We start from the raw sequence: 576,716 nt of genomic DNA on the forward strand, positions 1-576,716 counted from the left end.
GGCAGACGCTTTACTGTCTGAGCCACCAGGGAAGTCGACTGTAGGAAAGTAGAAAGCAAAAATCTAAATAGACATCCCTTCAAATATTTGTTAAACATTTATTTTATTGAAAGTAGAAAGATACTCATGTTTTCATAAAAGAAAGCTACATCGTTTATTATGGTCATAAGAAAAGATTTACCACATGCAAAGAACATAGCTTAATATTTTTTTAAAAAGTCTGTTGTATTCCTGTCACAACTAGATAGCCTTATTCACACCCATTAAAGATTGAGTGACCCATAAAGCCCTACTTGATCTGACTTCTCCCTAACTTTCTACTATCATCTCCTATAATTTATTTCCTTGCTCATTATTTATTCCAGTCACAGAGAAGTATTTTTTCCTGTTCTTCAAAGACCAAGCTTGTTTCTACTTTGGAAGTTGCTGTTATTCCCTCTGCTTAGAATAGTCTGTTTCCTCCATACCCTATTTTTGCATGGTTGGATTTTTTTTTTTTTATTCTTTAGGTCTTTTGTACCTCAGTGTGGCCTTCTCTTACTTTCAGTCTGTGTTAGCAGCCTCTCTAGCCAAGTCTTCTCTATCATATCATCCTTTTAAAAAATGGCATTTATTATTATATGTTATGTTTTTAAAAATATTATTTACTATGATATATTATCTTTGTTTATTTGTTTATTATCTGCTTCTGCTAAAATTTAAATCCCCAAGAGCAGGGACGTTGTTTGTCTTGTTTCCCAGAACAGTACCTGGCACATAATTGGTGCTCAATAATATTCTTGAATAAACAATTAAAGTGGAAAAGTCTTCTCCAAAATATATTTTAAAGTTATTTTTCTGGTTTTCATGTTGACAGAACTCTTCTCATTTTTCTATATTTTGGTTCTTTATTCAGTTTTCTTATGCTGTTTTCTGAACAAGACAGCTTCCTGTGAGGCATATTAAAGGTTTCAAATTTGGTTAAAAAATAAATTAGTTGTTCCTGGCAAATAGCACTATTCAGTGCATGGTTTAATTTCAGTTTTTATGTAGGTTCTGTCAGTTTCAAGTGCCTGTTAGCCATCTGGATCAAGGGTTGGTAGTGTAATCTTCAGTAGCACTGTACAATCTAATAAATAGATACAATTTGCAAAACTATTTGGTGGAGGTAGATTGGTGCTGGAAAGAAGTATTTAATTTTTTTTTATCTCAAATGCTGTACAGGTTGGTAGGTTAGACACCAGTGCATATTTGCCTGGTTATAAGAAATTGTTCTGAATGGTCCCTTATTATCAGTTTCTTCCAGTGATTTGTATAGTGCTTCTTGTAGACTGGCACTCAGGCAACTGTTTGGTCAGTTCATTTCAGTTGCTCAGTCGTGTCCAACTCTTTGTGATCCCATGAACTGCAGCACACCAGGCTTCCCTGTCCATCACCAACTCTGAGAGTTTACCCAAACTCATATCCATTGAGTTGGTGATTACATCTAACCATCTCATCCTCTGTTGTCCCCTTCTCCTCCTGCCTTCAATTTTTCCCAACATCAGGGTCTTTTCAAATGAGTCAGCTCTTCGCATGAGGTGGCCAAAGTACTGGAGTTTCAGCTTCAACATCAGTCCTTCCAATGAACACCCAGGCCTGATCTCCTCTAGGATGGACTGGTTGGATCTCCTTGAAGTCCAAGGGACTCTCAAGAGTCTTCTCCAACACCACACTTCAAAAGCATTAATTTCTTTGGCACTCAGCTTTCTTCACAGTCCAACTCTCACATCCATACATGACCACTGGAAAAACCATAGCCTTGACTAGACAGAGTTCCAAAGAATACCAAGAAGAGATAAGAAAGCCTTCCTCAGTGATCAATGCAAAGAAATAGAGGAAAACAACAGAATGGGAAAGACTAGAAACCTCTTCAAGAAAATTAGAGATACCAAGGGAACATTTCATGCAAAGATGGGCTCGATAAAGGACAGAAATGGTATGGACCTAACAGAAGCAGAAGATATTAAGAAGAGGTGGCAAGAATACACAGAAGAACTGTACAAAAAAGATCTTCACGACCCAGATAATCACGATGGTATGATCACTGACCTAGAGCCAGACATTCTGGAATGTGAAGTCAAGTGGGCCTTAGAAAGCATCACTACAAACAAAGCTAATGGAGGTGATGGAATTCCAGTTGAGCTATTTCAAATCCTGAAAGATGATGCTGTGAAAGTGCTGCACTCAGTATGCCTGCAAATGTGGAAAACTCAGCAGTGGCCACAGGACTGGAAAAGGTCAGTTTTCATTCCAGTCCCAAAGAAAGGCAATGCCAAAGAATGCTCAAACTACCGCACAATTGCACTCACCTCACATGCTTTAGGTATAAGGTTAGGTTATTTGAGATTTTGCCTTGACTAGACGGACCTTTGTTGACAAAGTAATGTCTCTGCTTTTTAACATGCTGTGTAGGTTCGTCATAACTTTCCTTCCAAGGAGTAACTGTCTTTTAATTTCATGGCTGCAATCACCATCTGCAGTGATTTTGGAGCCCCCAAAAATAAAGTCAGCCACTATTTGGTCAGTCAGTCCTTTAATCAAGCCCCAGGATATGGGTAGTTTTGAGTACAGGTCAGTATGAATGTGATACCAAGAATTTGAGGAATTCTTGGCTGATGTTCCTTATCGATGAATTAGGTCACTTGCTCAGAATAAAGGGAGATAACAAGGTGGGAGGTTTCAAGAAAGCAGTGAGGAATGGGAAAGAATTAACCAGGAAAGTTAAGGTTTATTAGGTAGAGTTAAGGGCAAAATTGATATTGGTGTTGCTGAAATGTACTTACCTATCTGTTCATTTGTGTGAACAATTGGAATGGCAAATTGTTGAGTAATGTAATAGTTCTTATTTTTATGAGTTCTACAGTATATATTTGACAGTTGAAATAAAATTATCAGATGGAATTTTCAGCATATGTTAATGTACTATATGAGATAACTAAAGCATAAAAGTGGGCTTCCCTGGTGGCTTAGATAGTAAAGAATCTGCCTGCAATGCAGGAGACCTGGGTTTGATCCCTAGGTTGGGAAGATCCTCTGGAGAAGGGAATGGCTACTCACTCCAGTGTTCTTGCCTGGAGAATCCCATAGAGGTGCCTGGTGGGCTACAGCCCATGGGGTCACAAAGAGTTGGACACAACTGAGTGATTTTCACTTTCTTTTCAAAGCGTAAAGGGGGATATTATAGAGATCTATATGGTGGTAATGTTTCTCCTTTCCACTTGAATTGTCAAATTAGAGATTCTCAGAAGACTGAAAAGGTAAGCCAGTTTATTTTAATCTCTCAACAAACCACCAAAAAAACAAAACAGAAAAACCCATAGAATTAAAAGACAACCCTCAGAATAGGAGAAAATAATTCCAAACAAAACAACTGACAAGGATTAATCTCTGGAATATATAAGCAGCTCATACAGCTCAGTATCAGGAAAACAAACAGCCCAATCAAAAAATGAGCAGAAGACTTAAACAGACATTTCTCCAAAGAAGACATACAGATAACCAGTAAATACATGAAAAGATGCTTAATATCACTAATTATTAGAGAAATGCAAATGAAAACTACAGTGAGGCATCATCTCATACCATTCAGAATGGCCATCATCAAAAAATCTACAAATGGTAAATGCTGGAGAGGGTGTGAAGAAAAGGGAACCCTCTTACAGTGTTGGTAGGTATGTAAACTGATATACGCACTATGGAGAACAGTATGAAGATTCCTTAAAAAACTAGGACTAAAACTACCGTATGACCCAGCAATCCCACTGCTGGGAATATACCCTAAGGAAACCATAATTGAAAAAGATACATGTACCCCAGTGTTCATTGCAGCACTATTTACAACAGCTGAGCCTGGAGAATCCCAGGGATGGTGGAGCCTGGTGGGCTGCCATCTATGGGGTCACACAGAGTTGGACACGACTGAAGTGACTTAGCAGCAGCAGCAGGACATGGAAGCAACCTAGATATCCATTGACAGATGAATAGGTAAAGAAGTTGTGGTACCTATATACAGTGGACTATTCGGCCATAAAAAGGAATGCATATGAGTCAGTCTAATGAGGTGGATGAACCTAGAGCTTATCATATGAATGAAGTAAGTCAGAAAGAGAAAAAACAAGTATATTAATGCATGTAGATGGAGTCTAGAAAGATGATACTGATGGTACTGATTTAGGCCTCTCCCTTTTTTTATTGATGAGTCTGGCTATGTTGTTCAGTTGGTAAGTCATGTCTTATTCTTTGCAACCCAATGGACTACAGCACGCAAGGCTTCTGTGTCCTCTGCTGCTGCTAAGTCACTTCAGTCATGTCCAACTCTGTGTGACCCGATAGACAGCAGCCCACCAGGCTCCCCTGTCCCTGGGATTCTCAAGGCAAGAATACTGGAGTGGGTTGCCATTTCCCTCTCCAATGCACGAAGGTGAAAAGTGAAAGTGAAGTAGCTCAGTCCTGTCTGACTCTGAGCGACCCCATGGACGGCAGCCTATCGGGCTCCTCCGTCCACGGGATTTTCCAGGCAAGAGTGTCCTCTACCATCTCCCGAAGTTTGCTCAGGTTCATATCCATTGAGATGGTGATGCCATCTCATCCTCTGCCCTCTTCTTTTGCCTCCAATCTTTCCCATCAGGTGGCCAAAGTATTGGAGCTTCAGCTTTAGCATCAGTGCTTCCAATAATCAACCCTGACTTTTTATTGGAAGGACTGATGAGGTAAAGGTTGATCAATTTTATCTTTCCAGAGAACCAGTTTTCAGTTTCATTGATATTTTCTGTTGTTTCCTTAATCTCTGTTTCATTTGTTTATGCTCTGATCTTTATGATTTCTTTCTTTTTACTAACTTTGGGTTTTGTTCTTCTTTCTCTAGTTGCATTAGGTGTTTAGTTCAGTTCAGTTCAGTTCAGTCGCTCAGTCGTGTCCGACTCTTTGCGACCCCATGAATCACAGCACGCCAGGCCTCCCTGTCCATCGTCATCTCCCGGAGTTGACTCAAACTCACATCCATCGAGTCAGTGATGTCATCCAGCCATCTCATCCTCTGTCGTCCCCTTTTCCTCCTGCCCCCAATCCCTCCTAGCATCAGAGTCTTTTCCAATGAGTCAACTCTTCGCATGAGGTGGCCAAAGTACTGGAGTTTCAGCTTTAGCATCATTCCTTCCAAGGAACACCCAGGGCTGATCTCCTTTAGAATGGACTGGTTGGATCTCCTTGAAGTCCAAGGGACTCTCAAGAGTCTTCTCCAACACCACACTTCAAAAGCATCAATTCTTTGGCACTCAGCTTTCTTCACAGTCCAACTCTCACATCCATACATGACCACTGGAAAAACCATAGCCTTGACTAGATGGAGTTCCAAAGAATACCAAGAAGAGATAAGAAAGCCTTCCTCAGTGATCAATGCAAAGAAATAGAGGAAAACAACAGAATGGGAAAGACTAGAAACCTCTTCAAGAAAATTAGAGATACCAAGGGAACATTTCATGCAAAGATGGGCTCGATAAAGGACAGAAATGGTATGGACCTAACAGAAGCAGAAGATATTAAGAAGAGGTGGCAAGAATACACAGAAGAACTGTACAAAAAAGATCTTCACGACCCAGATAATCACGATGGTATGATCACTGACCTAGAGCCAGACATCCTGGAATGTGAAGTCAAGTGGGCCTTAGAAAGCATCACTACAAACAAAGCTAATGGAGGTGATGGAATTCCAGTGGAGCTATTTCAAATCCTGAAAGATGATGCTGTGAAAGTGTTACAGTCAATATGCCTGCAATTGTGGGAAACTCAGCAGTGGCTACAGGACTGGAAAAGTTCAGTTTTCATTCCAGTCCCAAAGAAAGACAATGCCAAAGAATGCTCAAACTACCGCACAATTGCACTCACCTCACACGCTTTAGGTGTAAGGTTAGGTTATTTGAGATTTTTCTTTTTTCCTGAGATAAGATTGTATTGCTATAAACTTCCTTCTTAGAACTGGTTTTACTGCATCCCATAGATTTTGGATTATTTTGCTTTCATTTTGTCTTTAGGTATTTTTTGATTTCCTCTTTGATTTCTTCTGTGATCCATTGGTTATTTTTTTTAATTTATTTTAATTGGAGGCTAATTACTTTACAATATTGTGATGGTTTTTGCCATACATTCACATGAATCAGCCATGGGTGTACATGTGTTCCCCATCCTGACCCTCCCTCCTTGTCCCATCCCTCAAGGTCATCCCTGTGCACCAGCCCTGAGCACCCTGTTTCATGCATCGAACCTGGACTGGTGATCTGTTTCACATATGATATTATACATGTTTCAGTGCTATTCTTTCAAATCATCCCACGCTCGCCTTCTCCCACAGAGTTCAAAAGTCTGTTCTTTACATCTGTGTCTGTTTTGCTGTCTTGCATATAGGGTCATCGTTATCATCTTTCTAAATTTCATATATATGCATTAATATACTGTATTGGTGTTTTTCTTTCTGACTTAACTTTGCTCTGTATAATACGATCCAGTTTCATCCACCTCATTAGAACTGATTCAAATGCATTCTCTGTAATAGCTGAGTAATATTCCATGTGTTTACGTACCACTGCTTTCTTATCCATTTGTCTGCCGATGGACAGAAAATAATAGCAAATGAAGCAAATGACAAAGAACTAATCTCAAAAATATACAAGCAACTCCTGCAGCTCAATTCCAGAAAAATAAGCGACCTAATCCATTGGTTATTTAGTAGCATATTGTTTAGCCTCCATGTGTTTCTGTTTTTATAGTTTTCTTTTCATAGCATTGTGATCTGAAAAGATGTCTGATATGATTTCAGCTTTCTTAAATCTACCAATGCTCACCTTGTGGCCCAGCATGTCGATCCTGGACACTATTCTGTGTGCACTTGAGAAGAATGTGTTTTCTGCTGCTTTTGGTTGGAATGTTCTTTAAATATGAGTCTGGTCTAGTGTGTCTAATGCTTTTTAAATAACAATTTGGTTGAAGTCCTTTTGGTCTAATGTGTCATTTAAGACCTGTGTTTCCTTATAGATTTTCTATCTGGATGATCTGTCCATTGATAGAAGTGGAGTGGTAAAGTTCCCCACAATTTTTGTGTTACCATTGATTTCTCCTTTTATGGCTGTTTGCATTTGTCTAATACATTGAGATGCTCTTGTGTTTGGTATGTATATATTTACAATTATATTTTCTTCTTGGATTGATCCTTTGATCATTGTATAGTATTCTTCTTTGTCTCTTATAACAGTCTTTCTTTGAAAGTCTGTTTTGCCAGATATGAATGTTACTACTTCAGCTTTCTTTTGATTTCATTTGCATGGGCTACCTTCTACAGCCTCTCATTTTCAGTCTGTATGTGTCCCTGGGTCTGAGGTGGGTATCTTGTAGACAGCATATATATATATACGTGTGTGTATATGCATTATATATATATGTGTGTGTGTGTGTATACGTGTGTATATGTGTATATATATATGTGTGTGTGTGTATATATATATGTGTATGTATATATATATATTTATGTATATATATAAAATATGCGTGGTGCTGCAGCGGTGAGTGGCCCAGAGGATATACCCCATGTCCAAGGTAAGAGAAATCCCAGTAAGACAGTAGGTGATGAGAGAGGGCATCAGAGGGCAGAGAGACTAAAACCACAATCACAGAAAACTAGCCAATATGATCACATGGAGCACAGCCTTCTCTAACTCAGTGAAACTAAGCCATGCCATGTAGGGCCACCCAAGACAGACGGGTCATGATGGAGAGTTCTGACAAAATGTGGCCCACTGGAGAAGGGAATGGCAAACCAATTCACTATTCTTGCCTTGACCACCCCATGAGCAGTATGAAAAGGCAAAAAGATAGGACACTGAAAGATGAACTACCCAGGTCAGTAGGTGCCCAATATGCTACTGGAGATCAGTGGAGAAATAACTCCAGAAGGAATGAAGGGATGGCGCCAAAGCAAAAACAGTACCCAGTTGTGTATGTGACTGGTGATAGAAGCAAGGTCTGATGCTGTAAAGAGCAATACTGCATAGGAACCTGGAATGTTAGGTCCATGAATCAAGGCAAATTGGAAGTGGTCAAACAGGAGACAGCAAGAGTGAACATCGACATTCTAGGAATCAGTGAACTAAAATGGGCTTGAATGGGTGAATTTAATTCAGATGACCATTATATCTACTACTGTGGGCAGGAATCCCTTAGAAGAAATGGAGTGGCCATCATGGTCAACAAAAGGTCCAAAATGCAGTACTTGGATGCAATCTCAAAAACGACAGAATGATCTCTGTTTGTTTCCAAGGCAAATCATTTAATATCATGGTAATCCAAGTCTGTGCCCTGACCAGTAACACTGAAGAAACTCAACTTGAACAGTTCTGTGAAGACCTACAAGACCTTTCAGAACTAACAGCCAAAAAATGATGTTTTTTTCATTCTAGGGGACTGAAATGCAAAAGTAGGAAGTCAAGAAACACCTGGAATAACACAGAAAATTTGGCCTTGGAGTACAGAATGAACCAGGGCAAAGGCTAATAGAGTTTTGGCAAGAAAATGCACTGGTCATAGCAAACACCCTGTTACAACAAAAGAGAAGACTCTACACATGGACATCACCAGATGGCCAACACTGAAATCAGATTGATTATATACTTTGCAGCCAAAGATGGAAAAGCTCTATACAGTCAGCAAAAATAAGACCTGGGGCTGACTGTGACTCAGATCATGAATTCCTTATTGCCAAATTCAAACTTAAATTGAAGAAAATGGGGGAAATCACTAGACCATTCAGGTATGACCTAAATCAAATCCCTTATGATTATACAGTGGAAGTGAGAAATAGATTTAAGGGCCTAGATCTGATACATAGAGTGCCTGGTGAACTATGGATGAAGATTCGTGACCTTGTATAGGAGGGTCATTGTATAGGAGACAGAGATCAATACCATCCCCAAGAAAAAGAAATGAAAAAAGCAAAATGGCTGTGTGAGGAGGCCTTGAAATAGCCATGAAAAGAGGAGAAGTGAAAAGCAAAGGAGAAAAGGAAAGATATACCCATTTGAATGCAGAGTTCCAAAGAATAGCAAGGAGAGATAATAAAGCCTTCTTCAGTGATCAGTGCAAAGAAATAGAGGAAAACAATAAAATGGGAAAGATTAGAGATCTCTTCAAGAAAATAGAGATACCAAGGGAACATTTCATGGGAAGATGGGCTCAATAAAGGATAGAAATGGTATGTACCTAACAGAAGCAGAAGATATTAAGAAGAAGTGGCAAGAATACACAGAAGTAACTGTACAAAAAATATCTTTATGACCCAGATAATCACGATGGTGTGACCACTCACCTAAAGACGACATCCTGGAATGTGAAGTCAAGTGGGCCTTAGGAAAAATCACTATGAACTATGAACAAAGCTAGTGGAGATGATGGAATCCAGTTGAGCTATTTCAAATCCTAAAAGAAGATGCTGTGAAAGTGGTGTACTCAATATGCCAGCAAATTTGGAAAACTCAGCAGTGGCCACAGGACTGGAAAAGGTCAGTTTGCTTTCCAGTCCCAAAGAAAGGCAATGCGAAAGAATGCTCAAACTACTGCACAACGCACTCATCTCACACACTAGTAAAGTAATGCTCAAAATTCTCCAAGCCAGGCTTCAGCAATATGTGAACTGTGAACTTCCAGATGTTCAAGCTGGTTTTAGAAAAGGCAGAGGAACCAGAGATCAAATTTCCCAACATCCGCTGGATCATCGAAAAAGCAAATGAGTTCCCGAATAAAATCTATTTCTGCTTTATTGACTATGCCAAAGCCTTTGGCTGTGTGGATCACACTAAACTGTGGAAAATTCTGAAAGAGATGGGAATACCAGACCACCTGACTTGCCTCCTGAGACATCTGTATGCAGGTCAGGAAGCAACAGTTAGAACTGGACATGGAACAACAGACTGATTCCAAATAGGAAAAGGGGTACATCATGGCTGTATATTGTCATCTTGCTTATTTAACTTATATGCAGAGTACATCATGAGAAACGTTGGGCTGGAAGAAGCACAAGCTGGAATCAAGATTGCCGGGAGAAATATCAATAACCTCAGATATGCAGATGACACCACCCTTATGGTAGAAAGTGAAGAGGAACTGAAGAGCCTCTTGATGAAAGTGAAAGAGGAGAGTGAAAAAGTTGGCTTAAAGCTCAATATTCAGAAAACTAAGATCATGGCATCTGGTCTCATCACTTCATGGCAAATAGGTGGGGAAACATTGGAAACAGTGTCAGACACTATTTTTTTGGGCTCCAAAATCACTGCAGATGGTGACTGCAGCCATGAAATAAAAAGACACTTACTCCTTGGAAGGAAAGTTATGACCAACCTACACAGCATGTTAAAAAGCAGAAGCATTACTTTGCCAACAAAGGTCTGTCTAGTCAAGGCCATTGTTTGTCCAGTAGTCATGTATGGATGTGAGAGTTGGACTATAAAGAAAGCTGAGTGCTAAAGAATTGATGCTTTTGAACTGTGGTGTTGGAGAAGACTCTTGAGAGTCCCTTGGACTGCAAGGAGATCCAACCAGTTCATCCTAAAGGAGATCAGTCCTGGGTATTCATTGGAAGGGCTCAGGTTGAAGCTGAAACTCCAATACTTTGTCTACCTCATGGGAAGAGCTAACTCATTTGAAAAGACCCTGATGCTGGGAAGGATTGAGGGCCGAAGGAGAAAGGGACGACAGAGGATGAGATGGTTGGATGGCATCACCGACTCAACGGACATGAGTTTGGGTAAACTCTGTAAGTTGGTGATGGACAGGAAGTTCTGGCATGCTGCAGTCCGTGGGGTCGCAGAGTTGGCCAGACTGAGAGACTGAACTGAACTGGTGTGTGTGTGTGTGTGTGTGTGTGTGTAGTTTTTGTATCCATCCAGCTAGTCTATATTTTTTCATTGGTGCATTTAAGCTATTTGCATTTTAGGTAATTACCGATATATATATATATTCCTATTGCTATTTTTTTTTTAACTCTTTTGGGTTTGTTTTTGTAGGTCTTTTGTCTTCTCTTCCTCCTTTGTTCTCTTGTGGTTTGCCAGTCATCTTTAGTGTTGTATTTGGATTGCTTTTGTGTGTGTGTGTGTGTGTGCGTGTGCGTGCGTTATCTATTGTAGTTTTTTGGGTTTGCTATTCCCTTAAATTTTGGTACAACAACATGTTATATATGTACAAGGTTTTTTGTGGTGTTTTTTTTTTTTTTTTTTTTTAAGTTGCTGATCTCTTTCCCACCTAAGGAGTTCCTTTAGCATTTGTTGTGAAGCTGGTCTGGTGGTATTGAATTCTCTTAGCTCTCTGAATGAGAGTCTTGCTAAGTAGAGTATTCTTGGTTATAGGTTCTTCTTCCCTTTCATCACTTTAGGTATATCGTGGCACTCCCTTCCGGCTTGGAGAGTTTCTGCTGGGAAATCAGATGATAACCTTATGGGAGTACCCTTATAGGTTGTTTGTCAGTTTTCCTTGTCCTTTTAATATTTTTTTCTTTGTCTTTAATTTTTGTAATTTTGATTGCTATGTATCTTGGTATGTTCCTCATTGGGTTTATCCTGCCTGGGACTCTGTGCTTCCTGGACTTGATTGACTGTTTCATTTCCCATGTTAGGGAAGTTTTCAGCTATTTCCTCTCTTTAAAGACCTTCTTGGGTCCTTATTGTCTCTCTTCTTCTCCTATAATATGAATGTTTGTGCATTTAATGTTGTTTCAGTGGTCTCTTAGACTGTCTTCATTTCATTTAATTCTTTTTTCTTTGTTCTGCAGCAGTGATTTCCACCATTCTGTATTCCAGGTCACTTATCCATTCTTCTGCCTCAGTTATTCTGGTATTGGTTTCTTCTAGTGTATTTTTCATTTCAGTTATTGTATTACTCGTCTATGTTCTTTGATTCCTCTATGTCTTTGTTAAACATTTCTTGCGTCTTCTCAATCTTTGCCTCCATTATTTTTCTGAGATCCTGATCATCTTCACTATCATCATTCTGAGTTCTTTTTCTGGAAGGTTGTCTATATCCACATGATTTACTTGTTATAGGGGGATTTTATTTTGGGCCTTCATCCAGGACATAATTCTCTACGTTTTCATTTTGTTTAACTTTCTGTAATTGTGGTTTTCATTCTGGATGTTGTGGAATTGTAGTTATTGCTTCTGCTGTCTGCATTCTGGTGAATGAGGCTATCTAAGAAGCTTGTAGAAGCCTGATGGAAGGGAGTGGTGGTGGGTAGAGTGAGCCTTGATCCGCTGAGCAGGGACATCCTCGTAAAACTTCAGTATTCTTTTCTGATAATGGGTGGGGCTGTGATCCTTCCCTGTTAGTTTTTGGCCTGAGTTGACCCAGCCCTGGAGCCTACAGGTTCTATGGTGGAGCTAATGGTAGTCTCCAGGAGGGCTCAAACCAATGGGTACTTCCTAGAACTGCTGCTTCTAGTGCCCTTATCCCTGCAGTGAGGCATAGAAGCCCCACGCCTCTGCAGGAGACCCTCCAACACCAGCAGTAGTTTTGTTTCAGTCTCCTGTGGGGTCACTGCTCCTTTCCCCTGGGTCCTTGTGGGTAGAAGATTTTGTGTGTGCTCTTCAAGAGTGGAATATGTTTCCCCCAGTCCTGTGAAAGTCCTACAGTCAAATGTGACTGGCCTTCAAAGTCAGATTCCTTTAGGATTGCTGGTCCTCTTGCCGGACCCCAAGGCTGGGAAGCCTGATGTGGGGCTAAGGACTTTCACAACAGTGGGAGAACTTCTGTGGTATAATTGTTCTCAAGTTTGTGGTTTGCCAACCTGGCAGGTATTGGGGGCAGGAGGAGAAGGGGATGACAGAGGATGAGATGGCTGGATGGCATCACTGCCTTGATGGACGTGAGTCTGAGATATGATTTTATCATGATTGCAGCCCTCCTACTGTCTCACTGAAACTTCTCCTTTGACTTTGGATATGGAATATCTTTTTTGGTGGGTTACAGCATCTTCCTATTATTGGCTGTTCAGCAGTTAGTTGTGATTTTGGTGCTCTCACAGGAGGAGGTGAGTGCATGTCCTTCTACTCCACCTTCTTGAATTAACTTTCTGTATCTATATTTTACCTTCAGTTCAGTTCAGTCCAGTCGCTCAGTCGTGTCTGACTCTTTGCGACCCCATGAACGCAGCACACCAGGCCTCCCTGTCCATCACCAACTCCCGGAGTTCATTCAGACTCACGTCCATCAAGGCAGTGATGCCATCCAGCCATCTCATCCTCTGTCATCCCCTTCTCCTCCTGCCCCCAATCCCTCCCAGCATCGGAGTCTTTTCCAATGAGTCAACTCTTCGCATGAGGTGGCCAAAGTACTGGAGTTTCAGCTTTAGCATCAGTCCTTCCAAAGAAATCCCAGGGCTGATCTCCTTCAGAATGGACTGGTTGGATCTCCTTGCAGTCCAAGGGACCCTCAAGAGTCTTCTCCAACACCACAGTTCAAAAGCATAAATTCTTTGGTGCTCAGCCTTCTTCACAGTCCAACTCTCACATCCATACATGACCACAGGAAAAGCCATAGCCTTGACTAGATGGACCTTTGTTGGCAAAGTAATGTCTCTGCTTTTGAATATGCTATCTAGGTTGGTCATAACTTTCCTTACAAGGAGTAAGTGTCTTTTAATTTCATGGCTGCAGTCACCATCTGCAGTGATTTTGGAGCCCAAAAAAATGAAGTCTGACACTGTTTCCACTGTTTCCCCATCTGTTTCCCATGAAGTGATGGGACCAGATGCCATGATCTTCATTTTCTGAATGTTTAGTCTTAAGCCAACTTTTTCACTCTCCTCTTTCACCTTCATCAAGAGGCTGTTTAGTTCCTCTTCACTTTCTTCCATAAGGGTGGTGTCATCTGCATATCTGAGGTTATTGATGTTTCTCCCGGCAATCTTGATTCCAGCTTGTGCTTCTTCCAGCCCAGCGTTTCTCATGATGTACTCTGCTTACCATTTAAATGTTTACATTTTAGCATAAACTGTGGTCTATTCACAGAGGACTTGAGAACAGTACTGAACTTTTCTACCAGTCTCTTATCTTGTTGTAGAAGACAGTGTCAAATGAACAGGAAGATACTGTAGATCAGAAATTTGTGTTTTGTATTTCTAGTTAATGATCATTAACTAGAAAATCTGGAGAAATTATTGCAATCTTGACAAAGCCATATTTTTCTCAATGTAATGTTTTCTTTAAAAAGTCAATTTTTGATTATTGTGGTAAAGATAGGAATAGTATAAGAAAATTTGCTGGTAATTTTACATCTCTTTTTATTATGAACCAATAATATGGTTCAGGTACTGCATATTAATAAAATTTTTCCAGAACATATTGAAAATCTAATTTGGGTTTCGCCTCCTTGCTTTATCATACTTTCTGGTAGTGGTACAGATGAAGAGGAATTAGAAAAAGTCTGAAGTATAAAAGCTTCAATCTAATTAGCTTTTAATGGGCTTCCCTCATTGCTCAGTTGGTAAAGAATCTGCCTGCAATGCAGGAGAGCCAGGTTCGATTCCTGGCTCTGGAAGATCCTCTAGAGATGGAAATGGCAACCCACCCAGTATTCTCTCCTGGAGAATCCCATGGAGAGAGGAGCCTGGCGGGCTACAGTCTGTGGGATTGCAAGAGTCAGATACAACTTAGTGACTAAAGTGAAGTATCCAACATGGTGTCCAACTTTTTGTGACACCATGGAGTGTAGCCCACTAGGCTCCTCCATCCATGGGATTTTCCAGGCAAGTGTTCTGAAGTGGGTTGCCATTTTCTTCTCCAGAGGATCTTCCCAACCCAGGGACTGAACCCGGGTGTCCCACATTACAGGCAGACGCTTTATCATCTGAGCCACCAGGGAAGGTGGTTTAGTTTAGTGACTAAACCACCATCAATTAACTTTTAACTCTAAGATTTAAGTACGTAACACATCTCATGTACAATATTTGAAAAATATGTTGATTAGTAATAGACATTTACAGTTGTGAAATATGTGCCATCTCCTAATGAATGGGGATCAACAGCTGTTAGGGGTCTCATATTTTTACCGTAGTTGCAAGCCAACAAGTTATCAAACTGCAGTTTCATGCTAGTAGAAAACATGAGACTCCTGGATCAGAGACTTTTAAAAGAGAGAATATTACTTACAGCAATAGTTGCTAGAGCATCAACATTTTTGTGTAGAGTGGGCATTTATTTCCTGAGTCCCATTCGTGCAAAGTGATGTTAAGAGGGGAATGTGACCGCTTGGATTCTCACCGGGCTTTGTAAAGGATAGTAACTCTGAGCTTAGAAACTCAAACCTTTTACAACAGAGTAAACATATTGCCCAGAGGAGATAGTATCTTGTTCCAAGAGGAGTCAGTGCCTGTGCCTCATTGCTGGTAATTCAAGAGACCTATGGAAAATTGTCTTCCACCAGTGTGTTTGTGCTGAACATTTTGCCTAATACTTTTATTAATCATGCAACTTGTTAATATAAACAGTATCATAAGAGGAAATATTTAAAACACCTGGGAGAGCCATGTTTAAATATTCTACTTCAAAGCACCTAATGTACAATTTAAGAAGCTTCAGAAATTTTACATTATTAAAAATATTTTACTTAGGATGACTTGCTGTTTTGCTGCATGTTTTTGAAATTAATGAAACTTTGAAAATACTTTGATTTTAAATGTTTTAACTAATTCATATCTCTCCTCTTTTTATCCATATAGTGAGATCTTAATCTGTATCATGCCATGAAAAAGTTTACATCTGAAAAATTTGGGTATTTTTAAAATAAAAAAACATTTATTATTTACACCAAACTGAAGTGAACCATTCTGTGAAAGCCACCATCTCCAATTTCCTGAAAGTAAACAAACAAAAAAAAAAATTAAAATCATATTTAATCAGAGTAAAAGATAATGGATAGCTATATAAATTATAATTAATATTTATATCTTTAATGTAAATCACATTTATGTTAATTAATATAGATATATTAATACAAACTATATAATGTATTCTTTAGCACTTAGTTTAAATATTTGCAAACAGTGAAACAAAATAAAGTTTAAAATGAATCATGTAACTGTATATTGATCTTACTTTTAAAATTTTGATACAGGGTTCATAAAAATCAGTAAAGAGAAGTAATATATGAAGCATAAAATGATAACGAAGGAAAGACAAATCATTAACTGAAATTTGGAAGCAACTGAAGGCTCCTAAAATGTTGCAGACTGTGGGTTTTCATTTGTGATTTCATCTATTTGATTTTACAATACTGTCTGTTCTAAAGGGTGTTCCATGTAGCATATGTTTGTTAATTTTGATGTTTATATGAGTATTTAATAGTCACTCTTGGGGTGATGATTCATAGAAAAGATCATGCATCTATAAGGCTTTATAAAATTGTATGAGGCTACACAGAGATACTAACAAGAATCTCATCCATTTCCTATTTCTTATTCTTACTTTCTTTCACATCTCCCCACTAAACCTATAAAGTACCAAAAAAAAAAAAAAAAAGGATTTTATGATAGGATTCTGAAATTGGAGGATGTTTGAATGTAAGACTAAATGTGAGTAATTTTATTTGAAAAAACAATATGGTGGAGACGTTTTTGAAAGTTTGGGAATAACCTCAGTTCGGTCGCTCATTCGTGTCCAACTCTTTGTGACCCCACAGACTGCAGCATGCCAGGCCTCTCTGTCCATCACCAACTCCCAGAGTTTACCCAAACTCATGTCCGTTGAGTCAGTGATGCCATCCAACCATCTCATCCTCTGTCGTCCCCTTCTCCTTCAGCCCTCAATCCTTCCCAGCATCAGGGTCTTTTCAAATGAGTTAGCTCTTCCCATGAGGTAGCCAAAGTATTGGAGTTTCAGCTTCAACCTGAGCCCTTCCAATGAATACCCAGGACTGATCTCCTTTAGGATGAACTGGTTGGATCTCCTTGCAGTCCAAGGGACTCTCAAGAGTCTTCTCCAACATCACAGTTCAAAAGCATCAATTCTTCAGCGCTCAGCTTTCTTTATAGTCCAACTCTCACATCCATACATGACTATTGAAAAAATCATAGCCTTGACTAGACAGACCTTTGTTGACAAAGTAATGTCTCTGCTTTTTAACATGCTGTGTAGGTTGGTCATAACATTCCTTCCAAGGAGTAAGTGTCTTTTTATTTCATGGCTGCAGTCACCATCTGCAGTGATTTTGGAGCCCCAAAAAAATAAAGTCAGCCGCTGTTTCCACTATTTCCCCACCTATTTGCCATGAAGTGATGAGACCAGATGCCATGATCTTAGTTTTCTGAATATTGAGCTTTAAGCCAACTTTTTCACTCTCCTCTTTCACTTTCATCAAGAGGCTCTTTAGTTCCTCTTCACTTTTGCCATAAGGGTGGTGTCATCTGCATATCTGAGGTTATTGATATTTCTCTTGGCAATCTTGATTCCAGCTTGTGCTTCATCCAGCCCAACGTTTCTCATGATGTACTCTGCATATAAGTTAAATAAGTAGGATGACAATATTCAGCCTTGACATACTCCTTTTCCTATTTGGAACCAGTCTGTTGTTCCATGTCCAGTTCTAACTGTTGCTTCCTGACCTGCATACAGATGTCTCAGGAGGCAGGTCAGGTGGTCTGGTATTCCCATCTCTTTCAGAATTTTCCACAGTTTAGTGTGATCCACACAGTCAAAGGCTTTGGCACAGTCAATAAAGCAGAAATAGATGTTTTTTGGGCACACTCTTGCTTTTTCGATGATCCAGTGGATGTTGGCAATTTGATCTCTGGTTCCTCTGCCTTTTCTAAAACCAGCTTGAACATCTGGAAGTTCTTGGTTCACATATTGCTGAAGCCTGGCTTGGAGAATTTTGAGCATCACTTTGCTAGTGTGTAAGATGAATGCGATTGTGTGGTAGTTTTGAGCATTCTTTGGCATTGCCTTTCTTTGCGATTGGAATTCAAACGGACCTTTTCCAGTCCCGTGGCCACTGCTGAGTTTTCCAAATTTGCTAGCATATTGAGTGGAGCACTTTCACATCATCATCTTTCAGGATTTGAAATAGCTCAACTGGAATTCCATCACCTCCACTAGCTTTGTCCGTAGTGATGCTTCCTAAGGACCACCTGACTTCACATTCCAGGATGTTTGGCTTTAGGTGAGTGATTGTGAATATCTATCTGGGTCGTGAAGATCTTTTTTGTACAGGGAATAAGCTAATCAGAGTAGAAATGATAAAGGGGTCATTATTGGAGACATTTGTCTTATTAAAAATTATTTAAAATTTGATTCCTTAAGCTATATCTTAAAAGTTCTTTTTACTAAGAGAAACCTTTCGGAAGGTCATTGCCTCATAGTATTTTAAGTAGTCGTACCTCAAAGAAAACAGGTGTAGTGCTGGAAATAAGGGAAACTTGTATCTGTGCATGTGTCTGTGGATCCTGATTTACACATGAACACACACAGATACAACCACACACACACACATACATATACATGTACCAACCTGGAAGAACAAGTAATAAGAAGAATGAGTAATTTAATATTGCCTAGGGCTTGTGTGTGTGCTGGCAAGTTTTGGGGTTTTAGGTAGCTTTAAATTAAAAAAATAACTATAAACACATTTTTTTAAAAAACATTAAACTCCATTTCCTGTTTTATAAGTTATCATTCAAAGTCTATCTTCTATACCATTAGAATGGTCAAGAAACCTGGATTTAGCTCTTAGTGTTGTTCACTAACTGGCTGAGATCCTAGGTAAATTATTTTATTTTCCTAATATATGGTTATAATTGTTGCTGGAAGGCAAGATTTTGCATACTCAAGAAGAATTATCTGGTTCAGCCATATTCTTGATTTTCTATGGTGCCTTTTATCTAAGCCTTAAAGCCTGTCTTATGTTAGTTAGATTACATCTGACTCTTTTGCAACCCCGTAGACTATAGCCTGCCAGTCCATAGGATTTGTCTGTGGGATTTCCAAGGCAGGAATACTGGCATTGGTTGCCATTTCTTTCTCCAGGGTATCTTCATGATCCAGGGATTGAACCCATGCTTCCTGTATTGCAGGCAGATTCTTTACCAACTGAGCCACCAGGAAAGCCTTTAAAAAGTAAAAATCATAGAATTAATTTCTCAGTGATCTCCCAGAATTTAATTTTTTTTTCCTTTGAATGAGTTCCTTTAAAATCCATCCTATTTTTAAAATACTGACTTCTGGACGTTTCCACGGTTTCCATGACTGTGTGTTATCATGTTAAATAACCTTGTCTTGTACTCTGTTTACATTAGAAGACTATTTCAATGAGTAATACAGTAATGTATTTTGTATCCTCATTATATAATCATTATTAAAGATAAAGTATATCCATTAAATAAAATTTGGAACACAGAAATGTACCAAAAATTACCCACATTTTTACCAGTCATATGAAACTATGGTTTAATATGTATTTGCTTCCCATCACTTTTTCCACATGTTTTATTTATATTTTTTAAACACAACTGAAAGCATATTGTTTGTGCAGTTCTATGTATGTTTGGTTTGCGGGCTTTGTGGCCTCACTTTGAACGCTTCTCAGTGCTCCCAGAAAGTCTGTATTTTCAGTGGCTAAATTTTATTCCATTAATAACTATAGTTAACCATTCCTTTTGTTTAAATTTGTATTGTTCCCAATTTCTTCTTTTTTATAAATAACCCTATGACTGACATTCTTAGGCATGAAATTTTTTCTCTTTAGGATTATTCGCTTGGTATAGAGCTGTAGAAAGGCTTCCCTAGTGGCTCAGCGGTCAAGAATCTACATGTAGTACAGGAGATGCGAGTTCAATTCCTGAGTTGGAAAGATTCCCCTAGAGAAGGAAATGTCAACCTAGTCCAGTATTCTTGCCTGGAAATCCCTTGGATAGAGAAGCCTGTTGGGCTACAGTTTATGAGGGTTGCAAAAGAGTCAGACATGACTTAGCGACTAAGCAACAACAACAATAGAGCTATAGAAATAGAATTTTTGTACTGAAGTTTATCAAATTTAGGCTTCTGGATAAGCACTTTAGAACTGGTAGTTTTGCTTTGTTTCTTTCCTAGTTTGAAGGGAAGTGATTTTGTTTGGTAACAGGAAGTCGTGGTTTCAGTGGACACTGATCTTCATTTATTTTGTGCTGAAATCGTGTTTAGCCTCGACTGAATGCTACATGTTAATTCTTGTAATAATTTATTTCAGCAACAGGGTTTTCCCCAGTTTCTCATTTGATTTCTTCATATTCTGAGCCACACCCTGTTGCTGTTACCTAATGTTGAGTTATACCCAATCACTTTCTTTAAAATGTACACAGACTTTTGTAAGCAAATTCTGTAGGCAACTTAAGGTTTGCTTTGCTACAAACTACATTTTGACATGTTGCTGATTTAACTAATACAAATAAATATCTTTTTTAAAAATATGCTAAGTGATCATCTCATTATTTTATGTTCAGTTTCCCATGTGTTACTAATGGTCTCTCATGAAATTTCTGATTTGGCTCAACAGTAATTAAATCCCAGAAGCATACTATTTTAGAGACAGAAGATACTTTGAAGTTTTCTAATCTGAAATTCTTTGATTTTACAGTTGAGAAAACTGAGATTCACATGGGATAGGTGTTTTGGCCAGAGTCATTCATTTAGTGGCAGAGTTGGGATTAGAATTAAGTCCTTATTTCTCTGTGAAATGCTGTACCCACTTCTTATGTACTAACAACATGTATTCCACAGGCTGCTTTATGACTGATTTTTATGGTTGCCTATTCCTGTCATTTAAGGGATGCCATAGTTCACCTTTGCACAACAGGAGACACTTTCCTGATAAAGTTGTCAAGCTATTCAAGTTTCACTGTTGAATATTAACTTTATTTTTTGCATATTTGGTATCATATAGCAATTTATTCTTAATCAGTATTCCAGAATTTTGGTGCTTGATGTCCTTTCTAGAAAATGAAATCTCGCTGACTACAGTCTAGCACTTGCCAAATGCTGGCTTGAGGCTTCTGGTACTTAGACAGGTTTGTAGATAAGCAAACTAACTTTCTAACCACCTCTGTGTTAAGTAAACCATCAGAAAGAAATGTACTTAGGACATGTCATCTCACATTTCCATAGAATTGCCTTCACTGAATAGTAATTCATTATAATTCCTTCAGCATTTATAGAAGATATAATAAAACATCATGTGAATAGGATTTTTGTCTTTTTCAAAACCCTACTTGAAAACATGCTTAGTTTGTTTTTCAGTTTTCTAACACAATTCTTGAGTATGAAATCCAGGGCTATAAAAATGTTTTATCCAGTTTGTGTAATTTAGAAAATTAAGTTGATAAAAACAATAATAATGAGCAGTGTTTAGGAGTTAATAAAATCCTTTCACATTACCCAATTTAACATAATCCTGTGATGTTATTAAGTACAACTATTTCCATTTTACAAATTTGGAAATAGGTGATAAAGAAATGTGTGACCAGACAAGATTGGCTAAGGTGGCAGAAGGGAAAGACTCTGAGCTCACTTCCTCTTATGGGCACACCAAGATTACAACTATTTACAGAAAAGCTATTGATGAAAAAGACTAGAACCTACTAGATCTTCTACAACTACAGATATAAAGAAAGCACCACCATGGAATGGACAGGAGAAATGGAGTCACAGTATACAGTGAGATTCTCTATTCCTGAGTGGATAACCCATGAACAGGAGAAAATTATAAATGCAGACATTTTTCTCAAAGGAGCAAGAGGTCTGATCCCCATATTGGACTCCTCTGCCCAAGAATTTTGTACCAAGAAGACAAGTCTCACAATGTTTGGCTTTGAAGGCCAGCAGGGCTTACTTTCAGGAGACCAAAACGCAGATAGACACTACTTTTAAAAGGTGCACATAAAATCTCACATGCTTTAGTACTCAAGGCAGAAGCAGTAATTTAAAAGGAACCTGGATCAGACCAACCTGGTGATCTTAAGAGAGTCTTCCACAGAGACCAGAAACAACTGGAGCTTATCCTGGGGACACAGAAACTGGTGGCAGCCATTTTGGGGATCTTATTCTACCACATGTGATTTCCCTGGTGGCTCAGCAGTGAAGATCTGCCTGCAAAGAGGAGATGAGGGTTTGATCCCTAGGTCTGGAAGGTCCCCTGGAAATGGCAACTCACTCCATTCTTGCCTGGGAAGTCCCATGGACAGAGGAGCCTGGAGCGCTACAGTCCATGGGGCACAAGAGTCAGACACAACTTAGCAACTAAACAACAGCAGCATTCTACCACATGGACACTGGTGCTGGCAAGCGCCATTTTGGAATCTTCCGTCTAGCTTATTAGTGCCAGGATCCAACCTGACCTCCGCCCAACAGCCTGAAGGACCAGTGATAATAGTGATGCTTCAGGCCAAGCAACTAAACTATAGGGACACAGTGCCACCCACCAGCAGACAGACCAACTTACGACCCCGGGGGCCCACAACTGCTCCTGGACATGGCTCTGTCCACCAGAAGGCCCAGGACTCAGCCCCATACAGCACTGTGTAGGCACTAGATCCAGGGCCCTGTAGCCAGAGATCTTGGGAACCAGCCTTATTTGCTAAGTCGCTTCAGTTGTATCCGACTCTGTGCGACTCCAGAGACAACAGCCTACCAGGCTCCCCCGTCCCTGGGATTCTCCAGGCAAGAACACTGGATCCCAAGAGATCTTGGGAACCAGCCTTATCTACCAGCATGCAAACACTAGCCCCAGAACAGTGACAGCCATGCAGCCTGTGGAACCAGTCTTCCCTCCAGCAGGGCAGCACCAGCCCCAGGCTCCACCCACTGCCAGGCCAACACAAGTTTTCAGACACCCTGGACACTGCAGCCAGCTGTTAGGAATAGGCCCCAGCCACCAGCAGCCTGACATCAACTCAGACTGCTGGGCTCTGCAGCCACTCTAGGATTTGGCTCAGCAAACTAGTGGGTGGGCCCACTAGCCAGGACATGGCTTCATCCACTACTGGGTGGGCACCGGACTCAGGATTTTCTGGACCCAGACTCCATCCTCCAGTGAGCTAGTACTAGTCCTGGGGCTTCCTAGGGTTTCATAACTAGCTGCTTTGTGATAGAACTGTGCCAACCAGTTGTTGGCAGGCTCCACACAAAGTAGGGTTTAGCAATCAACTGGACCAGGGATCAACCAACTGTACCAGACCACGCACATTAGTCAGCCCACTACGATGGGATGGAGCATACGAGAGAGAGAGGGGGCGGGGGGGAGGGAGGAGGGGGGGAGGGAGGGAGTGTGTATAGTATATATATCTCTGGTGAAAAGAGGAAAGTGCATTCTGGGATACATAGGACATCTACAAAAGGCCACTTCTTCAAGGAAAGGAAATGTAACCTATCAGAAACAGAAATAAAACAACAAATTAGGCAAAATGAGGCAACAGAGGAACATGTTTGAAAGGAAAAATAAGATAAAACCCCAAGAGGAACTAAGTGGAGATAGGCAATCTTTCAAAGAAAGATTTCAGTGTAATGATAAAAAAATTATCATATTTGTTATGATCAAATAACTTGAGAGAAAAATGGACACACAGAGTCAGAAGTCAGAGTTGGAAAATATGAAGAACAACCAAAAATGACAAATACAATAAATGATATGAAAAATGCACTAGAAGGAATCAACAGTAGACTAAATTATACAGAGCTACAAATCAGCAAGCTGAAAGACAGAATAGTGGAAACCAATGACACTGGACAGAAAAAGAGAAGAATGAAAAGAAATGAGGACAGTTTAAGAGACCTCTGAGCAACATCAAGCATACTAGTATTTGAATTATCAGAGTCCCAGAAGCAGAGAACTTATTCGAAGTCTGGAAAACCCATAGCTTTGACTATATGGACCTTTGTCAGCAAAGTGATATCTCTGCCTTTTAATATGCTGTCTAGGTTTGTCATAGCTTTCCCTCCACGGAGCAACTGTCTTAATTTCATAGCAGCAATCATCTGAAGTGATTTTGGAGCCCAAGAAAATAGTCAATCACTGCATCCATATTCTCCCCTTGTGTTTGCCATGGAGTGATAGGACCAGATGCCACAATCTTAGTTTTTTGAATGTTGAATTTCAAGCCAGCTTTTTCACTCTCCTTTTTGACTGTCATCAAGAGGCCCTTCAGTTCCTCTTTACTTTCTGCCATTAGAGTGGTGTCATCTGCATATCTGAGGTTGTTGATATTTCCCCCAACAATCTTGGTTCCAACTTGTGATTCATCCAACCTGGCATTTCTCATGATGTACTCTGCATTCAGTTTATTAATAAATAAACAGGGTGATGATATATAGTCTTGTCCTACTCCTTTCTTAATTTGGAACCTGTCATTTGTTTCACATATGGTTCTGACTTGCTTCTTGACCTGCATATACATTTCTCAGGAGACAGGTAAGGTGGTCTGGTCCTCTCATCTCTTTAAGGATATTTTGGCATTGCCCTTTTTTGGGATTGAAATGAAAACTGATCTTTTCCAGTCCTGTGGCCACTGTTGAGTTTTCCAAATTTGCTGACATACTGAATGTAGCACTTCAACAGCATCATCTTCTAGGATTTTAAATAGCTCAGCTGGAATTCTGTCACCTCCATTAGCTTTGTAGTAATGCTTCCTAAAGGTCCACTTGACTTCCCATTCCAGAATATTTGCCTCTAGTTGACTGACCACACCACTGTGATTATTAAGGCTTTTTTTATATAGTTCTGTATATTCTTGCCAATTTTTCTTAATCTCTTCTGCTTCTGTTAGGTCCTTACCATTTCTTTGCTTTTTCATGTCCATCCTTGCATGAAATGTTTCCTTGATATCTCCAGGTTTCTTGAGGAGATCTCTGCTCTTTTCCATTCTATTGTTTTCCTCTGCTTCTTTTTTTAAATTTTTTAAAAATTCTATTTTATATTATTTTTTATTCTTTGCATTGTTCTTTTAAGAAGGGCTTTTTATCTCTTGACCTCATGGACTATAGCTTTCCAGGCTCCTCTGAGAATTCTCCAGGCAAGTATACTGGAGTGGGTAGCATTCCCTTCTCCAGGGGATCTTCCAAACCCAGGGATCAAACCCAGGTCCCCTGCATTGCAGTCAGATTCTTTACCATTGAGCCACCAGGGAAGCCCTTTTTAATATCTCCTTGCTATTCTCTGGAACTCTGCATTTAGTTGGGTATATCTTTCCCTCTCTCCCTTGCCTTTCATTTCTCTCAGCTATTTATAAAGCCTCCTCAACCACTTTGCCTTCTTGCATTTCTTTTTCTTTGGGATGGTTTTGGTCACTGTCTCCTGTACAGTGTGTTATGAACTTATGTCCATAGTCTTCAGGCACTCTGTCTGCTAGGTCTAATCCCTTGAATACACCTCCACTGTATAATCATAAGGAATTTCATTTAGGTCATACCTGAATGGCTTAGCGTTTTTCCTTTCTTCAAATTAAGCCTGAATTTTGCATTTAGGAGCTCATGATCTGAGCCACAGACAGCTCCACATCTTGTTTTCGCTGACTGTATAGAACTTTTCTTTCTTTTGTTGCAAAGAATATTGTTGTTGCTCAGTCCCTAACTTGTGTCTGACTCTTTGTGACCCCATTCACTGCAGCACACCAGGTTTCCCTGTTCTTCACTATCTCCCAGAGTTGGCTCAAACTCATATATATTGAGGTGGTGATGCCATCCAACCATCTCATCCTCTGTTATCCCCTTTTCCTCCTGCCCTCAGTATTTCCCAGCATTTAGGGTCTTTTCCAATGAGTTGGCTCTTTGAAATCAAGTGGCCAAAGGATTAGCACTTCAACTTCAGTCCTTCCAGAGAACATACTCAACTTGATTTCAGTGTTGACCATCTGATGATGTTCATGTGTAGAATTCTCTCTTTTGTTGAAAGAGTGTTTGCCATGACCAGTGTGTTCTTTTGACAAAACTGTTAGCCTTTGCCCTGCTTCATTTTGTACTCCAAAGTCAAACTTGCCTGTTATTCTGAATACCTCTTGATTTCCTACTTTTGCATTCCAATCCTCTTTGATGAAAAGGACATCTTTTTTTGGTGTTAATTCTAGAAGGTTTTATAGCTCTTCACAGAACCAGTCAGCTTCATGATCTTCAGTATCAGTGGCTGGGGTACAGATTTGGATTACTATGGTGTTGAATGGTTTGCCTTGGAAACAAACTGAGATCTTTCTACCATTGTTGAGGTTGCATTTGAGACTGTTTTGTTGACTATGAGGGCTATTCCGTTTCTTTTAAGGGATTCTTGCCCACAGTAGCAGATACAATGGTCATCTAAAATTTGCCCATTCCCATCCATTTTAGTTCACTGATTCCTAAGATATAGATGTTCAGTCTTGCCATCTCTTGCTTGACTACATCCAATTTACTTTGATTCATGAACTTAACATTCCAGGTTCCTATGCAATATTGTTCTTTACAGCATCGGACTTGACTTCTACCCCACACACATCTGCAGTTGAGTGTTGTTTCTTCTTTTGCCTTGTCATTTCCTTCTTTCTGGAGCTATTAGTAATTTCTCTCTGCTCTTCCCTAGTGGCATATTGGACACCTTCAAACCTGGGAGGGGCTCATCTTCTGGTGTTATATCTTTTGCCTTTTCATACTGCTGATGGGTTTCTCCAGGCAAGAATATTGGAGTGGGTTGTCACTTTTTCTTCCAGTGGACTATGTTTTATCAGAACTCTTCACAGTGACCTGTCCATCTTGGGTGCCCCTACATGGCATGGTTCATAGATTAATTGAGTTACACCAGCCCCATTTTCCATGACCAGGCTGTAATCCTTGAACAAAACAGAATTAAATACCTGCTTTTAATAAGATAGTGAACAAAAAATGGACACGAATACTGAATTTAAGAAACAGTCTATAGAAGAGACAGTTAAACCAAAAGGGATAATAAAAAGTGATCTTTATGGTATATAGAAGAAGCAAAGGATTCTGTAGAACTACATAGAAGGAACAACTATCTAGTCTGTCAGTGGCTTGCAGGAGCAGGATGTATCGGTCTGAAGCTTGGGATGAAGCTTGTGCTGAGGATACCAATTAACATCTTTCTGCTGCTCATTCCTGAGAACTGATCAAAATGTCAAGAGATAATACATAGAATTTAAAGATGAAAAGGCTAGAGGCAAGTAAAAAGATTCACACAAGGAGATAAGATGAAATAAGGTAGAAAAACTAGTGGAGTGTGGTATGATGGAAGTTAAATATTTCAAGGTCAAGAGCAGAGTCAAGAGTGTTAACTAGTATAGAGATCTGTGATGAGTTAAATACTAAGTTTTTCTATTGGGTTTAGCAGTTTAAAGGTCATTGGTGATTAAGTAGAAGCAGTTTCAGTGAAGCGGTGTTTAGTTAAAACAACGTTAATCTTTAGGAGCTAAGATTTTTAAATTTTATTTTAATTGAAGGATAATTGCTTTACAAAATTTTGTTGTTTTCTGACAAGTATCTGCATGAATTAGCCATAGGTATACATATGTCCCCTCCCTCTTGAACCTCCCTCCCATTTCCCTCCCCATCCCACCCCTCTAGATTGTTACAGAGCCCCTATTTGAGTTCCCTGAGTCATTGGCTATCTATTTTACATATGGTATTGTAAGTTTCCATGTTACTCTCTCCATATGTCTTACTGTCTCCTTCCTCCCCTCCACTCTGTGTTCATAAGTCTGTTCTCTATGTCTGTTTCTCCATTGATGCCCTGCAAATAAGTTCATCAATACCATCTTTCTAGATGGCATATATATGTGTGTTACTATAAGATATTGGTATTTCTCTTTCTGACTTACTTCACTCTGTATAGTAGGCTCTAGGTTCATCCATATCATTAGAACTGATACAAATGTAGTCCTTTTTATAGCTGAGTAATATTCCATTTTATATATGTACCACAGCTTCTCTATCCATTCATCTTTTGATGGACATCTAGGTTGCTTCCATGTTCTAGCTATTGTAAACAGTGCTGCAGGGAGCATTTGGGTACATGTGTCTGTTTCAGTTTTGGTTTCCTCAGGGTATATGTATATACCTAGTAGTGGGATTGTTGGGTCATATGGTGGTTTTATTCCTAGTTTTTCAAGGAATCACCATACTGTCTTCCGCAGTGGCTGTATCAATTTACATTCCTGCCAATAGTGCAAGAGGGTTCCCTTTTCTCCACACCCTCTCCAGGATTCATTGTTTGTATAAGTTTTGGTGAATGCCATTCTGACTGGTGTGAGGTGGTACCTCGTTGCAGGTTTTTTAATTTGTCATTTTTTTTTGTCTTAAAAAATTTTATTTATTTTTAATTGAAGGATAAATGGTTTACAGTATTGCATTGATTTCAAGCAAACATCAACATGAAACAGCCATTGGTCTACCCATGTTCCCTCCTACTTGAAAGCTTTAGGAGCTAAGATTTTTAATATAAGAAAAAAAGAGCTACAAGGAAAAAAACAGAAATAAATGAATAAAACCATCTTCACCTTATTTTAAAATTGGAAATATTAATTAAAACTCATGTTTATGTCCTTTTAAAATACGTATTTATGGTCACTGAAAATTCTAAAAAGCTGTAAATCTAGAGAAATTGTAGAAATGGAGAAATGGTAGATTTCAAGTTTAAGGCAGGAAATATATGAGTCAGGTACATGTTGCACCATAAAAGTAAGACAGCTGCCAAAGCCTAATTGGGTATATCAAAAGGAGAAAGGAGATGACATGAGGGAAACAATTGGAGAAGTCACACTGATAATGACTACAGGAGATTGGAATATATCAAGCATCTAAAATTCATAGGTTCTTAAAGGTTTTTCACACACACATACACACACACAGTCTCTTTCTCTCATTGGATGTGTGCAGGTTGCTAGGGCATCAATTCATGACTCTACACAAGGGGATGGCAGGCTATAGCTATGTCCCCAGTGCACCTCTTTTTGTTTTAAGGCCTGTGAGGCAAGAATAGTTTTTACATTTTAAATAACTGGTAAAAAAATCAAAAGAATATTTCATAATATGAATATTACTTGAAATTCAGATTTTCAGTGTTCATAAAGTTTTATTGGCACGTAGACATCTTTATTCATTTAAGTATTGTCTGTGGTGGCTTAGTTTATGTAATTACAGAGTTGAATTGTTGTGACAGAGACCACATGGTCTGCAAAACCTAAAATATTTACTGTCTGGCCTGCTACATGGAAAAAGCTTGTTGATCTCTGCTCTGAACATTAGTAAATAAAAGGAAAGAATCAAGCATTTATGCTGGCTTTTGTAAACTTCCTTTCATGGAAACGAAACAGTTGATGAAGGACTTTTTTTTTTTTAACAGAAAAATTGCAAGTAATAAATACAGATGAAATGACAGACTTAGAAAATCCCTATTTTTGAAACATCCCATGAAAAAACTTTTAGGCGGTGTTCACCAGTGTATTTTAAAACCAAGTAAAAGTTTGATGGGGGATTTGTAAGTGGAGGAATTAGATACCATTTGAATCTACTGGTCAATCATAGTATCACTAAATGTTGAGGCAATCAAATACTCATGTACCTCATGATGTAAAAAGTTGGTTAGAAAGCTGCACTTCAATCAAGAAGATGAATCAAAAATACAGGAAATAATAGGGGAAAGAAGAACAATTTAAATGGATAATCTATCAACAAAACCCAAAATATGAGGCATTATGTAGAATAAATAACCTGGTTTTGCTAAGGAGTGAACTATGTAAATGGATTAGATATAATTGTAAAAGGCAAAACTTTAATAACAGAATATTTATAACATTAGGAGGAGGGATAGACATCTTAAATAAGACATTAAAAAATCTACCATAAAGTAAATGTTGGTATATTCTTATCTTTAATGTGTTTGATTTTCTTTTTAACAACCATAAAGACAGGGACAAGGCAAGAAACAAAAAGGGAGAAGTTACTTAACAAAGGATTAGTTGCAGAATATATAAAGAACTCCTCCAAATCAGTGAGAATAGGGCAAAAAACCCAATAAAAATGAGTGAAAGATAGGAATAGGCGTTTCTAGAAAGAAGGAACATAAATGACCAGAAACATATGAATGCATGTTTAACCTTATTATTAATTATATAAATGCAAATTAGAATTTCAACAAGAAACTATATCACAGATACTAGGAATGGCAAAAATTTTGAAATATGAATATTCAGTCTTAAGTGTTAGGTTGTAGAGCAGTGTATTCTTTTATACTTCACTAATGGAAATAAAAATTGGTAAAACTATTTTGGGAAAAATTTGGAATTATTTATTTTTTGAAAGTACTTAAAATTTATTTATCTATTTATTTTTAATTGGAGTCTACTTAAAATATTGTAGTGGGTTTTGCTATACATTGACATGAATCAGCCATGGGTGTACATGTGTTCCCCATCCTGAACCCCCCTCCCACCTCCCTCCTCATCCCATCCCTCAGGGTCATCCTGGTGCACCAGCCCTGAGCACCTTGTCTCAGGCATCGAACCTGGACTGGCTATCTGTCTCACATATGATAATATACATGTTTCAATGCTATTCTCTCAAATCATCCCACCCTTGCCCTCTCCCACAGAGTCCAAAAGACTGTTCTATACATCAGTGTCTCTTTTGCTGTCTCGCATATAGGGTCATTGTTACCATCTTTCTAAATTCCATATATATGCTTTAGTATACCGTGTTGGTGTTTTTCATTCTGACTTACTTCGTTCTGTATAATAGGCTCCAGTTTCATCCACCTCATTAGAACTGATTCAAATGTATTCTTTTTAATGGCTAAGTAATATTTCATTGTGTATATGTACCACAGCTTTCTTACCCATTTGTCTGCTGATGGACATCTAGGTTGCTTCCATGCCCTAGCTATTATAAACAGTGCTGCGATGAACACCGGGGTACACGTGTCTCTTTCAATTCTGGTTTCCTTGGTGTGTATGCCCAGTAGTGGGATTGCTAGGTCATATGGCAGTTCTATTTCCAGTTTTTTAAGGCATCTGCACACTGTTCTCCATAGTGGCTGTACTAGTTTGCATTCCCACCAACAGTGTAAGAGGGTTCCCTTTTCTCCACACCCTCTCCAGCATTTATTGCTTGTAGACTTTTGGATCGCAGCCATTCTGACCGGTGTGAGATGGTACCTCATCGTAGTTTTGATTTGCATTTCTCTGATAATGAGTGATGTTAAGCATCTTTTCATGTGTTTGTTAGCCATCTGTATGTCTTCTTTAAAGAAATTTCTGTTTAGTTCTTTGGCCCATTTTTTGATTGGGTCATTTATTTTTCTGGAATTGAGCTGCAGGAGTTGCTTGTATATATTTGAGATTAGTTGTTTGTCAGTTGCTTCATTTGCTATTATTTTCTCCCATTCTGAAGGCTATCTTTTCACCTTGCCTATAGTTTCCTTCGTTGTGCAAAAGCGTTTAAGTTTAATTAGGTCTCATTTGTTTAATTTTGCTTTTATTTCCATACTGGGGGAGGTGGGTCATAGAGGATCCTTCTGTGATTTATGTCAGTGTTTTGCCTATGTTTTCCTCTAGAAGTTTTATAGTTTCTGGTCTTACATTTAGATCTTCAATCCATTTTCAGTTTATTTTTGTGTATGGTGTTAGAAAGTGTTCTAGTTTCATTCTTTTACAAGTGGATGACCAGTTTTCCCAGCACCACTTGTTAAATAGATTGTCTTTTCTCCACTGTATATTCTTGCCTCCTTTGTCAAAGATAAGGTGTCCATAGGTGTGTGGGTTTATCTCTGGGCTTTCTATTTTGTTCCATTGATCTGTATTTCTGTCTTTGTGCCAGTACCATACCGTCTTGATGACTGTGGCTTTGTAGTAGAGCCTGAAGTCAGGCAGGTTGATTCCTCCAGTTCCATTCTTCTTTCCCAAGATTGCTTTGGCTATTTGAGTTTTTTTGTATTTCTATACAAATTGTGAAATTATTTGTTCTAGCTCTGTGAAAAATACCATTGGTAGTTTGATAGGGATTGCATTGAATCTATAGATTGCTTTGGGTAGTATACTCATTTTCACTATATTGATTCTTCCAATCCATGAACATGGTGTATTTTTCCATCTATTAATATCCTCTCTGATTTCTTTCATCAGTGTTTTATAGTTTTCTATATATAGGTCTTTTGTTCCTTTTAGTTCAGTTCAGTCGCTCAGTCGTGTCCAACTTTTTGCAACCCCATGAATCGCAGCACACCAGGCCTCCCTGTCCATCACCAACTCCCAGAGTTCACTCAGACTCACGTCCATCGAGTCAGTGATGCCATCCAGCCATCTCATCCTCTGTCGTCCCCTTCTCCTCCTGCCCCCAATCCATCCCAGCATCAAGTATTTTATTCTTTTTGTTGCAGTGGTGAATGGGATTGTTTCCTTAATTTCTCTTTCTGTTTTCTCATTGTTAGTGTATAGGAATGCAAGGGATTTTTGTGTATTAATTTTATATACTGCAACTTTACTATATTCATTGATTAGCTCTAGTAATTTTCTGGTGGTCTTTAAGGTTTTCTATGTAGAGGATCATGTCATCTGCAAACAGTGAGAGTTTTACTTCTTCTTTTCCAATCTGGATTCCTTTTATTTCTTTTTCTTCTCTGATTGCTGTGGCCAAAACTTGCAAAACTGTGTTGAATAGTAGTGGTGAGAGTGGGCACCCTTGTCTTGTTCCTGACTTTAGGGGAAATGCTTTCAGTTTTTCACCATTGAGAATAATGTTTGCTGTGGGTTCAACCAGTCCATCCTAAAGGAGATCAGTCCTGGGTGTTCATTGGAAGGACTGATGTTGAAGCTGAAACTCCAGTACTTTGGCCATCTGATGTGAAGAGCTGACTCATTGGAAAAGACCCTCATGCTAGGAAAGATTGAGGACAGGAGGAGAAGGGGATGACAGAGGATGAGATGGTTGGATGCTTTCACCAACTCGATGGACATGGATTTGGGTGGACTCTGGGAGTTGGTGATGGACAGGGAGGCCTGGTGTGCTGCGGTTCATGGGGTCACAAAGAGTCGGACACGACTGAACGACTGAACTGAACTGTCATATATAGCTTTTATTATGTTATGTTCCTTCTATTCCTGATTTCTGGATGGTTTTCATCATAAATGGATGTTAAATTTTGTCAAAGGCTTTCTCTGCATCTGTTGAGATAATCATATGGTTTTTATCTTTCAATTTGTTAATGTGGTGTATTACATTGATTGATTTGCAGATATTAAAGAATCCTTGCATCCCTGGGATAAAGCCCACTTGGTCATGATGTGTATGATATTTTTAATATGTTGTTGGATTTTGTTTGCTAGGATTTTGTTAAGGATTTTTGCATCTATGTTCATCAGTGATATTGGCCTGTAGTTTTCTTTTTTTGTGGCATCTTTGTCTGGTTTTGGTATTAGGGTGATGGTGGCCTCATAGAATGAGTTTGGAAGTTTACCTTCCTCTGCAGTTTTCTGGAAGAGTTTGAGTAGGATAGGTGTTAGCTCTTCTCTGAATTTTTGGTAGAATTCAGCTGTGATGCCATCTGGTCCTGGGCTTTTGTTTGCTGGAAGACTTCTGATTACAATTTTGATTTCTGTGCTTGTGATGGGTCTGTTAAGATTTTCTATTTCTTCCTGGTTCAGTTTTGGAAAGTTATACTTTTCTAAGAATTTGTCCATTTCTTCCAAGTTTTCCATTTTATTGGCATATAGTTGCTGATAGTAGTCTCTTATGATCCTTTGTATTTCTGTTGTCTGTTGTGATTTCTCCATTTTCATTTCTAATTTTGTTGATTTGATTCTTCTCCCTTTGTTTCTTGATGAGTCTGGCTAATGGTTTGTCAATTTTATTTATCTTCTCAAAGAATCAGCTTTTAACTTTGTTGGTTTTTGCTATGGTCTCTTTTGTTTCTTTTGCATTTATTTCTGCCCTAATTTTTAAGATTTCTTTCCTTCTACTGACCCTGGGGTTCTTCATTTCTTCCTTTTCTACTTGCTTTAGGTGTAGAATTAGGTTATTTATTTGACTTTTTTCTTGTTTCTTGAGATAAGCCTGTATTGCTATGAACCTTCCCTTTAGCACTGCTTTTACAGTTTCCCATAGGTTTTGGGTTGTTGTGTTTTCATTTTCATTCATTTCTATGCATATTTTGATTTCTTTTTTGATTTCTGCTGTGATTTGTTGGTTAGTCAGAAGCATGTTGTTAGCCTCCATGTATTGGAATTTTTAATAGTTTTTTTTCCTGTACTTGACATCTAATCTTACTGCCTTGTGATCAGAAAAGATGCTTGGAATGATTTCAGTTTTTTTTTTGAATTTACCAGGGGTAGATTTATGGCCCAGGATGTGATCTATCCTGGAGAAGATTCTGTGTGCACTTGAGAAAAAGGTGGAATTCACTGTTTTGGGGTGAAATGTCCTATACATATGAAGTAGGTCTAACTGGTCCATTGTATCATTTAAAGTTTGTGTTTCCTTGCTAATTTTGTTTAGTTGATCTATCCATAGGTGTGAGTAGGGTATTAAAGTCTCCCCCTGCTTCTGGTGCTAAGTCACTTCAGTTGTGTCCAACTCTGTGCGACCCCATAGACGGGAGCCCACCAGGCTCTCTCGCCTCTGGGATTCTCCAGGCAAGAACACTGGAGTAGGTTGCCCTTTCCTTCTCCAATGCATGAAAGTGAAAAGTGAAAGTGAAGTCGCTCAGTCGTGTTTGACCCTCAGCGACCCCATGGACTGTAGCCTTCCCGGTTCCTCCATCCATGGGATTTTCCAGGCAAGAGTACTGGAGTGGGGTGCCATTGCCTTCTCCAAGTCTCCCGCTATTATTGTGTTATTTTTAATTTCCCCTTTCATACTTGTTAGCATTTGTCTTACATATTGCAGTGCTCCTATGTTGGGTGCATATATATTTATAATTGTTGTATCTTCTTCTTGGAGTGATCCTTTGATCATTATGTAGTGTCCTTCTTTGTCTCTTTTCACAGCCTTTATTTCAAAGTCTATTTTATCTGATATGAGTATTGCCACTCCTGCTTTCTTTTGGTCTCCATTTGCGTGAAATATCTTTTCCAGTCCTTCACTTTCAGTCGGTATGTGTCCCTTGTTTTGAAGTGAGTCTCTTGTAGACAGCATATATAGGGGTCTTGTTTTGGATCCATTTAGCCAGTCTTTGTCTTTTGGTTGAGGCATTCAACCCATTTACATTTAAGGTAATTATTGGTAAGTATGGTCCTGTTGCCATTTACTTTGTTGTTTTGGGTTCAAGTTTATACACCTTTTCTGTGTTTCCTGTCTAGAGAAGATCCTTTAGTGTTTGTTGGAGAGCTGGTTTGGTGGTGCTGAATTCTCTCAGCTTTTGCTTGTCTGTAAAACTTTTGATTTCTCCTATATATTTGAATGAGATCCTTGCTGGGTACAGTAATCTGGGTTGTAGGTTTTTCTCTTTCATCACTTTAAGTATGTCCTGCCATTCCCTTTTGGCCTGAAGAGGTTCTGTTGAAAGATCAGCTGTTACCCTTATGGGAATCCCCTTGTGTGTTACTTGTTTTTACATTGTTGCTTTTAATATTTGTTCTTTGTGTTTGATCTTTGTTAATTTGATTAATATGTGTCTTGGGGTGTTTCCCCTTGGGTTTATCCTGTTTGGGACTCTCTTGGTTTCTTTGACCTGGGTGACTATTTCCTTCCCCCTTTTAGGGAAGTTTTCAACTATTATCTCCTCAAGTATTTTCTCATGGTCTTTCTTTTTGTCTTCTTCTTTTGGGATTCCTATAATTCGAATGTTAGGGTGTTTAACATTGTCCCAGAGGTCTCTGAGGTTGTCCTCATTTCTTTTAATTCTTTTCTCCTCTCTGCTTCATTCATTGCCACCATTCTAGCTTCTACTTCACTTATCCTATCTTCTGCCTCAATTATTCTACTGTTGGTTCTCTCCAGAGTGTTTTTAATCTCATTTGTTGCATTATTCATTATTGATTGACTCCTTTTTATTTCTTCTAGGTCCTTGTTAAACATTTCTTGCATCTTCTCAATCCTTGTCTCCAGGCTTTTTATCTGTAACTCCATTTTGTTTTCAAGATTTTGGATCACTTTTTACTATCATTATTCTGAATTCTTTTTCAGGTAGACTCCCTATCTCCTCCTCTTTGGTTTGGTTTGGTGGGCATTTATCATGTTCCTTTACCTGTTGAATATTTCTCTGCCTTTTCATCTTGTTTAGATTGCTGTGTTTGGAGTGGCCTTTCTGTATTCTGGCACTTTGTGGTTCCTCTTTATTGTGGAGGTTCCTCCCTGTGGGTGGGGTTGGACAGTGGCTTGTCAAGGTTTCCTGGTTAGGGAAGCTTGCGTTGGTGTTCTGGTAGGTGGAGCTGGATTTCTTCTCTCTGGAGTGCAATAAAGTGTCCAGTAATGAGTTTTGGGATATCTGTGAGATTGTTGTAACTTTGGGAAGCCTATATATTAAAGCTCAGGGCTATGTTCCTGAGTTGCTGGAGAATTTACGTGGTATGTTTTGCTCTGGAGCTTGTTGGCCATTGGGTGGAGCTTTGTTTCAGTGTAGGTATGGAGGCTTTGGGATGAACTCTTATCGATTAACGTTCCCTGGAGTCAGGAGTTCTCTGGTGTTCTCAGGTTTTGAACTTAAGCCTCCTGCCTCTGGTTTTCAGCCTTATTCTTACAGTAGCCTCAAGACTTCTCCATCCATACAGCAAGCACTGATGATAAAACATCTAGGTTAATGGAGAAAAGATTCTCCACAATGAGAGACACGGAGAAAGGTTCACTGAGTTACATGGAGAAGAGAAGAGGGAGGAGGGAGATAGAAGTGAGTGGGAGGAGAAGAGGCGGGGTCAGAAGGAGAGAGACAGATATAGCCAGTAATCAGTTCCCTTAATGTTCTCCACCCAAAGAGATTCACAGAGTTGGCTAGAGAAGAGAAGTGGGGGAGGAGATAGAGGTGACCTAGGGGAGAAAAATGAGAGGCAAAAGAGGGAGAGGGCAATCAAGCCAGTAATCACACTCCTAAGTAAAAATGGGTACTGAAGATTGGTTTCTTAAAGGTACAAAATTGATAACAAGTACCAAAAAGCAAAGATTAAAAATCTAGAGTAGAGTTTAGACTCTCAAAAATACAGTATTAAAAACAAAACAAAACAAAACCACAATGATTATAAAAAATATATATGAAGTTTGCTTTAAAAATATGGTCTTTTTTTTTTACAAGGTAATTGTAGGTTATAAAAATGAAAATTAAAGGAGTAATGAGCTATTTCAAATCCTGAAAGATGATGCTGTGAAAGTGCTGCACTCAATATGCCAGCAAATTTGGAAAACTCAGCAGTGGCCACAGGACTGGAAAGTCAGTTTTCATTCCAATCCCAAAGAAAGGCAATGCCAAAGAATGCTCAAACTACCACACAATTGCACTCATTTCAGACGCTAGTAATGCTCAAAATTCTCCAAGCCAGGCTTTAGCAGTACATGTACCGTGAACTTCCAGATGTTCAAGCTGGTTTTAGAAAAGGCAGAGGAACCACAGATCAGATTGCCAACATCCACTGGATCATGGAAAAAGCAAGAGAGTTCAGGAAAAAACATCTATTTCTGCTTTATTGACTATGCCAAAGCCTTTGACTGTGTGGATCACAATAAACTGTGGAAAATTCTGAAAGAGATGGGAATACCAGACCACCTCATCTGCCTCTTGAGAAATCTGTATGCAGGTCAGGAAGCAACAGTTAGAACTGGACATGGAACAACAGACTGTTTCCAAATAGGAAAAGGGGTATATCACGGCTGTATACTGTCACCCTGCTTATTTAACTTATATGCAGAGTACATCATGAGAAATGCTGGGCTGGAAGAAACACAAGCTGGAATCAAGATTGCTGGGAGAAATATCAATAACCTCAGATATGCAGATGACACCACCCTTATGGCAGAAAGCAAAGAAGAACTAAAGAGCCTCTTAATGAAAGTGAAAGAGGAGAGTGAAAAAGTTGGCTTAAAGCTCAATATTCAGAAAACTAAGATCATGGCATCTGGTCTCATCACTTCATGGCAAATAGGTGGGGAAACATTGGAAACAGTGTCAGACACTATTTTTTTGGGCTCCATAATCACTGCAGATGGTGATTGCAGCCATGAAATTAAAAGACACTTACTCCTTGTAAGGAAAGTTATGACCAACCTAGATAGCATATTGAAAAGCAGAGATATTACTTTGCCAACAAAGGTCCATCTAGTCAAGGCTATGGTTTTTCCTGTGGTCATGTATGTATGTGAGAGTTGGACTGTGAAGAAAGCTGAGCACAGAAGAATTGATGCTTTTGAACTGTGGTGTTGGAGAAGACTCTTGAGAGTCCCTTGGACTACAAGGAGATCCATCCACCCAGTCCATCCTAAAGGAGATCAGTCCTGGGTGTTCATAAGGACTGATGCTGAAGCTGAAACTCCAGTACTTTGGCCACCTCATGCGAAGAGTTGACTCATTGGAAAAGACTCTGATGCTGGGAGGGATTGGGGGCAGGAGGAGAAGGGGACGACAGAGGATGAGATGGCTGGATGGCATCACTGACTCGATGGACATGAGTCTGAGTGAACTCCAGGAGTTGGTGATGGACAGGGAGGCCTAGTGTGCTGTGATTCATGGGGTCGCAAAAAGTCGGACATGACTGAGCGACTGAACTGAACTGAGAGGACTTAAAAATAAAGAAAAAAAGATTTTTTAATGATAATAGTAAAAACATATCTAGGAGTTTCTTTGGACCTTTGGCGGGCAGTGTGGTGTCAGTTCCGTTTCAGATAGTTCCTTGTTCCAGCTTACACTTCTCAAGGTCTATAGACCCATTCCAATGTAGTCGGTGCTAACCACAGGGTTTTAATCTGTTGTACCTGTCACTTCCAAAGTGGTTCCCTTTGTTTATTTTGACTTCTGTTTGCAAGTCTCTTCGGTGTCTAATTTCTGCTCTGACATAAGGGGCCGAAGGTGGTCACTTATTTAGGCTCATTTGTTCAGTTGTGCTATGGGGAGGGAGGAACACTGCAAACAAATATCACTGGTGTGTGTGGGGAGTGCTCGAAGTGTCTCAGCCACACTGGGTTTGCCCCTGCTCGCAGAGTATGTGCTTTCCCAATATACACTGCTCAGGCTCCAGGTTGCTCTTCAGGGGAGCTATCTAGAGTGGGCCCTGGGTTGCACGCACTTCCCAGGTCTAAGTTGGCCAGGTTCGGGTTCTCAGGTACTTGACAAAGGCGCAGACTCGGTTGGGCCTGCATTTTGTGCCCTTCCTTCCCAGGTCTGAGTAACTAAGGCGACCAGGTGCTTGGCCAGCGCACTCTCCTTAGGTGTGGTTCGTCTTATCACCTCCCCGGTCCCAGCTGCTGGGTTTCCTGCAGCGGGAATGCCGTCTCAGGTGTGCTGTGTGTCTGTTCTGGGGAACTGATCTCTTGGCTGACCCTCCTGGCGTTTGTCATCCATCCAGGATCCCAGGAAGACTTGGTTGGCAACTGGGAGCCTGCTCACAATTTGGTGAAGGATGCCATCTCTGGGGCTGAGTTTGCCCCTTTACAGCTCTGGCTGCAGCCCCCCCTCCTCCCTGGTTCCAGTGGGGGATGATGGGCCTGTCCGCTGCCGGCTCTCCTCTGGTATTCACTCAGTCCTTTGTTCTGTGAGTAGCCCAGCAGTGCCTTGCTGCTGCTGCTAAGTCACTTCAGTCGTGTCCAACTCTGTGGGACCCCATAGACGGCAGCCCACCAGGGTCCCCCGTTCCTGGGATTCTCCAGGCAAGAATACTGGAGTGGGTTGCCATTTCCTTCTCCAGTGCATGAAAGTGAAAAGTGAAAATGAAGTTGCTCAGTCATGTCCGACTCTTAGTGACCCCAGGGACTGTAGCCCACCAGGCTCCTCCATCCATGGGATTTTCCAGGTGAGAGTACTGGAGTGGGATGCCATTGCCTTCTCCAAGCAGTGCCTTAGGTTAGGGCCTTTCACCGGAAAGTTCTCTCTCTTTCTCTCTCTCTCTCTCTCTCTCTCTCTCTGGGTATCCCACAGTTTGGGTTGCTATCTCAGGTTAGCTCCCTCAGATTGCCCTCAGGGCATTCAGTCCTGATCCTTACCCTAAGCAATGCAGCCCGTACCTCCCTGTTCAGCCCTTCCTTGCTGGTGGATGCAAGAGTCTGGGCTGCTTCTCTGCTGGGAGTTACCATTAGGCACATAATCTGTGGGATTTATTTATTTATTTATGTATGTATTTTTCCTCCCAGTTGTGTTGCCTTCTGAGATTCCAAAACTCCCCACAGACATGCTGGTGAGAGGGTTTCCTGGTGTTTGGAAACTTCTCCTCTTTTATGACTCCCTCCCTGGGATGGATCTCTGTCCCTAACTCTTTTGTCTCTCTTTTTATCTTCTGTATTTTGTCCTACCTCCTTTCCAAGCCAACAGGCTGCCTTTCTGGGTGCCTGGTGTCCTCTGCCAGCGTTCAGAAGTTGTTGTGGAATTTGCTCAGCGTTCAAATGTTCTTTTGATGAATTTGTGGGGGAGAAAGTCGTTTCCCCATCCTATTCCTCTGCCATCTTAGGACTGCTCCTGGAATTATTTCTTAAAATTTTAGATGTGCATTGCCTGTGACCAGAAATTCTATTCTTTGGTATATACCCTAGAGGTATGTAGAAAAATGTTCATAGCAGCACTATTTGTAATAGAAAAAGCTTGAAACTAACTAGATGTCCATCAGTAGTAGAATAGATGAATAAATTATGATATTCACTCAGTGAAATACAATAGGCAGTGGAAATGAATAAAGTTACACATCAGCATGGATATTTTTCCAAAACATAGGATTTGAGTGAAAAAAGCATGTAACATGAGGAATGAACTATGTATTTGTTTATATGAAGTTTAAGAACAGGTAAGACTATGTTTTTTAGGGATGTAGCCACATACAGGAAAATCATAAAGACAAGCAAGAGGATGATTAACATAAAATTTAGGACTGTGAGACTAGGTAAAGGGATAGGAATGTATTTGGGGAGGAGCATCCAGGAAGCTTAAAAAGTTTGGGTAATATTAATGATTAACTCTGGATAGTGAAATTTTAGGTGATTTTCATTTTCTTAACTTGCTGACTTCTCATATTTCTGTATTGTGGTTTTTGCAGAGGCAGTGTTCTGTAGGGGTTTCTCTAGAGCAGTGGTTCTCAACTGGAGGTGATTTTGCCATTCTCCTCCATCAAGGAGGCACTTGGTTATATCTGGAAATGTTATTTGAATGTCATGACTGAGGTGGGGGAGCTAGCAGCATCTACTAAGTAAGGCTAGGGATGTTGCTAATGTTTAATCCTATAGTGCACTGGATAGCACCCTTAAAGCAATGAATTATTGGGCCCAACATATCAATAGCTCTAAGTTTGAGAAACCCTGGTCTAGAGCCAGACTTAAGAATTGAATTTCAAGCTGTACACCTCACAAGTTGTGTGACTGTGAAAGTTACTTAATCTCTCTGTTTTCTTGTCTGTAAAATAGGGCTAGTAATAGAATCTACCTTATAGGGTTGAGAGAATTAACTGCATTAGAACATTTAAAGTACTGAGACCAGTGCCAATCATGTACTAGACACTTGATAAACATTAGCATTAATTATTTGATTTAAAAATTTTATTTCTTATTGAATATATTCAATATTTTCTTATTGAATATATTCAATATTTTCTTATTGAATATATTCAATATTTTCTTATTGAATATATATAAGAATATATATAAGAATATATATTTCTTATTGAATATATTAAATATATTATTATTGAATATATATATTGAATATATTCAAATATAAAGTTGATAGTTGATAAATTATACAAAGAGAAACACACAAAATTATACAGAGACACACATCCTCCTTTAAAATGCAGCATATGAAAATTTTGAATGAAGGCCTTTGCAAGCAATAATGACAGGATACTAGCATCTGTGTTTTATCTGTACTTAATAATAATTCATAAATAAGAAACCACAGGGCTGACCATAAAATGTGTATGAGTTACCTGAACATAAACTATACTAATATCTGATGAATTCAAAGATGTGTGGCCTAACGATTTGGTTATGATAATCATCCTATACTTTAGTAAACAATCTGATGTTTCTATTATTCTATATAGCAGCCTTTCCAGAAAGATTCTTGGAAAGTCAGTTTCTTGGTTGGATCTCAGGATCTTATCTCATACAGACTTGTATATCAAGTGAATGTGTTTTAAAATTTTGATAGGTTGTAGCTTTTTGCTTTAAGAGTTAGTGTTCTAAAAAATATATTACTTAAAAATATATAAAATTTATGATTAAATTTCTTGAACTTTAGCAAACTAAGTTCAGATTATGATGCATGCACATTCAACAGTAATATGGACATTTCCCTCCAAGCAATTCTTATATTTTCAATATAGATATGTTCATAAAGTAGATTGAAATAATGATGTTACTAATGACTTATCATTAGTATAGTTCCATAAAATTAACAAAATCCTAACACATACATTGTCACAACAGAGCTTCACAAAAATCTTTTGGGGTATTTGGAATTATCTGTATTTTACAGATGAAGTAGTTGAGACTTAACAGAGATTTATTTTTCCAAAGTTATAATTGTAATAATTGTGAACGATCATTCAAACTCAAATCTTATAATGAATCAGTTACTATGATAATCCACTTTTGTGCTTTTAATAAAACTATGAAGCTTTCTCTGACGTATACATAACCTTTTTGGAATTGATATAGCAGGGCACTGATTTTTCCTCTCAAAATGACCTTAGTTGTGATATCGGCAACAGAAGATGGAGAGGGACCCCACATGCATTGCCTCTAAAAATTACCCATAAATGTGATAAAAATGAATTTGATAGTTTCATAATTATTATAAACCCTTTATTTTTAAAAGTTTAACTTTGGATAATTAAAAATACACACCAAACTAGAGAGAATGGTATATATAAACTACTATATTAAGCATCCGGAGAAGGCAATGGTACCCAACTCCAGTACTCTTGCTGGAAAATCCCATGGACAGAGGAGCCTGGTAGGCTGCAGTCCATGGGGTCACGTAGAGTCGGACACGACTGAACGACTTCCCTTTCACTTTTCACTTTCACGCATTGGAGAAGGAAATGGCAACCCACTCCAGTGTTCTTGCCTGGAGAATCCCAGGGACGGGGGAGCCTGGTGGGCTTCCATCTACGGGATTGCACAGAGTTGGACACGACTGAAGCGACTTAGCAGCAGTAGCAGCAGCAGCATATTAAGCATCACCCACCTTCATCAATCATCAGCTCATGACTTTAAGTCATGTATATCCCTATTATTTTCTCCACACTGGATTCAGTCAGTTCAGTTCAGTTCAGTTGCTCAGTTGTGTCCGACTCATTGCGACCCCATGAACTGCAGTACGCTAGGCCTCCCTGTCCACCACCAACTCCTGGGGTCCACCCAAACCCATGTCCATTGAGTCGGTGATGCCATCCAACCATCTCATCCTCTGTCGTCCCCTTCTCCTCCTGCCCTCTATCTTCCCCAGCATCAGGGTCTTTTCCAATGAGTCAGCTCTTCGCACCAGGTGGCCAAAGTATTGGAGTTTCAGCTTCAACATCAGTCCTTCCAATGAACACCCACACTGATCTCCTTTAGGATGAACTGGTTGGATCTCCTTGCAGTCCAAGGAACTCTCAAGAGGCTTCTCCAACACCACAGTTCAAATGCATCAATTCTTCAGCGCTCAGCTTTCTTTATAGTCCAACTCTCACATCCATACATGACCACTGGAAAACCATAGCCTTGACTAGACGGACCTTTGTTGACAAAGTAATGTCTCTGCTTTTTAATATGCTGTCTAGATTGGTCATAACTTCCCTTCCAAGGAGTAAGCGTCTTTTAATTTCATGGCTGCAATCACCATCTGCAGTGATTATGGAGCCCCCCAAAATAAAGTCAGCCACTGTTTCCACTGTTTCCCCATCTATTTGCCATGAAGTGATGGGACCAGATGCCATGATCTTAGTTTTCTGAATGTTGAACTTTAAGCCAACTTTTTCACTCTCCTCTTTCATTTTCATCAAGAGGCTCTTTAGTTCTTCTTTGCTTTCTGCCATAAGGGTGGTGTCATCTGCATATCTGAGGTTATTGATATTTCTCCCGGCAGTCTTGATTCCAGCTTGTGCTTTCTCCAGCCCAGAGTTTCTCATGATGTACTTTGCATATAAGTTACCACACTGGATTATTTTGAGGCAAATTTCAGACATATCATTTCTTTTGTACATAGTTCATTATGCAAATTTTGTTTTTCAAAAATTTTAATTTTGAAATACTGAAAATTTGAATCATTTTATACAAAGATGTTTCCAACTAATGTATTTCATGTATCTATTCATGGATTAAAATCATCACATATAGTATACTTTTCTTTTGGAATTTAGATATCTAAGAAACAGTAAGAGAAAGTTTTTTTTGCCTGTTCTATGCAATCTTCTCTTATTTCTCTTTTTAAAATAAAAGATCACAACATTATTTTAAAATCTAATAAAGACTTCAATAAAAATTAGAGAACCTTTTAATATCCTCATTAAAAAGAGAAATACTTAAAATAATAATAACTTAAAACAGTTAAATAGCCATGACATAAAACTAGAGAAAGCAGTAAACAAACTTCAGAAGAGTATGAATTTCCTTCATTATTATGGCTGAATAATATTCCATTGTGTGTGTGTATATCATATTTTTTATCCAATCATCATTAATGGATGCTTAGATTGGTTTCATATGTTGGCTACTGTAAATAATGTTGCAGCAAACATGGAAGGTACAAATATCTTTTAGAGTTAGTGCTTTTGTTTTCTTCTGATAAATACCCAGAAATGGATTTGCTGGATCATCTGGTAATTCTAGTTTTAATTTTTTGAGGAAACTCCATACTGTTTTCCATAGTGGTTGTACCAATTTATATTCACACCAACAAGACATGAGGGTTTCTTTTTCTCCACATTTATGACCAACACTTGTTATTTCCTGTCTTTTTGATGATAGATATTCTGATAGGTGTGAGGTGATAACTCATTGTTTTAATTTGCATTTCCCAAATTCAGACTGAAATTGAAGAAAGTAGGGAAAACCACTAGACAATTCAGGTATGACCTAAATCAAATCCCCTATGATTATACAGTGGAAGTGAGAAATAGATTTAAGGGCCTAGATCCGATAGAGTGCCTGATGAACTATGGAATGAGGGTCGTGACATTGTACAGGAGACAGGGATCAAGACCATCCCCATGGAAAAGAAATGCAAAAAAGCAAAATGGCTGGGGAGGCCTTACAAATAGCTGTGAAAAGAAGAGAAGTGAAAAGCGGAGAAGAGGAAAGATAGAAGCATCTGAATGCAGAGTTCCAAAGAATAGCAAGAAGAGATAAGAAAGTCTTCCTCAGCGATCAATGAAAAGAAATAGAGGAAAACAACAGAATGGGAAAGACTAGAGATCTCTTCAAGAAAATCAGAGATACCAAGGGAACATTTCATGCAAAGATGGGCTCGATAAAGGACAGAAATGGTATAGACCTAACAGAAGCAGAAGATATTAAAAAGAGGTGGCAAGAATACACAGAAAAACTGTACAAAAAAGATCTTCACGACCCAGATAATCACGATGGTGTGATCACTGACCTAGAGCCAGACATCCTGGAATGTGAAGTCAAATGGGCCTTAGAAAGCATCACTACGAACAAAGCAAGTGGAGGTGATGGAATTCCAATTGAGCTATTTCAGATCTTGAAAGATGATGCTGTGTAAGTGCTGCACTCAATATGCCAGCAAATTTGGAAAACTCAGCCATGGCCATAGGACTGGAAAAGGTCCGTTTTCATTCTGATCCCAAAGAAAGACAATGCCAAAGAATGTTCAAAGTACCACACAATTGCACTCATCTTACATGCTAGTAAAGTAATGCTCAAAATTCTCCAAGCCAGGCTTCAGCAATATGTGAACTGTGAACTTCCTGATGTTCAAGCTGGTTTTAGAAAAGGCAGAGGAACCAGAGATCAAATACCAGACCACCTGACCTGCCTCTTGAGAAACCTGTATGCAGGTCAGGAAGCAACAGTTAGAACTGGACATGGAACAACAGACTGGTTCCAAATAGGAAAAAGAGTACGTCAAGGCTGTATATTGTCACCCAGTTTATTTAACTTATATTCAGAGTTCAGTTCAGTTCAGTCGCTCAGTAGTGTCCTACTCTGCGACCCCATGAATCGCAGCACGCCAGGCTGCATATCTACATCATGAGAAACGCTGGACTGGATGAAACACAAGCTGGAATCAAGATTGCCGGGAGAAATATCAATAACCTCAGGTATGCAGATGACACCACCTTTATGGCAGAAAGTGAAGAGGAACTCAAAAGCCTCTTGATGAAAGTGAAAGTAGAGAGTGAAAAAGTTGGTTTAAAGCTCAATATTCAGAAAACGAAGATCATGGCATCCGGTCCCATCACTTCATGGGAAATAGATGGGGAAACAGTGGAAACAGTGTCAGACTTTATTTTTTGGGCTCCATAATCACTGCAGATGGTGACTGCAGCCATGAAATTAAAAGACGCTTACTCCTTGGAAGGAAAGTTATAACCAACCTAGATAGCGTATTGAAAAGCAGCGACATTACTTTGCCAACAAAGGTTCGTCTAGTCAAGGCTGTGGTTTTTCCTGTGGTCATGTATGGATGTGAGAGTTGAACTGTGAAGAGGGCTGAGTGCCAAAGAATTGATGCTTTTGAACTGTGGCGTTGGAGAAGACTCTTGAGAGTCCCTTGGACTGCATGGAGATCTAACCAGTCCATTCTGAAGGAGATCAGCCCTGGGATTTCTTTGGAAGGAATGATGCTAAAGCTGAAACTCCAGTACTTTGGCCACCTCATGTGAAGAGTTGACTCATTGGAAAAGACTCTGATGCTGGGAGGGATTGGGGGCAGGAGGAGAAGGGGACGACAGAGGATGAAGTGGTCTGGTATTCCTATCTTTTTCAGAATTTTCCAGTTTATTGTGATCCACACAGTCAAAGGCTTTGGCATAGTCAATAAAGCAGAAATAGATGTTTTTCCCGAACTTTCTTGCTTTTTCCATGATCCAGCGGGTGTTTGCAATTTGATCTCTGGTTCCTCTGCCTTTTCTAAAACCAGCTTGAACATCTGGAAGTTCACGGTTCACGTATGGCTGAAGCCTGGCTTGAAGAATTTTAAGCATTACCTTACTAGCGTGTGAGATGAGTGCAATTGTGCGGTAGTTTGCGCATTCTTTGGCATTGCCTTTCTTTGGGATTGGAATGCAAACTGACATTTTCCAGTCCTGTGGCCACTGCTGAGTTTTCCAAATTTGCTGGCATATTGAGTGCAGCACTTTCACAGCATCATCTTTCAGGATTTGAAATAGCTCAACTGGAATTCCATCACCTCCACTAGCTTTGTTCCTAGTGATGCTTTCTAAGGCCCACTTGACTTCACATTCCAGGATGTCTGGCTCTAGGTCAGTGATCATACCATTGTGATTATCTGGGTCGTGAAGATCTTTTTTGTACAGTTTTTCTGTGTATTCTTGCCACCTCTTCTTAATATCTTCTGCTTCTGTTAAGTCCATACCATTTCTGTCCTTTATCGAGCCCATCTTTGCATGAAATGTTCCCTTGGTATCTCTGATTTTCTTGAAGAGGTTTCTAGTCTTTCCCATTCTGTTGTTTTCCTCTATTTCTTTTCATTGATCGCTGAGGAAGACTTTCTTATCTCTTCTTGCTATTCTTTGGAACTCTGCATTCAGATGCTTATATCTTTCCTTTTCTCCTTTGCTTTTTGCTTCTCTTCTTTTCACACCTATTTGTAAGGCCTCCCCAGACAGCCATTTTGCTTTTTTGCATTTCTTTTCCATGGGGATGGTCTTGATCCCTGTCTCCTGTACAATGTCACGACCCTCATTCCATAGTTCATCAGGCACTCTATCTGTCACATCTAGGCCCTTAAATCTATTTCTCACTTCCACTGTATAATCATAGGGGATTTGATTTAGGTCATACCTGAATTGTCTAGTGGTTTTCCCTACTTTCTTCAATTTCAGTCTGAATTTGATAATAAGGAGTTCATGATCTGAGCCACAGTCAGCTCCTGGTCTTGTTTTTGTTGACTGTATAGAGCTTCTCCATCTTTGGCTGCAAAGAATATAATCAATCTGATTTCGGTGTTGACCATCTGGTGATGTCCATGTGTAGAATCTTCTCTTGTGTTGTTGGAAGAGGGTGTTTGTTATGACCAGTGCATTTTCTTGGCAAAACTCTATTAGTCTTTGCCCTGCTTCATTTCGTATTCCAAGGCCATATTTGCCTGTTACTCCAGGTGTTTCTTGACTTCCTACTTTTGCATTCCAGTCCCCTATAATGAAAAGGACATCTTTTTTGGGTGTTAGTTCTAAAAGGTCTTGTAGGTCTTCATAGAACTGTTCAACTTCAGCTTCTTCATTGTTACTGGTTTGGGCATAGACTTGAATTACTGTGATGTTGAATGGCTTGCCTTGGAAATGAACAGAGATCATTCTGTCGTTTTTGAGATTGCTTCCAAGTACTGAATTTCGGACTCTTTTGTTGACCATGATGGCTAATCCATTTCTTCTGAGGGATTCCTGCCTGCCGTAGTAGATATAATGGTCATCTGAGTTAAATTCACCCATTCCAGTCCATTTTAGTTTGCTGATTCCTAGAATGTCGACATTCACTCTTGCCATCTCTTGTTTGACCACTTCCAATTTGCCTTGATTCATGGACCTGACATTCCAGGTTCCTATGCAATATTGCTCTTTACAGCATCGGACCTTGCTTCTATCACCAGTCACATCCACAGCTGAGTATTGTTTTTGCTTTGGCTCCATCCCTTCATTCTTTCTGGAGTTATTTCTCCACTGATCTCCAGTAGCATATTGGGCACCTACTGACCTGGGGAGTTCCTCTTTCAGTATCCTATCATTTTGCCTTTTCATACTGTTCATGGGGTTCTCAAGGCAAGAATACTGAAGTGGTTTGCCATTCCATTCTCCAGTGGACCACATTCTGTCAGACCTCTCCAGCATGACCCGCCCGTCTTGGGTGGCCCCACGGGCATGGCTTAGTTTCATTCAATTAGGCAAAGTTTGACTAGTTTTCTGTGATTATGGCTTCAGTGTGTCTGCCCTCTGATGCCCTCTTGCAACACCTACCGTCTTACTTGGGTTTCTCTTACCTTGGGTTGGGGATATCTCTTCATGGCTGCTCCAGTAAAGTGAAGCTGCTGCTCCTTACCTTGGATGAGGGTTATCTCCTCACTGCCGCCCCTTCTGACCTTCAATGTGGGATAGCTCCTCTAGGCCCTCTTGCGCCTGCACAGCCACTGCTCCTTGGACATGGAGTTGGTCCTCCCGGCTGCCGCCCCTGGCCTCGGGTTTGGGGTAGCTCCTCCGGGCCGCCGCCCCTGGCCTCTGGCGTGGGGGCCTGGGGTAGGTCCTCCCGGCCGCTGCCCCTGACCTTGGACGTGGGGTAGTTCCTCCCAGTCGCCGCTCCTGAGCTCGGACTTGGGTAGCTCTCTCGGCCGTTCCTGTGCCGTCGCAGCCTGGCATTCTCAGCCGCTGCCCCTGACCTCGGACGTGGGATAACTCGTCCATGCTCAGTTAATGTTTAATTCAGTTTTCTGCTGATGGGTGGGGCTGTGTTCCTTCCCAGTAGTTTGGCCTTAGGCCAAAGTATGGTAGGGGTAATGGCAGTAACAGGCAACCTCCTTCAAAAGGACTCCAAAGACCATTATAGTCAGTGGGCTAATGGCAACCTCCTCCAAGAGGGCTTATGCCAACATGCTGTGCCTCCCAGGACTGCTGCTGCCACTGCTGACCCACACTTTTGCAGGAGACCCTCAAATACTCACCGGAAGGTCTGGCCCAGTCTGTTATGGAGGTCACTGCTTCTTTCCCCTGAGTCCTGGTGCACAGCGGGTTTTGTTTGTGCCCTCCAAGAGTATCTTGTGGGTATGGGGTTTGATTTTAATATGATAGTGACTATCCTACTGTCTAGATGTGGCTTCTCCTCTGTCTTTGGATGTGGGGTATCTTTTTTTATTTGGTGGGTTCCAACATCTTCCTGTTGATGGTTTAGCAGCTAGTGTGATTTTGATGTTCTTGCAGGAGAAGATTAGAATATGTCCTTCTACTCTACCATTTTAAGCTAGCATTCAGGTACGACATAAATAAAATCCCTTATGATTATACACTGAAAGTGAAAGTGAAGTCACTCAGTCATGTCCAACTCTTTGCGACCCGGTGGACTGTAGCATACCAGGCTCCTCCACCCATCAGATTCTCTAATCAAGAGTGGGTTGCAATTTCCTTCTCCGGGGGATCTTCCTGACCCAGGGATCAAACCCAGGTCTCCCACATTGCAGGCAGACACTTTAACCTCTGAGCCACCAGGGAAGCTCCTGATTATACAGTGGAAGTCACAAATATACTCAAGAGAGTAGATCTGATACGAGTGCCTGAAGAACTATGGAGGGAGGTTCATAATACTGTACAGGAAGTGGTGACTAAAACTGTCTGAAAGAAAAAGAAATTCAAGAAGGCAAAATGGTTGTCTGGGGAGGCTTACAAATAGCAATGAAGAAGAGCAGAAGGCAAAGGAGAAAGGGAAAGGTATACCCAAGTGAATGCAGAGTTTAAAGAACAGCAAGGAGAGAAAGCCTTCTTAAGTGCACAGTGCAAAGAATTAAAGGAAAGCAATAAAATGGGGAAAGACTAGAGATCTCTTCAAGAAAATTGGAGATACCAAGGGAACATTTCATGAAAACATGGAAAGGACAGAAATGGCAAGGACCTAAGAGAAGCCAAAGACATTAAGAAGAAGTGGCAGGAACATACAGAAGAACTATACAAAAAAGGTCTTAATGACCAGGATAACCATGATGATGTGGTCACTCACCTAGAGTCAGGCATCCTGGAGTGTGAAGTCAAGAGGGCCTTAGGAAGCATTGTACAAACAAAGCTAGTGAAGGTGATGGAATTCCAGCTGAGCAATTTAAAACCCTAAAAGATAATGCTGTTAAAGTGCTGCAGTCTAAATGCCAGAAAATTTGGAAAACTCAGCAGTAGCCACCAGACTCAAAAAGGTTAGTTTCATTCCAATCCCAAAGAAGAGCAATGCCAAAGAATGTTTAACCCACCAGATAATTGCACTCATTTCACCTGCTAGCATGATCATGCTTAAAATCCTTCAAGCTAGGCTTCAATAGTACATGAACCAAGAAATTCCAGATGTACAAGCTGGAAAAGGCAAGGAAACCAGAGATCAAATTGTCAACATCCGTTGGGTCACAGAAAAAGCAAGAAAATTCCAGAGAAAAGCATCTAACTTCTGCATTGATGACACTAAAGCCTTTGACTGTGTGGATCACAACAAACTGTGGAACATTCTTAAAGAGTTGGGAATACCCATCCACCTTACCTGCCTCCTGAAAAACCTATATAGGTCAAGAAGCACAAGTTAGAACCAGATGTGGAACAGTGGACTGGTTCAAAATTAGGAAAGGACTATGTCAAGCCTGTATATTGTCACCTTGCTTATTTAACTCATATGCAGAGTACATCATGAGATATGCCAGACTGGATGAACCACAAGCGGAATCAAGATTGTTAGGAGAAATGTGAACAACTTCAGATATGCAGATGATAACACTCTAATGTCAGAAAGCAAAGAGGAGCTAAAGAGCCTCTTGATGAAGGTGAAAGAGGAAAGTGAAAAAGCTGGCTTAAAAGTCAACATTCAAAAAACAGATCATGGCATCCTGTCACATCCCTTCATGGCAAACAGATGAAAAACAGTGGAAACAGTGTCAGACTTTATTTTCTTGGGCTCCAAAATCACTGCAGATGGTGACTGGGGCCATGAAATTAAAAGATGCTTGCTCCTTGGAAGAAAAGCTATGACAAACCTAGACAGTGTATTAAAAAGCAGAGACTTTGCCAACAACTTTGCCAACAAAGGTCTGTACGGTCAAAGCTATGGGTTTTCCACTAGTCATATATGGGTATAAGAGTTGGATCATAAAGATGTCTGAGTGCCAAAGAATTGTTGCTTTCAAACTGTAGTGTTGTAGAAGACTCTTGAGAGTGTCTTGGACTGCAAGGAAATCCAACCAGTCCATCCTAAAGGAGATCAGTCCTGAATATTCGTTGGAAGGACTGATGCTGAAGCTGAAACTCCAATACTTTGGCCCCCTGAAGCAATGAACTGACTCATTGGAAAAGACCTGCTGCCGTGAATGATTGAAGGCAGGAGGAGAAGGGGAAGACAGAGAATGAGATGGTTGGATGGCATCACTGACTCAATGGATCTGAGTTTTTGCAAACTCTGGGAAATAGTGAAGGACAGGGGGAGCCTGGCATGCTTCAGTGCATGGGGTCTCAAAGAGTTGGACATAGCAACTGAAGGACAAAAATAATCCACTTGTATTTAAAGTGATTATTGATAGGAAGGGAGTTCCTATTACCATTTTGTTAATTGCTTTTGTCTTTTTTTTAAATATAGTTCTCTTGTTTTGTCCTCTGCTCACCTTTCTTTATTGTTTGATGATTTTTTTTTTTTTTGTAGCATGCTTTGGTCTGTTCTCTTTATCCTTGGGAAACTGTTATACTTTTTAAAAATCTGCTACTGGGCTCACATCAAACGTTTTATAACCCTTTACTCCTTCCCTCATAAACACAATTTACGAATTCATGCTAGATTTTACTTCTCTCTGTATTGTGTTTCCATGAACACATTTCAGTGGTTTAGTTATTTTTGCTATTTTTGACTCTATAGACTAGTGTTACAAGTGATTTATGTGCCATAATTACAGTATTGTGTTTTTCTTTATATTTCCTTTAGCAATGAGTTATATTTTCATGTTATTGTCTAGCATTTTGTTTGTTTCAATTTAAACTCCTTTTAGCACTTCTGGCAAGGCAGATCAAGTACTGATGATCTCCCTCAGCATTTCTGTGTCTGGGAAAGTCTTTCTTTCTCCTCCTTTCTTAAAGAGAAGAAATTTTGCCAGGTGTAAAGTATTTTTGTTTGAAAGTTTTTCCTTTAAAGTTTTGAATATATCATCCCACTTGCTTCTGACCTACAAAGTTTCTGCTAAGAAATCCACCAATAGTCTGTGTGCTTTTCCTTGCATATTTTAATGTGACAAGTCAGTTTTCTCTCACTGCTTTGAAAATTCTCTCTTTGCATTGGATTTTTGACAGTTGTAATCTGTCTCATAAAGATCCCTTTGGGTTCAACCTATTTGTGGACTTGGGGGCCTCACAAATCTGGATGTCCATTTCCCTCTCTAGATTTCTGATGTTTCAACCATTATTTCTTTAAATACGTTTTTGGCCTTTCTCTTTCTTTCTGTCTGTCCTCCTGAGACTCCCAAAATACTATTGGTTCCTTATTGGTATACCATAAATTCCATAGACTTTATTCATATTTTTTTAATTTTTTGTTGTTCCTCTCAATAAATAAATAGCTTCAAATTATAGGTCCCAGTTTTCTTTTTCTTTCTAAAATGGTTTCTATTTCTTTATTAACATCTCATTTTGTTTATATATTATTTTTCTGATTGTCTTTAGTTGTCTATCTGATGTGTCCTCTGTTACCTCATTGAGCTGCTTTATGACAATTTAAAAAATATTCTTTGTCAAGCCATTCATCTATATACATTTCTTTAGGGTTGGTTCAGTTCAGTTCAGTTGCTCATTTGTGTCCGATTCTTTGTGACCCTATGGACTGCTGCACTCCAGGTTTCCCTGTCCTCCACCATCTCCAGGAGATTGCTCAAACTCCTGTCCATTGAGTTGGTGATGCCTTAATGTCCTCTGTCATCCCCTCCTCCTGCCTTCTGTCTTTCCAAGCATCAGGGTCTTTTCCAATGAGTCAGCTCTTCTCATCAGGTGGCCAAAGTATTGGAGCTTCAGTTTCAGCATCAGTCCTTCCAATGATATTCAGGGTTGATTTCTTTTAGGTTTGTATCTCCTTGCTGTCCAAGGGGACTCTCAAGAGTCTTCTCCAACACCACAGTTTGAAAGCATCAATTCTTCAGTGCTCAGCCTTCTTTATGGTCCAGTTCTCACATCCATACATGACTACTGGAAAAACCATAGCTTTGACTATCTAGACCTTTGATTATCTAGACCTTTGTTGGCAAAGTATTTGTCTCTGCTTTTTAATAAGCTGTCTAGGTTGGTCATAGCTTTTCTTCCAAGGAGCAAGCATCTTTTAATTTCCTGTCCCCCAGTCACCATCTGCAGTGATTTTGGAGCCCAAGATAATAAAATCTGTCACTGTTTCCCCCATCTGTTTGCCTTGAAATGATGGGACTGGATGCCATGATATTAGTTTTTCGAATGTTCAATATTAAGCCAGCTTTTTCACTCTCCTCTTTCACCTTCCTTGAGAGGATCTTTAGTTCCTCTTCACTTTCAGCCATAAGAGTGGTGTTATCTGCACATCTGAGGTTACTGATATTTCTCCTGGCAGTCTTGATTCCAGCTTGTGCCTCATCCAGCCCAGCATTTCACATGATGTACTCTGCATATAACTTAAACAGGCAGGGTGACAGTATATAGCCTTGATGTACTCCTTTCCCAGTTTTGAACCAGTCCGTTTTTCTATGTCCGATTCTGACTGTTGCTCTTTGACCAGCATGTAGGTTTCTCGGGAGGCAGGTAAGGTGGTCTGGTTTTCCCATCTCTTTAAAGATTTTCCACAATTTGTGGTGATCCACACAACAGCTTTAGTGTAGTCAATGAAGCAGAAGTAGGTGTTTTTCTGGAATTTTCTTGCCTTTTCTATGACCCAGCAAATGTTGGCAATTTGATCTCTGGTTCCCCTGCTTTTTCTAAATCCAGCTTGTACATCTGGAATTTCTTGGTTCGTGTAATGTTGAAGCCTAGCTTGGAGAATTTTTAAGCATGACCTTGCTAGCATGTGAAATGAGTGCAAGTGTGTGGTCAGTTGAACATTCTTTGGCATGGCTTTGGGATTGGAATGAAACTGACCTTTTTGAATCTGGTGGCTACTGCTGAGTTTTCCAAATTTTCTGGCATATAGACTGCAGCACTTTAACAACCTGATCTTTTACGAGTTTAAATAACTCATCTGAAATTCTATTACCTCCACTAGTTTTGTTTCTAATGATGCTTCCTAACTTAGCCCATTTAACTTCACACTCCCAAGATGTCTGGCTCTAGATGCGTGATCACACCATCATGGTTATTTGGATCATGAAAATCTTTTTTGTATAGTTCTTCTGTGTGTTCCTCCCACCTCCTCTTAATATCTTCTGTTTCTGTTAGGTCCGTACTGTTTCTTTCCTTTATTGTGCCTGCCTTTGCATGAAATGTTCCCGTGGTGTCTGTAATTTTTCTTGAAGAGAGCTCTAGTCTTTTCCATTCTATTGTTTTCCTTTATTTGTTTGCATCTATTCATGGATGGTTGCCCAATCAGTTTCTGTGGGGGAATGAGGGCTAGAGGAACCTCCTGTTCTGCCATCTTGCTAGTAGCCATCAATTTGTAAGTTCAGCTTTTTTTGCCGGCCTTTGAATACTATTACCTCTACACATTTTTTCGAATCAACGTGAAAGCAGAGAAAAAAAATCCCGAATATTTCTGAAGACAGAATCATGTATATCTCCAGCCATTAATGCCAAAAGAATCACTTCGAATTGTTTATTCAACTTCCCATCCTTTATATGAATCATTCCATTGAAATTTTGATTTCATGTTAAGAACAGCTGAAGAGTTGAAGTGACAGTGTTTTGGGTCAGAGTTGGAATCATTAGTACATCGGCTTTGTAACATGAAGAGTTGAAGTGACAGTGTTTTGGGTCAGAGTTGGAATCATTAGTACATCGGCTTTGTAACATGGAGTTGGTAGGCCTCGGTTTATGGGGGAAAAAAAGTAACTGCTGTATTCTTGGCACTATGCAATACTTAACACTTCTTTTTCTCTCTTCACCATCTCTCAGATGCTGAAGTTGCTGTCATGTATTCCTTCCTTGGTCTCTTTAGAAAAAAGAACTTCACAGAAAGCCTCTTAACTTGACATGCCTATCTTGCCTTCTGTATCTTCCTTTCTTCCAAATTTTTCACTTCACATTTTCTCTTAGTTCAGCAGAATCGGCCCATTCTCAGATGTAAAGGTATGAAAATGAGTAGCCCAAACTTAACGTTCATCTTTAGGGAACTGTGAAGGGGACATAGTGAGGACATGCAAATATTTTAGTCCCTTCACAGGAGGCCATCTATGTATTATCTGTGTTTTCTGTTTTCATAATTTTGTATGCATGGTCAAATTCTACTTATTTTTGAAGGATACCTGCTCAGCTGAACATCTTGGCTGAAGGTGAATTCTGTTAGTTCTTCATGAATTTTTGGGTGCTACTTTTAGGAAGTGTATTGCATGGCTGCCTTTCATTATAGTACATACTGTTTTTATCTTCTTGTTACTGAATTGGGTAAGAATGATGCCGTTTTTCTCAGTGACCTTAAAACTCTGACTTTTCCAAGTGTAATCTTCAGGCCAGTACCATGAACATCACTTGAAAGCTTGTTAGAAACTAAGAATCATGAGCTATACCCCAGATCTATTGAATGAGAATCAGCATTTTAACGGAATCCCCAGATTTATTTGTGTGCTTATTAAAATTAAGCCTTTGTTATAATCAGATGGCTTGGTATTTTACATTATACCAGCCAAGAGCAGTCTTACAAGACATTAACTAAAAATACTCAGGATTTTCTTGTTTTTATGCATTTTCTGAAAGCTCTTGCCAGCTACGACGCTGTTTTTCTGTTACACTTTGCACACTTTGTGTACCTTGGATATCATTATCTTCATTATGGGTCTTAGCCATCAAAGATCCAGCACAGATGTCTTTTTCAAGTTCATTCCTTCTGTCAAATACTTGTCTATTGTGTATAAGTTTTTTTAGTTGGAAAAAGAATGAAAAAGGAAATCATAGGGTTAAATGTTGTACATTTTAAATATTTTCAAATTTAAGAGTTTTTAAAAAATGTAATGAAAAAAATTTCATTGGAAACTTTCAAGTATATAATCATTTAAATAACATAATATTACAAAAAAAGAATAAAAAAATATTAAAAACTTTTTTTTTTAAATTTTATTTTATTTTTAAACTTTACATAATTGTATTAGTTTTGCCAAATATCAAAATGAATCCATCACAGGTATACATGTGCTCCCCATCCTGAACCCTCCTCCCTCCTCCCTCCCCATACCATCCCTCTGGGTCGTCCCAGTGCACTAGCCCCAAGCATCCAGTATCGTGCATTGAACCTGGACTGGCATCTCGTTTCATACATGATATTTTACATGTTTCAATGCCATTCTCCCAAATTTTCCCACCCTCTCCCTCTCCCACAGAGTCCATAAGACTGTTCCATACATCAGCGTCACTTTTGCTGCCTCGTACACAGGGTTATTGTTATCATCTTTCTAAATTCCATATATATGTGTTAGTATACTGTATTGGTGTTTTTCTTTCTGGCTTACTTCACTCTGTATAATAGGCTCCAGTTTCATCCACCTCATTAGAACTGATTCAAATGTATTCTTTTTAATGGCTGAGTAATACTCCATTGTGTATATGTACCACAGCTTTCTTATCCATTCATCTGCTGATGGACATCTAGGTTGTTTCCATGTCCTGGCTATTATAAACAGTGCTGCGATGAACATTGGGGTACACGTGTCTCTTTCCCTTCTGGTTTCCTCAGTGTGTATGCCCAGTAGTGGGATTGCTGGATCATAAGGCAGTTCTATTTCCAGTTTTTTAAGGAATCTCCACACTGTTCTCCATAGTGGCTGTACTAGTTTGCATTCCCACCAACAGTGTAAGAGGGTTCCGTTTCCTCCACACCCTCTCCAACATTTATTATTTGTAGACTTTTGGATCGCAGCCATTCTGACTGGTGTGAAATGGTACCTCATAGTGGTCTTGATTTGCATTTCTCTGATAATGAGTGATGTTGAGCATCTTTTCATGTGTTTGTTAGCCATCTGTATGTCTTCTTTGGAGAAATGTCTATTTAGTTCTGTGGCCCATTTTTTGATTGGGTCATTTATTTTTCTGAGTTGAGCTGTAGGAGTTGCTTGTATATTTTTGAGATTAGTTGTTTGTCCGTTGCTTCATTTGCTATTATTTTCCCCCATTCTGAAGGCTGTCTTTTCACCTTGCTGATAGTTTCCTTTGATGTGCAGAAGCTTTTAAGGTTAATTAGGTCCCATTTGTTTATTTTTGCTTTTATTTCCGATATTCTGGGAGGTGGGTCATAGAGGATCCTGCTGTGATGTATGTCAGAGAGTGTTTTGCCTATGTTCTCCTCTAGGAGTTTTATAGTTTCTGGTCTTATGTTTAGATCTTTAATCCATTTTGAGTTTATTTTTGTGTATGGTGTTAGAAAGTGTTCTAGTTTCATTCTTTTACAAGTGGTTGACCAGTTTTCCCAGCACCACTTGTTAAAGAGATTGTCTTTTCTCCACTGTATATTCTTGCCTCCTTTGTCAAAGATAAGGTGTCCATATGTGCGTGGATTTATCTCTGGGCTTTCTATTTTGTTCCATTGATCTATATTTCTGTCTTTGTGCCAGTACCATACTGTCTTGATGACTGTGGCTTTGTAGTAGAGCCTGAAGTCAGGCAGGTTGATTCCTCCAGTTCCATTCTTCTTTCTCAAGATCGCTTTGGCTATTCGAGGTTTTTTGTATTTCCATACAAATTGTGAAATTATTTGTTCTAGCTCTGTGAAGAATACTGTTGGTAGCTTGATAGGGATTGCATTGAATCTATAAATTGCTTTGGGTAGTATACTCATTTTCACTATATTGATTCTTCCAATCCTTGAACATGGTATATTTCTCCATCTATTAGTGTCCTCTTTGATTTCTTTCTCCAGTGTTTTATAGTTTTCTATATATAGGTCTTTAGTTTCTTTAGGTAGATATATTCCTAAGTATTTTATTCTTTCCGTTGCAATGGTGAATGGAATTGTTTCCTTAATTTCTCTGTTTTCTCATTATTAGTGTATAGGAATGCAAGGGATTTCTGTGTGTTGATTTTATATCCTGCAACTTTACTATAGTCATTGATTAGTTCTAGTAATTTTCTGGTGGAGTCTTGAGGGTTTTATATGTAGAGGATCATGTCATCTGCAAATAGTGAGAGTTTTACTTCTTCTTTTCCAATTTGGATTCCTTTTATTTCTTTTTCTGCTCTGATTGCTATGGCCAAAACTTCCAAAACTATGTTGAATAGTAATGGTGAAAGTGGGCACCCTTGTCTTGTTCCTGACTTTAGAGGAAATGCTTTCAATTTTTCACCATTGAGGATAATGTTTGCTGTGGGTTTATCATATATAGCTTTTATTATGTTGAGGTATGTTCCTTCTATTCCTGCTTTCTGGAGAGTTTTTATCATAAATGGGTGTTGAATTTTGTCAAAGGCTTTCTCTGCATCTATTGAGATAATCATATGGTTTTTATTTTTCAATTTGTTAATGTGGTGTATTACATTGATTGATTTGCGGATATTGAAGAATCCTTGCATCCCTGGGATAAAGCCCACTTGGTCATGGTGTATGATCTTTTTAATGTGTTGCTGGATTCTGGTTGCTAGAATTTTGTTAAGGATTTTTGCATCTATGTTCATCAGTGATATTGGCCTGTAGTTTTCTTTTTTTGTGGCATCTTTGTCAGGTTTTGGTATTAGGGTGATGGTGGCCTCATAGAATGAGTTTGGAAGTTTACCTTCGTCTTCGATTTTCTGGAAGAGTTTGAGCAGGATAGGTGTTAGCTCTTCTCTAAATTTTTGGTAGAATTCAGCTGTGAAGCCATCTGGACCTGGGCTTTTGTTTGCTAGAAGATTTTTGATTACAGTTTCAATTTCCGTGCTTGTGATGGGTCTGTTAAGATTTTCTATTTCTTCCTGGTCGAGTTTTGGAAAGTGTACTTCTCTACGAATTTGTCCATTTCTTCCACGTTGTCCATTTTATTGGCATATAATTGTTGATAGTAGTCTCTTATGATCCTTTGTATTTCTGTGTTGTCTGTTGTGATCTCTCCATTTTCATTTCTAATTTTATTGATTTGATTTTTCTCCCTTTGTTTCTTGATGAGTCTGGCTAATGGTTTCTCAAGTTTATTTATCCTTTCAAAGAACCAGCTTTTGGTTTTGTTGATTTTTGCTATGGTCTCTTTTGTTTCTTTTGCATTTATTTCTGCTCTAATTTTTAAGATTTCTTTCCTTCTACTAACCCTGGGGTTCTTCATTTCTTCGGTTTCTAGTTGCTTTAGGTGTAGAGTTAGGTTATTTATTTGACTTTTTTCTTGTTTCTTGAGGTGTGCCTGTATTGCTATGAACTTTCCCCTAAGGACTGCTTTTACCGTGTCCCACAGGTTTTGGGTTGTTGTGTTTTCATTTTCATTCGTTTCTATGCAAATTTTGATTTCTTTTTTGATTTCTCCTGTGATTTGTTGGTTATTCAGCAGCGTGTTGTTCAGCCTCCATATGTTGGAATTTTTAATAGTTTTTCTCCTGTAGTTGAGATCTAATCTTACTGCACTGTGGTCAGAAAAGATGCTTGGAATGATTTCAATTTTTTTGAATTTACCAAGGCTAGCTTTATGGCCCAGGATGTGATCTATCCTGGAGAAGGTTCCATGTGCGCTTGAGAAAAAGGTGAAATTCATTGTTTTGGGATGAAATGTCCTATAGATATCAATTAGGTCTAACTGGTCTATTGTATCATTTAAAGTTTGTGTTTCCTTGTTAATTTTCTGTTTAGTTGATCTATCCATAGGTGTGAGTGGGGTATTAAAGTCTCCCACTATTACTGTGTTATTGTTAATTTCTCCTTTCATACTTGTTAGCATTTGTCTTACATATTGTGGTGCTCCCGTGTTGGGTGCATATATATTTATAATTGTTATATCTTCTTCTTGCATTGATCCTTTGATCATTATGTAGTGACCTTCTTTGTCTCTCTTCACAGCCTTTGTTTTAAAGTCTATTTTATCTGATATGAGTATTGCTACTCCTGCTTTCTTTTGGTCCCTATTTGCATGGAAAATCTTTTTCCAGCCCTTCACTTTCAGTCTGTATGTGTCCCCTGTTTTGAGGTGGGTCTCTTGTAGACAACATATGTAGGGGTCTTGTTTTTGTATCCATTCAGCCAGTCTTTGTCTTTTGGTTGGGGCATTCAACCCATTTACGTTTAAGGTAATTACTGATAAGTATGATCCCGTTGCCATTTACTTTATTGTTTTGGGTTCGAACTTATACACCGTTTTTGTGTTTCCTCTCTAGAGATTATCCTTTAGTATTTGTTGGAGAGCTGGTTTGATGGTGCAGAATTCTCTCAGCTTTTGCTTGTCTGAAAAGCTTTTGATTTCTCCTTCATACTTGAATGAAATCCTTGCTGGGTACAATAATCTGGGCTGTAGGTTATTTTCTTTCATCATTTTAAGTATGTCTTGCCATTCCCTCCTGGCTTGAAGAGTTTCTATTGAAAGATCAGCTGTTATCCTTATGGGAATTCCCTTGTGTGTTATTTGTTGTTTTTCCCTTGCTGCTTTTAATATTTGTTCTTTGTGTTTGATCTTTGTTAATTTGATTAATATGTGTCTTGGGGTGTTTCGCCTTGGGTTTATCCTGTTTGGGACTCTCTGGGTTTCTTGGACTTGGGTGATTATTTCCTTCCCCATTTTAGGGAAGTTTTCAACTATTATCTCCTCAAGTATTTTCTCATGGTCTTTCTTTTTGTCTTCTTCTTCTGGGACCCCTATGATTCGAATGTTGTAGCGTTTAATATTGTCCTGGAGGTCTCTGAGATTGTCCTCATTTCTTTTAATTCGTTTTTCTTTTATCCTCTCTGATTCATTTATTTCTACCATTCTATCTTCTAATTCACTAATCCTATCTTCTGCCTCTGTTATTCTACTATTTGTTGCCTCCAGAGTGTTTTTAATTTCATTTATTGCATTATTCATTGTATATTGACTCTCTTTTATTTCTTCTAGGTCCTTGTTAAACCTTTCTTGCATCTTCTCAATCTTAGTCTCCAAGCTATTTATCTGTGATTCCATTTTGATTTCAAGATTTTGGATCAATTTCACTATCATTATTCGGAATTCTTTATCAGGTAGATTCCCTATCTCTTCCTCTTTTGTTTGGTTTGGTGGGCTTTTATCCTGTTCCTTTATCTGCTGGGTATTCCTCTGTCTCTTCATCTTGTTTAAATTGCTGAGTTTGGGGTGTCCTTTCTATATTCTGGCAGTTTGTGGAGTTCTCTTTATTGTGGCGTTTCCTCGCTGTGTGTGGGTTTGTACAGGTGGCTTGTCAAGGTTTCCTGGTTAGGGAAGCTTGTGTCGGTGTTCTGGTGGGTGTCCAGTAATGAGTTATGAGATGTCTATGGTTTTGGGGTGACTTTGGGCAGCTTGTATCTTGAAGCTCAGGGCTGTGCTCCTTTGTTGCTGGGGAATTTGCTTGGTATGTCTTGCCCTGGAACTTGTTGGCCCTTGTGTGGTGCTTGGTTTCAGTGTCGGTTTGGAGGCGTTTGATGAGCTCCTGTCAATTAATGTTCCTTGGAGTCCGGAGTTCCCTGGAGTCAGGGTTTGGACTTAAGCCTCCTGCTTCCAGTTATCGGTCTTATTTTTACAGTAGTTTCAAAACTTCTCCTTCTATACAGCACCATTGATAAAACATCTACGTTAAAGATGAAAAGTTTCTCTACTGTGAGGGTCACTCAGAGAGGTTCACAGCATTACATGGAGAAGAGAAGAGGGAGGAGGGAGTTAGAGGTGACCCAAATGAGATGAGGTGGAATCAATAGTGGAGAGAGTGGGGTAGCCAGTAGTCACTTCCTTATGTGCACTCCACAACTGGACCACTCAGAGATGTTCACGGAGTCACACAGAGAAGAGAAGAAGGAGGAAGGAGACAGAGGTGGCCAGAGGGATAAGAGGGGGGAATGAAAAGGAGGGAGACAGATCCAGCCAGTAATCAGTTCCCTAAGTGTTCTCCACCATCTGGAACACACATAAACTCACAGAGTTGGGTAGAGTAGAGAGGGGTTAGGGAGGAGACACAGGCGACCTGGTGGAGAAAAAGGAGAGTCCAAGGGGAGCGAGAGCAGTCAAGCCAGTAATCTCGCTCCGTAGTGAAAAATGGGTCCTGAACATTGGGTTCTTAAAGGTACAAAATTGGTAACAAATACATAAAAGCAAAAATTAAAAATCTAGAGTAGTGTTTAGAATTTCAAAAATACGATGTTAAAGAAAAGAAGAAGGAAAAGAAAGAGAAAAAACGAACAAAGAAAATCAAACAAGGTCGCGAAAATTATAAAGAAAATACAGGTACAAAATTGATAACTAATACCAAAAAGCAAAAATTAAAAAATCTAGAGTAGAGTTTGGAATTTCAAAAATACAATGTTAAAAAAAAGGAAGAAGAAACATAAAGAGAGAAAACAAACAAACAAAAGCAATGTCGCAAAAATTATAAAGAAAATACAGGTACAAATTTGATATCAAATACCAAAAAGCATAAATTAAAAATCTAGAGTAGAGTTTGGAATTTCAGATATAGAATGTTATATAAAAGAAGAAGAGAATGAAACAGAAAAAAAAAAGTCACAGAAATTATAAAAAAAACTGTAGGTACAAAATTGATAACATATACCAAAAAGCTAAAATTAAAAAACTAGAGTAGAGTTTGGAATTTCAAAAATACAATGTTAAAGAAAAGAAGAAGAAGAGAAAAAAAAAAAAAAGGTCAAAAAATTATAAAATATATATATATGATTTTGCTGAAGAAGAAAAAAATAAGGTCTTTTTTTTTTTTTTGCAAAGTAATAGGTTATAAAAGTGAAAATTAAAGGAACAATAGAGGACTTAAAAAATTTTTTTTAATTAATAAAAAAAGAAAGAAAGAATGATCGTAAAAATAGTAAAAATATATCTAGGACTTTCTCTGGTTTTGTTGTATGGTGGGTTCAGTTCATTTTTGGCTAGTTCCTTGGTCCGACTTATATTTCTCAAGATCTATAGGCCCCTTCCTATGTAGTCCATAGTAACCACGGGGTTTTAATCTATTGCCTGTAGCTTCCAAGGCGTTTCCCTCTGTTATAACTTCTTCTGTTTGCTGGTCTCTTCAGTGTCTGGCTTCCGCCCTGACACAAAGGGGACAGTGGGGGAAACTTTTTTTTTTTTTTTTAGGCTCACTTGTTCAGTCGCGCTGTGGGGAGGGAGGGAGGGATGCTGCAAACAAATAACACTGGTGTGCGCTCGCAGTACCTCAGCCACACTGGGTCTGCCCCCACTCACGGCGCGTGTAGCCTTCCTGCCCACACTGCTCGGGCTCTAGGTTGTTCCGCCGAGAACAATCCGAGACCGGCCCTGGGCTGCATGTACGTCCCAGGTCCAAGCCACTCAGGTTCAGGCACTCAGGTAGTCCTCAGAGGCGCAGACTCTGTTGGGCCTGCATTTTGTGCTCTTCCCAGGTCCGAGCAGCTCAGGTGATGAGGTGTTTGGCGAACGCCAATGCTGCGACTTATCGCCTCCCCGCCACTCAGTTATCTGGGTATAAAACCGGCGCACCTTCTCAGGCAGATGTTGACCGTCCAGACCCCCAAGCAGTTTTAGCTAGCAAAGAAGCCTGCTTACAGTTTTATAGATAATGTCTCTCTGGGGCTGCGATTGTCCCCTTCCAGCTCTGGCTGCCTGTTACCGGAGGGGGAAGGTCTGCAGCCGACTATCTCTGTTCAGTCCTTTGTTCTGTGCGCGGGCCTGGCGGTGTCTTAGGTTGGGGCTGTCTTTTCGCGTGGTAGATATCCCACAGTCTGGTTTGCTAGCCCAAATTATTTCGCTCAGATAGCGCTCAGGGTATTCAGGCCAGATTCTTACTCTCAGCGATGCAGCCCGCGCCGCGCCTCCCTGCCCAGCCCCCGCTTGCTAATGGCGGATGCAGGCGTCTGCGCTGCTTCTCTGCTGGGGGAGTTACCGTAGGGCTCGCAATCTGCGAGTTTTAATTGTTTATTTTTTCTCCCTGTTATGTTGCCCTCTGTGCTTCCAAAGCTCGGCACAGATTCGGCAGTGAGAAGGTTTCCTGGTGTTTGGAAACTTCTCTCTTTTTAAGACTCCCTTCCCGCGACGGAACTCCGTCCCTCCCTCTTTTGTCTCTTTTTTTTTTGTCTTTTATATTTTTTCCTACCTCCTTTCGAAGAGTTGGGTTGCTTTTCTGGGTGCCTGATGTCCTCTGCTGGCATTCAGAAGTTGTTTTGTGGAATTTACTCGACGTTTAAATGCTCTTTTGATGAATTTGTGGGGGAGAAAGTGTTCTCCCCGTCCTACTCCTCCGCCATCTTGGCTCCTCCCCTAAAAACTGTTTTTAACTTTCTCACCATTAAACATTTTACAGCACATTTTGAAGAGCAATTAAGTTCAACATTAACATATAAATGAAATATTTCACATTTACAGTTTGCAAAAACAGCAATCATGGAAACAAAATGTGATGCTCTAGATTATTCCTGGCTCTTACAAAATTAGAATGAATGGTAAAAGTTTCCTGTTAAATAAATTATGTTTTTCTAATTTTGATAGTAATTTCTAATTTTACATGTAGAAAAACAAACAAATTTAACAGAACATTAAAAAACAGGAAAAGAACATTAACATAATCCAAATATCCAGCATTCTTATCTGGATAGTTAGCTGCTATACTTATTATTCATCTTTTTAAAAAAGTTGAGTCTATATTGTCTTATGAAGTTTTAGGTAACTCTCCTATATACATAATAAGTCTTTGGGTTTAAAATTTTTATTATATATTACTATACATTAAAATGAACTTTTATAGATATAGATTCTATGGATTTTAGCAGATGTATAGATTCATGTTATTACCACCACAGAATACAGAATGGTTTCATCATGACCAAAAAATTCCCTCAAGACTTTATAGTCACATCCTTCCTTAGCAGTACTCCTGGCAACTGCTTCTCACTATGACTGTAGTTTTGACTTGAGGAATGTCATATGATTGAAATCATACATATAAAGTTCTATGGCTGGCTTCTGTTGCTCAGCATATTGCTGTTGATCTTCATTCAAGATATTACATATATCAATAGTTTGTTACATTATATTGCTGAGAAATATTCCATTTTATAGATGTACCAGTTTGTTTTTTCACCTGTTTTTCACCTGTTTAAGGATATTTGTTTTCCCAGGTTTTGGCAATTGTAAGTAAAATGACTATCGACAATTCATCTACAGGTTTTTGTGTGACATAAGTTTTCATTTCTCTAGGGTACATACTCAAGAATAGTATTGCTGGCTCATGCTAAATGTATTTATGTAGTTCTTTTTTGGGGAGTAGGGAGCCACATGGCTTGTGGAATCTTCGTTACCTGGAACAGGGTTTAAACTTGGGCCCCCTGCAGTGAAAGTGCAGAGTCTTAACCACTGGACTGCCACAGAATTCCTTAAATATATTTTTGCTTTATAAGAAACTGTTAAACTGTTTCCCAGGATGGCTGTACCATTTTTTGTATTTTCATCAGCAAGGAATGAGTTCTCGAGTTGCTCTGCATCTTAACCAGTGCTTACTATTGTCAGTATGTTTTTAATTACAGATATTCTAATAGGTGTATAGGGGTATATAATCATAGTTTTAATTTTGTACTTTATTCATGGCTAGTCATATTGAATATTTTTTCATGTGCTATTTGCCATCTGTATATCTCCTTATTAAAGTATCTGTTCAAGTCAAACCTTTTACCCATTTTAATTGAGTTGCTTTCTTGTTGAGTTTTGGGTTTTTAAAAATATATGTTTTGGATATACGTTCAGTGTCTGTCGTGTGATTTGAAAATATTTTCTCCAAGCAAGTAGCTTGTCTTCTCAGTGCTTTTAACAGTGTCCTTTGAAGAGCAAAAGTTGATGAAGTCCAGCTTATCAGTTGTTTAAAATTATGACTTGTGCTTTCAGCATCAGATCTGAGAATTCTTTGACTGTTTTCAGATCATGAAGATTTCCTCCTACATTTTCTTCTAGAATTTTTGTACTTTTACATTTTATATTTAGATATGATCCAATTTGAGTTAATTTTTGAATAAACTGTGAGGTTTAGTTTAGGGCTCATGGTTCTTACACATTGTTTCCAGTTGTTTAAATACCATTTATTGAAGAGTATCCCTTGTTCATTGAATTGTCTTTATACTTCTGTTGAAGATCAGTTGGGCATATTTGTATGAGTCTACTTCTGAGTTCTCTGTTTTGTTTCATTAATCTATGTCTATCCTTTTGATAACACCAAAAGGATTAGTTTAGCTTTAGAGCAGGAAGTGGCAAACAACAATCCATAGCCAAATCCAGCCCATACCTAGTTTTATAAATATAATTTTATTGAAACAGAGTCATTCATTTACATATTGTCAATGGTTGTTTTCTTTTTACAGTTATAGCCTTTTGTAGCTGTGATAGGGACTGTATGACCTGCAAAACCCAAAATATTTACTAACTGGCCCTTCATAGAAAATATTTGCTGTCTGCTGCTTTAAAAGACTTATGATCATGTATGGTTCTTCCAACATTATTTCCCCCTTTAAAAATTACTTTTCCTGTTCTGATTTCTTTGTCTTTCTCTATGAATTTTGTAATCACCTTGCTGGTGTCTACAAAAACCCTTTTTGGGATTTTAATTAGACTTGTGTTAAATCTTTAGATCAGTCAGAAGACCACTGACATCTTCACTATATTGATTTTTCCAATCCATAAACCAGGTGAGTGTATCCATTTGTTTTGATCTTTTATGATTACTTTAAATAGTATTTTATAGTTCTTGGCATACAGATTCTGTTCAAGTTTTGTTAGATGTATTCCAGAGTAACTTCTAGATTAATTTATTTTGGAGCTACTGTAAACTTTAAAAAATTTGACTTCCAATTGTACATTACTTTTATATAGGAATACAATAGACTTTTATGTGTTGGCTGTATATTCTGTGATCTTGTTAAACTCACTTGTTAGCTGTAGTTTTTGATAGATAATCTTGGGATTTTCTACATAGATAACCACGTTTTCTGCAAATAGGGGTGGTTTTATGTCTTTCACAAGCTGTATGTTTCTTTCTTATCTTATTACATTGGCTAAGACTTTTAGCACAGTGATGTATATGAGTGGTGAGAGTGGACATCTTTGCTATTTTCCAAGCTGTGTAGTTTTGTTTTTGTAGCTTTTCTATATAGATTGAGAAAATCTCTTGGTTTTTTTTTTTTCTTTTTTTCTGAATTTTAGAAAATTCTAAATGGATATTAAATCTCGTCAAATGCTCTTTTTGCACAGGTTGATCTGATCTATCAGATTTTGTTGTTTGACCTTTCAATATAGTAGATTTCACTGATTTTTCAAAATTGAATGAGCTTTTCATTTCCAAGGTACACCACGTGTTTGTGTTGTATTTTTTTAAAATATATTACTGAATTATATTTCTTAATCTTTTGTTGAGAATTTTTGTTTCTATATTTATGTGGGGTACTAATACAAAGTGGTTTTTTTGTTTGTTTTGGTACTCTGGGTAATAGCTTTAGAAACTAAGTTGGAACAAGTTTTTTTTTTTTTTCCTTCAGTTTTATTTATTTTACTTTACAATATTGTATTGGTTTTGCCATACATTGACATGAATCTGCTATGGGTGTACATGTGTTCCCCATCCTGAACCCCCCTTCCACCTCCCTCCCCATCCCATCCCTCTGAGTCATCCCAGTGCACCAGCCCCAAGCACCCTGTACCATACATTGAACCTGGACTGGTGATTCATTTCACATATGATAATTTACATGTTTCAATGCCATTCTCCCATATCATCCTGCTCTCTCCCACAGAGTCACAGATGTATAGAACAGTCTTTTGGGACAAGTTTTTTAATTTTTATTTTCTGATAGAGTTTGTGCACAATTGATCATTTTTTTCCCCTCTCAAAATTTGATAGAGTTCACCAATGAGACTGTCTGGACCTCAATGTATCTTTTTTGGAGTTTTCTTTTTCTTAACTATAAAGTCAGTTTTTAAAATAGCCTTAGGAGTATTAAGATTATCTTCTTCATCTTCAGCAAGTTTGGTAACTTGTGGTTTTTAAATAATTAGTCTGTTCGAACTATGTTATCAAATTTATATGTGTAGAGTGGTTCACAACATTATTATCTATTTAATGTCTGAGGTCTATTAAGATATCCTTTCTTTCCTGATAATGAGTACCTATGTCTTCTCTCTTCTGTTGTCAATCTCAACAGATTTTTTTTTAATTTATTTAATTAGAGGCAAATTACTTTACAATATTGTATTGGTTTTGCCATACATCAACATGAATCTGCCACGGGTGTACACATGTTCCCAATCCTGAACCCCCCTCCCACCACCCTCCCATACCATCCCTCTGGGTCATCCCAGTGCACCAGCCGCAAGCATCCTGTATCCTGCATCAAACCTGGACTGGTGATTCGTTTCTTATATGATATTTTACATGTTTCAATGCCATTCTCCCAAATCATCCCACCCTGTCCCTCTCCCACAGAGTCCAAAAGACTGTTCTATACATCTTTGTCTTTTTTGCTGTCTCGCATACAGGGTTATGGTTACCATCTTTCTAAATTCCATATATATGCGTTAGTATACTGTATTGGTGTTTTTCTTTCTGGCTTACTTCACTCTGTGCAATAGGCTCCAGTTTCATCCACCTCATTAGAAGTGATTCAAATGTATTCTTTTTAATGGCTGAGTAATACTCCATTGTGTATAAGTACCATAGCTTTCTTATCCATTCATCTGCTGATGGACATCTAGGTTGCTTCCATGTCCTGCCTATTATAAACAGTGTTGCGATGAACATTGGGGTACATGTGTCTCTTTCAATTCTGGTTTCCTTGGTGTGTATGCCCAGCAGTGGAATTGTTGGGTCATATGGCAGTTCTATTTCCAGTTTTTTAAGGCATCTCCACACTGTTCTCCATAGTGGCTGTACTAGTTTGCATTCCCACCAACAGTGTAAGAGGATTCCCTTTTCTCCACACCCTCTCCAGCATTTATTGCTTGTAGACTTTTGGATCGCAGCCATTCTGACTGGTGTGAAATGGTACCTCATTGTGGTTTTGACTTGCATTTCTCTGATAATGAGTGATGTTGAGCATCTTTTCATGTGTTTGTTAGCCATCTGTATGTCCTCTTTGGAGAAATGTCTATTCAGTTCTGTGGCCCATTTTTTGATTGGGTCATTTATTTTTCTGGAATTGAGCTGCAGGAGTTGCTTGTATATTTTTGAGATTAGTTGTTTGTCAGTTGCTTCATTTGCTATTATTTTCTCCCATTCTGAAGGCTGTCTTTTCACCTTGCTAATAGTTTCCTTTGATGTGCAGAAGCTTTTAAGTTTAAGTAGGTCCCATTTGTTTATTTTTGCTTTTATTTCCAATATTCTGGGAGGTGGGTCATAGAGGATCCTGCTGTGATGTATGTCGGAGAGTGTTTTGCCTATGTTCTCCTCTAGGAGTTTTATAGTTTCTGGTCTTACGTTTAGATCTTTAATCCATTTTGAGTTTATTTTTGTGTATGGTGTTAGAAAGTGTTCTAGTTTCATTGTTTTACAAGTGGTTGACCAGTTTTCCCAGCACCACTTGTTAAAGAGATTGTCTTTTCTCCACTGTATATTCTTGCTTCCTTTGTCAAAGATAAGGTGTCCATAGGTGCGTGGATTTATCTCTGGGCTTTCTGTTTTGTGTCATTGATCTGTATTTCTGTCTTTGTGCCAGTACCATACTGTCTTGATGACTGTGGCTTTGTAGTAGAGCCTGAAGTCAGGCAGGTTGATTCCTCCAGTTCCATTCTTCTTTCTCAAGATTGCTTTGGCTATTCGAGATTTTTTGTATTTCCATACAAATTGTGAAATTATTTGTTCTAGCTCTGTGAAAAATACCATTGGTAGCTTGATAGGGATTGCCTTGAATCTAAAGATTGCTTTGGGTAGTATACTCATTTTCACTATATTGATTCTTCCGATCCATGAACACGGTATATTTTTCCATCTATTAGTGTCCTCTTTGATTTCTTTCTCCAGTGTTTTATAGTTTTCTATATATAGGTCTTTAGTTTCTTTAGGTAGATATATTCCTAAGTATTTTATTCTTTCCGTTGCAATGGTGAATGGAATTGTTTGCTTAATTTCTCTATTTTCTCATTATTAGTGTATAGGAATGCAAGGGATTTCTGTGTGTTGATTTTATATCCTGCAACTTTACTATATTCATTGATTAGCTCTAGTAATTTTCTTGTGGGGTCTTTAGGGTTTTCTGTGTAGAGGATCATGTCTGCAAACAGTGAGAGTTTTACTTCTTCTTTTCCAATTTGGATTCCTTTTATTTCTTTTTCTGCTCTGATTGCTGGGGCCAAAACTTCCAGAACTATGTTGAATAGTAGTGGTGAAAGTGGGCACCCTTGTCTTGTTCCTGACTTTAGGGGAAATGCTTTCAATTTTTCACCATTGAGGATAATGTTTTCTGTGGGTTTGTCATATATAGCTTTTATTATGTTGAGGTATGTTCCTTCTATTCCTGCTTTCTGGAGAGTTTTTTGTCATAAATGGATGTTGAGTTTTGTCAAAGGCTTTCTCTGCATCTATTGAGATAATCATATGGCTTTTATTTTTCAATTTGTTAATGTGGTGTATTACATTGATTGATTTGCGGATATTGAAGAATCCTTGAATTCCTGGGATAAAGCCCACTTGGTCATGGTGTATGATTTTTTTAATGTGTTGTTGGATTCTGATTGCTAGAATTTTGTTAAGGATTTTTGCATCTATGTTCATCAGTGATATTGGCCTGTAGTTTTCTTTTATTGTGGCATCTTTGTCAGGTTTTGGTATTAGGGTGATGGTGGCCTCGTAGAATGAGTTTGGAAGTTTACCTTCCTCTGCAATTTTCTGAAAGAGTTTGAGTGGGATAGGTGTCAGCTCTTCTTTAAATTTTTGATAGAATTCAGCTGTGAAGCCGTCTGGACCTGGGCTTTTGTTTGCTGGAAGATTTCTCATTACAGTTTCAATTTCCGTGTTTGTGTTGGGTCTGTTAAGATTTTCTGTTTCTTCCTGGTCCAGTTTTGGAAAGTTGTACTTTTATAAGGATTTGTCCATTTCTTCCACGTTGTCCATTTTATGGGCATGTAACTGCTGATAGTAGTCTCTTATGATCCTTTGTATTTCTGTGTTGTCTGTTGTGATCTCTCCATTTTCATTTCTAATTTTATTGATTTGATTTTTCTCCCTTTGTTTCTTGATGAGTCTGGCTAATGGTTTGTCAATTTTATTTATCCTTTCAAAGAACCAGCTTTTGGCTTTGTTGATTTTTGCTGTGGTCTCCTTTGTTTCTTTTGCGTTTATTTCTGCCCTGATTTTTAAGATTTCTTTCCTTCTACTAACCCTGGGGTTCTTCATTTCTTCTGTTTCTAGTTGCTTTAGGTGTAGAGTTAGGTTATTTATTTGACTTTTTTCTTGTTTCTTGAGGTATACCTGTATTGCTATGAACTTTCCGCGTAGCACTGCTTTTACAGTGTCCTCCGGGTTTTGGGTTGTTGTTTTTTCATTTTCATTCGTTTCTATGCAAATTTTGATTTCTTTTTTGATTTCTTCTGTGATTTGTTGGTTATTCAGCTGTGTGTTGTTCAGCCTCCATATGTTGGCATTTTTAATAGTTTTTCTCCTGTAATTGAGATCTAATCTTACTGCATTGTGGTCAGAAAAGATGCTTGGAATGATTTCAGTTTTTTTGAATTTACCAAGGCTAGATTTATGGCCCAGGATGTGATCTATCCTGGAGAAGGTTCCGTGTGCACTTGAAAAAAAGGTGAAATTCATTGTTTTGGGGTGAAGTGTCCTGTAGATATCAATTAGGTCTAACTGGTCTATTGTATCATTTAAAGTTTGTGTTTCCTTGTTAATTTTCTGTCTCATTGATCTATCCATAGGTGTGAGTGGGATATTAAAGTCTCCCACTATTATTGTGTTATTGCTAATTTCCCCTTTCATACTTCTTAGCATTTGTCTTACATATTGTGGTGCTTCTATGTTGGGTGCATATATATTTATAATTGTTATATCTTCTTCTTGCATTGATCCTTTGATCATTATGTAGTGTCCTTCTTTGTCTCTTTTCAAAGCCTTTGTTTTAAAGTCTATTTTATCTGATATGAGTATTGCTACTCCTGCTTTCTTTTGGTCTCTATTTGCATGGAATATCTTTTTCTAGCCCTTCACTTTCAGTCTGTATGTGTCCCCTGTTTTAAGGTGGGTCTCTTGTAGACAATATAGATAAGGGTTTTGTTTTTGTATCCATTTAGCCAGTCTTTGTCTTTTGGTTGAGGCATTCAACCCATTTACATTTAAGTTAATTATTGATAAGTATGATTCCATTGCCATTTACTTTATTGTTTTGAGTTCAAGTTTATACACCCTTTTTGTGTTTCCTGTCTAGAGAATATCCTTTTGCATTTGTTGGAGAGCTGGTTTGGTGGTGCTGAATTCTCTCAGCTTTTGCTTGTCTGTAAAGCTTTTGATTTCTCCTTCATATTTGAATGAGATGCTTGCTGGGTACAGTAATCTGGGCTGTAGGTTATTTCCTTTCATCACTTTATGTCTTGCCATTCCCTCCTGGCTTGAAGAGTTCTATTGAAAGATCAGCTGTTATCCTTATGGGAATTCCTTTGTGTGTTATTTGTTGTTTTTCCCTTACTGCTTTTAGTATTTGTTCTTTGTGTTTGATCTTTGTTAATTTGATTAATATGTGTCTTGGGGTGTTTCACCTTGGGTTTATCCTTTTGGGGACTCTCTGGGTTTCTTGGACTTGGGTGATTATTTCCTTCCCCATTTTAGGGAAGTTTTCAACTATTATCTCCAAGTATTTTCTTATGGTCTTTCTTTTTGTCTTCTTCCTCTGGGACTCCTATGATTCGAATGTTGGAGTGTTTAATATTGTCCCAGAGGTCTCTGAGATTGTCCTCATTTCTTTTAATTCATTTTTCTTTTTTCCTCTCTGATTCATTTATTTCTACCATTCTATCTTCTACTTCACTAATCCTACTTCTGCCTCCGTTATTCTACTATTTGTTGCCTCCAGAGAATTTTTGATCTCATATATTGCATTATTCATTATATATTGACTCTTTTTAATTTCTTCTAGGCCCTTGTTAAACCTTTCTTGCATCTTCTCAATCCTTGTCTCCAGGCTATTTATCTGTGATTCCATTTTTATTTCAAGATTTTGGGTAATTTTCACTTTCATTATTCAGAATTCTTTATCAGGTAGATTCCCTATCTCTTCCTCTTTTGTTTGGTTTGGTGGGCATTCATCCTGTTCCTTTACCTGCTGGGTATTCCACTGTCTAATCATCTTGTTTATATTGTTGCATTTGGGGTGGCCTTTCTGTATTCTGGCAGTTTGTGGAGTTTTCTTTATTGTGGCGTTTCCTCGCTTTGGGTGGGGTTGTATTGGTGGCTTGTCAAGGTTTCTTGGTTAGGGAAGCTTGTGTCAGTGTTCTGGTGGGTGGAGCTGAATTTCTTCTCTCTGGAGTGCAGTGAAGCGTCCAGTAATGAGTTATGAGATGTCAGTGGTTTTGGAGTAACTTTGGGCAGCCTGTATAGTGAAGCTCAGGACTGTGTTTCTGTGTTGCTGGAGAATTTGTGTGGTATGTCTTGCTCTGGAACTTGTTGGCCCTTGGGTGGTGCTTGGTTTCAGTATAGGTATGGAGGCATTTGATGAGCTCCTGTCGATTAATGTTCCCTGGAGTCAGGAGTTCTCTGGTGTTCTCAGGATTTGGACTTAAGCGTCCTGCTCCTGATTTTCAGTCTTACTTTTACAGTAGTCTCAAGACTTCTCCTTCTATACAGCACGGTTGATGAAACATTTAGGTTAAAGATGAAAAGTTTCTCCACAGTGAGGGACACCCAGAGAGGTTCACAGAGTTACATGGAGAAGAGAAGAGAGAGGAGGGAGTTAGAGGTGACCTGAATGAGATGAGGTGGAATCAAAAGAGGAGAGAGCAAGCTAGCCAGTAATCACTTCCTTAAGTGCGTTCCACAGTTTGGACCGTTCAGAGATGTTCACGGCGTTATACAGAGAGAAGAGGGAGGAAGGAGATAGAGGTGGCCAGGAGGATAAAAGCGGGGAATGAAAAGGAGAGAGACAGATCCAGCCAGTAAACAGTTCCCTAAGTGTTCTCCACTGTCTGGAACACACAGAGATTCACAGAGTTGGGTAGAGAAGAGAAGGGGGAGGGAGGAGACAGAGGCGACCTGGTGGAAAAAAAGGAGAGTCCTAAGGAGGATAGAGCAGTCAAGCTAGTAATCTCACTCCCAAGTAAAAATGGGTACTGAACATTGGGTTCTTAAATGTACAAAATTGACAACAAATGCCAAAAAGCAAAGATTTAAAAACCTAGAGTTGAGGTTGGATTTTCAAAAATACAATATTAAAGAAAAGAAGAAGAAAAAAAAAGTCACTAAAATTATTAAAATATATATATATATGAAGTTTGCTTTAAAAAAATAGGGTCTTTTTTTTGAAAAGTAATAGTAGGTTATAAAAATGAAAATTAAAGGAGTAATAGAGGACTTAAAAATTAAAAAAAGTGAAGAAAAAACAAAAAAGAAAAAGAACGATCTTAAAAATAGTAAAAATATATCTAGGACTTTCTCTGGTGTTGCTGTGGGCAGTGTGGGGTTAGTTCTGTTTCGGATAGTTCCTTGGTCCGGCTTATATTTCTCAAGATCTATAGGCCCCTTCCTATGTAGTCTTTACTAACTATAGGGTTTTAATTTATTGCGCCTGTCACTTCCAAGGCGGTTCCCTTTATTTTAGCTTCTTCTGTTTGCTGATCTCTTCAGTGTCTTATTTGCCCTGACACAAGGCGGGTGGTGGTGGGCACTTTTTTTAGGCTCACTTGTTCAGTCGCGCTGTGGGGAGGGAGGGACGCTGCAAACAACACTGGCGTGTACTCGCAGTGTCTCAGCCACACTGGGCCTGCCCTTGCTCATGGTGCCTGTGCCCTCCTTGCCCGCACTGCTCAGGCTCTATGTTGCTGGCGCTGGGAACTATCTGAGGCCGGCCCTGGGCTGCATGCACCTTCCAGGTCTAAGCTGCTCAGGTTCAGGCACTCGGGTAGTCCTTAGGCGCAGACTCCATTGGGCCTGCATTTTGTGCCCTTCCCAGTTCCAAGCAGGTGTTTGGCGAGCGTGGTCGCTGCGACTTATCACCTCTCCTGTTCTTGCTGCTCGGTTTTCTGGGTGTACAACCGGGACACCTTCTCAGGCAGATGATGACTGTCCAAAACCCCAAGAAGTCTTAGTTAGCAAAGAAGCCTGCTTGCAGTTGGTAGATAATATCTCTCTGAAAAAAAAAAAAAAAAGATAATGTCTCTCTGGGGCTGCAATTACCCCCTTCCGGCTCTGGCTGCCTGTCACCGGAGGGGGATGGTCTGCAGCTGGCTAATTCTGTTCAGTCCTTTGTTCTGTGCGCGGTCCTGGCGGTGTCTTAGGGCTTTTTGTGTGGTAGCTATCCCACAGTCTGGTTTGCTAGCCCAAGTTAGTTCGCTCTGATTACCCTCATGGCATTCAGGCCCAATCCTTACTCTAGGCAATGCAGCCCACGCCTCCCTGCCCAGCCCCTGCTTTGCTAGTGGGGGATACAGGCGTTTGCGCTGCTTCTCTGCTGGGGGAGTTACCATTGGGCTGGTAATCTGTGGGTTTTAATTATTTATTTATTTTTCCTCCCTGTTATGTTGCTCTCTGTGCTTCCAAGGCTCACCACAGACTCGGCAGTGAGAGTGTTTCCTGGTGTTTGGAAAGTTCTCTCTTTTTAAGACTCCCTTTCTGGGACAGAGCTCTGTCCCTACCTCTTTTGTCTCTCTTTTTGTTTTTTTATATTTTTTCCTAACTCTTTTCGAAGACAGTGGGCCTGATGTCCTCTGCTGGCATTCAGAAGTTGTTTTGTGGAATTTACTCAGCGTTTAAATGTTCTTTTGATGAATTTGTGGGGGAGAAAGTGGTCTCCCCGTCTTATTCCTCTGCCATCTTAGGACCGCCTCTGACCAGAATTTTATAAATTTTATTGGTCTTTTCAAACAATAACTTTTGACCTCATTGATTTTCTTCATTTTTCTATTTTCAGTTTCAATGATATATGCTCTTATGTTTACTATTTCTTTTCTTCTGCTTGTTTTGAGTTTATTTTGATCTTTTCCCCTCTAGTTTCTTAAGGTGGTAGCTCAGACTGTTCATCAAGACATTCTTAAAATAAGCATTTAGTGGAATAAAATTTCCACTAAGCACTGTTTTAAGTTATATCCCACAAATTTTGATATGTTGTATTTTGATATTTTTCAGTTTATATTATGTTCTGATTTCCTTGAGACTGCCTCAGTTCATTGGAGACAGATTAAACTGAAGAGAAAATGAAAATATTCATTTTGTTCCTTAGCTCCCATTATCTTTTTTATATTACTTTCATCTGCATTCTTAAATATAGCTAGAGATGCAGTGAAAACCTGTAAACATCTTTAGGTTGTCAGATTGCTGATACTCTTTCATGTTTATGTTTTAAAAGAGCTTAATATTGTCTGTTTTTGGAAATATGCTTAAAATTAGCCAGTTTTAGCCCTATATTGAGTCTTAGAAAAAGACTTTTTAGTTTCTAGTTTTATGGCAGCAGACACTTAGTAGGGATAATATGAACTTAACTAGTTCTATCTAATATACAATTAGCTACCTTAATAGCCGAACACATTAGAGATGTTCAGTATATTCTACATTTATTTCAGTTTAAGATGCAGAAATGGACTTCATAGACATATGCCATATGTTCTTCTCTTATGCCAAGATAACAGGAATTAAAAGACTGAGATGAATAAACAAGGTCAACTTAGACTGAGCCAAATTAGACAACAGAATAATTGTCAGATTTTCTGTTGGCAGGGACAGTTTGTTTTGAGCCAATCTTCATGAATTATAGGCTGTAAATTTGTCTTTTTCTGGAAAGTCTACCACCAGGGATTCTGTTGACAATTATCTTTGTTTTGTAAACACTGAAGATTTTCATCAATTATATTGTTTATAGGCACACATAAGGATTCTGAATAGATGGCCTTTTTTTTTTTTTTTTGGTTCCAAGTTAAAGAAAACTGCTTATATATGAATAAACACCAAAACAAAATATAATAACTTTTAACAGGATAGTATTTCATTTTGAGTTTCTTAGATATGAATTCAGATATAACAAAGCAAGAAACTAACCAACATTATAATAAATTTATGACAGTAAATATCACAGTAGATAAATTTGCTATAAATACAAAGTTTATTTGCTCTACAATAAAGAATTTTAGACATCAGAGGGGATTATTTAGTACAAATGAAAAATTGAAGCAACTAGAGAAGTTGACTACTTGAAGTAAAATAACTAGGACAATAACAAATATAAAGTATCTTTAGTTTAGTCCTAGGATCATTTATTTTGCTTATCATTGCTTTTCTCACACTGTGTGGAGTTTTTTCCTTCTAAATTGTTTTTTCTTTGAGTTGTGTAACTTTAAAAATTGCTGATCAAAAATATGAAAAATGAGCTATTTGAATAATGGTTGTCTTGGCCACATCAAAAATATGAAAACCAACTTGTTGAATAAGGTGTGAAGTCTCAGTCAATTCACATAATGGTGGTATTTTTTAGAAACTCATTTATACCAAAGTGTTGTAACTAGTTTACCTTTGAAAGTGTTTGATTCTTTTGTATATCTAAAATGTCTACTTTATACACTTAATACCAGCTACGTATTCTTATATCCTATAGATTCGCTTGAATTATAAACATAATCCTTTTATTTATTCAGTATATATCTATTGAGCATCTGTTGCATGTCAGGCACTTTTTTTTGAGTTATAAAGAATCAGCTAAAAAGTATCTTTATTTCCTTGTAAAACTCTAATAAATAATGGGAAATTGAGAAATGTATTACACTGAATCCTAACTCTAGGCTGGATTGGAGTAAGTTTGGCTTCTGTAGATAATCTCCATCTCTTCTTCATTCTCTTGCTGCTACCAGGCCCTTTTCAAAGTCCTGGAGGATGAAGCAGTGCGTAATAAACGAAGAAAAGGCAAACATCTCTACCCTCAGTTTACATGCCAGGAAGTTTGTTTGTAAACTCAAATGCAGTACAGTCTATTAAAACCAGTTGTCAGTTGGTTTCTATGTTACATTTAGTTCAAATTAATTTGGTTTATTAATTTTGCCATAGGTTACCCCAAAATTAAAATTTTGTTCAGTGATTTGTAAGTATGTGAAGAATGAGAATAGTATATGGGAAAGATTTACAATTAAGAAAACACATATGGTTCATTCATGGATTGTCAAGAGTCAAAGTGTTAGTTGCTCAGTTGTGTTCGACTCTTTGCAACCCTGTGGACTGTGGCCTGCCAGGCCCCCTTGTCCTTGGGATTCTCCAAGATAAGAATACTGGAGTGGGTTGCCATTTCCTTCTCCAGGGGGTCTTTTTGACCCAGGGATTGAACCCAGGTCTCCTACATTGCAGGTGGATTCTTTACCACCTGAGCCACCAGGGAAGCCCATTCATGGATTGAACATTTGTTAAATGCTCACTCTGTGACTGGTAATGGGTGAGGTGCTGTGGAGACAACAGTAAGCAAAAACAGTTTTAACCACTGGTGAGTAGGTCCAGGCTGTGGGACATGCTTCCTTGCTGTTCTTTCTGCCTCTCTCTCTTTTAGAGATTGAGACATTACCAAGCTCCTATAGGATTTTCTTTTTCTTGTCTCTGGTTAAACTTGCTTTGTCTATTGAGAGAGAAGTGACAACAAAAATTTTAATTATCTTTGGGAAGCTAAGCTTCCCAAACTAATGTTCAAATTAAGTCCTCAGCCATAGTATTCAGATGGTGAAGTGTGAAAACAGACCTCACATCAAAACTTCCCCTGATTTCAAGGCAGCTTTCCCTATCAATTCAGCACAATCAAAACGATCTATTAAAAATATAGACCACATCCTAACACTTTGTATCAGTTTTTTCTTCTACCGTAACAAATTACCACAAATTTAGTGGCTTAAATAGGGTACATTCCTTTCTGGAGGTTCTGGAGGAGAATGTTTCTTTGCTTTTTGAATTCTTGCTTTCCTTGGCATTATAGTCTTCTTTGTACACTTTTCTTTTTTTTTTTTTTCTTCATACACTTTTCAAAGCTTGTAGTGGCAGGTTGAGTCTTCTTACTGTGAATCACTCTGATAGTGTCTCTTCTGCCTCCTCCTTCCACATTTAAGGACCCTCTTCCACATTTAAGGATTACATTAGGCCCATCTGGATAATCCAGGATAATCTCCCTATTTTAAATATAGTCAGATAATTAGCAACCTTAATTCCATCTACTACCTCAGTTCCCCTTTGCCATGTAATAAAACATATTCTCAAAATCTAAGGATCAGGATGTGAATGTCTTTCAGAGACCATTATTCTATCATTCACTCAGATGTCCTGTAGTGGCTTCTCACTGCAATCAGAACAAAGATCATACAGCATAGCATGGCCTACAGAGGCCCTAACTAATTTATCACGCCTTTACAGTTTGACTCTTTACATATTGACTGCCTTTACATATTGACTCTTTGTCACTCAAACCTCCCAAATTAGTTCCCACCCAAAGGCTTTGCATGTACAATTTCCTATCCCAGGAATGCTCTGTCAGTTCACCATATCTTTGTATAGATGACTCCTTGTCATCAAGATCTTAACTCAGATATTACCTTCTCAGTGCATACGATGTTTCTCTGATCACCAAGTCTTTGTATTTTTTCCTAATATTGAGTTGGAAAAAGTTTGTTTGGGTTTTTCCATAAGATGTTAGGAAGAACCCAAATGAACTTTTTGGTCAGCCCAATACTTATCATTAATTGAATGATTTTTACTTATGTATTTTTGCTTCTTATATATATCATTTTTCTTCCTTCTTCCATGCACCTGAGTGAGAACTCTTTAAAAAGAGAGCAGTGGTCCTACTGTGTGCCAACTATGCATCCTGAATTTTTTTCAGTGTTTTCATAGATATTTCTGTGGGCTCATTTTTTATGTGAACTTTAGTATCAATTTGTCTAACTTCATAAGAGTATGTTGAGATTTTTACTGGGATTACATTAAACTTGTAAGTTAATTTAGAAAGAACAGACATCTTTATAATATTGAGTCATCCCATTCAAGAAGAGGGGTTATTTTTTCATTTGTTCAAGGCTACTTGTATATCTTTCAGAGTGTTTTTGTTTCCCTCATATAGATTTTACATATTTGTTGACCAATTTATTACTAAATTTTTAATCTTTGTTGAATTCATAAATGGGATTTTAATCAGCCATTCTCTAGCTGGTTATTGTTTGTGTATATGAAAGCTATTGATTCCTGCATGTTAATTTTATATTCCTTACTGAATTTTGCTTTTGAGGCAAGGAATACGTCTTTATTTGGGAAGCCAGCAGCCCGAAAAGTTGGCAGACTAATGTCTTAAAATAACTATCTTCTCGTTACTGAATTTTAAAAATATTTTATTATTGATTCCTTAGGGCATTTCAGTTATATTTTCATTTTATTGCCAACAGAGAGAGTTTTATTTCCTTACTAATTCTTATGTATGTAGTTTGAAAACTGGCAAACATTTTCAGCAAAGGGCCAGACAGTATGTATTGGACTGGCCAAAGGGTTTGTTCAGGTTTTCCATAACATCCTATGGAAAAACCAAATGAACTTGTTGGCCACCTCAGTACTTTAGGTGTTGAGCTGTATAGTTTCAACTACAAAGTCATGGACAGTAAATAAATTAATAGGTGTGGCTGTGTCCTAGTAAAATTTTATTTACAAAAATAGGCAGCAGGTTTGGATTTGGCCTGTAGGCTATAGTTTGCCAAGTATTGCTCTAGCTGACTTACCTAATGATACTGGCTTAATATCTCTGGTACAGTTTTGAATCATACAGAGGTATTGGGCATTTTGGCCTTGTTTCTGATTTTAGTGGAAATGACCTTAGTTTTTACCACTTAAATAAGACACTGGCATTAGGACTAAGTATATATATATATTAGTATTATGTGTATAATGTATACTAATGTATATGTATTATCTTGTTAAGACTATATCCCTCAATTGCTATTTTCTTGAGTGTTTTTTAGAAATGGGGGGTGAAGTTTGTCAAAGAATTTTTTATAGCATCTAAAAAAGATAAATCTTATGATTTTTATTGACCTTAGATCTTAGATCTATTAATATGATGTATGATATTAATGGATTTGGTATCATTCAATCAATCTTGTATTCTCAGGATAGATTCAGGTGTTGAACTTTGTTTGCTAATATTTCGTTTAATAGGAATTTAATTTTTAATTTTGACATTGATATTTATGAATGATATTGCTTTATAGTTTTCTTTTTCTGTAGTTCAGAAAGTTTCCTTTATTTTTAACAAATTGGGAAAATTTGTAGAACACTGAGAATATCTTGGTAGAATTATCCTATCAAACAATCTGTGCTTGTTGCTCTGTGTGTGTACACGCATGTGCACACTCAGTCACAAAGTTGTGTCTGACTCTTTGCAATATCATGGTCTGCAGCCTGCCAGGCTCCTCTGTGGGATTTCCCAGGCAAGAATACTGGAGTGGGTTGCCATTGAACCCATGGAGTAGGATTGCTAGATCCTATAGTAGCTCTATTTTCAGCTTTTTAAGGCACCTCCATACTGTTTTCCATAGTGGCTATACCAGTTTGCATTCCGACCAACAGTGCAGGAGGGTTCTTTTTTCTCCACACCTTCTCCAGAATTTACTGTTTGTAGATTTTTTGTTGATGGCCATTCTGACTGTGAGGTGATAACCTCATTGTAGTTTTGATTTGCATTTCTGTAATAATGAGTGATGCTGAGCATGTTTTCATGTGCTTTTTAACCATCTGCATGTCTTCTTTGGAGACATGTGTATTTAGATTTTCCACCCATTTTTCTATTGGGTTGTTCTGTTCTTTTGATATTGAGCTGCATAAGCTGTTTGTATATCTTGGAGATTAATCCCTTATAAGTTTCTTGCTTTGCAGATATTTTCTCTCATCCTGAAGGTTTTCTTTTCATCTTACTTATAATTTCCTTTTCTGTGAAGAAGCTTACAATAGGCCTCATTTGTTTATTTTTGTTTTTATTTCCATTAATCTGGGAGGTGGATCAAAAAATATTTTGCTGCAATTTATGTCCAATTCTGCCTATGTTTTCCTCTAAGAATTTTGTAGTGTTTGGCATTCCATTTAGGTCTTTAATCCAGTTTGAGTTTATTTTTGTGTATGGTATTAGGGTATGTTCTAATTTCATTGATTTACATGTCACTATCCAACTCTTCCAGCACCACTTGCTAAAGAGACTGTCTTTCTTCATTATAGTCCTGCCTTCTTTGTTGTAGACTAATTGGCTATAGTTGTGTGGGTTTATCTCTGGGCTTTATACCCTGTTCCATTGATCTATATTTCTGTTTTTGTGGCAGTGGCATACTTTCTGGATGAATGTAGCTTTGTAGCATAGCCTGAGGGAGACTGATTTCTCCAGCTCCGTTTTTCTTTCTCGAGATTGCTTTGGTTATTTGCGGCCTTTTGTGTTTCCATACAAATTTTAATTTTTTTTTGTTCTAGTTCTGTGAAAAATGCCATTGGTAATTTCACAGGGATTGAATTGAATCTTTAGATTGCTTTGCATAGTATGTCATTTTTTCAATATTAATTCTTCCTGCCCAAGAGCATGTTCTCTCTCTCCATGTTTGTGTCATCCTTTATTTCTTTCATCATTATCTTATAGTTTTCTGAGTATAGATCTTTTGCCTCCTTAGGTAGGTTTATTCCTAGGTATTTTTTTCTTTTTGTTGCAATGGTAAATAGGATTATTGCCTTAATTTCTCTTTCTGATCTTTTGATGTTAGTGTATAATAATGCAAAATATTCCTGTATATTAATTTTGTATCTTTCAATTTTACCAGATTCATTGATGAGCTCTAGTAGTTTTCTGATCGCATCTTTAGGATTTTCTATGTATGTATAATGTCATCTGCAAACAGTGACAGTTTTACTTCTTCTTTTCCAATTTGCATTCCTTTCATTTCTTTTTCTTCTCTGACTGCCATGTTTAGGTCTTCCAAAACTGTGTTGAATAATAGTGATGAGAGTGGACATCCTTGTTTTGTTCCGTATCTGAGAGGAAATGCTTTCAGTTTTTAACTATGGAAAATGATGTTTGCATGGATTTGTGTATATTGTCTATTATGTTGAGGTAGGTTCCCTCTATGCCCACTTTTTGGAGAGTTTTTATCATATGTAAGTTACGTGATTTCTTTACCAGCTGGCCTTGAAGATTATTAAAAAATTAATCTTCAAAATATAAGATTTTTGTTGGGAAGTATCTTAGAGCTGATTGTTGTAAGATAATTTTTGTCAGGAATCTGGTAGAATCTTCTAATATGTAGATCCAAGTGTTTTTTTTTTTTAATTCTGAAATATTTTCCTGGCTTATAGTTTTATTTTATTTATTTTTTTTTTATTTTTTTTTATTCTTCCAATTTTATTTTATTTTTAAACTTTACATAATTGTATTAGTTTTGCCAAATATCAAAATGAATCCGCCACAGGTATACATGTGTTCCCCATCCCGAACCCTCCTCCCTCCTCCCTCCCCATACCATCCCTCTGGGCCGTCCCAGTGCACCAGCCCCAAGCATCTAGCATCATGCATCGAACCTGGACTGGCAACTCGTTTCCTACATGATATTTTACATGTTTCATTGCCATTCTCCCACATCTTCCCACCCTCTCCCTCTCCCTCTCCCACAGAGTCCATAAGACTGTTCTATACATCAGTGTCTCTTTTGCTGTCTCGTACACCGGGTTATTGTTACCATCTTTCTAAATTCCATATATATGCGTTAGTATACTGTATTTATGTTTTTCCTTCTGGCTTACTTCACTCTGTATAATAGGCTCCAGTTTCATCCACCTCATTAGAACCGATTCAAATGTATTCTTTTTAATGGCTGAGTAATACTCCATTGTGTATATGTACCAGTGCTTTCTTATCCATTCATCTGCTGATGGACATCTAGGTTGCTTCCACGTCTTGGCTATTATAAACAGTGCTGCGATGAACATTGGGGTACACGTGTCTCTTTCCCTTCTGGTTTCCTCAGTGTGTATGCCCAGCAGTGGGGTTGCTGGATCATAAGGCAGTTCTATTTCCAGTTTTTTAAGGAATCTCCACACTGTTCTCCATAGTGGCTGTACTAGTTTGCATTCCCACCAACAGTGTAAGAGGGTTCCCTTTTCTCCACACCCTCTCCAGCATTTATTATTTGTAGACTTTTGGATCGCAGCCATTCTGACTGGTGTGAAATGGTACCTCATAGTGGTTTTGATTTGCATTTCTCTGATAATGAGTGATGTTGAGCATCTTTTCATGTGTTTGTTAGCCATCTGTATGTCTTTTTTGGAGAAATGTCTATTTAGTTCTTTGGCCCATTTTTTGATTGGGTCGTTTATTTTTCTGGAGTTGAGCTGTAGGAGTTGCTTGTATATTTTTGAGATTAGTTGTTTGTCCGTTGCTTCATTTGCTATTATTTTCTCCCATTCTGAAGGCTGTCTTTTCACCTTGCTAATAGTTTCCTTTGATGTGCAGAAGCTTTTAAGGTTAATTAGGTCCCATTTGTTTATTTTTGCTTTTATTTCCAATATTCTGGGAGGTGGGTCATAGAGGATCCTGCTGTGATGTATGTCGGAGAGTGTTTTGCCTATGTTCTCCTCTAGGAGTTTTATAGTTTCTGGTCTTACGTTTAGATCTTTAATCCATTTTGAGTTTATTTTTGTGTATGGTGTTAGAAAGTGGTCCAGTTTCATTCTTTTACAAGTGGTTGACCAGATTTCCCAGCACCACTTGTTAAAGAGATTGTCTTTAATCCATTGTATATTCTTGCCTCCTTTGTCGAAGATAAGGTGTCCATATGTGTGTGGATTTATCTCTGGGCTTTCTATTTTATTCCATTGATCAATATTCAACATTCATTTATGATAAAAACTCTCCAGAAAGCAGGAATAGAAGGAACATACCTCAACATAATAAAAGCTATATATGACAAACCCACTGCAAACATTATCCTCAATGGTGAAAAATTGAAAGCATTTCCTCTAAAGTCAGGAACAAGACAAGGGTGCCCACTTTCACCATTATTATTCAACATAGTTTTGGAAGTTTTGGCCACAGCAATCAGAGCAGAAAAAGAAATAAAAGGAATCCAAATTGGAAAAGAAGAAGTAAAACTCTCACTGTTTGCAGATGACATGATCCTCTACATAGAAAACCCTAAAGAGTCCACCAGAAAATTACTAGAAATAATCAATGAGTATAGTAAAGTTGCAGGATATAAAATCAACACACAGAAATCCCTTGCATTCCTATACACTAATAATGAGAAAACAGAAAGAAAAATTAAGGAAACAATTCCATTCACCATTGCAACGGAAAGAATAAAATACTTAGGAATATATCTACCTAAAGAAACTAAAGACCTATATATAGAAAACTATAAAACACTGGAGAAAGAAATCAAAGAGGACACTAATAGATGGAGAAATATACCATGTTCATGGATTGGAAGAATCAATATAGTGAAAATGAGTATACTACCCAAAGCAATTTATAGATTCAACGCAATCCCTATCAAGCTACCAACAGTATTCTTCACAGAGCTAGAACAAATAATTTCACAATTTGTATGGAAATACAAAAAACCTCGAATAGACAAAGCGATCTTGAGAAAGAAGAATGGAACTGGAGGAATCAACCTGCCTGACTTCAGGCTCTACTACAAAGCCACAGTTATCAAGACAGTATGGTACTGGCACAGTGGCTTATAGTTTTAAATATTAATTCTGTTCCACTGTCTTAGTTTTCTTTTTCAAGGAATCAAAATATGTAAGTGCTGTTGCTATTTTGCTTTATCTCCCACTGCATTACTTTCTCCTTGACTTCTAAAAAATTTCTTTACTTCCTTTTTATTCTCTTGTTTTCTGCCATTTTTAGTGCATTTTATTTAATTTAAATTTATTCATTGGAGTGCCTTGAGTTTATTTTTCATTTCTCAAATAATATCTTTTCCTTCCTTTTCTTTCTTGAGTTCAACTGAACTTACACTGTACTGTCCTGCTGTCTCCTCTCTTTCTTCCTCTCCTTCTTAGTTTATGTCTTTTTAATCCAGTGGGTTTCCATGTACTTAGTTGCTTGATTGAGTGTATTTAATTCTGCTTGCAATGTTGCTGTATGATTTTCTTCTATTTCATGGTTGTTTTGAGGGAGAGAATTTTCCTCAATTAATGCGTATTGATTTTCATTTTCTGTTCCTTTAAAGTAACTCTGTGTGGAATTGTTTTATTTTCTTCCTGTTTTTGTTGTGTTGGGTATATTTTGTGAAATTCTGGTTCAGTAGTGCCCTCAGTATAGCCAAATCTAGGGAAGGTGTAAGGATAGATGTAGTAACTGGTAAAAATTTAATGGCAAATCCAGATTTAATTTGCTTAAAGGCAAAACCCTTACATTTATACGGTGAACTGATTTTTGACAAAATTGCAAAGGCAATTCAGAGGGTGAAAGGAGTCTTTTCCACAAATGGTGCTAGGGAAATTCGATTTCTGTGTAGGAAGCCATGAAGTTAGATTCTTACATCACATAATATGTGAAAATTAACTCAAAATGGACTTAACATGTAAGAACTAAAACTGTAGAACTTCTGGAACCAAACATAAGGGAAAATTTGGGGGTCCTTAGGTTATAAAAAGATTTCTCATCTATAACATGAAAGACACAATTGATAAAAGGAAAAAATAGCTAATTGGGCTTCACTAAAATTTGAAACTTTTGTACTTCAAAAGCCATTCTTAAGAAAATGAAAGGGCAAGCCACAGACTGGGAGAACATATTTGCAAATCACTTATCTGATAAAGGACTTACATTCAGACTATATAAAGAAACTTTATAATTCAGTAATAAGGAGACAACCCAGTGAAAAATGCATATATGTTTTTTATAGGTATTTCACCAGAGAAGCTGTACTAATGGCTAATAACTACATGAAAATGTTCAAAATCATTGGTCATTAGGGTAAGTTCAGTTCAGTTCAGCCACTCAGTCATGTCCGACTCTTTGTGACCCCATGAACTGCAGCACACCAGGCCTCCCTGTCCATCACCAACTCTCAGAGCTTACTCAAACTCATGTCCATTGAGTTGGTGATCTAATCCTCTGTCGTCCCCTTCCCCTCCTGACTTCAGTATTTCCCAGCATCAAGGTCTTATCCATTGAGTCAGTTCTTCGCATCAGTTGGCCAAAGTATTGGAGTTTCAGCTTCAGCATCAGTCCTTGCAATGAATATTCAGGACTGATCCTTTAGGTTGGACTGGTTGGATCTCCTTGGAGTCAAAGGGACTCTCAAGAGTTTTCTCCAACACCACAGTTCAAAAGCATCTATTGTTTGGTGCTCAGCTTTCTTTATAGTCCAGCTCTCACTATACATGACTACTGGAAAAATGAGAGAGCTGATCCTTAGGTAGGTTGATAAGGAGTCCAGGGCCCTCAAGGAGGAAGGGGTCCAGGGCCCTTGAGAAGGAGAAAGGGGTCCTGGGCTCTCCAGGAGGAGAAAAGGACAGTTTTTTCCCTACATTCCTTCCTCTTAGTCACATAAAAGGTTTTTTCTTTAAGCTCAGAGGTAATGGCTCAAGGGTATGTTTTTCCTTAAGCTCTGTATTATGTAACAACAGTCTATCTTGCTTGAAGATATGTTTCTCCTTAACAGGAACCTTCTGACTAATCCTGTTATCTTAAAACAAATGTTGTGGGAGTGGGTCTGGTAAGACCTTTCTATTAGTTCTAATCTTGTTAACCTAAGATGTATGTTGTGGGAGTGGGTCTGGTAAAAGTATATTAAGGCCTTGATAAGACTAGTGAGTGGGGGCATCCTCCATCCCCCTTCTCATGTCTATGTCAGAAGTTTTCTCTGTCCCTTTTTATACCCTAATAAAACTCTGCTACACAAAAAGCTCTTGAGTGATGAAGCCTGGTCCCTTGTCCCAAAGCTAAATCTTCTTCAGATATCACGAATCTGACATGGTTTACCTTAAGCTATTAGTAATGCAATTAAAATCATAACCAGATACAACTCTGCTGCTGCTGCTGCTAAGTCACTTCAGTCGTATCTGACTCTGTGTGACCCCATAGATGGCAGCCCACCAGGCTCCCCCGTCCCTGGGATTCTCCAGGCAAGAACACTGGAGTGGGTTGCCATTTCCTTCTCCAGTGCATGAAAGTGAAAAGTGAAAATGAAGTTGCTCAGTCGAATCCGACTGTTAGCAACCCCATGGACTGCAGCCTACCAGGCTCCTCTGTCCATGGGATTCTCCAGGCGAGAGTACTAGAGTGGGGTGCCATCACCTTCTCCAAGATACAACTCTATGCCCAATAAAATGGTTCTAATCAAGAAAGTTGACAGTACCAATCTTAAGTGAAAATCTGGAGAAACTGAAACGCTAATACATTTCTGTTTGGTATTTAAAATGTTATAGCCACTTTGGAAAAACAATCTGGCAGTTTCTTGAAGCTAAGATTAAATATAAACTTAATAACAGTGGAAGTGAAAGTAAAGTCGCTCAGTTGTGTCTGACTCTTTGCAACCCCGTAGACTGTAGCCTACCAGGCTCCTCTGTCCATGGGATTTTCCAAGCAATAGTACTGGAGTGGATTGCCATTTCCTTCTGTTAGGTAGGTAGAATAGGGAAAAGGAGTCCAAAATGGCGGTGGCTAGAAGACAAGGAAGGTCAAAGGAAGGTATGAGGACCAGAGTGAAGACTTCAGGCAGAACAAACAGCACTCCTGGCTAAGCCCAGTTTGCATAGGGCAGGCCCAGGTGGAGGAAAAACATATAAAAGGAGGAGCCAAAGTGCTTTCTCATGGACTGTCTCTCCCGCATGCGTGCGTTCTTTTCGTTCTCTCTCTCTCTCCTGCTATCTTCTAAATAAAATAGAGCTGTAACACTGATTTGCCTAAGAGCTGTAGCACGGTTTGTCCAAGATCCGAGAGCTGTGACACGCCGAGGGCTTTAATGTCTGTTGCTCCAAATCTTTGTTGTGACGAGACAAAGAACCGAGGAACATACACTTGCGTGACATCTATGGTGCCGTGACTTGGATATAACCTGGTTGAACCTCTGCGTGGAAGAGGCCAAGCACAACAGGAGCCCAACTCAGCGAAGCTCCCGTGCTAGAAGCGGAAGGCGAAGAAACCCAGCGCAGGGGAAGGCCCATCGTGCTGGAAACCGGGACAACTAAAAACGAACTCAGAAGAAAGCTCACGCAGCCCAGTCTCAGATTCCAGAAGACCTCCGGTTAAGGTAAGAGGTCCTCGCTCCTATGGCTGGAGGGACCTTTATAATCTCTCCTTTCTTGTTTCCTCGAACCTCCCGAGACAGGCGGGTGGCAGGGGGCACAATTGAGGGACTCTGGAGAGGCTACTCCTCAGCCTGTCCCAAAGGTGCTATCTGCTGAGCCCCAGTAGCTGTTACCCAAGCTGGTTGGGGTTCTTCTGTCCTTTCTCTTCTCTGTGCCAAAGATCAGACCAATGAAACTGTGAGCACCGGTCAGATATTTAGCAAATTTTCTGGCGGGCTATGAAGGGGATTCCTTGGCACATTTTCCCACTGCTTTTTCCTCCTGTCCTTCAGCTCTCTCCCGGGACTCGAGCCCAGCCAAAACTAATGAAACTCAGGCTCTGATGTCTCATTGCAAAAATTCATTGAGAGACAAAGGTAAGAGGTAGATTTGTTAGGATCCAGAGAGAAGCCACCCTTCAGGGTGTGAACCATTGCTGAGGGCAAGGGCTTTGGCCATGGTATTAGGCCTGGCTAGGTTTTGTGAGGGGATGGCATTCATATACTAATGAGTGAGAGGATCATCCCAGCCATTGGGGAACTACCCACTCCTCCCTCTTTTGACTTTGTGCCTTGGAGCTGTCCTGCCACCTCTGGGTGTGTCTGTTGGCTTATAGATTGGGGATTAAGGTTTACTTGAATTTGACTTGTCATCTTGGACCCAATTGATTTTAATTGGTTTACATTATACCCTTGTGCTATGTCATTCTTTCAAAGGTTGTGCTCTGCCCCCTTCCTCCTGTTTCATGCTCTTTTCCTGAGCCCTATCCAGACCCACAAGGCTGCCTCTACAATCTTCTGGAGAGACAACCAGAAAATAGTTGGCCCTGGGAGGGAAATACTCTATATTTCCAACCCCCTAATCCTACCCAATACTGGTCACACCGGAGATCTTGGGGATGCCCAAACTCCAGTCCGGGGGGTCCCAGGAGGTCATCACGCCTTCACCTACCTAGGGATCGGTCTTCAAAAGGTTGTCACGCCTCAACCTGTTCAGGGATCCTCTAGTCCCGGGGTCCCAGGAGGTCGTCACGCCTCGACTTGCCCAGGGACCCAATCCTCGGGAGACCGTCACGCCTCTACCTGCCTGGGGATTCGATCTCTAGGAGGCTGTCACGCCTCAGCCTGCCTGTGTATCTGCACCCTGACCCGGGGACGCCTGGCTCTCAGATTGCAACAATTCTGGGTAGGATAAGCTTCAGAAAGACTCACCCTTAAGGAAATCGAAAGAGATCTTTTTCTTTTCTCCCTGTCATGACTGTCTTTCAGATGGGAAATAACCAATCCACTTCCCAGCAGACGCCCTTGAAATGTATCCTTGATAACTGGAAGCTGTTCGGCCCTCTAGCTCTAAGGAGAAGTCGTTTGAAATTCTTTCGTGCCACTGCGTGGCCACAGTATCCACTGGGGGACAAGGAACACTGGCCTGAGGATGGAACTTTAAATTACAATACCATCCTGCAATTAGAATTATTCTGCAAAAGACAAGGGAAATGGACAGAGATCCCCTATGTCCAAATTTTCTTCCGACTAAGAGATATGAAGGAACTCTGTCTTACGTATGGGATTGTAGTACACCCTAAAAGTGAGCCCACTAGGCAAATGGTGTTAGGCACAGGCAACCAAGAAAAGGAACCCCCTCGTGAAGGCTCACCTCCCACAGCTCCCGAGTTGCCTGGTGCTCCTTCCTCGTACCCAAACGTGCCCACGTATCTGGGAGCACCTCCTCCACAAAGGCCAGCTCGAGTATGTCCCTTAGTTGAAACTGGAGGAGAATTCGGACCAACCCGGGTCCATAAGCCCTTCTCCCTCTTAGAACTAAGGCAGATCAAACAAGACCTGGGAAGCTATACAGATGACCCAGGCAAATATATAGATACATTCCAACATATTACCTTGGCCTTTGACTTGACATGGAAAGACATCATGGTCATATTTAGTCAAACTTTATCTGATCCTGAACATACCAGGGTCTTAAAGGAAGCCCGGAGGTATGCAACAGGGCTTCACATGTCAAGTGATAAATACCCAGTAGGGGAAACTGCAGTCCCCTCCTCCGATCCTAATTGGAATTATAATGACCCTGAGCACATCTGGGAAAGAGATCATTTTCTAATCTGTGTGAAGGCAGGACTGAAAGCAGCCCAAAAAAAGTAATTAGCTATGCCTGGGTCTCAGCAATAACTCAGGAGCCCAATGAGAACCCCATTGCCTTTCTGGAGAGGCTAAAAGAGGCACTCCAAAAGTTTACCAACCTGGACTTAGACTCTTACGAGGGACAGGTGATTTTAAAGGACAAATTCCTGTCCCAGTGTGCATCAGATATCAGAATTAAGTTACAGCAGCTACAACAGCAGGACCCTGCTGCCTCTTTAGATGAGATGGTCCAGACAGCCACCAATACCTTTTATAACAGAACAGGAGAAGGAGGCCAAGGCCCAGGAGAAGGAGAGAAAGAAAGAGACAAGGCATGCCCAGATGCTGGCCGCCCTCCAGAGAAGCCCTATGGCAAACCCCGAGTCCTTGAAAGACAAGGCACGAGAAAGATGCCTGATCTGTAGACAGGCAGGGCATTGGGCCAAAGAGTGTCCAAACCATGACAAGTCTCCTAGAACGGCTTGCCACAAATGCGGCTTGCCACAAATGCCATCAACTGGGACATTGGGCGGCACTCTGCCCTTGGGACCCAAAAGCCTCAAGGTCAAGTGCCAAGCCTACCCTCACGATGGTTCAAGAGGACTGAAGCAGCCCACTCCAGCCAGCCCGCCTGTCACAGATAACCATCACGGGGCTGGAGCCAAGGGTGCAACTGGATGTGGCAGGTAGGTCCGAGAATTTCTTGGTTGACACGGGGGCTACCTACTCTGTCTTGATCTCCTACTCCAGAGCCTTCTCTTCCCAAACCTGTACCATTTTGGGTGCTACAGGAAAAGCAACTACTAAAAGATTCACCCGAGCACTTCTTTGTTGCTGGGATGGACAAATATTTTCCCACCAGTTTCTGGTGGTCCCTGAGTGTCCTACCCCCTTATTGGGAAGAGGTATACTCACTAAACTGGGGACCACCCTTGTGATGGGAAGTTTTTCAGCCCCTAGAGCTCTACAGCTCCTGGTTACTACTGAAGAACCCATTACACCTTCAATAGAGAGAGACCAAAAACTATGGCAAGACAAAATTAACTCCCAGGTGTGGGACCAGAGGATTCCTGGACGAGCCCACCAAGCTGAACCGGTCATCATTGTCCTCCGAGATCCCACTCGGTTTCCTAACCAGAAATAATATCCTCTCAAAAGAGAGGCTCGGGAGGGACTACAGCCTTTAATAAATAAATTCCTTGCTTGTGGGCTATTGGTGCCCACCAGTTCGCCATGTAACACCTTAATCCTCTCAGTAAAGAAAAAAGATGGAACCTGGCGAATGGTTCAAGATCTCCAGATTATAAATGAAGCTGTAGTCCCCCTCCATCCCACAGTACCCAATCCCTATGTAATCTTGGGAGAAATCCCACCCAGTGCCAAGTGGTTTACAGTCTTGGATCTCAAAGATGCATTTTTTTGCATACCACTGGCTAAAGAATCCCAATACCTTTTTGCCTTTGAGTGGGAGGCCCCAGGAGAAAAACACCAACAGATGACTTGGACAGTATTACCTCAGGGGTTCAGAGATAGCCCCCACCTGTTTGGACAGGCCCTTAGCCAGGATCTCCTAGATCTGGACCTGGGACCTAATGGGAAAATATTACATATGTAGATGACCTACTAATCTGCTCTCCAGATGAGAAAAGTGCCCAAGAACATGCAATTCAGGTTCTAAACTTCTTGGCAGAAAGGGGATATAAAGTCTCCCGTGCTAAGGCACAGATGGTCGAGACAAAGGTCACTTACCTGGGAGTTCAGATTACACATGGGTCCAGGAGGCTGTCCTCTGATTGGGTACAAGGAATCCTCCAGTTGCCCTACCCCACGACTCGAAAACAATTGCGAGCTTTCCTGGGGCTAACTGGTTATTGTAGAATCTGGATACCCAACTATGATCTAATTGCCCAGCCCTTATATGAAAGCTTAAAGGGACGAGATGATTCAATCCCACTGATGTGGGGAACTCCTCAAAAGGAGGCAGAGGCTACACTAAAACAGGCCTTAACTCAGGCACCTGCCTTAAGGTTGCTAGACCCAGAAAAGCATTCCAACTTTATGTCCATGAAAGAGAGGGAATAGCCTTGGGAGTGTTAACTCAAAGGTTGGGATCTGAGCCCCAGCCTGTAGCTTACTTATCCAAGAGGCTCGATCCAGCTTCCCGAGGTTGGCCCCCCTGCCTTCGAAATCTTGCAGCTATTGCAATCATGAAGATGCTTTAAAACTCTCCTTTGGGGGCAAACTAACTATTTTTACCAACCACCAAGTAAAACAACTCCTAAATGGGAGAGGCCATTTATGGATGTCTGATCAAAGAATCCTCAGATATCAAGTAATGCTGATGGAAAATCCAGGCCTCACTATATCCCCTTGTGAGGTTCTTAACCCAGCCACCCTCCTACCTACCCCCGAGGGTGCTCTCCCGTTTCACTCTTATCTAGAAACCTTGGACCACTGGACAAAATCCCGAGAGAGATTGTCAGAAGATCCTCTGACCAAACCTGAGGAAATCTGGTACACTGATGGAAGCAGCTTTGTCTTGGATGGAAAAAGAAGAGCCGGGTATGCAGTAGTCTCCAATTTTGAGACCATAGAGGCTAAGCCTCTGCCACCAGGTACTTCAGCCCAATTAGCTGAGCTGATAGCCCTGACTCGAGCTTTAGAGCTGGGAAAAGGAAAAAGAATAGCCATTTACACTGACTCCAAGTATGCCTTTCTGGTGCTACATGCACATGCGGCTGTTTGGAAAGAAAGGGGCCACTTAACCACCTGAGGGTCCCCAGTCAAATATGGTGATCAGATTCTTCAACTCTTGGAGGCAGTCCATCTGCCTACTGAGGTTTCAGTCTCCCACTGTAAAGGACACCAAAAAGGGAACACGGAAGTGGCACAAGGGAACCAAGCAGCTAATCAGGTAGCTAGGAGAGCAGCATTACAGAACCATGACCTAAGAGGGATTGCCACCTTAGTTCCACAGACTAACTTGCCAGAAACTCCTTCATATACTGAAGGTGAGATTCTTAAAGCTAAGAGCGAGGGCTTTCAAGAAGATCATATGGGGTGGTTCCAAAAGGAGGGACTCCTTTTTCTGCCTGGAAACCTCCAATGGAAGTTGGTTAACTCCTTACATGCCACTACTCATTTAGAAGAAAAGGCCCTCCAAAGATTACTAGAAAGGTCCTTCAGAGGAACAGGCCTCCAAACAACTATAAGACAGGTGGTCTCCTCTTGTCCCACTTGCCAATTAAACAACCCTCAAGGAGCTCGAAGACCCCAGCTGGCCCAGCCCGTCCAACGACGTGGGGCTTACCCAGGAGAGGACTGGCAGATGGACTTCACCCAGATGTCAGTTTCTCAAGGGTATAAATACCTATTAGTTATGATAGATACATTCACAGGATGGATTGAAGGCTTTCCCACCCAGACCGAGAAGACTGAGGAGGTGGAAAAAAAACTGCTCCATGAAATCATTCCAAGATTTGGTCTGCCCAGGTCATTACAAAGTGACAATGGGACATCATTTACTTCTAAGGTCATCCAAGGAGTCTCGAAAGCATTGGGTATTACTTATTATCTCCATTGTGCCTGGAGGCCTCAATCTTCAGGAAAAGTAGAAAGAGCCAATCAATTCTTAAAATCAGCGATAAAAAAGATAACCCAGGAGACCTCCGTGGGATGGAAGGAGGCTTTACCAATAGCTCTCCTCCGCACCTGCATTGTCCCTAAGGAACAGGTTGGTCTTAGTCCTTATGAGATGCTATATGGGAGACCTTTTGTTTATGTCAATGACCTCTTCCTAGATCCAGAGGTTCAGACCCTGCAGTTTTATACCATGGTCCTGGACCCAAAAGATTCTAAAGAGTCACCACTATATGCTCCAGGAACTCAAGTCCTAATTAAAGTCTGGAAAGATGGGTCCCCAAAGGCTCAACTGCAGCCCACATGGAATGGCCCCTACCCTGTAATACTTTCTACCCCCACAGCAGTCAAGGTACCAGGACATGACTCCTGGATTCACTACTCACAAGTCAAGCTGTGGAAGAAAACAGAAGACACTCAATACACCTGTGAGCCCCTGGGAGATCTCAGATACCTACTCAGGGCTACCAATGAGTGTCATTCTAATGAACACCCCCAAAATCTGGTTTCTGGGGATAAGATTTCTTAGGATAACTTTAAAGAGCCAACACAGCTTGACAGAGACTGTACGCCAAAATAGACAGGAGATAGATCTTCTGATCCCTGAACAAGGAGGGACTTGAGCCATCCTGGCAATGTGAATTTAAAATTGACCAATGTCCCTACTAGTCCTCGTTATGCTATATTGATGATGCCTTTGATTATTCCATGTACTGTCAATTGTCTAACCTGTTTTGTCTCTGCCCAGGTCAACCAGCTACAACATGCAGTGCCAGTTCAACAAAGATATAAAACTACAGCTGACCACAGAAAATAACACACACCCTTGGACACCGCTATAAGGACTCTGAGGATTGAGACTAGCAAGAGGGGGAGGCCCAATACCCCTCGCCACCCCAGTTCAGCAGGACGTAGCCAGAAAGACCTTGACACCCCTATTCCCAAAGAACTGGGCCTCCCATCTCTTGAGGGGGGAATGTTAGGTAGGTAGAATAGGGAAAAGGAGTCCAAAATGGTGGTGGCTAGAAGACAAGGAAGGTCAAAGGAACGGCCGAGGACCAGAGTGAAGACTTCAGGCAGAACAAACAGCACTCCTGGCTAAGCCCGGTTTGCATAGGGCAGGCCCAGGTGGAGGAAAAACATAAAAGGAGGAGCCAAAGCGCTTTCTCACGGCTCTTTCTCCCACGTGTGTGCGCTCTTTTCTTTCTCTCTCCCTCTCTCCTGCTATCTTCTAAATAAAATAGAGCTGTAACACTGATTTGCCTAAGAGCTGTAGCACGGTTTGTCCAAGACCCGAGAGCTGTGACATGCCGAGGCCTTTAATGTCTTTTGCTCCAAATCTTTGTTGTGATGAGACAAAGAACCGAGGAACATACACTCGCGTGACACTTCTCCAGGGAATTTTCGCAACCCAGGGCTCAAACCCAGGTCTCCCACATTGTAGACAGATGCTTTACTGTCTGAGCCACCAGGGAAGTTGGAAAAACAATCTGGCAGTTTCTTGAAGCTAAGATTAAATATAAACTTAATAACATTATGATCCACCAATTCCACTCCACTAGATATAACCAAAGAAAATGAGAACAAATGTCCATGATGTATATGTGAATGTTTATTAGAAACATTATTCATGATAGTAGCGGCAAACTGAAAATACTTCAGATATTCATCAGTTGATGAGTAGACAAACAAAATGTTGTATATTTATAAAATGGAATACTGTTCAGCACCTTTAATGGAATAACTTACATGCTAAAACATGTATGAGCCTCAGAAACAACACTAAGTGAGAGAAGCCTGGCACAAGAGAGAACATGTTGTATGACTGCATTTATCAGGCAATCTGTCTATCAGATCTAGGATTAGATCTGATAGAGTGCCTGAAGAACTACAGACAGAGGTTCCTGACATTGTATAGGAGACAGGCTTCAAGACCATCCTCAAGAAAAAGAAATGCAGAAAAGCAAAATGGCTGTCCCAAGAGGCCTTACAAGTAGCTGTGAAAAGAGAAGCTAAAGGCAAAGAAGAAAAGGAAAGATATACCATTTGAATGCAGAGTTCCAAAGAATAGCAAGGAGAGATAAGAAAGCCTTCCTCAGTGATCAATGCAAAGAAATAGAGGAAAACAATAGAATGGGAAAGACCAGAGACCTCTTCAAGGTAATTAAAGATACCAAGGGAACATTTCATGAAAAGATGTGCACAGTAAAAGACAAAAATGGTATGGACCTAACAGAAGCAAAAGATATTAAGAAGAGGTGACAAGAATACACAAAAGTACTATACAAAAAAGATCTTCATGATCCAGATAATCACGATGGTGTGATCACTCACCTAGAGCCAGACATCCTGGAAAGTGAAGTCAAGTGGGCCTTAGGAAGCATCACTACGAACAAAGCTAGTGGAGGTGATGGAATTGCAGTTGAGCTATTTCAAATCCTAAAAGATGATGCTGTGAAAGTGCCACACTGAATATGCCAGCACATTTGGAAAACTTAGTAGTGGCCATAGGACTGGAAAAGGTCAGTTTTCATTCCAATCCCAAAGAAAGGCAATGCCAAAGGATGCCCAATTGCAGTCATCTCACACACTAGCAAAGTAATGCTCAAAATTCTCCAAGTCAGGCTTCAACAGTATGTGAACCGTGAACTTCCACATGTTCAAGCTGGATTTAGAAAAGGCAGAGGAACCAGAGATCAAATTGCCAACATCCATTGGATCATCAAAAAAGCAAAAGTGTTCTGGAAAAACGTCTATTTCTGCCTTACTGACTATGCCAAAGGCTTTGACTGTGTGGATCACAATAAACTGTGGAAAATTCTTCAAGAGATGGGAATACCAGACCACTTGACCTGCCTCTTGAGAAATCTGTTTGCAGGTCAGGAAGCAATAGTTAGAACTGGACATGGAATAACAGACTGGTTCCAAATACGGAAGGAGTACGTCAAGGCTGTATATTGTCACCCTGCTTATTTAACTTGTATGCAGAGTACATCATGAGAAACACTGGGCTGGAGGAAGCACAAGCTGGAATCAAGATTGCTGGGAGAAATATCAATAACCTCAGATACGCAGATGACACCACCTTTATGGCAGAAAGCAAAGAAGAACTAAAGAGCCTCTTGATAAAAGTGAAAGAGGAGAGTGAAAAAGTTGGCTTAAAACTCAACATTAAAAAGACTAAGATCTTGGCATCTGGTCCTATCAGTTCATGGCAAATAGATGGGGAAACAGTGGAAACAGTGACAGACTTCATTTTTTGGGGCTCCAAAATCACTACAGATGGTGACTCCAGCCATGAAATTAGAAGACAGTTGCTCCTTGGAAGGAAAGTTATGACAAACCTAGAAACAGCATATTAAAAAGCAGAGACATTACTTTGCCAACAGAGGTCCATCTAGTCAAAGCTATGGTTTTTCCAGTAGTCATGTATGAATGTGAAAGTTGGACTACAAAGAAAGCTAAGCACCAAAGAATTGATGCTTTTGAAGTGTGGTGTTGGAGAAGACTTTTGAGAGTCCCTTGGACTGCAAGGAGATCCAACCAGTCCATCCTAAAGGAAATCAGTCCTAAATATTCCTTGGAAGGACTGATGCTGAAGCTGAAGCTACAATACTTTGGCCACCTAATGTGAAGAACTGATTCATTGGAAAAGACCCTGATGCTGGGAAAGATTGAAGGTGGGGGAGAAGGGGATGACAGAGGATGAGATGGTTGGATGCCATCACCGACTCAATGGACATGAGTGTGAGTAAACTCCGGGAGTTGGTGGTGAACAGGGAAGTCTGGTGTGCTGCAGTTCATGAGGTCGCCAAGAGTCGGACATGATGAGCGACTGAACTGAACTGAGAGCCAGAAAGCAGACCAGTGATTGATTCAGGGTAGAGATGGGAGTGGAAATTGTTTGTAAATTGGCACAAGGAACCTATTTGTGGTGATGGAGATATTCTAAAACTATACTGTGGTAGTTGCACAACTTTATAAGCTTACCATGTATGGATGTGAGAGTTGGACTGTGAAGAAGGCTGAGTGCCGAAGAATTGATGCTTTTGAACTGTGGTGTTGGAGAAGACTCTTGAGAGTCCCTTGGACTGCAAGGAGATCCAACCAGTCCATTCTGAAGGAGATCAGCCCTGGGATTTCTTTGGAAGGAGTGATGCTAAAGCTGAAACTCCAGTACTTTGGCCACCTCATGCGAAGAGTTGACTCACTGGAAAAGACTCTGATGCTGGGAGGGATTGGGGGCAGGAGGAGAAGGGGACGACAGAGGATGAGATAGCTGGATGGCATCACTGACTCGATAGACATGAGTCTCAGTGAACTCTGGGAGTTGGTGATGGACAGGGAGGCCTGGTGTGCTGCAATTCATGGGGTCGCAAAGAGTTGGACACGACGGAGCGACTGATCTGATCTGATAAGCTTACCAAACATCACTTAATTGTATACTTAATATGGGTGAATTTTATGGTACATATAAATTATGCCTTGGTAAAATAGTTTTCTAAAAAGTAAGTAAAGACGTGGGACTTCCAGGTGGCTGAAGATAATAAAGGCTGTCTTCGTTTTTCCCGCCCAGTACTTCCTCTATATGATACAGAGCGTAGGAAAGGGAGGGAGGATTGAACCTCATGAGAGAAGTGGAACTACATTAAAAGTATATGTTGGACTAGCTTGAAGACAGAGAATGTCCAAATTTTAAAATAATTGTAAATGGGAAAAAATCCCAGGGCCTCATTTCTCCAACTCCTGGTGGCTTTGTAGATCAGTTATATAGTTGTAGTTTGAGGCATTTTTCTCAAGGGTATTAAAATTATATAGGTACTTTTGATAAATATGAAATATATATCATATTTCATGTATCACATAGCTTATATTCACGTATATAAAATATATATGTGAAATATGTGGCCTTGTCATAATTATTGTATATAATTGGAATCCTCAAGAGCAGGTGTACAAACTAAAGACAAAGAGCCAAATCCTGTCCACTACCTGTTTTTGTGGGCTTCTCTGGTGACTCAACTGGTAAAGAATCCACCTGTGATGCAGGAGACCTGAGTTTGAACCCTAGGTTGGGAAGACTCCCTTAAGAAGGGAATGGCTACCCACTCTAGTATTCTGGCATGGAGAATTCCATGGGCTTTACAGTCCATGGGGTTGCAAAGAGTTGAACATGACTGAGTGTCTTTCACTTGCCTATTTTTGTAAATAAAGTTTTATTGTAACACAGCCACTCTCATTCATTTGTATATTGTCTGTGGCTGCATTCATACTACAGCGCCAGAGTTCAGTAGTTGCGAGAGTCTACATAGCCCACAAAGCCTATACTGTCTGGCCTTTTACACCAAAAGGTTTTTAACCTTAATTCAAAGCATTATCATTATTATAATTAATATTATGATTATCATTATAAATAATACTATTACTTTGTCCAATGCTTTTTATTTCACTTGTATTCTTTCTTATTTTCTCAATAATCCAATGCAGCAAGCTGGATAGATATTAAATGATCATTTATCGTATTTCAAAAACAAATAGCAAGCTTGCATAAGTATGAATATATAGAATCCTAATGCAAAGTAAATATTCTAAGAATATTTTAATATTATAATGATACTAAAACTTAGCAAAAGAATACAAATAGAGTTTAATATAGTAATTTCATTTGTCCTGGAGTAACATTCATTCTAACAATGTACTTTTCATGTTCATTTCTGCCTTATCATACATGCTCTTCCATGAAAAAACTGCTGCAAAATCCTGGCCGTGAGAAAATGCATATTTTTTCCTTTGACACTTTGTAATTTCCTTGCTTAACTGTTAGTTTGCTTTTAAACAGAGAATATTTTGATTGTTTAATACTAAATACTTTTCCTATTTTATAGAGAAATTTTCTCAGTTCAGCATAGCTTACCTGTCAGCAGAGACATTCTGTGTTCTTTGTTGAATAATATGTCTGTGGATTGAACAATAAGGAGGGAGTTTATCTGTAAATGTGTCTTCTCCATGAGGTGCTAAAGATAGGCCAATAAAAGCTTCATTTAACATATCCCATTTGTCCAAAGGCCCCAGGAGTTTTGTTAAAAAAGAATTAAGATATGAGTCAAATACAAATGTAATTTCTGAATTTGTTCATAAGCACAGATATAGGAAATTTTTCACATATCCCAATGAAACACACAATGGGAATCTTGTAGTCATGGTTCCCAACATCTTGTGTTTTTCTGAGACTTAGCTCAGTCAGGGTAGTTTGATAACTGAATTTTTTTGAATTCAGATTTTAAAAATTCACTTATAACTTGTCATAGTGTTTCAGAATAACATTTTAGTAATCAAATATTTTTTGGTTATTTACCAGTTAACTAGAATATATTATTATATTGAAAACTTCTACAGAATTTTTTATTTTACTCTCTCAAATGTAGCACACAATTTGAAAACAGAAAGGAAAATCTATTTTCCAACATTTACACCTAATAAGAATTTTAAAATGTCTGTAGAGAGTTTGCTGTTCCCACGTCATAGAAATGAATAGAAAACACTTTAATATTGGCAAATTTGATACAACATTGCTTGAAAAAAATCATTTGAAATATAATGAAGTGTGAAAAATGTATATTGAAACACATAAACCTTGTTATAAATTAACAGCTCTTAGAACTATAATGTATCTGTATATATTCTTCTTTGTTGAAAAAACTTTTAATTGTAAAAATAGTAAACACAATTTTTACCATGTTGAGCATTTTTTAAGTGTACAGTTCAGTAGTATTAAGTATATTCACATTGTTGTGCAACAGATATCCAGATCTTGCAAAACTTTTACTGAACATCTACTAAATACTCCCTATTTTCCCCTTCCTCCAGCACCATTTTACCTTGTTCCCTATAAATCTAAGTGCTTAAAATGCATCATGTAAGTAGTATCATGCAGTATTTGTTATGTAACTGGCATATTTCAATTAGCATAATGTCCTCATGGATCATCCATACTGTAGCATGTGACAGGATTTTCTTCCTTTTTAAGGGTAGCATTCCACTGTATGTATATACCATATTTTGTTTATCCATGAATATGTGGGTTATATTTCCACTTCCTGGTTATTGTGAATAATGCTGCTATGAACATAGTGGGTCTGCAGATGTATTTTTGATACCCTGAATACAATTTCCTTGGATATGTACATATATAAGTGGGTTTTCTGGATCATGTGTAAGTTCTATATTTAATTTTTTTAGGAACTACCAAATAGTTTTCGTTGTGGTTGCACCATTTTACAATCCCACCAACAGTGCACAAGGGTCACAAGGGTTTCAGTTTCTCTACATCCTTACCAACACTTGTTATCTTCTGGTTATTTTTAAAATTTGATAATATATATATATTTTATTGAAGTATAGTTGACTTACAGTGTTTCCTTGCACATGTTTTCATCTGCTCAGCCAGTTTACTCTTTTGGTTGGTTCATTTAATACATTTACATTTAAGGTAATTATCATATAAGGTAATGATCTTTTGATTATTAATTTGATAATTATCAAAAGATCATATTACCATTTTCTTAATTGTTTTGGGTTTATTTTCTGTAGGTCTTTTGCTTGTCTTGTGTTTCCTGCCTAGAGAAGTTCCTTTAGTATTTGTTGGAAAGCTGATTTGGTGTTGCTGAATTCTATTAACTTTTGCCTGTCTGTAAACCTTTTGATTTCTCCATCAAATCTGAACGAGAGTCTTGCTGGATAGAGTATTCTTGGTTATATAGGTTCTTCCCTTTCATCACTTTAAGTATATCATGCTATTCCCTTCAGGCTTATAGCGTTTATGTTGAGAAATCAGTTGATAACCTGATAGGAGTTCCCTTGTATGTTATTTGTCATTTTTCCCTTGTTGCTTTTAGTATTTTTCAGCTCAGTTCAGTCGCTCAGTTGTGTTCAACTCTTTGTGACCCAATGAACTGCAGCACTCTAGGCTTCCCTGTCCATTCCAACTCCTGGAGCTTACTCAAAACTCATATCTGTCAAATCGGTGATGCCATCCAACCATCTCATCCTCCGTCATCCCCTTTTCCACCTGCCTTTAATCTTTCCCAGCATCAGGGTCTTTTCAAATGAGTCAGTTCTTTGCATCAGGTAGCCAAAGTATTGGCGTTTCAGCTTCAACAGTCCTTCCAATGAATATTCAGGACTGATTTTCTTTAAGATTGAATTGTTTGATCTCCTTGCAGTCCAAGGGATTCTCAAGAGTCTTCTCCAACACTGCAGTTGAAAAGCATCAATTCTTTGGTATTCAGCTTTCTTTATGGTCCTATTTTCACATCCATACATTCCTACTGGAAAAACCATAACTTTGACTAGATGTTGGCAAAGTAATATCCCTGCTTTTTAATATACTGTCTAGGTTTGTCAGGGGGCTTCCCTGGTGGCTCAGTGGGTAAAGTCAGCCTGCAGTGCAAGAGAACCGTGTTCCATCCCTGGCTTGGGAAGATCCCCTGGAGAAGGAAATGGCAACCTGCTCCAGTATTCTTGCCTGGAGAATTCCATGGACAGAGGAGCCTGGTGGGCTACAGTCCATGGGGTCACAAAGAGTCAGACGTGACTGAGTGACTAACACTAGGTTTGTTATAGCTTTTCTTCCAAGGAGCAAGCATCTTTTAATTTCATGGCTGCAGCAACCATCTGCAGTGATTTTGGAGCCCAAGAAAATAAAAGTTTCTGTTTCCATTGTTTTCCCATCTATTTGCCATGAAGTTGTGGAACCGGTAGCCATGATCTTATTCTTTTAAATGTTCAGTTTTAAGCCAGCTTTTTCACTCTCCTCTTTCACATTCATCAAGAGGATTTTTAGTTCCTCCTCGCTTTCTGCCATAAGGGTGGTGTCATCTGCATATCTGAGGTTATTGATATTTCTCTCGGCAATCATGATTCCAGCTTGTGAGTTGTCCAGGACAGTATCTCACATGATGTACTCTGCATATAAGTTAAATAAGCAGGGTGACAACATACAGCCTTGATGTATTCCTTCCCAACTTGGAACCTGTCTGTTGTTCCATGTCTGGTTCTATCTGTTGCTTCTTGACCTGCAGACAGATTTCTCAGGGAGCAGGTCAGGTGGTCTGGCATTCCCATCTCTTTAAGAATCTTCCACATTTTGTTGTGATCCACACAGTCAAAGGCTTTGGCATAGTCAATAAAGCAGAAGTAGATGTTTTTCTGGAATTTTCTTGCTTTTTCTATGATGCAACAGATTTTGGCAGTTTGATCTCTGGTTCCTCCACCTTCTCTAAATCCAGCTTGAACACATGGAGGTTCTCGGTTCATTTACTGTTGAAGCCTGGCTTGGAGAATTTTGAGCATTACTTTGCTAGCTTGTGAGATGACTGCAATTGTATGGTAGTTAGAACATTTTTTGGCATTGCCTTTCTTTGGGATTGGAATGACCTTTTCCAGTTCTGTGGCCACTGCTGAGTTTTCCAAGTGTGGTGACATATTGAGTGCAGCACTTTCACAGCATCATCTATGACGATTTGAATACCTGGAATCCCATCACCTCCACTAGCTTTATTTGTAGTGATCCTTCCTAGGCCCACTTGACTTTGCATTCCAGGATATCTGGCTCTAGGTGAGTGATCACAGCATCATGGTTATTTGGGTTATTATGATATTTTTTGTATACTTCTGTGTATTCTTGCCACCTCTTCTTAATATCTTTTGCTTCTGGTGTGTCCATACCGTTTCTGTCCTTTATTGTGCCCATCTTTCATGAAATGTTCCCTTGGTATCTCTAATTACCTTGAAGAGGTCTCTAGTCTTTCCCATTCTATTGTTTTCCTCTGTTTCTTTGCATGGATCACTTAGGAAGGCTTTCTTATCTTTCCTTCCTATTCTTTGGAACTCTGCATTCAGATGGATATAAATTTCCTTTTCTCCTTTGCCTTTCACATTTCTTCTTTTCTCAGCTATTTGTAAGGCCTCCTCAGACAACCATTTTGCATTTCTTTTTCTTTGGGATGGTTTTGTTAATGGCCTCCTATACAGTGTTACAAACCTCAGTCCCTAGTTCTTCAGGCACTCTGTCTATCAGATTGAATCCCTTAAATCTGTTTGTCACTTCCACTGTATAATGGGAAGTGATTTGATTTAGTATTTTATCCTCATCTTTAATTGTTGTCAGTTTGATTGCTATGTGTCTTGGTGCAGTCCTCTTTGGGGTTATCCTGCCTGGGACTCTCTGTGTCTCCTGGACTTGGTTGAATATTTCCTTTCCCATGTTAGGAAAGTTTTCACCTATTATCTCTTCAAATATTTTCTCAGGTCCTTTTCTCTTTCTTCTCCTTCTGGGACCACTATAATGCAAATGCTGGTGTGTTTAATATTGTCCCAGAGGTCTCTTATGCTGTCTTCAGTTTTTTTTCTATTTTCTGTTCTGCTACAGTGATTTCCGCCATTCTGTCCTCTAGGTTATTTATCCGTCCTTTTCCTCAGTTAACTGCTATTGATTCCTTCCAGTGTATTATTCGGACCTTTTGTTGACCATGATGGCTACTCCATTTCTTCTAAGGGATTCCTGCCCACAGTAGTAGATATAATGGTCATCTGAGTTAAATTCACCCATTCAAGTCCATTTTAGTTCTCTGATTCCTAGAATGTAGACGTTCACTCTTGCCATCTCCTGTTTGACCACTTCCAATTTGCCTTGATTCATGCATCTGACATTCCAGGTTCCTATGCAATATTGCTCTTTACAGCATTGGACCTTGCTTCTATCACCAGTCACATCCACAACTGGGTATTGTTTTTGCTTTGGCGCCATCCCTTCATTCTTTCTGGAGTTATTTCTCCACTGATCTCCAGTAGCATATTGGGCACCTACTGACCTGGGGAGTTCCTCTTTCAGTATCCTATCATTTTGCCTTTTCATACTGTTCATGGGGTTCTCAAGAATGATCTCTGTTCGTTTCCAAGGCAAACCATTCAATATCACAGTAATCCAAGTCTGTGCCCCAACCAGTAATGCTGAAGAAGCTGAAGTTGAACGGTTCTATGAAGACCTACAAGACCTTTTAGAACTAACACCAAAAACGATGTCCTTTTCATTATAGGGGACTGGAATGCAAAAGTAGGAAGTTAAGAAACACCTGGAGTAACAGGCAAATTTGGCCTTGGAATATGGAATGAAGCAGGGCAAAGACTAATAGAGTTTTGCCAAGAAAATTCACTGGTCATAGCAAACACTGTCTTCCAACAACACAAGAGAAGACTCTACACATGGACATCACCAGATGGTCAACACCGAAATCAGATTGATTATATTCTTTGCAGCCAAAGATGGAGAAGCACTATACAGTCAACGAAAACAAGACCAGAAGCTGACTGTGGCTCAGATCATGAACTCCTCCTGGCCAAATTCAGACTTAAATTGAAGAAAGTGGGGAAAACCACTAGACCATTCAGGTATGACCTAAATCATATCCCTTATGATTATACAGTGGAAGTAAGAAATAGATTTAATGGACTAGATCTGATAGAGTGCCTGATAACTATGGACTGAGGGTCGTGACATTGTCCAGGAGACAGGGATCAAGACCATCCCCATGGAAAAGAAATGCAAAGAAGCAAAATGGCTGCCTGGGGAGGCCTTACAAATAGCTGTGAAGAGAAGCGAAAAGCAAGAGAGAAAACGGAAGATATAAGCATTTGAGTGCAGAATTCCAAAGAATAGCAAGAAGAGATAAGAAAGCCTTCCTCAGTGATCAATGCAAAGAAATAGAGGAAAACAACAGAATGGGAAAGACTAGAGATCTCTTCAAGAAAATTAGAGATACCAAGGGAACATTTCATGCAAAGATGGGCTCGATAAAGGACAGAAATGGTATGGACCTAACAGAAGCAGAAGATATTAAGAAGAGGTGGCAGGAATACACAGAACTGTGCAAAAAACATCTTCATGACCAAGATAATCACGATGGTGTGATCACTGACCTAGAGCCAGACATCCGGGAATGTGAAGTCAAGTGGGTCTTAGAAAGCATCACTAGGAACAAAGCTAGTGGAGGTGATGGAATTTCAGTTGAGCTATTTCAAATTCAGGAAGATGATGCTGTGAAAGTGCTGCACTCAATATGCCAGCAAATTTGGAAAACTCAGCAGTGGCCACAGGACTGGCAAAGGTCAGTTTGCATTCCAATCCCAAAGAAAGGCAAAGCCACAGAATGCTCAAACTACCACACAATTTCAGTCATCTCACATGCTAATAAAGTAATGCTCAAAATTCTCCAAGCCAGGCTTTAGCAATACGTGAACCGTGAACTTCCAGATGTTCAAGCTGGATTTAGAAAAGGTAGAGGAACCAGAGATCAAATCACCAACATCTGCTGGATCATGGAAAAAGCAAGAGAGTTCCCGAAAAACATCTATTTCTGCTTTATTGACTATGCCAAAGCCTTTGACTGTGTGGATCACAATAAACTGTGGAAAATTCTGAAAGAGACTGGAATACTGGACCACCTGACCTGCCTCTTGAGAAACCTATATGCAGGTCAGGAAGCAACAGTTAGAACTGGACATGGAACAACAGACTGGTTCTAAATAGGAAAAGGAGTATGTTGAGGCTGTATATTGTCACTCTGCTTATTTAACCTATATGCAGAGTACATCATGAGAAATGCTGGGCTGGAAGAAGCACAACCTGGAATCAAGATTGCTGGGAAAAATATCAAGAACCTCAGATATGCAGATGACACCACCCTTATGGCAGAAAGTGAAGAGGAACTCAAAAGCCTCTTGATGAAAGTGAAAGAGGGGAGTGAAAAAGTTGGCTTAAAGCTCCACATTTAGAAAACAAAGATCATGGCATCTGATCCCATCACTTCATGGCAAATAGATGGGGAAACAGTGGAAACAGTGGCTGACTTTATTTTGGGGGGGCTCCATAATCACTGCAGATGGTGACTGCAGCCATGAAATTAAAAGACACTTACTCCTTGGGAGGAAAGTTATGACCAACCTAGATAGCATAGTGAAAAGCAGAGACATTACTTTGCCAACAAAGGTCCGTCTAGTCAAAGCTATGGTTTTTCCTGTGGTCATGTATGGATGTGAGAGTTGGACTGTGAAGAAGGCTGAGCACCGAAGAATTGATGATTTTGAACTGTGGTGCTGGAGAAGACTCTTGAGAGTCCCTTGGACTGCAAGGAGATCCAACCAGTCCATTCTAAAGGAGATCAGTCCTGGGTGTTCTTTGGAAAGAATGATGCTAAAGCTGAAACTCCAATACTTTGGCCACCTCATGCAAAAAGTTGACTCATTGGAAAAGACTCTGATGCTGGGAGGGATTGGGGGCAGGAGGAGAAGGGGACGACAGGATGAGATGGCTGGATGCCTTCACCGACTCGATGGATATGAGTCTGAGTGAACTCCGGGAGTTGGTGATGGACAGGGAGGCCTGGCGTGCTGTGATTCACGGGGTCGCAAAGAGTTGGACACGACTGAGTGACTGAACTGAACTGAATTGAATAGTTACATAATCACAACAAAAAAAGATGTTTATAAGTGTTCTTAATTAATAGAGAAAAAAATCATAATTGCAAGCCATAATAGAAACATTATTAACCTAACAATATAAAATAATTACATACAGTCTGGGAGATAAAGTAGAGTGATGTAATAAGTGGAAGTGCACACATGCATGTGTTTTCATGCACCTAGCCTGTCTATGTCTTTTGGTTTGTGCATTTAATTCACTTACTTTTAAAATAGTTACCGATAGGTATGATCTTATTCAGTTCAGTTCAGTCGCTCAGTGGTGTCTGACTCTGCGACCCCATGAACAGCAGCATGCCAGGCCTCCCTGTCCAACAACTCCCAGAGTCCACCCAAACCCATGTCCATTGAGTTGATAATGCCATTGAACCATCTCATCCTCTGTCGTCCCCTTCTCCTGTCCTGAATCTTTCCCAGTGTCGGGGTCATTTCAAATGAGTCAGCTCTTCACATCAAGTGGCCAAAGTATTTGGAGTTTCAGCTTCAACATCAGTCCTTCCAGTGAACACCCAGGACTGACCTCCTTTAGGATGAACTGGTTGGATCTCCTTGCAGTCCAAGGGACTCTCAAGAGTCCTCTCCAACACCACAGTTCAGAAGCATCAATTCTTCGGTGCTTAGCTTTCTTTATAGTCCAACTCACATCCATTCATGACCACTGGAAAAACCATAGCCTTGACTAGACGGATCTTTGTTCGCAAAGTAATGTCTCTGCTTTTTAATATGCCGTCTAGGTTTGTCATAACTTTCCTTCCAAGGAGTAAGCGTCTTGTAATTTCATGGCTGCAATCACCATCTGCAGTGATTTTGGAGCCCAGAAAAATAAAGTGTGACACTGTTTCCACTGTTTTCCCATCTGTTTCCCATGAAGTGATGGGACCAGATGCCATGATCTTTGTTTTCTGAATGTGGAGCTTAAGCCAACTTTTTCATTCTCGTTCACTTTCATCAAGAAGCTCTTTAGTTCCTCTTCACTTTCTGCCATAAAGGTGGTGTCATCTGCATATCTGAGGTTCTTGATATTTCTCTCAGCAATCTTGATTCCAGGTTGTGCTTCTTCCAGCCCAGCATTTCTGATGATGTACTCTGCATATAAGTTAAATAAGCAGGCTGACAATACACAGCCTTGACATACTCCTTTTTCTATTTGGAACCAGTCTGTTGTTCCATGTCCAGTTCTAACTGTTGCTTCCTGACCTGCATATAGGTTTCTCAAGAGGCAGGTTAGGTGGTCTGGTATTCCCATCTCTTTCAGAATTTTCCAGTTTATTGTGATCTACACAGTCAAAGGCTTTGGCATAGTCAATAAAGCAGAAATAGATATTTTTCTGGAACTCTCTTGCTTTTTTGACAATCCAGTGGATGTTGGCAATTTGATCTCTGGTTCCTCTGCCTTTTCTAAAACCAGCTTGAAAATCTGGAAGTTCATAGTTCACGTGATCCTGTTACCATTTTCTTAATTGTTTTGGGTTTATTTTTTGTAGGTCCTTTCCTTCTCTTGTGTTTCTTGTGTAGAGAAATTCCTTTAACATTTGTTGGAAAACTGGTTTGGTGGTGCTGAATTCTCTTATCTTTTGGTTGTCTGTAATGATTTGATTTCTCTGTCAAATCTGAACAAGAGTCTTGCTGGATAGAGTATGCTTGGTTGTAGGGTCTTCCCTTTTGTTATTTTAAATACAATGTGCCATTCTTTCTGGCTGGCAGAGTTTCTGTCAAGAAATCAGCTGATAACCTTATGGGAGTTTCCTTGTATTTTATTTGTTGTTTTCCCCTTGTTGCTTTTAATATTTTATCTTGGCCTTTAATTTTTGTCAGTTTGATTTCTATGTGTCCTGGTGTATTTCTCCATGGGTTTATCCTTCCTGAGACTCTGCTACCTGAACTTGGTTGAGTATTTCCTTTTCCGTGTTAGGAAAGTTTTCAGCTATTACATCTTCAAATATTTTCTTGGGTCCTTTCTCTCTCTCTCTCTCCCCTCCTGTGACCCCTATAATATGAATGTTGGTGTGTTGTCCTAGAGGACTCTTAGGCTGTCTTCATTTTTTTTCTTTTTTTCCTATATTTTGTTTTGCAGCAGTGATTTATAACATTCTGTCTTCCAGGTCACTTATCTGTTCTGCCTGTTTCTCTGCTTTATTCTTTCTAATGTATTTCATCTTTGTTCATTTGTTCTTTAGTTCTTCTAGGTCTTTGGGAAACATTTCTTGTAACTTCTCCATTGTTTTTCTGAGATCCTGGATTATCATCAGTATCATTATTCTGACTTCTTTTTCTGGAAGATTGCCTATCACTTTGTTTATTAATAGTTGTTTTTCTAGGGTTTTATCTTATCCTATCATCTGGGATATAATCCTCTGCACTTTCATTTTGATTAACTTTCCATGATATAACTTTTGTTCTGGTAGCTGAGGGATTGTAGTGCTTATTATTCCTTCTGTTTAACCTTTGGTGGATCAGGCAAAGAGGCTTCTTTAAACTTCCTGATGGAGGGACTGGCAGTGGGAAAAACTGTGTCTTACTCTGGTGGGCAGGGCCATGCTCAGTGAACCTGTAATCCAATTGTCTACTGATGGGGGAAGTTATGCTCCTTTCTTGTTAGTTGTTTGGTCTGCAACCCAGCTCTGGGGTCTACAGGCTCTATGATAGAGTTAATGGCAACCTCCAAGGGGGCTTACACCAAGGGCACCTCCCAGGATCGCTGCTGCCAGTGCCCCTATCCCCTCAGCAAGCTACTGCCAACCAACGCCTCCACAGGAGACCATCCAGCACTGGCAGGTGGTCTGGTTAAGTTTCCTGTGGGGGTCACTGCTCCTTTCCCCTGGGTCCTGGTGTGCACAAGATTTTGTTTGTGCCCTTTAAGAGTCGAGTCTCTGTTTGCCCTAGTCCTGTGAAAGTCCTACAATCAAATCCCATTAACCTTCAAAATCAGATTCCCTGGGGATTCCTAGTCCCTTTGCCAAATCCCCAGCCTGGGAAGCCTGACATGGGGCTCAGAACTTTCACAATAGTGGGATATCTCCTTTGTGTTATTGTTCTCCAGTTTGCGGGTTGTCCACCAGGCAGGTATGGGATTTTATTTTATTGTCATTGTGCCCTGTCTACCATCTTGTTGCAGCTTCTTTTTTGTCTTTGGATGTGGGGTATATTTTTTTGGAGTGTTTCATCATCTTCCTGTTGATGGCTGTACAGCAGCTGGTTGTGATTTCAGTGCTCTCACACAAGATGAACACACATCTTCTACTCCAACATCTTGAACCAGTTTCTCAATAGCTCAATATTTTAAATATGTTGTATTGAATATTTATCGAGATATGTTCATGAGATTGAGTAGGCTTGCAGAGTTTGTGAACTAAGCTTTAAAAGAATGTACTTTAGAGCTTCCCAGGAGGTTCAGTGGTAAATAATCTGCCTGCCAATGCAGGAGACACGAGTTTGATTCCTGGCCCAGGAAGATCCTACTAATGCCCATTTGCCACAAATACCGAGCCTCTCATTGTGGTTTTGATTTGTATTTCCCAGATGATATGCTGAACACCTTTTCATGTACATGTTCAGTTCAGTCGCTCAGTCGTGTCCTACTCTTTGTTACCCCATGAATCGCAGCACGCCAGGCCTCCCTGTCCATCACCAACTCCCAGAGTTTAACCAAACTCATGTCCATCGAGTCAGTGATGCCATCCAGCCATCTCATCCTCTGTTGTCCCCTTCTCCTCCTGCCCCCAATCCCTCCCAGCATCAGAATCTTTTTCAATGAGTCAACTCTTCCCATGAGGTGGCCAAAGTATTGGAGTTTCAGCTTCAGCATCAGTCTTGGAAACAAACAGAGATCATTCTGTCGTTTTTCAGATTGCATTCAAGTACCGCATTTTGGACTCTTTTGTTGACCATGATGGCTACTCCATTTCTTCTAAGGGATTCCGACCCACAGTAGTAGATATAGTGGTCATCTGAGTTAAATTCACCCATTGTAGTCCATTTTAGTTCACTGATTCCTAGAATATCGACGTTCACTCTTGCCATCTCTTGTTTGACCACTTGCAATTTGCCTTGATTCATGGACCTAACATTCCAGGTTCCTATGCAGTATTGCTCTTTACAGCATTGAACCTTGCTTCTATCACCAGTCACATCCACAACTGGGTATTGTTTTTGCTTTGGCGCCATCCCTTCATTCTTTCTGGAGTTATTTCTCCACTGATCTCCAGTAGCATATTGGGCACCTACTGACCTGGGGAGTTCCTCTTTCAGTATCCTATCATTTTGCCTTTTCATACTGTTCGTGGGGTTCTCAAGGCAAGAATACTGAAGTGGCTTGCCATTCCCTTCTCCAGTCGACCACATTCTGTCAGACCTCTCCACCATGACCTGTCCATCTTGGGTGGCCCCACACAGCATGGCTTAGTTTCATTGAGTTAGACAAGGCTGTGGTCCATGTGATCAGATTGGCTAGTTTTCTGTGATTATGGTTTCAGTGTGTCTGCCCTCTCATGCCCTTTTGCAACACCTACCCTCTTCTTGGATTTTTCTTACCTTGGACATGGGGTATCTCTTCACGGCTGCTCCAGCAAAGCGCAGCCGCTGCTCCTTACCTTGGACGAGGTCGCCCCTCCTGATCTTGAACGTGGAGTAGCTCCTCTCAGCCCTCCTGTGCCCACGCAGCCGCTGCTCCTTGGACGTAGGATAGCTCCTCTTGGCCGCTCCCGTGCCGTCGCAGCCTGGTGCTCTCGGTCACCGCCCCTGACCTTGGGCATGGGGTAGCTCCTCTTGGCTGCCGTCCATCGTAGCTGCCACGCTTCTGTGCATTCCGTCACATGTACCTGTTCAGTTCAGTACAGTTGCTCAGTCGTGTCCAACTCTACGACCCCATGAATTGCAGCACACCAGGCCTCCCTGTCCATCACCAACTCCTGGAGTTCACTCAAACTCATGTCCATCGAGTCCGTGATGCCATCCAGCCATCTCATCCTCTGTCGTCCCCTTCTCCTCCTGCCCCCAGACCCTCCCAGCATCAGAGTCTTTTCCAATGAGTCAACTCTTCACATGAGGTGGCCATAGTATTGGAGTTTCAGCTTCAGCATCACTCCTTCCAATGAACACCCAGGATTGATCTCTTTAGGATGGACTGGTTGGATCTCCTTGCAGTACAAAGAACTCTCAAGAGTCTTCTCCAACACCACAGTTCAAAAGCATCAATTCTTCAGGGCTCAGCTTTCTTCACAGTCCAACTCTCACATCCACACATGACCACAGGAAAAACCATAGCCTTGACTAGACGGACCTTTATTGGCAAAGTAATGTCTCTGCTTTTCAATATGCTATCTAGGTTGGTCATAACTTTCCTTCCAAGGAGTAAGCATTAGCCATCCATTACTCTTCTATGGGAAAATGTCTGTTTAGCTTCTCTGGCCATTTTTAAATCAAATCATGTGTCTTTTTGCTATTAAGTCATTGAAGTGCTCTTAAGTTACTGAGTTCTTTATATATTTTGGATACTAAGCTGTAATCAGATTTATGATTTGTAAACGTTTTCAAACTTTTTGTTGATGATTTCCTTCACTAATTTCTAATTTTTATATGTTTTCACCTTTAAATTCGCTAGTTTTCAAAAGGTATTGGGTTCTCTCTTAGGGCCATAGTAAGTCCCTTCATGTTCCTAATTAGATGACAAGGCATTTGGCTACCTTGAGAGATTGTTAGTTACTTTCATCATTTACCAGAACTTCATTGTATTTCTTTTCTTTGACATTCAGAACACTAGGCAGAAATCATACTGCATTAGCAGTCAATATGGGCCTTTGTGAATACATGAAAATTTTAATACATTTTGTAGCTGCTGGTCATTTGTTCTCATCCACTTATATTTGGTGGTTCATGGGAATATATTGTTACTAGATTTTGGTGTAGATAGATTTTGGGGTTTACTATCCTATTTGCTGTTTACGTTTTACAAGGAATTGCAAGGAGATTGTAATACCACACTGATGCCATCTTTTCAGAATCCTCTGGCAGCACTGATTTTTCATGAAAACTGAGAAAAACTCAAATATCTAGCAATAGAATACTAATTAAACAAATTATAGTATATCCATACAAATTAATAATATAGCTGTTTAATAAAAAGGGGTCAATCTAAATACACATGAAACTTTCCTAAATATTATTAAAAAATTTTTAAAGGAAATTTGTAAAATAAAGTAATACGTGACCATATTTTGTTAAAATATGTTAGGGGAAAAACTAGAAAAATATGTAAAATGTTAAGGTCTCTTTTATGGTAGGTGGGATTATACACAGCTTTTATTTTTCATAATTAAACATTTCATCAGTGTTTGAATTTTATGTAATGGACATGTATAATTAACATTTGTCATCAGAATGCTTAATACCTCACAATACTTAATACTTATCTAAAACAGGTAATTTAGGAAGTGGTCCAACTTACGTTCTTTTCCTGAAAGTTCATTAGCCTAGGAAATCTTAGAATAAATGGAACTAGATTTTATACTGAAAAATGATGTTTTCTGTTTGGGACTGCTACAACAATAATGTGGTCTAAAGTCACTGGATTAGGTTCATCTAGAAGAAATATTTTAAATGGCAATGTTACCATTTACTCATTCTGAAAACTGATTGATAGGATTTTAAAAGATATATGAAATACTTTGAATAAGATTTCAAAAAAAATTTTTAAAAACCTCTGTGACATCCTTTTGTTTTGAAGCACTGAAATAATACACAAAGCAAGAACCCAAAAAATCCATTAGAACAAGGTTTGCTAAACTATGACCGGGCCCAATCTAGTCTGCTGCATTTTTTTCTGCAACCTGTGAATCTAAGAATGATTTTTCCATTTTCAGTGGTTGGAAGAAAATCAATAGAAGAATACTTTGTTCAGTTCAGTTCAGTTCAGGCGCTCAGTCGTGTCCGACTCTTTTGACACCATGAACCACAGCATGCCAGGCCTCCCAGTCCATCACCAACTCCTGGAGTCTACCTAAACCCATGTCCATCGAGTCGGTGATGCCATCCAACCATCTCATCCTCTGTCATCCCCTTCTCCTCCTGCCCTCTATCTTCCCCAGCATCAGGGTCTTTTCAAATGAGTCAGCTCTTTGCATCAGGTGGCCAAAGTATTCGAGTTTCACCTTTAGCATCAGTCCCTCCAATGAACACCCAGGACTGACCTCCTTTAGGATGGACTGGTTGGATCTCCTTGCAGTCCAAGGGACTCTCAAGAGTCTTCTCCAACACCACACTTCAAAAGCATCAATTCTTCGGCACTCAGCTTTCTTCACAGTCCAACTCTCACATCTATACATGACCATTGGAAAAACCATAGCCTTAGCCTAGACGGACCTTTATTGGCAAAGTAATCTCTCTGCTTTTTAATATGCTATCTAGATTGGTCATAACTTTCCTTCCAAGGAGTAAGCGTCTTGTAATTTCATGGCTGCAGTCACCATCTGCATTAATATTGGAGCCCAGAAAAATAAAGTCTGACACTGTTTCCACTGTTTCCACATCTATTTCCCATGAAGAGATGGGACCAGATGCCATGATCTTCGTTTTCTGAATGTTGAGTTTTAAGCCAACTTTTTCATTCTCCTCTTTCACTTTCATCAAGAGGCTTTTTAGTTCCTCTTCACTTTCTGTCATAAGGGTGGTGTCATTTGCATATCTGAAGTTATTGATCTTTCTCCCGGCAGTCTTGATTCCAGCTTGTGCTTCTTCCAGCCCAGTGTTTCTCATGATGTACTCTGCATATAAATTAAAGAAGCAGGCTGACAATATACAGCCTGACGTACTCCTTTCACTATTTGGAACCAGTCTGTTGTTCCATGTCCAGTTCTAACTGTTGCTTCCTGACCTGCATACAGGTTTCTCAAGAGGCAGGTCAGGTGGTCTGGTATTCCCATCTCTTTCAGAATTTTCCACAGTTTACTGTGATCCACACAGTCAAAGGCTTTGGCATAGTCAATAAAGCAGAAATAGATGTTTTTCTGAAACTCTGTTGCTTTTTTGATAATCCAGTGGAAGTTGGCAATTTGATCTCTGGTTCCTCTACCTTTTCAAAAACCAGCTTGAACATCTGGAAGTTCACGGTTCATGTATTGCTGAAGTCTGGCTTGGAGAATTTTGAACATTAGTAGCATGTGAGATGAGTGCAATTGTGTAGTAGTTTGAGCATTCTTTGGCATTGCCTTTCTTTGGGATTGGAATGAAAACTTACATGTAGACATTACAGGAAATTTATATTCAAGTGTCCATAAATAAAGTTTAATGGAACACACCCTTGATCTTTCATTTACACATTCTGTATGGCTGCTTTTGCACAATGTCAGATTAGGAGTTGAACTGTTGTGACAGAAACTGTATGGTCCACAGATTCTAAAATATTTACCATCTGGACCTTTACAGATAATAATTTGCTAACCTTTGCCTTAGAATACTTCATTAACTTAGAAAAGTGCGGTCCATTAGAATTATAGGTTTTAAATCTCTCCAATTCTATTTTGGTTTAAATAAAGTAATGAACAAAACAATTTGTTTGATTCTCAGTTAGTAGTTTTTTGTTTCATTCATGACTTAACATAAATTCTTGAGAGCAAAACGTAAAATAAAATATTTGAAATAGCTTTCTTTATCCTGAACTAAAATCCTATCTTACATCTGTCATGCTAGAGTAAAAGGGATGACTAACATATCATTTTGTGTTGGGCCACATAATTAATGGACCAGTGCACACATTGATGAGTTTAGATGAAAAGTGACTGAAATTTGAACTGTTAGCTTTCCCTTTCTTGTTACTTCAAAACTAGTTTGGGCTTTAAACATCAGCTTAACAGGTGCTTATCTTTTCTTCTTGTCAGATAAATAGGCTTCCTAAGACATAGTTCTGTGGTTTGAAAAAGAAAAGCCCAAGATTCGTACAAATGAATCACAGATAAAGACTAGACTATCTCATGCCCCTAAAGATTGCATCCACCCATTGACACAGCCTTTGTATCCGTTCAGATACAGAAATTAGAACTGTCACCACTGAATACTAAGTTACTGGGTAATCACACAGAAAAGTTTTTACCTTAAATTTGAGCACTGACTAGAATTCAATTTGGTAATTCATGGTATGATCCCCAAGTCGGAAAGATTCCCTAGAGAAGGGAATGGCAACCCACTCCAATATCTTGCCTGGAAAATTCCATGAACAGAGAAGGCTGGTGGGCTACAGTCCTTGGGGTTGCAAAGAATTGAGTGACTAACAACACAACAAATTCATGGTACAAGTATTAAAACCTTTAATACTTAACCTAAAAGATATTTGAATTATTACCTTATGTAAGTTTAGACCACAAAAGTTATTTTGTTTGAAGTAAGATTTTGGTCAGCTTAGCAGGAGCAGATCATGAGGGATTTTCATTGACTTTATTGTGCTTTTATGTACAGTTTCTACTTTTTGATGAGTTCATATTTTATGAAGATTAATCATCTAAAATTCAGGAAAGAATATTTAGAATATTATTGAAACTGTAATACTTGTTTTCCTTATTTCAGTCCAAAACTATGTAGTTGTTAGAAAAATATGTGTATATGTATTTGTTTCTGCATTTAATATTTTAATGTAACATTAGTCATTTCTCATAAGCTATACCATGCTTTAAAAGAGATTTCCCCATAGTTCTTTACAAAGATAGTAAAGGTCTCCAGTGAAACTTATCATATTAATAGCAGTTTAAATTCTATATATATTAACAGTATATTTTAAAATACTGGTTAAAAACTGCCAACAATTAATAACTTCATCCTCAATCTGAAACAGTTGCTGCTATAATGAAGTTTGTTTTATCTAATTGTTACGTTTAAATATTCAATTTACAAATGTACATAGTGCCATAAATATTCTTTGCCTTGCTCTTTATTGTTTGGACTTTTTATTTAGTTTTTTCCCAGATGGATGATTTTATGAGCCAAAACATAGGAGAACTTTCTGAATTTACCTTTAGGCATTAAGACAAAAGAAGTAGGGGTATTATAACCTGACTTGTTTAAAACATCACCATGCTACTTTGAATGACAGTTTACAATTTACAAGTAGGGTGTGGCTAATAAAGTCACTGAAGCAGACATAAGCATAGGTTTTCCTTTATACACAGTTCTGGCCTGTCAATCATACCTCCTAAATGCTTTGTTGCACAGGCATGCCAATAACTAAAACCACATTTTATCATTTTGTACCCAAAGGCTTTAAAAGGCCGTGCAACCACATCAGTGTTTGAAAACCCAAGATTAAAGTGTAAATCCTCAAGGAGAGACTTCCGTTCATCTAGAAGAGTAAAATTTCCTTGCAATTAAAATAATGTATTATAAGAATTATAAATACTACATTTTAACAAAATTGTTAAAACTTGGTATTAAAGTGCTTGTTCTGACTTGCTTCCAAATTTTCTATAAAGCAACTTTTACACATCTAGAAAATATTAATATGAGTGACTTCATTATGTGTATTATTTTCAGTGGTATAATGAATATTTATGCATGTTAAGGCATGGTAAAAACAAAACAACAAAACGAGAAAAACCCAGATATGGCATCCTTAGTAATTTTTTTTTTAATGTATTATCTATGTATATTCTATCTTTTGTGTAGTAATCTGGTACATAGTTTGAACTCAAGGAAATAGATTTTGGTGGCAGAAGCAGGGTTTATGCCAATAAAAGTTCTCTATATGTCTCAGTACTTTTTAGTTTTAGGAAATTGGTTCTTATTATAGCAGATTGGAACTTCTAGATGTTCAAGCTGGTTTTAGAAAAGGCAGAGGAACCAGAGATCAAATTGCCAACATCAGCTGGATCATCGAAATCACTTCATGGGAAACAGTGGAAACAGTGTCAGACTTTATTTTGGGGGCTCCAAAATCACAGCAGATGGTGATTGCAGCCATGAAATTACAAGATGCTTACTCCTTGGAAGGAAAGTTATGACCAACCTAGATAGCATATTCAAAAGCAGAGACATTACTTTGCCAACAAAGGTCTGTCTAGTCAAGGCTATGGTTTTTCCAGTGGTCATGTATGGATGTGAGAGTTGGACTGTGAAGAAAGCTGAGCCCTGAAGAATTGATGCTTTTGAACTGTGGTGTTGGAGAAGACTCTTGAGAGGTCTTCGGACTGCAAGGAGATCCAACCAGTCCATCCTAAAGGAGATCAGTCTTGGGTGTTCATTGGAAGGATTGATGCTGAAGCTGAAACTCCAATACTTTGGCCACCTCATGGGAAGAGTTGGCTCATTGGAAAAGACCCTGATGCTGGGAGGGATTGGGGACAGGAGGAGAAGGGGATGACAGAGAATGAGATGGCTGGATGGCATCACTGATACGATGGATATGAGTCTGAGTGAACTCCAGGAGTTGGTGATGGACAGGGAGGCCTGGCGTGCTGCGATTCATGGGGTCGCAAAGAGTTGGACACGACTGAGAGGCTGAACTGAACTGAACTGATAGCAGACTGGAAAGCTGGACATGAGGTTTTTGGGAGCTTGTTAACCTCTTGTATTTCTTCTATGATTAGGGCATGGGATGAGAAAGTAACGATAGTTGTAAGGTGCAGCAAAAGAGTGGGTGGATCTAACTGAACATGCATAACAGTAAACTAAATGTGAGGTAGTTGACTGTAAGTATGACTCTGAAAGGCTCTAGGAAATTTTTAGCTAAAATGAATAGATGAATGTGTCCTGGAGGAAAATGTTTTTTCCAGCTTTGATGATGTCTCCTGATGACTGTTGCTTTTTGTTTGCCATTTTAGAAAGTTTTCACTGCCTTACTAGGTTTCTAAGTCTGAAGTTCTCCCTAATTAGTGATTGATGAGAGTTTATAAAGTTATCTAGTACTGCAGAGGAAAAGCAGGTATAGAAGTCAAAATTACTATGTAGTAATATTCATCAAGTAGATGTAGTAAATTATTATTTACTGGTTAGTGCTGCACCTGTGTTTGAATTTTCTTTTAGATACTGAGCCAGGTATTTTTGCAGATGACTTCTCCATTCCCTGGCCTGTAACTCTTACCTTTAGGGGGCTGTCTCTAAAAGATTCTTGATTAGGTTAGGCATTGCTATGTGTAGGCATCCAATTGTTTATTCCTATTGTCTCAGTTTACTAAAACAGTGGAAAATTTATTATTAGAACTCAGGCAAAGCTTTATACACTTTTTTTTTTAAGGTTAATTAAGCAGGGCAATGAGGTTATAAAAATGCAAGATGAAATAATGTATGAGTTCCAGAAGAGTTTAAATATTTTTGATGAGGGGGTTTGTCATCCTACTCTATGGTGGATCCTTTCCTGTAGTTGCATGGAATATTGCTTAGGAGAATCATCTCCAGGCTCTTAAAGATGCATTGTTTGGTGTTAGTCAGGTGGGGTTACTCTTACAAGCAATTCAGCTTTACCTGGACAGAAACTTATGTAAAGCTGAAAATTAAGACTCAAAATCAAAATCATCCATATATATGATTACTCCTGATACATTATAAAGCATCAACCTTTGGAGTCTGGCTGAAGCATTGCATGGGTTTAAAGGTCCACCACTAAGTTTCAGCTAAAGAGTATTTGGAAGACTTTTTCACTTACAGTTCTACCAGATAAGTCCAGATTCTTTACAACTCGCACCATCAGAGCTGTAAGGTGTTGGCACAGTAGGAATTCCCCCACCCCCAACCCCTTTAAAAAAACAAGACAGTGGCTAAAATTGAAGATTTTATGTACCATGGCTGGAAATTGGGAATACAGGAACAAGAACTTCCGGCTTGGATAATAATTACATTGTTTGCCATGCTAAATAACAAGTCTTTTACTTGCAGTTATAACTGCAAGTATGATATGTAACTCTTTTTGTCTCCTGGTCTGAGGAGGCCAAGAGGAGGCAGCACATTTGGTCAGAATTCTACGAGTGGATAGAGCAGATGGTGCACATAGCTAGGTGGTTTTTAGACTATGCTTAAGGCCCTGCCTAGAGGTGAAGCTTGTAGCATTGAGTCCTCAGTACAACACTGATATATAATTCTGCATTTATAGCGATTACATTTACAGTGATTTTATATACATCTATAAGCTAGTTAACTAAAAAGCCTCTTGATAAAACTGAAAGAAGAGAGTGAAAGAGTTGCCTTAAAGCTCAACATTCAGAAAACCAGGATCATGGCATCTGGTCCCATCACTTCATGGGAAATAGATGGGGAAACAGTGGAAACAGTGTCAGACTTTATTTTTTTGGGCTCCAAAATCACAGCAGATAGTGATTGCAGCCATGAAATTAAAAGACGCTTACTCCTTGGAAGGAAAGTTATGACCAACCTAGATGGCATATTCAAAAGCAGAGACATTACTTTGCCAACAAAGGTCCATCTAGTCAAGGCTATGGCTTTTCCTGTGGTCATGTATGGGTGTGAGAGTTGGACTGTGAAGAAAGCTGAGCACTGAAGAACTGATGCTTTTGAAGTGTGGTGTTGGAGAAGACTGTTAAAAGTCCCTTGGACTGCAAGGAGATCCAACCAGTCCATTCTAAAGGAGATCAGTCCTGGGTGTTCTTTCGAAGGAATGATGCTAAAGCTAAAACTCCAATACTTTGGCTACCTGATGCAATGAGTTGACTCATTGGAAAAGACTGATGCTGGAAGGGATTGGGGACAGGAGGAGAAGGGGATGACAGAGGATGAGATGGGTGGATGGCATCACTGACTTGATGGACATGAGTTTGGGTGATGGACAGGGAGGCCTGGCGTGCTGCAATTCATGGGGTCTCAAAGAGTCGGACACAACTGAGCGACAGAACTGAACTGACTGGTAAGCTAGTTCATACTTAATTATGCCTTTCAGTATAGAAGTGTCACAAGGACTTGAAAATAGTAAGACTACATTTACTTCTAATCTACATTAAAATTATAACTGTGTTATATTATGTGTGATAGGTACATATTATCTATGACTGATTACAGCAAAGGAAAACTGATGATATATATTTGTTTTAGAAGAGGAAAAGGTATAAAAATGTTAAGAACAGGTGATCTACCTATAAAGCATAAAAAATGGGGAAGTAGCACAAGAAACCAATTATCTACAAAATGGATAAATTCTTTCATTCTTTTAGTCCCTGATAGACAAAATGAGAATTAATTATATAAGTACTGAATAAATATTGTTGTGTTCAGTTTCTAAGTCGTGTCCAACTCTTTGCAACCTTATGGACTGTAAATCTTCTCACTACTTTATTGTTGCTGTTCAGTCCTTAACTTGTGTGCCACTCTTTGCGACCCCGTGGACTGCAGCATGCCAGGCTTCCCTGTTCTTCACTATCTTGTGGAGTTTGCTCAGACTCATGTCCATACAGTTGGTGGTGCCATCCAACCATCTCATCCTCTGTCACATCCTTTTCCTCCTGCCTGCAATCCTTGGCAGCATCAGGGTCTTTTCCAGTGAGTAGGCTTTGCATATCAGGTGGCCAAAGTATTGCAGCTTCAGCATCAGTTCTTCCAATGAATATTCAGGGTTGATTTCCTAGAGGATTGACTTGTTTGACTTCCTTGCTGCTGTCCACAGGACTCTCAAGAGTCTTCTCTAGCACCACAATTTGAAAGCATCCATACTTTGGCACTCAGCCTTCCTTATGTTCCAACTCTCACATCATACATGACTGTTGGAAAACTAATGTCTCTGCATTTTAATATGCTGTCTAGGTTTATCATAGCTTTCCTTCCAAGGAGCAAGCGTCTTTTTTTTTTTTTTAATATAAATTTATTTATTTTAATTGGAGGTTAATTACTTTACAGTATTGTATTGGTTTTGCCATACATCAACATGAATCCGCCACAGGTATACATGTGTTCCCCATCCTGAACCCCCCTCCTTCCTCCCTCCCCGTACCATCCCTCTGGGTCATCTCAGTGCACCAGCCCCAAGCATCCAGTATCATGCATCGAACCTGGACTGGTAATTCGTTTCATATATGATATTATACATGTTTCAATTCCAGTCTCCCAAATCATCCCAACCTCGCCTTCTCCCACAGAGTCCAAAAGACTGTTCTATATATCTGTGTATCTTTTGCTCTCTCGCATACAGGGTTATCATTACCATCTTTCTAAATTGCATATATATGCGTTAGTATACTGTATTGGCAGAGAAGGCGGTGGCACCCCACTCCAGTACTCTTGCCTGGAAAACCCCATGGACGGAGGAGCCTGGTGGGCTGCACTCCATGGGGTCGCGAAGAGTCAGACACAACTGAGTGACTTCACTTTCACTTTTCACTTTCATGCCTTGGAGAAGGAAATGGCAACCCACTCCAGTGTTCTTGCCTGGAGAATCCCAGGGACGGGGAAGCATTGTGGGCTGCCGTCTATGGGGTTGCACAGAGTTGGACACGACTGAAGTGACTTAGCAGCAGCAGCAGCATACTGTATTGGTGTTTTTCTTTCTGGCTTATTTCACTCTGTATAATAGGCTCCAGTTTCATCCACCTCATTGGAACTGATTCAAATGTATTCTTTTTAATGGCTGAGTAATACTCCATTGTGTATATGTACCAGTGCTTTCTTATCCATTCATCTGCTGATGGACATCTAGGTTGCTTCCATGTCCTGGCTATTATAAACAGTGCTGCGATGAACATTGGGGTACACATGTCTCTTTCAATTCTGTTTTCCTCAGTGTGTATGTCCAGCAGTGGGATTGCTGGGTCATAAGGCAGTTCTATTTCCAGTTTTTTAAGGAATCTCCACACGGTTCTCCATAGTGGCTGTACTAGTTTGCATTCCCACCAACAGTGTAAGAGGGTTCCCTTTTCTCCACACCCTCTCCAGCATTTGTTGCTTGTAGACTTTTGGATCGCAGCCATTCTGACTGGCATGAAATGGTACCTCATTGTGGTTTTGATTTGCATTTCTCTGTTAATGAGTGATGTTGAGCATCTTTTCATGTGTTTGTTAGCCATCTGTATGTCTTCTTTGGAGAAATGTCTATTTAGGTCTTTGGCCCATTTTTTGATTGGGTCGTTTATTTTTCTGGAGTTGAGCTGCAGGAGTTGCTTGTATATTTTTGAGATTAGTTGTTTGTCAGTTGCTTCATTTGCTATTATTTTCCCCCATTCTGAAGGCTGTCTTTTCACCTTGCTTTTAGTTTCCTTTGTTGTGCAGAAGCTTTTAAGTTTAATTAGGTCCCATTTGTTTATTTTTGCTTTTATTTCCAATATTCTGGGAGGTGGGTCATAGAGGATCCTGCTGTGATGTATGTCAGAGAGTGTTTTGCCTATGTTCTCCTCTAGGAGTTTTATAGTTTCTGGTCTTACATTTAGATCTTCAATCCATTTTCAGTTTATTTTTGTTATGGTATTAGAAAGTGTTCTAGTTTCATTGTTTTACAAGTGGTTGACCAGTTTTCCCAGCACTACTTGTTAAAGAGATTGTCTTTTCTCCATTGTATATTCTTGCCTCCTTTGTCAAAGATAAAGGTGTGTGGATTTATCTCTGGGCTTTCTGTTTTGTGTCATTGATCTGTATTTCTGTCTTTGTGCCAGTACCATACTGTCTTGATGACTGTGGCTTTGTAGTAGAGCCTGAAGTCAGGCAGGTTGATTCCTCCAGTTCCATTCTTCTTTCTCAAGATTGCTTTGGCTATTCGAGGTTTTTTGTATTTCCATACAAATTGTGAAATTATTTGTTCTAGTTCTGTGAAGAATACCGTTGGTAGCTTGATAGGGATTGCATTGAATCTATAGATTGCTTTGGGTAGTATACTCATTTTCACTATATTGATTCTTCCGATCCATGAACACGGTATATTTCTCCATCTATTAGTGTCCTCTTTGATTTCTTTCTCCAGTGTTTTATAGTTTTCTATATATAGGTCTTTAGTTTCTTTAGGTAGATATATTCCTAAGTATTTTATTCTCTTCATTGCAATGGTGAATGGAATTGTTTGCTTAATTTCTCTATTTTCTCATTATTAGTGTATAGGAATGCAAGGGATTTCTGTGTGTTGATTTTATATCCTGCAACTTTACTATATTCATTGATTAGCTCTGGTACTTTACTGGTGGAGTCCTTAGCATTTTCTATGTAGAGGCTCATATCATCTGCAAACAGTGAGAGTTTTACTTCTTCTTTTCCAATTTGGATTCCTTTTATTTCTTTTTCTTCTCTGATTGCTGTGGCCAAAACTTCCAAAACTATGTTGAATAGTAGTGGTGAGAGTGGGCATCCTTGTCTTGTTCCTGACTTTAGGGGAAATGCTTTCAATTTTTCACCATTGAGGATAATGTTTTCTGTGGGTTTGTCATATATAGCTTTTATTATGTTGAGGTATGTTCCTTCTATTCCTGCTTTCTGGAGAGTTTTTAATCATAAATGGATGTTGAATTTTGTCAAAGGCTTTCTCTACATCTATTGAGATAATCATATGGCTTTTATTTTTCAATTTGTTAATGTGGTGTATTACATTGATTGATTTGCGGATATTGAAGAATCCTTGCATCCCTGGGATAAAGCCCACTTAGTCATGGTGTATGATCTTTTTAATGTGTTGTTGGATTCTGATTGCTAGAATTTTGTTAAGGATTTTTGCGTCTATGTTCATCAGTGATACTGGCCTGTAGTTTTCTTTTTTTGTGGCATCTTTGTCAGGTTTTGGTATTAGGGTGATGGTGGCCTTGTAGAATGAGTTTGGAAGTTCACCTTTCTCTGCAATTTTCTGGAAGAGTTTGAGCAGGATAGGTGTTAGCTCTTCTCTAAATTTTTGGTAGAATTCAGCTGTGAAGCTGTCTGGACCTGGGTTTTTGTTTGCTAGAAGATTTCTCATTACAGTTTCAAATTCCATGCTTGTGATGGGTCTGTTAAGATTTTCTATTTCTTCCTGGTCCAGTTTTGGAAAGTTGTACTTTTATAAGGATTTGTCCATTTCTTCCACATTGTCCATTTTATGGGCATGTAACTGCTGATAGTAGTCTCTTATGATCCTTTGTATTTCTGTGTTGTCTGTTGTGATCTCTCCATTTTCATTTCTAATTTTATTGATTTGATTTTTCTCCCTTTGTTTCTTGATGAGTCTGGCTAATGGTTTCTCAAGTTTATTTATCCTTTCAAAGAACCAGCTTTGGCTTTGTTGATTTTTGCTATGGTCTCTTTTGTTTATTTTGCATTTATTTCTGCCCTGATTTTTAAGATTTCTTTCCTTCTACTAACCCTGGGGTTCTTCATTTCTTCCGTTTCTAGTTGCTTTAGGTGTAGAGTTAGGTTATTTATTTGACTTTTTTCTTGTTTCTTGAGGTATGCCTGTATTGCTATGAACTTTCCCCGTAGCACTGCTTTTACAGTGTCCCACAGGTTTTGGGTTGTTGTTTTTTCATTTTCATTCGTTTCTATGCATATTTTGATTTCTTCTGTGATTTGTTGGTTATTCAGCTGTGTGTTGTTCAGCCTCCATATGTTGGCATTTTTAATAGTTTTTCTCCTGTAATTGAGATCTAATCTTACTGCACTGTGGTCAGAAAAGATGCTTGGAATGATTTCAATTTTTTTGAATTACCAAGGCGAGATATATGGCCCAGGATGTGATCTATCCTGGAGAAGGTTCCGTGTGCACTTGAGAAAAAGGTGAAATTCATTGTTTTGGGGTGAAATGTCCTATAGATATCAATTAGGTCTAACTGGTCTATTGTATCGTTTAAAGTTTGTGTTTCCTTGTTCATTTTCTGTTTCGTTGATCTATCCATAGGTGTGAGTGGGATTTAAAGTCTCCCACTATTATTGTGTTATTGCTAATTTCCCCTTTCATACTTAGCATTTGTCTTACATATTGTGGTGCTCCTATGTTGGGTGCATATATATTTATAATTGTTATATCTTCTTCTTGCATTGATCCTTTGATCATTATATAGTGTCCTTCTTTGTCTCTTTTCACAGCCTTTGTCTCTTTTCACAGCCTTTGTTTTAAAGTCTGTTTTATCTGTTATGAGTATTGCTACTCCTGCTTTCTTTTGGTCTCTATTGGCATGGAATATCTTTTTCTAGCCCTTCACTTTCAGTCTGTATATGTCCCCTGTTTTGACGTGGGTCTCTTGTAGACAACATATATAGGGGTCTTGTTTTTGTATCCATTCAGCCAATCTTCGTCTTTTGGTTAGGGCATTCAACCCATTTACATTTAAGGTAACTATTGATAACTATGATCCCGTTGCCATTTACTTTATTGTTTTGGGTTCGAGTTTATACACCCTTTTTGTATTTCCTGTCTAGAGAAGATCCTTTAGCATTTGTTGGAGAGCTGGTTTGGTGGTGCTAAATTCTCTCAGCTTTTGCTTGTCTGTAAAGCTTTTGATTTCTCCTTCATATTTGAATGAGGTCCTTGCTGGGTAGAGTAATCTGGGCTGTAGGTTATTTTCTTTCATCACTTTAAGTACGTCTTGCTGTTCCTTCCTGGCTTGAAGAGTTTCTATTGAAAGATCAGCTGTTATCCTTATGGGAATCCCCTTGTGTGTTATTTGTTGTTTTTCCCTTGCTGCTTTTAATATTTGTTCTTTGTGTTTGATCTTTGTTAATTTGATTAATATGTGTCTTGGGGTGTTTCGCCTTGGGTTTATCCTGTTTGAGACTCTCTGGGTTTCTTGGACTTGGGTGATTATTTCCTTCCCAATTTTAGGGAAGTTTTCAACTATTATCTCCTCAAGTATTTTCTCATGGTCTTTCTTTCTGTCTTCTTCTTCTGGGACTCCTATGATTCGAATGTTGGGGCATTTAATATTGTACCAGAGGTCTCTGAGATTGTCCTCATTTCTTTTGTTTTTCTTTTTTCCTCTCTGATTCATTTATTTCTACCATTCTATCTTCTAATTCACTAATCCTATCTTCTGCCTCTGTTATTCTACTATTTGTTGCCTCCAGAGTGTTTTTGATCTCATTTATTGCATTTTTCATTATATATTGACTCTTTTTTATTTCTTCTAGGTCCTTGTTAAACCTTTCTTGCATTTTCTCAATCCTTTTCTCCAGGCTATTTATCTGTGATTCCATTTTGATTTCAAAATTCTGGATCATTTTCACTATCATCATTCTTTATCAGGTAGGTTCCCTATCTCTTCCTGTTTGGTTTGGTTTGGTGGGCATTTGTCCTGCTTCTTTACCTGCTGGGTATTCCTCTGTCTCTTCATCTTGTTTACATTGCTGAGTTTGGGGTATCCTTTCTGTATTCTGGCAGTTTGTGGAGTTCTCTTTATCGTGGAGTTTCCTGGCTGTGGGTGGGGTTGTACAGGTGGTTTTTCAAGGTTTCTTGGTTAGGGAAGCTTGTGTCAGTGTTCTGGTGGGTGGAGCTGAATTTCTTCTCTCTGGAGTACAATGAAGTGTTCAGTAATCAGTTATGAGAAGTCAATTGTTTTGGAGTAACTTTGGGCAGCCTGTATATTGGAGCTCAGGGTTGTGTTCCTGTGTTGCTGGAGAATTTTCATGGTATATCTTGCTCTGGATCTTGTTTACCCTTGGGTGGTGCTTGGTTTCAGTGTAGGTATGGAGGTGTTTGATGAGCTCCTGTCGATTAATGTTCCCTGGAGTCAGGAGTTCTCTGGTGTTTTCAGGATTTGGACTTAAGCCTCCTGTTTCTGGTTTTCAGTCTTATTTTTACAGTAGTCTCAAGACTTCTCCTTCTATACAGCATGGTTGATAAAACATCTAGGTTAAAGATGAAAAGTTTCTCCACAGTGAGGGACACCCAGAGAGGTTCACAGAGTTACATGGAGAAGAGAAGAGGGAGGAGGGAGTTAGAGGTGACCCGAATGAGATGAGGTGGAATCAAAAGAGGAGAGAGCAAGCTAGCCAGTAATCACTTCCTTATGTGCACTCCACCACTGGACCACTCAGAGATGTTCATGGTGTTGTACAGAGAAGAGAAGTGGGAGGAAGGAGACAGAGGTGGCTAGGAGGATAAAAGCGGGGAATCAAAAGGAGAGGGACAGATCCAGCCAGTAATCAGTTCCCTAAGTGTTTTCCACCGTCTAGAACACAGAGAAATTCACAGAGTTGGGTAGGGAGGAGACACAGGCGACTTGGTGGAGAAAAAGGAGAGTCCAAAGAGGGAGAGAGCAGTCAAGCCAGTAATCATGCTCCCAAGTAAAAATGGGTACTGAAGATTGGATTCTTAAAGGTACAAAATTGTTAACAAATACCAAAAAGCAAAGATTAAAAATCTAGAGTAGAGTTTGGAATTTCAAAAATACAATATTAAAGAAAAAAGAAAAAAAAAACTCACAAAAATTATTAAAAAATATATATATATATGAAGTTTGCTTTTAAAAAATAGGGTTTTTTTTTTTTTTTTTTTTGCAAAGTAATGGTAGGTTATAAAAGTGAACATTAAAGGAGTAATAGAGGACTTAAAAAAAAAAGAATGATCATAAAAATAGTAAAAATATATGTAGGACTTTCTCTGGTGTTGTGGGTATTGTGGGGTCAGTTCATTTTCAGATAGTTCCTTGGTCTGGCTTATATTTCTCAAGATCTATAGGCCGCTTCCTATGTAGTCGGTACTAACGACAGGGTTTAGTACCGACTAAATAGGTTTTAATAGATTAAAACCTTTTGCACCTGTCACTTCCAAGGCATTTCCCTCTGTTTTAGCTTCTTCTGTTTGCTGGTCTCTTCAGTGTCTGATTTCCGCCCTGACACAAAGGGGGCAGTGGTGGACCCTTTTTTTAGGCTCACTTGTTCAGTCGTGCTGTGGGGAGGGAGGGACGCTGCAAACAAATAACACTGGCGTGTGCTCGCAGTGCCTCAGCCACACTGGGCCTGCCCCCGCTCACTGCATGTGTACCCTCCCTGCCCTCACTGCTCAGGCTCTAGGTTGCTCCACCATGAATCATTCGAGGCCAGCCCTGGGCTGCATGCACCTCCCAGGTCTAAGCTGCCTATGTTTAGGCACTTTGGTAGTCCTCAGAGGCGCAGACTCTGTTGGGCCTGCGTTTTGTGCCGTTCCCAGGTCCGAGCAGCTCGGGTGATGAGGTGTTTGGCGAGCAAGGTTGCTGCGACTTATCGCCTCCCTATCCCTGCTGCTTGGTTTTCTGGGTGTACAACCAGCACACCTTCTCAGGCAGATGTTGACCGTCCAGAACGGTCAACAAGAAGCCTGCTTACAGTTTTGTAGATAATGTCTCTCCAAGGCTGCAATTGCCCGCTTCTGGCTCTGGCTGCCTGTCACCGGAGGGGGATGGTCTCCAGCCGGCTCTGTTCAGTCCTTTGTTCTGTGGTGGGGCCTGGCAGTGTCTTAGGTTAGGGCTGGCTTTTCGCGTGGTAGTTATCCCACAGTCTGGTTTGCTAGCCCAAGTTAGTTCCCTCAGATTGTGCTTGGGGCATTCAGGCCAGATCCTTACTCTAAGCAATGCAGCCCACGCCTCCCTGCCCAGCCCCCGCTTGCTAGTGGCGGGTGCAGGCGTCTGTGCTGCTTCTCCGCTGGGGGAAGATACCGTTTGGCTCATAATCTGTGGGTTTTAATTATTTATTTATTTTTCCTCCCTGTTATGTTGCCCTGTGTGCTTCCAAGGCTCTCCACAGACTTGGCAGTGAGAGTGTTTCCTGGTGTTTGGAAACTTCTCTTTTTTAAGACTCCCTTCCCAGGATGGAGCTCCGTCCCTACCTCTTTTGTCTCTTTTTTTGTCTTCTGTACTTTTTCCTACCTCCTTTCGAAGACAATGGGCTGCTTTTCTGGGTGCCTGATGTCCTCTGCCGGCATTCAGAAGTTGTTTTGTGGAATTTACTCAGAGTTTAAATGTTCTTTTGATGACTTTGTGGGAGAGAAAGTGGTCTCCCCGTCCTATTCCTCCGCCATCTTAGGACTGCCCCCCAGCAAGCATATTTTAATTTCATGGCTACACTCACCATCTGCAATGATTTTGGACCCCAAGAAAATAAAGTCAGTAACTATTTCCACTTTTTTCCCATCTGTTTACCATGAAGTGATAGGACTGGATATATGAACTTAGTTTCTTGACTGTTGAGTTTTAGGCCAGCTTTTTCATTCTCCTCTTTCACCTTCATCAAGAGGCTATTTAATTTGTCTTCACTTTCTGTCATTAGGGTGGTGTCATCTGCATATCTGAGGTGATTGATTTTTCTCCCGGCATTCTTGATTCCAGCTTAAGTTTCATCCAACTCTTCATTCACATGATGTACTCTGCATATAAATTAAATGAGAAGGGTGGCAATATACAGCCTTGACGTACTCCTTTCACAATTTTGAACCAGTCTGTTGTTCCTTGTCCAGTTCTAACTGTTGCTTCTTGACTGGCATACAGGTTTCTTAGGAGGCAGGTAAGGTGATGTGGTATTCTCATCTCTTGAAGAATTTTCCACAGTGTGTTGTGACTGATGTACACAAAGGCTTTAACATAGTCAGTGAAGCAGATGTTTTTCTGAAATTCTCTACCTTTTTCTATGATCCATCGGATATTAGCAGTTTGATTTCTGGTTTCTCTGCCTTTTCTAAACCCAGCTTGTACACCTGAAAGTTCTTGGTTCAGATAGCGTTGAAACCTAGGTTGAAGAATTTTGAGCATTACCTTGCTAGCATGACATGAGCGCTGTTGTGTGATATTTGAGCATTCTTTGGCAATGCTCTTCTTTAGGATTGAAATGAAAACTGACCTTTCAAGTCCTGTGGCCACTGCTGCATTTTCTAAATTTGCTGGCAAGTTGAGTATAGCATCATCTTTTAGGGTTTTAATTAACTCAGTTAGCTTGCTTTGTTCATAGTAATGCTTCTTAAGGCCCATCCTTCATACTCCAGGATGTCTGGCTCTAGGTGAGTGATCACACCATCGTGGTTACCCAGGTCATTAAGACCTTTTTTGTACAATTCTCCTGAGGATTCCTGACACCTGTTCTTAATATCTTTTGTTTTTGTTGGGCCCATACTGTTTCTGTCCTTTATTGTGCCCATCTTTCATGAAATGTTCCCTTGGTATCTAATTTTCTTGAAGAGATCTCTAGTCTTTCCCATTCTATTGTTTTCTTCTATTTCTATGCATTGTTCACTTAAGGCTTTCTTATCTCTCCTTACTATTCTTTGGAACTCTGCATTCAGATGGGTATATCTTTCCTTTTCTCCTTTGCATTTCACTTCTCTTCTCTCAGCTATTTGTAAGGCCTCCTCAGAAAACCATCTTAGCTTGTTGCATTTCTTTTTCTTGGGATGGTTTTGGTCGTTGCCTCCTGTACAGTGTTATGAACCTCTGTCCATAGTTCTTCAGGCACTCTATCAGATCTAATCCTTTGAATCTATTTGTCACTTCTTCTGTATAATCGTAAGGAATTTGATTCAGGTCATACCTGAATGGTCTAATGGTTATCCCTACTTTCTTCAAGTCTGAATTTTGTAGTAGGAGTCCATGATCTGAGCCACAGTAAACTCCTGGTCTTATTTTTGCTGACTGTATAGAGCCTGCATTTTTGGCTACAAAGAATACAATCAATCTGATTTCAGTACTGACCATCTATCTGGTCAGTACTGAATTGTACTGACCAGAGTACTGGTCAGTACTCTATTTGTAGAGTCATTTCTTTGTTGGAAGTACTAATTGTACTGACCAGAGTACTGGTCAGTACTCTATTTTGTAGAGTCATTTCTTTGTTGGAAGAGGGTGTTTGCTATGACCAGTACATTCTCTTGGCAGAATTCTGTTAGCCTCTACACTGCTTCATTTTGTTCCAAGACCAAACTTGCCTGTTACTCCAGGTATCTGTTGATTTCCTACTTTTGCATTCCAGTCCCCTAAGATGAAAAGGACAACTTTTTTTTTTTTTTTTGGTGTTCTAGAAGGTCTTTTAGATCTTCACAGTACCATTCAACTTCATTTTCTTTGGCATTAGTGGTAGTGGCATAGACTTGGATTACTGTGATATTGAATGGTTTGCCTTGGAAATGAACAGAGATCATTCTGTCATTTTTGAGATTGTACCCACTTACTGCATTTTGGACTCTTGTTGACTATGAGGGCTACTTTATTTCTTCTAAGGGATTCTTGCCCACTGTAGTATATATACTTTTGCAAAATGATCATTTGCAAAAGGCATAGAGTGAGAAATGAGCATTAACATAATATATAATATAACCACATTTATTAAGAATATATTCCAATATCAAAGAGAAAATTTGAACAGTGCAAAAACCACAATTATGTTTGCACCAACCTAATATGTAGCTATCAAGGCTTCCTAACACTGCTTGTTGAGGAGAATGTCTTTTCTCCATTGTATATTCTTGCCTCTTTTGTTGTAGATTAATTGACCATATGTGGGTTTATTTTGGGGTTCTCTATTCTATTCCACTGAGCCAGATGTCTCTGTTTGTCCCAGTGCCATGCTGTTTTGATTACTGTAGCTTTGTAGTATAGTCTAAAGTCTAGATGGACTATGCTTCTACCTTTTTTCCTCCTCAGGATGCTTTTTCAATTTGAGGTCTTTTGTGCTTTCCTATAAATTTCAGGATTCTTTATTAAATAATAAATATTATTTTTTACTTTGATTTATAGGGCAGTAGTTGAGATGCAGACACAGAGAACAGACTTGTGGACATTAGTGTCTTGATAGGGATTGGTTAAATCTATAGATTTCTTGGGTAGTATGGACTTTTTAACAATATTAATTCTTGAAATCCAAGAATGTGTATTTGGATATCATGTCCTGTGATATAAATGAAGTTCAACTGCTCTGTTGTGTCATTTAGGATCTCTGTTGCCTTATTGATTTTTCTGCCTGGATGATTGGTCCATTGATATCAGTGGAGTATTAAAGTTCCCCACTATTATTGTGTTACTGTCAACTTCTCCCTTTATGCCTGTTAGAAGAACCTCAAAATACTATGTTGGGTACATATATATTTACAATTGTTATATCTTCTTGGATTGATCCCTTGATCATTATGTAGTGTCCTTTTTGTGAAGTCATCTGGTCCTGGACTTTTGTTTGTTGGGATTTTTTGAAAATTTATTTTTAATTGGAGAATAATTGCTTCACAATTCTATGTTGGTTTCTGCTGCACATCAACATGAATTAGCCACAGGTATACATATGTCCAGAGAAGGCAGTGGCAACCCACTCCAGTACTCTTGCCTGGAAAATCCCATGGATGGAGGAGCCTGGTAGGCTGCAGTCCATGGGGTCGCTAAGGATCGGACACGACTTAGCGTCTTCACTTTCACTTTTCACTTTCATGCATTGGAGAAGGAAATGGCAACCCACTCCAGTGTTCCTGCCTGGAGAATCCCAGGGACGGGGGAGCCTGGTGGGCTGCCGTCTATGGGGTCACACAGAGTCGGACACTACTGAAGTGACTTAGCAGCAGTAGCAGCAGCATACATATGTCCATGGGTTCACAAAGAGTCAGACATGACTGAGCAACTTTCACATACAAGCTTCCTCCCCGCCACCCCCCCCCCCACCACTCCCACTCCTCTAGGTTGTTTCATAGCACTGAGTTGAGCTCCCTGCATCATACAGCAAATTCCTACTAGCTATCTATTTTACATATAGTAATATATATGTTTCAGTGCTATTCTCTGAGCTCATCTCATCCTCTCCTTCCTTCACTGTGTCCCCAAGTTTGTTCTTTGTGTCTGCATCTCTATTGCTGCCATACAAATAGGTTCATCAGTACCATTTTTCTAGATTCCATATATATTTGTTAATATACAATATCTGTTTTTCTCTTTCTGACTTTGTTGTTGTACAGTTGCCAAGTATTTTCCAACTCTTTGCAACCGCATGGACTGCAACATGACAGGCCTCCCTGTCTCCCGCCATCTCTTGGTGTTTGCCCAAGTTCATGTCCATTGAATCGGTGATACCATCTCATCCTCTGTTGCGCTCTTCTCCTTCTGCCTTCAGTCTTTCGCAGCATCAGGGTCTTTTCCAGTGAGTCAGCTCTTCACATCAGGTGGCCAGAGTGTTGGAGCTTTGGCTTAGGCATCAGTCCTTCCAGTGAATATTCAGGGTTGATTTCCTTTACGATTGACTGGTTTGATCTCATTACTGTCCAAGGGACTCTCAAGAGTCTTCAGCACAACCATTCAAGAGCACCAGTTCTTTGGTGCTCTGCCTACTTTATGGTCCAGCTCTCACATCTGTATATGATTATGTGAAAGACCATAGTTTTGACTATATGGACCTTTGTCAGCAAAGTGATGTCTTTGCTTTTTAATACACTAAGTTTGTCATAGCTTTCCTTCCAAGATGCAGTCATCTTCTAATTTCATGGCTGCAGTCACCATCTGCAGTGATTTTAGAGCCCAAGAAGAGGAAATCTGTCACTGCTTCCCCCTTTTCCCCTTTTATTTACCATGAAGTGATGGGGCTGGATGCCATGATCTTAAGCTTTCTGAATGTTGAATTTTAGGCCAGCTTTTTCATTCTCCTCTTTCACCTTCATCAAGAGGCTCTATTTAGTTTGTCTTCATTTTCTCCCATTAGAGTGGTATCATCTGCATATTTGAGGTTGTTGATATTTCTCCCTGAAATCTTGATTCCAGAGTGTAATTCATCCAGCCTGGCATTCCACATGATGTGCTCTGCATATAAGTTAAATAAACAGGATGACAATATACAGCCTTACATTACTCCTTTCTCAATTTTGAACCAGTCAGTTGTTCCATATAATTTTCTGTTGCTTCTTGACCCACATACAGGTTTCTCAGCAGACAGGTAAGATGATCTGGTATTCCCATCTCTTTGCTTTCCACAATTTGTTATGATTCACACAGTCTAAGGCTTTTGTGTAGTCAGTAGAACAGAAGTAAATGCGTTTTTTGGAATTCCTTTGCTTTCTCTATGATCAAGTGAATGTTGGCAGTTTGACCTCTGGTTCCTTTGCCTTTTCTAAATACAGCTTGTCTATCTGGATGTTCTCAATTCAAGTACTGTTGAAGCCTAGCTTGAAGGATTTTGAGCATAACCTTACTAGCATGGGAAGTGAGTGCAATTGTCCAGTAGTTTTACACTATCCTTCTTGGGAACTGGGATGAAGATTGACCTTTTCCAGTTCTGTGGCCATTGCTGCGTTTCTGTATTTGCTGATATACTGAGTGCAGCACTTTAATGGCATCATCTTTTGGGATTTGAAATAGCTCTATTGGAATTCCATCAGCTCCACTAGGAGGTACTTTTTTTGGCAGCAGTGCTTCCTATGGCCCACTTGATTTCACAGTCCAGGATATCTGGCTCTAGGTGAGTGACCACATTGTGATGGTTATCTGGGTCATGAAAATCTTTTTGTACAGTTCTTCTGTGTATTCTTGCCATCTCTTCTTGATCTCTTCTGCTTCTATTAGGTCTTTACCATTTCTGTCCTTTATTGTGCCCATCTTTGCATGAAATTTTCCTTTGATATCTCCAGTTTTCTTCAAGACATCTCTAGTCTTTCCCCTTCTGCTGTTTTCCTCTATTTCTTTGCATTGTTCATCGAAGAAGGCCTTGTTCCTTTTTCTAGTCTCTGGTACTCTGCATTCAGTTGGGTGTACCTTTCCTTTTCTCTGACTTATTTCACTCTATAATTGGATCTAGGTTCATCCACCTCACTAGAACTGACTCAAAATCATTCCCTTTTATGGCTGAGTAATATTCCATTGTATATATCTACCACAACTTCTCTATCCATTCATGTGTCATGGATAACGAGGTTGCTTCCCTGTCCTGGCTATTGTAGACAGTGGTGCAATGAACATTGGTTTACATGTGTCTTTTAGAATGGTCTTCTCAGGGTATATGCTTAGTAGGGGGATTGCTGGTTTATATGGTAGTTTTGGGATTCCCTGGTAGCTCAGCTGGTAAAGAATCTGCCTGAGTACAGGAGATCTTGCTTCTGTTCCTGGTTTGGGAAGATCTGCTGGAGAAGGGATAGGCTACCCACTCCAGTGTTCTTGGGCTTCCCTTGTGGCTCAGCTGGTAAAGAATCCGCCTGCAAAGCAGTTCAGTTCAGTTCAGTTCAGTCGCTTAGTCATGTCTGACTCTTTGCAACCCCATGGACCACAGCACGCCAGGCCTCCCTGTCCATCACCAACTTGCGGAATTTACTCAAACTCATATCCATTGAGTTGGTGATGCCATTCAACCATCTCATCCTCTGTCATCCCCTTCTCCTCCTGCCTTCAATCTTTCCCAGCATCAGGGTCTTTTCAAATGAGTCAGCTCTTTGCATCAGGTGGCCAAAGTATTGGAGTTTCAGCTTCAACATCAGTCCTTTCAATGAACACTCAGGACTGATCTCCTCTAGGATGGACTGGCTGCATCTCCTTGCAGTTCAAGGGACTCTCAAGAGTCTTCTCCAACACCACACTTCAAAAGCATCAATTCTTTGGTGCTCAGCTTTCTTTATAGTCCAACTCTCACATCCATACACGACTACTGGAAAAACCATAGCCTTGACGAGATGGACCTTTGTTGACAAAGTAATGTCTGCTTTTTAATATGCTGTGTAGGTTGGTCATAACTTTCCTTCCAAGAAGTAAGCGTCTTGTAATTTCATGGCTGCAATCACCATCTGCAGTGATTTTGGAGTCCCCCAAAATAAAGTCAGCCACTCTTTCCCCATCTGTTTGCCATGAAGTGATAGGACTGGATGCCATGATCTTCGTTTTCTGAATGTTGAGCTTTAAGCCAACTTTTTCACTCTCCTCTTTCACCTTTATCAAGAGGATCTTTAGTTCTTCTTCACTTTCTGCCATAAGGGCAGTGTCATCTGAGAGACCTGGGTTCAATCCCTGGGTTGGGAAGATTCCCTGGAGAAGGGAAAGGCTACCCATGGAGAATTCCATGGAGTATATATAGTTCATGGGGTTGCAAAGACTTGGACATGACTGAGTGACTTTCACTTTATTTCATGGTAGTTTTATTCATAATTTTTTTTTCTTTTTTAAGAAATCTCCATAGTAACTATATCAATTTACATTCCCACCAACAGTGCATATGTTGAAAAGCTGGTCTGGTGGTGTTCAGCTCTTAGTTTTTTCTTACCTGAGAAGCTTTTGATTTCTCCATCAAATCTGAATGAGAGCCTTGCCGAGTAGAGTATTTTTCGTTGTTGGTTCTTCCCTTTTATCACTTTAAATATGTTGTGCCACTTCCTTTTGGCCTGTAGAGTTTCTGCTGAAAAATCAGTGAATAACTCATGGGAGTTCCCTTGTATGTTATTTGTCAGTTTTCTCTTGTTGCTTTAATATTTTATTTTTGTCTTTTTGTTTGATTACTATGTGTCTTATCATGTTCCTCCTTGGGATTATCCTGCCTGGGACTGTCTGTGTTTCCTGGACTTGGGTGGCTCTTTCTTTTCCTATGTTAGGGAAGTTTTCAGCAATTATCTCTTCAAATATTTTCTCGGGCCTGCGCGCTCTCTCTTGTCCTTCTGGGACCCTATAATAAACATTTAATGTTGCCCCATAGGTCTCTTAGACTGTCTTAATTCAATTCTTTATTCTGTGGCAGTGATTTCCACTATTCTGTCTTCATGTCACTTATCTGTTCTCTGCCTAATTTATTCTATTGATTCCTTCCAGTGTATTTTTAATTTGTTATTTTATTGTTCATCTCTGCTTGTTTGGTTTTTAGTTCTTCTAGGTCTATGTTAAACATTTTAATGCATCTTCTCGATCCTTGTCCCCATTGTTTTTCCAGGATCCTGGATCATCTTCACAATCATTATTCTGAATTCTTTTTCCAGAAGGTTGCCTATTTTTACTTCACTTAGTTGTTTTTCCAGGGTTTTATTTTGTTCCTTCGTCTGGGACATACATGCTTGCCATTTAATTTTATCTAATTTTCTGTGGTTGTGGTTTCTGTTCTACAGGCTGCAGGACTGTAGCTTTTCTTGCTTCTCCTGTCTGCCCTGTGGTGAATCAGGCTATCTAAGAGGCTTGTGTAAGCTTCCTGATAGGAAGGACTGGTGGTGGGTGGAGGTGGGTCTTGTGCCTCTCTGATGGGCAGGGCTGTGCTCAGCAAAACTTTTACATTGCTTCTGTGCTGATGGGTGGGGGGTATGTTCTTACCCTGTTGGTTGTCTGGCCTGCGAACCTACAGGCTGTTTGGTGGGGCAAATGACAGCCTCCAGGAGGACTCAAGCATCCCAGCATTGCTAGTGCCTGTATCCTTGTCTCCATGGTGCCCCAGCTGCCCCCCACCTCCACAAGAGACCCTTCAATACTAGCACGTTGGTCTGGTCCAGTGTGTTAAGAGGTCAGTGCTTTTTTCCTCTGGGCCCTGGTGCACATGAGATTTTTTGTGTGCCCTCCAAGGGTAGAGTCTTTTTCCATCAGTCCTCCAGTCGAAGCCCCACTATCCTTCAAAGCTAGATTCTCTAGGGACTCTTCTACCTGCTCCCAGACCCCAAGGCTAGGAAGCCTGACATGGGGCTAAGAACTTTCACTCCTGTGGGATAACTTCTGTGGTATTCCTGTTTTCCAGTTTGTGGGTTGCTCACCAGGTGTGTATGGGATTTGAGTGTATTGCATTGTGCCCCTCCTACCGTCTCACTATGGCCTTCTCTTTGTCTTTGGACATAGGTGTAGGTTCCAGAATTTTTTTTTGTTGATAGTTGTTCAGCAGTTGATTGTGATTTTGGTGATTTTCTTTTAAAGACGAGGTTGAGCTCACATCCTTCTTCACTATCTTGTGGTAATCCAACTTATGCCATTTTAATTATGTCTTGGTGTGGGTATGTTTGAGTTTCTCCATGCTTTCTGTATCTGGATATGTTTTCCTTCTTTAGGTTTGGGAAGTTTTTAGACACAATTTCTTCAAATACACTTTCAATCCCCTTTTGTCTGTCTTCTCTTTCTGGAGCCCCTATTATGGGGAACTTGGCATGTTTTATATTATCTCATAGATGTTGTATGTTGTTTTCAATTTTTTCTTTTGTCTGTCTTCTAATTAGTAGATTTCCATTATTCTATCTTCCATATCAATTAATTATTCTGTTTCATTTAGTTGGCTGTTCGTTGCTTCTCTACAGACTTTTATCTTGGGCAACTGTCTGTTTTTGATTGGTTAGTCTTTGTAGTTTCTAGTTCCTTGTCATAGTGAACTGTGTTTCTATCAATAAGCTTCTTTAGTTCTTCGAGTATTTTTATTATCACATTTTTGAACTTAGGGTCTAGACTGGTGAGCTCTGTTTCATTCTTCTTCAAGGGGATTACTCTTGTTCTTTCAATTGGGAGTAGTTCCTTTGCCTTTTTATTTAACTTTCTCTGTTTCCATGAGCTTAGGGGAAACAGTTATCTCTTGTGATCTTGAAGAGCGTTTTTATGAGGGAGCATCTCTGTGTAGACTGTGTGTGTCCAGTGTTTTTGGTGAAAGGGCTGTTTTTGGTATGGATGCCAGCCACATCTTTCTTCAGGTATGCTGGCAGTTATCCCCTTCATAGGGGTTACAGTTATGCAGGGTGTGAAGTGAGGCTTCATCTCTGCTCTGTGGCTACTGCTGTTCTGACAGGGGTGGAGTCTGCTCTCCATTAGTTAATAGGAGTCCTGAGGGTTTGGTTTGATCAGGCTCTGTTGCCCTTAAATGTGTGCTGTGCTCCAAAGGAGGTTAATGCTGAAGCAAGGGAGGCCTGTGTGGTCACAGAGGACCTAAGTACCACCTGTGTTGGCATCTGGGGTTCCATTCAGATGTTACCCTAGGTCATGTCCCTTTCTCTGTTGTTTTGTCTCAGATGGTAAAGAATCTGCCTGCAGTGCAGGAGACCTGGGTTTGATCCCTGGGTCGGAAAGTTCCCCTGGAAAATGGAATAGCTTTTAACTCTAGTATTCTTGCCTGGGAAATCCCATGGACAGAGGAGCCTGGCGGGCTACAGCCATGGGGTTGTACAGAGTTGGACGTGACTGAGCAACTTTCATATAGCACAAGGCTATAGTTTGGAGTTGGGGCTAGGATTTGAAGCTCTGTGGCGGCAGGAATTAAGGTGGCTGTGCTATTCATTGCCTGAGATCTTGGCTGCCTCTGTGTCCTAGGGATTTTCGCAGCAGGAAAGGGGGTTTTCTTTTCTCTACAGGATTCCTGGACTGGGATGCCTAGATTATGACTTGATCTGCTCACTCCCTAGGGTGTGGGTCTGCCCATGCAGACCTCTTCCTTAGATCCCTCCCATGGGCACAGGTCCCAACCCAGTGGGATTTTATCCCCATCATACCTGGTTATGTGAAAATCTTTCATACAGCTTTGGTTATATAGGAGTTGTGCAAGTTTCTAGTTAGTATTCCATGAATATCATTCCACATGTAGATGTATTTTTGATGTTTTATGGTGGGGTGGAGGGGGTAAGTCAGTTCCACGTACTCTTCCACCATCGTGATTCCACTGTTCCATATAAAATTTTCAATAATCTTATCTGTATCTGGCATTAAACTTCCTAGGATTCTGACAGAAATTGACTTAAATCTATATAACAATTTGGAGAGAACTGGTGCCTTTTCTTTGGTGAATCTTCCGATTCATGAATGTGGTATGTTTCTAGATTGATTTAAATCTTTGGTTTTTTCATAAGTGTTTTATATTTTTCAGCAGAAAAGTCTTGCATTTTTTGGTCACATATACACCTAAATATTTGATTGTCTTGAGCAACTGTATGTGTATTGTATTTTAAATCTTGGTATCTATGTGTTTATTATTAGTTCTATGGAAATACAGCTGAGTTTCAAAATCTCTTATCCTGCAACCTTTCTGAAATCATTTATTAGCTCTAAATGGTTTTATTGTTTTTAGATTCCTGCAATTTTCTATATAGACCATCATGTCAACAGCAGATAGAGATAGTTTTAATTCTTCTTTTCAGTTTGTATGCTTTTTTTTTTTCCCCCCCCACTTTTTGCCTTATTGCACTGGCTAAAACTTCAAGAACTTTGCTGAATGACAGTGATGTGTGTGAATATCTTTGCTATGTTCCCAACTTAGGGGAAAAAAATTGTCTTTCATTATTAGTTACAATGTTTACTGTAGGCCTAACATAGATGCTCCATATCAAGTTGGAGAAGTCCCACTCTTTTTCTGTTTTTCTCAGTTTTTTCCATCATGATTGAATGTTGAATTTGCTCAGATGCTTTCTTTACATTGACTGATATGATCATGTGATTTGTCTTCTTTAGTCTGTTCATGGAGTAGGTTACATTCAAATACCAAACCAGTCATTTATGCCTGGTATATTCCGCTTCATAATATGAATTAATTTTATATGTTACTGAATTGCATTGTTTAACATTTTATTAAAATTTTTTCATTTATCTCCATGAATAATATTGAGTTGCTCTTTTCTTTTTTGTACTGTGTTTCCATGGCTTTGGTATCAGGGTCATTCTGGCTTTATAAACTGAGTTGGAAAGTGTTCCCTTCTCTACTTTTTTCTTAAAGAGATGGTGTTGAATTGGTGTTTATTCTTTTGATAGACTTCTCCAACAAAGTCATCTAGGCCTAAAGAAACTTCTGAAGTTTTCAAATTATAAATTCATAAGACCATTTAGATTGTCCATTTCATACTGGGAGTTTTGGTAGACGTGGAGAATTATTTATAGTATTCCTTTATTATCCTTTTGATGATTGCAGAGTAACAACAGTTCTTTTTTCTTCCCAATGGTAGTAGAACAGAAAGTCTTCTTCTCTCTCCCCTTATTTTTAGATCAGCCTTGGTAGAAGTTTATTTTATTTTATTGACCTCATCAAAGAACCAGCCCTATCTTTCTCTGTTATTTTCCCCTTTTCAGTTGTATTGACTTACGCTCTTCTTATTATATCCTTCCTTCAGCTTTATTTTGCTTCTCTTTTTCTAGTTTCTTGAGGTGAGAACTTAAGAGTACTGATTTGAGACTTTTAATGTAATAGAAGCACTTAATGCTAGAAATGTGCCTTTTGGCATTTCTTTAACATGTCTCACAAATTTCAATGTCATATTTCATTTTTACTCAGTTCAGTATATTTTAAAATTTCCTTTGAGACTTCCTTTTTTGATTTATGGATTGTTTAGAAGGGTACTTTTTAGTTTCCAACTGTTTGGAGGTTTCTTGTTATATTTAGATTATTTTCCTACACTATCAATATCTACTTTGACTTCATAAGATCCAGAGAACTCAGTTGTTTTAAATTTGTTGACATTTGTTTTTTGACTCAGTATATGGTCTCTCTTGGTATTTATTTCACAAGCAATGAAAAAGTATATATATATATTCTGATGTTGTTAGGTATTTGATGGTGCTATTGAATTCTTCTCTGTCTTTGCTGAATTTGTCTAGTTGTTCTACCAGTTGTTGAGAGAGGGGTGTTGATGTCTTTGAGAAACATGGGCTTGTCTAATTCTTCTTTCAATTCTGTCCTTATTTAGCTTCACTTATTTGGTAGCTCTCTTGTTCAGCACATACATCTTTAGGCTTTGTATGTCTTCTTGCTGTGTTTCTCTTTTATGATTATGTAATGTTCTGTGTCCATGGTAATTTTCTTTTCTTTGAAGTCTACTTTATCTGACATTAATAGAGCTAGTCCTGATTTCTTCTGATTGTTTTGACAGTATGCTTTTTTCTATCCTTTTACACACAGCCTACCTGTATCACTGTATCTCAAATGAGTTTCTGGTAAATAGCATATATACTGGGCCATTTTTTTCTTAACATTCTGCAAATCTCTTTTTTTTGAAAGTTGATTTTCAGTGTTGTATTCATTTCTGCTGTACAGCAAAGTATATCAATTTTACATATATCTACTCTTTCCTACTGGAGAAGGGAATGGCAGCCCACTCCAGTATTCTTGCCTGGAAAATTCCATGGACAGAGGAGCTGGCAGGCTAGTCTGTGGAGCCATAGACTCAGACACGACTGAGTGACTAACGTCATGCTACTCTTTTCTAGATTGTTTTCCCATACAGATCACTACAGAATATTGAGAAGAGTTCCCTATGCTAAACAGTAGGTCCTTATTAATTAACTATCTTGTATATAGTAGTGTATCAATTCCAGTCTCTTATTTATTGGTAGTGGTGGTGGTTTAGTGGTGGTGGTGGTGCTGGTGGTTTATTCGCTAAGTCATGTCTGACTCTTGCGACCCCATGGATTGTAGCCCACCATGCTCCTCTGTCCATGGGATTTTCCAGGCAAGAATACTGGAGTGGGTTGCCATTTCCTTCCCTAGGAGATCTTCCTGACTCAGGAATTGAACCTGGGTCTCCTGCATTGCAGGCAGATTCTTTACCAACTGAGCTATGAGGGAAGCCCCTCCTATTTATTAATCTCCCACAAATTTGTTTTAAAATTGATGTATTTAGACCACTGGCATTTAATTATTGCTATGGAAAGGCTTACATATGTAATTTCATTTTTTGTTTTTTTCTTTTAAAATGATACATAATTGATATATGACACTGTACTAGTTTAGGTGTACACATAATGACTTTTATTATGATACATCATAAATATATATGTGTAAATTATATAATAAGATTAGTTAACATCCATCACTATACACAGTTACAGTTCTTTTTCCTGTGATGAGAACTTTTGTATTTACTCTTGTAGCAACTTTTGAATATGCAATACAGTACTGTTAAGTGTAGTCACCATGATGTATATTACTTCACCAGGACATTATCTTAGAACCAGAACTTTGTACCTTTTCAGCAACTTCATTCATTTCATCCAGCCTCTGCCTCTAGTAACTACAGATCTGCTCTCTGTATCCATGGGTTTTTCTTAGACTCCACATATAGTAAGATCATACAGTCTTTGTATTTCTCTGACTTACTTCACTTAGCATAATGCTCTCAAAATCCTTCCATGTTATCACAAACGGCAAGATTTCCATTTTCATTTAATGGCTTAACAACATTACGTTGTGCGTGCATGTGCATACCTGTATACCTGCCATGTTTTGGCTATTGCAAATACTGCTTCTCAGTGCATGTGAACGTGCAGGTATCATTTTGAGTGTCTTTGTTTCCTTCAAATAAACGACCTAAAAGTAGAATTACTTGATCATATGGTAGTTTCAGTTTTAATTTTTTGAGGAATTTCATACTGTTTTCCATAGTGGCTGTACCGGTTTACACTCACACCAAAGGTTAAAGGTCCCTTTCCCCATATCCTCACAAACACACGTTATTTCTTTTTAAGAACAATCATTTCACAGGTGTGAAGTGCTATCTCATTGTTTTTTTGATTTGCATTTCCTTAATTATGAGCATCTTTTCATGTACCTTTTGTCAGTCTGTATGTTTTCTTTGGAAAACTGTCTATTCAGATCCTCTGCCCATTTTAACTGGATTGTTCAATTTTTTTTTTTTTTTCTGTTTAGTTGTGTGAGTTCTTTATGTAGATTCTGGATATTCACCCCTTATCAGAAATATGATTTGCAAATATTTTCTCTCACTCTGTAGGTTGCATTTTTATTTTGTTGATGGTCCCAGTTAGTTTGCGTTAGTCCCACTTACTAGTTTTTACTTTTGATGTAAAATCCAAAATATCATTGTCAAGACTGATGTCAAGGAGCTTTCCTATGTTTTTCTTCTAGGAGTTTCATGACTTCACATCTTATATTCAAGTCTTTGATCCATCTTGAATTAATTTTTTGTATGCTGTATATAAGAGAGTGGTTCAGTAATTTTTTGCACATGGCTGTATAGTTGTGCAGTCCTAATGCCATTTATTAGAGTCTGTTCTGTCCTCATTGAGTATTCTTGGCTCCTTTGTTGTAAATTAGTTGACTATATTTACATGGATTTATTTCTGGACCCTCCATTCTGTTTTATGGGTCTCTGTGTCTATTTTAATGCCTGTACCACACTGTGTTTTGATTACTACAGTAATGAGGAAGCTTGATGTTACAGCTTTGTTGTTCTTCCCCAAGACTGTTTTAGCTATTTTTGGTCTTTTGTATTTCCATACAAATTAAGATTGTTGGTTTGATTTCTGTGAAAAATGCCATTGGAATTTTGATGGGGATTGCATTGAATCTGTAGGTTGCTTTTGGTAGTATGCAAATTTGAACAATATTCTTCCAATCCATGAACACGATTTATCTTTCCACTTACTGTGTCTTCTTCAATTTCTTTTCAATTTTTAGTTTTCAGTGTTCAGGTCATTGACTTTATTGGCTAAATTTATTCCTATTCTTTCTTGTGCATTTGAAAATAGGATTGTTCTCTTAATTTTTCATTCTGTGATAATTCAATATTAGTGTATAGAAATGCAACAGATTTTTGAAAATTGATTTTGTATCCTGAGAGTGTACTAAATTTGTTTAATAGTTCTTTGTGGGGAGTCTTTAGGGTTTTCTGTATATATTATCTGAAAATAGTGACAGCTTTTCGTCTTCCTTTTTGACTTAAATGTATTTTATTTTTCTTCCTTAATTGCTCTTGTTAAAACAGCTAATACTCTATTGATTCAAAGTCTTGTTACTCATCTAAGAGGAAAAGTGTTAAACTTCCCGCTAAGTGTTGAGTATGATATAAGTTATGGGTTTGTCATATTTAGAATCAATAGCAGAAAAAAAAAAAATGAGGTGGAAGTGAATAAGTGAGCTGGAAACTCCAGAAAGTGGTCATAGAGGGAACCTACCTCAAAATAATAGAGTCCATATGTGACAAACCCACAGTAACATCATTCTCAATATTGAAAAACTAAAAGCATTTCCTCTAAGACCAGGAACAAGAGAAGGATGTCCATGCTTGCCCCTTTGATTCAACGTAGTTTTGAAAGTCCTAGTCATGGCAATCAGAGAAAAAAAAGAATCCAAATGGGAAGATAAGTAAAATTGTCACTGTTTGTAGCTGAAATGATACTGCATATAGAAAACCCTAAAGATGTTACCAGAAAACTACTAGAGTTTATCACTGAACTTGGTAAAGTTGCAGGTTACAAAATTAACACACAAAAATCTATTGCATTTCTATATACTAGCAATGAAAGATTCAGAAGAGAAATTAAGGAAATAATCCCATTTGCCAACACATCAAAAAAGAATAAAATCCCTAGGAATAAAACTACCTAGGGAGACAAAAAAATTGTACTGTGAAAAACTAGAAGACACTGAAGAAAGAAATCAAAGATGATACTAACAGATGGAGAGATAAACCATGTTCTGAGAAGAATCAATACTTCTAATACTACCCAAGGCAATCTAAAAATTCAGTGCAATTGCTATCAAATTACCAATGGCATTTTTCACAGAACTAGAACAAAAAATCTTGAAATTCATATGGATACAGAAAAGACCCAAATAGCCAAAAAAAATCCTGAGAAAGAAAAACAGAGCTAGAGGAATCAGGCTTCCTGGCACCAGACAAAGCTATGGTCATCAAAAGAGTATGGTACTGGCACAAAATTATATAATAGATCAATGGAACAGGAGAGAAAGCCCAGAAATAAACTATGAACCTGTGGTCAACTAGTGTACAACAGAGAAGACTATACAATGGAGGAAAGATAGTCTCTACAACAAACAGTGCTGGGAAAACTGGGCAGCTAAATGTAAAAGGGTGAAATGAGAATTTTGTGTATGCACCACACACAAAAAAACTCAAAATGGATCAAAGACCTAAATGTAGGGCCAGAAACTATACAACTCTTAAAGGAAAACAACAGAACACTGTTTGACATAAACTGCTGCAATATCTTTTTGAATCCACCTCCTAGACCAATGAAAATAAAACAAAGATAAATGGTTATTATTTTTGTAATTATCAAAAACTAAGATGTAATTAAACTTAAGAGCTTTGCACAGCAAAGGAATCCATCAATAAAATGCAAAGACAACTCAGAGCATGGGAGAAAACATTTGTAAATGAAGTGACCAAGAAGGATTAATCTCCAAAATATACAAATAGCTCACGCAGCTAGCTGTATGTCAAAAAAAAAGGGGGGGTGGGAATAAACAATCAAAAAATGGGCAAAAGATCTAAAAATAGACATTTTTCCAAAGAAATGGCCAAAAAGTAGATGAAAAGATGCTCAACGTCACTAATTATTAGAGAAGTGCAAATCTGAATTGCAATGAGGTATCATCACCTCATACTGGTTAGAATGGCCATCATGAAAAAGTCTAGAAACAAATGCTGAAGAGGGTGTGCAGAAAACTGAACCCACCTACACTGTTAGTGGGAATGTAAATTGGTACAAACACTATGGTGGTTCCCTAAAAAACTAAATAGAACTACTCTATGATCCAAGAATCCCATTCCTAGGCATACATATATCCAGAGAAAACTATAATTTGAAAAGATGCATGCACCCCAGTGTTCACTGAATCACTGTTTACAACAGCCAAGACATGGAAGTACTCTAAATGTCCATAGGTAGAGGAATGGCTAAGGAAAAATTAGTAAAAATATCAATGTAATACTGTGCTATGCTAAGTCACTTCAGTCGTGTCCGACTCTGTGTGACCCCATAGACGGTAGCCCACCAGGCTCCCTCGTCCCTGGGATTCTCCAGGCAAGAACACTGGAGTGGGTTGCCATTTCCTTCTCCAGTGCAGGAAAGTGAAAACTGAAAGTGAAGTCGCTCAGTCGTGTCCAACTCTTAGCGACCCCATGGACTGCAGCCTACCAGGTTCCTCCGTCCATGGGATTTTCCAGGCAAGAGTACTGGAGTGGGGTGCCATTGCCTTCTCCGCAATGTAATACTACTCAGCCATAAGAAAGAATGAAATAATGTTATTTGCAGGAACATAGGTGGACCTAGAAATTATTATACAAAGTGAAGTCAAGTCAGAGACAAATATCATATTATCACTCATATGTAGAATTTAATTTTAAAAAAAGATGTAAGTGAGCTGATTTTCAAAAAAAAAGAAAGAAAACCAGACTCATACAGATTTCAAAAACAAACTTATGGCTACCAAAGGAAAAAGTTGTGGGGAGGGATAAACTAGGATCTTGGGAAACATATAACCAGGATCTACTGTATAGCATGCGGAACTGTACTTAATATTCTATAGTAACCTATATGGGAAAAGAATCTGAAAAAATGGAATATATGTATAACTGAATCACTTTGCTGTATACCTGAAATTAACACAATATTGTAAGTACACTAATATCCAATAAAATTCAAGATTTAAAGATAAGACAATACTAAGTAGGGTGGAAGAGTTTGCTTCACACCAGAATTCCATCTGATAAGAAATAAAAATCTGGATAAAATTTTTTATCTTTTTCACTTGCCACAAATTGTATCATACACAATACATATGATTATATGTCTTTGTATATGTATGTATACATACACACACACACACACACACACACACACACACACGTAGGTATAGAGGAAGGTCAGAGGTAGGCTGAATTTTACTAAAATTACAACCCAGCATCAATTTAGCACAGTTACTGATTGGATTTAAGTTGTCATCCCTCATTCTTGCCCAGCACAGGAAAAGGAAAATCTTCTCTGGAGGAATATAACACCATTGATACATGTATAATTTTTTGAATTCAGTAATTAGAATTCAGTAAAAATAACTGGCAATGCTAAGAGATAATATCATACAAATGAAAAACAAGAGAATAGGTAGAGGATAAAAACCAGTTTACAGATCGTCCAGCTATAGACCACTAGTACACAAGGACCACTATAATTTGGTTATTAGTTTTGTTTTATTGTTGTTGGTTTGTAGTATCTCTTAAGTAACCTCAGGAGCCACTCTTATTTCTTTCTCAATGGTGCTTCTGTTCCACATATCTGCTCCAGTCTCCTTTTTAAAAAGAAATCAGTGCATATAAGACAAAGACAAAAAATTTATTTATGAAAGCATACAGAAAATGAAACTCAAAATATACTACTTATAATAGCATAAATATCCTCAATATTTAGAAATTAAGAATTTCTGCATTGAAAATTATGAAATATTCATAAAAAGTAAAGGAATAAATGGAAAGATATATGGAAGATTCAATGTTCTACAGATGTCATTTCCTTTTAAATCGATTTTACAGATTGAATGCAGACCCAATTAAAGCCCTAACAGTGCTTTCTGTGTTGATAGTTGTTTGTAAAATGGAAATGAAAGTGCAAAGGGCCAAGAATAGGCAATTCTGAACAAAACGAAACAAAAAGACTCACGTAACTAGAAACCCAGACCTTTTATAACTCTATAGTACTTGAAACAATGATGATAGATACAGTGGAATTACCTGATTTAAAACAAACATGACACTGCAGAGCAATAGAGAGAGGATAATCTAGGTGCTGGTTCTTGTGGATATCCATGTGGTTAAAACACACATTTTTAAAACCCTTCCCCCCAATGTATACAAAAATAAATTTTATATGGATTATAGATCGAAGTATAAAAGGTAAGACAAAGTTCTTAAAACATACTATATCTCTTCAATAACTTGGAGTATTACAAACTTTTTAAAACAGGGCACAAAATTTAATCAACATAATGAGAAAAAATGAGAAACTGCAGTACATTACTATTAAAAACTTCTCCTCATCAAAATATAATATTAGAAAAGCAAAAAAAGGGAACTTAAGTAGTAGAAAATATTTGCAGTTAAATATCAGGATTATATAAAGAACTGAAAAAACAAGAGAAAAAGAACTTTACAAAACATAATCAGACTGCCAAAAACATATAACTAGATGCTCAGTTTCAGAAGTCATCAAAGAAATACAAACTACATCTATAATAGCAGTACACACCCTTCAGATTGAGTTAAGATGATGGCAAGGGCTAACAACTGTTGGCAAAGATGAGACTAAATTGTAGTTCTCATGTACTGATGACAAAAATATAAATTGCTTCAACTACTCTGAAGAAATCTGTGGAGGTATCTATTGAAGTTGAATATATATAGAAATGGATGGGTATATTCATCCATTTCTGGTTGAAGACTATAAGAGCCCCAAACTGGAAACAACTGAAATACCCATCATTGACAAAATGAATAAATACATTGTGTTATATATTGCTATATACAATGGAATAATATACATAATATGGGTGCATTTCATAAAAGTAATGTTAAGTGAAATAAGTCAGACCCCAACCCTGCCCCAAAAGACCCTACTAGTCATCAACATACATTACTAAAGTACATACATTTATGAGTGAACCTATTAATATTTCTAGAGAAGGACAGACGACTTTCATACAAGATCAGTTAAAACTGACTTGTAGTATTAGAAGTCAGAAATGTTTATCCTTTGGAGGTTTGAGAAGGTGGGGCAAGGGAGATTTGTTAGGGTGTTGTGAAGTTCAGTTTCATTATCTGGCTGTAATATGGGTGTGTTTACTGAGTTGAACACTTACAGTATATATATTTCTCCAAGTGTATGTCATACTTTACCATTCACTAATGTACACAGTTGTTTTCCTATGACAGAAAAAAAAATTCAGCCCTTTAAAAGCAAGCCTTGTGATCTAACCATGTTCTTTGTTGAAATCCCATGCTTTGGGACAGGAATTCGTAATGAAAGCTAAATAATTGCAAAGGCTTCAGACAAAAAGGAAAAGTAGGTGATGGAAACATTATCATTGAATTTTTGGTCAACAAATAGATATATAAACTCTAAACAAACAAGATATGTCTGCCGGTAGGCACTCCTAATTTTAAAGGAAACAAGAGATTCCTCCCCAACCTGAATTGGCAGGGCACATTACCCTAGTTCACTTTCCTCTGAGTAAAAGACTTTCCTCAACATTTAAGCAGTTGAACTCAATTCTTTCTGATAGATAACAGGGTTAAAAAAAAAAAAAAAGACTATACTACACTCTACAGATCTTTAAGTACTATTTATTTAGGCCCTTTTAAAAGGTACTGTTTTTCTGACTTCTTGCAGTTCCTGACTGAGTCATCTCTGTGATATGTCATACGCTGTCACATCTAGTTACCTTACACTGAATAAAGAGAAGAAAGGTTATAAACAGCATGCATACCACCTGACATAAAACATTTGCCAGCTATTTCTTCTGCTTAAATGAATACATTCCAAATATCCAGACTATTCGCTTGAAAAACTATAAATTTTATAAAAAATGAAACAGCCATCTTTACTTACAGTACCTATATTTATGAGTACACCTAATTCTAGATAAGGAATGAGTTTTACTAGAAACAACATGCTTCTCTTTCACATTTTGTCTTCACTTTTGACCGTGCAATATGTATGTATATGCACAAACTTGTTTTACTTCCTTCTTAGAGGCAATCTTACCAGGAACACAGTAACTACCTAATTGTGGAATTTAGCCAGAAAATAAAAAAGAACCAATTGAATTTTAACTGGAAATTTGCTCCAGAAGTATTTGTTGTGCTCAGGTTAACAAACCATTTGTCATGAAAAAGTGTTAAGAAGATCTAAATACTTGTGTTTCTGATTATTAAGGCAATGTGAAATGAGAAGTCCATAAGAAAAAAGTTTTTTGACTTAAGAAATCACTCCTCACCCACACTTCATGGCCTCTGTTAATGTAAATTATTTAGCTATACTGTAAGAAATTTTACTGTAATAATGCTTAGTCTTATATTTTGTTATTATAAATACAACTTTAAATCAAAACACTTAACAAACAAGTCAATTTCCTTTAACTTTGGAGAAATTGCTGATGCTTACCACTGAACAGGTGAAGCAACTGTTTAGAGCTCAAAGTCTAAGGTAGAGAAATTCAGTTCCATAGTAGTACTATAATCTGCCAGCTCATTGCTCAAAGTTATTATAGAGATTGTATGACACACTGATCAAAGCTACTTTACTGCATAATGCTATGAAAATGGTACAAGTACTCACTTTTGGCATTGTTAGGATAATTCAGTAAACAAAGATGACAAAGTAAACCTCACTATCTTTTTTTTTAATGACAGCCCCCCACCCCACAAAAGACAAAACAACTCAAAAAATAAGTAACATTAGGCAATAAGAAATATATGGGAGATTACAGTGAACTAGCAATTCAGAAGCAGAATGACAGAGTGGTTCAGAGTATAAGATTCGGAGTCAAACAGGAATGGTTTTAAATTCTGCTTCTGTCACTTTGAGTCTCTGTCCTTACTTACAAATGGGAAAACTAATACTTAACTCTTAACGGTTGTTTGGTTGTTATGAATATGAAACATGATGGTAATTGCCAAGCATAGCACTATGTTGGGCAAGTAATGTGTGCTAGTCTATAGTAATTTTTGTTTTTGATGAAGATTAGTTCTTTTATTCTCCTGCTTTGATAATAGTTCATTTCTGGACTCAGCACAGTAGAGAAGAACACATGCTTTCAGAAAGGACTTATATGTAACAATCTTTGTGCATCATACTTTCTTCATCTGTAAAACATATAAGATTACTGTGAGATAATGCAGTGTTCAACATACTCACCAGCTAAAAGTATGCACTTGATAAACAGTGGCTAAAATTATAAGACCTGAATTCTGGCTCTAGCTGTTGCATGGATCACTATGTAATATGTATGCAAGGCACTCAGCCTCTCTGAATTTCATTCAAAATTTCATTCAAAATTGAATTCATTGAATTCAATTGAATTTCATTCAAATTTCATTCAACAAATTAACAAAACATTTGTCTTGTGTATCTTTTAGGGTTGCTAAGATAAAATGATGCAGATAAGTGTTTAGAAAATGGGAAGGCGCATGAAAATGGATGGTGTTGTTATGGTTCTGATGGCAGTTTAGAGGTTAAGTACCATAAAAATGGGATTTTAAAATCTTTTTCATATAATCAAGAAAGCTGTACTTGTTTCACAGACAGTACACAAGTGATGAATGTTACAAAAGGACTTTTTCTGTGTTGAGATTAGTTTATTGTAGTCTGGATCAGAAAAGTTACTTAAGGTGAACATTTTTTCTTGTTCATCTCTTAGGAGTGAGATATTAAGACTTGAATTTATATACACTGTAGTATAGAATATATGACAAATTGATTGCTGAACATTTTTGTTGTACAGATAGGCCTTCTTTAACCTCAGGAATTCACTAACAGGAACAATACATTATTATAAGATTAATTATAATTAATCTTGTAAAGTCCTTTAAAGAAATTCTATAAATGCTTAGCATTTTTAGCTACTAACATCTAACAAGGTTAAGCTCTTCTTCAAAATGAGCTACTGCTTGCTTGATGAGTTGGTTTTAAAATAACCTGACATGCCACAAATGGCAGCTGCTCTATCATGTGAGTGATTTAATGATTATAGCAACCATTAGAATGTCTGTGATTAAATAGTTGAATTATTAATTGCTTATTCCTCTAAGATTACTGTTGTCTCAGAAAACTAAAGCACTGAAGAGTTAAATAAATCATTTGATTCCACACATCACACTGGCACAGTGTTAAGGCTCAAGGGTCTTCAAGACTTTTGAGGTGCTGATGCTTTATAGTTGCACTGTCCAGTATGGGAACTACTACTGTGGGTGGCTACTGAACTCTTGAAACATAGCTAGTATGACCGAGGAACTAATTTTTAAATTTCATCTATTTAAAAATTTTAAATTTAAAAACTGATCGTCAGTAATTGTGAAAACTTTTTAAGAATGTATGGACCAACTTGGGTACCTGAAATTACTTCTTCAACTGAAAACTATGAACTCTAAATACAGATAAAGTATTTCTGATGAAAATTTAACGTGTAATTTGAGATGTACTTTTAACATGTAGAAAAGTTAAGGTTAATAAGTATGTGGCTGGGCTTCCCTAGTGGCTCAGAGGTTAAAGCATCTGTCTGCAAAGCAGGAGACTTGGGTTGGATCCCTGGGTTGGGAAGATCCCCTGGAGAAGGAAATGGCAACCCACTCCAGTACTCTTGCCTGGAGAATCCCATGGACTGAGGAGCCTGGTGGGCTACAGTCCACAGGGTCGCAAAGAGTTGCACACGACTGAGCGACTGCACTTCACTTCACTTCACTTCACTATTGAACAATAGTGCTATATAGGTTCAAAGACAAGCAATAAATTACCCAGCATATGGACCTTACTCTCTCTCATATCCATCTGGAGAAGGATTCATGAAAGTTAAAAATTCATTTCTGGGAGCTGTACAATTAGGAACAGTTACAGGTCTTATCTTTGATATGTGGACACTTGGCTGACAGGAACCATAACCTGGGATTACCTCAGTCATGTGCTATTAAATGACAAACAACCAGCTCTTCAAAAACCAAACCTAACAAAAGCCCCCAAACCAACCATTTTCCTGATTTCTGTGGTGTAAAATATTTCTACCATAGCCAGTTTTGAGTTACCAACATGATATCCTTGAACTTGGAACTGGGAGGAGATAGCCTTAATTGGCACTTGCAAGGCCATTGGAGTTAGTCATAGTGAGTGAGTGAAAGTCGCTCAGTCATGTCTGACTCTTGGCAACCCCATGGACTATACAGTCCATGTAATTCTCCAGGCCAGAATACTGGAGTGGGTAGCTTTTCCCTTTTCCCAATCTAGGGATCAAACCCAGGTCTCCTGCATTGCAGGTGGATTCTTTACCAGCTGAGTCACAAGGGAAGTGTTAGTCATAGTGCATCACTGGAATACTTTACAAGTTCCTGACACATATATTTCTTGAGAGGTGTGTATGTCTATGGTGGAGGCTGGAGTAGATCAGCTTTAAATGGAATGCTACCTCACAGCAAATTGTAGGATGATTAGACCTGGGTATGAGGGGCATTTTATTTTCTTTATGTCACTAGAAAAACCCTGATTCTTCTCTTACTCCCCTTGAGAACATAGATTTATGGTTATATGAAGCCATGTTGTAAGCTATAAAGATAATTTTTTTTAGATTCATTGTCTTATTTAATCCTTTTTTCTTTTTTTACTTTACAATATTAGCTAAAGATACCACCTCATTTTGATAAGGAAGATGTATGATTTTAACTCAAACTTATACACCAACAATATAAAAAATATTTTTTGTGTGCAAAGAGACATCTTGGGGACATAGTAAAAGTAAAAGGAAGAATTGATATAAATTCTGAATGGAGAACTTAATACATGTAAAATATCTGTAAGAAGTCCAAAGTCAGATCTAAAGTTAAATAATTTTGTGACTTTTGTTGGCAAATATATGTGAAATCATTCTATTTATTTAGAAATTATTCTTTCTATATTAGCTCCTTTGCTTGGACTCCTTTGCTCCTGATATTACATCTTATGCTCGAGTAAATTTCAAAATAAAGTAAGTCTTTTAAAGTCAGTATTTAAGAGGCTTTAATTCAAAAGCATTCTTGAATAAAGCAGTTTACCCTCTAAGAGAATATTCAAATTTATTTGTACCACTGGGTGTGCTGTGCTTAGTCACTCAGTCACGTCTGACTCTTTGCAACCCCATGGAGTGTAGCCTGCCAGGCTCCTCTATCCATGGGGATTCTCCAGGCAAGAATACTGGAGTGGATTGCCATGCCCTCCTCCAGGGGATCTTCCCAGTCCAGGAGTCGAACCCAAGTCTCATGCATTGCAGGAGGATTCTTAACCATCTATGCAAAAATGATTTTTTTCCCCATAGTTGTATATAGCATTTTAATTTGGGTTCTGTTTAATTATATGTACTCATATGCATAGAATTTTAGTGCTGAAAAGACTCTTCTAGTTATCTTATTTTATAGATGAGCAAACTGAGATCCCCAAAAGTGACTTGTCAGAAGGTTAGTCTTGACCAGTTTAGCCAAACTAGGGCTAGTCTTTCTTGATGACCACCTTAGTATTCTTAAAGTTTGTAGCATAAAAACTGCCTGAATCCATCTGTGTACAATTGGGGACTATTGATACGAGGTATTTTTGCTGTACTCCATACTAGCCAAGTTAGCACATATTCTTTTTACTCTTAACTTCATGGTTTAATTAGTTAGTTTTACTATAACATATCAATCCTTAGGCAAAATTCTTCATTATTTACTTGCAAAAATTTATTTGGGAACAATTCTATTCTGGATCAGCACGGTTAACTAGTCTAATTAATAAATAAGTCAGAGAAGGTTTGAGACGTTGAAAAAGAGAAAAAGTTGGGTTAAAGCCCAAATTGTTTAATGTTTGCATCTAAGATTATTGTTATCTTTTGCTAGGTTACTGTTCATTTATGAGTAGGAGAATTCTGAAAAGAAGACATCTTGTTTCACAGTATTGTGATTTAGTATATTAGAATTCAAAAATATGTTAAATATTTAAATCATAAAAAGGTATAACCTGAAAGTCCACATCTAACAAAAAAATCTTTATGTAAGGTAATTAAAAATTGGTATTAATATGTCACATTCTATGATTGACAACATTATGTCACCACAGAAAGTAAAGGTTGGATAATCATGCTTAGGAATTTTACTGAAAACTTTTATGTCTAAGTTACACATGTAATACAGTCCTGTATAGATCTCTGCAGCTAAGCAAAGAAGATAGTCTTTGATGTGCTTATAATTGTGATGGGTTTAGGGCTGCATTTTTAGGCAAAGATGCCTAGAGGTAGGAAGGTATAGGTCAAAACTGATATTGTGACACAATAAATAGACAATAGGTAAAGTGGAGCCAAAAGTGGATTGGCCTGAATGTATCACGTTAATCAAACAAGTAATATAGCCTCACAACTACAACGTAGGTAAACAGTTAACCACATTTAAAATTGTTTGTAGAAAGAAAAACTTTTGTAGCTTAATTTTAGAATAATTTTATATTAATAATGAGATTTTAAGTATAAAAGAATCTTTCATGTTTTATCATCTATAATTCTATACACTTTTACAATGGTACTATGATTTTATAGTAAAATCAGTAAGGCATTTAGGAATAAGAAAACATTAAAAACGAGGCTTTTTAATGTTTTTTAATGACATGAGAATGTAGACACAACATACCACTTGGTAACAAAAAGGAAGATAAATGAGTTTTGTTAAACATATGCATAAGAAAAAAAAATTAAGTTGACTAACATTATCAGTTGTCTCTGGGTGATAATGAGTAATTTTTATTAGCCATCCCATGTGGCATGCTGAACCTTAGTTCCCCAACCAGGGACCAAACCTGTGCCCTCTGCAGGAGAGCATTACCCACTGTTAATACTTAACCACTGTTAATTAACAGTGGTTAATACTGTTAACCACTGTTAATACACTGGACTGCCAGGGAAGTCCTTGATATTCTCTAAAGTTCAAAATTATGCACAAATAACCTTTCATATCAGAATTTAAAAATATATTTTAAAAGGAAATGGCAAAGCTTCAGCTTTGGAAATTATAAAGCTTCAGCCTTTTATAGTATGGTATCTGAAAGATCATATATGATGAGTGTATTTGGAAATATAATACATTTGGAAGAATTTCTTAATATATAGACAGCCATATTATGTGTATCTGGGAATAATTTTTGAAATAGGTTTTTCAGTTCAGTTCATTTAAATCACTTTATTTCTGTGCATATGAGGATCATATAAAAGAAGTTCTCCCATTTTGCTTTTCTTCTTCTAAATAGTATTCTTCAAAACTCACTGTAACAGATGAACAGGTAGCTTTCCCTCAAGTGGCAACTGCTTTTAGCTGTGTTTCTTTTTGCTGCGTAAATGGTCATCTCAAATAACATAGTTTCCAGATTTTCTTACAGTTGGGTGTACTTTTGTGACTAGGATTTCTCCAATGGGATATGTGTAGAAGTGGTGGTGTGCAACAACTCCTGGGGTTGTACCCTAAACAAGAAAAGAATCTGCCTATCTTCTGTTTTCTCCTTCTTGTAAGCAGGACTGAAAATCTTAAAGCACACAGGCAAAATATCCTAGATATAACAAAGCAACATAATAGATCTCTTCAAGAAAATTAGAGATACCAAGGGAACATTTCATGCAAAGATGAGCTTGAAAAGGACAGAAATGGTATGGACCTAACAGAAACAGAAGATATTAAGAAGAGGTGGCAGGAATACACAGAAGAACTGTACAAAAAAGATCTTCACGACCAAGATAATCACGATGGTGTGATCACTCACCTAGAGCCAGACATCCTGGAATGTGACGTCAAGTTGGCTTTAGGAAGCATCACTACAAACAAAGCTAGTGGAGGTGATGGAATTCCAGTTGAGCTATGTCAAATCCTGAATGATGATGCTGTGAAAGTGCTGCACTCAATATGCCAGCACATTTGGAAAACTCAGCAGTGGCCACAGGACTGGAAAAGGTCCATTTTCATTCCAATCCCAAAGAAAGGCAATGCCACAAAATGCTCAAACTACCACACAATTGCGCTCATCTCACATGCTACTAAAGTAACGCTCAAAATTCTCCAAGCCAGGCTTCAGCAATATGTGAACTGTGAACTTCCAGATGTTCAAGCTGGTTTTAGAAAAGGCAGAGGAACGAGAGATCAAATTGCCAACATCCACTGGATCATCGAAAAAGCAAGAGAGTTCCAGAAAAACATCTATTTCTGCTTTATTGACTATGCCAAAGCCTTTGACTGTGTGGATCACAATAAACTGTGGAAAATTCTGAAAGAGATGGGAATACCAGACCACCTGACCTGCCTCTTGAGAAACCTGTATGCAGGTCAGGAAGCAACAGTTAGAACTGGACATGAAACAACAGACTGGTTCCAAATAGGAAAAGTAGTACGTCAAGGCAGTATATTGTCACCCTGCTTATTTAACCTATATGCAGAGAACATCATGAGAAACGCTGGGCTGGAAGAAGCACAAGCTGGATCAAGATTGCCAGGAGAAATATCAATAACCTCAGATATGCAGATGATGACACCACGCTTATGGCAGAAAGTGAAGAGGAACTACAAAGCCTCTTGATGAAAGTGAAAGAGGAGAGTGAAAAAGTTGGCTTAAAGCTCAACATTCAGAAAACCAAGATCATGGCATCCAGTCCCATCACTTCACGGGAAATAGATGGAGAAACAGTGTCAGACTTTATCTTTTTGGGCTCCAAAATCACTGCAGATGGTGACTGCAGCCATGAAATTAAAAAAATGCTTACTCCTTGGAAGAAAAGTTATGAGCAACCTAGATAGCATATTCAAAAGCAGAGACATTTCTTTGCCAACAAAGGTCCGTCTAGTCAAGGCTATGGTTTTTCCAGTGGTCATGTATGGATGTGAGAGTTGGACTGTGAAGAAAGCTGAGCACCGAAGAATTGATGCTTTTGAACTGTGTGATGGAGAAGACTCTTGAGAGTCCCTTGGACCACAAGGAGATCCAACCAGTCCATTCTCAAGGAGATCAGCCCTGGGTGTTCTTTGGAAGGAATGATGCTAAAGCTGAAACTCCAGTACTCTGGCCGCCTCATGCGAAGAGTTGACTCATTGGAAAAGACTCTGATGCTGGGAGGGATTGGGGGCAGGTGGAAAAGGGGACGACAGAGGATGAGATGGCTGGATGGCATCACCAACTCGATGGACGTGAGTTTGAGTGAACTCTGGGAGTTGGTGATGGACAGGGAGGCCCGGCATGCTGCGATTCATGGGGTCGCAAAGAGTTGGACACGACTGAGCAACTGAACTGAACTGAAGGCACTAACAATGAAGCTCATGTTACCCTGACTGCTTTGATTCAATATTTTATTGGAGGTCCTAGCTACAGAAATTAGGCAAGAAAAATAAGTAAAAGGCATTCAATTCAGAAAAGAAGTAAAACAGTCTTATTTTTCAGATGACATATGTAGAAAACTAAAAAAGTGAAAGTGAAATGGCTCAGTGGTATCTGACTCTTAGCGACCCCATGGACTGTAGCCTACCACACTCCTCCGTCCATGGGATTTTCCAGGCAAGAGTACTGGAGTGGGTTGCCATTTCCTTCTCCAGAGGATCTTCCCAACCCAGGGATTGAACCCAGGTCTCCTGCATTGTAGGCAGATGCTTTACCATCTAAGCCACCAAGGAAGTCCAAAACTAAAGATATAGAAAAATAAAGATGCCACCAAAAAAATGTTGGAACCAATAAAAGAATGCAGTAAAGTTAGAGAATACAAAATCAGTACACAAAAACCAGCTGAGTTTCTATATACTAGTAATAGATAATGATACAGGAATTAAGAAAGCAATCTCATTTATAATTGCATAAAAGCAGAATAAATTTAACCATAGAAATTAAAGATCGATGCACTTAAAACAATGTCTTTGAAAGAAATTGAAAATGACAGAAATGGAAAATAGACCATATTCATGAAAGAAATTGAAAATGACAGAAATGGAAAATAGACCATATTCATGAATTACAAGAATTAAACTGTTAAAATGACGATACCACTCAATACTATCTATAGATTCAATGCAGCCCCAATAAAAAATTGCAGTAGCATTTTTTCACTGAAATAGGAAAAACAATCCTTAAATTTGTGTGGAACCACAAAAATCCTTGAACAGACAAATCCAGATAAAGAACAAAGCTGGAGAAAACACAGTTCCTGATTCTAAACTATACTATAAAGCTGTAATAATCAAAACAGTACAGTTCTGGGATAAAAACAGACACACAGAGCAATGGAACAGAACAGATAGTCAGAAATAAATGCACACATATGTATCAACTAATATTTGACAAGGGAATTAACACTCAGTGGGGACAGAGTAGTCTCTTCAATAAATGGTAGTGGGAAAACTGGATAAATACATGCAGAAAAGTGAAATTGCACCCATATCTTACACCATTCACAAGAACTGACTCAAAATGAATTAAAAACTAAAGAACTGAAACCATAAAGTTCTTAGAAGGAAACACAGGGAAAAGCTCCATGACTTTGGTCTTGGCAATTTTTTTTTAAGCATCAGCAAAAGCAAGTGACAATGATAAAAATAAGTGGGAGTATATCTAAATTTAAAAGCTTCTATGTGGCAAAAGAAACAGTTTTAAACAATGAAAATATTGGCAGAAGACCTGAACAGACGTTTTTCTGAAACAAACATCCAGATGGCCAACACGTTCATGAAAAGGTGCTCAATACCACTTTTAACCAGGGAATATGGAATATGGAAATCAAACCCACAGTGAGTTATCATTTCTTACCTTTTAGAATGGCTGTCATCAAAAAGAATAGAGATAATGTGTTGATGATGACATGAGAAAAAGGAACCTTTGTGCAGTGTTGGGTAGAATGTACACTGTTACAGCCAATACTGTTTTTTTGTTTTTTGAGAAAAACAGTATGGAACTTAACAAATTAACAATAGAACTAACATACAATCCAGAAATCTCACATCTGGATATACAAAGGCAATTACAGAAATATTGAAAAGATATCTGTACCCCCATGCTTATTGCAGTGTTATTCACATAAACCAAGACATGGAAACAACTTAATGTCCCTCAATTACATTTACCTGGTAAAGAGGTTGTGTGTTTGTTTAAATTACACACAATGGAATATTATTCAACCACGAGAAAAAGGAAATCCTGCCATTTGTGCCCACTTGGATGCATCATGAAAGCATTATAAGTGAGACAAAGCAAGTCCATATCACTTACATGTGGATCTTAAGCTCATCTTTTAGAAACAAAATTACTGATGGTTACTAGGGAGTGAGGGGTAGCGGAACTGGGGAGATATTGGACAAAGGGTGCACATTTCCAGTTATAAGATGAATAAGTTCTGGGGATCTAATGTACAACATTGTGATTATAGTTAATAGTGCTATACTGGTTTATTAAAAATCACTAAGAGTAGAGTTTAAATATTCCTCACAACAAAAACAAAATGGTAATTATGTGATGTGATAGAGGTGATAGCCAACACAATTATAGTAATTACATTGCCATATATAAGTATCAAAAATGCATCGTGCATCTTAATTTACACATTATATGTCGATTGTATCTCATTAAAATTGAAAATCATTAAATTAAAAAGAAACAGTATCACAGAAAATAAGGTCATAGGAATATATATTAATAAAAGATGTGCAGGACAATTATGAGAAATTGATGAACATCACTGAAGAGGGTTCAAGGCCTGATAAAAGGAGAGAGGTGCCACATTCATGACAGGAATATTCATTATAAGGATGACAATATTAGCTTAATGCAGTTTCACCTGAAATACCTGTGAAGTTTTCATGAAACTTGACAAGCTAATTCTCAGTGAAGTTCATATGGTAAGGAATACTGCATGAAGAGCTAAGGAAATTTTGAAGAAAAAGTAGAGGATGTCATATTAGGTAACAGTTTTGTGAAGAAAAACAGTCTGGACTGGTACAGGGATATACAAAATCTCTATGTTTCAGAGACTTTCCTCCTGGAAAACCATCTGATCACTGACTTGTTTTTTTTCATTTTCTCTTTTTCCTGTTTTAATTTTGTATTATAACTCTTCATGCATTCACATATTCATTCATTCAACAAATACATACTGAGTTACTTATTGTGTGAAGGTCTACACCCATCCCTTTCTTAACATGCCCCCAAATAATGGCTCCTTGCCTCCCTGGTGAGTCCCAGCTTTTCTGAGTTTACCCTCTGTTGCCACACTCCAGCCTATATCTGCAACAGCCAATCTAATCCCAGGTCTGACAGCTGAAGCCTGAGCTTCAGCACCAAGCCTTCACCCATGCAGATGGCCTAGCATCTGCCCCTAATGTCCCAGAAGTGCACAGACCCTTTTTGTCACTACAAGACCTGCAAGAAGTCACCAACCACTGTCCCGAGAATGCGCAGGCCACTGCTGCCCCTATGAGACCTGCAGTAAGATGACAGTTGCTGCCCCCATTGTCCTAGGCTCACTCCTCATGAACACACCAAAATCACAACCAAATGGTAAACAACCATTGACAAAAGAGATTGGGACCTACTAAAAAAGATATTTTACATCCAAAGACAAAGATGCCACAACTAGAAAGTAGGAGGAGCACTTGAGTCAAATCCCATATCCACCAGGTAGACGATCCATAAACTGGAAAATAATTATATTCCAGAGGTTCACCCACAGGAGTGAGAGTTGTGAACCCCATATCAGGCACCCCAGCCTCAGGATTTGGCATTGTGAGGATCCCCTAGAGCATGTGGCTTTGAAGACCAGTGGGGCTTGAGTGCAGGAACTCCACAGGACTGGGGGAAACAGAGTTCACTCTTGAAAGGCGCACACAAGGTTTCATGTGCACTGGGAACCAGCACAAACCAGTGACTCCATAGGAGCCAGGGTTAAACTGACCTGCAGGTTTTAGCGAGTATCCTGGGGAAGCGGGGATCAGCTGTGGCTCACTCTGGGGGCAAGAACACTGGTGGCAGAGGCCCCAGGGAATACTGATTGGCATAAGGTCACCATTTTGGCACCAAAACCTGGCTACAGCCAACAGCTGCAAGCTCCAGTGTTGGGATGCCTTGGGCCAAACAACCAACAGAGTGGGACAGAGCCCCACCCATCAGCAGATGGATTGCCTAAAGTTGTACTGAGCTCACAGCCAGCCACCTGAGCTCACAGCTCACACCACTTGACATGACCACCAGAGGGAGAAGATCCAGCTCCACCCACCAGTGGGCAGGCACTAGTCCTTCCGAATAGGAAGCCTGCACAAGCTCCTGGACCAACCTCAACCCCCTGGCAGCAGACATCAGAAGCAATAGGAATTATGACCCTGTGGAAAGGAAATCACAAACACAGAAAGTTAGACAAAATTAGATGGTAGAGATGTATGGTCCAACAAAGGACAAGATAAAAACCTAGAACAACTAATAGGCAATCTACCTGAAAAAGAACTGAGTAATGAAAGTAAACATGATGTCAGATTTGGAAAAAGAATGGAAGAACAAAACAAGAAGATACAAGATAGGTTTAATGAAGAGCTGGAAGACTTAGAAATGAACAATATATAGTACTGAAATGAAAAATTAAGAGGGACTCAACAGCAGAATAAATGAGGCAGAAGAATGAATAAGTGAGCTAGAAGATAGAGTGGTGGAAATCACTGCTGCAGAATAGAGTAAAGAAAAAGGAATGAAAAGAAATGAGGGGACAGTCTCAGAGACTTATAAGTGAAGAAGTGAAGTTGTTCAGTCATGTCTAACTCTTTGCGACCCCATGGACTGTAGCCTACTGGACTCCTCTGTCCATGGGATTTTCCAGGCAAGAATACTGGAGTGGGTTGCCATTTCCTTCTCCAGGGGAACTTCCCGACCCAGGGATTGAACCCGGGTCTCCCGCATTGTAGGCAGACGCTTTACCGTCTGAGCCACAGGATAATATTAAATGCACCAACATTTGCATTATAAGGGTTCCAGAATGAGAAGAGAGAGAGGACCTGAGGAAATATTTGACAGTTATAGCCAAAAACTTCCCTAACATGGGAAAGGAAACACTCACTCCAGTCCAGGAAGTGCAGAGAGTCTCAGGCTGGATAACGCAAGGAGGATATTAATTAAACAAAAGCCAAGACATATTAATTAAACAAGGAAAAGACAATCAGAATATATTAAATGCAATGAAATAAAAGCAACAAATAATGTACACGATAATATCCTTGAAGATATCAGATAATTTTTCAGCAGAAACTTCAGGCCAGAAGAAAGAGGCACAATAGAGTGATAAAAGGGGGAAATCTACCCCTTTTAAGAATACCCTACACCAAGCAAGGTTCTGGTTCAGATCTGATGGAGAAATGAAAGGCTTTATAGACAAGGAAAAGCTAAGAGAATTCAGCACCACCACCAAACCAGCTTTACAATAAATGCTAAAGGAATTTCTCTAGGTGGAAAAGAAAAGGTCATACTTAGAAACAAGAAAAAATTATGAATGGAAAAGCTCAGAGGTAAAAGCAAATATACAGTAAAAATAAGAAAGCATCCACAGACACATATGACAAAGCCTGCAATCATGAGGACAGTACAAATGCAGAACATTGGAAATGCATTTGAAATTGAAATGAAGCTTAAAGCAATCTTTATACATATATATAGACTGCTATATTAAAACCTCATGGGAACCACACTCCAAAATTCTACAACAGATACAGACACAATAAAGAAAAAGCAGTCCAAACACAACACTAAAGATAGTCATCAAATCCCAAGAGGAGAGAACAAATCCAAACAAAAAATGGCAATAAGAACATACATATGACAATTACCTTAAATGTAAATGGATTAAATGCTCCAACCAAAAGACACAGACTGGCTAAATGGATACAAAAAAAAAAAAACAACCTCATATACATGTGTCTACAAGAGACCTACTTCAGATCTAGGGACACATACAGGTAGAAAGTGGGGATTAAAAAAAATCATGATTTTTTTTTTTAATACTCATATCAGACAAAATAGGCTTTAAAATAAAGACTGTTATGAGGGATAAGGAAAAACTACATAATGATCAAGAGATCAATTCGAGAAGAAAATATAAAAATTGTAAATATATATGTACCCAACATCAGGCTTCCCTGATGACTCAGCCAGTTAAGAATCTGCCTGCAATTCAGGAGATACAGAAGACGTGGGTTCAGTCCCTGGATTGGGAAGATTTGCCAGAGGTGGAAATGGCAACCTACTCCAGTATTGTTGCCTGCGAAATCCCATGGACAGAGGAACCTGGTGGGTTACAGTCCATCGAGTCACAAAGAGTTGGACTGAGCTCCGTCATGTCTGACTCTTTGAGACCATATGGACCGACTGTATTCTTCCAGGCTCCTCTGTCCATGGGATTCTCCAGGCAACAATACCAAAAGGTGCCATTTCATCCTCCAGGGGATCTTCCTGATTCAGGGATTGAACCTGCACCTCCAGCATCGGCAGGTGCATTCTTTATCACTGAGCCACCAGGGAAGCTCCTGGAACACCTCAGCACATAAGGCAAATGCTAACAGCTATAAAAGGGGAAATGAACAGTAACACAATAGTGGGGGATGTTAACACCCACTTATATCAATGGAAAGCTCTTCTAGGCAGAAAATAAGTAAACACAGGCCTTAAATGACAGACCAGATGGACATAATTGATATACCTATGGGACACAGCAAAAGCACCTCTAAGAGGGAAGTTTAGAGCAATAAAATCCTACATCAAGGAAGAAGAAAAATCCGAAATAAAGGACCTAATCTTATACCTAAAACAAGTAGAGAAAGAACAAACAAAACCCAGAGTTACTAGAAGAAAAGAAACCATAAAGATCGAAACAGATGTAAATGCAATAGAGAACAGAACAATAGAAAAGATCAATGAAACTAAAAGCTGGTTCTCGGAAAGGATAAACAAAATTGACAAACCTCTAGCAAGACTCAAGAAAAAAAAAAGGAGATGTTTCAAATCAATAAAATTAGAAAGGAAAAAGAAGGTACAACTGACATTCCAGAAATGCAAAGGATCTTAAGAGACTAAGCAATTATATACCAACAAAATGGACAGCCTAGAAGAAATGGACACATGCTTAGAATGGCTAGCCTTCCAATACTGAACCAGGAAGAAATAGAAAATATGAACAGACCAATTACAAGTACTGAAATTGAAAATGTGATTTAAAAAAAACCTGCTAACAAAAAGTCCAGGACCAGATTAATTTAATCAAACATTCAGAGAAGAGTTAACACCTATCCTTTAGAAAATCATCCAAAAAATTGCAGATAGAACACTCCCAAACTCATTCTAGGCCACCATTACACTGATAACAAAACCAGACAGATACCACACAAAAAAGAAAATTTCAGACAAGTATCACTGATGAATGCAAAAGTCATCAACAAAATACTAGCAAACCAAATCCAATAAAAGGATCATACACCATGATCAAGTGGGGTTTATCCCAGGGATACAAGGATTCTTCAATATCTGCAAATCAATCAGTGATACACCACATTAAGAAATGAAGAATAAAAACCTTATGATCATCTCAATAGCTGAAGAAAAAAAGCTTTTGACAAAATCCAACACCCATCTATGATAAAAACTCTATGGAAAGTGGGCATAGAGGGAACCTGCCTCAACAATAAAGGCCATATATGACAAACTCACAGCTAAAATTCTCAACACTGAAAAGCATTTCATCTAAGATCAAGATCAAGAGAAAAATGTTCATTCTCATTACTTTTATTCAGCATACTTTTGTACATCCTAACCATGCAATCAGAAAAAAAAGAAAAGTAATTAAAATTGGTAAAGAAGACTTCCATTCTTTGCAGATGACATGATACCATACATTGAAAATCCTAAATGTGTTACCAGAGAACTACTAGAGGATATAAGTGGGTAAGTTTTAGGATACAAAGTTGATAAACAGAAATTTCGTGCCTTTGGGATTAACATTACACACTACTATATATAAAATATATAAATAACAAGGACCTACTGTATAGCTCAGGGAACTCAATATTTTATAATAATCTATATGGGAATATATCTGAAAGAGAATGGATATATGTATACGTATAACTGAATCACTTTTGCTGTACACATGAACTAACATAACATTGCTAATCAACTATACTCCAATATAAAATAAAAATTTAATTAAAAAAAACAAAATTTTGTTCAAAAACTAGACATTTAAATAATATTTAAACATTATACATATTCAATAATATATAACAATATACTTAAATATAATGTGGCAACTCTGGAAATAACTTTCTCTAAGGTTTGTTGTTGCTATTTGTTGTTTGTTTGGTAACTTTTTTAAACTGAATCTGCAGTCTATACCCTTTACTGTGAGCAGCCAGTAAAATTTCTTTTCAGTTACCTTAAGAGTCACTTACAGATGAACACAATTTCAACTTAAACATCCATATTGTACTATTTACCTAAGCTTAATTCTTTTTTTTTAAAGACACTGTATTTACAGAAAAAGTAATTCAAATTAACCAACCATGCCCTACAAATGTAAATAGAAGTGATACCAAATAAGCATTGATGAAAACAAAAAGCACTTTAAAAAAACAGCATTAAATCTTACCATCTCCGGAGGTTATTGATTCTGCATCAATATCGCTAGCTCTCCTTCTTGCCACTTCAGCTAGTGCTAGTTCTCCCTTATCTAGTGCAAGGTAATGGATGTCCTTTGGAAATACAGCAAAATAAAACATTAATCCAAAATGAATCTTAGTCAAGTTACAAATGAGATTTTGAAAAAAAGAACTTACTGTTCAGATTACAAAACAGACATGGCTGATGAACATTCTTTCTTATATTTTAATTTTCTCAGTTTTCTAGTACAAGCAAATTTTCTTGAATTGCAAATCCTGGCTATAACTAGTGGCAGTTATTTAAATAAATTATTTTGAGTCTTTAGGGAAAAAGACAAGCTGTTAAATGTTCAACATACTCAGTTTTATCAGGGAATAAAAATCTTAGTTGCGGTTTTCTATAATGAAATTTTACTATCTCAGATAGCTTCTTCAAAATTCAATTGTTCATTATGATAAGCAGTTTACAAGGAATATTACACAAATTGTCTCTGATATTTATGCACTTGTTACATATTACTTTGTTAATATTATTAATACTATTATCTTGAACTCATTCAGTCAACAGATAATCAGTGCCTATTAAGTGCCAGGCACTGTTGTGGAAAGAGAGGTCAATTACAATACCATTTCTCAACAAGCTTTGAGTCCAGTAGGGAGAAAGACCACTGTAAACAACAGCTAATAACTTAGTGTGATAGGTTTTATGGCAGGGTTAAGAATGGTATGGAACCAAAGAGCAGGAACTGATCCTTGATCTATGTTTTGAAGGATAAATAAGAGTTATACCTGAAGGGAAAATGGAGGTAAGCCAACAGAAAATGAATGGTATCTGACATGTGTATGTAGAGAAGATTGAAAAACCACAGTTCTGTCAGGCAATAACAGGTCTTTCAATACGGAAGGAATGTTTGATGTGTGAGAGAATGCAGTGGAAAATAATTCTAAACAAGTAGACAGAGCTACTAAAAAAGACTTAGAAATCTTTGGTACACAAAATGATTGTTGGAATGAGAATTTTATTGCAATAAAATGGTAAAAAGAACACGAACAAGTTTCAATGATGAAATATAAATGGCCTATAATCATGAGCTATCAGGGCTTTCCTGATAGCTCAGTTGGTAAAGAATCCACCTGCAATGCAGGAGACCCTGGGAATTCCCTTCAATTCCTGGGTAGGGAAGATTTGCTGAAGAAGGGATAGGCTGCCCACTCCAGTATTCTTGGGCTTCCCTTGTGGTTCAGCTGGTAAAGAATCCAACTGCAATGCAGGAGACCTGGGCTCAATCCCTGGGTTGGGAAGATCCCATAGAGAAGGGAAAGGCTACCCACTCCAGTATTCTGGCCTGGAGAATTCCATAGACTATAGTCCATGGGGTCGCAAAGAGTTGGACATAACTGAGCGACTTTCACTTTCATAATTATGAAAAGATATTTTACTTTCCCAATATTCAAAGTTGAAAAATGTAATTTCAAACTGCACAGTTTTTTTAAAGTTGTTACTTATTGGTTGCAAAGTTTGGCGGGGAGACACGCGTTTATATTTACTGGGAATATAGACTTTATATAGCAGGGGTTGGTAAGCTATGGCTTACTAGCCAAATATAGCCTGCCTTTTATACAGTCCTTGAGTTATCAATGCTATTTACCTAGCATAATGCCTTCCAGGTCCATTAATGTTGCTGCAGATGGCAAAAATCTCATTTAGGGCTGAGAAGTATTCTGTTTTGTATGTGTGTGTGTGGTGTAGTCTTCTTTATCCATTCATCAGTTGATGGATACTTAGGTTACTTTTGTATCTTGGCAATTGTAAATAGTGTTGCTATTAACACTGGGGTGAATGTATCTTTTCAAATCAGCGCTTTTGTTTCTCTCAGATATATACTCAGGCATGGAATTTCTGGGTCATAAAGCTATGACAAATTTAGACAGCATATTAAAAGGCAGAGACATCACTTTGCCAACAAGGTCCATCTAGTCAAAGCTATGACTTTGCCAATAGTCGTGTATGATGTGAGAGCTGGACTGTAAAGAAGGCTGAGCAATGAAGAAATGATGCTTTTGAACTGTGGTGTTGGAGAAGACTCTTGAGAGTCCCTTGGACAGCAAGATTAAACCAGTCAATCCTAAAGGAAATCAACCCTGAATATTCACTGGAAGGACTGATGCTGAAGCACAAGCTTCAATACTTTGGCCACCTGATGTGAAGAGCTGACTCACTGGAAAAGACCCTGACACTGGGAAACATTGAAGGCAGGAGGAGAGGGGATGACAGGATGAGATGGTTGGATGACATCACTGACTTGATGGACATGAGTTTGAGCAAACTCTGGGAAATGATGAAAGACAGGGAACCTTGGCATGCTGCAGTCCATGGGGTCGCAAAGAGTTGGACACAACTTAGTGACTGAATAGCAACAATGGTAGTTCTATTTTAGTTATTATGAGAAAACTCTATGTTGTTTTCCCCAATTTACATCCCCACCAACAGTATATGAAGATTCCCTTTTTTCTACATCCTTGCCAGCATTTGTCATTTGTGTTTTTTGATGATGGCCCTTCCGACAGCTGTGAGATGATATCTCATTGTAGTTCTGATTTGCATTTGCTTGATAATTGTACCTCTTTTCATGGGTGTCTGCATTTTCTTAAATTTTGGAAAACTGTTCAGTTTCTCTGCCCATTTTATAATCAGGTGGTTTCTTTTTTGATGGTCAGTTGTGTGGACTTTTTATATATTTTGGATATTAACCCCTTATTGGTCATATTATTTGCAAATAATTTTTCCCATTCAGTAGTTTTGTTTTGTTGTTATACTAAGTGAAATAAGTCAGACAGAGAAAGACAAATACTAGATGATATTATTATATGTGGAATATAAAAAATACAATTAGCAAATATAACAAAAAAGTAGACTCACAAATACAGAGAGCAAACTAGTTACCAACGGAGAGAAAAGAAGGTCATGATAGGCATAAGGGATTGAGACGTGTGAACTATTAGGTATAAATTAGGCTACAAGAATATATTATATAACACAGGGAATATAACAAATATTTTATAATAAATATAAATAGAGTTAACTTGTAAAAATTGTGAATCACTATATTATATATAGTATATATAGATTATATATATACTATATACTGTATATATGATATTGTACAGCAACTATACTTCAATTTTAAAAAAGAACAGTGTTTACATTTTTCAATGGCTGGAAGAACTGTGTTCAGCCACTCAAGTCTGTATGGCTCTGGAATTAGCTCATCTTGCAGACTTGAAAATGTTTCAATTTAAAACTACAAGCCAAATAGTACTTATTGTGAAACTTACATTGTGATAAAGCTTTTCAGTGAAAACTAACATTGTTTTGACTTGCAAGTAATACCAGGCTGTGTTACACACCTCCTGTAAAAATTAAAATTTAAAACTGTCAAAAAATAAAGTGACATACTTATAACAAAGTCCCAGCAATATATTTCAGTCCATGGCATTTTTCAACCTTGACACAAGTTCCAAGGAACTGTTCATAATTCAAACTCTAATGGTGCAATTAAGGGAAGTAATTAATTTACAATGTACTAACATATTAAAAGGCAGTCTCAGTTCAGTTCAGTTGCTCAGTCGTGTCCAGCTCTTTTGTGACCCCATGAATCGCAGCATGCCAGGCCTCCCTGTCCATCACCAATTCCCGGAGTTCACTCAAACTCATGTCCATCGAGTCAGTGATGCCATCCAGCCATCTCATCCTCTGTCGTCCCTTTCTCCTCCCCCTCCCAATCCCTCCCAGCATCAGGGTCTTTTCCAATGAGTCAACTCTTCACATGAGGTGGCCAAAGTATTGGAGTTTCAGCTTTAGCATCAGTCCTTCCAATGAACACCCAGGACTGATCTCCCTTAGAATGGACTGGTTGGATCTCCTTGCAGTCCAAGGGAGTCAAGAGTCTTCTCCAACACCACAGTTCAGAAGCATCAATTTTCCGGCACTCAGCTTTCTTCACAGTCCAACTCTCACATCCATACATGACTACTGGAAAAACCATAGCCTTGACTAGACGGACCTTTGTTGGCAAAGTAATGTCTCTACTTTTTAATATTCTATCTAGCCCAAGGTCAGGGGCAGCGGCCAAGAGGAGCTACCCCACACCCGAGGTCAGGGGCGGTGGCGGGAAGGAGCTACCCCATGCCCGAGGTCAGGGGTGATGGCCTGGAGGAGCTACCACACACCCGAGGTGAGGGGCAGTGGCCGAGAGGGCCAACCCCATGTCCAAGGAATGGCAGCTGCACGGGTGCAGGAGGGCCGAGAGGAGCTACTCCATGTTCAGGGTCAGGAGGGGCAGCCATGAGGAGATACCCCTCGTCCAAAGTAAGGAGCAGCAGTTGTGCTTTGCTGGAGCAGCTGTGAAGAGAGACCCCACGTCCAAGGTAAGAGAAACCCAAGTAAGATGGTAGGTGTTGCAAGAGGGCATCAGAGGGCACACACACTGAAACCATACTCACAGAAAACTAGCCAATCTGATCACACGGACCACAGCCGTGTCTAACTCAGTGAAACTAAGCCATGCCGTGTGGGGCCATCCAAGATGGATGGGTCATGGTGGAGAGATCTGACAGAATGTGGTCCACTGGAGAATGGAATGGCAAACCACTTCAGTATTCTTGCCTTGAGAACCCCATGAACAGTATGAAAAGGCAAAATGATAGGATACTAAAAGAGGAACTCCCCAGGTCAGTAGGTACCCAATATGCTGCTGGAGATCAGGACACAAATAACTCCAGAAAGAATGAAGGGATGGCGCCAAAGCAAAAACAATACCCAGCTGTGGATGTGACTGGTGATAGAAGCAAGGTCCGATGCTGTAAAGAGCAATACTGCATAGAAACCTGGAATGTCAGGCCCATGAATCAAGGCAAATTGGAAGTGGTCAAACAGGAGATGGCAAGAGCGAACGTCGATATTCTAGGAACTAGTGAACTAAAATGGACTGTATTTGGTGAATTTAACTCAGATGACCATTATATCTACTACTGTGTGCAGGAATCCCTTAGAAGAAATGGAGTAGCCATTGGTCAACAAAAGGGTCCAAAATGCAGTACTTGGATGCAATCTCAAAAACGACAGAATGATCTCTGTTTCCAAGGCAAACCATTCAATATCACGGTAATCCAAGCCTATGCCCCAACAAGTAACTCTGAAGAAGCAGAAGTTGAATGGTTCTATGAAGACCTACAAGACCTTTTAGAACTAACATCCAAAAAAGATGTCCTTTTCATTATAGGGGACTGGAATGCAAAAGTAGGAAGTCAAGAAACACCTGGAGTAACAGGAAAATTTGGCCTTGGAGTATGGAATGAAGCAGGGCAAAGGCTAATAGAGTTTTGCCAAGAGAACACACCAGTCACAGCAAACACCGTCTTCCAACAACACAAGAGAAGACTCTACACATGGACATCACCCGATGGTCAACACCGAAATCAGATTGATTATATTCTTTGCAGTTAAAGATGGAGAAGCTGTATATAATCAGCAAAAACAAGATAGGGAACTGACTGTGGTTCAGATCATGAACTCCTTATTGCCAAATTTAGACTTAAAAGGCAGTCTAGTCTTTAGCTAATAGAGTTTCTAAAAATGCCTTCTTATCAGTGAATATGTGCAATTAACCATACACTCATGTCATATATATAAATATTTGGCAGTAGTTGTCTATGAGGAAAGAAATTTGCAAAATGAAAATTCACCATAGATCAGTATCCACAGATGAATATTTACAATGGATTTTCTTGATAAGAAATAGCACCTTTCAACTCTTATTCCCCCAAAAGAACTCCCTTATTTATATCTGTAGAACTTCATTATGAAAACTGTACTCAAGTATTAGATTTTTAACTTTATAGAAAATATTTACGGAAATTTGCTATCATACTCAATTATTACATTTAAAATTTTGTTTTATCAATAAAGATCTATGGAAATTTGTTTTCTCAAGTACCTATATAATAACCTCGATTTTGCTTCATGACCCATAAGCCTATACTATTTGCTGTTTGGTTCTTTATAGAAAAAGTTTGATGATTCCATATTTAATTAATATATCAGAATTTATAATTAGCACATATATACTTTTGGAAACTCTTCCTAAGGAAATGATGTGATCAATCTTATGTCCAAGACTGGTGATGTAGAAAAGGAAGAGTCAAAAGAAAAGGGAGCAATCAAGCCAAAAATCAAATTATCCTCCAATTAAAAAAGAAATTAAAACAGATTGGTGATGACAGCAATACTTACTTAGTCTTACAAAGGAATTCTACGTTTATTTACCGAAAATATTACATCTACCTTTTATGCATATAATATATAACATTATACTGTTTTTGAGGGGCAAACTCCCCAGTCAGTAGGTGCCCAATATGCTACTGGAGAAGATCAGAGAAATAGCTCCAGAAGGTATGAAGAGGCTGATTTAGCCAAAGCAGAAACAACACCCAGCTGTGCGTGTGTCTGGTGGTGAAAGTAAAGTCCAATGCTGTAAAGAAAAGTATTGCATAGGAACCTGGAACGTTAGGTCCATGAATCAAGGTAAATTTAAAGTGGTCAACAGGAGATGGCAAGAGTGAACATCAACATCTTAGCAATAGTGAACTAAAATGGACTGGAGTGGGCAAATTTAATTCAGATGACATGGGCAAGAATCTCATAGAAGAAATGGAGTAGCTTTCATAGTCATCAAAAGAGTCCAAAATGTAGTACTTGGGTACAATCTTAAAAATGACAGAATGATCTCTGTTTGTTTCCAAGGCAAACCATTCAACATCACAGTAATCCAAGTCTATGCCCCAACCACTAATGCCAAAGAAGCTGAAGTTGAATGATTCTATGAAGACCAACAAGGCTTTCTAGAACTAACACCAAAAAAGATGTCCTTTCTTCATCATGAAAGTGAAAGTGAAGTCACTCAGTCGTGTCCGACTCTTTGCGACCCACCCCATGGACTGTAGCCTACCAGGCTCCTCTGTCCATGGGATTTTCCAGGCAATAGTACTGGAGTGGATTGCCATTTCCTTCTCCAGAGGATGTTCCCGACCCAGGAATCGAACCCGGGTCTCCCACATTGTAGACAGACGCTTTACCATCTGAGCCACTTTCTTCATCATAGGGGACTGGAATGCAGAAGTAGGAACTCAAGAGATACCTGGAGTAACAGGCAAGTTTGGCCTAGGAGTACAAAATGAAGCAGGGCAAAGGCTAACAGTTTTGCCAAGAGAAGGCACTGGTCATAGCAGACACCTTCTTCCAACACGAGAGACGACCATACACATGGATATCACCAGATGGTCAATACCAAAATCAGACTTATTATATTCTTTGCAGTCAAAGATGGAGACGCTCTATACGGTCAGCAAAAACAAGACTGGGAGCTGTCTGTGGCTCAGATCATGAACTCCTTATTGCCAAATCAGACTTAAATTGAAGGACATAGAGAAAACCACTAGGCCATTCAGTTATGACCTAAATCAAATCCCTTATGATTATACATTGGAAGCAACAAATAGATTCAAAGGATTAAATCTGATAGAGTGCTTAAAGAACTATGGATGGAGGTTCATGACATTGTATAGGAGGCAGTGATCAAAATCATCCCCAAGAAAAAGAAATGTAAAAATGCAAAATGGCTGTCTGAGGAGGCCTTACAAATAGCCAAGAAAAAAAGAAAAGCAAAAGGCAAAGGAGAAGAGAAAGATAAACCCATTTGAATACAGAGTTCCAAAGAATAGGAAGGAGAGAGAAGAAAACCTTCCTAAGTGATCAATGCAAAGAAAAGAGGAAAACAATAGAATGGGAAAGACTGGAGATCTTTTCAAGAAAATTATGATACCAAAGGAACATACCATGCAAAGATGGGCACAATAAAGGACAGAAATGGTACGGACCTAACAGAAGCAGAAGATACTAGGGAGAGATGGCAAGAATACACAGAAGAAGTGTACACAAAAGGTCCTAATGACTCAGATAACCACAGTGGTGTGATCACTCACCTAGAGCTAGACATCTTGGAGTGCGAAGCCAAGGGGGCCTTAGGAAGCATCACTACGAACAAAGCTAGTGGAGAGGATGGAATTCCAGTTGAGCAGTTTCAAATCCTAAAGGATGATGCTGTGAAAGTGCTGCACTCACTATGCCAGCAAATTTGGAAAGCTCAGCAGTGGCCATGGGACCAGAAAAGATCAGTTTTCATTCCAGTCCCCAAGAAGGGCAATGCTCAAGAATGTTCAAATTACCACACAATTGCACTCATTTCACATGCTAGCAAAGTAATGCTCAAAATTCTCCAAGTCAGGCTTCAGCAATACATGAACTGAGAACTTCCAGATGTTCAGGTTGGATTTAGAAAAGGCAGAGGAACCAGAGATCAAATTGCCAACGTCTGTTGGATCTTAGAAAAAGCAAGAGAATTTCAGAAAAACATCTACTTCTGCTTCATTGACTACACTAAAGCCTTTGACCATGTGGATCACAACAAACTGGAAAATTCTTCAAGAGTGGGAATATCAGACCACTTGACCTGCCTCTTGAGAAACCTGTATACAGGTCAAGAAGAAACAGTTAGAACCAGACATGGAACAATGGACTGGTTCCAAATTGGGAAAGGAGTACATCAAGGCTGTATATTGTCACCCTGCTGATTTAACTTCTACGCAGAGTACATCATGCAAAATGCCAGGCTAGATGAGGCACAAACTGGAATCAAGATTGCTGGGTGAAGTATCAATAACCTTAGATATGCAGATGACACCACCCTAATAGCAGAAAGCAATGAGGAACTAAAGAGTGCCTTGATGATGGTGAAAGAGGAGAGTAAAAAACCTGGCTTAAAAGTCAACATTCAAAAAAGTAAGATCATGGCATCTGGTTCCAATACCTCATGGCAAATAGATGGGTAAACAATGGAAACAGTGACAGACTTTATTTTCTTAGGCTCCAAAATCACTGTGGACAGTGAATACAGCCATGAAATTAAGACACATGCTCCTTGGAAGAACAGTTATGGGAAACCAAGACAGCATATTAAAAAGCAGAGACATCACTTTGCCGACAAATGTCCATATAGTCAAAGCTATGGTTTTTCCAGGAGACACGTTCAAATGTGAGTGTTGGACCATAAAGACAGCTGAGCACTGAAGAACTGACTTTTGAATTCTGTGGTGCTGAAGATGACTCGAGAGTCCCTTGGACAGCAAGGAGATCAAACCAGTCAACCCTAAATGAAGTCAACCTTGAATATTCATTAGAAGGACTGATGCTGAAGCTGAAGCACCAATACTTTGGCCCCCTGATGCGAGGAGCCGACTCATTGGAAAACACCCTGATGCTGGGAAAGATTGAGGGCAGGAGGGGAAGAGGGCAACAGAGGATGAGATAGTTGGATGGTATCATTGACTCGATCAACCTGAGTTTGTGTAAACTCCAGGAGATAGTGAAGGATAGAGCAGCCTGGCATGCTGCAGTCCATGGGGTCACAAACAGTTGGACATGAGTGAGTGAATAGCAAAAAAAAAAAAAATATTCCACATATAATTATGGAATATTTACTCTGTGCCAGATGTATACGTGAATTTACTACAAAAGTTAATGAAGCTTAAGCTTCTCATCTTATTTTTACATGTCCTTCCAGTACTAATTTTGTACCTGAAATATTAAATTCTTTTTGAAATTGAAGTATAGTTGATTTACAATATTATAATAGTTTCAGGTGTACAGCATAGTGATTCAGCATTTTTGTAGATTATATTCCATTTAAAGTTATAAACAAAATAATGGCTATATTTCCCTGTGATGTATAACATATCCTTGTTGTTACCTTTATTATAGATAGTAGTTTGTAGCTCTTAATCCTGTACTTCTATCTTGTCCCTCCCTGCCTTCTCTCTCCCCACTGGTAACCATTAGTCTCTTTTCTATGAGTCTTTTCTTGTTTTGTTATATATATTTATTTTTTAGATTCCACTTCTAAGTGATAACATATAGTATTTGTCTATGACTTACTTTATTAAATATAATATTCTCTAGGTCCATTGAATTATTTTTCTTAAGAAGTATAAGCTTCAAACCCTATAAAGCATGGATTTACCCCCTGATGCCCATTCATCACGTTTTCACACACTTCACCACGCTTAGTTGTTTAGAATCATGTGTCTGGGAGCCACATGGCACAAGAAGACATTGTAAGATACACAGTCCTTTTTTGTGTTGTTCGTCTCTTTTTGGATACTTATAAGGTTTAAATGGCATGTAATGAGTCTAAATAGACAATATAAATGAAAATATATTTGAAAAGTGTCATATTGATTAATCCCAACCTTTACTGCCACCCAATCAGGATTACCTAGTGAATGGCTTTATTTAAACTGTTACTAATTGGAAGTTCAAAAAAAAAAAAAATTCAGAAGAATGAATCACTTAGTTTCTGTCATTCTCAATGAAAATTTTTAGTTTATCATTTGCCAAACTGACTTATATTAGTAACATCATTTAGCACTATTAAGTGAAAATGGCTTCCACTGAACAAAAGATGACAAACACTGATAGTCTTTGGCCATGATCCAGGTTTAAAAATTTACACATATCCTGTCTGTATCATCTAAGATCTATTCAATAAAATAAAAGACTTTCTATTCCTGGGAGCTCTATTACCTTTCACAGATGATATTTAATGTACTACCAAAATGAATATGCAGATTTAAAAGAATAAGTATTTAAAGTTAGGGAGTTCCCTGACAATCCAGTGGTCAGGATTTGGTGCTTTCACTATTGACGGCCCAGGTTCAATACCTGTTAGGGGAACTAAGATCCTACAAGTTGTGCAGCATGACCAAAAAAAAGTTATTTAAAGCTTAAAAGTGAACAGTGTATCTATTGAGATAATCATATGGTTTTTATTTTTCAATTTGTTAATGTGGTGTATTACATTGATTGATTTGCGGATACTGAAGAATCCTTGCATCCCTGAGATAAAGCCCACTTGGTCATGGTGTATGATCTTTTTAATGTGTTGTTAGATTCTGATTGCTAGAATTTTGTTAAGGATTTTTGCATCTATGTTCATCAGTGATATTGGCCTGTAGTTTTCTTTTTTTGTGGGATCTTTGTCAGGTTTTGGTATTAGGGTGATGGTGGCCTGGTAGAATGAGTTTGGAAGTTTACCTTCCTCTGCAATTTTCTGGAAGAGTTTGAGCAGGACAGGTGTTAGCTCTTCTCTAAATTTTTGGTAGAATTCAGCTGTGAAGCCGTCTGGACCTGGGCTTTTGTTTGCTGGAAGATTTTTGATTACAGTTTCAATTTCTGTGCTTGTGATGGGTCTGTTAAGATTTTCTATTTCTTCCTGATTATCTCAATAGATGCAGAGAAAGCCTTTGACAAAATTCAATACCCATTTATGATAAAAACTCTCCAGAAAGCAGGAATAGAAGGAACATACCTCAACATAATAAAAGCTATATATGACAAACCCACAGCAAACATTATCCTCAATGGTGAAAAATTGAAAGCATTTCCTCTAAAGTCAGGAACAAGACAAGGGTGCCCACTTTCACCATTACTATTCAACATAGTTTTGGAAGTTTTGGCCCCAGCAATCAGAGCAGAAAAAGAAACAAAAGGAATCCAAATTGGAAAAGAAGAAGTAAAACTCTCACTATTTGCAATGACATGATCCTCTACATAGAAAACCCTAAAGACTCCACCAGAAAATTACTAGAACTAATCAATGACTATAGTAAAGTTGCAGGATATAAAATCAACACACAGAAATCCCTTGCATTCCTATACACTAATAATGAGAAAACAGAAAGAGAAATTAAGGAAACAATTCCATTTACCATTGCAACGGAAAGAATAAAATACTAAAGACCTATATATAGAAAACTATAAAACACTGGTGAAAGAAATCAAAGAGGACACTAATAGATGGAGAAATATACCATGTTCATGGATTGGAAGAATCAATATAATGAAAACGAGTATACTACCCAAAGCAATTTATAGATTCAATGCAATCCCTATCAAGCTACCAACAGTATTCTTCACAGAGCTAGAACAAATAATCTCACAATTTGTATAGAAATACAAAAAACCTTGAATAGCCAAAGCGATCCTGAGAAAGAAGAATGGAACTGGAGGAATCAACCCACCTGACTTCAGGCTCTACTACAAAGCCACAGTTATCAAGACAGTATGGTACTGGCACAAAGACAGAAATATTGATCAATGGAACAAAATAGAAAGCCCAGAGATAAATCCATGCACATATGGACACCTTATCTTTGACAAAGGAGGCAAGAATATACAATAGATTAAAGACAATCTCTTTAACAAGTGGTGCTGGGAAATCTGGTCAACCACTTGTAAAAGAATGAAACTAGAACACTTTCTAACACCATACACAAAAATAAACTCAAAATGGATTAAAGATCTAAATGTAAGACCAGAAACTATAAAACTCTTAGAGGAGAACATAGGCAAAACACTCTCTGACATACATCACAGCAGGATCCTCTATGACCCACCTCCCAGAATATTGGAAATAAAAGCAAAAATAAACAAATGGGACCTAATTAACCTTAAAAGCTTCTGCACATCAAAGGAAACTATTAGCAAGGTGAAAAGACAGCCTTCAGAATGGGAGAAAATAATAGCAAATGAAGCAACTGAAAAAGAACTAATCTCAAAAATATACAAGCAACTCCTACAGCTCAACTCCAGAAAAATAAATGACCCAATCAAAAAATGGGCCAAAGAACTAAATAGACATTTCTCCAAAGAAGACATACAGATGGCTAACAAACACATGAAAAGATGCTCAACATCACTCATTATCAGAGAAATGCAAATCAAAACCACTATGAGGTACCATTTCACACCAGTCAGAATGGCTGTGATCCAAAAGTCTACAAATAATAAATGCTGGAGAGGGTGTGGAGAAAAGGGAACCCTCTTACACTGTTGGTGGGAATGCAAACTAGTACAGCCACTATGGAGAACAGTGTGGAGATGCCTTAAAAAACTGGAAATAGAACTGCCTTATGATCCAGCAATCCCACTGCTGGGCATACACACTGAGGAAACCAGAAGGGAAAGAGACACGTGTACCCCAATGTTCATCGCAGCACTGTTTATAATAGCCAGGACATGGAAGCAACCTAGATGTCCATCAGCAGATGAATGGATAAGAAAGCAGTGGTACATATACACAATGGAGTATTACTCAGCCATTAAAAAGAATACATTTGAATCAGTTCTAATGAGGTGGATGAAACTGGAGCCTATTATACAGAGTGAAGTAAGCCAGAAGGAAAAACACCAATACAGTATACTAACGCATATATATGGAATTTAGAAAGATGGTAACCATAACCCTGTGTACGAGACAGCAAAAGAGACACTGATGTATAGAACAGTCTTATGGACTCTGTGGGAGAGGGTGGGAAGATTTGGGAGAATGGCATTGAAACATGTAAAATATCATGTATGAAACAAGATGCCAGTCCAGGTTCAATGCATGATACTGGATGCTTGGGGCTAGTGCACTGGGACCACCCAGAGGGATGGTATGGGGAGGGAGGAGGGAAGAGGGTTCAGGATGGGGAACACATGTATACCTGTGGTGGATTCATTTTGATATTTGGCAAAACTAATACAATTATGTAAAGTTTAAAAATAAAAAAAAATAAAAAAAAATAAAAGTGAACAGTGCAAAACAGAGAAGAAAACAATAGAATGAGAAAGACTAGAGACCTCTTCAAGAAATTAGAGATACCAAGGGAACATTTCATGCAAAGATGGGCACAATATAGGACAGAAACAATAAGGACATAATGGAAGCAGAAGAGATTAAGAAAAGGTGGCAAGAATACACAGAAAACTATACAAAAAAGGTCATAATGACCCGGGCAACCTCAATGGTGTGGTCATTCACCTACAGCCGGACATCAGAGTGTGAAGTGGGCCTTACGAAGGATTACCATGAACAAAGCTAGTGGAGGTGATGGAATTCCAGCTGAGCTATTTCTAATCCTAAAAGATGATGCTGTTAAAGTGCTGCACTCGAAATGCCAGCAAATTTTTAAAACTCAGCAGTGGCCACACGACTGGAAAAGGCCAGTTTTAATTCTAATCCCCAAAAAGGGCAATGCCCAAGAATGTTCAAATTACCCCACAATTAAACTCATTTCACATGCTAGCAAGGTAATGCTCAAAATCCTTAAAGCTAGGCTTCGACAGTACATGGACCAAGAACATCCAGATGTACAAGCTGGATTTAGAAAAGGCAGAGGAACCTGAGATCAAATTGCCAACATCCATTGGATTACAGAAAAAGTAAGGGAATTCAAGAAAAACATCTGCTTCTGCTTCATTGACTACTAAAGCCTCTGACTGTGTGGATAACAACAAACTGGAAAATTCTTCAAGAGTGGGAATACCAGATCACCTTACCTGCCTCCTGAGAAATCTGTATGCAGGTCAAGAAGCAACAGTTAGAACCAGACATGGAACAATGACTGGTTCCAAATTGGGAAAGGAGTATGTCAAGGCTGTATATTGTCACCCTGCTTATTTAACTTCTACTCAGAGTACATCATGCAAAATGCCAGGCTGAATGAGGCACAAACTGGAATCAAGATTGCCGGGAGAAATATCAATAACCTTAGATATGCAAATGACACCAACCTAATGGCAGAAAGTGAAGAGGAACTAAAGAGTGTCTTGATGAAGGTGAAAGAGGAGAGTGAAAACCTGGCTTAAAAGTCAACATTCAAATAAGTAAGATCATGACATCTGGTTCCATCACTTCATGGCAAATAGAGAGGTAAACAATGGAAACAGTGAGAGACTTCATTTTGTTGGGCTCCAAAATCACTGCAGATGGTGACTGCAGCCATGAAATTTAAGACGCTTTTTCCTTGACAGAAAAGCTACAATAAACCAAGACAGCATATTAAAAAGCAGAGACATCACTTAGCCAACAGAAAAGCTACAATAAACCAAGACAGCATACTAAAAAGCAGAGACATCACTTAGCCAACACACGTCCTTACAGTCAAAGCTATGGTTTTTCCTGTAGTCATGTACGGATGTGAGAGTTGGACCATAAAGAAGAATGTGCACCAAAGAACTGATGCTTTCGAATTCTGTGGTGCTGGAGATAACTCAAGAGTTCCTTGGACAGCAGGGAAATCAAACCAGTCAATTCTATATGAAATCAACCTTGACTCTTCATTGGAAGAACTGATGCCGAAGTTGCAGTTCCAATACTTTGGCCACTTGATGCAAATAGCCGACTCATTGGAAAAGGTCCTGACACTAGTAAACATGGAGGGCTTGAGAAGGGAATGATAAGAGGACAGGATAGTTGGATAGCATGATGGACTCAATGGACATGAGTTAGAGCAAACTCCAGGAAATAGTGAAGGATGAGGAATTCTGGCATGCCGCAGTCTATGGCATCGCAAAGTGTCGGACATGACAGTAACTGAACCACAACATATGGCAGTTCATTATTTTATTCACCACTTTTTATCCATGATAAAAATAAATTTAAAACAAAATTAATAGTTTTCCTATTTAAAAGCAAATTTCCTTTGCCATAGTTACGTCCTTTTCAATCCTAACTTTTTTTGTGTGTTTATGTTCTTCTGCACCTTGATGACATTTTTTCTAAACTATTATTTTACAGGTTTCTTCTAGAATGACTTTGATTTTGTTGAGGAATTCTGTTTTTAAAATTTTGATTTAATTTCTTTATCTTTATTTTCATTTCTCTATATTGTTTGGATTTGTCTTTGTCTTCTTGAGATGAAAGCATAGGTCATTTATTTTCAATCTTTTTTAAAAATAATGCATTTAAGGCTGTGAAGTTTCTGTGGCTGCAAGCCACAGATACTGATATATAATATTTTCATTGTCATTAAGTTGTAAGTTTATAATTTCCATTTGATATCACCTTTAGCCCGAGTAATAAGTATGCTATTAAATTAGCTCAGGTTTTCTATTTATGTTATTCAAGTTGTTAATAGCCTTACTGTTTTTTTCCTACACCTCATGTGCCTCATGCATTGCAGGCAGATTTTTTACCACTGAGCCACTGGGGAAGGTTCAAGTAGCTATAGCATTATTCATTTAACTACTGAGCTCCAAACTTTTTTAAAAGAAAAACCTTCAAGGAAAAATTGAAAAACCCACAAAGTGCAAGATGTTAGCACACCCTTCTCTTAAAAACATACTGTAACATCGTGTACTTTGTGGATTTTTCAACATTCATAAGACACATCTGTTATCTCACTGCATAAGCTACTTGAATGTCCTCATGACATGGCAGCTAGCTTCCCCCAGAGCAAGCGATCAGAGAGAAAGGGGCAAAAAGGAAGCCCCAATACATTCATTACCTAGTTTCAGAAGTCACACATCATACTTGAAGTGAGTTACCAGGTCTAGCTCATTCAAGGGATGAGAGGTTAAGGTACCACCTTTTGAAAAGAGGAGTATCAAAGAATTTCAGCACACATTTTAAAACTACCTCATGTTTTTTTTCCTTTTAATCCTTTGTCTTCAGATCTTTTGTCTGACACTTGGAAGCATTTATTTATATATTTTCCCATTTGAACCATGATATTTTGGGTTTGGAGTGTTTTTTTATATGCAACACATACTTGAATATTTAAAAATCCAATTTTATGGTCTCTGATTTTCAATAGGTGAATTTAATTCATTAACATTATAATTACTGATGCTTAGACATTCTCGACAGCTTATTTTTTACTTTTTATTTGCCATACCTTTAATTATTTCCTTCTGATTATTTCCTCTCTGCTCTGTAATAATTTATCAATTTTTATTTCTTTGGTGTTTTTTTTCTTATTTACTGATTCTAAAGTTACACCATTTGTGTTGGTTGGTTAGGGTTACTACCAGAAGAAAACAACATAGCCTGGGCACATTAAACAAGAGAAATATTATTTTCTCATAGCTGTGGAGGCTGGAAGTTTTAAGACGAAGGTGTTGACAGGTTTGGTTTCTCCTGATGCCTCTGTCATTGTCTTGCAGGTGACCATCTTCTTGCTGGATTTACCTCTGTGCACATACATCCCTGTTGGTCTTTCTTCCTCTTCTTATAAATACACCAGCCATTTTGGATTAGGGCTCCACCTCCATGGCCTCATTTAACCTTAATTATATCTTTAAAGGCTTCACTTCCAAATATATTACATTGGGAGTTACAGCTTTAGCATATCGGTTTGGAAGGAGAGGAGGATGTAACTCACTTCATAAAATCACCCATTCCTATTTTTCTGGTGAATATTCTTAAATTCTTTACATACTCGTATCAGCTTATTTTTCTAACAACACATGGGGTTTATCAGTATTTACTTATTTTGACCTCTCCATTCACCTGCTTTGCTACAACTTAATTATTCACCCTTCCTTTCCCAGGAACATTTTCTTGATTCCTAGTCCCCCTTCCTACAACATGGAGAACTTTGGCGCTTTTGTCAACTTTAGCAGTCATCTTATCTGGACGTTAGATTTCTGCTTTCTTTCTTCAATCTGATTTTGTGTGTTTTCCCATTTTCAGTGGATTCTTCACAACTTCTGGTCCCTTTATGTATTCTTGACTTTAATTCCAGTTATAAGTCTTAAACACACAGACACACACACTTACATTTCATCATTAATAAAGGTATGGCAGAGGAGGGAGAAGCTGATGAACACACTCAATCCACTATCTTAAAACAGAAGAGGTACATTTCATATAGAAGTTAATTCTACAGAGTAGAGACTTCTGACTGGGAAAATTTGAACTTGGAAATTCAAGACAGGTTTGAGTCAATAGAAGTCAAAAAAAATTATATTCATAATATTGTTTACAATTATTTTAATTAATTTACATTGATTCAGTTATAATGCTAAATTGTAATTCTTGCTTCAGAAGTGTACAGGTATAAGACTCTTCTAAATAAAAACAGTGCCAAAGAAGCTATTTTATGTCAATTTGATCACCAAGTAAGTGCCTTAGGAGTGGCAGATGTAAGGCATACTACAGAAATCATGCCAACGGAAGACAAACTACCCAGTATCATTATGCCAAGGGAAGGCACAGGTGGCTGGAGAGCAGCAGCTACAGGTCTTTTTATAATGTTATCAAATGGCACACACTTGACTCCAGCTGTTCCTGTGCCAATGGCCAAGGTAATTAGGGATGCCAACATGAGAGAGTTCAGAAGGCACATTCATCCTCATGCCATCCAACATTGGACCAGAGAAACAATCTTGGGTGGCACATTAACTGGCTTTTGTGCCACAGAAATAATTAGGTTGGAGAGGTCACTTCAACTTTGAAAAGCAGGATAAGGTCCCAAAGGCACAGAATTAAAAGTATTTCTATGACCAATAGAAAGATTTCAAAACCACACAACTTCTACCTAGAGAAAGCAGGGACAACGAAGAGTCTAGAGCTTCAACAACAGTGAAATTTTAAAATATTTTTAGAGTTACAGAAAAGTTTGCAGTACAAAGACCTTTTTTTCTTGAATCATTGGAGAGTAAGCTGCCAACATACTCTTGAATATGCTTGTGTTTATCTCCTACAAATTTGGATATTGTCAATCAAATCATTAGAATCATGAAATGAACACTGGTAACATGACTCTCATTTAATCACTGAAGTTTCACCATTTATTGCAGTAATGTTCTTCACATCATACAGATCCATTTCTTGATAGATTTAGCTGCTGTGTCTCTTTAGTATAAAATAGTTCTTCAGTCTTTCCACTGATATGAACTTAGATTTTTTGAAGAATATAGGCTAGATATTAGAATGTCCCTCAATTTGAGTTCAATTGGTGTTTCCACATGATTAGATCCAGATTATGCACATTTTTAAGGGCTGTTGTTTCCTTATTAAAATATATAAGGTAGCAAATTATTTTTACTTGTTCAGTTTTGATCATTTGATTAACATGGTGATCTACCAGCCTTGTCCACTGTAAAGTAACTCTTTTTCCTTTTGTAAACTGCCTTGTGGGGAAATATTTTAAGACTATGTAAATAATACCCTGCCACATTCATTAATGATTGTTGCCTTATTCAAGTACTGTTATGATATTTGCCAAACTGTGATTTTCCTCATTTTATCATTCCTTTTAGATGTATTAAACAACTTTATTTATTTACTTATGTAATTACTTATATCGATGTGAATGCAGGGTGCCTCATTTTATTATATAACATTTTATTATATAATGGATTATAGGCATACTCTGGAGATATTGTGGGTTCAGTTTCAGACCATTGCAATAAAGCAAGTCACAAGAATTTTTTTGGTTTCCTATCGCATGTAACAGAGAAGGCAATGGCACCCCACTCCAGTACTCTTGCCTGGAAAATCCCATGGATGGAGGAGCCTGGTAGGCTGTAGTCCATGGGGTCGCTAAGAGTTGGACACGACTGAGCGACTCCACTTTCACTTTTCACTTTCATGCATTGGAGAAGGAAATGGCAACCCACTCCAGTGTTCTTGCCTGGAGAATCCCAGGGACGGGGGAGCCTGGTGGGCTTCCGTCTATGGGGTTGCACAGAGTCGGACACGACTGAAGCGACTTAGCAGCAGCAGCAGCATTACATGTAAAATTTATGTTTACACTACACTGTAGACTATTAAGTATGCAATAGCATTATGTCTTAGAAAACAATGTACACACCTTAATTTTAAAAGGCCGCAGAGTGCCTGAAGAACTATGGACAGAGGTTCATAATACTGTACAGGAGGCAGCAAACACAACCATCCCAAAGAGAAGGCAAAGTTGTTGTCTGAGGAGGCTTTACAAATAGCTGAAGAAAGAAGAGAAGTGAAAAGCAAGAGAGAGAGGGAAAGCTACACCAAACTAAATGCAGAGTTCCAGAGAACAGAAAGTAGAGATAAGAAGACTTTCTTCAATGAACAATGCAAAGCAATAGAGGAAAACAACAGAAGGGGAAAGATGAGAGATCTCTTTAAGATAATTGGAAATATCAAAGGAACATCTCGTGCAAAGGTGGGCACAATAAAGGACAGAAACAGTAAAGACCTAATAGAAGCAGGAGAGATCAGAAAGATGCCACAAGAATACACAGAACTGTACAAAAAAGATTTTCATGACCCGGATAACCACAATGGTGTCATCATTCACTCAGGGCTAAACATTCTAGAGTGTGACGTCAGGTGGGCCTTAGCAACAGTATTGCCAATAAAACTAGCAGAGGTGATGGAATTCCAACAGAGCTATTTAAAAGCCTAAAAGTTGATGCTATTAAAGTGCTGCACTCAATATGTCAGCAAAATTGAAAAAGCAGTGGCCACAGGACTGGAAAAAGTCCCTCTTCATCCGAATTCCCAAGAAGGGTAGTACTAAAGAATGTTCAAACTACTGGATGATTGCACTCATCTCCCATGCTAGTAAAGTTATGCTCAAAATCTTTCAATCTAGGCTTCAGCATTACACGAACTGAGAAGTTCTAGATGTTCAAGCTGGGTTTAGAAAAGGCAGAGGAACCAGAGATCAAATCGCCAACATTCACTGGATAACAGAGAAAGCAAGGGAATTCCAGAAAAACATCTACTTCTGCTTCATTGACTATGCTAAAGCCTTTGACTGTGTGGATCATAACAAACTGGAAAACTCTTTACCTGTCTCCTGAGTATGCGGGTCAAGAAGCAACAGTTAGAACCTTATATGGAACAACTGACAGGTTCAAAATTGAGCAAGGAGTACAAGTCTGTTTACTGTCACCCTGTTTATTTAGTTTATACGCAGAATACATCATTCACAATGCCAGGCTGGATGAGTTACAAGGTGGAATCAAGATTGCTGGGAGAAATATAAACAACCTCAGATATGCAGATGATAGATACCACTTTAATGGCAGAAAGTGAAGAGAAACTAAAAGCCTCTTGATGAGGGTGAAAGAGGAAAGGGAAAAAGACAGCGTAAAACTTAATATGAAGAAAACTAAGATCACATGGTATTTGGTGCCATCACTTCATGGCAGATAGAAGGGGAAAATGTGGAAGCAGTGACAGATCCTCTTCTTGGGCTCTAAAATCACTGTGGATGGTGACCTGCAGCAATGAAATTGGATGAAGATTGCTTCTGGGCAGGAAAGCTATAACCAACCTAGACAGTGTATTAAAAAGCAAAGACACCACTTTGCTGACAAAGGCCCATATTGTCAAAGCTATGGTCTTTCCAGTAGTCACGTATGGATGTGAGATTTGGACCATAAAGAAGGCAGAGTGCTGAAAGAATTAATGTTTTCTAACTGGTGTTGGGGAAGACTCTTGAGAGTCTCTTGGACTGCAAGGAGATCAAACTAGTCAATCCTAAAGGAAATCAACCCTGAATACTCATTGGAAGGACTGATGCTGAAGCTGAAGCTCCAATATTTTGGCCACCTGATGCGAGGAGTTGACTCACTGGAAAAGACCTTGATGCTGGGAAAAATTGAAGGCAAAAGAACAAGGCAACAGAGGATGAGATGGTTGGATGGCATCACCAATTCTATGGACATGAACTTTGCAAACTCCAAGAAGTGGTAAGGGACAGGGAAGCCTGGCATGCTGAAGCCCGTGGGGTTGCAAAGAGTCAGACACGACGTGGCAACTAAATAACAAAACTGTTTAACAAGTGCTATCGTCTGAGTCTTCAGTGAATTGTGGTAGTAACATAAAAGACCACTGTTCACATATCACCCTAACCATGAAAATGTTTGAAACATAAAAAGCCATGTAATAAGCAAATACTATTGGAAAAATAGTGTGATGGACTTCCTTGAGGTAGGGATCCAACAGACTTTTGATTTGTAAAATATGCAGTATCTATAAAGGACAGTGAAGTGGAGGTGCAATGAAATAAGGTGTACCTGTATAATCATCCCATACCATTTTCATATATTCATTAAATATTAAAAATATTTCCTAGTTTCTCTTATGATTTCTTTTTTTTTGCAAGTTTTTTCTTCTCTTTTTTTTAATTTTTTTTTATTTTTAAACTTTACATAATTGTATTAGTTTTGCCAAATATCAAAATGAATCCATTCTTCTTTGAATGACACTTTCACTGTAGCACTGTTTCATATGCTGTTAGTTGGGAAATCTGTATATGTATGTATATTACTGACATAATTCATTTGGTGTCATATTTCAGTCTTCTAAAGTGTATTGTGGTTTATTTTATGGACCAGCAGACAGTCTATGTTTAGTTATTATCCCATAGACATTTGAAAAGAACGTGCATTCTAAAGTTGTTGGAGATAAGTTCAAAATCTGTCAGTTTAAGTTGGTTAGAAGGTTCAACATATCTTTTCTGATTTTTTTTTTTAGTACTCGTTCTTTGAATACTGCATTTGTCTGTTTCTCTTTGTTGTTGTCAGCTTTTGCTTCATATATTTGAAGTTGTTATTTTGTACATAAACATTTAGAAATATGTCTTTCTATTCAACTTTATCACAAGTGTCCTTTTTTATCTCTGGTAATACTTCGTCATGAAATCTAATTTGTCTGATACCTTACTGTTTGCAGGGTATTATCTTTATAATTTCAATCTATTTTGTCATAATAACTTAAGTGTTTCATCTTAGAGACAGAATATAATTAGGTCTTGCTTTTTATCCAGTTCCACAATCTTGGTCTTAAAAAAAATTCAGTCTCTACTTTTTAATTGGAGTGTGAATTTAATTGAATTTAATATAATTATAAATATTTGGGTTTAAGTATCATGGGTCTTATCACCATCTTGCTTGTTTGTTATTTGTTATCCTGTACTGCCCTCTGTGGGGTTCAGTACTTTTAAAGTGTTTTTACATTTCTGTATTGACTTTTTATTTTTCGTTTTTGGCTGTGCCGGGTCTTCGCTGCTGTGTGGGCTTTCCTCCAGTTGCAGCAGGCGGGGCTGCTGTCTAGTTGTAGTGCATGGCTTCTCACTGCAGTAGATTCTCTTCTAGAGCATGGGCTCTAGGCACAGGGGCTTCAGTAGTTGCAGAGCATAGGCTCGATAGTTGTGGAGACAGCTTAGATGCTCCGTGACATGTGGGATCTTCCTGGATCAGGGGTTGAACCCGCATCTCCTGCACTGGCAGGTGGACTCTTCACAATGAGCCACCAGGGAAGCCTTCTCTATTGACTTTTTAAAGTTGCATATCTACTTAAAATTTTAAGAAAATCATCTAGGCACTATAACATGCAGTCTTATCACAGTTTATTTAGAATAATATTATACCACTACAGGTAAAATGCACAAACGTTACAGCAGTGTCATTTTTATTTACCCCAACTCCTTGTGATGTAATTTCACACCTATATATGTTATAAACACAATAGTGTATTGTTGGTACCTTTGCTCTAAACAGTTATAGTTTAAAGACATTCTTCCACTGGAAAAATAGTTTTATTAGAAGTATTATTAATAATACTTTTATTGATTTGTTAAGAAAATACTTTCATTGTTAATATTTACCATCTCCAGAGCTCTTCATTCTTTTATGTAGACCCACATTTGTTAGCATATTTGTTCTACCTAAAGAATTTCCTTGTGGTGCAGGAATTTTTCTTGTGGTTCAGATCTGCTGGTGTTGAGTTGTCTCAGCTTTTATGTATCCAAAAGTCTCTTTATTTCATTCTCATTTTAGAATAAATTTCACTGGATATAAAATTGTGTTGAAAGTTTTGATTTTTTTCAGTACTTAATGCTCCATTATCTTCTGTCATCATTGATTCTGATGAGAAGTCAGCCATAATTCCTATTAGCTGTTAATACTTCTACATAAATTTTTTATGGGTATTTTAAAGATTTTTCTCTTCATCATTGGTTTCAGTATTTTGGATACTGTGCCAAGATATTGTGGGCCTGGGTAAAGCTGCCTTCTGTTTGGAGCTCACTGAGCTTCTTATGTCTGTAGACTAACTTCTTTCACCAATTACATATGTTTTATAGAGTACTTGATTTTGTCTTACCTGTTACTGAGGCTTTGTTCATTTTTGCAGTGTTTTCTTTCTTTCCTTCAAATTGGATGATCTCTACTGAACTATCCTATTCACTAATCCTTTATTATATGGGGCCAATACTTTTTAAAGTAGAATTTTTCATTTTAGATTTCATATTTTTCATTTCTAGAATTCCTCCCCTCCCACTTTCTTAGTTTGTGTCTCTGCTAAGAATCCCTATATATTCACTAATTATGGTCTTTTAAAATCCTTGAACATGTTTATAATAGCTGCTCCAAAGTGCTTGTCTGCCCATCTCAATCTCTTGGTATCCTAGGGTCTGTTACTATTAGCTTTTTTCTCTTCATAATACATCACATTTCCCTACTTCTTCACAAACGTAGTAATATGTTTATGCTGGACATTGTGGATGTCACACTGTAGGGAGTCTGGATTATAACTGTCTTTCTTTAAAGGCTATTGAATCTTTTGTACTAACAAGCATTAAATTAGTAGTGGATTACTTTGATCCTGCCAAGTTGGTTTTATGATTTTTAAAGGCAATTTTGTAAATTGTCATAGGATGTGGCCCTTATTCTTAAAGGATGACATTTCTGGGGTTTCATATAAATGCTCAGAGGTTGCTTCACTTTGGCTGAACCAGAATTAAAGCATTTCTCAGCATTGTGCAGCCTCTCCATTCAGCTCTCTGTCACAGCAGAGGCTCTTTGATAAGCTTTGTCTATTGGGTCCCCACTCGTCACACAGATTCTCCCTTTCTGGTATCTTGCACCACAAATTCTAGAGCCCTCATCATCCCTGAATTCTGAACTCTTATCTCTTGGTCTTCAGCTAAGTGCCATCACTGGTCTCTGCTCTGGAAATAGCATCCAGGGCTCATCTGTGTATTCTCCACTTATTGAGGGTCACGGTCCTGCTGTCCTTACGGTACACTGCCTAAATACAGTTCTCTTATGTATTTTGTCCAGTTTTACAGTAAGAGGGCAAGTCTGAGAACCAGTTTGTCCATTGCCTGGAAGGGGAAAATTCCTCTTTCCCTATTTTATATCAGTTGAACCACTATTAATTATATGATTATTTTTCTTTGTTTGAATTTAGTAAGAAACAAACAACATTGAACTATAGGGACCAGTGAGAAACTGACACTTTTCTATAGGACAAGAGATTGAGTATTCCAATAAATGGGGTTCTGTAAATCATTCAGGCTAGATCAGATTGTCATTCTACAAAAAGTAGTCTTACTGAAATCTTTGTATATTTTCATAAAGGATAAAAAGAAAAGACTAGCTTTCTTAGACTTAGTTATGGGTAGTTATCAAGTCATAAATTACTAAGCTTTGGGGAACTTTCTAATCTTTATATGAGCAGTTTGGTATAATTGGAAATGGCATGGATTTTATAATCAAACAAACATATCTGAGTTTGAATCATGATTTTCAGTTTTCCTTATCAATTTATCAACTATGAAATAGGTATAATAATTCTACTGGTTAGGATTATTATGCAAATTGAATAATAACATACATAGCCTCTGGTGTAATGCAGCCATTTTGCAGCTGATTAAGAAAAATTAATTCCTTTAATGTTTTAAGCTATAATGATTTTGTTACTGGTAATCATAAAGCACTGCTATAAATTTAAGCAGGCATAAAAACAAATATCTTCTACTGTTATAAAAAATAAAGACTTGCATTATTCATCCTACAAGATTAAAACAATTCTTTAAATGGAAGAGCTGAAATTTTATTTTATTTACTTTCTTTGAAATGAGTTAAAATTGGAAAAAAATTAGGTTTTACTCTTTGAATGCTTTTACTTGGAGTGATATACCCTAGTATACAACATTTTATGGTTTTATTTGATCCATTTTGGACACAAAATTGATGACATGTCATGCTTAAAAGTAGAGTTTGTGACATTTAAGGCTCTTAGTGATTAATAGTTCAAACATAATAGCACATTGCAGGGAGTTATACAGAATTAGAAAGCAGCTAGTGCCAAGTTTAACACTTATAACTCACCTTCAAAAAATATGCTGAAAACTTCTGATTCCAGTTATCCATTTAAGAATATATAAGAGGATACTCTTGATAACAACTAGAACAGCTCGATAAATAATTTTTTAAATTGTTTGTTTTTTTGAAGACACTGGAGACCTACCAAGGCAGTATTTGAATGACCAAGATCCTAGACAGAAGCAAAGCCCAGAGAGGTCAGTCTGACATTTGGTGCTGCTTTTGCTTTCAAAGCATTTGCAAATTTGTAATTGGTGGCTCAGAGGCTGAGAAACTTAGCAGAAACCAGTGTTTGAAAAGTTGACAAACCACACAGAGCTTTAGGCAAGAGCCAGGCTCCTCTGTCCTAAACTTTCTCCCGGAGTTTGCTCAGTTTCATGCCCATTGAGTCAGTGATGCTATCTAACCACCTCATCCTCTGCTGCCCTCTTCTCCTTTTATCTTCAATCTTTCCCTGCATCAGGGTCTTATCCAATGAGTTGGCTTTTGCATCACGTGGCCAAAGTATTGGAGCTTTACCTTTGGCATCAGTCCTTTCAATGAATATTCAGGGTTGATTTCCTTTAGGACTGACTGGTTTGATCTCTGTGTAGTCCAAGGGATTCTGAAGAGTCTTCTCCAACACCACAATTCAAAAGCATCAATTCTTCAGCGCTCAGCCTGTATGGTCCAACTCTCACATCTGTACATGACTACTAGAAAAACCACAGCTTTGACTATATGGACCTTTGTCAGCAAAGCGATATCTTCATTTTTTAATACGTTGTCTAGGTTTGTCATAGCTTTCCTATCAAGGAGCAAGCATCTTTAATTTCATGACTGCAGTAACTGTCCACAGTGATTTTGGAAAGGAGTATAACAAGAATATATATTGTCATTCTGTTTATTTAACATATCCAGAATACATTATGCAAAACGCTGGCCTGGATGACACACACATACAAGCTGGAATCAAGATTGCCAAGTGAAATAAAAATAACCTCAGATATGCAAATGATGACACCCTAATGGTAGAAAGTGAAGAGGAACTAAAGAGCCTCTTGATGAAGGTCAAAGAGGAGAGTGAAAAAGATGGCTTGAAACTCAACATTCAAAAAACTAAGATTATGGCATCTGGTCCCATCACTCCATGGCAAACAGAAGCAGAAAAAGTGGAAGCAGTGACAGATTTTATTTCCTTGGGCTCCAAAATCACTGTGGACACTGACTGGGCTAAGGTTACAAAGTTAGTAGCATCTGCTGAGGAGGCAGAGCTTTAGGCTGGGACTCCCGAAGGACTACAGTCTTGATATAAGTATAAAGTGGAAATACACTCTCAGACTGAAACTCAGCTTCAAATAAACTCAATTACAGAATAGATTAAAATGTAGTTTAACCTTTAACCTATTATAGTTGCCAGAAACAAAGTAAATCCTTTCTGGAGGAAAATAACATCATACATAGTCTCAAATTATCACTAAACTTTTAAAATCTTATGTCCAAAATTCAATTTAAAAAAAGGTAAGAGTAAATAACTGCCAAACAACAGCAACAACCAAAAGGCTTACCAAAAAGGCATTAGTTTGGAGAAAAAGAGGAAAAATACACTAATAGAGAAAAACGGAATAAATATAGTTAATACAAAGAAGGGCAAGAATGGTTAGATGAAAGAACATATAATAAGTCGGAGAAACAGAAAAGAAATAGTGTACTGTTATTTATGTCATATGTCAAACTAAATAATCCAGTTATAGACAGACTGCCTTTTCTTTTTCTTGGTTGTTTCCTTTGCTGGGCAGAAACTTTTTGGTTTGACATAGTCCTGCTTATATATTTTAGCTTTCACTGCCTTTGCTTTTGGTGTCTTACTCAAAAAAAATCACTGCCAAGACCATTGTCAAAGGGCTTTTTCTCAATGTTCTCTTCTAGGAGTTCTATGACTTCAGGTATTACATGTAACTCTGTAACCCATTTTGAGTTCTTTTTTGAGAGTGGACCCAGTTCCATTCTTTTGCATGAGGCTATCCAGTTTTCCCATCACCATTTACTGAAGAGACTATCCTCTCCCCATTGTGTGTTTCTGGTGCCCCTGTCAAAGGTTAGGAAACAGTATATGCATAGGTTTACTGCTAGGCTCTCTATTCTGTTCCATTGGTCTCTATGCCTGCTTTTATATGAGTATCATTAAAATATGGAATACAATGTCACCATTAAAGTAATGATATAGATCTATATTTATTTTACGAAAAACTGTCACTGTAACATTGCTGAATGAAAAACATTCTAGCTATAAATAAAAAGTTTAATATAGAGACTTACACAGAGAAATACTTTAAAGGATGTTCATTTCTGCAGAAGAAAATTCCAAGTGATTTTTTTAGTTTTTGTTCTTTATATTTTATGGTATTATTTTTTATTATTATTTAGTCCTATAATCAAAACATTTTATTTTCATCTAAGGGCTTCCTGAATCAACAATTTTGCTTACAAAGTATATTATCCTATATAGTCATGAAATTTGGGTCCTGTTTCAGGTTATTATTTCTTGCAACTGGCATGTAAAAGCCATCTCTTACTAGTAACAACACATGGTATCTCTTTAGTACTTCCCAGTTTACAGAGTACTTTCAATACAGTATCTGCACAGAGACTCAAAAACAATCTCAAAATGGATTAAAAACCTAAATATGACACCAGATACTATAAAACTCTTAGAGGAAAACATAGGCAAAATACTCTTGTGTAAATTGTGGCAATATTTTTTGGATCCATCTCATAAAGTGAAGAAAACAAAAGCAAAAATAAACAAGTGGACCTAATTAAACTTAAAAACCTTTGCACAGCAAAGAAACCATTCACAAAATAAAAAGGCAACCTAGTAAACAGAGAAAATATTTGCAAATGATATGACTGGTAAGGGGTTAATATTCATATATCCCCTTGATCTAGCCTTGTTGTGGTGATGGGGCTTGCGTAACTCAGTGAATCTATGAGCCATGCTGTGCAGGGCCATCCAAGACAAATAGGTCATAATGATGTTCTGATAAAATGTGTCCACTGCACCTTATCTTTGACAAAGGAGGCAAGAATATACAATGGAGAAAAGTCAATCTCTTTAACAAGTGGTGCTGGGAAAACTGGTCAACCACTTGTAAAAGAATGAAACTAGAACACTTTCTAACACCATACACAAAAATAAACTCAAAATAGATTAAAGATCTAAACGTAAGACCAGAAAATATAAAACTCCTAGAGGAGAATATAGGCAAAACACTCTGACATACATCACAGCAGGATCCTCTATGACACACCTCCCAGAATATTGGAAATAAAAGCAAAAATAAACAAATGGGACCTAATTAACCTTAAAAGCTTCTGCACAACAAAGGAAACTATAAACAAGGTGAAAAGACAGCCTTCACAATGGGAGAAAATAATAGCAAATGAAGCAACTGAAAAAGAACTAATCTCAAAAATATACAAGCAACTCCTACAGCTCAATTCCAGAAAAATAAATGACCCAATCAAAAAATGGGCCAAAGACCTAAACAGACATTTCTCCAAAGAAGACATACAGATGGCTAACAAACACACGAAAAGATGCTCAACATCACTCATTATCAGATAAATGCAAATCAAAACCACAATGACGTACCATTTCACGCCAGTCAGAATGGCTACTATCCAAAAGTCTACAAGCAATAAATGCTGGAGAGGGTGTGGAGAAAAAGGAACTCTCTTACACTGTTGGTGGGAATGCAAACTAGTACAGCCACTATGGAGAAGAGTGTGGAGATTCCTTTAAAAAGTGGAAATAGAACTGCCTTATGATACAGCAATCTCACTGCTAGGCATACACACCGAGGAAACCAGAATTGAAAGGGACACGTGTACCCCAGTGTTCATCGCAGCACTGTTTATAATAGCCAGGACATGGAAGCAACCTAGATGTCCATCAGCAGATGAATGGATAAGAAAGCTATGGTACTTATACACAATGGAGTATTACTCAGCCATTAAAAAGAATACATTTGAATCAGTTCTAATGAGGTGGATGAAACTGGAGCCTATTATACAGAGTGAAGTAAGCCAGAAAGAAAAACACCAGTACAGTATACTAACACATATATATGGAATTTAGAAAGATGGTAACCATAACCCTGTATACGAGACAGCAAAAGAGAAACTGATGTATAGAACAGTCTTTTGGACTCTGTGGGAGAGGGAGAGGGTGGGATGATTTGGGAGAATGGCATTGTAACATGTATAATATCATATATGAAACGAGTCGCCAGTCCAGGTTCGATGCATGATACTGGATGCTTGGGGCTGGTGCACTGGGATGACCCAGAGGGATGGTATGGGGAGGGAGGAGGGAGGAGGGTTCAGGATGGGGAAAACATGTACACCTGTGGCGGATTCATTTTGATATATGGCAAAACCAATACAATATGGTAAAGTTAAAAAAAAAAAATGTGTCCACTGGAGGAGGAAATGGCAATCCATTCCAGTATTCTTACCATGAGAACCCCATTAACAGTATGAAAGGCAAAAAGATATGACTCCTGAATATGAGTACCCCTAGTTGGAAAGTGTCCAGTATGGTACTGGAGAAGAGCAGAGGACAAATACTAATATAGCTCCAGAAAGAAGAAGGAGCTGGGCCAAACCAGAAATGATGCTCAGTTGTGAATATGTCTGGTGGTGAAAGTAAAGTCTGATGCTATACAAAACAATATTGCATAGGAACCTGGAATGTTAGGTCCATGAATCAAGGTAAATTGGACGTGGCCAAGCAGGAGATGGCAAGAGTGAATATTGACATTTTAGGAATCAGTTAATTAAAATGGACAGGAGTGGGCAAATTTAATTCATGTAAACATTATATCTACTACTGTGGGCAAGAATACATTGGAAGAAATGGAGTAGCCCTCATAGTTAACAAGAGTCTGAAATGCAGTACTTGGATGAAATCTCAAAAAGGAGAGAATGATCTCTGTTCATTGCCAAGGCAAACCTTATTCAATATCACAGTAATCCAAGTCTCTGCCCCAGCCACTGATGCCAAAGAAGTCGAAGCTGAAAGTTCTATGAAGATCTATAAGAACTTCTAGTACTAACATAAAAAAAAAAAAAAAAAAAAGATGGCCTTTACATCATAGGGGATTGGAATGCAAAATTAGGAAGTCAAGAGATATCCAGAGTAATAGGCCAATTTGGCCTTGGAATACAAAATGAAGTAGGGCAAAGGCTTACAGAGTTCTGTCAAGGGAACATGCTGGTCATAGCAAACATCCTTTCCCAGTAACCCAAGAGATGACTTTACACATGGACATCACTAGATGGTCAAAACCAAAATCAGATTGATTATGTTCTTTGCAGCCAAAGATGGAGAAGCTCTATACAGTCAGCAAAAAAAATACCTGGAGCTGACCATGGCTCAGATCATGAGTTTCTTATTGTAAAATTCAGGCTTAAACTGAAGAAAGTAGGGAAAACAAATAGGCTACTCAGTTATGACCTAAATCAAATCTCTTATGATTATACAGTGAAAGTAACAGATTGAACAGATAAGATGTGGTAGACAGAGTGCTTGAAGAACTATGGACAAGGTTCATAACACTGTACAGGAGACAGTGACCAAAAACATCCCAAAGGAAAAAAAAATGCAAGAAGGCAAAGTGGTTGTCTGAGGAGGTTTTTTAATAAATGCTGAAGCTTTTATTATAAATAAAAGGTTTTTTTTTTTAATATAAATAAAAATTGAAGAATGAAGAGAAGCAAAAGGCAAGTGAGAAAGGGAAATAAATACCCAACTAAATGCAGGGTTTCAGAGAATGGTGAGGAGAGATAAAAAGGCCTTCTTACATGAACAATGCAAAGGAATAGAGGAAAACAATAGAATGGAAAAGACTAGAGACCTCTTCAAGAAGACTAGAGATATCAACAGAACATTTCATGCAAGGCTGGGCATGATAAAGGATAGAAATGGTAAGGATCTAACAGGAGCAGGAGACATTAAGAAGAGGTAGGAAGAATACACAGAAGAACTATACCAAAAAAGTCTTAATGACCCAGATAACCACAGTGGTGTGGTCACTCACCTAGAGCCAGACATTCTGGAGTGTGAAGTCAAGTGGGCCTTAAAAAGCATTACTGCAAACAAAGGTAGTGGAAGTGACAGAATTCCAGCTGAGCTATTTCAAATCCTAAAGATGATGCTGTTAAAGTGTTGTACTCAATACGTGATGAAATTTGGAAAACTTAGCAGTGACCACAGGACTGGAAAAGATTAGTTTTAATTCTAATCCCACAGAAGGGCAATGCCAAAGAATGTTCAAATACTATACAAGTACACTCATTTCACATGCTAGCAAGGTTAGCTCAAAATCCTTCAAGCTTTCATTCAGCAGCACATGTACCGAGAACTTCCAGATGTAGAAGTTGGGTGTCAAAGAGCCAGAAGAACCAGAGATCAAATTGGCAACATTTGCTGGATCATGGAGAAAGCAAGGGAATTCCGGAGCCTCACTGACTAGATTAAAGCCTTTGACTATGTGGATCATAGCAAATTGTAGAAAATTTTTAAAGGGATGAATTTAGACTACCTAAGACTACCAGACCACCTTACATGTCTCCTGAGAAACTTGTATACCAGTCAGGAAGCAACAGTAAGAACCAGACATGGAACAATTGAGTGGTTCCAAATTGGGAAAGGAGTACCTCAAAGCTGTATATTGTCACCCTATTTATATAACTTATATGCAGAGTACATCATGTGAAATGCCAAGGTGGATGAAATCACAAGTTGGAATCTAGGTTGGTGGAAGAAATATCAACAGCCTTAGATCTGCAGATGATAGCACTCTAATGGCAGAAAGGAAGGAGGAACTAAAGAGCTTCTTCATGAAGGTGAAAGAGGAGAGTGAAAAAGCTGGCTTAAAAATCAGTAGTAAAAATCTAAGATCATAGCATCTGGTCCCATCACTTCATGGCAAACAGAAGGGGAAAAAGTGGAAGCAGTGACAGATTTTATGTTCTTAGGCGCCAAAATCCCTATGAATGGTGACTGCAGTCATGAAACCGAAAGACATTTCCTCCTTGGAAGGAAAACTATAACAAGCCTAAACAGCATATTAAAAAGCAGAGACAGCACTTTGTCAACAAAGGTCTGTATAGTCAAAGCTATGTTTTTTCCAGTATTGAGTATGGATGTGAGAGTTGGACCTTTATGAAGGCTGAACACCAAAGAATTGATGTTTTCGAATTGTAGTGCTACAGAAGACTCTTGAGGGACTGCAAGGAGATCAAACCAGTCAACCTTAAAGTAAATCAACTCTGAACACTCATTGGAAAGACTGATGCTGAAGCTGAAGCTCCAATACTTTGGCCACCTGGCGGGAAAAGTGGACTGACTAGAAAAGATCCCAATGCTGGGAAAGACTGAAGGCCTATGAAGCAGGGGGTGGCAGAGGATGAGATGGTTAGGTAGCATCATTGACTCAGTGGACATGAAATTGAGCAAACTCTGGGAGATAGTGGAGGACACAGGAGCCTGTTGTGCTGCAGCCCATGGGGTCACAAAGAGTCAAACGCAACTTTGTGACTGAATGACAACATTCATAATATATATAAAGCTCCTATGACTCAACATCAAAAAAACCCCCAAAATCTCGATTACAAAATAAGCAGAAGAATTGAGTAGACAATTGCTTCAAAAAGGATATGCAGATGGCCAACAGGCACATGAAAGGATTCTCAGCATCACTAATCATCAGGGCAATGCAAATCAAAACCACAATGAGGTATCTCCTCACACCAGTCAGAAATGGCTATCATCAAGAAGAACACAACAGCTGTTGGTGAGGATGTGGAGAAACGGGAACCATCATACACTGTTGGTGAGAATGTAAATTGGTGCAGTCACTGTGGAAAACAGTATGGGGTTTCCTCAAAAAACTAAAAGTAGTACTACTAGCAATTCCACTCCTAGATATATATCCAAAAAACAAAACCCACTAATTTGTAAAAATACATGCACTTCAATGTTTATAGCAGCATTATTTACAATTACCAAGGTATTAGATAAATGAATATATATATATGCATACCACTCAACCATAAATAAGAATGAAATTTTGCCATTTGGGTGGACTTGGAGGGCATCATGCTGAGTAAAATAAGTCAGAGGAAGACAAATACTGTATGATATCTAAAAACTACAGCAAACTAGTGAATATAACAAAAGGAGCAGACTTAAGGAACAAACTAGTGGTTACCACTTTGAAAAGGGAAGCAGGAGGGGCAGAAAGAAACAAATGGTTATTATGGGATTGTACGAAATCATCTGTGTGAAACTTAAAAATTGTAAATTGTTATAGAATTTAAAACCTCTTTTATTCAATTAAAAAAATCCAACATATGCTGCTACTGCTAAGTCACTTCAGTTGTGTCCGACTCTGTGCGACCCCATACATGGCAGCCCACCAGGCTCCCCCATCCCTGGGATTCTCCAGGCTAGAGTGGGTTGCCATTTCCTTCTCCAGTGCATGAAAGTGGAAAGTGAAAGTGAAGTCGCTCAGTTGTGTCCGACTCTTAGCAACCCCATGGACTGCAGCCTACCAGGCTCCTCCGTCCATGGGATTTTCCAGGCAAGAGTACTGGAGTGGGGTGCCATTGCCTTCTCCAACGTCTGGATAGGTACTATATTATCATCATTTACACATAAAACTCAAAAGTTACGGACTTTGAAGACAACTTATGACCCAAATTCCATGTATCTACCATTACACCTTCCCATTACACCCTTCCTTAACATGATCTGGATATAACAGAATAGAGTATACTTCCCAGAACTGAAAGAAAGCTGATGTAGCTGAGAGGTGAGAGTAGAGGGGCTGTAGATGCCACTTCAAGGAGTTAGAATTTACCCCAAAGGCGATAGAAGATGCTAAAAGGTTTTAAATATGGAAGAATGAAATTATAAATTATGATTGTTTTGACCAGGGGTCTGCAAACATATTTTGTAAAGCACCAGAGAGTAAATATTTTAGGCTCTACAAGCCAGATAGTTTCCTGCAGCCACTCAACTCTGCCATCGTAAGGCAGTCATACACATTACATAAGTAAGTTTGGCTATGTTTCAATACCACATTTATGGATATGAAAATCTGAATTTGAATATCATGTATTTTTAATATCATGTATTTTAAAGTATATTGACACTTTTTATTTTATTTTTTTAATGATTTAAAACTGTAAAAAGCCATTTGGGAGCTAAATTTGCTTGGTAGGCCATAGTTTGCTGACCCCTAATTTAGAAGATGATCACTTAGGCTATGTGTAAAAGTAGACAAAGAGGTACTTTCTGACTCATTTCATCAGGTCTAGTACCCACATACTTACTTTTTAATATTCAAGGTCTGCTCTATCATGCTATATATGTCTTTTATCTCTCTACCACCAACAGATATGCTAATGCAAAAAGAATATTCTCAGGTTAAGCATTACATTTTATTTGCGACCCCTTTGTGTTCAATGTAGTCATATTTTTCTTCTTTAAGGATGAGATATCTTAGGGGTAGAAGGTAATTTATAGGTAAGAATAGTACTGTTTGTTTTATAAATTTTTAAATGCAAAGAGGTAATAATTCTTAGTATGTAGGCTAGATCATAATTTAAATAGTAATAATTGATTAGAAAACATGATAAATTCTTTAGAAAATTTTAAAGTGGAGCATCAAATGTATATAGTAGATTCATAAGCTTAAATGGAACTTTAAGGCCTTAATCCTCTCTTAAGGCTTTTAATGCTTCTTAAAGACAGACCTTGGGCTATAAATAAAAAGTTACATATGAAGAATAAGGATATAGCATTTTGATTGTTCACTTTTACAAATAAAAAGGAAAGCAAAAGTATCTCTCTCATTTCCTTATTTTAGATTTTTATCTTTTACTAATAAAAATCCTCATGGGTTAAGGTTAGCCTATTAGTAGAAAGTCTGTTTGGCTTTAAACTAACATGGAGACTTTATATTGTTACTGCCTAGAAAGTGAAAGTGAAAGTGAAGTTGCTTAGTGGTGTCCGACTTTTTGTGATCTCATGGACTATAGCCCACCAGGCTCCTCCATCCATGGGATTCTCCAGGCAAGAGTACTGGAGTGGGTTGCCATTTCCTTCTCCAGAACTGAGACTAAATGCTGAAACAGATATGATTTGAAAAGAAGTTTGTAAGATGGCTATGATGAGTATCGGTGCATGCTCTGTCGTGTCTGACTCTTTGCAACCCTGTGGACTTGTAGCCCACCAGGCTTTGATGATTATGTATTAGTTAATAGTTAATGTAGCATAAATTACAGAACAGTATAATAATACATTGGGAAATAAAGTTTATCAGACACTAAACATATAAATATTAATCTCTTTAGTTATTATTTTGGCTAGAAAGAAGGCTGGGACTACAGACATAAAAAAATAAGGAAATAGGAAGAAAATCTACCTTTACTGCTGAGTAGTGGCAGAGGTGAGGAGGAAATAAAGTGACAATGTCACTTGGGTCAGAAAAATCTAAGAAGTGTTGTAATTAAATTTCTGACACTGTGATGTATGAATGCATAGACTTTGGTGAAAATAATAAAATGTCCCCTTAATATACTAATATGCCTGATCAACGTGACCTAACAAAATACAGACAACCAGCAAATAGCAAAAGGTTCACACATTTGAAGTAATTAGATGTTTTCCCATGATCAATGAACGCACAAAGCACAGTTTAATTGAGTGATGCAAAATTAGAATTTAAACAGCAAACTCATTTCAAAGACAAGATAAACTAATATATGAACCCATATTAACATCTAAAGCATCAAAGCTTAAAGTACAAAATGTCTTCACTGTACAGAAGATTCAGATAAAAGAGCCTTCTCAAAGTTTTTATTGTTTTCCAGATTTTTTGACAGCAGTGGAATTTCTATGGAGCAGAATGTGCTGAAAATCAGGAACCCCACCTTTGTTTATCTGATCTCATTGTGGCAAAAGATCTTATAAAATAAGAACCTAATACAGAGCACAAAGATGTGTAAGAAACTAGTCTATTTTACTGTTTCATAATTAATAAGTTGAGGATTAAAGCATATTTGAACTTATTATATTCTCTTGGATCTACTTTGCACTGTGGTCACTTTAAAAATATAAGTGAGAACATTCAAACTGTTACTTCTCACTAAAACCTAAGGGACAAACTGAGCACATTCAAGATCTCAGGGACATGTCTTGTCCTGTGTCCTGGTTTCTGAAGCTGTACTTCTATAGGGAATGGATTAGAAAAAATTTAAGCTTGTTAGATACAAAGGTGTCATCCTCTCACATCAAAGTACAGGAGGAGAGACATTCAAGAATTATAAATTCTTAGAAAACATAAAAAATCCTTTGGGTCTGGCAAGGAAAATGTCAGCAAGTCAAAAGAGGCTAGATGGCTATTGACCAGTTTCATGAAGGCAAAGCTGCAAGCCAAGATGGAATAAATGCTTTCCCACCATGTGTTGAAGGTACAAATGACACTAATCCTTTTTAATGGTCACAAAAGCTGACAACTTACTCAGCGTTAGAACTGAAAGCACAAAATCATCCCAAGGAATGACTCACCATAAACAGGTCACGAGCACCAATGTCAACAGCTAACAGAAATGCCTTTTCAAATCTTTGGTACCTGTAAGGAAGTAATGTTATATGTTGTGAACAAAACTATAGAAGAGGAGACAGCAGTTTGTTTAATGTACTTATATGCTATTGTTTTTGTTCTGATAAAAATATTCTCAAACAGTAGGGACTTCACCTGCTGGGATCTTCTCTATGTGAACTCTTATTTTATTTAGGAGGTGCTGATGCACACAGCCTGTGCAGGGGTTCAGTGTAACTGTCAAGCACAAACATAATCAGATTCAGTTCACTTCAGTTCAGTTGCTCAGTTGTGTCTGACTCTGCGACCCCATGAATTGCAGCATGCCAGGCCTCCCTGTCCATCACCATCTCCCGGAGTTCACTCAAACTCACGTCCATCGAGTCGGTGATGCCATCCAGCCATCTCATCCTCTATCGTCCCCTCTTCCTCCTGCCCCCAATCTGTCCCAGCATCAGAGTCTTTTCCAGTGAGTCAACTCTTTGCATGAAGTGGCCAAAGTACTGGAGTTTCAGCTTTAGCATCATTCCTTCCAAAGAAATCCCAGGGCTGATCTCCTTCAGAATGGACTGGTTGGATCTCCTTGCAGTCCAAGGGACTCTCAAGAGTCTTCTCCAACACCACAGTTCAAAAGCATCAATTCTTCGGCGCGCAGCCTTCTTCACAGTCCAATTCTCACATCCCTACATGACCACTGGAAAAACCATAGCCTTGACTAGACAGACCTTTGTTGACAAAGCAATGTCTCTGCTTTTCAGTGTGCTGTCTAGATTGGCCATAACTTTGTCACCATCTGCAGTGATTTTGGAGCCCAAAAAAATAAAGTCTGACACTGGTTCCACTGTTTCCCCATCTATTTCTCATGAAGTGATGGGACCAGATGCCATGATCTTCGTTTTCTGAATGTTGAGCTTTAAGCCAACTTTTTCACTCTCCTCTTTTTAGTTCCTCTTCACTTTCTGCCATAAGGGTGGTGTCATCTGCATATCTGAGGTTATTGATATTTCTCCCGGCAATCTTGATTCCAGCTTGTGCTTCTTCCAGCCCAGCCTTTCTCATGATGTACTCTGCATAGAAGTTAAATAAGCAGGGTGACAATATACAGCCTTGATGTACTCCTTTTCCTATTTGGAACTAGTCTGTTGTTCCATGTCCAGTTCTAACTGTTGCTTCCTGACCTCCATACAGGTTTCTCAAGAGGCAGGTCATGTGGTCTGATATTGCCATCTCTTGAAAGTGTCACAATAACCAGATCAGGTGCTGCTAAATGCTGAGAAATGATAGCTTAGGAAATACATTTCCTCATTATATTTTCCTTTGTTGTATTTTGTTGTGTAAGTGGAAAGTAGGAGGATATGGACAATACAGCAGGATAAGAACAATTAATAAATCATGTATTTATATTAAAAGTTGAGAAGTCAAATGTTGAAGTTTTACAAAACTCTCACATTAGTGATCTGGGGTAAAAACATCCCCTGCTGTTGTAAATGAAAATAATAAGTGGTTTCTAAGTATTTTTAAAAGGTATTATTTTTCTACTATTTCATCACAATCATACTATCTTTCCCTGATGTATAACTAAGAATTTTCTTTGTGAGGACAAACTTTAGTTTACATCAATTACCTCTACAGAAAATTTAAAGTCCTGAGAGAAAAGCATGTCATGAACATATAATTTGCACAGGATTTTGGAATAAAAGGTCATCTATGCTGAAACTTACACAGATGTAACAATCAGTTTTTCTGACTCAAGAAACAAGCAGATATATAACCAAGTTCTGTTCTATATTGTGAAATATGATGGTATAAAATATACTAAGTTTTCACATAAAACATAGCAGAAATGTGGAATATTATTACTAAGAGTATATAAAGTTTATTAGTGAAATAGCTAATATAATTAAAATTCAAACAAGGCTTATTATTATTCCATATGAGCTGGTAGGCCAGAAACTGAAACACTTTGTAATTTCCATACTGTGTTTGGTAGCTGTTCTCCCATCTACTCTCTGGTTCTTCTTACTGGTATCTCCAGTATTTGCTGAATCCTTTTCAACTGTGGACGATCAGAAGAAAATTGTGTTCATTTTTGTTCCAGGAAAATGGCTGACTCTATATATTCAGTGGACGTGGGTTGTAATAAGGAAGAGGACAGATCAGCAAGTTGTACTGTTAATACTATTCATAGATTTACTGCCATTTTGCATTTGTTCCCATCCACTATATTGAAACTTTTCTAGCAATAGTAATTATTCATCCTCTAAGATAAGTGTGCTCTTTTGGCCACATCTGATCCTATTAACTTCCCCTACTTGAAACCCTCTTTCTTTGCATTTGGAGATCCATTCTTGCATTTGGAGAGTCATCTTTTGTTTTCTCAATTCTTAGATTTCACCTTCTTAGTCTCCTTTTTAAGTTAAGTTTTCACCCGCCCCGCCCTCACGTCCAAGATGGTGGCGCTCTACTGCGGTGGCGGGCTCAGGCCTCTGATGCTGTCCTGGAGCCGGGATCTGCCGTGCATCTGGCACGCCCTGCATACCTCCGTGGTTTGCTTCAAGAACCGGGTGGCCCGAGTCCGAGTGGACAAGGGGAACAAACCAGTGACCTACAAGGAAGCGCATGCGCCTCACTACATCGCCCACCGCAAGGGCTGGCTGTCACTGCATACAGGTAACCTGGATGAGGAGGACCACGCTGCTGAGCGAACAGTGGAAGATGTTTTCCTTCGCAAATTTATGCTGGGCACCTTCCCAGGCTGCCTGGCTGACCAGCTTATTCTGAAGCGCTGGGCTAACCAGGTGGAGATCTGTGCCCTGGTCCTGAGGCAGCTACCTGCGCACAAGTTCTACTTCCTTGTGGGCTACAGTGAGACCCTGCTGTCCCACTTTTACAAGTGTCCTGTTCGTCTGCACCTCCAAACTGTTCCCTCAAAGGTTGTGTATAAGTACATGTAGGACATACATCAAGCTTTTTACATCAAGTTGTAGCCTGCGAAGGACAGTAACTTGTGAAAATGGACTGAAGTAGAAATAGGGGAAATACATCCCCTCAGATTTCTGAGACTTTGTCTTCAGAGTTGCTACTGAATAAATAGACTCTCCATGTTGTCTTGCTTCTTTGTCTGTCTAGAGAACTAGAATAGGGTCTTTGAGGATGCTCCAGGGTTCCCAAGAAGGCTGCCAGTTATCTGAGGTTTAGGTAATAGCTATGGTTCAGTGCATATCCTGTGCCAGTCACTGTGTCAGGAACTTTACCTGAAGTTCTTTGTTTTCTCTTAAAATGGAAAGATTCATTTTTGGAGATTATAAAGCAGTTATTTTTTTAAAAACCTTTTTCAATTTAAGTCTGAATTTTGTAATAAGGAGTTCACAATCTGAGCCACAGTCAACTCTTGGTTGTGTTTTTGCTGACTGTATAGAGCCTCTCCATCAGCTGCAAAGAATATAATCAACCTGATTTTGGGGGGGAAAAAAAAAGTTTTCTCTGCCTGTTCCATGAAGGAGCAAGCAGTAACCTACTCAGATAGGGTTACTACCTCAGTAACCCTAACTGCTCCTATGGCATTGATACATCAAAGACACACATCTCTAGTATCCATTTATTTCTGGAGCTCTAAACTCTTTCGTTCCAGGTATCTCAAATTTAACATGTCTAGTATGTCCATTGACATACCAATTTGGCAACCATATATGTGATTCATTGGAATTGGTAAATATGAAATTAAGGTGAGCAGCTTAGGAGGTACAGTTCCTTCTAGGTAAGAGGTAGTGATTCACATTATGATAAAATGAAAGAACTGGCATTGGCATCTGGTAGTATAATCAACCAAAAATACCAAAGGGTGCTCCCAACTAGATCGCTTATAAAATACATTTAAAGTACAACATAAGACTCTTAAAAAAAAAAGGGAAATTTCCAAGGATAACACATTTTCAATAAAAAAATAACCAACTAACCAAAGTTCGTTGACTGAAACTAGGATCCATAAGCAGAGATCAAAAATGGGGGAAAAGGGCAGAACTACTCTGGCCATGACCCTCAGAAAACTGACCCTTGACCAAGTCTTAAGGTAAAGGTGCTTAACTTGAGACTTCTGATTAAGCCAGGGGCTAAAATGATCCCAAGGTTTAAGTGCCCTTAACATCGGCAAAGTAAAAAGAAAATTCATGTCTGGATTAAAGCACTTTTGATACAAGTCACCAGAATTGCCATAAATTAAAACAAGTATGAGCTCACACTGAAACATTACTAAATACAAAAGAAACAAGCTACTGTGATGGGAAATTAGAAAATAAACAACAGATTTACTTCTCCCTGGATTTCAGATGATTGAATTATTAAAGTTAGAATGTAAAACAGTTCAGCATATTTAAAGAAATAATGATGGGGCCATGAAAATAAGCTTACAACAGGATATATTAATAATAAAAGTGTTACCCAGTAGATTTTTTAAGAAATAAAAATAGAACTTTTTTTTTTTAATAGAACTTTTGGAAATGAAAAATTGAAGTTAAATAATTTGGTATAAAGAGAGAATTAGTGAAATAAAAGAGGCATAAGTAAGGAATTACACAAAATGTTAAAGAGACAAGAAAAAAAATATAAAGGGAAGTTAGCAATACAAAGAACATGGAAGTTAGCAAAACAGAGAACATGGAAAAGTCTAACACGTCTAATCAGGTAATAAGGTAAATGCAGACAATTTTCCAGAGCTGATAAATGAAATGAATCAATAAACACAAGAGGGACAATATATATCAATCAGGATACAGTGAAAAGAATCTATAATTATGCAAATATACAATGAAGATGCAGAACTCTAAAAATAAAAAGGTCTTAAAAGGCAAGAGAAAAGACAGGTCACTTATAAAGAAGATAACCTACAAACAGACTGAGACCAGACCTCTCAATGACAGCAATGGGTGTAGAAGACAGTAGGGATGCATCTTCAAATGGTAGTGAGAAAATGAGCATTTCTCTTGTATAATATAACAATGGAATTCTCAATAGGTAAAGCAAAATAAAGACACTTTAAGATATGTACAAACTGAAAGCATTCAACAGATCTTCAATAAAGGGACTTGTAGGGGACATAACTCAGGAAAAAAGGAAAATGATCCCAGAAGGAAGGTTTGAAAAGCAAGAAGGAATAGCTTAAAAAAAAAAAAGATGTGGTTAATATACAGGCAGATAAATACACACAGACATACATGCACATACACAAATGTTTTGCTATTTTTAAAATCAGAAAACACTAATTAGATATGTCATATTAATCAGAAAAAAGTTAAAGTGCCAAGGTCCTTGCTTTTTGAATTGTCGAAGGTAATTGTTTGATTTTGGTAACTGTCACAACAAAATTACAAATAGCAATCATTAAAAGTTTGTATAAATGCTTAACCAGTAATATAGGTAGAGTGGAGTGAAGGGTGAGCAAATTGAAAAAGAAGAAAATTCAAGAAGTATTAAAGAAAAGAACACTGGACCTACACCAGTACACTGGTGAAAACAATGCGTGAGAGACACCGTGGCCAACTGCCAGTATACCCAGTGAAAGTGTGGCCGTGAGAAGTGCCAATCAAGCATGTAATCTCAGAGCTCATGCAACAGGGGAAAGGTAACACAGCAGAGCATAGTCAGGGGTGAACATCTCCAGAAATAGAATGCTGAGTGGCTTCTCTCCCAGTGGGAGTTTTCTAATCCCACCTATCTCACACCACAGATCAGAAAAGAGCTAAGAAACAGATCTGGGGACCCCTGCTCCAACAACTAAGGAGCAGACCCACCCCTGACAGGGCAGTGAGTCTGTCTGATACATCCATTTATACATCAGTTTGGCAAACATATATATGATTAACTGAAATTGAGAAGTATAAAATTAAAGTGGACAGCGTAGGCAGTACACTTCTTTCTAGGTAAGAGGTAATGATTCACATTCTGAGAAAATGAAAGAATTGGCTTTGGCATCTAGTAGCATGACCAACCAAAAATATCAAAAAGTGCTCCCAACTAGACTGCTTATAAATATACAGTAAAATGCAATACAGAGCTCTTTAAAAAAAAAGTTTCCAAGAATACCACACTCTGAATTACAAAATAACTAACTAACCAAAGTTCCTTGATTGACACTAGAGTAATGCTCCCTGAGCAGACAGCAAAAGAGGGAAAAAAGGCAGAACTAGTCTAAACCATCACCCACAGAAGACTGAGCCTTGAACAAGTCACAAGTTAAAGGTGTTTAGCCTGAGACTTCTGATTAAGCCAGGGGCTAAAATGATTGCAGGTTTTAAGTGCCCTTAACACTGACAGAAACAATAAAAAGAAAATTCGTCTTTGGATTAAAACACTTTTGATAGAAGCCATCAGGATTGCCATAAATTAAAACAAGTACAAGTTCACAATGAAACATCACCAAATACAAAAGAAAACAAACTACTATAATGGAAAATTAGAAGATAAACAGCAGATTAACTTCTTCCCAGATTTCAGATAATTGAATTATTAAAGTTAGAATATAAAATAGGGGGGCGGTCCTATGATGTCAGAGGAATAGGACAGGGAGACCACTTTCTCCCCCACAAATTCATCAAAAGAACATTTGAACGCTCAGAAAATCCCACAAAACAATTTCTGAACGCTGGCAGAGGACATCAGACACATAGAAAAGCAGCCCATTGTCTTCAAAAGGAGGTAGGAAAAAATATAAAAGATAAAACAAGAGACAAAAGAGGTAGGTACGGAGCTCCGTCCTGGGAAGGGAGTCTTAAAAAAGACAGGTTTCCAAACACCAGGAAACACTCTCACTGCCGAGTCTGCGGCGAGCCTTGGAACCACAGAGGGCAACATAACAGGGAGGAAAAATAAATAATTAAAACCCACAGATTACGTGCCTAACAGTAACTCCTCCAGCGGAGAAGTAGCACAGACGCCTGCACCCGCCACTAGCAAGCAGGAGCTGGGCAGGGAGGTGCGGCTGCATTGCTTAGAGTAAGGACTGGGCCTGAATGCCCCGAGGGCAAACTGAGGGAACTAACTTGGGGTACCAAACCAAACTGTGGGATAGCTGCCACGTGAAAAGCCCTAACCTAAGACACCGCCAGGCCTGCTGACATAACAAAGGACTGACTAGAGCTACGTGAAAAGCCCTAACCAAAGACAACTTCAGGCCCACTCACAGAACACAGGACTGAGCAGAGCTAGCCAGCTGCAGGCCAGCCCATCCCCCACCCTCCGGTGACAGGCAGGCGAGGGCAGACAGAGCCAGAAGGGGGCAATCGCGGCCCCAGAGAGGCTTCGTTGCTAAGCAAGACTTCTTGGGATTCTGGACGGTCAACATCCGCCTGAGAAGGTGCGCCAGTTGTACACCCAGAAAACCTAGCAGGAGGGACGGGGGAGGCAAATAAGTCGCAGCGACCATGCTCGCCAAACACCTGGTCACCTGAGCTGCTCAGACCTGGGAAGGGCACAAAACGCAGGCCCAACCGAGTCTGCGCGTCTGAGGACTACCTGAATGCCTGAACCTGAGCGGCGTAGACCCGGGAAGTGCATACAAACCAGGGCTGGCCTCAGACAGTTCCCGGCATAGCAACCTAGAGCCTAAGCAGTGTAGACAGGGAAAGCACACACGCCATGAGTGGGGGCAAACCCAGTGTGGCCGAGACACTGCGAGCACATGCCAGTGTTATTTGTTTGCAGCGTCCCTCCCTCCCCACAGCACGACTGAACAAGTGAGCCTAAAAAAGTGTCCACCACCGCCCCTTTGTGCCAGGGTGGAAATTAGACACCAAAGAGACCAGCAAACAGAAGAAGCTAGAACAGAGGGACCCTCCTAGGAAGTGACAGGTACAATAGATTAAAACCCTATAGATAGTACTGACTACATAGGAAGGGGCCACTAGCCCCTTAAGAAATATAAGCTGGATCAAGGAACTATCCAAAAATGAACTGACCCCACACTGCCCACACCACCACCAGAGAAAGTAAAAATAGTAAAAAATATATCTAGGACTATCATTCTTTAATTTTTTTTAAATTTTTAAAAAATTTAGGTCCTCTATTACTCCTTTAATTTTCATTTTTATAACTATTACTTTGTAAAAAAAAAAAAAAAGAGAGACCCTTTTTAAAAGCAAACTTCATTTGTATATATATTATAATTTTTGTGACTTTTTTTTTCTCTTTTTCAAAATCCAATCTCTACTCTAGATTTTTAATCTTTGCTTTTTGGTATCTGTTACCAATTTTGTACCTTTAATAACCCAATCTTCAGTACCCATTTTTACTTGGGAGTGAGATTACTGGCTTGATTGCTCTCTCCCCCTTTGGACTCTCCTTTTTCTCCACCAGGTTGCCTCTGTCTCCTCCCTCCCCCTTCTCTACCCAACTCTGTGAATCTCTGTGTGTTCCGGATGGTGGAGAACACTTAGGGAACTGATTACTGGCTGGATCTGTCTCTCTCCTTTTGACTCCCCTCTTTATCCTCCTGGTCACTTCTGTCTCCTTCCTCCCTCTTCTCTTCTCTGTATACCTCCGTGAACATCTCTGGGTGATCCAGACTGTGGAGTGCACATAAGGAAGTAATTACTGGCTAGCTTGCTCTCGCCTCTTTTGATTCCCCCTCTTCTCCTCCTGGTAACCTCTATCTCCCTCCTCCCTCTTCTCTTCTCTATGTAACTCTGTGAACTTCTCTGGGTGTCCCTCACTGTGGAGAAACTTTTCATCTTTAACCTAGATGTTTTATCAATGGTGCTTATAGATGGAGAAGTCTTGAGGCTACTGTAAAAATAAGACTGAAAGCCAGAAGCAGGAGGCCTAAGTCCAAATCCTGAGAACACCAGAGAACTCCTGACTCCAGGGAACATTAATCGACAGGAGCTCATCAAAAGCCTCCATACCTACACTGAAACCAAGCACCACCCAAGAACCAACAAGTTCCAGAGCAAGACATACCACACAAATTCTCCAGCAACACAGGAACATAGCCCTGAGCTTCAATATACAGGCTGCCCAAAGTCACTCCAAACCCAATGACATCTCATAACTCATTACTGGACACTTCACTGCACTCCAGAGAGAACTCCAGCCCCACCCATCAGAATACGGACACAAGCTTCCCTAGCCAGGAAACCTTGATAAGCCACCCTTAAAACCCCACCCACAGCCAGGAAACTCCACAATAAAGAGAACTCCACAAACTTCAAGAATACAGAAAGGCCACCCCAAACACAGCAATATAAACAAGACGAAGAGACAGAGGAATACCCATCAGGTAAAGGAACAGGATAAATGCCCACCAAACCAAACAAAAGAGGAAGAGATAGGGAATCTACCTGATAAAGAATTCCAAATAATGATAGTGAAAATGATCCAAAATCTTGAAAACAAAATGGAATCACGGATAAACAGCCTGGAGACAAGGATTGAGAAGATTCAAGAAAGGTTTAACAAGGACCCAGAAGAAATGAAAAAGAGTCAATATATAATGAACAATTCAATAAATTATATCAAAAACACTCTGGAGGGAACAAACAGTAGAAATATGGAGGCAGAAGATAGGATTAGTGAGGTAGAAGATAGAATGGTAGAAATAAATGAATCAGAGGGGAAAAAAACGAATTAAAAGAACTGAGGACAATATCAGAGACCTCTGGTACAATGTTAAACACCCCAATGTTCGAATCATAGGAGTCCCAGAAGAAGACAAAAAGAAAGACCATGAGAAAATACTTGAGGAGATAACAGTTGAAAACTTTCCTAAAATGGGGAAGGAAATTATCACTCAAGTCCAAGAAGCCCAGAGAGTCCCAACAGGATAAACCCAAGGTGAAACACCCCAAGACACATATTAATCAAATTAACAAAGACCAAACACAAAGAATAAATATTAAAAGCAGCAAGGGAAAAACAACAAATAACACACAAGGGGATTCCCATAAGGGTAACAGCTGATCTTTCAATAGAAACTCTTCAGGCCAGGAGGGAATGGCAGGACATACTTAAAGTGATGAAAGAAAATAACCTACAGCCCAGATTACTGTACCCAGCAAGGATCTCATTTAAATATGAAGGAGAAATCAAAAGCTTTACAACAAGCAAAGCTAAGTGAATTCAACACCACCAAACCAGCTCTCCAACAAATGCTAAAGGGTCTTCTCTAGACAGGAAACACAAAAAGGATGTATAAACTCAAACCCAAAACAATAAACTAAATGGCAACGGGATCATACTTATAAATAATTACCTTAAACGTAAATGGGTTGAATGCCCCAACCAAAAGACAAAGACTGGCTGAATGGATACAAAAACAAGACCCCTATATACGTTGTCTACAAGAGACCCACATCAAAACAGGGGACACATACAGACTGAAAGTGAAGGGCTAGAAAAAGATATTCCATGCAAATAGAGACCAAAAGAAAGCAGGAGTAGCAATACTCATATCAGATAAAATAGACTTTAAAACAAAGGCTGTGAAAAGAGACAAAGGACACTACATAATGATCAAAGGATCAATCCAAGAAGAAGATACAACAATTATATATGCACCCAACATAGGACCACCGCAATATATAAGACAAATGCTAAGAAGTATGAAAGGGGAAATTAGCAATAACACAATAATAGTGGGAGACTTTAATACCCCACTCACACCTACGGATAGATCAACTAAACAGAAAATGAACAAAGAAACACAAACTTTAAATGATACAATAGACCCATCCCACTCCAGTACTTTTGCCTAGAAAATCCCATGGACAGAGGAGCCAGGTAGGCTGCAGACCACGGGGTCCCTAGAGTCGGAAGCGACTGAGCGACTTCACTTTCACTTTTCACTTTCATGCATTAGAGAAGGAAATGGCAACCCACTCCAGTGTTCTTGCCTGGAGAATCCCAGGGACGGGGAAGCCTGATGGGCTGCTGTCTATGGGGTCACATAGAGTCAGACACAACTGAAGCGACTTAGCAGAGCAGCAGTAGCAGGGTTAGAAGGAAAGAAATCTTTAAAATTAGGGCAGAAATAAATGCAAAATAAACAAAAGAGACCATAGCAAAAATCAAAAAAGCCAAAAGCTGGTTCTTTGAGAGGATAAATAAAATTGAGAAACCATTAGCCAGACTCATCAAGAGACAATAGGAGAAAAATCAAATCAATAAAATTAGAAATGAAAATGGAGAGATCACAACAGACAACACAGAAATACAAAGGATCATAAGAGACTACTATCAGCAATTATATGCCAATAAAATGGACAACATGGAAGAAATGGACAAATCCTTAGAAAAGTACAACTTTCCAAAACTGGACCAGGAAGAAATAGAAAATCTTACAGACCCATCACAAGCATGGAAATTGAAACTGTAATCAGAAATCTTTCAGCAAACAAAAGCCCAGGTCAAGATGGCTTCACAGCTGAATTCTACCAAAAATTTAGAAAAGAGCTGACACCTATCCTACTCAAACTCTTCCAGAAAATTGCAGAGGAAGGTAAACTTCCAAACTCATTCTACCAGGCCACCATCACCCTAATACCAAAACCTGGCAAAGATGCCACAAAAAAAGAAACCTACAGGCCAATATCACTGATGAACATAGATGCAAAAATCCTTAACAAAATTCTAGCAATCAGAATCCAACAACACATTAAAAAGATCATACACCATGACTAAGTGGGCTTTATTCTAGGGATGCAAGGATTCTTCAATATCCGCAAATCAATCAATATAATACACCACATTAACAAATTGAAAAATAAAAGCCATATGATTATCTCAATAGATGCAGAGAAAGCCTCTGACAAAATTAAACATCCATTTATGATAAAAACTCTCCAGAAAGCAGGAATAGAAGGAACATACGAACATACCTCAACATAATAAAAGCTATATATGACAAACCCACAGCACACATTATCCTCAATGGTGAAAAATTGAAAGCATTTCCCCTAAAGTCAGGAACAAGACAAGGGTGCCGACTCTCACCAGTACTATTCAACATAGTTTTGGAAGTTTTGGCCACAGCAATCAGAGCAGAAAAAGAAATAAAAGGAATCCAAATTGGAAAAGAAGAAGTAAAACTCTCACTGCAGATGACATGATCCTCTACATAGAAAACCCTAATGACTCCACAAGAAAATTACTAGAGTTAATCAATGAATATAGTAAAGTTGCAGGATATAAAATCAACACACAGAAATCCCTTGCATTCCTATACACTAATAATGAGAAAATAGAGAAATTAAGGAAACAATTCCATTCACCATTGCAACGGAAAGAATAAAATACTTAGGAATAAATCTACCTAAAGAAACAAAAGACCTATATATAGAAAACTATAAAACACTGGTGAAAGAAGTCAAAGAGGACACTAACAGATGGAGAAATATACTGTGTTCATGGATCGGAAGAATCAATATAGTGAAAATGAGTATACTACCCAAAGCAATCTATAGATTCACTGCAATCCCTATCAAGCTACCAACGGTATTTTTCACAGAGCTAGAACAAATAATTTCACAATTTGTATGGAAATACAAAAAAACCTCGAATAGCCAAAGCAATCTTGAGAAAGAAGAATGGAACTGGAGGAATCAACCTGCCTGACTTCAGGCTCTACTACAAAGCCACAGTCATCAAGACAGTATGGTACTGGCACAAAGACAGAAATATAGATCAATGGAACAAAATAGAAAGCCCAGAGATAAATCCACACACCTATTGACACCTGATCTTTGACAAAGGAGGCAAGAATATACAATGGAGAAAAGTCAATCTCTTTAACAAGTGGTGCTGGGAAAACTGGTCAACCACTTGTAAAAGAATGAAACTACAACACTAACACCATACACTAAAATAAACTCAAAATAGATTAAAGATCTAAACGTAAGACCAGAAACTATAAAACTCCTAGAGGAGAACATAGGCAAAACACTCTCCGACATACATCACAGTAGGATCCTCTATGACACACCTCCCAGAATATTGGAAATAAAAGCAAAAATAAACAAATGGGACCTAATTAAAATTAAAAGCTTTTGCACAACAGAGGAAACTATAAGCAAGGTGAAAAGACAGACTTCACAATGGGAGAAAATAATAGCAAATGAAGCAACTGACACACAACTAATCTCAAAAATATACAAGCAACTCCTGCAGCTCAATTCCAGAAAAATAAACGACCCAATCAAAAAATGGGCCAAAGACCTAAACAGACATTTCTCCAAAGAAGACATACAGATGGCTAACAAACACATGAAAAGATGCTCAACATCACTCATTATCAGAGAAATGCAAATCAAAACCACAATGAGGTACCATTGCACGCCAGTCAGAATGGCTACTATCCAAAAGTCTACAAGCAATAAATGCTGGAGAGGGTGTGGAGAAAAGGGAACCCTCTTACACTGTTGGTGGGAATGCAAACTAGTTCAGCCACTATGGAGAACAGTGTGGAGATTCCTTAAAAAACTGGAAATAGAACTTCCATACGACCCAGCAATCCTACTGCTGGGCATACACACCAAGGAAACCAGAAATGAAAAAGACACATGTTCCCCAATGTTCATCGCAGTACTGACTGTTTATAATAGCCAGGACATGGAAGCAATCTAGATGTCCATCAGCAGATGAATGGATAAAAATGCTGTGGTACATATACACAATGGAGTATTACTCAGCCATTAAAAAGAATACATTTGAATCAGTTCTAATGAGGTGGATGAAACTGGAGCCTATTATACAGAGTGAAGTAAGCCAGAAAGAAAAACAATACAGTATACTAACGCATATATATGGAATTTAGAAAGATGGTAACAATAACCCTGTATGCGAGACAGCAAAAGAGACACAGATGTATAGCACAGTCTTATGGACTCTGTGGGAGAGGGCGAGGGTGGGATGATTTGGGAGAATGGCATTGAAGCATGTATAATATCATGTATGAAATGAGTCACCAGTCCAGGTTTGATGCACAATACAGGATGCTTAGGGCTGGTGCACTGGGATGACCCAGAGGGATGGTATGGGGAGGGAGGTGGGAGGGAGTGCAGGATGGGGATCACGTGTACTCCCGTGGTGGATTCGTGTTGATGTATGGCAAAACCAATACAATACTGTAAAGTAATTAGCCTCCAATTAAAATAAATAAGTTTATATTTAAAAAAATATATATAAAATAAATCAGCATAAGATATTTAAAAAATGATAGAACAATGAAAAGAAGCATACAACAGGATATATTAATAATAAAAAATTATCAGGTAGACATTTGAAGAAATAAATAGAACTTCTGGAAATGAAAAACTGAAGTTAAATATTTCAGCACAAAGAGAGAACTAATGAAGTAAAAGAGGCATAGATAAGGAATTACATCAAATGATATACAGAGAGACGAGAGAGAAAAATATAAAGTTAAGTTTAGCAATGCAGAGAACATGGAAAAATCTAGCATGTCTAATCAGGTAATTAAAGGCAGAGAATATTCCAGAGCTGATAAATGATATGAATCAATAAACACAAGAGGGACAATATATACCAAGCTGGATACATTGAAAAGAATGTATAATTATGCACATCTATAGCAGAGATGAAGAACTCCAAAAATAGAAAGATCTTCAAAAGCCAGAGAGAAGAGAGATCACTACAAACGCGATAACCTACAAACAGACTGACACCAGACTCCCAATGGAGACAATGGACATAGAAGACAGTAGGGCCAGGTAATAAAGAGAGAGAGGCCTTAACAACATAGTTACACGGCTGGATTTATTCAATACACAGAACTCGTTACTCATTAATTAGTAAATACACACATCTTTCTCAAAATACATGGAATCCTTACAAAATTAGTAAGTAAAAAAACATGTCTCAGTACATTGTAAGGAATACTATATATAAAGAATTATTAGCAATGCGGTTTTTGATAAAAAGATAAGTGATAAATTTCATATACATTTAAGAATTAAAGTCATTAATCAAAGAAAAATTATAAATTTAAGAATACTTAGAAATAAAAAGTTGAGCAAACGAGACAATTCAAGAGAAATTTGTAGCCTTAAGTGCTTATATTAGGTAAAGAAGAAAGGGTAACGATTGATGAGATAAATATACCATTTAATAATTTAGATAAAAACAGAATAAAGGCAATAGAAAGGGGGAAAATGCAAGCAGTGTCAGATTTTATATTGCTGGGTTCCCAAATCACTACAGACAGTGACTGCAGCCATGTCCTCCCTGGAAGAAAAGCTATGACAAATCTAGACAGTGTATTTAAAAGCAGAGAAATTAAAAAACAAAGCACAGACATCACTTTGCTGACAAAGCTCTGTATACTCAAAGCTATGGTTTTTCCATTATTCATATATAGATGTGAGAGTTGGACCATAAAGAAGGTAGAGCACGGAAGAATTGATGCTTACCAATTGTGGTGCTAGAGAAGATTCTTGTAGTGCTGCTGCTGCTGCTAAGTTACTTCAGCCATGTCTGACTCTGTGTGACCCCATAGATGGCAGCCCACCAGGCTCCACAGTCCCTGGGATTCTCCAGGCAAGAACACTGGAGTGGGTTGCCATTTCCTTCTCCAGTGCATGAAAGTGAAAAGTGAAAGTGAGGTCGCTCAGTCGTGTCTGACTCAGCGACCCCATGGACTGCACCTACCAGGCTCCTCCATCCATGGGATTTTCCAGGCAAGAGTACTGGAGTGGGGTGCCGTTGCCTTCTCCGAATTATATACTAGTTTATAAGAAATCTACTGTATAGACACAGTGTGACAGTAAATGGATGGAAAACAATGCTAGAATGATTTAAATTACTAGGTAAAATAGACTTCAAAACAAAAACAAGGAAGCATAACAGGAAGACGTAACAGTCATAAATGGGCTTTATGGTTGTCCAGTGGTTAAGAGTAAGCCTTGCAATGCAGGGTACTGGTTTGAACCAGAATGAACACTGGTTCAATCATTGGCCCAGGAAAATCTCACATGCTGCAGAGCCACTAAGCCTTGGCCCCACAACAACTATGCCTGTGCACCACAATTACTGAAGTCTGTGTACTCTGGAAGAGCCCAGGCTCTGAAACAAGAGAAGCCACCAACAATGAGAAACCCCATATACTGCAAGTATAGAGTAGCCCCCACTCACCGCAACTAGAGAAAGCCCTCATGTAGCAATGAAGAACCAGCAGAGCCAAATATAACTGAAAAAAAAAAAAAAGCTATAATATAAAAAATGATAATTGTCTCTAGGGTAAATTGCAGTTGCTTCCCACCTCTCTGGAGATTCCAAGATCAGCAGGTAGGTCTGACCCAGGCTCCTAGCAGATTATTGTTTCTGTCATGAATCCTGGAGCATGTGAGATTTGTGTGTGCCATTTAAGAGTGATGTCACTCTTTTGCTTGAAATATATTTTTCCATCCTTTCACTCCCAACCTATTTGTGTCTTTGAGTCTAAAGTGAGACTTCTAGACGACATATAGTTGGGTTGTTGTTTTTTCCTACTCTTTAAAAAAATCTCTGTAATTGGTGGGATTAATGTATTTTCATTTAGAGTAATTACTGATAAGGAAGTTTAGTTCTGTCATTTTATTGTATTCTACATCTATCTTTTTGTTCCATAATTCCTGCAATACTGCCTTCTTTTCCATATGATTGATTTTGTCTAGTGTACCATTTTGATCCTTCTCTTTCCTCTTTTGTATTTATTTTAGTTATTTCATTAGTGGTTACTCTAAGGATTATAATATCTTAATTTTATAACAATATAAATGATACCAACTTAACTTTATAGCATACAATACTTTGCTTCTAAATATAGCTCTATCCTCTCCTTTTTTTTTATTGTTGGAAAATATCTTTAAATATTGTGTGCCCATTAATGGATTTACAATTTTTGTTGTATGCATTGTTTTTAAAATCAAATGGGGGAAAAAGAAGAGTTACAAACCAAAAATATAATAATACTGGATTTTTTTATTTACCTCCATAGTTATCTTTCCTTGTATTATTTTTTCCAACAGCTTTGAATTACTGTCCTTTCATTTCAGCCTGATAAGACTCTCTTCAGTATTTCTATAAGGAAGGTCAACTAGCAGTGAACTTCCTCAGTTTTTATCTGGGAATATCTTACTTTTCCTTCATTTTTAAAGGATTGTTTTGCCAGGTGTAGACTTCTTGGTTGACTCTTTTCTTTAGATCTTTAAATGTTATCCTGCTACCTTCTGTCTTCCATGGTTTCTAATGAAAAGTCAGCTGTTAATCTTATTGAAGAGCTCTTCTACAATAGCAATTGCTTTTTGCTTTCTGCTTTTAAGGTTCTCTGTCTTTATTTTTTGAAATTTTGATTTTGTGTGTTTTGATGTGAATCTCTTTGAGTTGATTCTACTTGAATTTCATCGTGTTTTTTGGATATGTAGATTTCTGCCTTTAGTCAAAATTTTCTTTCCTTCTAAGACTCCCATAATGGATACTCTTGATAGCAACCCACCTGCCCCTCAGATTCTGTTCACTTTTTTCATTCTTTTTCCTCTCTGCTCCTCTGATTTGATAATTTAATTGTCATATTCTCTGATTCTGTCTTTTGCCTGCCCAAATCTGCTGTTGAGCCTATCTAGTGGATTTTTCATTTTAGCTATTATACCTTTTAAGCTCCAACTTTTCTATTTGGTTTCTTTTAATTATTTCAATCTCTGTTGATATTCTCTATCTGGCAGACATTATTCTTCTGATCTCCTTGACATCACTGTCTATCATTTCTGTTAGTTCTCTAAGCTTATGTAAGACAGCTAACTTTTTTTAATTTAATTTTTAAACTTTACAGTATTGTGTTAGTTTTGCCAAATATCGAAATGAATCCACCACAGGTATGCCACAAGTATACATGTGTTCCCCATCCTGAACCCTCCTCCCTCCTCCCTCCCCATACCATCCCTCTGGGTCGTCCCATACCAGCCCCAAGCATCCAGTATTGTGCGTCGAACCTGGACTGGCGACTCGTTTCATACACGATATTATACATGCTTCAATGCCATTCTCCCAAATCTTCCCACCCTCTCCCTCTCCCACAGAGTCCATAAGACTGTTCTATACATCAGTGTCTCTTTTGCTGTCTCGTACACAGGGTTATTGTTTCCATCTTTCTAAATTCCATATATATGCGTTAGTATACTGTATTGGTGTTTTTCTTTCTGGCTTACTTCACTCTGTATAGTAGGCTCCAGTTTCATCCATCTCATTAGAACTGATTCAAATGTATTCTTTTTAATGGCTGAGTAATACTCCATTGTGTATATGTACCACAGCATTCTTATCCATTCATCTGCTGATGGACATCTAGGTTGCTTCCATGTCCTGGCTATTATAAACAGTGCTGCGATGAACATTGGGGTACACGTTAAGACAGCTAACTTAAACTCTTATTCTAGTAAGCCCAATGTTTGTGCTTCCCCATGCTATTTTCCCCTGGTGCATGGGCCACACTTTCCTGCTTTTTTTATATGCCTTTTATTTTTTGTTGGAAATAATATGTTTTGAATATAATACAGCGATAACTTTGGAAATACAATTATTCCAGGTTTTACTGTTGCTGCTTTTGAGGGAAGTCATCCACTTGTCTAGTGATATTCTCAAAGCCTATATTTATTGTCATATGTGATCACTGAAATCTGTTTCATTACCTCAGCAATCAGCCAAATATTTTTAACATTCTGACAGAATGATGTGACAGATTCTTTTAAAAAATTCTGAAGCAACAAAGAAGCAATCTCTCAGTCTTTGTAGATTGGAACTGAGCTAAGGCACACTTTCACTACTTAGCCAGCGTACCTATGTACAGTTCAACCTCAGAAGTCCATTCGTGCTTGGGCAGAGCCCAAAACTGCTCCAGAGTTTTAACTCTGGGGTTCTCTCAGGTTTTTTATGAGCAAGCATCCAGATCTGGGCATACGTGTTGAACCCCTGATTTCCTGGCATATGAGGTAGTCCTTTAAGGACTTTATTCCCCTTATATTTAAAATGGAAAACGAAAAAGGACCCACCGTATAGCACAGGGGACTCAGCTCAGTGTTGTACGGCAGCATGGATGAAGAGAGTCTGCGGCAGACTGGATATGTGTATGTGTATGGCTGCGTCCCTCTGCTACGCACCTGAAACTGTCACAACGCTGTAGATTGGCTATACTCCAGTATAAAATAAAAGGTTACATTACCAAAGAGAACTTAATTCCTCCCCACATCTTACTCTTAGCTTTCTCTTTCTCAGGTCTTTCTGTCTATCCACTGCTTTCCCCACTCTTCATCCTTTGCCTAAGGGACAGCTATGCATATTATGTCTTGAAATGCCTTTGACGTACACAAATGATTTCACCAAACATGTTGTTCCAGCCTGAAGGAGGTGAAATAAAACCAAGTGTCTACAGTGGCCCCTCTGGAAGTGACAAGACCAAATTAATGACCAGTTTTTGAGATAAAAGTCCATTGTTGACCTCTGGCAGCTAGCTGACACCAGAAATGGTGACCACTGTCCCCATGGCCACTGTCATACTGGGGAATGGGGGATGGCAGACAGGTAAACAAAAATGCAGCAATGTTTCCTTACCGAGTTAGCGGTCTCTGTCCTTATTAAGCATGTCCCTGATTACTGCAAGTTTAAAAAAATATGATTCTAGAGTTTTTTAAAAGTTAATTTTGTCAGTTTTTGCTTGCTTAGTGTTTGCTTCATTGGAAGGACTGATTCTTGGAGCTCTACTCTGATGTTTTCATGGTGTCTCTCCCACTTCTATTTATAGGACCCAATGTGGCATTCATGAGAATATCATTCTGAGATCTCCTACTGAAGGGAATGTAACTGACAGCCCCAGCTGTTCGATTTCGAAATCTGTTGTTGTGTTTTTGTGTTAATGCTACACTTTCCACAAGCTGGTCTGTGGCAATAAATGAGGGCACTCAGGGATACTAAGGCAGTTCTATTTCTGACTGACAACAGACTGTTTGAGTGGGCAGTATTGGCTTGAGGACTCCTGATAGATGAACCAAACCTTTCTTTGAATTGTTCTGTGGTGTGCTGGAATGGTGGTGGAGACTGTGGATGGGCAGTGGTTAGTAAGTAGACAGTAACACAGGTTGACTACTACTAAGTTTATTAATGTCCTAAGGAAGAATAATCAGAGACTGAGTGCTCTTCATAGTTAATGGCTAAGTGTGACAGCCAGAAAACCACTCTGGTAGCTTATTTGTTGTTGTTATTGTTCAGTCACTAAGTTGTGTCCAACTCTTTCTGACCCCACGAATGGCAGCATGCCAGGCTTCTCTGTACTTCACTATCTCCTGGAGTTTGTTCAAATTCACATCCATTGAGTCAGTGATGCTATGTAACCATTTCATCCTCTGCTACACTGTTCTCCTTTTGCCTTCAATCTTTTGCAGCATCAGAATCTATTCCAATGATTGACTCTTTGCATCAGGTGGGCAAAGTATTAGAGCTTCAGCTTCAGTATCAGTCCTTTCAATGAATATTCAGGGTTAATTTCCTTTAGGATTGATTGATTTGATCTCCTTGCTGTCCAAAGGATTCTCAAGAGTCTTCTCCAGCACAATTGGAAATCATAAATTCGTTGGTGGTCAGCCTTCTTTATGGTCCAACTCTCACATCCATACATGACTACTGGAAAAACCACTGCTTTGACTATACAGACCTTTGTCAGCAAAGGAATGTCTCTGCTTTTTAATATGCTGTCTAGGTTTGTCATAGCTTTTCCTCCAAGGAGTAAGCGTCAAGAGGGTCTTTAGTTCCCCTTCACTCTCTGCCGTTAGAGAGGTTTCATCTGCATATCTGAGGTGGTTATTTTTCCCAGCAATCTTGATTCCAGCTTGTGATTCATCCAGCCCAGCATTTCACATGATGTAGTCTGCATATAAATTAAATGAACAGGGTAAAATACACAGCTTTTCAAAACTCCCTTCCCAATTCTGAACCAGTCCATTGTTCCATGTAAGGTTCTAACCGTTGCTTTTTGACTGCATACAGGTTTCTCAGGAGACAGGTAAGGTGGTCTAGTATTCCCATCTCTTCAAGAATTTTCCACAATTTGTTGTGTTCCACACAAAGGCTTTAGTGTAGTCAACGGAGCTGAAGTAGATGTTTTTTCTGAAATTCCCTTGCTTTCTCCATGCTCCAACGAATGTTGGCAATTTGAACTCTGGTTCCTCTGCCTTTTCTAAACCTAGGTTGTACATCTGGAAGTTCTTGGTTCATATACTGCTGAAGCCTAGCTTGAAGGATATTGAGCATAACCTTACTAGCATGTGAAGTAAGTGCAACTATACAATAGTTTGAACATTCTTTGGCATTTCCCTTCCTTGGGACTGGAATGAAACCTGATCTTTTCCTGTTTTGTGGCCACTGCTGACTTTTCCAAATTTGCTGACATATTGCATGCAGCATTTTGACAGCATCATCTTTTAGGATTTGAAATAGCTTAGGTGAAATTCCATCACCTCCAGTAGCTTTGTTTGCAATAATGCTTCCTAAGGCACACTTGACTTTACACTCCAAGATGTCTGGCTCTAGGTGAGTGACCACACCACTATGGTTATTTGGGTCATTAAGATTTTTTCTCTTTATAGTTCTTCTGTGTATTTTGTGCCATCCCTTCTTAATCACTTCTGCTGCTGGTAGGTCCTTGCCATTTCTGTCCTTTATCATGCCCCTTATTGCATGAAATGTTCCCTTTATATCTACAGTTTTCTTGAGGAGATATCTAGTCCTTCCCATTCTGTTGTGTTCCTCTGCTTACTTGCATTGCTCATTTAAGATAGCCTTCTTATTTCTCCTTGCTAGTCTGTGTAACTCTGCATTCAGATGGGTATATCTTTCCCTTTCTCTCTTGCTTTTTCTTCTTTTCTTTCCTCAACTATTCAAAAAGCCTAGTCAGACAACCACTTTGCCTTCTTGCATTTCTTTTCCTTTGGGATGGTTTTGATCACCACCTCCTATACAATGTTATGAACCCCCATCCACAGTTCTTCAGAAACTCTGTCCACCAGAAAATCCCTTGAATCTCTTCATCACCTCCACTGTATAAAGTGATTTGATTTAGATCATTCCTGAATGCTCCAGTGATTTCCCATACTTTCTTCAACTTAAGTCTGAATTTTGTAATAAGGAGTTAATGATCTGAGCCAGAGTCAGCAGGTCTTGTTTTTGCTGACTGTATAGAGCTTCTCCATCTTGGCTGCAAAGAATATAATCTCTCTGATTTCAGTATTGACCATTTGGTGATGTCTATGTGTAGAGTCGTCTTGTGATGTTGGAAAAGGATGTTTGCTATAACCGGTGTGTTCTATTGACAGAACTCTGTTAGCCTTTGCCTTGCTTCATTTTGTACTCTAAGTCCTGTTTCTCCAGGTATCTCTCGACTTCCAACTTTTGCATTCCAATCCCCTATGATGAAAAGGACATCTTTTGTTGTTGTTCTAGAAGGTCTTCTAGGTCTTCATAGAAACAATCAACTTTGGCTTCTTCAGCATCAGTGGTTGGTGCATAGACTTGAAATACTGTGATATTGAATGGTTTGCCTTGCAAATGAACCAAGATCACTCTATCACTTTGAATGTTGCATCCAAGTACTGTATTTTGACTCTTTTTTATTTATTTATTTATTTTTTACTATGAGGGCTACTCCATTTCTTCTAAGCGGTTCTTGCCCACAGTAGATATTAATACTCATCTGAATTAAGGTCTCCCATTTCTGTCCATTTTAGTTCAGATCAGATCAGATCAGATCAGTCGCTCAGTCCTGTCCGACTCTTTGTGACCCCATGAATTGCAGCACACCAGGCCTCCCTGTCCATCACCAACTCCCGGAGTTCACACAGACTCATGTCCATCGAGTCAGTGATGCCATCCAGCCATCTCATCCTCTGTCGTCCCCTTCTCCTCCTGCCCCCAATCCCTCCCAGCATCAGAGTCTTTTCCAATGAGTCAACTCTTTGCATGAAGTGGCCAAAATACTGGAGTTTCAGCATTGGCATCATTCCTTCCAAAGAAATCCCAGGGCTGATCTCCTTCAGAATGGACTGGTTGGATCTCCCTGCAGTCCAAGGGACTCTCAAGAGTCTTCTCCAACACCACACTTCAAAAGCATCAATTCTTTGGCACTCAGCCTTCTTCACAGTCCAACTCTCACATGCATACATGACCACAGGAAAAACCATAGCCTTGACTAGACAAACCTTTGTTGGCAAAGTAATGTCTCTGCATTTGAATATGCTATCTAGGTTGGTCATAACTTTCCTTCCAAGGAGTAAGCATCTTTTAATTTCACGGCTGCAGTCACCATCTGTAGTGATTTTGGAGCCCAGAAAAATAAAGTCTGATACTATTTCCACTGTTTCCCCATCTATTTCCCATGAAGTGGTGGGACCGGATGCCATGATCTTCGTTTTCTGAATGTTGAGCTTAAAGCCAACTTTTTCACTCTCCACTTTCACTTTCATCAAGAGGCGTTTTAGTTCCTCTTCACTTTCTGCCATAAGGGTGGTGTCATCTGCATATCTGAGGTTACTGATATTTCTCCCGGCAATCTTGATTCCAGCTTGTGCTTCTTCCAGTCCAGAGTTTCTCATGATGTACTCTGCATAGAAGTTAAATAAACAGGGTGACAACATACAGCCTTGACGAACTCCTTTTCCTATTTGGAACCAGTCTGTTGTTCCATGTCCAGTTCTAACTGTTGCTTCCTGACCTGCATACAAATTTCTCAAGAGGCAGATCAGGTGTTCTGGTATTTCCATCTCTTTTAGAATTTTCCACAGTTTATTGTGATGCACACATCAAAGGCTTTGGCATAGTCAATAAAGCAGAAATAGATGTTTTTCTGGAACTCTCTTGCTTTTTCCATGATCCAGCGGATGTTGGCAATTTGATCTCTGGTTCCTCTGCCTTTTCTAAAACCAGCTTGAACATCAGGAAGTTCATGGTTCCCATATTGCTGAAGCCTGGCTTGGAGAATTTTGAGCATTACTTTACTAGTGTGTGAGATGAGTGCAATTGTGCGGTAGTTTGAGCATTCTTTGACATTGCCTTTCTTTGGGATTAGAATGCAAACTGACCTTTTCCAGTCCTGTGGCCACTGCTGAGTTTTCCAAATTTGCTGGCATATTGAGTGCTGCACTTTCACAGCATCATCTTTTAGGATTTGGAATAGCTCAACTGGAATTCCATCACCTCCACTAGCTTTGTTCGTAGTGATGATTTCTAAGGCCCACTTGACTTCACATTCCAGGATGTCTGGCTGTAGGTCAGTGATCAAACCATCGTGATTATCTGGGTTGTGAAGATCTTTTTGTACAGTTCTGTGTATTCTTGCCAACTCTTCTTAATATCTTCTGCTTCTGTTGTTGTTCACTCCTGCCACCTCCTGTTTGACCACATCCAATTTATCCTGATTCTTGGAACTAACATTATAGCATTGAACTTTACTTCCACCACCAGACACATCCACAGCTGACCATTATTTCCACTTTGGCCCAGCTGCTTCATTCTTTTTGGACCTAGAGGTAATTGCCCTCTGCTCTTCCCCAGTAGCATACTGGACATCTACCGATCTTGGGGGCTCATCTTTGCTGTTATATTGTTTTGCCCCTTCATTCTGTTCATGGGGTTCTTGTGGCAAGAAAACTGCAGTAGGTTGCCATTTCCTCCCCTAGTGTACCACATTTTGTCAGAACTCTTCATTATGATCCATTTGTCTTAGGTCACCCTGCACAACATGGCTCATAGCTTCACTGAGTTATGCAGACCTCTTCACCACAACAAGGCTGTGATCCATGAAGGGGTATCAACATAATAAAGGACATATATGACAAGCCACAGCTAACATCATTCTCAATGGTGAAAAGCTGAAAATATTTCCTCTAATACCAGGAGGAAGGCAAGATGTCCACTTTTACTTCTTTTCCAATTTGGATTCACTTTTATTAAATATAGTTTTGGAAGTCTTAACCATGCAATCGAAGAAGAAAGAAAAGGAATCCAAATTGGAAAGGAAGTAAAAGTATCAATGTCTGCAGATGACATACTGCACGTAAAAGATCCTAAAGACACTACCAGAAAAGTAATACTAGAGCTTATCAATGAATTCAGTAAAGTTTCAGGAAGTTTAATACACAGAAACCTGTTACATTTCTATACATTAACAATGAAAGCTCCAAAAGAGAAATTTAAGACAATCCCATTTGCCAGCACTCCAAAAAAGAATAAAATACCAAGGAATAAACCTACCTAAGGAGACAAAAGAACTGTACTCCAAAACTGTAAGATGCGGATTAAAAAAATTGCTGATGACACAAACAGATGATGAGATATACTGTGTTCTTGGATTGGAAGAAGCAATATTGTCAAAATGACTATACTGTCTAAGGCAATCTACAGATTCAATGAAATCCCTATCAAATTACCAATGGAATTTTTCACAGGACTAGAATAAAAAAAATTTTAAATATGTGTGAAACACAAAAGACTTCAAAGAGCCAAAGCAATCCTGAGAAAAAAAAGAGAGCTGGAGGAAACAAGCTCCCCGACATCAGACTATACCACAAAGTTACAGTACTCAAAACAGTATAGTATGGGCACAAAAACAGAAATGTAGATCAACGGAATAGGATAGACAGTCCAGAAATAAATTCACAGACCTGTGGTCAATTAATATACAACAAAGGAAGCAAGATTTATACAATGAGAAAAGACAGTCTCTTCAATAAGTGGTGCTGGGAAAACTGGACAGCTACATATAAAGAATGAAACTAGAACATTCTCTAACACCATGCACAAAAATAATGTAAAAATGGATTAAAGACCTAAAGCAAAGACCATACACAATAAAACTGTTAGCGGAAAACATAGGCAAAACACTCTTTGATATAAACCTCAGCAATATCTTTTTGGATCCACCTCTTAGAGTAATGAAAATAAAAACAAAATTAAACAAATGGGGGTACTTCCTTCTTGGTCCAGTGGTTAGGATTTCACCTGCCAATGCAGGGGATGCAGGTTCAATTCCAGGTAAGGGAGCCAAGTTCCCACACACCTCATGGCGGAAAAGAAAAAAACCATAAACAGAAAAAAAAAAAAAATGTTAACAAAAGCATTTGCACAGCAAAGGGAACCATAAACAAAACAAAAAGACAACACACAGAATGGGAGAAAATATTTGCAACATACAGATAGTTCATGCACCTAAATATCAAAAAAGCAAACAACCTAATCAAAAAATGATTAAAAAGGGCTTCTCTGGTGGCTCAGTGGTAAAGAATCTGCCTGTCTCAATGCAGGAGACATGGGTTCGATCACTGATCTGGGAAGATCTCACATGCCAAGGAGTAACTAAGCCCATGTGCCACAACTACTGAGCCTGTGCTCTAGAGCCTGGGAGCTACAACTACTGAAGCCCATACATCCTAGATCTTGTGCTCTCCATCAAGAAAAGCCACAAAAGTGAGAAGCCTATCACTGCAGCCAGAAAGTAGCCCTTAGAAGCAGCACAGCCAACAATAAATAAAATTATATATTAAAAGTAGTTTTTACATGGGCAAAAGATCTTAATAGATATTTCTCCAAAGAAGACATACAGATGGGCAAAAAGCACATGAAAAGATGCTCAACGCCACTACTTATTACATAAATGAAATTAAAAATTGCAACAAAGTATCACTTCTCATCAGTCAGAATGGTCAGCATCAGAAAGTCTAGAAATGGTAAATGCTGCAGAGGATGTCAAGAAATGGGAACCCTCCTACACTGTGGATAGGAATGCAAATTGGTACAACCAACATGGATAATAAGTATGGAGCACTGTATGGACGTTCCTTTAAAAAAGTAAATATAGAATTACAAGTGATCCAGCAGTTCCACTCCTGGGCATACATCCAGAGAAAACCATAATTTAAAAAGGTTAATGCCCAAGCATCCAAAGGCCAATGTTCACTGCAACACGGTTTACAATAGCCAAGAAGTGAAAGTGAAAGTCACCCAGTCATGTCAGACTCTTTGCTACCATATGGACTATACAGTCCATGGAATTCTCCAGGATAGAATACCAGAGCGCGTAGCTTTTCCCAAATATTGTATGATATCACTTATATGTGGAGTTTAAAAAAAATTATACAAATGAACTTACCTAGTAAACAGAAACAGACTCACAGAATTAGAAAATAAACTTCTCCAAAGGAGAAATGTGTGTGGGGGAAGGGCTAAAGTAGCACTTTAGGATTAACATGTATATATACTACTACTCATCTCACACACTAGCAAAGTAATAACTCAAAATTCTCCAACCCAGGCTTCAACAGTACATGAACTGTGAACTTCCAGATGTTCAATCTGGGTTTAGAAAAGGCAGAGGAACCAGAGAAAAAATTGCCAACGTCTGTTGGATCATCGAAAAACCAAGAGAATACCAGAAAAACATCTACTTCTGCTTTACTGATTATGCCAAAGCCTTTGACTGTGTTGATCACAACAAACGAAAATTCTTAGAGATGGGAATACCAGACCATCTTACCTGCCTCCTGAGAAATCTGTATGCAGGTCAAGAACCAGACATGGGACAATAGACTGGTTGCAAATTGAGAAAGGAGTACGTCAAGGCTGTATAATGTCACCCTGCTCATTTAACTTATATGCAGAGTACATCGTGCGAAATGCCAGGCTGAATGAAGCACAAGCTGGAGTCAAGATTACTGGGAGAAATATCAATGAACTCAGATAAACAGATGACACTACCCTTATGGGAGAAAGTGAAGAAGAACAAAAGACCCTCTTAATGAAAGTGAAAGAGAAGAGTGAAAAAGTTTGCTTAAAACTCATCATTCAGAAAACAAAGATCATGGCATCTGGCCCATCGCCTCACAGCAAATAGATGGGGAAACAATGGAAACAGTGACAGACTTTTTTTTTAGCTCCAAAATCACTGCAGATGGTGACTGCAGCCATGAAATTAAAAGACGCTTGCTCCTTGGAAGAAAAGCTATGACCAACCTAGACAGCATATTAAAAAGCAGAGATGTTACTTTGCTGACAAAGGTCTGTCTAGTCAAAGCAGTGGTTTTTCCAGTAGTCATGTATGGATGTGAGAGTTGGACTATAAAGAAAGCTGAGCATGGAAGAATTGATGCTTTTGAACTGTGGTGTTGGAGAAAACTCTTGAGAGTCCTCTTGACTGCAAGGAGATCCAACCAATCCATCCTAAAGGCAATGAGTCCTGAAAATTCATTAGAAGGACTAATGCTGAAGCTGAAACTCCAATACTTTGGCCACCTGATGTGAAGAGCTGACTCCTTGGAAAAGACCCTGATGCTGGGAAAGACTGAAGGCGGGAGGAGAAGGGGACAACAGAGGATGAGATGGTTGATGACATCACCGACTCAATAGACATGAGTTAGAGCAAACTCTGGAAGTTGGTGGTGGACAGAGAGGCATGGTGTACTTCAGGCCATGGGGTACAGACATGACTGTGAGACTGAACTGATACTACTACATATAAAATAATTAACTGGAATCTACTCTATAGCGCAGGGAATTTTGCTCAATATTCTGCATGGGTAAAGAATGTGAAAAAGAATGGATATATAAATCAATCTCTTTGTGCTACACCTGAAACTAACACAACATTGTAAACCAATATACAATAAAAATTAAATTTTAAAGTCTACAAATAATAAATGATGGAGAGGGTTTGAACAAGGAACCCTCCAACACTGTTGGTGGTAATCTAAACTGGTGCAGCCACTATTAGAACAGTGGGCGGATTCCTCAAAAAACTAAAACAGAGCTACCATATGATCCTGTGATCCTATAATCCCACTCCTGGGCATATGCTCAGACAAAACTGACTAAAAAATACACGCACCCCAGTGTTCATGGTGGGACTTTTTATAATAGCCAAGACATGAAACCTAAATGTCCATCGACATAGTAATGGTTAAAGTAGATGTGGTATATATACACAATGGAATATTATTCAGTTAGTGAAGAGTGAGTTAATGCCATTTGCAGCAACATGGATGAACCTTGAGATTATCATACTAGGTGAAGTCAGACAAAGAAATACAAATAACATGTGCTATCACTTAAATGTGGAATCTAAAATAGATTCAAATGAAATTTACACAACGGAAACCGACTCACATAGAAAACAAACTTATGGTTACCAGAGGGGAAAGGAGGTGGGAGAGGAATTAATTAGGAGTTTGGGATTAGTAGATACAAACTTCTATATATGAAACAAATAAATAGCAAGGTCCCATTGTATAGCACAGAGAATTATATTCAATATATTGTAATGAACTATAATGGAAAAGAACATGATAAAGAATATACATATATGTATATATATTGTTGTTTAGTCACTAAGTTGTGTCCGACTCTTTGCTACCCCATGGACTGTAGCCCACCAGGCTCCTCTGTCCATGGGATTTCCCAGGCAAGAATACTGGAGTAGGTTGCCACTTCCTTCTCCAGGGATCTTTCCAATTCAGGGATCAAACCTGCATCTCCGCATTGGCAGGCAGATTCTTTACCACTGAGCCACTATGGAGGCCCCATGTACATACGTATGTTATCTATCCTGAATCATTTTGTTTTACACCAGAAAATAATACAACATTGTAAATAAACTATATGCCAATTAAAAAAAAAAAAAAAAAAAAAACAATTCCAGGGTCACTTCATTAAAGTTGTAGGCTCTCCCAGATCACATTCAGAAAACAGACTAGATCCCAGCCATTCTTTTCCAAAAGGCCAAAATTGGGAATTCATGGGGTAAGGAATTCACTCTTGTTAACACTGTATACTTCCCTTTCGCACATTCTCCATCTCTAACAGCTGTAACTGAACCACCCCTCCCCAGTTTCTGGTAGGTGTTGGTTTAAGGTTTACACAGTGAGCAGATGAGTGCTACTCTGCATCTTCTTTAGGGGTCTAAGCCTCCTATAAAGTATGTTGAAATAGGTACAGCTCTGCTCCATGTGGGCCCTAAATTAGACTCCTGCTTTTTTTAAGGATCGATGCTTTTGAACTGTGGTGTTGGAGAAGACTCTTGAGAGTCCCTTGGACTGCAAGGAGGTCCAACCAGTCCATCCGAAAGGAGATCAGTCCTGGGTGTTCACTGGAAGGACTGATGCTGAAGCTGAAACTCTAATACTTTGGCCACCTGATGTGAAGAGCTGACTCATTTGAAAAGACTGATGCTGGGAAAGATTGAGGGCAGGAAAGAAAGGGACGACAGAGGATGAGATGGTGGATGGCACCACCAAATCTATGGACGTGAATTTGGGTAAACTCCAGGAGTTGGTGATGGACAGGGAGGCCTGGCGTGCTGCAGTCCATGGGGTTGCAAGGAGTTGGACATGACTGAACAACTGAACTGATGTAAGGCTTTGGAAGTCTGGCAATTCCCAGGCACTATTGAGGCAGATGCTTTTGAACTGTGGTGTTGGAGAAGACTCTTGAGAGTTCCTTGGACTGCAGGGAGATCCAACCAGTCCATTCTGAAGGAGATTAGCCCTGGGATTTCTTTGGAAGGAATGATGCTAAAGCTGAAACTCCAGTACTTTGGCCACCTCATGCGAAGAGTTGACTCACTGGAAAAGACTTTGATGCTGGGAGGGATTGGGGGCAGGAGGAGAAAGGGACGACAGAGGATGAGATGGCTAGATGGCATCACTGACTCGATGGCCGTGAGTCTGGGTGAACTCTGGGAGTTGGTGGTGGACAGGGAAGCCTGGCGTGCTGCGATTCATGGGGTTGCAAAGAGTCAGACACAACTGAGCAACTGAACTGAACTGACTGAGGCAGAATAAAGCAATTTAAAGTTTCTGTTACACTCCTTTTACCTTCAAAAATTCAAATAGCTGTTTTGTATGCTTTAGACATTCCTTTCCTTACCTGTTTTCTAGCCCAAAATTTGGTTATACAATAAAATACTGTTTTGAAATAATAAAATATGCTGAATATCTTATCTATTTAGGTTAGAGACATGTTGGAGCAATGTTAAGTATTTAACACTTTCCTGTACTTCCTATTTCTTATCTTAAAGATGAAAACAATATAATCTCTTCCAACCTATTTTATGTTGAAATTTTGTGATATTTTATATTGAAATTATGTGATAGGTTAACATGACAATAAATGTGCTTTGGATTAATATGCCATTTTTTCAATGTTAGTGAATAATTTTTAAAAATATCAAAACTTGACAGCAGACTACATAGAAACTGAGAACATGTTTAATTTGTCATGAGATGAATAAATCTGGGAATCATATAAAGTTGTACTCAAAAATATAGGTGCCAAAAGTTTGAACACCATGCAATGTTCTGGTTTAATCTGATTTACTAGCAAAGAGGAGAGGAGACTGGAAGCAGTGTCTCCTACAGTAGAAAGCACAAAACCTCTCCTAAGTTCTGAATTTTTAAAAATGTTTTTTATGTTTTGTGTCCTAAGCAAATTTCTGTTAAAAACCTAATTCCCAACATGAAAGTATCAGGACCATTAGGTGGGCCCTTTGGATGATGTAGAGCCCTCTTGAGTGGAATTCATGTCCTCATAACAGAGGCCTAGAGAGAGCCTTCACCTCTTCAAACCTGTGAGGACACAGAGGTGGGTGCTGGCTGTGAACCAGGATGAGGGTCCTCACCAGAACATGGCCGTGCTAGTGCCTCGACCTGAGACCTCCAGACGATAGAAAATAAACTCCTGTTGTTTATGAGCCACTCAGTCCGTGATATATGTTATAATACCGTTTAAAAGTATCAGCACTAACACTGAAAATGGCCTATTAATCTGAAGCAACAAACTGTGGAAAATTCTGAAAGAGATGGGAATACCAGATCACCTGACCTGCCTCTTGAGACATCTGTATGCAGGTCAGGAAGCAACAGTTAGAACTGGACATGGAACAACAGACTGGTTCCAAATTGGGAAAGTAGAACGTCAAGGCTGTATATTGTCATCCTGCTTATTTAACTTATATACAGAGTACATCATGAGAAACACGGGGCTGGATGAAGCACAAGCTGGAATCAAGATTGCTGGGAGAAATACCAATAACCCCAGATATGCAGATGATACCACCCTTATGGCAGAAAGTGAAGAAGAACTAAAAAGCCTATTGATGAAAGTGAAAAAGGAGAGTGAAAAAGCTGGCTAAAACTCAACATTCAGAAAATGAAGATCACAGCTTCAGGTCCCATCACTTCATGGCAAATAGATAGGGAAACAGTGGAAACAGTGAGAGACTTTATTTTGGGGGGCTCCAAAATCACTGCAGATGGTGACTGCAGCCATGAAATTAAAAGACGCTTGCTCCTTGGAAGAAAAGTTATAACCAATGTAGACAGCATTTTAAAAAGCAGAGACGTCACTTTGCCAACAAAGGTCCATCTAGTCAAAGCAATGGTTTTTCCAGTAGTCATGTAAGGATGTGAGACTTGGACTATAAAGAAAGCTGAGCACTGAAGAATTGATGCTTTTGAACTGTGGTGCTGGAGAAGACTCTTGAGAGTCCCTTAGACTTGCAAGGAGACCCAACCAGTCCATCCTAAAGGAAACCAGTCCTGAATACTCATTAGAAGGACTGATGCTGAAGCTGAAACTCCAGTACTTTGGCCACCTGATTTGAAGAACTGATTCATTTGAAAAGACCCTGATGCTGGGAAAGATTGAAGGCGGGAGGAGAAGGGGATGACAGAGGATAAGATGGTTGGATGGCATCACCGACTTGATGGACATGAGTTTGAGCAAACTCCAGGAGTTGGTGATGGACAGGGAAGCCTGGTGTGCTGCAGTCCATGGGGTCGCAAAGAGTCAGACATGACTGAGTGACTGAGCTGAACTGAACTGAGACTTTGAGGTAAGATGGACTCAAGTTACAATCCTGGTCTGCCACATATATATAAATATTGAACAAGTTAGTCAATCTTCCTGAATATCCTCATCTATAAAACAAGGATAATACATGCTTACATATTATGATGTGAAGATTAAATGTGATCATGTATAAAGTCCTTTAACCAGCACAGATTAAATAGTAATCTTTCACAAAATACAAATAGCTTTTATATATATACACATGTCTATATATGAAAATGTATGCTTATAACCACTAGTAGAAAAAAAAAGATCAATATTAAAGCAGGTTAGGGAGAGAGCGTATATTGGAAACCTCCAGATTTTCCTCTCAGATCAGATCAGATCAGATCAGTCGCTCAGTCGTGTCCGACTCTTTGCAACCCCATGAATCACAGCACACCAGGCCTCCCTGTCCATCACCAACTCCCGGAGTTCACCCAGACTCACGTCCATCGAGTCAGTGATGCCATCCAGCCATCTCATCCTCTGTCGTCCCCTTCTCCTCCTGCCCCCAGTCCCTCCCAGCATCAGTCTTTTCCAATGAGTCAACTCTTCGCATGAGGTGGCCAAAGTACTGGAGTTTCAGCTTTAGCATCATTCCTTCCAAAGAAATCCCAGGGCTGATCTCCTTCAGAATGGACTGGTTGGATCTCCTTGCAGTCCAAGGGACTCTCAAGAGTCTTCTCCAACACCACACTTCAAGCATCAATTCTTCGGCGCTCAGCCTTCTTCACAGTCCAACTCTCACATGCATACATGACCACAGGAAAAACCGTAGCCTTGACTAGATGAACCTTTGTTGGCAAAGTAATGTCTCTGCTTTTGAATATGCTATCTAGGTTGGTCATAACTTTCCTTCCAAGGAGTAAACGTCTTTTAACTTCATGGCTGCAGTCACCATCTGTAGTGATTTTGGAGCCCAGAAAAATAAAGTATGACACTGTTTCCACTGTTTCCCCATCTATTTCCCATGAAGTGATGGGACCGGATGCCATGATCTTAGTTTTCTGAATGTTGAGCTTAAAGCCAACTTTTTCACTCTCCACTTTCACTTTCATCAAGAGGCTTTTTAGTTCCTCTTCACTTTCTGCCATAAGGGTGGTGTCATCTGCGTATAGTTTGCCTCAAATTTCATCACTCTAAACAATAAAGTTTATTACCTAAAAGTTTTAAATAAGAATACAACAAAAATTAAAGCAGCAAGGTGCCAAATTTCACCTATTTGTCATCACTTTAAGATATTATCTCAACTGTGGTTATGATGACTAATTTGACAAAATGGTGACAGGAATATTTGACAAAAATATATCAAGAATCTTATAAGTGTGAATAACTTCTGACTAGGAAATTTCACTTATAGGAATTCACTCTCAGGAAATAATCAGATAAATGCACAAATACATGTGTGTGTGTGCACGTCTGTGTGTGTGCATGAATACACTCATGAAGTTACATGAATATCGTGTCTATTAACAGCATTGCTCAAAGTAACAAAAATTTGGAAGTAGTCCATGTCCATGAATAAGAGGATGGCTGGTGCTACATCTTTATAATGCATGATGTGAATCTATTTTTACTGACATGAAAAGAAGAAAGCAATGATACTATACTGTGAAGGAAATCATCTATTACTTCTACAATCAGGAAGTTACTTTTATTTAGGCCAAAATGTAGCATAATGTTCTAAACTGCAATGACAGTATGCAGTCCTGTGGATCAGGAAGAGCTGAATTCATGGGAGAGCTTTAGGTTTAAACAACATTTGTTTATAAAATCTATGAAATAAAAGACAAATACATATTCTCTCAGAGCAATAACCACATGTGATCAGTGTTCAAGAAAGATTTCACCAAAGTAATGTCTTTTTTTTCAGTCATATCAACACTTCTGAGGCACATATGTTACCTTTTTGAGGGAAGCTAATATTTGTTGCTGCTGCTGCTGCTAAGTCACTTCAGTCGTGTCCGACTCTGTGCGACCCCAGAGATGGCAGTCCACCAGGCTCCCCTATCCCTGGGATTCTCCAGGCAAGAACTCTGGAGTGGGGTGCCATTGCCTTACATCCCTAAAATTTAGATAGATGCTCCTTAGTTCTCCAGGTACTGACAAAAGTCAAGCACCTCTTTATATAAAATTTTATGATAGTTAATAAGAATCAGAACCTATATAGCAAGCTGAATATTTTATTATTTGACCATGGTTATCAGGGGAAAGCAAAATGGAAGTGAGGAGAATTTAAAGAGTTAGAACCAAATGGTACTTATCCTGTCTACTCTAGAATATGACAAACAGGTGCCAATACTTACTATAAGTAGAAATAAGGTTACAACATCTGTTCATAGTTTTTTGAGTTCTAATAAGTTTAAAATGTAATAAAAGAGTAAAGAATTATTGTTATATTTATACTTTACCAAACACACAAGAAGCATTTCACATAAAAATAAACATATTCTGAAACTTATTTATTGCTGCTGCTGCTAAGTTGCTTCAGTCGTGTCTGACTCTGTGTGACCCCATAGACGGCAGCCCACCAGGCTCCACAGTCCCTGGGATTCTCCAGGCAAGAACACTGGAGTGGGTTGCCATTTCCTTCTCCAATGCATGAAAGTGAAAAGTGAAAGTGAAGTCGCTCAGTCGTGTCAGACTCTTCGCGACCTCATGGACTGCAGCCTACCAGGCGCCTCCGTCCATGGGATTTTCCAGGCAAGAGCACTGGAGTGGGTTGCCATTGCCTTCTCCACTTATTTATTGAGGTTCATTTATTATACTCTATCATGGTCTTTCCTTGAGCTATGAGATCTGCAGATATATACAATCTGCCTAATAAATTATTGATTGTATCTTCTTTGCATGTCTCTTTTTCAGACCTCAACAGGTTAGAATTTCTCCTAGGCTTTATAAAGTACTCAGTAGCCAAGAATCATCTCTCTCAATAGCCACAATTTGCAGATCATGTATGTCCTTCACTGTCAGAGAAGACATCTCTGATTTTTGCATTGTTGATAAAGGGTGTCTTCACACCACAGCTTTAAAATAGCTATAACTGTGTTACATGGTCTATGTTACATGTCCATAGTCATCCTGAGTACATACCAGTTGTGGCTAGGTGCTACACTCAAATGTGCCCAGAGGCCATGTACTTAATACAGTTAATGTGAATACATCCTAGTGTTTTTTAACCACTTTCATCTGCTAAACTAAAGAGAGTTAAGACTTCATGACAAGAAGCAGAAGGAGGCCATCAGTTGGGGCAAGTCTGGAGTTTAAGGTCAACAACTGTCTTGGTCAGAAGTGTCAAACCTGCAGACACAGTTTCCTCACTTATAAATGTGGCCTTTTGCCCAGGCCCAGGAAATCATTCATTGAAGAAGAGTAACAGAGAAGACCATGGAGAGTTAATATCCAAGAGAAAATAAGAATAAATAGTTCTGAAAAAACAACTCAACTAGAATTTAGGCATAAAATGAATTTTGTACATCACAAATGAAAACAGTAATGACTGGGGTGAAAAAAAGTCTTAAGATTCATCTATTCAATATAATGCCTAATAAGCAAACTATCACTATTCTTAACCTCTATAAAGAATCTAGTATATTTCTTTCACATTGGACAACGGAGAGTTCTCAGGCCATTACAGTAATTCAAGTGGAAAAGAATGGTTATTATCGTAGCTTTTTAAATAATCATGATTTTCCTTATAATAATGTGAGTTTTATCCATTTTTATTTTTAGACATAATATCTGAGAGAGAATGTGAGCAATGTAAGTAAAATTCAGAAAACTAAGATCATGGCATCCGGTCCCATCACTTCATGGGAAATAGATGGGGAAACAGTGGAAACAGCATCAGACTTTATTTTGGGGGGCTCCAAAATCACTACAGATGGTGACTGCAGTCATGAAATTAAAAGATGCTTACTCCTTGGAAGGAAAGTTATGACCAACCTAGACAGCATATTCAAAAGCAGAGACATTACTTTGCCAACAAAGGTCTGTCTAGTCAAGGCTATGGTTTTTCCAGTAGTCATGTTTGGATGTGAGAGTTGGACTGTGAAGAAGGCTGAGCACTGAAGAATTGATGCTTTTGAACTATGGTGTTGGAGAAGACTCTTGAGAGTCCCTTGGACTGCAAGGAGATCCAACCAGTCCATTCTAAAGGAGATCGGTCCTGGGTGTTCTTTGGAAGGAATGATGCTAAAGCTGAAACTCCAGTACTTTGGCCACCTCCTGCGAAGAGTTGACTCATTGGAAAAGACTCTGATGCTGGGAGGGATTGGGGGCAGGAGGAGAAGGGAATGACAGAGGATGAGATGGCTGGATGGCATCACTGACTCGATGGACATGAGTTTGTGTGAACTCCGGGAGTTGGTGATGGACAGGGAGGCCTGGCGTGCTGCGATTCATGGGGTTGCAAAGAGTCGTACACGACTGAGCGACTGAACTGAACTGAACTGAAGGACTTATTTCACTGGTATATTTATATATATATATATAGGGAAGCGATGCTATAAAGGAAAGCCATACTGCCAAATGTAACACAGTTTGGATGCTTTGGGCCATTCCCTGAGTAACTATGAACTGAACTGAACTGATTACAGTTACAGACCTTTGTTTAGGAAAAGGATCAAAGAGCAAAAGGGGATTAGTTCTAAAAGAGGAACCTTGAGGAAGAAGAACCAAGTCTGTTGAAACAGACTTCATGAATCTGTTCATGAAATGGCCTTCAAGTTATTTGTACTTATCCTGAACCAATTTTGTTTGGTTTACTATTTTACTGATTAGCATCACAATGTTTTTTCAAACTGTCAATATGGTAGAACTTTCGTCACTGCTTGGCAAGAATCTCAAGTTCCCCTATACCCACAGTTTTCATTTCCAAACGGCCCTAACTGGGCCCACATGAAAATAAGCTCCTTCATCTGTAAAAAAGCAAACTTATCTAGGGGTTTTCAGTTAAAGGCCTCAAGGTTTTGTCCTTGTTCCCTTCTGCTATTTTTCCATTTTGTTCTTTGATCCTTTTCCTAAAAAGGTCTGCTCACATGTAAGAGTCACTTTCTAGAGTCAATCTTCAAATATAATTACCATATCGAATAAGTCTCTTACAAGATCATCATAGTGAATCCAGGGTTTTTTTTTTTAATTTTACATGCAACAATGTAAATAAATATGCATTTAAAAAAACAACTAAAAGAAACACAATGAAGAAAAAGTGTAAGTATAATGTAGACCCTCATTTGTTAAAAACACTTTGGGACTGGCTTACTAGTGGGAAAAGTATTAATTACTAATTTAATTTCATTAATTCATTAATTTCATTAATCCATTAATGGTTATTCAGATATTCTATTTTTCAGTCAGCTTTATTTTTATTTTTTTAAAGAAATTTCATCTAATTTTCAAGTTTTTCTGTAATGAAGTTATTCGTAGTATTCTCTAATTTTTAAAAATTTCTGACATGTGTAACATTAGATCCCTTTTATATCCCTTAGTATTGTTCACTATTTTCTATTTTACCAATCATGTCAAAGAACAAATGCTTAGCTTTATTTACTCACTTCTGTAATTTGTTGATACATTAATTTCTGAACATATTGCTTTCCTTCTACTTTTTTTAGGCTTATTTTACCAGTATTTTCTTAAATTACATGGTGCTTTTTAAAAAACAAGTATAACTGATCTACTGTTGTGATTTGATATCTCTGTACATTATAAAATGATCACTGCAATAAGTCTAGTTTTTAGTTTTTTAAACTGTTTGTGTTTATGAAAAAAGTATAGTCTCCAGTTGTATACAGTACTGTATCAGTTCAGTTCAGTCGCTCAGTCGTGTCCAACTCTTTGCGACCCCATGAATCGCAGCACGCCAGGCCTCCCTGTCCATCACCAACTCCCAGAGTTGACCCAAACTCATGTGCGTCGAGTCTGTGATGCCATCCAACCATCTCATCCTCTGTCATTCCCTTCTCCTCCAGCCCCCAACCCCTCCCAGCATCAGGTTCTTTTCCAATGAGTCAACTCTCTGCATGAGGTGGCCAAGTACTGGAGTTTCAGCTTCAGCATCACTCCTTCCAATGAACACCCAGGACTGATCTCCTTGCAGTCCAAGGGACTCTCAAGAGTCTTCTCCAACACCACACTTCAAAAGCATCAATTCTTTGGTGATCAGCTTTCTTCACAGTCCAATTCTCATATTGATACATGACCACTGGAAAACCCATAGCCTTGACTAGACAGACCTTTGTTGGCAAAGTAATGTCTCTGCTTTTTTAATATGCTATCAAGGTTGGTCATAACTTTCCTTCCAAGGAGTAAGCATCTTTTAATTTCATGGCTGCAATCACCATCTGTGGTGATTTTGGAGCCCAAAAAAATAAAGTCTGACACTGTTTCCACTGTTTCCCCATCTGTTTGCCATGAAGTGATGACCCGATGCCATGATCTTAGCTTTCTGAATGTTGAGTTTTAAGCCAACTTTTTCACTCTCCTCTTTCACTTTCATCAAGAGGCTTTTTAGTTCCTCTTCACTTTCTGCCATAAGGGTGGTGTCATCTGTCTATCTGAGGTTATTGATACTTCTCCCAGCAATCTTGATTCCTGCCTGTGCTTCTTCTAGCCCAGCCTTTCTCATGATGTACTCTGCATATACGCTAAATAAGCAAGGTGACAATATACAGCCTTGATGTCCTCCTTTTCCTATTTGGAACCAGTCTGTTGTTCCATGTCCACTTCTAACTGTTGATTCCTGACCTGCACATACCAAGGGAACATTTCATGCAAAGATGGGCTCGATAAAGGACAGTAATAGTATGGACCTAACAGAAGTAGAAGATATTAAGAAGAGTTGGCAAGAATACACAGAAGAACTGTACAAAAAAGATCTTCATGACCAAGATAATCACGATGGTGTGATCACTCACCTAGAGCTGGACATCCTGGAATGTGAAGTCAAGTGGGCCTTAGAAAGCATCACTATGAACAAAGCTAGTGGAGGTGTGGAATTCCAGTTGAGCTATTTCAAATCCTGAATGATGATGCTGTGAAAGTGCTGCACTCAACATGCCAACAAATGTGGAAAACTCAGCAGTGGCATCGGGACTGGAAAAGGTCAGTTTTCATTCCAATCCCAAAGAAAGGCAATGCCAAAGAATGCTCAAACTACTGCACAATTACAGTCATCTCACACGCTAGTAAAGTAATGCTCAAAATTCTCCAAGCCAGGCTTCAGCAATATGTGAACCGTGAACTTCCAGATGTTCAAGCTGGTTTTAAAAAAGACAGAGGAACCAGAGATCAAATTGCCAACATCTGCTGGATCATGGAAAAAGCAAGAGAGTTCCAGAAAAACATCTATTTCTGCTTTATTGACTATGCCAAAGCCTTTGACTGTGTGGATCACAATAAACTGTGGAAAATTCTGAAAGACATGGGAACACCAGACCACCTGACCTGCCTCTTGAGAAATTTGGATGCAGGTCAGGAAGCAACAGTACTGTATACATGTCCATTACATCAGTATTCTCTATTTCCTTAATGATACTTTGTTCACTTAATCTATCAATTACCACACCAAAGGAATTAAAATTTTAACTGTGAAAAGTTGATTTGTCAATTTTTATTTTATGTGTAATTGTACACATTTAGAACTGTTATATCAATTGATTTTTCTATTGATATCGATCTCTAGTAATCTATACTACTGATTTTGCTTTAGAGACTATTTATATAACATTACTAGCTCTCTTTTGACCTAGTATAATTTTTTACCCATTCTCTAGCTTTTAAACTTCCTATGTTTTAAGTGTCTCTTGTAAAAACTTAGAAAAAACTGTTTCAACAATCTCTGCAAATGAAAATTTTAATCTACTTACACTGACAGTGATTATTGATTTTTAAAATTCATTTCTACTATTATTGTGTTTCTGGTTTTCATCTTTTTGTATGGTTTTCCTCGCTTCATGATGAACCCTCCTCCAATTCTTGCCTTCTTTGGGATTCAATTATTTTTTCCCTTATCCAATATTTTCTTTCTATTTGTATGAAAATTATACAGTCTATTCTGTTCTTTTAGTGAGCACCCCAGAAATTTTACCATGTATCTTTTACTTATAAAATCTGGTATTATAAGTATCTCTACCTTCACTTTAAAAGTCAGGAAGCTTAGAATGCTTTAATTTTTTCACTTCTCTGATTTATATGTTATCATATCCAGGATTTTATCTTAATTTTAATCACTTGAATTAGACATCAGTGTTTATGTTTTACATGATCACTTTTTGTTTAGGCTCCCACAGGTTTAACCATTCCTTCCTGCATCTCATGCCTTCCTTATTTTTAGATCTCTCAAGGAAGATGCTGCCCTTCAAGGGTCCTAAATTGATGTGGGAATCCCTGATCCAATTTCCCATTCTGCTTGAGCCCTAGGCTTTGTCTCCAATCCTCTGAGTACACCACCTTTATAAACCAAGCACCTCACTGCCAGGTGCCAGCAAATGCCCTCAAAACAAACTGTGACTTTGCCTACTCTTATGGAATCAAACATCCTTGTCATTTCAACCTATGAGTTGTTTCCCTAAGTTTCCTGCCAGCTCAACCATGCTTCAAACAAATATTTTAAATATATTATCTATTAAATAGGTGGTCTGACTAGTAAGTTTTTCTCTGTAGATCATTCTTATTCTCTAAATATTCTTAGGTAACTGTTTTAGTATTTATGCTCTTTGAATTGACTTCATAGAAAAATTGTTTTATTTACTGAGTGTGCTTTATTAGTAAAAAGTAAATTTTATAAAGCCATTTAAAAATCAAACTGGTTAACAGTTTCTTTTTGCCTAACATACATACTTTTCATAAGCCAAGAGTCATTTCTAAGAGATTACTTTCCCCCAAATTCTAAGTATAAATATTGACTCCAAGATAATACACATCATCTTCCAGTATTATACAAATTTTCAAACATCCAGGAAAGTTGACATAATATATAGTAAAATAAGCTTCATATGTGGCACATTCATTTGAAATGCTTTCCCTTTTATTTCATCATTATCTAGGAATTTTCTTATAGTTCCTATTTGTTTATAGTGAAAAGCTCTTACTTGCTAATACTTCCTTATTCAGCGGTTCTGGAAGAGTATTCAATTTTATGGAAGCAGAGAAATGAACAATCACCTTTCGAACTTAATTTAGGCAAACTTACATCTTCCTTCTATGATATTGTGATTTATAGTAATATGAAATATATATTAGATCTTTGTCCTGTTTGTGACAAAGGAGCTTCCTGAAACTTCCTAAGTGATACAGAGCCAAAAAAGATGAAAAGAAAGTCTTTTGTTACTCATAACAATCCCCTTTCAACCATACCTGAGTTTAGATTGATGAGTTGACTTTCTAAAAGCCTCTACAGATAGGGGCTGAAGTGAGGGAAATCAACCACATGATTAGCAGAACTTTATTTAGCCTCACTCCTGAACTTCTGGGGAAAAGGGAAGAAAGGGGAGCTAGAGGTTGAATTAATCACCAGTAGCCAATTATTTCACCAATCATGCCTATGTAATGCAGCCTCCATAAATACTCAAAAGGAGGAGATTCAGAGAGCTTCTGGACTGAAAGTGTGGAGGAGCAGGGAAGGTGGTACACTTGGAGGGCATGGAGGCTTTGAGTCCTTTCCCACATTATTTGCCCTATGCATCTCTCTCTCTGGCTTTTATTTGTATCCTTTAAAATATTGCCAATAGTAAGCAAGGTCTATTTTCCTGGGTTCTATGAGCTACTCTAATATACTATTGAACATGTGGAGGGGATGGTAGGAACGTACGATTTGTAGACAAGTCAGACAGAAATTGCAGGTAACTTGGGAATCTATTACTTGTGCATGGCATATGAAGTAGGGATAATCTTACAAGACTGAGCTCTTAATAATGTGGGATCTGAGTTAACTCTGGTTAGTATCAGAATTGAACTGAACTGTAGAGCTGGTGTCAGAGAATTGGTAGGTGTGGAGGAAAAACCCCACATATTTGGTGTCAGAGTATTTGGAGTGTGAGAGTAAAGGATAACACACTGAATTTTTTTAAGTCACATTCTATAGGTCAGTTCTTCCAGCTTAATGGTTTTGTGAATTGAGCTGTACAATCTCTTTTAAAATTTTATTGTAACAATCACCTTATTTAGCTACCATATCAAGATTGTACTTCTACTGATTTCTGTCTTTAATGTTAGGAGCAATTATTTACACTGATAAGGAGCACTTCTTTAATGAACACTGACCACTTTGAACACATAAAAAAAGTTGTCAGTAAAGGACATGAGAAGTAAGTTTCAAAATTTAGATTCATTTGGATTTGAAGGAAGGTTGTCAAAATACGTTTCATATTTGCTCAAGACAAAAAAGGTCAAGAAACAAAAAGCTGTCTCTGGACTTCTACTACTATCAAGATAAAAACAAAACTGTAAACCAAAACATTTGTTTTAAAAGCCCACACAGTATATGTGTATATCAGCACAAACTCATACTATGACCTCACTATATACTTTTTGATATTAAAATCAATGTAGTATTTTATTCTTTTTTTAATCTGGACTTAAGCAATCTGAGTCCTCAGCTTAACCAGCGAGTGATCTTAGATATATCCCTACTCTGCATGGTGCTCCGTTTCTTCATCTTTACTTTATGATGATCTTCACTGTTAGTACTTATTCCATTATCTAATAACTTTTTTTAAGAGTATTAAAATACTGGCTAGCAAAGTCCAGAAAAAAGTGAAAAAGTGATGCGATTCTAGTGCTTCACAAATACAAAATCGTACTTGGCCTTTTCCTCTTCACTTACGCAGGAGAGCTTCTTGTTGGCAGAGTAAACAAAAGGATGGTTCTAACCTAAGCTATCTCATTCAATTTCTTCTAATGTTTCTTTTTTCTAATGCCATGTATAGCCTACTGTCAAAAGAACTACCAAACATTCCTTATAACTGAAACAATGGAAAGCATACAAAAAAGGAAACATGAAAAACCTAGTATATTCCTAAGAGACAATGTTCAATTTCAGATGTAATCACACAGATAAGCTACAGTCTAATAATAATGATAGTAATAGTCACCTCATCAAAATACATCCAAATAATAATTAGAATACTATGTCTGAGAAAAATCAATGAGAAAATTGCACATTAGTAGAACGTGTGAATATTAGTAGGATATGAGTATTCTAAAGCCAGCAGCATTATAAAATGTGATACTTATGCACAACCAAATCACTACATAAAATCAGACAGGCCGGAGACAGTGAGGCCACCAAGAATCTGCCACCAGAATGTCAGCTTCATTAATGTTAATCTTTTTATGCTCTTCAGGCAAGAGGTGAATTAATTAATTTTCCCCAGAAACAAGGAAAGTAGAATAATAGAGCAAAGAATAAAGCCCTAAGTCCAAATAAATGTGATGGCAGTTTCAGTATCTTTGTCATGAAGATGTATATGTTTAGAGATATAACACTGCTTCATTTAGGGTGAAGGATCTCTTGGAATATACCAAAGTCATTCAGATAAAAAGGCAACATTCAATTGTAGGTCATAACATACACAATATATTAACATCTCTAGCTTCTAAAAAGACTGTTTTCCAAAGGTTTCACTGTTCAGTAGAGATCAAAGTGCCACTTTATAAATAGTTTACTCATTTGTCAATTGATAAACTCAGAAATTTCCTGAGTTAAAAAGAACTGTAACAGTTAGAGTACACTAGAAGTAAAATTGAAACCCAGTTCGACTGGATGTAGCAACTGAAAATTCTATTACTTTCTATTATAAAATATATCATATAATAAAGTATACAAAATGTATACTTTCAGCTAAAAGATAAATACTTTTTAATGGACCTTAATATATACTGCATTCACTTTAAGAAAAGGAATATTACTAATACCTTGGAGGCTCCCATGGGCTTATTCTCTCATATTTCTCTTAACCCACTCCACAATATCCTAAATTTTATTCTAAACACTTCCCTGTTTTTACTACTAGCATTGATATATTTAGGTGTATCTCTAAAGTAACTGGCTAGTTATTTATCTCCATCCATCCATTCATCTTCCACCCATTTTTTTCATTTTATATATAAAGAATATGCTCTATATTCTTCTCCTTCAACTTCTACAGCATCTGTCTCAGAGTAATTTCTTGACACTACCTAATTTTTCATATAATCCTTAAGACTAAAGGAATTAAAGGAATTTAAAGGGGAGAAAATGAGACACAGTGAAGCTAGCAACTTGCTACATTATATAGGAAAACAATGGACAAATCTCTCTATAGTAATTCTGAAAGTAAAGCAAACCAGCAGACTGTCTTATAACTTTATAGCACATTTATTTTAGCTGCAATTAAACATTTCTCTGTTCTTAACAGTACAATTAATATTTTTAAAATAACTTTACAAAGCTGGTAATTTTTGCTTTCATATTAAAGGGACAATTTTACTCAAGTGTACTGATGATGTAAAAGACCTCAATGATACTCCAGTATAGTCCTGAATAGGAAAACAAATACAAATTAAAGAAAGCATATCAAGAGCTGATTTGTTTTTCTCTTAAGGGACAGACTATTAGAAAAGAGATAGACATATTATGGAATATTCTAATTAAAGAAGATGGTTCCTTAAATAGGTAATTAGTCTGACACTAATTAATCTGAAGTTATCATTTACCTGAGCAAGTGGTGGAAGAATCTCCTTGCATATTTGCTGATTTGGTCTCTGTATTCTAATATAGTCGTATCCAGGAGTGGTCTTGTTGGAGCATAGAAGGTTCCAAGGCTTGCCTCAAGCTGTGCTGTGGAATTCAAACATAGCAGCACTAAAACAAGTGAAACTCCTTCAATTACAACAGAATACTCATGTTTGCAGTCAGTCAGGTTTTGCAAACTTGGATGAAATGTGAGCCTGTTGCAGGAAAAGATGAAATTAAAATATGACAGCTGGTACAAAAACAAACCTGTGTATAAACTTTCACTTGAAGCAAAGCTGACAATGACTCTGAGCAACAAAAAGCTGTCACAACTGAAGAAATCCATAATGAATCAACCTCTCACCACAAATGGGTAATTAAAACAGTGACTCATCAGAGTAACACAATTCGAAACTAGTATTTCCAGTAAAATCAACTCACAGTGTGCACAACATTTACTCTCTTTAGCTGAAAGGAGGAAACTAGTCTTACTACATTAGGCTTTGGAGTCAGTATTAGAAATATCTTTAAAAATAATGCAAATAAAAATAGACATTGGAGTAATAATATTTCTTTATTACAACTTAAAGATCAAAAATCCCCCTCCCTTTCCTAAATACTGTCCAAAACAACACAACATTCTTGGTTTTGTCCAAGGGTGAAAGTTAACATCCCTGGGAGGGATCCCATGCTAATCTACTCTGGTCAACTGACTTCCTGATAGGAAAGAAGGACTGGAGAGCAGGTTTGATAAGCCAAAGGGCTAGCGATTAGGAGAAAAGGGCACTTTTTGTCTAATTTACACTTTTGCCAAGACATGCCAGTGGGGTTGTGTTACCCCCAAGAAATCACTGGGAAATATATAATTACCATAATGGTGAGCGTTGTATGAGAATACAGCTCACAGTAGGATTCCACTGATTTTTTTTGCACTACTAGCACTAGGTTGAATAAACATCCTTATTTAGCAGAACTCTTTTAGGTATATTTGGGTTTGAAAGTATTAAATACCTCATCAGAGCAATTGCTATGGACTTTGCTAAGCTGCTGGTAATTTCTTTTTTTAATCTCAGATCTAGACAATAAAGTAAGATGAACTTTGGGGGTATTTTCTTTGAAAGCAGCAGTCAATTTAGATTAAAATTGAATACAGCAATGCCATTGTGAAAACAAGCCAGATTCTCTTGCCATTGCTTGTTTTCTTGACAGCATGTTTCGTACATCTGAAATGTTTGAGCCTACATGGAATACTTGTAGCTCCCAGCACAGTTACAGATTCATTAGATAGCCCAGCTTGATGTTTAAGGCAGAAATGAAGATCTTGAAGATAACCACAGCTCCAGCTACAAATAAAAGAGCTCACTGGGCTCCATTAATAAAAGGAAACAAATTACCATGTCAAATTTGTTAGATTCAGATAGAATAAATCTCAACAGAGAAGAATTGTGAATGTTTTAGAAAAGTGTTTTGCAATTACTTGGGGGAAAATGCATACATCTACTTAAAATGTACATATTCTGATAACCTAGCATCATGAAAGCATTTTATTTTAATAGCCTAGTGTATCATACAAATTTTTTATTTCCGTATCCACCCAATATGGTTCCTTGATAATATCCTTTATTAAGGCAGGAACCTGATAATACCCATTTGTGAATTCCCTAATAATCTTACTTACTACACAGGAATCTTACAACATAAATTCACTAAGGTGCTAACAATTTCATGGTGTTCTGAGTAAGAGTCAATATATTGTTGTCTTCATATTTCCTCAACTGTAAATTTATGATCTCTTACATGGGTTATGCTTACCACAACAGGCTTTCTTTAGGCACCCTGCTATCTACCTAATCTTGAGAGTATACCAATACTAACAAATAATTACTTGAGATAACTCTGCAGGTGAAAATATTACAGTAATCTTAGAGCCCCCAAATTCTGAAGTTATACTCTTCTTTTTAACTAACATCCACTGAGTACCTACTGTGGGTCAAGCATATGCTAGGCATTTTCTCATTGCAGACGCACTGGAATCTCCATAGATGTGTTGGACTACCTCCAAAAAGCACATTCAATTAACATTAAATAAATATTGTGGGCCTCCTATGAGTTGAGGCCAAGTCTCACGATGCAGACTTCTTGAAAGAACATGTTCTTACTGATTATTCTTCTCTAAAATTACTAAAAAGAAGGTTAGGTACAGAATACTATCTACCATGTTTACTTTGAAATGTAATAAAATGGAATAAGAAAATCTATAAATATGGAAAGAAGGCAGTGAGGGAAAAAGCTCTCCAATAAAGGCTTTTTGACATATTTCCTGTTTTCTTTACGTTGTAAATCACCTCTAGAAACATCTTCACTGGCCATGGTTTCCCACTATTAATGTCAATGCTAATCACAAACATTTGAAATAAAGATACAAATTCAAGAATGTTTAGATGCATTTTACATTAAGTAAATAAATTACTCATAATAAAAATAATATATACTGCAAAATAGAAAAACTGATTTCATTATTCCACATGGCACTTTTTTTCCCCCCTTTTTTCGGGGGGGTGGGTTACAGTGCCTCATCTCTCTCTGAAAATAAACATCTGAGATCCTATGGACAAAATCACTTATTTACAGAAGGTTAGGAAATCCAGGCAGCCACAAGGTAGAGGGGGATTAGAAGTCTAAGTTAAAACGAAAACAAGAAGAACAACCTAAGCTGTAATTCTCTCTGTCACACACACACACACACACACACACACACACACACACACACACACAATCAGTGGTAAAGTCTATTGTCTGGACAAAGAACTTGGGATGTGAGAAATACTACTGTTTAAAGTGAAGGAGAAATAAGGATTTTTGTTTAGGACCCTTTGTCTTCCAAACCCTAGAAAGTACATGAAATTCCTCATCAAAGTTTAAAATCTGAGCATATTCTACACATGAACTTAGTCTGAAATGTGCAATGACTTCATTGTGAGTTCCAATACAGGTATATACAGAAAAGTTATTATGTTGACAAATACTATACAGTAAGTTACCATATAGGAGTAATTATTTGATACCTGATTTTGTCAGTTTAATAGGGCATGAATATTTTTGTCTTTTTAGTTCCAGTAATACAACTCCAAAGCATCCTCAAAAAATAACCAACTCAATAAAACATATTTCATGTATATACAAAACTCACTTACGAAATATATTTTAAATCTGACCTTCTCTCTCTGGCGTGAGCTTTTGTCTAAGAAGATGGTTTACAATGGCACACATGCTGATAAAGCACTCATGGCCCAGAGTGTCCCAGTTCATACCACTCAGGATGTTTACTGCCTCATAGATCTCGTCACAGTGAATATACTGGGAGATGATGTCTACCTGACCCAGGTGTCCTTGTGTGAAGATGCCTGTCACAAAAAATACATAAGATCAAGTGAGTCATTTAAAAATAAAAATAACATTTAACTTTTCTAGAAAGGAAAAAAAAAACAGTGATCTTTTCTTGCATAAAGAGCTTGAAACGTGGGGTTTGGGGGAGGCCAATAGTCATATATGGCACTGTGGTCCAATCTTCAAGTATCACCTACCAACTCCATCTTGCTTATGCTTACCATTCACCACATAGTAAAACTTTTTACTCTACATAATCAACTGTTTAGACTAAAAATGAATAAATGTGAGAACTTTTAGGTAAATCACAATAGCTAACTGAATTTTCCATATGTCATTTAGGCCTCTATTGTATTTATGTGTGTGTGTGTGTTTAGCTGTGGGGGGTCTTCACTGAGAAATGCAGTCTTTTCGTTGCAGTGCACAGGCTTCTCTAGTGATGGGGCACATGCTCCAGAGCATGTGGATTCAGCAGCTGTGGCACAAGCACATTGCTTCTTTAGTAGCGGCATATGGGTTCAGTTGCCTCATGGGATCTTAGTTCCCTGATCAAGAATCAAACCCACGTCTCCTGCATTGGAGGGCAAATTCTTAACTACTGGACCACCAGGGAAGTCCCTGTGGTATATACGTAAAGACAGAATTTTGATGTAACACAATTCTTATTGACCAGATTAAGTTGCATCTGATCTTCAGCCACATGTACTTGGCGGGGAAAAGTACAAATATTTATGACATAGAATAACACATACCAATTTATTTTAAATTGGCATTTAAAGATTATCATCTTTGATTACTAATGCATATTCAGTTCAGTTCAGTCACTCAGTTGTATCTGACTCTTTGCAATCCCATGGGCTGCAGCATGACAGGCTTCCCTGTCCATCACCAATTCCTGGAGTTTGCTCAAACTCATGTCCATTGAGTCGGTGATGCCATCCAACCATCACATCCTCTATTGTCCCCTTATCCTCCTGCCTTCAATCTTCCCTAGCATCAGGGTCTTTTCCAAGGAGTCAGTTCTTCGCATCAGGTGGCCAAGGTATTGGAGTTTCAACTTCAGCATCAGTCCTTCCAATGAATATTCTGGACTGATCTCCTTTAGGAAGGACTGGTTGGATCTCCTTGCAGTCCAAGGGACTCTCAAGACTCTTCTCCAACACCACATTTCAAAAGCATCAATTCTTCAGCATGTAGCTCTCTTTATAGTCCAATTCTCACATCCATACATGACTTAGGAAGAACCATAGCTTTGACTAGACAGACCTTTGCTGGCAGAGCAATGTCTCTGTTTTTTAATCTAGGTTGGTCATAGCTTTCCTTCCAAGGAGCAAGCATCTTTTAATTTTGTGGCTCCAGTCACCATCTGTAGTGATTTTGGAGCCCCCCAAAATAAAGTCTCTCACTGTTTCCATTGTTTCCTCATCTATTTGCCATGAAGTGATGGGACGTGAAGCCATGAGCTTCGTTTTCTGAATGCTGAGTTTTAAGCCAACTTTTTCACTCTCCTCTTTCACTTTCATCAGAAGGCTCCTTAGTTCTTCACATTCTGCCATAAGGGTGGTGTTGTCTGTGTATCTGAGGTTATTGATATTTCTCCCAGGAATCAATTGCAGCTTGTGCTTCAACCAGTGTGGCATTTCTCATGATGTACTCTGCACAAAAGTTAAATAAGCAGGGTGACAATATACAGTCTTGACATTATCCTTTCCCTATTTGAAACCAGTCTGTTGTTCCATGTCTACTACTGTTGCTTCTTGACTTGCATACAGATTTCTCAGGAGGCAGGTCAGCTGGTCTGGTATTCCCATCTCTTTCAAAATTTTCCATAGTTTGTTGTGATCCACACAGTCAAAGGATTTGGCATAGTCAATATAGCAGAAGTAGATGTTTTCCCGGAACTCTCTTGCTTTTTAGATGATCCAGTGGATGTTTGCAATTTGATCCCTGATTCCTCTGCCTTTTCTATAACCAGCTTGAACATCTGGAAGTTGACAGTTCACATACTGTTGAAGCCTGGCTTGGAGAATTTTGAGCATTACTTTGCTAGTGTGTGAGATGAGTGCAAATTGTGCAGTAGTTTGAATATTCTTTAGCATTGCTTTTTTTGGGGATTAGAATGAAAACTGACCTTTTCCAGTCCCGATGCCACTGCTGAGTTTTCCAAATTTATTGGCATATTGAGTGCAGCACTTTAACAGCATCACCTTTTAGGATTTGAAATAGCTCAGCTGGAATTCCATCCCCTCCACTAGCTTTGTTAGTAGTGATGCTTCCTAAGGCCCACTTTACTTCACATTCTAGGATTCTGGCTCTAGGTGAGTGATTACACCATCATGGTTATCTGGGTCATGAAGATCCCTTTTGCATAGTTCTTCTGCATATTCTGGCCACCTCTTCTTCTTAATCTTCTGTTTCTGTTAGGTCCCTACCATTTCTGTCCTTTATTGAGCCCATCTTTGCATGAAATGGTCCCTCGGTATATCTAATCTTCTTGAAATGATCTCTAGTCTTTCCCATTCTATTGTTTTCCTCTATTTCTTTGCACTGATCACTGAGGAAGGCTTTCTAATCTCTCCTTGCTATTCTTTGGAACTCTGCATTCAAATGGGTATATCCTTTTCTCCTTTCCTTTAGCTTCTCTTCTTTTCATAGCTATTAGTAAGGCCCCCTCAGACAACCATTTTGCCTTTTTGCATTTCTTTTTCTTGGGATAGTCTTGATCACTGCCTCCTGTACAATGTCACAAACCTCCGTCCATATTTCTTCAGGCACTCTATCAGACCTAATCCCTCGAATCTGTTTGTCACTTCCACTGTATAATCATAAGGGATTTGATTTGGGTCACACCTGAGGGGTCCAGTGATTTTCCCTACTTTCTTCAATTTCAGTCTGAATTTGGCAATAAGGAGTTCATGATCTGAGCCACAGTCAGCTCCCAGTCTTATTTTTGCTGATGGTATAGAGCTTCGCCATCTTTGGCTGCAACGAATATAATCAATCTGATTAAAGTACTGACCATCTGGTGATGTCCACGTGTAGTCTTCTCTTATATTGTAAGAGGGTGTTTGCTATGACCAGTACCTTCCCTTGGCAAAACTCTATTAGCCTTTGCCCTACTTCATTTTGTACTCTGAGGCCAAAATTGCGTGTTACTCCAGGTATCTCTTGACTTCCTACTTTTGCATTCTAGTCCCCTATAATGAAAAGGACATATTTTTTGGGTGTTAGTTCTAGAAGGTCTTGTAGGTCTTCACAGATGCATTCGACTTCAGCTTCTTCAGCATTACTGGTTGGGGCATAAACTTGGATTACTGTGATACTGAATGGTTTGCCTTGGAAATGAACAGAGACCATTCTGTCATTTTTGAGATTATTATAAAGAAATGATTATTAGTAAAGAAATAATTAGAATTAATCTTGTTATTGATCCTCTTGCATAACTAAAGAAAATGCACTTCTAAGCTAACAGAAATACGAACATCAAACAAAGCGGGGGGTCGTGGGGGGAGGCATTCTGTTCGAATTTTATCTTATCTTTTAAATATGGAAGACCTCTTGTGAAACAAATTCTGTGTAATTAAATGACAATAAGCACTAGCACCTTTTAAGTTTTTTTTTTAAGCTTTAAAAAAATATTTGTTTGTAAAATCTTTTTCCTTCTGCAAACGTTTACTGATTTGAGTGAATCTACAAAAACTTCTCAGTACAAATAATCATAAAGTTAAATGAAAAAATGTATGTGAAGTTATTTGGAATCTGTAAAGTATATAATATACTACTATAACTCTTCATTACTGTCATCATCATCATCACTTACCTGAAATAGTTACAGGTTTCAGAATTTATAAAAATGTATTAGCTCATGAGAAAGATCCTGAAAGTATTGATTTTAACTTCAAATCATATAAAAGTGAGACCTTGTACTATACCAGCAGGACTCAACTTGATAAGGAATCTGGGGAATTACCCTGACTATTCTGGAGGGAGGAAATGGCAACCCACTCCAGTATTCTTGCCTGGAGGATCTCATGGACATAGTAGCCTGGAGGGCTACAATCCACAGGGTCACAAAGAGTAAGGCACAACTGAAGCGACTTACACCAGCACCCCCACTGTACTAAGCAATAAAACTTTACTATTCTTCTTGTGTTGGTAGAATCAACAAATGCTACTGTCCAAAAGCCTTCATGCTGCTGCTGCTGCTAAGTCACGTCAGTCATGTCTGACTCTGTGCAACCCCATAGACAGCAGCCCACCAGGCTCCCATCCCTGGGATTCTCCAGGCAAGAATACTGGAGTGGGTTGCCATTTTCTTCTGCAGTGCATGAAAATGAAAAGTGAAAGTGAAGTCACTCAGTGGTGTCTGACTCTTCGTGACCCCATGGACTGTAGCCCACCAGGCTCCTCCGTCCATGGGATTTCCTAGGCAAGAGTACTGGAGTGGGTTACCACTGCCTTCTCCGAAAGTCCTCATGATCCTACAGTAAAGTGCTGGAAGTCTTCATAAATCAGGGTGGTTCCTTTGCAGTAGATATTAATGTTTAAGAATTTTGAAGACAACCAAAAATATGCTGAAATCTATTGAGTTTGTCTATATCCTAATACTTCTAACATGAGCAATAACTGACATATTGAGAGGAAAAGCTAACATATAGTCATAAATGTTTATGATCAATTTATTAAATCAAATTGTTTAAAAGGTGATAAAGAGAAAAACTTAAAAAGCAGCCAATGAACACAAAAGCTGGTTCTTTGGAACAATGTATAAAATTGAACAACTTCTGCCTAAATTGAGGAAAAGAGAAGATATACTTCTCAGTATCAAGAATAATCACTACAGGTCCCACAGACATTAAAAAATAGTAAGTGAATAATATGACTAACTTTATAGATATAAATATAATTTAAATGAAATGTATTCCTTGAAAGACACAAATTATCAAATCTCATTTAAAAAGAAATAAGAATAGATAACCTGAATGATCCTATATTATTTAAATTTGGATGTGAAGTTTAAAAACCTTTAAACATACACACACAAAAAACCAGATGACTTCATTGGTGAACTGTCTCAAACAGTAAGAGAAGAAATAATATCACCTTTACATAACTCAAAATATAAGACGAGGGAATGATTCCTATTGCATTTAATGATATCAGCATTACATTGAGACCAAAACTGACAAACATCACAGGAGAAGAAAAAGAAAACTAAAGGTCAGTACCTCCCATAAACAAATACAAAAATCCTTAACAGAATATTAACAAATTAAGCAACATATTAAAAACACAATATATCATGAACAAGAGATTTATCCCACAAATACAAGGTCACTGAAACATCTGAAAACTAATCAGTTCACTATATGACCAGAAAAATCACACAATCATTTTAATACAGAAAAAAGAAGCACTTGAAAAAAACTGAACATCCACTCAAGAAAACATAACCCAGTAGACTAGGAATAGAAGGGGACTTCCTCAACCTCCTACCACTGTGTGTGTGTTAGTTGCTCAGTTGTGCCCAACTCTTTGCAACCCTATTGACTGTAGCAGCCAGCTTCTCTGTCCGTGGGATTTCCCAGGCAAGAATGCTAAAGTGGGCTTCCAGTTGAAGATGATGGAGAAGAAGGACATGAGTTCATCTCCTTCTGCAAGAGCACCAAAATTAAAACTATCTTCTGAACAACCATTGACAGGAGAATGCTGGATAAAAGATACCAAAAAAGATATCCAATGCCCAATGACAAAGAAGCTGGAGGAAGATGGTAGGAGGGGCACAATCATGATAAAATCAAATCCCATACCCACCAGGTGAGTGACCCACAAACCGCAGAACAATAATACCAAAGAAGTTTTCCCACTGTTGTGAAGGTTCTGAACCCAACATCAGGCATCCCAGCCTGGGGATCTGACAAAGGGACTGGAAATCCCCAGGGAATCTGACCTTGAAGGCCAGTGGAATTTGATTATTGGACTTCCACAGGACTGGGGGAAAGAGACTCCAGTCTTGGAGGGCACAAACGAAATCTTGCATGCACCAAGACCCAGAGGAAAGAAGCAGTGACCCCACAGGAGACTGAATCAAAATTTCCTTGTTAGTGTTGGAGGTTCTCCTGTGGAGGCCTGGGTTGGCAGGAGCTCACCACAGGGATGGGGCACTGGCAGCAGCAAGTTGAGAAGGTCCCCCATGGTATAAGCCCTCTTGGAGGTTAACCCTACCATACAGCCTGTAGACCCTAGGACTGGGTCATCTCTGGCCAAACGGCTATCAGGGAGGGAGCACAACCCCACCCATCAGCAGATAATTGAATTAGCTTTATTGAGCAAGGCCCTGTCCACCAGAGCAAAACCTCATTTTTCCCACCACCAGTCCCTCCTATCAGGAAGCTGACACAAGCCTCTTAGCCTCCTCCATCAGAGGGCAGACAGAAGAAGCAAGAAGAACCACAGTCCCATGGTGGCTAGAAGAAAAAATATATTACAGAAAGTTTATCAGGATGAAAAAGCAGAAAGCTATGTTCCAGATAAAGAGACAAGGTAAAATATCAGAAAAAAACTAAATGGAGATAGGCAACCTTCCAGAAACAAAATTCAAAATAATGTTAGTGAAGATGATCCAGAATACTGAGAAAACAAGAGAAGATCCCAAAAATGTTTACCAAAACCTACAAAAATTAAAGAACAGACAGATGAATAACACACAAGAAGAAATCAACAACAGAATAACTGAGGCAGAAGAAGGGATAAATGACCTGAAGAACAGAGTGGTGGAAATCACTGCCATAGAACAGAATATAGAAAAAAAGAATAAAAAGAAATGAAGACAGTCTAAAAGACCTCAGGGACAACATTAAACACATCAACATTCACATTATAGGGGTCCCAGAAGGAGGAGAGAGAGAGAGAGAAGGAACCTGAGAAAATATTTGAAGAGATAATAGTTGAAAACTTCCCTAACATGGGAAAGGAAATAGTCAACCAAGTCCAGGAAGCACAGAGAGTCCCAGGCAGGAAAAACCCAAGGAGGAACTCACCAAGACACACAGTAATTAAAACTGACAAAGATTAAAGACAAAGATAAAATATTAAAAGCAATAAGGGAAGAATGACAAATAACATACAACGTAACTCCCATCAGGCTAACAGCTGATTTCTCAACAGAAATTCTACAAGCCAGAAGGGAATGCATGATATACATAAAGTGATGAAAGGGAAGAAGCTACAACCAAGAATACTCTACTCAGTAAGACTCTCATTCAGATTTGATGGAGAAATCAAAAGCTTTACAGACAAGCAAAAGTTAAGAGAATTCACCACCACCAAACCAGCTTTACAACAAATGCTAAAGGAACTTCTGTAGGCAGGAAACACAAGACAAGGGAAAGACCTACAGAAAATAAATCCAAAACAATTAAGAAAATGGTAATAAAATCATATATACTGATAATTACCTTAAATGTACATGGATTAAATGCACCAACCAAAAAACATAGGCTACCTGGGTGTATGGAAGCATGTGCATGTAAGCACTTCCACTTATCACATCACTCTGCTTGATGCCCCCAAACTGTATGTAATGATTTTATATTGTTTAGGTTAATCATGTTCCCATTAGGGCTTGCAGCTATAACTATCTTTTATTTTTTGTCTGGCTATTGACTGTGAAAACTGATAAACATGTTTTACTATTGTGATTATATAACTATTACTTACTTAATACCATAGTATCATGATTGGTCCACAGAAAAATGAAAGAACTCTATTATCACCAAAACTACAGTTTAATAGAAAAACCTGTAGTCACTTTTTAAAATCCAGATGCATATCAGAATTACCTTGGAGTTTTTTGAAAAATACAAATGCCTAGGTATTGCTTTTTTTTCCTCCAGAGCTCCAGATACTTTTCTAATGATCAGCCATATTCAAAAACAACTGAACTATATGAAGATCTTTTACTTTTATCTAGTTTGTTTCACTTTTTCTATTTCATATTCAGTGCTCTGATTTAATTTACTTTAGGTTTTTCAATTACTCCATCTCTTTTTAAAAATATGTATAATATATATATTTTAGAAAACTTACAAATTTTTGCCTAACTAAAAAATTTATGACATTTTGATTACACTTGTTTGACTTAGTATGAATAGAATGCTAGATTTCTAAGTAAAAAAAAAAATAGATATGCAACAAGCAACTAAAGTGTACTGTATACCACAGGTAACTACAGCCAGTATCTTATAATAACCTATAATGGAAAATAGTTTCAAAAATTACATATGTGTATGTGTTTAACCGAATCACCTTACTCTGCACCTGAAACACGGCAGGTCAACTATACTTCAATAAAATATATATATTTAAAAAAAAAGAATACTGGAATGAGAAAGAATCCCTTCTCCAGGGGATCTTCCCAACCCATGGATCGAACCTAGGTCTCCTACATTCCAGGCAGATTCTTTACCATTTAAGCCACCAGGGAAGCCCAATAACATCATACATACACTATATTAAATGCTGACCACCTAAGACTGGAAACAAAGCAAAGATATCTTCTGTTTTCATTTCTACTTAATATTGTACCATCCTAGATAGTAAAACAGAGAAGAAAACAAAAGGCCTGCAGGTAGGATAAGAATATATGAAACTTGTTTTTAATTGTAGTTGTCATAATCATCTATGTAGAAAATCCTAAGTAATCTATAATAAAAAGTCACTCCAACTAATGAGTTTAATAGGATTGCAGGATACATGTTCTATATTTTCAAATTTTATTTTTATAAAATCCCAATGAACAATTAAAACTTGTAATTAAAAATACTATTTACAATAGCATCCAAAAACATGAACAAACTATTTACAAGATCTTGTACATTTTAAAATATAAAACACTGCTGGGAGAAATTAAAGGCCTGGATAAATGGAGAGATATATTGTGTTCATAAATTGGGAGATTCAATATTGTTAGGTCTTCCCTGTAGCTCAAACAGTAAAGAATCTGCCTGCAATGCAGGAGACCTGGGTTCAATCCCTGGGTCGGGAAGATCCTCTGGAGAAGGGAATGGCAATCCATTCCAGTATTCTTGCCTGGAGAATCCCGTGGACAGAGGAGCCTGGTGGGCTACAGTCCATGGGAGGGCAAAGAGTCGGACATGACTGAGCAACACTACAATATTGTTAAATTGTCATTCTATCCAAAACTGATCTATAGATTCAACATAATCTCAATCAAAATTCCATTAGGTGTTTTTATAGAAACTGACAAGTTAGTTTGAAAACATATAGAAATTCAAAACATGTAGAGTAACCAAAACAATTTTGAAAAGAACAAAGTTGGAGGACTAATGGTACCTGGCTTCAAGACTTACTGTTAAACCACCATAATGAAGACAGTGTGGTACTCAAGTATGGACATATAGATCAATGGACAAGAACAGAGTCTTTTTATAGATACACACACACATATGGTCAAAGGAGTTCAATGGTGAAAGTATAGTCTTTCCAACAGCTGCTTCTGGAACAACTGAATATTCATATTAAAAATTAATTTCAACTCATATCTCACACCATATACAAAGATATAACTTGAGTTAGTCAATAAACCTAATTGTAGGAGCTAAAATAATAAAATTTCTAGAAGAAAAAAGGGTCAAAGACTATTTTGATAAGACAAACAATACAAGTCATAAATTAAAACAAATCTAATAGTTGGCTTTCATCAAAACTAAAAACTTCTGCACCTAAAATCTAGTTAAAAAAAAAATGAAAAGGTAAATTATAGGATGAAAGAAAATATTCACAATACTAGTATCCAAGAAAGAACTTGTGTTCAGAATATATAAAAACTTATGATTCAATAAAAAACAATCCAGTTCAACTGGGGCAGAAGATTTGAAGATATATATATGGCAATAAGCACATAAAAGATGAACAACTCCAAGGTTCATCAGGGAAATGCCAACTAACACCAACTACACCTACTACAATGGCTAAAATTAAAAATAGCAATAATGCCAAGTTTAGTGAAGATGTGGAATAACTGGAACTCCAAACTATTTTCCTCTTAAATTAAACTTAGCGTAGTACTCAGTTCCAAGGTTCTTCCCAAAAGAAATCAGAATGCACCTCCATACAAAGACTAGTACATGAAAGAACAGATCATTTTCAATGAAACTGGCTAAAATTGGAAACAACTAAACTGCCTGTCAACATGTGAAGATAGATTGTGATATCTCTATATAATAGAATACTACTCAATAATGTAAATGAAAATTTACAGATATACACACCAATATGGAAAATTCACTAAGATTAATACTGAGTGAAAGTAGCCAGATACAAACAAGTACCAATTTATTAGTCTACTTCTATGAAATTCTAGAAAAAGCTGATCTAACTTGTAATAATAGACAACAGATCAATGTGCTTTAGCTTTGAGGGAGGCAGGGACTGACTGCAAAGGGGTTCGAGAGAATTTTGAGGGTGATGGAAATGTTTTACATCTTGATTATGGTGGTAATCACATTGTTGTTCAGTCTCTAAGTGGTGTTCAGCTCTTTGCGACCCCATGGACTGAAGCATTTCAGGCTTCCCTGTACTTCACTATCTCCTGGAGTTTGCTGAAACTCATGTTCATTGAGTCGGTGATGCCATCTAACCATCTCATCCTCTGTTGCCCTCTTCTGCTCTCAGTCTTTTCCAGTGAGTCATATCTTTGCATCAGGTGGCCAAAGTATTGAGGCTTCAGCTTCAGCATCAGTCCTTCTACTGAATATTCAGGGTTGATTACCTTTAGGACTGACTGGTTTTATCTCCTTATTGTCCAAGGGACTCTAGAGTCTTCTGCAGCACCACAGTTTGAAAGCATCAGTTCTTCAGTGTTCAGCCTTCTTTATGGTCCAACTCTCACATCTGTACATGACTACTGGAAAAACCAGAGCTTTGGATATATGGACCTATATGACTATATGGACCTATATAACTATAGGTCCATAAAGACTATATGACTATGAGTTTTAAGACAGCTTTTTAACTCTCCTCTTTCAACATCATCAAGAGGCTCTTTAGTTCCTCTTCAGTTTGTGCCACTAGAGCGGTGTGTGCATGCTAAGTCACTTCAGACCTGTCCAACTTTGTGTGACCCAATGGCCTGCAGCCTGCCAGGTTCCTCTGTCCATGGGATTCTCCAGGCAAGAATATTTGACTGGGTTTCCATACCTGCCCCCAGGGGATCATCCCAATCCAGGGACTGAACTCACATCTCCTATGCCTCCTTCATTGGTAGGCAGGTTCTTTATAACCAGCTCCATCTGGGAAGCTCCATTAGAGTGGTATCATCTGCATATATGACATTGCTTATATTTCTCCCAGCAATCTTGATTCCAGCTTCTGATTCATCCAGCCTGACATTTTGCATGATGTACTCTGCATAGAAGTTAAATAAGAAGGGTGACAATATTCAGCCTTGAGATACTCCTTTCCCAATTTTTAAACAGTCCATTGTTCCATATTTGTTTCTAACTGCTGCTTCTTGACCTGCAAACAGGTTTCTCAGGAGGCAGGTAAGGTGGTCTGGGATTCTCATCTCTTTAAAAATTTTCTACAGTTTGTTGTGATCAACACTCAAAGACTTCAGTGTAGTCAATGAAGCAGAAGTAGATATTTTTCTGGAATTCCCTTGCTTTTTCTATGACATAGTGGATGTTAACAATTTGAGCTCTGGTTCCTTTGCCTTTCCTAAAACCAGCTATACATCTGAAAGTTTTCAGTTTACGAACTGCTGAAGCCTAGCTTGAAGGATTTTGAGCATAATCTTGGTAGCATGTGAAATTAGTGAACTGTACGGTAGTTTGAGCATTCTTTGGCATTGCCTTTCTTTGGGATTGGAATGAAAACTGGCCTTTTCCAGTCCTGTGGCCACAGCTAACTTTTCTAAATTTGCTAGCATACTGACTGCAGCAATTTAACAGCATCATCTTTTAGGATTTGAAGTAACTCAGCTCGAATTCCATCACCTCCACTAGCTTTCTTTGTAGTAATGCTTCCTAAGGCCTACTTAACTTCACATTCCAAGATGTCTGGCTCTAGGTGAGTGACCACAACGTTGTGGTTATCTGGGTCATTAAGATCTTTTTTGTATAGTTCTTCTGTATATTCTTGGCACCTCTTCTTAATATCTTCTTCTCTTAGGTCCTTGCCGTTTTCTTTCACTCTGCCCATGTTTGCATGGAATATTCCCTCAGTATCTCCAATTTTCTTGAAGAGATCTCTAGTCTTTGCTATTCTATTGTTTTCCTCTATTTCTTTGCTTTATTCACTTAAGAAGGCTTTCTTATCTCTCATTGCTATTCTTTGAAACTTTGCATTCAAATGGGTATATCTTTCCCTTTTCTCCTTTGCCTTTCACTTCTCCTGTTTTATCAGCTATTTGTAAGTCCTCCTCAGACAATCACTTTGCCTTCTTGCATTTCTTTTTTATTAGGATGGTTTTGGTCACTGCCACCATACAATGTTACAAACCTCCGTCTGCAGTTCCTGAGGCACTCTATCAGACCTAATCCCTTGAAATGTATTCGCCACCTCTGCTGTATAACCCTAAGGGATTTGTCTTAGGTCATACCTGAATAGTCTTGTGGTTTTCCCTGCTTTCCTCAATTTAAGCCTGAATTTTGTGGTAAGGAACTGATGATCTGAGCCACAGTCAGCTCGAGGTTGTGTTTTGCCTACTCTATAGAGCTTCTCCATCTTCGACTGCAAAGAATATATCAGTGTGATTTCTGTTTTGACCATCTGATGATGTGTAAAGTTTCTCGGGTTGCTGAAGAGGGTGTTTGCTATGACCACTTCATTCTCTTGGCAAACTCTGTTAGTCTTTGTGCTGCTTCATTTTGTACTCCAAGGCCAAACTTGCTTGTTCCTCCAGGTCTCTCTTGAGTTCCTACTTTTGCACTCCAATCCCCCACGCCGAAAAGGACATCTTTCTTTCTTTTTTTTTTGGTATTCATTCTAGAAGCTCTTGTAGGTCTTCATAGAAATCGTTCAGCTTCAGCTTCTTCGGCATTACTGGTTGGGGCACAGACTTGGATTGCTGTGATACTGTATGGTTTGCCTTGGAAACGAACCAAGATCATTCTGTCATTTTTGAGGCTGCACCCAAGTATTGCATTTCAGACTCTTTTGTTGACTGTGAGGGTTACTTTATTTCTTCTAAGGGATTCTTGCCTATACCAGTAGACATAATGGTTATCTGAATTATATTCACCCATTCCTGTTCCATTTCAGTTTCCCAAGATGTTGATGTTCGCTCTTGCCATCTCCTGCTTGACCATGTCCAATTTACCTTGATTCACAGACTACTGGTTTTTCCAGTAGTCGTGTATGGATGTGAGAGTTGGACTATAAAGAAAGCTGCATGCCAAAGAATTGATGCTTTTGAACTGTGGTGTTGGAGAAGACTCTTGAGAGTCCCTTGGACTACAAGATCAAACCAGTCCATGCTAAAGGTAATCAGTCCTGAATATTCACTGGAAGGACTGATGCTGAAGCTGAAACTCCAATACTTTGGCCACCTGATGTGAAGAACTGACTTCTTAGAAAAGACCCTGATGCTGGGAAAGATTGAAGGCGGGAGGAGAAGGGGACAACTGAGGATGAGATGGTTGGATGGCATCACCGACTCGATGGACATGGGTTTGAGTAAGCTCCGGGAGTTGGTGATGGACAGGGAAGCCTGGCGTGCTGCAGTCCATGGGGTCTTAAAGAGTCAGATACGACTGAGTGACTGAAGTGAACTGAATAATCATTAGTAACTGAAGATGATAATCTTTAAATGCCAATTTAAAATAAATTGGTATGTAGTCTATGTCACAAATATTTGTACTTTTTTCCCCTAGTACATGGGGCTGAAGACCAGACTTCTCAGGTGGCAGGTCAGGTGGTTTGGTATTCCCATCTCTTAAGAATTTTCCACAGTTTGTTGTGATCCATATAGTCAAAGGCTTTGGTGTAGTCAATAAAGCAGATGTTTTTCTGGAACTCTTGCTTTTCAGTGATCCAACGGATGTTGGCAATTTGATCTCTGGTTCCTCTGCCTTTTCTAAATCCAGGTTGAACATCTGGAAGTTCTCAGTTCATGTACTGTTGAAGCCTAGCTTGGAGAATTTTGAGTATTACTTTGCTAGCATGTGAGATGAGTGCAATTGTGTGGTAGTTTGAATATTCTTTGGCATTGCCAGAATCTCTTCTCAATGGAAGAGACTGACTGTGGGGAAAACTTGGTCTTGCACTGGTGGGCAGGGAAATGCTCAGGAAATTTTTAATCCAATTTTCTACTGATGGGTGGGGCTGTGTCCTCACCGCAGCCCCCCACAACCCCATTAGTTGTTTGGCCTGAGGTGACCCTATCCTGAGACTACAGACTCTATGTTAGGGCTAAATGTGACCTCCAAACAGACTTTTGCCAACACGCCCCTCCCAGGACCGCACAGCAGGCCACCGCTGACACACACCTCTGCAGGAGACCCTGCATCACTCACAGGCAGGCCTGGCTCAGCCTCCTGTGGGGTCATTTCTCCTTGCTCCTTGTTCCTTTGGCACACAAATGCTTTGTGCCCTCCAACAGTCTCTGGTAATCATGAGGATATACATATTTCCCCAAATTCATTGATCTATACATTTTAAATAGGTATAATTTATTTGTAAATTACACTTGAAAAACATGATTTAAAAATCTGTCATCACTTTTGTATGAAGAAAGCAGAATGCTGTCTGGAACAGCAATCCATCTCAAATGACACGAGATCCAGTTTTAAGATGACTAGGCATCTAATAAAGTACCTGACATTTTCTTCCAGCAATAAGTTGCCACCAATTACCACTTTGGTAAAGTAAACTTTAAATAACTTATTAAAAATAACTCTTTTAAAGAACACATACTTCTTGTAAAAGTTCTCAGAGAAAAATCATACTACTTGCTGTTTAGATGAAGTGACAGACACATACGTAATATTGCCCATGATTTTCAAAATCCTATGAGAGGGAAGAAGTTAGCTTTAATTATTTAATATCACCACTCGGACATTTAACCTTTTCCTAACTTTGCAGGTGTTATAAGCACATTGTAGGAGCACTCTAAGTAGATGGAATGATCAACACACTATGGAAAGAGGAGTGTGAGAGTACATGCTGTGATTGGGAAGCTCCTAAGGCAGCAGAGCTGAGAGATGAAGCCTAGGAGACAGACAGGGCTTATTAACTACTGAAGGATTTCAAGCTGCAGAAAAGAGAAAACTGAAAGTGTCAGTCACTCAGTCATGTCCAGCTCTTTGTGACCCCATGGACTGTAGCCTACCAGGTTTCTGTGCCCATGGAATTCTCCAAGGAGAATACTGGAGTGGATAGCCGATCCCTTCTTCAGGGCATCTTCCTGACCCAGGGATCAAATCAGGGTCTCCTGCATTGCAGGCAGAATCTTTACCACCAGGGAAGCCAAATCTATGAACAGATGTGCACTCTGGTGGCACTTAAGGGGATTAATTGAGCGGTAGGTGGGGAAGATTGGAAGGTAGAGCATTACAGACAGAGGGCCACTGCTTGATCATGGTACAATAGGGAAGGTCTAGACTTAAGGTAATCACAGCAAGGCTGAATAGAATGAGATGTTTTAGGCAGTGATGTCTTTTTCATCATAGGGGACTGGAAGGCAAAAGCAGGAAGTCAAGAGACACCTGGAGTAACAGGCAAGTTTGGCCTTGGAATACAAAATGAAGCAGGGAAAAGGCTTCATTTTGCCAAGGTTTGCCTAAAGAACACACTGGTCATAGCAAATACCCTCTTCTAACAACACTACACATGGACATCACCAGATGATCAATATCAAACTCAGATTGATTACATTCTTTGTAGCCAAAGATGGAGAAACTCTATACAGTCAGCAAAAACAAGACTGGGAGCTGACTGTGGCTCAGATCATGAACTCCTTATTGCCAAATTCAGACTGAAATTGAAGAAAGTGGGGAAAATCTCTAGGCCATTCAGGTGTGACCTAAACCAAATCCCTTATGATTATACAGAGGAAGTGGCAAATAGATTCAAGGGATTTGAGCTGGTAGACAGAGTGCCTGAAGAACTAAGGCAGAGGGGTTCATAACACTGCACAGGAGGTGGTGATCAAAACCATAAGCAAGAAAAAGAAACACAAAAAAAGCAACATGGTTGTCTGAGGAAGCCTTACAAGCAGTGGGGAAAGGAGTGAAAGGCAAAAGGGAAAAGGAAAGATATACCCATCTGAATGCAGAGTTCCAAAGAATAGCAAGGAGAGATAAGAAAGCCTACAGAAGTGAACAGTGCAAAGAAATATAGGGAAAAAAATAGAATGGGAAAGACTAGAGACCTCTTTGAGAAAATTAGAGATACCAAGGGAACATTCCATGCAAAGATGGGCACAATAAAGGACAGAAATGGTATGGACCTAGCAGAAGCAGAAGATATTAAGAAGAGGTGACAAGAATATACAGAAAACTGTACAAATAAGGTCTTAATGACCCAGGTAACCATGATGGTGTGATCACTCACCTAGAGCCAGACATCCTGGAATGTGAAGTCAAGTAGGCCTTAGGAAGCATCACTACAAAAGAAAGCTAGTGGAGGTGATGGAATTCCAGTTGAGCTATTTCAAATTGTAAAAGATGATGCTGTTAAAATGCTGTACTCAATATGCTTGCAAATTTGGAAAAGTCAGCAGTGGCCACAGGACTGGAAAAGGTCATTTTTCATTCTAATCCCAAAGAACGGCAATGTAAAATAATGTTCAAACTACTGCACAACTGCACTCATTTCACATGCAATTAATGAAGGTGATGCTCAAAATCCTTCAAGGTGGATTTCAACAGTATGTGAACTGAGAACTTTCAGATGTACAAGCTGGATTTGGCACCAGAGATCAAATTGTCAACATCTACTAGATCAGAAAAAAAAAGCAAGAGAATTCAAGAAAAACATCTACTTTTGCTTTATTGACTATACTAAAGTCTTTGACTGTGTGGATCACAACAAACTGTGGAAGATCCTTAAAGAAATAGGAATACCAGGCCACCTTACCTGACTCCTGAGAAATCTGTATGCAGGTCAAGAAGCAGCACTTAGAACCAGACATGGAACAACAAACTGGCTCAAAATTGGGAAAGGAGTACGTCAAGGCTGTATACTGTCACCTTGCTTATTTAACTTATATACAGAGTACATCATGAGAAATGCTGGGCTGGATTAAGCTCAAGCAGGGATCAAGATTGCCAGGAGAAATATCAATAACCTCAGATAATCAGATGATACCACCCTTATGGCAGAAAGCTAAGATGAACTAAGGAGCCTCTTGATGAAAGTGAAAAAGGAGAGTGAAAAAGCTGGCTTAAAACTCAACATTCAAAAAACTAAGATCATGGCATCCAATTCCATCACTTCATGGCAAATAGATGGGGAAACCACTGAAAGAGTGACTCCATTTTGGGCTCCAAAATCACTGTGGACAGTGGCTACAGCTATGAAATTAAAAGACACCTGCTCTTTGGAAGAAAATCTATGACAAAGCTAGATGTTGTGTTAAAAAGCAGAGACATCACTTCGTGGTCAAAGGTCCATATAGTCAAAGCTATGGTTTTCCCAGTAGTCACATATGGATGTGAGAGCTGGACCATAAAGAAGGTTGAGCACCAAAGAATTGATGCTTTTGAACTGTGGTGCTGGAAAGACTCTTGAGAGTCCCTTGGACAACCAGGAGATCAAATAAGTCAATCCTAAAAGAAATCAACCAAGAATATGCACTAGAAGGACTGATGCTGGAGCTCCAATACTCTGGCCACATGATGTGAAGATCCAACTCATTGGAAAAGACCCTGACGCTGGGAAAGATTGAGGGCAGGAGGATAAGGAGGCAATAGAGGACGAGATGGTTAGATGACATCATCGACTCAATGGACATGAGTTTGAGCAAACTCCAGGAGATAGTAAAGGACAGGGAAGCCTGGTATGCTGCAGTTCATGGGGTCAAAAGAGTCAGACACAACTGAGTGACTGAACAAAACCTCAGAAATCAGAACTGATGGCATTTAATTGCTGACTGGATATGGCGTTAGGAATGAGGGAGGATTCTAGGATGATTTCTAACTTGCAATTCTGTCCATCTAAATAACTATAATATCCCTTAAACTGGAATATATAGGAGGAGAAGCAGGGAGAAAGATGACAACTTCAAGTCTGCACATAATAAATCTGAGGCAATTGTGCAGACTCAGTGGGGAGGTTTCCTATAGGCCAGGTTAACGTGGGGGTGGAGAGCAGTGGCCTGGGCTGAAGTCAGAGACAGGATACCAAAATAAAAAATAAACTCTTTGTCTGATGCATGAGACAGGGTTCTCAGGGCTGGTGCACTGGGATGACCCTGAGGGATGGGATGGGGAGGGAGGTAGGAGGGGGTTCAGGATGGGGAACACATGTACACCCATGGCTGATTCATGTCAATGTATGGCAAAAACCACTACAATATTGTAAAGTAATTAGCCTCCAATTAAAATAAAAAAATAAAAAATAATTTAAAAAAATAAAGAAACTCTCATTTTGCATAAAATGGGAGGGGAGCTAAAGATGGAACCTTGGAGAGCCTGAATATTTTCATGAAGAGGCAGAAGAAGAGCATAAAAAAGTGCCAAAAAGTTGCATCGAGAGTCACAGAAGGCAAGAACAATGAGACTTTGATGGTAATGTGGTCAGGAGCCATCAAATGTTGAAAAGTCATCAAGTAACTAAAGAGAAATATGTGTATCAAGTAGGAAGTCACTGGTGACCTTTCCAAGAGCAGCTCCAGAACACTGAAGAAAAGAGCCAGAAGGTGGTGCTATGAGGAGGAATGGGGGCGAAGAAGCAGAGAAATTCAGTGTTCATTATTCTATTAAGAGCTTGACTGTGAAAGGATGGTGAATATTTGATTAATAGCAGAGGAGAAACAATTTTAAGGAATAGATGTATGTATGTTGCTTTGTTTCATGGTGGCTTGGGCCCGAGCCTGCTGATGTAGCAAGATTCATGGGGAGAGTGGGGAAGGTGACAGAGTAAAAGTGTCAAGGGGAATGCTGAGGGATCCAGCGTGGAACTAGTCTTAGGTAAGAGAAAGGTTCCTATCTCACTGAATTGAAACCAAAAAGATTTATGTACATGGAGGTAAGTGGTTGGGTAGGTGGTGAGGAGCAGATAAAGTTAATGAAAAACCTATTAAAAGGGGAGATTCTCTGTTGAAAGGGCAAGAAGCTGATCACATGAGTTTAAAGAGAGCAGTGAAAGTTGGAAAAGGTGATGATGAGTATCAAAAAGCTTTTATATCTAAGAAATACAACTAGGAACTCCTGTTTTTAAAATTAATCCCAGTTTAAATATATGGAAATATGAATAATGATTGTTAGGTAAAGAAATTCTGATTACACACTGCCTCTACCTTGAAGGATGACACGTCGTGCTCCCTCCTGAGGAAGACATGTTAGTTTTTCACATTCTTATAGAAACAGTGGTGATGGCCTTTTAACCTCCAGTGGCATTCGTGTGATAATTATAAGCATTTAGAATGGAAGCTCTAGTCTTCAACATTACACTAACTGACCTATTCTAAGAGTCAGACTCCAAAAATTTTGGCATGCTGGCAGCAGCCACTGACACGTTTACATATGACAGCATTCTATTTTAAACTATGATCTATCTCAGCTTCTTAAATTGTACGCTACACCTTTCATGTCAAATTTTCCAAAGGCTTGCATAACAAGCATATGAAAAACATCTCATAAATGCTCCCTAGTGGGGAAACTGCACATGAAACTACCTGTTTATATATGCAGTAACTTGAATTATACATGAAAATTCCACATGGATGCCCAGAATCAGCACTGTGTTAATTCAAGAAGTATATTAAAATTTCTGGATGTATTTAGTAGCAGATCCTAAGAAAAATCTGTTCTTTAAACAGGGTTTTCTTTAAAAAAAAAAAAAAGAAAAAGATCTGTTAGCTGGAATATACTGTTTCAAGGAATCTACTCTTCCTAGGAAAAATAATATATAATAAACACTAATCTTATAATACATTTTCAAAAATCCTGGGAAACTCCATGTTTTGTTCTTTTAAAGACCCTGGAAGACTGTAAAATTTCCCTATTCTATAAATCTTGTAAGTCATATTGAAAATAAAATTTAAATGATAAATGTCAGTTGCAGAAGTTATCACCTTTTCATTTGAATGCTTGACTTCTATTGGATAATTCTCTTCCAAGAGACTTACTTGGGAAAAAGAGGTGACAGCCAACTCATTGCCTAATTGATTTAGGAACAGTGCCCAGGGAGATAGTCCAATTAAGTTTACAAGCTGGCAATTAGCAGGAAGCCCTCTAAATCCCTACACTGAGAGCCTGTTTACTTTAGTAAGAAGGCAAATGTGCTAGAGATAGGAAGAGAAAGCTGTGCTTTTTGCAAAGCTGTTGTGAGTAGGCCCACAAGGGAGGGCTGAAGAAAAGCTAGGTGTATGTTAGTAGACTGCCTTCTTGTTTGACAGGTAACTGGGATATACAGAGAGGGAGAGAGTTTCAACAGATATGCAAAACATCTAACATCCACTTTAATAAGTGTTGTGCGTGGAGACATACCACTATTAAACGTGTAGTTGGGCAAAGCAGAACTGGATTATCTCATAATAAATGAGATTCCAAACATATTTTTCTTGGGTAATACTAATGTTATGAATGGATTTAGACTCTTTTTTTTTTTCATGTGAAAAGAACATAGCTCTCACTTATATCCCTAATAGCTTTCAAGTTAAGTCATTTTCATTAGACTTATTTCATTCATTCTATTTCAGAGGCAAGTAGATCCATTAAAAACAACAAGTAAACTGACAGTTATTTAACAAACACTACAAAGTTTTTAAAAACTTAAATTTGTGCCACAGAGCCAAATCCTGTAAGGGGTTTTGAAATGTATCTACTTTTCTATGTTTTCAGGTTGCAATCGGTTCAGTTCAGTTCAGTCACTCAGTCGTGTCCAACTCTTTGCAACCCCATGAATCGCAGCACGCCAGGCCTCCCTGTCCATCACCAACTCCCAGAGTTCACTCAGACTCACGTCCATTGAGTTGGTGATGCCATCCAGCCATCTCATCCTCTGTCATCCCCGTCTCCTCCTGCCCCCAATCCCTCCCAGCATCAGGGTCTTTTCCAATGAGTCAACTCTTCGCATGAGGTGGCCAAAGTACTGGAGTTTCAGCTTTAGCATCAGTCCTTCCAATGAATACCCAGGACTGATCTCCTTTAGGATGGACAATAATGTGCACTAATTGAAATATGCTTTTTTAAACCTAAGAAAGTTCCTCTCAAGAATGTTAAATTATCAAAACTGCCTAAAAAGTGTCATATATTTTAGGACATACCTGGTAATGCAAACCTATAGAAGGCAAATAAAATTCTGCTTTAAAGCTTCCTGGTTGAAATAGTATACATTAATACATAATTTTCCTAATATTGAAATAATTTTTTGAATATTTTTATCTAGAAGAAAAACATAAAGTTACACAAATATCTTTAGCAAATTCTAACCAAGCATTTTCCTTCCTCTTCTTTTAAAACACTTGTTTTACACATTTTCAATCTGGAAAGAAATGAACACTTATCTAAAATAACTTAATAGAAAAAGTATTATATCCCTACACACAGAATTTTACAAGGGACATAGTAAGTACTTTTAAAATATTCTCATATGTACTATTTCTTAAGGAATTTTTTTAGTAGACAGTTTATTTTGGAAAGCACCATATATGGACAGCTCAGGCTTTTTATTCATGTGATGGAAAATTAATGCAATTTCAAAATTTTTCAATATATAATGGACCTTGACATTTTAGAAAATCATCCACAAAACTTCCTTAAGAAAACTACATGAAATGTAAGCATACTGATGGGATGAGGAACAAAAAAAATCTACATTCCAGGAATAGTTTTACTGTCTTAATTGTACTATCATCATAAAAAAATTTATTTACTCACCAACTTCCTTGACTTACCAAGTTTAAACAGAAGTACACCCAATGGTCCTCTGTCAAACCTGAGGAAGAGGAGATTACAGATGTCCCCACTTTCAGGCTTCTTAGAAATAAACTGAGGCGCTATCCACTGCATTTGAACAAGACTGCTGGAAACATCAAAGAATTTTTTGAATTGTAGAGTCTCCCTAGGTGAGTTGTCTTCAGCCAAAAGCTGGATGTTAATAGGAGAAAGAGCCATATCAAATATTTGCAGCTCCCCTTGGTTATTGCCGACTAGCAGAATGGCCCCACTGGGGTGGCAGCTTATTAAGGAAGGCAGAAGTTCAGCCCGAGCTAAGAGAGTCACTCTACGGTGAGTTTCATAAAGAATTACTGAAGAATCTTCACAGCCCAGGATCAGTTTGTCTTCAGCAGCATTCCTGCAACAACTAATGGCCTTTGACTTAAGTGGTATTCTGGTGACTGATACACACTGGATTTTGTTCCGAACACATTCATAGACGCAGCTGTCAGCCATGGGCTCTTTGTCTACACTGATGGAGCACTCCACTGTCAACACTCGATTAGGATGTTTGGTGTCAAAGCGAACATCCAGTGGATCCCATTCTGTGCGTACAGAACTCAGAACCTGTAAGAAATATAGCAAGTATGTTCAGATAGACTGGTTTTTCTTCAGCTGTCACACATAGCACTGCATATTAACCTAGAATCCTACTGAATACAGTCAACTACCACCTTAAATATCAGCAACATATTAGCAGGTATGTCTATATCTCATATAGAACATATATAAACGTGTGTGTGTGTGTGCATGCGCTCAGTCATGTCTGACTATAGCCTGCCAGGCCCCTCTGTCCATGGGATTTCCCAGGCAAGAGTATCAGAATGGGTTGCCGTTTCTTTCTCCAGAGGATCTTCTTGACCCAGGGATGGATCTCCTGTCTCCTGAGTCTCCTGCATAGGCAGGTGGACTGTTTACCACTGAGCTACCTGGGAAGCCCATATATAAATATATATAGCACATACTCAGCACAGCTGCAGAAATTAAATTATAAAAATTTAACTTAAGCATTTTGTTTTAGAAAGTCTGTAAGTAACATAAAGACAAATATTTCCTACAATATACAGAAACTAACAGAGTGGGCTTTTAGTAAAATAATATGGCTAGCAGATTACCTAAAGACATCAGAAGCATGATTTTTAAAGGATGAATAAAGGATTTTAACAATTCAGTTCATCTCCTTCCAACCCACTACCCCTGCTGATTCTAAAATTACTGGTAAATTATTTACCAGAAATATATTCCTAATTAGTAGAGTAAGAAATCAAAAACCAAAATGGTCCATTTTCAAGAACATCTAGCTTTGAGTGACAGCTTGCTGATGTAGTAGCCAATAGCTGATAGCCATAACGAATACAAAACTAGAAAGTCTGGGCAAACAAAGGGACGGTGAGATGCCTAGGATTTTCGTGTGGGTTCATCCTACTGGTGAATTCAAAACCTACAAACTGGAATAGGTACACAGAAAAGGAGGAAATAAGACGTGGAGGGGTGGTGGGAGGAGATCATAAAGAGGGAGGGAACAAACCTAGGTGACATCCAGGAAGATTGTTTACCCCTTGGTACTCAGCCGAAGAGGAACGGGGGGGAGGGACTTGCATTCTAGGGATAAGATGCTCCCTGTAATGACTCTGGGTGTGCCTGCCCATCAGACACCAGATCTTGCAAGACCATCATTAAAGCCTCACTTCCATTCTTTGGGTTTGGGCTGGTGAGCATGTTTCTCACAAGCAGGGCAGGGTAAGCAAAGAAAAAAGCTTTAGAACTCTGTTAACATTCCTGTAGAAACATTTGTTGTTGGTGTTGTTTAGTTGCTAAGTCATGTCAGACTCTTTGGCAACCCCATGGGCTGTAGCCCACCAGGCTCCTCTGTCCATGGGATTTCCTAGGAGTGGGCTGTCATTTCCTTCTCCAGGGGATCTTCCTGACACAGGGATTGAACTTGTGTCTCCTGCACTGGCAGGCAGATTCTTCTACCACTGATTTTATTGTCAGAAAATATATGAAGGGTTGTTAAGTAGGTCAGTGATCAACAGAAAAAAATAAGAAGGTAATGTACTACTAGTTTTAAAATTAAAAGAAGACCTGGTGAGTAATATGACTTATAATACTAGTGAGGCAAAATTTGAAAAGCATTTCTAGTGTGTAAAGGAAAGGCAACAAGAATAAAGGAATAAAGCAGGCCATTCACCTTATTCATATGTAAATGTGGGAGGCCAAAAATCTGGAGAATGGTAACTGAGATCATTTCTAACACTGCTGAAAACCTCAAAATTAGATTTAGAAACATTACAAAGCACATGTCTACAAGAGACAGAATTTCACAGAACTCTGCATGTGTGTTTGTGCACTCGCAGAAGTTCAAAATCTGACGAAATCCAACCATTAAGGTCAGTATCTGAGTTAATAGTATTATACCAAGGTCATGTTCCAGGATGTAACAATGTACTGCAGTAATGTGCATTACTGGGGCAAACAAGGGAAACTAGACAAACTAGGGGGAAAAGTACAGGAAGGGAATATGCTTTTAGCCATTTTGGCAATTATTTTAGCAGTTTCTTGAGAGTCGAATTATTTCATTTTTTTTTTTTAAGAGCACACAGCTTTGTTACATAGTGCTGACTTGGGGATGGAATGGGGGTTCATGTGAATTTTTTAAAAATCCATCCTAAACATTATTAACAAACTAATCTTCCTAAACTAAATGTTCTTGCTGTCATTCCCTTGTTCGAACTTTTTAACTGTTACCCAATTTTGCTTTCCTGGTGGCTCAGATGGTAAAGAATCTGCCTGCAATGTGGGAGACTCGGGTTTGATCCCTACGTTGGGAAGATCCCCTGGAGAGGAGAATGGCAACCCACCCCAGTACTCTTGCCTGGAGAATCCCATGGACGGAGGAGCCTGGCAGGCTACAGTCCATGGGGTCGCAAAGAGTGGAACATGACTGAGCAACTAGCACAAATACAACTAATGAATTAAAGTTTTATTCCCCTGCCTGGTATGTAAAACCATATAGGATCCATATCCAACTCTTTCCCTCCCTCACACTCACTTTCCTACTCTCACTTTTCTTTTTTGTCTAATAAATGCTTGAGTATGAGCTATATACTCAAGCACATACATACAGGCACAGGTCCTGGCACTGGTGGGGATACAGCAGTGAGGTCCTCATCCTCAGAGAACATACACTCCAATGGCTGAAGATAAGGTTAACAAATCACAAGCAAACATACGGAGTATGTTAGTGACTCTATATGTGTACCTCCTAAGTACTCGGAAGAATGGGAAGGGGAGGCAAAAGAAGTCAGGACAGGCTTCTCTCATAAAGTTGACCTGAAAGAAGTGAAGAAGTGAAGCCATGCAGTTACCTGGAGAAGAGGGCTCCAGGCAGAGGAAGCAAACATGCCAAGGCAGCACTCTCAGCCTGAAGAAGAAACGATGGCAGAGCAACATGGCCACAGAAAATGGAGCAAGGAAGAACAGTGGGAATTGGAGGCGGCAGAAGATTGTGAAGTAGCTTGTAGGCCCTTACAGGGACTTTGGTTTTCCCCCTAAACAAGATGAGAAGCCATAAGCAAAGGAGGAACGTGATCTGCCTTGCAAACCCCAGCATTATCTCCCGCAGTGTCCTCTCAGTACTGTATTCTGAGGTCAAACTAAAGCTGCATTTTCTCAGCTCTGAAATCTGTTAAACAGGGAGGCCATTCAGCTGATGAATCCCTAATGCCATCCTGGCTTATGAAAGCAAACCAAAACCTAAACCTATAAATGCCTCAATGTTACAAAATCAAAATACCAAGGATAACCAATTACAATAGCCAATTAAGCTTTAAACTATAGCCAATCAAATAATTTCCTTTCTCTGCTTCTGTACTTTCTTTCTCAATTTTTCCCCTGTCTCATATTAGTAGAGTCTTCCTAACCACTTTCAGTTTGGCACTTGCTCAAACTCTGAAAAATTTCAGTATGCCTCAGTTTACCTTTCAATAACTTCTCTTATATCCTTTACCTGAAATCCACACTCTTCACCCACAAAGGCTCAGTCTGTCTTATATGTCCCAAGGCGTAAGTCCATTATAACTCCCTTCTTCTCCTCCATTCCTAATCCCAGATACTTCTAAAAAGCTAGCCAAGGTCAGATGGAATATCAAATTCTGATTTTAAAAAAAGCAATACTTTATATTTATCTGTTGAAGTATAGTTGATTAACAATATTATATACTGATGCAATATTTTTATAGATTGTACCCCATTGAAAGTTATTGTAAAACAATAGCTGTATTTCCATCTCTTAATGTGCTACCTCTATGTTGCCCCCACTCCATCTCTCTCTCTCTCCATTAGTAACCACTAGTTTGTTCCCTATATCTGTAAGTCTGCTTCAGTTTTGTAATATTAATTTGTTTTATTTACTAGATTTCACATGTAAGTCTTAATATAGAGTATTTGTCTTTTTCTGACTTATCCCACTCTCTCAATCTTGAAGCAATCACTTGTTCCATACAGGGTTTTAACTGTTGCTTCTTGACCCACATACAGGTTTAAGATTGAGAAAGGAGTGTGACAGTGCTGTCTGCTGTCACCCTGTCTGTTTAACCTATATGCTGAGCACATCATGAGAAACGCTGGGCTGGATGAGTTATAAGCTGAGCTCAAGATAGGCAGAAGAAACATCAACAACCTCAGATATGTGAATGCTACCACTCTAATGGGAGAAAATGAAGAGGAACTAAAGAGCCTCTTGATGAGGATGAAGGAGGAGAGTGAAAAAGCTGGCTTAAGACTAAATATTAAAAAACTAACATCATGGCATCTAGCCCCACTACTGCATGGCAGATAGAAGGGGAAATGGTGCAAGTACTGACATATTTTGTCTTCTTGACTCCAAAATCACTATGGACAGTAACTGCAGCCATGAAATCACAGACGACTACCTGTTGGCAGGAAAGCAATGACAAACCTAGACAGAGACATCACTCTGCCAACAAAGGTCCATATAGTCAAGGCCATGGTCTTCCCCATTTCATTATAAGGGACTGGAATGCAAAAGTAGGAAGTCAAGAAACACCTGGAATAACAGGTAAATTTGGCCTTGGAATATAGAATGAAGCAGTAAAAGGCTAACAGAGTTTTGCCAAGAGAACACATTGGTCATAACAAACACCCTATTCCAACAACACAAGAGAATACTCTACAGATGGACATTACCAGATGGCCAACACTGAAATCAGATTGATTATATTCTTTGCAGCGAAAGATGGAGAAATTCTATACAGTCAGCAAAAACAAGACTGGGAGCTGACTGTGGCTCAGATCATGAACTCCTTATTGCCAAATTCAGACTGAAATTGAAGAAAGTAGGGAAAACCACTAGACCATTCAGGTATGACTTTAATGAAATACCTTATTATAGAGTGGAGATGAGAAACAGATTTAAGGGACTAGATCTGATAGACTGCCTGATGAACTATGGAGGGAGGTTCATGACACTGTACAGGAGACAGGGATCAAGACCATCCCCAAAAAAAGAAATGCAAAAAAAGCAAAATGGCTGTCTGAGGACCCCTTACAAAGAGCTGTGAAAAGAAGAGAAGCCAAAAGCAAAGGAGAAAAGGAACGATATACTCATTTGAATGCAGAGTTCCAAAGAATAGCAAGGAGAGATAAGAAAGCCTTCCTCAGTGATCAGTGCAAAGAAATAGAGGAAAACAATAGAATGGGAAAGACTAGATCTCTTCAAGAAAATAAGAGATGTCAAGGGAACATGTCATGTAAAGATGGGCACAATAAAGAACAGAAATAGTATAGACCGAATAGAAGCCGAAGATATTAAGATATTAAGAGGTGGCAAGAATACACAGAAGAAATGTACAAAAAAGATCTTCATGAACCAGATAATCACGATGGTGTGATTACTCACCAAGAGCCAGACATACTGGAATGTGAAGTCAAGTGGGCCTCCGGAAGCATCACTACATACAAAGCTAGTGGAGGTGGTGGAATTCCAGTTAAGCTATTTCAGATTGTGAAAGATGATGCTGTGAAAGTGCTGCACTCAATATGCCAGCAAATTTGGAAAACTCAGCAGTGGCCACAGGACTGGAAAAAGTCATTGTTCATTCCAATCCCAAAGAAAGGCAATGCCAAAGAATGCTCAAACTACTGCCCAATTGCATTCATCTCACATGCTAGTCAAGTAATGCTCAAAATTCTCCAAGCCAGGCTTCAGCAATATATGAACCGCAAACTTCCAGATGTTCAAGCTGGTTTTAGAAAAGGCAGAGGAACCAGAGATCAAATTGCCAACATCCGCTGGATCATCGAAAAAGTAAGAGGGTTCCAGTAAAACATCTATTTCTGCTTTATTGACTATGCCAAAGCCTTTGACTGTGTGGATCACAATAAACTGTGGAAAATTCTTCAAGAGATGGGAATACCAGACCACCTGACCTGCCTCTTGAGAAACCTATATGCAGGTCAGGAAGCAACAGTTAGAACTGGACATGGAACAACAGACTGGTTCCAAATAGGAAAAGGAGGACGTCAAGGCTGTATATTGTCACCCTGCTTATTTAACTTATGTGCAGAGTAAATCATGAGAAATGCTGGGCTAGATAAAGCACAAGCTGGAATCAAGACTGCTGAGAGATGTATCAATAACCTTAGATACGCAGATGACACCACCCTTATGGCAGAAAGTGAAGAGGAACTAAAAAGCCTCTTGATGGAAGTGAAAGAGGAGAGTAAAAAGGTTGGCTTTAAGCTCAACATTCAGAAAACAAAGATCATGGCATCCGGTCCCATCACTTCATGGGAAATAGATGGGGAAACAGTGACAGACTTTATTTTTGGGGCTCCACAATCACTGCAGATGGTGACTGCAGCTATGAAATTAAAAGACGCTTACTCCTTGGAAGGAAAGTTATGACCAACCTAGACAGCATATTAAAAAGTAGAGACATTACTTTGTCAACAAAGATCCATCTAGTCAAGGCTATGGTTTTTCCAGTATTCATGTATGGAAGTGAGAGTTGGACTATAAAGAAAGCTGAGTGCCAAAGAATTGATGTTTTGGAACTGTGGTGTTGGAGAAGACTCTTGAGAGTCCAAGGGACTGCAAGGAGATCCAACCAGTCCATGCTTAAGGAAATCAGTCCTGAATATTCATTGGAAGGACTGATGTTGAAGGTAAAACTCCAATACTTTGGCCACCTGATGCAAAGAACTGACTCATTTGAGAAGACCCTGATGCTGGGAAAGATTGAAGGTGGGAGGAGAAGGGGATGACAGAGGATGAGATGGTTGGATAGCATCACCGACCAAATGGACATGAGTCTGGGTAAATCCAGGAGTTGGTGATGGACAGGGAGGTCTGGCATGCTGCAGTCTATGGCATCACGAAGAGTCGGACACGACTGAGCAACTGAACTGAACTGAACTGAACTGATGGTCTTCCCAATGGTTACATACCCTTGTGAGAACTGGACCATAAAGAAGGCAGAACGCCAAAGAATTGATGCCTGATGCCTTTAAACTGTGGTGTTGAAGAAGATTCCTGAAAATCCCTTGGATAGCAAGGAGATCAAACCAGTCAGTTTTAAGGGAGATCAACCCTGAATATTCAATGGAAAGACTAATGCTGAAGCTGAAGCTCCAGTATTTTGGTCATCTGATGCAAACAGATGACTCATTGGAAAAGTCCCTCTAGCTGGAAAAGATTGAGGGCAGGAGGAGAAGAGGATGTCAAAGGATGAGATGGCTGGACGGCATCACCGATGCAATGAACATGAACTGGGGCAAACTCCAGGAGATGGTGAGGGAGAGGGAGGCCTGGGCTGCTGCAGTCCATGGGGTCACAAAGAGTCAGACACAACTGGGGGACCAAACAACAACCCTATTCTCTAGATCTGTATACATTGTTGCAAGTGCTTTCATTCCTTTTTCTGGCTGAATAACACTCCATCAGTCATATATATATGTATATACACACACATATGTGTGTGTGTGTGTGTGTGTATGTATATAATACACACAACATGTCTTCCATTCATCTGTTGATAGACATTTAGGTTGCTTCCATGTCTTGGCTATTGTAAACAGTGGGGCTATGAACACTCAGGTATATGTATCTTTTCTAATTAGTTTTCTCAGGATATATGCACTGGCGTGGGATATCAGGATCATGAGGTAACTCTACTTATAGCTTTCTGAGAGACTCACATACTGTTTTCCATAGTGGTTGTACCAACTTATATTCCCACCAACAGTGTAGAGTTCCTTTTTCTTCACACCCTCTCTAGCATGTATTATTTGTAGACTTTTTAATGATGGGCATTCTGACTGGTGTGAGGTCATAACTCATTGTAGTTTTGATTTGCATTCCTCTAATAATTAGTGGACGGAGGTTCGTGACACTGTACAGGAGACAGGGATCAAGACCATCCCCATGGAAATGAAATGCAAAACAGCAAAATGGCTGTCTGGGGAGGCCATACAAATAGCTGTGAAAAGAAGAAAAGCAAAAAGCAAAGGAAAAAAGGAAAGATATAAGAATCTGAATGCAGAGTTCCAAAGAATAGCAAGAAGAGATAAGAAAGCCTTCCTCAGCAATCTATGCAAATAAACAGAGGAAAACAACAGAATGGGAAAGAGTAGAGATCTCTTCAAGAAAATTAGAGATACCACGGGAACATTTCATGCAAAGATGGACTCGATAAAGGACAGAAATGGTATGGACCCAACAGAAGCACAAGATATTAAGAAGAGGTGGCAGGAATACACAGAAGAACTGTACAAAAAAGATCTTTACAACCAAGATAATCACAATGGTGTGATTACTCTCCTACAGCCTGACATCCTGGAATGTGAAGTCAAGTGGGCCTTAGAAAGCATCACTACAAACAAAGCTAGTGGAGGTGATGGAATTCCAGGTGAGCTATTCCAAATCCTGAATGATGATGCTGTGAAAGTGCTTCACTCAATATGCCAGCAAATTTGGAAAACTCAGCAGTGGCCACAGGACTGGAAAAGGTCAGTTTTCATTCCAATTCCAAAGAAAGGCAATGCCAAAGAATGCTCAAACTACTGCACAATTGCAGTCATCTCACACGCTGGTGAAGTAATGCTCAAAATTCTCCAAGCCAGGCTTCAGCAATATGTGAACCGTGAACTTCCTGATGTTCAAGCTGGTTTTAGAAAAGGCAGAGGAACCAGAGATCAAATTGCCAACATCCGCTGGATCATCGAAAAAGCAAGAGGGTTCCAGTAAAACATCTATTTCTGCTTTACTGACTATGCCAAAGCCTTTGACTGTGTGGATCACAATAAACTGTGGAAAATTCTGAAAGAGATGGGAATACCAGACCACCTGACCTGCCTCTTGAGAAACCTATATGCAGGTCAGGAAGCAACAGTTAGAACTGGACATGGAACAACAGACTGGTTCCAAATAGGAAAAGGAGGATGTCAAGGCTGTATATTGTCACCCTGATTATTTAACTTTTGTGCAGAGTACATCATGAGAAATGCTGGACTGGAAGAAGCACAAGCTGGAATCAAGATTGCCGGGAGAAATATCAATAACCTCAGATACGCAGATGACACCACCCTATGGCAGAAAGTGAAGAGGAACTCAAAAGCCTCTTGATGAAAGTGAAATTTGGCTTAAAGCTCAACATTCAGAAAATGAAGATCATGGCGTCTGGTCCCGTCACTTCATGGGAAATAGATGGGGAAACAGTGGAAACAGTGTCAGACTTTATTTTGGGGGGCTCCAAAATCACTGCAGATGGTGACTGCAGCCATGAAATTAAAAGACGCTTACTCCTTGGAAGAAAATTTATGACCAACCTAGATAGCATATTCAAAAGCAGAGACGTTACTTTGCCAACAAAGGTCCATCTAGTCAAGGCTATGGTTTTTCTTGTGTTCATGTATGGATGTGAGAGTTGGACTGTGAAGAAAGCTGAGCGCCTAAGACTTGATGCTTTTGAACTGTGGTGTTGGAGAAGACTCTTGAGAGTCCCTTCGACTGCAAGGAGATCCAACCAGTCCATTCTGAAGGAGATCAGCCCTGGGATTTCTTTGGAAGGAATGATGCTAAAGCTGAAACTCCAGTACTTTGGCCATCTCAGGCGAAGAGTTGACTCATTGGAAAAGACTCTGATGCTGGGAGGGATTGGGGGCAGGAGGAGAAGGGGACAACAGAGGATGAGATGGCTGGATGGCATCACTGACTCGATGGATGTGAGTCTGAGTGAACTCCGGGAGTTGGTGATGGACAGAGAGGCCTGGCGTGCTGGGATTCATGGGGTCACAAAGAGTTGGACACGACTGCGCGACTGACTGAACTGAACTGAACTGAATAATTAGTGACGTGAGCATATTTTCATGTGCCTATTGGCCATCTGTATGTCTCCTTTGGAGAAACATTTACTTCTGCCCATTTTCTGATTGGGTTGGATTTTTTTTTTTTTAATATTAAACTGCATGGATGAGCTATCTACATATGTTGGAAATCAATCCCTTGGTAGCACAGTATGCAAATATCTTCTCCCAGTCCACTGGTAAAAGGTCTCCTTTGCTGTGAAAAAACTTTTAAGTTTAATTAGGTGCCATTTTCATGCTTTTATTTCCAGTACTCGAGGAGACAGATCCCCCTCAAAAATATTACTGCAATTATGTCAGAGTGTTCTGCCTATGTTTTCCTCTAAGAGTTTTACAGTTTCTATTCTTACATCTAGGTCTTTTATCCATTTTTATTTTATTCTTGTATATGGTGTTAAAGAATGTTCTAATTTTATTCTTTTAGATATAGCTGTCTAGTTTTCCCAGCACCACATATTGAAGAAACTGTCTTTTCTCCATTGTGTAGTCTTGCCTCCTTTGTCGCATGTTTTCTGACCATAAAAACATGGGTTTATTTCTGGACTTTCCATCCGGTTCCACTGAACCATATATCTGTTTTTGTGCCAGTACTATACCGTTTTGATTACTGTAGCTTTGTAGTATAGTCTGATGTCAGGGCGCCTGATTCCTTCAGCTCCACATTTTTTCCTCAAGACTGATTTGGCTATTCGTGACCTTTTGTGTTTCCATACAAATTGTAAAAAAGTTTTATTCTAATTCTGTGAAAAATCTGGATAGGAATTGCATTTAATCTGTAGATTGCCTTCTATAGTAAAGTTATTTTGACAATATTGATTCTTCCAACCCAAGAACATAGTATATCTCTTCATCTGTTTGTGTCATCTTTGATTTCTTTCATAAGTATCTTATAGTTTTCTGAGTACATGTCTTTGCCCCCTTATGTATTTTATTCTTTTTGATTCATTGGTGGGCTTTCCTGGTAGCTCAGCTGGTAAAGAATCTGCCTGTAGTACAGGAGACCCCAGTTCAATTCCTGAGTCAGGAAGATCTGCTGAAAAAGGCTATCCACTCCAGTATTCTTGGACTTGGAGCCCTTGGTCGCTCAGAAGGAAAAGAATCCACTTGCAATGTGAGAGACCTGGGTTCAATCCCTGGGTTGGGCAGATCCCCTGGAGAAGGTAATGGCTACCCACTGCAGTATTCTGCCCTGGAAAATTCCATGGACAGAGGAGGCTGACAGGCTACAGTCCACGGGGTTGCCAAGAGTTGGACACAACTAAGCAACTTTCACTTAATGGTAAACGGTATTGTTTCCTTAATTTCTCTCTGTGAACTTCTGTTGTCAGTGTATAGGAATGCAAGAGATTTCTGTATTAATTTTGTATCCAGCAACTTTACTAGATTCATTGAGGAGTCTGGTAGCATAGTTTTCTGGTAGCATCTTTAGGATTCTCTTATATAGTATCAGGTCAACAGCAAACAGAGACACTTTTACATTTCTTTTCCAATATGGATTCCTTTTCTTTCTTTTTCTTCTCTGATTGCCATAGGTAGGACTTCCAAAACTATGTGGAATAAAAGTGGCAAGAGTGGACATCCTTGTCTTTTTCCTGTTCCTAAAAGGAATGCTTTCAGATTTTCACTACTGAGTATGATGTTAGCTGTGTTTGTCATATATGACCTTTATTATAAGATATGTTCCCTTAATTGGAGAAGGAAATGGTAACCCACTGAACTATTCTTCCTGGGAAAATACTATGGACAGAGGAGCGAGGTGGGCTACCATCCATGGAGTCACAAAGAGTCAGACACAACTGAGCATGCACACATGTTCCTTTAGTACCTACTTTCTTAAGAGTGTTTTTTTGAATCATAAACGGATATTGAATTTTCTCAAAATCTTTTACTTTATCTACTGAGATAATCATATAGTTCTTATTCTTCAATTTGTTAATGCAATGTATCACATTGATTTGTGTATACTGAAAAATCCTTGTATCCCTGGGATAAATCTCACTTGATCAAGGTGTATGGTTCTTATAATGTATTATTGGAGTCAGTTTGCTAGTATTTTGCCGATAATTTTTGTATCTATGTTCATTGGTGATGCTATGCTATGCTAAGTCACTTCAGTCATGTCTAACTCTGTGCGACCCCAGAGATGGCAGCCTATCAGGCTCCCCCGTCCCTGGGATTCTCCAGGCAAGAACACTGGAGTGGGCTGCCATCTCCTTCTCCAATGCATGAAAGTGAAAAGTGAAAGTGAAGTCGCTCAGTCGTGTCCGACTCTTAGCGACCCCATGGATTGCAGCCTACCGGGCTCCTCCGTCCATGGGATTTTCCAAGCAAGAGTACTGGAGTGGGGTGCCATTGCCTTCTCCGTGATACAGGTCTGTAATTTTTTTCATATCTTTGGTTTTGGTATCTGGGTGATAGTGGCCATATAGAATGAGTTCAGAAATGTTCCATCCTCTGCAGTATTTTAGAATAGTTTCAGGATAGGTGTTAACTCTTTAAATGTTTGGTAGAGTTCACCTATGAAGCCATCTGTTCCTGGACTTTTATTTGTTGAGAGTTTTTAAACTACTGATTCAGTATCAGTATTGGTAATTGATGTTTTCATATTTTCTATTTCTGGTTCAGTCTTCCAAGACTGTACTCTTATAAGAATCTGTCCAGTTCTTCTAGGCTGTACCAGTTTATTGGCATGTAGTTCATGCAGTAGTTTCTTATGATCCTTTGTGCTTCTCTCATAACTTCTTTTTCATTTCTGATTTTGATTTGGGCCCTCTCCCTTTTTTTCTTGATGAGTCTGGCTAAAAGTTTATCAGGTTTGCATATCTTCAAAGAACTAGCTTTTAGAATTGTTGATCTTTTCTATTGCTTTTAGCCTCTATTTCATTGATTTCTGTCCTGATCTTTGTAATTTCGTTCCTTATACTAACTTAGGGTTTGTTTGTTTTTCTTTTTCTAGTTGTTTTAGGCGTAGGGTTAGGTCATTTACTTTAGATCTTTCTGGTTTCCTGAGGTAAGCTTGTGATCCCTATAAACTTCCCTCTAAGAACTGCTTTTGGTGCATCCCATACATTTTGGATAATCTTGCTTTCTTTTTCATTTGTCTCTCAAAAAATATCTCATTTACTTTTTTTATTTCCTCTTTCATTTCTTCAGTGATTCAGAAACCCGACCTTATTGAATAAATCAAGAATTCCATGTTTGCAGCAGGAAATGCACAAGATAACCATGGACTATATTTTTATACCAGAGGGAAGCTACCCAAGATTACTAAGGTAATGACAAGAAGAGAAGCCAACTTGAAGAGAATCCCATTGCTCTAGTTAAAGAATCTGTACTTCCAAAAAGATAACAATTACAATTTATGAAACCCATTGAGTCAAATATGTCTAAATCCATGAGTTAATAATGTTATTTAAAAACAAAAACTAATTGATTACCTTCAGCGAGTGACAGAGAACCAATCCAATCTTGAAAACTAGTAAATAAAAGAAACAGACACTTATCCTGATTACACTATATGAATCCAGCTACTGGGAAAACACGTAGGAGATGAGTAGAAGTGTCTCATTATAAAAGTATCCCAACTAATTAAAAAATGTCATTAGATATCACCATTTTGCAACCTCCATGAATTAATGGACCTAAGCATTGAGCAGCAATAGTTACTAAAAATAAAAAAAGAGAGTCAACTAAAAGAGAGAAACAGAACCTAGCATCATATGCCTCCCAATTAAAAAACATTCCTTTACACATAGTCTTGCCAAAACTGACCACTAACTTGCAGAATTTTCAAAAGACAAAGAAGCATGCTGAACCACATCATGATGATGGGAACAACAAAATCCAGACTGTGGGACATTACAGTTTCAACAGATAACTTTCAATGAAAAAAATTAAAAAAGAGAATGGAGCAGGAACCTGTAGACTAAAAGAGATTTCAAAGACACATTAACATGTTTTAGGACTCCTCTGATGGTCCAGTGGTTAAGAATTCACCTGTCAATGCAGAGGACATGGGCCTGGTAAGATTCCACATGCTGCAAGGCAAGTAAGCCTATGCACCACAACTACTGAGCCAGTCGGTGCTCTAGAGCCTGCATGCGACATCTATCTGAAGCTTACAGGCTCTAGAGCCTACGCTCTGCAACTAGAAAAGACATGTCAATGAGAAGTCTGCCTCACTGCAATTAGCGAGTACTTCCTGCTCCCCACAACTAGAGAACAAAGACCCAGTGTGGCCAAAAATAAATAAATAAAAGACACATTAGCATGTTTAAATAGATAATATTAAATTGAAGCTTTGTGAGATACATACATAGGTGATGTATGAGAAAAAGTGTACAAGTCACAACAGAGGATACTCTGGGGGACTAGGAAAGGGTTGAGATTAAAACAGAGTTAAGTACATGGCACTATTTCTGATGCCTAGGAAAATCTATTTCTTGACCTGAGTGTGGTTACAGTGGTGTTTCTTTCACTTCAGTTCAGTTCAGTTTTCCAAATTTGCTGGTATATTGAGTGCAGCACTTTCACAGCATCGTCTTTCACTATTTGAAATAGCTCAACTGGAATTCCATCACCTCCACTAGCTTTGTATGTAGTGATGCTTCCAAAGGCCCACTTGACTTCACATTCCAGGATGTCCGGCTCTAGGTGAGTGATCACACCATCGTGATTATCTGGGTCGTGAAAACTCAGCAGTGGCCACAGGACTGGAAAAGGTCAGTTTTCATTCCAATCCCAAAGAAAGGCAATGCCAAAGAATGCTCAAACTACCGCCTTGGAAATACGGAATGAAGCAGGGCAAAGACTAATAGAGTTTTGCCAAGAAAATGCACTGGTCGTAGTAAACACCCTCTTCCAACAACACAAGAGAAGACTCTACACGTGGACATCACCAGATAGTCAACACCAAAATCAGACTGATTATATTCTTTGCAGCCAAAGATGGAGAAGCTCTATACAGTCAGCAAAAACAAGACCAGGAGCTGACTGTGGCTCAGACCATGAACTCCTTATTGCCAAATTCAGACTTAAATTGAAGAAAGTAGGGAAAACCACTAGACCATTCAGGTATGACCTAAATCAAATCCCTTATGATTATACAGTGGAAGTGAGAAATAGATTTAAGGGCCTAGATCTGATAGATAGAGTGCCTGATGAACTATGGAATGAGGTTCGTGACACGGTACAGGAGACAGGGATCAAGACCACCCCCATAGAAAAGAAATGCAAAAAAGCAAAATGGCTGTCTGGGGAGGCCTTACAAATACCTGTGAAGAGAAGAGAAGCAAAAAACAAAGGAGAAAAGGAAAGATATAAACATCTGAATGCAGAGTTCCAAAGAATAGCAAGAAGAGATAAGAAAGCCTTCTTCAGCGATCAATGCAAAGAAACAGAGGAAAACAACAGAATGCGAAAGACTAGGGATCTCTTCAAGAAAATCAGAGATACCAAAGGAACATTTCATGCGAAGATGAGCTCGATAAAGGACAGAAATGGTATGGACCTAACAGAAGCAGAAGATATTAAGAAGAGATGGCAAGAATACACAGAAGAACTGTACAAAAAAGATCTTCACGACCCTGATAATCACGATGGTGTGATCACTGACCTAGAGCCAGACATCCTGGAATGTGAAGTCAAGTGGGCCTTAGAAAGCATCACTACAAACAAAGCTAGTGGAGGTGATGGAATTCCAGTTGAGCTACTCCAAATCCTGAAAGATGATGCTGTGAAAGTGCTGCACTCAATATGCCAGCAAATTTGGAAAACTCAGCAGTGGCCACAGGACTGGAAAAGGTCAGTTTTCATTCCAATCCCAAAGAAAGGCAATGCCAAAGAATGCTCAAACTACCACACAATTGCACTCATCTCACATGCTAGTAAAGTAATGCTCAAAATTCTCCAAGCCAGGCTTCAGCAATATGTGAACCGTGAACTTCCTGATGTTCAAGCTGGTTTTAGAAAAGGCAGAGGAACCAGAGATCAAATTGCCAACATCTGCTGGATCATCGAAAAAGCAAGAGGGTTCCAGTAAAACATCTATTTCTGCTTTATTGACTATGCCAAAGCCTTTGACTGTGTGCATCACACAATAAACTGGAAAATTCTGAAAGAGACGGGAATACCAGACCACCTGATCTGCCTCTTGAGAAATTTGGATGCAGGTCAGGAAGCAACAGTTAGAATTGGACATGGAACAACAGACTGGTTTCAAATAGGAAAAGGAGTTCGTCAAGGCTGTATATTGTCACCCTGTTTATTTAATTTATATGCAGAGTACATCATGAGAAATGCTGGACTGGAAGAAGCACAAGCTGGAATCAATATTGCTGGGAGAAATATCAATAACCTCCGACATACAAGTGACACCCCCCTTATGGCAGAAAGTGAAGAGGAACTCAAAAGCCTCTTGATGAAAGTGAAAGTGGAGAGTGAAAAAGTTGGCTTAAAGCTCAACATTCAGAAAATGAAGATCATGGCATCCAGCCCCACCACTTCATGGGAAATAGATGGGGAAACAGTGGAAACAGTGTCAGACTTCATTTTTCTGGGCTCCAAAATCACTCCAGATGGTGACTGCAGCCATGAAATTAAAAGACACTTACTCCTTGGAAGGAAAGTTATCACCAACCTAGGTAGTATATTCAAAAGCAGAGACATTACTTTGCCAACAAAGGTTCGTCTAGTCAAGGCTATGGATTTTTCTGTGGTCGTGTATGGATGTGAGAGTTGGACTGTGAAGAAGGCTGAGCACCAAAGAATTTATGCTTTTGAACTGTGGTGTTGGAGAAGACTCTTGAGAGTCCCTTGGACTGTAAGAAGATCCAACCAGTCCATTCTGAAGGAGATCAGCCCTGGGATTTCTTTGGAAGGAATGATGCTAAAGCTGAAACTCCAGTACTTTGGCCACCTCATGCGAAGAGTTGACTCATTGGAAAAGACTGTGATGCTGGGAGGGATTGGGGGCAGGAGGAGTGGGGACGACAGAGGATGAGATGGCTGGATGGCATCACTGACTTGATGGACGTGAGTCTGAGTGAACTCCGGGAGTTGGTGATGGACAGGGAGGCCTGGCGTGCTGCGATTCATGGGGTCGCAAAGAGTCGGACATGACTGAGCGACTGATCTGAATATGTTTTTTATTAATTTTGTTAAAGAGATTCAAGTGGCCTTTTCTGAATAAGATATCTTGAAATTATTACCATACTCAGAAAGCTTTCGTTGAAGGCAATGGCACCCCACTCCAGTACTCTTGCCTAGAAAATGCCACGGACAGAGGAGCCTGGTAGGCTGCAGTCCATGGGGTCGCTAAGAGTGGGACACGACTGAGTGACTTCACTTTCACGCTTTGGAGAAGGAAATGTCAACCCACTCCAGTGTTCTTGCCTGGAGAATCTCAGGGACGGGGGAGCCTAGTGGGCTGCCGTCTGTGGGGTCGCAGAGTCGGACACGACTGAAGTGACTTAGCAGGAGAAAACTTTATCGAATGCTTATAGCTGAAAAGTTACAATATATACTCAAATAAGGTAAGAGAAAAGTAAGTTGGGTTGTCGTCACATTTTTGACAAAGCTAATGAATTAAATATTTCTAGGATGATAGTAATTACTTTTTTCAAAAGTAAATATAAAGAGTGTGCTCAGCCACTCAATCATGTCCAGCTCTTTGCAACCCCATGGACTGCAGCCTGTTGGGTTCCTCTGTCCATAGAACTTTCCAGGCAAGAATACTAGGATGGGTTGCCATTTCCTACTCCAGGGGATCTTAAGCATGTGTGTGTTAGTCACTCAGTCATGTCCAACTCTTAGAGTAGCCTGCCAGGCTTCTCTGTCCATAGAATTCTCCAAGCAAGAATACTGGAGTGGATTCCCATTCCCTTCTCCAGGGGATCTTCCCAACCCAGGGATCAAACCCTGGTCTCCTGCATTGCAGGCAGTTTGTTTATGTTTGAGCTACAGGGAAGTCCTGTATTAAATAAAAAGGACTACCTTGTGTATGATAGTAAACACAAAAACCACAGAAAGCTATTTTTAAATGAATTTTATAGATAAAAATGTTTTTCTTCATCCTATTTATTGTATATTTTTCAAAACAATTTTTTTTCCTAGACAACAAAAATCTCTCTTTTTCTGTTTCTAATTAAGATATGTACTGTTGTTTAGAGCTCTGTGGTATGCAATTAGACCTGCAGTTTTCTAATATCCATAAAATAAATTTAAAAATGTTCCTCCTTTGAAAGACAGATAATTTAGTCACAGAGAGCTTATTTCTATGTTTCCTTTGTTTTTTTTTTCCAGCTGCTTGTTAAGCCAATTTTCTACTTAGAGTCTACTATTAGAACACTCATTTGGTTCAGTATGTGGGCTTTATCCTTTCCATGGTCTGTTATGCAAAAGAGATGGCTTTAAACAATTTTTTTAGTTTGTTGTAAAGCAGTGGTTCTAACTTGGATGCACATGAGGATTACTTAGGAAACCTGTAAAAGAGTACTGATGTCACCTCCCCTCTGGAGACTCTGATGTAACTGGTCTCGGTGGGTCCCTTTGTAAAAGCTCTGTAGGTGACTGTAATGTGTTGCCAAGGCTAGGAACCACTACTCTAGGATCTTGCCACAGTCCAAATAAAAGCTTATTGTCTTTTCTGATTGAACTTGGATGAGAAATGATTGTTTAAAATTCTGTCATTTAATACATACAAAGATTAAATTGCTTCTTTATAAAGTTGCTACTTTTGTAGTCTGACTTTTAGGGTTTAAGAGTATATTGTATCTCTTATTCTGAAGATTAGCGTTAAGAAGTCTATTGATTGCTAGTGAAAAATATTTAAAGATATATGCCTGAATATTACCTTTATAGACTAGTAGTTTTAGTTCATGTTTTCCTAAAAAATATGCTACAATTCATGGTTAAAGACTGTCTTCATACACACAGAAAGAAACAATTATTTCCCCAGACAATTATTCCAAAAGACATTCATTTTTTTGCATATAGAAGTTCACATGAGGTTCTGAAAAAAAAAATCTTTATTAATTTTTCCAACAATTTAATTTTGATAGATTGAAAGGACCAAATCTAAGACAGAAGCTACTTGACAAAAAAAATTATTATATATCTTAATATATTAAGATAAATATATGCAGTCAGTGGTGATAAGTAAAAATCAGGTACAAATATCATATAAAACTTAATGAAAATCTATTCAAATACTTAAACAAGATGGATAATTTTCCAAAAACACAAAATAAGGAAAATGACTCAAGGAAAAAACAGAATTCCTGAAAAACAACCGTTGAAAAATGGAATCAGTGATAAAAAATAAATCTATCTTCCTTGAAAGACAGCACACCCAGACGCTTTTATGTGTTTTACCAAACATTCAAGTATTATATGATTTCTTTTGGTACTGTTTCACAGAGGAGAAAAGAGAAAAGCTTGTCAAATCACTCCACAAGGCTAGTACAATTTTGATATGAAACTTAGGATAGTAACTAAAAAAAAGTAAAATTGTGTACCAACCTTGCTGCCGCTGCTGTGGCCGCTAAATCGCTTCAGTCGCATCCGACTCTGTGCGACCCCAAAGATGGCAGCCCACCAGGCTCCCCCGTCCCTGGGATTCTCCAGGCAAGAACTACTGGAGTGGATTGCCATTTCCTTCTCCAATGCATGAAAGTGAAAAGTGAAAGTGAAGTCACTCAGTCCTGTCCGACTCCTAGCGACCCCATGGACTGCAGCCTACCAGGCTCCTCCGTCCATGCGATTTTCCAGGCAAGAGTACTGGAGTGGGGTGCCATTGCCTTCTCTGTATCAACCTTGAGCAAGTTGTAAATCTTCTTTGAAAGTTCCCCCCTTATTCTCTCTCTAGGTAAAAACAATCATTTCCCACTGTCTCCTGTACTGCTAACATATGCTCTAGCCACAGTACTTTAACACTTTAGTGTACACATGTGTTTTCATATTTGTCTCTCACTGGTAGACACTAAGATCCTTGCAGGCAGGGAAAGCTTTGTATTCATATTCTCTGGCATGAAATACAGTGCTACTCCATGGTCAGGGCTTCCCAAGTCACTCAGTGGTAAATAATTCACCTGACAGTGCAGGAGACATGGGTTTGATCCCTGCAATAGGAAGATCCCCTGGAGGAAGAAATGGCAACCCACTCCAGTATTCCTACCTGGGAGATCCCATGGACAGAGGAGCCTGGTGAGCTATAGTCCATGGGGCTGCAAAAGAGTAGTACAGGACTTAGGGACTAAACAACAGCTACTCCATGCTCATGCTTAACAGCTGATGAATGATGTGAAGAGAGAGAGAGTGAAAGTGTTAGTTGCTCCATCGTGTCCATTTCTTTGCAACTCCATGGACTGTAGCCCACCAGGCTTCTCTACCCATGGAATTCTCCAGGCAAGAATTCTGGAGTGTGTTGCCATTCCCTTCTCCAGGGGATCTGCCTGACTCAATGATTGAACCCAGGTCTCCTGTGTGGCAGACTGGTTCTTTACTGTCTGAGCCACTAGGGAAGCCCCAATTCTGGAGTGGGTTGCCATGTCCTCCCTCCAGGGGACCTTCCCAACCCAAGGATCAAACCCAGGTCTCCTGTATTGCAGGAGGATTCTTTACTTTCTGAGCCATCAAGGAAGCCCAAGAATATTGGAGTGAGTAGCCTATCCCTTCTTCAGGGGAACTTCCCAACCCAGGGATTGAACCAGGGTCTCCTGTATTGCAGGGGGATTCTCTACCAGCTGAGCTACCCAGGAAGCCCAGGAAGGGCATTTCAGGTAGAAATACCTGTAATCTGTACAGGTGTGCACTGCTTGCATGCTCAGTTGCATCTGACTCTTTGCAACCCCATGGACTATAGCCTGCCAGACTCTCTTGTCCATGGAATTTTCCAGGCAAGAATACTGGAATGGGTTGCCATTTCCTACTTCAAATTTGTACAGGCAGAAGGTGAGAAAGAAGCAGTGAGTACATCATTTGGCTAGAATATTGATTTGTATAAAGAAATAACACTGGAACAGTAGGTCACAACCAGTCGGGGCAGGGAGTGCTTTTCAGTGCGGAAGCTAAGTTTAGCTGAAAATCTAATGAAGGCATTTGAACAGGCAATGGCAAAATCAGACCTGTGCTTCAGAATTCAGATGAGCACTTTTGTTTTTGAGCTGCCTGGGACCCATATGGTTTAAATCCATCATTTTAAAAATTAGAAAACTACAGTCAGGGTAGGTGATCTACCCAAGACCAAAGACTGTATCATTAGTTAAAAGCAGGCTGAACCTTACAGGAGTAAACTTCATTCAAGTCACATAGTATATGGCCCAACCAATAGGCAAACTGAAGTTTATCGAACCACAAAGTCCATAAACTAGACACGGGGAGATTAAGTATGTGGACCATATGTATATACCCTTTTCAAACAGTCCTAATTTCAGGTAATAAGTTCATTTCAATAAAGGTAATTTGTGTACTGTAAAACTAAAGGTTGATTTATGCTATTTTTTTTTTTTTACTTTTATTGTAAAACAGAACATTTAAAAGAATTCTAGTTGGCTTTATTACATGAAGTCATTTTGATTAGGTCTTTTATTCAGTTAGCTTCTAGATCCAAGATCAATATGATGGTAGGCACAAACAGGAAGTGAATAGGAATAAAGCACTTCTTTATCCTTACAAAATCCATACGTGGAGCATTAAAAGTGTCTTAGTTACTACAACAAAATTGGAAAAGTTCCAGAAAAAGGTAAATTAATTAAAAAGGGCTCTTCAGCCTTAAGAGATAGCCTGTAAGTTTATAAAGTCAGAAGAGGTAAGTGGGGGATAGGGAAAACTTGTACTTGTTCATTATCTCAGAATACTAATTCTGAAAAATACTTCTTAAAGTCTAAAAGATAATGGATTTAGAGAAAATACAGGAACATACAATTTTACCTAGACAAAACATACCATTTTACCCACTGAAAAACCACGTTGAGGAGGTTGTTTTTTCAATTTAAAGTTACATTAAGAAAACAGAATTTCAGACTCAAAGTACTGATACAAGATGAAAATATCCACAGGTTCATGATAATGAATGATGACGGAACATTTTCAGAAATAGACAGGGTGAGATCTCATATACACTTCCTAGATTAATACTTTTGGTGTTTGTGTCCCAGGCAGGACACTAGATTGAGAAGGCTGCTCCTCTAAGGCCCTCCTTACAAATCCTTGCCCCAAGCCATGGTTTGGCACCACAGAGTCTTATAGAAAACAGGCATCTGACTACTGTTTGCTGACTGACTAACTGATGTTTAAAGAAGGTGGTTAATAACACAGCTTTGAAAGGCATGAAATCATGAGCAAACAGTAATGACAGCACTAATAATGACAAGAATCACAATAGTAATTGAGATTATTAATTAATACATGTAATAATAGTATTACATCATTATTGCTCTAAATGCATCTATTAACTTGGATATTTTCATTCACTCTGTTTTTCAAACAATGAAACCACAGCACATGGAGGTTAGTAATCTGCTCAAGGACAGAGAGGTAGGTAGTGGCAGAGCTAGGATTTGAACCCAGAAGCTTGTGCTATTAATCACTATGGTATTCGGGCGAGTCCTGAAACTGTCGGTGGATCCTCCAGATGTGATACTTTCAAGGATCCCATTTCATATGTAATTACTTTTGTTGAATATTTGGAAAACAAATTATAGATTTTAAAAAGCATTCACACTTATTTCAGAATAGAAAACTAATAACCCTATTTTAGTTTCTCTTCAACAAAATGTATATATTTACTTTAGATTTACCTCCAGCTTTCCTTGAGCATAACTCAGGAGCAGCAGATTGGCTCTATCCTTCTCAGAAGAAATGGGGGTCCAAGGCCAAGCATCATCACTGACCAGTGGCCACCAGCAAACAACTCTATCTTGAACACAATTGATAGCTAGATGACGCTGTGTTGTCCTATTTACTGGGCCTGGGATTTCATAATAGGAAATCTAATGGTTTAAAAAAAAAAAAAAGACAAGGATCATTTTTAAAAGGCAAAATCCTCAAAGTATTACAAAAATTAAAGCATCTGTAAATGTAGATAAATGCAAGTAAATATGCATGTTAAACATGTGCTTAAGGAGGTGTCAGAATTTACCAAATTCTTTTGACACATACATAAAAAAGACATATGTTCAAAATTCTCCCCATTTTTAGCAGAGGAAAGGAAAAGGAAAAATGTGAGTTGGGGAGGAATTGGCCATAGCAATCCCAATCAATACCAAAATGTACAGTCATGGTTGCTTGACAGCATCAACCCACACATAGGCTTTAAGACCAGCTATATTAACTGACAGGTTCAGTATTGCTGACCAACAGTGTCGGACTACTGTTTAAGACGTAACATGTTAACAGTGACTGACAACAACAAAAGGAAAAACAACTTGAGGCAAATATCGCTTTAAAGACATATATACAAAAATTCTGCATAAAGGGATAAGCCACAGCATCATGCGTAAAAGTTTATGCAGCTTCTGAGAATTATGCTTTTCTTTCTTAGGACGGATTTGTAGAATTTATTATTCAAACTATGTTATTTTGGAACATGGTTATTTGAAAACATAAGCACGGCACCATCTGGGTGACACATGCCAAGGAAATATAGATTGCACCGTATTTCTGCTTAAGGAATTAATGGAAGGTTGATAGCTTGGAAGCAAAAAAAAAAAAAAAAAAAAACTATCTTGCCATTGCTGGTCAGCAATAATCGAACCACTTTCTGGGGATTAAGCGCATGGCTAAGCCTACTGGACCAGACACTAGCAAAGGGCAGGGGGTCTTCTTATCAGAGAAATGCTTCTGGAGCCAGTCTCACTACATGACAGATTGCTTTCATATTCCTGTCTGCAAGGCAACAAAGGATGGCAGTAATGCGATAATGCCAGAGTGCAATGGGTGTTAAGAACCCGTTGCATTTATGTATTGTATTTAGTAAATAATCAGGCTCATCCAAATTGTGATCTCACCACTCAACCAAGGCCATTAAAATCAAGGTTAATGCTTTAATAATCCTCTGCTATTTTTTTTTAATATGGTCAAAAGGAACCCTTTTCTATTTGCATGGCCATAATATTATTGACCTCTTCATCCTCTGAATGCACATCAAAAGGAACTGAAATCAAAGTAATTACCAGTGTTGTTCTCTCATGGTAAACATTTAACTCCTTGCACTGTCCCTTCACTGTTAAATGAATTGGATTTTTAAAATGTAGACAGGAAAACTTGCTAAAGGTGAATAATTTCATGATATTTCCATTTTTCTCTGCCAAAACTGTTTCAGTCTAAAAGAACTAAATTATGATATAGCTGTAAAGAAGAGCAGGATTGTAATACTCTACACTATTTCCTTGTTTTAAAATCCAAATGGGCAATGACAGACAACACAAATTACTATACGCTCTAAAGTGCAAATTCTTACATTTAAGTTCTCAATATCACTATTTTAACCAGCTATCTTCTTATTTGAAGGAAATAATGAAATTGCTAAGTCCTTAAAAATACACAAACATTATTTTGACACCCTACCTGGCACTTACACATGTTACTTAAGAACTTCTATATAAGAAAACAGAGTTAAAACAAGAGGCTGCCACTTTCAATCCTCACATAATGTAAATCATGTATGTTATCTGAAATTTAATGTTTGTTTCGAGTATTAATGGTTTACTATTCTATCACAATGGTCAAGAGGGCAAGTGAAATGAACAAGTTTCTTAAAATGTCCTTCCAATAGATAAATGGCAGTTTTTATCAAATATTAAATACCTATATTTAAAATATTGAACTAGAAAATGAAATCCATGGTTTCCAGAGGAAAGCAGGCTACTTCTTCTCTAATGTAAAGAAATGACATGGAGTGCTCATGTTTTTAATTTCTCATATCTAATGACAGAATGAACAAATACTTAACTCCCTACTCAAGGTGTAGGGCCCATATACTCAGTCTATTTTTCACATCTTTTCATTAGAAAAGATGACATCCTAACAGTTTCTCTCTGCTCTCATTAATGGGGAGCTACTATCCTTAAGCTGAGAAGACTGCCAAACTACCCACCACACTTAAGATGAAGAAAGTAGGCATACAAAATTTTATATAAATACATTAAAAACAGTTACTTTAATAGTTAATGCATTAAAATTAATGCATACTGGTGCATTTTAAAGACCAGTATTAGTAAATTAACAACATTTCAAGGAAAGCTAGCCATTCTGGAAAATAGTATTCCATTAGGAATGTTAAACCATTTTTTACTAGACAAAATATATGAGTACTACAGATTTTCAGTTTAAAAGAATCAATATTATACAAAGTGTTATAGAAGCTATACAAGGCTTGCAAACAAAACCAAATTATAGTTTATTACCATGATGAAAAAGTTAATGTATTTTATCCCATGTTAAAAATCTTTTTTATAAGAGTAGATTTTTCTGATAAATAAAATTAAATCCCCCCACACCACTACTAACTCAGTCACAATAAGAAATAACCCAAAAGAACCCAAAAGGGCAAAAGGTTAGGTCAAATACTATTAGACTTTTCAAACACACACGCACACACACAGTTTCAGGCCACAAAGCTAGCTTTTAAGAATCTTTGCCCTTGTTATAGATACTCCTGGTACAGTCTAAGTGTGCATCTTTTTTAAGGAAGCTGTATATCATATATCAGTCTTGTTCCCAGTGAACAGTGAACTGTCTCAAATCCACGTCACAGAGGCTGGATCAATCTTGCAAACACAAGTCACTGCTGAAAAGAGGCCTTGAACTGAAACAGCCTGGAAAATGTATGAGATACTCATTCTAGCAGAGAGTATGCCTTCCAAGCAGTTAAAATGTAATGTGGCAAAACTTAAATTAAACACATCATTTAAAATAAAAATCCTGCCTTAACAGATGTAAAGTCCCTGATACAAGGAAACAAATTACCTGGAGTTACTGAAGGGAAAGAGACTAACACATGAAGGAGATTTCTTTTTTGCATTTTTCTCCACAGTTATAGCTGATGTTGGGAGAAAGGGGATCTTCCCACTCCTTGTTTATTACACTTTTCTATTAACCTTTGAAAGTGTTGTCTTCTTTCTTGTGAAATGGAAGCGAGAGAGCTAGAATAGTGATACGGGGTCTTAGGGAAAAATGAGAATGGCATACATACTACTGCCAGCAAGAAAACCATTTTCAAATGTGTAACTTGCCTCTATTATCTTTCTGATGTCCGTAAGTACGATGTAAACTGCTCCAAGCATGCCACTGTTAGACCCCCATGATGAGAGTAAAAAAAGAAAACTTTGAATGGCCACTGTTTCTAGTTGATCAAGCTTAATCCTATACTATGAATAACTCTGTTTTTTTTGAAATCCATAATCATTTAAGAAAAAAGAGCATAACATCAACTCAAGCAATACTCTAGCATACCTTAATAATTAACAATATGACCATATACATTCAAATCTCTACCTTATAATCCAAGGCTGAGAGCTTTTCCAGTCTTTTGTTTATATCAGGAGAGCTCATCTTCTTGGAAAACTGAATAAAACATAGTTTGTTTTGTGCCAAAAATGATAAGATGATGAAGCCGTCTGTGAGAAGAGCTTAAAAAAAAAAAAGATTTGACAATACTATCAAGTACTAAGTTAGAATAAAATAATAACAAATTAATAGTTTCTTCTACTGAAATGTTACAAAAAGCTATTTTCAGAAGATAAATGAATATTAATTGAAATAACTGAAGTCTCCTAAATATCATTGTGGACATTTCCCAATGATAATAAAGATATTAGAAAGAAACAACAATAATCAATCTAATCATGCATGGATTTGATATTTTTCCTTTCCATGAGACCATTTCAATATACACTGATATTTGGGGACAACCTACAAATGAGATGTATTTGGAATAAAGGTAGGAAAAGCATAAAACACTGTTTCATATCTGAACGTAAAGATAAAAACACTTATTTGTACTTAGCCTTTAATCCTGTATTTATATGATACAAACCATCTGAGAATAAATTGGATTTATTAGAGGATACAGATCAGTGTTCTCCACCAATTTTTTAAAAAAATTTTCATCAATGAACTTTCTGAAAGTATACTAGCTGAATGAACTAAAACATATTATACCCAATATATTATATAAAGTAATATGTGATAATGAAGATTAGCAAAAACATTTCTACAGCTATATTTCTAAAGCACACAGTTAATTAATTTGCATTAATTTGGGTTACATAAAGAGCCATTAATGTTATAAAAATTACTGATAAAAACATGTAGTAGGAATTTGAGAAATGTTTTACATTGTTCCCAGCAAAAAGAAGTTATTGAATGTTTTATATATTTTTTTTTACTTCCATATCCCTGGCTGTGCAAGCAGTAACCACAGTAGATCGACACAATTACAGGAGAATCTGGAGAACTGCCAAGAAATCACATTGTTATCATTTACTCATGAGAATGTATGTATTATTTGTGGTTTAAAGAAACAAGTGAAAAAAGATATCTCAGCAACATGAACACTTTTGGAGGTCTCCTTTTAATTCTAATGGAGGACCACCAGAATGACAAAATCATCACAGCCACTATTTTATTTGCAGAATCAATGAAGGGGTCAATTATTAGACATGTAAAAATGGAACCTCTTCCACAGGAACACTTCCTTAGCATCATGATCCTACAAGGAAGAAGAATGGCATACTCATAACCCTATCCCCAGCTTATCATTATCAGGAATACTACTAATGATAGCCACACTGCAGAGTGCTTTTCTCTAAGAAATTGTGTCTGCATTATTCAGAGATACTAGTGAGCACACACAGCAGAAGGGTTTCTATAATCTTACCTCTGTCCTTTCCACTAGACCACACTTTCCTTTGATTATTCAATTTAAGATATGGAAAAATTTCAATCTCTAATGATAATGCAATCTGTTTCTTTTAATTTATTTAATTGGAGGCTAACTACTTTACAATATTGTATTGGTTTTGCCATACATGCAATTTGTTTCTTAGACCTTTTTTTTCACCTTGAATTAAAGTGCAGTCTTAAAACTTTAGGAGTCAGCACACTATAGTGCAAAGAAAATGGGTTCAAATTTCAGCTCAGTCATTTTGGGGCTGTTCCTCAGTATCTCATTGGTGGGCATGTTCATCAGTATCTCAGCTTCAATTTCCTTATCTATAAAACAGAAATAACTATATCTTACAAGGAACAGTTGTTTTAATTAAATTATATAGGTAGGCTGGTACAGCGAAGAGCCTTTTAAGGATTAATAAATGTCAGTATGCTACCTTTTCAATAATTGGCTTAAAGTCTTTATGTGCTTTGTAGCAATTATATACTAACTGTAATATCACTTTACAGGATTCAGATTTATCTTGTATTTTTGGCATTGATTTTTTATTTTTAGAAATACTGCTCAAACTCTCTCAGAAGTTAGTATTCATAGACTTTGGTAACAAAGAATGTCCTAAGAGCCAAAGAACAGATTTTGTTTTTGTTTTTGTACTAGGTGGCTGTGCTGACAAATTGGGGTTATTTATTCAAAATTCATGTGAAAGTGAAAAATATTTGAAATGTCAACACACCAAACAAAACACCCACCTCTTTCGAAAATATGTTCACTTTTTTAAGGAAACAGTAAAAAATACTCAAGAATACTAACAATTGACAAAAACTTTGACATTAAATATTAGTTAAAACTTGTATTGGTCCCAGGGGTTGTAACTATGCTATTACAAGCAATTACTTGTGTTTTCAAGTCCCTAGTGGTAATAATTAGTCTACCTGTTGACACACTATTTCTCCTGCCCACTGTTAATGCAGGCAATTGATTTGCACATGGGGGTAATTACCATCACTGATGGTGTCTGAGATGAGCTTCCCCACCAGGCTTCTGTCAATCACCACCTTCTCCAGCTGCGGCCCAGAAAGGCTTAGGGACACCAGCACACCTGAACCAAAGAGGAGCTAAAAACAGGTAAAGAGAGAGGGGGGGAGGCAGATATACCAAGAATCAGAATCTTTTAAAAATTTCTCCCCAAATGTACAACTTATACAGATATGTACATGTATATCTATACCGTGGAATTATAAAGAGTTCTTTGAAAAACAATCACTGACATTATGAGTAAAAAAATACAGGTGGTTAAATGGTGGAACACAGTAAGTGCACTGATCAGTGCTATATGAAGAAACCGAATTTAGTCCATGTTTATTAGAAGTGTAACCTTTTAATTACTTGGAAAATAACCATGTTTATGAAAAAACTTCCTTGTGCTGCATTCAGAGATGTGATGTGTCTTACTGAAATGTTTTCAAAGATTACTATTTATATTAGTAATTAAAAGAAGATTTCTTAACATTTGAATAGGGATTGCTACATAGTAAACAGCAATCATCATTACAATGTTAACACCAAGTATTATGATGTATCTGGAATTTAAACTCCTTGAAATAAAGATGTCTAAAATATTAAAATACATGTAAATCCAAGGCAATTAAAGCACAATGTTAAACGTTAAAATTCATAAATAAGTACCACACACCAGAAATAACTTCTCAAGGAGAGATAAACACAGTAAAGTACACAGGCTTTATTAATATTACTGTTCACCCAACCACCCAACAAAAGATGTCTGGATATCACCATTATGGTTTTATACTGCTCCTTTTCATTTGTGGCAGTATAATTCATTCATCTCCAAATGTTTAAAACTTCTGAAAGGACTATGCATATGTGTATGCTTGTTATCTATGAGATTATGAAATATCAACATTGGAAGAAATTGTTTCACCTTCAAGGCAACAGACTCAAAGCAGATGAATCATGTAATAGCATATGGTATAAGAAAAAAAAAACCAATTGTCAGTAAACTAATCACAAACATGCTAGCCAAATCCAAAGACAACTATGATTTTAAACAAAACAGGGGAATTCCCCACCTACCTAGGCATCATGTCCCAGCTAGAGAGCATGATTCTGTGACAAGACATACTGGGACATGTGTGAACAATGAGCAGCATGAGGGACCAGGTGATTATTATATTTAAAAAAGACAACTATTCCCTACTGTCTAACAGATTCCAGGCATATGAACCAGAAAAGAAACTGAAGGGCCCCATGTGATTAAGTTCAGTTCAGTTCAGTCGCTCAGTCGTGTCCAACTCTTTGTGACCCCATGAATCACAGCACGCCAGGCCTCCCTGTCCATCACCAACTCCCAGAGTTCACTCAAACTCATCATGTGATTAAAGGAACTGTCAGTTTCACGTTAATTTACCCCAAAGGGGCCAGAAGGCAGCGGAAAGGAGAACTTAACTGTATTGGTATGGGAGACTAATAAGAGAAGGTGAAGGCACGTTTGTTCCAAGAATTTCAAACTACTTCATAAATTAATTAATCTCTACTGAATTATGAATTACATCCAGCCACGCCATATACTTGATGACTAACACTGATATTTTCCTTTTAGGGATTACCCCCATAACAATATAACATGTGGTCTTTACCCCTACATTCTCCCTTCTCAAGCAGGCAATTTTAGGGTCATCTTTCATATCTAGTTCTCCCCCTTATAATAGTTTTTCCTCCTCTCATTTATTCAGTCTCTTCCTCATTTATTCAGAAAAGTGAAGCTGCTCAGTCATGTCCGACTCTTTGAGACTCCATGGACTGTAGCCTACCAGGCTCCTCCATCCATGGGGTTTTCCAGGCAAGAATACTGGAGTGGGTTGCCATTTATTCAGAGCACCTCTAAAATTTGTCCTTTTCTATTTATTTTTATCTACTACAATTTTACACCCATACTCTTAAGCAACTCTTTTCTTCATTATCTACTATTAGTTCCTAATGGATACTAGCTAGGCCACTTTTATCTTTATATCTTAAAGATATATCTCTTTATATCTTTAAGCTATAGCTTAAAGATATATCTCTTTATATCTTTAAGCTATAGCTTAAAGATATATCTCTTTATATCTTTCTATCTTATCTAGTGCCTAGAACAATGTCAGACACAGAGGAGGTGCTAACTAAATGCTTAGAGAAAGAATTATAATTAATTCATGATAAGATTAAATAATTTCCAGTTATTAATAATAACTTATTCCTTAAGTTATTAAGGAAATCTGGTCTCATTTTCCACTCCCACATGACATGGAAGTTCCTTCTTTAGCATCTCTGCAGGCATCCTTCAAGGATCCAGCCATGCTTGAATACTGCCAGTAACTAGAAGCTGCTTTAAACAGATAACTAATGAAGAAGTAAAAAGGTCTCCTTCAGGAGACAACATTTGAGTACAGATCCAAATGCAGTGAAAGAACAAGTCATATGATTACTTGAAGATAGGGAATTTGAGGCTTAGAATGGTAAATGCAAAAACTCGTGAGGTCAGAATGTGCCTGGGAAAACTGACAAAAGGTAGGCCAGTGTGCCTTGAAGGGTGAGGAGTGAGTGAGAGGGATGTCAGAGGATGGAGTCAGCAAGGTAGTCAGGGGACCTTGTTGAGGAAAAGCCATAGGGTTTTAAGCAGCAGTGAATTATAATTTATATTTTAAGGAAGGATCAGGGCAAAAGTAGAAGCAGGGAGACCATTAGGAGGCTACTGCAGTGGCCTGGGTGAGAGATGATGATGGCTTGAACTCAATGGCAATGCTAGAGGAAATAGTACATGGATATATTTGAGACGTATTTTAAAGGGGAGCAAGTGGAGCTTGCTGAAGAATTGGATGTAGAAGACAAGAGAAAAACTCAAAGGTTTTTGGGCTGAGCAACTTGGTTTACTGAGATGGGGAACACTTGAGGAGAGGTAAATTTAGATTGGGAGAATCGAAAGTTTGGTGTGGACATGTTAAGTTTAAGGTGTCTATGGACATATAAGTAGAGATATCAAATAGTCTGAAGTCTAGGGTGAAGTGGGGGCTGGAGATTATATTTGGGAGTCATCAACAATGTATGGTAGTGTTTAAAGTCTTGGAACAGAATAGTGAAAGTCGCTCAGTCGTGTCCAACTCTTTGCAACCCCATGGAGTATACAGTCCATAGAATTCTCCAGGCCAGAATACTGGAGTGGGTAGCCTTTCCCTTCTCCAGGGGATCTTCCCAACCCAGGGATCAAACCGAGGTGTCCCACATTGCAGCTGTATTCTTTACCAGCTGAGCCTCAAGAGAAGCCCAAGAATACTGGACCGGGTAGCCTACCCCTTCTCCAGTGGATCTTCCCAACCCAGGAATCAAACCGGGGTCTCCTGCATTGCAGGCGGATCCTTTACCAGCTGAGCTAAAAAGAGTGAAGAGGTCATAAGGGTGGAGACCTAATCTAATTAACCTGGTGTCCTTACAAAGAAGGCGACACACCAGCGGGCTCTCTTTCCATGTGCACACATAAGGAAAAGGCCAAATGGCAACGAAGAAGACAGTTGTTTATGAATCAGGAAGAGAGATCTCACCAGAGCCCAGCCCTCACAGCAACCTGGTCTTGGACTTCATACTTCTAGAACTGTGAGAAAATAAATTTGTTGTTTAAGAAAAAAAAAAGGAGAAAGAGGCCTAACAACTGAGCTCTGGGACATCTCAATCTTTAGATGTGTTATAAGATCAGGTTAGCCCTCTTATTGACACCTAGTTGGGGTACTTATTAGGATTAAGGTATGTCTATCATTTCTGATTTCCAAATGTCATGTGTTCTAGAAGTAGCCCTAACACCAGATTTTGGAATAAGAGGGTATAAGCAAATTAATAAGTTAATTAATACATTTTTATAAAAACAATCTATAGGGAAGCATAAGTTTCCAAGTACTGGTGCCAAAGATATTTCTGGATATGGTAATGGCGATAACCAGAATTAGGGGGTAAAAATAGTATGAGTCTCAGGAAAAGAATATGCTAGCCCAGACAGGAAAGTATCTCTCCCTGTTTCCCCAAAAAGTTAGTTCTTAAGCCCTCCAAAATGGAAAAAGCCTATTTTAAGATTTGGCAGGACAAGAAGGAAAAAGGGCACCAAGATATCCAATTTCAAGGAATCAGAGAATCCAGCAGTCCAAAAAATTAAAAAAGAGCAGACAAAGAAGCAAAGGGAGATACCTCTGGAGCAGATCTGAGCTTGAGAAGAGATCCACAGAATGAATAAATAAGAGGGCCTATGGGATTTCCCAAAACTCTGCCAATTTTTTTTTATATATTTTATTTTTTAACTTTACAATATTGTATTGGCTTTGCCATATATCAACATGAATCCGCCACAGGTATACACATGTTCCCCATCCTGAACCCTCCTCCCTCCTCATACCATCCCTCTGGGTTATCCCAGTGCGCCAGCCCCAAGCATCCAGTATTGTGCATCAAACCTGGACTGGCAACTCTGCCAATTTTAATGTAATTCCCTGTGTAGAAGATGACTAAGGCAAAATAGGAACTGAAACTTTCATTTCCCCTGATACCCTTCCAGACAGAAGTACCTTCCTTGCTAGTTATGCTCTGACCATTATTTCTTTCTATTGTCTACATAACTTTTTCCTTCTCATGTTTTTAAAATAAGCTCATACCAGAGAGGTCTGTCTTTTTTTAAGAAACTAGGAAATGATCCCCATGATCTTCAGATGATTCCTCAAATTGGTTTCTCTTAACCTTATTTTGAATACTTAATTAGAAGTGAAATGGCACTGGGAGAAGAAAGAAATTTTTACCAGCTGACATCATTAAGCAAAACAAAAACATAAGCAGAAACAAGAATCCAAGTTTCATTCACTCAGTGGATCAAAAATATGTGAGTGCCTCCTATATATGCCAAGTATATAGACAGGGATATGATGATGAATGATCTAGGCAAGTATTGGTAAAATGTGTGTAGGATATAGCAGAAGATTTCATCTCAGAGAAGTGGAGGTTTTGGTTAAGATAGATGACTGCTTCCTAGAAGAGGTAGTTTAGTAGCCATAAAGAGAAGTACATCATACATCATGTATTGACCAATGCATCATAGTCTCTGAAGAAGAACCGGTGCAGTAAGTAACTGTGAATGAGCTCTTTTATAATAGTGATCACAAACAATTCAACTGAATTCAGTATTCTCACTGGCTACGGAAACTCTTCCCAAATCCATGTGATGATTGTCATATCTGAGAGAAGTGAAAAGTAAAGAAAGGCATACAGAATCAGTACTAAAAATCAACCCTGGGTTATAGGTTTAATCCACCCTTTGAGAGTGAAGTCATGGACAGGTAGCCAAGACTGATCCCATGAAATCATCAGGTGACATGTGGGAGACAACAGGTGCTAAACACTACAATCCCGAGAGGTAACAAATTAGTATGACCATTGGAGTAAATTCTAGGGTTGAAGCAAATACTTATTAAAGTATTATAAACCACTCCTCAGGAGGCCCAGTGAGTTTGTATCAGGATGGTACCTGACGCCTCCCTCAACCTTGACCCCCTATCCAATCCATGGGATAACTTCTGGAGAAATTCAGAACTATAGACAGGCAAACCATTTTACATTAAGGAAATCTATAATGAAGGGTAGGGTCACTGATCATTTTAACAGATAACCTGCTGGAAGAGAGATAACATGTTTTCTGTAATTTATTCCTTCATTCAGCAAACATTTATTGCGTAGAGAGAAATCATGCCTGACTAATCCATTAAAGTAGAGAGACATAAGTGAATGCAGTTAAGACAAGGATAAGAAAAAAATTTTAATTGACTCACTATAGGGAACTGACTAAAGCACAAGAAACAAAAGGACAAGAAACATGTATTCTTCTGGATAGAGAGGTGCTAACAATGGGGCTTCCCAAAGATTTGTGTGATGTTATGCAATATAGGGAACAGATACATTCCTGGAAATTTGCCTGCTAAATCTATTGCAAATTACAAAATCTCATTTTTGTCACTTATTCTCATAAAATGAGCGATGCTGCACTTTAATCCCTAACATAATTTTAAATCCAACTCTTATATATATACATATACACACATACATAAAATAATTACATACAATAAAAGTGAGAAAATATTTATAATATTTTATGAAATTCACAAAAGAACATGGTTCAAAGGTAAATCTTGTATTTGCCCATAGTTTTAAAGATCTCAAGGATAAAAGCAGTGGTAAGAAGTGAGTAGGATAGCACATTACTTTTGTACAAAATTTTACAGTTTACAGAGGACTTTAATACACACTCTCTAATTCATATAAAATGTCAGTACAACTCTGGTACATTGTAAATATGTAAATTAAAAAACAGTAATAACAACATTAATCCTCATACTAATTCACAATCAGGAGGGTAAAGCAACTAACCAAAGTGAAAGTGTTAATCACTCAGTCATGTCCAGTTCTTTGCAGCCCATGGACTATAGCCCACCAGGCTCCTCTATCCATGGAATTCTCCAAGCAAGAATACTGGAGTTGGTATCCATTTCCTCCTCCAGGGGATCTTCCCTACCATAGATCAAACCTGGGTCTCCTGCACTGCAAGCAGATTCTTTACCATCTGAGCCACCTAATCAAAGGTCTCATCATTTGTGGAGAAATAGAGATCAAGACATAGGACAAATCCTGTGTTCTTTCCCCCACTGCTTAGGAACTAATATCCTTTTACTTTCAGTCAGGTGATTTCCATGTAGTACCTATCTGGTTTTCTTCTCTTTAGCTCCTTCTTCAGTCTAAACCCGCTTTCCTCTAAACCAGTCGTTCTCGAGTAGAGGTGATTTGGATCCCAAGGGGACATTTGATCCCGAGGGGACATTTTGATCTGGAGACACTGTGGTTGTCACACCTCTATGTGTTAGCCACATCCATGGACGCTCACCTGAACAAAGTGCTTGTAAATGAATTTCTATGGAGGCAAAGGTGTTTTCCTTGTCTTCCAACAAACAGATGATTTGGGAGATCCTCAAAGTCTAATCAACACTTTTCTCACAGAAAGAAAAGGTAATGAATGAGGACCAGGTCAGAGATCTTAAATGAAATAGTGGGCAGTGCATAGTTCAGATCAGAGCCTGGAGGAAACCTTACCAAATATCTGTAACCCCATTCAGGGCTATGACTCTGATGACTAATGCCAGCTGTCAGGAAAGAAAAAGCCCAAGGGCAAGTCAGAGCTCTAGCCATAGCCTGATAGAAATATCCTGTAAGAACACCTCGGCTCACCAATCAGCCTTATCTCTAATTTAGTCTCTTGAGTAATTCATCCATCAGGTGGGAATGCCCCAAGCAAATGAGCAGTCTATGATGCCAGATATATTTCATATTGTAAGTAAATAAATTACCATGCCAGTTGATACATCAGTCCCTTTTTAGTTTGGTTATTGTGAATGTTGTTACTACAAGAAAATAAATGGAGATAACATAAAAGATAGACAGGTTTAATTAATCAGAAATTTTTTGCCCTAGCCTGTGATATAGTGAAGTAGGGTGAAATTTTTTAAAAGTTGCAGACCTACATGAATAGCACCATTCCATTTTATTAGAAAAAAATAGGTGTGGTATATGCATACACATGCATAAAGAAATTGTGTAAACACAAGAAAACGCAAGAAAGAATTTGACCAAAATGTCTCAGTAAGTCCCCCGAAGAGGTGAAATTGGGAGTTGAAGGCATAAACTTTAACTTCTAGACAAAAAAGTTGTTTTTAAATCTGAATTGTGAGTAATTTTTTAACTTTTTAATATGTTGTTATTTTTCTAAAAAACGTTTCAAAAACAAAGAAGCAGATCTTCAAGTATTCTGGTCACAAATAGTTTAGAGTTTTATGTTTTTATGTCATAAAATGTGTTTCTGAGAAGCCTGGTAGGCTGCAGTCCATGGGGTCGCTAAGAGTCGGACACGACTGAGCGACTTCACTTTTACTTTTCACTTTCATGCACTGGAGAAGGAAATGGCAACCCACTCCAGTGTTCTTGCCTGGAGAATCCCAGGGATGGGGGAGCCTGGTGGGCTGCCGTCTATGGGGTTGCACAGAGTCGGACACGACTGAAGCGACTTAGCAGCAGCAGCAGCAGCAGCAACAGCTAAAAGGATCAAGTAGGAAACTGAACTAAGACCCTCTCCTCTGCATTTTCATTTATTAAAAAATAAAACACTTTTTTATTATAGTCTTATTAGATTGCTCACCCATGTCTAATTTCTTTATTCACTAAAAAGATTATAAGTAACAATTGGAAAGTATGGTATATTCGAACTATGGATTACTCTGCACCTACTAAAAATAAGAAGGGGAGATGTAGATCATTAATAGGTATGTTATATGTTGTTCTGTGAAGTTACAGAAAAATATTTACAGAAAATAATATATATAATAAATAAAATATATTTATGTACTACTTATATATATGAGCGTTTGTGAATGATGGAGGAAGGACATAAACAACTGTTGACTGTGCTTACCATGGTGAGGGTAGTCCTCTGAATCTTTATCTGCTTGTATTGCATGCCATTTAACAATGTTAAGGAATCATCTTATTATTTTAAAATTAAACCCTTAAAAGTGGGAATAAAGATCACCACTAAATTCTTGTAAAATTCCTTTGGTTTGAGAATACTATTTTTAATTTTCACCTTTACCCAGCAGATTTCAAATTCACAAGTAAATTGTGCCAATACTCCTTCAATTTCTCTCAGATCTACCATTTTTAATATAACTCCTTGTCCACCCTCTTTTTGCCAGGACAACACTCAACAGATGCCCTTGACACCTTCCACTTCTCCTTCCCCACAGTATATACTAATACAGTATAAATATAAAAGAGTATTTCCCAAAGCTTCCTCCACAAAATAGTGATCTTTGAAGATATTCCAAAGTAAGCTTGGAAACATTATATATATGACAGTCTCTTCTTGGGACTGATAATAGTACTTAGTAAGTAAATTTAAACACACACATACACACACACACTCACACTTAATGTACAATAGGATATTATGGTAGCTTTAAGGATAGCAAGATTTTTTTAGGATTAGTATTGTTAAATTGTTACTACAATGGAACTTGCATTCAAATTGATGAGGCAGATAGTAATTAGATGGTCACACAGTAAGTGTAAAAGTGCAGTGAGTATCAGGGAGTCCGTGGTATAACAGCACATAATAGGGAATAGAGCTCATCAGGGAAGGCTTCCTGAGAACGTAGTAACTCAGTGTCAGAGACCTAAGGATAAGAATGTGTTACCTCCGTGAAAGGAGGAGCAAAGGGCATTCAAGGCAGAGCTAAGAACAGTTTGTGCAAGGGCCTCAAAGCAATAGAAAGCCTACAGAGCATAAGCAATGGACAGAAGCCTGGTACGGCTGTGGCACTGAAATTAGAAAAGAATTTGGTAATAGATGCAATTAAAAAGATAGGTAGGTTGGGACCAGTTCAGTTTAGCCTTTAAGAACAGTGTCATGCTATAATTTTTTAAACTGAATTTACTGATTTAATTTTTGGAAGCGGTAACACATCCTTGTAGTTCCAAAAGAAAATGACAACAAATTATACAGAGGTATACAATTTCCCACCTTTGTATCCCTCCTACCTCTTCTCCCCTACCCTGCCCTAGTTCACCAGTTTCCAGTTTCTATCTATTCTCCAGAGTTACAGAAGGGTTTGAAGCTGGGAAGTAACAGATTTGCTTTTAAAAAATAATTTTGGCTACAGGGTGGAGGACAGACTGGTGGGAGCAGGTAGAACAGTGAAGATGAAGACATGCCGAAGTAGTCAAGAGGGAGAGGGAGAGAGGTGGGTAGAGTTATGAGGGAAAGGATAGAGACCCTCTTGTGGAGGAGAGTGACTTAGGAGATAAAACCCACTAGAATCAGAGATTAGTTGAATATGTGGCAAGGGGAGGAAGGAGAGATGGGTAAAGAAGAAGTTAATTTCAAGGACAAACAGGTGGCTTCCAGGTTTCTATAAATAAATGGAAGACAGGCTGTTTACTGAGATTGAAGTGGTAGAAGAGGAACAGGAAGAGGGCTCTGAATTTCATTTTAGAGATACTGTGTTGGAAACATCTTTGAGGCACCAAAGGAGAGATATCAAGTAGGTAACTGGATTAATGACTGTGGAGCACAGGGGCAAGGCCTGAGCTCTAGAGAGAAGAGGCACTGAAGCTATAAATATAAGTTGGATATGCCAGGAGTTCAGAGTAAAGAGGAGAGGACATTCAAGGGCAGGAGAAAGAAGCACAGGCCTGAAAAGAACACAGAGAAGAATGCTGGAGAGGTAGGAAGAATATTAGAAAAGCGCATGGAGAATTAATACAAAAAAGTATTTCAGGAAAACTGGTGTGACAGGTAGTATTGAATCCCCTTGTGTATTTAAGATTATGCCTTAAAAAAAAAAGTCACTAAATTGGATTTAGTGATAACAGAGGGTTTTTTGTAACCTCAGTGTAAAAGGTTTTCAGTGTAATCAGGAGAAAAGTATGGCTGAAGTTCGTTAAATGCTGAGTGAGCAATAGAGAAATGGAGACTTTAAACAGAAATTCTTTTGAGAAACTTGATTCTGAAGAAAAGGGATAAGACATGGTGGTATCTGAGATGAATGTTTTGTTTTGTTTTGTTTTGCTTTAATAGAAAAGAGTTTAAGTTGATCAGGAATCTCAACAGATTCCATATGGTCAAATCAATTTTGAAAAAGAAGAACAAAGTTCTCATACTTCCTGATTTCAAGACACAGCACAAAGACACAATAATCAGAACAGTGTGGCCTTGTCAAAAGACAGAGCTAGAGACCACGGAACAGAGTACAGGCCTAGAAACACACTCTCCCGAGTATGGTCAAAGGGTCTTCAACAAGAGTGCTGAGACCACACAATGAGGAAAGAACAGCCTCTTCAACAAATGGTGCTGGGAAAACCGGATGTCCACATTCACAAGAGTGCAAATGGACCCTTATCTTACAGCATACACAAAAATTAACTCAAAGTGGATTAAAGACCTAGACTCACACCCAAAACGATAAAACTTCTTGAAGAAACCATAAGGGAAAAGCTTCATGACATTGGATTTGAAAATGATTTCTTAGATATGACTCTAAAAGCAAAAACAGACAAAAGTTTAAAACTTTTGTTCATCAGAGTACACAAGTAAGAGTGAAAAGGCAACCTACAGAGTGGGAGAGCATATTTGCAAATCATATAACTGACAAGGAGTTAATATCCAAAATATACTTTTAAAACTCTTAAAACTCAACAAAAAATTAACTCAATTAACAAATGGGCTAAGGACTTGACTAGACATTCCTCCAAAGATGATACACAAATGGCCAACAAGCATATGAAAAGATGTTCAACATCACTAGTCTTTAGAAAAATGCATATTAAAATGCATTTTCTATGATGAATATCATAGAAATGAGATATCATCTCATACCTACAGAATAGCAACTATCAGAAAAAATAAATAAATAAAGTGTTGGTGAAGCTATGGAGAAACTAGGACCCTTGTGCACTGCTGAAGGCACTGTAATATGGTGACCTGTGGAAAACAGTATAAAGGTTCCTCAAAAAATTCAAAATAGAATGACCATCTAATCAGCAACCCCATTCGTGGGTATATAGCTAAAATAAAGCACTGTCTCCAAGAAGTATCTGTACATCCATGCTCACCACAGTATCACAATAGCCAAGAGAAGGAAGCAACACACACGTTCATCAATGGATGAACAGATAAGCAAAATGTGGGACATCCATCCAGTGGACTACTACTGAGATTTAAAAAGGAACACAATCCTGTCACATGCTACAACATGGACGAACTGTGAGGACACTATGCTGAGTAAAGCAGGCTAGTCACAGAAGGGCAGATACTGCATGGCTCCATTTACATGAGGTAGCTAAAGAAGTCAAGCTCACAGAAGCAGAGAGTACAATGGTGGCTGCCAGCGGCTGGGGACAGAGGTAGGGGAGCTGCTGTTTAAGTGTATAGAGTTTCAGTTTTGCAAAATGAAAAAGTTCTGAAGATATTTCACAACAATGTGAATATACTAAATGCCACCAAACTGTACAGTTAAAAATGTGTTAAAATGTAATTTTTGGATTTTTTTGTTACAATAAAAATTGTTTAATTTAAAAATTTAAAGTTTATTGGAAAGGTCCATTTGACAGAAAGGATAAATTTAATTATATCTAAAAAAGCAGGTATCTGTGCCAAAAACTCTTTGTAAGCATTATATATATATTAACTTAATTCTTATAATAAACATATGAGTTAGATATTTTTATCTCCATTTTATAGTTACATGAACTCTGGCACAGACAGGTGAAGTAACTTCCCCAAAGTAGCTGATAAAGCCAAGACATGATACCGAGAAAAGTGGAACAGCTTGTGCTTTCCGCCAGCATGCTGTACCTAAGAGAAGGAATAAAATCATGTGGGATTTTGAGAAGGCCAGAGGGGATGGGATCAAAATCTATGCCAGAGGATTCTAAACTTTTCCAAATCATGGCATCCTTTCTGTCTCTGAAATTTTTTTTTAATTTTGGCTTTTTTAAAATTTGTTTTTTATTGAAGGATAATTGCTATACAGAATTTTGTTGCTTTCTGTCAAACCTCAACATGAATCAGCCATAGGTATACATATATCCCCTCCCTTTTGAACCTCCCTCCCAATCCCACCCCTCTAGGTTGATACAGAGCCCCTGTTTGAGTCTCCTGAGCCATACAGCAAATTCCTGTTGGCTATCTATTTTACATGTGGCAGTGTAACTTTCCATGTTACTCTTTCCATACATCTCACCCTCTCCTCCCCTCTCCCCATGTCCATAAGTCTATTCTCTAAGTCTGTTTCTCCACTGCTGCCCTGTAAATAAATTCTTCAGTACCATTTTTCTATACTCCATATATGTGTTAGAATACGGTATTTATCTGACTTACTTCACTCTGTATAATAGGTACTAGGTTCATCCACCTCATCAGAACTGACTCAAATGTGTTCCTTTTTATGGTTGAGTAATATTCCAGTGTGTATATACCACAACTTCTTTATCCATTCATCTGTCGATGGACAAGTCTAGGTTGCTTTCATGTTCTAGCTATTGTAAATAGTGCTGTAATGAACAATGAGATACATGTGTCTTTTCCAATTTTTGTTTTCTCAGGGTATTTGCCTAGGAGTAGGACTACTGGGTCATACTGGTGGTTTCATTTCTAGTTTTTTAAGGAATCTCCATACCATCTTTCATAGTGGCTGTATCAATTTACATTCCCACCAGCAGTGCAAGAGTGTTCCCTTTTCTCCACACCCTCTCCAGCATATATTGTTTGTAGACTTTTTGATGAGGGCCATTCTGACCAGTGTGAGGTGATATCTCATTGTGGTTTTGATTTGCATTTCTCTAATAATGAGTGATGTTGAGCATCTTTTCATGTGCTTGTTAGCCATCTGTATGTCTTTGGAGAAATGTCTATTTAGGTCTTTTCCACACTTTTTGATTTGGTTGTTTTTCTGGCATTGAGTTGCATGAGCTGCTTGTATATTTTGGAAATTTATCCTTTGTCAGTTGTTTCATTTGCTATTATTTTCTCCCAATCTGAGGATTGTCTTTTCACCTTGCTTATAGTTTCCTTTGCTGTGCGAAAGCTTTTAAGTTTAATCAGGTCCCACTTGTTTGCTTCTGTTTTTATTTCCGTTAATCTAGGGGGTGGGTCATAGGGATCTTGCTTTATGTCATTGAGTGTTCTGCCTATGTTTTCCTCTAAGAGTTTTACGGTTTCTGGTCTTAAATTGAGGTCTTTAATCCACTTTAAGTTTATCTTTGTGTATGGTGTTAAAGTTTTCTAATTTCATTCTTTTACATGTAGCTGTCCAGTTTTCCCAGCACCATTCATTGAAGAGGCTTCAGAAATTTTTATGGTGCCCTTGGTCCAAAAGAAATACCAGAATTTAAACAACTAAATAAGAATTTATGTCCCAACAACTTGGTAGTCATTTGAAAACGTAACACACAAAGAATCAAAGAAAAATACCTTTACTTAATCCCTAGGAGGTGTGCACTATTAGAATTTGGGCACCACATAAATTCTCAAACTCTGGAATCAGATTGGATACACTTAATCTTGTGTTCCATGCTAATTGTTGTGTGGTACTTGCTTTTTATCACAGTTTAGTTCAGTCACTCAGTTGTGTCCGACTCTTTGCAACCCCATGAATGGCAGCATACCAGGGCTCCCTGTCTATCACCAACTCCCAGAGTTTACCCAAACTCATATCCATTGAGTCGGTAATGCCATCCGGCCATCTCATCCTCTGTCATCCCCTTCTCCTCCTGCCTCCAATCTCTCCCAACATCAGGGCCTTTTCAAATGAGTTAGCTCTTCACATCAGGTGGCCAAAATATTAGAGATTCGGCTTCAACATCAGTCCATTCAATGAACACCCAGGACTGATTTCCTTCATGATGGACTGGCTGAATCTCCTTGTAGTCCAAGGGACTCTCAAGAGTCTTCTCCAAAACCACAGTTCAAAAGCATCAATTCTTCTGCGCTCAGCTTTCTTTATAGTTCAACTCTCACATCCATACATGACTACTGGAAAAACCATAGCCTTGACTAGACAGACCTTTGTTGACAAAGTAATGCCTCTGCTTCTTAATATGCTATCTAGGTTGGGAATAACTTCCTTCCAAGGAGTAAGTGTCTTTTAATTACATGGCTGCAATCACCATCTGCAGTGATTTTGGAGCCCCCCAGAATAAAGTCAGCCACTGTTTCCCCATCTATTTGCCATGAAGTGATGGCACTGGAGGCCATGATTTTAGTTTTCTGAATGTTGAGCTTTAAACTAACTTTTCAACTCTCCTCTTTCGCTTTCATCAAGAGGCTCTTTAATTCTTCTGCACTTTCTGCCATAAGGGTGGTATCATCTGCATATCTGAGGTTATTGATATTTCTCCCTGCAATCTTGATTCCAGCTTGAGCTTCCTCCAGCCCAGCGTTTCTCATGATGTACTCTGCATATAAATTAAATAAGCAGGGTGACAATATACAGCCTTGACGTACTCCTTTTCCTATTTAGAACCAGTCTGTTTTTCCATGTCCAGTTCTAACTTGCTTCCTGACTTGCATACAGGTTTCTCAAAAGGCAGGTCAGGTGTTCTGGTATTCCCATCTCTTTCAGAATTTTTCAGTTTGTTGTGATCCACACAAAGGCTCTGGCATAGCCAATAAAGCAGAAATAGATGTTTTTCTGAAACTCTCTTGCTTTTTCGATGATCCATTGGATGATGGTAATTTGATCTCTGGTTCCTCTGCCTTTTCTAAAACCAGCTTGAACATCTGGAAGTTCACGGTTCACATATTGCTGAACCCTGACTTGGAGAATGTTGAGCATTACTTTACTAGTGTGTGAGATGAGTGCAATTGTGTGGTAGTTTGAGCATTCTTTGGCATTGCCTTTCTTTGGGATTGGAATGAAAACTGACCTTTTCCAGTCCTGTGGCCACTGCTGAGTTTTCCAAATTTGATGGCATATTGAGTGGAGCACTTTCACAGCATCACCTTTTAGGATCTGAAATAGCTCAACTGGAATTCCATCACCTCCACTAGCTTTGTTCATAGTGACACTTCCTAAAGCCCACTTGACCTCACATTCCAGGATGTCTGGCTCTAGGTGAGTGTTCACACCATCATGATTATCTGGGTCATGAAGATCTTTTTTGTATAGTTCTTCTGTGTATTTCTGCCACCTCTTCCTAATATCTTCTGTTTCTGTTAGGTCCCTACCATTTCTATCCTTTATTGAGCCAATCTTTGCATGAAATATTCCCTTGGTATCTCTAATTTTCTTGAAAAGACCTCTAGTCTTTCCCATTCTACTGTTTTCCTCTATTTCTTTGCATTGATCACTGATGAAGGCTTTTTTATCTCTCCTTGCTATTCTTTGGAACTCTGCATTCAAATGGTTATATCTTTCCCTTTCTCCTTTGTTTTGGCTTCTCCTCTTTTCACAGCTATTCATAAGGCCTCCTCAAGACAGCCACTTTGCTTTTTTGCATTTCTTTTTCTTGGGGATGGTCTTGATCCCTGTCTCCTGTACAATAACTTGAACCTCTGTCCATAGTTCATCAGGCACTCTGTCTATCAGAGCTAGTCCCTTAAATCTATTTCTCACTTCCACTGTATAATCATAAGGGATTTGATTTAGGTCATACCTGAATGATCTAGTGGTTTTCCCCACTTTCTTCAATTTAAGTCTGAATTTGGCAACAAGGAGTTCATGATCTGAGCCACAGTCAGCTCCTCATCTTGTTTTTGCTGACTGTATAGAGCTTCTCCATCTTTAGCTGCAAAGAATATAATCAATCTGATTTCAGTATTGACCATCTGGTGATGTCCATGTGTAGAGTCTTCTCTTGTGCTGTTGGAAGAGGGTGTTTGCTATGACCGGTGCATTCTCTTGGCAAAACTCTATTAATCTTTGCCCGCTTCATTCTGTATTCCAAGGCCAAATCTGCCTGTTACTTCAGGTGTTTTTTCACTTGCTACTTTGCATTCCAGTCCCCTATAATGAAAAGGACATCTTTTTTGGGTGTTAGTTCTAAAAGGTCTTGTAGGTCTTCATAGAACCGTTCAACTTCAGCTTCTTTAGTGTTACTGGTCGGGGCATAGACTTGGATTACCATGATATTGAATGGTTTGCTTTGGAAACAAACAGAGATCATTCTGTCATTTTTGAGACTGCATCCAAGTACTGCATTTTGCACTCTTTTGTTGACTATGATGGCTACTCTATTTCTTCTTTGGATTCCTGCCCACAGTAGTAGATATAATGGTTATCTGAGTTAAATTCACAGCAAGCTCTAAAAAGCCAGCTTCATACATATATGACACCCTCAAAAGGAATGTATTGTGTTCTAACGTTTAAAATCTGCTCTACCTGGAGCTACTTATGTGTGCAGTATCCAATAGAAGTCTTGTGTTTTTCTTGAAATTTTAAAATATCCTGCAGGATTCCTGTGAATTCACTATAATCCCCAGGGTGCTCAGTGTACATACTGAGAACTGTGGGTCTAGGTGGAATGCTTGGCTTCAGACAGGACCAGGGATTGTTCTCCTATTATGGCAGAAGGAGGGATACAGATACTGAGAGATTACATGTGTTTGGCACACAGTGGTAACTGGGATCTCACAATTTAACCTAGGATTCTACTTAGACCAAGGAGAATACCAAATGATAGGTACTCCATTGTGAACAGTTGCTGTGGTCTTATATACAACACTATTTTATGAGAAGTATAGTTACAGCTGCTTTTAATTTCATAGTCACTTAAGTATATTGTATAAATACTATCTAGTAGTTTAATTTTTTTAACTTTATTTTGAAAAACAACAGGTATAAATCACAATTTGGCAAAAGCACTTGATGTGTTTTCTCTATCAGTTATTTTGGCATATATATAACATAATATTCTCAAATATCATGAATGTAAAGTTGATGGGCTCTCACACCCAATGTTAAATACTTACTTTATATGTATATTTCTAATTCATACATTCCAAATTGTGCATCTAATACAAAGTTCTAAATCTGAAGTCATATTTTAAGTTTCTGTATAAAAACTCAGTACACGTACTCAAATATAATGCATTAAAAGTCTTCTCATTAGCTCCCTATTGATATAAAATGTCACTCTCCTTACACAAGAGAGGCATTAGATTATTCAGAATTATTATTCAGATTTTGAACTCATTTAGATTTACACATATTTAATATTAACTGTAAATGGACGTAAATGCAAGTGTTAGCTGCTTAGTCGTGTCCAACTGTGACCCCATGGACGGTAGCCTGCCAGGTTCCTATGTCCGTGGGATTCTCCAGGCAAAAGTACTTCCCCTTCTCCAGGGGATCTTCTAGATCCAGGGATAGAACCCAGATCTCTTGCACTGCAGGCAGATTCTTTACCATCTGAGCCACCAGGGAAGCCCATAACTGGATATATGAAGGAAATTCATAGTCCTGAACTGGCTTTTCCTTTGTGGCAAAATAACTTGGCGCTTCCAAAAACATTAATATACTCAAATGCCAAAGGCGGAGGCAGGGAATTATGACTTTCTTTAAAAGAAATGTTTTTAAATGAAAACAATTAATAAAAGAGAAGAAAAAGACAATTTATGAAAAGAATAGGAAGGAAATATTGATTGATAATACAAAGATAAATTGTTAAGAAGATCAAAATTTTCTTTCTGTCATAATCAGGTTACAAAACTGAGCTCATATATTACTATTTAAGAGTAAATAGTTAATGTAAATGTAAATTATCATAGGTCATTAAACTTTGGATTCAGTCAGTCAAGATACACTGTAAATTTTCCATTTATTGTGGAAAGGAATAATTTTTCTTTTGCCTAAGAAAGTAATTATTAGGGCATGATATTAAGATTACTCAGGTACAGTATTGTGTTTATACAAAAATATAGGTATACACTCTTGATGGCCATGGTTGTGCATCACTCAGAGCTCCTTAAGGATGAACGAAGGCTGGGAGCACAGCTGACTGACAAAGTCCAAATATTTCCCAGGTGGCTACTAGCCAATGACCGAGCATGTTGTGGTACTAGTCCAACAGGGGACTCCTCTAATGAGCAGGTTTGGTTAAGGAACTCTCCTGTGGCTGAAGCTTTCTAAGCAACATGCTGCAGTCTGAACCTCTTTATAATCCAGTCCCTTCTTCTCCTTCCTTAGGGTTCAGACCAGCATCACCATCAAAAGGATCTCCCGCCTGATTCCTTCCCATATCCCCATCAATCACTTGCAGTTCTAGTACTATCCTGACATCTGCTTCACAGAAGCACACTGGGCATGTTTAAAAACTATTTCAATTGAAAAAATAACACACATAAATTGTTAAAATGTCAAAGAATACTTGGAATTAAAGCAGCTGTTAACTGTCTTTATTCCATCACAGCCTCTCAACCCATGCTCAAAAATAACCAACCAACTCTTGGTCATTTCTCCTGATTCTAGCATTGTACTTCCAAATATGTATGTCACTTAGAGTTGCATTCAGAAACCTCAAAAAAAAAAAAAAAAGTAACAGAAATCTTCTAAAAAGTCATTACTTAACCAAACAGAAGTTTTCTTTTCCTCACGGAACAAGGAAGATGGCGTTAGGCTATCCATGGGTAAAAAGACAGCTCCATGACATCTACAGGTACCAGGCACCTACTTTTCATCCCCTCTCCCTTTATTAAGTGGCTCTTGGTCAACATTACTCCAGTGATTAATTTTTCCTTTTCAGAACCAATTTTCCTACTCCTATTAGCTTACCAACAGAAAGAGAAGTTCTTTCTTACATCTAAAAGAGTAACAAAAACCTCTTTTAACCCCAACTCTCTCACAAGTACTATCCTATTTCTCCAATTTCCTTTATAAAATTATCTTTTCTAATGTTATAAACCCCTAATTTCTATCCTCCCATTTTCCTTAAATACATTCCAGTCAGGCTTCCACCCATACCATCTACTGAACTGCTCTTATCTAGGTCACCAATGACCTCCCTGCTCCTTCTAATGGTCATCTCAGCCAACCTGTTACTGGTATGTTACATACCTCAAAAGCTTTCTTCCAGAAATCTCATTTCCAGGACACAACATTCCCTTCAGGTGCTCCACCTCTTTGGCTACTCTTTATTAGTCTCCTTTCTCCATCTCTCCTTTTCTCTCTCTCTCTCTCTCTCCAATCCCCAAAGCCGGAGGACCCCAGAACTCAGCAGTTCCGCCTCCTCTAGTTCTGTCTACATTCATTCCCTGGCATTCTTCACTGAATTCCTGGCTTTAATACCAACTGCACTGCTGTCTCCCAGATTTCTATCGCCAGCCCAAGCTTTTCTCTAAACTACAGATTCATTTACCCAATTGTCTTCTCTACTTGAATATCTAATAGGCATTTCAAACACTGATGTCCAAAACTGAACTCTTGATATTCCCCTCAATAATGCCTCTTCTCAATCTTCACCAACTCAGTGAATGTCCCTTCTTCTAATTGCTCAGGAATTTTTATTCTCCACATTTGACCATCAGCAGAATCTGGCCACTTCTCACCACTTAACTGCTCCATCCAGTCAAAACCACAGTTATGTCTCACCTGGACTATGGCAACAGCCTTATAATTGATGGCCCTGATTTGTCCTTTGCTTCCTTCAATTTGTTCCCATCAAAAGTGCCAGTTACCCAGTTAAAAAGTATATCAGATCGAGTCCCTTCTGTGCTCAAAACCCCTTAAGACTTTCTTATCAAACTTAAGAGTAAAAGCCACGTTCTTTCAAAGGCCTGGAAAGCCCTATGTAACTACAGTCTCATTTCCTCTCCAATCTCAATTCCTACTACTCTTCTCCTTGCTCATCCCACTCCAGTCACATTGACTCTTTGCTGTTCTTCAAAACATGCCACATATATTCCCATCTCAGCGCCTCTGGAATCCTCTTCTCCAAATACCTTCTGTGGCTTGCTCCTTTGTTTTAATCACATGGTATCTTTCTTGGTCACCAGATATCAGGCCCATCCTGCCCTACCATCTCCCACACATACTTCCTATTTTTCTTGCTATCTTTTTCTCTAACAGTTTTTATTACTTTCTTATATACTTAAAATTCTCCAAGCCAGGCTTCAGCAATACATGAACCGTGAAATTCCAGGTGTTCAAGCTGATTTTAGAAAAGGCAGAGGAACCAGAGATCAAATTGCCAACATCCACTGGATCATCGAAAAAGCAAGAGAGTTCCAGAAAAACATCTATTTCTGCTTTATTGACTATGCCAAAGCCTTTGACTATGTGGATCACAATAAACTGTGGAAAATTCTGAAAGAGATGGGAATACCAGACCACCTGACCTGCCTCTTGAGAAACCTGTATGCAGGTCAGGAAGCAATAGTTAGAACTGGACATGAAACAACAGACTGGTTCCAAATAGGAAAAGGAGGACATCAAGGCTGCATATTGTCACCCTGCTTATTTAACTTCTATGCAGAGTACATCATGAGAAACACTGGGCTGGATGAAGCTCAAGCTGGAATCAAGATTGCAGGGAGAAATATCAATAACCTCAGATATGGAGATGACACCACCCTTATGGCAGAAAGTGAAGAAGAACTAAAGAGCCTCTTGGTGAAAGTGAAAGAGGAGAGTGAAAAAGGTAGCTTAAAGCTCAACATTCAGAAAACTAAGATCATGGCATCCCGTCCCATCATTTCATGGCAAATAGATGGGGAAACAGTGGAAACAGTGTCAGACTTTATTTTTCTGGGCTCCAAAATCACTGCAGATGGTGACTGCAGCCATGAAATTAAAAGTCGCTTACTCCTGGGAAGGAAAGTTATGACCAACCTAGACAGCATATTAAAAAACAGAGACAATTACTTTGTCAACAAAGGTCCATCTAGTCAAGGCTATGGTTTTTCCAGTGGTGATGTATGGATGTGAGAGTTGGACTGTGAAGAAAGCTGAGTGCCAAAGAATTGATGCTTTTGAACTGTGGTATTGGAGAAGACTCTTGAGAGTCCCCTGGACTGTGAGGAGATCCAACCAGTCCATCCTAAAGGAGATCAGTCCTGGGTGTTCATTGGAAGGACTGATGTTGAAGCTGAAACTCTAATACTTTGGCCACCTGATGCGAAGAGCTGACTCATTTGAAAAGACCCCGATGCTTGGAAAGATTGAGGGCAGGAGGAGAAGGGGACGACAGAGGATGAGATGGCTGGATGGCATCACTGACTCAATGGACGTGAATCTGAGTGAACTCCAGGAGTTGGTGATGGACAGGGAGGCCTGGCGTGCTGCGGTTCATGGGGTCACAAAGAGTCAGACACGACTGATTGACTGAATTATATACTCAAGATGTTACTTGTCTATCTTTTCTTGATTGTCTGCCCTATTACAACTTAAGCTATAGGGGAATAGGAATAATGGTCATTTGCATATGTTTCATTATTCACTGGTATTGCCAGCAATGAGAATTCTATCTGGCATACATTAGGCACTAAATATATATATGCCTTGAATCAAAGAATGGTCAAAAGCAGGCCCCTTCAGGCATATTTCAGATCCAGACTCGAAGAGCACAAGTTGAAAAGGCACATCCCTGTTGAGTCTAGGATAATACATACGTATAGTAAGTACATGTATTTTATATGTAAAAATACACTTAAAGAATGCAATATTTGTACAATATTTTGCTTTTCTGTAAGCTGTTAGTGGGTCAGTGGGTGGACATTTTATTGTTAACATCTTAAAGACTAACTTCTGAGTATGTTCCATAGCACACGTGAGAACTTCTCACACCGAAAATGAGCAGCAGAGGAATTTCAAATGTCTCAGCCTGTTGAAGACATATTTTTGGATGGGGCAGTGGTCTGTGGAAAATGATACCTCTAATTTGAATGTCCTACTCTGCCCTCATAGGAGGCAGTGAATGGCAGGCTTCTGTGGAGCCTGGAAGTCCCAGGCAACAGAAAAAGTCGGTAAAACGTTCAATCTTTCTTTAAAATTCTGATATTTTGCTCATTATAAGTCTTTAGGGGAGCATTAATTCTGATTTTAAAACACTGCACAGAAGTGTTACTTTTAAAAAAGAAAGCTTTCTTGTAAATCCTACTAGCGACCTCTGCTTTCTGTGGCCAAAAGTGCCTTTCTAGGGCCACCTCTCGTTTGAGAAGCAACAGGGAAGCTAAGTACTTTAAGTTGGTCATTTTGCCACTCTGAAAAATAGGGTCGGTTCATAAGACAAATGGATACTGGACAAGCAGCTAGCAATGTCTTTCACATATGTTATTTCTTGCATTAATCATTACTTACTGATTTTTATCAGTAATATTTATTATCCTATATATTTATCTCTTATTAAATGTTACTATTATTAATTCTCCTAGATCACATCAGATATCAGATCTATCAGTTCCTTTTCTTCCCTCCCTCCAACATCGCTATGAGAACCTTCTGTATCCTGCCCAAATTTGGACCAGCTGCTCTCTAGGCCTAAGGCACCATCATCCCAAGATTTCTCTTCACTTCTCTCCTGTGTAAGTTTCTCTATTTCCTGGATCCTAAGAATCTTGTTTCTTGGTTCATTCTGTTGCTTTAGAGAAGCATATCTTCCAATAACTTCCTGAGAAAAAAATGCATGGCAGGTAGGCAAGATTTTTTGAGCACTAACTAGCCTGAAAATGTCCTTGCTCGAATGCCAATTTGGAATTCTAGAAATAGAATTCTAGGCTAAAGGTCACTTCACTTCAGAGTTTTGATTCCACAGTCTTCTGACTCTTTGTGTTGCTACTGAGAAGTCATGTCTGATTCCCATTCTTTTGTATGTACTTTGTTTTACTCTTTTTACTGTGAAAACTTTTTGGATCTTCTCTTTAATTTTGGTTTTCTAAAATTCACAAAATATACCTTGATATTAATCTTTTTCAACCACTGGGTCCTTTCAAACTGGAAACAAACATCCTCCAGTTCTGGGAAATTTTCTTCTATCACTTTTTTTGTTTGTTTCTTCCCTTCTATTTTCTATCATGAGTAGGATATTGGACCTTCTGACCTGCTACTCTAATTTTTCTATTTTATATTGCCTACTGTTCACTCAGAGAAGGCAATGGCACCCCACTCCAGTACTCTTGCCTGGAAAATCCCATGGATGGAGGAGCCTGGTAGGCTGCAGTCCATGGGGTCGCTAAGAGTCGGGCAAGACTGAGCAATTTCACTTTCACTTTTCACTTTCATGCATTGGAGAAGGAAATGGCAACCCACTCCAGTGTTCTTGCCTGGAAAATCCCAGGGACGGCGGAGCCTGGTGGGCTGCCGTCTATGGGGTCGCACAGAGTCAGACACGACTGAAGCGACTTAGAGAAAGAGAGAGAGAGACTGTTCACTACTATGTTCTTTTGCCACTCTGTTCTGCATTATAGGGATATTTTACTAATAATTTTATCTTTCAATTCTTCTATTAGTTTTTCTATCTATGCTGTTATATTTTTCATTTGCAATAGCTCCTTTCCTTTTCCTTGAGTATTCATCTTTCAAATAGCAACCAATTCTTGTTTCAAAAATTCAAGAACTTCTCTTATTTCTCTGTGGGAATTAACTTTAATTCCCTGAATTTAGTTCTGTCTATAGAACCATAATGGAACAACTGACTGATTCAAAATTGGGAAAGAAGTACAAAAAGGCTGTACACTGTCACCTTGTTTATTTAACTTATATTTGGAGTACATCATGCGAAAGGCCGGGCTGGATGAATCACAAACTGGAATCAAGATTGCCAGGAGAAACATCAACAACCTCAGATATACAGATGATTCCACTCAAATGACAGAAAGTAAAGAGGAACTAAAAGCCTCTTAATGAGGGTGAAAGAGGAGAGTGAAACTCAACATTCAGAAAACTAAGATCATGGCATCTGGTCCCATTACTTCATGGCAAATAGATGGGGAAACAATGGAAACAGTGACAGACTTTTATTTTGGGGGGCTCCAAAATGACTGCAGATTGTGACTGCAGCCATGAAATTAAAAGACACTAGCTCCTTTGAAGCAAGGTTATGACCAACCTAGACAGCATATTAAAAAGCAGAGACAGTACTATGCCCACAAAGGTCCGTCCAGTCAAAGTTATGGTTTTTCCAGTAGTCATGTATGGATGTGAGAGTTGGACTATAAAGAAAGCTGAGTGCCGAAGAATTGATGCTTTTGAATTGTGGTGTTGGAGGAGACTCTTGAGAATCCCTTGGACTGCAAGGAGATCCAACCAGTCTATCCTAAAGGAAATCAGTCCTCAATATTCAATGGAAAGGACTGATGTTGAAGCTGAAACTCCAATACTTTGGCCACCTGATGCAAAGAACTGACTCCTTGGAAAACACCCTGATGCTGGGAAAGATTGAAGGCAGGAGGAGAAGGGGATGACAGAAGATGAGATGGTTGGATGGCATCACTGACTCAATGGACATGAGTTTGAGAAAGCTACAGGGAAGCCTGGCATGCTGGCTTGCATGCCATGGGGTCGCAAAGAGTTGGACATGACTGAGCAACTGAACTGAACTGGGAGTAATAATCTACTTTGTTAGAGAAGGATCCTCTAAGTTACAGTGAGATATAGGCCTCAGTGTTGGAGGAGGGAAGGAGCTGGGGAAGATCTCACCATTCCAGATACAGACTCTTAATCTCTGTTATTTTCAGCCTGAGCATCTTACTTCTACTCTGTGCTTAGCATCTTCAAGTCCAAAAACCCTCTAGTTTGTTGTTTTCAGAAAATAATTATCCCGTTTCATTTGCCCTTTGTACAAACCACCTCTGGTTTTCATGTTTTAGCCTACATCCCAACTGTCAGGTTAATCTCTGTGCTTTTTCTAAATTCTTACTTTTTAAAAAAAGTATTTATTTTTCATTGAAGGATAATTGCTTTACAGTATTGTGTTGATTTCTACCAAACATCAACATGTAAATTCTTACTATCTTTTTAACTTAGTATCACACAACTCAACACTCACTAACATCCTAGTGATTTTATGTATCTCTTTTCCTTGACTAGATTATGCTGAGAACTCAGCTCACACTTTATACACATTTTTATTGCCTCCCACAATGGTGGCACTAAAGTGCCTGTCAGTAAATACTGTGTGATGGGTTTTTTAATAAATAAAATGCTATTACTAATAATTGTAACTTAAACCCATGCTTTGTCAATTATTGTATTATGACAAAACCAAAATTGGTTTTCATACAAGTTGTTGAAATGAAAGATCAGGTAATGATACTATACATTCTACAACTAAGGAAGTCATGATTAAATGAGCTCCATAAGGCCACAGTTCATCTGTGAAAGGCTTGGAAAATAATTTCTACTTTTACATAGCCTGTCAAGTAATTCACTATAAGAATTTAAAAAGAAAACTATCTTTTCTTGGAATTTTAAAATTGTATCTGAAAATGTCAAATAAATACAGAAAGAAATCAGGGTAAAGATGACTATATCATACTTTTATAGTTAAATGTATATATATGATTTAAACAATTTCATCTAAAATCAATATACATGAAGCTAAATCTATCTTAATGATTATATTGCTTTTAACTACTTATGTAGTAATCTGAAAACATGAATGTGACTTAAAGAACAATTTAAGGAATTAAAAATTTCACCTCAGCAGTGTACAATAGTATTTTAATGCTGAAACTATTATTTCCTAAGAATAGTTTGGAAAATGGATTAAGAAATTCAAAGCAGGAAATTATTAAGCATTTTCTCAAAATAATTTTAAGAGACCATAAAAACAATGAGAAATATATGTGATAGCTAGTAAAACTACAACTCTAAATTATGTCTCACTTTTTATTCATTTCAAACTAGGATTAGGTACAGTCTGAAAAACCCACTTCAAAAGACAATTTCATAAAGAACGTATGTATAAGTCTAGATTTATAAACTGTTCTGAATTTACAAGTAGAAGGAATTAGTTTTTAAATGGTACAATTTATGTGTCACTGAATCAACAACATGAACTTAGCTTTGATAATAATGATAACCTATTAAAAAAAAAAAAAAAAAACATTCATCAGAGGGGAAAATCCAGGCTCAGATTGCATCTTCTGAAATTCTTTATGTTGTTGTAGATGCCTTGCTAAATCCTGAACAATTGAACCTTTTGAAGAAATAAGGATCCCTTGAAAAGAAGATAACCATGAGAAACCCTATACAGCCTAAAGTTGTCCCTTTCCTGGGGAAAAGGGGCAGGTGGGGCTAGAAGCTTTACATTGTTAAGGAGTGGCCACAGGCAGATTTAAGGAGTGGCCGCAATCAGAAACTGAAGGGTGTCCAGCTATGTTTAGCACCACGACACTGAGGAACTTTTCCCCACTTCTTTTAGAGAATATTATGTTGTGCTCAACTGCTGCCATTTTAGGGTTAAATACATGGAGAAATTATTCATAAAAATTAAAGCTCATGTTATCTTTAGAGTCACCACACTGGATAATGCACAAAAAAGGGGACCCCCTCGAGAGTCTGTAGAGATGGTTTGCTTATTTTCCAACTAACAAAAGGTTAAGGGGATCCTTCTGAAAATTTAGCTTGAGCATCAAATTTTTAATTTACTGTCCTACTAGAGATCTTTAAGAATGAGAAAACATATTTTCAGAAGACCTAGCTACTAGTCTTGTCTAGAAACTGAGGAAGTGGGTGGATAATGTTAGGAGGTCCTTCAAAGGCCCTAGAAGGAGAGGGTGGTATGATTTGAAACATATACATTACCATATGTAAAACAGATAACCAGTGTGAGTTTAATGGATGAGGCAGGGCACCCAAAGCTGGTGCTCTGTGACAATCTGAAGGGATAGGATGCGGAGGTGGGTGGGAGGGGGTTTAGGATGGAGGGGACACATATATACCTATGGCCGATTCTACTGATGTATGACAAAAACCATCACGATATTGTAAAGTAATTATCCTCCAATTAAAATAAATAAATAAATTTTAAAAAATAGGCCCTAATGATGTGGAGACTAACCTGGACTTGTGGGCAGAGTAAAGGTCAAGTTATCTTGTTGAAATATATCACACCAAAGATGTGCTGATATTAAAAGGTTTATTTAAAGAATATTGTATCAATCATTGAAAGAAATTACAAAATATGACAGAACATAAAGATAAGTTCCATTGGAAGTGTTAAAAGCAGACTCATTGGTACAGCGGCCTAAGAAATCAGTATTATCAGGTTGCTGTAAATTACGATAGTAATTTTATATATATTCTATCATGCAAATTCATTTTCTGAGTTGAATTAATTCAACGGTGAGGGATATCCCTCTTCATATTCTCCCATACAAATGTACACAAAAACCTGCTTATTAAATTAAAATACATTACCGTCTATTTAAAATGTATTGCCTACTAGGATGCTCCACTGCATATTTTAAGATGCCTGACAAGTTCCAACTTAACTGTGCAATGGTAAGGGTGGAGGCCATGAGACACACCTCTTGCTATGGGTGGTAGGCTTGCCCTCCAGTCAAAGAATTTTGAACCAGCTTTTAAAGTGAGTAACGACATTGAGAAGTACAATTTGAGTTGTACTAAGTTTACAACTTTCTGGTACATATTTTGTATTCAAGTTTTAAAGTTTGATTAAAACTTTTATGAAAACAAATTATGAATTTTTAAATAATTTCATCCTTTTCAACCATATCCTAAGTTTATTTTAAGAAGTATTATGGTTCTAAAATATTAATTCAGCTTTGTAAACAGTCTCTGGAAAGTAGTAATTGTGATGGTTGAGGAGGTAACTAAAGTCACTTTTGTGAGTAAAAGGAGACTAGTTTAAACAAAAAATGAGGAAACATTAGAGTCCACTAAAATAAGAGTCTATACTCACTTAAATAGTAGATTAAGGTAAGTTTGTAATTACTACAAATTCAATGTTGTAGATTTATGGATAGAGCCACAGGTCTAAACTTCAAACAAGAGTAGTCAGACCTAAAATATATAAATCACATTGTAAACAAGTAAGAATTTGAGTTGATACAGGATATTTAATTGCATAAAATAGCTATAATTATGAGTAGTACTGATGTAACTTCAACTACATGTATGCGTAGAATATGACTAATGACTTTTTATCATAAGCAAGTAACATTTTTCCAGCAGATAGTATTTTTTAAGCCTATTGACACAGCTGAGACATTTGTCCATTATTTTGTGATCAATGGACAAGTGATTATTAGGTCCTGAATCTAGACCCATTTCACATGTACCTCACCTTGTCCAGGCTCTAATAGTGCTATCCCAAAGAACATTACATGGTGGAAATGCTCTGTAGTTATACCATCTACATGATAATACGTGGTGACTGAGCACTTCAAATGTGGGTAGTGCAACTGAGGAACTGCATTTTTAATTTTAACTAGTTTAAATTTACATTTAAATAGCCACAGGTGACTACTGGCTATCATATTAAACAGTGCAGCTTAGAGGATTCGAAAAGTAACAGCAAATGTCTTACCTTAGGTCTAATGCTAGTCTGCTTGTCAGTTTCCATAAGCATGCTGTGCACAAATGCTTACAAGAGTGGTCAAAAAACTTTTTGTCCCACGGTGTCACCTTCATTCAAAAATATGACTAAATCTGTGACAAAAAATACCATCTGAAAAGATGGTTATTCGTGCTTATAGTGTCAGTACAACTATACTCATTAATGAGGCAGCCTGAGTCAATCAAATGTTAGTTCTAGAATGACTAGAATTCAAACTATGAAATACCTGCTCCTGAAAAGTTTATGTCCATTACCTATCATAACACAAGAATACCAATTACTGCATAGCTTTCAGCTCCACTGGTTAAACACTGCGAAAGCATGTCAAGCCTTTTTACCTGACAGACATATTTGTTCTTCCATTTGCTCTGCACACACTGACTGTTTTGCATCAGCTCCTGAAGAAAACAGAAAAAGGGAGACTGCAGTTGGCTATACACCTTGTCGTTATCAGTTAAAGTGCTTCTGATTCGCAAGCAAAAAAAAAAAAAAAAATATATATATATATATATCTCTATCTCTCAGCATGCCACACAAAGATGCAACTGTTTTGGAACTCCTCACTGGACAAAAGCAACACTATCATCACCAGGAGAGTTGATCCTTTATGAAAATTAAAGCTGTTGAAAGATGTTTTAAAACAGATTTGTTCGTTGCCATTTTTGAAACTTTTGGAAAGATACCTCCAACTCCTTGAGTGAGTCCCGAAGTTTTTCTGGGCGTCTGTTTTTGAGCGTCCATGGAAAATCTCGTGCTGGAAAACAAAACATGTACTACAGTTGGCTGAACACGATTTAAAAAGGAAACTCTGCTGAGCAGTGTGCCTTAGGAAGATTAAAATAAAACACCTCCTTAATTGAAAGGAAGTAGCCTTCATTTCCATCATCAAATGACAGTCTTTTGAAAGGCTCTGTCATAGAAACAGGATTTTTACCACAAAAAAATCTCCATGATCATAATTTTATGACGACAACTAACAATGCTCAGAGAATCTCTGGGAAGGTTTCTGAAGCTTGTGAGCCTAGTACTTAACAGTTAATGACCCACTCTTTACCACAGAAGCAAATTTATTTTCATTTAAATAATTTAAAACTCAATACAAAAGAAATTCTAAACTCTTCAAATAATCTATCAGATCTGAAAACTCGAGTAAATGAATATAGTGAGGAAAGAAATAAAATATTAAAAATAATACACAGAAAATGAATTTAAAATTAAGCATCACACATTAAGGATAAAATTGAGGGAAATCTAAATTTTAATAAGTTAGACACTAACTTATTTTATATAGACTCTTTTCTATATAAAATAACTCTTTCTAAAAGCTACACCACAATTCAATAATGATAAGCCTTTGCTTTGTTTTAAAAGTCAATGTTATTTAGTAGAATCTCAATGATAGCCTAAAACAAACTAAAACGTTCTATTTAAAAGAATTAAAAAATAATAAATTCATTAGTGATATGACACCTATTTCATCACAAATGAATTCATCTCTGAATTTTCCTAAACAATTTTAAATGTGTGCACATGTGCTTTATGTGCATATATATGTAGTATAAAATATATACAGACATCAAAATTTTTATAGGAGAATGCTGTTTCATTTAAGCAAATTAATGACTTCTATAAACATAATTTACAATGTGCAGAGCATATGTAAAAAGTTCCAAATCTCTGCCACAGGTACTAATACAGTATTTTTAAAAACTAAATGTTAGCTTGACCATTTAAAGTGAGAACAAGTACAATATTTAGGCCCGCTTATATTCTAAATAAAACAGTCATATTTTAGCCATATTATACTGTAGCCATATTACATATATAACATGTTTATATATTTGAAATTAGTAAAGACTAGAGAGAATAAAATGTCAATACTGATAATTACAAATCTTATTTTCTTACAATGGTTAAAACAAAATAATAATTTAGGTATAATATGGATCATAAAATGTTAACAGAACCATGGTACACTTAGTTTAAGTATATTAAATAAGATAAATGCAGTTCATTAATAAATACATAAGCATATATCTTATGCATAAGCATATATCATAAGCTTATGCTGTTTACATAAGCACATATCTCACCAAAAGTTGAGAGAGATTTCAATGGTCTAAATCAGAAATGTCTAATAGTATAATTCTTACTCATATGTTTATGCACCTGAACAATAGAAATTTATAAGAAATATGGAAGGATAACATTTCCTATTTGTACAGACAGCTTAAAATATGTTTTAAGACACAATCTTCAGGGATATTAAAATTCCAGTTTTATAATAATTCCAAAAAAATATAAAGTAAACTTACATTCTGCCAGCCTCTGCTTTTCTTCTAAGTTACCATGATCTGTTGCTGATTTTGCAGCAGATGAGAGGTTAGAAAAAAAGATTAAAAAGTGGAAATTATTTTTATTATACTTAATTTTATATGTGCATATGCACATTACTGAGATTAATAAATTACGCAAAACTTTTTAAAAGGCAGTTGGAAAATGCCATAATTTGGATGTTTTCATTTCATGGAAGATTTCCTAAATTTGAAGTGAAAAGGCTTACACAACACAACGGGTGGGCCAATATCCTGAGGTTGCAATCTCATCAGATAGGGAAGGGAACTGCAACTGAGCCCAGAACAGAAGCTACTTCAGTCTGTCATCAGAACCATGAAGTCAGCCTATTAACTACCAAGCTAAGCACAGGGGATGCCCACAGAGACCGAACAGGAAGGAACTCTAGCTGGGAAGACCTCTTGGCCCATCAAGAAACTTCTGGGATTAACAGGATTAATCAGATAAAGAAAATTGATCATTCACTCAGAAATGCCTATTCCAGATATCAGGTGAGGACCCGGGAGCCCAGCATCAGTAGGACCCATGCATTAACAATGCCCTCTACTGGGACAGTGATAAAAAAATGAGAACATACTGTCCAGTTATCCGTTTAATCAGAAGTAAAATGAAAATTTTCATGTTCTGCTACTTTATTCAATACTAGTTTTGAATTTATTCTGCTACTAGTTCAATACTGCTTTATTTATATAAAACATATTAACTTTAGCATTTTTCTAAAGAATTGGAGTAAACATTCTTGAAATTCTAGAATTTAAAGTGCATAAAAACAGAGTTTTTAAGTCAGTATTTTATAATTTAGAATAGTAAGTTTATAAAAATTAGTTTAATAGAACAGATACTTTACCTGATGGCTCTTTCTTGTCATAATACTGGTAGATCCCAATGTCTCTATCTATAGAAAGGAAGAAATAACATTAGATTATAGTAAAAAGTTATGGAGAATGAGAAGCCAACCCATACTATAAGGCAGGGTTGGAGGTGGATAAGGAGGAGGACAGAAACAACCTGTATGTTACTGGAAATAAAATACTTTGAAATTGTCCAGACATGGGTTCGTCTCTTCTAGGGATATGAACGAAATGCAAGTTTATCAGTCCACTTAGAAGAGAAATATACAACACTAGAATGGCATGAGGAAAGGAAGGGTAAAGAAGTGATATCAAGGATGACCAACTTTTTTCTCTCAGGCTTCCTCTGATATTTTTCACAGGGCATTACCAAAAGGAACTACCACTAAACAATACCAAATGAAAGTGGCTAGAAGAATTCTGAGCTGTGTTTTTTTTTTTTTTCTCTGACTTAACTTGAATCCAGAAGAGTATTTGGGGGAAATCTGCAGAAAAGGAAGGGTTAAAGGAAGGTATGGATAAATTATCTGAAGCTTGTTTAGACTCAAAAACCCTTCAGAACCCATTCAAGTTCGGATGCTCTGCTGGGGTTACAAAAGCCAAGATAGGTTTCCTAGATGCTGAGAGAGATTTAACCATGGAATCTGTCCTTGTAGTTGATTTACAGGAGAATAAAATAACTGTCCATTTTCTTCCTATCTGTGAACTCTGAAATACTTCTTTCTTTGAGGTAACATTTGCTTCCTTCCGTGCAAAATAATTCAAGTTACTAACAAAAGGATACAGCTATTTCTAAAGTGGAAGCAGTACAGGCTGCCCCCTAGTGACTGACTGCTCTGAACTTTCTCAAACTGAAGGATAAAACTTCCCCCCAAAAGCTATAATTAACTTCTCCAATATAGTTTTTTCAAAATAGTCAATCGTGTATACTTACTGAAGTTCCATTTTTTTCATTATGTCACTAATTGAGACATATAATTTAAAGAGTTCAGTTTATTTCTGTTTTTTATATTGACAGTATCTAATAAGAAGTGCCAGGGAAAGGTCATGAGTCAGGCTCCTAAGATACTAATATTTTATTTCTTGACCTAGGTGAGGATTTTATGGGTATGTTCACTTTTTGATAGTTCAAAACATATCTTTGTAATCTTTACACTTTTCAATATACATATAATACTTTAATAAAGTGAGTGAAAATCACTCAGTTGTGTTCATCTCTTTGTGACCCCATGGACTATACAGTACATGGAATTCTCCAGGCCAGAATACTGGAGTGGGTAGCCTTTTCATTCTTCAAGGGATCTTCCCAACCCAGGGATTGAACCCAGGTCTCCCCTACTCCACGAGTATTCTTTTACCAGCTGAGCCACCAGGGAAGCCCAAGAATGTTGGAGTAGGTAGCGTATCCCTTCTCCAGGGGATCTTCCCAAACCAGGAATAATAAAAAGATTCTTAAAAAAGAAATCTAAGAACCATATGCATTACTGTACACAGGCAATATCCTCCAATATTCCATCATTTCATGCATCCATATATTACAACTCTAGAATAGAACTATGAAAACAACAAGTGGCCGTGAATTCTGTGCACAAGTCTGAACTACTGCATTTAGACCAGAGTATGGCTCTTAAAATTGGAGAGGGAAATAGCAACCCACTCCAGTATTCTTGCCTGGAGAACCCCAAGGATGGAGGAGCTTGGAGGGCTGCCATCTGTGGGGTTGTACAGAGTTAGACACGACTGATGAGACTTAGCATGGCTCTTAAAAGCAGGACAAGATGCGGATACGGAGAGTGAGTCTGACATGGTATGTCAGAGCCCTCGCAGGGTGAGAGGGACATTCATAGGAGCAATGGCCTTGTGTTGGCTGTCAGAGGCTGAATAAAGCATGGAGGATATCCACATACACGGGGAGCCCAACAAAGGGTATCAGAACCTACAGAGATATCCATGCAGGGAAGAGAGTTGCCAAAGAGATAGAAGACTGTCTGCATACAGGGTGATTTTAAAAAAATAAAGATACGGAAGCCCCAGCTCTCCCACTGTGTGAGAAGTACAAATATAAAAAAGAGAGAACATTAGAATGAACCCTGTGGTGATAGATTAGAATTTAAGGTACTGGTGTGAACTCACGGTTTTCATTATACAGAGGTACAGTTATGAATGTGGATGCAAGTAAGTGTGTATGCATACATACATACATACCCTAAGCTCTGGCCTCTGACAGTGCCTGGAAGCAACGATACTCCAAGAGCAATGAGTGTACCTGAAGCACACCTTGGCTTCTAGAAACCATTCTCCTCTAAAAGGAACCAAGCTCCTTAGAGAACTGGCTAATTCTAGCACTGAGGAAGGGAAGGTATCAATATAATAACAGTCTGATAGATCAGATCTGTTGTGCCAGAAAGAATAGAAATGCCCAAGTATTGATAGGGATGTGGCACAATGATAAGTCAGCTTGCAAGGTGTCCCACTGACCACTCAGGGACAACTTAAACATCAGAATAAATAATGGTACTAAAGGATTAAAATCATTGAATAAAATGGTACCTGAGCCCATAGGGACAAATTAAGTTAAAAATATATTTAGGGACTTCCCCGGCAGTCCAGTGGTTAACACTCTGTGCTTCCAGTACAAGGGGAACAGTTTCAACCCCTGCTCAGGGAACTAAGAGCCCACACGGCAAAAAAAATAAAAGATCATCACAGATCACTCATGTTTTTAAAAAATACATACACCTATTAAAAATATATTTAAAGTTTAATGAAGAATAAGATATCCACATATTTTCAAGGTAACACCTTGCAAAATATTAATTCTAAAGGAGAAAGTAACTTTGCAGTGGAGCAGCCTAGCAGACACCACCTTAACCAAGTGATCATGAACACCATCAGTAAAGACATGGATTGAAATTGTGCACTGCATGTTAGGATGCATTGAGAATACAGCATTATTCTTCTGTATACTTCCCACCAAACAAGCATAATCTGAACCTACTTATGAGGAAACTTCAAATGTATCTAAATTTAGGGATATACTACAAAGTAAGTGGTATAAAATCTTCCTAAGTGTTGAAGTCACAGAAGTTAAAAAATAAATTTTTATTGTCTCGTACACAGGGTTATTGTTACCATCTTTCTAAATTCCATATATACGCGTTATTATACTGTATTTATGTTTTTCCTTCTGGCTTACTTCACGCTGTATAATAGGCTCCAGTTTCATCCACCTCATTAGAAGTGATTCAAATGTTTTCTTTTTAATGGCTGAGTAATACTCCATTGTGTATATGTACCATAGCTTTCTTATCCATTCATCTGCTGATGGACATCTAGGTGTATAGAACAGTCTTATGGACTCTATGGGAGAGGGAGAGGGTGGGAAGACTTGGGAGAATGGCATTGAAACATGTAAAATATCATGTATGAAACGAGATGCCAGTCCAGGTTCGATGCACGATACTGGATGCTTGGGACTAGTGCACTGGGACGACCCAGAGGGATGGTATGGGGAGGGAGGAGGGAGGAGGGAGGAGGGTTCAGGATGGGGAACACATGTATACCTGTGGCGGATTCATTTTGATATTTGGCAAAACTAATACAATTATGTAAAGTTTAAAAATAAAATAAAATTTTTTTAAAAAAAGGAAAAAAATAATAATAAAAAAATAATAAATAAATAAATTTTTAAAAATTAAAAAGCTGAAGGATTTCTTCCAGAATTAGAGACTAAAGAGACATGATAACTAAATGTAACATAATTCTGAACAACAACCATTTGCTATAAAAAGGATAGTTGGGGCTTCCCTGGTGACTCAATGGTGAAGAATCTGCCTACCAATGCAGGAGACATGGGTTTTATTCCTGATTCAGGAACCAACATGTCATTGAGCGACTAAGCCCATGTGCCACAACTACTGAGCCTGTGTTCTAGAGCCTGGAGCCACAACTGCTAAGCCCACGTGCCACAACTACTGAAGCCCATGTGCCCTAGAGTCTGTGCTCTGCAACGAAAGAAGCCACAACAATGAGAAGCTGCACAGTGCAGCTATACAACAGCCCTCTCTTGTCACAACTAGAGAAAGGCCACAAGGCAATGAAGATCCTGCACAGCCAAAAAATAAATTAATTTTTTAAAAAAGGACAATGGGTGAAACTCTTTGCGTGTTAGATGGTAGTACTATTATTACCATTAATTTCTTGATTCTGATGGTTATATATGTGACACTGGACTACACCTTTTCTTTAGGAAACACACACGAAAGTATTTGGGAGTGGTGAGGCATCAGGTTGGTAACTTACTCTCAAATGGTTCAAGAAAAAAAATTCTCTATACTAGCAACTTTCCAATAAAACTTTGTGATTATTTCAGATTATTTAGAATAACATTTATCAAAAAGGTAATGAATAACAAATGTTGGTGAGGGATGTGGAGAACAGGGGACACTTCAGCACTGCTGGTGGAAATGTAAATCGGTGCATTCACTATGGAAAACAGTATGCAGGATTCTCAAAAATTTTAAAGTAGAACTATCATGTGATCCTGCAACTTCCCCTCTGGGTATTTATCCAAGGAACATAAAAACACTAATTCAAAAAGATATAGGTACCATTATATCATGATCATTGCAGCATTATCTACAATAGTCAAGATCTAGGTACCCATCAATGAATGAATGGATAAAGAAGATGCGGTATATATTCAGAATGGAATTAAGCCATCAAAAGAATGAAATCCTACCATTTGTGACAACTTGAATGGACCTTGAGGGCATTATGCTAAGTTAAACAAGTCAGAGAGAGACAAATGCCGTAGAACTCCACTTACATGCAGAATCTTAAAAAAATAAAATAAATAAACCACAAGCTCACAGACACAGGGAACAGATTGGTTGCCAAAGTCAGGAGGGTGAAGGGGAGGGTAGATGAAATGGATGAAGGGGATCAAAGGCACAAACTTCAGTTATAAAATAAACAAGTCATGGGGATATCATGTACAGCATGGTGACTCCAGTTAATAACGATCTATTGCATATTTGAAAATTGCCAAGAGATAAATATTAAAAGTCTTTATCACAGGAAAAACTATGTATGGTGGTGGATATTAACCAGACTTACCAAATCATTATGCTGTATGCTGGAAACTAACTTAATGTTATAACTCAATTATACCTCAATTCAAAAACTACTTTAAATGTTAAACATAATGAGAATATGTAAGAGTGTTACGAACTTAGTCTCAAAGGCAGTGAAGGCTTCTCTAGGTGACTTAGTAAAGCTGAGCCCTAAAGAGGTAGGATTGCACATGGGTTCAGAAAGAATGTTCCCGGGAAGGAGAACAGAGAAGCCCTGCTGAAGACCCAGGTGGGGCAGATCTTACTGCCTCCTGGGACCTGTGTGCACCACTGTCTCTGGTCATAGCGTTCATTTCCTTTTTTTCTATCATTCTTATGCCGATGTCAATATAATTTGGCTTCTTGATTACAGAAGTAATGTGTTCACTGTATAAAATCTAGAAAAGAAAAAGTTTAATTTCCTGTATTTCCTGAAATACTGTGTTTTTCATAACACTGTGTTTTTCTCTTGAGTTTTTTCTGAATGCATTTGTTGCTGTTGTTCAGTGGCTCAGTGTCCGACTCTTTCCAACCCCATGAACTGCAGCACGCCAGGCTTCCCTGTCTTCTCTTATCTCCTGGAGTTTTCTGAATGTGTGTATTTATTACTAAATAAAAGTTATGCCAAAGAATTGATGCTTTCAAATTGCTGTGCTGGAGGACTCTTGAGAGTCCCTTGGACAGCAATGAGATCAAACCAGTCAATCCTAAAGGAAATCAGTCCTGAATATTCATTTGAAAGACCAATGCTGAAGCTGAAGCTCCAATACTTTGGCCACCTGATGTGAAGAGCCAACTCAATGGAAAATACCCTGGGAAATGGGAAAGACTGAGTGCAGCAGAAGGGGGTGACAGAAGATGAGTGGTTGGATGGCATCACCGACTCAATGGACATGAATTTGAGCAAACTCCTGGAGACAGTGAAGGACAGAGAAGCCTGGCATGCTGAAGTCCATTGGGTTGCAAAGAGTTGAACAGCACTTAGCAACTGAATAACAATAACAATTTCTGAAGACACAGCAATATTAAAATTAAGCCAATTGATAACCCTACAGAGGTCTCTAAGTGTCCAAGTGAAAGGAAGAATTGCACTTTAAATCACTTTAAATCAAAAATTAGAAATGATTAAGCTTACTGAGGAATGTGAGAGACCCATAAGCTTACTGACTGCAATGTGGGAGACCCAGGTTCAATCCCTGGGTTGGGAGGATCCCCTGGAGAAGAGCATGGCAAACTACTCCAGTTTTCTGGCCTGGAGAATTCCATGGACATAGGAGTCTGGTGTGCTACAGTCCATGGGGTCAGTTGGACATGACTAACATATACACTGAAGAATGCATGTTCAAAGTCAAGAGAGGCTGAGAGCTAGGCCTCCTGAGTCAAACAGATCAGTTGTGACTGTACAGGAAAGGTTCTTAAAGGAAAAAGTGTTTCTCCACTGAACATACAAATGATAAGAAACAACTTTATTGGTGATAATGGAGAAAGAGTTGGCGACCTGGACAGATCAGCCACAACATTCCATAAGCCAAAGCCTAATGCAAAACAAGGTCCTAACTCTTCAATTTTATGAAGACTAAAAGAGGTAAAGAAGCTGCAGAAGAAATGTCTAAAGCTAACAGAGGTTGGTTTACAATGTTTAAGGAAAGAAACCATATTCTGAACATAAAAATACAAGGGGAAGTAACAAGTGTAGATGTAGAACCTGCATCAAGTGATCTAGAAGATCTAGCTAAAACAATTAATGAAGTGCTTGTGCTCAGATGCTCAGTTGGGTCCAACTCATTTACAGCCCCATGGACTGTAGCCTGCCAGGCTCCTTCATCCATGGAATTTCCCAGGCAAGAATACTGGGGTCAACTGCTATTTCCTCCTCCAAGGGATCTTCCTAATGCAGGGATCGAAGCTGCATCTCCTGCATTTCCTGCATTGGCAGGGGGATTCTTTATCACTGAGCCACCTGGTAAGTCCCAATTAATGAAGGTGGCTACAATAAACAACAAATTTTCAATGTAGATAAAAGACCTTCTATTGAAAGCAGATGCCATCTAGAAATTACATAGTTAGAGAGGAAAAGTCAATGACTGTTTTCAAAGTTTTGAAGGACAGGTTGACTCTCTTGTTAGGGGCTAATGCAGCTGGTGACTTCAAGTAGAAGCCAGTGCACAACCAATCCTAGGGCCCTTAAGATTCTGCTAAATCTACTCTGCCTGTGCTCTATAAATGGGACCACAAAGCCTGGATGACAGCACTTCTGTTGACAACATGGCTTACTGAATAATTTAAGCCTATCATTGCGACCTACAGCTCAGAAACCAAGATTGCTTTCAAAATATTACTGTGCATTGACAATTCATATGGTCACTCAAGAACACTGACAGAAGATGTACAATTAATGTTGTTTTTATGATTGCTAGAACAACACTCATTCTGTAGTCCAAGGATCAAGGAGTAATTTTGACATTCAAGTCTTATGGTTTACAAAAAACAATTCTTAAGGCTATAGCTGCTAGATCTGGGCAAAACCAACTGAAAACCTTCTGGAATTCCCTGGTGGCCCAACAGTTAGACTCATCACTTTCACTGCTGGGGCCTGGTTTCAATCTCTGGTCCAGGAAATAAGATCCTGTAAGCCATGTGGCATGGCAAAAAAAAAAAAAAAGGAAAGAAAGAAACCTTTCTGGAATGGATTCATCATTCTAGTTGTTCAGTTGTAAAGCTATGTCCAACTTTGCAACTCCATTTTGGGTGCCATTAAGAATATTCATATTTCATGGGAAGAGGTAAAAATATCAACATTAACACGGGTTTGGAAAAAGTTGATTCCAACCCTCATGGACAACATTGAAGAGGTCAAGACTTCAGTGGAGGTAGTAACAAGGTGAAAATAGCAAGAGAACTAGAATTAGAAGTGGAGTCTGAAGATGAGACTGAATTTCACTGCAATCTCATGAGAATACTTTAACATTTAAGGAGATGCTTCTTATGTATGATTAAAGAAAGTGGTTTCTTGAGATGAAATAAGCCTAGTATGGATGCTATGAAGATTACTGAAATGACAACAAGGGATTTAGAATATTATGTAAACTTAGTTTATAAAACAGCAGCAGGATTCGAGAGGACTGACTGCAGTTTTGAAAGTTTTACTTCAGTTAAAAATGCTAACAAACAACATTGCAAGCTACAGAGAAGTCATTTGTGAAAAGTCCATCGATGTGGTGAACTTCACTGTCATCTTATTTTAAGAAATTACCATAGGCTCTCTAACCTTCAGCAACCAAAACTTATCAACATTGAGGCAGGGACCTTCACCAGCTAAAAGATTAAGACTTGCTTAAAGTTCCTATGATGTTCAGCATTTTTAGCAATAAAATACTTTTTAATTAAGGTATATACAGTGTTTTTAAAGACATAATGTTACTGCACATTAAATAGATGCTTATTGTTGTTATTGTTGTTCTGCTGCTAAGTCATATCCAACTCTTTGCAACCCCATAGACTGCAGCACGCCAGACTTCCCTGGCCTTCACTATCTCTAAGAGTTTGCTCCAACTCGTGTCCATTGAGTTGATGATGCTGTCTAACCACCCTGTCCTCTGCCACCCTCTTTTCCTTTTATCTTCAACTTTTCCCAGCATCAGGGTCTTTTTCAATGAGTCAGTTCTTCACATCAGGTGGCCAAAGTACTAGAGCTAGCTTCAGCATCAATCCTTCCAATGAGTATTCAGGGTTGATTTCTTATAGGATTGACTGCTTTGATCTCTGCACTGTATAAGGGACTCTCAAGAGTCTTCTCCAACACCACAGTTCAAAAGCAACAAGTCTTCAGCACTCAGCCTTCTTTCTGATCCAACTCTCACATCCATACATGACTACTGGAAAACCATAGCTTTGACCACACGGATCTTTGTCAGCAAAGGGATGTCTCTGCTTTTTAATATGCTATCTAGGTTTGTCATAACTTTTCTTCCAAAGAGCAATAACCTTTTAATTTCATGGCTGTGGTCACCATTTCCAGTGATTCTGGAGCCCAAGAAAACAAAATCTGTCACTGTTTCCATTGTTTCCCCATCTACTTGCCATGAAGTGACAGGACATGATGCCACGATCTTAGTTTTTTGAATGTTGAGTTTTGTTTGTTTGTTTTTAATTCTTTTTTTAACTTTACAATATTGTATTGGTTTTGCATGAATCTGCCACAGGTATACACGTGTTCCCCATCCTGAACCCTCCTTCCTCCTCCCTCCCTGTACCATCCCTCTGAGTTTTAAGGCAGCTTTTTTACTCTCCTCTTTCATCTTCATCAAGAGGATCTTTAAGCTTTCTGCCATTAGGTTGGTGTCATCTACATATCTGAGGTTATTGATATTTCTCCCGGCAATCTTGATTTCAGCTTGAGCTTCATTCAGCCTGGCATTTGCATGATGTGTTCTACACAGAAGTTAAATAAGCAAGGTGACAACATACAGCCTTGACATAGCTCTGAAGTTTTTGCTGTATTTTTCTGATTGGAACTTACCCTCTGTCTCATTTTGCCTAAGTCTCTGTGTTTACGTCTATATATTAAGTAAATCAGTTATCTCTCCCAGTCTTGAAGGAATGGCCTTCATAAGAAATGTCCTGTGACGTCTCTGGCAGTCCAGTGGCTGACTCCACACCTCCACTGCAGTTCAGTTCAGTTCAGTCGCTCAGTCGTGTCCGACTCTTTGCGACCCCATGAATCACAGCACGCCAGGCCTCCCTGTCCATCACCAACTCCCGGAGTTCACTCAGACTCATGTCCATCGAGTCAGTGATGCCATCCAGCCATCTCATCCTCTGTCATCTCCTTCTCCTCCTGCCCCCAATCCCTCCCAGCATCAGAGTCTTTTACAATGAGTCAACTCTTCGCATCCGGTGGCCAAAGTACTGGAGTTTCAGCTTCAGCATCATTCCTTCCAAAGAAATCCCAGGGCTGATCTCCTTCAGAATGGACTGGTTGGATCTCCTTGCAGTCCAAGAGGGCAAGAGTTAACCACTGGTTGGGGAACTCTATCCTGCATGCTGTAGTCCTGCATGCAGACATTTTTTCTTGTCTTCAGCCAGTATCTCAGTTCCCAGGGAGTGTCCCAGTTGGTTCCTGAGTCTCTGGCAGATGCTTTAAGATGAGTAACTGGGTCCCCTTTACCTACAGTCCATATGTTTCTCAATCTTGTGTTTTGTGTTAATTTTCAGATCAACTGAGTTTTCATGCACACCCTTCAGGAGTGGGTTTTCTGTTCCCTGCAGTTTTATAATTTTCCTGGATATATTTCCCATTGGTTTTCAAAGTCAGGTATTTTAGGGGCTTGTCTCTCCTGCGTAGGATCTAGGGGTTGGGATGGCTGACGTGGAACCTGAATCCCTCACAACTGAGAGAGAAGATCGTACCTTTGATATCTCTTCCAGTTGTGGATTGCGGTGGCTGGGGTGTGGTTTTTCCCCTTGGCAATACTGTTTGTCTCTCCTACCCATCTCAGTGCTGTCCTTTTACCTTTTGTTGTGGAGGCTCTATTCATCCATGTTCCATATGTACTTAATTAAATTTTGTTGTGCCTATGGGAAGAGGTGAGTTCAGGCTCTTCCTATGCTAGTATTTTGAACCCTCTCCCAAGAACACTACCTTTAAACTTGCTGTGTGCCCTTTACTATTTCACTTCCACTCCCTTCCTTGTCAGAGCTATACTGTGTTTATAATCTAGTGTTCTTTATAGTTCTTCCACATATACTTGTCTCCTGAAACAATACATTATTTAATTTAGCCACTGTTTTTAAACTTTAAGTGCAAACATACTGTATGTATGCTGCAGCTTACTTTTTAAACTTTTTCCCTATAACATATTCCTGACATTCATCTACGTTGTTGCATACAGTTTCAATTCATTCACTTTCTCTGTTGCATAAATATATTTATCCATTCTCCTGCTGATTGAAATTTGGATGGTTTCTAGTTAAGGATGAATACTATTAAGAATTTTTTTGTACATGTTTCCTGGTGCACTCAAGTTATCAAGGCTTTCACTATGGTATATATCTAGGAGTTGAATTACTGGTCAGTAGGCAAAATACTTCGCCTACTGTATGAAACTCCAGTACTTTAGCCACCTGATGTGAAGTGCCAACTCATTAGGAGAGACCCTGATGCTGAGAAAGATTGAAGGCAGGAGGAGAAGGAGACGACAGAGGACGAGACGGTTGGATGGCATCACTGTCTCAATGGACGTGAGTTTGAGCAAGCTCTGAGAGATGGTGAAGGACAGGGAAGCCTGGTAAGCTGCAGTCTGTGGGGTCGCAGCGTCAGACATGACTGAGCAACTGAACAACAGCAGCAAGGCAAAATACATCTTCAACTAAAGTAGGTAATGCCAAATTATTTCCTAAAATGGTTGGACCAACTCAATTTTCATCAGCAGTGAAATAAGTTTCTTCCCGTTTTTTTTTTTCCCCAATTTCTTTTACCCATTTGAATTTAAAAAAATTTTCTGCTACATATTTTTACTTTCCAAAAGATTAATATAATTTTCAACTGTTCCCTGAAACATCTATATTTCATTTCTTGCTGTTCGTATTTCAAAGTGAGTCACTAGAAAGCTGATTAAAAGCTCAATATACACGAATAGGGCTTGCTAACAGTGGGTTTCACTGACCACTCAGGGACCTGGGTGTTTCACTGGAAGACCACGTTAAATATCAATGTAAATAGGCCTTCCCTCTGGGGCCAAGCAGTCTCTCCAGAGAGGACTCCCTCAGCTTCTTCCTTCTATGACATTCTGATATTAAAATTAATTTGATTATAAAGGAATTAAGAACATTCCTGTGTAGGCTTTCACTTCAGTTTTCCCTGTTTTCAGTTCAGCACCTCTCCCCTATCTTTTTCCACTGCAGCTAGTTTTGAACTTCCCAAAATCAAGTATTTCCAGTGTCTCACTACCTCTTACATAGATTTTCAAGTCTCTTTCTGATCACCTCATGCCACAGTCTCATCCTTTTGCATTATCTGACTCCTCAAATTTCTGTACCTCTCAAGACTTTTGAAACCCAAGTTTGCTGTCAGTGGAATTTTCTGTAGACATCTAATATTCAGATTTTTGAGCTTTGGTAACTTCTCTATGCCTTCCAAAAACAACTCAACAGCAATTGTCTCCTTTCCTAGTTGCTTAGTCCTTGTGAGTTTACACCTATATTAAAGTAATTCATTTACTCTCATTTTAGAAGAATCTTGGGAGGAAGCAAGTGTGTGTTAAGTCCACTTTAACTGTAATTCCTTCCTTACATATTTTAAGCACATTAAATGTACTGAAACTATAATGACATCATCTGTAGTTGTATATTTGTTATAAATAAACAATGCTTTGCAAGGTAAACCGTTTTCTTAGAAATGATGCTGAAGACATTTAAATACATATGTCCTCCTAATACAAGAGTTGCTTTAGATTTTCAAAAGGAAAAGATTTTTTAAAACGTGTTTCCTAATGATATACACTTCATCCTCAAATACTAATAAACATTGTTAAAACAGATTTATATTACTCCCTTCCCAAAAAAATGTGAACTGCAAAAAACAAGGATACAATTGTACATATGAGCTATATGTTTGAAATACTCCTTTTATATCATATAGAAATGCATTTACCATTTGCAAGCCTGTAAATATTTATGAATATAAACATATTATTATCAACAATTTCAGGGGAAAAAGCTGGAAAATCTTAGATATATCTTAAGAGGAAATAGATATTAGATGGATAAAATTAATGTTTTAAACAGAAAATGTAACTCAAGTTGAAAAAATAAGTTAATCAGAGTCAACGAAAAGAACTTCCTCTCCACCAGCCGATTCTTCATTAAGCATAAAGAAAATCATGCAGTTTCACTGGAGAATCTAGGCTCTAACCTTTGCTATTAGGTATTTATATTGTTGTAACTTATATTTGAAAAATATTGAAATTAATCCAGTTTATTTACCGCCAATGTGTAAGGTATTCTTCAAAGACCACAGGTGCAGTTCAGTCAAGCAGAATGACATCTGATGGCAGAAGGAATCTCTATCCTGTTTAAAAAATAATTAAGAAGAGGTGTCAATTAATTATCTTCTATTGCCAATAAAATAAAGATTGCTTAGAAATAATAAAAAGAATAATTTTTCGCTACTGATATTTGAGATACGGTTCATTTGAATAAACACAATTTAATATATCCTTAGTTAACCACCCAGAAATAAATGAAAAAAAAAGTCACTTTTCCTAGATTTAGTACGTCATCACATTGAGAAACATAGTAAGAAGAATATATATATATTTAGGTTTCCAATAATATATGATTTTTAAAACTGAGTATATTTAGAGTTATTTAGTATTTAAAGATTTTTCAGGAAAAGAAATATCTGCTAGGTAGTTATTAAGTACAAAAACATTTTGTGGTGCATTTTTAATATAAAAAGCAAATATTTGCGATCTTTCACATGCAAACAGACTAATTAAAATGGAATTCCCAAGATGAATGGTATATAGTTACTATTATAGGAAACATATTTACTTAGAAGTAAATTGTGTGAAACCACATTAGCATTCAAATTAATTTGTTCATCTGCATGTCATGATAGATCCAGATATTCTATACTACATTCATTTTTTTAAAAAGATAGCAAAATTTTACATCTTATATTTCCTCCCAGTTCTAACAGCAGGGCATAGTGATGGATATCATTTATACTTTTAAAAAAATTAATTAGAACTTCATTAATTTGGACTAATTGGAGGAAGGCCAATCTGAAAAAAGAAAAATGAAAAGTAACATTTTATAAATATTTAAAAGGAATTTAAGTAACTTTCAAATGTTTGCTTGGAAATACATGTATTATAGTACATGTAAATTTTCCTGTATATTAGAAATACATAAACTATTGACATTTTCTTTATACAGATCATAAAAAGAACTGTTATTTCCAACAAACTTCTGAATATTTTATGACATCTAATATATGAAAATAATAGCTTGAAAAATATTTTATGACATTTATTATATGGAGAAAAAAGCTCTCAGCTTCTTTAACATTCATTTCAGTTCAGTTCAGTCGCTCAGTAGTGTCCGACTCTTTGCGACCCCACGAATCGCAGCACACCAGGCCTCCCTGTCCATCACCAACTCCCATTAGGAGTGACTAAAAATATTTCCCATACTATTTATGAATGATAATCCAAAATAATTTTAGACATAATACAGGCTTTGTTAGTCCTTACTTCACCTTTACTTTTGACCTCAATGCACTTACAATCATCAAGATTCAGATGCATGTTCAACTAATGAGACACAGTTACTAATTACTGAAACGGCAGAGTAATCAATTTCACAGTATAACAGAAGGGCTCAAGCCTGCTTGCAACAGCAGGGCACTGAGAAAGCTACTGAGAAATTATAAAATGTTCACAGGACCTCAGAGAAGCAAAGGATTTCACCAGTTAAATGATGATGATAGCAGCATATAATATTATGGACCTACCTTTGACAAGCATTCCTCTAAAATTTTACACATATTAACTCAAATATGTAACTCTTTGAAGTAGTATCACTATTACTCCTATAATGAGGAAACTAAGACATAGAAAAGACATATAGCCAGCAGGTAGTAGAGGCGGGCTTTGAATCTAAACAGACAGGTTTTCAGACCCGTGCCGGCAACCACAGGACACTTACTATACTGGGGTATACAGAATTGATGCTTTTGAACCGTGGTGTTGGAGAAGACTCTTGAGAGTCCCTTGGACTGCAAGGAGATCCAACCAGTCCATCCTAAAGGAGGTCAGTCCTGGGTGTTCATTGGAAGGACTGATGCTGAAGCTGAAACTCCAATACTTTGGCCACCACATGCGAAGAGTTGACTCACTGGAAAAGACTCTGATGCTGGGAGATATTGGGGGCAGGAAGAGAAGGGGACGACAGAGGATGAGATGGCCAGATGGCATCACTGACTCGATGGATGTGAGTTTGAGTGAACTCCAGGAGTTGGTGATGGACAGGGAGGCCTGGCGTGCTGTGGTTCATGGGGTCGCAAAGAGTCGGACACGACTGAGCGACTGAACTGAACTGAACTGAGGGAGTGTATACACAGTAGTTTGAGTAAAACAACGGTGTTAGATCAAGATGCATGGTAGAAAATCATAGAAAAATGAAGTTGAAAAGAGTAGCAAAAAACAGGCTATAATAAATAGTAAATTTTGGATTGATCTGAATTCACTTTCTTCCTTGTACTTAAGTGCCTTAAAAGTTTAGAGATGAAACAAAAGACCCTTCAACCTCCAGATATGGTATTCTAACCAGAAGATGGCTGTGACATATATAGATATGGGGTAAGAGAGCTAGTGGGCTCATTACCATGAAAGATTCTCTAGCAGGCAATAGAGAAAAAGGGATATTAAAACTAACCTGTATTCTTCAATTCAACTATTATCTTTCTGAGTTGTCACCTGGGAGTGACTAGTGAGCCTGCCATTATTCAAAATATTTCCAAAGCTGTGTTCTTTGAAATTGCTTTCAGTCAGTTTCATGAGACTTATTCAGAATTATTACTTTATAGTTGTACTTTTTTAAAACTAAAATACTTACTGTATTAGAATATGTAAACCGCACCTTTGTCATTCAGATAGGTGAGGCCTGGAATATTGGTTTGAAGAATCAATTAATGGGACTTCCTGGCAGTCCAACAGTTAAGAATCTGAGTTCCCAATATAAGGGACATGGGTTCAATCTCTGGTCAAGGAACTAAAAGATTCTGCATGCCTCATGGCACTGCCTAAGAATCAATTAATAAATTAAATAAATTTCATATTTATTAAACTTAATATGTGGACTCTAGACTCTTAACTACCTGGCTTCTTTTTCTAACCTCTCACACTCACGTACAAATGTGCTCAGTGCTCAGTCAAGTCCGACTCTTTGCGATCCTATGGACCGTAGCATGCCAGGCTCCTCTGTCCATGGAATTTTCCAGACAAGAATACTGGAGTGGGTTGCCATTTCCTACTCCAGGGACTCTTCCTGACCCAGGGATCAAACTCAAGTCTCCTGCGTCTCCTGAATTGCAGGTGGATTCTTTTACCGCTGAGACACTAGGGAAATTCTCTAACTTCTCAGTTTACTCACTAATTTGCATAAATTACTTAACTTCTCTAAGTTTCCCCAAACACAAAATGGGTATAATAAAGTACCTATCACAGAACTATTTTGAGGGTAACTTTATTTAGTTATCTTAATATTGCTGCGTAGTATTTGCTGCTGTTACTCAAATGTCTAGCACCATGTAAATTTATATGGAAAAAACAAAGAAGTATTAAACATGATCTTAAAGGTCCATATAGTCAAAGCTATGGTTTTTTCAGTACTCAGGTAGAGATGTGAGAGTTGGACCATGAAGAAAGCTGAGTACCGAAGAACTGATGTTTTTAAACTGATGTTGGAGAAGACTCTTGAGAGTCCCTTGGACTGCAAGGAGATCAGACCAGTCAATCGTAAAGGAAATCAGTCCTGAATATTCACTGGAAGGACTGATGCTAAAGCTGAAGCTCCAACACTTTGGCCCTGATGCTGGGAAAGATTGACAGCAGGAGGAGAAGGGGACGACAAAGGATGAGATGGCTGGATGGCATCACCAACTCGAGTTTGAGCAAGTTCCAGGAGCTGGTGAAGGACAGGGAAGCCTGGCATGCTGCAGTCCATGGGGTTGCAAAGAGTCGGAAAGGATTGAGCGACTGAACTGAACTACCTTACATAGGAAGAAATGAATGAACAACTTAGTACAAGAGGGATTTTATAATGGAAAAGTACCTATATGTGGACAAGCTTCTACACCAGAGGAAGTATTGAATTAGGCCATGCAAATGGATTAATATTTCACTAGGAAGAGGGAAGAAAAGATATGATGAAACAGGCACATACTTTTTTTTGACACTGAGCACTAAATTCATAACTTGTAGAGTATACTAGAAAATAAAAACACTCTTCAATTTAGTGTTTATTTAGATACTAATAATGAGAATTTATGAATTCTAACAAAGGCTGAAGTTTAGCTGTTAGTAGCTACGTAATAAGGTTTCATCATGCAAATTAGAGATAAAATTTTAGCCAAAAACAGAAGGCCACACTTTTACTTACATATCAAAAGAAGACTACACTTGTAAGTCTACTTTTCAGTTTAAGTCAATCAGTAACAAAGATTTTGTCAAAACATTCCCCTGAGACTTCCCTTGCGGTCCAGTGGTTAAGAGTCTGCATGCCAAAGGAGAGGACATGGTTCAATCCCCAGGTCTGAGAGGATCCCACTTGCCACGGAGTGGCTGGACCCACCCGCATCACAACTCCTGACCCCTGCACCTAGTTGTGATCGGCAAAAAAGAAGCCACCGTAGAGAGGAGACTACGCACCCCAACAAAGACTAGGTAGCTGCAACTGGAGAAGCCTGAGTGGCAACAAAGACCCAGACGAGCCAGAAATAAATAAGAAACATTCCGCAGATGACAGAAATGAAGAGTCAATCACAGCTTCTTTTTAATCCATACTGGCTATTATTTATAAGAGGTAGAGAAGCTTTTAACTTGAAAACCCATAGTTCCAACTGTGTGCTGCTGCTGCTGCTGCTGCTGCTAAGTCGCTTCAGTCATGTCCAGACTCTGTGCGATCCCATAGATAGCAGCCCACCAGGCTCTGCCGTCCCTGGGATTCTCCAGGCAAGAACACTGGAATGGGTTGCCATTTCCTTCTCCAATGCATCAAAGTGAAAAGTGAAAGCGCAGTTGTGTCCGACTCTTTGTGACCCCATGGACTGCAGCCCACCAGGCTCCTCCGTCCATGGGACTTTTCCAGGCAAGAGTACCAGAGTGGGTGGTCCACTGCGTATCTTTACTAAATTTGAAAATCCTAAACTACTCGGAAATTATGGAGGAGAATAAGCAAAACAATGTCTATAGACAGCATAAAATGTCAAGTACAAAGCTCTGACTCTTTGCATTTGGACGTAAGGGGAAATTCCGAGACTAGCACAGTGTAAAGTCTATGATCTGGACTTGAACACAGGATTCATTTGTAGTTTCATTGGAGGTGGGAGGACTGAGAAAAATGTACAAGTTGTTTCTAAAAATGCTCCGATGTATAAACAATATTGCTCCAGTTTCCCACAAAAAAAGAATAGGACAAAGCGGGGAGAGACATTCTACTTAGAACCGCTTTATGGCCCCTGGAATATTTGGTTTAAGGGTCGTGAAGTGGCCACAGGGGTTGGTGCCCAGTAGAACATAAGCAGGTCTGGCAGCCCTTTGGCATTACTGTACTCAGAGTGGTGATATCCAGACAAAGCAGGATCCACACCCAGCAAAAGTAGACACAGTGGCAGCAATAATGTGTTGATGGAGCAGGTGTGGCAGGTGAGGTGAGAAGAAAATGGCTAAGGTGGCTAGTGTTCACTAGTAAATGACTGGACTTATTTATAAATACATGTGACAACTCTTGCAGGTTCCCCAAAATATGTGTAATTAGGGTGGAGGCTTTGCAGGGTCATACATTAGAGGGGAGGCAAAAGATAGTCAAATGCAGCTTATTCATCCTTATTTTCCTCTGAACTTCAAATATCTGCTAATAAGCCCATATAAAATTAAAAAGAATACAGTAAATTTTTTAATATTTGTAAAAATCCATAATTACTAGATAGACATGGTGGGAGGGGACCAAATCAACATCCTGTCTAGTCCTCAACATGTCTTGCCATCTTCAAACTGTGCAGGTTTTTTCAAAGACTCAGACCTTTAAAGGTCTAGCATCTTACTCAAGAATGCCACCAGTTAAAAAGAATGCTGTAATTTCCATGTTTGAAAAATCTGCCTGAAGGAAGCAGTCAAGACTGAGCTCGTATCATTCAAATGGTGTATTAGTGCATAAACAGTTGTTTTTGAAGGAGGAAAGAAAAGAATTTCCCAAGAACTCTGGTTTCTGCATTCTGAGAGGGGATGTGGCCAAGGCTTTAAAAGGCAGTGAAACAGAAAGTGCCTAACAAAGTGGAGAAATATTGCCCTACTCAGTGCCCCTGTGCATTTCTCTAGGGATAAAACCCAATACTCAGGACTTAGAAACCTAAAGTAGTTATACAGGGAAAAATGAATAAAACAATGAATGTCTAAAAATACAGCAAATTTTCTTAATGTTGACTGGGAAAAAGAATTATCCAAGTGAAAAGAATAGCAGAAGGAAAAAGCTAAACAAGAAAAAATGTCTAATAATTTAATTTTCATTTATTTTTAAATATCATTTTGTTTAATTTTATAAGGCAGTTGATGACAGTCTCAGATGTCTCAGAAGGCCATTCTGAATTCAAACGTCCAGTCTTCATGACAGAATAAGAAGCATGATTTCAACTGAACTTGATCTAAATCTCAACTGTTCTCTTGTAAGGGGGAGAATCTATGACAGCCAAATGTTGAGGATAAAAAAATGAGAGGATCTTAGAGAACCTTTCTCACTTTCTAGTTACATCTTCAAAAGGTTTAAAGCCTTCTTTCCAAAACAGATCACAGTATAATAAATACTTATTTGTCTTAAGATTGGGAGTGCATGCTAAGTTACCTGAGTAGTGTCCAACTCTTTGCGACTCTATGGACTGCCTCTAAGTGAATCTTCCCTGGTTTCTTAGGTCAGCTATTTGACTACTTTAGAAAGGAAAGGAAGCCTGAAGGTAAATAAAACCCTAATGTAAAACACGATGGAAAAGAAAAATAAACTAAGAGAAGACACAGCTGCAATTTAACAAAGACAGATGATACCATGGGCTAACAAGACATTTAAAATGAAATGTATGTTAGCAAAATACCTTAAAGAGCCTAAGGAAATCTTTCTTGGGCATAAAGTTAGAACATGTTATTTACTATCAATAGACTTTCTGAGGATTATCTAGTCACCAAAATGTACAAAGTTAAAGACAACTAAATAGCACAAGTTTAAAATAAACCACTAGTTGACTTAGGTATTCTAGTCATCATTAAGTAATTTCAAAATTATCTAAAATATAGTGTATTCCCCCATAATCTCTTGCCTATTGCCATCTACACAGAATTATATTAATTATCTATTAACCATACACATAAACATATCTAATAATGTCACATTAGCAAAAATAAAGATATTTGAAATATTCAACACTGAACCAAACAATTATACAATAATAAAGTTTATGTTAAAGAGCAGAGGAGTCTCAAAGAGACTCAAACTTAGATTGAATTTATTCTAACAAAAGACTGGCGTATTGGGAACACTGGGTCATCTGTACCTCAGAGAGTCCTATGATATCTAGTTATTAATTAAATATCACAAAAGCTTTGAGCACCTTAGGTGTCTGACATTTTACTATGAGTCACAGATACAAGGATTTATAAAGCAGGGTTTCTACTATCAAATAGCTAAAATCTAGCATAGCAAATAAAATAATCACAGAAACAGTAATATGAAGTTTGTAATTAATGCAAATTTAACAACATAAACAAAGAGCTATGGGCATTCAGTAGATGTTCTAGTTGGATAATAAAGAAACTTTCTTATAAAGTAGGAAGACATTTGAAGATCATTAGACTTTGATAAAGACAGAGAAAAAAATGAAACAATATACAAAAACATAAATTAGACAAAAGATGCAAGGCATATTTAAGGAGTAGTCAGCAACTAGTTTGATGCACAAATAGAAGAGATAAATGAGTTCCATACTAAGTAAGTTTTTAAATGCCAAACTTAGGAATTAGGACTTTATATTTTGGTAAGTTTCTACTGCAGAATAATGAATAGTTTCTCATCTGGTAAGGTAATTTAGAAAGGAGAATCAACAGATCAGAACTGTTGTAAGATTAACTTTGTGAATGGGAATATTGGAGGGATTTTTTTATACAACTGATCTATATAAAAATAAACAGACAACACCAATATTTAGCAATAAGGGCTTGTTGGGATGCTGGCAGTTGGAATGTAAATAAAGCAACAGATTCAAGTGATCGTTTGAAGAAGGTATCAAAGGTGTAGGGGAACTGATGAATCGTGGAAGTAAGGAAAAAGGAGGAATCTAGAGTGACTACCATGATACGGGGATCTGCTTACTGCACAGACATGACCCTTGCCTTGAACATGACTCTACTGAGCAGACACGCCTCCATCATCATGTGCTGGTAAAAGAGTACCAGTGCATTCTGTTCACAATGACTGAATCAACTAGTTCAACCAACAACCTCCATTTTCCTAGCTACTGACCTAGCCATAGGCCTAAGCCACTGAATGAGAGCCCAGAAGAAAAACAAAGTCAAGGATAGGTATTTTGGTAATTCTCCAACACAGAGACAATGGGAAACACAGATTAAGGCGATATAGAGCCAGAAGGGCATGGAGGAGAAAATGGTGTGTATGTGTTGAAGTGGTTGTATAGTGATCAAACCTGTTGCTTCTGAATTTTAATACAGAGATGACCTCATTATGGTTTCATGAGAAGTAGTTTTATCAAGGACACAAAGATTAAGTCTTCTAAAGAAGGTGTGGTTCTACTGCTCTAAATGCTGGGCTCTGAGCCCAAAATGCCTCAATTCTAATCCGGCTATAACAAACTTATCCCAAATCATTCAACCTCTCTGCCTCAATTTCTCCACCTACAAAAACAGAGATAATGATACTGACCTACATTTCTAAGAACACTGTAAAGATTAATTAATTCTGTACAATGCTTTGAAGATGAAAAGCACTGAACATTATTAGTGGGTATTGCATAACTAATTGCTTGTAACACTGAAAAGTTCATCCTAAAATTTTACTCAAACAGTAGTTATCAAATAAATGCCCTAGCTCCCTTAGTAACATTTATCTCCAAATGTTACTAAATTATTATTTTAAATGTATCTCGTTTTTTTTTTCCATTATATCATGTTATCTCATAGTATATAAAGATGTAGATCACTCCAGACATCTAGAACACCTTTTCAACCTAAACAATCAGGACATTTATCTGAAAACTAGCATCTACTGAGAATAGTCAATAAATGCTAAAAGGTAATAAATACTTCAAGTTACAAAATTTTAATTTAATAAATAACACTAAGCAATTAAATGGCAGAAGCAACATGCAAAAGCACAAAGCAGTATGTTGAAAATACTGTCTATCATGTCCTTATTTTTATAAGTTATAGAACCTAAAAGCATACAAAAACCTATCTTTGTACGAAAAATGAAGATTGAAACTTTTAAATCCATTAGACACTCTGTGCGATCTTTTGTGTCTTCATGGGTTTTAAAATTATAATAATAATGCACGCTTATTGTTTTAAAAAATGGAAATACAAAAGTATTTGACGTTAAAATGAATTCCCTTCCCAGAGGCCCTCCCCACTCTGAAGGGAGCCATTACACAACATGGCCTTCCAGACTGTGAAGTACTTAACAGCATGTTCATATACATACTGACTTGTTTTGTATTTTAGTAAATCAGTATTTTACTCAACATACAATTTGCTTTTTTTTTCACTGAACACGACAGCATGGATATCCTCTGTTAGCATATAAAGATTTATCTCTTTTTTTTAAAAGGTGCCAGATATTCCACTGTATACTGATCATAATTTACTTAATGAACATGACTGCTCATTTCAGGACTATTTTCATCTTACAAATAAAAATACTATTAAAGTAAATATGCACACCTTACATTTTAATAGGTACTGACAAACTGGCCTCCAAAATGACGGTACCAATTTACATGTCCACCAGTAACATGACTGTCCTTTCCCCCATGTCCTTCCTCAATATGCTATGAGACATTAACAAAGTTTTTAATTTTTGCCAATCTGGAAGGTGAAAAATGAAAAGGTGAAAAAACCTGCAGTTTTAAGTTTCATTTTTCCATTCATTAAAGAGTTCAAACAGCATGTCATGTATTTTTTAACAATTGTTTCTTCTATAAACTACCATTTCCCAACTTTGCCCATCTTTCTACTGAGTTCTCCATCTCATTCTTTGTGCATTAATATTAATCCTTTGTTACATACATTAAACATGTTTCTTTTTAAAATTTATCTTTATACATTAAAATAAGAGAACACAGAATTCACATTTTTTAAAAATCAGGCATGACATCACAGAAAACTCTTTGAACTCAATTTAGCTATTGCTGTGCAGAGTGCCAAGGCCAGGAAAGTTCTTCATAGCTGCTAACAACTGGCCAGGTGATGCTATTTCTAAATGAAGCCAAAAGCAATAGGTTCCTGTTTTAAGAGAAGTTGTGCACCATACTCTCTTAAAGCGGTTAGAAGAAATTCTATACCTAGAAAGAATAATAGGAGTCTCTTCATCTTCCCAAAATAAATCATGGCAAAAATCTTTATAAATCTCATGTTATACTTAAATTTGGAAAATATTTCTCCAGAGCACTGTTCAAACCGTTTAATTCACTTAGGTAAATAGATCACATCAATTTAACATTTTCTTTATTGTAAGCAGTTTTGACATTTGGACAGTTCACCAATGGCTTCTTCATTGTGGCCTGCTTCCTCCTCTTCTACTACTCTTTACATGCAACAAATTAAATTTCACTAATATTTAAAGATCAGTATTGACCTTTGCATAGCCATTTTCTAGGTTCCTGTTAATACAAACATCTTGTTTGCTGATGCTCTTTTCAAATATTTTACTGCACACAATTTTCCATTATTCCAAAGAGACTTGTGTCTAGTTGAAGTGCATTTTTTCCATGATCCTGCAAATAATCACAATGGCTTATATCAGGCGTTTTAGGGGGAAAAAAGTATGCTTGCTTAAGCAAGTAATAACAGCAACCATAAAATAATCTTTGCTCACCACCATCTCCAACACATGTACCCACCCTTCTGATCTTTAAAAATACGGACTTAATTCTTTTTAGGATGTATCTCAACCACAACAATAGAGAGACAGGGAATATAGAAATGCTGGCAATGTGACCATGATAAGTAATTCTAGATTGTAATTCCATAAATATAGTTTTATGCTACACTTGAATAGATAGAAAAAAAATGCAACTTTGAAGAGAAAATAAACTGAATTTCAAGAATTCCTAAAGAGATGAGTTAAAGACAAAAGAACACTGAAATGCTCTTATCTAAACCAATGCTAACTGTCGAAATAATTTGTCAGTTTAGAGTTACTATTTTAAAAAGCATATAAATCAAAGATTATTGCAAAGTGAGCAAGAATGAAAAAAGAGATCCTTTCTCTTCAAATAGGAAAGACAGTGAAAAAATCCTGAAGTTGCCCGCAGCTATACCACCTCAACCTTGTCAGATTTCACTTGTCAACACTTTGATGACAGATTGCCACCTCCTCCTCTAAAAAACAAATCCTACTAACTGATGAAAGAGATGGCTTCTTATGAAAAGTGGAATATTATCCATGCAATTTGATAGTTGTACACTTTAAAATCTTTTTTCCCCAAAGAGACTTGAAAAACATTTTTCTGTGACTTTTATCAAAACTTAGAAGCTAGAGAACCAATGTGAGGAAGTAAAGGGTGATTTAAAATACCTACTAAATTGGTAGTTCATATTCACTATTTAATTCTCACAATAACTCCCTGAAATTATATACTAAAGTGTGTGTGTTTGTTACTTAAGTATTTCTCTGAGCAGGGAATAGCAGTTTTTCCAAGGACTCCATTTATGCACTCCCGTCCCCCATCAACTCTGATGGACTCTAAATTTACAGCTATGGAAACTGATGCATAGAGTGGTAAAATTATTTACACAAGTTCAGTCAGCTTGCTAGGGAACAGGACGAGAATTCCCATTCATGATATCTGCATGGTGCTCATTCAACTTTACTTTCTCTGCCTAACACTGTGCTACAGCCTTTTAGTTAAGCTTCTGCTTAAGAATCTGAGACAGGTGTCACTTTAGGCTTGTATCCATGGCAAAAGGTATACATAGATGGAACCTATTTTCTGGCCAAATATACTTTATTTTGCTAAAGAAAGCCCTTGAGGGAAACTATTCGAATGACTAAGGATTATTTTTCATTGGTGTATCAGTAGTTTGTAAATAAACTGATGTATCTAAAACATGATTATAATCAGTATTTCTTAGGCACTAACGAGTATTCATACTATTTGCTTAGCAAGCTTCGTAGAAAACATAAAAATAAGCTCCAACATGACATATTAATGCCTTGAAAACTGTTAAATAAATTAACTTCTTTTTAAGTTACTGTATCAGAGAAGCTTTATTTCTATGTTGACTTCCCTCATTTGGTAGTGGCTCTCACTAAGTTCTTGGGTCCTTACTCTATGACAAGTTTTTAAAAAAATATAAAGAAGCCCTAAATGCTCACAGTTTTTAAGAATTTTGTGGTGAATCTTTTTATATTGTGATCAGATCCTCCTTCACACTCTTTCTTCCCTGATTGGTTATTTTCACCTTTATAAACGGTTAATCACAACATTATTACTAAGTATACTTTTAGTATTTTTGTTTAACTGGTTGAATGAAGAACCAAAGCAGTTCACTCAGGAAAGAACAGTCTTTTCCTACTGAAATGAAGGCCTATGAATAACTACCAAGGTCCCCAGAGAAGGGATCAATTTCTCCTTAGGATTTAAAATTAATAATCCTTTAATACAGTAGGAAATTATCACCTGATATTTAAAAATCAGTAGAGTAAAAATAAAACAAAGAAGATTCAAAATTATGATCATGTTTTGCCGTAAAACCCAAATACTGCATTAATGAATAATTTGCTGTTTTTAAAGGGCATATTTTATATAAAAAGTTTCTGAGAAGTAAATGGGATAATTATTTGAAAATATGTGGAAAACAATAATTATTCAATTATTCAATGTCAGTTGCCTTTTGCTAAATAGTCAGTATCCATAAATTCTATTTTCAATAATATCTAAGGAAAATTATTTTAGAATTTAGCATTCTGTTTCAGCTTCTAATTATTTTCAGTTTGGTTCAACCCACATTTGTGAAACATCTACTAAGTGGCAACCAAGGGGCCAGGCACTGTGCTAGGCATTCAGAATAAAATAAAATCAAAAACAAGTCCTCGCACTTGAGGAGGGAACAGCTTAGTAAGGGATGGGATGATGGGAAGATAAAAAACAGTGAATACAATTATTGATACATCAGAGTATGGCAAATAAAATGGAACCATGTCAAAGGAAGAGAGTACAGAAAAAAAAGAAAATTGTTAATTATAGCATCTAATGTATTCTCAATCACAAAAAAAGAACCTGAGACCTCTTCAGAGAAAATGAATAACTAGCATATAACCCAATGGAAACAGTGACAGACTTTATTTTCTTGGACTACAAAATCACTGCAGATGGTGACTGCAGCCATGAATTAAAAGACACTTGCTCCTTGGAAGAAAATCTATGACCAACCTAGACAGCATATTAAAAAGCAGAGACATTACTTTGCCAACAAAGGTCCATCTAGTCAGAGCTATAGTTTTTCCAGTAGTCATGTATGGATGTGAGAGTTGGACTATAAAGAAAACTGAGCACTGAAGAATTGGTGCTTTTGAACTATGGTGTTGGAGAAGACTCTTGAGAGTCCCTTGGACTGCAATGAGATCCAACCAGTCTATCCTAAAGGAAATCAGTCCTGAATATTCACTGGAAGGACTGATGTTCAAGCTGAAACTCCAATACTTTGGCCACCTGAGGTGAAGAGCTGACTCATTGGAAAAAACTCTGATGCCGGGAAAGATTGAAGGCAGGAAGAGAAGGGGACAACAGAGGATGAGATGGTTGGATGGCATCACCTACTCAATGGACACGAGTTTGGGTAATCTCCGGGAGCTGGTGATGGACAGGGAGGCCTGGCACGCTTCAGTCCATGGGGTCACAAAGAGTCGCACACGACTGAGCGACTGAACTGAACCCAGTCACATGAATATATTGTATTTTCTTAATTCCAGCATCACCATAATTCACATTTGATGGTTACTGAAATGGTATGTATCTTGTAATCATTGTGTATATTTAATATAGTGCAGCTTTGGTAGTTCTCTATTATAACATTCTTGCTGGGAGGAGAGATCAAAATGGCAGAACAGGAGGACACGGAACTCACCTCCCATCACAAACACATTAAAAAAAAAACACATCTGTGTGTGAAGTAATACTCACTGGAAACCAGAGATAGGAAGAAAGACTTCTGTACAACCAAGGCTATAAGAAAGAGTCGCACAGAATCAGGAAGGAGGGGAAAAAGAAAGATCAGGTTGGGACCTGTGACCCTGGGAGGAAACACAGAAGAGGGTGGAATACAATGGCAGAGATCCTCCTGAGGAGTGAACGGTTTGAGTCACATATTGAGCACTCCAGCTATGGATGTGACAACCAGGAAGATGAATTCTTTTGGCTGGAAGTTGGAGGGCTGGTGGGACTAACTAGGATCTGCTAGTAAAGAGTGTGAACACACTTGCTTACTCCCAAAACAATGTGGGGAAAAAAAAACAGATTAAAACCACATGAGATTCTGGCCAGCTTCCCATAACCACTCCACTGTGCACCGCCCTGCCTAAGTCCAATGCCCACTCCATCCTGTGTGCTTGGCTACACAGCTCCACATTGCGGAATGAGGGCTGCCACAACAAAGAAGAGTGATCAGTTGTGCAGGATGGTACCAGCTCAGACTCTGCAACATTTGAACTGGGTAAGAGCAGCAGAGCAGCCACTAACTGGCTTTCAGAGACATCAGAAGTAGTCCCAGACTCCAGCTGCAGCCAAAGCTGTCATAACACATGACCAGACCTACACTGAGCACTCATAACTATTTTGCTTGCTCTGAGATGCAGCTCCACACTAGGGAGAGGGTACTGGTGCTGGAAGCAGGGAGAGCACACTCCCCACTCTCAGGGCTCCTACTCCAGCAACTTGGGACCTGACCCTGTCCCCAGTAGGGTGGTGTTGGCCAGTAAACAGAGAAGAAGCCTCAGGTCACACCTAGCTCAGGCTCTAACACTTTCATCCCTAGTACCATCTCCTTCAAGGTGCTATCAGCCAGTACACCCTGGGGAAAGATAAAACTTGTGTACACATCAAACCTAGCTCTCTCACCATAGCCACTGGGCATACACAGATTATTTAGGGATGCTCCCACATAATGACATGCCTTCAAGACCTCAATTAAGTAACTGCTTCACCTAAATTCAGAGAGATAAAGAAAATTAAGCAAAATAAGAAGACAGAGGAACTAGTTTAACTGAAAGAACAAGCGAAAGCACATGAAAAAAAAATAATGAAAAAGAAATAAACCATCTAACAGATAAAGAATCCAAATCATTAGTTTTAAGAATGCTACCTGAATTAGGGAAAAGAACAGATGAACACAGTGAGAATTTTAATGAGGGAATAGAAACTATTTTTTAAAATAGAACTGAAAACACAGTAGCTAAAATGAAAACCACACTAGACAGACTAAACAACACACCCAAATGATACAGAAGAATGGATAAGTGATCTGGAAGGCAGAATAATGAAAATCACCCAACTGGAACAGCAAAAAGAAAAATAAAAAACAGAACAGTTTAAGAGACTTCTGAAAATCATCAATCACAAGGGAAGAAACAAAAAGAAGAAAAGAATAGAGAAGAATTACAAAAATCAAAAAAGTATAAAATGGTAATAAGTATACAGCTATTTATAATCACTTTAAATGTCAATGGACTTAAAAGATAGTGTAGCTGACTGGATTAAAAAACAAGGCCAGGGACTACCTTGGTTATCCCACGGTTAAGATTCCAGGCTCTCAATGCAGAGGGCACAGGTTCAATCCCTAGTCAGGGAACTAAGATCCACATATAGCATGGTACAACCAAAACAAAACAAAAAACAAGGCCCATTTGTATGCCTCTTACAAGAAACTCACATCAGAGCTAAAGACACACACAGACTGAGAGTGAAAGGTTTTAAAAAAATATTTCATATAAATGTAAATGACCAGGAACCAGGGACACAATACTTGTATCAGACAAAATAGGCACCTGATACAGGAGCCACCAAATATATAATGAACAGTCATTCAAGACAGAAAACCAATAAGGAAACAGTGCCTTTAAATGGCACAACAGACCAGCTGGACTTAATGGATAGCTACAGGACGTTCCATACTCAAATAGTAGAATACACATGCTTTTCAAGTACATATGGAATGTTCTCCACAGTAGATCATATGCTAGGCCACAAGACAAGTCTCAGCAAATTCAAGAGGATAGAAATTATATCAAGTATTTTTTCTGACTACAACTGTGTGATACTAGAAATCAATTACAGGAAGAAAAATGGGGAAAATGTGCAGCTATGGTCAATTAATTTATAGCAAAGGATGAAATAATTCAAAAAAATTTTTCCATAACTGACGTATATGAATTTGCCAGGTTGAAAAAAAATCACCAAGTACAATGAATTTATAAAAGACACAAACTCTAGGCACATCATTACAAAAATCACAAAACACAGAGGATAAATAAAAATCCTAAAAGTTTCCAGAGAAGGAAAAAAAAGCAAAAACTGGTCACTTAAACAGGATGAAAGGAATCCAAATTTTCAATAGCAACATTAGAAGTTAGAAGACAAGGGAGTAACATTTTCAATTTTTGAAGGAAACTAATTTTCTAACTATAATTCTATATGTATCCAACTGTCACTTCACTGTGAGGTTAGAATAAACACATAAAAGAGGCAACATCATAAAATTTAACTATCATGCATTGTTCTTCAGGCAGTTAGTAGAAGATGTGTCCCACCAAATGATGGAATACACCAAGAGAGATGATGAGATCCAGCAAATAAAGGATCTAACATAAGAACAAGGGGGAAAAAAAAGTTCTAGAATAAAAATAAAGAGAAATCCTACAAGGATAACTGTATCTCATGCAGACTGAAGCAGGAGAGCAGAGAACTCTAGGAAGGATATTGCCAACAAAAACTAATATTGAAAGTAATAGATTACCTGGTCATTTAAACTTACTGGAAGAAGATTTACACTTCTGCTAAAGGTGGTAATAAAGAAACAATAGGTCAATAAAAAACCAAATAAAAGGCAAGGCAACTATTGACTATACAGACAACAAAATTATAAAAGAAGAAAAATATAGTAAGCTACATGGCTAACTTTGATTATTTACATAGTTAGAATATATAAACACATAATATTAACAAAAAATTATGGTATACTACGTTAGAAAGGAGAGAGGAAATGTGCGTGGGAGGGGATAAGTGTTGTAAAAGTGTGTGTTAGTTGCTCAGTTAAATCTGACTCTTTGTGACCCCATGGACTGTAGCCCACCAGGCTCCTCTGTCCATGAGATTCTCCAGGCAAGAATATTCGAATGGGTTGCCACGTTCACCTCCAAGAGATCCTCCCGACCCAGGGATCGAACCCTAGTCTCTTACTTATCCAGCATTGGCAGGCGGGTTCTTTACCGCTAGCGCCACCTGGGAAGCCCACAAATATTAATACCAGAAGAAATAACTAAAGAATTAAATGTGGTTGCCTCTGGAGAGTGCTGGGACAATGAATGTCATTGTTAGTTATGAATCTATAGAACTCAATTTTTTATACTGTGTATGTATTATTTTGATTTAAAGAAAAAGTTTCCTACCTCCATCAAGTTTATCCAGAATAAATTTGTATATGGAAACAGCACTGAAAATGAGTAAGTGCCTCATTCCCCCAACAGCACACCTACTCTTGTGCTAATGGCTTTTAATGTAAACATCCTTTGTGTGTACATGCTAAGTCGCTTCAGTTGTGTCTGACTCTTTGCGACCCTTTAGACTGTAGCCTGCCAGTCTCCTCTGTCCATGGGATTCTAAGAATACAGGAGTGGATGGCCATGACCCGCTCCTGGGGATTTTCCTGACCCATGGATAGAACTTGCTATTCTCCTTCAAAATGATGGAAAGTCACACAGTTACATCATTGATAGAGCTAACTGTACTGCTTCGACAGGCACTTTCTATAAAAGAATATTTTCTATTAAAAATACAACTAAGATTCTTCTGGGATAAGTTACCACTTTGACTTTGTGACATTCCATTATGTCACCAAGCATTTTAAAATACATGCAAAATGGCTAGGCTGCCCACAGCTACCAATTACTATTTAGGAGATGTATATTCTGTGGAGTATCAGCCTAACTTAAAGCTTTAGGCAGAGCTTAAACATCCAAACAGAGATAAGTAGTTCAGGAGTGAGACCTAAAATGAAAAGATGGGGTTAGAAGCCAATGACGAAGTTAAACCCACAAATGTGGATGGAGAGAGGGGGTGGTAGCTAGAGGAGTCTCAATATGGAGGGAGTTTTCTTTTTTAAAAAAAAAAGATAAAAGAGACATAAACTATTAATTATTTTTATCAGTCACATTTGCAACCTCTCTTCCCATGTCCTCCTTTCTAGAAGAAATAGGGCCAGGGCTGCAAAGAGCACAGCATCAATTGGTTTTGGTGCCAACTCAGGCTGCAGCTGTCTGTCTGTAAACAAACAGTTCAAGATTTGTCACAGATGGTGCCCGTCAACGAGAAGATACCTAAGCATTCAAAGCAGGGTTTGCTATTTTTTCAGGAGTTAAAAAATACTATGTGTCAGTTATCTTCTAATAAAGGAAATGTGGATGACATACTTCAACTGCAAATAATGTCTTTATTTATAAAGCAGCACAGATAATACAAATAAATGGTGGATTTGACATGAACACTGGTAACTATGCATCCTCTTTTCATGAACATTCCAATTTACACACTTGTTAGTTATCTAATTTATGAAAGTGATGTTTGGACATGATTTAATTATTTCAAATATAAGTTTTATGGTGTGACTTTGTTACAAATTATTCAATATGTGGCTCACTCAAAAGTACTTTCCATTAAAGACACTCAATAAAAGGTTTAACCCTGTTACAGTGCAATGGTCCATTTCTGAAAACTACATCTGTGCTGTGTGTTGTTAGCCACCCACATCTAAATCACTGATTATGCCAATAAGGATATATGTGTAATTTGCCTTTAGAAATTACAATTACTTGTTCCTCACCAAGTCTGGAAAACCTCCAAGGTTTTAGTATTATTCATTTTATGTTTGATCGAGAAAAGAAAAGAAGGTTCTCATCTAATTAGAGACACCTACCATATACTAAATGCTTTATATTCATTTTCTCATTTAGACTTTACAACAACCATATGAAGAAGTATTACTCTATTTTACAAAGTACAACAGTGACGGAGATATACTTTTAACACAAATGTGTCTAATTTCAAAACCCATCATTTTGTCACTATGTGCTACTTTCATTGTGGGACATTTAAAACAATTTTTTTTTTTTTAAGTTCTGACTGCTCTACCCAGTGTTCCAGCTGCTCTAGCCCTCCAAGAGCTCAAGTCTTCCCTCATAGACACCCATCATCCCAGGCCAGAGGAGAGGGTGTGACTGGCCACCATGTTGCAAAGACACTCAAACAACCTGTGAAAACAAAGATATGGGAGGAACAGCCAGCCTTTCACAAACACCCAGCAATCCCTTGCTGGGTGTGTACAATCCACCTGAGACTTAGATCCACCAGCTCCAGGCCAGCCTTCAGATGACTGCAACCTCGTGAAAGATCCTAAGCCATGACAGCTCAGCTCTGCCACTCTAGAGTATCTGATGTGCAGAAACTATAAGGACACCAAATGTTTATTTTTTAATGTCTGCTAGTCCTTTATTAAACATATGAGTAATAAACTTGAATGAGGGCAACTTTTCCAATCTTCTTATCACCAACTCTTCTCCTTTCTCAACAACATGAAATACACTCTGGCTACACAGAAATGCTCAGTTTTACTGAAAGAGACAGGGAAACAGGGGTGAGCATCCAGAGTGTGGGAAGGAAAGAAGCAGGAAGAGAGAAAGAAAAGGACAAAAAGGAAAACAAAAAACTCATTCTTTAAGTTTTCCTAACAGTCACCACTGTCATGTATTCTTTTCCCTTTTTGGCTCCATCTCAAACATATCCCAACCTTTCTACTTCTTTCCATGTTGGTTATCACTATTCTAGTTTAAACTACCATCTAATCTTGGCTGGGGCATTCCAATAGCTTTCTTGACTGGTCTCTCTTTTGAACTTCTGAGCCTCTATAATACATATCTAATAGAAATATTAGAATATTTTAATATTATGCACAAGATATTAATATGATATTTAATAAAAATATTTTAAAATATATAAATTAGATCATTTTATTTATTTGTCTGAAAGTGCAACTGTTAGTCACTTAGTCATGTCCGACTCTTCAGGCAAGAATATGGAGGTGGATTGCCATTCCCTTTTCCGAGGAATCTTTCTGACTCAGGGATTGAACACAGGTCTCCCACTTTGTAGGCAGATTCTTTACCATCTGAGCCATAAGCTTCTCACTGCATGTTTTAAAGTCTTTATACTAAGTTACATACCCTGTGTGAGTTGCCTCTACTTTTTCTACATAAGCTCTCTTCACTCCCCTCAGAAAAACAAGTTAGGGTAAAACTGTAAAGAGCCTTGAATAAAACTGTAAAGAGTCTTGAATAAGACACAATAGGCCTGAACTTTATCCCATATATCAGTTGTTTTTCAAACATTTTTTTTTCTGGCAAAACACTTTTTCCTTCAAGAAAATATTGCATATAACTCCAAAATAAAACTTGTAAAAGTAGAGATGTTCTGGTTGAAGGTCCAGGAATCCATTCCCACCACTAACACCAACAGTCCTCAAGACCAAATAGTTACATGTCGGTGGGAGGGAGAAGGGGGAACATCCTGTAGTTCTCAGTTTCTACCTGTATTGCATTGCCTGGATTGACTTTCCATGCCTCAACTTCTTTTTTACGTTCTGTTCTATAACTAAGAATATTTCTTTGATTTTACCTTTAGATTACTATTTCATTCTACAGTTAATTTGCTACATTGTTTTATTCCTCAAAAATATAAATACATACTGTAATTTTAGCAATCACATTTTTAATTTCAAAGACCTCTTTCTCTCATTGCTCCTTTTAGATAGTAGTCTGCTCTTGTTCCTTTATCTTCTGGAATCTCTCAAAAGTTACAGATTAAAACATTTTATACGCTTTTTTGTTCCTTGAATTGTTTCACCAATCAATTGTCTGTTCATCTCTTTTCCTGCTGTGGATTTCATTCAGTGTCTGAGGATCCTTGGCTCCCTCTTTATATTTGTAGATGAAGACCTAAGTTAATGAGTACACATAGCTGACCCAGGTTTTCTCTACAGTCACAGAGCTCTGCTTCCCCTATCTGGTATCTTTCTTGTACAAGAGGGCTGACTGTCGGTTTGACAGTGGCCTTGGGCACATTAAGATATGCAGGCTAACCCACAGAAGAAAGCTGAAGAGGCCCCAACTGGCAGAATCAGAGAAGAGTTTTAACTGTGATGACAGAGTACTCTAATGTATTTCCCTTCTGGGCAAGACTGCCCTGCTTTTATTTTTCCTCCTGTCTCTATCTGTAATATAGGTAAGTTCTCCCAAGTCATTTCATTTTCTACTCTTTTCTCATGCCCCCACAGCCACACTGGAAGCCTTTCTGAGATAGGCTGTTTACCTTACATACAGCTTTTGAATTGCAACAACTGGTAAATGACACTGCTGCCCGCCCCCCAACACACACACACGGGAGAGGGAGGAATAGGAGGCAGACAGAGCATACGTGTGTGTATGATCAAGACACAGACTTTTAAATAATTACCACTACCACCAAGAACTTGAAAATTTTGAAGTTCTTCTTTCATGCACAGTTATTTTCTTTTTCTGTGCCATTCTGGATACTCATTTTTCAGTCTTCTGCTTTCTATCTCTTAGGACTTCCTCACAATTTTAATGATACCATTTTTATTCAATAGATATTATTCTTTCCCTATTTTAAACAATTTGGGAAAGAAAAGGAAGTAGTGGCATCTATAGAAAAGTGATGATTTAGAAAGCGAAAAGGCCCTAGAATATCTAGAAATTAAGAAGAAAGATGTAGTGGAGTAACAAAGGTTAAAGATATCAATTTTACCATGATCTACCTCTTCAAATTCATCATTTACCACTTTCCTCAACTTAATATACTCCAAGAAATATGAACTTTCTGTTACTCAAAAAATGTCAAGCTTATTCCTACTTCAAGCTTTTGTATTTGCTGTTCTTTTAATGTGGAAATCTGATGTTTTTCATGATTCAGATCTCTGTGCAAATGTCATTTCTTCCTAAATATCTTCTTCAATGATCACCTGTAAAACAGCCCCCTCCCAGTTTCTGTCACATCATTCTGTTTTGGTTTTAATTGTATTGAGCTTACTGTATTCTAATATTATCTTATTTTTTTGCTTATTTGTCTGAGTTCCTCAGCAAGCATAAATGCTACATCAAGTTGTTCTGTAGGATTCCCCACTGTACCATGAATATTCAATAAATATTTGATGAATGAAGATTTGGGAAAGAAGACATAGCCAATGATACAATATCTCAAGGAAGGCAAGAGAAACAGCATCAACAGCAAAGTCAGGGTGCTAAACATGAAAAGAAATAACTTATTTTTGAGGTACATGGGAATGAAAGAAAGATACTTAAGATATATTTTGAGATGTTAGGAGACAATTTTCCATAGGTGTCTCATGTTTCCTTGAGAGGCACAGAATGCCTTTTGTTCTAGACTGTCTTTTCAAAGATAGCAAATAATCCTGGAAAATGTGATAACGTCTCTCATGGGGCAAAGAGCAGGCATAAGAGATTGGCTTCCTTAGGCTCAGGACTCCTTTCCTCTGATGTAACCCAGTGCACACACAGGTGTCACCTGACTTGCTTCATCTCACCTAAGGGAAATGGGGCTCAGGCAAAGTGAGAGTGGAAGTCGCTCAGTCTTGTCTGACTCTCTGCAACCCCATGGACTTTACGGTCCTTGGAATTCTCCAGTCCAGAATACTGGAGTGGGTAGCCTTTCCTTTCTCCAGGGGATCTTCCCAACTCAGGGACTAAACCCAGGTCTCTTTCATTGCAGGCGGATTCTTATACTACAAGGGAAGCCCAAGAATACTGGAGTGGGTAGCCTATCCCTTCTCCAGGGGATCTTCCCGACCCAGGAATCGAATTAAGGTCTCAAGTATTGCAGGCGGATTCTTTACCAACTGAGCTATGAGGGAAGCCCTGGGGCTCAGGGAACCAGCCCAAAGATGCTGATACATCAACTACTCTTACTACTATGAGTAAACTGTACTTCATCTCTGACCCAGGAGTTGTATATTTTCTATCAGCATTCTATGAAGTTAGCAGGCTAACATTTTAATTTGCAAGTAAGGTAAAATTTCAACCTCTTCATAGTTCTTGATGTGAAGCAGGAAGGGAAAAAGTGAGACATTAAAGCTTACTGTCTTATTTTTTTCTAATGAAAACTGAAAGGATGTCGTCTGCTGAGTGAGGCAGGGAAAACTGTGGGAGATTTAACAAAAGTGGTTTTGGATATAGTCACTCTGAGGAAAAGGGAATTAGAAAAAAGCAAATTAGAAATTAACATCTCCTTTTTATCCTATCCCTTTCATCAGCTGGGAAACACTGTTGATTTTTTTTTTTTTTGTCTCATTTATATTAATTTTATGCCCTCTCCCACACTATGGTTTGATCTGGTTCAGGCCCTCCACTTCTTTCCTGGGTTATTTCAATAACCTGTCCAAACAGTGTCTCTTTGCCCTAACACAGTCTACTGATAGATTTGTTGTTCAGTTGCTAAGTCATGCCCAACTCTTTAAGACCCCATGGATTGCAACATGCCACGTTTCCCTGTCTTTCACTGTCAGAGTTTGCTCAAACTCATGTTCATTGAGTCAGTGATGCCATCCAACCATCTCATTCTCTGTCACCCCCTTCCCTTCATTCGCTCAATCTTCCCCAGCATCAGGGTATTTTCCAATGAGTGAGCTCTTTGCTTCAGGTGACCAAAGTATTGAAGATTCAGCATCAGTCCTTCCAATAAATATCCAGGGTTGATTTCCCTTAGGATTGACTGATTTGATTTCCTTGCTGTCCAAGGGATTCTCAAGAGTCTTCTCTAGCACCCTGGTTTGAAAGCATTAATTCTTCGGTGCTCAGCCTACTTTATGTCCAACTCTCACATCCAGACATGACTACTGGACAAATCATAGCTTTCAATATATAGACCTTTGCTGGCAAAGCGATGTCTCTGCTTTTAACATGCTGTCTAGGTTTGTCAAAACTTTCCCTCCAAGCAGCAAGTGTCTTTTAATTTCACAGCTGCAGCCACTGTCTGCAGACCAACCATCTCTTAAACATTGGGTCGCTCAGTGTCCTTCCAGGATCCTGCTCTCTTCTCTTTATATCCTCCCTTCAAAACACCATATCAACTCTAATTATTACGTACATGCTGATGACTCTTAGTTACTAGTTCCCATTTCTCCTCTGAGCATCTGGTTATATAATATTCAACTTTTTTACCAGCCATCCCCATGTAATATTTCACATTAACTTTAAGTTCACCATTTCTCTAACTGAATTCATTTTCTTCCCTTTCAGACTTCTTCTATGGTTCCAATCACATTGAATGGAAGCACTATCCACCTAGTTACCTAAGTCAGAAATTTAGGTGTCACTTTTATTGCCATTCCTTCCAGAAGCCTTCACATGCTATCAATCACCAACCCTACTGTTCTTACTAAATATTTCATAAATTCATCTACTCTCTCCAGCTCTATTGCTACCAAAAACGTTTATGACTGCAGTGCACCTCAAACAATCACTCAGAAAATCCTCACATTATGTCCTTGCTTCTAATCTCACTCCTTCCAATACATTCTCCATAGTGCTGCCAGTGCAATCCTTCCAAACAGTAATAATAACCATGTTACTGCTCTGAAATGCCTTAACGACTTCCCATTGCATCAAGGATGAAATTTCAACAATACAAAGACCATGCATGAAGTGGTCCTTGCTCAAAGGTTAAGCTTTGTCTCTGAACACTGAAGTCTTAGACTCCCGTAAGTCTTACCAAGTTCTTCGACTCCTCCTTGCCTTGCCACACACAGTGATCTCATACGAAACACACTTAACTTTCCCCACTTCTCTCTCTCTTGCAATACTTCATCTGGTTAACCTTTACAGACGCTCGGCCTCAGACTAGCCAAAACTTTCTCCAGGAAGCTTCCCCCAACACCAGGCTCCACTAAGAGTTGGTTCATTGGTTAAACCTAATGCCATCACATATACTTTCAGAGTGCTTTGTACTTTCCCCAGTCATGGCATTCATCAACCTATATATTTAAATTTTAATTACTTATTTACTTATCTGTTTCCACCACCAGAATGTAAGCAATTTGAGCAATGATAGGTAACTTAAAGCTCAACATTCAGAAAACTAAGATCATGGTGTCTGGTCCCATCACTTCATGGCAAATAGATGGGGAAACAGTGGAAACAGTGTCAGACTTTATTTTTCTGGGCTCCAAAATCACTGCAGATGGTGAATGCAGCCATGAAATTAAAAGACGCTTACTCCTTGGAAGGAAAGTTGTGACTAACCTAGACAGCATATTCAAAAGTAGAGACATTACTTTGCCAACAAAGGTCCGTCTAGTCAAGGCTATGGTTTTTCCAGTGGTCCTGTATGGATGTGAGAGTTGGACTGTGAAGAAGGCTGAGCACTGAAGAATTGATGCTTTTGAAGTGTGGTGTTAGAGAAGACTCTTGAGAGTCCCTTGGACTGCAAGGAGATCCAACCAGTCCATTCTGAAGGACATCAGCCCTGGGATTTCTTTGGAAGGAATGATGGCTGAAGCTGAAACTCCAGTACTTTGGCCACCTCATGCGAAGAGTTGACTCATTGGAAAAGACTCGGATGCTGGGAGGGATTGGGGGCAGGAGGAGAAGGGGACGACAGAGGATGAGATGGCTGGATGGCATCACTGACTCGATGGACATGGGTTTGGGTGAACTCTGGGAGTTGGTGATGGACAGGGAGGCCTGGCGTGCTGCAATTCATGGGGTCGCAAAGAGTCAGACACGACTGAGCGACTGAACTGAACTGAACTGAGGTAACTTACTTACTCATATAGAACATACCAGATGTTTTATAAATATGTGCTGTCAAATGAATGACTGAAGGAATGCCTTATCTTTGCTAAAAAAGAACACTCCCAGGGCTTCCCTGGTGGTCCAGTGGTCAAGAATCCCCCCTGCAATGCACAGGACACCAGTTTGATCCCTGGTCCAGGAAGATCCCATATGCTGCAGAGCAACTAAACCAGTATGCCACAACTATTGAGCTTGTGCTCTAGAGGCCAGAAGCCACAACTACTGAGCCCACAGGCCACAACTACTGAAGCCCACGTGCCACCACAAAAGAAGTCACCACAATGAGAAGCCCACATATCGCAACTAGAGAATAGCTCTAGGTCACTGCAACTAGAGAAAAGCCTGGGCAGCAACAAACACTCAGCCTTGTCAAAAATAAATAAAATTTTAAAAATAGGCAAATGAAAAGAAGTCTCCCAATGCCAAAATCTGGGCTTAATAAATTTGTAATCACCACATACTAGGCTCAGAAAAACAAGAATTTTTGAAAAAATTTCAGATACGTTAAAATAAGGCTTAAATTTCAAAGACCATCATCTGAATTATAAACATACACCTCAAAATACTAGAAAAGAACCTCAAGAGGCATGCAGTCTAGGACTCTGCCTTTAAACAAGTAAAATATTATCAATCCCTCAGTTACATATGACCAAGTATTGTAAATTAGTGTTAACAGTATTAAACTAAAGTAAAACTATAAAATTAGATCTACAGAATTCCAACTAAAATATTAAAATAAAAATTGACTCATTGCATACAAAATGACTGATTAATACGATCGTGTTGAAAAACAAGAGAAATGTGATGATTATAGAATTAACGATATTATAGAATTTCTATAAAATCTATAGAATTTCTACAGATTATAGAAAAAACGATTATAGAATCGTTTTTTGTTGTTTAGTCGCTAGGTTGTGTCCGACTCTTCTGTGACTCCATGGACTGTAGCACACCAGGCTCCTCTGTTCATGGAATTTTACAGGCAAGAATACTGGAGTGGATTGCCATTTTCCTTCTCTAGGGAATCTTCCTGACCCAGGCATTGAACCTGTGTCTCCTGCATTGGCTACTGCTGCCAAGTCGCTTCAGTCTTGTCTGACTCTGTGCGACCCCATGGACTGCAGCCCACGAGGCTCCTCCGTCCGTGGGATTTTCCAGGCAAGAATACTGGAGTAAGTTGCCATTTTCCTTCTCTAGGGAATCTTCTCGACCCAGGGATTGAACCTGTGTCTCCTGCACTGGCAGGTAAATTTTTTACCACTGAGCCACAAGGGGATTAGGATGCTGTAATCCACATGAGTTTAGAACTTTTTATCATTTTAAAACATTTTTAAACTATCACTTCAAAAGAAAAAATTTTCTTTTGACAAATTGTTTTGAGTATTCAAATGGAAAGAAACTTATACAGGCAAGGTTGTCCAGCTATGAAGATGATTTCTATATCCCAACAATTTTAGCATATATTACTAATATAAGTCTGTTTTAAATGTACTATATCATTCTGTATATTTTCTTTATAGCTTAACATGAATAAGTATTTCTGGTGTCAACACCTCCTTTAAAAACATTCATTCACGTGCCATTCAAGGAAAATATTTTTAAAGTATATATTATTTTGACTTGTATTTCCAAACTGACAAGAACTCAACAATTATAAGGGTTTATGTTTTTTAATGTAATAAAGCTAAAAGAAAAGATGGAATTAGCCTGATAGAATTTCACCGTCTAATGGTTCTCAGAGTCAGAATTCTGTCACTTCTATTGAAGAAACATTTAAGAAAAATAAATTATTTACAGAAATTTGTCACTTTTGTTCTGAAAATCACACGAGGTGTGATACAACCACTATCTTTGATTAGTGCAGATATTTTCAAAGCAATATAGTGTTAGTCATTTGAATTCATAGGCTGCTGTCTTTCTCAGACTTTTCTCAGTTTTTTTCCTTTGCAGTTCTTGAACCCAATCCTCCTAGAGCTTTTAATAAACTGTTAAAGAATATTGCTTCAACATCTGTTGTGAAAGTATTTCAAAGAAACCTAAAATGTGAAACTTTTCCCAGATATATGCAATTATAATTTTTTTAAAAAATCAACGTGTATTTTCTTCTAAGACAGTAAACTCACAATTTATATCTATCTAGAAAACTGTATTACCTCACTGCAATCTAGCTAATTTTTTGACACAGAAAGGAGCTCTTTACATTTGCAGTAAAAATTGTACAGACATTATACGGTGAAAGTAGATAGAATTCTTTCACATTGCCAAAGCTTTTGTAATACAGAATAATCTGAGTGTGCTAAGGTCTGTTCCATAAACAATGGTTTAAAAAAAATCTTAGTAAAACTGATTACTCCAAGTATTGTCATATTAACTTTTTATTAATATATTTCTTTCTAGTAGTATCTACAGGCAATTGCAGAATTTGAAATAATAATTCTATTAAGTATTGTAGTTAACTTATAAATGGACAAATAGGTAAATAAAAAATAAATAATTTCTTGAGTGACTCAGGAAATGTTCTGTATTCTTAATTTCTTAAACAGTTTAACAATATCATCATATTTATTGGTATTCTAAATAGAAGCAAGATATTCTATTAAAAGTTTATGTTCTAGGAGCTTTATAGTAAGTATTACTCTGAAAAGCAAATACATTTTTAAAACAAGCTAGACTTTGAAAAACTATACAAAAATTGTGGTTTTGTATGATTTAAAGGCAGCTTGAAGATGGTCTACACAATTCTATTTAAAAAAATTAGTTTTCTATATTAAGAAGTAGTGTTTAATTTACCAGTTATTTTTCATACAGGAGACATAAATATTTTGGTCTCTGTTAAAACTCTTCCAAAACAGCAAAATGTTTTTCTTTTACAATTAGGTTATTTAAACTCTTATAAAGTCAGTATTAACAGCTAGTGTAAACAAACTAATCTGATGAATTAAAAGAAAGTAAGGAATTCAGAAAACTCATTATATAAAATGTTCACTTTCAGAGCAGACCATTATGTACACCATTCAAGTAAAGAGAGTAGAGACGGCAGCTTGTTGATACAGAAACCCCCTCTCACAGTTGGTTAAAGAATGAACTTGGTGCTTGCAAGAGACACTGCTAGCCCTTCACACATAAAGAACTGCTAACAGTGAACCAGAAAACATGTAAGAGTATGTTCCATATTATATATTCTAATAATCGTATCTCTATACATGATTGCTTACGGTAAATATGAAGTGCCGAAAAGCCGGATGCTAGAACTACATATTTTTCTAGTTAAAACATGATTAAATTCTGTATTTCAGTTTTTAATTGATCCCATTTTGATTTAATAAGCTTTTAACTCAAATGGACATCAGTAACACTTTGATTTTTAAAAACCGTATGCCAACATGCTCAGTCAGAATTTATAATTCAATACAATGTGTAATAAAGAAAGTGACAATCATACATTTTTTTACTTCGTTATTCTTAATTATACTAATATAATATTAAAAACTCATTTCATATGAAAGATTGCTTTCATAAATTTTGCTTTTTACCACAATATTTTCTCTTGTTTTTTCGAAATCATTTAACATTATAAAAAGAGGAATAAATATTAAAATACATAGCAAATGTTTCATTTTTGCCTCAGTGGGTGTTAAAGCAGCAATTGCTGGGTTTCTGACCTTTTCTTCCCCCTCATTCACTTATTGACAAATGTATTATTCACTGTTTAAATATAAGCGGAGAAAAGTTGAGTAAAAGCCATACTACTTAATAACTTCAAACTAATGAAACCACAGACTAACTTGATTTTGTTTTCATCATCACTTTCAAATCTCTTTCAGCCAAATTTTCACGAGCCGAAAACTGAGTATCAGTTACAGAGATCCCACTACCCTAATGCGTATTCCGTATATAACTCCCCACACATCAAATATAAAGCTTGCACAGTTTATCTTTCAAATACCTAAATAAATAAGTACATATATAATACAAAATCCAAATTACTTATAAAGCCTTAACGAATTTATATGTGTGTGCACATACACACATATTTATACTTCAATAATATATATACATATCCCCCCCACACACACCCCACATGTATGTATCTCCATAGTCTACCAGTCTTCTACATAGCTGAGTTGAGTTACAGTCATTAAAAGGATTATCCAAAATAACGGGCTGAATAACAATACCTTGGATAGGGTCTGAATGAGCTATATATTTAACAGAGCGTGTCAAATGTGAGGATTCCCATTCTGAAGATTATATGTGTATGACCTAAATGAAACTGTTTGAAGCCTGAATACTGCATTCAATAATACAGACCTGGGAAGGAAGTATTTTTTTTTCCTTCCTGAAGTGAATTTGATGCTTCTGACTGACAGATTGAGAAGAAAAAGTATAGCTCCAAAGTAAATTAAGTATTCACAGAACAAACAGTGCAGCTGCAGGAGCAATTCAAATTTCCTATCACCAATGTTTCAATCCTCTTTTAAAAGAACCATTTCTGAGGTCAAAGGTTACTCCCATTTTCAAAGCTATTCAGCCCCCTGGCTAATGTAGTTAACTAACATGGGTGCCATTAAATAGTGACAACTGCGATAATGGATATATCTGCAAGAGCAGCAAGTCATTCTATAAATGCTGCCAACTACTATAAAAATAGTGATTTTTCAATTCCACAAATTGTTTCCATGATATTTTATCTAACATTGGTTTACATTACTCAAAAACTAAATCTATATTGTTTAAATAAAATATTAATCATATTACATTCCAAAAGTTAAAAAGGAGACCAAAAATAAATTTTAAATAACAATATAGATCATCCAATAAGCCACAGTCCAACTACTTGTACTTACAAAGTAATCCCAAACTATCTCTGATGTGTGTGTGTCTGTGAGTCTGTATACATATATCCTCCTGTTTCACAAAAAGAAAATGACTCTGCCTTATGAACCTACTCTGCCAATTACTGATAATAGCCTACCTGGTATTATACATGATAAAGAAGCTTGAAGATATTCTGAAATAAATAATGAATAAATAATACAATACATAATTTGGTCAAAATTTGAAATATCAAAGATTCAAAACAAAAATACTAAAAGTGATAGAAAGAGAAGTATTATTATATATGTTAAAGGGAAAGAATTCCGTAAGATATAAATTTAAATTTCTAAAAACGTAATTTTTGTATAGTTGCAAATGGAAAATAAGTTTATAAAAAATTTAAAATTCTACGTTGTTTCATTACATTACTGAGACATACAATCATTTTTATATAGCTCTGACAGAGGATATATGAGTCACAGAAAAGTGTAAAAATGCACATATAGTTTGTGTAATTCTATCAGTTATGAGCCTATTGAAGTACTTAACATTGACTCTGATTTTTCTGTGATTATTCGTGAATGTTTTAAAATGGTAAAATGGTAAGATGGCTTCACTTTGTACTTCCAAAATATTGACTTTTAAATATGAATGTAACTGAAACATTATTCACTAAATTGCTGGAAGACATAAATTACTTTTTTTAATGGAAAAAAAAAACAACCCTTATCTCAAATTGGAAAAGAAGTGAAAAGGAAAAATAACTTTCAGAATTAAGACTTAAGGCTTTAAATAATTATCTGTATAGAACTATTTTCTTCTCTTTAATATACAAGTAAATCAACAATAATTACTTTTCATTTTAGAAACTAAATCTTCAATTTAATAATTTAATGACCCGAACTTACACAGGAATTTGCAAGGGCTTTTTTTTTAAAGTGGATAAAAGAAGACAAAACATGCCAAGAGGAAAGCTATTTTCTAGTTTTGACTGATCAACAATCACTTGATATGATGAAATATATTATTACAGATAATTGTTCAAGTCCTATGACATCTTAGAATGACTTGAAATAATAAAGGGTTGGCCTGTCTTAACTGCAGTCACAAAGCAATTCAATATTTAAATATTTATAGAAAACCAAATTAGATTAGTTTTCTTTTCTGTTTTTTGTGTTGTTTTTTCCCTTCTTCTGCAGTTAGTTGAGCTTTAAAAGGCAATATAAAGAGTATACAAATACTTTGGGACCTTTGTTGTTTACATTTTAAGATAGGCCACCATTTTAATCCCAGAACATGTTCATTTTAAAATTTTGAGAATTCTCATTTCCAAAGAGTCAGAATATTCCTCTAGTCAGAATATTAATTTCATCCTCCTAGCTCCCTAAAAAGCAAAAAAAAAAAAAAAAACAACTTCCAAATAATCCATCATATGGTCCTTACACAATGGCGCCACCTAGTGTTGACTAGGCAATAATCATACAAATTTAGTAACGTTTTCAGTATATAAAGCAAAACCACTGCCATCACCAAAATGATAGCACCACACTACATCAACATACAAACTTTATCTGTTTAGCTTACAAAAATTTAATAGTTTAATGTATTAACATTTCAGATTTTAATTGTGATCTACTTATGCTCAATGTCCACTGAGTTTAGCTCTCAACTGTGAAAATACGTATTTCAAAAGTGCTCAAACTGACACGTCTTACTTCAAGAAAAAAATTATTTTAAAATCTAGAATACGTTTCAATGTCAAAATTAACAGAGAAAAATAAGAATGGTGATGGCTTCTTCATGGGCAAAGGCAACAACGTACTTTCTCTTCTGTCTACTCCTTTGGCTTCCTGAGGGCAACAGAAGGCTAGTTTTCTGTTCTCTACCCAGAATCACAGTTTAAATACTATATAGCTATATATAAGGAAAACATACTACTATAGTTTCTGCAGTAAATTATTGGATTTTTTAAAATTGATGCTCTTGCTATAGTGTTGAGCAATAACTTCTTTAAATTGCATCCATGAGTGATAAAATACCATAATTATATGAAATTTACAATAGTAACCTGACATTTATTTAATGTCATAATGATTAAAAGTCATAATTACTGTTCTTACATAATAATCAAGCATAAGTGCTAAATTCCTGTTCAGAGGAATTACCATAATCCACATGGCCTTCAGGTAGTTAAAATCAAACATTCTTAAGGAAAGGCTGGAAGAAGACAAAAGGAAATTCAGGTGGAAGAGAAAGGTACTCTAATGCCCTATCAAAGTCATTAGATCTCTATCCTATTAATATACTTGGGAGAGATAATCCTACCCCTTTCCTAGTAACGATTTGCCATGGTCATAGATTACTCAATGCCCTGGGTGGTAAGTGTATCAGTTCTCCAACTTGTGAACCTCCACTGTCAAAAGCCAGGACAGAACCAATACACTTTGGCTAAGAGTGGTTAGTGTGAATGTGCATGGAGTGTGTATGGGGGCAGGGGTTGAAAGAGGGAAGGGGAGAGGTGGAGGGAAGGAAGGAGGGAAAAAGAAAATGGAGGGCCTGAACCCAAACTAAAAACTATTCCAGGTTCCCCACTTTAACAGCAGAGGTATGCAATCAAATCTTTGGAAGAGTGTCATTTCCCTTTGTTTTCCAGCACTAGGTCTCTATCAGCCACGCATTTTCTTACCTCAAGTCCACCTTATGATAATCTTCTCTTTCTTTTGTCTTTGGACATTTCATTTTTTACTTTCCCCCTAAAGATATGATTATATAATTTATCTAAATCTGAACATAGCAACAATCTCAAGTAGAGCTCAGATCTACCTAGAAATATTTAAGTGTTCACAGAACACTCTGTATTCCCTAGAGGCTGAAAGTACGTAAGGATATTACACTTTTATGGCAAAAAATGAAACAATGGTCTACAAAGGTTTGCTTTAGAGTTCCTTCTAACATATTCATAAGATAATTATTACCTGTCATGAAAACTGGCTTCTATGGTAATAAAAGAGGCTCAGATGATTTTGAATCTATGAAATGTGGCTATGGTGTAGAGATTTTTTCAAACTTAAATAAAACTCACTAAAAAATTTCCCTGTGCTATACTGGTCTAGAATTTCCATGATCCTAGAAGCCAACTCTGATAATAAAGTCTCCTAAGATTCTGAGACCCATGGCTCTCAGGACCCTAAATCTAATTTAGAATCCCAAAGCACAGTAACTATTAAAATGTTCTGGAACATTATATCCAGGGAAGCAGAGGAAAAAAGAGGATGTCTGTGGCCTATAATTAGCTTAGCAAAAAGAAGATATATAGGTGACATTTGCTCCTATTCCTCCTGCAGAATCAAATAAAACTAGAGAATGCTAAAAAAAAAAAAGGTTTTTATATATGTTATGTGGTGACAGATAACCCAGAGCCTTGAACATGAACTAAGATCAAAAGAGTAATATTAGCTTTTAAATTCATGATGAAAACGTAAGTCTAGGCCTGTCAAAGATATGGAATCCAACAGGCAAGCAATCCCACTGTAAACCTTGGACCCTTAAGCTCTATATTCTCAACATAAGGTGCTATATTCCCACCCAACTTCTCTTACACCTAGAGGTCTCTCAAGAAAGCTGCCTTGGTACTGAAGGCAAAGGTGAGGGACAGCAGGGAAAGGATCCTGTTCCTGAGAAACCATAGCTCAAAGTCAGCCATCACATTGAACTGCAATCCAAATTTTCTTGACCTGGGTATCCAAAACACCTTAAGTTTTGAACTTAGCCCAAAGAGGTTCCGGACAGGTAGTGCACATCAACAGCAAAAACACAATTTTACTTGGGGGAATCAATGCACACATTCATTCCAGACCCCAAAGACTCCCCAAGTGTAATTTTTCAAATAAAAAGTGACATAATGAAATATGGCATCATAAGAACCAGTAACGAGAACCAGTAAAAATAGTAGAAACCAGAAACAAACTCAAAGAATTAACGTATTAGAATTAGCAGGTACAAATGGGCTTCCCTGATAGCACAGCTGGTAAAGAATCCACCTGCAATGCAGGAGACTCCGGTTCAAATCCTGGGCACGGAAGGTCTGCTGGAGAAGGGATAGGCTACCCACTCCAGTATTCTTCGGCTTCGCTTGTTGCTCAGCTGGTAAAGAATCCGCCTGTAATGCAGGAAACCTGGGTTTGATCCCTGGGTTGGGAAGATCTCCTGGAGAAGGGAAAGGCTACCCACTCCAGTATTTTGGCCTGGAGAATTCCATGGACTATAGTCCATGGGGTCACAAAGAGTCAGACACGACTGAGCAACTCTCACTTCACTTCACAAATTATAAAGTAACTATGTTCATTATATTTAAGGAAATTAAAAAATCAAGGTTGAAAATACTGTAGCAAACAGTAAACTATTAAAAAAAAGACTTAGATTTTAGACAGAAATAAATAAAATTCCTAGAAAGAAAACATAATAATTAAAATTAAAACTCAATGGAAAAAATTTACAGATTAAAGAACTGGAAGACATGAAAGCATTAGTCTGAAAGTTAGTTTAAAATATTTAAGCATAGTTTAAGAAACTTGGAGTGCAAAGTGAGAAGTGCCATGGTATGTCTGATGTTGCTTAATAAGAAGAAATGAGGGCAGAGGCAAAATTTGAATAAATACTAAGAAATGTCCCACACTCACATAAAATAATAACCTACAGACACAAGAAACTCAACAAATGCAAAGCAGGATTTTAAAAGAAAGAAATATTCATGTCTAGACACATCACAGTGAAACTGTACAAGGGCAAAGAGAAAGCCAACATTTCAAAAGTGGTTAGACAGATAGGTTTCAAATAAGCAACACTTAGACATCTCACTTCAACAAACACAAGAGAAACTATGTGCTCTGAAGACTTCAGACAAAAAAGAAAAGTAAGAAACACAAGTATGAAACTGTGCATTAAATGCATAATAGCAATTTCTTTTGAGGTTTTAATAAAAACAGAATTGAAATACAATGACATATAAGCTGAGAGGCAGGCAAAAGTATTAAAAATAGTTGAAAAATTTTAAAGCCCAAAGATGGGCTCAATATAGGACAGAAATGGTATGGACCTAAGAGAAGGTATTAGGAAGAGGTGGCAAGAATACACAGAAGAACTATACAAAAAAGATCTTCACAACCCAGATAATCATGGTAGTTTGATCATTCACCTAGAGCCAGACATCCTGGAATGTGAAGTCAAGTGGGCCTTAGGAAGCATTGCTACGAACAAAGCTACTGGAAGGGATGAAATTCCAGTTCAGCTATTTCAAATCCTAAAAGATGATGCTGTGAAAGTACTGCACTCAATATGCCAGAAAATTTGGAAAAGTCAGCAGGGGCCACAGGACTGGAAAAGGTCAATTTTCATTTCAATCCCAAAGAAAAGCAATGCCAAAGAATGTTCAAACTACCACACAATTGCACTCATCTCACATGCTAGTAACATAATGCTCAAAATTCTCCAAGTCAGGCTTCAGCAATACGTGAACCATGAACTTCCAGATGTTCACGCTGGTTTTAGAAAAGGCAGAGGAACCAGAGATCAAATTGCCAACATCCGCTGGATCATCAAAAAAGCGAGAAAGTTTCAGAAAAATATCTATTTCTACTTTATTGATTATGCCAAAGCCTTTGACTGTGTGGATCACAATAAACTGTGGAAAATTCTTCAAGAGATGGGAATACCAGACCACTTGGCCTGCCTCCTGAGAAATCTGTATGCAGGTCAGGAAGCAACAGTTAGAACTGGACATGGAACAATAGACTTGTTCCAAATAGGAAAAGAAGGATGTCAAGGCTGTATATTGTCACCCTGCTTATTTAACTTATTTGCAGAGTACATCATGAGAAACGGTGGGCTGGAGGAAGCACAAGCTGGAATCAAGATTGCAGGGAGAAATATCAATAACCTCAGATATGCAGATGACACCACCCTTATGGCGAAAGCTAACAAGAACTAAAGAGCCTCTTGATGAAAGTGAAAGAGGAGAGTGAAAAAGTTGGCTTAAAGCTCAACATTCAGAAAACTAAGATCATGGCATCTGGTCCCATCACTTCATGGCAAATAGATGGTGGCTGACTTTTTTGGAGGGGGCTCAAAAATCACTGCATACGGTGATTGCAGCCATGAAATTAAAAGACGCTTACTCCTTGGAAGGCAAGTTATGACCAACCTAGACAGCATATTCAAAAGCAGAGACATTACTTTGCCAACAAAGGTCTGTCTAGTCAAGGCTATGGTTTTCCAGTAGTCACGTATGGATTTGAGAGTTGGACTATAAAGAAAGCTGAGCACCAAAAAATTGATGCTTTTGAACTGTGGTGTTGGAGAAGACTCCTGAGAGTCCCTTGGACTGCAAGGAGATCCAACCAGTCCTTCCTAAAGGAAATCAATCCTGAATATTCATTGGAAGGACTGATGTTAAAGCTGAAACTCCAATACTTTGGCTACCTGATGCGAAGAGCTGACTCATTTGAAAAGACCCTGATGCTAGGAAAGATTGAAGGGCAGGAAGAGAAGGGGACGTCAGAGGATGAGATGGTTGGACGGCATCACTGACTCAATGGACACGAGTTGGAGTAAACTCCAGGACTGCAGCCTGGAGTGCTGCAGTCCATGGGGTTGCAAAGAGTTGGACATGACTGAGCAACTGAACTGAACTGAAGGTCCTTATATTGTCTGAAAGGAAATAGAGGTATTGATTAGCCTCAGATTTTAAAAGTTGGTCTCTCCTCCCCTCAGTCCTACTCCCCTCAAGTGACCCATATTAAGTTACCTCATCTTCTACAATGCTATTTTATAGGTGAAGCAACAAAGGCTCGGGGGAGGCTGCTGGGCTGACCCAGAGTTGCTAGACAGATCAGATCCATTAGCACAACTTTCACTATTCTGACTGCAGCAATCCTTATATAGTAAACAGTAAGCTCAACTTGTGATACCCTGGGGCCGCCAAATCTTTCCCAGTTTACTTCAAGCCAACAGTTCCCTGGAAGGTCCAAAAGAAAAGAAATGAGTATACAACTTCCAAAGTAGTAGAAAGAGAAAATGGAGTAATAAAAAAATATATTAATCCAACATAAGAAATCATTTCACACCTATTACAATGGTGAAAATCCAAAAACATTGACAATATCAAATGTTAGTAAGAATGTGAAGCAATATGAACTCTCATTCACCACCTGTAGGAATATAGCCACTCTGAAAGACAGTTTGGCAATTTCTTACAAAATAAAATATACTCTTACAATATAATCCAGCAATCACACTCCTTGGTATCTATTTACTGAAAAGAAATCAAAACCCTTGTCCTCACAAAAATCTGCAAACAGATGTTTACAGTAGCTTATTCATAACTGCCAAAACTTGGGAGCTAGCAAGATGTCCTACAGGAGATGGATAAACTGTGGTATATCCAGACAATGGAATATCATTCACCACTAAAAAGAAATGAGCTATCAAGCCATGAAAAGATACAGAAGCCCCTTAGGTGCACATTAATAAATGAAAGAAGCCAATCTTAGAAAGGTTATACACTGTATAGTTCCAACTGTATGACATTTTGGAAAAGACAAAACTATGAAGATAGTCAAAAAAAGGATCAGTGATTGCCAAGGATTGGGTGGGGGGAGTAATGATTAGGGAAAGCAGAGGATTTTTAGAGCAGTGGAATTTTCTCCTACTATAATACTGAACAGGTATCATAATGCATTTGTCAAAACTCATAGAATGCACAATACTAAGTGTGAATCCTAACATAAACTAAGGACTTTGGGTAATGATGTGTTAAGGTACGTTAATCAATTGTAACCAACGTACCATTTTGGTAGAGAAGGCTGTGGGGAGGGGGTGGATTTGGGTGGGGTGACTAGTAGGTATATGAGAACTTTCTATACTTTCTGCTTAATTTTTCTGTGAATCTAGAACCCTAAAAAAATAAAGCACATTTTTAAAAAATTCAACTAATGCAAAAAGTAGGCAAGAAAAGAGAGGAAAAGAAACATAAACTAAGAACCAATAAAAATCACAAAATAAGATGGTAACCATAAAGACAAAAATATAAACAATTACATCAAATGTAAATGGCTTATGTGCTCCAGTTAGAAGGCAGAGATTGTCAGACTGGAAAAAGAAAACTAAAAGCAAACATGTGACACTTAAGAGATATATATAAATATAAGGATACACAAAAATTCAAGATAAGAAGAAAAAGGATTCATCAAGAAAATGCTAACCAAAAGATGCCTCGTGCAATATTAATACTAAGCAAAAAAATAAGGTGAAAGGCATTCTAAGAATTGCTACAGTAAAGAGGGTCAATTCATAATCATAGGGGTTAAGTTCACCATGAAAAAATTAACTTACATTGAGTATACATCCAATAATACAATCTTAAAATAACAAAAATTTAACAGAACAGAAAAATAAATAAGTCTAATATTTCCTCATTGAAAATCAGAAAAATAGGATATAGATATTAAAAAATTAATAAACTTGCCTCAATGAACATACAGAGAGCACTACACTCAAAAGCTTCTGCAGAATATACACTCTTTTCAAATTAAATTTGGAAATTAAAAAATCAAATGGGTCAAAATAAATCTTCAGAAATAATAAGGGGTTTAGATCATATAAAATATATTCTCTAATTAAGCTGGAAATTTAAAAAAATAGCATTAAAACAAATATCCATGTGTTAGAAATTAAGAAACACTTCTAAATAACAAGAAAAAGTTAACAGGAAAAAACATTAAGTATTTTGAACTAAATAATGAAAATGTCCCTTGTGAAAAGCATCTACCTAAAGAAGTTAAAAACAGAAAGGGCTGAAAGTAGTACTATTCACAGCAGTCAAAATAAAGACACAACCTAAGTGTCCTTGGTGAATGGAAAAGGAAAATGTGGTACACATATACAATGGATTATTATTCAGACTTAAAAAAGGAAAGTCTGCCATTTGTAACACGGATAAACTTGGAAGACATCATGCTAAGTGAAATAAGTCAGACACATGATCTCCCTTATATGTGGAATCTTAAAAAAAACTCTTAAAACAGTAAGAATGGTGGTTACCATCAGAGACTAGAGGATGGGAGAAAGGAGAGAGACTGATCAAAGGATACAGATTTCCAGTTATAAGATGAATAAGTTCTAGGGACCTAATGTACAGCATGGTTGACTGTGTGTGTGTGTGTGTGTGTGTTCAGTCACTCAGTTGTGTCCCACTCTTTGCAACCCCATGGACTGTAGCTTGCCAGGCTCCCCTCTCCATGAAATTTTACAGGCAAGAATACTGGAGAGGGTAGCTATTTCCAACTCCAGGAGATGTTCCCAACCCAAGGATCAAACTCGCATTTCTTGTGTCTCCTGCAGTGGCAGGTAGATTCTTTACCACTGCTGCTGCTGCTGCTAAGTCGCTTCAGTCGTGTCCGACTCTGTGTGACCCCACAGACGGCAGCCCACCAGGCTCCCCGTCCCTGGGATTCTCCAGGCAAGAACACTGGAGTGGGTTGCCATTTCTTTCTCCAATGCATGAAAGTGAAAAGTGAAAGGGAAGTCACTCAGTCGTGTCTGACACTCAGCGACCCCATGGACTGCAGCCTTCCAGGCTCCTCCGTCCATGGGATTTTCCAGGCAAGAGTACTAGGGTGGGGTGCCATTGCCTTCTCCGGTATATCACCATTAACAACAATGTACTGCATACTTGAGATGTGCTAGGATAGTAGATCTCAAGTGTTTTCAGCAGCAGCACCACCACCCCCCACCTCCTGCCACAAAAAAGGTAACTATGGGAAGTGATGGATACACCAGTTAGTTTGACTGTGGCAATCATTTCACAAGATATACATTTATTGAAACATCATGGTACATACCTTAGATACAATTTTTGTCCAAAATAAATTAATAATTAAAAAAAAAAAAACTAAGAGCTTAAAAGTAAATTCAAAGTAATTTGGAAGAAAAAACAAAAATGGCAGAAATTAATTAATTCAGAAACAAAAACGCCATAGAGAAAGTTAAAGTACTTTATATTTCAATAGAAACTAGAAAAAAAATCACTAGCATAAAAAAACATTTTAAAACTACATATTCTTACAAACAGTTAGCAATTAGAAAGACAGGCAGATATAAGAACAAATCCATAGTAAATGCTGCTTATCCCCAAGGTTCTGAATTGTTGTTCCAAATGCTAAGGAGGGGAAGTTTGAAATAGGCTGTTAATTATGCAGGGAAGATGCAGACTCTCAGTTCTTCTTTCTGGCATTATCTCCCACTGATCCCCACTCCCCCAAACCAGACCTTTCTGGAGCAACTTTTGAATCCCTGTTCTGTCCTAAACATCTTCAAATACATTTACAAATGCTTTCTCTCCCTTTTTGTCTTCTATAAAACTGGTTTCTCTTACATTCTCCAGTGATGGTCCTTTCTCTCTTTAGCTCATGCCTTCCTAACAGCACTGTTTGTCTCCCATCTTAAGAAGAAAAACAAAAAACTTTTCTCTACCCTCAGTTACCATCCCTTTCCATTTTTAAAACCAACTCTTGAATGAGTTTTCTCCACATCCTCCATTGTGGTCTCACTCTCAACTCCTACACTCTGACTTCTATCTCCATCCTCTATGAAACCTGCTTTCTCTAGAGTCACAGTACCTCCCTGCTCCTAAAGTTAACGGACCTCCTGCAGGCCTTATCTTACTTAAGATCTCTCCTACTATCTGACACCATTAACCATATCCCTCTTGAGTCAAGATTCTCCTCCCCACACTCTCCAAATAGCTTACTTCCTAGCTCTCTGACCACTCTTCCTTAAGCATCATTTTTTTTTCTGCTTCTACCAGAATTCTGACCTGCGTTCTGTTTTCTTCTCACTTTATATAAACCCCTAGGTGATCTTACCTTCTACCATAGTTTCCCTTTCCATTTACAAAATTAAATCTCAAGCACATAACCACAGGATGGTTTTGCCGTCTCTTCTCCAACTATTCTAATTCCTTAAATGAGAATTTCTGCATATCATGTTGTCAATCATGGACCAAAATTGAAGCCCTCATCATTACCAAGCAAACCTGTCCATCTTCTTGTGGTTCCAGTTTCAGTAAATGATATTTCCATTCACTTAACTGATCAAGGCAGAAACTTACATATTCTTTCATATTTTCTTGCTGCTCACATCTAATCAATTACTATCCACTAAATTCTACTTTTGGCTTTCCTTGTGGCTCAGCTGGTAAAGAACCTGCCTGCAATGCAGAAGACCTGGGTTCGACCCCTGGGTTGGGAAGATCCCCTATAGAAGGGAAAGGCTACCCACTCCAGTATTCTGGCCCAGAGAATTCCATGGACCATAGATCATGCGGTCACAAAGAGTGAGACAGGACTGAGTGACTTTCACTTTTCTTCAAATTCTACTTTATAAATATCTTTCAAAATTATCTAAATCTCTCCTTTAAAATACCAACATCTATCCTAAGATTTCAAAAACCAACACTCTAAAATTCATTATTTCTTAAAAATAATATGAACTTTTTCTACTTTCAAAAGAAAAATTAGGTTAGCTTTCTTTTTTTTTTTTTATCCATCTGTATACACTTAACTATGCTTAACTACATCCATATGTAAAAAAGGAAAAAAAAAACCCTCCCTCTACTTCCAACTACTTTCTTCTACTCCCAATTAAATAAATTCATCCATTCTTTCAATTCATTCATTCAATCAAGATTTCTTGAACACCTGAAGTATTCCAGCCACTGTGCTAGTAAATGAAAGACAGGCAGTTTGCCCCCAAAGAATTATACAGATTTCTACACTTACCATTAATTTAGGGGAAAAAAAAAAGTTTAGCATAGGAAAGGTCAATCCAAAAGATCCCATTCCTTCAAACGAAAGACTTTCAGATGTCAGATCAAGGGTGTCCTTAATGTACTGCAAGTATAAAAGAAAACATGTGATCTCACCATTAAAAATAGCCCTAAGTAATAAGGACAACAGCTAAGTAGAATGCACAGTGCCACATGACTTTAACCCAAGTCCCTGTGGGATGCACAGGCTCAAGCCACAGAACAAAACTTCAGAACAACACATGAAATCAGACTCCTTGAAATACCCTTACTACCAGTATCAGCAGGACTGCCACCTATGAGCCCTCAAAACCTAGTCTGCCAGACATTTTGTATTTTCCTCTGAGGGGTCTTCATACTTCAGAAATACCTGGTTCTAAAAGTTAAGCTTTTGTATTTTAATTGTCTTCCATCTCAGAAGGGCCCTGTTCAAACAAAGACCCATCCTCATCTTAGCCAGCCAGCTCAAGCAATCAAGTGAGATACATGAATGCACCTTAGTGGCAGGCCTTATAACTACTCAGGGTGCAAGTGAGTCCATGCCTTCCAAAAGGAGTTATGACTACAATGATTCTCAACTGAGGAGGTAGAGAGGAATTCAGATTCACCCAAGAAGCTTTGTCAAAATAGGCCTTAAAGATTACAGTATGAAATACGCATTGATCATTGGACCCAGCAATCCTCTTCTAATAATGTCAAAAATACAAAAAAGACCTATGCCCAATACAATTCACTGCAGCACTATTTTAACAGCAAAATAACAGAAACAACTCAAATGTCCATCAATATGCAACTGGCTGAATAAACCATGGCACAACTATACAATGGAGTTTTATAAAGCTATTAAAAAGAATGGTAAGGAGTACGTCAAGGCTGTATATTGTCACCCTGCTTATTTAACTGATATGCAGAGTACATCATGAGAAATGCTGGACTGGAAGAAACACAAGCTGGAATCAAGACTGCTGGGCAAAATATCAATAACGTCAGATATGCAGATGATACCACCCTTATCGCAGAAAGTGAAGAGGAACTCAAAAGCCTCTTGATGAAAGTGAAAGTGGAGAGTGAAAAAGTTGGCTTAAAGTTCAGCATTCAGAAAACGAAGATCATGTCATCTGGTCCCATCACTTCATGGCAAATAGATGGGGAAACAGTGGAAACAGTGTCAGACTTTATTTTTGGGGGCTCTAAAATCACTGCAGATGGTGACTGCAGCCATGAAATTAAAAGACGCTTACTCCTTGGAAGGAAAGTTATCACCAACCTAGATAGCATATTCAAAAGCAGAGACATTACTTTGTCAACAAAGGTCCGTCTAGTCAAGGCTATGGTTTTTCCTGTGGTCATGTATGAATGTGAGAGTTGGACTGTGAAGAAGGCTGAGCGCTGAAGAATTGATGCTTTTGAAGTGTGGTGTTGGAGAAGACTCTTGAGAGTCCCTTGGACTGCAAGGAGATCCAACCAGTCCATTCTAAAGGAGATCAGCCCTGGGATTTCTTTGGAAGGAATGATGCTGAAGCTGAAACTCCAGTACTTTGGCCACCTCATGTGAAGAGCTGACTCATTGGAAAAGACTCTGATGCTGAGAGGGATTGGGGGCAGGAGGAGAAGGGGACGACAGAGGATGAGATGGCTGGATGGCATCACTGACTCGATGGACATGGGTCTGAGTGAACTCCGGGAGTTGGAGATGGACAGGGAGGCCTGGCGTGCTGCGATTCATGGGATCGCAAAGACTTGGACATGACTGAGCTACTCAACTGAACTGAACTGAAGTATCTCTATAAACTTGTACAGACTTCGAGAATAGAGTGATTAGTGAAAAAAGCAGAGTATATAGCGTCTTGTTATTTATCTAAGAAAGAGATACACACACATGAATGATTTTTTTAATGGAAGGATAAACCAAAAAATAATTTTTAAAAAATGGTGAGACAGGCTAAGCTAGAGTGGAAAGAAATGAGCTAGATTTCTCTAAATGTATCTCACTTCATAGGTTTGATTTGGAAATCATGCAATGGTTTACAAAATTATAAAATTAAATTAAAATGAAGGGGAAAAGCTATCCCCTAAAACCAAAAACGGAAGTTCAGTCACCCCAAGAACTACTTCAGATCAGATCAGATCAGTCGCTCAGTCGTGTCCGACTCTTTACAACCCCATGAATCGCAGCACGCCAGGCCTCCCTGTCCATCACCAACTCCCGGAATTCACTCAGACTAACGTCCATCGAGTCAGTGATGCCATCCAGCCATCTCATCCTCTGTCGTCCCCTTCTCCTCCTGCCCCCAATCCCTCCCAGCATCAGAGTCTTCTCCAATGAGTCAACTCTTCGCATGAGGTGGCCAAAGTATTGGAGTTTCAGCTTCAGCATCATTCCTTCCAAAGAAATCCCAGGGCTGATCTCCTTCAGAATGGACTGGTTGGATCTCCTTGCAGTCCAAGGGACTCCCAAGAGTCTTCTCCAACACCACAATTAAAAAGCATCAATTCTTCGGCGCTCAGCCTTCTTCACAGTCCAACTCTCACATCCATACATGACCACAGGAAAAACCATAGCCTTGACTAGATGAACCTTTGTTGGCAAAGTAATGTCTCTGCTTTTGAATATGCTATCTAGGTTGGTGATAACTTTCCTTCCAAGGAGTAAGCGTCTTTTAATTTCATGGCTGCAGTCACCATCTGTAGTGATTTTTGAGCCCAAAAAAATAAAGTCTGACACTGTTTCCACTGTTTGCCCATCTATTCCCCATGAAGTGGTGGGACCGGATGCCATGATCTTCGTTTTCTGAATGTTGAGCTTTAAGCCAACTTTTTCACTCTCCACTTTCACTTTCATCAAGAGGCTTTTTAGTTCCTCTTCACTTTCTGCCATAAGGGTGGTGTCATCTGCATATCTGAGGTTATTGATATTTCTCCCAGCAATCCTGATTCCAGCTTGTGTTTCTTCCAGTCCAGCGTTTCTCATGATGTACTCTGCATATAAGTTAAATAAACAGGGGGGCAATATACAGCCTTGGCGTCCTCCTTTTCCTATTTGGAACCAGTCTGTTGTTCCATGTCCAGTTCTAACTGTTGCTTCCTGACCTGCATACAAATTTCTCAAGAGGCAGGTCAGGTGGTCTGGTATTCTCATCTCTTTCAGAATTTTCCACAGTTTATTGTGATCCACACAGTAAAAGGCTTTGGCATAGTCAATAAAGCAGAAATAGATGTTTTTCTGGAACTCTCTTGCTTTTTCCATGATCCAGCAGATGTTGGCAATTTGATCTCTGGTTCCTCTGCCTTTTCTAAAACCAGCTTGAACATCAGGAAGTTCACAGTTCACATTTTGCTGAAGCCTGGCTTGGAGTATTTTGAGCATTACTTTACTAGCGTGTGAGATGAGTGCAATTGTGCAGTACTTTGAGCATTCTTTGGCATTGCCTTTCTTTGGGATTGGAATGCAAACTGACCTTTTCCAGTCCTGTGGCCACTGCTGAGTTTTCCAAATTTGCTGGCATATTGAGTGCAGCACTTTCACAGCATCATCTCTCCGGATTTGGAATAGCTCATCTGGAATTCCATCACCTCCACTAGCTTTGTTTGTAGTGATGCTTTCTAAGGCCCACCTGACTTCACATTCCAGGACGTCTGGCTCTAGGTCAGTGATCACACCATCGTGATTATCAGGGTCGTAAAGATCTTTTTTGTACATTTCTTCTGTGTATTCTTGCCATCTTTTTTTTTTTTTTAAACTTTACAATATTGTATTAGTTTTGCCAAATATCGAAATGAATCCGCCACAGGTATACCTGTGTTCCCCATCCTGAACCCTCCTCCCTCCCCATACCCTCCCTCTGGGTCGTCCCAGTGCACCAGCCCCAAGCATCCAGTATCGTGCATCGAACCTAGACTGGCGACTCGTTTCATACATGATATTATACATGTTTCAATGCCATTCTCCCAAATCTCCCCACCCTCTCCCTCTCCCACAGAGTCCATAAGACTGATCTATACATCAGTGTCTCTTTTGCTGTCTTGTATAGGGTTATTGTTACCATCTTTCTAAAGTCCATATATATGCATTAGTATACTGTATTGGTGTTTTTCTTTCTGGCTTACTTCACTCTCTTCTTAATATCTTCTGCTTCTGTTAGGTCCATACCATGAAATGTTCCTTTGGTATCTCTGATTTTCTTGAAGAGATCCCTAGTCTTTCCCATTCTGTCGTTTTCCTCTATTTCTTTGCACTGATCGCTGAAGAAGGCTTTCTTATCTCTTCTTGCTATTCTTTGGAACTCTGCATTCAGATTCTTATATTTTTCCTTTTCTCTTTTGCTTTTCACTTCTCTTCTTTTCACAGCTATTTGTAAGGCCTCCCCAGAGAGCCATTTTGCTTTTTTGCATTTCTTTTCCATGGGAATGGTCTTGATCCCTGTCTCCTGTACAATGTCCTGAACCTCATCCCATAGTTCATTAGGCACTCTATCTATCAGATCTAGGCCCTTAAATCTATTTCTCACTTCCACTGTATAATCATAAGGGATTTGATTTAGGCCATACCTGAATAGTCTAGTGGTTTTCCCTACTTTCTTCAATTTCAGTCTGAATTTGGCAATAAGGAGTTCATGGTCTGAGCCACAGTCAGCTCCTGGTCTTGTTTTTGCTGACTGTATAGAGCTTCTCCATCTTCGGCTGCAAAGAATATAATCAATCTGATTTCGGTGTTGACCATCTGGTGATATCCGTGTTGAGAGTCTTCTCTTGTGTTGTTGGAAGAGGATGTTTGGTATGAGCAGTGCATTTTCTTGGCAAAACTCTATCAGGCCTAGAGGAGCTATCCCACGTTCAAGGTCAGGAAGGGCGGCGGTGAGGAGATAACCCTTGTCCAAGGTAAGGAGCAACGGCTGCGCTTTGCTGGAGCAGCCATGAAGAGATATTCCACATCCAAGGTAAGAGAAACCCAAGTAAGACAGTAGGTGTTGCAAGAGGGCATCAGAGGGCAGACACACTGAAACCATACTCACAGAAAACTAGTCAATCTAATCACACTAGGACCACAGCCTTGTCTAACTCAATGAAACTAAGCCATGCCCGTGGGGCAACCCAAGACGGGCAGGTCATGGTGGAGAGATTTGACAGAATGTGGTCCACTGAAGAAGGGAATGGCAAACCACTTCAGTATTCTTGCCTTGAGAACCCCATGAACAGTATGAAAAGGCAAAATGATAGGATACTGAAAGAGAAACTCCCCAGGTCAATAGGTGCCCAGTATGCTACTGGAGATCAGTGGAGAAATAACTCCAGAAAGAATGAAGGGATGGAGCCAAAGCAAAAAGAATATCCAGCTGTGGATATGACTGGTGATAGAAGCAAGATCCGATGCTGTAAAGAGCAATATTGCATAGGAACCTGGAATGTCAGGTCCATGAATCAAGGCAAATTAGAAGTGGTCAAACAGGAGATGGCAAAAATGAATGTTGACATTCTAGGAATCAGCAACTGAAATGGGCTGGAATGAGTGAATTTAACTCAGATGACCATTATATCTACTACTGTGGGCAGGAATCCCTCAGAAGAAATGGAGTGGCCATCATGGTCAACAAGAGAGTCTGAAATGCAGTACTTGGATACAATCTCAAAAACGACAGAATGAGCTCTGTTCGTTTCCAAGGCAAACCATTCAATATCACAGTAATCCAAGTCTATGCCCCAACCAGTAACGCTGAAGAAGCTGAAGTTGAACGGTTCTATGAAGACCTACAAGACCTTTTAGAACTAGCACCCAAAAAAGATGTCCTTTTCATTACAGGGGACTGGAATGCAAAAGTAGGAAGTCAAGAAACACCTGGAGTAACAGGCAAATTTGGCCTTGGAATACGGAATGAAGGAGGGCAAAGAACTACTTCAAATGACTTTAAATACAACAGTTTACTATTCATCCCTAATGGAATACCCAAAGGGAGAGAAATGGGTGGAATGCCAAGAAATTAGTTTTTGATCATCATTATCACTACTAGTGATATTATTATACTAAAACCTTATCTGTTTAAGTGCAAGATTAAATAATTTATGTTGATATCACCTAGAACCAAAATTTTTAATAAAATCAAAGGAAAAACCCTGTGTAACTGAATCTGAATCACAATAATTAGTATGAACTTATGTATTTTCTCTGCAAAAGAAATACATATTTACTATCCGTATCCACTAAGAAGGCCCAGATCAATAATGGGCACTTCTGTTGCGCAAATTGTGCCTTCTATATACATTTCCCACAAAAATAATGGAGTTCCTTGGAGAAGAGGCAGGTTTCAGACCTAGAATAGGAAATTTATAAGATGAGCTTCATATACCTTGTCATACTGAAAATACAAAGAATCTTTCAAAGATGAGTGGGATTGTATCAAAAGGATCCAGGAGGCAATCTGAAGAGACTAACATTTTGGAAAACAGTTGGATTATCTTCTAAAACTCAACATCCACATCCAATATGGCCCAGAATTTCTACTTACAGGTATGTGCTATGCTGTGCTTAGTCACTCAGTCAGGTCCAACTCTTTGCGACGCCATGTACTGTAGCTTGCTAGGCTCATTAGTCCATGGGGATTCTCCAGGCAAGTATACTAGAATGGGTTGCCATGCCCTCCTCCAGGGGATCTTCCCAACCTAGAGACTGAACCCAGGTCTCCCACATTGCAGGTGCATTCTTTACCATCTGAGCCACGAGGGAAGCCCAAGAATACTGGAGTGGGTAGCCTATTCCTTCTCCAGGGGATCTTTCTGACCCAGAAATCAAACAGTGATCTCCTGCACTGTGGGCAGATTCTTTACCAGCTGAGCAACCAGGTATACATTACTCCAAACATGTACAAGAGAAGAAATGTGTTAAGAATGTGTACTTGCTTGTACTCACTTGATTGCTTCAGAATACCAAAAACCTGAAAACAAAAACCCAAAGGCCTGTCAGCAGGAGAGCAGAGGACAAATCATGCAATACTCAAAAGAGAATACTATACAGCAGCTGAAACCAACAGAGCACAGTGGCACGCAGCAGTATGAATGAACCTTACCAGTATAACATGAAGATGTGGGCAGCTGCCAAAGTTACTGGGGTTTTTTTGCCCAACATTGAATTTAGAGATGTTCATTACAAAAATAATCAATAGTAGAAAGAGGAAAAAAGATGATTCTCATGCTAAAAGTTTTAGATGTTGTAAAAATCTGGTCAAAAACATTAACTATTATAATGAAAATGAATATTTTTCACACCAATCTTAGGTAACATTAAAGAAATTAAGGCCCAAAGTATTTTAAAAGCAAAATGCTGCTTTAATGTTTTCATTCCCTAAAACCAAATACACACATGCGAATTATCTGTCCAAATATATGGCACCCATTTGAAGTAACAAATATTTTTTACAATCTTCTAGATTTCTAGAAGATTTCTAGAAGAAGATTTCTTCTAGATTTATCTTTTTAAACTAATGTCCAGTATATTTTCTTTCTTTCTTAATTCTTTTCATCCTGCTGCTGCTACTAAGTCGCTTCAGTCGTGTCCGACTCTGTGCGACCCCATAGACGGCAGCCCACCAGGCTCCCCCGTCCCTGGGATTCCCCAGACAAGAACACTGGAGTGGGTTTCCATGTCCTTCTCCAATGCATGAAAGTGAAAAGTGCAAGTGAAGTCACTCAGTCGTCTCTGACTCTTCGCGACCTCGTGGACTACAGCCCACCAGGCTCCCCCATCCATGGGATTTTCCAGGCAAGAGTACTGGAGTGGGGTGCCATTGCCTTCTCCGTGTCATCCTAGTATACGTCTAAGAATGAGCACTTTATTTTCTTTAAAATATTTTATATTTTGTACTCTATTAAAAAGACAAGTACTGTATTATATTATCTAAATAAAATTATAAAAATTTCTTCCAGTGATACCATATTTAATATGTGACTATTTGCGCATTCTCAAAGTGAAGAAGGCAGTGGCGGCAGGCAGAGGCCGAGAGGAGACACCCCACATCCAAGGTCAGTAGAGGCGGTCGTGAGGAGATATCCCACGTCCAAGGTAAGGAGCAGCAGCTGCACTTTGCTGAAGCAGCTGTGAAGAGATACTCCACATCCAAGGTAAGAGAAACCCCAATAAGACAGTAGGTGCTGAGAGAGGGCATCAGAGGGCAGACAGACTGAAACCACAATCACAGAAAACTAACCAATCTAATCACAAGGACCACAGCCTTGTCTAACTCAATGAAACCATGAGCCATGCTGTGTAGGGTCACCAAGACAGACGGTCATGGTGGAGAGTTGGGACAAAATGTGGTCCACTGGAGAAGGGAATGGCAAACCAATTCACTATTCTTGCCTTGAGCACCCCATGAGCAGTATGAAAAGGCAAAAAGATAGAACAATGAAAGATGAACTCCCTAGGTCGGTAGGCGCCTCATAGGCTACTGGGGATCAGTGGAGAAATAACTCCAGAAAGAATGAATAGATGGAGCCAAAGGAAAAACAACACCCAGTTGTTGGATGTGACTGGTGATAGAAGCAAGGTCTGATGCTGTAAAGATCAATATTGCATAGGAACCTGGAATGTCAGGTCCATGAATCAAGGCAAATTGGAAATGGTCAAACAGGAGATGGCAAGAGTGAATGTCGACATTCTAGGAATCAGTGAACTAAAACGGACTAGAATGGGTGAATTTACCTCAGATGACCATTATATCTACTACTGTGGGCAGAAATCCCTCAAAAGAAATGGAGTAGCCATCATAGTCAACAAGAGTCCAAAATGCAGTACTTGGATGTAATCTCAAAAACAACAGAATGATCTCTGTTCATTTCCAAGGCAAACCGTTCAATATCACGGTAATCCAAGTCTATGCCCTGACCAGTAATGCTGAAGAAGCTGAAGCTGAATGGTTCTATGAAGACCTACAAGACGTTTTAGAACTAACACCCAAAAACGATGTCCTGTTCATTATAGGGGACTGGAATGCAAAAGTAGGAAGTCGAGAAATACCTAAAGTAACAGGCAAATTTGGCCTTGGAGTACAGAATGAAGCAGGACAAAGGCTAATAGAGTTTTGCCAAGAGAATGCACTGGAGTTTTGCCAAGAGAACACACTGGTCATAGCAAACACCCTCTTCCAACAACACAAGAGAAGACTCTACACATGGACATCACCAGATGGCCAACATGGAAATCAGACTGATTAAATTCTTTGCAGCCAAAGATGGAGACACTCTATACAGTCAGGAAAAACAAGACCGGGAGCTGACTGTGGTTCAAATCATGAACTCCTTATTGCCAAATTCATATGTAAACTGAAGAAAGCAGAGAAAACCACTAGACCATTCAGGTATGACCTAAATCAAATCCCTTACTATTATAAAGTGGAAGTGAGAAATAGACTGAAGGGATTAGATCTGACAGAGTGTCTGATGAACTATGAACAAAGGTTTGTGACACTCTACAGGAGACAGGGAGTAAGACCATCCCCAAGAAAAAGAAATGCAAATAAGCAAAATGGCTGTCTGAGGAGGCCTTACAAATAGCTGTGAAAAGACAAGAAGTGAAAAGCAAAGGAGAAAAGGAAAGATATACCCATTTGAATGCAGAGTTCCAAAGGACAGCAAGGAGAGATAAGAAAGCCTTCCCCAGTGACCAGTGCAAAGAAATAGAGGAAAACAGTAGAACGGGAAAGACTAGAGATTTCTTCAAGAAAATTAGAGATACCAAGGGAACATTTCATGCAAAGATGGGCTCAATAAAGGACAGAAATGGTATGGACCTAACAGAATAGAAGATATTAAGAAGAGGTAGCAAAAATACACAGAAGAACTATACAAAAAAGATCTTCACGACCCAGATAATCATGATGGTGTGATCATTCACACTCACCTAGAGACAGACATCCTGGAATGTGAAGTCAAGTGGGCCTTAGGAAGCATCACTACGAACAAAGCTAGTGGAGGTGATGGAATTCCAGTTGAGCTATTTAGAATCCTAAAAGATGATGCGGGGAAAGTGCTGCACTCAATATGCCAGAAAATGTGGAAAAGTCAGCAGTGGCCACAGGACTGGAAAAGGTCAATGTTCATTCCAATCCCAAAGAAAGGCAATGCCAAAGAATGCTCAAACTACCGCACAATTGCACTCATCTCACATGCTAGTAAGTAATGCTCAAAATTCTCCAAGCCAGGCTTCAGCAATATGTGAACCGTGAACTTCCTGATGTTTAAGCTGGTTTTAGAAAAGGCAGAGGAACCAGAGATCAAATTGCCAACATCCACTGGATCATGGAAAAAGCAAGAGAGTTCCAGGAAAATACCTATTTCTGCTTTATTGACTATACCAAAGCCTCTGACTGTGTGGATCACAATAAACTGTGGAAAATTCTGAAAGAGATGAGAATACCAGACCATCTGACCTGCCTCTTGAGAAATTTATATGCAGGTCAGGAAGCAACGGTTAGAACTGGATACAGAACAATAGACTTGTCCCAAATAGGAAAAGGAGGACGTCGAGGCTGTATATTGTCACCCTGCTTATTCAACTTATATGCAGAGTACATCATGAGAAATGCTAGGTTGGAGGAAGCACAAGCTGGAATCAAGATTGTCAGGAGAAATATCAATAACTTCAGATATGCAGATGACACCACCCTTATGGCAGAAAGCAAAGAAGAATTAAAGAGCCTCTCGATGAAAGTGAAAGAGGAGAGTGAAAAAGTTGGCTTAAAGCTCAACATTCAGAAAACTAAGATCATGGCATCCGGTCCCACCACTTCATGGCAAACAGATGGGGAAACAGTGGAAACAGTGGCTGACTTTATTTTGGGGGGCTCCAAAATCACTGCAGACGGTGATTGCAGCCATGAAATTAAAAGACACTTACTCCTTGGAAGGAACGTCATGACCAATCAGACACCACGTTAAAAAGCAGAGACATTACTTTGCCAACAAAGGTCTGTCTAGGCAAGGCTATGGTTTTTCCCGTAGTCATGTATGGACAAGAGAGTTGGACTATAAAGAAAGCTGAGCACTGAAGAATTGATGCTTTTGAACTGTGGTGTTGGAGAAGACTCTTGAGAGTCCCTTGGACTGCAAGGAGATCCAACCAGTCCATCCTAAAGGAAATCAGTCCTGAATATTCACTGAAAGGACTGATGTTCAAGCTGAAACTCCAATACTTCGGCCACCTGGTGCTAAGAGCTGACTCATTTGAAAAGACCCTGATGCTCGGAAAGATTGAGGGCAGGAGGAGAAGGGGACGTCAGAGGATCAGATGGTTGGATGGCATCACTGACTCAATGGACATGAGTTTGAGTAAACTCTAGGAGTTGGTGATGGACAGGGAGGCCTGGCATGCTGCAGTCCATGGGGTTGCAAAGAGTCAAACACGACTGAGCAACTGAACTAACTAATGTACATTAAAAGCAATTCAATAACAACAAAAAACAGCTAGATGATCTTTAGAAGATTATGAGGTATAATTATAGTATGTCTTCTTTGGGTGTTCACCAAATTAGTTGAGAAGACAGAAAGTATAGACACAAACAGTACAACAAAAATACAGAGGATTTAATAGGAAATATATGATTAAATGTCAAAGAAAAGGTTTCAATAAATAAGCTATAAAATTTAACATGAGAATTCATCGTAGAACAATAATGATTAGAAATAACTTCAAGGAAGAAATGGAACTAACAAAATATTTTTCAGATGAGTAACGAACATTCAGAAAACAGAGGTCAGAAAAATCACATATAATTAGGGCCAAAGATTTTTCTTTAGAATAAAATAAATAAGAGTGTGTTCTCGAGATGATTTCTACAAGATGATAAAGAGGGAAGTTAGAAAGGTTATCACTAAACTATAGAAGACTGTGAATACCAAACTAAGGGGTATGAAATGAAATTTAACCTGCTTGGATCTAATAGCACTGAAATGAAAGCATTCAACAGTCCTTCACTGACACTTGGGGAAAGAATTAATATTTTAAACGCTTCTGGTTCCCCTAAAACACCAAAGAGGGAAAGGATGGATATAAAAATAAGCTTGATTTAACTTCACCAGCTTTTCCAAACTAATAACAAAATCACAAATGAATAATGTGAACTCTTCAACTGTTAAATTCTATTTATGAAATATGAGACTACTTTTTCTTTTGTTCTCTTCAAAGACTAAGCATTTATTTCAAGGTTGCGGGATGTATTTCCCCCATCTTGGTACATGTCAGAGCCAGTTATTTCTGCAGCTTTGAAGTCACTTCAAGGTCTATCATTTTGTTAGGTCAGGGGATGAATGCCTGGGGTGTTTTGTCCTCGTGTATGCTATTTTTCCTTAATGCATTCCTGTTTAGAAATGATTTATGCACTGTATAGTTTATTTTAAGATTTAAGAAAAAAATCAGAAGTCCCATGTCAACCTTCATATATTTAAGGCATAATTTTCCAGTCACCTATTTTGTATAAACACTCAAATTCATTTTTGTATCAATCTGATCATTTTAAATTTTTTTTTGGGGGGGCCACATGACAAAGCATGTGGGATCTTAGTTCCCCCACCAAGGATGGATAAAACTCACCCCCACTGAAGTCAAAGTGTACAGTGTTGTAACCACTGGACCCCCAGTGAAGTCCCAATCTGATCATTTAAAAAAAAAAACAAAAACATTTTTCTGAGTAAATAGAGCATCCAATGTGAACTTGGTAATTGGTAGTCAATTTAGAAGAGAACTTTTTCTTTCAAAAAAAAACTGTACTGTGAAACAACTTTAATAGAAAAGCTGCATGAAGAGTACAAAGACTCTTATACACCTTCAATCCAGCTTCCCCAATGGTTAACACTTTACCTCATAAAATTTACATTCTTTCAGACACACACATTTTCTCTGAACATTTGAAATTATTAGGTTGGTACCAAAGTAACTACAGTTTTGGACCATGAATTTTAAATCATTATAACTAGGCTCAAACACACCTTTATTGATCAAAATAGGAACTATTACAATCAATACATCTTTGCCAATGAGAAATACACTGGTTTATTCCTGTGGTATAAATAATCCATGCTTTGGGATTTGATGAACTCTTAGAAAGCATTTTTCTGCCTCCTGCTGGTTGTGAAAGTGTTTTCCCTGCAAAAAGTTGTCAAGATGCTTGAAGAAATAGTATTTGGTTGGCAAGAGGTCAGGTGAATATGGCAGACGGGGCCAAACTCCGAGCCCAATTCCCTCAACTTTTGAAGCGCTGGTTGTAGGACGTGCAGTCGGGTACTGTCATGGAGAAGAACTGGGCCCCTTCTGTTGACCACTGCTGGCTGCAGGCACTGCAGTTTTCAGTGCATCTCATCATTTTGCTGAGCACACTTCTTAGATGTAATGGTTTTGCTGGGATTTAGAAAGCTGTAGTGGATCAGATGACCAGCAGACCACCCAACAGTGACTGTGACCCTTTTCTGGTGCAAGTTTGGCTTTGGGAAGTGCTTTGGAGCTTCTTCTCAGTTCAACCACTGCTACTAGGCTGTCACTATTTCTAGGCCCTCTCAGAGATCAAAGCCAGGAAAATACTTGTGGGTATACACTCACATACATACATATATCCTTACATATAGCCCACACCTGGTTCAGTGATTAAAAGAACAGCATTTGTAATTGTAGTCTTAAGATCATCCAGAGAAAAAGGTTTTATTGCATTATAACAGTTCTGACATGACCTCACAAAAAGCCCTACTGGAGACAGAACAGGTAATGGAAGAGGGCAAGGAAGATGACCTCCCCTCTCTTGGCCCATTAGTCTGAGAAAGGCTCATACAAGTAACTTTGCTATATAGCAGAAAGCAACACAACACTACAAATAAATTCCAACAAAATTAAAATAAATAAATAAATGGCATGCACACAAGCATAATAATGGGTACTATTTGTCTTTTTGAAAAATGGTATAATAGAATAATCACTGCAATGTGGAAATTAAAACATTCTAAAGCACTGCTAAGTAAGATTTATCTTATAGAGTCTTCAAAAAGAAAGGATCAGAAGACACAAAAGGCCACATATTGCAGAATCTCATATACATGAAATGTATAAACTAGACAAAACCATGGAGACAAAAAGACTACTTGCCAAGGGCTGGAAGGAGGGAGAAATGAGAAGCGGCTACTAATGTACATAGGATTTCTTTTGGGGGTGATAAATGATAAAAATGTTCTAAATTAGATAGTGGTGATGGTTGCAAACTATAAGTGTATTAAAACCCACTGAATTATATACTTTAAAAGGGTAAATTTTATGGTATGTGGATTATTATCTCTATAAAAAAGGGAGGCTCAAAAATTCAAGACTTCCTAATGGTACACCAAACGCTAACTTTTATGGATTCTTGTGTTGCCAAACTTCCTGAGGCTTTTCTGTACACTGAACTCAGTAACTAACATGTGATAAATAATACTGTCACTTAAATGAAAAGGTGCTCCATCAGAAAAGGTCAACCTTTCTAGAATATAATTGGAATTTTCAATTTTTCACTTCATTAGCTGACAGAAGTTCAGTAATCTTCTTGTAGCATTTGAACAGGTAGGCATGCTTTGGAGTTTCACTGTCAGAATTCTATCTCCTGTGGTTTGGGGAATATTTTATTCAGCAAATCTGCAGTGCATATTTTGAGGACTCTATGTCAACACTGTCTCAATTTTATCCACAATCTCTGGATTGCCGGCATCTCCCAGATCTGGGCTTGTTGTAAACTAAGCCCAGTGTCCCTAACTTTTCACCCAGTTGTAAATCAATGTCTGTGGGAAGCCTCCTTCTTATAATAGGAAGTGATTTTTTTTTACTGTCATCATGAACTTGATCTCATCTAACAAAAAACACAGTTAACTTTTTCTTCAGTGCTTGCCATCTTCAATCAAAAGGACTAAAAAAAAAAATTATTCAAAATTCACAAAGATATGCAATTATAAAATAAATTTGAATAATTAAATTTTCAAAATGATTTATTCCAAAGTCTATACATTTATACTTTTGAAGTCATTAAAGCTTAAAACTGCACTTTTAAGACTTTGCTGCTAGTGCTAAGTCGCTTCAGTCGTGTCCGACTCTGTGAGACCCCATAGACGGCAGCCCACCAGGCTCCCCCGTCCCTGGGATTCTCCAGGCAAGAACACTGGAGTGGGTTGCCATTTCCTTCTCCAATGCATGAAAGTGAAAAGTGAAAGTGAAGTCGCTCAGTTGTGTCCGACTCCTAGCGACCCCATGGATTGCAGCCCATCAGGCCCCTCCGTCCATGGGATTTTCCAGGCAAGAGTACTGGAGTGGGGTGCCATCGCCTTCTCCGACTTTAGGTATACTCTTTTCTTACATAAAATACTAAATTTAGTCACAGTCATATAGAAACATTTAGTGATTTAGAATATTCAGAAGACCATAACCAACAAAATAACTTGCACCCCCTAAAGACAGAGATGATTTTCTTCCTCCCCGCCAAAAAAACAGTTTTTTGGGAGCATATCAAGCACAAACAAGAAAGGACCACATTAAGGATGACCTAACTGATCAATATTCCAATCCCAAAGAAAGACAATACCAAAGAATGCTCAAAATACCGCACAATTGCACTCATCTCACACACTAGTAAAGTACTGCTCAAAATTCTCAAAGCCAGCCTTCAGCAATACGTGAACCGTGAACTTCCTGATGTTCAAGCTGGTTTTAGAAAAGGCAGAGGAACCAGAGATCAAATTGCCAACATCCGCTGGATCATGGAAAAAGCAAGAGAGTTCCAGAAAAACATCTATTTCTGCTTTGTTGACTATACCAAAGCCTCTGACTGTGTGGATCACAATAAACTGTGGAAAATTCTGAAAGAGATGAGAATACCAGACCACCTGACCTGCCTCTTGAGAAATCTGTATGCAGGTCAGGAAGCAACAGTTAGAACTGGACATGGAACAATAGACTGGTTCCAAATAGGAAAAGGAGGACGTCAAGGCTGTGTATTGTCACCCTGCTTATTTAACTTATATGCAGAGTACATCATGAGAAACACTGGGCTGGAGGAAGAACAAGCTGGAATCAAGATTGCCAGGAAAAATACCAATAACCTCAGATATGCAGAAGACACCACCCTTATGGCAGAAAGTGAAGAGGAACTAAAGAGCCTCTTGATGAGAGTGAAAGAGGAGAGTGAAAAAGTTGGCTTAAAGCTCAACATTCAGAAAACTAAGATCATGGCATCCGGTCCCACCACTTCATGGCAAATAGATGGGGAAACAGTGGAAACAGTGGCTGACTATTTTTTGGTGCTCCAAAATCACTACAGATGATGACTGCAGCCATGAAATTAAAAGACGTTTACTCCTCGGAAGGAAAGTTATGACCAACCTAGACAGCACATTAAAAAGCAGAGACATTACTTTGCCAATAAAGGTCTGTCTAGTCAAGGCTATGGTTTTTCCAGTAGTCATGTATGGACGTGAGAGTTGGGCTATAAAGAAAGCTGAGCGCTGAAGAATTGATGCTTTTGAACTGTGGTGTTGGAGAAGACTCTTGAGAGTCCCTTGGACTGCAAAGAGATCCAATCAGTCCATCCTAAAGGAAATCAGTCCTGGGTGTTCATTGGAAGGAATGATGTTGAAGATGAAACTCCAATATTTTGGCCACCTGATGCAAAGAGCTGACACATTTGAAAAGACCCTGATATTGGGAAAGATTGAAGGTAGGAGCAGAAGGGGACAAGAGAGGATGAGATGGTTGGATGGCATCACCGACTCAAAGGACATGAGTTTGGGTGGACTCCAGGAGTTGGTGATGGACAGGGAGGCCTGGCGTGCTGCGTTTCATGGGGTAGCAAAGAGTAGGACACAACTGAGCGACTGAACTGAACTGAACTAACGGATCAATGAAAGGCATACTGTGATGCTAAAAACTGAGTGAATAATAACTAAAAAAAAAGAAAAAATTTGGACAAATGCCTAAAGATCAGAAAATTTCCATTGAGATGCAGAATATTGAAGTGGCAGGACATTAATTAGGCTTAATTAAGGTTTCATTTTCTGAGGAAGTATAATACAAAAGTAAGGAGCACAAGCCCTAAAGTCAGGCATCCTGGGTTCAAATCTTGGTTCTGCTGCTTACTAGCTATGAAACCTTAGATAAATTATTTAACATCACCATGCCTTGGTTTCCTCATGATAAAAAGGAACAATAGTAACTACCCAATTAAGTTGCTGCAATGAACAAATGAATGTAACACAATGTTTGACCCATAGCACTCACTATTATTTATGAGAATCCTGCATTATTTCAGTACCTTTTACAGGCTACTGGTATTTTCAACTCTACCATTTAAAAATGATCTGCTGTCTGAATATCTAATCAGTTACATAAATTTGTAACTCTTTGAAATTTACATTTGGCTATATGGCAGGATACTGAAAACTGCTGACCTCATTCATATTTTAGCAGTACCTCAGCGGTTGTTCTGAGGATAAATATATACATTGTTACTTTCAGTCTACTGAGAGTTAATATTGTACCACTTCATATTAAACGCAAGAATCTTGCAATTGCCTTCTTTCAACATTATGCTTCAATCATTGTATGTATTACATTTACACATGATATAAATATCACAATGGAATGTTGTAATTTTCACCTACACAGTCTTATGTATTTTAAAGAAATTGGGGAAAATAAATATACTTATCATCATTATTTTCCATTTCTGGTCCTCTTCATTCCTCCAAAGATCCAAGTTTCCATTTGGCATCATTTCCCTTCAGCCTGTGGAACTCCCCTTAGCGTTTCTTGTAGTTCAAGTCTGCTGGCAATAAAATCTCATTTTCATTTATGTCATGTTATTCTCTCTTTCCAAGTGTTGACTCCTCAATTTCTTCCCGCTATGGTCATTCTCCAGTGCCTTCAGAGAGCCACAGCGGTTTTGTATTTTGTCCAGAATTTATCATTTTTTTCTGCAGGAAGATTACGAGCTACTTCACTATTACCAGAAGCAGCTCATGTTTTAAGATGCCAGAAAAGTTTTAAACATTGAAAGGATATTCTTGGATATGTGACCATAGGTAAAAGATGGATTACACAACTTCAAAATGATAATATTCATGGCTATCACTATTATTCCATAAACTGATTCATATGGTCTATTAGGTTATAATTCAGCAACCTAAATTATTTCAGCACTGTTATTTTTCCCACATAAAATATGTACACTTCACTTTGATCTTTGTACACTTGATAATGATCGTATACCTAGAGACATAACCCTGTATTTGGTTGTTTCTTTTACTAGTTAGATTTTTGTTTTGGTTCTTATTTGTTTGCTTTATAAACAACAGAAAACAACTCCAGTTAATTTCAGCAGAAAAGAAAATCAGCAGTGCAAGAAAATCAGGTGGTTCACAGAGTCAATGGAAGCCTAGAAAATCAGACTCCAGAGAAACCAAAGGAGACAAGGTATGAAAATGCTATAGAACTCAGGTCCCATAACCCTTCCCCACTCTCCACCCCATACTGCCAAACTCTCAATTATTCCCAAGTCATCTAATCTAATTTAACATCTTGTTTGTGTTGTTTTTAGTCGCTAAGTCATGTCTGATTCTTTGCAACCCTATGGACTGTGGCCCGCCAGTAGGCTCCTTTGTCCATGTACCAGGCAAGAATGCTGGCATGGGTTGCCATTCCCTTGTTCAGGGGATCTTCCCAACCTAGGGATCAAAACCTTTGTTCCTGCATTGCAGGAGGATTCTTTAATGCTGAGCCATCAGGAAAGCCCTAATTTAACATCTCCCACTCCCTTAGAAGTTGGTGTCTGGTTCACAGTCTAACTGCCTGGGGTGGAAAGGTAGAGCCTACTTCACCACACACTTGGTATTCCCCCAGAATGAGAAAGGATATGCAACTGCAAGTAAGTTCTGATATATTATTATTAATTATAAAATAGAAAGTATAAATGATTGGTAAGGGGTAAAACATCAGAGCAAAATCATACACTATGAGGATTTTGTAAAAGTAATATGCCGTGCTTGGTTCTTTCATGGTTCAGTACCTCTAATTATTTTGGAGTTAAAGTTATACCCAAGTTAAAATCAAAAACACAAAGCTCTCATTTATAAAACAAATAAGGCAAGGAGGAATTAATTTCATTAGAAGAGGATTCTTGATTTTTCAAAAGTATTCACTGCTGGCTTCCTTCAAATAACTGGTTCCTCCAAAACAATTAAAATAAGATTAGATTTATAAAACCCTCTTTTCTTCTACTATCTGAACCAGGACACAGGTTTTCACCATTCAGCTTTTGTATTTACACCCAGATCATCATTTTATTGCTTTATAGATTAATGCATTTTGGGGTGCCTGCCCTCACAGAATTTACATAACTAAAATAAGTGGACGGAAAGGAAACAATTGCTCTCTTGTGACTACTAAAATCAAGTTAATATGAACAGTAGAGTAAAGCTGTGAAAGACTGAAACTTAATCGGTGCCTTAACTGGGGAGGCCATTTCCCCTGTATTTCACAGACTAGGCTTTTTGCGGGAGGCCTGCCCTGCACAGCTTGCAGGATTGTAGTTCCCTAATCAGGAACAGAACCTGGGGTCACTGCAGTGAAAGCTCTGGGTCCTAACCACTGGACTACCAGGGAATTCCCCTTGGATAGGCCTTTTTTATAACTCTGTAGAGGGAGAAAGTTAACTTGTAGAAAACTGATATATATAATAAAAGAAATTATTTCTTGCCACAGAAATGCAAACTGGCCGTGATCATTACCCAATGGACACTAATCAGCTTTGCCTATTCCGCATGTACTTGTAAATTCATTTCAGCATTACTCATTTGACTATAAATATGTCTACTCTGAACTGGCAACAATATTATAACTAATGAGTTAAATAAGGGCTCCCCGGGTGGCTCAGTCGGGAAGATCCCCTGGAGAAGGAAATGGCAATCCACTCCAGTACTCTTGCCTGGGAAACCCCATGGACAGAGGAGCCTGGCAGGCCACAGTTCATGGGGTTGCATAAGAGTCAGACATGACTTAGCAACTAAACAGCAACAAGAGTTAAAAAAAAATCTTGTGTGACACAAGTTCATTTATATGTGTATAAAAGTCATGATCATACACTCCTATATTTTAACTCTTTACCTAGTTGTTTATTACAATGAAGAGCACAATTCATAGTCTGGCAACAAGAGTTTATTTTTTAACATGCATATGATTAGGTAATTCTATTTTTGCAACTAAACATAGCTTAAATATCCACTAGTTAATAGCTTTCTCATAATAAACTTACAATAATAAAATCAATGTTTCACCAGAAAAGGCCGTGTTCTTTTAAAGCCTTCACTGTAAGGTAGCCCTACAACTCAGTTTCAAACATTCTTAATTTGAAATAATGATAATTAAAATGCTTTTTAAAAATTCCCCTGGCAATGAGTTCTATTTAGTATGAAACTTAATTCATAGATGCATGTTTCACTTTTACATTTAATCCTACCTAGAGAGTAATTTCCAAAGTGGTATTTCCTGAAGCCAAAACCCAGACTTCATGTCTCTAGAATAATCTTGCCTTGTAGTAGTTTCAAATCAGTAAGTCTATATGCCCTTCCCAAAGTAGTTCTGACTGGCCTGGGCTTGTTGTAAATAGTTGGTTCAGTTAGACAGCTTTTTAAATGTCAACGCACTTAATTCACATAATGTACAAGGAAAGTATTGTATTTTAAAATAAAGATGCATTTCCTCTTGTGAAATAAAGCTAATCATTTGAGGAGAGTCTGCTTAAGGGAGATGGGATAGTTTTACATTCTCTAGAAAAGAACTGAGAGGCTATCTCATCTCACCATTCCCTCCCTCTATTCCATTTTCAAGCATGACCAAGAGATCAAATGTTTTATGTATGACAGAAAAAGAAACATATCATTAAAGGATGCAAACCTGCTAAATCTAATAGTCATATAAGCCTGTGAGATTCCCCAAAACTGTTCTTTTTAAAATCTCTGAAGAATCAAATAATTTTATGTTAAATACAAATTTGTCAAGCTCCCTAGCATATTCCCTCTACAATTTTAAATAAATATACTTGATATGAAAAATAGCATTTTATCCAAATATCAAATATTATACTGAGTATTTGAACAGCAAACACAAACAGTCCTAATCCCAGTCACAGACTATGTTGTGAAATGTTAATGTATTTAAATTTTTTAATTATACATGGAATTAACTGAAATACTGCACTTTAAACAATTAGTTATTAATATTTCAGTCCCATTAAATAACAAGTACACAGGAACAAGTGATACTCAATGTAGAAAATTTTCAAAAGCAAATTGTACATTGTGGGCAGTCTGGTTTTAGCTTCTGAAAAATGCTAACTGCAAACAATCCAGTCTACACAGATATTCACAGAAGTGCTAAATAACTCTTTTTAAGGAACACACTAAATGATGATGCCATAAGAACTGAAAAATATAAGGAAATACACTGGTAATTTATACCTCTTAATCAGGCCAAATTAGTAAGGCAGACTTAACTAACAGTTAAGGTTTCACAATATTTTTCAAGAATAATACAAGGTATTAAATTACTGAATATCTTTGTCCCAGTTTTATATTAATTTTTAGCATGACCACGATTTAAAATAAAACAAATATCACAATATTAATATTCTAAAAAGAGCTCAGAAAATGAATTACTTAGCTTACACTGCCTACAGATAGACCAGAGCTCTAATCTAGCAGGATGACAAAATCAGGATGCAGATACATACTGCCAATGATGTCCACAGCAGCCACTTAGGGAAACTGCCTGCTCTACCAAACCTAGTCCAAGAAGAGCTAGTCACAGGATATGCCATGAAAAGAATAACATGTGTTTTGAATAATTCCTCTTCAACTGCCTCCTCTGCCCCCCGCCCCGACCACCACATATTGGACTGGGAATGGGCACTGACAGAGACTGGAGACTGCTAAGCATACTGTCTACACCAGGCAAGGGGAGGCAGAGGGACAGGTTTGGTAGAGGAAACACTGCTCAAACAAAATAGTTAAAATCTCCAAGGCCAATCTAATCCTCTGAGTCTCTATGTCTCTCTCTGAGGAACTATGGATACATCAGACAGTTTAGAGCAGGAAGAAAAGCTGAAAGATTTAAAAAGAAGTCAGCTTATTTTGTCTCTGCCTGAAATTCTGACACACAGCTCCTAAAAGCCGTATAAACAGGGGTGCTAGGAGAATCTTTTTGTTCTCAAAGCTAGTCTTTGACCCCAGTTTCCAGCACAAAGCTCCTAAAACTCTTAAATTTCCTAAGTGATAAGAGCACCTTTTATTTGCATATTTGATCTCTGACCCCAGTTCCTGAAAGAGGACTCTGAAATCCCTTGGAATTTTCTGGACGACAGAAGTGTCTTTTGCTCTGATGAGGCAACCCTGAGTAGGCTTCTGGATGGCTTTTGGATTGGGCTGGTCACCACAGAGACCAAACTATGATTAGAAGTTTGGAATTTCCGTTCCCACCCCCTACTCAATAAACAGAGGAAAGGAGCTGGAAATTAAGTTAACAACTGATCACACCTCCATAAAAAAAAAAGACAAAGTCTCCATAAAAATCCAAGTATTATGGGATTTGGAGAGCTTCCAGACTGTGCTAGTGAACATATCTAGGTACTAGAAGGATCATGCTCCCCAACTCCACAGAGACAAGTTCCTGTACTCAGGACCCTCTCAGACCTTGCCCTATGTATCTCTTCATCTGGCTATCTGTGTCCTTTATTGCATCCTTTATTATATAATAAAACTGGTACACATAAGCAGCTGTTTCCCTGAGTTCCATGAGCTGTTCTAAAAAAAAAACAATTAATCCAAGGGAGAGGAGGTCCAGGAATATACAATTTGTAGTCAAGATGGACAGAAGTTACAGATAATCAGGAGACCAAGCACTTGCAATTCCTCTGCTAAAAAGGAAAAAAAAAAAAAAAGGAGCTGGGATTTCCCTGGCACTCCAGTAGTTAATACTCTGTGCTTCCACTGCAGGGGACATGGTTTGCTCCCTGGTCAGGAAACTAAGATCCTGCATGATGCAGCCAATAAATACATAAATAGTAGAAACAAAAAACTAGACTGGCAGGCAATAAATAAATGAATAAATAAAAAGTACAAAGTAAAAACCGGATTGGTAGGCATATGAAGCAGTGTTAGGAGAGAGAAGGTATGGTACAGGATGAGGGGAAATGTATCAGTTCAGTTCAGTCGTTCAGTGCTGTCTGACGCTTTGCGACCCAATGGAATGCATCACACCAGGCCTCCCTGTCCATCAGTCGGTAATGCCATCCAACCATCTGGATCCTCTGATGTCCCCTTCTCCTCCTGCCTTCAATCTTTTCCAGCATCAGGGTCTTCTCAAATGAGTCAGTTCTTCGCATCAGGTGGCCAAAGTATTGGAGTATCAGCTTCAGCATCAGTCCCTCCAATGAATGCCCAGGACTGATTCCCTTTAGGATGGACTGGTTGGATCTCTTTGCAGTCCAAGGGACTCTCAAGACTCTTCTCCAACACCACAGTTCAAAAGCATCAATTCTTTGGTGCTCAACCTTCTTTATAGTCCAACTCTCACATCCATACATGACTACTGGAAAAACCACAGCCTTGACTAGATGGACCTTTGTTGGCAAAGTAATGTCTCTGCTTTTTAATATGCTGTCTAGGTTGGTCATAACTTTCCTTCCAAGGAGTAAACGTCTTTTAATTTCATGGCTGCAATCACCATCTGCAGTGATTTTGGAGCCCCCCAAAATAAAGTCAGCCACTGTTTCCACTGTTTCCCCATCTATTTGCCATGAAGTGTTGGGACCGGATGCCATGATCTTAGTTTTCTGAATGTTGAGCTTTAAGCCAACGTTTTCACTCTCCTCTTTCACTTTCATCAAGAGGCTCTTTAGTTCTTCTTCACTTTCTGCCATAAGGGTGGTGTCATCTGCATATCTGAGGTTATTGATATTTCTCCCAGCAATCTTGATTCCAGCTTGTTCTTCCTCCAGCCCAGCGTTTCTCATGATGTACTCTGCATAGAAGTTAAATAAGCAGGGTGACAATATACAGCCTTGACGTCCTCCTTCTCCTATTTGGAACCAGTCTATTGTTCCATGTCCAGTTCTAACTGTTGTTTCCTGACCTGCATACAGGTTTCTCAAGAGGCAGGTCAGGTGGTCTGGTATTCCCATCTCTTTCAGAATTTTCCAGTTTATTATGAAACTCTAAATAATAGGATCTTTACATATTTAAATTTTGAAATTAGGATCATATTTTATGTGTTATGATTTACTTTTTTTCACTCAACATTATATTTTTATATCCAGTTATGTTTACATGTGTTGTTATGGCCCATTCATTTTCAATATTCACTTTCAACATTTTCTTATTGACAGACAAATGGATGCTTAGGATTAGAAGCAGTACTTATGAACATTCTTATACACCTCCTGATTTAATTGGATTTCTATAAGAGGGTAATTGTTGCACTATGTTTCTAGACTTTATGGTCATGCTGTGTTACTACCCCATTGTATCAATTAAAAGAAACCAAGACACTTATGTAGGGTCATAGAGCTAGGCAGTAGAGTTAAAACCAATAAACTTTACTCCTCTTACTTAAAGGAAAAAAACTCCAGGTTACGTAACTCATACTCCTGGGAACAATTATCAAAGGGAATCCTGAGAGTAAATGGAACAAAATAGGGAGCCCAGAGATAAACCCACACACCTACAGTCAATTAATTTTTGACAAAAGAGGCAAGAATATACAATGAAGGAAAAAAGTCTGTTCAACAAGCATTGCTGGGAAAGCTGATCAACTGCATGTAAATCAATGAATTTAGAACACTCTCACATCATACACAGAAATGAACTCAAAATGGCTTCAAAACTTAAATATAAGACACTACACCACAAAACTTCTAGAAGAGAAGAGAGGCAAAACATTCTCTGACATACAATGTAGCAATCATTTCTTAGGTCATTCTCCCAAGGTAACAGAAAAAAAAGCAAAATAAACAAGTGGGATATAATCAAAAGTCTTAGAAGAAAAGAAAACCATAAACAAAATAAAAAGACAATCTACAGAATGGGAAGAATATTTGCAAATTATACAACCAACAAGGGCTTAATTTCCAAAATATTCAAATAGCTCAAACAGCTCAATAACAACAACAATCAAAAACTAGGCAGAGCATATAAACAGACATTTCTCCAAAGAAGACCTACAGATGGCCAAAAAGCATATGAAAAGATGTTCACCATGGCTAACTAATAGAGAAATCCAAAATCAAAACTATAATGAGGTATCACTTCATACCAGTCAAAACAGCTATCATCAAAAAGTCTACAAATGATAAATGCTGGAGAGGGTATGGGAGAAGAGGAACCATCCTACACTGTTGGCAGGAATGTAAACTGGTGCAGCCACTATGGAGAACAATATGGAGATTCCTTAAAAAACTAGAGTTACCATATGATCCTGCAATCCCACTCCTGGTCATATATCCAGAGAAAATTCTAATTCAAAAAGATACATTCACCCCAATGTTCACAGAACAACTATTTACAATAGGCAAGACATGAAATCAACTTAAACGTCAATCATCAGATGAATGAATAAAGAAGATGTGATATATATATACATACAATGGAATATTAGCCATAAAAGATAGAGAAACAATGTCACTGGCAGCAATATGACTGGACCTAGAGATGATCATATGCAGTGAAACAAGTCACAGAAAGAAAAAATACGATATCATTTAAAAGTGGAATCTAAAAATTATATAAATGAACTTATTTACAAAACAGAATCACAGATGTAGAAAACAAACTTATGGTTACCAAAAGGGAAGGGAGGGAAGAAGAGATAAATTAGGAGTTTGGGATTAGCAGATGCAAACCACTATATATAAAATAGATAAACAACAAGGTCCTAATGTATAGAGCAAGGAACTATATTCAATATCTTTATCTTATAGTAACTATAGTGGAAAAGAATCTGAAAAAGAATCATTTTGCTGTATACCAGAAGCTAAAAACATTGTAAACTGTCTATACTTCAATAAAAAATAGATAGAATTCTGATAGCTAATATTGTACCTTGTTTTACATGAAATTGAAAGAGGAGGTGCCAGTAGCTGACTCCAGTCCATTCTACTTCTTGACTACTCTTGGCAACTTGATTACGTGACATTCACATGACCACAACTTTCATCTTGTTAAAATATTCTGTGCTTCATAATTCCTGAAAATTCCAACCAAATACTTTATAGTTAAATATGTTTGGATGTATGTAAATTATGTATGTATAAAATAATAAAATAGTGGGACTTCCCTGGCAGTCCAGTGGCTAAGTCTCCATGCTCCCAATGCAGACAAGAGGGGTTCAATCCCTGCTCAGGAAACTAAGATACTGCATGCCATGCAGCATGGCCAAGTAAAATAAATTAATAATAATAGTAATAAATAATAGTAAAAGCACTATCATTGTGATCACATTTTTAAGTAAAATTACAAGTACCTTAATTTCTTTCATGACTAAATTTGACTTTGGAAATTCTATGTTTAAGACTCACTGAAGTGAATGTAATAATCATCTTCAAATTACTCTGTATTCATTTTAGAAGTTATTTGAGAATAGTTTCAAAAACTTGTTTTGCATGTCATTCAAACCAACCAAACATAACATTATTACTGCATTTAAAAAAGAGTACAAACCCAAACTTTTCTTTTTATTAGCTAAGGTCAACTGATCACTCCTTAGCCCTGGACAATCCTCCAATTTAAATATATTTATGTGAAGAGGACTCTGGGAAAATGGCAGAGTAGAAGACACCAGAAATCTGTCTCCCTACGTGGATAACAATTACATTAGCAAAATCTGTCTAATACAAGGAACTCTGGAGTCAGCTAAAGGCTTCCAACTTCCAGGGAAAACTTTAAATATACAATATCAGTTAATTTTAGTCACTAGCAGCTACCCATCCCCTAGCCACATAACAGGCAACTGTGTACATGTTCATGGAGCCACTTACACACGGCTTATGGGGTCTAGGTGGAGTAAAAGAACTCGTCCTCCAAATATCGGGCATCTGTGATCTGATCACTGATTACTCCTTCTGATCAGAGCTGCAGACAAAGAGGTGGGCAGCCATTGTTGCTGCACCTTCTCTCACTGATGCAAGCCCCTCCCCCTCTGGCTAAAGTGACTTCCCAAAGATATAAAGAGGTAGGTCCCCAGGCTTCCCAGGTGGCACTAGTGGTAAGGAATCCACCTGCCAATGTAGGCGACATAAGAAACGTGGGTTCGATCACTGGGTTGGGAAGATCCCCTAAAGGAGGGTGTGGCAACCCACTCCAGCATTCTTGCCTGGGAAATCCCATGGACAGAGGAGCGTGGTGGGCTATAGTCCATGCAGTCACACAAAGTCAGACACAAATGAAGCAACTTAGTATACACACACACCCCAGACATCCCTGGTGGTACAGTGGATGAGAGTCCGCCTGCCAGTGCAGGGGACATGGGTTCAGTCCCTGCTCCAGGAAGATTCCACATGCCACAGAGCAACTAAGCCCATGTACCACAACCACCAAAGCCCATGCACCTAGAGCCTGTGGTCCACAGCAAGAGAAACCACCACCATGAGAAGTCCTGGCACCTCAAGAAAAAGTAGCCCCTGCTCACGCAGTGAAAGTCCACAAGCAGCAACAAAGACCCAGGCAACCATAAAGAAGTAAATACATTTTAAAAAATAAAGAGGCAGTGCCCTTTTTCACCCCTCTTACATTTTTTTTCCTGTTTCCTCTTTTAGGAACCAGATATTAAAGACTAGGATATTCACAAACCACTGATATACAAGAAAAGTTAGAAAGTGACCACACATGTCAAGAGAAAGGTGTAAAAAAAAATCTGAACAGACATTAAGTTTACACCTCAATCTGATTTTCAACATAGACAGCTCACAACAATCAACTACAAAACAGCAAGTCCTGGGAAAGGTAGACAATCTCATTTCCAGAGTTACACTGTTAGAGTCAAATGCCCAGTGCTCAAGGAAAAACCACAAGGCACACAAAGAAAGTGGGAAAGTTTGGCCCATTTAAAGCAAGAAAAAGATAAATCAAGAGAAACCACCCCTGAAAGATGTAATGGTAGATATATTAGATGACTTTAAAACAACAGTCTTAAATATGCTCAAAGAATCAAAGAAAAATGTAGACAAAGTCAAGAAAACAATGTGTGAACAAAATGAAAGTATCAATAAATAAACAATCGAAAATAATGATGCTGAAAAGTACAGTAACTACAAGGAAAATTCAGCAGGTGGAGTCAAAGGCAGACTTTAGCAAGAAGGCAGAAGAAAGAATCACTGAACTTGAAAATCAGACCATGGAAATTATTAAAGCTCACAAAAAGAAAGAAAAAAGATTAAAAAAAGTAAACACAGTCTAAGGGACCTATGGAACACCATCAAGTAGACTAATAAATGCATCATGGAAGGCCTAGAGGAGAAGACAGGGAGAAAAAGGCAGAAAATATTTAAAGAAATAATGACTGAAAACTTCCCAAATTTAAAGAAAAACATGAAATTAACATCCATGAAATTCAACGAATGCCAACTGAGATCTATTCATAAGACCCAGACTGAGACATATTATAATGAAACTTTAAAAAAGAGAGACTCTTAAAAGGAGCAAGTGAGTCATCATATTAAAGGGATCCTCAGTAAGATTATATGCAGACTTCTCAGAAATTTTGGAGGCCAGAAGACAGTGAGCAGTTACATTCAACATGATAAAGAAAAAACTGTCATCCAAGAATCCTATTTCTAACCAAATGGTCCTTCAAAAGTGAAAGGGAAATTCAGACATTTCCAGATAAACAAAAGTAGAAGGTATTCATGACCATCAGACCTGTCCTACAAGAAATGTTCAAGGGAGTCCTGCTAGGTGAAATGAAAAGACATTAGACAGCAACTTAAAGCCATATGGAGAAACAAAGATGTTAACACAGGTAAACACATGAGTAATTATAAAAACTACTATTAATGTAAAAATGGCCTGTAACTGTACTTTGTTTTCTACATGACTTAAAACACTAATATATTGAAAGAAAAAGCAAAAACATTTATTAGTGTAAAAGCTAGTTTTACCATAACTTGTAATTCCAAATCTTGTTTTCTACATAATTTAGGACACTAATGCATCTAAAAGAATTGTAAGTTTATGTTTTGGGGCACACAGTATATGTAGTTCTGTGACATCAACAACAAAAAGCTGTAAAGGAGCAGAATTTCTGTATGTTATTGAAGTTGAAAGTGAAGGTGAAAGTGAAGTCCTACTCTTTTGCGACCCCGTGGACCGTAGCCCACCAGGCTCCTCCATCCATGGGATTCTCCAGGCAAGAATACTAGAGTGGGTTACCATTTCCTTCTCCAGGGTATCTTCCCGACCCAGGGATCAAACCCAGCTCTCCTGCATTGCAGGCAGACATTTTAACCTCTGAGCCACCAGGGAAGCCACCCTGCTGGTATAAATTCAAACTAGTGTTATAACTTTAAGATGTTAAATATAATCCTCATGATAATCACAAAGAAATTAACAATAAAATGCACACAAAAAGAAATGAAAAAGGAATAAACTTTTTTATAAAAACCTGATTAAACACAAAAGACTAATGTAAGAAGCAGAGATTAAAAAAAAGAGCTATAGAACGCACAGAAAACATAGTTCAATGACAAAAGCTTCTCCTTATCAGTAATTATTTTCAATGTAAATTTAAGAAAGCAGTGGCAGTTATACTAATGTCAGACAAAACATCCTTTAAAACAAAAAAGGTTACGAGAGTCAAAGATAATATATGTTAATAAAAGCTTCAATACAAGAAGATACAATTATTAACATTTATACACTTAATGACAGACCATTAAAATATATGAAGCAAGAATTGACAGAACTAAGAGAGAAACAGACACTTCTAAAATAGGGTTGAAGACTTCAATATCCCACTCACAATAATGGATAGAACAACGAGAAAGAACATAACTAAGAAATTGAAAACTAAATGCAACAAACCATCCAGATCTAAAGGACATATACAAAACACTCAACCCAACAACAATGGCATATACATTCTTCAAGTATACACTGAACATTTTCTAAGACCCACTATATATTGTGCTACAAATTACATCTCAAAAGGCTTTAAAAGATGTAGATCATACAAAGTATATTTTCTGGCCACAACAAAATAAAGTTAGAAATCAGTTAACAAGAGTCAAACTGGAAAATTCAAAAAATTGTAGAAATAATACACTTTAAACAAACAATATTTCAAAGGAAAAAATCACAACCAAAGTTAGAAAATACTTAAAGGCAAATGAAAATGAAGATACAACACACCAAAACATATGGGTTGCAGCAAAAGCAGTGCTGGGGGGAATTTATAGCTATAAATGTTTACATTAAAACACAAGATACATTTCAAATCAACAATTTAATTTTACAACTGAAGGAACCAGAAAAAGAACAAAACCCCTCTAAACCCAAAGCTAGCAAAGGGAAGAAATAATAAAGATTAGAACAGAGGTAAATGAATAAAGAATAGGAAAATAATTAGAAAAAGTCAATAAAAACCAAAGTCGGGTTTTTTTTAAAGTCAACAAAATCGACAAAAAAAGAGGAAAGACCAAATTACTAAAATCAGAAATGAAGCTGAGGACATAACTACCAATTCTTCAGAAATAAAACATACTATAAGAAACTACCGGGAATAATTGCACACCAAAAAATTGGTCGCTTAAATGAAACAAATGCCTAGAAACATACAAACCTACCAAGACTCACTCATGAAGAAACAGAAAATCTGAACAGACCTATAACTAGTAAGTAGTTATCAATAATAAAATCTCCCAACAAAGAAAAGTCCTGGACCTGACAGATTCAAAGGTTAATTCACCAAACATTTGAAGAACTAATACTAATCCTTCTCAAAATTGAAGAAAATACTAATCCTTCCCCAAAATTGAAGAAAAGGAAACACTTAACAAATTCAATGAGGCTAGCATAACCCTGATAATAAAGCCATGCAGAGATACTGCAAGAAAACTACAGACCAGTATCTGTCATGAATATTGATGCGAAAACCCTTACGAAACACTAGCAAACAGAATTCAACAGAATATTAAAAGGTTAACACCAGGACAAAGTAGGATTTATTACTGGAATGCAAGGATTGTTTGACTGATGTAATGCACATTTATATAATATAGAAAAAAGTACATAATTGTCTCAATTGATGCAGAAAAAGCATTTGACAAATTTTAAAACCCTTGAATTATAAAAACACTCAACAAAGTAGAAATAGAAGGAAACTACTTCAAATAAAAAAGTCGTATATGGAAAACCCACAGCAAATATACACAATAGTGCAAGACTAAAAGCTTTCCCTCTAAAATCAGAAACAAGGTAAGCATGCCCACTTTTACCATTTCTATTCAACATAGTACTGGAAGTTCTAGCCAGAACAATTAGGTATGAAAATGAAATAAAAGGCATCCAAATTGGAAAGGAAGAAATAAAGTAATCTGTTTGCAAATATGATCTCATATGGAGAAAACTCTAAATACTCCAGAATAGAAAACTGTCTGAATAAATGAATTCAGCAAAGTAACAGGATACAAAGTCAACAGGCAAAAATTAGTTGTGTTTCAACACATCAACAATGAAGAATCTGAAAAGGAAATTACAAAATCAATGCCATTTACAATGGCATCAAAAAGAATACTTAGGAATTAAGAAAGCAAAAGACATGTTCAATGAAACAACAATGCTGAAAGAAATGAAAAGAAGACAAATAAATGGAAACACATCTCACAGTCATGGATTGGAAGATTTAATATAGGCAATGTCAATACTACCCAAAACCACCTCTGGGTACTACAGATTCAACACAACCCCTATTAAGGTAGGAGGTACATGGACTCCCCTCCCCTGAGGGTAAAGCAACTGGAGATTCATTCTCTATTGACTGAAACTCCAAGACAAGAAAAGTAGGGCAATTAAGGGAAGAGGCTAGACCCTGCACAGAACACTTATTTCTCGTTCCTGAAGTCAGGAGACCTCCTAACCACACAAGTGCAGAAAACGTTCCTTGGAGGCCAAAGGGGAGTTATGTCAAGGGATGTTCTACTCAGATGCCTTTTCAGTAAAATCCATCTCGGCTAAGAGATGCATGTGCATACATGGGAGGATCCTGAGATATACCAAATATGGACTGTGAACCAGGTAAATCAAAATGTTTGGTCAAAGGAAGCTGGGAAGAAATACCCCAGAACAGTAATTCTAACTGCCTCGAGGGCATGACCCAGTGACTCACTCTCCCTCTCCCTCCCTCTCCCCCTCTCCCTCTCTCTCTCTCCTCCTTGCGTCTTTTGGGTCCGCAGGCACTCATGCCTTGAGGATGTATTTTCCTTTATTTTTAAAATAAAACAGAGTTGTAACATGGAGCTGTAACACTGTCCGAGAGCTGTGATGCGCCAAGGGCTTTAACATCTGTCGCTTCAAATTTTTGCTGTGATGAGACAGAACCAAGGAAATTACACACTCCCCTGACAGTTCTTAATCTCAAAACTTATTACCAAGCTAGAATAATTCAAACAGTGCAGCACTGGCATAAAAACAGCTATATAAACCAACAGAATAGAATAGAAAGCCCAGAAATAAACTGTCACATATAATGTCAAATTTTTGACAAATGTGCCAAGACCATTCAGTGGGGAAAAGGATAAGTCCTTTTAACAAATGGTTCTGGCAAAACATGGTATTTATGGGCAAAAGAATGAAGTTGGACCCTTACTTAAAACCATATATAAAAATTAACTCAGAATGGATTAAGGACTTAAATCTAAGAGACCTAAAACAATAAAAGTCTTAGAAAAAATACAGGGACAAAAGCTTCACCACATTGGACCTGGCAACAATTTCTTTGATATGATAGCAATGGCACAGAAAACAGAGAACTTGAAGTTAATGAAAAATTTTAAATTTGGGGCATCAAAGGACACTATCCTTAGTAAAATAACACATTACTTAAAAAAATCATCCATTAATACATGATCCATTCAGTGTGCAAGACAGGCCTACGGATTTTAATGTAACAGAATAGGAAATATTCAATGATATTTTTTCCGGTTACACTTTGCAAATAACCTTTGAGAAACTACCACTTGTATAGTTTTAACTTAGTATCAAAGATGAATATTACCTGAAACAGTTATTTAAAATACTACGCCTTAAAAAAAAAAAAAAAGAAAGAAAACAAGCTAACTGTCCAGAGATCTACAGAGTAAAAAGGCAACCCACACAATTAGAGAAAATATTCACAAACCATATGCCTGATAAGGTATTAAGATAGAGAATATATAGAGTTCTAAAACTCAACATCAGAAAAACCAAACAATCAGATTTTTAAAAATGGGCAAAGGATTTTAGTAGACATTTCTCTAAAGAAGATATAGGAGTGGCCAATAGGCACATTAAAAGATATTCAAACCATTAATCATTAAGAAAATGCTAATCAAAACTACAAGGAGATACCACTCCATAGCTATTAGAATGGGTACTACAAAAAACAGAAAAAAAAAGTGTTGGCAAGGATACTGAAAATCAGAACCTGTGCAATGTTGATGGGAATGTAAAACGGTGCAGCTGCTAATGGAAATACGGCAGTTCCTCAAAAAATTAAAAGTAGAGTTACCATATAATCCAGGAATTCTACTACTGGATATATACCTTACAGAGCTGAAAGCAGGATCTCTAAGAGATATTTCTACACCCATGTTTGGTGCAGGGCGGTGTGCGCACACTCAATCGTGTCCAACTCTTTGCAGCCTAATGGGCTCCTCTGTCCATGGAATTTTCCAGGCAAGAATACTGGAGCAGGTTGCCATTTCCTTCTCTGGGGATTGAACCTATGTCTCCTGCATTGCAGGCTGATTCTTTACCTCTGAGTCACCACTACACCGATGCTATGTAAAGCTCATATTGCTACTTGAGTAGATACCTAAGCCAACAGTCTCCAAGTATTACTTTGCTAGTTTCAATTAAAGGGAATCAGATTACAAACCTGTTACACAAAAAAAGCCTTAAAGCTTAACTGTATTTCATTAAGGAAAACATTAAAATGAATTATTTTTATCTAGATGCATACAACTTTTATATACACTATAGATAAAATTAACAGGAGATTAAGTAACTTCATAGAGTAAAAGTATAAAATCTTCTAAGTTCCAAAATACCTGCAGTATAAAGAGCCAACATTCAAGTTTAGGGATCTAAAACTTAACACTCCTTTAATAGCTCTGCTGGAAGTTGTTAGAATGGTATTTCAAGTATTTTCTCTAATTTGAATTAAACATTACCTAAAAAATGCTAAGCTGGGGGAAAAAATGCTAAGAACATCTCCAAATCCAGCCTAACAGTTCAATGCTCTATTGTTTGCTGCTTCAACAAAATGAATGCTTACCACGAATTCAGAAACCACCTGGAGATGCAAACTCACAATGAAACTGCAATGGAAAATTATGCTACTTGACATTAGTTATTACTAGAGATGGCTCTCCAAGAAGGCAGAGAAGACAGACAACCTTATTATTAGTATAACTGGAAATGTGCTGATACTTCCACCTATTTCTCTCTTCCAACATACATTACCTGTGAAATGTTCATCATTGATGCATTCCTTCATCCGATTAACAATGAGAAAAGGAAAGTGAAAGTGTTACTTGCTCAGTCCTGTCCTACTCTTTGCGACCCCATGAAGTGTAGCCCTCCAGGCTCCTCTGTCCATGGGATTCTCCAGGCAAGAATAATGGAGTGGGTTGCCATTGCCTTCTCCAGAGGATCTTCTCGACCCAGGGATCAAATTCAGGTCTCCCACATTGCAGGCAGATTCTTTACCATCTGAGCCACCAGGGAAACCTGATTAACAAGGGGAACCAACTCTAAAGAGAGTAAGGCCTGTGACCCACCAGACAGGGGACTACGACTGTGTATCTGGGCTGGCGGAGGGGCACACATGTTTGTAGCCTTACTGGAGTATGGAGATGTCCTATCCTGCTAAAAGACTGTGATGAGAATTCTGCTTACAAAAGTTCTTCCTTGTAAATTCACTGTAAATCAAGGACAGAAATTATGAGATTTTAAGAACAACAACAGGGGAAAATATTTTTCTCTTAGCAGCTAGTAGAAGAATTCATTTAGTGGAATTACAGAAATTTTAAATAAGGGTTCAAGGTGAAAGTTAATACTCTGAGAAACTATATTTGGGGAATAATGCATACCTACTCTATATGAGAAAAGGAGATCTCATTTGCTCCTCAGAAAGAGAGGGGGAGCCAGAGGCAGCTGCTGTATGCTGTCCCACAGGAGCCATTCAGGCACTTGTAAGCCCAACGTTTAGTAAAGAATTTAATGTAAGCCACACTCTTCCAGCAAATTACATAATGAAATATTTATTCCAATTATGGTCAAGACTGATCTCAGAAAATGTTACTTTCTACTTTCTACTGACAAATGTAAAATCATCTGACTGTCAGACCAACTCACTTGCAGCAAGTCACTTTCTTCCTTTATTAAATACATACACACAAAAGTTTGTGAAATGTAAGAAGTTCACTGAAGGAATACCATTCCTTTTATCATACTCCTAACTTTATAAATAACATCATTTTAAGCCCACTTTGCACCACTTTAATATAAATTAAGCAATGAGAAATAGCATTATCATGATTCATGTGATTTTAAACATTTACACTTTATTATCACTGCACCTTTCTAACCTTAACTTTTAGTAATCTCTCTTTCAAATACATTCTATATTTCTGTTTTTTTTTTACAATATTCCTCAAAATTTAATGTTACTGCATTAATTTAAAATGAAACCATACTTTTTCTGAAAACCAAGTCAGTCTTATTTGACTGACTGGTTTCACAATTAGACTATACAGCAGCATTTTATCCAAAACAGAAAATTCAATCAGCAAATAAGCCACCTCAAGATGGTGACAAATATATATATAAAAGAGGTGACAATATAAAACCATTTGATTTAAAATACTGTTTTGGAAAGGGGATACTGAAATAATATTGTAATTTTTCCTAACACTTGCATAGCATATTGACTTGAAGTAACCCTAAATAAAAGGCAAAAATCTTAGTAAAGCTTTGAAAGACTACTACTACTACTACTAAGTCACTTCAGTCGTGTCCGATTCTGTGGGACCCCATAGATGGCAGCCCACCAGGCTCCCCCATCCCTGGGATTCTCCAGGCAAGAACACTGGAGTGGGTTGCCATTTTCTTCTCCAATGCAGGAAAGTGAAAAGTGAAAGTGATGGGTAGTAAATTCTTTTATAAGTCAGGTGGTTTTCAATTGTTTGCTTTTAGCTGAACTGAAGAACAGCCTGAATGAGTTAACTGGTTAACAGATCACTGAAAGTAACTTCTCATAATAAGCTACCATGTTATTTTGTGCTGCAAATGACATGGAAAAAGTCCAAAGAACCCCCATCTTCTTATTTATCTGAATATGGTTTCTAAGCACTTACATCGGTAATTCTGGAAAATACAAATAAATCTGAAACTAAATCTAGTTTCATTCTACCTAATACTCCTCCACAGGTACAAAAACTAATGAGAGCAGAAAAGGTCCCATTCATTAAGAGATACATTTCCATTAAAAGTTTACTTTTAATATTTAATAATTATCTAAATTTGTAACATTTGCTTTGATAAATTGACTTACAGCCATCAGTGGCAGATTAAAAAAACTTAGTTTCAATTTACAGTCATAGTTTTGCTGAAGAAGTATGATGACACTGATCATGAATAGACATTTTAGCGTTAAAATATAATAAAGTAAGATACAATTATGTCAGAAGACTGTACTGGAAGTTTGAGATTAAGGATGTATAGAAACCTCAACTTTTGACTGTCAAAGAGAGATTTACCTATTTTTTAAATGGATGATTCTAGAAGAATATTTAGATTCCACTATATACTTTTTGAAGAACAATATTAACAATTTAGTTTAAAAATCATTTATAATATATTGTAAAGGAAATTATAACCTTTACAGCTGTATAAACATGGTATATTTTAGATGTTAATTTTTAAATGTGTGAGGGAATATGGAGGTGTTTTGTTTTCTGTTTTTAATATAAGATCTTAGTTTTCTTAGCAAGAAGCCCTCAGACAAGTCACAACCTCTGAACTGAGTTTCTTAACTTGTAAAATGACGATGATAATCACTCACTCTACCTTAGGGTTAAATTTTATATATGTAATAGTACATATATATATTCACTATGTGTATATGTATACACATATATATATGCTTTCTGTTAAATGCAAAACAATATGATTAAATTTATGAGGGCCTAGAAAAATAACACCCACATTAATTTTTTGAGTCCTTCTTATAGGAAATAGTTGAAGGAAGACATCACATGACAAATCTCAGCTGTAAGTCATGAAAACTTGATTCATTTCCAGGTTCTATATATTAAATTGAACATATAAGTAAGTAAATTCCTTATGCGTCACAATTCTTTAAACTTGGCAAAATATGGGAGAGTTATTATAAAACCAGACTTGGGAACTAAGGCACTAAAATGTCCAGCTAAAAAGGAACAAAGGACTTAGATGTAGAAGCAGTGTTGTAGAGAGCCATCCTTACTCAGTGAATCCCATCTTTTGGGGACAGTTTGCAACTTCCTATCTTAACAATGAGCACTTTGCAACATAAATTCTAAGGTCTGTCTTAGAAAAGTACAACCTTCCAAAAATGAACCAAGAAGAAATAGAAAGCATGAACAGACCAATCACAAGCACCGAAATTGAAACTATAATAAAAAATCTTCCAACAAACAAAAGCCCAGAGCCAGATGGCCTCACAGGCAAATTCTACCAAAAGTTTAGACAAGAGCTAACATCTATACTGCTCAAACTCTTCCAGAAAATTGCAAAGGAAAACTCCCAAACTCATTCTATGAAGCCACCATCACCCTGATACCAAAACCAGACAAAGATACCACAAAAAGAGAAAATTACAGGCCAATATCACCGATGAACACAGATGCAAAAATCTTCAACAAAATTCTAGCAAACAGAAGCCAACAGCACAATAAAAGGATCATATACCATGATCAAATGGTTTTGTCCCAGGGATGCAAAGATTCTTCAATATATGCAAATCAATGTGATACACCATATATCAACTCAAAGATTAAAAACCACATGATCATCTCAACAGATGCAGAAAAAGGTTTTGACAAAATTCAACACCCATTTATGATAAAAACTCTCTAGAAAGTAGGCATAGAAGGAACAACATATAAAAGTTCAATATAATAATGGTCACATACAACAAACCCACAGAAACATTATTCTCAATGGTGAAAAACTGAAAGCATTTCCTCTAAGAACAGGAACAAGACAAGGGAGTTCACTCTTGCCACTGTTATTAAACACAGTTTTGGAGGTCCTAGCCACAGCAACCAGAGAAGAAAAAGAAACACAAGGAATTCAGATCAGAAAAGAAGAAGCAAAACTCTCTCTGCAGATGACATGATACTATACACAGAAAACCCTAAAGATTCCACCAGAAAATTATTAGAGCTAATTTTACTACAATCAATGAATACAGTAAAGTTGCAGGATATAAAGTAACACAGGATATCCCTTGTATTCCTATATGCTAACAATGAAAAATCAGAAAGAGAAGTCAAGGAAGGAATCCCATTCACCACTGCAACAAAAATAATAAAATACCCAGGGATAAACCTACCTAAAAAGACAAAAGAGCTGATATAGAAAACTGTAAGAAACTGATGACAGAAATCAAGGATGACACAAACAGACAGAGAGACACACCATGTTCTTGGATTGGAAGAATCAATACCATAAAAATGACTATACTACCTAAAGGAACCTAGAAAGTCAATGCAATCCCTGTCAAACTACCAACGGTATTTTTTACAGAACTAGAACAAAAAATTTCACAATTTGTATGAAAACACAAAAGATTCCTGAGAAGAAATAAGCTGGAGGAGTCAACCTTCCTAACTTCAGACTATACTACAAAGCCACAGTCATTACAACTCTGTCGTATTAGAACAAAAACAGAAATACAGACCAACGGAACAAGATAGAAAACCCGGAGATAAACCCATGCGTGTATGGGCACCTTCTCTTTGACAAAGGAGCCAAGGATATACAATACAGAAAAGACAGCCTCTTCATAAGTGGTACTGGGAAAACTGGACTGTTAAATGTAAAAGAGTGAAACTAGAACACTTTCTAACACCATACACAAAAATAAATTCAAAATGGATTAGATTTAAGTGTAAGGCCAGAAACTACACAGGCAGTACACTCTTTGACATACATCACAGCAAGATCCACTTTGACCCACCTCTTAGAATAAAGGAAATAAAAACAAAAGTAAACAAATGGGACTTAATTAAACTTTCAATTTAATTAAAATTAATTAAACTTTCCTTTTGCACAGCAAAGGACAGAAACAAGACTAAAGAACAACCCTCAGAATGGGAGAAAATAACTGCAAACAAAACAACTGACAAAGGATTAATTTACAAAATATACAAGCAGCTCATGCAACTCAATACCAGAAAAACAAATAACACAATAAAAAAACAGGCAGAAGACCTAAACAGACATTTCTCCAAAGAAGACATACAGATGGCCAACAAATAAAAAGATGCTCAACACTGCTCATTATCAGAGAAATGCAAATCAAAACTACAATGAAGTTATAACTAGTCAGAATTGTCATCATTAAAAAATCTACAAACAAATAAATTCTGGAGAGAATGCAGAGAAAAAGAAACCCTCTTGCACTGTTGGTGGGAATGTAAATTGATACAGCCACTATGGAGAGTAGTATGGTGATTGTTTAAAAAACTAGGAATACAACTGCCATATGACCCAACAATCCCACCACTAGGCACATACCCTGAGAAAACTGTTAAGAGACACATGTACCCTAATGTTTGTTGCAGCACTTTTTACAATATCTAGAACATGGAAGCAACCTAGATGTCCATGAACAGATGAATAGATACAGAAACTGTGGTACATATATGCAATGGAATATTACTCGGGCATAAAAAAGGCACACATTCGAGTCAGTCCTAATGAGGTGAATGAACCTGGAGCCTATTATCCAAAGTGAAGTAAATCAGAAAGGGAAACACAAAACTGTGTATAACGTGTATGGAATCTAGAAAGATGGTACTGATTAACTTATCTGCAGGGCAGCAATGGAGACAGACATACAGAACAGGCTTGTGGACACAATGAGGGAAGGAGAGAATGGGACAAACAGAGAGATAGCATGGAAACACATACATTACCACATGTAAAACAAATAGCAAATGAGGATTTGCTATGTGAAACAGGGAGCTCAAACCAGTGTTCTCTGACAACCTAAAGAGGCGGACTGGGGAGGGAGAAGGGAGGCGGTTCAGGAGGGAGAGGACATATGTATACCTGTGGCTGATCTGTGTTGAGCCCAACACAATACTGCAGAGCAATTATCCTCCAATATTGTATTTTGTTCTATTCTTCTCAATATTGTACAATTATAATCTTTGATAATTTTTTTTAAAAAGGGAAAAAAGTAACTAAATGAAGCAATGTCAAATAAAACGCAAAAGAAATTATACCCAAAATATTAGAAATTATCATTTTAACTAATATATAAATATAAATATATATTTGCAAATTATGTTGTACTAGCCTGGTCACTGTTGGGAAGTAAGTCATAACAGACCTGAATATTGAGATACTTGTCAGAAAACTTGGATCAACTATTTAAGCCATACCTTTGTAGCCTATTGTATCATTTGTTATATTATCAGAAATAAACAAAAAATGGCAGCCTTAAACTGTAGGATCCAAATGAAAACCAGGTGTGATGAAGTCTGTATTATTCCTTTTACTGGGAAAAATTATGTAATTATAATGCTAGTAAATGCCCATAATTATGATTTGAGACAATGTACTGAATTATCAAAAATATTATAAAGATTAAACATTATCATTATTAAAAATTCTAAGGTCTACAGAAAGGTTATTAAACAAGTAAGCATAATATATGCCCATTCTGTGGGACTCCATTTATTTCTCATTTGTTGTATGGAGTATGGAGCCAACCATACTCTCCAAGCAAACCAAGCATGCTAGATAATAAATACATTATACTGGAACAAAAGATCATTTTAAGTATACATTTTATCATCTAAACTAGCCTTAATTCTACCTATAGCTTAAGTCTGATAATTTAGCTGAATGATTTGCTAAACAAATTAACAATAAGCTATTTATCAAAACATGATAATAAATTTTTACTAAATTATCAAAATACATCTGGGAAATTTCTGATATTCTCAGTATTTCACAACTTCTTCCAAATATTTTCCAATATTATTTGCATTTACAAAATTTCTGTTTAGCAGGAAAAGTTTGGAGGGTTTAGGTTCTTTAAGCCAAGATTAGTCTTCCAACTCCACAATGGCAATTTTAAAGGCATTTTTTTTGTTCCTATTGTGAGAAAGGTATCATGTTGTGTTCCATGAGGCATTTACAGATGTATAAGACACAGTCTCTGAACTCGAGGAAATATCAGTCTAATAACCGATACAGAAAAGCTGAAAGGAAGCTACAGGGACTTCCCTGGTGGTTCAATGGTTAAGAATTCACCTCACAATGCAGGAGACACAGGTTCAATCCTTGGATGGGGACTAAGGTCTCACATTCCTCAGAGTAACTAAGCCCACAGGCTACAACTACAGTCCATGCATCACAACAAAAGATCCCATATGATGCAATGAGGATTCCACGTCTTGCAACTAAGACCAGATGCAGCCAAAAAAATTTTAACTAATATACAGTAAACACCACCAAAATTGTACAATTAAAATTTTACTATATGGTATTTTCTCACATTACTGTATTTGCTTTGAAAGTGAAAGTCGCTCAGTCATGCTGACTCTCTGCAATCCCATGGTCTATAGCCTGCCAGGCTCCTCTGTCCATAGAATTCTCCAGGCAAGAATACTGGAGTGGATAGCCATGCCCTTCTCCAGGGGATCTTCCCAACCTAGGAATCGAACCCGTGTCTCTTGAGTCTCCTGTACTGGCAGGTGGATTCTTTGCCACTATGCCACCTAGCAGCAGAGAAATACTTCCCTTCTGGATTCTGGTTCTCTATTATTATTAATTAGAGTGAAGGCCCAAAAGCACTGATGAGGAGACAGGTTCCAGCTGTGGCCTCAGGCTCTGTAGCCATGGTTCAGTTCAGTTTAGTTCAGGCGCTCAATTGTGTCCGACTCTTTGAGACCCCATGAATCACAGCACGCCAGGTCTCCCTGTCCATACCAACTGCCAGAGTTCAATCAAACTGACGTCCATCAAGTAGGTGATGCCATCCAGCCATCTCATCCTCTGTCGTCCCCTTCTCCTCCTGCCCCCAATCCTTCCCAGCATCAGAGTCTTTTCCAATGAGTCAACTCTTCGCATGAGGTGGCCAAAGTACTGGAGTTTCAGCTTTAGCATCATTCCTTCCCAAGAAATCCCAGGGCTGATCTCCTTCAGAATGGACTGGTTGGATCTCCTTGCAGTCCAAGGGACTCTCAAGAGTCTTCTCCAACACCACAGTTCAAAAGCATCAATTCTTCGGCGCTCAGCTTTCTTCACAGTCCAACTCACACATCCATACATCACTACTGGAAAAACCATAGCCTTAATGAGACGGACCTTTGTTGGCAAAGTAATGTCTCTGCTTTTTAATATGCTATCTAGGTTGGTCATAACTTTTCTTCCAAGGAGTAAGCATCTTTTAATTTTATGGCTGCAGTCACCATCTGCCGTGACTTCGGAGCCCAAAAAAATAAAGTCTGACACTGTTTCCACATTTCCCCATCTATTTCCCATGAAGTGATGGGACCAGATGTCATGATCTTCGTTTTCTGAATGTTGAGCTTTAAGCCAACTTTTTCACTCTCCTCTTTCACTTTCATTGAGAGGCTCTTTAGTTCTTCACTTTCTGCCATAAGGGTGGTGTCATCTGCATATCTGAGGTTATTGATATTTCTCCCGGCAGTCTTGATTCCAGCTTGTGCTTCTTCCAGCCCAGCATTTCTCATGATGTACTCTGCATATACGTTAAATCAGCAGGGTGACAATATACAGCCTTGACGTCCTCCTTTTCCTATTTGGAACTAGTCTGTTGTTCCATATCCAGTTCTAACTGTTGCTTCCTGACCTGCATATAGGTTTCCCAAGAGGCAGGTCAGGTGGTCTGGTATTCCCATCTCTCTCAGAATGTTCCACAGTTATTGTGATCCACACAGTCAAAGGCTTTGGCATAGTCAGTAAAGCCTAAATACATGTTTTTCTGGAACTCGCTTGCTTTTTCGATGATCCAGCGGATGTTGGCAACTTGATCTCTGGTTCCTCTGCCGTTTCTAAAACCATCTTAAACATCTGGAAGTCCACAGTTCATGTATTGCTGAAGCCTGGCTTGGAGAATTTTGAGCATTACTTTACTAGTGTGTGAAATGAGTGCAATTGTGCGGTAGTTTGAACATTCTTTGGCATTGCCTTTCTTTGGGATTGGAATGAAAACTGACCTTTTCCAGTCCTGTGGCCATTGCTGAGTTTTCCAAATTTGCTGGCATATTGAGTGCAGCACTTTCACAGCATCATCTTTCAGGATTTGAAATAGCTCCACTGTAATTCCGTCACCTCCACTAGCTTTGTTCATAGTGATGCTTTCTAAGGTCGACTTGACTTCACATTCCAGTTGTCTGGCTCTAGGTGACTGATCACACCATCATGATTATGTTGGTCACGAAGATCTTTTTTGTATAGTTCTTCTGTGTATTCTTGCTATGGCAGGTATGCCCTTTTTGAAGAGGATTCCATCCAAGCTCTGGGAAGAAGGACTCTCTCCCAGTCTTTCTTCCTTGTCCAAGTAGTAAGAGCTGTTCTTTTGCAACTGCTACTTCTGGGACCTTTAAAGTATGAGCTCTTTTACCTCTTTTAATAGTTAACCACCTCTCCTTGTTCTGGTTAACAATTCATCATATTAAATTTTCAAATAACCAGTATAGGTCTCTCTCCTGACTGAACTCAGAATACTGTCAAGGATATTCACTGTACAGCTTTTCTGCATGTTTGAAAATGTTGGGGGAGAGAGGAAACAGGGCGACATATTTTCAAAGACGGGCAAAATGTTAATAATTATTAAAGCTGCATGATGGACTGAAAAATTACAGTCTTTTCATTCTGCTTATGTTTGCAAATTTTTGTAATAGATTTTAAGTGGTGGGGGTGGTGGGAAAGCTTCATATACACCAAAGCATTTGGAGAGAGCCTGGCAGAATGGATTTTAACAGGCAGAAATAGAGTCTGAGAGTCCAGGTGAGAAAAAGCACACTAAAGGTGGAGGCAGAATACTGTAGGACTTGTTCGTTGCTTGTTTGAGCAACAGCAAGTAAACTGGCTAAAGTAAAGGTGTATAATGCAAATGAATATCTTTGCTGAGATCTTTTTTCCTCCTCTTTAACCTTCACTTAAATGTTAGTTCTTCATATTCAATTGCTTCCCCCCCACACTTATACTTATTCTCCAAAATCTAGCTCTCACCCACTCTTCAACACCCCTTATTAATCATAAATTGATCCATTTAGAGTCTCTTCATACATCTTAATTTTTTTTAACAATGAGCATAATTATTAAATATCTATTTTGGACATATTTATGAGAAAATGTAATTATGCTTGTGCTTATATAGCAGGATTTTTTACATGTAAAGTCATTAGCAGTGATATAAGACATGTTTTCATAATCTCTAGTTAGTAGGGGATAAGAGAAAATATTGATTTATTATTTTTATTATTGAATAACTTATGACTTTTATGATTGTAAAATACATCTGTACCCACAAGAGTGAGTATATGTGTGTCAACACATTATCTCCAGGAAGGAGTTGGTAATATTCATTGTTAAGCTGAGTAGCTGACTGACTGAAGCTGAGTACTGAATTGGACAAACAGTAAAATTAATACTCCACCAATACATTTAAAGCACACTTATGCTATTCCCCAGTGACATCTCTCTCTCTCCTTCATGAGGAATGACAAAAATCACAAAATTTGACTTCAAAAAGCATTTTTGTTTAATCCAAACTGAAAATATTATAAAGTATAAAACCAGCTATACATGTAAAAAGAACTCATAATAGAGATAACATAATAGAGAGCACATATACTATGTAAATAAATATCATGATTCATAAAAAGCACATATGAACATGCACCTGTTGCACACATTAAAACATACAAACACCCCAAGTGAGTTCCTTTCTCCCTTAACCTTCATTATCGGCCGGGTGTGAACCAAGTGGCACGTGCTCTTCTATCTACTTAGAATGCGACGGGACATAGGTGTTTTGCTGTACCTCACTGTGCACACTGTTTGCTGAACCCACAGTAGGCAAGGCATGAGCTAAGAGGCTGGAAGAAGAAGCGAGGAGCTGTAGTTCTGCAGACATGCTTATTCTCTCCTGGCTGACACAGCAGTTGCAGCAGCAGTCATAACCTAAACTTTTCTCCTGGCTGACACAGAAGCAGACTTAACATAACCATAATGGAGCCCACAAGAGCTTTCCAGATGGAGCTTATGCATGCTTACAGAACAAAAGAAGCCCATGGCCAAGCGAGTACCTTGTAAGGCACGTGCACAGTGCTCTAAGTGATCTCAGCTGTTACATAACCATTATTTACAAAATGGGGGGAGAGAGAGAGAGCCTGAATACCACCATTGGCTAATTTGCTCTTTCCCTATAATAGGTGTTCCAGAACAGTAGAGAGCAGAAGACAGATACCATCTGTGTCACTCAGGCAATGACTATGCTTTCCTATCCCCTCCTGATGATGCCACCTTGCACATGCTAGGTTTCACTCATGACCTAGGACAATGCATTGTTTGTAAACTTTGCACACAACTGTTAATTGTGAATTTTTCCAGAAAAATCAGCAATGATTAAAACAAGAACTAGGTTTCTCTCTTGCCTCACACAGGACTCCTACTGTATAGTCAGAATCACTGACAGTGATGTCCTCCATAGGGTATACACATGGGCAGAAGAAATGCCTCCACAAAGATATGCTACAGCTGCTCCTGCTCTAGAAGATGCCTTGCTAATCCACTAAGTTTTGGAAGCCATGCCATAGAACTTTGGGTGATAACAAAAACGTATACTATTCTGTCACCTGTGGCTACTGAGCACTTGAAATATACCTGGTGGACTGAGAAATAGTTTTTAAATTAATTTTACATTCACATATAGTTGACAAACGATATTATGTTAGTTTCAGGTGTACTACATAGTGACCTGATATTTGCATACCTTGTGGAATGATCATGATGAGCCTAGTAAACACCTGTCTCCATACAAAGGTATTACAGTATTACTGACAATATTCTTAATGTTCTGTATTACATCCCATGGTTTACCTATTATATAACTGGAGATCTGCACATTTTAATCCCCTACACCTATTTTATCCACCTGTTTATCCCCTCCCTTTTGGAAACTACCTGTTTGTTCTCTCGCTGTTTTGTTTTGCTGTTTAGATTCCATGTATAAGTGACAGCATGGGGTATTTGTCCTTCTCTGACTTATGGACTGAGTATAATACTCTCTAGATCAATTCATATTGACAGAATTGTCAAGATTTATCTTTTTTATGGCTAAGTATTATTCATATATCACATTTTCTTTTCCCATTAGTCTGCACTGGATAGTTAGGTTGCTTTCATACCTTGGCTACTGTAAATTATGCTGCAATGAACATTGGAGGGCATGTGTCTTTTTGAATTGGTTTTTCTGTTTTCTTTAGGTGAACACCCAGAAGTGAAACTGCTGGATCATATGGCAGCTCTACTTTTATTTTTTAAAGAATCTCAAAGCTGTTTTCCATAGGGACTGCATCTATTTACAATCCCACCAAGACAGCTTAGCAATATTTTTTGGTTGAGTCCCCTCATGCAAGGGAAACAAAAGAAAAATAAACAAATGAGACTACATCAACTGAAAAGCTTTTGCACAGCAAAGGAAACCATCAAAAATACAAAAAGGCAGCCTACCAAAAGTGAGAAGATATTTGCAAATATATTTCCAATAAGGAGTTAATATCCAAAATATATAAAAACTCATACAACTTAAAAAATGCAAACAACTCAATTAAAAAATGGACAGAGGACTTGAATTGAAATTTTTCCAAAGAAGATGAACAGACGGCCAAAAGACACATGAAAAGATGCTTAATTATCAAGGAAACACAAATCGAAACCACAATGGGATACAAATTCACATCTGTCCCAATGGTTATTATCAACAAAACAACAAATAACAAGTGTTGGTGAGGATACAGAGAAAAGGGAATGCTTGGGCACTAATTTTATTTAATTTTTAATTAATTTGAATGTAATAGCCAAATAACAACAAAATTCCAGGCTTAGTTTGTTAAAAATAGAGCCTTAACACACGTATGTTTCAGTCAGTTCAGTCGCTCAGTCATGTCCGACTCTTTGTGACCCCATGGACTGCAGCACGCCCAGTTTCCCTGTCCATCACCATCTCCTGGAGCTTGCTCAAATTCATGTCCATCAAGTCAGTGATGCCATCCAACCACCTCATCCTCTGCCATCCCCTTCTCCTCCTGCCTTCAATCTTGTCCAGCATCAGGGTCTTTTCCAATGGTTCAGCTCTTCGCATCAGGTGGCCAAAGTATTGGAGTTGCAGCTTCAACATCAGTCCTTCCAATGAATATTCAGGACTGATTTCCTTTAGGATTGACTGGTTGGATCTCCTTGCAATCCAAGGGACTCTCAAGAGTCTTCTCCAACACCACAGTTCAAAAGCATCAATTCTTCGGCGCTCAGCTTTCTTTATAGTCCAATTCTCACATCCATACATGACTACTGGAAAAACCATAGCTTTCACTAGACGTACCTTTGTTGGCAAAGTAATGTCTGTTTTTTAATATAATGTCTAGGTTGGTCATAGCTTTTCTTCAAAGGAGCATCTTTTAGTTTCATGACTGGAATCACCTTCTGCAGTGATTTTGGAGCCCCCCAAAATAAAGTCTTGCACTGTTTCCATTGTTTCCCCATCTATTTGCCATGAGTGATGGGACCAGATGCCATGTTCTTAGCTTTCTGAATGTTGAGGTTTAAGCCAACTTTTTCACTCTCCTCTTTCACTTTCATCAATAGGCTCTTTAGTTCTTCTTTGCTTTCTGCCATAAGGGTGGTGTCATCTGCATATCTGAGGTTATTGATATTTTTCCTGGCAATCTTGACTCTGGCTTGTGCTTCATCCAGCCTGGCACTTCACATGATGTAGTCTGCATATAAGTTAAATAAGCAGGGTGACAATATACAGCCTTGACGTCCTCCTTTTCCTATTTGGAACCAGTCTGTTGTTCCATGTCCAGTTCTAACTGTCGCTTCCTGACCTGCATACAGGTTTCTCAAGAGGCAGGTCAGGTATTTCCATCTCTTTCAGAATTTTCCAGTTTGTTATGATCCACACAGTCAAAGGCTTTGGCATAGTCAATAAAGCAGAAATTGATGTTGTTCTGGAACTTTCTTGCTTTTTTGATGATCCAACAGATTTTTGCTATTTGATCTCTGGTTCCTCTGCCCTTTCTAAATCCAGCTTGAACAACTGGAGGTTAATGGTTCAAGAACTGATGAAGCCTGGCTTGGAGAATTTTGAGCATCACTTTGCTAGCATGTGAAATGAGTGCAACTGTGCAGTAGTTTGAACATTCCTTGACATTGCCTTTCTTTGGAATTGGAATGAAGACTGACCTTTTCCAGTCCTGTGGTCACTGCTGATTTTTCCAAATGTGCTGGCATATTGAGTGCAGTACTTTCACAGCATCATCTTTTAGGATTTGAAATAGCTCAAATGGAATTCCATCACCTCCACTAGCTTTGTTTGTAGTGATGCTTCCTAAGGCCCACTTGACTTCGCATTCCAGGATGTCTGGCTCTAGCTGAGTGATCACACCATCATGGTTATCTAGGTCATAAAGGTCTTTTTATATAGTTCTTCTGTGTATTCTTGCCACCTCTTCTTAATATCTTCTGCTTCTGTTAGGTCCATACCGTTTCTGTCCTTTATTATGTTCATCTTTGCATGAATTGTTCCTTTGGTATCTCTAATCTTCTGAAGAGATCTCTAGTCTTTCCCATTCTATTATTTTCCTCTATTTCTTTGCATTGTTCACTGAGGAAGGCTTTCTTATCTCTCCTTGCTATACTTTGGAACTCTGCATTCAAATGGATATATCTTTCCTTTTCTCCTTTGCCTTTAGCTTCTCTTCTTTTCTCAGCTATTTGTAAGGCCTCCTCAGACAATCATTTTGCCTTTTTGCATCTCTTTCTTGGGGATGGTCCTAATCACTGCCTCCTGTATAATGTCGCGAGCCTTCATCCACATTTCTTCAGGCACTCTATCAGATCTATTCCCTTAAATCCATTTCTCACTTCCACTGTATAATCACAAGGGATTAGATTTAGGTCATACCTGAATGGTCTAGTGGTTTTCCCTATGTTCTTCAATTTAAGTCTGAATTTGGCAATAAAGTAAGGTCATGATCTGAGCCACAGTCAGCTCCCGGTCTTATTTTTGCTGACTGTATAGAGCGTCTCCATCTTTGGCTGCAAAGAATATAATCAATCTGACTTCAGTATATGTCATCTGGTGATGTCCATGTGTAGAGTCTTCTCTTCTGTTGTTGGAAGAGGGTGTTTGTTATGACCAGTGGGTTTTCTTGGCAAAACTCTGTTAGCGTTTGCCCTGCTTCACATTTTGTACTCCAAGGTCAAATTTGCCTGTTACTCCAGGTGTTCCTTGACTTCTTACTTTTGCATTCCAGTCCCTTATAATGAAGAGGACATCCTTTTTGGGTATTAGTTCTAGAAGGTCTTGTAGGTCTTCATGTTTGCAAGATGTTAAATGTCAAAACACTACCTGCAACGCTGCAAATGTGGTTCTACCTCCTCTACCCTCGCTGCCTGGAACATCTGTTTGTTCTCATGCAGACAGCACCTCTTTTGTGAAACTGTGGCAACCCAGAGTGACTAACATGCTACCTAACTACTACTAACCAGGTCACACCATGGTGTCATTACTGGTTTACACATCTGTGTTCCCTGCTAAACTGGGAGCTCTAAAAAGGCAGCAACTGTGTATTACTAATATCTGGAGAATCTCAGGGATGGGGGAGCCTGGTGGGCTGCCGTCAATGGGGTCGCACAGAGTCGGACACGTCTGAAGTGACTTAGCAGCAGCAGCAGGTCCTAACAGAATGCCACACCTAAAATTCTTGCTCTATGCTCTCTCTGGCCAGTTTATTACAACAGTCTTCATTTAACCAATCCATACTCTCCACTACTCTACTATTTGAAAACTCATAATCCCATCCATAATCAACATCTTAGAATTGGAGAAATTTTGGTCATATTATTATTATCTGTACCAAAGGATGTAGTGTTTTACTTCTACATACAATTGCTCAGTACATACAATTGTAGAATAGTGAAAACGATGCATATTAGAAACTCAGGTTCTCTAAAGACAAATAACAAGGCAGCAGACACTGGGGTCTGGAATTCAGGACTAGACACAAACTTGAGAATGTATGACACAGAGGCGGCATTTTCAAACTAGCAATTCATGAATTAGATCACTAAGGAATTAAGTGCAGACAGAATACAGGTATTCCAAGGTTAAGAGATAGAGGCGGAAAAAGAATTCGCAAAGAACACTGAGAAGGAGCAACCAATGACAGAGAAAACCAGGAAATAGTTGTCTGAAAACCAAGTGAATAGTTACTTACGAAAGAGAGTCATTAAGCTATGATAAACACTATTGATAGCTCAAATTAGAAAGTAAGATTCTATTTCTTTTCCATAATAGCAAACCCTGCAAAACTGAGGAAAGAAAAACTGAAACATACCACTTGCATTCAATTACCAATGAACAGAGTAAAATTGAAAGATACCTCTTAGCATTTAATTAGCAATGCAATCAGAGGTTAAACCAATGTTATCTAATATTGATATTTATTTCACACACATGCTATTCTAGAGCATTACATCTTAATACCACATGCAACAAGCTTTCAGAGAGCACAATTTTATTGGGCAGCATTAATTTCAAACGAAAACCTCGTTAAGTTGTTTTACCAGCTGAGACCCCCAATTAACAATCAGAGGTTGTTGACTGCAACAACCTGCAAACAATTATGCACTTTCGCATAATTTAAAGCTTAAGATGGTTTAAAGAGCATCGAGTTTCCAAAATAGAACGGACAAAAGTAACAACATTCCCGGAGGACTTAAGAGAAAAAGACTGTGCACACCAGGAAGGGACGGGCTCATTTCCCAAAAAGCAGAAGCTCAATATTTTTCACGTATCTTGAAAAAAGCTGTATCTTACAGCAGGGGCATGACACGAACTTCAGGGCCCTCCACAATACCTTCTCCCTAACAGCGCGCGGAGACAGGTACTGGCGAGCAGAAGAGCTGTACCTGGGTCCATAAAGGCAACGCGAGACGGCGTACAACCGCAAACCAGACCCTAGGGTCTAGCCTCGGGCTGGGACTCACCTGTCTCCTGAGTGTGGAAGATGCGCAGCCCCCAGCCGCCTCTGACAAGGCGTCCCCGCAAACCCTTCACCACGCCACGGTACACTACGAGAGCTAGGGTCCTCTGGTTAGAGAAGAAGGACCCTGGAGGACGCGACGCGTTCGCTGCGTCCTTTCGGTCTCAGAGAAGCCGAACCACGCATCCCTTATGAACTCTTCAGCGGCTCCAGCTTGAGCGCGCTCTCCCTCCTCGTCGCTTAGCAACCTGCGAAGCCGTCCAGTCTTCTCAACTAGTCACATTCCTCCCGCCCCAGCAGATTGTGAAGAGTTTTTAAAAAGATTTTATTTCCGGGTCAATGCCGCTTTACGCAGCGGAAGATCTCTTTACCTCCCACATATACCCTTGCGGGGAGGATAAAGTCTCCGTAGCGGTGGGGAGGGTGTTGTAGCTAAGGGGTCCGTCTCTCCTCCCTCGAGTTACACGCGCCTCCCCTCCCGCCAATTGCTGGGCGCCATCCGGCAGGTCCTTTTCTCTGGAGCCCAAATCGTCCGTTTGTCGCAATCCTCCAATCACAACGGCCCGCCCTCGGGGACTACTTTGCAATCGGGGAAGGGCGCCGGGAGCAGAGCGTGAGAAGAAACTCTGAGCTCGGGAAGTGTAGTTCTAACACTTGAAGGAATTGCATTGGAGATTGCACCGGAATCAGGGCAGCTTAAACTACAGTTCCCAGAGGGCCCCGCGGTCGGGAGCCGAGTTTTTTCTTTTCTAACACCGCTCGCCTTTTCCGAGTCGGTTCCACGATAGAGGTGACCCGACTGTCTGAGGCTGATTCGGCAAGTGCAGAAAGTGTCCGCGCCCTTCCGAATCATGGTGAGTGTGGGCCCCTGCATGCTGCTCATCTACGGCCTTCGTGCCCCTCTGTGGCGTGTCTTGCTCTTGAAGGACTGTTGGCGGAAGGCTGTCCAAGGAATTGTCCTTCGCGCCCTTTGGAAAGTCTCGATTCATCTTCTGGAGACTGTCGCAGTGACCTAGTTAGTTGTTGGCAAAGAGTTTATTTCCAGCTGAGGTTCTCAGAAGGACTTTAGAGAAATCACTGTCCTTGGAGAGGCGAGATCTCAGCCTTTCTGCATGTTGGGGGTACAAAATACGAAGCTGGGGGATTTCTCCCAAGCACTCTCTGGGGGATTGATAAGGCCGATAAGGTTTGAAATGTGGAGTGTTGGACCTTAACCTCTTTTCTCCTCTTAAGCCCACAGTGTTTTTAAGGGCTTTTGTCACAAAGCTTTTGAAAGCAGAAGCCCCTCGATGCAAAGGTAGTGCTTACCAGATGCTCGGGATTACAACCTGCCTTTTCGGGAGAAGTGTTTCCGCCATGTCTAATTTCACGAAATGTGATTTAAAACCTGTTCATTGATCTCCTTCTGTGCCAGTACATGTTACAGTGACGGCGCCCCTAGACAGATAATTTGTGCCGGTGTTTTTTACTAATCTGTATGTTAAGAATTCTAGAACCAGCACTTTTAAATGTTACACAATGTAACCATCTTGTCATGAAGATCTGGACACCAAGATTTCCATATCTTTGTTGAAAGGAAGAGGGTGGGGGTGAGGGAACGCTGACGTATGAATAATCAGCATGGTTGAAGGTGACATTTGATTACCAACCTGAGAGAAATTGCTTCAGTACTCGTGTTTATAGTTGAGAATGGTTTTTCTCCATTATTTCAAAATACTAAAATGAATGGGGAAATATTTGAAGGAATTGGAACATTTCCAGAACCTGAAAAGACATGTTTTAAGGGCAAGGGGATAACTCCTTCCACCTTTGAAAAGGAGCCAGTGGCAACAGCGTCCAATTTTCAGTGATAAACCTAGGTTCCCTACTTATTTTGCCAGATAACATAATTAGTCATTTGAACGATGGATTCAGTGGTTTCTGACCTAATAACCTTAGCAAGAAAGCAGAGGTACTTATTATCAGAGAACCTCAGACTTCATAATTTTAAAACTGGATGGAACCTTTTATAAAACATCTTGACCATCTTAAAATTGAGTTTACTGAAACCCAAAGCAAATGTGATTTTCTCAAGGTCACACAGGTTTGCCTCCAAGGATCTCACACTCTTTCCATTTTACCATATTTTGTCATTTACACAGGTAAGTCATTCTGAAATTTTATTTTTAGTTGCTGAAGTTCTGGATGAAGATGCAAGTTCATATATCAGCATTTATATTACTTGACAGTTTTACAATGAGAATATTATATTTCTAGAATTGGAAGGGAATTTGGAAATTATTTCCTCTAATCTTCAAAAATATGGTTAGGTCAAATGATCTTCCCAAGGTCAAACAAAGATCCTGGGCCCCCATTCTTTCTTTGTTTTTCTGCATGGTAGCTCAAGGCAGCCCTGACCCCTGGAAGGTCACTGGAACACCAAATAATGTCCATGAGGAAGAATCCTCCTGTCAGTTTGCTGAAACTTGATAGCAAATTCTCAGATGACTCAATCGCCTTGCCTTCTCAGGAGGGTGTGTAAACAATCACTGCGTTAGTAAAGACCCATCTTGTGTAAGCTGATAAAAATCAAGTTTTTGTGTTTCTGTTTTTTTTTTTAAAGGAGGGGATCCTTTCCTTGTATCCATTGGGAATGACAGCAAGAATAAACTGTGAAAGAATCTGAATACTGTTTATGTGTCTTATATTACAGAAATATGTATAAATAAGAAAGTAAAAATGGAATATATGGATCTCTCCGTAGAATAACAGAAGGAACACTTAAATTCAAACTTTACAAATGAAAGACTTGAACACATGCGCAGGACAGAGCCCTCATCTGCAGGAAGGTCATTAATACCCTGCTAAGAGCAAAGACATTCCTTCTTTGAATGTTGGCAGACTGCCCAGATATCTAAGCAAAGAATAGTAACCTCTCTTCGCACTGTAACATTGTGAAAAGTCAGTGGGCATCTCCCACCCTCCTGCTTTTCAACTGCAATGATGCAAAGAGCAGGCAGAACCAAATACTGCGCATGCTTTTCTGTTTCATCATCAGAGACTCAGACACTAGGCTTCACACTACTTGTAATGAGATGGAATTACCTACCTGTGAAAATAATTTGCTCAGTGATACACAGGAAGGAAACTGCTGAGATAGGATTAATGGCTATTTATTAGTTGCCTGTGATACTTGGAAACCTTTTTTTTTTTTTTTTTTTAGTAGCTAAAATTAATGCCTAAAATTGACTGCATTATTCTAACCATCTACCTGCTTTCTGGGAGATTAAGTTTTATACGTCATAGTAGTAGTCACTTTACCCTCATTTCTTATCCTAGGTTGCTTTCATTGAAGTAGCATGTGTTCATATTTCTCTTAACCCTTGCTTTCCTTCATTCAACATATCCTTTTTGAATGCTATATGGGAGTGCAAATTTGAGTCAAAGGCAGACTATTCTCACAGGAGTTCCACAGTGTAGTAGAAAATAGACATAAGCTACAAGAGTCCTTAGAGGGAAAATCTCTGGTGACAGAGACCTATTATTAGAGTGCTTGCCACATACTAGTCTTATTACTTTGTGTGTTAACTGTCTCAATCCTTAGTGCCTTTTTAGGTAGCTATTAACTCTATCTTAACCTTAGAGAAACAATACAGTAACTTGCCTAAGGACACACAGCTGAGTTGAGGAATCGAGATTTGAACCAGAAAGTCTGGCTCTAGCAGCCATCTCTTCATCACTCTACTGCATCTCTAGCCTCCTCTTTTAAAAAAATTGCCTAATCTTCTTGTTTCTTACATATGGTTCACTAATGGATTCTCTGGCATGTATTATGTACGAGGTACGTAATAAAACCCTGATTAGAACTACTGAGCTAAATAATTTTGCTAACCATACCTGAAACTATTGTCACTATTTTCAATCTTCTCAGCGCAAATATATAAAATAATTCTTTAAAGCATATTGGGTTTGCTTCCAAACAGTTCTTTCACATTCCAAAGCTTTTGGTAGTAATTTTACAAGATCCACCTACTCCTTCAGCAAATGTTTGATGAGCTCTAACTACGTGCCAGGCATTGTTCTAGGCAGCTGGGATACAACAGTAAATAAAATAGACAAAGCCCCTATCCTTAAAGAGCTTGCATTCTAAAGAGGGAGACGCAGTCATTTCTACTATCATGTACTATACTTCAAGGAAAGAGAGGGAAATGACAGAATTTAAAACGTGTAAAGGCCGTGTGATAGAAAATAAATATATAGAATAACACATAGTGTTCTTTATAAACCTAAAGCCTATTGGGAACATAAATATGTATTGTTTTAAACTGGATTATTTGAGGAGTTATCATATTTTGTTTATTTAGATATGAAAGCATGGGGGAAGTTGGTGAAAAGTATAGGGAAGAGACCCAGAAGGTCAGGAAGAAACACCATAGTTTTTTCCCTTTTTCTCCATTCACTCTGGGTATCTCTGAGGAGGAAACACATACATAGTCTGCAGTGTTCAGATTAATTTCTCTACCTGACACTGTCCTGAGAGGTTTTTTTTCCCCCCGTCTGACTTCTGTAGATACCAAACTGCTAAGAGCTGACCCCTCTTGAAGAGGGAATTCTTAATATAAAGAAACCTAATGCTTCTATCTCCAGTCAGTTCAGTCACTTCTCTCATGTGAGTAACAAATGAGGTGACACATTTACCACTTACAGAGAGGAAGTACATTTACCCAGCATTGTCCGAGAAAAGAACAATTCCCTTGACTGAATTTTTCCATCTAAATGTACCCATTTAAGTTTCCAGGGATTTTTGTTCAACTCTTTTTAATAGAAATATTTCTCTCCTTTAATTCTCTGAGGTTAATTTAACTTATTTCTAATAACTCAGGGTCATCACTTTGAACTAGATATATATACTTTTCAGCCATATGTTCAGATTTTATCCAAGGTCTATGACTTCCTTCTATTATATGTTCTTTGTACTTTTTCCTCTCCCTCCCCTTTAATATTAATTTTCCCTTGGTATCAGGTTGTCAGCTGTGACTACCCATTGCTACTGTTGTTTGTTACTTAATGCTAAAATTTATTACAATCCAGATTATAATCCAGATAAAATGTGTTTTAATTCTTTTTTCTTCTTTTTTTCTTCTTAAATAAAAAATATAGACTCATTTTTCTTCCCCCAAGGACTTGAATCATGATTAATAAACTTTCTGGTTCTTTGTAAATGGAAAGTTTTAACCTCTGTTCCTCTTCCTGGTGTGAAGGGTTCTTGTGAACAGAAGGGTGTGGAGGATTTGCATAAGAGGATTTGTAAGGTTCTAGTAGCCGCTGGGGTTCATATCATCATATAATGCACATCAAAATTGTTAGGACTATTTTTAGTGGTAAAATATCCAGAAGAGATGGATAAGATTTTGTAAGTAAATCGAAGATAGCAGGGAGAGTTAACTAACACCACATATATGTGCTAAAGGACACATGTCCCAGAAGTCACTCGGTTGCTTTGTGCATGCTGTGTTTACTGGGACAAGTCTGGAACGAATATCTTATACTAAGCCAGATGCGAATGGTCTTTAAAATTTTACATTAGCTTTTAAAGTATGTGGTTGTCTTACTGTAGAGAAAATATTGAACTTCTTTAGGGTAGAGTAGCCTTTTTTTAATAAGATGTTAATGGGTCTCTTTCATTACAGTCTGAACCAATCCGAGTCCTTGTGACTGGAGCAGCTGGTCAAATTGCATATTCGCTGCTATACAGTATTGGAAATGGATCTGTCTTCGGTAAAGACCAGGTAGGGGCAAGTGTCAATAAATCCTAAGTAAAAGTAAGAACATTTTCAATAAAACCTTCTATTTACTTGCAAATAAATTTTTAAAGGAATGAATAATTCCAATAAATGTCCAAGACACACAGCTATAAATGGAATCTGGCAGGTTCCAGGTACCCCTCTTGGCACTGAAAACGCTTTGCAAATTATAACTATTCCATGTACTGTTAAGTTGACTTGGTGCTGCCAACAAATGTCATAATGACAGTAACTTATGGAGACTCCTATGGGAGAGAAAGTTGCTGAATAAGCACTTTCTTGTTCATAAATGGTCTTTAGACCCAGAAGAGTTAAAGAGGCAAATCAGTTTCCAAGTTTGAAGCAGGTACCCTCTATTCCCTGGTAGCTCAGTCAGTAAAGAATCTGCCTTCAGTGGAGGAGACCTGGGTTCCATCCCTGGGTCGGGAAGATCCCCTGGAGAAAGAAACTACTTCCCTCTACTCTAGCAGGTCTGATTAATGTATACTAAAATCCTTTTCTATGATAATCATCTATCCATTGTCCTTACCCATGGATATCAAGTTCTTCCTTCATGCAAGATACTGTGCTTAGCTTTCTATGAACTAAAATTGGATACACAGCCATCAACAACAAAAGCATGGTGTGGCATGTCACTTCAATTTGGTATTTCTTCCATGTACTCCTTTAAAATTCAGTAAAGGTGATTCCTCATAATGTGTCTGTTAGCAAACTATTGCTGGTTTTATAGTATTCCTTTTTCGTAGAGTAGCCTGCTGTTAAGACACCTGACTTCTTAAAATAATTATGATTAATTAATGGGAATTACACACACATACACACCAATTAGCAAAAACTCTGCGAAAGGACTTTTTCCGTGACTAAATGACATAACCAACACTGACAGATGCTGTCCTTGCTGTTTATCTGGCAGCCTATCATTCTCGTGCTGTTGGATATCACTCCAATGATGGGTGTCCTGGATGGTGTCCTGATGGAGCTGCAAGACTGTGCCCTTCCCCTCCTGAAAGGTGAGCTGGGGAGTGGAGGAGAAAGGGATTTTATAGTATTTTATATCTTTAAAACAGTGGATTTTAGAGCTTTATTAACTGGCCTTTCAATTAGAAATTATTTCATTGAAAGTTTTTTTATTTTTGCACTACTACAACTTGGTAAGATGTATATATACCAAGAATGAATAAATAAATAATTAACAAATGTCAAGACAGAAGTCTTAAATTTGATTGAAAGATTCATTAAAATATTAGGTCAAGCTGTAAACTAATTTGAATGTTTTTCTTCAGCTCTACCTTCATTATTATCTTTTTTGGGAAAGGGAGGGTAAGAATAATACTCTCAAAGAACTTGCACAAATCAAAAATATATAGACTCCCAAGAGAAACCATGCTCAGAATTCATGTGTCTGTTCAATAAACAATCACTGGAAGGGCTGCTCTGCCACCTGAGTCATTTGATTGCAAAGTTATATAAGAGAATGCATTACCCTGTCCAAGCTGTTCTTTTTCCTCACCCACTGTTTCCAAATCAGCTTCCTATGTTGCTTTTTTCTTTTTATTCCCTTCTCTGCTGAGTTCCCTCTGCTGCCTCTTGTGTACCCAGGTTACAGTCAGCTTGACCTTGGTCAGCTATGAATATAAAGGTTCAGTAGATAAGGCTGCATGACTGGGAAGAAGATGGATTATTTTTTTTTCTCCAACTGGTGCTCTTACGTATATTTATTTCGGGACTTACAGCAGCCTGATTGCAGAGAAGGCAATGGCACCCCACTCCAGTACTCTTGCCTGGAAAATCCCATGGACGGAGGAGCCTGGGAGGCTGCAGTTCATGGGGTCGCTAGAGTCGGACACAGCTGAGCGACTTCACTTTCACTTTTCACTTTCATGCATTGGAGAAGAAAATGGCAACCCACTCCAGTGTTCTTGCCTGGAGAATCCCAGGGGCGGCAGAGCCTAGTGGGCTGCCGTCTGTGGGGTCGCACAGAGTCAGACATGACTGAAGAGACTTAGCAACAGCAGCAGCAGCAGCCTGATTGACACAAGTTTCTGATCTAAACATTTATCAGTGACAGCACTATATTCTGATTGTCTTATTATTTTGGGGCTGCTATAACAAAAATGCCGTAGAGTTTATAGGTTTATAAACAACAAATTATTTCTAATGGTTCTGGAGGTTGGGAAGTCAGTAATCAAAAAGCCAATAGCTTGGATGTCTGGTGAGAGCCCAATTCCTGCTTTATAGACAGACATCTCACTGTGTCATCACATGGCAAAAGGGGTGAGGGAGCTCTCTGAGCCTCCTTTATAAGGCACTAATCTTATTCGTGAGGGCTTCTCCGCCCATGACCTAATCTTTTCCCAAAGGCCCTACTTCCTAATACCATCACACTGGGAATTAGGTTTCAACATATAATTTTATGGGAATACATCCAGTCTATAGCGTTGGTCATGGCCTTTTTAATACAGTCAGCAAAAGAGATCCATGATATACAGCTGATGCTTTAACAACTCAGGGCTTAGGGGTGCCAATCTTCCCAGCAGTGGAAAATTCAAGTATAATTTATAGTTGGCCCTCTGTTTACACTTCCTCTGTATCTGCGGGTCCACCCAACCTCAGACTGTACCATACTGTAGTATTTACTATGGGAAAAAAAAATCCACATATAAGCTGGACATGCACAGTTCAAACCTATGTTGTTCAAGGGTCAACTGTATGTTCTTTAATCAAAAAATATTAAGTGGCATATATTTTGTTGGACTGCAGCATAGTGGTTGAACTCTGAACCAGTCTGGACTTGAATGACAGTCCCACTCCTCTTTGACATGTAGCTAATTAATCTCTTTAAATTTCATTGTCTTCATCTATAAAATGTTTGGGTTTCCCTGGTGGCTTAAATATCCCTGCAATGTGGGAGACCTGGGTTCAATACCTGGGTTGGGAAGATCCCCTGGAGGAGAGCATGGGAACCCCTTCAGTATTCTTGCCTGGAGAATGCCCATGAACAGAGGAGCCTGGCGGGCTACAGTCCATGGGCCACAAAGAGTTGGACACAACTGAGCAACTAAGCACAACACAGCACATAAAATGTTAAAATTAATTGTGACAAAATAAATCTTTCAATGTTACTCCTTACAGAAAAAAAGTCCTCAAGAAGCATGATTTTAATTTGGGTGATAGCTTAAAACTTAAAGTAATTGTAACTTAAAGGTTAGGTGAGTTAGCTTCTCTTTTGTGTTATCAGTGGTAATTAATGTGAATAATTAATGTTGCTTTGAAAAGTATATTATACCTTGCTGCTGCTGAGTCACTTCAGTCGTGTCTGACCCTGTGCGACCCCATAGGTGGCAGCCCACCAGGATGCCCCATCCCTAGGGTTCTCTAGGCAAGAACACTGGAGTGGGTTGCCATTTCCTTCTCCAATGCATGAAAGTGAAAAGTGAAAGTGAAGTCGTGTCCGACCCTCAGCGACCCCCATGGACTGCAGCCCTCCAGGCTCCTCCGTCCATGGGACTTTCCAGGCAAGAGTACTGGAGTGGGGTGCCATTGCCTTCTCCAGTATTATACCTTGCATCATAATAAAAGATGAAAGCTACAGAGTTTTGAAATTAAGATAAGCAAAATAAATGTATTGACATTTATGCTTATGTTATGGTTGTTGAATTAATATATTGCCTTTCTTTTCTTAGGCCCTTTAAACTTTGATCACTGTGATTTGTAAAAGTAAACATTTGCTGCAAAATGGAAGAGTTACTGGGTAGATTCAGTATGAAAAAACCTCAGACTTCCGTGTTTAAGTAGCTCTGCATATTTATTGCCATGTTCACAGATGTCATCGCAACAGATAAAGAAGAGATTGCCTTCAAAGACCTGGATGTGGCCATTCTTGTGGGCTCCATGCCAAGAAGGGATGGCATGGAGAGGAAAGATTTACTCAAAGCAAATGTGAAAATCTTCAAATGCCAGGGTGCAGCCTTGGACAAATATGCCAAGAAGTCAGTTAAGGTGACCAACAGAGTATTTTACACGGTTTTTCATTATCAGCATTTGAAACTTCTACTTTCAGCATTTAAGTAAAAATGAGATAATTTGCTTTCTTTTTTTCCCCAGTTCTGTGCAATGGTCAGTAAATACAGGTTTAGGGTTTTGCTCGATTAGTCCTCCCTTTCTGGACTTTGTTCATATAGTGTAGAAATCTATATTCTGAGGGGCTCAAAAATATTTTGCCTGTGACTATGACATGGAGATTTAATATTAGTTTCTAAACCTGTAGAAAAGGCACAGAACCTTCTGGTGCTCTTTTAGCTATACAGGACTTTTTATTCAGACATTTGGATTTGTGTGTGGTTGTGAAGGAAGATGGCTGTAAGCTGTGTTTGTTCTCAGTGACAGGAAGTGGTGGCTTCTGAGTGCTCAGATTTTCTCAATCCAGAGGAATTTTGATATACTTGTCTCTTGAGGAGTTGAGTCAGTTATGACTTCTGGGTGTTCAACCTATTTGGTTTTAAATTTATCTTACTGTTACAGAAAGCCTCCTTTTACCAATTAAGTATCGGTTACCTAGAACTTAAGGGACTGAAAGTTACTCAGTCGTGTCAGACTCTGTGACCCCATGGGCTATACAGTTCATGGAATTCTCCAGCCAGAATGCTAGAGTGGGTAGCTGTTCCCTTCTCCAGAGGATCTTCCCAACCCAGGGATTGAACCCAGGTCTCCCGTATTGCAGGCAGATTCTTTACCAGCTGAACCACCAGCGACACCTGAAGGTCTTCCCTGTAGCTCAAACAGTAAAGAATCTGCCTGCAACACGGGAGTCCCGGGTTCGATCTCTGGGTCAGGGAGATCTTATGGAGAAGAGAATGGCAATCCACTCCAGTATTCTTGCCTGGAGAATCCCATGGATAGAGGAGCCTGGTGGGCTACTGTCTATGGGATCCCAAACAGTTGGACACGACTAAATGACTAACACTACTACCTACCTACCTAGAACTTAATTAACTGTCACGGCAAAAAGTTTTGCTGGTTAGAGGATTTACTGATTTTAATACACTTCTTTCTCCCAATCCTGAATTCAAAGAAAGCTAAAAGAAAATTTTACAAGATTTTCTAATGTTGCCATTTATAATGTTATATTATAATACTTCATAGACACCTGAATTTCTGCTCTGTGCAGACTTTATTTCAAGTAGTTAACTTTTATTTTCTGTAATCATTAACAGAAAATAATAGAAATAAATGGAGAAGTCCCCAGGTCTCTTAGTAAAAAAATTACAAGGCTGCTTGGAGTTATTGTGCTACTTGCAGATTAATTGCATCTCAGCCAAAAGTGTCTTTCTAGGGGGAAATACACACCTACACTGGAGTAGCTAGGGATATTGGAGTATCATATCTGCAGCTTGCTCACAAACAGACGCAAAAAAGACTAAGGGCTGTGTGTGTGTGTGTGTGTGTGTGTGTGTGTGTGTGTGTATATGCACGCGCGCACGCACGCACAGAAGTGAAAGAGATGGGGCAAATTGGAGAATCTAGGTAGAGGGGATGTGGGAGTTAGTCTTTTGTAAGATGCTTATAGCTTTCTGTAAGTTTGATATAATTTTACAGTAAGTTTTTAAAATCATTTTATTAAAGCTTTTTAAGACTTGTAAAAAAAATTCATGTATTCGTTTTGCTATGCTATATTGTAATTCACTGTATCCCCCTTTCAAAAAGAAAAAAAGCCTGAAGTGCTTTCTCCTAAAGATAGATTCAACGAGTATAAAGGGGTGGGACCTGGTATTTTGGCAACTATCCCAGTTAATTCTTAGGATTAGGCAAGAATGAGAAACACTTTTCACTCATAAGGGCAAATCACTGCCCTAAAGTAAACTCCTTAAAGAAGAATTTCTTTCTTGGGCTACTTTTATGAGATGGGAAATTTTTATGATTGACTCGAACCCTAAGTTAGAGCTTTTGGTTACTAGTTTTTTATGGCAAGAAAATAAATGCTATCTCTATTTTAACGGAAAACACAATGACTTGTATATTATAATGGTGGTTTTAGTAAATGTTTTCAGGAGTCACATCGAATTCTAACAAGAGGAAAAAAACATATATTAGAAAGAAGGATAGAAACCTCCTAGAATCTAGAAACTGGGGTAATAACTATACATATTTAGCTCACACAGACTTGATTAAAAGGCCGCATGTTACATCAGTCATATCCTATTGATAAGTTGGTTTACTTAAATCAGTGTACGGTCTGAAGCTCTGCTGTGCCTCCTGTACATCCTAGGTTATTGTGGTGGGAAATCCAGCCAATACCAACTGCCTGACTGCCTCCAAGTCGGCACCATCCATCCCCAAGGAGAACTTCAGTTGCTTGACTCGTTTGGATCACAACCGAGCTAAAGCTCAGGTAAGAAAGATGCATTTTCAAATCTTAATAAATGTTCAACTTTAAACCTTTTTTCTCACTTTTAAAGTAACTGAATCTTAGTTTGTACTTTTTTTCTTGTTTTGTTTTAGTAGGTAGCTATTCCAGTTTATTAGGACATCTTTAAATCTAATCTCTTCGGGCAGCTGAACTTTGTACTTAATTTTCACCATTATATTCCATTTCCTTACTTTAATCACATGTCACTGCTAATGTCCTCTTAGTACAGTGGTTAAAAATTAGTCATTAGTGTAGATAATTCACATAATGGTACACAATTATTTTTGTCAGGTACATAGGAAATTATAAAAACAAAGGTTTGAGTTTTGTGTGTTTCATGTGGTTCTGCTTTTTTCACTCAGATAAGCAATCAAATTGATTTAAATTTTATATTTAATTTCATTTTCATTTTTATAGCCTTCTCATATTCTACTTCCAATTTACCTTGATTCATGGACCTAACATTCCATGTTCCTATGCAATAGTGTTCTTTATAGCATCAGACTTTACCAGATGCATCCACAACTGGGCATTATTTCCACTGTGGCTCAGCCTCTTCATTCCTTCTGGAGCTATTTCTCCACTCTTCTCCAGTAGCATATTGGACACCTAACGCCTGGGTGGCAGGGGGTACAGCTGGAGGCAGGAGTTCATCTTTCAGTATCATATTTTTTTCTTTTTGCTTTTCATACTGTTCATAGGGTTCTCAAGGCAAGAATGCTGAGTGGTTTGCCACTGCCTTCTCCAGTGAATCATATTTTGTCAGAAGTCTCTACCATGACCTGTCCATCTTGGGTGGCCCTACACGCCCTGGCTCATAGTTTCATTGAGTTAGGCAAGGTTGTGGTCCATGTAATCTGCTTGGTTAGTTTTCTGTGATTGTGGTTTTCATTCTATCTGCCCTCTGATGGTCCATGAATCAAGGTAAATTGGAAGTGGTCAAACAAGATGGCAGGAGTGAACATCGACATTTTAGTTATCAGTGAACTATAACTAATAGTGGGCAAGAATCCCTTAGAAGAAATGGAGTAGCCCTCATAGTCAAGAGTCCAAAATGCAGTACTTGGGCGCAATCTCAAAAACAACAGGATGATCTTGGTTCGTTTCCAAGGCAAACCATTCAGTATCACAGTAATCCAAGTCTATGCCCCAGTCACTAATGCTAAAGAAGCTGAAGTTGAATGGTACTGTGAAGACCTACAAGACCTTCTAGAACTAAAACCAAAACAAGATGTCCTTTTCATCATAGGGAACTGGAATGCAAAAGTAAGAAGTCTAGAAGATACCAAGAGTAACAGGCAAATTTGGCCTTGGAGTATAAAATGTGAAGCAGGGCAAAGGCTGACAGAGTTTTCCAGGAGAATGTGCTGGTCATAGCAAGCACCCTCTTTCAACAGCATAAGAGACAACTACACATAGACATCACCAGATAGTCAATACCACAATAAGATTGATTATATTCTTTGTAGCCAAAGATGGAAAAGCTCTATACAGTCAGCAAAAGCAAGACTGGGAGCTAACTATGGCTCAGATCATGAACTCCTTATTGCCAAATTCAGACTTAAACTGAAGAATGTAGGGAAAACCACTAGGCCATTCAGGTATGACCTAAATCAAATCCCTTACGATTATACAGTGGAAGAGACTAATAGATTCATGGAATTAGATCTGATGAACAGAATGCCTGAAAAACTATGGATGGAGGTTCCTAACATTGTGCAGGAGGCGGTGATCAAGACCATCCCCAAGAAAAAGAAATGCAAAAAGGAAAAATGGCTGTCTGAGGAAGCCTTACAAATAGCTGAGAATAAAAGAGAAGCTTAAGGCAGAGGAGAAAAAGAAAGATATACCCATCTGAATGCAGAATTCCAGAGAATATCAAGGAGAGATAAGAAAGCCTATTTTAAGTCAGCAAGGCAAAGAAATAGAGGGAAAACAACAGAATGGGAAAGACTAGAGATCTCTTCAAGAAAATTAGAGATACCAAGGGAATATTTCATGCAAAGATGGGCATAATAAAGGACAGAAATGGTATGGACCTAACAGAAACAGAAGATATTAAGAAGAGGTGGCAAGAATACACAGAAGAACTGTACAAAAACGATCTTAATGACCCAGATAACCATGATGGTATGATCACTCCCCTAGTGCCAGACTCCTGGAGTGTGAAGTCATGTAGGCCTTAGGAAGCATCACTATGGGCAGAGCTAGTGGAGGTGATGGAATTTCAGCTGAGCTATTTCAAATCCTAAAAAATGATGCTGTGAAAGTGCTGCACTCAATATGCCAGCAAATTTGGAAATCTCAGCAGTGGCCACAGGACTGGAAAAGGTCAGTTTTCATTCCAACCCCAAAGAAAGGTAATGCCAAGAATGTTCAAACTACCGCACAGTTGCATTCATTTCACATGCTAGCAGAGTAATGCTCAAAATCCTTCAAACTAGGCTTCAACAGTATGTGAACCAAGAACTTCCAGATGTACTTGCTGGATTTTGAAAAGACAGAGGAACCAGAGGTCAAATTGCCAGCATCTGTTGTATCATAGAGAAAGCTAGAGTATTCCAGAAGAACATCTACTTCTGCTTCATTGACTACGCTAAAGCCTTTGACTGTGTGGATCACCACAAACTGTGGAAAATTCTGAAAGAGATGGGAATACCAGACCACCTTACCTTCCTCCTGCAAAACCTATATGCAGGTCAAGAAGCAACAGTTACAACCTGACATGGAACCATGGACTGTTCCAAATTGGGCACGTCAAGGCTGTATATTGTCACCCTGCTTATTTATATGCAGAGTAAAAATGCATCATGTGAAATGCTGGGCTGCATGAAGCACAAGCTGGAATCAAGATTTCAGGGAAAGATATCAATAACCTCAGATATTCAGATTACACCACCCTTATGGCAGAAAGGAAGAGGAATTAAAGAGCCTCTTGATGAGGGTGAAAGGAGAGTGGAAAAGCTGACTTAAAACATTCAAAAAACTAAGATCTTGGCATCTGGCCCTATCACTTCATGGCAAACAGATGCAGAAAAAGTGGAAATAGTGGCAGATTTTATTTTCTTGGGCTCTAAAATCACTGTGGACAGTGACTACAGCCAGGAAATTAAAAGACACTTGCTCCTGGGAGGAAAAGCTGTGACAAACCTTGACAGTGTGTTAAAAAGTAGAGACAACACTTTGCCCACAAAGGTCTGTATAGTAAAGGCTATGGTTTTTCCAGTAGTCTTGTACGGATCCGAGAGTTAGAACATAAAGAAAGCTGAGCACTGGAGAATTAATGCTTCTGAATTGTGGTGCTGGAGAAGACCTGAGAGTTCCTTGGACTGCAAGGAGATCAAACCAGTCAATCCTAAAGGAAATCAACCCTGAATATTCACCGGAAAGACTGATGCTGAAGCTGCAGCTCCAATACTTTGGCCACCTAATGTGAATAGCCAACTCATTGGAAAAGACCCTGATGCTGGGAAAGATTGAGGACAGGAGAAGGGGGCGATAGAGTATGAGATGGATAGCATCACTTACTCAATGGACAAGAGTTTGAGCAAACTCTGAGAGATAGTGAAGGACAGGAAAGTCTGATGTGCTACAGGCCATGGGGGGGTCACAAAGAGTAGGACAGGATTTAGCCACTAAACAACAACAATATGCTTATTCATGAGTGAGTATAATCTTCCATGTAAAGCTGGGGTTCTAGATCCACTTGCATAGTACAGCACGCTCAAACATACATGACTTGCATGTTGAAAAATAGCAGTCCTTGGGGTAGAGGTTTTAGCATTAAAATGAGGCAAAGTTCACTCTAGGTTGACAAAATCCAGGTACCTATTGAGTGAAATCACAAGGGTCAGCAAAGTCTCATTCCTTAGGCTCCAGTTAATCTGGTGACTGAGTGCTTAAGGGGTTTTGGATGCTACAAAACAGCTCAAGAATGTGCTTTTGGTTGATCTTTACCTTTGAAACAGGACAGAACAAGGAGTCTTTACAACTGATTTGTTACGTTTGCTATGGTTACTTCTCTTGCCTAATAACAGTTTTTTGTTCTTGCATTCTTTGTTCTTTTTGAAATCATTAATTACTGAGATCTATTCTTTGTTTCCACATGAAGACCTAGGAGGCCTTAGTTCACCTTTCTCCCAGTCTCCTTAGAACAGAAGCTTTCTGAAATTCACAGTCTAGTTCTTAACTCAAGCTTGTCCAGTGCATGTTACAATTTCTCTTAAGGATTCTGCTTCTGCAAAATATGACAAACTCTGGTTTAACCGCATACCTTCCTTATTACTGTCTGGCTAACAAACCACTGCTTTAAACTGAGAGCTGATAGTCTTTCAGCTCTGGGTTTTAGTTTCTACACTAAACTGAATGTTTTACATTTAATTTGTCATTTATTTCTTATAGTAACCATATGAGATATGTTACTATCTCCTGTTAAACAGATAAGAATTCTGAAGCCTAAAAAGGTCAGGGGACCTGCTCAAAGTCACACAGCTAGTCAGTAAAAGGGTCTGCCTAACTCTACACCCTCATGTGTTCTTACATAATGGTATGGTGCATGCATGCTAAGTCACTTCAGTTCTGTCTGACTCTTTGGGACCCTGTGGACTGTAGCCCATCAAGCTCCTCTGACCATGGGATTCTCTAGGCAAGAATACTGGAGTGGATTGCCATCCCCTTCTCCAGGGGATCTTCCTGATCCAGGGATCAAACCCGTGTCTCTTAACATCTCCTGTATTGGCAGGGAGGTTCTTTACCAGTAGCTTCACCTGGGAATGCGATCAAGTGACTTAAGTCCATTCACTAGCTCTGTGACCCTGAGAAAGTGTATTCAAGCTGTAAAATGGGATAATAATTGTTATCTATCTCAGATGGTAGTTAACATGCACTAAATGAGATAAGATCTATGTTAAGACCTTATCTTGATGCCTGTCACATAGTAAAAACTCAGTAAAGGTTGGCTACTGTAATTATTACTGATGATGATGATGAAGAGATATATAACTAAATTTTGAGAAGTCACACTTCAGAAATATCTCAATTTAGAAAGTATTTGGATAACAAGCTAAAATTACAAATATTTCCTGAGAGGCTTTGGGCTGTGGGCTGGTTCTTTTATCTTATTATTTAGCCAGCATTCAGTGGCTGGGAAGAACTGGGAGTTGGTTTGAATGACTGGAGGCTGGAGATTGGGGTACTGTAGAGCAGTTATGGGGCTTCCCAGCGGGTGCTAGTGGTAAAGAACCCACCTGCCAATGCAGGACATGAAAGAGACAAGGTTTCGATCCCTGGGTCAGGAATATCTCTGGAGGAGGGCATGGCAAGTCACTCCAGTATTCTTGCCTGGAGAATCCCACGGGCAGAAGAGCCTGATGGGCCACAGTCCAGCGGATCACAAAAAGTCAGACATGACTGAAGCAACTTCACATGCACACCCAGAGCAGTTATGAAAGAAAAGGTGGTACCACAGGTGTTGCATCTGTGGACTTTGGATTACCAGATGGTGATTCACTGCGTTGCAACAGGGAGAAGACAGTAGAATGATGACAACACCAACAAATTTCCACCTGTGCTGTTTGACCTGAGGCCTTAGTGGAGGCAGGCATTGGAAAACTGCTTTCAGATGCACAGCAGAAGGATGCTTTGTCCCAGTGCCTGCAACAGTTTTCCTTGCGGGGTGAAAGTCTGAGTGAGGAAAGAGGGAAGAAAGCCACAAACTTTGGCCCATGTTTCAGCATGCTGGTCTGGCACAGTGACAGCTGTTAGGAAGTTTTTGAAGGAGCTGTTTCTTGCTCCTGCAGAGGCTGTTAATCCAGTGAGAAAAGTAACAGACCCAAAGATTAATTTTTCTTAACATGAATGAATACTGTTGCTGCTGCTCAGTTGCTTCGGTCGTGTCCAACTCTGTGCGACCCCATAGACAGCAGCCCACCAGGCTCCCCCAGCCCTGGGATTCTCCAGGCAAGAACACTAGAGTGGGTTGCCATTTCCTTCCCCAGTGCATGAAAGGAAAAGTGAAAGTAAAGTCACGCAGTCGTGTCCCACTCTTAGCAACCCCATGGACTGCAGCCCATCAGGCTCCTCCGTCCCTGGGATTTCCAGGCAAGAGTACCGGAGTGGGTTGCCATTGCCTTCTCCCTGCATGAATCATGCTGCTGCTGCTGCTGCTAAGTCGCTTCAGTCGTGTCCGACTCTGTGCGACCCTATAGACAGCAGCCTACCAGGCTTCCCCGTCCCTGGGATTCTCCAGGCAAGAACACTGGAGTGGGTTGCCATTTCCTTCTCTAATGCGTGAAAGTGAAGTCGCTCAGTCGTGTCCAACTCTTAGCGACCCCATGGACTGCAGCCTACCAGGCTCCTCCGTCCATAGGATTTTCCAGGCAAGAATTCTAGTCTTACATAATTTGTTTTAGAAATCAGAGTGCCTCGCTGCCTAGTGACTGTTTATCACCTGCAAAATTCCCCTGTGTATTTGCAAACCAGAGCTACGTATGTTGTCTGCTGGCTGGCAAGGTAATTTGTCAATGAAACTGGTTAGGTAGTATCACAGAACTAAATACTAGTTAAAGAAATTTAACTAGAGCTGGAGAATGAATCAAAAGCTGTTCAACAGGTCTGTGTGACAGGCATGAAAATGTCTGAAGGAGCAAGGAGCTGCTTATCCTGGTATATGGTAGTTTAGCTCTGACATGCCTGATATTCAGAAATCACATGCTGGGTGCAAAGTACTGGCCTTTGCTATCCAGAGAGAAGCCGATTAGCTCAAGAGATCTGAATAACAAGAGGAAATGGGCAAACAGGACACAGGAAGTCAGGAGAGCCTCCTGTAGGAAGGAGAGGCCTGCAGGCAATTTGTCCTCACTGTACTTTGGAGTTGACATTCAGCAGAGTTAGGATTTCTAAATTCTTGATAATATACATCTTGGCTCACTTGTCCCAGTATAATTTTCCTTTTTCTCAATGATGCCAGCTAAATATAAGTAAGAATAGTTCTTTGCAAGTCCCTTCAGGCCATGGCACACACAGAAAATGGTACTCATTGCATAGCACATCACTCTGCCCCAACCACTAAGCAGATCAGTAGCCTGGTACCCCAGAAACCAACCACCCAACTAACTTGTGAAGACTGATATGGTAGTTAATAGTCCTAATTTTTGCAGAACTCTAAATAAAGTAGGGATTAGATCAGAAGTGATTTTAAATGTCAAAAACAAAATTTTAAGTTATTTTTAAAATCTATTTTAGGACTCAAAAAATAAGTCTCAACTTATAAGGGTCAGTGAAAGTAAGCACAACTTGCTTCTTCCTTAACTGAATAAATTAGCATGAAGATGAGTCAAGGCATTGCAAACATTTTAGGTAATGGCTTTTTTCATTTTTACCATTTTGGTTGGTTGGCTGTCATTTTTTTACTTTTTATTTTGGAATAATTAGACTTAGAAGAAGTTGCAGAAATAGTACAGAGAACCCCATGTACCCACCACCCTCCTCCCCCAGTGATGACATTTAACATAACATAGAGCATTATCAAAACTAGGAAACCGACTAAACTACACACAACACTGTTAAATAGGTTTACTCAGATTTCTACAGTTTTTATGTCTTTATGAATGGTCCTGTGTCATCCAATTATATATTAGATTGCTATAACCACAAACTGTACCATAACCCACAAAGAACTCCTATTGTTACACAGTCCCTCTCATTTCCTAAACTCTGACAACCATTTATCTGTTCTCCAACTCTATGCTTTTGTCATTTTAAGAATGTTTTAAAAATAGAATCCTGCAGTAAGTAACCTTTTTTGATTCAGTTTAATGCTTTTAATAGCCATTCAAGTTGTTACGTGTATCCGTAGTTCATTCCTTTTTATTGTTACTCCATTTATGTATTTAATTATATGAATGTACTACAGTTTGTGTTAGAAGACAGAAGGAATGAAAAGTGCCCACCAAACTGAGAAGGCATCTTGAGACCAAAAGCAAGGCAGGCAGCTCCATATAACCAATGAATCAGTTTATTATAGGGTAACTTACTCACAGGGTGGGATTGGAATCAGGGATACAATGACCCAGAAACATTTGCAGCTGCACACCATACCACAGAGGAGCCACAGGGACAATTTAGTAGTTACCCTTGGGTATGAGTATAGGTGCTTTGAAACAGGACATTTCTGAATTAAGATTTATGAACAGATAACTGGTATCGTGGATGCCAGGAATGTCAAGGGAGGTTTTCATCATTAGAGACCAGCAGAGCAGAGAGGCTGGCTACCTGATCCTAATGTTTATTAAACCGTATAATATAAACTACAAAGCCCTAGATGTGATTGACTTCTCAGGTCAGTTTTAAAGGATAGGAGAAACTATAAGGGCCCAAGATGGTGTCAGTTATGCTAACAGCCATGCTTTGTTTAACCATTCTTGAAGGACTTTTGAGTTGTTTCGAGTTTGGGGCTAAAATATCAGGCTGTATTCTCTTTGCTATATGGTGAACACACAACCAGAGCTTTGATGCGGTGCTGCTATTATCTGTGTATGCAAAAGCTGTGGATTCTGGCACAACTATTTTTTTCCCCTCTCGTTCTTATTGCAATGTAAAGGAAAGAAAAATCACAATGTAACCCTAACACATCAGCTTTTAAATTTTTTTCTAAAACCTTTCTCTTTTAAAATCCTTATAAATTCTGCTATCTAATTAGAAAGAAATTACAGGAAAGCAAGTATTAGAATTCCCTAGAAGCTCAGCTTCCTGAGGACTTCCCTGGTGGTGCAGAGGGTAAAGTGTCTGCCTGCACTGTGGCAGACCCTTGTTTGATCCTTGGGTCGGGAAGATCCCCTGGAGAAGGAAATGACAACCCACTCCGGTACTCTTGCCTGGAAAATCCCATGGACGGATGAGCCTGGTAGGCTACAGTCTATAGGGTCGCAAAGAGTCTGACACGACTGAGTGACTTCACTCACTTTCAAGGATTATATAACAATGCTGCTTGAGGACAGTAGCTCAGCTGGTAAAGAATCGCCTTGCAATGCAGGAGACCCTGGTTTGATTCCTGGGGGCAGGAAGTCTGCTGGAGAAGAGATAGGCTACCCACTCCAGTATTCTTGGGCTTCCCAGGTGGCTCAGCTGATAAAGAATCCACCTGCAATGTGGGACACCTGGGTTCAATCCCTGGGTTGGAAAGATCCCGTGGAGAAGGGAACAGCTACCCACTCCAGTATTCTGGCCTGGAGAATTCCATGGACTGTATAGTCTATGGGGTCGCAAAGAGTTGGACATGACTGAGCGCTTTCACTTTCTAAGTAAAATATAGGAATAAAGCCAGCCAATTAATTGTTTGGCTTCCTAGTACATATAAGTTTTATTTGTATGTAGTGTGTTAAGTATGCAAAAACATTATGTCTAAAAAAATATACATACAATATATACATATCTTAATTCAAAAAAGGCCTTGTTGCTAAAAAAAAAAAAGCTAACCATCATCTGAGCCTTCAGCAGGTCATAATATTTTTGCTGGTTGAGGGGTCTTGCCTTCATGTTGATGGCTGCTGATTGATCAGCGTGGTGGTTGCTAACGGTTCGGGTGACTGTGGCAGTTTCTTAAAATAAGATAACAATGAAATCTTCCTTTTGCAAAAAATTTCTGTATAGCATACAATGCTGTGTGATAGCATTTTACCCTGAGTAGAACTGATTTCAAAACTGTAAGTAAATCTCTCAAACCTTGCCACTGCTTTATCAACCAAGTTTATGTGTAATACTCTAAATGCATTCTTGTCATTTCAACAACCTTCACAGCATCTTTACTACTAAGAGTGAATTCCTAGTAGTAAAGAGGAAGAGCCTTAAACATTATAGGGTACAGTATTGAAGTAGAATGCTTAAAAGTAAGGATCATCTTCCAGTTTATGGATGACTTATTTGTGTAGTAGCTTAATCAAATATAAAACACGAAAGTTTAATATTGCTTGAATACATAAATATGGCCTTTGTTTTGTTGTTAATACTTGGAGATGTCACCTAAGCGTTTCTGACCAATCAGGTATTTAGATACTTTCTCTACTATTAAGTTCTTTTGGGAAACTTACCAAACAGTAAAATCTTTGGGGGGAGGGGGTTTTTGTTTGTTTTGTTGTTGTTTTTTTACAAATCAATATAAGTCTTGTGTTCTCTTAAAGTTTCAGAGGTTTTTATCTTAAGTACATTTGTCAAATAGATCACAATTTGAAATTTAAAACAAAAAAATTTGTCTAAGTAACGTATTTGTTTTTTGTTGAACTAGATTGCTCTTAAACTTGGAGTGACTTCTGATGATGTAAAGAATGTCATCATCTGGGGAAACCATTCCTCAACTCAGTATCCAGATGTCAACCATGCCAAAGTGAAACTGCAAGGAAAGGAAGTTGGTGTTTACGAAGCTCTGAAAGATGACAGCTGGCTCAAGGGAGAATTCATCACGGTGAGAAAAATCCAGGAGATCTCTTCACAGCCAAGCATCAAGAACTCTTGAGAGAGACACACATTACTGACCTGAGTCTCCCCCCAGTGGGTGGCAGGAGGAAACCCAAAGACAGCAGGCCTTTGATGAGTGTGTATATTCTTTGGGAGTCATACTGAAGCAGTCATAATCCAATCTGATCTATTGTGTGGCTGTCAAGATTGATAAAGTGGGAAAAAATTAAATACCTTCCAGTCATCCAGCTATCTTATAGAGATCCATTTCTTCATATAAAGTGTGGTCAGCTTTCTGTGTGGGTCTTTAGTTGTCCCTTTTCAGAAAGACTGGTGCTTTAAGTGAAAGAGATTAATAAGGCCACCACGGGGTAGTTGTGTGATTTTGGAGGGGACACAGTAAGCTGTAGTTTCAGCCTTTCACCCCAGGAATAACCCTGCTATCTCTGCCTGCCCACCCAGACTGTGCAGCAGCGCGGTGCTGCCGTCATCAAGGCACGAAAACTGTCCAGTGCAATGTCGGCTGCAAAGGCCATCTGTGACCACGTCAGAGACATCTGGTTTGGAACCCCAGAGGTGAGGACTCAGTGACTTCCACAGGCCACTCTTTTATTTTTTCCTCTGCTGCTATAATGTAAAAAATCAAACAAACAAAAAGACATGTGGCCTTGCAGTCAGGCCAGTTAGGTTCATATCCCAGCTTAGCTACTGACTAGGTGAGGAACCTTGGGAAAGTTGCTTAGCCTCTCTGAGCAGTTTTGTCATCTCTTACATGGCATTTAACTCACAGGGTTATAAGGTCAATGAGATGAAATGTGGAAAGCACCTAACATAGTAAGAGGTGGCTTTATTTTTCTTCTTAAAACCTATATTGGGCCACCAGCTTCCATGTTTATAAAATGAGGGTTATGTTTCTCTGGCTTACTTCACACATAGATTGGAAGAGTGGACTGAGATAGCAACCATGGAAGTTGCCCTTTTGTCTAAGTACCTGATGATGATTCTTTATACAGTAATGAACTTATGCACAGAGTATCAATAAGAACCTATCACCTGGTATAATTTTGTTAGTTTATGTGTCCTTTGGTTATGAAAAGGAATTCTTTATCACCATGTGAATATAAAACACTGACTGTTACTTCTTTTCAGGGAGAGTTTGTGTCCATGGGCATTATCTCGGATGGCAACTCCTATGGTATTCCTGATGATCTGCTTTACTCGTTCCCCGTTACAATCAAGGTAAGGTATTGTGGGTTATTTTTTTTAACCCTCTGTCCCCTAATGGAAAACCAGTTGTGTGTTTTTATTAACAGTGGTATATTTTAGTCTAGAAAGTTGTTCCTTTACTAAATTAGACATTTTTCTCAGCTTTAAAATCATGTGAAGCACAACTTCAGGTCACTAAAAGATTGAAATTAATCTGGAAAGCAAGTTTCAACTCTCCCAACTAGACACTTTTTGTTACTATGGCTCTCATATTGGGTATCTATAAATATTCTCTTACTTCTAAATGAAACAACGGTTCTCAGTATTGTCGCTCTGTATTACAACTATATTGAAGTCAATAGTTTTTTATATTTGCTAATTAAAACCTCATTTAAAGATGTTTTTTCTAGATTTAGTCAGTTTCAAAATCAGATGTTGAGTTTTTATCAGAATTATCTGTTAATTAAGATCTGGATTTTGATTTGCTTCTTTAGATTCACATTTTAAAACATACTCCTCTAAATTAAGTTCAAACTAAGTTGTTGCTTGCTGGAACAACTTCTGGTTTAATCATAAATCTCTTAATTTGCATTTATTTTCAAACAGGATAAGACCTGGAAAGTTGTTGAAGGTCTCCCTATTAATGACTTCTCACGTGAGAAGATGGATCTTACTGCAAAGGAACTGGCAGAAGAGAAAGAAACTGCATTTGAATTTCTTGCCTCTGCCTGACTAGACAATCATTTCGATGTTACTAAATACCCCAAAGCTGAAGAATCTAAATGTCGTCTTTGACTCTAGTACAAAATAATAATAATGCCATATTTAAATTACTTGTGAAAAACAACACACTTTAAAGATTGTGTGCTTCTTGGTACAAGTTTGTGACAGTTTATCATCATGCTGTTAGTGTCGCATTCTAAAATAAATATATATTCAAGTGAAGATGACTTGGACTCTAATTCTAGATATTTTGTTTCTATTCAGAAAACAAATGTGCATGTTTCCCAGCTTGCCTAAGAGAGTTATGATTTTTTTTTTTTTTAAAGGGTGTAAAGATAGAAAATGTTACAAAGTAAAGCACAATTCTCTCATATTTAAATAGAATAGGAAAATCCCACCTCATAACCAATCTGTTTTGGAATATAATTTTAAGTCAGTCTTTTCTTTTTGGCCACACCATGTATGGGATCTCATTTCCCCTCCCAGGGAGTGAACCAGTACCCCCTGCAGTGCAAGCACAGAGCCTCAACCACTAGACCACCAGGGAAGTCCCCAGAATATAATTTTAAACATTACCTACATTAGGCAGTTAAACATATTTTTTTAAATCTTAATTTATGCTTTGTGGATAATTTGGTTTTAACATTAGCTGTTAAATAGACTGCAGGTAACATTAGCTGTTAAATAGAATGCAGGTAATATTCTGTTAAGTTTAATGCCATTGGTAAGGGTGGAACAATCATTCTCATGACAGAAAAGAAAGATCATAAGCTGTCCCTTGAGGTATTCTATAGCAGACAAGGATTCATTTACACTTCATAACTGGTAAATGGCACAGAACTTTATACTAGCAAAAATATGCTCAATCTAAGCTTATTACTAGAAACATACTCCTTTTCGAAAAAACTAGCCTTTTCTTTTTCCAAAATTCTTGAGGACAGGAAACAACTATCATTTCATCTTTGTTGTTAACTCTGTACATAAAAGATACTCAATATCATACATCTCTCAGGGCTTACTACAGTGCTCTTCATGGGTGCCCAAATACATGACTGGGTTTGTTATTTATCTCATTTCATATGTAGAAAAGAAAGCAAGTAAGTAAAAAAGCTTTTAGAATTGCTATTAATTAGATGTATAAAAATTTTCATAGAAAATTTTTAAAATTTTAGAAAAGCACAAATGTGTATCAGTTATTAAATTATTTTCATTTCCAAACACACCCTTCTGTTCTCTTCTTGTGACACTGGAACTAGGACTCTGCAAACATTTCTTTACCAGCTACTCCTTGTTAAAATCTTACCATAAAGGGTACCAGAGGAAGAATAGAGGCTGAGGAGGAAGGGAAAAAAGTGTGCTCCGGCTCCTCCACAAATGAGTCAGACGTACCTTTAATCCAGCAATCCCACTGCTGGGCATACACACTGAGGAAACCAGAAGGGAAAGAGACACGTGTACCCCAATGTTTATCGCAGCACTGTTTATAATAGCCAGGACATGGAAGCAACCTAGATGTCCATCAGCAGATGAATGGATAAGAAAGCTATGGTACATATACACAATGGAGTATTACTCAGCCATTAAAAAGAATACATTTGAATCAGTTCTAATGAGGTGGATGAAACTGGAGCCTATTATACAGAGTGAAGTAAGCCAGAAAGAAAAACATCAATACAGTATATTAACGCATATATATGGAATTTAGAAAGATGGTAACAATAACCCTGTGTATGAGACAGCAAAAGAGACACTGATGTATAGAACAGTCTTATGGACTCTGTTGGAGAGGGAGAGGGTGGGAAGATTTGGGAGAATGGCATTGAAATATGTATAATATCATGTATGAAACGAGTTGCCAGTCCAGGTTCGATGCACGATACTGGATGCTTGGGGCTAGTGCACTGGGACGACCCAGAGGGATGGTATGGGGAGGGAGGAGGGTTCAGGATGGGGAACACATGTATACCTGTGGCGGATTCATTTTGATATTTGGCAAAACTAATACAATATTGTAAAGTTTAAAAATAAAATTTAAAAAAAAAAAAAAGAGCAATGAGGGCTTCCCTGGTGGTTTAGTAGTGAAGAATCCGCCTGCCAATGCAGGGGCCATGGGTTCCGTCCCTGGTCTGGGAAGATCCCGTTTGCCATGGGGCAACTGAGCCCCTACACCACGACTACTGAGCCTGTGCACTAGAGCCAAGGAGGTGCATCTACTGAGGCTGGTGTGCCCTAAAGCCCATGCTCGGCAACCAGAGAAACCAGCACACTGGGTAGCCCCTGCTCACCACAACCAAAGAGAACCCAGGTGCAGCAACGAAGACCCAGAGCAGCCAAAGACAATTAAAAAATAAATCTTTTTTAAAAAGGCAATGAAGTGGAAGCACAAAGGACTTCAGGTAGAAATAAAAACATGCTATACGAAGTAAGCATGTGACTATAAAAGTTATACAAGCCAGGAGACACAACTGAAAGATAAAGTACAGAGTTAAATTTATTCAATAGTGTTCACCTCTATTTTATCATTCATTTTTATACACTGGCCTATTACTTGATAATGTAAATTAACCTCACCCAACTTCTTAGAATCAGGGATGACATAAACATAAATGAAATAATAGTACATTTGAGAGAGAGCTGGGAGATTGAGAGATCCTTCTATAGAAATAAGTAGTTTCTCAACAACTATGCTACTGAAGCATAGCTTTGTGTTTCATTGATTCACCTTGTGAAATATTATCCATTATGATTTCACTTCTGTCACCTTAACTAAGAAAGCATTTTATTGCCTCCTCTCTTCCTGGACAGGGTCCAGGCCCAGGAAATTGTGCCCTTAAGAAGCGTGATAATTTGTGAAAAGCCCATGCCTTTCATAAGCATTTTACTAGAATTTGAGGAAATTCACATGAGTGAGTATAGGGCAAAAGACAGTACATTTTAAACCAATGAAGTTGGATTCAAAAACTGCAGAAAAGTTAAAATCTGAATAAATAAATAAAGGCCTTCAGTTCAGTTCAGTCACTCAGTCATGTCCGACTCTTTGCGACCCCATGAATTGCCGCACGCCAGGCCTCCCTGTCCATCACCATCCCCCAGAGTTCACTCAAACTCACATCCATCAAGTCAGTGATGCCATTCAGCCATCTCATCCTCTGTCTTCCCCTTATCCTCCTGCCCCCAATCCCTCCCAGCATCAGAGTCTTTTCCAATGAGTCAACTCTACATGAGATGGCCAAAGTACTGGAGTTTCAGCTTCAGCATTATTCCTGCCAAAGAACACCCAGTGCTGATCTCCTTTAGAATGGACTGGTGGGATCTCCTTGCAGTCCAAGGGACTCTCAAGAGTCTTCTCCAACACCACACTTCAAAAGCATCAATTCTTCGGCGCTCAGCTTTCTTCACAGTCCAACTCTCACATCCATACATGACCACTGGAAAAACCATATCCTTGACTAGATGGACCTTTGTTGGCAAAGTAATGTCTCTGCTTTTCAATATGCTATCTAGGTTGGTCATAACTTTTCTTCCAAGAAGCAAGCGTCTTTTAATTACATGGCTGCAATCACCATCTGCAGTGATTCTGGAGCCCAAAAAGATAATGTCTGACACTTTATCCACTGTTTCCCCTGTTTCCCCATCTATTTGCCATGAAGTGATGGGACCAGATACCATGATCTTCGTTTTCTGAATGTTGAGCTTTAAGCCAACTTTTTCACTCTCCTCTTTAACTTTCATCAAGAGACTTTTTAGTTCCTCTTCACTTTCTGCCATAAGGGTGGTGTCATCTGCATATCTGAGGTTATTGATATTTCTCCCGGCAATCTTGATTTTAGCTTGTGCTTCTTCCAGCCCAGCCTTTCTCCTGATGTACTCTGCATAGAAGTTAAATAAGCAGGGTGACAATATACAGCCTTGACGTACTCCTTTTCCTATTTGGAACCAGTCTGTTGTTCCATGTCCAATTGTAACTGTTGCTTCCTGACCTGCATACAGGTTTCTCAAGAGGCCGGTCAGGTGGCCTTTAAAGATCCTTATCCTCATAATGTTTCCCAAACAACAGAGAAAGATGGCCACCAAAAGCTTTTTTAAAACATTAAAAAGGATTGTTTTTAATTGTAAGAAACCATAAAGAAGGAGGGGGTGGGGAAACCTCTATGATCCTCCTGCCAATTAAATCATATTTTAAATAAAAATAGTACATACATGTTAGAAAGTCAGTGAAATGGCGTTAAATGAAAACCAAAAAGCCCCTTCCTTCTCCCAAGGATAAACTCTTAAAAAAAGGGAGCTTCTTTTTATCTTTACAGGAAAAAAATACAAACACACATTTATTTTGAAAGTTAAAAAAATAAGTGAAAGGCTAAACAATGAAAAGGAATTTACTCTACTCATCTAACTCCCACACACTTAAACCCCATTTTTGTCTCCTTGTTGAGAATACAGAAATAACTGATGCATAAACCAAGTATGTATGTGAATATGTGGGGGTGTGTTTATAATCTTCCCCTTATATACATAAATCATAACATACTAAATACACTGTCCCACACTTTGCTTTTTTCTCTCAGTTACATCTCTTCAGTTCAGTTCAGTTCAGTCGCTCAGTCATGTCCGACTCTTTGCGACCCCATGAATCGTAGCACGCCAGGCTTCCCTGTCCATCACCAACTCCCAGAGTTCACTCAGACTCACATCCATCGAGTCAGTGATGCCATCCAGCCATCTCATCCTCTGTCGTCCCCTTCTCCTCCTGCCCCCAATCCCTCCCAGCATCAGAGTCTTTTCCAATGAGTCAACTCTTCGCATGAAGTGGCCAAAGTACTGGAGTTTCAGCTTCAGCATCATTCCTTCCAAAGAAATCCCAGGGCTAATATCCTTCAGAATGGACTGGTTGGATCTCTTTGCAGTCCAAGGGGCTCTCAAGAGTCTTCTACAACACCACAGTTCAAAAGCATCAATTCTTCAGTGCTCAGCTTTCTTCACAGTCCAACTCTCACATCCATACATGACCACAGGAAAAACCATAGCCTTGACTAGACGGACCTTTGTTGGCAAAGTAATGTCTCTGCTTTTCAATATGCTATCTAGGTTGGACATAACTTTCCTTCCAAGGAGTAAGCGTCTTTTAATTTCATGGCTGCAGTCAACATCTGCAGTGATTTTGGAGCCCAAAAAAATAAAGTCTGACACTGTTTACACTGTTTCCCCATCTATTTGCCATGAAGTGATGGGACCAGATGTCATGATCTTCGTTTTCTGAATGTTGAGCTTTAAGCCAACTTTTTCACTCTCCTCTTTCACTTTCATCAAGAGGCTTTTTCGTTCCTCTTCACTTTCTGCCATAAGGGTGGTGTCATCTGCATATCCAAGGTTATTGATATTTCTCCCGGCAATCTTGATTCCAGCTTGTGCTTCTTCCAGTCCAGCATTTCTCCTGATGTACTCTGCATATCAGTTAAATAAGCAGGGTGACAAAATACAGCCTTGACGTCCTTTTCCTATCTGGAACCAGTCTGTTGTTCCATGTCCAGTTCTAACTGTTGCTTCCTGACCTGCATACAGATTTCTCAAGAGGCAGGTCAGGTGGACTGGTATTCCTATCTCTTTCAGAATTTCCCACAGTTTACTGTGATCCACTTAGAGCTATGTTGATATCTACAGAGCCACTTCATTTATTTGATCAGCTGTGTAGTACTCCATTGAATGGATATACCAAAATTTACACACTTAAGTCACTAGTCAATGCACTGTCAGAGTTTTTTCCAATCTTTTACTGTACTATTAAGAAGCTATACTATTTTTGTAAGTAGGTTATTTCACACATGTCCAAGTGCATATGTGGAGTAAATTCTTAAAAGCAAAATGGATTTTTTGTAACACTGTTGAATCTGATTTGCTTTAAAAGCAGAAGCCCTCTGGGTCCTTTAAACCAGTCATATTTCTCAAGGAATGTCAACCAGGGACAAAGTTTATTAGAAGGTACCTTTCTGAAAACAAAAGACAACAGACAAAAGACAAACAGTTTCTAAGTTATCCTTTTGAAATTGGAATAAGAACCCATGATCTTTATGATCTTCTCAGCTTTAAACAACCTTAACAAAACAAGAAACATATCCATAAGTGGGTTTCTGAATATCAGTTGGTTCCAACATTAATAGAGCCTGAAAGGGTTAGTAACTCAGCAGGAGTATGTAAGCTTTGTGATATTTTCCCATTAGTGTTCCCTAATCCATGACTGGTACTGTGTGGGCTATACTGACACTGTTAGCCATTCTACGGTTTCATAATGCTTATGACACCTACCACACAGGATTGTGGTAAAATAATATTCACATAGGTACTTGACGTTCAATAGAAGAAAGATAAATGTTACTTTTCTTCACTACTTACACTGTGCTTAGTGAAAGATGAAAATCATTTCATCCATTGCTAAGGTAACAACTAATCTAGTAGAAAATTATACAGGCTAAAATTTTTTTAATATGAAAAAGAAAATCTAATGTGTAAATTTAAGTCCTTTCTATATCTTTTATAGCTTATAATAAGAAATATCAAAGAAAAATAAAGATAATTTTAAGATTCCAATGGCTTTAGTATTGCTAATAATGTCAAAATGTGGACACTTTTGCTTATCCTGAAGGGAAACAGGCCATATCACTCTACTGCCTTCCTCTAATATTACAATTCAAATATGGTAGAATTACTTGAGTGCAGCAGTTCATGTGTAGAAAAAAAAATTAACATAATGGAAAAGTATATACAAATAAGGATATTAGTGATAATGTGAAAAAGAACCAAACAAAATTACAATCCATAGAAGGATTTTACAGCAGGCAGAAATCTTTAAGATTATTTAGTAAAATCCCTTTGCATTTATTTTTTAAAAAAAGATCTAATGACAAAGATCTTCAAAGTTTAAGTATCTTGGGTTTGTTTATAAAAACAAACATGCCCCCCAACAAAGAGCAGATTAAATGAAAAAACACATTTAGAAATGGATGCAAACCAGGAGTTTTGGCCTCGTTTCTGCTCTCCTGGTAGGTCCTCTAGGGCAGAACTGAGCTCCAGTAATTAGCACTTCACCAGGGGAGGAATTTTTAAGACCTCTCAACTAAGCCATTCACAACACAGAGTAAATTCTTGCTCTTCACTCAGGAGGAAAAAAAAATCTACACTGACCACGCTTTTGCAATCCCAAGAGGTAATAATTAACCATGGTTTAATGTGTTTGTTGGAGTAATAATGTAGACCAATTGCTCTTCAACTCAGCTATCAAACTGAAAATTTTTCAGGATTATTTTGAATTTAGAGATGGGTTGAAAGTAAGATTAAAATGATTACATTGTACTTTCAAATGAAACTATGACCTCATTCCTTCATGTATGTATATATTTACATATAAAATTTTATTTTATTCTTTCAGTAGGAAAATGAAAACAAATATCTTAGAAACCAAACCAATTTTAGATAAAACATGAAAATAAAAGAAAGATATTTTGTTAACATTCTTCCTCTGTACTGTTTGTTTTCTCATAAGTTTTTCTCATTTAGTAAAAAAAAAAAAATTCATCTCATGCATTTTGCATTTCAACTACTAAATCCTTAAGGATTAAGAGAGATTTAAATGAAAGAGGAGCTTATGTAAATACAACCACCTTTGAGTTGGAAATGGGAACAATTTTCTCTTCTGCTCAGATACCAACGTCCTGTTGAGAAGATTCTCCAAAAATGCTTAAGCGAGTGCTGTGAATGAAAGCTCAGCCAGCATGGAGTGGAGAACTGGGAAGACGCGGAGGATGCTTTATTTTCTGGGGAGGGGGCGGGGGACTGCACTTTTGAATTTAATAACTTAAGGGGAGGTACAATCTGTAACTTAGGTACAAATGGATTTCCTTGTATTCTTACAACACATTCAATACAGTTAAGTATAATCAGTAATTTACGATTAAGAATATAATTGCCCAGGTGTCAGGCCGTTTTTTCCTGAATCTATTTACTACAATTGTCTAATGATAAGTGATTATCTCCTATGTTCATCTCTTAGATGCTGAGTACTGGGCATGCTGGAACAATTTCTCTTTTAATACCCCTGGGCTCTAGTTGACACAATTCTGCATGCCTAGGGTTCGCTTTTCTAAGCATAGGCACCACAACCCTTTTTAAGATGTGTTACCCTTGATAGAAGAGGGATAATCATTTGGTTTTAAATTGGTTGTAAATTGTATGTTGTGAGGAGGGTCTAGTTCAACACTGACCCATGTTAAGATGTAAAATTAAACACAACCACTATCAGGTTTCCCAGGAGGATCTTCTTTGTTCTTTGATCCTTCTATTGCATTTCTTGACCACTGCCTCCTTCCCCAACCCATGTTAGCCTGCTGACCATCTGGGGAACAAGAAAAAAGAATGAAGGTCAGCGAAGAGTTTTAAGCTGGTACCAGAATGTTGGGTCATGGGTAACTTGGATCATCCACAAAAATTATCCAAACAACTTCTTTTTAAAAGACTAACAGAAGGAATTTCCAGGCTTGATATGATCATCCTCCTTCAACTCCATCTACCCACACTTCCCCTATTCTTCAAGACGGCTTAACTGTCACTATCTCTATAAAGATCCAATCTAAAGTGATTCTTTATCTTCAACTCCCACAGAGTTATTCAGTCCCATAGAGTTATTCAGTATAACTAACTCACATAACTTGGCAACATCATATCCAGTTGAACTCAAACTGCTGTTATTACTTACTATTCCATGGGTCTATGTCCTATTTCACTAGACTGTAAACACCTGAAGGGCAAGATCTACATCTTTTATTTTCTCTAACAGCCTAATGCTTTAAATAATTGTTGATTTTAAACTAAGCAGGAGGACTTCCCTGGTGGTCCAGTGGCTAAGAATCTGCCTGCCAATGGAGGGGACGTGGGTTCAAGCCTTGGTCTGGGAAGATCTCACATGCCGAGGAGCAACTAAATCTGTGCCCCACAACTACTGAACCCCACAAGCCTAGAGCCAGTGCTCCACAACATGAGAAGCCCCTGTTTGCTATTAACTAGAGGAAGCCCATGTGCAGCAATAAAGACCCAGTACAGCCAAAAATAAATTTTGTATAAAAGGAAATGTTAAAAAAATAAATTTTAAAAATTAAAGAAAATGGAAACAAGCACAAGGCAACTGGTTCACATGAAAAGTCGAGGACTTGGGTAAATGACACATTTTGTGAGTATTCCAAAAAAGGGATAATTTTCCTGCTTTGATCTTGATTAGCCCTTTTTGTTTTCTAAAACCTCAGTCTCAAATACTGAATTTTTTGTTTCTCAAGAACAGGATTCCTAATAGACTATCATTAACTCAAACACAAAGCTCATTTATTCTTAACTTTCCTCAGGATTTTCATGATCTAAAGTCACAAGAGTCATGATATTCAAGGAGCATTTTGCTGACAATATTTACATTCTAGTTAATGACCTTTGTACTTTAAAAATACTGAAAATCATAACTTTAATGTTATATGGTCTGCATACCAGCTTCTTACACTATAAAATACAATCACCTTTATATTTTATACCAACAAAAGGCACTGTTTTTTCCCTCTCACTTGAAAAAAAATTATACCATTTTCCCACTCTTTAACTCTCAAAACAAAATGAGTATCATACAGTTAATTATACCTACTCAGTAAAAGATGGCAGCAATAAATGTAGATCAGAATATATACCCCCAAATACACCACTCTGGCATAAGTGCTAAGTAGCTTCAGTTCAGTTCAGTTCAGTTCAGTCGCTCAGTCGTGTCTGACTCTTTGCAACCACATGAACCACAGCACACCAGGCCTCCCTGTCCATCACCCACTCCTGGAGTCCACCCAAACCCATGTCCATTGAGTAGGTGATGCCATCCAATCATCTCATCCTCTGTTGTCCTCTTCTCCTCCTGCCCTCAATCTTTCCCAGCATCAGGGTTTTTTCAAATGAGTCAGCTCTTCGCATCAGGTGGACAAAGGATTGGAGTTTCAGCTTCAACATCAGTCCTTCCAATGAACACCCAGGACTGATCTCCTTTAGGATAGACTGGTTGGATCTCCTTGCTGTCCAAGGGACTCTCAAGAGTCTTCTCCAACACCACAGTTCAAAAGCATTAATTCTTCAGTGCTCAGCTTTCTTTTTTTTTTTTTTTTCAGCTTTCTTTATAGTCCAACTCTCACATCCATACATGACGATTGGAAAAACCATAGCCTTGACTAGACAGACCTTTGTTGACAAAGTAATGTCTCTGCTTTTGAATATGCTATCTAGGTTGGTCATAACTTTCCTTCCAAGGAGTAAGTGTCTTCTAATTTCATGGCTGCAATCACCATCTGCAGTGATTTTGGAGCCCTCAAAAATAAAGTCAGCTACTGTTTGCACTCTTTCCCCATCTATTTGCCATGAAGTAATGGGACCGGATACCATGATCTTAGTTTTCTGAATGTTGAGCTTTAAGGCAACTTTTTCACCCTCATCTTTCACTTTCACCAAGAGGCTCTTTAGTTCTTCACTTTCTGCCATAAGGGTGGTGTCATCTACATATCTGAGGTTATTGATATTTATCTCCGCGGTCTTGATTCCAGCTTGTGCTTCCTCCAGCCCAGCGTTTCTCATGTTTCAATTATGTCCAACTCTTTGCAGCCCTGTGGACTATAGCCTGCCAGGCAACTCTGTCCATGGGATTCTCCAGGCAAGAATACTGGAGTTGATTGCCATGTCTTCTTACAGGTGATATTCCCAACCCAGGGATAGAACCTGTGCCTCTTACATCTCCTGCATCGGCAGGAGGGTTCTTTACCTCTAGCATCACCTGGAAAGCCTACTGGTGTAAGAGCTAAAGACAACTGAAAAAAGCAGAGAGAGGATGAGCTCTCTGATGTTCCCAAGGTACCTGAAAACAGATAATAAACTCCCCTTGTGACAGTGTCACCTTCCCCCATCTCCACTTCCTAGAACAGGAGGAGAATAACCACTTTATCACCAAAGACAAGATGACACCAAGAAAAAATTCTACACAAACAAACTAGCCCTTATTGACCATTAGTTCCCTACATATGTGCCTTCCTACACTTTACTGCCCCTAGAGCCCCAAAGTTCCCTGTCACTTCTCATTAAATTTGTTCTCCTTTGTCCAAAAGGTATAAAAGTTTCCAAGCCTAACTGTGTCTTTAAGGGTTTTCTTTATTATCTATGTTGAAGCCCCCAGGAGCAGGTAAAACTTGGAACTTCAAATAAATCTGTATGCATTTTCTCCTGTTATCCTGCTTGTTGTCAGTTTATTTCACAGAACCAGCCAGAGAACCTAAGAGAGTAGAGGAAAAATGTCCTCCCCCATATAAACATATTCTGATAGTGAACGTGAGGCAGGAGATAGATGGGCTACAGGTTAGACATATAGCCAGGTTAGACATATATAGCCAGCCTCCTGTTTACACTTTTAGATAGAAATAACAACAGGAACAGGATAAAGAGCTGCACTTTGACTCTGATGGACACTTTAATATAGTAGTCACGGCAGGGGCAGACAGGAGCTGAGTCCTGCCCCGATAAAAGATAAAGAGAGCACATATTTCTCATTGCCGAGGTCAAGGAGACCTTCTCAACTACACATGCACAGAAAGGCTCCTTGAGAATCAAAAAAGAGGAGGCACTGCCCCAGAATCTGTGATGCCAAACCTCCCACAGACCTTTGCAGTGGAATCTGTCTGGCAAAAAGTCGTTCACACATGTTGGGGAGGGTCCTAGGGCAGGTCAAGTGGAAAAAGAAACAAGATTATTGGCCAAAGGTAAACAAAGCCCTGGAAGAACTACCTTATATAAATAAATGATTTAACTACCTCTTTATGGTGTTCCTCCTTATTAGAGAGGATGAAAGTTAAAGTGTGAAAGTGTTAGTATCTCCGTCGCGTTCATGGAATTCTCCAGGCAAGAAAACTAGAGTGGGTTGTAATTTCCTACTCCAGGGGGTCTTCCTGACCCAGGGATCTAACCTGGGTCTCCCATGTTGCAGGAAGATTCTTTACCATCTGAGTTACTTGGGAAGCCCCTTTAGAGAGGATGCCCACACCATTTTCTCTCTGGGTGTGTATCTCTGTTTTGCTTCTGTCTTAAATAAGCAAACTGTTTCTCTGTGTACTCTCCCATTTGATGTGCTGTGTCTCTAATAATAAGCTTTGCATCTGTTTTTACAGTTTTTGTCTCCTTGAAACACTCTTGCTTTCAAACAGGGCAAGAGCCAGAGGAACTTTACTTCTAGCCTCCAGCTCTTTCTGGTTTAGTGGTTGGGATTTTCTGGTTTTCATCCAGCTATGCAAGTTTAATTCTTGGGCAAAGAACTAAGAGATCCAGCTTCAAGTCACCACTTACTGCTATCTCTTCCAGACAAGATACAGCTTCTGACCATTCTATTTTTGAATTTAGGAACAGAAATAAAAGCCCTCATCTTTAAAAATTTGTTTAAAAGGCATAAATGTCTAAAAAATAAAGTCTACTAAAGAAAAAAAAAGGCATACATGTCAAATGAGGAAAAACTAAGACAAGAGATGTTAAAATAAGGAGAGATTTGATTCTAAAATTTAAAAAAAAAATTTTTGCTACTTCTTTTCTGTTAAGGAATTCACAGATACAAGTTTAAACTTCATCTGGTTTAGAGGAATTCAGTTTTTCCATACAGAGCATCAGCTCTCAACTTAACACCTTGGTATGTAGCCTAAGGAAGTTCAAAGCCATCTGCAATCGCTGCCTGCCTTTTAAGTAGAAAATCACAGGAGTCTAGGAGGAGGGCACATCCTATGACAGTTAGTTTAGCAATCAATTGGGTTAAGTTGGAGAATACTAAAGGCCTTCAGTTCAAGTTGCTCAGTCATGTCTGACTCTTTGAGACCCCATGGACTGCAGTATGCCAAGCCTCTCTGTCCATCACCAACTCCCAGAGTTTACTCAAACTCATGTCCACTGAGTCGGTGATGCCATCCAACCATCTCATCCTCTGTCACCTCTTTCTCCTCCCACCTTCAATCTTTCCCAGCATCAGGGTCTTTTCCAGTGGGTCAGTTCTTTGCATCAGGTGGTCAAAGTATTGGCGTTTCAGCTTCAATATCAGTCCTTTCAATGAATATTCAGGACTGATTTCCTTTAGGATCGACTGATTTGATCTCCTTGCAGTCCAAGGGACTCTCAAGAGTCTTCTCCAACACCACAGTTCAAAAGCATCAGTTCTTCGGCAGGTCTTTCCTAAAGAGCCCAGACCCAGGACCAGAACACAGAACACTGCATCTCAAGGCTGGAATGGGCCTCACTGCTGCTTGGTCCAGTGGCCCCAAACTTGAACTCATCTACAAGCTTCAGAAAAACCCCTCAGGACTTCGGCTTCCAGAAAAGTGGAATAGACATTATTTTCTCTATTCTTCCCTGTAAGTATAACTTAAAACCCTGTCATTATACATAAAATAAATATTAAAAGGCTCTGAAAACTTGAGAGAAGGCAGATAGGATTGAGTATGTTCTCTGACCATGATAGAATCAAATTAGAAATAAAAAATGGAAAGGTAACATAAAATCTCCAAACACTTGGAAGCAACAAATGAAAATACAACATATCAAAAATCGTCAGACACAGCTGAGGCAATGCTAAGGGGATATTTAATAGCACCAAGTGCATACATTAGAAAAGAGGAAGAATCTCAAATCAATTATTTAAACTCTTAGCTCAAAAGCCTGGAAAAAGAAGAAAGAGGGAAAAACACAGAGGAAGAAAATATTAAAGACAACATAAATTAATGAAATTGAAAATAGAAAAACAATAGAGAAAAATCAATGAAACAAAGAGCTGTTCTATGAAAATATCAATAAAACTGACAAACCTCTAGCATGAATAACAGAAAAAACAGAGGGAAGACACAAATTACTAATATTAGTAATAAAACAAGGACATCACTATAGACTCTACAGACACTAAAATAATAATAAATGAATACTAAAAACAACTCCACATTCAGAATTTTGACCACTTAGGTGAAATTGATTCCTTAAAAAATACAAAGTACCACAACTCATACAACACGGAATAGATCATTTGAATCACCCTATAACTATTAAAGAAATTGAATTCACAATTTCAAAGCTTCTAAAATTGAAATCTCCAATCCCAGAGTTTTTCCAGATAATTTTTTTAAATGTTTGAGAGAATTAACGCTAATTCTACACAATTTCGTCCAGAAAATAGAAGAGGAGGAAACACTTCTCAGTTAATTTTATGAATTTAGCACTACTCTGATAGCCAAACTAGACAAAGACAGAAAAAGAGAAAGGAGACTACAGGCCAACATCTCTCATGATTACAGATGAAAAAATAGTTTATAAAATATTAACAAATAGAATTCATCAACATTTGAAAAGAGCTATACACTATGACTAAGTGGAGTTTATCCCAATATTTGAAAATCATTCAATGTACTCTATCATAGTAACAGGCTAAAGAAGAAAAACCATGTAATCATATTAGTTGATACAGGAAAAGTTTTTTACAAAATTCAACACATTCATGATTTAAAACTCTTAGGAAAATAGAAACATTAAAGGCAAATACAAAAAAACAAAAAACAAAAAACTTTAGCTCAATGGTAAAAGAATGAACACTTTTTGTTATGAACTGAATTGTGTCCCTCAAATGCATATGTTGAAGACCTAAACCCTCATGCCTCAGAATTTGACTCTATTTAGACATAGCACCTTTAAAACATAATTAAATTAAAATGAGGGTCTTGGGGTGTCAGATCGGTGTCCTCATAGGCAAAGGGAGATTAGGACACCCAGAGACACCATGGGTGTGCATACAATGAGGGATGACAGTGTGAAGAGACTGTGAGAGGCCAGACCAGCCATGTGCAACTCAAAGAGAGTACTCAAAAAACCCCACACCTACTGACACTTTGATATCAGTTTCTAGTTTCAGGAACTGTGAGAAAATTAATTTCTTTTATTTTAGCCACTATTCTGTGTTATTTCTGTTATGGCAGCCCTAGTAAACTAGCATACTTTTCCTTCCAGTATCAGGAAAAAGCAAGGATATCTGTTCTCTCCACTCTTAACATAGTGCTGGAAGCTCTAACTAGTGCAATAAGGCAAGAAAAGGAAATAAAATGCATACAGATTTCAAAGGAAGAAATAAAACCTCCCTACTTATCAATGATATGAATGTCCATGTAGAAAATCCCAAGGAATCTACAAAAAGTATCCTAGAATTAATAAGTGAATTAAGTAAGATCATAATATACAAGGTTAACATATAAAAATTAGTTCTATTTTATATACTAGCAATGAATATACTGAAAACATCAAAATTTTAAATGATTGGTTTCAGGTATACAGAAAAGTGATTCAGTTATATATAAAGTGATATATATGTATATATATAAATACATATATATATACATATATATTTTATACATACATATATATATATACACACATATATTTTTTATACATACATATATATTTTTATATACACATATATATATAAAGTGAAAGTGGAGAGTGAAAAAGTTGGCTTAAAGCTCAATATTCAGGAAACGAAGATCATGGCATCCGGTCCCACCACTTCATGGGAAATAGATGGGGAAACAGTAGAAACAGTGTCAGAATTTATTTTTCTGGGCTCCAAAATCACTACAGATGGTGACTGCAGCCATGAAATTAAAAGACGCTTATTCCTTGGAAGAAAAGTTATGACCAACCTAGATAGCATATTCAAAGGCAGAGACATTACTTTGCCAACAAAGGTTTGTCTAGTCAAGGCTATGGTTTTTCCTGTGGTCATGTATGGATGTGAGAGTTGGACTGTGAAGAAGGCTGAGCACAGAAGAATTGATGCTTTTGAAGTGTGGTGTTGGAGAAGACTCTTGAGAGTCCCTTGGACTGCAAGGAGATCCAACCAGTCCATTCTGAAGGAGATCAGCACTGGGATTTCTTCAGAAGGAATGATGCTAAAGCTGAAACTCCAGTACTTTGGCCACCTCATGCGAAGAGTTGACTCATTGGAAAAGACTCTGATGCTGGGAGGGATTGGGGGCAGGAGGAGAAGGGGACGACAGAGGATGAGATGGCTTGATGGCATCACTGACTCGATGGACATGAGTCTGAGTGAACTCCGGGAGTTGGTGATGGACAGGGAGGCCTGGCGTGCTGCGAATCATGGGGTCGCAAAGAGTCGGACACGATTGAGCGACTGTTCTGCTCTGATCTTATAAGACACACAATGTACTTACAATTACACAATGTACTCCTTTCCTACCCTAGGATTAGATATAGACCCCTCCAAGGGAAAGTAAGAAAAGAGAGTAACAGTACACTCTTGCTGTAGATTGGTTCCCAATCTGACCCAGACTGAGGGGATAGGGAGGAAACAGAAACAGAATCCGCCACAAATAGGCAAGTAAAGAGTACAGAAATGAAGGCTAAAGGATGAACTTCAGAGATTTTAAGATTTTGTATATGGCATTTAAAAGATTTGACTGGAGTCCAGAGTGACTTGGGTTTCTAAAGTTAGGTGTTTTGTGACTAAAATATTTGGAGGGAGGTTATAGATTAGTTGGATTTTGTAATGATAGGCTTTTACCTTGTAGTTGCTTTAACTCTTATGTTATTATGAAACAATTAGAACTGGAATGTTTTAATTTGACAATTGTTGATTTTATACATTTATTGATTTTTTTCATGTTTTAAATAGAAATTTTTTTTTCCTAGTTTGCAGAGTTAAGCATTTGTACCCTATATCAATACACTCCCCACACCTAGCCCAAGCTGGGCTGAGGGACATTTGAGCATCTGATAATTCCATTAAACTGAGACTCTATAGTTAAGGGAGACTTGAGATAATTAAATCAGCATTGGTTATGGGCAAGTTTGCTTCAAAGTCATATTCTTTTTATTGAAGTAGAGTTGGTTTACAATATTGATTTAGTTTCAGGTATATAGCAAAATGATTCTGTTTTATATATACATATATTTTTTGATATTTAAGTATTTCAGATTATTTTCATTATAGGTTATTATATAATATTGAATATATTAATCGTTCCCTGTACTATACTGTAAATCCTGTGGCTTATCTATTTCAAGGTCATTTTTAGAACACAGAGAGGTCCAGATAGAATTCTAAGTGAGAAGTATAGGCTGAAGCTCCAGGTTTGGAAACCATCAGTATATAAGTGGTCATTGAAACCAAGGTTGCATCTATCAAGGTGCTGGGTTACAAACAACAGAAACCAACCCTGGTTATTTAAGGAAATAATTTATTAGATATAGTAGGTAGCTTATGGAGTCTCCAGGAAAACAACAGAACCAAGTTTAGAGATTTTATGATAAGAAAGAATTCCCAATTCACATTGCAGGTGCTGAGTCCTGACTCTGCAGTTGGTACCACCAATCCTGCGAACATATGGCATTGGGTGCTACCATCAACTTCTGCAGCAGCTGCTTCTGGACACTGAAAGTGCTGCTTCCACCTTTGCCAGAAGGGCTCCATGAGAGGCTCCTCTTTCCTTTACTGGTTTCCCAACTCAGTCTGGCATGGGTACAATTAAACGCCTGGGTTCTAGCTGCAAGGGAGCCTGGAAATGTGCCTATTGTTATGGCCTCCTTAGTAGTAGGCCACCAGGTGGTTGGTGGTATAGTGGTTAGCATAACTGCTTTCCAAGCAATTGACCCAGGTTCTATTCCAGGCAAATGGAATAGAATGGGCTTTCCTAGTGGCTCAGACAGAAAAGAATCCACCTGCAATGCAGGAGACCCACGTTTGATCCTTGGGTCAGGAAGATCACCTGGAGAAGTGAATGGCTACCCACGCCAGTTTTCTTGCCTGGAGAATTCCATGGACAGAGGAGCATGGTGGCTACAGTCCATGGAGTCACAAAGAGTCAGACATGACTAAACAATTAACACTTTTTCACTTTTAGTAGGAAGCAAGGCCTTTTAAGGAGGAAAGAGGGCTAAATGTGCAAGGTGGTCAAGTGCTGCTGCTGCTGCTGCTGCTAAGTTGCTTCAGTCATGTCCGACTCTGTGCAACCCCATAGATGGCAGCCCACCAGGCTCCCCCGTCCCTGGGAGTCTCCAGGCAAGAACACTGGAGTGGATTGCCATTTCCTTCTCCAGGGGAATCTTTTCCACCGGGATCAAAGCCACATCTCTTACATCTCCTGCTTTGGCAGGCGGGTTCTTTACCACTAGCACCACCTGGGAAGCCCTTAATGTGGCCAAAAGGAATGACGAATGTCCACTATAAGAACAGAAGCTGAGATGGTGAAAGAGCAGATGTGGAAGTAAAGAGAGAATATAATAATTAACAGTAAATATTTATTGAGTGCTTACATGTTCAGTACTTAATATATATGAAATGATTTACTCCTTAGAACAACTCTCTCAATTAGAAACTTTTTTTTTTAATAAACAGCACACGTTTGAGAATTGGATAGTCATTCTTAGTTGCCTCACGTAGAAACTACTGGTTTGCAGGTAGAGAAACTGACTCAACAGAGAGATTAAACTCATTATCCAAGATGACCCAGCAAGTAGCGCTAACTCCAGAATACATGATACTGCCTCTCCATGGAGAGGATGAAGATGGAATTCTAGGAAACACAGATATTTAGGCAACAGAGGAAGTGAAATGGATTGAGAAGCAATAAATGGTCACAGAGCCAGAGAAAACTCAAGAGAAGTACTCTATATCAGAAGTCCTAGAATAAGAAATCGTAGTTGTGCAAGTTTCCTAGGGCTGCTGCAACAAAGGAGCTTAAATAACAGAAATTTATTGTCTCACACTTTTGGAGGTTGGATGCCTGAGATGAAGGTACCAGCAGAGTTAGTTCCTTCTAAGGGCTAAGAGGGAAGGATCTGTTTCATGCTTCTCTTCTAGCTTCTAGGGCTTTGCTGGCAATCTTTAGCATCCTTTGACCTGTAGGTGCATCACCTGGGCTCTGCCTTCATATGGCATTCTCTGGAGTCTTCCCTCTTTATATGTATGTCTCCAAATTCCCCCTTTTTAGAATGACACCAATCATATTGGATTAGGGGTCTATAATACTCTCATGTGACATCATCTTAGCTAATTTACATCTATAATGGCCCTACTTCCAAATAAGATTACATGCTGAGATACTAGGGGTTAAAACTTTGACATATGAATTTGGGGATGGATGGGGATTCAACTCATAACAGTAGTCAACTATATGACTGCTGCAGAAAGGTCAAGAACAGTAACGGCTGCATATAAACTACTGGATTTGGCAACTAGGAGCTTACAGAGATTTGGCAAGAATTGTATTATTATTTCAGTAATATGATACTGGTAGACATATATTTTAAGAAGTTGACATAGGAAAGGTGCTTAAGAGAGGACACTGAGGGAAGTAAAAGTGAAATTCGCTCAGTCACGTCAGACTCTTTGCGACCCCATGGACTAGTCCACGGAATTCTCCAGGCCAGAATACTGGAGTGGGTAGCCTTTTCCTTCTCCAGGGGATCTTCCCAATCCAGGGATCAAACCCTGGTCTCCCACATTGCAGGCAGATTCTTTACCAGCTGAGCCACAAAGATGCATATACAATTCTCTATATGTTTGATGTGACAGGAAATGTATGGCCATCTCTATAGAGGGAAGCAGACCCCTGTGAAGTCTTTACCAAGTACTCAATGGTATAAATAGAAATGTTATGGTTTGGTGGTGTTACTTCCTATGTGTCAAGCCAAATCTTTAGGAATTGTGATTTGAAGTCAACAACTGGTTTGGGGCAGACATCTATACCACATGTGGTGGTGTTGCCATAGTGATTGTCACTCTAAGAAATTTGAGTAGGGTATTTACTGTGTTCAAAATGAAGACAAAATTTTATATACTAAGGACCTTTCCACATATCCTTCCTGAATGTTAATGTTTTTCAAATGAGTAATAGAACACTTCAGGTACTTTTGTTCCTTGAAAATGAAATACCTTTCTTCCTCTGTCTGAAGACACTCTTCTAAAATGCAAGAACTCAAATAACTGCAAATTCAAATACAGTTTTTGAGCTGTACCACAGGAAGGAATAGGATTCAAAAGGCCAGTTTCAGCACCTGCTGTTTTCATTTCTCTTTGCTAGGACCAGTTGCAGTGTTTCAGAAACAGAAGCTCTGAAAGCGAAGATGTATGATTGAGAACATGGAATTGGAACCCTACATATGTTTAAAACTCCAGTTTGAAAGAAATACTTTATTCCTTTTCAAACTTCCCTATAGTTGCAATGAATTCATTTCTTACATGATCCCACAGGATTGAATTTTATTATCTCAACTTCAGGATGGAAACAGTTTAGTCCTGTGTGCTAATGACTGATTCTCCCAGAGTGTGGCCACTTGGCTGCCAGGGCTTTTTGAGGTTCCTGCCATATCCAAGTTGCTCATTGTTGTGTATTTTTCACTTCCTTCTGTTTCTACTCCACTGCTTTCATCCATCAACACCGTGAGAGCCCTTGTGGAGTGTGTTGGAATCTCACCATGAATCCTACTCCACACAAACAGCCTGCTGTCTCGTCTCCACGTTCCACAGGTGTTCTCTGCCGGAGAATCAAGGAAATAATACTTGGAAACTTGTCAAATTTCTGCTGATAGAGCCTAACAAATCTACCACAGAAAGGAGGCATAGATAGTCACAGTGCAGATGCTTTGTGTAAAAAGATTTTAGGAAGTTTATTTCATTTGATGAGACACTTGATTCAAAAAGAAACCATCTCTTGGAAATGTCCAAACATGTTTACTAATCGAGTCAGTGATGCCATCCAGCCATCTCATTCTCTGTCGTCCCCTTCTCCTCCTGCCCCCGATCCCTCCCAGCATCAGAGTCTTTTCCAATGAGTCAACTCGTTGCATGAAGTGGCCAAAGTACTGGAGTTTCAGCTTTAGCCTCATTCCTTCCAAAGAAATCCCAGGGCTGATCTCCTTCAGAATGGATTGGTTGGATCTCCTTGCAGTCCAAGGGACTCTCAAGAGTTTTCTCCAACCCCACAGTTCAAAAGCATCAATTCTTCAGTGAACTCCGGGAGTTGGTGATGGACAAGGAGGCCTGGCGTGCTGCAATTCGTGGGGTCGAAAAGAATCGGACACAACTGAGCGACTGATCTGATCTGATCTGATCTTGATTGTGGGGCTTCCCTAGTAGCTCAGATGGTAAAGAATCCGCCTGCAATGCAGGAGACCTGGGTTTGATCCCTCGGTCAGGAAGATCCCCTGGAGAAGGAAATGGCAACCCACTCCAGTACTCTTGCCTGGAGAATTCAGATGAGGCAACAAATAGGTGGCCATTACTGGGCAAGAACAGAACACAAAATGAGATGTTGGGCATCCTGGTCCCTTTGCAGGGAGGCACTGGCTGTCACTGATCAGCCCTCCTTTGTACTCTGGGGTGGCCTCTCACTCTCTTCTGCACTTCCTCTTCCACCTATACCAGGCCTCAAAATTTCAGGTTCAGTGTTCCCATGAAAACTAAGAAGTCTAAAAAGGCTTAACACAAAAATAATGTTTCCACCAAAAGAAGCCAGTCCTTTTACAACAACCGGCAGAAAAGTTTTAGTTCACACGGTTGTTTTTTTTTTTTCTGGATTTGGCTCTAGCACAACTAAAGAATCATTCATAGCACCACCCCAAGACAGCTGCTGTCTAACCTAGAAGAAAATCTAGATCTGCACTTTTAGAAAAATAAGATAAAAACTTGATTAAAAACTGTGAAATTACACTTTTTATTTATAGTGTAAATATACATTTATAAACAGGACTTGAGATTAAGGTTTCTACATTTCCCTTCCTGGCTGACAATGCCACAGATAGGGTAGGGAGTGGATAGTAGATTGCTTTATCACACACTCTACCCTCCTCCGATCCCACCCCAACCTTTCCAGGCAAGCTGAGGAATTTGACTCTGTCATTCCTTCCTCCTTTCCTTCCTTCTCTCTTCCATACACTCCTGTCTCTTTCTTAGCTATCTTTACTTGTTTTGTGGGAGATTCTAATAGACAGGTTGTTTGTTTAATCGCTGAGTCATGTCCAACTCTTGTGATCCCATGGATTGTAATCTGCCTGGCTTCTCAGTCCATGGGATTCTCCAGGCAAGAATACTGGAGTGGGTTGCCATTCCCTTCTCCAGGGGATCTTCTTGACCCAGGAATCAAACCCAGGTCTCCTGCAGGTAGATTATTTACCAACTGAGCTATGAGGCAAGCTCTAACAGACAGGAATTCGATCTAAATCTGATCTTGGTCTATCACCCATAAATTATTTCTGGTGTAATTTTGAAGACACTAATTGCTTCTTATAATAATCGTCCTTTCCCAGAGTTTAGGAAACTGCTGCCAGCATCCTTTCAGCTAGATCCTGCTGCTGCTGCTGCTAAGTCGCTTCAGTCGTGTCTGACTCTGTGCAACCCCATAGACGGCAGCCCACCAGGCTTCCCCGTCCCTGGGATTCTCCAGGCAAGAACACTGGAGTGGGTTGCCATTTCCTCCTCCAATGCATGAAAGTGAAAAGTGAAAGTGAAGTTGCTCAGCCGTGCCCTACTCTTAGCGAACACATGGTTTGCAGCTTACCAGGCTCCTCTGTCCATGGGATTTTCCAGGCAAGAGTACTGGAGTGGGGTGCCATTGCCTTCTCCGCAGCTAGATCCTAATCATCTTAAAAGCTCAAAACTTAGCAGCTATAAGGTAATCTGCTCCAAGGTCAGCAATAGATTTGGTTTTCTTTGGTACCAAGTAGATAAATGTCCCAAAAGCCATACCCAGGCAAACTCTTGGGAGGAAAGCTTCAAAATGGCTTCTCTCAACCCTACTCCTTCCCTTTGGAACTCCAAAAGATCAAACCATGAAGTCTGGTAGGATACAAACAGCAGTTAAAGCCCACACAGTGCAGAGTAGTAAAAAAAAAAAAAAAAAGGTCTAAACACGGCATGGATATGTGCTTAAACTCAATCTAAGCAATCTGATTCTTCTACAAGGTTTAACTTTTAATTTAAAGAATACATGCTCTTGTTATATCCATTTAAAAAGTTCTTCTCTACCTACATTTACTCAAAAGCCCAGTGGTGTCCTTAAGCACTTTGGCTTTGTCAGGACTCCTACAGTACCCAACTCTAGTCAATGTACTGTGGTCTGTGAGTAGCTCTCCTAGGAACTGTCCAGCCTGCATGACAGAACATTGAGCCCCTGGTTGGAGTTCTGGTATACTACCAGCTGTGTGAACTCAGGGAAGCTGTTTCTTCTCTAAGTCTCATATTCCTCATCTATAGAAAGGAGATGCTATTGGTACTTCACTCTTAGGATTGCTGTCAGGAATAAATGAAGTCAATTAATTAAGGACATGGTAATAACTGTTTCCGTGGTAGCTCAGATGGTAAATAATGCAGGAGACCCAGGTATGATCCCTGGGTGGGGAAGATCCCCTGGAGAAGGTGATGGCAACCCACTCCAGTATTCTTGTCTGGAAAATTCCAGGGACAGAGGAGCCTGGTGGGCCACAGTCCATGGGCTTGAAAAGAGGTGGACACAACTGAGCAACTAACACACAATAATTGTTAGGTATATTGTTAAAAATAACAAATGGGTACTGAATACCCTAAGGTCCCCATTCCTCTTGTATTTAGTCACAGAGAACACATCTGTAAGAGCAGTAAATGAGCATAGGGCAGGAGTACATTGCTATACCCACAGCAACACAGTTATTCAAGGCTTTTATCTAATGTAATATGAATCTTGACTCCTAGAAAGCTCCTTCAGGGTGCCAGGCTTTTCTGTTACCAGTCTACCCCCTTAGATCTGCAGCAGACCTGACATCACTATGTACCCATTGTTGTCTGACTTGCCTTGGCTCTGGCCACCTAGCTCTTTTCCTTCAGCTCTTCCACTCTCCATGACTGTCCACCATGGAGATTTAAATAGAGTTATTACCCAGGGAAGGTGGGATCCTGGAATCTAACATTGGGAGCTGCAAGTTCTATGATCGAGTACACTGGGAAAGGTAGCTTCTGTTTTTTTTTTCCCCTCCTGTCCTTGAAATCCAGGTCTACCTTCATGGCAAGAAGCTACAGAGGTACCTTTTCAGTGAGATTCTACTGAAAACTGCAATGCAGCAGGAAAATTACAGGAACATGCGTGTCCAAAAACAAATATAAGGGAAGGGTGGAAAGAAGGTTGTATAAAAAAGAGAATAAGAGCAAATGAGGTGGAGGAAAGAAGTGATGAGAGTCTCCAGTTGCTGGAGACTATGATGACATCTGCCCTTTATCAACCTATGTCAAGATCTAGGATGGTTTCTGGGTTTATTAACCACACTCATCTTTGTACTGAGTTAGCATTGTAAATAACAAGGGTCAGTGACCCCTTATTATCTAAAGTAATGGGGATAAATTTAAGACACAAGTGTGCAATAAGAGAGAGAGAGAGGTAGAAAAAGGAAAAAGAAGACTGGAGAAAAGGAGGCAGGAAAAGGAAAGCTGAAAAAAGTTACTGCTCTTGAGGAACCAGTTACCAGGCATAGTTGCCACTGCTACACATATTTTGCAGAGAAGGGAGTGAAAGAGATGAAGCCTGTTGCACCGCCAGGACCCTTAATTCTGTCCCCACTCAGGCCCAACTTTGAGATTTTGAGAGACTAAAGTAGTGCTCAGAGTGCCCAGGGAGGCAGTTAGGATCCTTTTTGTTTGTTGACATGGTCCTCTCCTGTCCCTGTGACTGAGACTGTGCCTACCAGACCTCCAACTACTGGGAGTGTGAGCAGATGAAGGGCCTAGCTCCTCTGCTCTGAAATCCGTCATATTTGTTCCAAGGCCAGGTTCTCCACAGACTGCTCCTGTCAATGACAGAGTACAGTGGGGATGCTAGAGCAGGCCACTTCTGGGAGACACAGGAATCTTCTGGTGATTTTTTTTTTTTTTTTGGCTCTCCAATAGCCTTGCTGAGCCTTTCTTAGTTCATGGCAGTCTAAGATCTTCCATCCATCCTTCTCCTTTCTCTCTCTTCTTCCCTTGGTATCAGATTACTTGCTTCCTGAACTGATGGCTCTCCCAGCCTTGTTGGCCTCCCTGCTTATTTTCTTTCACAGGTGGTCCCTTCTAATAAAACCCTTGCATGTTTAATCTCAATTTGGTGCCTGCTTCCCAGGCTCACATAATTGCCAAGCACTAACAGAAATAGGAAGTCCTAGCTCTTACTACTCATCATGCACAATGCAAGGTCCTAAATCACTGCTTGTTCATTTCTACTTAGACGGTCTTCACTGTGCTCCAGGTGTGAGGTAAAAGCCTCGGTGGTTGACAGGTCATTCCCATGCTTGAATGCAGCAGTTCTGGCTTTGTTTATGAGCATTCCCTTGGTCCATTTCTGTGGGAAAGTGGGATATTTCACTTTCCAGGTAAAAGGCTTGGTTTTACTCCTCTAATTCCATTATAAAGGAGTCAACAGCAGCATCAACTTATTTGATCTCAACATTATAGGTGTCTAACTTTCAAGGTATGGAGTACTTATTCTCCATTTCTTCCCAGAAGCCATGACCTTCAATTACCCCATCCAAGGGAAGAATCCTATTTGGAATGACACACGGGAGCCTTCTTTGTCCACCCACACCTGCAGATTCTGTATTGTATCATTACATCTATGAAAAGTCACAATTATTCCACAGCTTTTCAACCCATAGAGATAAAACTGAGTTCCGTCTAAGGCTATGTCCTTAGTTTTTTCTTAGAAGCTTTACTTAATGAGCTTATAATTTCTATGTACAGTAGAGCACAGGCACATAATGAACACATATTTTGGGGATGTTGGCATACGAATATTTGGCAAAAGAAACATTCAAACCATAATATTTTCGCTTGTTTGAAAAAGCCTACCAAACATGTAGCCTTCCAAACAAGAAGGCTTGTTTTTATTTCCTTGAGCATCTAAGATTTTGTAGTTTTTTTTTATTGTGGTAAAATACACATAACATAAAATTTACCATTTAGAACTGTAAACTTCAGTAACATTTGATACATTCACAATGTGTGCAACCATCACCAATATCTAGTTCCAGAACATTTTTATCACCCCAAAAGACAGCCCGATACCCATTAAGCAATCACTTTTTTTTACCTCCTCGTCACTCCAGTTCAGTTTATTTCAGTCACTCAGTCATGTCTGACTCTTTGTGACCCCATGGACTGCAGCATGCCAGGCTTCCCTGTCCATCACCATCTCTCAGAGTTCACTCAAACTCATGTCCATTGAGTCCGTAATGCCATCCAACCATCTCGTCCCCTTCTCCTCATACCTTCAATCTTGCCCCACATCAGGGTCTTTTCCAATGAGTCAGCTCTTCGAATTAGGTGGCCAAAGTATTGGAGTTTCAGCTTCAACATCAGTCCTTCCAATGAATATTTAGGACCAATTTCCTTTAGGATGGACTGGTTGGATCTCCTTGCTGTCCAAGGGACTCTCAAGGGTCTTCTCCAACACCACACTTCAAAAGCATCAATTCTTTGGCACCTAGCTATCTTTGTAGTCCAACTCTCACATCCATACATGACTACTGGAAAAACCATAGCCTTGAATAGCGAGCCATCATTGGCGAAATAATATCTCTGCTTTTTAATATGCCGCCTCAGTTCAGTTCAGTCGCTCAGTTGTGTCCAACTCTTTGCAACCCCATGAATTGCAGCACACCAGGCCTCCCTGTCCATCACCAACTCCCGGAGTTCACCCAGACTCATGTCCATCAAGTCAGTAATGCCACCCAGCCATCTCATCCTGTGTCATCCCCTTCTCCTCCTGCCCTCAATCCCTCCCAGCATCAGAGTCTTTTCCAATGAGTCAACCCTTCGCATGAGGTGGCCAGAGTACTGGAGTTTCAGCCTCAGCATCATTCCTTCCAAAGAAATCCCAGGGCTGATCTCCTTCAGAATGGACTGGTTGGATCTCCTTGCAGTCCAAGGGACTCTCAAGAGTCTTCTCCAACACCACACTTCAAAAGCATCAATTCTTCAGCGCTCAGCCTTCTTCACAGTCCAACTCTCACATCCATACAGGACCACTGGAAAAACCATAGCCTTGACTAGACGAACCTTTGTTGGCAAAGTAATGTCCTTGCTTTTGAATAAGCTATCTAGGTTGCTCATAACTTTCCTTCCAAGGAGTAAGCGTCTTTTAATTTTATGGCTGCAGTCACCATCTGCAGTGATTTTGGAGCCCAGAAAAGTAAAGTCTGACACTGTTTCCACTGTTTGCCCATCTATTTCCCATGAAGTGATGGGACCAGATGCCATGATCTTCGTTTTCTGAATGTTGAGCTTTAAGCCAACTTTGTCACTCTCCACTTTCACTTTCATCAAGAGACTTTTTAGTTCCTTTTCACTTTCTGCCATAAGGGTGGTGTCATCTGCATATCTGAGGTTATTGATATTTCTCCCGGCAATCTTGATTCCAGCTTGTGCTTCTTCCAGCCCAGCGTTTCTCAAGATGTACTCTGCATAGAAGTTAAATAAGCAAGGTGACAATATACAGCCTTGACGTCCTCCTTTTCCTATTTGGAACCAGTCTGTTGTTCCATGTCCAGTTCTAATTGTTGCTTCCTGACCTGCATACAAATTTCTCAAGAGGCAGGTCAGGTGGTCTGGTATTCCCATCTCTTTCAGAATTTTCCACAGTTTATTGTGATCCACACAGTCAAAGGTTTTGGCATAGTCAATAAAGCAGAAATAGATGTTTTTCTGGAACTCTCTTGCTTTTTTGATGATCCAGTGGATGTTGGCAATTTGATCAGGTTGGTCATAACTTTCATTCCAAGGAGTAAGCATCTTTTAATTTCATGGCTGCAGTCACCATTTGCAGTGATTTTGGAGCTCCCCAAAAGGAAGTCTCACTGTTTCCACGGTTTCCCCATCTATTTCCCATGAAGGGATGTGACTGGATGCCATGTTCCTAGTTTTCTGAATGTTGAGCTTTAAGCCAACTTTTTCACTCTCCTCTTTCACTTTCATCAAGAAGCTCTTTAGTTTTTCTTCACTTTCTACCATTAGGGTGGTGTCATCTGCATATCTGAGGTTATTGATATTTCTCCCTGCAATCTTGATTCCAGCTTGTGTAACCCCAAGGCAGCCACTAATTTGCTTTTTGTTTTTATAGATTTTACTTATTATGGATATTTCATATAAATTAAATCATATAATATGCAGCCTTTTGTGTTTCCTTCAGATAACAAATTATTTTCAAGATTCATTCAGATTATCACATGTCCAGGTATTTCATTCCTTTTTACGGCTGAATAATATTCCATTGTATGGTCAGTTAATCTTTATTGCTTATAGATTCTGTATCTGCAAATTTTCCTACTTGCTGAGATTTATCTGTAAGCCTCCAATCAATACATGTAGTGTTTTTGTGACCATTCACAGACATGCACATGCACAGAGTGTTGAAAATTTTTAGTCACTTGATGTGCATGTTACCAGTGAAGGTATAAAAAAAGCAATACTTTGCTTTTTTTGTTTCAGCACTCACACTGTTAAGCGTCCCTTTCACACCCTATTTAGTTCCAGTCAGGTTTTTTTTGCAGTTGGGGGACTTTTGTTGGTGATTTCACTGTTTAATAGGCCCTCCAAGTATAGTATTAGAATGCTGTCTAGTGTTACAGCATCTAGTGCAAGAAGACTATGATATGCCTTATGGAGAAAACATACGTGTGTTAGACAAGCTTCATTCAGGAATGAATAACAGTGCTGTTGGTCACAGGTTCAGTGTTAATGAGCAACATGTAGTAATGTGTCTTTAAACAGGAACACACATAAAACAAGGCTATCTATTGAACAGTTGAGGAAAATGTGGCCAGAGGCTTGTAGGAACCTAGCCCTCTATTTCCTGTAGACTAATAGTTCAGCATTTGCTAATTCAGTGTTCGTGACTTCTTTATATAAAACTGTCTCTCTTTATTGTGAATAAAGAGGTCCGACTGTATGAATCACATTTTGTTTATCTTTTCATCAGTTGATGGACATTTGGGTTGTTTCCATTTGGGGCTGTTATGAGTAATATTGCTGTGGACATTTGTGTACAAACTTTTGCTTCAACACCTGTTTTTTAATTCTTGGGAGCATATAACCAGATGTCCTCAGTTTTCTTTTTCTTTAATTTTTATTGGAGAATAGTTGATTTATAATGTTGTGTTAGCTTTAATCAATATGACCCCACAAGAAATCACTGCTACAAGAAATGAGGAAGGAGGTTTGGGGAGTAAAAGGTGGAGAAAGAAAAGAGACAGAAGGCAAAATATGTGAGTTGGGCTCAGGGTGAAAACAGAACTGGGCTTTGTGTTGCAGAGCAAAGAAGATGATCGAAAGGAGGCCAAGGACAAAGAAAAACAAAACTTGAAGAGATCAGGAATAGAACCAAATCAAGATCAAAATTAGGCAGGTCCTTAAGCTAAGGGTCCATCCAAATGGACCAGGGAGAAGGCAGTGCATGAGACAGAGGAGAGCAGATCAGAGCAAGAGGAAGATAGGAAGAACTAGAAAGAGTCCTAGAGCTGTTAGACACACGTCCTGGTGCTCTTTTTTTCCTTTTTTCTAATTGAGGTATTGTTGACATGAAACACTATATTAGTCTCAGGTATATAGTATAATGATTCAATATTTGTTTGTATTTTGAAGTGATGACTTCAATAAGTCTGGTTAACATACATCACTACACATAGTTACAATGTTTTTTAACATTTTTTTCTTGTGATAAGAACTTTTAAAATCTCTTATTGGTGCCCTTGATTGGTGCTTGCAACTGCCGTTAGAGGCCATTTAGCACAGCTGTGTCACATCTGAAGCCAGGTCTAACTTGGGTGTATCAGGCCAGTTGTATCATAGTAGATGAGTTGTTCCGTCTTTCTGTTTCAATTTTCTCATCTTAAAACACCACCAATAATGGCATTTACCTCATAAGGTAATTGTAAGTAATATATTGAATGTGAATTAATTAGCATAGCACCAGGCACATAAGTGCTTGATAAATGTAGATTGTTGGCCCTCTGTATCTGTGGATTCTGCATCCATGCATTCAACCAACCCTGGATCAAAAATACTTGAATAAAAATTCTAGAAATTTCCAAGAAGCAATTTTTAATTTGCTGTGTGCTGTCAACTATTTATATAGTATTTACATTGCATTTACAACTATTTACATAGCATTTACATTGTATTAGATATTTTAAGTAATCTAGAGATTTAAAGTTCATGGAAGACTGTGCACAGTTACATGTAAATACTACACCATCTTATAAGGGGCTTGAGCATTTGTGGATTTTTATATCTGTGGAGGATCTGGAACTAATCTGTCACAGATACGGGCATGTGACTGTGTATTGACTCTATGTATGCAGACATGTGTGTTCAGGGAGGACCGTTAGAATGGAGAGGAGACGTTAAGGCAGCACACCCATAGGACAATTATGCCATACTCAGTTTTTAAGCAGAGGCCAAGATGGGATTAGATATGCAAGAGATTTATTGGGGAAATGCCTGTGAAGGATAAAGTGGGAGAGAGCAGAAGCAGGTAGAAAATGTCATCACATCACAATGTAAGTCTGGCACATATGTAAGGAGAGAGGGAAGGAAGGAGACTGGGTAGAAAGATCCTCAAACATAGCACAGTTCTGAGCAAATTTTGGCCAGGTTGATAGGGAGACTCTGAACTAAAGTTGTCCATTAGGGGAATCTCACCTTGGGTAATGGCCTCACTTGAGTATCCGCACTGTGCCCAGTCATTGAGTGGGAGCCGCTGGAGGCTGCTGGTCAGCAATACTCTTCACAAAAGGTTCTCTTAACAGAACATCTGAAGAATATATCTCTATGTCCCTTACCTCCCAACAATAAACTATCAAAACCCATTTACTCACTGACTGAATTTGCTATAAGGATAAGAGAGTGCTTTCCACGATGTATTTGTACCTCCTATAGAAGCCCCTTGGACTACAAGGAGATCCAACCTGTCCATCCTAAAGGAAATCGGTCCTGAATATTCATTGGAAGGACTGATGCTGAAGCTGAAACTTCAATACTTTGGCCACCTGATGCGAAGAACTGACTTATCTGAAGAGACCCTGATGCTGGGAAAGATTGAAGGCAGGAGGAGAAGGGAATGATAGAGGATGAGATGGTTGGATGGCATCACCAACTCAATGGACATGAGTTTCAGTAGACTCTGGGAGTTGGTGATGGACAGGGAAGCCTTGTGTGCTGCAGTCCATGGGGTTGCCAAGAGTCGAATATGACTAAGAGACTGAACTGAATAGAAGCCCCACAATAGCCTGGTACTTGGTTTCCCCATCTGAGGTAAACTTACCAAACTTCCTTCTAATTGCCCTCATGAATTGGTTTGTTCCATTTTCCAATTCCAGCTGCAGTAGGTTTCACCTTTCTACATAGTTCCTGTTGGACATAAGGCTGGATCTGCTTAATGGGTTTCAAGATTTGACTTTTCCCCTGAATACTGTTCTTGCTTCTCTATTTGTTTCATGTCCCCAAAGCTTCAGACCAGCTCCACCCTATTCTTAATCCCAGCACCAGTTTCCAGAAATCAAACCCGCATCAGAGTCATGCGTTCCTTTGGTTTGAATCCAGCAACTGAGAAACAAACATTTTCTCCTCATAGATAAAAAAAGATAATGTGATTGATTTCTTTTTTCTTTTCTATTCAACAGCATTTTAACAGGTTAATAACTCCATGTTTTCTTTTTTCCCCCAAGATAACTATATAGATTTATAAATAGTAATTGAAACTTCCCAGGAGCTTTTGGGAAATTTGACAAAGTTAATCAGAGTTTATCAGATGGAATTAAAAAGTTGGAAGAATTAAGTCATCTCTGAAGAAAAAAAAAAAAGCTACAAAGGGGCAAATTCTTAGTGATAAAAATGTATTGTAAAGAATATTACAGAGGTTTTAACATTCACAGGACAAGGTGCTATAACTGAATTCAGTTTAGTTCTTGGACTCAACCAAATTTCCTTGACTGTAGAAAATGCTCAATTCTGACTGTTGGTTTAACGTAGTTTAGTTTAAAATGTAGTAAATGTTCAATCAACTCCAAGATCTAAGGTTACCCAACTTCTTGCCAGGTTATGGATGAGTTCTAATTTACCCTGAGTTTATCAGAACATCTTGGCCTGGGCAGGAGTACCTTGTTCTTATGCTGGACTTTATCAACATGAGAGTATAACCTGTTGTTACCTGCCCTGATTTTAAGGGTCCTTTTGAACCCCATCCCAAGCTTCTTTTTCAGTCCTTTGGCTTTCTCATCACTTTTTCATCATCATTGGGAGCTCAGAAACTTTCAGCATCTTCCAGAACCACCCTGGAGTATGAGATTCTGCCAACAGACTCTTAGGCCTATCTGCCCACATACCTCCCTCAAGCTGGCTCATCTACCTCCCAGGTGGCGAGTTTCTCAAAATCCTGGCCAAACTCACTAACTCGGGGCTACTCAAGTTCTAGAGTCTCTTTGGTTGGGATTTCCTCAAAGCTTTCTGGCTGTTTCTATTACACTTTTTCCATCTGGGCTTTGACTGTAGGTAGGTGGCATGTATAGCAGTGAAGCAAGTTAGGGGATGGTTCTACAGTAGAGTCTGTATTTTATTCAGTTCAGTTCAGTCACTCAGTTGTGTCCGACTCTTTGAGACTCCATGAATCGCAGCACGCCAGGCCTCCCTGTCCATCACCATCTCCCGGAGTTCACTCAAACTCACATCCATCGTGTTGGTGATGCCATCCAGCCATCTCATCCTCTGTCATTCCCTTCTCCTCCTGCCCCCAATCCCTCCCAGCATCAGAGTCTTTTCCAATGAGCCAACTCTTCACATGAGGTGGCCAAAGTACTAGAGTTTCAGCTTTAGCATCATTCCTTCCAAAGAACACCCAGGGCTGATCTCCTTTAGAATGGACTGGTTGGATCTCCTTGCAGTCCAAGGGACTCTCAAGAGTCTTCTCCAACACCACACTTCAAAAGCATCAATTCTTCTGTGCTCAGCCTTCTTCACAGTCCAACTCTCACATCCACACAGGACCACTGGAAAAACCATAGCCTTGACTAGACGAACCTTTGTTGGCAAAGTAATGTCTCTGCTTTTCAATATGCTATCTAGGTTGGTCATAACTTTTCTTCCAAGGAGTAAGCGTCTTTTAATTTCAAAGCCGCAGTCACCATCTGCAGTGATTTTGGAGCCCAAAAACATGAAGTCTAACACTGTTTCCACTGTTTCCCCATCTATTTCCCATGAAGTGATGGGACCAGATGCCACGATCTTCGTTTTCTGAATGTTGAGCTTTAAGCCAACTTTTTCACTATCCTCTTTCACTTTGATCCAAAACCTCTTCTCCCTTACTGCTGTTCAAATTTCTTGCTTCCTTTTTCCCCGTGGGGAGAGGACACAGAAAAATGGCTATTATATACTGTCATGCACTCTTCTCTACTCTGTTTTTTACAATAAACTATTCTTAACCCTCAGAGTTGGCACTTTCTATTTAAATCTAGTGTACAATTACAAGAAAATTTTTTATCTTTTAACAAAAACTTAATCTTACAAATCAAAAGGTTTCAGCCTATTGTTTCTGAACAATAATATTTAAGAATTCCTCCAAAATTCAATTGACATTTTTTGTCTTAGTAGCTAGACATTTTCCCCTTGAAGTTCAGATACGTAAACTGACATCACTTGTTTAAGTGTGGTGAAAAAAATGAATGTAAAATATACTTTAATATCAAGATATTGCCCAATGTAACATAAATTTATGGTTCAATTGTAGAAAACATGAAAATCTTATGATAAGATACTCTATGACAAATTTTTCCCTCATAGCTTATAATTATAATAATCCCCACTAGTCTACATATTTCCTCTAGGCTCAATGTTTTGCTGCTGCTGCTAAGTCGCTTCAGTCATGTCTGACTCTATGCGACCCCATGGACTGCAGCTTACTAGGCTTCTCCGTCCATGGGATTCTCCAGGCAAGAACACTGGAGTAGGTTGCCATTTCCTTCTCCAATGTATGAAAGTGGAAAGTGAAAGTGAAGTCGCTCAGTCATGTCCGACTCTTAGCGACCCCATGGACTGCAGCCTACCAGGCTCCTCCATCCATGGGATTTTCCGGGAAACAGTACTGGAGTGGGGTGCCATTGCCTTCTCCAGGCTCAATGTTTTAGTTTTATTTAAATATTATTAAATAGAGTTCTACCTCTGATAATGGTTGAGTAGGTTATTTGGAATTAATCCTGGCACTGATAACAACTGCCTAAGATGGAGAAAATAGAAAGTAAACATTTGTTTGCTGCTGCTACTGCTGCTAAGTCGCTTCAGTCACGTCCGACTCTGTGTGACCCCAGAGACAGCAGCCCACCAGGTTTCTCCGTCCCTTGGATTCTCCAAGCAAGAACACTGGAGTGGGTTGCCATTTCCTTCTCCAATACATGAACGTGAAAAGTGAAAGTGAAGTCGCTCAGTCGTGTCTGACTCCTAGGGACTCCATGGACTGCAGCCTACCTGGCTCCTCTGTCCATGGGATTTTCCAGGCAAGAGTGAGGTGCCATTGCCTTCTCTGAAACATTTGTTTAGGGCTCCAGAAAACTGTTGAAACAGTTAATAGGGCCAAGATCCCCAAAAGAAAGAAGTCTAGAGCGGGAACTCAGCATTTGATGCTTTTTTCCATAAAGAGAGTTGCTGATTATGAAACTGAGGGCATGAGAGGCTCAGCAAATCTCTTGGGCTGGAAAAAACCTATCAAGGAGGAGTCTTGATAGACTTTGCTGTCTAGGTTGGTCATAACTTTTCTTCCAAGGAGCAAGCATCTTTTAATTTCATGGCTGCAGTCACCATCTGCAGTGATTTTGGAGCCCCCCAAAATAAAGTCTGACGTTGTTTCCACTGTTTCCCCATCTATTTCCCATGAAGTGATGGGACCGGATGCCATGATCTTCGTTTTCTGAATGCTGAGTTTTAAGCCAACTTTTTCACTCTCCTCTTTCACCTTCATCAAGAGGCTTTTTAGTTCTTCTTCACTTTCTGCCATAAGGGTGGTGTCATCTGTATATCTGAGGTTATTGATATTTCTCCTGGCAATCTTGATTCCAGCTTGTGCTTCTTCCAGCCCAGCCTTTCTCATGATGTACTCTGCATATAAGTTAAATAAGCAGGGTGACAATATACAGCCTTGACGTACTCCTTTTCCTATTTGGAACCAGTCTGTTGTTCCATGTCCAGTTCTAACTTGCTTCCTGACCTGCATATAGATTTCTCAAGAGGCAGGTCAGGTGGTCTGGTATTCCCATCTCTTTCAGAATCTTCCATAGTTTATTGTGATCCACACAGTCAAAGGCTTTGGCATATGGAAGCCTACAGATGTGAAAAAATTACACTGAACTCCTCCCCCTCCCCACACACACAAGTGCCTGTATAACTGTTGAATGTGCTGTATGAATTGTGCCAATGTCCATTTCCTGGTTTTCATATTGCAGTTCTGTGTGATGTTGACATTTGGTGGGAGAGATGTACATGCATACAGGCTAAGTTGCTTCAGTCGTGTCTGACTCTTCGCGACTCCATGGACTGTAGCCCACCAGACTCCTCTGTCTATGGGATTTTCCAGGCGAGAATACTGGAGTGGGTTGCCATTTGCTTCTCCAGGGAGAGATGTGGGAAAGGAGTAAATGGGAATTCCACATAATTTCACATTTCTTTGTAACAACATATGAATCTATAAGTATTTAAAATAAAATTTTAAAAAGACTACAAAAAAATAATGCCTCACTCCAAAAAAATTGAACCAGATGTTTGGTGTGGAGTCTAGTCACCTACGTATTTTTAAATCTTTTACTGTGATTCTAACGTGCATCTAGGGTTGAGAACTACTGCCTTACTGGTACTGTTAGGACACTTTGAATAATTTCAATACTTGGTTAAGGTTATCTGCCACTAGTCTAGTTTCTTCCAGAGCAAGAATAAATCCTCCCTGGAAGAAAATAACACATTCAGGGTCAAAAATTATCTCTATAATTTTTCAAACTGAATGCCCATCAAGAGGACAAAATTTGATCTAAACAGATAATAGAAACATCCACAGAAGATCAGGATACTGAAATTATCAGCCAATGATTTAAAAATAACTGTACTTAATGTGCATTGATGGATAAATGGACCAAGAAAATGTGAGACACATACACACAATGGAATATTATTCAGCCTTAAAAAAAGAGAAGGAAACTTGCCATTTGTGACAACATGGGTGAATCTGTGGTGAGCATTATGATAAGTGAAATAAACCAGACAGAGAGACAAGTACTGCATGGTATTACTAACATGTAGAATCTAAAAAAAAAAATCAAACTCATAGAAATAAAAAGTAGAATAACGGCTGCCATGGACTGCAGAAAAGGGGAATATGAGAGAAAGTTGATAAAAGAGTACAAACTTTCAGTTATAAGATTAATAAAGTCTGAGGCTCTAATATGTAGCATGATGATTACAGATAATGATATTGTATAATAGAAATTTGCTAAGCATTCTCACCAAAAAATGGTAAATATGTGACGCAATAGATGTGTTATTTAACTAGATTATGGGAATCCTTTAATAATGCAAATGTATACAAAATAATCATTAACTATGATTAACTATTAATCATTGACTAATTATTAGATAGAGTGCCTGATGAACTATGGAATGAGGTTCGTGACATTGTACAGGAGACAGGGATCAAGACCATCCACATGGAAAAGAAATGCAAAAAACCAAAATGGCTGTCTGGGGAGGCCTTACAAATAGCTGTGAAAAGAAGCGAAGTGAAAAGCAAAGGAGAAAAGGAAAGATATAAGCATCTGAATGCAGAATTCCAAAGAATAGCAAGAAGAGATAAGAAAGCCTTCCTCAGCAATCAATGCAAAGAAATAGAGGAAAACAACAGAATGGGAAAGACTAGAGATCTCTTCAAGAAAAGTAGAGATACCAAGGGAACATTTCATGCAAAGATGGGCTCGATAAAGGACAAAAATGGTATGGACCTAACAGAAGCAGAAGATATTAAGAAGAGGTGGCAAGAATATACAGAAGAACTGTACAAAAATATCTTCACGACCCAGATAATCATGATGGTGTGATCACTGACCTAGAGCCAGACATCCTGGAATGTGAAGTCAAGTGGGCCTTTGGAAGCATCACTACATACAAAGCTAGTGGAGGTGATGGAATTCCAGGTGAGCTATTTCAAATCCTGAAAGATGATGCTGTGAAAGTGCTGCACTCAATATGCCAGCAAATTTGGAAAACTCAGCAGTGGCCACAGGACTGGAAAAGGTCAGTTTGCATTCCAATCCCAAAGAAAGGCAATGCCAAAGAATGCTCAAACTACCGCACAATTGCACTCATCTCACATGCTAGTAAAGTAATGCTCAAAATTCTCCAAGCCAGGCTTCAACAATACATGAACCGTGAACTTCCTGATGTTCAAGCTGGTTTTAGAAAAGGCATAGGAACCAGAGATCAAATTGTCAACATCCGCTGGATCATGGAAAAAGCAAGAGAGTTCCAGAAAAACATCTATTCCTGCTTTATTGACTAGGCCAAAGCCTTTGACTGTGTGGATCACAAGAAACTGTGGAAAATTCTGAAAGAGATGGGAATACCAGACCACCTGACCTCCCTCTTGAGAAATTTGTATGCAGGTCAGGAAGCAAGTTAGAACTGGACATGGAACAACAGACTGGTTCCAAATAGGAAAAGGAGGACGTCAAGGCTGTATATTGTCACCCTGCTTATTTAACTTCTATGCAGAGTACATCATGAGAAACACTGGACTGGAAGATACACAAGCTGGAATCAAGATTGCCAGGAGAAATATCAATAACCTCAGATATGCAGATGACACCACCCTTATGGCAGAAAGTGAAGAGGAACTAAAAAGCCTCTTGATGAAGGTGAAAGAGGAGAGTGAAAAAGTTGGCTTAAAGCTCAACATTCAGAAAACAAAGATCATGGCATCTGGTCCCATCACTTCATGGGAAATAGATGGGCAAACAGTGGAAACAGTGTCAGACTTTATTTTTTGGGCTCCAAAATCACTGCAGATGGTGACTGCAGCCATGAAATTAAAATACACTTACTCCTTGGAAGGAAAGTTATGACCAACCTAGATAGCATATTCCAAAGTGGAGACATTACTTTGCCAACAAAGGTTTGTCTAGTCAAGGCTATGGTTTTTCCAGTGGTCATGTATGTATGTGAGAGTTGGACTGTGAAGAAGGCTGAGCACCGAAGAATTGATGCTTTTGAAGTGTGGTGTTGGAGAAGACTCTTGGGAGTCCCTTGGACTGCAAGGAGATCCAACCAGTCCATTCTGAAGGAGATTAGCCCTGGGATTTCTTTGGAAGGAATGATGCTAAAGCTGAAACTCTAGTACTTTAGCCACCTCATGTGAAGAGTTGACTCATTGGAAAAGACTCTGATGCTGGAAGGGATTTGGGGCAGGAGGAGAAGGACGACAGAAGATGAGATGGCTGGATGGCATTACTGACTCGATGGACATGAGTTTGAGTGAATACCGGGAGTTGGTGATGGACAGGGAGGCCTGGCGTTCTGTGATTCATGGGGTCACAAAGAGTCCAACATGACTGAGCGACTGAACGGAACTGAATTATTAATTAAATATATTACAGTTTTTTTTTTGTCTATTATGCCTCAACAAGGCTGAAAAACAAATGAAACCATTCTTATAAATAGCTCCACAAACAGAAAAACACAAAGAAAACAATTCTTAAGCAGTAAAAATACAAAGCAAACCACACCTATGCACATCATAGCAAAAGTATTAAAATCAAAGACAAAAATGTCTTAAAATTAAGCAGCCAGAGAATAAAAGGCATAAAGGAACAGCAATATGATCAAACAGTGTGATTTTTAACAGAAAAATGAAAGTCAGAGTAAAGGCAATAATATCTTCAAAATACTAAAAGAAAATTAGTACCAACCTAGAATTATATACCCAGTGAAAATTTCAAAAATGAAATATAAAAAGGTCATTATCAGACTAACATAAATTGAGAGAATCTGTCATTAAAGGAAATAAGAAAGGGTACTCTTCAACAGAAGGAAAATAATCTCAGTTAGATATATAGGTCTGCATGGATTGAAAAACAATAGGGTAACATGTGGGTAAATCTGCATGTATATTGATAGTATATATTTTGTTGATTACACACCTTGGTAGATGCTTCAAAAGATTTATTTACATAGCATTTAATACTTTAAAAAGTACTTTTAAATAAGGTATATAATTTCATTTTTATAACCATTCTGTGGCAGAAAGTGAAAAGGAACTAAAGAGCCTCTTGATGAGGATGAAAGAGAAGAGTGGAAAAATTGGCTTAAAACTCAACATTCAAAAACCTAAGATCATAGCATCTGGTCCCATCACTTTATGGTTAATAGATGGAGAAAAAGTAGAAACAGTGATAGGTATTATTTTCTTGGGCTTCAAGATCACTGCAGATAGTGGCTGCAGCCATAAAATTAGGAGATGCTTCCTCAGAAGAGAAGCTATACAGATCCTTGTCAGCAAAATGATGTCTAGGTTTGTCATAGATTTTCTTCCAAGGAGCAAGCGTCTTTTAATTTCATGGCTGCAGTCACTATCTGCAGTGATTTGGAGCAAAGACATCACTTTGCCAACAAGGTCTGAATATTTAAAGCTATGGTTTTTCCAGGAGTCGTGTATGAATATGAGAGTTGCACAATAAAGAAGGCTGACTGCTAAAGAATTGATGCTTTTGAACTGTGGTGTTGGAGAAGACTCTTGAGAGTCCCTTAGACTGCAAGGAGATCAAACCAGTCAATCCTAAAGGAAATCAGTCCTGAATATTCACTGGAAGAGCTGATGCTGAAGCTGAAGCTCCAATACTTTGGCCACCTGATGTGAAGAACAGACTCACTGAAAATGACCCTGATGTTGGCAAAGATTGAGAGCAGGAGGAGAGATGGTTGGATGGCATCAGTCACTCAATGGATATGAATTTGAGCAAGCTTTGGGAGATAGTGAAGCTTAGGGAAGCCTGACATGCTGTAGTCCATGGGGTTGCAAACAGTCAGATATGACTTTGCAACTGAACAATAACGACAGGAAAGTCTGTATATCATTTAGGAATGTTTGCCTGCAAGTATTTGAAAAGTGAATAATAGCTTAAACAAACGGGGAAAGTTTATTTTTCTCATATAATAAGAAATATAAGGCAGGCAATCCATGGCATTTGCAGCTGCTCAGTGTAATCAAGGACTCAGTCATTTTCTCATTCTGCTCCATTATTCTTAATTTGCTAGCTTTCAGCCTTATGGTCAACAGATGGTTCCCCTCCAGGCAGCATATTTCCATTTTTGGGAGGAAGAAAGGAAAGATCAAAAGGATTCATCACCCACTTTGTTCTTGCCTGGAGAATCCCATGGACAGAGGAGCTTCATGGACTACAGTCCACAGGGTCACAAAGAGTCGGACACAACTTAGGATGCACTCATGCACACAGGGGGAAAGCAGTGTTTTCCCAAGTCCACTTAGCAAACTTCTGCTTACACCTTATTGGCCAGCACTGTTTCACAAGGGCACCTCCAGTTGCAGAAGAGACTGGGAATTGACAGAATCTTTATCTTTTCAGTCTCTATTGCAGAGGAAGGCAAAGGAAAGGAGGCTGGGAAATAATGGGAAGTCAACCCACAGTACTTGCATGGTGGATAAGGTCAACTGGCTGTCTAAATATTCACTCCACTTTCCTTTTAGTGTACCTTTCTGTATTGCAGAGGCTGGAAAGCTGAAAACAACTTTTCCCAACTAGGTTCTATATGATTTAGCTTTTGCTAATTAGATGCTCTTAAGATTTGGGAGGTGGAAGTGAACGAGGTGAAAGCCATTCTGCTGTTTCTTTGACCCTTTCTGCTAGCAGGCATAAAGCACTGGCTTCTTCTGCAACAGCATTTTAGTCGCAAGTCACTAGCTTCATGGGTAAGAATGGGCCTGTTTTAGAGGATACTCATCTCAAGATTCAGCATAGATCTGAAACGAGCAGTGTGGTGGTGATGGCAGCAGCTACCTGATTCCAGGTATGTGCTCCAGAAGCCAACAGTCCCAATGATAGTCTCCTGCTGGTAGCAGAAGTCACATTTCCATCAATGGTTAGTTATTCAAAACTGTTCTGACAGTTATTTTTGAAATTGTCACCTAGAACTTAACTCTACATCTCTACCTAAAATCCTTTAAGTTTCTAAATACATGTAATAAACATCTTTGTTTAAAACAGTGTCTGTTTTCCATAGTTGATCTTGACTCATATAATTGGTGCTGGTGGTAAAGAACCTCCTTTCAAATGAAGGAGACAGACAAGAGACTTGGGTTTGGTCCCTGAGTCAGGAAGATCCCCTAGAGTAGAAAATGACAACCCACCCCAGTATTCTTGCCTGGAAAATTCCATGGACAGAAGAACCTGGCGGGTTATGATCCATGGGATTGCAAAGAGTCGGATGTGACTGAATGATTGAACAAATACCTTTTTAGGTTCCCAATACCTACACTTAAGTGTGCAAGTTGCTCAGTCGTGTCTGACTCTTTGCGACCCCATGGACTATAGCCTGCCAGGCTCCTCTGTCTGTGGAATTCTCCAGACAAGAATACTGGAATGGGTAGCTGTTCCCTTCTCCAGGAGATCTTCCCAACCTAGGGATCAAACCCAGGTCTCCCACATTGCAGATGGATTATTTACCATCTGAGCCATCAGGGAAACCCACCTATACTTATCTTTTCATCAAATATATACTTAATTTGAAGGGATCATTCCATCCCAAAGATATCATTCAGTTGCTGCATTCAGTTTGAGTCATTCTTATCCCTCTCTGCCAGTTTCATAGTGGTTCCCCACTGCCTTCCACATCCCCAGTCTAAAATGTGAGGAGAGAAAGCAGGATGACTACAGTATGAACAGAAAACCTGGAGCCATCAGTGGTCCATGACACACATGGAATCCTGCTGGAGAGAAATGGGGAGGGCTCTGATAGGGAAGGCAGCTCCATGGCTGAACCATCTGACTCTTAGTCCCACCTCTGCCCTTTGGAGAATCTCCCATTTATCCTTCATGGTCACATTTTATTTGGTCATTGGAGAATATCCCACTCCTGTACAGATTTTATAACCCACTTCTTACTGACATGGACTCAGGGTTCCAAGGATTGCTTTGGGGTCTAAATTTTCCGTAACTGGTTATTGGCCAGCCAGGCCTTGCATTTCTTTGAAGCTTCCATCAGCCACTTTAGGAGGTTTCTTTTCAATCCCATGTGTAAATCACCATAGTTAAAGGCTTGCTTTGATACAATTTTGAGTCCAAAGATTTTTTTTTTTTAACCTGCAGGCTTATTTGCTGTATTCATCCCTTCAACTCTTAACTTCATGATCATTGTTTTTTAGACTGGCTCCTCCTAGGTCAAGTTCATCTCTCTTGTTAACACTTTGTAGAAAGTGGCACTCATTCTGAATAGGGTATGTGTTGGGGGCAGTATTAGGAGGAGCATAATTGAATAGATCAAATTGTTGTTGTTTCTACACTCTCCATGGTATTCTGAGCAACTGGTTTACTCTCCTCTATATAGTTTTCTTCAACTGAAATGATGGTGTAAGAGATCCCAGTTTCTGTCTTTCCACAAAGATCAACAATCAGACAGAAATTTATGAAGAAATTCAGCTCTGGGGAGAGATATCAGTCCACTTAAGGAACTTCAGCAACACAAAAACAGGGCAATCCGTGCACAATAAAGGAAAGAAAATAGGTTCATTTTGCCTGCAGCATCCCACCCCCTAGGCTGGCACTGCTCAATGTCAGGAGAAAATTCCCTGACTGGAAAGAGTTCCCATTGCTGGGAGAGCAGAGTGAGCAGTCTGGTCCCTAGGCTTTTGGTGCACCACATGAAGGACCCTCTTTGGTTTTACTTCACCCAGAGAACTACAAATCTGAGATCTATAGAGGTGGCTACAAACAAGGAGAAAAGCAGGGGCTCCCCGTGTCAGCCACCAGTAGGAGTAATCAGTTTCCAGTGACCTGCTTGGCTGAGGACCTCAGCAGCTTTCACCTATGAAGAGCCCAACAGCAACCACAGCTCCCACAGAATCCCTCCAGATTTCACCATTTTTTGCCCCACAGGTATTCATGTGCACAGACACCAGCCAGCTGAGTCTTTCCCATCTTCCTCTCATCTCCCCACCTTTGCTTAGGAGCTTAGGGCCTGGACTGGTAGCTGGTCCAGGCCTCTGCAGCTACATGAATGCAAGACACCACTCTCACAGGTGTGCCCTATCAATGTGTACACACGCAGGGCTAGTCCTTCAGCTGTCCCCCTGCATGCTGCCAGCCTGTCATCTGTCATCAGCCCGCACTGATGTGTGTGTTCCACACAAGATCCACAGCCACATGTGCACACTGACCCTGTTGCCTGTCACTGGCCTGCACCATGGGACTCATCAGAAGCTAGGCCCTCCAGCTGTGTACCTGAAAACCCCAGCCTGACTTCCAGCACTAGCCTCCACTGCCCCTGTGGTAAGACCTAGCAGTGTGTGTACTAACAGGTGGGGCCTAATAGCTGCGAGTGCACCACAGCTGGATGGTCCTTTCTTCTTGCTGTGGCCCCCACCACTCTGTGTGTGTCTGCAGTAGGCCCCTGTCACTGTATAAGGATCTACAGCTGGTTGCTGCAGCCAAGTGTGTGCACACCACCAGCACCAGCCACTACTCTTGCATCTCCTGTTACCTAACAGTTGGACCTGGAGGTGTTAGTGAGGACCCCAACAGCATTTGCAGCCACTAGAGATTCTCCATGGTGCTAGCCAAGAACCATATAGCTGTTGATGCTGTGTACCCCAGCAGCCTGAGTCAAAGAGCCATGATGCCTCTTTGGATCTGGAGTCACCACAAATTCCCACATTTGTTGCCCTGTGCCACTAGACTCAAAATCATAGTGTACTCTAGTGTGTCCCCATTCACAAGCGAAGGTCTTTCCTAACCGAAGTCAGTCCACAAAGCATGGAAAATGTGACTGCTTCTTCAAATAGCCACATACCTACACAAGACTATAGGAATCACAAAGAATCAAGAAATCATAGCACTACCAAAGGAACACAGTAAACATTCAGTAACTGATCCCAAAGAAACAGAGATACATGAATTACCTGGCAAAGAATTCAAAATAATTGTTCTAAAAATGCTCAGAAAGCTACAAAAGGACACAGACATACAACTTACAGACATTAGGAAAACAATAAAACAAGAAGTTGCACAAAGAAGAAAAAAAGAAGCAAACAAATTTTGGAGCTGAAGAATACAATGACTAAACTGAACTGAAGAATTTGTTGAGAGCCTCAATAGCAGATTTGATCAAGCAGAAGAAAGAATCATTGACTTTGAAGACATTGAACTTAAATAATGTGTTAGATTAGCTGGTCTTCACAGAAACATATAGAATATCCATCCAAAAGCAACATAATATATATTCTTCTCAAGTGCAAGGCCACAAAACAAGTCTTCGTAAATTTAAGAAGACTGAAATCATCTCAAGCATCTTTTTTGACCACATGGGTATGAAACTAGAAATCAATTACAAGAAGAAAACTGGAAAATTCACAAATATGTGGGAATTAAACAACATGATACTGAACAACCAATAGGTCAAAAAATACTTATCAAAATAGAAATCCAAAATATCTTGGGATGAATGGAAATGGAAATACAAGATACAAAACTTAAGGGATGCAGAAAAAGCAGTTCCAAGAGGGAATATCAGAGTAATAAACCCCTATATTCAGAAGCAAGGAAGATCTAAAATAAACAATCTAACTTCACACTTCAAGGAACTAGGGAAAAAAGAGCAAACAAAATTCAAAGTTAGCAGAAGGAAGGGGGTAACAAAGATCAGAGTATAAATAAAATGGAGAGTAGAAAAACAATAGAAAAGATCAACAAAATTAAGAGTTGGGTTTTGTTTTTTAAGATGATCAAAATTGACAACGTTTTAGTTAGCTTACCAAGAGAAAAGAGACAGAACTCAAATAAATATAATTAGAAATGAAACGAGACAATACAACTGTTACCACAGAAATACAAAGGATCATAAGAGAATAATGTGAACAATTACATACCCAAAATAGTACAACTTAGATGAAATGAATAAATTCCTAGAAACATACAATTTAACAAGGTTGAATTAAGAGTAGGAAGCCTGAACAGGCCAATATAAATAAGGGGATCAAAGGAGTAATAAAAAAAATCATAATATTGAAAACCCCAATTCAGAAAAGTCCAGTACCAGATGGCTTCACAGATGAAATCTGCCAAACATTTGAAGAATTTAGTATCAATTCTCAAACTCTTCCAAAAAAAACTCAAAGAGAGAACACTCACAAATTCACTTTATGAGGCTAGCCTTACCCTGATACCAAAGCCAGATAAGGATACTACAAGAAAAGAAAGAGAAGCCAATTATTCCTAATGAATTTAGATACAAAAATATTTAACAAAATACTAGGAAACCAAATTCAATTGCACACTAAAAAGATTGTACAGCATGATTAAATGGGATTTATTCTTGGGATGCAAGAATGATTCAACATATGCAAACCAATAAATCTGATAAACCACATTAAATGAATGAAACACAAAAACCAAATGATCATCTCAATAGATGCAGAGAAAGCATTTAACAAAATTCAATATTCTTTCATAATAAAAAATCTTAAAATGGGTTTAGAAGGAACATACTCCAACATAATGAAGGCCACATGTGACAAATCCATAGCTAATATCACTGTCAGTGGTGAAAGACTGAAAGCCTTCCCCTAAGATCAAGATCAACACAAAGGTGAGCACTCTCACCACTTCTTGTCAATATACTATTGGAAGTCCTAGCCAGAGCAGTTAGGCAAGAAAAAGAAATAAAAGGCATCTATACTAGAAAAGAAGCAGCAAAATTATGTCTGTTTTCTGATAATATGAAAATCCTAAAGACTGCACCCAAAAAACTGTTAGAATCAATAAATGAATTCAGTAAAGTTTCAGGACACAAAAAACAACATACAAAAATCAGTTTATTCCTATATAGGAACAATAAACTATACAAAAAGAAACAATGAAAACAACCCCATTCCTGATAACACCAGGAACAATAAAATACTTAGAAATAACTTTAACCAAGGATCTATACACTGAAAATTATAAGATGCTGATGAAAGAAATTGAGACACAAATAAATGGGAAGATATACTGTGTTCATGGACTGAAAGTTAATATTCTTAAATTGTCCATACTACCCAAAGCCATCTATAAATGTAATTCCTATCAAAATTTCAATGACATTTTTCATAGAGCTAGAGAAAACAATCCTAAAATTCATATGGAACCACAAAAAACCCTGAACAGCCATAGCAGTCATGAGAAAGAATAAAGCTTGAGGCATCACATATCCTGATTTCAAATTATATTGCAAAGCTATAGAAATAAAGTCAGTATGGTACTGGCATAAAAACAGACACATAGATCAATGGAACACAATTGAGAGCCTAGAAATAAACTCGTGTATACATGGTAAACTAACATTTGACAAAGGATCCAAGAATGCTTAATGGGAATAAGACTGTCTCTTCAATAGATAACGTTGGGGAAACTATATGCTGCTGCTGCTGCTGCTAAGTCGCTTCAGTCGTGTCCAACACTGTGTGACCCCATAGATGGCAGCCCATCAGGCTCCCCTGTCCCTGGGATTCTCCAGGCAAGAACACTGGAGTGGGTTGCCATTTCCTTCTCCAATGCATGAAAGTGAAAAGTGAAAGTGAAGTCACTCAGTTGTGCCGACTCTTAGCGACCCCATGGACTGCAGCCCACCAGGCTCCTCCATCCATGGGATTTTCCAGGCAAGAGTACTGGAGTGGGGTGCCATTGCCTTCTCTGGAGAAACTATATATCCACATGCAAAAGAATGAAAGTGTATCCTTATCTTATACCACTCACAAAAATTAACTCAAAATGGATTGAAGACTTAATTGTAAAGCCTTAAACCATAAAATTACTAGAAGAAAATATATGGGAAAGCTCCTTGACATTGGTCTTGGCAATGATTTTTTGGATATAACATCACAAGCATAAGCAACGAGAACAAGAATCAATATGTGGGACTGTGCGTGAACATGCTAAGTCACTTCAGCTGTGTCTGACTCTTTGTGACCCTATGGACTTAAGCCCACCAGGCTCCTCTGTCCATGAGATTCTCCAGGCAAGAATACTGGAGTGGACTGTCATGCCCTCCTCCACAGAATCTTCCCAACTCTGGAATCAATTCATCTCCTACAGCTCCTGAATTGGCAAGCAGGTTCTTTACCACTAGGGCCACCTGGGATTACATCAAAGTAAAACGCTTCTTCGAGGCAAACAGAAACAATCAACACAATGAAAAGGTAACTTACAGAATGGGAAAAAATATTTGCAAGCCATATATATGATAAGGAGCTAATATCCAAAACACATATGGAACTCATACAACTCAATAGCAAAAAAACAAATAACCAAATTAAAAAGCTGCTCAGTTGTGTCTGATTCTTTGCGACCCCATGGGCTATAGCGTGCCAGGCTTCCCTGTTCATCACCATCTCCTGGAGTTTACTCAAACTCATGTCCATTGAGTTGGTGGTGCCATCCAACCATCTCATCATCTGTGGTTCCCTTTTCCTCCCACCTTTAATTTTTCCCAGCATCAGGGTCTTTTCCATTGAGTCAGTTCTTCGCATCAGGTGGCCGAAGGATTGGAGTTTCAGCTTCAACATCAGTTCTTCCAATGAATATTCAGGACTGATTTCCTTTAGAATGGACTGGTTGGATCTCCTTGCAGTCCAAAGGACTCTCAAGAGTCTTCTCCAACATCACAGTTCAAAAACATCAATTCTTTGGCACTCAGCTTTCTTGACAGTCCAACTCACATCCATATATGACTACTGGAAAAGCCATAGCTTTGACTAGACGGACTTTGTTGGCAAAGTAATGTCTCTGCATTTTAATATGCTATCTAGGTTGGTCATAACTTTTCTTCCAAGAAACAAGTGTCTTTTAATTTCATGACTGCAGTCACCATCTGCAGTGATTTTGGAGCCCCCCAAAATAAAAGTCTGTCACTGTTTCCACTGTTGCCCCATCTATTTTTTTTTTCCTTTTTTTTTCCCCCATCTATTGACTGAGCAAAACAATTGGTTTTATATACATTATCTTATTTATAATGCTTGCTAAAACTTATGAGGCAAGTACAATTAATATTCTTATATCATTAATATATTTGTTCCATTTACAAAATGTAATTTTGTAAATGGAAAAAATCTTGAGACTCAGATAACATTTCATGGGTTCACTCCACTGACTGTTAATTTACAAACTTATGACAAATGTGTAGTGATTTTTTTAAAGGAATCACATATATCTCAAATCATTGGTTTACTTCATATTTTTAAATTAAGTTTAGAAAATTCTACACCACCTGTTTTCAACTTAATACAGCTCATAAGAGTGTTTATAAGAAATACACTTGTTTCTGAATATTATTTACTTACTTAGTGACTTTTACACATTGTTTTCAGTATTTGCTTAAGGGGTTAAAAGTTTTTTAAAAAAATATGTAAACACAGTTCAGTGATGTATGAGATCCTGAACTGTAGAGGAAATGCTTGTGAAATAGTAGAGGTGCAATAAGATAGAGATTCAAACCTTCAGAGAACACAAAGAACAATAACAAAAAATTTCAACTATGAGGCAAGAAGACCAACATGATGTAAAACTTATCACAGACAAGCTCCAAGTGAGAATAACTGATAAGCAATAATCAGTCAGGAAAAGCTCTGACTTAGGGAATAATGGATTCTAAATGTGAGACCACAACATTAAGAACAGGAGTTAAACACATGATAGACACCACTCCAGGACTCTTGCCTGGAAAATCCCATGGACAGAGGAGCCTGGTGGGCTGCAGTCCATGGGGTCGCAAAGAGTCAGACATGACTGAGCGACTTCACTTTCACTTTTCACTTTCATGCATTGGAGAAGGAAATGGCAACCCACTCCAGTGTTCTTGCCTGGAGAATCCCAGGGACGGTGGAGCCTGGTGGGCTGCTGTCTCTGGGGTCGCAAAGAGTCGGACACGACTGAAGCGACTTAGCAGCAGCAGACACTCACTAGAGGCCATCATGAGGGAAAGGCTTTACCTAACCCTGATATCAGAACACCCACAAGAGCTGCTGATGCAGGAAGTAACAAAAAACTACAGAGAGCCTGCTATCGAGTCCACGTAACAGTGACTTTCAAATCAAAGGCATCTCTTTTGTTTCTTGGATTCTTTCAACACTTTATCAGAATTTTATTGTGCTTGCAAGCAAACAGATGAAATTTTAAAATTAAGTAAGGCCCGACCCAGTATTTTCCCATTATTCTCTATTACCTCTTGACTGTCATACAAAATGAAGACTCCAGAAATTGCCAGGTTCTATCCAAACTTCCCTACCAAGAGGTCAACTTGATCTATTATTAGCATACAATATTACATAGAAACAAGAATAAAGGTCGTAAAACATCATTTTAAGGCAAATAGCAAGATGTTTAAAGACCTGGGAGAGACGTGAGCAGTATCTTATTACTTGTATATACCCTTCACCTTTGCCTTCAGATGGTGGGTGGAAACTGCAATGAGCATTTAAAGAGGTCAAGAGTAGGGCATGAGGAAGAGTCAGGCAAGACTGGGTGGAACCATTAACAAACAGTGGTCAAGAGTTTGACCATCTGTCCCTTTGAACAGCCTGTTCTACTCTGTTCAAAGTACTTACAATCAGTTATTTTAATTAACCTGAAAAACAGTTTCCTGTGGAGTAGGATGGAGAGGAAATTATTATAAAAGTACATTTAAAACTGTTAAATTCAGCTGTAAAGGTTAATTATCATTATTTTACAAATGAGGAAACTGAGACAACTATTTTAACTCCTGGCTCTGTGCTCTTTTCACATCATCCCAATAAATCCCTACCAGAAACAACCTTAGCCTTCTACACTTTGATAATACATATCAAAAAATGCCAAGCAGATTATCCTAAAGGTAATACTCAAGGATATATGTAAAGTTTATCTAGGATACCACTGAACAGCTGTTGAAGGCAAAAGATCAGAGCTAAAAATATATATACTATATAATAAAGTATATTATATTAATATATAATAAGTGTATATAAATAGTATATATAGCAAACACCCTATTCCAACAACACAAGAGAAGATTCTACACATGGACATCACCAGATGGTCGACACTGAAATCAGATTGATTATATTCTTTGCAGCCAAAGATGGAGAAGCTCTATACAGTCAGCAAAAACAAGACCAGAAGCTGACTGTGGCTTGGATCATGAACTCCTTATTGCCAAATTCAGACTGAAATTGAAGAAAGTGGAGAAAACCACTAGACCATTCAGGTATGACCTAAATCAACCCTTATGACTATACAGTGGAAGTGAGAAATAGATTTAAGGGACTAGATCTTATAGAGTGCCTGATGAACTATGGCTGGAGGTTCATGATTTTGTACAGGAGATAGGAATCAAGACCATCCCCAAGAAAAAAGAAATGCAAAAAAGCAAAATGGCTGTCTGAGGAGGCCTTACAAATAGCTGTGAAAAGAAGGGAAGTGAAAAGCAAAGGAGAAAAGGAAAGATACACCCATTTGAATGCAGAGTTCCAAAGAATAGCAAGGAGAGATAAGAAAGCCTTCCTCAGCGATCAATGCAAAGAAATAGAGGAAAACAACAGAATGGGAAAAACTAGAGGTCTCTTCAAGAAAATTAGAGATACCAAGGGAACATTTCATGCAAAGATGGGCTCAATAAAGGACAGAAATGGTATGGACCTAACAGAAGCAGAAGATATTAAGAAGAGGTGGCAAGAACACACAGAAGAACTATACAAAAAAGATCTTTAGGACCCAGATAATCATAATGGTGTGATCACTCACCTAGAGCCAGACATCCTGGAATGTGAACTCAAGTGGGCCTTAGGAAGCATCGCTACGAACAAAGCTAGTGGAGGTGATGGAATTTCAGTTGAGCTAATTCAAATCCTGAAAGATGATGCTATGAAAGTGCTGCACTCAATATGCCAGCAAATTTGGAAAACTCAGCAGTGGCCACAGGACTGGAAAAGGTCAGTTTGCATTACAATCCCAAAGAAAGGCAATGCCAAAGAATGTCAAACTACCGCACAATTGCACTCATCTCACACGCTAGTAAAGTAATGCTCAAAATTCTCCAAGCCAGGCTTCAGCAATACATGAACCATGAAATTCCAGATGTTCAAGCTGGTTTTAGAAAAGGCAGAGGAACCAGAGATCAAATTGTCAACATCCGCTGGATCATGGAAAAAAGCAAGAGAGTTCCAGGAAAACATCTATTTCTGCTTCATTGACTATGTAAAAGCCTTTGACCGTGTGGATCACAATAAACTGTGGAAAATTCTGAAAGAGATGGGAAAACCAGACCACCTGATCTGCCTCTTGAGAAACCTGTATGCAGGTCAGGAAGCAACAGTTGGAACTGGACATGGAACAACAGACTGGTTCCAAATAGGAAAAGGAGTACGTCAAGGCTGTATATTGTCACTCTGCTTATTTAACTTCTATGCAGAGTACATCATGAGAAATGCTGGGCTGGAGGAAGCACAAGCTGGAATCAAGATTGCTGGGACAAATATCAATAATCTCAGATATGTAGATGACACCACCCTTATGGCAGAAAGTGAAGAGGAACTACAAAGCCTCTTGATGAAAGTGAAAGAGGAGAATGAAAAAGTTGGCTTAAAGCTCAACATTCAGAAAACGAAGATCATGCCATCCTGTCCCAACACTTCATGGCAAATAGATGGGCAAACAGTGGAAACAGTGTCAGACTTTATTTTTCTGGGCTCCAAAATCACTACAGATGGTGACTGCAGCCATGAAATTAAAAGACGCTTACTCCTTGGAAGGAAAGTTATGACCAACCTAGACAGCATATTCAAAAGCAGAGACATTACTTTGCCAACAAAGGTCCGTCTAGTCAAGACTATGGTTTTTCCAGTGGTCCTGTATGGATGTGAGAGTTGGACTATAAAGAAAGCTGAGCGCTGAAGAATTGATACTTTTGAACTGTAGTGTTGGAGAAGACTCTTGAAACTTCCTTAGACTGCAAGGAGATCCAACCAGTCCATCCTAAAGGAGATCAGTCTGGGTGTTCATTGGAAGGACTGATGTTGAAGCTGAAACTCCAATACTTTGACCACCTGATGCAAAGAGCTGACTCATTTGAAAAGACCCTGATGCTGGGAAAGATTGAGGTCAGGAGGACAAGTGGACGACAGAGGGTGAGATGGTTGGATGGCATCACTGACTTGATGGACATGGGTTTGGGTGGACTCTGGGAGTTGGTGATGGACAGGGAGGCCTGGTGTGCTGCGGTTTATGGGGTCGCAAAGAGTCAGACACGACTGAGTGACTGAACTGAACTGATATAAATAATAAGTATAATAACAGAGCTAAATATATTTTATTACATACAATACAATGTATTGTATTATACATATAATTTGTATTTATATAATTATAATTTATATTTATAATATACATATAATGTATAATACATATAATGTACAGATAATATGTATTTATATACATTCATATACATATAATACATAAATATTAATATAATTCATATTTGAAATATATAATGTAAATAATATTTATATAAATATCATATAATAAATATGTGAATATATAAATATTTATATGAAGATAGAAATTAAATTACATAGGGAAATGTCATAAAATATAATACATGAACACATTACAAGAGGATTCTCTGATAGCTCAGTTGGTAAAGAATCCACCTGCAAATCAGGAGACCCCGGTTCAATTTCTTGGTTGGGAAGATACACTGGAGAAGGGATAGGCTACCCAGTCCAGCATTCTTGGGCTTCCCTTGTGGCTCAGCTGGTAAAGAATCTGCCTGCAATGTGGGAGTCTTGGCTTCAATCCCTGGGTTGGGAAAATCGCCCTGGATAAGGGAAAGGCTACCCACTCCAGTATTCTGGCCTGGAGATTTCATGGACTGTATAGTCCATGGGGTCACAAAGAGTTGGGCACAACTGAGCGACTTTCACTCTCCCACATTACAAAAGAAGTATAGAAACATAATACTGTAAATCAAATTGGGGGTTAAAATCAATGCACATGCATGCTTTTAAAATACACTTATTAACTTAGTTCTGTTATAAGCAACTAAAGTAATGTCAACAATAGCATTTTTGCTCACAACCTAACCTCCTGTGGGCAACCTTAGTACCATGACTTCCATCTCTAATACTATTGATCTATATGGTTTTTTAAAAACTACATACTATATAGTACATATGTGTGTGGGTGTATACCCTGGTGGCTCAGATGGTAAACAATCTGCCTGCAATGTGGGAGACCGGGGTTTGATCCCTGGATTGGCAAGATATCCTGAGGAAGGGAACGGCTACCCACTGCAGTATTCCACCCTAGAGAATTCCATGGAAGAGTTGGACATGACAGAGCGACTAACAGTTTCAGTTTCCTATGTTTTACTCTATTCAATTAGCAGGGAGAAGTTTACAAAAACTTGCTGAATGAATGAAACAATTCCCCCCCATATACACTCTATTTGTTTTCTAAATGTGATTGTCTCCATTATCTTACAGGCACATTTCTCTCATTTTTTTATATCTGGAAGGATATTTTCTGTAGGTTTTGCTAGAGTCACAAATTCATTCATTCGAAAAATTTTATATACCTATAACACCACTGACCAGCAGATGGCTCCACAGAGCAATAAAACTCACTTGATTTAAGGTTGATACATGTGTAAATCATTAGTGAGGGAAATCTGTATGTTTTAATCATAACAAATTTGACAGCAGACATTTAATTTGCTAAATTAACATAGGAAAGTTAAGTGTTTTGAGAAACTTTAGAAACAAATATTTTTCAAGAAGTTCCTCATGAAATTGCTAGTGTCATTTTCTACTTCAAAATTAACCCATACTTTTTTACAAAAGTAGCTCAACACAGATATAAACAGAAAATCATCTGGAATTAATTGCTGCTTTTAATTACTATCTTCTAAATAACATAAAACAAAGGAATATGCAGCAATGTTATTTATTCAGATCTAAAAATAATGTGATGTCTAGAAAAATAAGTGTACCAAAATCTCTTCTAAAGAAACCTTACATGAATTTTTATTTGAAAAATACAAAACAATATTGAATATAAACTTCACCCTGAAAAGTCTCTTCAGGAATAAATATACACATCATGACACTTTCCAGGTGATGCTAGTGGTAAAGAACCCATCTGCCAATGCAGGAGATGTAAGAGACGCAGGTTCCATCTCTGGATCAGGAAGATCCCCTGGAGGAGAGCATGGCAATCCACTCCAGTATTCTTGCCTGGAGAATCCCAAGGACAGAGGAGCCTGGTGGGCTATGGTCCATAGCATCACAAAGAGTCAGATACGACTTAGCATGCATGCATGACATCTTAAAGAGAATACTCAGTTCCCTTAACATTCTATGTACTATATTATTTTGCACTCATCATTCTAGGGATAATAAAAATAGTCGTTATTTTTTCTAGATTTTAAAATATAGTAGTCCATTCTGTTTTGTTCATTCAAATAACTAATACTTACGGAATATTTGTGTGCTAAGCATGCTTTGTAAGTCACTTTACATGTATGATTTCATTAATTCTCAAAGCAATTCTATGAAGTAGGTGCCATTATTATCCCATTTTATAAATAAGGAAACTGAAGTAGAGATTAAATAATTACTTTCAATTCAGACAGGTAATGTGTCAAATGCAAACTACGGTGGTTTAGCTCCAAGTCCACTGATCCTCCATGCATTAATTCATCAGAAAGTATTTTCAGAGGGGCCATGGAGTATGCACTGCTCTCCTTGATGTCATACAAAAATCTATGCACAATCCCCATATCTTGGGGAGTGTTATAAACTAGTTAATAATGATAATAACATGTGCATTAGTATGAAACTTTATCATTTACAACATGTTCAAACATCCATGAATGTTAAATAACTCTTTAAGAAAACATTGCAGATGTTGATGCAGGCTAGTATGTAATAAAATGCCACAACAGTGATACAGAGATCTAGCAATATAGGGAGGCAAAGAGAGGATGGCTGTGGACTAGAGTAGGCAGACATAATTTAATGAAGGTGGTAGGTCTGAGCCAGTCCTGGACAGTTGGGGGAGGATTTGGGTGGGCAGGAAGGAGGTGGTATTCTGGCAGCCCCAGGGGCGCAGAACCAAAAAAGAGATCAGATCAGAAATAACCTAGGGCAAGTGGGGGTTGTGGGAGATAAAGGTGGAAAAGTAGGTTGGGGATAGACTTTAGAGACCTCTGTCAAAGGAATGTCAGGGACTATAAGAGCAAGTAGTTGGCAAGTAATTGGTAACAATCCAGCAGGTTCCTGGGAGGTTATTTAGCTGCTAAAGGTCACTATTGCATTTGCAATGGAACTCTCAGAATTGAAAATACTATTCCAAAAAAAAGAAAATACTATTTCAGTGTTAAAGATTCTGCAATTGTCTACATCATTTACTGATTAATAAACCTTTTAGTAATATTTATAAAGTGTTCTGAAAAAACCAGAGCTGCTTGATTTATGTATATATGCTAATACTGTTACATAAAAATTAAAACTTTTTGCCTTATTTATGATGTTTTATACTAATTTGTCTTTGCATACTTTTAAATTCTCCTCTGCACACACTTAGTCTCTATCATTATACCCCCATCCCCTCTCTCCTTCTTGCTCTCTCTTTCTCTCAGCAAAGGAAATTGGTCACAGTAAAACTTATTAATACAGGAATAATGGATACATATATATCCATATATATATATATACACACACATATATATATATATATATACATGGATATACATATATCATGTACATATATACATGATTTTAAAAGATTTAAAAGGAGTAATGGATATATATATTCATTTATATATGTATATACATGATATATATCTATATATCCATATATATATATATATATACACACATGATTTTTAAAGGTTTGAGGTTCCACAACAAGTCAGTTCAATCAATTGTGTGAAAAATAACGTGGAAAAGTGTTGCCCAGAATCATTTAGAAATGATTTGGTCAATGATTATTGAAGTGATTCAATCAGAAATATACATCAGTAATAACATTATAGAAAATCTACTAACTTTTTAAAAGATCAGGCAGCTACAGAACCTACAGAGCAAAGGTTCCAAATATCAGTTGTTGAGATACATTATGATCTTTCTTTGATGTGGGTGTAACTTCCTTTTCCCCACGTTTCATATTCTCCTCAAGCATTTCAGGAGATGTACTTATTGCTTAAATAAAAGGATATCAAAATCATTTTTGACTTGAGAATTTTAATCTAAATTAAGTGGGTAGTTGTCTCGGCATTACAAAAATCACAACTTGGATGCCTTCCGGGAAGCAGGAAATAATTCCACTTTATTATGCCCATCTCTATGAACTGAAAATATGGCAAAGCACAAAACCTTTGGCATTTGATTCCATTTGCTGACAGAGCCTAGTTGTCTCTGATAACTAGGACTTGTTATAATTAATAATTTGGACCTGAATTTCTTTACCTTTAGGAGTGGAAATTATAGAAAAGGAAGGTAGAATTCTGAGAACTTGGTTCAAATCTGTGTAAGAAGCATAGCTGAAATGTCCCAGGTACATATTAGTTATTGTTGGACAGAGAAAAAGGAAGGGTGACCTTTCAGAGATCAATAACAAATAGATTTTTCAAGGTTAGCCTATGAAACCTAGTAGGAAAAGGCAGGAAAAACACTGATTATACTGAGAAGGATTCAACTTCCATCTGAGCAAAGGTTACAAAGTTATGAGGAAGGGTGAAAGAGAGAGAGGGGCAAAAAAAAAAAAAAAGAGGAAGAAAAAATAACACAGACAAATCAGGATTCAATTTTCAGAAACACCAACCAACAGAACTGCAGATTCAAATAATGAAAGCGTAAACAATTTGGGCACTACTTTATTTCTTTTGCTTATCTTCTTTTCCCTCTTTTCTTTGATATGAATGTGGTAATGAGAAACCCAAAACAACAGGAGAGAGGTATGAATGAAGGAAGAATGGAGAAAGTGGAATACTGCAGCACTTATTCTCTCATTTCTATCTCCTATATTTAAATTTCAGATAAACAATAAATACTTTTATAGTGTAAATATGTCCCAAATATTGCATGGGACACTCATACACTAAAAAATCATTTGCTGTTTATTTGAACTGAGTATCCTGTACTTTTATTTGCTAAATCTGGTAGCCCTAGGAAAGACCCACTAGTCTTAGTAGAGGTGGATCGCCCTTCGTTTATCCCCTTCTTAAAAAATTATATTAATTGAAGCAAAACACATGTACAAAAGAACACTCATCATGAGTGTACCGGTCACTGAACATTCACAAATGAAGACACCCATGTAGCCAGGACCTAGGTCAAAATCCAGACTGTTAGCCCCCTAGAAGCCTCTCCTGTGCTCCTTTCCCTCCAGTAAGAATAATTACTACCCTGACTTCTAACAGTAAATCTTCTAGATTTGCCCATTTCACCACTCCTTCTATTTAAGGTTGGTGGCCTCATAGTCTAAAGGTTTCCACCTACTTGGCGGAAACATAGACCCATGGCATGGTGTTAAATGTCCCGTTGATTGAATACAGTTGAGGTTAGGGAAGAGTGCTCCTGCCTCCATGTATTAAGTGAATTCTCTAGGAAGTGTATTTATCCATTACCTTACAGGACAGAAGGTGGGCAGAACCTTCCAGGGAACCTAGGAGGTAATACTTTCCAGAGGAACCAGAAGATAACAAAGGCAGAAATTTAGAAGTGAATCTTCTAGGATATATTATAGTAGGTTATGTACTTTGAACTAGGAGTGATTTTGTTGGTGGTACACTTATGGGCTTCCCTTATAGCTCAGTTGGTAAAGAATCTGCCTGCAGTGCAGGAAACTGGGTTCAATCCCTGGGTTGGGAAGATCCCCCGGAGAAGGAAATGGCAACCCACTCCAGTATCCTTGCCTGGGGGTCGCAGAGAGTCAGGCACGACTGAGCAACTAACATACTTAACAGAGAGATAGCAAGAACTAACCATTCAACAGACTGTCCCATGTAGAGTTTGAAGGTGATCTTACCCCCCAACAAATAACGCCCATTAGTAGTGTTTATCTTCACTGGCACAGCTTTTTTACATCAAGTTGTTCCATGAGGCCACTCTAATACCTCTGAGTCTATAACTCCTTCAACTTATAGAGAGGATACCGGTCTCATGCTATCAGAATGCATCGGAATCATTCCTATGACTAAGGACAGAGGATGAGAACAGAGAAGAAAGTCCCTTCCCATTCTCTCCAGTAGTGCTGGGAAAGATAACTGCAGGAAGGGAGCCTTAAGACACAATGGGATCATCTCTGACAGGACCTTTACATGAACCAGCCTGGAAAAGATGGAGGCTCCAGCAACACACTGAGTTTACTAAATATTCCCAAGTATTCCTTGCAGCTGAGCCCATAGAGCTGAGTCATTTTATGATAGCTCCTGCATGAAGAACTAGAAGTATATGACATGGCTGGCCAAGGATCCTTCTCCAATTGGATCCGAGAATGGGATTACTGGTGATTCAGTCTAGGAAGGACCTTCAGATATTAGACTGCTGCTGCTGCTGCTAAGTCACTTCAGTTGTGTCCAACTCTGCGCGACCCCACAGACAGCAGCCCACCAGGCTCCCCTGTCCCTGGGATTCTCCAGGCAAGAACACTGGAGTGGGTTGCCATTTCCTTCTCCAATGCGTGAAAGTGGAAAGTGAAAGTAGGAAGTCACTTTGTCGTGTCCAACTCTTAGCGACCCCTTGGACTGCAGCCCACCAGGCTCCTCTGTCCATGGGATTTTCCAGGCAAGAGTACTGGAGTGGGGTGCCACTGCCTTCTCCACAGAAATAAGACTGGGTGGTACCAAAAAGTCTCAATAGTTTCTGAGCAGTAGCATTCCAGGCAAAAGGGAGGCAATGACATTCACTCTGCCTCTCCAACCAAGTTCAAAACCAAGAAGGTAAAACATGGTACTTCCACTTCCTATCACTGTATTCCTTCCTTACCTGGTATACAGACTGCCTGTTACAAATACAATGAAAGAAGGAAGTCTGATATGGTATCACTTACATATATAATTTAAAATACAACATAAATGAACATAGCTAGGAAACAAAAACAGATTCACAGATATAGAGAACAGACTTCTGTTTGCCAAGGTGGAGGAAGAGGAGGCAAGGACTATGAGCTTGGGATTAGCAGACGCAGACAATTATATATAGGAGGGGTAACCAACAAAGACCTACTGTATAACACCGGGAACTATATTCAATACCCTGTAATAAACCATAATGGAAAAGAGTAAGAAAAAGAATATGTATGAATAACTGAGTGACTGCTGTACAGCAAAAATTAAACACAACATTGTAAATCAACTATTTTGTTATTTAGTCACTAAGTTTTATCCGACTCTTTGTGACCCCATGGACTGCAGCATGATAGGCTTGCTTGTCCTCCATTATCTCCTGCAGTTTGCTCAAACTCACGTCCATCGAGTCAGCGATGCCATCCAACCATCTCATCCTCTGTCTCCCCCTTCTCCCCCTGCCTTCAATCTTTCCCAGTGTCAGGGTCTTTTCCAATTAGTCACCTCTGTGCATCAGGCAGCCAAAGTATTGGAGCTTCAGCATCAGTCCTTCCAATGAGTATTCAGGGTTGATTTCCTTTATATATCGATAATTTTTTTTTGAAAGGAAGTCTATTTGCACTGTTAGTCATAATATCAAGAAAGTAGAACACTATTTAACAATGGGACCTTGATTAAATGCATTATGCTATATTCCACACAATGAAATCTTATCCAGTCTTTAAAATGACATTGTAGAAGAAAACACTACTAGTCATAGCAGCCAAAGCTAGTCCTATTGATACAAAGCCTGTATTGCTATTTGCCAGGTACTATTCTAACTACTTGGCAAATGTTGACTCACTTAAATATTCACAACTGTGTGAATTAGGAACACAATTGAAAATTATTCCCATTTTTCAGATGAGGAAACTGCAGTACCTTTATCAATTAAAAGACACGCCTAAGGGTTACACAGCAAGTAAGTAACAAAGTTGGTATTCAAATCCAGACAGGCTAGCTGCAGAGTCCACACTGCTAACTGTATGATGACAAAGGAAACTGTTAATCATTTATCAGTAAGGGAGAAAAGCCAGGTTAAAATTTAAAAAAAAAAAAAAAAAGGTTGGAAAGTGTGATTCCAATTCTATATCAAACATTTAATCATATGACTATATTATTACAGAAAAAATTACTGCAATGATACATGCCATAGTGTTAACAATGAAAGATCAGAATTTAAATGCTTCTTAATTCCCTCTTTATAGTATTGGGAATTGTCTACATTTTCATCAACTCAACAATTGTGACCTTTATGCAAGGCCTCCTAATATGAAAGCAAGGAAAGCTTAGTCATACCCTACAGAAAATGTTCAATGATGTGCCCAGATCACATCATGCCAACCATCTTACCTCAGAGAAAAATGAGCTTCAAACTTATTAATGCTTAAATCCAATGCATGGGAGGTGAGCTCTGCAGAGCAGCAAGCAGATGTTAGAAAGCTGAAGCTGGCAGGGACCTCAAACTTCTTGAATCTATGCCCTCATTTGGTAGAAACTGAGGCTTGAGACATTACTCATAGGAAGATGTTTAACTGGGAGGCCCTTATAGAAAAATGGCATTATCCTCAAGAAACAGAACTCAGTGGGAAATTTCACAAGTTATTTAAAATTTAGTCACAAAAAGTCATGGCAATAGCAAGAGGGCATTTGAGAAGATTTTTTATCTTCCTGTGGCCATGAAAGTTTGCTGTGAGTAAGCTCTATGAGTGTATTGTAGCAAAGATTCATGCATATAATTTGGGAGAGTTCGAAATTAGCTATAACTGAGAAGAATCTACCACAGATGATGACATGGGCATGTAGCCTTCTTTTCCCAGGCTACACCCTCCGACAGGGCTGGGTTACAGACATTCTCCCCGAAGGTGCCAGTGGAGGTAACCCAGCATTCTTAGACTTCTACTTTAGTCTAGATTCCCTGAGGAAAGGGTAAATTGAAAAACCAAGTCTCCCAACCAGCCCCACCCTTCCAAGACATCATGGTGACTCATGGGAGGATGGTAGAGAGAGCTGACAATCTCTAAGCAACATGGTTTTTCAAAGCTTGACCTTTTCAACAGCCACTCCCAGTAACAGGGCCAATTAGTGAGTCCTGCTGACAGAGCAGCCTGTCCTAACAGCTCCCCTCCCAGCTGCATGCCTTCCAGTATCTCTTGCTGATTCCAGGTCTTGAGTCTCCCTGGCTGTGTGGATCACAACAAACTGTGGAAAATTCTTCAAGAGATGGCAATACTAGACCACCTTACCTGCCTCCTGAGAAATCTGTATGCAGATCAAGAAGCAATAGTTAGAACTGGACATGGAACAAGAGACTGGTTCCAAATCAGGAAAGGAGTATGTTAAGGCTATATATTGTCATCCTGCTTATTTAACTTATATGTAGAGTACATCATGGGAAATGCCAGCCTGGATGAAGCACTAGCTGGAATCAAGATTGCGGGAGAAATATCGATAACCTCAGATATGCAGATGGAGGAGGCTATGGCACCCCATTCCAGTACTCTTGCCTGGAAAATCCCATGGACAGAGGAGCCTGGTAGGCTGCAGTCCATGGGGTTGCTAAGAGTTGGACACGACTAAGCGACTTCACTTTCACTTTTCACTTTCATGCATTGGAGAAGGAAATGGCAACCCACTCCAGTGTTCTTGCATGGAGAATCCCAGGGATGGGGGAGCCTGGTGGGCTGCTGTCTATGGGGTCGTACAGAGTCGGACACAACTGAAGCGACCTAGCAGCAGCAGCAGTAGATATGCAGATGACACCACCCTTATGGCAGTGAAAGTGAAAGAGGTGAGTGAAAAAGTTGGCTTAAAACATAACATTCAGAAAGCTAAGATCATGGCATATGGTCCCATCACGTCAAGGCAAATAGATAGGGAAACAATGGAAACAGTGACAGACTTTATTTTTTGGGGCTCCAAAATCACTGCAGATAGTAACTGCAGTCATGAAATTAAAAAAATGCTTGCTCCTTGGAAGCAAAGCTATGACCAAACTAGACAGCATATTAAAAAGCAGACGTTATTTTGCTGAGAAAGGTCTGTCTAGTCAAAGCTATGGCTTTTCCAGTAGTCATGCATGCATGTGAGAGTTGGACTATAAAGAAAGCTGAGTGCTGAAGAATTGATGCTTTTGAACTGTGGTGTTGGAGAAGACTCTTGAGAGTCACTTGGACTGCAAAGAGATCCAACCAGTCCATCCTAAAGGAAATCAGTCCTGAATATTCATTGGAAGGACTGATGCTGAAGCTGAAACTCTAGTACTTTGGTCACCTGATGTGAAGAACTGACTTCTTAGAAAAGACCCTCATGCTGGGAAAGATTGAAGTCAGGAGGAGAAGAGGACGACAGAGGATGAGATGGTTGGATGGCATCTCCGACTTGATGGACATGAGTCTGAGAAAGCTCTGGGAGTTGGTGAAGGACAGGGAAGCCTGGCATGCTTCAGTCAACAGGGGTTGCAAAGAGTTAGACACAACTGAGTGACTGAACTGAACTGGCTCAATGATGATGTATCACCTCTAGAGGGCAGCTCAAAGCAGGGCTTTAACTGAGTTCTGGAATGATGGCACTGCAGATTTTAAAGAAACTGTTCAAATGTCCTGGAGTACATTAATGAAACAAGCCTATGCTCTTTCATGGAATGTCACAATTTTCACTGCCTTCTCAAGTCATTTACAGAACTCTTGGACTCCTGTGTACAGACCAAAAATATATACAAGTATTGAAACTAAATGGAACTATTTGATAAGAGTTGCTAGTCTTACAAAGAAAGAACTGAGAGGTTTCAAAGGGAAGGTTTTTATCAGCTGAGACAGTGAACAAGGCATTCATCCAGGAGATGGCCTTTGAGCTGGGCCTTACAGATGGACCTAAATAAGGAAAGATATAGCAGAACAGGAATACCTAGACAGTGAGAAATGTTTGAACAACACTTTGGAGCTATGAAAGAGTCATAGCACAGCAAAACAAGAAGTTGTTTTTTATAAGATATAAGTGTCCTATATCCAAGCCATGAACTGAGAAGAGAACAATATTTTATCAAATCTAAGATGGCACAAGTGTATCAATTGCAAGATGCACTCTGATTTCAGAGATGTTTTCATCGTTTAAAAGATGTATTTTACATTTCTCCAAAGAAGAAATACAGATGGCCAACCAAAACATGAAAAGATGTTCAGCATCAATAATTAGAGAAATGCAAATCAAAACTACAATGAGGTATCATTTCACACCAGTCAGAAGGGCAGAAATCAAAAAGTCTACTAACAATAAATGCTGGAGAGGGTGTACAGAAAAGAGAACCCCTGCAATGTGGGGAAGAATGTAAATTGGTACAACCACAATGGAGAACAGTGTGGAAGTTCTTTAAAAAACTAAAAACAGAACTATCATATAACCCAGCAATTCCACTCCTAGGCATACATACAGAGAAAACCAGAATTTGAAAGGACACATGCACCCCAATGTTCACTTCAGCTCTATTTACAATAGCCAGGACATGGAGGCAACGTAAATGCCCATCAACAGAAGAATGGATAAGGAAAGGTGGTAGATATATACAATGGAATATTGCTCAGCCATAAAAAGGAATGAAACTGCATCATTTGCAGAGATGTGGATGTGCCTAAAGATTGTCATACAGAGTGAAGTAAGCCAGAAAGAGAACAACAAATATTGTATATTAACACATATATGTGGAATGTGGAAAAATGCTAAGATTATCTTATTTGGAAAGCAGAAATAGACACATGAACATAGAGAACAAACATGGATACCAAGGGGGGATGAGGGGGTGGGATGAATTGGGAGATGGATTGATATACACCATTATTATGTATAAAATAGGTAACTAATGAGAAACCACTGTATAGCACAGGGAACTCTATTCCTTGCTCTGTGGTGATGGAAGGGAAGGAAATCCAAAAAGAGGTGATATATGTGTATATATGGCTGATTTACTTTGCTACACAGCAGAAATTGACACAGCAGTGTAAAGCAACTATATTCCAATAAAATAAATAGATGGACAAACTGTGGTATATTCATGGGGTCACATATTATTCATCAGTAAAAGAAATGCATGCTCAAGAGCACAGGATATGGCAGAACTTTAAAGCATACTGCTAAGTGAAAGAAGCCAGTCTGAGAAACTATAAGTTTATGATTCCAACTCTTTGACATTCTAGAAAAGGCAAGACTTTGGAGACAGGAAAAAGATCAGTAGTTCCTAGGAAGTTCAGGTGGCTCGGGTGAGGGGGAAATGGATGACTAGGTGGAACACATGGGATTTTTTAAGGCAGTGAAATGATTCTGTATGATACTGTAATTATGGATTCATGTAATTATCCAGATGCAACTTATGGACTTCTGTTACAATTAATGTATCAATATTGGTTAATCAATTGAAGTAAATATAGTATATTATAACATAATGTTTATAAGAGGAGAAACAGTGGGGAAGGCAATGAAAGGTTGTAAAGGAACTCTTTGTACTTTCTACTCAATCATTCTATAAACCCAAAACTGCTTAAAAATATAGACAAATTTTAAAAAAATCATATCACTAACAAAAAAAAGATGTCTTAGAATAGATGAAACACAGTAAGGGTCATATTACCAGTTCAGTTTAGTTCAGTCGCTTAGTCATGTCCGACTCTTTGTGACCCCATGAATTGCAGCACACCAGGCCTCCCTGTCCATCACCAACTTCCGGAGTTCACTCAGACTCATGTCCATCGAGTCAGTGATGCCATCCAGCCATCTCATCCTCTGTTGTCCCCTTCTCCTCTTGCCCCCAATCCCTCCCAGCATCAGAGTCTTTTCCAATGAGTCAACTCTTCACATGAGGTGGCCAAAGTACTGGAGTTTCAGCTTTAGCATCATTCCTTCCAAAGAACACCCAGTGCTGATCTCCTTCAGAATGGACTGGTTGGATCTCCTTGTAGTCCAAGGGACTCTCAAGAGTCTTCTCCAACACCACACTTCAAAAGCATCAATTCTTCGGCACTCAGCTTTCTTCACAGTCCAACTCTCACATCCATGCATGACCACTGGAAAAACCAAAGCCTTGACTAGACGGACCTTTGTTGGCAAAGTAATGTCTCTGCTTTTGAATATGCTATCTAGGTTGGTCATAACTTTCCTTCCAAGGAGTAAGCATCTTTTAATTTCATGGCTGCAGTCACCATCTGCAGTGATTTTGGAGCCCAAAAAAATAGTCTGACACTGTTTCCACTGTTTGCCCATCTATTTCCCATGAAGTGATGGGACTGGATGCCATGATCTTCGTTTTCTGAATGTTGAGGTTTAAGCCAACTTTTTCACTCTCCTCTTTCACCTTCATCAAGAGGCTTTTTAGTTCCTCTTCACTTTCTGCCATAAGGGTGGTGTCATCTGCATATCTAAGGTTATTGATATTTCTCCTGGCAATCTTGATTCCAGCTTGTGCTTCTTCCAGCCCAGCCTTTCTCATGATGTACTCTGCATATAAGTTAAATCAGCAGGGTGACAATATACAGCCTTGACGGACTCCTTTTCCTATTTGGAACCAGTCTGTTGTTCCATGTCCAGTTCTAACTGTTGCTTCCTGACCTGCATACAGATTTCTCAAGAGGCAGGTCAGGTGGTCTGGTTTTCCCATCTCTTTCAGAATTTCCCACAGTTTATTGTGATCCACACAGTCAAAGTATAGAACGTCTTAAAAATCAGATAGGAAGGGTAAATGGTAAGGAAGGGGGAACCTAGAAGGCTTTGGAGCAGGGTTGTGATATTATGCTTTATGAAGATTGCTCTAGTTTCTGCAAGGAGGCCAAGGTGAGCTACGTTGTGCTAAAGCCACTGCATTAGTTCAGGGCCAAAGGAGGTAGAGGGGTGGCAATAGGAACAGAAAGGTCAGACATAAGAGATATTTTCAAGGAAAACCCAAGTGAGTCAACCACATAAACATGCCAAATGAGAGAGGAGTCAAAGATGAATTCCAGATGGCTAATGAGGAAGAATGTGCTATGCCTGTCATATTTTACGTTTCCAACTTATGCTTTCTTCTTGCATGATTTTTCCTTTCCTGATTTTGTCTAGATAGTAATTTTGTAATTCCTTTTCTTCTCTATTTACTGTTTAAAAAGTTTTTTATTCCTATTTTTATAGTGATAATGGTGGCCCTTACATAGTTAAGCCTACATTTTTATGCAGACACAAAAAATTAATAGCTACTTCTTCTCAAATGGAATGGAATATTTAATTGATTTTTCTTTCCTCGTCCATCCACATCCTCATCACTACCCCTTTCAGGCTTTGCTGATATTATTACATTTAGAATTTTATTTGGGTCCTAGATTTAGGCACATTTCATATCTAGTCACAAGTGTTAATTAATTATGCTATAAAAGGCAAAGGAGAAAAGGAAAGATATACCCATCTGAATGCAGAGTTCCAAAGAATAGCAAGGAGAGATAAGAAAGCCTTCCTAAGAGATGGGTGAAAAGAAATAGAGGAAAACAATAGAATGGGAAAGACTAGAGATCTCTTCAAGAAAATTAGAGATACCGAAGGAACATTTCATGCAAAGATGGGCTCAATAAAGGACAGAAATGGTAGGGACCTAACAGAAGCAGAAGATATTAAGAGGTGGCAAAAATACACAGAACTATACAAAAAAGATCTTAATGACCCAGATAACCAAGATGGTGTGATCACTCACACTCACCTAGACCCAGACATCCTGGAATGTGAAGTCAAGTGGGCCTTAGGAAGCATTCTACAAACAAAGCTAGTGGAGGTGATGGAATTCCAGTTGAGCTATTTCAAATCCCAAAAAGATGATGCTGTGGAAGTGCTGCACTCAATATGTCAGCAAATTTGGAAAATGCAGCAATGGCCACAGGACTGGAAAAGGTCAGTTTTCATTCCAATCCCAAAGAAAGGCAATGTCAAAGAATGTCTAAACTACTGCACAATTGTTCTCATCTCACACTAGCAAAGTAATGCTCAAAATTCTTCAATCTAGGCTTCAACAGTATGTAAGCTGTGAACTTTCAAATGTTCAAGCTGGATTTAGAAAAGGCAGAGGAACCAGAGATCAAATTGCCAACATCCACTGGATCATAGAAAAAGCAAGAGAATTCCAGAAAAACATCTACTTCTGCTTCATTGACTATGCTAAAACCTTTGACCGTGTGGATCACAATGAACTGTGGAAAATTCTTCAAGAGATGGGAACCAGACCATCTTACCTACCTTCTGAGAAACCTGTATGCAGGTCAAGAAGTAAAGTTAGAACTGGACATCGAACCACAGACTGGTTCCAAATTGGGAAAGGAGTACATCAATGGTGTTTACTGTCACCCTACTTATTTAACTTATATGCAGAGTACATGATGAGAAATGCCAGGCTGAATGAAGCACTAGCTGGAATCAAGATAGCTGGGAGAAATATCAATAATCTCAGATATATAGCAGAAAGTGAAGAACTAAAGAGCCTCTTGATGAAAGTGAACAAGGAGAGTGAAAAATCTGGCTTAAAACTCAGCATTCAAAAAACTAATATCATGGCATCCAGTCACATCACTTCATGGCAAACAGATGAGGAAACAATGGAAACAGTGAGAGACTTTATTTTCTTGGGCTCCAAAATCACTGCAGATGGTGACTGCAGCCATAAAATTAAAAGACGTTTGCTCCTTGGAAGAAAAGCTATGACCAATTAGACAGCATATTAAAAAGCAGAGATATTACTTTGCCAACAAAGGTCCGTCTAGTCAAAGCTTTGATTTTTCCAGTAGTCATGCATCTAGTCATGCATGACCATAAAGAAAGCTGAGCACTGGAGAATTGATGCTTTTGAACTGTGGGTTTGGAGAAGACTTTTGAGAGTCTCTTGGACAGCAAGGAGATCAAACCAGTCAATCCTAAAGGAAATCAATCCTGAATATTAATTGGAAGGACTGATGCTGAAGTTCCAATACTTTGGCCATCTGATGCGAAGAGCTGTCTCGTTAAAAAAGACCTGATGTTGGAAAGCCTGAAGGCAAGAAGAGAAAAGGACAACAGAGGAAGAGATGGTTGGATGGTATCACCGACTCAACGGACATGAGTTTGAGCAAGCTCCAGGAAATGGTGAAGGACAGGGAATCCTGGCATGCTGCAGTTCATGGGGTCGCAAAGAGTCAGACATTACTGAGTGACTCAACAACAAATGCAAAATACTCCCCACAAACAGGATCACTTTTAAGCCATCAAAAATATAGTAAAACTTATGGAGACTTCTACTACAAGGCCTGCTATGAATTTCAGTTTATGGTCCACGTTGTGCTAATTCCTAATAATTCCTAACTACCTCTTAATTGTTGCAATTTTTAATACTGCTGTAATTTCTGTTTTCCTAATTTTTTTTAAGCTTTACTGCTCTTAAAACTCTGATTTAGCATATGTCTTATTCTTACCCCAGGATGCATGTTTCTAGAATAAAGTATACAGTTTTAATTGCTGCACCTTAAGGAAACCATGAGAGAGATTCAGAAGGAGCACAGAAATACAATAAAATGCTTGGGGAGCAAGGGCTGCTGCTGTGTAGGGACCAACAATTATCATTAGGGATATTACATTTGGTAAAGAAATGACTTTTGGGCATATGGTTTAGGGTTTTGAAATCAAGAGGCAAAGAAGAGGTGAGTTTACTGGTAGAATACTTATACTAATATTAGAACATTTTATGAAACTTCTACGAAATAGAAAAATTAAAGCTGTTAAAGAAGTAGTTTTCCTAGACACCTTGTTTTGCCTCTTCATGTCTAATCGTTATCCTTCTCTGCCCTGCTTTGGCCCTGGGAGGCTGACTAATATGCACAGTATCAACAAACTCCCTTTCCCTCTGGCCAGGGTTGGGTTTGGCCAGTGAGGTGGTGATGAGAAGCCCGGGGGCAGGAGACTGGGAGATGGAGGGGAATGAGGTTGGGATATTTGTTCCTCAGCTCCTTCTCTACCATGGTGTGCAGGATTGGCTGAGTCTATCTACTGCAAGCTGCCACTCTTGTCAGAGAGCTCTCTTCATAGTCTTTCTGGGTTCTGGGAAATATATCCTCCCTTGCCCACTTAAGACTTGTGGGCAGTAACAGCTCCCCATTGTGCTCCCCACATACTGCTTTATCCCTTGCTGATGTCTATAAACCTTGCCCATATCTTGTAAACAGTGCATTTACTAACTTCCTTCAATTGCCTGCATGGAGTATGCAATCCATGTCCAGACATATTGCATCTAGAGATCCTGGCACCCAAGAAATAGTAATAGTAGAAAGCACAAATGTAAAAATGTGACCATGGTTAAAAGAGATGACCCTGACTTTGGCCACTGTGTATCATTTTGAGATTGTATTACTGGAACCAGGTGATACCGGTTGGGCTTGGTGGTTGAGTGAATATAGGCCTTTGCTTTTAGAGAATAAATATTTCCACCATCAATAATCTTGAGACATGGTTAATCCCCATGTAGGGAAAAAAATGATACTACATACTGTGGAAGGAGGTGCTTCCATGTGTCTCTGGATTAAGGATCCATTTGTCCCTAGACCTTGAAATATGAAGAGCAGGTTTGTGCAGGTGGTCAGCTATTTTCAGGGCAGTAGCATAATTAAGCTTCTGGTTTTGTCCGGAATGGCAATATAGACAACAGCAGCTCAGAGAAGAAAATAATCAGTACTTGAGGTCTTGGGGTAAGGCACCCCTAGCCTGGAAAAGCCTTGTCTCTACTTCTTAGCCACACTGAAAAGTGGGGAGTATTATCAGGATGTTCTCTTTGGGCCAAAGGGAAGAGTTTCTTTTTCCCAAAGATAAAGTGGGGGCAACAGTGGGCATCGGTGGGGAGAACTAAGTCCATGACAGAAGAACATTCCTGAAGGTCAAAGCAGCAAGGAGAAGGCCAGAGGGGACACAGGGACAGCTCTATTTCAGAAAGCTTTATATACCAACAAAGGTAGTACAAACAAGGTTTCAGATATTATTGAGGGCACTTTGAGAGAAGTGAATTTCCAGCACACAGGCCGGTAGGAGAGAATGCTGTCATAATTTTAGTATAAAATTAAAGGATACTTTCCACTGTAAGTCATAGACTGCAAAGTTAGGAATACATTGGTTACAGAAATAGCTTCCAAAGGGTCAGGTAAACCCTATCTCTAGTGGACTGATAGCAGTTTACTTATGGAAAGTGAAATATATTCCTGAGGACTGATACTGCAGAAATCAAGGTTCCCTTCCACAAAACTCCCTTTGAACTTCTGCTTCAGTCAGAATGCAAGATTAGATGGGTATGGCAATATTCATGGATTTTGTTTTCATTGAGGTTCTGCAATTGATTTTTCCCTGTACTAGAGACAGGAATAGTTCTTGAAGCTGTCACAGGGCTGATGTGATGCCTGATTCCTATTTTGGTTTAAAGGAACTTAGAATCTCATTAGTGGCCAAACCAACTCTCGTTAGTCATATGAACCTTGCACGTTTACTGAGAACTTGTCCTCTGCTCTGGCAAGAAGCAAGAGCACTATGTGCCAGCTAAAAGCACATCACCTGACAAACTCTAACATAATATGAAGCCTGGACTCAGTTTATATAAGTAGCATACCCAGGTATCATCTAAAAATATTGTTATGAGTTATTACTTTGGATCAGATACATTTCTCCAGATTTTTAAATGTATGAAGAGTAGCTTCATATATTAAGAGTTCTGTAAAAGCTCAAGAAGAGAAATTACTGAGAATAAATATCAACTCTCATAGGAAAAATAATTTCTCCTGTCCTTGGAAAACGTTAATCGAACTTGAGGGGTCCAGCCAGCTTAGCATCTCAAGATGATAACCTGGGATAAAGAGAAATTGAGACATAAGGTTTTAACATAAACTCTCCTATGAAACAGATCCTCCTGAATATGGTTAGAGTCTGAAATGTCAGGCTTTCTCCTGTCCACTACCACCTATTATGTATGACTGGGTTCAAATATTCTACCTCAGGGACATTTTGTTTCTCCACAGGCATAAACATTCCTCTCTTCCCAGGAACTTATGAGCTCTCTTCAAGGAGTTTTTTGCCATGTGAGGGAGGGAGACCCCATGTAGTCTGATGTACCTAATCTGTTCCCGTGACATCTGACCAAAGAGTGCATCTGCACGGCTGCCTTGCCTCCCTGTACTCTTTCGACCTTTCTGTTTACACTTGAAGTTATCTCCAAGAGCATGTGACTCAAGCAGCAAAGGATCAGGGATCAAGGCTGAAATATTATAGACACAGTGGATTAGCAGCCAAGGAGCAGTTCCTCTGACTCAGGCTATGCAGTGTTCTGAGGTTTCATTTTCTGGCAACCATGTCACTCAGACTTTAATGGCTTTGTAATTCTGAGGAGTAATTCTGAATTACAACATGGCAAGATCCCTGATGGATGAGCTCATTTTCTGGGTGTACTATTTGGGCACATTATGTCAACTATATTCACTTGAATAAAACCTGCAAAGAAGAGGAGGGTTTTTGTTTCTAATTTAGTTCATGTTAACTCTCTTAAGGTTGTGATTCCATTGCTCATCCTGACTAGCATGTGGTTACAGGAATGGCAAAGTGTTTCCTGTATCAAGAGGTCAGACATCCTAACAGTGCCCTTTTATTGGCACTGCAGGATAGGTGTTGGCTGTCTACCATTCAGTATCTACTATATCTTTAATATCAATATCACAAAAGGAAATGTCTATGGGGACAGTCAGAAAACTGAACACAGGCATGGGCTTTCAAGAGTCCAGTCTATTTCTACAACAGGCAAGTTAGATTAGTCTTCATACCACTTTGCCCACAGCAGAGCAACAGCTTTTAGGAAAACAGGCAGATGTCTTCTTATGTGAAAACTAACTGGTAATTAATTAATGGTAATTAATTTTAGTCAAACATTCAAAGTATGGGTCCTTATGCTGAAAGGGCACAAACCTGACTTCTGGCAACTTTAAATTGTTTTTCAGATTTTTTTTTCTCAGAATAGACCTCATCAGAATTGGCTTCTTCCCTTAAAGCAATTCTCTTAATTGACTTTGTGGTTAATTATAGTACAAATGCGGCCAAAGGGCAATAGATCTGCACTGATGGAAGTATTTCAAAGAATTCACATGGCAGAAACTTACCTGGATTGTTGCTTTAGTTCTGTCTGTCCAGGAGCAGAGGTCAGTTGGCTAAAACACCTTTGCTGTCAATAACTTATGCCCTTTGATTCTTCAGAAAATTCTCCTTAGAGGCTCACAGGGATGTGCTCTCCTGCTAAGATAATGTTCATTGTATTAATGCCATGGGTTTTCCCTTCAGAAGTAAATTTAGGAAAAGAGTTTATCAATTTCTTAAAAGGTTAAACAGAATTTATTTTATGACCCAGTAATTCCATCCCAGGTATATAACCAAAAGAATTGAAACAGGTACTCAAACAAATACTTGTATATGAATTTCATAGCAGCATTATTCACAATAACCAACAGGGGGAAACAACCCATCAATAGATGAATGGATAAACAAATTATGGTGTACACATATAACAGATGGAGGAGGGCATGGCAACCCACGCATTCCTCATGGACAGAGGAGTCTGATGGGCTACAGTCCATGGGGTTGCAAAGAGTTGGACATAACTAAAGCAACTTAGTATGTACACAGGCACATATAACAGAATATTATTCAGTCATAAGAAAAGGAATGAGGTGCTGATAATGGTACAATGTGGACGAACCTTGAAAACACTGTGTCTAGTGAAAGAAGTCAGATACAAAAGCAACATTCTATAGGCTATGGTTTTTCCAGTGGTCATGTATGGATGTGAGAGTTGGACTGTGAAGAAGGCTGAGCACTGAAGAATTGATGCTTTTGAAGTGTGGTGTTGGAGAAGACTCTTGAGAGTCCCTTGGACTGCAAGGAGATCCAACCAGTCCATTCTAAAGGATATCAGTCCTGGGTGTTCTTTGGAAGGAATGATGCTAAAACTGAAACTCCAGTACTTTGGCCACCTCATGCGAAGATCTGACTCATTGGAAAAGACTCTGATGCTGGGAGGGATTGGGGGCAGGAGGAGAAGGGGACGACAGAGAATGAGATGGCTGGATGGCATCACTGACTTGATGGACGTGAGTCTGAGTGAACTCCGGGGGTTGGTGATGAACAGGGAGGCCTGGTGTGCTGCAATTCATGAGGTCGCAAAAAGTCGGACACGACAGAGCGACTGAACTGAACTGATACGATTTACAGAATAGGTAAATCTATAAGACAAAAAAACAGATTGATGGTTACCAAAATCTGGAGGGAGGGAGGTATGGGATTGCCTTTTTTTTTTGACTTGTGCCGGGTCTTCATTGCTCTCCACAGACTTTCTCTAGTTGCAGCAAGCAGGGGCCACTCTTTGTGGCAGGGCGTGGGCTTCCCATTGCAGTGGCTTCTCTTTGGCGTTAGTGGTTAAGAACCTGCCTGCCAGTGCAGGAGACATAAGAGGCATGGGTTCAATACGTGGGTTGGAAAAATTCTCTGGAGTAGGAAATGGCAACCCACTCCAGTTTTATTGCCTGGAGAATCCCATGAACAGAGGAATCTGGCAGGTTACGGTCCATAGGGTTGCAAAGAGTCAGACATGACTGAAGTGACTTAGCATGCACATACTCTTGTTGTGGAGCACAGGCTCTAGGAGCGTGGGCTTCAGTGGTTGTGACTCATGGGCTGAGCTGCTCAACATCATCATACGATCTTCCCAGACTAATGTGTTCCCTGCATTGAAAGGCAGATTCCTATCCACTGTGCCACTAAGGAAGTCCAGTACGGGATTTCTTAAAGGGGCAATGAAAATATTGTAGAACTTGGCATAAATGCTAGTTATACAATATTGTGAATGTAGTAAATGCCACTAGATTCTTCACTATAAAATGCCTAATTTTATATTATGTGAATTTCACCTTAATAAAAGTTATCTGCATTATGTGCTGTACAACTCAGAATATCCTTTGATCCAAGGCAACAGGACTGTAAATCATAGATAGTGAAACAAGGGTTTGGACCAGTTACTGACAATGAGAATCTACTTCAGCCACTTGTAATGTGCCAGATTCATAAAGAGGAGCCTGACAGTTCACCAAGGAGAGAAATGATACCTAGTCCTCATATTTGTTGGCAGCTACTTCAAAATAGAAGATGCATTCATCTTTCTGACAGCAACGGCACTTGAGATTCCATTTTTTTCATACTTTACAAAAATGTGTTTTCAATTGAAAACTGATACTCTGCTTTTTATGAAAAAAATCTTGCAATTGGTGATGTGCAGAAGAAAAATGACCTATTTCTACTTGTACATTCCACTGCATTTAAATTCTTAGTGCAAAGATAAAGCCAAGAATTCTCTGCTTCTCAGGGTCAGAGGTGTCAGAATCGCCATTCACCATAAAATCAGAGGGGCAGCAATGGTAATTAAGTCTTTGGGAAACAGACCAGTGAGGACTCGGGGCAGGGGGGTGGGGGAAGAAGACAATGATATAGGGATTTAGTATTTAAGGGACAGAATCACATGGAATGGTGATTATCTGTCCTCTCTTTCAAAGGAAAGAGGAAATAAGTCTAAATATACAGATAGGCTTCTATTCAGCATTAATGTGTTCTCGCTGCAAGGATTAAAAGAGCCTGAAATAAGGCACCAAGGAGGGCTACCACATTTCTTTAGGAGGTATTTAAACTCTGGGAAACTGATGGACGTGATGAGTTCTGAAGTGACAGTTCACTTCTCTGACTCTAGGAAAGCTGCACAGATCAGAATGTTTTTTCTCTTTAGAGAAGGCATCTACCTGTCTGATGACTTAACAGACCTCTCTACCTGTATGTAACATAATTCCTTCATGATTACTTTCTTGTCCTAATCTTAGTGGGGATAAGGAACAAAAACATTATTCAAACTATAATCTTTCAAACAGTTGAAGCAGATTGCAATAAGCTCATCCCCAACTCAGATAAGTTTTGCATTCTCTGGGTAAAAGAATACTAGTTCTTAACTTGATCATCTGTGGGATTCTTACCATTATTGTAAACCTTTTTATTGTAGTCCAAAATCACCTAACTTTAGAAAAGAAGCGTAAGTGCTATCTGAATAAATAGGCAAACAAACCCAGAATGTATTTGAGTTGTTCACTTATTTGGTTCCTAGGATAGTGGTTACTGTTCTATGGACCACAAGAATGCCTTTGTTAGGGAGAAGATGGAGCATGTGGTAAAGGGCCAAGGGGAGGCCAGGGAACAAGGCGGAGGAGCCATTAACACACTGCCCCATGAGTACTTTATGAGAAAATAATAACTGGCCCTGCAGGTAACAATTCCTCAAATTAAATATTAAGAACTCAACTGGCCATGCCTTATTCTTTTCCTACTTTTACGTTTTACAAGGCCAAAGGCAAAGAAACAACAGACCCAGAGCCAATGAGCGGTAGAACTGAAATTAGAATTCAGGAGAACTTTACTGCCAATCTAGTGTTCAGTCCACTAAACTAGGTAGGCTGCCCAAATATGTAAGCCCAGTTAACATAATAAATATATTGTGATGATGTTCACATTAGCACTCTGCAAAAAATATCCTGTAATCTCATTCTGGTAGTAATTTGATATTTAGATCAAATTGACATCTCCACACTTCTTTAAGCGTGAAATATGTTATAAAAACTTATTGTTGCTTCATAAAACAATAATGCAAGCAAGGCCATAAACTTAAACATTTGAATAACAAGTAATTCTCACAACACTCGCATTTATTACTTTTATGGGTCTGTATGGCACAGAGGTTATGGTGGTGATTTACCAAGTCTGAAGTCTCTGAATACCTCTTTGGTGGGGGAAAATGTCAGCCTGTAGATCAGTCAAAATCACATGATACACTCGGTTGTAAGATTCTAGTGTTAGAGCCTCAGGTCAAAGGCTAGACTTGCTCCTATACTTTTCCCTTTTCACCTTCCAGGAGAATTACAGTGCATCATACTTTGGAGCTGCTACCAAAATTCTCAGCTAGATCTGAGTCATTTAGAAAACAAATGGCTGGAAAACAGGAAACAAAACATGATGAAATTTATTTTCAAGTGGAAAATTGTAATTGGCTCATTTTGAAGGGAGAAAGAAAGAACATACTCATCAAGAAAGTAGAAGATAAATTATGAAAAATGAAATGGAGAATTTGGACAAGACATAAGATGGGTTTACCTCAAAGCATATCTGAAATACAATTTTTAAAAATAGAATATTATAAACACTCAGAACCAGTCCTTCTGAGTGAAAAGGAACTTCTAGACAAAAGGCAGCCATGGACTACAGAGGCTCTGGCACACACTTGTTTTCTGTCACCATGGAGGAATATAGCTCCATGTTGATACTGGGGTTATAAAAGTTTACAAGCATAGTTCTGGGTAGGCAGAAGTTTCCAGTTTCACACAAGCCATTTGGAGGACCCTTGGGAGGTCACTGGGTCATATCCTTATGCAACAAGGACTTCACCTACTGAAACACTAAGGGTGAGTCCTAACAGTACCAAGACTGGGCCTTGAGGGAACAAGCCATGCCAAGCACAGAGGGTGGCAATCTGGATGGGCTTCACAGTCATTAGAAGTCATTCAAACAAGAGGATACCAAGAGTGATCCTAGAAGTCAAGCCAAGATGAGGAACCAGATGTCAGAGCCAAAAGCAGAGCTTAGGTCCAGTAGCAATATTCAATTACTGGGGGCTGAGACAGTGACCTTTTTAGGCTGTTCATGGGGTTCTCAAGGCAAGAATACTGAAGTGGTTTGTCACTCCCTCCTCCAGTGGATCATGTTTTTTCAGAACTCTTCACCATAACCCATCCATTTTGGGTGGCCTTAAAGGCATGGCTCATCGGAGAAGGCAATGGCAACCCACTCCAGTACTCTTGCCTGGAAAATCCCATGGACAGAGGAGCCTGGGGGGGCAGCAGTCCATGGGGTCGCTAGGAGTTGGACACGACTGAGCGACTTCACTTTTCGTTTTCATGCATTGGAGAAGGAGGTGGCAACCCACTCCAGTGTTCTTGCCTGGAAAATTCCAGGGATCGGGGAGCCTGGTGGGCTGCTGTCCATGGGGTCGAACAGAGTCAGATACGATTGAACCGACTTAGCAACAGCAGCAACAAAGGCATGGCTCATAGTTTCATTGAGTTAGACAAGGCTGTGGTTCATGTGATCAATTTGTTTAGTTTTCCGAGATTGTGGTTTTTATTCTGTCTGCTCTCTGATGGATAAGGGTAAGAATCTTATGAAAGCTTCCCAATGGGAGAGACTGACTGAGGGGGAAACTGGGTCTTGTTCTGATGGCATGCAATAAAGGACAGAAATGGTATGGACTTAACAGAAGCAGAAGATATTAAGAAGGGGTGGCAAGAATACACAGAAGAACTATACAAAAAAGATCTTCAGGACCCAGATAATCATGATGGTGTGATCACTCACCTTGAGCCAGACATCCTGGAATGTGAAGTCAAGTGGGCCTTAGGAAGCATCACTATGAACAAAGCTAGTGGAGGTGATGGAATTCCAGTTGAGCTATTTCAAATCCTGAAAGATGATGCTGTGAATGTGTTGTACTCAATATGCCAGCACATTTGGAAAACTCACCAGTGACCACAGGACTGGAAAAAGTCAGTTTTCATTCCAATCCAAAGAAAGGCAATGCCGAAGAATGCACAAACTACCGCACAATTAGACTCATCTCACATACTAGCAAAATAATGTTCAAAATTCTCCAAGCCAGGCTTTGATAGTACGTGAACCATGAACTTCCAGATGTCCAAGAAGGATTTAGAAAAGGCAGAGGAACCAGAGATCAAATTGCCAACATCTGTTGTATCATCAAAAAAGCAAGAGTGTTCCAGAAAAAACATCTACTTCTGCTTTATTGACTATGCCACAGACTTTGACTGTGTGGACTACAATAAACTGTGGACATTTTTTTAAAGAAATGGCAATATCAGACTACCTGACCTGCCTCCTGAGAAATCTGTATGCAGGTCAAGAAGCAACAGTTTAGAACTGGACATGGAACAACAGACTGGTTCCAAGTTGGAAAAGGAATAGGTCAAGGCTGTTTATTGTCACCCTGTTTATTTAACTTATATGCAGAGTACATCATAAGAAATGCTGGGCTGGAAGAAGCACTAGCTGGAATCAAACTGCTGGGAGAAATATCAATAACCTCAGATACACAGATGACACCACCCTTATGGCAGAAAGTGAAGAACTAAAGAGCCTCTTGATGAAAGTGAAAGTGGAGAGTGAAAAAGTTGGCTTAAAGCTCAACATTCAGAAAACTAAGATCATGGTGTCTAGTCCCATCACTTCATGGCAAATAGATGGGGAAGTAGTGGAAACAGTGGCTGACTTTATTTTGGGGGGCTCCAAAATCACTGCAGATGGTGACTACAGCCATTAAATTAAAAGATGCTTGCTCCTTGGAAGAAAAGCTATGAACAACCTAGACAGCATATTAAAAAGCAGAGATGTTACTTTGCCAACAAAGGTCCATCTAGTCAAAGCTATGGTTTTTCCAGTAGTCATGTATGGATATGAGAATTAGTATATAAAGAAAGCTGAGTGCTGAAGAATTGATGGTTTTGAACTGTGGTGTTGGAGAAGACTCTCGAGAGTCCCTTGGACTGCAAGGAGGTCCAACCAGTCCATCCTAAAGGAGATCGGTCCTGGGTGATCATTGGAAGGATTGATGTTGAAGCTGAAAGGCCAATACTTTGGCCACCTGATGCGAAGAGCTGACTCATTTGAAAAGACCTTGATGCTGGGAAAGATTGAGGGCAGGAGGAGAAGGGGACAACAGAGGATGAGATGGTTGGATGGCATCGATGGACATGAGTTTGGGTGGACTCCAGGACTTGCTGATGGACATGGAGGCCTGGTGTGCTTCGGTTCATGGGGTAGCAATGAGTCGGACACAACTGAGCAACTGAACTGAACTGACTTCTAGTACCACCTTCTACCTCTGCAAGTGCACAACGCACACACACTCAACAGCCTAAAACAAGGGCTCCTAGGGTGGCAAATTGGGCATTACTATCTGAGGACTGAGTATGAATATGCCGGCGCTCAATCTGTTTCTGGGTTTTTCTGCAGAAGTGGCAGAAATAGTATATACAGGGGGAAATAAATCTATGATTACTTAATAAATTGGATTTGTTTAAAGCATTGAATTTTTCAAAACATGGGGTACAAAAGTAAAAAAAGAATTTTCAGAATTTGGTTGATGAAAAAGTAATTGCTGTTTTGGACTACAAATTTTACATCATTATAATTAGGCTCAAACATTTTTATTAATCAAAAAATGAGCCAATATTATCAACACATTTTTGCCAAACAGAAACAAGTTTGTTTATCCCTCAGCATAAAAATTCATGCTCTGGAATTCAACAAACTCTTAGCACTTTCTCCCTCCTACTGGTTGTGGAAGAGTTTTCCCTGCAAGATGCTTGAAGAAGTGGTAGTCAGTTAGTGAGAGAGGTCAGGTAGAATATGGCGGATGAAGTGAAACTTTGTAGCCCAATTCATTCAACTTTTTAAAAATTATTTATTTACTTATTTGGCTGTGTGGGATCTTAGTTGCAGCATGTGGATTTAGTTGCCCCACAACATGTGGGATCTTAGTTCCCTGACCAGGGATTGAACCTGCATTCTTTGCATTGCAAAGTAGATTCATAACCAATGGACCACTGGAGAAGGCCCTCCTTCAACTTTTGAAGCACTGGTTGTGTGACCTGTAGTAGGACATTGTCATGGAGAAGAACTGGGCCCTTTCTGTTGACCAATGCTGGGTGGAAGTGTCACAGTTTTCAGTGTATCTCATCAGTTTGCTGAGCATACATCTCAGATGTAATGATTTCGCTGGGATTTAGAAAGTTGCAGTGGATCAGAAAGGAAGCAAACCACCAAACAGTGACCATGACCTTTAAGTTTGGCTTCGGTAAGTGCTTTGATGCTTCTTCTTGGTCCAACCACTGAGCTGGTCATTGCTGGTTGTTGGATACAGTCCACTTTTTGTCACACATCACAACCAATTGCAAAATGGATTGCTGTTGTTGCACAGAATAAGAGAAGACAACACTTCAAAACAACAATGTTTTTGATTTGTGGTTAGCTCAGGAGGCACTCACTTTTCCAGTTTGCTTCAAATGCCAAACAACCGTAGAATATCAACATTGGTCAACAATGTGTTCTTCGGCAGCTCCTGTGTAGTTTTAAGAGGATCAGCTTTGATGATTGCTCTCAGTCATCGTCAGCTTTCGATGGCTGGGCACTATGCTCCTTATCTTCAAGGCTCTCATCTCCTTTGCAGCAATTCTTGAACCACTACTGCACTATATGCTTGTTAGCAGTTCTTGAACCAAATGCACTGTTGATGCTGCAAGTTGTCTCCACTGCTTTGTGACCCACATTGAACTTGAATTTTAAAAAATCACTCAAATTTGCTTTTTGTCTAACATATTCTTTATAGTCTAAAATAAATATAAACAGTAAGTAGTAAGTCATTAGCAAAAAAAAAAACAAGAAATGTGCATTAAAATGATGTATAACATAACCACATTAATTTAAGAATGTATTCCAATATCAAATTGCAAAGTTCAACAATGCAAAACCACAATTGCTTTTGCGCCAACCTAAACAGTAAAAAAATTTACAGCCATAGTTCTAACTTGTTTACCATTTTCTTTTTTACTATCTCTGGGGTGATGACAGGATCTCCTAAGACTGGGTTTAAATTGTCCCAAGACACCATCCTTATGGCAGAAGGTGAAGAGGAACTAAAAAGCCTCTTGATGAAGGTGAAAGAGGAGAGTGAAAAAGTTGGCTTAAAACTCAACATTCAGAAAATGAAGATCATGGCACCTGGTCCCATCACTTCATGGGAAATAGATGGGGAAACATTAGAAACAGTGTCAGGCTTTATTTTTCTGGGCTCCAAAATCACTGCAGATGTTGACTGCAACCATGAAATTAAAAGACACTTACTCCTTGAAAGAAAAGTTATGACCAACCTAGATAGCATATTCAAAAGCAGAGACATTATTTTGCCAACAAAGGTCCGTCTAGTCAAGGCTACGGTTTTTCCTGTGGTCATGTATGGATGTGAGAGTTGGACTGTGAAGAAGGCTGAGCACCGAAGAATTGATGCTTTTGAAGTGTGGTGTTGGAGAAGACTCTTGAGAGTCCCTTGGACTGCAAGGAGATCCAACCAGTCCATTCTGAAGGAGATCAGCCCTGGGATTTCTTTGGAAGGAATGATGCTGAGGCTGAAACTCCAATACTTTGGCCACCTCATGAGAAGAGTTGACTCACTGGAAAAGACTCTGATGCTGGGATGGATTGGGGGCAGGAGGAGAAGGGGATGACACAGGATGAGATGGCTGGATGGCATCACTGACTCGATGGACGTGAGTCTCAGTGAACTCCGAGAGTTGGTGGTGGACAGGGAGGCCTGGTGTGCTGCGATTCATGGGGTCGCAAAGAGTTGGACACGACTGAGTGACTGAACTGAACTGAACTGAAGACAGGGTCACTCCATGCTATCTTTTTCTATACTATTCTGTTTCTTCATTGTTGCATATATTATTTAAATGAACTCAAGAGAACAAAAAATGTTTAGTAATTTGGAACTGTAATAAAAATTTATGCCTTACTCTTGTATATCAAACACACAATCTTCAACTGATAAATATAGAATGTGAGCTCCAATTTAAAAAAAAAAATCACTGCTTAGTTACTCAAAAGCTAGATATAAAGTCCCTGCAGGGTGGGAACTTTGCTTTGTCCTTTTGCTTTGCTTCACTTTGGATCTTAAGCACCAAGAACAGTGTCTGGCACATAGGAGGCACTCAAGCTTAAAGCCCCATTTGAGGAAAGTAAAAATATCTAAGTGAAAGTGTTAGTTGTTCAGTTGTGTCTGATTCTTTGTAACTCCACAGACTATAGCCCACCAGGCTCCCCTGTCCATGGAATTCTCCAGGCAAGAATACTGGAGTGGGTTGTCATTTCCTTCTCCAGGGGATCGTCCTGACCCAGAGATCAAACCCACATCTCCTGCATTGCAGGTGGATTCTTTACCATCTGAGCCACCAGGAAAGCCCCAAAATATTTAGTGTTTACCCAAATATATTTTATGTAAGAATCATAGATTAAAAGTATTAGTATTATTAGAATGAAGTATATATGTTTCAATAATAGAAATATAATTGCAATTCTCAGTTATCAACTGGATTCCCTTTTGGCCTGTTCCATTCTGCTATTCAACAAAGCCACAAAGCTATTCAACAAAGCCACAAACTCTCATCAGTCTGAGACTGTTGGTAACAAGTGCATAGAGTCTCTGATTGCATTCAAGAGTAAAAAAAAAAAAAAAAGTTATCTGGGTCATTTGTCATTTTAGATTATTTCCACTTCTCCTTTGTGTTAACACCGATAACTCTCTCTGCTGAAAGTATTTGGGTTAGAGATGAAGTTAGGAACATGGTCTGGTATTTTCATAAGATTAAAATATATATATTTTTTATATATATTTTCATATATATCCACATAAAACCTTACCCAGGAAAATAAGTCACTTTCTCTTTTTTTCTTAAAAGCAACTGACAGTAATAAAAGTAAAACAGTTGTTCTTCACACTTTCTGATGGGGATTCCTTTATATGCTCAATTCCAGTTTTAGCTAAATGATTTTGTGACTGACCCTATGACTAGTTCTCCATCATGGTGATGGGGCATGCCCCCATTCTCTAAAGAGCTGTTGGTTTGACCACCAGAAAGCAGAATAGGAACAAACCTTGTTCTAGAGTAATTTAGCAATAGACCTGCTGTTGGAGTTCCTCTCACAAAAGGATGGGGGGCTGAAGACTAACAGTAAGAAGATAGGTGTTTACTGAATTCTCCATGTGTCTGATATTATACCAAAAGTGATGTGGTCATTAAGAGCATGAAATCTAGGGTAAAACCGCTTAGGTTCCAATCCTGGTTCTATGTCTTAGTAGCTGTGCATTCTCAGGTGAGTTAGTTAACCTCTTTGTGCCACTTATAAAGGAGAAGGAAATGGCAACCCATCCAGTATTCTTGCCTGGAGAATCCCAGGGACAGAGGAGCCTGGTGGGCTGCTGTCTATGAGGTCTCACAGAGTCAGACATGACTGAAGCAACTTAGCAGAAGTAGCAGTGCCACTTATAAAAATACTGTTATTATTAGAAAGGAAACACAAGTCTTAAATGATACATTAGATGAGATGGATCTCTTTGATATCTTCAGGACATTCTATCCAAATGAAAACGAATACACCTTCTTCTCAATCGCACATGGAACATTCTCCAGGATAAACCACATCTTGGGTCACACATCAAACCTCGGTAAATTTAAGAAAATTGAAATTGTATCAAGCATCTTCTCCGACCACAATGCTATGAGCCTAGATATCGATTACAAGGAAAAAACTGTAAGAAACACAAACACATGGAGATTAAACAACATGTTTCTAAATAACCAACAGATTACTGAAGAAATGAAAAGGTAAATAAAAAAATTTCTAGAAACAAATGGCAATGAAAACATGACAACTCAAAACCTCTGTGATGCAGCAAAAGCAAAAGAGAGAAGTTTACAGCAATACAATCCTACTTCAAGAAGCAAGAAAAATATTGAATAGACAACCTAACTTTACACCTAAAGCAACTGGAAAAGGAAGAAGAAAAAACCCCAAAATTAGAAAAAGGAAAGACATAAAGATCCGAGCAGAAATAAATGAAAAAGAAAAGAAACAAACAATAGGAAAGATTAATAAAACTAAAAGCTGGTCCTTTGAGAAGACAAACAAAATTGGCAAACTCTTAGCCAGACTCATAAAGAAAAAAAGAGAGAAGAATCAAATCAACAAAATTAGAAATGAAAAAGGAGAGATTAAACAGACAATGCAGAAATACAAAGAATTACAAGAGACTATTATGAACAACTATATGGCAATAAAATAGATAGCCTGGAAGAAATGGACAGATTCGTAGAAAAGTTCAATCTTCCAAGACTGAACCAGGAAGAAACAGAAATTATTAACAACCCAATTACAAGCACTGAAATTGAAGCTGTTATCAAAAATCTCCCAAAAAACAAAACCCCAGGATCAGATGGCTTCACAGAAGAATTCAATAAAACATTTAGAGAAGAGCTAATGCCTATCCTTCTAAAACCCTTTCAAAAAATTGCAGAGGAAGGAACACTTCCAAATTCATCCTATGAGGACATCATCACCCTGATACCAAAACCAGACAAAGACAACACAAAAAAAGAAAACTATAGGCCAATATCACTGATGAACATCAATGCAAAAATCCTCAACAAAGTTTTAGCAACAGAATTCAGCAACACATCAAAAAGCTCTTACACGATGATCAAGTTGGGTTTATTCCAGGGATGCAAGGATTTCAATATATGGAAATCAATCAATGTGATACACCATATTAACAAATTGAAAGACAAAAACCATATGATCATCTCAATAGATGCAGAAAAAGCCTTTGACAAAACTCAGCACCTATTTATGATTCAGTTCAGTTCAGTTCAGTCACTCAGTCGTGTCTGACTCTGAGACCCCATGAATTGCAGCACGCCAGGCCTCCCTGTCCATCACCAACTTCTGGAGTTCACGCAAACTCAACTCTTCAAAAAATGGGCTTGGAAGGAACCTACCTCAACATAGTAAAGGCCATATATGATAAGTCTACAGCAAACATTATTCTCAATGGTGAAAAACTGAAAACATTCCCCCTAAGATCAGGAACAAAACAAGGGTGTCCACTTTCACCACTATTATTCAACATAGTTCTGGAAGTCCTAGCTATAGCAATCAGAGAAGAAAAGGAAATAAAAAGAATCCATATTGGAAAAGAAGTAAAGCTCTCATTATTTGCAGATGCCATGATACTGTACAAAGAAAACCCTAAAGATAGTATCAGAAAATTACTAGAGCTAATCGGTGAATTTAGGAAAGTTTCAGGATACAAAATCAATACACAGAAATCACCTGCATTTCTATAAACTAACAATGAAAAATCAGAAAGAGCAATTAAAGAATCAATCCCATTCACCATTGCAACAAAAATAATTAAATATCAAAAAATAAACTTACCTAAGGAGACAAAAGAACTGAACACAGAAAATTAAAAGACACTAATGAAAGAAATCAAAGATGACATAAACAGATGGAGAGATATTCCATGTTCCTGGGTAGGATGAATCAATATTGTGAAAATGATTATACTACCAAATGCAATCTACAAATTTAATGCAATCCCTATCAAATTACCAATGGCATTTTTTTACAGAACTAGAAAAAAAATTCACAATTCATTTAGAGACACAAAAGACCGCAAAAAGCCAAAGCAGTCTTGAGAAACAAGAATGGAGCTGGAGGAATCAAGCTTCCTGACTTCAGGTTATAGAACAAAGCTACACTCATCAAGGCAGTATAGTACTGGCACAAAAACAGAAATATAGACCAATGGAACAAGATAGAAAGCCCAGAAATAAACCCATGCACCTATGGGTACCTTAATTTTGACAAAGGCAAGAATATACAATGGGGCAAAGACAGCCTCTTCTATAAATGGTGCTGGGGAAACTGGACAGCTACGTGTAAAATAATGAAATTAGAACATTTCCTAACACCATACACAAAGATAAACTCAAAATGGATTAAAGACCTAAATGTAAGACCAAAAACTATAAAACTCTTGGAGGAAAACTTAGGCAGAACACTCGATGATATAAATCAAAGCAAGACTCTCTGTGACCCACCTTCTAGAATAATGGAAATAAAAACAAAAGTAAACAAGTGGGACCCGATTAAACTTAAAAGCTTTTTCACAGCAAAGGAAACTATAAGCAAGGTGAAAAGACAGCCCTCAGAATGGGGGAAAATAATAGCAAACAAAACAACTGACAAAGGATTAATTTCTAAAATATATTAGCAGCTCATTTAACTCAATGCCAGAAAAACAAACAACCCAATCAAAAAGTGGGGAAAAGATCTAAACAGACATTTCTGCAAAGAAGACATACAGATGGTTAACAAACACATGAAAAGATGTTCAACATCTCTCATTATTAGAGAAATGCAAATCAAAACCACAATGAGATATTACCTTACACTGGTCAGAATGACCCTCATCAAAAAGTCTACAAACAATAAATGCTGGAGAAGGTGTGGAGAAAAGGGAACACTCTTGCACTGTTGGTGGGAACGTAAATTGATACAGCCACTATGGGAGATGGTGTGGAGATTTCTTAAAAAACTAGGAATAAAACCACCATATGACACAGCAATCCTACTCTTAGGCATATACCCTGAGGAAACCAAAATTGAAAGAGACACATGTATCACATTGTTCATTGCAGCACTATTTACAATAGCTAGAACATGGAAGCAACCTAGATGTCCAGCGACAGATGAATAAAGAAGTTGTGGTATATACACACAATGGAATATTACTCAGCCATACAAAGGAACGCATTTGAGTCAGTTCTAATGAGATGGATAAACATAGAACCTATTATACAGAGTGAAGTGAGACAAAAAGAAAGATAAATACTGTATTCTAACATGTATATATGGAATCTAGAAAAATTGTACTGAAGAATTTGCTTGCAGGGCAACAATGGAGAAACAGACATAGAGAACAGACTTAATGGACATGGAGAGAGGGGAGGAAAGGGTGAAATGCATGGAAAGAGTAACATAAAAACTTACATTACCATATGTAAAATAGATAGCCAACGGGAATTTGCTGTATGGCTCAGGAAACTCAAACAGGGGCTCTGTATCAACCTAGAAGGGTGGGATGGGGAGGGAGATGGAAGGGAAGTTCCAAAGGGAGGGGATATATGTATACCTATGGCTGATTCATGTTCAGGTTTGACAGAAAACAGCACAATTCTGTAAAGCAATTATCCTTCAATAAAAAATAATTTAAAAAAAGAAGAAGAAAGTAATGCTTACCTTGACAGAACTAGCATAAAAATACTGTTATTATTAGAATGAGAAGCAGAAAACAAATATATGACATGAATAGAAAGAGACTAGGCTGAGGAGAAAGGCATAGGATTGTAAGGGTCTGACAGGGTTTTTTCACTGACAGTTTTTAAGGTCATTTTAGTGCATTTTCCCTGTGCACAAGATGAATAACTATGGAGTTGAAGGATAAAGTTTTCTTTATACATTGCAGTTAAAAGTAATGCAAACATCACACGACATTTTCAGTGAAAGTTACATTTCTGATTTCAAATGAAAACACATATTAGGATCTATTTATGGGAGAAGCTGAGAAAGAAGTCTCAGGTGAAAAAGCACTTACCTGGCATTACTATACGGAGCCTTCATGCTTCATGCTGCACTAAGATTAAGATCATTTACAGTCAATTTGCAAATGTTGACACAGTGGTACACCAGTAAGTTTTCTGCAGAATTAAATGTATACTTAGAGATACCGGGGTAAGCATTTCTACTATATTTTAGTAGAAATTGTGACAATTAGTAGAAAAAGTCAACAATTGAGTGACTAACACTTTCACTTTCATAGTTCATTTACATTATTGTGATAGTTTCAGGTATACAGGAAAGTAATTCAGTTTTATGTAACATATACATATTTTTTCAGATTATTTCAATTATAGGTCACTATAAGATAATATAATTCTCTGATAGCTCAGTTGGTAAAGAATCCACCTGCAATGCAGGAGACCCCAGTTTGTTTCCTGGATGGGGCAGATGCCCTGGAGAAGGGATAGGCTACCCACTCCAGTATTCTTATGGCTTCCCTTGTGGCTCAGCTGGTAAAGAATCCACCTGCAATGCAGGAGGCCTGGGTTTGATCCCTGGGTTGGGAAGATCTCCTGGAGAAGGGAAAGGCTACCCACTCCAGTATTTTGGCCTGGAGAATTCCACGGACTGTATAGTCCATGGGGTCGTAAAGAGTCAGACATGACTGAGTGGCTTTCACTTTCACTATATTTTAACTGAAACTGTCTAGTCAATATTTTCACTGAGAAGTTTATCACATATGCTATTAAGTTCAGTTCAGCCACTCAGTCTTGTCCAACTCTTTGCGACCCCATGGACCACAGCACGCCAGGCCTCCCTGTCCATCACCAATTCCCAGATATTACTCAAACTCCATTGAGTTGGTGATGTCCTCAAACCATCTCATCCTCTGTTGTCCCCTTCTCCTCCTGTCTTCAATCTTTCCCAGCATGAGGGTCTTTTCAAATGTGTCAGCTCTTTGCATCAGGTGGCCAAAGTAGTGGAGTTTCAGCCTCAGCATCAGTCCTTCCAACGAACACCCAGGACTGATCTCCTTTAGGATGGACTGGTTGGATCTCCTTGGAGTCCAAGGGACTCTCAAGAGTCTTCTCCAACACCACAGTTCAAAAGCATCAATTCTCCGGTGTTCAGCTTTCTTCATAGTCCAACTCTCACATCCAAACATGACTACTAGAAAAACCATAGCCTTGACTAGATGGACCTTTGTTGGCAAAGTAATGTCTCTGCTTTTTAATATGCTGTCTAGGTTGGTGATAACTTTCCTTCCAAGGAGTAAGCGTCTTTTAATTTCATGACTGCAGTCACCATCTGTAGTGATTTTTGAGTCCAAAAAAATAAAGTCAGCCACGTTTCCACTGTTTCCCCATCTATTTGCCATGAAGTGATGGGACCAGATGCCATGATCTTACTTTTCTGAATGTTGAGCTTTAGGCCAAGTTTTTCACTCCTCTTTCACTTTCATCAAGAGGCTCTTTAGTTCTTCTTCACTTTATTCCATAAGGTTGGTGTTATCTGTATATCTGAGGTTATTGATGTTTCTCCTGGCAATCTTGATTCCAGGTTGTGCTTCATCCAACCCAGCATTTCTCATGATGTACTCTGCATATAAGTTAAATCAGCAGGGTGACAATATACAGCCTTGACATACTCCTTTTCCTATTTGAAACCAGTCTGTTCAACGTCCAGTTCTAACTGTTGCTTCCTGACCTGCATACAAGTTTCTCAAGAGGCAGGTCAGGTGGTCTGGTATTCCCATTTCTTTCAGAATTTTCCATAGTTTATTGTGATCCACATGGTCAAAGGCTTTGTTTGGCATAGTCAATAAAGCAGAAATAGATGTTTTTCTGGACCTCTCTTACTTTTTCCATGATCCTGTGGATGTTGGCAATTTGATCTCTGATTCCTCTGTCTTTTCTAAAACCTGCTTGAACATCTGGAAGTTCACGGTTCACATATTGCTGAAACCTGGGGTTGGAGAATTTTGAGCATTACTTTACTAGTGTTGAGATGAGTGCAATTCTGTGGTAGTTGAGCATTCTTTGGCATTGCCTTTCATTGGGATTGGAATGAAAACTGACCTTTTCCAGTCCTGTGGCCACTGCTGAGTTTTCCAAATTTGCTGGCATATTGAGTGCAGCACTTTCACAGCAACATCTTTTAGGATTTGAAATAGCTCAACTGGAATTCCATCACCTCCACTAGCTATGTTCATAGTGATGCTTCCTAAGACCCACTTGACTTCACATTTCAGGATGTCTGTAAGACTACAAAATTATAAGATATATCAAACTCTAGAAAAATACCCAATTACCTAGCCTTTACACAGTTACATGTATTTATTAAATGATCTAACTAAATAATTTTAATATTCCATTAAAGTATTTTAGGGATTAAAAATGAATTAGGCATGGCTTCTTCCCTTGAGGAATTTACAGGCTAGATGGGGCAAGAGTTAAAGTTCAGAGTATTATTCATCTTAAGAAAATGCCACCAGATGGAAACATAAATTGGTGTAGCCACTATGGAAAACAATATGGATGAACCTCAAAAAATAAAGAGTTAACACATATGATCCAGAGAAAAGTAATTCAAAAAGATACATGCAATCCTAAGTTCATAGCAACACTACTGATAATAGCCAAGACATGGAATCAACCTAAATGTCCACCAACAGATGAATGGAAAAAAAGATGTGGTTATATATACATATAACGGGACACTATTCAGCCATAAAAAAGAATGAAATAATGCCATTAGTAGCAATATGGCTGGAACTAGAGATTATCATACTAAGTGAAGTAAGTTAAAAAGAGAACGAGATATCATTTATATGCGTTACTTACAAGTAATCTAAAATATGACACAAATGAACCTATCTACAAACAGAAACAGACACAGAGAACAGACTTGTGGCTGCCAAGGTGGGTGTGAGAGAAGAACAGATTTGAGAGTTTGGGAGTAGCAGATGAAAAGTATTACACACAGAATGGACAAACAACAAGGTCCTACCATATATCACAGGGAGCTATATTCAGGATACACCATAACAGAAAAGAATATGAAAAAGAATGTATATATACCTATATATTCAGTTATATATATATGTATACATGTATATATACATGTTTGTAGATAGGTTCATTTGTGTTATATTTTAGATTACACTTGTAGGTAACACATATAAATGATACGTCTTTCTCTTTTTAACTTACTTCACTTAGTATGATAATCTCTAGTTCCAGCCGTATTGCTACAAATGGCATATATATGTACATATATAACTGAACCACTTTGCTGTAAAGAAGAAATTAACACGATTTTGTACATCAGCAACTGTGTAAATCAACTATACTTGAATAAAACAAATTTTTAAAAAAGAAATAAAATACCACCAGAGAAATTGAGATAAATTATGAGTTCAGGGAAAACTGATTACTTACAGCTGGTTCAAGTCTAGATTCAATGGGTCTCCTTCCCCACACCTGAACCTACAATCTCTTGATTAGAAAAATTCACTCAGATCATTGCCCATTGCCCCCAAACTAAAAGGGAAAGTCACTCACTTTATTATAGAGTCAACAACAGGTAGAATGCAGATTAGGCCAGGAAAGGGACTGGGGGTAGGGTCTTCACTGCCATTCCTTGTATCAGAAGGACTTCCAAAAACTTTTCCAAAGAGCCTGTTATATTTTTGATAGAAACAAACACAACTGGTTTTGCTCTAATTGCATTAGGACTATATGCTAAACACCTGAAAAGAGAAAATGATCAGTCTGAATGAACTGTTTATAACTGAAGTCATCTTGTTTTTTAGTTATCTGAATAATTAAGTTATATAAACAATGTGACAGCTCCTACTCATAATAGTCCCAGCAGGTGATAAGGGTCTAGCAATTAATTCAGTGTATTAGAGACAGGTAAAAGTGTTTTTTAAAGGTGCATATTTAGATATCCTCTTGAGCTCCCAAGAAGCGGGACTGGTTATAACATATAATACTTAATAAAAAGTTCCTTCATATGTGTGGATGTATGAACCAGCCTAGGTGTTATTTAACACATGTACAATCATCTTCTTGTGCCCCTTTTCCCTCCAAATAAACTAAAAGCAACAAAATAGTCATCTCCAGCCACTCCAACAGTTGTGGCATTCACTTTTCTTTTTGTATCTGGGGGAAATATCACATATTTTGATACCTGAATATTATTCTGTCTTGCTTTTTTAAAATGGTTTTACTTATGTATATTTCTTAAGTGGAATATTTATTATTCCACTTAGGAAATTACAAGTTTCTTAAAGAGAAAGACATTTTCATGGGTGTTGTCTGCTATTTATGGCAAGGAGCACAGTAGACGTTCAGTATAAACTTTGGCATTCAACTTCCAACCCAGATAGCATCATAAATTTACACCCTGAGGCACATTTGAATGATACATAATACTATATAAAAGGAGAACACTTTGAACATACAGTTACCATCAAAATATGGTAAACATTTCTATATTTCAGAAGTGGTCACTCCATGTCCAAAGGGGCGGAGCAGCTCAAGACTGAATGCAAGAACAGGGCAACAAAGAGGCTTTCCCACCTGTGAAGCTGCCATCCTGGTTGCTGACTGGGATTACAGATCATAAGAAACTGCTTATCTAAGAAGGAAAGAGGAAACAATAGTTTCGCAGGAAGGACCTGCCCAGTTACCAGCGTGTTCAGAGACTAGATTTATGGTACTTTCACATCATTGCAGCACTAAGACACCGAGCTGCCACCACAGAACTGATAAAGCATTGGCAAATGCACTTGAACCATTGACTATAAGAAGACATCTGTTTTTATGCCTAAAGAGGTGGAGTTAAAATTCTCTATAATGATAAGGAAAACAGGGAAAGGTCTTTAATAGGGAGTTAAAATGTGTTAAGGTCTATTTTTTGTTAGGGAAGAGGATGGAGATATTAAACAACTTCATACTTTAGGGAAAATAATAGTTAAGCATAATATAACTTAAAGCTCCCCTAGTAGCTCAGATAGTAAAGCATCCACCTGCAATGCAGGAGACCAGGGTTTGATCCCTGGGTCAGGAAGATCCTCTGGAGAAGGAAATGGCAACCCACTCCAGTATCCTTGCCTGGAAAATCCCATGGACAGAGGAGCCTGGAGCGCTACAGTCCATGGGGTCACAAACAGTTAGACACAACTGAGAGACTAATACGCACACAACTTAAAGAGTAAGAATACAATCAATGTCAAAGTAGAAGAGGGATTGAACAGAAAATTCAAAGTATATGGCAAAAATAAGTTCAGTTATATCAGTAAACAAATGTGAAGGGATAAAATTCACCTATGATTTTATCAGATTGGCTTAAAAATTAAACTTAAACTATAAGCTTTCTTAAAGATATACACTTCAAACAAACACAGAAAGGTTGAAAAGCAAAAGATGGAAAGAAAAAATATTATCACAGATAAATACAAAACTAAAAGCAGACTGGTTTATCGGTTACCATCAGACAAAATAATACTTACACCTATAAAAAGGAACCATCTACCAAAGACTTATGTGGGGCTTCCCTGGTGACTCTGTGGTAAAGAATCCACCTGACAGAGCAGGAGACATGAGTTCAATCTCTGATCTGGGTAGATCCCACATGCTGTGGAGCAACTAAGCCCATGCTCCAAAACTACTGAGCCCTCGTGCAGCAGCTAATGAGCTCCTCACACCCTAGAGCCTGTGCTCTGCAATAAAAGAAGCCACTGCAATGAGAAGCCTGCACACCACAACTAGAGAGTAGCCCCCCCACTGCCACCAACTGGAGAAAGCTCATTCAGCAGTGAAGACCCAGTACAGCCAAAAGTAAATAAATACAATTATAAAAGCTTAAATGACAAGCTATTTGACAAGACAGCCTTGAAATAATAAAGCAAAAACTGAATTATAAAAAGAATGGAAAATCCAGTCAGTCTTGACAGGAAGCAGATATCATGTTCAGGAGAGTTTAATTGAAAAGAACTGAATGAAATGACTATTTATATAGGTGCATACAGGACTGAAAGGATAAAAGATGATGGTGAGGCACCAAACGACTGACAAGAGGGGAAAGCCATTACTCCTCCAGGTCTGAAAGAACAAAGGGAGGGAACAGAATTATTGGAGCCCAAACAGAGACAGGGAGGGGTGGCATTTCCCAGGTGGCTCAGTGGTAAAGAGCCCACCTGCCAATGCAGGAGACACAGGAGACGTGGGTTCAATCCCTGTGTCGGGAAGATCTCCTGGAGGAGGAAATGGAAACCTTCTCCAGTATTCTTGCCTGGAAAATTCCATGGACAGAGGAGCCTGGTAGGCTATAGTCCACGGGGTCACAAAGAGTCAGACATGGCTGAGTGACTGAGCATGGACATAAGCAGAAGCAGCTGTGGAGGAGAGGCTGACCAGAATGGCTTCTTGCCCTGGGGGATGGCAGATGCTGGTGGGGCAAGGAGGTGGGCCATATCTACTGACCTTTATTAATTTCAAGGCTATCTTGTCAAATAGCTTGTCACTGAACAAACCTAACTGGAAACCAAAGGGCAAAAGAGTAAAGCAGAGAGCTAAGAATAGATTTTTCAAAGGAATTTATCATTTAATACTAGTGGGTCTTTCTTTATGAGCATCTATAAATCACAGGGCAAATGGAGAATAATCACAATAATCATAGCGAGAAATTTTAACATCACTTTATCGGAAACTGATAGACCAAGTAACTATGAATTAGTCAGATGTAGAAGACATCACAATACAGTTAACAAGCTTGACTCAACAGATGTGTGTGTGTTTAGACAGAGAGAACCTGCTTCTAACAGAGAGAGCATACATTCTTTCTAAGTGTATTTGCAATGAAATATTTATAAAAGTTTACCATACTAGGTTACAGAGGATTGAATGCTAAAGAATTGATATTACATAGAACATAATACAGTTCAATTAGAAATCAGCCTTGAAAGATAGATTTCTTTGTGCTAATATGAAATGGCCCTCAAGAAATATTTCTAAATGAAAAGAATAAGATATGAAGCATCATCTATTTTATACTAATATTTGCATAAGGTAATCTGTATCTACTTATATATGCATAGAATACATCTGGATACCCAAGAAATTATTAATAGTGGTTGCCTGTGGGGGTGGACAGTAATTTATCTTTTTTTTGTTTGTTTTCTGAATCTTATTCTATTTGTACCATTACTTAAAAATAAAAAAAGCTAGTCAAAAAATGCTGAATGGAATTGAGATAAGCTATCCACATTTTTTTGGTCCATTTTCAAGGAAGTTTCCCAAGCTGGCTTTGTAACCTGTAGGATTTTAACCAAAATGACTGGCTACCATGGCTTATCCTAGGTTATACCAAATTTCCACTTACCTTCCCTTATTCTTTTTTCCTACATAGAAAGAATACCATAATTCCAGTGTATCTCTTCCCATCTACCCTAAAATGAGGTGATTTTTGAAAAAATAAAAGCTGAGCTCTTGAACATAACATTTCTGAGACCTCTGAATGTACATACTGTACTGTTCTTTGAGAATTCCTGCTAGAGATGGTAGTAAACAATATGGAGGAGATAAAATAATCAAGACAAGAAGTAAATATTAACACAACCCATTGAGATGAATGCCAAGAATAGGATATCTAATTTACCTTATACATTTTTAAGCTTCATTCCACCAGTCAGAAATAGTTAACACTTCTCTGAGCATGCTGCCATTCCTGACAGAGACTCATTAACCCAGAGCTTGAAATGTCAATAGCAAAATAATTTCTCACCTGGTATTTCAAGTGACAATGGGGACATTTGAACAGAAAGCCCCGAAGCAAACAGTTCTTTAACAGTCTTCAATACATAAGGGAGAATCTACATTGATGATCCTTGCTGTTTTATAAGTCAAATACAGGGTTCAGATACAAGAGTCGAGGAGAATTGGCATGACTGCATAAATAGAGCTGGCACTCAATTCCACAACTTATATTCACTTGCCAGTTTATAAACTGACAATGAATGCTCTCTATCTGCTCACTTCAGAGGGGTGTCATGAGAGGAGCATCCTGGCTGGGATTAGAGGCAGTCCACTCGCAGGTATCTGAGGGCCTGGGCAGAACTCCTCAGCGAGCTAACCAGTTTTCCTCTCTTACCTGGTGCCCAAGACTTGGGAGCTCAGCTGGGCTTCTGCTCAGGTCTTGATGTGTACTTCATCACGTCAGGGCCTTAGGCTAAGCAACCCCTTCTTGATGGCACTCTAAGGTTTGGAGTCAGGACCCAGGATGGAAGCCCCAAGTCCTGCTATTTTCTATTTGCTTTGGTTGATCACACCCTCCACTCCTTACCACCCAGCTCTCTGCCTTCTGGCTTCCTGTTGCATTAGTTTGGCCAATGGGAGCCCTGATTGGAGACACATGGGAGAAAGAGAGTTGAATGAGTTGGTTTCAGCTGTGTCCTCACACTGAGGATCATTATTCCTTTCAAGACAGCTTCCACACCCACAGCTATCTCCTTGCAGGGTGCAGGGTCTGGGAGCTACTCTCTCTGGATACTTTGATTCTAGGGGTGGTACAGCTCAGCTACTACTAGCCCCAGTTTCCTGCACTATTTGTCATGGTCCCCCACTTTGCACCCTCATTTGGTAATCCCTTGTAAAACAAACAACCCCTTCCTGAATTATCTTCCTTCAACTTTGCCACCTGTTTCTGGTTAAGACCCAGAGTGATATGCCTGCCTGCACCACTGATGAGCTGAATGGCTTTGGACAGACCACGTAACTCCTCTTGGCCTTAGTCTCCTCATTCACAAGCTATGAAGGTATCCTACCCTGAGAGGAGTTCATAGGAAAATACCAGACACTTTGTAAATGTGCTTCTACCCATATCTCTAAAGAGCTACTAACAGTAGCCCCACATAGCAACTAACTGGCTGGATCTCCCTGGAACTAAGGTGATTTCACCTGCCTGACAATGAGTATTGCCCAAGGCTGCTGCTGCTATATCTTGGGATTTCCAGATCTTTATATCTCACTATTTGATATCTCCACTGGGATGTCTCACAGCTATCTTAAAAATCCACTATGGCCCAAACAGAACTCATGCCCTTCCCTCCTAAACTCCCAATGTTCGCTAGTCCAGTAACACACCATCTACCCAGTTTTTAAAGTCAGAAATTTGGGGAGTAATTCTTGACAACTCCCTTTCCCCATAACCAGCCAAGAAACAGCTCTTGTCAATTCTGCTTTCTGTATTATCTCCAGAATTTGTCTATTATGCCCCAAGCTGGATGCCACAACCATCATCCAGGCCACTGTTATCTCCCAGCTGGATCATTGTAATAGCCTTCTCCAGTGCTTGCTATGTCCCCTTTGGTACCTTCTAGTCCAAAATCCACAGAGCAGCCAGAGTTTCTTTTTAAAATGTAAGTCCTTTCAGATGGTCTACAAACACATGAAAAGATGTTCAACATCACTAATTATTGTTGTTGTTCAGTTGCTAAGTAGTGTCTGACTCTTTATGACCCCAGGCTCTTCTCTCCATGGGATTCTGCAGGCAAGAATACTGGAGTGGGTTGCCATTTCCTACTCCAGGGAATATTCCCAACCCAGGGATCGAACCCACATCTCTTCTGTCTCCTGCATTGGCAGGTGGGTTCTTTACCACTAATGCCACCGGGGAAGCCCCAAGTATAAGGCATAATGGGGCAGAATTTAAGAGTGGTCAAACCTTTTAATGGCAACATGAGGAAACTTAAATGCAAATACAGGCAACAAATTGTAAAACTCTTCTAGTGAACAATTTTTAAAAGTTCTAAAACTAACCATTAACACTAGTCTCTCTTATTTAAAGAACTCAATGAGAGGTTTGTCTAAGCCCACCTCAGTCAGACACATGTGGGCATGTGAACAGTTCTTGAAAAGTCTGTACAGAAGGGCAATTCATTTTTGTTTCTAGGACTGGCTGGGAGCCTAGAAGAACTGCTTTCATACCCATTCACCTCTGGAATTTTTTTTTTATAACCTTGCAATATCTTTTTACTTGAAAAGTAAATTGCTTCTACATTGAAAGCAAGTGATTTAAAGGAGATGAAGTTAAAAGATCCCCTCAGTACTGCAAATTCTAGAAAATGACAATCCAGACATGGTATTATTTAGCAATCCTAGATAATGTAATCCTACCTCCAGAATAATATCTGAGAATAAAATGAATGTATCTTGTAACATCTAACCATGCACAGACATATGAGTAACAAAATAAGGGGACAGAAAGAAAGAAAAGGAAGTTAGATGATGGTTTTATCCAAGCAGCAGATTTATAGTTTTGGGGACAAGGAACATCTGCTCCTAACCTACCTTAATGTAGGAAACAACAACAAAAATAGTCTTCCAGAAAACAGACCCACATCTGAAGCTATATAGCTCCTATTCACAGAAACTGTGCTTGGCCAAACACCAAGACCTGGACTAGGGAAAAACAAGTGAGAAACCTGCCTGCCAAACATTTAAAGAGGTGCTCACTCTCAGGATGGATCAAGGCCAGGGTTAGGTCGGAGAACAAGGGCCTCCTTAAAAGCTGAGCCCTGGCACCTCACTCACCTACCCCTCGTCTGGGTTCTGCCAAATGCTACACAGCAACATGCATGTGATACTTTTTCAAAGTAATGCTGCATACTTTATTTTATTTAAGCCTTATAACAACTTTAGAAAGTAGGTCTATAATTACCCTCATTTTAAAGATGAGAAAACTGAGGCTCAAGGTTAAGTGATTTACCCAATTATGTGGCACTGGCATTATCCCACTCAGTAACACCCTCATATGTCACTCAGGACAACTTATCTCTGATTTCCAAGAGGATACCTTCCAGCAGGTACCAAAGAAATTTTTAGCGTATGGTCTCATGAACACAAACTGAAAATAACTTGGAAGTTACAACAAACTTACTCTCCATCTAACTATCCATCCAATCTCTATAACCGCACCAAAAATTAAACATTTCTACCAAAAACAATCCTTCATTTGTCGGAGAAGGCAATGGCAACCCACTCCAGTACTCTTGCCTGGAAAATCCCATGGACAGAGGAGTCTGGTAGGCTGCAGTCCATGGGGTGGTGAAGAGTCGGACACGACTGAGTGACTTCACTTTCACTCTTCACTTTCATGCATTGGAGAAGGAAATGGCAACCCACTCCAGTGTTCTTGCCTGGAGAATCCCAGGGACGGGGGATCCTGGTGGGCTGCCATCTCTGGAGTCACACAGAGTTGGACACGACTGAAGCGACTTAGCAGCAGCAGCATACTACCCCCCAAAGAGTCGACCCCATACTATCCAAATTCACGTATTCCCCCTCAATATCAGGGTCAAAGTAAAAATCAGTTATAATGCCATGTGTGCGTGCATGCTTAGTTGCTCTGTCATGACCAACTCTTTGCCACTTTATGGACTGTAGCCTGCCAGGCTCTTCTGTCCATGGTATTCTCCAGGCAAGAATCCTGGAGTGGGTTGCCATTCCCTTCTCCAGGGGATCTTCCCAACCCAGGAATCGAACCCAGGTCTCTTGCATTGCAAGCAGATTCTTCACAGTCTGAGCCACCAGGGAAGCCCTATAATATCATATTTTACTAAATAAGTATTTCTTTGAAAAAATATATTCTAAATAAAACACTGACACATGACTCTATTTTCTAATCCAATATTGTCACAAAAGGAAATAAAGGATCCTGGTTATATATTAGTGATTTTATTAAAATTATCTTAATTATATTTTTATTAAAATATTAACCTAAAATTCTTTTTTAACCTAAAAACCATTTCATAATATATCACACAAAATGATAAAATATTTTAAAAATGCCTGGAGAGTGGAGTTGTTCTGTATAAAGCAGTTCTTGAGTTCATAAAGGTGGGACTGGTGGGAGATTTGACTGAGAGCTTGCATTTTCCAGATGAATAAACAGACTCAGCCAGGAGAAGTGTCCTGTCAAGGTCACTCAGTTAGTTGCAGGGCCAGAACCCACATCTCCTGATCCCCAGTCCAGAACTCTTTCCCTGAACCTTGCTGTCTCCTGATAACATATCAGTCAATTTTCCCTTCATGCTAAAAACAAACCAGAAATACTGCGCTACTCAAATTCCTATTTTTTTTAACACGTGGAATAATTTTCATCTACAGTTAAAGGCTTTCCCTCCTCCCCCTCCAGATTAAAGGGACACAGCAGTTATAACCAAATTTTGGCACAATATTTAAGTTCCCTAAACTTCCTATCAAAAAATAAAGATTACAAAGAGGAATTATAAGTTTTATCACATAGAGGTTGCTTTTCCTTTTCTTCCTTATCTGATACTTACTCCTGTGGTTTTTGGTTTTTTTTTCTTATAAGTCTGAAACTCATCAAATATAGTTCATGCTCAGTTTTCCACCTGGGTGCTTCCTTGACTGGCATTTGTTTATACATACTGGGGATGGGAGAAAGAACCAATGCTCTGGGCAGAGAGAAGATAAAAGCAATTGTCACTCAGTGTTTGTAATAAAGAAGATGGAGTAGTTTCTGATAGTAGGAGAGAACTAGAAAAAGTGTGCACACAGAGACCTATACACACGCACGTGTGTGCTCCAAATGGACATTTATATGTATTATCAGATTCAACCTTCTCAAGGAGGAGGTAGCAGGAGGATATTATTTTTGCCTCAAGTTTTCACATTAGGAAGCAGACTAGCCCAAATGACAGACCTAAGATCCCACAGATAGTATGTGAATCTGACCTCAGGCTGTCTGACTCTAAAAACTCATAGGAAGGAAAAGTTTTCTCTCTTCAATTTCCAAAGACTTACTTTCTATCTCTCCCCAACAAAAATCAAAAGGGGAAGAAATGGTCAGATGTGTATCAAGAACAAGAAATCCCATAATGATTGAAGTCTTCTATGAGTTGTATCTTCTTAAAAAGTCTCCTAGAGACAGATGACAACATTCTTTAGGGAACTGATTCAAAAGCAAAAAAAGATACTGAGAAAAAGAAAAAAAATGGGCATGAATAAAAGAGTGTCATTATATGAGCAAAAGTGACTTACTAGTAGGAATGATAGCTAGAGAATAAACTGTGACCAAATGCTGATGATCTCACTGCTGAGTCCTACAAAGCCTTTAGACAGTTGCCTGGACCAACCTTTCACTGTTATTTTCAGTGGTATGTGAGAGAAAGGTTAAAGAGCCAAGTCTGTGGAAGAAAAGAATTAGCAATAACTTTTGTTTCTTTCGACTTAATTTTTTTTTAATATTTTGAAGTCTTTATTGAATTTGTCACAATATTGCTTCTGTTTCATGTTTTGTTTTTATGGCTGCGAGGCATGTGGGATCCTAGCTCCTTGACCAGAGATCAAACCCACACCTAAACACCATTGTAAGGTGAACTCTTATCCACTGAACCCCCAGGGAAGTCCCTAGCAGCATTTTAAAAGACAAGAATGAGACTTGATAAACTGGTGGTTCTTTGTGTTCCTAACTCAAGTAATGAAGTTTTTTGTTTGTTTTTTTTTTAACTGAGGTGAAATTCACGTAACAGAAATTAATCATTAACTTTTTGAAAAGTGTACAATTCAGTTGCACTTAGCACATTCACTGGGGTGAGAAACCATAACCTCTAACTAGATCCAAGACATTTTCAAAAGGCAACTCTGTACCCACAATAATACAGATAGAAAAACTGGCAAAAGAGAAGGGAGAAAAGCAAAAATTCCAGTGGTATGGCACAAAGTAAGAACTTAAAAGAAACTATGTATTTTTTTAAATCTTATTTAAGGAATATTTTGCTGAAACATTATGAAGTATAATGTACTATTCTAAGTGCTGGATACTTTTATAACAAATTTTCCAGGCAAAGCAAACTTTATTGTGGCCCTGGGGTCAGGGCTCTTTTCTCCAGGTGCTGCTGAAACTAGACAGTTGGGGGTGAGGGGCTCTTGAATTGCACCTCTCACAACACTTCCACCATCTTCAGACACAAATGGAGGGGGACTGGTGTAAGGGGCACCCTGAGTTTGCAGCGTACTCTGAGAAAGGCTGACTCGCAGATCCTTAGTCACTGCAGCCAAGCCACTTCTGGCTCCTCGTTTCTTGGATTCCAGCTTCTTAGGTCTAAATGTAGGTTTGGCTTTTCTCACAGGGCTCTCGTCTTTAAAACTGGGTCTCACTGTTTCTTTCTCCACCTTTATTCCTTAGCAATTCGTCTGCTTATGCAGTACTAGTCTCTTGACTTGTTTGACAGGGGTCTACTCCTCTAGGGATACCTCTGAAGGTGAAAGTCACCCAGTTGTGTCCAACTCTTTGCCACCCCATGGACTATACAGGGAATTCTCCAGGCCAGAATACTGTAGTGGGTAGCCTTTCCCTTCTCCAGGGGATCTTCCCAATCCAAGTCTCCCTCATTGCAGATGGATTCTTTTACCAGCTGAGCCACAAGGGAAGCCCAAGAATACTGGAGTGGGTAGCCTATCCCTTCTCCAGTGGACCTACCCAACCCAGGAATCAACCCAGGGTCCAGGGATACCTCTATATCATCATTATTCTCCTCCTCCCTCCCTCCTTCTCCTCCCCTTCCAGCTCCTCCTCTTCCCAGGTCTTCAGTGTGAAGGACAGGTCTGAAATGTCATAACATTCTTAGCATGAAGAACACAGGTCCAAAGCCAACCTGAAACTGAAAAGTGACTGAGGAGAAAGCTCCAATCCCATCAAAGTGACCTGGGTAGGATGGAGGTGATGTGATAGGTTCTGTCTTCTTGTTCTCCTGGTTTGCTGGAGACAGGATCTCCACAAGGTCATCTTTTCTTGGGCTTTTTCTCCAAGCAAATCATACTAAGCAACAGCTTATAGTCCTGCTTCCCCTCTTTCTGGGGCTCAAAGGTCCAAGTCTGCTTCTGCTGGCTTAGCTCAGAGCTCCAGGGCATGGCTGTTACTGCCTTTTCAGCTGTGCTGCAGCCTTAGGATGACGAAGGTAGCAAAAATACCTTCTAGTGTTTGTCTTCAAAAGAGTTTGCAGTCCAATGAAGAATTCAGGTGTGTAATCAAATGGAACCAGGTAAGGAAGAGGACCAAGAGAGAGAAGAGTTAAGATATCAAAAGGAGGTTGTAGGAAGACTTTGCTATATTTAGATAAAAGTCCTGGGCATGAATCAATGATGATCTCCTAGGACTACGAAGAACAGGAAAGTGCCAGGTA

At 38.6% G+C, this 576,716-nt stretch overlaps 3 protein-coding genes across 7 annotated transcripts; 2 read left to right on the plus strand and 1 right to left on the minus strand.

The window, feature by feature from the left end:
- Positions 1–151,587: 151,587 nt before the first annotated feature.
- WDPCP (WD repeat containing planar cell polarity effector) lies at positions 151,588–449,547 on the minus strand. 5 transcript variants are annotated; one of them, XM_061432769.1, is made up of 15 exons: positions 449,072–449,547; positions 354,418–354,502; positions 341,317–341,364; positions 340,430–340,474; positions 338,798–338,868; positions 338,453–338,512; positions 308,977–309,091; positions 306,581–306,714; positions 302,884–303,075; positions 279,658–280,267; positions 257,402–257,590; positions 254,168–254,291; positions 208,543–208,606; positions 170,863–170,965; positions 151,588–151,770 (listed from the first exon to the last, which is right to left on the minus strand). In XM_061432769.1, the coding sequence occupies exons 2-15, from the start codon at positions 354,476–354,478 to the stop codon at positions 151,733–151,735; spliced, it is 1,854 nt and encodes a 617-aa protein (XP_061288753.1). In that variant the 5' UTR covers positions 354,479–354,502; positions 449,072–449,547; the 3' UTR covers positions 151,588–151,732. The 5 variants fall into 5 exon arrangements, with proteins under 5 accessions (XP_061288753.1, XP_061288756.1, XP_061288754.1 ...); XM_061432772.1 differs by lacking the exon at positions 257,402–257,590; XM_061432770.1 differs by lacking the exons at positions 151,588–151,770; positions 208,543–208,606 and having other exon boundaries at positions 170,866–170,965.
- LOC133257203 (small ribosomal subunit protein uS3m-like) lies at positions 210,987–211,681 on the plus strand. The gene has a single exon (XM_061432775.1). The coding sequence runs from the start codon at positions 211,027–211,029 to the stop codon at positions 211,528–211,530; it is 504 nt and encodes a 167-aa protein (XP_061288759.1). The 5' UTR covers positions 210,987–211,026; the 3' UTR covers positions 211,531–211,681.
- A 283-nt stretch (positions 449,548–449,830) lies between the features above and the next one.
- MDH1 (malate dehydrogenase 1) lies at positions 449,831–473,856 on the plus strand. The gene is made up of 9 exons (XM_061432774.1): positions 449,831–449,921; positions 454,737–454,835; positions 455,764–455,860; positions 458,674–458,849; positions 461,116–461,238; positions 471,536–471,712; positions 472,168–472,281; positions 472,855–472,944; positions 473,518–473,856. The coding sequence occupies exons 1-9, from the start codon at positions 449,919–449,921 to the stop codon at positions 473,641–473,643; spliced, it is 1,005 nt and encodes a 334-aa protein (XP_061288758.1). The 5' UTR covers positions 449,831–449,918; the 3' UTR covers positions 473,644–473,856.
- The last annotated feature ends 102,860 nt before the right edge of the window (positions 473,857–576,716 follow it).

This window comes from Bos javanicus, chromosome 11, assembly GCF_032452875.1.
Source record: "Bos javanicus breed banteng chromosome 11, ARS-OSU_banteng_1.0, whole genome shotgun sequence".
NCBI lineage: Eukaryota > Metazoa > Chordata > Mammalia > Artiodactyla > Bovidae > Bos > Bos javanicus.

Excerpts from the sequence above, each read along its gene's own strand:
- LOC133257203 (XM_061432775.1), top strand. The coding sequence starts at position 211,027 with ATGGTGGCGCTCTACTGCGGTGGCGGGCTCAGGCCTCTGATGCTGTCC.
- WDPCP (XM_061432769.1), bottom strand. The coding sequence starts at position 354,478 with ATGTCATTCTGCTTGACTGAACTGCACCTGTGGTCTTTGAAGAATACC. Across the intron at positions 338,869-340,429 it reads AAAGCAGAGGCTGGCAGAAT|CACGAGATTTTCCATGGACG; the intron begins GTAAGTTTACTT and ends TTTGTTTTCCAG. Across the intron at positions 306,715-308,976 it reads CTCAGACACCATCAGTGATG|CTCTTCTCACAGACGGCTTC; the intron begins GTAATTACCCCC and ends TTTTTTTTTAAG.
- MDH1 (XM_061432774.1), top strand. Across the intron at positions 458,850-461,115 it reads ATGCCAAGAAGTCAGTTAAG|GTTATTGTGGTGGGAAATCC; the intron begins GTGACCAACAGA and ends TGTACATCCTAG. Across the intron at positions 472,945-473,517 it reads CGTTCCCCGTTACAATCAAG|GATAAGACCTGGAAAGTTGT; the intron begins GTAAGGTATTGT and ends ATTTTCAAACAG.